Below are 568,747 nucleotides of genomic sequence, written 5' to 3' on the forward strand. Positions count from 1 at the left end.
TTTTTATTTTTTATTTTTTTTTTCTTTTTCGAGACAGTCTCTGTATAGCCTTGGCTGTCCTGGACTTACTTTGTAGACCAGGCTGGCCTCGAACTCACAGTGATCCTCCTGCCTCTGCCTCCCGAGTGCTGGGATTGATACATCTAGCTTTTAAACTTATCTCCAGCCCTTTAAAGTTATGGAATCTGGCCTCAATGTACCATCCAAGCGATTAGGGGAACATGAAAACAAAAAAACCTTTTTAAATTCCTTTTTCCTTGCTGAAAAGGCCTGTTTCTTTCTGTCTGTTCTCCCTCCCCACACTTTGTAAATGTCTTGTCTCTAAGTATGCAACAGGTCAGAGCCAGAGGGGACAGGGACTGCAGTGCACCTTTTCAGCTGCAGCAGCAGTTGCTCTCAGATCCATTCCTGAGCACCCTGCCAAGGCCAGGTGGTTCCTCAGGCTCCACACCCAGCACGGCCCGAGGTGCTCCCGTCCAGCCTCACACACTACTTCAGCTTGTCATGCACCGAACAGCAGTGACACAGCCATCGCGGTCCCAGGATAGAATGTTAGCTTACAGGCGATTCTGCTGCCCTTCCCTCAGGGACCTAGCAATTGCTTACGTCATGACCTGCCACCAACACCAGGTGCGACAGTTGTGTACAGCCTGATAAAAGGACCACCCACCACCCCAGCTCTCTCTCTCCCCTTCTGTCCTCAGGGTGTTTCCCCCCCCCCCCTTCATGGCTCTGCCCCGCCCCTCTGCCTGTCTACACGTTTGCTCATCTGCCTCCACCCCGACTCCAGGCCCTCACTCTTCTTCCCCCCAGTAAACTTCCTTATACCAGATCTGGTGCATGGTGTGATTTCTCAGGAGAGTCCTTGGATGGGGGATGGAGGAATGGGGGGGGGAGTGAGGGACAGTGGGGGAGGGGTGGGTACAAGCTTGAATTTGATTAGCCCCATTAGTGGGGAGGCAAAGAACACATACCAGAAACAGCTTCAAAGAACGGGTTTGCTTATTGGTGGGGGGAGGGGAGGGGAAAGGGGTGGAGGGGGTTATTTATGTCCTTGGGGAGATGGCCAGGGTCTCTAGGGCAAGGTTTGTGTGGCTGTGTATAATTGGCCAGGACAGGGGTATTGTAAGACACATCATCTGTACTCAGGGGCTTGGGGTGGGGGTGGGGGACCTTATAAGGTCAAACAAGGAGTAAAGGCTGATAATTGTTAAGGTAATAAATTCTTACTAGGGTTGCTGGTGGGGCAGGCGGACTTTATGGCACCAGGTTGGGAGCGGGGAGAGGGAGCCAACTCCCGATGTCCTCATCTGAGGTTCCCAGGGTTGTAGCTGCCTCAACCCTTCCTCTGTTCATCCTGGGCCATTACAGTCCCACAGTGTATGACAAAATTTACAGGAATATGAATGAATTTGAGACAGTGGTGCCTGGGAGTGCTTCCGTTGAATGACACGTTACGTCCCTGGACCTCGGCTAACTCCCAGATAACATGAGAACCGCGCTAGCGACTACAGCAGATGAGTGTCTTGAGCGGAGCCATGACGGAGCAGGGCTGACACACAGGAGCTACAGGAAAATGCTGTGAGTGGCTTTTCTTCATGGAAACACAATCTTCCGGGAGAAGAATCGTTGGTAGAGGCTTTCTGGGAAACAAGTTGGTTTCAAAAATATTTGTACAACTTGACTCAGTAATCCCATTTTGATGAATCTTTTGTGGGGGAATTATAAAACCATGGAAGAGAACGATCCACAAATAGCTAAAATCTGAAACCGCCTAAATCTACAGCAGAAGGGAATTGATTACGTCATCTGTAGCACAACCATATGATGAAATACTGGCAAGAATGCTTTTTCGTCCAGAAATTTCTGTTTTTGTTTTTGAGGGGTTTTTGTTGTTGTTGTTGTTTTGTTTTTGGGTTTTCGAGACAGGGTTTCTCTGTGTAACCTTGGCTGTCCTGGACTCACTTTGTAGACCAGGCTGGCCTCCAACTCATAGTGATCCACAAGCCTCTGCCTCCTGAGTGCTGGGATTAAAAGTGTGCGTCACCACGCCCAGCTGTTTTTTTATTTTATTTTTGTTTTTTAAGATTTATTATACAATGTTCTGCCTGCATGTGAGCCAGCAGGCCAGAAAAGGGCACCAGTTCTCATTATAGATGGTTGTAAGTCACCATGTAGTTTCTGGGAATTTAATTCAGGACCTTTGGAAGAACAGACAGTACTCCTAACCTCTGAGCCATCTCTCCAGCTCCAAGAAGGCCTGGTTTGACTCCCAGCATCATAAGAAAAGCAAAATAAAACACAACAACAAGCCAGGCGTGGTGGCACATGCCTTAACTCTATACTCAGGAAGCAGAGGCAGGTGGATCACTGTGAGTTTGAGGCCAGCCTGCGCTACAAAGAGAGCCCAGACCAACCAAGCCTCAAAAAGCAAAAACAAAAACAAAAACAAAAACAAAAACAACAAAAAACCCAATGAATCACCCTAACAACTAAACAAAAACTCCCCAAAGACTCTAAACTCTGACATAATTAGTATATTTATTTAAATATAAAGGATAGAAAAATAGTATCAACTATTCTTGGTATACTGCTCAGTGATAATCTGTTCACATGATGAAATCCCAAGCTTATTAGCCATGTTCACATAGCTGCTACCAGCTGATAACATAGCATCATTGGATCTTAGGGTAGAATCTGCCCAGGTGAGGGGCAGGGCACTTCCCCAGCACAGGGAGGGAGTCCGAGGGGGCTTTGCTGACAAGGCAGCCTGCCCAGGAGATGAAGAGTCCGTGAGGGGAGAGAGTGAGGCAGGCACAACAGTCAGGAGAAGCTGTGGCTGACCGTAAGCATCCTTCAGGCCGCTTCTGTGGCTCTGACTTACTAGCAACCAGGTGCTTCTTCATTTATACAATGTTCACAGAGCAAAGACAGACTAATGATTAGCCAAGTAGTAGAGAGTGTGTTTGACTCTTCATTACAGAGTTACAAGTTCAGTTACAATTAGAAAATACAAACAGAACAGACATTATCGTTATTACCAGTCCTATAACTCTAATGTAAAGAATGTCTCTTCCAAAGCAAACACATTTACTATATGACAGGCTGCTTTTAGGCTGGCAGTATTTGTAATATGAGAGCACTCCAGACAAACAAAAAATATCTGAGCCAGTCTTTTTATGAGCAGCAAATGCTAATACCTAACTTCTTTTACTGTATGTTTCATCATCTATGCTATAAATTAGGAAAGGTTTATTTTAGTCAATCTATCTTATTTACTGAGTTTTATTCTTCCAGGAGTGTACCCTGTAGGACTCCTATTTTTAAGCTACATTTTGAGAAAGCTCTAATCCTATAGTAAAAAGAGACCTTGAATTTATAACCTGTTCTCTTGGCCAGTCAGGGCTTGTCAATCGGCTCTGTTTACTCTGCACCAATGCACTGTTTGAGTTAGCCCAGGGGTAGATACCCTACGCAGATTCCTGGAGTGATGGCCTCATTTAGCTGTGTCTAGCTTATCTGTGCTTAATGATTTCCAGGCCATAATGAAAATTTCCAAATAGTGGACAGATAAAATTAATTTTAGGATTTTACTAAAAAGACTCAGACATAATTTTTCTCAGGAAAAGAGATAAACTGAACCATATACATACATATTTTTACTTATGTATGTATGTATGTATGTATGTATGTATGTATGTATGTATTTTTTATTTTTGAAGACAGGGTTTCTCTGTGTATCCTTGGCTGTCCTAGACTCACTCTGTAGACCAGGCTGTCCTGGAACTCACAGTGATCTGCCTGCCTCTGCCTCCCGAGTGCTGGGATTGAAGATAGTCACCAACATGCCAGGCCTTCCAGCTCCCCTCTCTTGGACTCACATTGTAGACCAGGCTGGCCTCGAACTCACAGGGATCCACCTGCCTTGGTTCCCGAGTGCTAGGAGTAAAGGCGCGTGCCACCACCACCCATGTCTGTCTGTCTGCCTCTGTCTCTGTCTCTGTCTCTTTCCAGGGTCTCTCTGTGTAGTCCTGGCTGTCCTGGAACTTGTTCTGTAGACCGGCTGGCCTCAAACTCAGAGATCTGCCGGCCTCTGTCTCCTGAGCCACTACCATGCAGCCATTTTTATTTTATGAGTATGAGTATTCTGACTATGTGTATGTCTGTGTACCGTTTGCATACTAGGTGCCTATGGAGACCAGAAAGGGTGTCAGGTCCCCTGGAACTGGAGGTAACAGATCGGTGTAAGCCACAAAATGGTGCTGGGAACCAAATCTGGGTCTTCTGAAGAGCAGCCAGCGCTCTCAACAGCTACTCAAACAGCCCACTACAAGAGCCCATGTGGACCAGGCATGGTGGCACACACCTTTGATCCCAGCACTCAGGAGGTGGAGGCAGGCGGATCGCTATGAGTTTGAGGCCAGCCTGGCCTACAAAGTGAGTCCAGGAGAGCCAAGGCTACACAGAGAAACCCTGTCTTGAAAACCAAACCAAACCAAAACAAAATATAATCTTTTGTTCTTAAGAGAAAATATACATTTGTGAGATTCAAAGGAAGACATTTCTGACTGGGACCTGGGGAGATGGAGCAGCAGTGAAAGCAGGTCCTGTTCTTTTTCTTTAAAACACCCAGGCAGTTGTGAGCCACTCTGGAGGAGCAGCAAGTTTTCTTCTCTGCCTAACCTATCTCCAGTCCCACTGGCTGCTCTTTCAGAACACCCAGCTTTGCTCCCGGCTCCTACATGTCAGCTCACAGCTGTCTGTCACTAGGGTCCAGAGGATCCAATTACCTCTTCTGGCCTCTGCAGGTACCAGGCATGCAAACAGTGTGCACATACATACATACATACATACATACATACATACATACATACACACACACACAGGCACCAGGCATGCAAGTAGTGTGCACTTGTATGCATGCATACATACATACATACATACATACATACATACATACATTCATACATTCACACACACACAGGCAGGCAAAACACTCATATATAATAAGTAAATAAATCTTTTAAAACTTCTTGATAAAAGAAAGAGATTACTGATTAGAGCAAGCAGAGGTTACCTAACATGAGGAAATGGCACATTTGGTTTTGTTTTCCATATCATGCTTTATATCCTACACCATAGTCACGATGAGAGTTCTGACTCGATCAGATGCTTTTTTTTTTTCCACATAGGGTTTCTCCGTGTAGCCTTGGCTATCCTGGAACTTTCTTTATATATATATATATTTTTTTTATTTAATTTTTAATTTATGTGCATTGGTGTGAGGGTGTCAGATCTTGGAGTTACAGACAGTTGTGAACTGCCATGTGGGTGCTAGGAATCGAACTCGGGTCCTCTGGAAGAGCAGACGGTGCTCTTAACCACTGAGCCAACTCTCCAGCCCCTGGAACTTTCTTTGTAGACCAGGCTGGCCTCAAACTCATAGAGAACCCCCTGCCTCTGCCTCCCACGTGCTGAGATTAAAGAAGTGTGCCACCAACGCCTGGCCTATCAGATGCTTTTTGCCATTTATTTATTTTATTTTCATGTATTATAAGCTGTCCTCCAACTTCCTGTAACCAAGGATGACTTTGGATCTCTCCTCCTGAGTGCTGAGATTTCAGATTCGCACAGCACTTGCGGATTACCCAGCAATGGGGACCATCACACTCAAGGCTTCTTAGCTGCTAAGCAAGCATTGCACCAACTGAGCTACAACCTTACCCCAAATGCTTTTCCTACCAGCATTTCCCTCATCCTGTGATTCTTTCTGTTCAAAGTTTTTTTTTTTTTAAGATTTATTTATTATTTATACAGTACTCTGCCTGCATGTGAGCCAACAGACCAGAAGAGAGCACCAGATCTTATTATAAATGGCTGTGAGCCACCATGTGGTTGCTGGGAATTGAACTCAGGACCTCTGGAAGAGCAGCCAGTGCTCTAACTCTCTGAGCCATCTTTCCAACCCCAAAGTTTTTTGTTTTTTTTAAAGATTTATTTATTTATGTATTATGTATACAGTGTTCTGCCTGCGTGTGCAACTGCAAGCCAGAAGAGGGCATCAGATCACATTATAGATGGTTGTGAGCCACCATGTGGTTGCTGGGAGTTGAACTCAGGATCTTTGGATGAACAGACAGTGCTCTTAACCTCTGAGCCATCTCTCCAGCTCCTATATTTGTTTTTCCTTCTTTCTCTATTTATTTCCTTTTCTTTTTCTTCTTTTTTTTTTTGTTTTTTTGTTTTTGTTTTTGTTTTTCGAGACATGGTCTCTCTGTGTAGCCTTGGCTGTCCTAGACTCACTTTGTAGACCAGGCTGGCCTCGAACTCACAGTGATCCACCTGCCTCTGCCTCCGGAGTGCTGGGATTCAAGGCGTGTGCCGCCACAGCAGGCTCTCCCACTCTTTCTTTAATGTTAAGTCCAGTATCAGATGCTGCTATGGGTTTCAATTCCAAAGGTCTCTGATTCAGAGAAAAATCTAGAAAAGAGCAAAGATAAATCCTGTGTGGTTTGATAGAAACCTGTGACACAATGTTATCACCATTGAAAAAAAATCCCTCATATTTTATGGGCTTGTTCTGGTAATCTGGCACATTGTGGAGAAGAGTTTCTTGTTCCTTGGGGGCACATAAAACTATGAAATACATCAAGAGTACCAATAATTAGTTTCCAATACATTAAAATATGCACAAGTCCAGGATTCTGTGTCATGCAGTTCAGTGTGGAGATGAAAATCTACTCAGGCCACTGTCAGTGCTCTGTAAGCCAACCCGCCTCCGAGCAGGAGTGAGCTAGAGAGAGATGCTCAGTGCTCTGTAAGCCAACCCGCCTCCGAGCAGGAGTGAGCTAGAGAGAAACAGACGCTTCACCTTGCTTCTGCCCCAGCTGCTTTGCCCACAGCCTCCAGATCTCTGCAGCTCAAATGGTCACTCCTGGAACTTACATTTCCTGTCTGTAATCTTTGCAAAGCACTTGGCAGGAGAAGGATGGTGAAGGAATTTCCCACTGAGTAGAAAAAATTGTGAAAGAGGAGGAGGAGGAGGAGGAGGAGGAGGAGGAGGAGGAGGAGGAGGGTAGGGCAGCCAGCACAAGCCTTTGGGTGAATGCTCTGGCAAAGTGATTTGAGATCTGTTTAATCTCAGACCAGATTTGAAAATAAGAAGATCCAAGATCTGGGATTTGGATTGCAAAGGAAGTAAGTCTTCCCTCTGAGAAGCTGGTATGTCCTGAGTATCTTTTTTCACTGTGCTACACAAGGGGGGGAGGAAAGGCAAAGTACAACAGCACCACATCTGCCAACTTCCTGGCCTCCTCCAAAGGTTACATGATCTGGCTTCCTGACTGCTTTAGGCTGTGTCCTCAGACAGTGGCTGAGCTTTCACACTACCCTCCACCTTGCTAGACTGTCTCTCTTTATTTTTATTTTTTTAAAAAATAATTTATTTATTTTTATATTATGTGCATTGGTGTTTTGCCTTCACGTATGTCTGTGTGAGGATGTCAGATCTTGGAGTTAAAGACAGTTGTGAGCTGCCATGCGGGTGCTGGGAATTGAACCCAGTTCCTTTGGAAGAGCAGCCACTGCTCTTAACCGCTGAGCTGTCTCTCCAGCCCCATACTGTCTCTCTTTAAAATAAGGATAAGTGACCATTAAAATTGGTTATCAAAATACCCCCAGTGGCCGGGCAGTGGTGGAGCACACCTTTAATCCCAGCACTTGGGAGGCAGAGGCAGGTAGGTCACCATGAGGTCGAGGCCAGCCAGGTCTACAAAGCGAGTCTAGGACAAAACAAACAACCAAACCAAACCAAACCAAAATCAAAATGAAAACAAACATTAATTAAAAATTTAGATTAAGGGCTGGAGAGATGGTTGAAAGGTTAAAAGCACTGACTGCTCTTCGAGAGGTCCTAAGTTCAATTCCCAGCCACCACATGGTGGCTCACAACCATCTATAATGTGATCTGGTGCCCTCTTCTGGCCTGCAGATGTACATGCAGGCAGAGTGCTATATACATTAATCATCATCATCATCATCATCATCATCATAACAATAATCATAATCATAATTTTAATAAAGCTGGGTGGTGGTGGCCCACTCCTTTAATCCCAGAACTCAGGAGGAGGCAAAGGCAGGTAGATCTCTGTGAGTTCCAGGACAGCCATGTCCACAGATCAAGTTCCAGGACAGGCCAGGGCTAGGGCTATACAGAGAAACCTATCTCGAAAAAACAAAACAACAAACAAACAAGCAAAAAGACTTGCTGAATAAGAAATTGTTTACCTTTTATTTTATTTTATTTTCTGGTATTTGATTGTTCTGTTTAGCTGTATAAGCCATTTTGTTTTCTTCAAAAACATTGATAGATTTGGGGAGATGGACCAGTCAGTAAAGTACTTGCTGCACAAGAATGAGGAGTTGAGTTTGGATCTCCAGCACCCACGGCAAAACAAAACAAAACAAAACAAAACAAAAGGATGCTGCAAGCATCTGTAACCCCAGCAGCAGGGAGACAGAGACAGATGGGTCGCTGGAGTTTATGCCTCACCAATCTAGCTGAATGGCTGTGCTGTAGCTCCGGGGCTTCCACTGCCCTCTTCTGGCCTCTAGTGGCACTGCATTCACTTTTGCAAATTGCTCTCTCTCTCTCAAACACATACCCATACACCAATAATTAAAAACAAAACTTTAAAATGTTTTCTTTTTGAGACAGGGTTTCTTCTGCAGCCTTGACTGTCCTGGAATTCACTCTGTAGACCGAGCTGGCCTTGAACTCAGAGATTTGCCTACCTCTGCCTCCTGAGTGCTGGGGCACTGTAGATTCTCTGTAGCTGGAGTTGCAGGTGTATGTGAGCCGTGCAGTTAGGTGCTGGGAACTGAAGCTTAGGCCTCCGAGAGAGCAACAACTGCTCTAATTACTGAGGCATCTCTGTATCTGATACACAACTTTCTAGAAAACACAAGCTGAAATGGGCAAAAGGGCAGATGAGAGAAAGCTTCTCATGGACACAGGAGGACACTGTTTAGTAGTGTCTATTAGTGTTCTGTACAGAAGTAGAATTGATAGAAAATATATATACACATGCATACACATATATTTGTATATGAAAATACCTGAATACACACACACACACACACACACACACGGTGAGTGGCAGTGTTACATGTAGTTCCACAACTAGAAACGTTCCAAACATCCATCAATAAAAGGGATGTTAAGGCCAGGTGGGAGTGAGGGTGGGGGAGGGGTGGGGTGGGTGGGGTGCACGCCTTTACTCCCAGCAGAGGCAGGCAGACCTCTGTGAACTTGAGGCCAGCCTGGTCTACAGAGCGAGTTCCAGGACAGCCAAGGCTACACAGTCTCAAAAAACTAAAATAAATACATAAATAAAATAAAGTAAGCTGGTTGTGGTGGTACATGTCAGTAGGATTTGCTGAAGGAGGCAGAGGCAGGAGGATCATGAGTTCGAGGCCAGCCTGGGCTATACATTAGGGGGAGGGGAAAATAAAATAAGTAAAAGTGATGTTAAATAAATTGTGGTGTAGTGTACAACAGTGAAAATTTTCTAAACTCTAGCTATATGAAACAATGTAGAGCTAGGTATCACAGAACAATATACAGGAGAAAATGAGTAACCCCAAAGAGAAAACATACACTTTGGTACCATTTGATGAAGGTCAGAAACAAGTGCTATTGGCTATGCCAGGCCTGGTGTTACATGCTTTTAGTCTCAGTATTTGTGTGGGTGGTGGTGCAGAGAGGTGGAATTCTGTGAGTTCAAGGCAAGCCTGGTCTACACAATAGGTTCCAGGACCGCCAAGGCTACATAGTTAGACCCATCTAAAGAACATAAACAGGGGCTGGAGAGATGGCTCAGAGGTTAAGAGCACCGCCTGCTCTTCCAGAGGTCCTGAGTTCAAGTCCCAGCAACCACATGGTGGCTTACAACCACCTATAATGAGATCTTGTGCTCTTTTCTGGCCTGCAAGTATACATGCAGACAGAACACTGTATACATAATAATAAATAAATCTTAAAAAAACAAAACAAAAAAAACCCCAAACAAACAAAAGTTTACTTATTTTATGTATATGAGTGCTCTATCTGCATGTTATAGGCCAAAAGAGGGCATCAGATCACATTACAGATGGTTGTGAGCCACCATGTGGTTGCTGAGAATTGAACTCAGGATCTCTGGAAGAGCAGACAGTGCTCTTAACCTCTGGTCCATCTCTCCAGACCCCATTCTCTGTGTTAACCTTGGCTGTCCTGGACTTGCTTTGTAGACCAGGCTGGCCTCAAACTCACATCGATCCACCTGCCTCTGCCTCCCGAGTGCTGGGATTAAAGGCGTGTGCCACCAAAGCCCGGCTTTTCCAGACCCCATTTTTTAAAGTTTTAAAAATTATATTATTACTGAGCGCTGGTGGTGCACATCTTTAATCCCAATACTCTGGAGGCAGAAGCAGGCAGATCTCTCAGTTTGGTGCCAGCCTAGTGTACAAAGTGAGTTCTAGGACAGCCAGTGCCACACGGAAGAAAGCCTGCATTGAAAAAAATGTCAATCCAAAGCTGGGCATGGTGGCACACCCCTTTAATCCCAGCACTCAGGAAACAAGAGACAGGAGGATCACTGTGAGTTCGAGGCCAGCGTAGACTATAAAGTGAGTCCAGGACAGGCAAGGACACACAGAGAAACCCTGTCTCAAAAAACAAAAACAAAAACAACAAAAAAAGAAAAAATGTCAATCCATTAATTAATTAATTGTGTGTGTGTACATTGTGGTCCACAGGTACAGGTCAAAAACCAGCTTTCAGGAGTGTGTTCTTTCCTTTCACTCAGTGGGTCTCAAGGAGTGAACGCAAGTGCCTTGATCTGCTAAGGAACCGTCTTTTTATTTATATGTACGACTATTTTATCTGCGTGTAGGTACACTGGTGTCTGCAGTGCCCAGAGGTCAGGAGAGGGCGCCATACCCCCTGGACCTAGAGTTGGAGGTGTTTGTGAGCAGCCATGGGGGTTGTGGGAACAGAGCCTGGCTTCTCTGCAAGTGATCAACCAGCTGGCCTCTATTTTAGGGTTAGAAGGCTTTATTTATTTATTTTGTGTTTATTTATTTAGTTTGGTTTTTTAAAAATTAATTTATTTATTTTGTACACCAGAAAAGGGCACCAGATCTCATTAGATGGTTGTGAGCCACCATGAGGTTGCTGGGAATTGAACTTGGGACCTTTGGAAGAGCAAACAGTGCTCTTGACCTCTGAGCCATCTCTCCAGCCGTTAGTTTGTTTTTTTGAGACAGGGTTTCTCTGTGTAGCCCTGGCTGTACTGGACTAACTTTGTAGACCAGGCTGGGCCTTTAACTCACAGAGATCTGCCTGCCTCTGCCTCCCAAGTGCTGGGATTAAAGGCATGCGCCACTATGCCTGGCTCCTAACTACAATATTTTCCTCATATCATTATTTAATAAATAACAAAATTCATAGTCAAGACATTTTGCTATTCTGAAGCGGTAATTTTCCAGCCAATGCTGCTTGACACTGTCCTTTTTACTTCATCTACTAGTCAGTTTTCTTTCTTTTTGAAATTTTAAGTTAGTTTATTTATTTATTCACTCACTTTACTTCCTGGTTGTAGTCCCACCCTCCCTCTGTCGCCTGCATCTCCTATTCCTCAGAAAAGGGGAGCCCCTCTTCCCACCCACCCCAGCTCATCAAGTCCTAGCGAGGCAGTCTCGCCAGGGGGAAGTAATTGAAAAGTCCACGAAAGTCAGTTTTCTTTCTTCTTCTTTTCTCTCTTTTTAGTTTTTTTTTTTTGCAATCCTCCTACCTCCGCCTCCCTAGTGCTGGGATTCTAAGCATGCTCTATTATGCCCGGCTTCCAGCACCCGGTTTCTAAGACCGGAGACTTATTTTTGAAGCTAATACAGTACCAAGAAAGTTAAGAAGTCTGAACGTCACCGTATTTTAGATGCTCCGGGTGGGAAGGCGGGGCTCAGGTCCTTAGGCTCCGCCCACGCCGCCTCGCGCACTTTTGGCGCCAAACTTCCCAGCTTTTCTCGCAGAGGGAATTCGCGAGTCTCGCGAGAAGCGCTATCATCTCGCGCGCGCGGTTGGCGGCGGGCGCAATTTCGGTGAGGTGAGACCCGGTTCAGTGAGGGCAGCTGTGGGCGGAGAGGCTGTGCTGCAAGTCCGCCGGGGGCGCGGGGAGTGGGGTCGCAGGAGGGAAGTGGGGCTGGGGAACGGGCGGGACGGGCGGGACGGGCGGGCGGCGGCCCGAGGGCGAGGGCGGGGACCTGCATCTGAGGCGGCGGCGTTGTCCGCCACCCCCGACCTTCCGCTCCGAGCGTCGGAGCAGAGAATGTGGCATGAAATTGACGGGAGGGGAGGAAGGATGAGAAGGTTCGAGAGGAGGCAGAGGAGATGTGAGGTTTCTAGAGTGGAGCTTGAGTTAGTATGCTAGGACTTCGTTTAGGATGAGGGGTTTTGTTTGACAGCTAGGAAAAAGTTGTACGTGGGAAACAGGTCCGGGAAGGAATTGTGTGGATCGGAAGTTCTCTGGGAGTTTGAGGACCAGGAGGAGAAATAGAGACGCACTCAAAAAGTTGTTTGGCCATTATCAAGGAAAGTAGCTTAGTGAAAAACCAGTTCACCTCGTGCCTTGCAGGTTATTGTAGGTTTTTAAAAAAAGATTATCAATATGTATGCAGTGTTCTGTCTGCATGTACACCTGTAGGCCAGAAGAGGGCATCATATTATATGACCAATGGTTGTGAACCTCCATGTGGTTGCTGGGAATTTGTAAAATATTGAAGCTAGGGCTGGAGAGCTGGCTCAGAGGTTAAGAGCATTTGCCTGCTCTTCCAAAGGTCCCGAGTTCAACTCCCAGCAACCACATGGTGGCTCACAACCATCTGTAATGAGATCCAGTGCCTTCTTGTGGCGGGCAGATTATTATATAGATAATAGATAAGTATTTTTAAAAAGGTAAAGGTATAGATTTGGGAATGTTTTAGACATGTTCTAATATTTTTAGTTTTGGAGTTGTCTGGCTCCGGATTATGTGCTTCTAAGGCCAGGTGTCAAATCCCCTGAAGCTGTAGTTACAGGTGTCAGTGAGCTGCCCAAGTCTGGGTGCTAGCAACTGAACTCAGTTCCTTGCAAAGGCAGTATATGTTCTCAACCCTCAGCCATCTTTCCAGCCCAAGATTTTTATTTTTATTTAAAGATGGGGTTCTCATATAGCCTTGTCTGGGCTTGGCCCAGCCACAGAGCTGATGATAACCTTGACTTTTTGATCTTCTTGTCTCTACCTGAGGGCTGGGATTACCGTGTACACACACACACACTTACACCTAGTTTGTGGGGTGCTGAGAATTGAACTCAGGTCTTTGTGGATTTCTAGCCAAGCCTTCCACCAACTGAGTCTGTGTCTCCATTGTGTGTTGTGTGTGTGCATGGGTGTAGATAAGGACTCTGTTGCCCAGACTGGACTGGCCTCCTAGTTCCTACTTTAGATTCCTAAGTGTTGGGACTACAGTACATATCACTTCCTGACTTGACATTTAAAAAAATAATATTTATTTAATTTTATGTTATGTGCATTGGTGTGAGGGTTCCTTGGAACTGGAGTTACAGATAGTTGTGAGCTGGGACTCGAATCCTGGTCCTTTGGAAGAGCAGACAGTGCTCTTTGCCACTGAGCCATCTTTCCAGTCCCCTTGAAATTCCCCCCCCCCCCCCCCCCCCCGAGACAAGGTTTCTCTGTGTAGCCTTGGCTGTCCTGTACTCACTTTGTAGACGAACTCCTAGGGATCCACCTCCCTTTGCCTTCCAAATGCTGGGATTAAAGGTGTGCGCTACCATGCCCGGCTTTGAAACTATTTTTTAATTCCTATCCTCAGCAAATATATATTGAGCATCTGTTGTGTACCTACATTTAGGACTCAGTGGTGGAGCACAAAGACTTGCCTGATTTTTGTACTAAGAGAGCTAATATCAATAGAAGAGACTAACATATCATAAACAAAACCTAATAGAGAAATAATGATTCCTGGGAAACTTCTGGCACCCATATACGTACACATTAAAAAAGTGCCGGGGGGCTGGAGAGATGGCTCAGTGGTTAAGAACACTGTCTGCTCTTCCAGAGGTCCTGAGTTCAGTTCCCAGCAACCACATGATGGCTCACAACCATCAATAATGAGATCTTGTGGGCAGTCATGCAGGCAGAACATTGTGTACATAATATAAAAAAAAATAAAAATAAAAAAGTGTGGGGTGTGGCGATGCACGCCTTTAATCCCAGCATTCAGGATGCAGAGGCAGGCGGATTGTTATGATTTTGAGACCAGCCTGGTCTACAAAGTGAGTCCAGGACAGCCAAGGCTACATAGAGAAATCTTGTCTTGAAAAACCTAAATAAATAAATAAATAAATAAGTGAGTGAAAAGTTATTTGGTGGTAGGGTCTACATTACAACTCAGTTCTGATTAGTCATTTTCCTTTATACTTAAATATCTTCTCTACTTTTTAAAAATCTTTTATGAGCTGGGCTCCATGTCACACAACTGTAATTCCAGCACTTGGGTGGCAGAGGCAGGCAGATCTCTGTGAGTTCAAGGCCAGCCTGGTCTACAAAGGGAGTCAAGGGCAGCCAAGGATATGAAGAGAAACCCTTTTCAGAAAACAAAAGAACAACAAAAAAAAACTTGTATGAATTTGAAATGAGGTTTAAGTGATTGAAACATGGCTTTCATTGTGTGATAGGAAGTCTGTTTTGGATGGATAAAAATAACTTTTTTTTTCCCTGGAGGAAAAGATGTCGGAGCAAGAAGAGAATGGCTTGTTTGAAGAACCAGATTATGAATTTGAAGAGGATGAGACTTTTCCTCCCTTCCCACCTCCAGCCTCTCCAGAGAGAGATCCTGTAGAAGCTGACCCTGATGAAGGTCTGTATTAAGAGTTTTACAGGGCTGGAGAGATGGCTCAGAGGTTAAGAGCACTCTTCCAAAGGTCCCAAGTTCAATTCCCAGCACCCACATGGTGGCTTACAACCACCTATAATCAGATCTGGTGCTTTCTTGTGGTGGGCAGGCACACGTGCGTGCAGAATACTGTATAAATAATAAATAAATATTTTTAAAAAAGTTTTAACAAAGGTGTCTCTTTCATTTGTAGCTTAGACTGTCCTGAAACTGTATAGACCATGGTGGCCTCAAACTCAGAGGTCCACCTGCCTCTGCCTCCCAGATGTTGGAATTAAGGTGTGTGCCACAAAGCTTGGCTTGTTGTTGTTGTTGTTGTTGTTGTTTTATTATTATTATGTATACAGAGCTCTGCCTGCATGTATATCTGTAGGCCAGAGGAGGGTATCATCTCACATTATAGATGGCTGTGAGCCACCATATGGTTGCTGGGAATTGAACTCATGACCTCTGGAAGAACAGTCAGTGCTCTTAACTGCTGAGCCAACTCTCCAGCCCTTGGCTTGTTGTTTTGTTCTTTGTTTGTTTTGTTTTCTGAGACAGGGTTTCTCTGTGTAGCCTTGGCTGTCCTACACTCGCTTTGTAGACCAGGCTGGCCTGGAAGGAACAATGATCCTCCTGCCTTTGCCTCCCAGTGCTGGGATTAAAGGTGGGGGCCACCACACCCAGCTGTTTCAACAAGGTCTCAAAAACAAAACAAAAAAACAAAACCAAAGTCTCACAGTGTATCACACTAGCCTTGTTCTCACAATCCTGCTTATTTTGTTGAAATGATCCATGTTCAGTTATCTATATGATTAGCTTAAAAGTGACATATTTTACAAATAAGGCTTGAGTTAAAAAAAAAATACTGGCCAGTTGGTGGTGGCAAACTCCTTTAATCCAGCACTTGGGAGGTAAAGGCAGGCTGATTTCTGTAAGCTTGAGGCCAACCTTGTCCATATAGCAAGTTATAGGATAGCCAGGACTACAGAAAGAAATACTGTCTAAAAATAAAAAATAAAAATAAATAAAAAAACTCCAAACATATATACATACATATATATATATATATAATTTTTTTATTTGTGTGTATCTGAATGTATGTGGGCACACAGTTGCCACTGTATGTGCATATGGAGAACAGAGGACAACTTGCAAGAACCAGTTCTTCCTTCTACCATGTGGGCTTGGTGGCTAGTGCCTTTACCCACTGAGCTATCTTGACGGCCCAGGGCTTAAATTTTTAAGTACTAAATTTTGGTCTGTTTCATTAGAATCAGGAAATAGAGCACCTGTTCCTGTACCGCCAAAGAGAACAGTTAAAAGGAATCTACCCAAGCTAGATGCTACTAGGTATGGACATTTACTTTTTTTTTTCTGGTTTTGGTTTTGGTTTTTGTCTTTTTCCAGACAGAGTTTCTCTGTGTAGCCTTGGCTATCCTGGACTTTGTAGACCAGGCTGGCCACGAACTCATAGACATCTGCTTGCCTCTGCCTCCCGAGTGCTGGGACTGTAGGCCACTGTACCTGACATTTACTTTCATACCCCTACAGATTTCCAGCTAATGTTTTTCTTCTTCATAAGCTTTGGCTGGATGATTTGGAGGTCACATAGAGTTCTGTGAACATGTATCTTTCCCCTGTAAACATTTTCTTTTGGGCTGGAGAGATGGCTCAGTGGTTAAGAGTACTGCCTGCTCTTCCAGAGGTCCTGAGTTCAATTCCCAGCAACCACATGGTGCCTCACAACCATCTATAATGTGACCTGATGCCCTCTTCTGCAAATAAAGCACTCATATACAATAAATAAATTAATTAAAAAAATTTTTTTTTCTTTTTTTTTTTCTAATTTGGGAGGAAATGTCTTTTTCTCCTGGTCTTGGTTATGACGTGGCTAGAAAACCTTACGTTCAGCCGGGTGTGGTGGTACATGCCTTTGAGAGGCACTTGAGAGGCAGAGGCAGGCAGATGTCTGAGTTTGAGGCCAGTCTGGTCTACAAAGCGAGTCCAGGACAGCCAGGGCTATTACAGAGAAGCCCTGTCTCGAAAAACCAAAAAAAAAGAAAAAAGAAAAAGAAAACCTGACATTCAAAATATATTTCTTTTTACAGATTAACTTCAGAGAGAGGGCTTCCAGCCTTAAGGCATGTGTTTGATAATACAAAATTCAAGGGGAAAGGTCATGAGGTAAGAAATGTCTGATCAGTCTTTATTTCTTAGTAATGGGCATTGAATCCTGGGCAAGTGCTAGAACACAAGCTAAACATTGCTACTGGAGTACATCCCAGCCCTGATTTTTTAAAAAGACTTTTATTTATTTATTTTAATTTTGTTTTTGAGATAAAATATCACTATATAGCCCTGGGTAGTAGTGTTGTTTTGAATAAGAACGCCACCCCCTCATATATTTAAATATGTACTCATAAGGGAGTGGCATTATTGAAAGGATCAGAAGGATCGAGGAGATGTGGTCTTGTTGGAGGAAGTGTGTCACTGGGATTGGGCTTTGAAGTTTCAAAAGCTCATGCCAGGCCCAGAGTCTTGCCTGTGGATCAGAATATCGCTCTCAGCTGCTGCTCCGGTGCCTGCCTGTATGCCACTATGCTCCTAACCATGATAATGGACTAAACCTTTGAAACTGTATGTAAGACCTCCTCACTTAAATGCTTCTCTTTCACAAGTTGCATTGGGCTGGCCTGTGGTGGCCCACGCCTTTAATCCCAGCACTCAGGAGGCAGAGGCAGGCAGATCGATGTAATTTTGAAGCCAGCCTGGTCTACAAAGTGAGTACAGGACAGCCACGGCTACACAGAAACCCTGTCTCAAACAAACAAACAAAAGTGAAGCTGTGTATATTCTCATATTCTTTGGAATCACTGACTATATTAGAGATACTATTGGCTATTTTGTTTGTTTCTGTTTTCTAAGACATGGTTTCTCCGTGTAGCCTTGGCTATCTTGGACTCCTTTTGTAGACCAGGCTGGCCTGGAACTCACATTGATCCGTCTGCCTCTGCCTCACAAGTGCTGGGATTAAAGGTGTGCGCTACCACACACATTCCTTGACATCTTTTTATTAAAAGCTTTTTTTTTTCTGTATACTACTGAAAAGCTGCACTTATGAGTATTTTAAAACTTTGTTCTATTTACTGCTGTTTCTCTTTACTGTGTGTTTATTTATGTGTGTGTGGGTTTGCATGTGTGTGTGGTTGCCATAGTTGAACCTCAGGTTTGTTTCCTCAGGCTCTATCCAGTGAGTCTCAAGATCAGTCTGTCTTTGTTTCTTTAGCACTAAGATTGCAAGGGTTGTTATGCCCAAAATTTCGAGAGACTCCCCGAACAGACCACCCAAGAGCCGAGTCCAAATGCAATGGCAAGGAAGTCTTTATTGCAGGTTCCAACCTAGGACACACTTCCCATGCACTGGCACAGCAGATGCAGGGAAGTGGCCTCAAGTCTCAATTGAGAGGGGTTTTTATAGGTTTTAGACAAAGAAATGGGTTTTACGGTATATGCTTGGATGGCATTTGGGCAGAAAAGCTGCACGAAGGGAGTAATAGGTGTAGAGGCAAGTTGACGTATAGAAAGGATTGGTTGAAGCAGTCATGGGGCATTAGGAACTTTGGCCTGGCTTCTCCTAATTGGCTGTTGCTATGTGCCAGACCACCTGCTGGTCAGCTTGACGAGCAGAGTATATTTAGACTTTCTCAAGGTGAGCTGATTGTATTGCTAGGGAATATTTTCCTGCTTAGACTAGTTTGTGGGTTTTCTGGAATCTGGTTTCAGCACTTGGCTAGGTTTAACACAAAATGGAATTTCTTTTTCAAAGTGGAGTTTGTCTGGTCCTTTCAGGGTCTGTCATTGTCTAGGATGTCTATTGCTGTGATGAAATATCATGACCAAAAGCAAGTTGGGGAAGAAAGCATTTGTTCAACTTACACTTCCATATCACTGTTCATCACTGAAGGAAGACGTTAGGACAGGAACTCTAACAAGGCAGGAACCTGGAGGCAGGAGCTGAAGCTCAGAGGCCAAGGCTGCTTACTAGATTGTTCAGCTTGTTTTCTTACAGACCTCAGGACCACCTGCCCAGGATCCACCCACAATGGGCTGGGCTCCCCTACATCAATCACTGATTAAGAAAATACCCTAGAGGACTGCCTGTAGCCCAGTCTTACTGAGGTATTTTCTTTTCTTTTTTGTTTTTTTGAGACAGAGTTTCTCTGTGTAGTCCTTACTGTCTTGGACTCACTTTGTAGACCAGGCTGGCCTCGAATTCACAGAGATCCACCTGCCTCTGCCTCTCAGGTGCTGGGATTAAAGGCGTGCATCGGTGAGGTATTTTCCCAACTAGGACTTGTTCCTCTCAAATGACTCAGCTTGTGTCAAATTGACATAAAACTAGCCAACACTGCTACTATGTCTTTTTTTTTTTTTTCCTCTTTAATGTGGGGCTAGGGATTAGATGATGGCTCTCAGGCTTATTCCCCAGGCACTTAACAACCAAACTGTCTTCCCAACCTTTTACTGCTATTTTCCCTCTAGTTCCTAAAAATGTCCAACCCAAAATCTGTATCTGCTCTTTTAACTCAATGCTTTGTGAGATTGTGATCTTCCAAGCCTTTAGATTTTTCTGTTTCTTTCTAAAGGCTTCTTAGCCTTATAAATATGATAGCAGTGACTTTGGTATTGTCTTTAAATGCTAAAATCTGCTGACAGGGTCATTTGAGTCTTTTGCTCAGCATTTTTATTTTTATGTGCCAGGCTGAAGACTTGAAAACGCTAATCAGACACATGGAGCACTGGGCACATAGGTTATTCCCCAAACTGCAGTTTGAAGATTTTATTGACAGAGTTGAAAACCTAGGAAATAAAAAGGAGGTTCAGGTAAGTGTGACTATCGTGAATGTCATTGACAGTGCTAAGTAGTGGTGATGGCCTTAGTTGAGGCTGAATTGCTATTTACGAATTTTCCTTTTGAAATCTGTCTTATTAGATAGGAAAACTAAGTCACTATATGAAGAACACCTCTTTCAGATATGAATAAGTGATTGTTCCCTGCCTAACTTATTGATAAAAATAGAAAAAAAGTCTCTCCCCCGCCCCCCTTCAAGACAGGGTTTCTCTGTGTAGTCTTGGCTGTCTATGACTCGCTTTGTAGTCCAGACTGGCCTTGAACTCACATCGATCCCCCTGTCTCTGCCTCCCAAGTGTTGAAAAATGTCTTTTTTCTTTCAGACCTGTTTAAAACGAATTCGACTTGATCTCCCCATTGTACATGAAGATTTTGTTACCAGTGATGGTAATTACAAGTTTATTTACTTTACCACAACTTAGCTTTTAGAAATGGGTCTACATCCATAATTTTAACCCATATTTTTGTAACTACAGTGTAGTTAATAGCTGTACTTTTTGTTGTTGTTGTTGTGGTTGTTTTTGAGACAGGGTTTCTCTGTGTAGCCTTGGATGTCCTGGACTCTATGTATACCAGGCTGGCCTGGAACTGAACTCACAGAGATTTGCTTGCTTCTGCCTCCCTGAGTGCTGGGACCACAGGCGTGACCACCACACCCAGCTAAGAACCTGCTTTATTATGAGATTTTCAAATGTTTGTCATTGTACTTTGTTCAAATCCATGTTACCTTCAGTGATTCCTTCTCTTTTGAGATTTATTTCCTAAAGGTATAATAGTAGCTTGGCATGGTGGTACACATACCTTTAATCCCAGCACTCAGGAAGTAGAAGCAGGCAGAGCTCTGTGAGTTCAAGGGCAGCTTGGTCTGTATAAGGAACTTCAGGGACAGCCAGGGGGTACATAGTGAGACCCTGTTTCATAAGTACAAACAATAAAAAAAGATGCGATTGAAGTGTCATTAGATGTGTTATAGAAAAAGACTCTAGAGCTGGGTGTGGTGGGGCACACCTGTAGTCCCCCTCACTCGGGAGGCAGAGGCAGGCGGATTGCTGTGAGTTCAAGGCCAGTCTAGTCTACAGAGTGAGTTCCAGGACAGCCAAGGCTACACAGAGAAACCCTGTCTTGAAAGAAAAAAAAATGTATAAAATGTGGCACACACCTTTAATCCCACCACGAGGAGGCAGAGGCAGGCAGCTCAGTGTGAGTTTGAGGCCAGCCTGGTCTACAAAGTGTATATAGGACAACCAGAACTACACAAGAAACCCTGTGTCGAAAAACAAAAAACAAAAAAACCCATATGTATACTTTGTAGACCAGGCTGGCCTTGAACTCAGAGATCCACCTGCTTCTGCCTCCCAAGTGCTGGGATTAAAGGCGTGTGCTCCCACTGCCCGGCTTCTTTTTTTTTTTTTTTTTACAGTTTTAGTTAGTACAAATACCTATCAAACTAGAATGTTCATATGTATAGAAACCATTAGAAAAACTGGCTCTGGGAAATTAGGTAGAATAATTTGATGAACATTTCCATTTCATTCAGTGTTTAGACCCTTAGGCTTTGTGTGATAACACATGCCTGTGACCTCAGCTCTTGGGCGGTGGAAGTAGGAGACCCAGAAGTTCAAGGCTAGCTTTGACTGTATAGTGACTTTGGGGCTAACTTGGACTATACAAGACCCTGTTTCAAAAGAAAACCCAAAAAACTAGATCCATGGCTATATGACTTTAGAGCTATGTGACTGTTCCTGGTATTGATTGCATTGTTAGTTGTACAATGCAACCATAGACAGTCACGCACATCAAAACAAATGGTTCCTGCCGACAGTGTCTGTATAGTTGTCAGATTTTCTGTGCGATGGCTCCATACATAAATATTTGTAAAAATTTTTTTGAGACAGGGTTTCTCTGTTTAATAACCCTGGCTGTCCTGGAACTCCCTTAGTAGACCAGGCTGGCCCCTCATGGAGATCCGCCTGCCTCTGCCTCCCCAAGTGCTGGGATTAAAGGCGAGCTCCACCACATCTGGCTTAAAACTTTTTAACATTTATTTTTAATTATGTGTGCATCTGTATGTGGTTATGAGCATGTGTGAGCGCAGTTACCCATACACTGTAGCTGAGTTTACAGGGATTTGTGAATTGCCTAATGTGAGTGCTAGAAATCAAACTCTGGTCTTCAGCAAGAGCAGCAAGTGCTCTTTTGTTTGTTTGTTTTGTTTTGTTTGTCAAGACAGATTTCTCTGTGTAGCCTTGGCTGTCCTGGACTCACTTGTAGACTAGGCTGCCTCGAACTCACAGTGATCCACCTGCCTCTGCCTCCCAGGTGCTGGGATTAAAGGCAAGTGCCACCATGCCCGGCTCAAAAGACAGCGTCTTAAGAAGCCCAGGGTGCCTTTAAACTTGTAGGTAGCAGAACCTTGAACTTCTCATCCCCTTGCGTCTACTTCTGTTTGCTATGCTGGAATTACAAGTCTGTACTACCGACTTCTTTCTATATTTTTCTTTTTGAGAAAGGGTTTTCTATTTTCTTTCTTTTTTTAATTATATGGATGTTTATTATATGAGCATGGTGAGAGAAGAAAGGGGGAAGCGGTACCCCAGAGAGAGAGGGAGACAGAGACAAAGGAAGAGAGAGGAGGAGGGAGAGAGAGGGAGAGAGAAAGGGGTAAGAGCGGGCCTTCTGTTTCTAAGCTCATCTAGCGCCCACTGCTGATGATCTCTAGCTTCTGTCTCACAAGTACCAGGATTACAGAGTTTGTCACCACACCCAGTTTATGTGGGACTGGAGATAAAATCCAGGACTTTGTGTGTGCTATGCCAACTGAGCTACCTCCTGAGAACCTTTTTATAATTAGTTAATATGTCTACTTGAGGTAACAGTATTCCTTACCATAAGAGTTATTTGTAAATACTTTTATCTGAATCATTACCTGAGTCAGCCAGTACTGGATGTATTCTCATAACTCACAAAATGTAGGTTAGGCCACTGGCCACATTAAAACTTCTTCAGCTGAATGCTGTATAAGCTCTTTCTCTAACTCATCTAGAACTGCAGTTGTATTAACTGTTTATTTTCTGCCACAGATAAAGTTGAGGAAACTAACAGCCTCGATGCAACTGCTGCTGGATTTGATCCCTTTGTGACAAGTTCACCTGACAGCAAGAAGTTGGCTTCTGAATTAAGTAGAAGCCTGACAGAAGAGCAGCAACAGAGAATTGAGAGAAATAAACAGCTGGCCTTGGAAAGAAGGCAGGCAAAGCTACTGAGTAATAGCCAGTCCTTAGAAAATGGTAATTTTTATGCTGTTTTTTATGAGCTACCATATAATATTAAGGGCATTTTAGAAAATTTAACTTCTTTACTATCTCTTAAAATACCTCTAGGACTAGAAAAGTAATGTTAGGTTTATGTGTATTTTAAAGACAGTGTTAGTGTATCTATGTTTGCTATTTGGAATCCTTAAAGAATGTTTGAGATGGTTTTCTGGATAACTCTTCTTACAGTGCCACATCCTTCAACAATATATTCTCCTTTGATTTACCTTGAAGCACTTTATACTCATTTTTTGGATCATACTTAGGAAGATTATTGTGGAATCAATACATTTTAGTTCTGGGGATTGAACCCATCAATTGGCATATACTAGGCAGTCACTATATCACTAAGCTACTTTTTAATTTTTTTTGGAAACAGGATTTCAATAGATTGCCCAGGCTAGCCTTAGACAGTCCTTGAATTTGCCTTTATCTTTCCTCAGCCTCCTGAGAGCTCAGATTATAGGCTTATATCACTGCCCCAGCTTGTGATAATAGTAAATATAGTGTCTTCTGTACTCACTGAGGATTAGCAGTCATCTATGATGTAAATAGGGTATCAAATGCTTCTTCAGGGGATGGCAGACACTGGAGATAGAAACAGGTTTGCATGAGCTAGGTAAGCACGATTTCACTGAACTGTATACTCACCCCTTCCTTAAATTTTTATTATGAGTTTAAGTGTTCCTAAGTTAACTTCCCACTTACCTACTTAACAGTCTCTGCCTCAGCCTCCTAAGGTGGTGAGGATTACAGGTGTGCCATGTACTTAGGCACTAAAATGCCATTTACTGCATTGTCCCATTTTTGTGATTTGTACTTTTTATAGTTTACTTACCTGTAGCATCTCTTTCTGATTTAAAAAGTGCCTTAAGTAGCTGGTGGTGTTGCACGCCTTTAATCCCAGCACTAGGGAGGCAGAGGCAGGTGGATCCCTGTGAGTTGGAGGTCAGCCTGGTCTACAATGCGAGTCCAGGATAGCCAAGGATACACAGAGAAACCCTGCCTTGAAAAAAACCAACCAAACAAAAGTGCCTTAAGCTTCTTGGCTGGCTGGCTGGCTGGCTTTCTTTCTTTCTTTCTTTCTTTCTTTCTTGTATCTGGAGTTGGACCTAAGTTCTTACCCATATTACTGCCTTTGTTCTACTCTGGACTATACCCCAACACACAATTCCTGGGTTTTTTTTTTGCTGTTGTTGTTTTGTTTGTTTTTTTCTTTTAAACAAACTGGGTTCAGAGATAAATGTTTATTAAACCTATATTTTATTATTTTAAATTATGTGTCTGATATATATCTGATTATATGTATGTGAGTTCAGGTGCCCAGGGTCTAGAGGCATTGAGTCATAAGCTGTTGTAAGCTGCCTGATTTGGGTGCTAGGAACTAAACTCAGGTCTTCTGCAAGAGCGGTATACCCTCTTTTTGTTGTTTTTCGAGACAGGGTTTCTCTATGTATTCCTGGCTGTCCTGGACTCTCTTTATACACCAGGCTGTCCTTGAGATCCACCTGCCTCTGCCTCCTGAGTGCTGGGATTAAAGGCATGTACCACCATGCCCAGCATAGTATACTATTGCTCTAGCTCCAAAACTGTCTTTTTTTTTTCTTTTAGATTTACTTACTTATGTATACAAATATTTTGCCTGATACAGGTATTTGCTACTCCTGCAAAGGACCTGAGTTTGGTTCTTAGCACTTACATTGTGCGGTTCACAATAACTATAGTTCTAGGAGATCTAGTGCCCTCTTCTGGCATCCTTTGGGACCTGCACACATGTGTGCATACAGATACATGTATCTATAAATAAAAATAAAAACCTGAAAAAAGATAATAGTAAGTAAATACCATGTTGTAAAATCTTTCTCATCCAGCTAGGCAGTGGTGACACACACCCTCAATCCCACCACTGGGGCAGGTAAAGTTCGAGGCCAGTCTGGTTTACAGACTTTAGTAATCATAATCAGGTGATTATAGATTTAATTTCTACCAAGTAAGCTTTTGGAGAGATTTGTATTTGTCAAGATTAGATCGGAGGCTGGAGAGATGGCTTAGAGGTTAAGAGATCTGTTCTTCCAAAGGTCCTCAGTTCAGTTCCCAACAACCACAGGGTGGCTCACTGCCATTTATAATGAGATCTACTGCCCTCTTCTAGCCTGCTGGATCACATGTGGGCAGAATACTGTATAAATAATAAATAAATTTTTATTTTAAAAAGGATTGGATTGGTTGTTTATAATGAGTAATAATGACATGATTTCTCTCTCAGACGTGTTAATGAGTACATCCTGGGCACAGACAGTTGAAGAGAGCAGTATTGTTGAGGATCAAGAAGAGTCAAATGGGTTAAACGTAGACACTGCAGATGGCCCACATGAGGCTCCTGCTGCTGCTACAAACGAAGAGGAACATTTCAAAGCAGAGGAAACACAGCTGGACCACACTAACTTAGACTAATCCAGATATAAGTAGCCAGCCCTCCACAGCAAAATCCTGCAAGTTTGGAGTTATTTGTAATTTTTTTCTACTTTGTATAAGTCCTAAGATTTCTGTGGATTTCTGCTTAAAATATAGTGACTGTTTATAATTGCCTTTCCTACTTATTTGAGTTAAGTATTTATTATTTTTGGTGTTCTATATAAATCTGACTTTATAAGCTGTTTTAGTTTGCATTGAATTCTTTTTCACTAAATTGGGTACTGTTTTAAAATGTAAATATGCACTGACTAGTAGGTCAGTTTTTATAAAGAAATAAATCTATTTTTGCAAGCAACTCTCAGGATTTGAGTTGGTTTTTTTGTTTGTTTGTTTGTTTTGTTTTTTTGTGTGTGCATTGGTGTGAGGGTGTCAGATCTTAGAGTACAGACAGTTGTGAGCTGCCATGTGGGTGCTGGAAATTGAACCTGGGTCCTTTGGAAGAGCAGGCAGTGCTCTTAACCACTGAGCCATCGCTCCAGCCCCAGGATTTGAGTTTTTAACCACGATTTACTTCTACAATTTAAGCTTTTGCTGAAATAGTTAAGGATTTTGAGTAATTTTGTTGAGACCCACTCCTTACATCATCCTGGCTGGTCTGAAATTTGAGGTGAACCTCCCAGTTTTACATTCAAGTGCTAGGACTATAGGTGTGTATATCAGGTCTTTCAGATTGTTTTTGAAACAGGGTTTGTTGCACTGTTACCTCAGCTGGTCTCAAAACTTACAGGGATCTGCCTGTATCTGCCTTACATGTTGGGATTAAAGGTATGTGTCACAACACCTGGCTTGCCTATATTTTGAAGTCACGATGACATAAAAGGTTGATACTGCATCCCCATTAAGATGGTAGGCAAGCTCAGAATGTTTGTAGGTTGAGAGTGTGCTAGAGGGGTTGTGTAGGATGTGTAAGACCATGGGCGTGGATCTCTAGCACCTCCAGAAAAAAATGCTCCTCCCTGTTACTGAGTTGTTGGGAGAATTTTTGAGAGTATTGTTGTAGGAAACAGCTGTCAACTGGTAGAAGGGTTGCATCCTGAGTATTGGGAAGCATGTGTGCAATAGATATGTAGGAAATAGAGATGTGGGCGTGATGACTACAAGGCTAGAAGCAATAGGGCCAGATGAAGGGGACGTGACTGCAGTATTTGCTTGCCTAATGAGCTTGGAGCCGTGAACTAGAACTGAGAAAGCACCAGGCAGCGAATTCCTAGGAGAGTGGGGGAAAGACTGAAGACAGGATACAACTCTCAGTGACAGAAATGGTATTTCTTCTTTCCTTGGTTTTTCAAGACAGGGTTTCTCTGTGTAATAGCCCTGGCTGTCCTCGAATTCTCTTTGTAGACCAGGCTGGCCTCAAACTCAGAGTGATTCACCTGCCTCTACCTCCCAAGTGCTAGGATTAGAGGCATGTGGCACCACACCCCACTCAAAGATGGCATTTCTGTGTTTTTTTTTTTTTTTTTTTTTTTTAGTTTTTCAAGACAGGGTCTCTCTGGCTGTCCTGGACTCACTTTGTAGACCAGGCTGGTCTCGAACTCAGAGCGATCCGCCTGCCTCTGCCTCCGGAGTGCTGGGATTAAAGGTGTGCGCCACCACTACCCGGCCTAAAGATGGCATTTCTAAAGAAAAGGTCTTTGACGTCTTCCTTAGGGAAAGGGTGATGATGGTACTGTGGTGGCTTCCATTCCTAAACCAAGGTAGGTGATATCTTGGGCTGAAATCAGGTGGATTCAGAGTAACAACGATGGTTTGAAAAGCCAGGAAGTTGGGCAGACTATATGGGTTCGTGTGGGTTTATGGGAACTATCTCAGCAGCGGGCCAGGGGAGAATGACAGACTCATCGTTCCAACAGGGAACATCTAGAGGATGGGAGGCTGGTCTCGGGGTGCCACTGATGCTTGGGTAGATGGTTGACCAGGAAGGTCTGCTCGGGCTTCCAGACACACTGACTTTATTAGAGAAGGGCAGGCAAGAAGAGCTACTTTTCTAGTAGTGGGTTAGGGAGTGCTCCTCTTGGGAAGGCCAGGTATCTGGCCATTGGAGGTGCGTAAAAGAGAACTCAAGGTGGGAAGGGAGCCTGAGGGTGCAGTCCAACAGCCTTCCCTATGCCCTGTCTCCATCTGGTGCCAGAACAGGGAAACTGTGACTCAAATATAAGAGTTTTGCCGGGCAGTGGTGGTGCACGCCTTTAATCCCAGCACTTGGGAGGCAGAGGCAGGTGGATTGCTGTGAGTTGAGGCCAGCTTGATCTACAAAGGGAATCCAGGACAGCCAGGGCTACACAGAGAAACCCTACCTTGAAACACCAATAAATAGAGTTGAAGAAGACAGGTAGACAGGACTGTCTTAACCTAAAATGGCTAACAAGTTACCTGATGTCAGATGGCTTATGGACCCAAATGTGTCTGTAAAAATTACAAAAGTAAACCAGGTGTGGTGGCACACGCCTTTAATCCCAGCACTTGGGAGGCAGAGGCAGGAGGATTGGTGTGAAAACAAAAGAAAAAGAAAATAGTGAGAGAGAGAGAGAGAGAGAGAGAGAGCGAGCAAGGGAGCAGTTTGTAAAGGGAACTAGTTCTACTTCAGTGGGACATTAGAACATTGCAGGCCTATGTAAAATACCCACTTCATTTCCTTCAGCTTGAGTATCAAGTGACAGTAAAGTTAAAAAGTACAACACCGAAGAGAAAGCTCTTTAATGAAGTATTTCACAGTGCATAACTGTCTGAAACATCCAGAAGAGCGAGGTCCCTTATCTCCTCCAGAAGCGTGTATAGGCTTCTTCCCTTAGTCTGGCAGTATTCTTGATACTCCTCCTGAAGCCCCTGGCCTTGGACTTCTTGGGCAAGCTGAGCTTCTTCCACGGATCGGGTCACTTCTTTCACTAACTCACTTCTCAGCAAGAGAGGACTCTGATGACACAGTTCTGTGTTTGGTGTCATGTACGGTTTGTTGCTTATTATTTCAAGCCTGATTGTGTCAGAGTGGCAACGCAAGGCCTGAACAGAAATTCTTACCTAGGACGGAGAAATACATGTTACTACGCCATGTCCTGTTGCCTGCACATTGAAGACAACACTGAATGTCCAGACTTACTGTTACATGGTCAAACAGATGGAATGTCACAGACTGCCCTCCAGCTGTGGAAGAGGTGATCTTGTTTTGAGATCGCTGCAGGGACCCTGGCTTCCATTCAGAGCTGTTTTGTGGGCCAAATGAGATCACTAAACCGTCTTTATTCTTTAGATAAGCAGCACCTTTAATCCCAAACCTGAGTCATCCACAGGGTAAAACAGAGAAAATGCATTCTCAGTATCCAGATCTTAGTGTGCTTAGCCACTTTTCCTGTGGTTTACCTCCAAAAACATTTTCCAAAAGCAGATGAGAAGTAATACTTTGCTAGCTAAGAAAAACCCTAAGGCTGATATGGATGTGCATCTACAAGTGCTCTCATTGTTCCCTTTATCTCCTGACTGTATATTACACTGTGTACATACCGTAATTTTATAGTGTATACATGTAGCATTGTATATGTGAATATATAGTTTGCTTGAGAAGGTCTCACTATGTAGCCCTGGCTGGTCTAGAGCTTGCTTTCAAGACCTCAAACTCAGAGATGTGCTTGTGTCTAACTCTAGAGTGCTGGGATTAAAGTCATGTGCCACTGTAGTGAGAGTTCTGGTTTATTAAAAACCCAGTTCTGTTATGTGAATATGTTTGTTTTAATCCTAGGTGTGGGATATGGGGCTGCTTCAGATTGTCCACAGCAGCTGACTGTAATGTGTCTTGAGCTCTGGTAGGGGTGTGATTTGTGCCAGCTGCAGCTAGTTTAATTCTGGGAACTCAAATGCCAGGGACCAGGGCACTATGAAGAAGGCAGTTGCTGCCCCTGGTTGCTGTTGTTACTATTTGACAAGAAATTGATAATATCTGGACTTGCCTCAAAGTACCTAATAAACAGAAAGTAGTTTAAAGAGACCAATACCCCCTTTCCCCCTCTAACTTTGTATTTCTCCTACTTGTTGGGGTATTGGAAGGGAGGGAGAGGTATAAGAACCCAAATAAAATAGATTTTAAAAATATGAAGGCTGCGCGTAGTGGCGCATGCCTTTAATCCCAGCAATCGGGAGGCAGAGGCAGGCAGATCATTGTGAATTCAAGGCCAGCCTGGTCTACAAAGTGAGTCCAGGACAGCCAGGGCTGTTACATAGAGAAACTCTGTCTCTAAAAACCCAAAACAAGCCAGGCATGGTGTTGCACGCCTTTAATCACAGCAGTGAGGAGGCAGAGGCAGGCAGATCACTGTGAGTTTGAGGCCAACCTGGTCTATAAAACAAGTCCAGGACAGCCAGGAGAAACTCTGTCTTGAAAAAACAAAAAACAAAACAAAACAAAAAACCAAAACTAAACAAAACAAAACAAACAAACAAACAAAAAACCCCAAAAACCATACCAACCAACCAAACCCAATAACATGCCACAATGGCTCAGGAGGCAGAGGCAGGCGGATCGCTGTGAGTTCGAGGCCAGCATGGTCTACAAAGTGAGTCCAGGACAGCCAGGGCTACACAGAGAAACCCTATCTCGAAAAACCAAAACAAAAACAAAAAAAATGCCACCGTGGCAAGCTTATATTCTTTTTTTTTTTTTTTGAGATAAGGTCTTATATAGCATAATCTGGCATCAAATTCATTACATAGCTAAGGATGACCTTGAACTTCTGAATGTCTTGGTTTACAGGCATATGTCACCACACCTCGTTTTATGTAATGTGGGGGACCAAACCTAGGACTTCAGATGTGTTTGGCAAGCACTCCACCATTGAGCACGGCACCCCCAGCTTAAATAAATACTTCAGTGAGTTATATATATGGTACCATTTGTGTTCAACACTGGAATAGTTTAACTGTGATTCCTTCTTAACCACTGCCTGAGAAGTAACATACCTTGGTATAAATACAAGTACACCATTTGTTCTAATTGAATAAATAACTCCGTCAGCTATGCAGCGCTCCTCCGTTTCCGGGTCTCTGTCTTTAAAGTACATGCACTGGAAGAGCTCGGTGGACTGCTTCTGAGAACGCTGTGCCGCCTGTAAGAAGCCCAACCCCAAGCATGACAACACAGTTCCCTGCTGCCTAGGAAGAAACCCAAAACTCATTCCCACAGAGACAACTTTTAAGAGGGCAGGATTCAACAGCGTGGTGGCACATGCCTGTAATGCCAGCACTTGCGAGGCTGAGACAGGAGGAGGATCAGCATTAGTTTAGGGCCACTCAGAGTCCGCCTTTGTACTCAACTAAACTAAAGAAAAAGAAACAGAGCAGCCCTGCCTCAAAAACAAAAACAAAAACAAGATTAAGCAGCAGACGAGATGTGAAGGAATGGCTTAGCGGACAAAAGCAAACTTCATCACCCAAGTGAATCCCAGGCCCCATGTAAAAGCTGGACACGGTGGAGCACATCTGTAATCCCAGCCCTCCCTACCACAACAAGGAAGGCAGAGACGAACTGGCCAGAAGCTCACTGCCTTATTAGCCAGCTATCCCAGTGTCCTCAGTGCAGCAGCAGAAACAAGATCCTGCCTCAAAAACAAGATGGGAGGCAAGAAATAACTCTTGAACGTTATCCTTTGGTGACTGGAGAGATGGCTTAGAGGTTAAGAGCACTGGTTGCTCTTCTAGAGGTCCTGAGTTCAATTCCCAGCAACCACATGGTGGCTCACAACCATCTATAATGAGATCTGGTGCCCTCTACTGGCATGTAGTTATAATAAATAAACAAATAAATCCTTTAAAAAGATTATCCTTTGATAGCCACATGTGCCATTACACATGAATACTTGCTCTGTCTCTGTGTCACACGCATGCGTGCGCGTGCACACACACACACACACACACACACACACACACACACACACACACACACACACAAACACACTTTAAGACTGATAAGATGTCTCAGTGGTTAAAGGCATTTATTGCCAAACCTGACAGCTGGACTGCCATCGTTGGGGTGAAGATGGTAGGAAATTACCAGCACTCACAAATTTGACTTTCACTTGAAAAATACACACACACACACACACACACACACACACACACACAACTTAAGAAAATTGCTACCTATTATCTTATTACACAGAGATACCCACTATTAAATTCTAGACAATGCTACTTTTTTTTTTTGAGACACAGTCTCACTACTTCGTAGCCCTTGTTGTCCTCAAACTCACAGAGATCTGCCTGTTTCTGCCTCCTAAGTACTAAGCTAAAGGCATCTGCTACCATTGCTAGCATCTACTTATATATACAAAGTCTTGCTAATATAGACCAGGCTAGCTTCAAATGTTAACCCTGTCTGCCTCAGCCTCTTGAACATTGGGGTTATACCATATCCAGCTACTTAAGCCTTTTGGGAAAGATCTCTACTTCACTGTCGAGCCTCTAATGCTAAGCCTGGCATAGTGCATAGAGAGGCTGAGCTGGAGGGTCACTTGAGTCCCTGAGTGGAAACCCAGCCTGGGAAAAATGGTGAGACCTCATCTGAAAACAGAAAAGAAAACAAACTTCTAGGCTTGGTGGTACATAGCACTGGTCTACAGAGTGAGACCCTGTCTCAAAGACAAACACCAAACACCACCACCACCACCACCACCACCACCACCACCATCACCACCAAAATCCCCCAAATTCATGTTATCTCAGAACACTTGTAAATGTATCAAGAGCACTGGTTACAAAAATTATGGAGTTTGCAAAAATACACGGTACTCCATCCTTTGATGCAGTGAAGCTGATACTCTCTTATGAGATAATGGATAAGAGTTACAATTCTTTCTTACTCGGTTTCTGTTGTTGATATGTCTGCATAATTCCTCAAGATCTTTGTTGCTGAATAAATTTTCTTTAATTTCCTTTTTCTTGTCTTTTGAAATGGCTGCCATTAATAGTCGATGTACTACAACATCTGAGTATCTTCTTATTGGAGAAGTAAAGTGGGTATATTTATCTAATGCAAGACCTTTAAAAGGAAACCAGAAAGTCAGAAAAAGAACAGACCAGAGCACTTTGGAAAAGACTCGCTCAAGGTTAAGCATATGAAACACAAGGCTGCCAGTCACCGTAATGATGGAACTCTTCCTCCGCACAGGATCCGGTAGAGAAGTAGAGCGCATTGGACATGGCCTGGGTAGCCATGGAGCGCAGCAGCTTGTTTACCATAGGGTCGCTGGGGTCATTAGCACTGTCCAGAGAGTCAGCCAGGGTTTTATTGGACCTAACAAGAAGCAGAGAAGCCTGGATGGGTCTCCAAAGGCGATTTATGAGTAACACTTTCTACTCCTTGGTTTAAATATCTTCATGACAGCAGTTAAACTAATTTAAGCTACAATTTTCTTTTCAAACAAATATAGTTTGTTTTTAAAGTTTAAACAAAGATTGTCAGAACTTATGTATTTATGTATATATTTATTTATTTCAGTTTTTGAGAAAGGATTTCTCTGTGTCACCCTGGTGTCCTGGAACTCATTCTGTTGACCAGACTGGCCTCAAACTTAGAGATCTGCTGGCTTCTGCGTCCTGAGTGCTGAGGTGAAAGTTGTGCACCACCCCTGCCTGGAGAGGTACAGACTTAATACACTCAACTTTAAGCATCATATACAGCCCAAAGAGTGGCCTTTTTGTTTTTTATTTATCAAGAGTCATTTAACCAGAGAGTTAAAACAAACAAATAAACAAACAAAAACAAAGCAACTGGCATGGCAGCACACTCCTATACTCCTCATACTGCAGAGGAAATATGGTGAAACCAATCTCAAAGAAAAAGCAGATCTAAGCTTGACATGCACAAGTGAACCTATGTTACTTTTTTTTCCGTTTTGTTTTGTTTTTTGGAAACAGGTTTCTCTGTGTAGGCCTGGCTGTCCTGAAACTCACTCTGTAGACCAGGCTGGCCTCAAACTCACAGAGGCCTGTCTCAGTCTCTTGAGTGCTGGAATTAAAGGAGTGTGCCACCACGGACCTCTTTGTTTTTTTTTTTTTTTTTTCAAAGAGCAAGAGAGAAACTTACTTACTCTGAAAATAAAATTTTACACATTCAAGAATATATTTGTATATTAAAAATAAATCTAGGAATGTAACATAATTCTCAGCAGCTGGCTAAGAGAGAAGGTGGAAGACAGAGGTGACCCTGGGAAATGGCCACTGAGAGGCGCTTCTAAGCATAGTAGCCTTGGATGAAAATCCTGACCCTGCCTAGCCCAACAGGTAAATTATGAGTAAGTTACTTAATCCCGTTAGACTAAAGTTCATCAGGAAACGATGAATGATTGGATCACCACCTCAGCATTCTAAGGAGCAACCAAAAGGATGTTTGAAAGCTCTTGGTCTGTGTGACCTGCATGCAAGTGACTCAACCGATGATCCCAGACTCTGTTGCTTGAAGACAGGAGCTAAAAACCCATTTGGTAACCTCATAAAAGGTATTTTAGTTAGGACCTTGTGCTTGGCAACATCATTTTAAAATCCTCTTTAAGTAGCCCGGTCTGACCTCAGCTGGTCCAGCTGCCTCAGGCTCCAATGTGCCAACATGCCTGGTTACACACCACCTTTCAGGAATGGCCACAAGATAAATAAAAGCCCAGCGGTCGCTGCCATCCTCTGCCCACTTAGAAGAGGCTTACCGTGTGTCTATGAAGAAGCCTTTCGCGTTAGCACATTCCCGAAGCTCGGAGAAAAACTCCTGGTGTGGAGGAGGGTGTTGGCGCAGCAAAGCCTGGTGGGGGAAACTCTCCCAGATCTTCTTGGCCACCCAGTGGTTGGCCAGGATCATGCACTCGGCCACCGTCTCGTGGACCTCCAGGGGCTGCTTGGGGATGAGGTCATGAATGTTCTTCTTGTCATCCAGTTGGACTCGAACCTCTACGCCTTCCAGCTCCAGGGCACCACAGCGGTCTCTTTTTGCTCGGATGTGGCGAGCTATGTCTGTCAACTTTCCAATTGCCCACACTAACTCTTCCAGTTTGGCCTGTCGGCTCTGCTCCTCCAAGGCTTTGAGTTCTGGAATGTCATCCACAACGCTCAAGTTCCCCTCCAGCAGCTCCTGGGCCACCTCATAGAAGAGTTTGTAAGCCGATCGGATGATGGTTCGGCCGTACCACACCTTCTTAATCTCATAGGAGGTTTTGTCTAGTTCCCACATGACACTCACAGCATACCTATAAAACCAGGGACATCAACGGCATCGTTATTCCATTCTGTTTTCTTTAAAAAGTTACACATTTTATTTGTTCTCTGTAATACCTGCACATGTGAGTACTGTGACATGTGTGGAGGTCAGGGGACAACTTGTAAGAGGCCACTTCTTGCCTTCCTCCCTACTGGTCCCGAAGATCAAACTCAGTCATAGCAGCATCTTCTAGGGCTTCCATTCTTTTTTATTATTCTTTGTCTATGGGTGTTTTGCCTGCATACATGTCTGAACACCAGGTGTGTGCCTGCTGCTCAAGGAAGTCAGAAGAGGGTGTGAGATCTCCTGGAACTGACATTATAAGCAGTTGTGAGCTGTCACGTGGGGGATTGTCCGAGTTGTCCAGAAGAGTGGCCAATGCTCTTAACTGCTGAGCCGTCTCTCCAGCCTCACTACACTCTATATTAGAAGCAAGCAGACTGAATTGAATTGAATTTGAGAAAAATGACCTTGCTACAGACTTTTGGTACAATTTCTTTCTTTCTTTCTTTCTTTCTTTCTTTCTTTTTTTTTTTTTAAGCTTTTTGAGACAGGGTTTCTCTGTGTTGCCTTGGCTGTCCTGGACTTACTTTGTAGACCAGACTGGCCTCAAATTCACAGCGGATCCGCCTGCCTCTGCCTCTGCCTCCCGAGTGCTGGGATTACAGGTGTGCGCTGGTACAATTTCTTTAGTCACTCCATCACACACAATCCTCTCTGTAGTATGCACGTGTGTATGCACACAAACGCTCACACACGCATATTTTGACACTAAGACAAAGTCAGGTCAGTTATGGTCGTACGTGCCGTTTAACTCCAGCACTTGGGAGGCAAAGACAGGCAGATGTTTGTGAGTGTGAGGCCAGCCTGTCTACACAGTAAGCTCCAGGCCAGTTAGGCCTACATAATAGAGTCTGACTAGGTTCTGTCAAACTTTGAGCAACTTTGAAATAAGTTCATACACAATATGAAAAAACCTAATAGTTCGCCATTTTGATTAGAACAGCTTGGCACTGATTGAGTCAAATCTGTTGAGTGGTCAGGAAACTGAACAAAGCCTTTAAATCCTACAAGATGACAGCCAGCTCAGTATCAATCTTGCTGATAGGTTAATTAGCAAAAAGCTCATTTAGCAAAGAGCCATTCTGCCACCAAAACATTTTATTAAAAAAGCCTATATATTTACAATTCATACATTTAAAAAAAGATTTATTTATTATGTATGCAATGTTGTATCTGCATGTACAACTACACACCAGAAGAGGGCACCAGACCTCATAATAGATGGTTGTGAGACCCCAACTCATACTTTTTGTTTGTTTGTTTGTTTTGCTTTTTGAGACAGGGTTTCTCTGTATAGCCTTGCATGTCCTGAACTCACTTTGTAGACCAGGCTGGCCTCGAACTCACAGCGATCCGCTTGCCTTTGCCTCCCGAGTGCTGGGATTAAAGGCATGTGCCACCATGAAATTTAAAGGGGCTAATTTCCTAGTATATAAAGAGTTTTTGCAAATCAGTAATAAATCACAAACCCAAGTGAAAATAGTAAGGAATATGAAGTAGTTCATAGGAAAGAATATCTAAGTATCCTTTAACAAAAATTTGGGCTGGAGAGATGGTTCAGAGGTTAAGAGCACTGGCTGCTCTTCCAGAGGTCCTGAGTTCAATTCCCAGCAACCACATGGTGGCTCACAACCATCTAGAACGTGATCTAACATCCTCTTTTGGCAGGCAGGTGTAGGCAGAGCACTGTATAGATATAAACAAATCTTTAAAAAATGTTTAACTTTACACATAGTACAAAAATGTAAATTAAAATTAAGATACTACTTGTCTAGCAAACTGACTTAGATGAAAGGCTACAACAGGTTCTAGAGAGATGGCTCAGAGGTTAAGAGCACTGTTTGCTCTTCCAGAGGTCCTGAGTTCAATTCCCAGCAACCACATCATGGTTCACAACCACGTATAATGTGATCTGAGGCTCTCCTCTGGCCTGCAGGTGTACACGCTGGCAGAGCATTGTATACATAATAATAAATAAACAAATCTTAAAAAAAAAAAAGAAAGGCTACAGCATAGTGGATAGGCCCAGCTGTGGGGAAGCAAACTCTTGTGTCTACTGATGCTGAAAAAGATGGCTGTAATCTCTGTGGAGGGCAATCTGATTTTATGGGATAAACACAAATGCATGCACCTTGACATAAGCTCTGCGGCTGGGAATTTCTCCTCAGAGATATTTACATATTTTCTGGTGTATAAGACAACTAGACATATAAGATGACACCAAGTTTTCCAGTTAAAATATAGTTTGGAATATACTTGCTGTATAAGACCACCCCTCTTTTAAAAAAAAGGACTACCCCTCTTCTAATGCACACTTTGTGCAGCAGACTCTGGCATGTGTCTATTTGCAGGCAGGGCACAGACAGCCAGGCACTTTATTAAATGTGGGCAGACAGCCAGTGCCAGCCTACACTGCCCCTTTAAGGCGTGCTCTGTACTCAACCCAAAGACACACAGCACTCTGAGTCAAATGGGCGGGTCCTGGTGGAGAGCCAATCCACACTCACGTTATCCTCCTGGGGTACAGGAAGATGTGTGCAGCTTGCTCCTCCCTGTTTCATACTCCCCACACAGAGTGGCACCCCCACTATATGCACCAGACATGTGAAGCAAGCTGTAGGTAAGTACCTAACATATAAGATGACCCCTGCCTTTGATCCCAGCACTCAGGAGGCAGAGGCAGGCGGGTCACTGTGAGTTCGAGGCCAGCCTAGACTACATAGTGAGTCCAAGGACAGTCAAGTATACTCAGAGAAAGCTTGTCTCGAAAAAAACAAAAAAATGCTGGACATTATGGTAAGTACTTGTATGCTGGACAATATGGTAAGTGCTTTTTAAAAAGAGAGGGAGAGAGAGCCAGTGCTGGTGAGATGTCTCATGTATCAGCATTAAGAGCACTGGCTGCTCTTCCAGAGGACCCGGGTTCAATCCCCAGATCCAGCATGGTGGCTCACCCTGTCTGTAACTTCAGTTCCAGGAGATCTGATGCCCTCCTCTGGTCTCTGCAAGTACTATACACATATATGGTGCACATACATATATGCAGACAAAACACTCAAGACACACATAAAGTAAAATAAATATTTTTAAAAAAAGAAATTGAGGGGTTATGGATGTAGCTCAGTTGCTAGGGCTGCTTTGCTTAGCTTGCACAGAGCTCTGGGCTGAGTCCCCAGCACTGCATTAGCCAGGCATGCTGGCGCACAGGTGGAGGCAAGAGAGTCAGAAGTTCAAGGTGATCCTCTGCTTCCAGTTGAGTTTGAAACTTGCCACCTTGCCTTAAAAAGGGGGGGGGGGTAAATTTAAGTGCTCAATAGCATGCATGTGTATAAATTATATATAGAAATGGAACTACACATATATATGCTCTGTTTCTACATATCTACATCTATCTCTCTCTATATTTTGCTGTTAGAAACAGAAGCAGTTTGCTCAGAAAGGCCAGCACTTCTAGAATGGGAGTCTGTTTGTTATTTATTTATTTGTTTATTTATTTATTTATTTTTCGAGTCTGTTATTTATATCTACCATGTTCTAGTACTTTTATAAAAAATAAAAATAACACATCCACATTTCTGTGTATTAAACATAGAAAAATATTCAAGGAATCAATACTCAAGGAGAAAAATAATAGGAGGGGGCCTTTCTTCTGTCTTACGGTGCTTACCAGTTTTGGACTATCTGATTTAACTATGTTTTCATTGACCAGTGGAAACTTCCTAAGCACATGAGCCTTCTGAAGAGCAGCACCCACTGGTGAGCGCGCAGCATTCCCCTCAGCCTGTGGCTGCCTTCAGAGAGCTAACACCAGGAGAACAGAAAGAAAGGAGGAGGCTGGAAAAATAAAGCTCCCTGAAACCATGTATGGAAGGGAAGACGCAAGTGGGGAGCAGAGAGAAGAAGCAGGAAAGCAGTGGGTGGGAGTGAGGAGTGGGGGAGAGTGGGAGAGAGAGCACAGCGGAGGGCTGAGGGGAGAGACAGCGGGACGGTGGGGACAGCAGTGAAGGTGAAACTCGGACTCACCTGTCCACGCCTCCCAGGAGGGAGCAGAGGTCTGCGCTGAGGATGGAGGGCAGCATGTCATAGCGACGATCTGCTAGGTAGTAAGTGGTGGCCCTGGAAAGACACACGTGGGCTGACTGACCTTCAGCAGCCAGCAGAGCTGCTGACAGTGTGGCTGCAGGAGGTAAACAGCAAGACCGGGGTTGGACTCCCCTGGGGCTACTGCTCTTCATAAAGCAGAGCTGATGCCTAATTAAATGGTCCCCATGTGCACACTTGACCAAGTCACACTGCTGCGGCTGAGTGTTCTCACTGATGTAGAAAGTAAAAGTGACATGAATCTTGGTCGTGTGAGAAAAACGGTGGCTTAACGACCTAGCATCTATACAGAATACTGCATTAGATGTGAAAAGTGACTCATTTTCACTTTAGAGGGAATGACGAGTAAAAGGTCACAAAAGGACACAAACCAATCAAGGTACCATGTTCCTGAAGGAGGGAAAACCTAGAAGAGATGCTCAGAACTGCACAAGCAGGCGATCTCAAGCATCCAAAGCCAGCACAGGTACAAACCGGCTTCTGGTGCGGTTACCTCGTTCTAGCCTCCACATCAATGTAAGAGTTGGGGGCCACAAAGTGTGTGACGTCAGCGATGTGAACCCCAAGCTCCAGGTTGCCATTAGTCAAGGTTCTGACTGAGAGTGCGTCATCCACGTCCTCACAGCCTTTGGGGTCGATGCTGAAAACAAGGTGGGTGTTCCTCAGGTCCTTCCGCTCTTGTTCTTCCCTGGGACTCACTTTCCAAGGGTTCTCTGGGGTGTTCACCGGCATCTCACACATCTGCACCAGAGAGCAAATGGTCAGAAATCCATCCATCACAAGGTTCTTTAAAAACCCACTGTCTTGGGGCTGGAGAGATGGCTCAGTGGTTAAGAGCACTGTCTGCTCTTCTGAAGGACCCAGGTTCAATTCCCAGCACTCACATGGCAGCTCACAACTGTCTGTAATTCCAATTCCAAGGGACCTGACACAGCACACCAATGCACATAAAGTAAAATTAAATAAATTTAAAAAAAACCCCACTGTCTTGTCTGTAATCCCAGCACTTGGGAGGCAGAGGCAGAGGCAGGCGGAACACTGTGAGTTTGAGGCCAAGGCTGGCCAAGGTCTACAAAGCAAGTCCAGGACAGCCAAGATAACACAGAGATACCCTGTCTTGAAAAAGCTAAACAAACAAACAAACAAACAAACAAAAAACCCAGTTTCAGGCTGGAGAGATGGTTCAGAGAGGTTAGGAGCACTGTCTGCAGAAAAGACAGTGTTGAAGACCTGATGGTCTGCTAGGAGCTGTCCCGTGACTTCCAGAACCCTCATCGGTCATGGGGTTGAGCAAGAATGAATAGGTGAAGCCAATGTACACAATGCGTCCTTTTCCCACTGTGAGCTGCGGGTTGAGAGCTTTTAATTCAAGTCAAGCCCCAGGGAGAAAAACAATCTACATGATCCCCCAAATAAAAGTTTATTTCTTAACGATAATTTAAACAAGACCAATCTGGGACATTTTCCCTCTATGATTACCTGTCTAAGCTATCAATTTGCAGTAAGTAGGCTACAGGGGAGAGAGAGCTGTAGTCCTGGGAAGTCTAATTCTTACTTCATTTTAGTCTAACATTTTCACTAAGAGGTAGGTGCCAAGCAAGCCAACAAATAATTTTTAGAAACTAATGTTAAACATAAAAATTTAATTATGTAAAATATTCTAAATTTAATAATGTAAAATAGTTTAAAATATTTTCTTATTGTGGCTCCTGTTCTGTCAGAAGCTATAATGAAAATAGGAACACCCATACGCTCTTGATGGTAATTCATACTGGGGTAACATTTTTCTGGAAAACTATCTGCCAATATATAACAAACCTATTTAAATTTTTTATGCCCTTTGACTTGATAATTTAACTTTAAGGATTACATTCCAAGGGGATGATCAAAAAGAATAAAAAAGGCAACATTGATTAAAAAAAAAAAGGTTTCAAGTAACATTTCTTTCCCCTAATACTGAAAAATTAAACACTACCAATGTCCAACAATTGAGGAACGTTTAAGCAAACTAGGGTAAATTAATTTCATCAATTTGTCTTAACTACTAAAAATAAGTCTGCTATGTCAATACACAGAAACAATTTTAAGTGAAAAAGGCAGAATATAATGTAAGTGCACAGAATGAACATGGCCACAAGAGAATAATAAAGGAGATTTATGAGATTGTGAAAGACCATAAAGTGATGCAATCACCGGTGTTTTATGTTCATTGGACTTTTGTTTTCTGTAAAGGTTACAAAAACCATTTCATAATGAGCCTGAGTTGTTGACCCATCCATCTCTGGAGCAGGCAGAGGTCTGCTGGGTCTATAAGAGGATATATAGGGTAAGTGTGGCGCACGCCTTTAATCCCAGCACTCAGAAGGCAGAGGCAGGTGGATCTCTATGAGTTCAAGTCCAGCCATGGCTGCATAGCATGACCTTGTCTCAAAACAATATAAAAAAGTAAGGAGGAGGAAGAGTAGGAAAAGGAAGAAGAGGAGAAAAAGAAAAGGGAGAGTGGTGGCACACACCTCTAATCCCAGCACTCGGGAGGCAGAGGCAGGCAGATCACTGTGAGTTCGAGGCCAGCCTGGTCTACAAAGCGAGTCTGGGACAGGCAAGGCAACACAGAGAAACGCTGTTTTGAAAAAAAAAACAAAAACAAAAAAGGGCCGGGTGTGGTGGTGCACGCCTTTAATCCCAGCACTTGGGAGGCAGAGGCAGGCAGATCACTATAAGTTCGAGGCCAGCCTGGTCTACAAAGTGAGTCTGGGACAGCCAAGGCTACACAGAGAAACCCTGTCTCCAAAAAAAAAAAAAAAAAAAAGAAAAGAAAAAAAAGAAAGAAAGAAAGAAAGAAAAGGGAGAGGAGGGAGGGGATGACTGTGGCTTCCTAGGGCTGGGTGGGCATTGACTATAAGACCCTAATATGTCATTTTTAGCACAATTGGAAAATATAACATTTTGAGAGCTGTGAGGCTGTTGGATTTTCAGTCTATATTTGGAGTTGACTTTAGTTTGGTCCAAGTACAGAATTGGGAGGGGTGAGATTTTGTTATTTTTTGTGTGTGTATGGCTTTAGACAGTGGATCGTTACATAGTATGAAGTTTTTTTCAGGGATGGGAAGAGGGCTCAGTGAGTAAATGGCTTGAGACACAAATATGAGGGCCCAAGTTTGGATCCCTAGTTCCCATATAAAAAGCTGGGAGTTCCAGTGCACACCTGCATTCCTAGGGCTGAGGAGATGGAGCCAGGAGGCTCTGTGGGGCTCCATGGTCCCCAGCCTTACTGATTTAGTGAGTTCCACATTCTGTGAGAGATCCTGTCTCAAAATATGAGGTGGAGGGGCTGGAGAGATAGCTCAGCAGTTAAGGGCATTTGCTGCTTTCCCAGAGGACCCAAGTTTGATTCCCAGCACCATGTTGGCTTACAAGGGCCAGATCCAGAGGATCCAATACCCTGTCCTGGCTGCCCATGTGGATATGCACACACAGACATACACATACATAAACAGATGCCGGGCAGTGGCACACACCTTTAATCCCAGTACTTGGGAGGCAGAGGCAGGTGGATTACTCTGAGTTCGAGGCTAGCCTGGTTTTACAGGCTAATCTGGTCTACAGAGTAAGTTCCAGGACAGCCAAGACTACAGAGAGAAACCATGTCTTAAAAAAAAAACAACCCACAAAAAACATAAATAGAAATAAAATATGCTAGAGAGTGATCAAGGATGAGGCTAGATGCTGACCTTTGGCCTTCATATTGCATGCATAGTCTCTCTCCCTCTCCCTCTCCTCCCCGCCCCAACACGATTTTTCTTTCTTTATTATGACACAGCAACGAAAAACAGAAAGAAATGTGTGTCTCTGAACCAAAGACCTCAGGGAAATCTGACCTTGGCTTCCGAGAAGGGGACCACAGAAATACTGTTCTCTACCAGGATGGTTGCAATCTCCCCTTCCAGATCACCGACTCTCCCTAAGACGCGCACAAAGTGTCCATTTGGATACACTGATGTTGTCTCCCAGGAATCAATGCGCACAACCACCCTGAAGTCCTATACAAAGGGGAAAAAAAATAAAGAGAACCAAAGTTGGAGTTAAGGGGTCCAATCTGAAGCATCAAACTAACCCAATAAGCCACCCGGAACACCAAACAGTGGCTTGCACTAGTTTATTCTGCCTTCTGGTTGCTGTCCTTGCCACTCTTCCAGATGGCCTGACCGGATGCAAAGCCTTGGCTGATGCTTTGAAAGGAGCCATTACCTCTCTCCTTCAAAAAACTGCGACAGAAATTTTAGTCTGTTAAAGAACGCCAACTGTAACACATTTTAGTTCACACTTGAAGCACAAGGGGCACAACCCAATAATGTAGGGTCCTAATTAACATTTAAAAAAAGATTTATTTATTATCATACAGTATGCACCAGATCACAGTATAGATGGTTGTGAGCCACCATGTGGTTGCTGGGAATTGAACTCAGGACCTCTGGAAGAGCAGTCAGTGCTCTTAACCACTGAGCCATCTTGCTAGGCCCCTAATTAACTTTTTTTTTTTTTTTGGTTTTTTCGAGACAGGGTTTCTCTGTGTAGCCTTGGCCATCCTGGACTCACTTTGTAGACCAGGCTGGCCTCGAACTCACAGCGATCCGCCTGCCTCTGCCTCCCGAGTGCTGGGATTAAAGGCGTGCGCCACCACGCCCGGCCCCCCTAATTAACTTTTAAAACAACAGTCTTGGGGCTGGAAATGCCCTCTTCTGGACTGCAAGTGTACATGTAGATAGAGTATTCATACACTAAATAAATAAACTAAAAACAAAACAGTCTTAGGAGCTGGAGAGGCTCAATGGTTACGAGCTCCTCTACCAGAGGATGTACATCAGGCAGCTCACCATGCCTATAACTACGTGTGGGCACCTGCTTCATGTGTACGTACCTACACACGTGTAATTAAAAATAAAATAAATCTTAAAAAATAAATAAAACAACAGTCTCAATTTCTAGTGTGGGAATTACTTTCTAATTTCTTCTCAGTCTTAAGGTCCTCCTTGGCAGGACAGACTGTTTCAGTGTAAGCTGGACCTCTCTCTCCACTGCCCAGCAACTCCAGACACCCTGCAACTGGAAAGTGCAATAGTCCTAACTGGCCTCTGAGCGTCCACAGAAAGCTTGCAGAGGCAAAGGAGCAATGACCAGGGACGCGTTGGGGACATCCTTCGGCAGTGTCTTATTTGCAAACTGCAAAACACCGGTTGGATTAAGTCAGGCGCTGCCTCTGCTCTCTGCCTTTCTTGCTTACGCCTTCTCTCTGGTGCTCCAGGCCTACACGGATAATCGATCTGTGAAGTCGTACTGCAGCATGCACGGATCGTATCTCTGTGTCTTTCCCTGGAAGGAAGCTTATTACTGCTGGCGAACTCTATGCATTGAAAGTTTCCGGGTTGGACAGCTGCATAATGTATGTTCAGCCAGCCTGTCCTACACAGCTCTTTCTAGGACAACTTCTCTCTGGCCTTCATTTATTAACCATGGACTACTTAATAGATGGTTCTTATATATTTAGAATGTTTAAAAACAGTATCTCAGAGTGCCAGATTCCATCAATAATTTATTTCCTGTTATGCAGAGGAATTAACAATGCTTCCTGGTGCTGCTCAAAAGCCAACAAAGACAGAGGTGGAACAGGAAGGCGGCGGCCGCTACCTGCAGGGCCTCTGCTTGCTGAGTGCTGATGCGAATTTTGGGGATTCTGTAATCCCACGGCGTGACTAGGATCTTCTGAGCATTTTTGCCCTGAGTCTGGACCTCTTCTTTGGATGGAAAAGTCACCACATAATCCCGCCAGTTCTTTTGAAGGATGCCCACCACTCGGCCTTCAGGAAGACAAAATATCACAAAGCACCAGTTGGTTACTCACCTCCTCCCTGGGCTGTGGGGGAGCAGCAGGGACGTGAACAAGAAACACACAGCTCCTGTCTTCTAGCTCGTCCACAGCCCAGGTGCATTTGAACACCTGCTTTCTTAGCACTTTAAATGAAATTTTTTTCCCTAGAGCTGAGGACCGAACCCAGGGCCTTGCACTTGCTAGGCAAGCGCTCTACCACTGAGCTAAATCCACAACCTCTAAATGTGATTTTTTTAAAAAGATGAATAACTTAAAAAAAATTGTCAGCCAGGTGTAGTAGTTCATGTCTCTAGTCCCAGCACTCAGGCCAGCAGATCTCTGTGAGTTCAAGGCTAGCCTGGTCTACATAGAGAGTTCCAAGACAGCCACGGCTATATAAAGAGACCCTGTCTCAAACAAAACAACAAGAAACATTGTCAGCACTTGCTTTTTCTGCAGAGCCCAACATGACCTTTCAGATGTGCCCCACCTGCTCTTCTACCGTTTCCTCCCCAAACTCAGGATTTGGTATACTGGGAAAAGTCAATGGTTTTCACTCCTTTTTGTTATTTTTTTTTTGAGTGAGGGTCTAGCCAGGTTTGTAACTCATTATGTAAACAAGTCTGGCCTTGAATTCCACAGAGATCTGACTGTCTCTTTTTCTCAAATGCTACAATTAAAGGCATGTGCCACCATGCCCAGCTCTGTTCATTTATTTTTTATTTATTTATTTATTTTTGAGACAAGGCATTGCTATATAGCCCTGGTTGGCCTAGAAATCAAGGTAATCCTCCTGCTTCTGTCTCCTTAGTGCTGAGGTAGAAGCACAGTCAATAGGCCTGCCCTTTCACTTGCCTGTTGTTTTGCTTTTTGAGACATGGTACATGAGGTAATACATATTTTAATTAGCTGGATTTAGCCATTCAGCAATGTATACCTACCTATATCAAACATCACACTACACATGTATGGATGGATACATACAATTTTCACTAAACAGACACAAAATCAGGCAGGACCGTACCTCCTGGCCGACTCACCTGTGGGCATGGGCTCGCTTGGGGACTCGCCCGAGGCCTTGTCCTCACTGTCATTCTCACACAGGGCGGCAGTCCTTCCTTTCCACTCGTGTTTGGGGAGCAACTCCACTACCACCACGTCTCCGTGGATGGAGCGGTTCCGAGCCTTCGTGCCATGGATGAGGATGTCGCTGACCAAGCCTATGTATCCAGCACAGAGAAGCCGGGAGTCAGTGGCTGCCGCACTAGTGCCATTTCAAGTGGGCTGTACCTCAGGTCTAATCAGACTGCTGATAACTTCCTCCTTCAGGGGGCTGGAGGGACGGCTCAGGGGGGGAAGTGCTGCCATGCAAGCCTGAGGACCTGAGTTTGGGTCCCTGGAAACCATGTAAAATGCCAAGCGTAGCAGTGTGTGCCTGTAGCCCATGCACTTGGTGCCCTGGAGACAGGCAGGTCCCGGAAGCGCACTGACTAGTCAGTCGAGCCAAAAGAGCAAGCTCACATTCACTGAGAGATCCTGTCTCAAAAAACACGGTGGATGATGCTGGGAAGATGGCTCAGCCTGCCTTGTAAGCATGGCAACCTGAGTCCTGAACCCCAGCACACACATAAAACCCAGGGGCACACAAATACACTATACATACCTACGCACACACAAACAAAAGTAGAAAAAGATGAGGGCTGGAGAGATGGCTCAGAGGTTAAGAGCACTGACTGCTCTTCCAGAGGTCATGAGTTCAATTCCCAGCAACCACATGGTGGCTTGCAACCATGTATAATGTGATCTGATGCCCTCCTCTGGCCTGCAGGTGTACATGCAGGCAGAGCTCTGTATACATAATAAATAAATAAATAAATAAATAAATAAATAAATAAATAAATAAATTTAAAAACAAAAGTAGAGAAAGACACCGAGAGACACTCCACATCAACTTCTGGCCTCTAAAAGTGCACGTAACAGTGAATGTGCCTGTAGACCCCTGCATGTACCTCTCTCTCACGTCAAGGAGCCTGCTTCTGACAACCAAAACAGAAGCAGCGGGATGACCCCGAGAGGGAGGTCCTTGCTCAGATCATTTCAAGCAAGGGGACCCTCCCTAAATGTGGGTGGCACCCTCTGGTGGGAGCTGGATAAAAGGCTGAGGGCTTGTTTTTGCCTGCTGACTTCACCCCCCATGGCAAGCCCGCCTGTCACCTTCACTGCTACTAGAGCTAACTTCTTCATGCTCCTCGGGAGGGCAGCTGGAGGAGCAGCAGCCCTCCAGGGATCCTGCAGCCTTCAGTGCCAGAGCAGGGCTGTGAGACACCCAGTGCATAGAGGGAGCAGCTGCTGGATCCTCAGCAGCCCTCCAGTACGAGTCAGCGACTGTGAGGACCATGTGTGTAAGCCAATGCATACATCCTTCTTTTTTTTTTTTTTTTTAATATTTATTGTATTTGCATTGATGTTTTGCCTGCATATATATCTATGAGAGCGTGTCGGATCCTCTGGAACTGGAGTTACAGACAGTTCCATGTGGGTGCTGGGAATTGAACTCAGGTCCTCTGAAAGAGCAGCCAGTGCTCTTAACCACTAAGCCATCTCTCCAGCCCCTATACAACCTTCTTTAATATACACAGGTATTCTGTTAGTTCTGTTCCTTTATAAATCACACACACACACACACACACACACACACACACACACACATCCCTGACCCAGGGTGGCCTCAGATGTGTGACTTTCCTCCTCAGTCTCCTGCGCTCTGGGGTTACAGGTGCCAACATGCTTGGCTTAAACTTGTGTCCCGCCAGGTTGGGTGAACCAAGACTGCTCCCATGACACTCTGGATAATGAGCTTAGATAACCCTTCCTCTTTTTTTTTTTTTTTTAATTTTATGAAAAACACAGGCACATAATGTATAATGACCACTCTTCACTCTTCTGTTATTTTGTTGCTTTTGTTCTGTTTTTTCTGAGACAGGGTTTCTCTGTGTAGCCCTGGCTGTCCTGGACTCACTTTGTAGACCAGCCTGGCCTTGAACTCACAGAGAGGCACCAGCTTCTGCCTCCTCAAGCACTGGGATTACAGGTATGTGCCACTTCGCCTGGCTCCACTCCCCAAATTGTAGACAAAGTAAATACAGGGGGAAACCCCCTAAATCCACAAACCCCAGTGTCCCAGGCTGCATGACAGATCACGCTTTCTTCACCAGATAACATCAGAACTAAGAAAGCAACATGGGAATGTGTGGAGGGTACCGAACCTGAGTCCTTACTGCTGGCTCCTTGCAGGCGAACGAAAGCTTCTATCTGAGCCCTGTGTTTGTTGACATTCAGAATACCCTAAAACAACAAGCAAAAATCAGTGTGGAAAAAGCTCTTTCTTGGCCTAGTTTTTAAGAAGTTATGAAAAAGACCATATACTTAGCAGGCTGTGAGCCCTGTCTTAATGGTTTCTTTCCTTGAGAGAATACACTGCTAGCTTGAACTACTCTGCAGCTACACAGGGCGGGGCACGCTCCTTACACCAAGGCACAGACTTCAGCCTGGTACGCTCAAGCTTTGGCCCTGAGAGACTGTGGAGTTGCCTGTTAGATAAGCGAAATTCTCAGTAGAGTAGTTCTGAATCTTGACTGTGGTGGATACACAAGACTGCACAGCCACACAGGAACAGGAAACAGATGTGGGTAAAATAGTTAAAGCTGAGGAGCTACTGTATCTGAGTCTTTCCCAAAATCCTTATCGGCCTGGGTTCCGAGTCCTGGGGAATCATGAAGATTCTAACTCTTTAGAGGGGCAGGAAAAGGGCAAAGGAGTGAAGACAAAGTCGCAGCTGTGACGCTGCTGCTGTCACCTCCACACCCTAATCTAAAAATGTATGTCTCTTCTAGTGACAGAAGGCTACCCGTTTACTTGTGTGACACGTGGAAAGCTTGGAACTAGACAGTTAAGGACTGTGGAAACATGGCTCCCAAACTGCCTTGATTGGGGCAGCTCTGCTTACTCAAGCCCGTCCTGGGGCCAGGCATTGAACTCAGAGCCCTGCAGCGGAGGAAGGCAAGCCCAGAAGAGAACACATATGCTGGCTGTTCCTGACACCCACCCTTGCTTGCCACGCTCACCTGGACGTAGCGTCCAGACTTGATGCCTGCCTCCAGCACCTCCAGGGGAAGGTGTTCCGGGTACTCCTTCCCATGCGTTTCCTGACTCTCACTTTCCCTTTCCCGGTGAGACTGGAGGATGGAGTCGCAGAGCTCGTGGGCAGCCTTTAAATCTGGCCAGAAGTTGTCCAGGTAATTCTGCGTTTAGCAAAGGTGCAGAGAAACACGGTGAGACGCTGATTCTTCATCCCAGCACTACCACAAAACCAAGAGCATACGAACACTTGCATGAAGACCTGAGTTCAAATCCCAGCACCAGCATAAAAAGCATGGCTTGCCTCAGATATGCCTGTAATGCCTGAGCTGAGGGGTGAAGACTTGGAGGCAGGAGGATTGCTGGGCCTTGCTAGCCAATGGCCTAGCTTCTGGGTCAGTAAGTAAATTATCTCAAGGGAATAAATAAGATAGAGACATCCAGTGTCCTCCTCTCGTCTCTGTGCACCTGCACGTAGAGGTGAAAACACACACACACACACACGGAGCAACCTGTTTTTCCATGTATCTCACTTCTGAGCATGATGGTCTATAAAGAACAGAGAGGAAAAAAACTCCTATTATATATTTTTACCTTTTTTTGTGTGTGTGGTTTTTTGAGACAGGCTACTCTGTGTAGCCTTGGCTGTCCTAGACCAAGCTGGCCTCGAACTCACAGCGATCTACCTGCCTCTGTCTCCCGAGGGCTGGGATTAAAGTTGTGTGCCACCACTGCCTGGCCCTGTATTTTTACCTTCTTACAAGTGATTTCAACTCAAGGCTAAGATACATTTTCTTTTCTCAAATTATAAAGGAAAGAAAACATCCCTATGTGAACTAGCATTTCTCTTGCTGACTTCACATCCTATTTGGACAGCTTCCTTTCTTCCCTTCTTTTCCTAAAAGTTTTGCCCACACTAATGTCAGCATGGCAGCTCTGTGGTCACATGTCACTTAACACCACATTTTTGTTAGGAAACAACCGCTTTATGAAGAGTTGATCATCTTGGCTCATTGCATCTAACTTAAAGTCCCCAAGGAAGTTCTGTGTTTTCCTCTCGTCTGAACTTTCGCTGCCACCATTCACCTCTATGGGACCCTTGGTCATACAGTTTGCTCAAGAACTGCACTACAGAATAAAACTGTCCTTTACTACTAGACTACAAAGAAAAGTAATTCTCAAAAAAAAGTAGAAAAATGTAATTTTAGTCAACTGTCCTCTGCGGGAACAAGACATGATATATTGCAACAGAGAAAGCAAGTGACACTGCCATTAATATCTAGCGCCCCTGGAATTCTTTGGCACTCCAGAACACATTTTTATAGCACAGTCAAGAAAATTCTATTGGCAAATCTTTAGCAATACATGCACATGGGAACCTTATGGAATCTACATTTCAAAACTGAGCTGGACATTCTATACACTGACAGGGATAACGGAGGCCGCGTCTTGGTTTTTGCATCAGAAAAGACACTAAGCCAGTAGATTTGATTGGTCAACTGGATAGACAGGCGAGACCTGCCATGTACAGAGAGATTAACAGTCAGTCTGGTCTCTCAACCGGTACTTAAGAGATAGGAAGCAGGTGTTGCTATGACAGCCTGAAGCAACCGACACTAACAAAATGACTTGCCTGTGACCCGATAGCCTGAATATAAATAACGGCACGTCTCAACTCCTTCAAGTGGCCCTATTCTTCCTCATGTACAATTCCAATGGGGAAGAGCGAGGGGCAGCTGACCTACAAGAATGTCTCTAAGGGGCTGGGGACGTGGCTCAGTTGGCAGAATGTGGGTGTGATCTCCAGTACCATATAAACCGAGTGGTCGTGCACACCTGTAATCCTAGCTCCTCAAAGTCTCCAGTAAGAGCAGAAGTTCAAGGTCATCCTGACATACACAGAAAGTTTGATGTCTGCTTGGTATACATGGCCTGGGAACAGAGCAGACTTGTCTATCTCTCTATTTCTCTCTCTCTCTCCCTCCCTCTCTCCCTCTCTCTCTCTGTCTCTCTTGAGATGAGGGAGTGAAAGAAAGAAAAAGAGAGGGACACTGGGTTTAAAACAGTTTGCCTTTGTGTGTGATAGTTAGAAAATAACCTGGGAGGCAGTTCAGCACAGTGGCTAAAAAGCTTTGCAGCCAGATTCTGGGCATCAATTCCAGCTCTACCATTGTGTAGCAAATGCCTGTGGGCAGGTGACTTAGCTTCTCTGTGCTTCATTTTTCTTACTAGTAAGATGGGATCTAACCTATAAATTGTTAAAAGAAACAACACATTTATATTACAATTAAGCAACATATTATATTTACCACAGAAACATGTTGGCTATTGCCAATGAGAGGAAAACAAAACTATCATTTTGTAGATTAAAATTTAATTAATTAAAATTTTAGTGTTAACCTGCCTTCATCATCAAAATGACACATATGACTTAGGGGCTGCAGGTATAGGTCTGTGGTAGTGCGTGCTTGGCATGGTGAGGCCCTAGGTTCAATCCCCTGTACTAACACACACACACACACACACACACACACACACACACACACACACACACCATACATACCACACACATAACATATAATACAAACACAGTTTACTGATAGCAGAGGCTTACAGGGATGCTTTTGAGTTCTGTGTTCCCTATAGTTCCAGGAGTCAGCCTGAGTTTGCTACAGTCAAGGCCACCTGGTCACCAATAATGCTATGGACATTTTTTTTTAAAGACTTCTTTGCTTTATGTGTATGAGTGTTTTGCTTGTCTGTATGTATGTGCACCACATGCATGCTTGGTGCTTGAGGAAGTCAGAAGAGGTCCACGTGGGTGTTGGGAACTGAACCCAGGTCCTTTGTGAGAGCAACAAGTATTCCAAACCACTAAGGCATTTCTCCAGCTCCCAATAGGGGCCATCTTAAAGTCTTCCTTCTGTTGCCTTTGTTTGTTTACTTGATTTTGTTTTGTTTTGGGTTTTTTTGAGACAGGGTTTTTCTTTGTAGCCTTGGCTGTCCTGGACTCAACTCTTATACCAGGCTGGCCTCTAACTCACAGAGATCTGCCTGCCTGCGCCTCCCGAGTGCTGGGATTAAAGGTGTGTGCCACAACCTCCTGGCTCCCCCCTTTTTTCCCCATGAGATAGACTCACTCTGTAGCCCATGGTGGCCTCAAACTTGCAGCAAGCCTCCTGCCTCATCATCTCTAGTATTAGGATTACAGGTGTGAAATCTTTCTCTTATCTGTGTTGCCAAAGGATCTAGATGGAGTGTGTGTGTGTGTGTGTGTGTGTGTGTGTGTGTGTGTGTGTGTGTAAATACCTTGAAAGAAATGACAAACACGCCCTCTGTTTCACTTCCATACTGTTGGATGGCCTCTTCATCTTCTGTCACCATAACGATGGGCATTCTGTCCTCACAGTGGTGATAGTACCAAACTGCTGAGTTGTAAATGCTCCTGGGAAGCAAAGGGTACTGAGAGTCTCAGGCACAACGCACAGCTGCTTTGAGAATGTCACACTGGCTCCCATCTGTCATCCTGTGTCCATAGAGCTAATCACTCATTCATTCCTTCGTTTGTTCGTTCTTTACACGATAACTACTTCCTGGATATCTACTCTGGATGACCAGGGAGCCGAGCCCTCCTTGAGAGACCAAAAGGAACCTGAAAGCACCTCCCATCTCTTCCTCTTAGGTGTTCAGCCTGCTTTTGTTTAGACACCCCCAGACTCTGTCACTTTGCAATTCTTTCTAATTGGATGTTGAGGTACCAACCAAGCCCATAGAAAATGACCAGGGACACCATGGAAAGAGAAACAAGTATCCAGCTAAGAGAAAAACTGGCTTCAGTTGGTAATCTAAGACCTGAAAGGAAAGCACACGAATGTCTGGAATCTTCCCCCAAGAGCTGCAGTCTGGGGCTGGAGAGCTGGCTTCAGGGCTGTGCTGCATTCCTGGGGAAGCACATACACTTGAAAGGTCCATTTGTGCAGTGTCTGTCTCCCTCTCTGTAGGGCTGTGGGCATTTCCATGCCACCCCAAGGAACCTTGGAGTTAACACTTAGGGGCAATTACCTAAGTGCCTGGGATCCTGCATGTGGCCTCTCTAAGTCCCCAGCAGGGCTAACTGAGCTCCCTTTTCTCACACTAGCCTCACACCCTCCACTGCGCCCCATCTTACTGACATCACTTCCGCCCCTGCTCTGGGGAACCACTCTCTGCAAGTACCCCCATGCAAGTGCTGGCTTCATACTGTACTTTTGAGCAGACCTAAAGTAAGTCACTGCATTTTTCTAGAACAATTTCTATTTAGTGAGACTAGTCAAGGACATTAAATTGAGCAAGTCATCTTTTTTCTTAAGGCATCAAAGCTAAACCTTCCACACTACCAGTCCTTGCTTGGGTCTAGGCAGTCATCCCCTCAACCCCAAACTTAACAACTATGTACTCAGATGACATATCTAAAACACCAACAGTGCCAGAATAGCTGCTGCAGTATTTGGTATAGTACAGAGCAATTCTGAAGGGCCACAGATGAGGAAAGAGAAGAGGACCCTACGGGGACTCCATGCGCACCTGGTCTGCCACTTCTCCATGGCCTCCCCCTTTTCCCGGGGGAGGTAACAGTGCTGCTGGAACTCGTTAGCAAAGAGAACGCAGTCATGGCGAGCATCCTTCAGGAGGTTTCGCAGTTTGTTATACTGTCTGTAACACAGGGGACAGAATAAATCTAACTCAGCAGGTACTCATCTCTTGCCAACTCCTGCCAGGGATCAAAACAGACAAGGCACCTCAGAGTGAGAGATAGATTGTTTAAAACTCAAGAAGTGTCCTAGCCCCTGGGAGACTGAGGCAGAAGGATTATGAGTTCAAGGGTGGTTTGGGAAACACAGTGAGAGCCTGTCTCAAAAGACAAAACAAAGGCTGGGAAGATGGCCAGGAGGTAAAAGTGCTGGCCACACATGCATGAGGACCTTAGTTCAAATTTCCCAGAAACCAAATAAAAGTCAGGTGAGAGTATCTTATACCGGGAGACTGTAGGGTGGAAACAGGGAAAGCTCCAGAAGGTAGCCTGGTGTGTACAGCAGTGAACAAGACATGCTGTCTGAAACAAAGGCAAAGGCAGAGATCAACAGCCGAGGTTGTCCTCTGACCTTCACACATGCTATGGCATGCATGGGTGCACATGTACACATGCGCGCGCGCGCACACACACACACACACACACACACACACACACACACACAATCTTCCTCTGACCTCCACACATGCTGTGGCATACATGGGTGCACCTGTACACATACACACACACACACACACACACACACACACACACACACACACACACACACAATAATAATAAAAACCCACCCACCCCTGAGAAGCATTTGCTCATATCGACTTTGGTGTACTTGGTGTTAGTGGTTCTCAGTGTTGTTGCCTGTTAGTTGCCTGTACTTGGGGAAGGATCATTAATTAGTCTGCAGATTAATTAGACTCCTGCTTCCCCTCAGAGGTATCTGGCCATTTTACTATGTAGTTACATTATCTGCCCTCTTATAGCAGCAGCACACAGAGGCAAGTAGAGCTTGGCAACTTTTTTGGTTCCCATTTTGTTGGCAAATGGTACTTTTAAGCATTAATACATTTCTCTTTAGCGGGCAGGCCTAGAAAAGGTCATGTAAAGTAAGTAAGATTAAGGGTTTATCTGTGATTTGTATTTATGCAGCCTCCATGATTTAACAAAGTAAGATAGAGGCATCTGTCAGATAGTTAAGAGAAAGTATATGTTTCCCAGTCAAAAGAGCCTTCTAGCAATGAAAACCAGAACCATGCCCAAACAGCAAGCCTACCATGGCTTAGCTTCTAGGAAAGAGCTTTCCAAGAGCCAGTAATCAAGAGATTACAGAAAACATGTAGGCAAGTATTTTAAAGGGAACTGGTTGGGCTGTTGGTTTTGCAGTGCTGGGATCCAACCCAAGGCCTTGCACTCACTTTAGTCATTTGTGGACAAATGATTCCCCGGGGTAACATCCTTCCTTCAGCAAGTGTTTGCCACCTGCCTAGGCCAGGCCTTTGTCTGGAGAGGGTGAGCACCACTGCACTGAATGCCCTTGGAGACACCGTCCACACAGGCCACTTGCAGTGGCCTGACTACAACAAACAAAACAGCTATTCTGACCAAATAAAAGTCAAAATCAGTTGGGAGGCAGAGGCAGGTGGATCGCTGTGAATTCATGGCCAGTTTGGTGTACAAAGCAAGTCTAGGACAGCCAAGGCTTCACAGAGAAACCGGTCTCGAAGAATCAAAAAAAAAAAAAAAAAAGTCGAAATCAGAACTGCCATATGACGTAGGGCATGGTGGCACACACCTTTAATCCCAGCAGAGGCAGAGGCAGGCAGATCACCATGAGTTCTAGGCCAGCCTGCTCTACAAAGTGAGTCCAGGACAGCCAGGGCTATACAGAGAAACTCTGTCTCAAAAAAAGAACCAAAACCAAAACAAATAAATAAAACCACAAAACCAAACCAAACAAAAATGGAGTTCAGACAGATATCTAGGCAACCATGTTCAGTGACACCTTTTACAGCAGGCAAAAGGTAGACACACTTGAATGACAAGAAATAAACGATCCAACGTCAATATTACTTGCCTTAGAAAGGGGGATGCTGACACATGCTGTCATGAATGTACCTGGACACGGAGTGAGTGAAGTAAGCCAGCTACTAAGGACAAACGCTTGGCTCCAGCTGTGTAAGGCACCTAGAGTAGATACGTGGAAGCAGACAGCAGACTCGTTTCTAGGGCTGGGTCCGAAAGGGAGAGGTGGCATTAAGTAGTGTAGACTCTTAGTTGGGGAGATGAGGAGTTGGGGTGCTGGACAGCTGTACAATGGACACAGCGCCACTCAACTGCACACTTAAGAATTAAGGAAATATCAATAAAAAAAAAAAGACAGGTTTTCACTTAGGCATGGTAGCACATGCCTTTAATCTCAGTACTTGAGAGGCAAAGGTAGGAGGATGTCTGTCTGAGTTAGAGGCTAGTCTGGTCTACATACTGAGTTCCAGCACAGCCAGGGCTACGTAGAGATCCTGTCTCAAAAACCAAAACCCAAACCCAAACCCAAACCCAAACCAAAACCAAAACCCAAAAAAGCAAAAAACCAAACCAAGCAAAACAAAACAAAACAAAACAAAAAAACCCCACAGTACTTTAGAGGTGTGAGTTTGAGGCCAGCCTATTTTACAAATTGAGTTCTAGGACAGCCACGGCTACACAGAGAAACCTTGACTCAAAAAAACAAAACAAATCAAAAAACCCAAACCAACCAAATAATGATGATGATGATGATGATGATGATGATGACGACGACGTCGACGACAGAGTCCCATATAGCCCACGCTCATGTCAAACATGATGTAGTGATCTCTCTGCCTCCACCTATCTGGTTTATGTGGTGCTGGGAAGCAAATCCAATGCTTCACTTATGTTTGACAAGCACTGTACAAATTGGGTTATAGCTCTACCCTCCAAAAATGTTGAAATATATTTTTTTCATGAGAATTAAAAAAAAAAAAAAAGCTATGGTACTTTGTATAAACAAAAACAAGCCAGGCGGTCGTGGCACACATCTTTTCTCCCAGCACTCAGGAGGCAGAGGCAGGCGGATCACTGTGAGTTCGAGGCCAGCCTGGTCTACAAAGCGCGTCCAGGACAGTCAAGGCTACACAGAGAAACCCTGTCTTGAAACACACACACACACACACACACACACACACACACACACACACAAAACCTCAAAAACAAAAACAAAAAAGAAAGAAAGGAAGGCCACAGAATTATTCCCTTCAGTGGGGTAAATTGGTGAAAGGACAGGGCAGGCTGGTGTGGCTTCCTGGGGCAGGCCTGAGACTGAATCACAAATGCAAGAAAGCTAGAGAAACAGCCCAAATGTGACGAGAGGACAGAGCATTCAAGGCAGCAGACGCACTGCTCCTGTCTTCAGGACTCAATCCATGGCAAGGCCTTAGGGATGTAGGCACAGCACCTGGGTCAGCACTGAGGTAAGGCCAGGATTTGGAGTCAGAATAAACCTCCACCTGCAGGATCCAGTTTCCTCTGCCAGCTCTATCCACATCGCCCTCACTTATTCATTTATTATTTTGTGAGATAGGCTCTCCTATGTCAACCAGGCTGGCCTTGAACTCACAGAGATCAATCTGCCTCCCAAGTGCTGGGATCACCTGGCATACCTGGCATCACCTTCATTTTAAATTTATTAAATGTTGTGTGTGCATGATGTGTGTGTGTGTGGGGGGAGGTTGTGCATACCACAAAACACACGTGGAGGGCAGAGGACAACTCTGTGGAGTTGGTTCTCCCCGTCCATTTTATGAGGGTTCTGTGGGTTTCTATTTGTCAGCCAGATAAAGGGAACGGACTAATGGCAGGAGAACACTGCTGGGTGATGGGGAGCCGGGGACTCAGCAGTGAATCAGTCTGAGCACGACAGTCAGGGCTTCTTGGAGATGTGTAGGCTTCTGGTTATAATTTAGTAGTGCACACATGCAACACAGTCATAATTTCTGTTAGTCAGGCTTTGCAGTGTTTATGATAGAACCAGGCAGACAGCGGCAGCCTGTGTGAAGTCAGCATAGAGAAACTTCGCAGCACCTTGGACACATTTCACCAGGGTGCCTGCAGTGGTTTAAGACAGTCAAGACCTTCCATCTTACACAGTCCAGGAACGGGGAGAGGTAGGAAGATTAGGCATCCCAGGTCATTCTTGGCTACAAGGAGTTTGAGCCAACCTGGGCTACATGAGATTCTCTTAAAAGAAAAGTTTCAGTCTTACTGAAAACAAAAGAAGTTACATAGACAGGCTTAGATGTTTTTCCAAACCTTTATCAACTAAATGTTTCAACAATTTTCTGGAGATGACTAAAGCAAATTCTTTAGACTGAATTTTGGGGGTGGGGGCTATATTGCCCAGGCTAGCTGCGAACTCCTGGGTTCAAGTAAGCCTTTGGTCTCAGCCTCCCAAGTGCATGGCAGTGTGCCCAGCTTGATGGTGGCCTTGCCTAGAGATGCAACACCCTCCTCTGTGGTAATGCCCTCTAAGGGCTAGAAAAAGGAAGAACTGGGGGAATGAACGCAGCAGTGTCTATCTTGGCTTTGCAGTGCCACGCTAGGCTCTCCTAGACCTACGTGCAGGTGTCCTACAATTTCAATATGCTTATATGTTCCTAGTTCTATTAGCCAATACTTTCGTGGACTTTATGGAGTACATTTTAGAATATCTCAACAATCATCATGCTGTTATTTGAATAATAAAAAATGACCTTATTTACTTTGTGCTCAGGTGCATGCTCATGCAAGAAGTCAGAGGAGGGATGAAGAGATGGCTCAGTGGTTAAGAGTTCCGTCTGTTCTTCCAGAGGTTCTGAGTTCAATTCCCAGCAACCACATGGTGGCTCATAACCATCTATCATGAGATCTGGTTCCTTCTGATGTGCAGGTATACATGCAGACAGAACACTGTATATGTAATAAATAAATAAATCTTAAAAAAAAAAAGAGGTCAGAGGATAACATACAGGAGCCGGTTTTCTCCTTCTAGCATCTGTGTCCCAGAGACTGACCTCAGGTCTCAGGCTTGGTGACAAGTGCCTTTACCTGCTGAGCCATCTGCTAACACTGAATTTTTTATTTTTTAATTTAATTAACTAATTTATTTATTTTTGGTTTTTTGAGACAAGGTCTCTCTGTGTAGTTTTTGGCTCTCCTAGACTCGCTTTATAGACTAGTTGATTTAATTAGTATGCTTATATGTCTGTGTGTGAGCCTGTGCATAGCATAGGACACATGTGAGTGTCAGGAGACAACCTATAGGAGTTAGTTTGCTCCTTCCACCATGTAGGTACCAGGGACTGAATTCAGGTTATCAGGCTTTAAACACACACACACACACACACACACACACACACACACACACACACAGCTGGCTTCTTTCATTTAGCACAATGTTTTCAAGGTTCACCCAAGTGGTAACATGTTCAGTCCTTTTTATAGCCGAATAATATTCTATTTAATGGATATACCATGTTTTCTTAAACGTTACCAATTGAAGGTCACTTGGGGTGTTGCTACTGTCTAGCCATCATAAATTAAGTCGCTGGACCAGTGAGAGAGCTCAGTAGATAAAATAACTTGTACTGCAGGACTGATAACCTGAGTGCAATCCCTGGATCCTGCAGTACATCCCAAAGGTTGTCCTCTGACCTCTGCTCACACACTTACAGCACACATATTACATTACATACACACATACACACAAATAATAAAAATCTAAAAGGAAAACGAATCCACTAGGAATATCTCCAGTGTTTTCAGTTTCAATATGGATGTACTTCCAGTTCCCATGGTTACGGATGTACCTCCAGTTCCCATGGTTACATACTTAGGAAATGTTATTGATTCCTACCTACTGAATAGGTCTTGAGAGCACCCATTTCTGCCAGTGTCTAAGCTGCCAGTATCCTCACTATAGTTTGGGGATGGTTTGAATGTGTTCTCTGGTGCATTGAGATTTCATCCCCCTTGTGAGATATTCAGTGTGGAAAGTCAATCAAATTCCTGTGCATAAAAGTGGTGATTCTGGGAAGTGGTTAGGATTCAAAGGTCATCAGGTAGAGTCCCGGAGGAGTTGCTGGTGGCTTTCAACAAAGGAGAAAAGTAATGCAGCTGAACGTTTTGTTATAATAATGCAGAACAGGCTAATATAACACTTCATCTATCACAGCCACAGCCTCCAGCTTTCTTTCCTCCAGCACTCTTTTCTTTTTTCAATATTTTTAAATTTAAATTTATTTTTTTTTGGTTTTCCGAGACAGGGTCTCTCTGCGTATCCTTGGCTGTCCTGGACTCGCTCTGTAGACCAGGCTGGCCTCGAACTCACAGCGATCTGCCTGCCTCTGCTTCTGCCTCCTGAGTGCTGGGATTAAAGGCATGCGCCACCATGCCTGGCTTCAGGACTCTTTTCAAACAAATCCAGAAATCTTTTTACAACAGGAACCTGATGCCATGCGACCCTGAACCCTTCCTTGGCATCCCCAAAGCCCATGGGACCTTCCAGTTGACCAAGTGTCCTTTCAGTTCCTTGAGCTTGCCACATCTCCTCATGGATGCTTGGGCCAGAAGTCTCCTAGTTCTAGAAAGCTTTTTCCCATTGCCTGGTCTCCTCCTCCTTGTCCTTAAGCGCTTGGTTTAGGCAGCTCATTCAGTAAAGCCCTTCGTTGCTCCCTGGTTGGCTGGGGCTGTGCTACAGCCATGTCCGGGGACCTCAGAACACCTGCCACAGATGTGGCTCTACATCTGTTTGTGAGACTATCTGAGCTTGTCTGTCCTCTCTCAGGGCTGGATCTACCATTGTTTACTGCTGTGTTCTCAGTCCTAGCAGTCTCCGGATAAACATTTGGATGAACACGCGCACATCTGAGTGCATGGATGTGGGGAGAGCCTCGCTGAGTCACCAAGTGTCCCTTCATTAAATAAGCATTTGAGGATTGCTAGGTGACAGATGTGTGATTATCCTGAACAATCAAAGACTTGACTTTATTCCGTTGTTCTCTGCAGTTTATTTATGAGAACAGGCATTCTCTGCATTGGTATTCCTGAGATCAAAATATAAAACCACACAACAGGATCGCAGGTTATATCTCTCTGTTGCTAAATGCAACTCTGGAGATTTCATTTCATTAGAATAACACATTACCTGAGAGCCAGCCCCTGTGCACTCATGTTCCATACCTGAGGGTACTTCATTTACAGATGGAAAACATCTAGAAATAAAAGACTGGGCTGGAGGAAGAATGGATGCATTTCCCTGTCTTTGTTCCTCATACAATTGCAGTACGACAACAGTTTTGCCAGCACCTGGGCTGAGTTAGATATTTTAGTAACCTAGAGCTGATTCAGAGCCTAAAGGATGACCAGTGAAGGTTATATGCAAATACCATGCTATTAAAACAACGTTTAAGCCGGGTGTGGTGGCACATGCCTTTAATCCCAGCACTCGGAGGCAGAGGCAGAGGCAGGCGGATCACTGTGAGTTCAAGGCCAGTCTAGTCTACAAAGTGAGTCCAGGACAGCCAAGACTACACAGAGAAATCCTGTCTCAAAACAAAACAAAATAAAACAAAAACCTGCCAACTTTTATTATCCTTATCTTTTAGGAGGAAGATGGGCATGTCATAGTGCACATGTGGAGGTCAGAGGACAGTTTGAGAGCAGGCTTTCTCCTTCCACCATGTGGACACGGAGGATTGAACTAAGGTCATCAGGCTTGGTGGCAAGCTCCTTTACATACTGAGCCACTTTGTTGGCCCAGTGTCATTTTGTTTATTGATTTGTTCTTAAATTTTTTAAAATTACATTTATTCATTTTAATGTGTGACTGTTTTGCCTGAATGTAGGTGTATGTTTTATGAAATTGCTTGGTGCCCACCAAGGTCAGAAGAGGCACTGGGCCCCGTGGAACTGGAGTCTAATTTTAGGTAGCTGTAAACCACCCTGTAGCTGAGGGGATCAGACTTGGCTCCTCTGCAAGAGTGACAACTGGTCTTAACCACTGTACCATCTCTCCACCTCTCCTAATGCCATTTTATATCTGGAACTTGAGCAGCTGCAGATTTTGGTAGCCCTGGGGCCCTAAGACTAATTCCTTTTATAAACCAAGGGACTTCTGTAATACATTTACAGTTTTATAATAATGTGCTGTTTATTAAATTAAAGGTCTCATTTGGTCTTAAGGTTTATTAAGTACTTAGACAGGAAGGCTAAAATAGATTTACAGCTAAATACCAATACAGTTACGCATGTTTGTTTGTTAAGACAGAGGCTCATAGAGTCTACACTGGATTCAAGCTTCCTGAATAACCGAGGCTAACCTAGGACTCCTGACCTTTCTACTTTACAGTTCCTGGGACTGCAGGTGGCTGCCACCATGCCTGGCTATCAGGGAACCAGGAGAACATTTTCTGCTAGAAACAGATCTTGCAATGTTGGAGGGAGCCTACATCCGGGTGCTTGGCTTCCCTGTTAAAGCCACCAAGAGTGCAAGCTGACGAAGCGCTCATCTAAGGAAGCATGGGGGTGGCAGGGCGACTTCCCCACGCCTCACCCCTGGCTTTCTCACAGAGAGTACTAGGACACAAGGTAAGGCACAGCAAGACCCAGCAGCCAGGAGCTCTTGATCAAGCTAACTACTGAACATTCCGGAGGGAGGACCCTTAAATCCTAACTGTTTGCTTTCGGTTGTCCCAGGAATTGGTTTTCAAAAACAACCCTAGTATTAAAAACATTTTAGAAAACAGAGGTTGCAGAGGCTTGCAGTGTGTAAGCCATCTTCTGAAAGGTAACAACAAATTGATTTTAGTAAAAGAAATTGAAATATGACACCTGCAGCAGTGTTTAAACCTGGATGTGTGTAAACATTTATATCTCTGTGTCTGAATAAAATCAACTTCAAGCTCATTTTAGAATACTCAATTTGGAAAAAAATAAAACCCAATGCCCATTCCGGCTAATCTATATTTTTCTGAACTGAGCATAAGGACAATTTATCATTTTCATATACAAATAAAGAAAACTTTATCTTTTACTACCAAAGTCTGAAGAAACCAAAACATCTCAAAAACAGAATAAATACCATTTCTGCTTGTTAAATAACTGGGGGTGTTGAGGGTTCGAATATATGATTCTAACATGCTAGCCTCATAGTCTTAGTTCCCAAATGTTAAACGAAGCAAAACTGTATTTTAAGGTATTTTTCACAGAAAGGGGCAGTTACTCTTTCATTTAGGTACAAGGCAAGGATTTTAAACTGGTTCAATTAGAAATGTTTTGTTCAGCAAATACAATTACTGTGGCTCATAGTTAGAGGACTAATCTAAAAATAAGAATGAGCTATTTTTTAATTTCATTGAATAAATCACTGTAAGCACAATCTGCATCCACAATAAAGGAAGATAAGATTTAAAAGTATTCTTTTTCTCAAGAGAAGAATGCTCCTGAAACAATATATCTATAAATAAGAAGATTAAATAATATACATTATTAGCAAAAATAAGAAGAAGGAATAATGTGCTATGTATAAAAATGTAAATCAGAAGCCAATTCACCATAGAATCTTAAATACCTCCATCCTGGGGACATTGCAGTTTATTGATCTATAGTCAGATATTTTGGCCAGGTGTTGATGCACACATATAAAATGTTACTGCATTCCTCACTTGCAAAGAGAATACCAAATTAGTTTTTAAAAATCCTCCCTTTCTGACAAAATAATGAATTCCTCCTCTTCCCCTTCAACAAAGGACCTTTTCTAAAGGGGGTGGGGGAACCTGTACCATAAATAAATAAATAAATAATACAAAACAGATACCTCCGGCCTCTCTGATGCTGCACAGCTTGACAAGCCGTTTGCATGAAAATAATTCCCCTCAACTCGGAGAACTCGAGGACCTCAAGGTAATCCTGGACAACTTTCCAGTCTGGGATCACATAATGAGTCACTTCGGCAGACAAGAGCTTCCCATCTGAAACATAATTCAGAGTGGAAGCGATTAGGTAACATTTTCAAACCTAGTTTATGACTATTTCAATGTCACAGTGCCCCCGGTGCGCAAAATAACTTCTCATCTTAATTTCACCTTGAAGTTTTTAAAAGACAAGACAAATCTACTTCGGTTAGTGGCCCAAAAGTTCAGGGTAGATTCACTGCCGCCCTCTCCCTCTCTCAGCTGTGATTAAATACAAGCCTAACATGGTTTATGCTGTAGCTAGTAGTACTTCGAGAGAGGATGGCTGATATTTTAAAAACAGGTACATCCTGGGAAGACACTAAATTTCCATGAACTCATCACTGACTGGATATTTACATATCCATTATAAACCTACATCGACATGCAAGTATACATATATGCGCACATATGTATGCTCCAGAGTGTGCAGGCGTGTGTATATGTATGTGGGTGTATGTGTGTGTTGAACACTCGTATGTACCCCAAAATTCCAAAGATGTGCAATCCTATGGTCAGTGGCAGGGCTTCCACTGAACTGACAGCTGTTTGGTCCAGCTGTGACCTCAAACATATATATTCTGAAAAGACCCCTCGCGCTCATCTATCACTAAGAGTAGTAAGGGGCAAGCCTGCAGCCTGAAAGGGGTGTGTGTGTGTGGCCTGGCCTACGGCAGTCCCCAGCTCAACTCTGAAGTGCCATGGTGGCGTGGTGGCCCGTCTGACAATGCTGGAGAGAGTGTACAGAGGAGCCGAGCAGGCAATGTCAAACGTCCAGCAGTGCGCTCTGGAGCAGCAGCCACTCTGGGGTGGGACCCTCGGCTTCCTCCGCCGCCGTCACCGAGATGCGGGCGGAGAGGGGGAGGCGCCTACCCCCTTAGGTCGCTTGGGAAAAAACCGAAGCACCGGGTCCCTGCAGGCTCTTGGGGTGGGCTGGGCTCCCTTTTGACCCGGCCGTCGCAGTCGGCGAGTCCTGAGACCGGTGCCGCCTACTTCCAACCAGCAGGAGGGACGACGGGACACGGAGGTCGCCCCGGGCGGCGGTCTTCCGGGCTGCCCGGGTTCCGCCAGGCCCTGGCTGCCTTGCTCGCTCCCGCACGGCCCCGCGAGGCTCCGGCTCGGTCCTTGACGCCAGGCCAGAGCCGCCCTCGCCCCTTAGGTCCCGGCTCCCTTCGCTGGCGCTCGGCAGCCCTCGCTACGTCAGGCCCCGGCCTCCCTCGCTCCCCCGGCCCCGGCCTCCCCGGTCCATCCCGGCCCTGACCGTTGCGGCAGGCGGCGGGCTGCGGACACAGCGGGCTGTTGCAGGGCACGCTGGGCCGCAGGTAGTGCTCGCGCACGATCCGCAGCGTCCGGCCCTGGAAGGTCCTCAGCAGCAGCACCTTCTCCCGCTTCTGCAGCATGCTGGCGGCGGCGGCGGCGGTGTCGCCCGGCGCGGCGGCCGGGAAACGGCGGGTGGCGGGCGGAGGCGAGGCCGAGGCTTGGGGCCCGCCCCACCGAGAACCACTAAGTCCGGGCAGAGAGTCCGCCTGGCCTGGCCCAGCCCCGCCCGCGCCTGGGTTCCTCTCTAAGCTTTACTTGCCCCGGGCGGGCTGGCGGGCAGTGTAGATAAACTGCTCGCCCAAAGGATCAGCGGGTATGACGCTGGGGCGTGGGAGCTAATCTGAAAGTCCCGTGTGAAAAGATAATTTAACCTTTGAGTCTTCCCACAGGCTCGTGTGGGAAGGGCTGCCGTATTAACAGGTGTAATAACTAAGGTTTTTGTTTTCGTTTTTTTTTTTTTTCCCCAGACAAGGTTTCTCTGTGTAGCCTTGTCTGTCCCAAACTCACTTTGTAGACCAGGCTGGCCTCGAACTCACAGTGATCCCCCTGCCTCTACCTCCCGAGTGCTGGGATTAAAGGCATGCACCGGCTAAGTAGAGTTTTCTTGTCCTTGCTTTTGCAGTATCTGAAAGAATTGAAAGGCTCAGCAAATAAGCTGGTAGCGCTGCTGGCTAAACATGTTTTCTCCTTCAGAATATGCTTATTTTAAATTTTAATACATGTAAACATTCAAACACTACAGATAAAATGAAAGCCAGTTCTTCTGGGGTAAACCCTGTACAACTTTTATAGCGTTGGCATCTTCTGGCAAAGGAATTCTTAAAAACTGCCTTTGACACAGTCACAGAGTACTGAGCTTGTAGCTCTTGACAAAAAGGACAGTATCTTGGGAGCCCACAGACTCTTCTCCAAGCACTTAGGCCACTGGAAATACATTAGCAGCTTCTCACAGCACAGTTTCATTTAGCTTCCTGAAATCAAAGGAGTGGGCGTTTATTTGTATCCCTGTTTTATAGGCTGTGAGGCTGCATTAGGGAGCCTACCTGCCCAAGGATACCTAGTTATTAAGTGGCAGAACCGATGTTCATGCCAGCAACTGCTCAACTCCAAAGCAGATTCCTTTGTTTGTTTGTATGTTTTGGTTTTTCAAGACAGGGTTTCTCTGTGTAGCCTTGGCTGTCCTGGACTTGCTTTGTAGACCAGGCTGGCCTCGAACTCACAGAGATCCACCTGCCTCTGCCTCCCCGAGTGCTGCTGTGGGCCACCACACCTGGCTCTCCAAGGCAGGTTTTATGTATCATCTACTCACAGGTGAGTAAAACAAAGGGCCTTCCCGCAAGGACTTTACTTATTGGCAAGCTTTGGCTAAGGCGGCGAACAGGGGCTCTTCCTATGTATGCTGCTGAAGGGAACCAGCCTCTCATTTCACCGCAAGGGAGTGATGTATAAAGGGCCATGGTCCCCTCCTTCCTTGTAACTCTGTGTCAGATTACTCGGGGTGAAACTCAAAGGAGGCTTACACAGATGGGGAAATAGTGTAGCGCTGGCACACAGGCGACAGGTGTGAAGAGGCTCCTTCAAACTATCCACATGAAAGAGGCCCTCAGGTCTGAGACAGGGGGAGTCAGTTTCAGAAAGCCCAGAAGACAGTGGGTAGCCCAAATTGCTCCCTAGATAAAAATTTAAAAAACGCTTTAGAAAACTCCCCACAAGTCCCTCCGCGGTTCCCTTCCTGATCTTCTGGGATTGGAGGCATGACTCTGATTGGGTACTAATCTGCCCTTAATATCTCTCTTCAGCACTTTGTAGCTTGAAATTGTCTGCAAATGAATGATCCTTTAAGGAATAGCGCGTATCTAGGGTTCCACTGAGAGTTGATTGTTATCAGTATTTAAAATAAGGTTGCGGATGTAGCTTAGTCCGTAGAGTGCTTGCCTAGCATGCACAAAGTTCTATCCTAAAAAAAAAAAAAAAAAAAAAAAGCCAAAACTCAAAACCTGGCTGTGGTGGCCCACGGGCCTATAAGCTCATTACTTGGGAGGTAGAAACAATAGAATCAAAAGTTCAAGGCCATTCTTGGCTATACAGTAAGTTGGAGGCCAGCCTGGGATGCACGAGATGCTATCTCAGAAAATAAGTTAATTACAGCAATCCAATGCCCATTGCACGTCTCCTTGGTTTGTACTGGGGCAATAATGTACAAACTCTTTATGAGATGGTCTCAGGTACCCAGGTTGGCCTCAGATTTGCCATGTAGCTAAATGCTGGGATTATAGGTGCCTAGGGATGGAACTGCGGGCTTTGTGCGTTCCAGGTGGGCACTGAGCCACATCCTTAGCCTCTTTCTCCCTTCCAACCCACCCCCTTCCCTCTCCATCTTTTGGAGGCAGGGTTGTGATATGTAGCCATAGCTAACCTTGAACTCTTTGCACTGACTCCTTCTCCTCTGACCCTCAAGTGCTGGGATTCTTAAGCACCAGGCCTGGCTTTACACATTCTGTTGAGGAACATGATTGCTTAGTTCTTAGAACTAATGACCTATGATAGGCGAGGGCCTTTTGGCTGTCGGGTGGGTGGTTTGTCTTGTTAGCAGTCTAAGACCTCTGGACTGAAAAAGCGCCTATCAGGCAGAATAAACTAGTTTACACAGCAGAATTATGAAACTTAAAAATACCAGTTTTGGCCGGTGGTGGCACATGCTTTTTTTTTTTTTTTTAATTTTTGGTTTTTCGAGACAGGGTTTCTCTGTGTAGCCTTGGCTGTCCTGGACCCACTTTGTAGACCAGGCTGGCCTTGAACTCACAGCGATCCACCTGCCTCGGCCTCCCGAGTGCTGGGATTATAGGCGTGCGCCACCACGCCCGGCTGGGTGGCACATGCTTTTAATCCCAGCACTCGGGAGGCCGAGGCAATCGGATCTCTGAGTTCAAGGCCAGCCTGGTCTATAGAGTACATTCTAGGCAGCCGGGGCTACACGGAGGAACCCTGTCTTAAAATATCAAAAGAATAAATTAATCAATTAAAGTAAAATCAATTTCAGCCGGGCGTGGTGGCGCACGCCTTTAATTTCAGCACCTGGGAGGCAGAGGCAGGTGGATTGCTGTGAATTTGAGGCCAGCCTGGTCTACAAGGCAAGTCCAAGATGGCTAAGATAACAGAGAAACCCTGTCTCGAAAAGCAAAAAAAAAAAAAAAAAAAAAAAATCAGTTTCTTGACCAGTGTGATGGCTCAGCAGGTAAAGGCACCTGCTGTACAACACACATATATTTTAAATAAAATTTAATAAATTAATTAAAAACATTATCGGTGTCTCAGGTCAAGATGATGCATGGGAGCCAAATGTCACTTATCTGTCTTCCTGCAGGTCCTAGGCTAATGGAGGGGAATCTCTCTGGAACATTGTTGGTCACTGGCAAATGGCAAAGGAAGAGAGTCCTCTAGAGAGCCTCACATTAACAAAAAACTCTGCCTGGAAGAAATGCTGTCACTCTTGCCATTGACCAGAACTAGTCACGTGACCACGCAAGGAGGAAGTGTGTTCTTCAAGGCCAGAAGGTTGACACCAAGAACTTTTTGAATTAAACAAGCAACTGACCAGAATGCTTTGCCCAAGCCCCTTAGCCCTAAATGAGTCGATCCATTTCGCCACCAGCTTCACTCTTGTCATTTGGGACAGCTCAGGGTAGCTCGCTGTCTGCCCTGTGCTTGGGTATTCTCTCTTGGCAGACGCCCCGCCCCTCTGTAAGCCAGTCAGCCTGGAGTCCTCACTTCACATGTGTCAATCTGTGATGCCAACTTCATGCCCACATTTCCACTAGGCACACAGATGCCTCAGGTTGTCTCCCTTACAGATAGATGGGTAGTGGCCATGTGTCTGGGTTCCATTTGGCAGGATGTCGGAATGTAACGGCACCGGGCATTGGCGAACCATCATTAAACAGGGCAGAGTCCCTCGGCCGAACAGACAAAATGTATTGTAACAGTCCCTGTCTACTTTGATTCCTGAAAGACTGTAGATCAGAGCGTGGCCTCCCCCTACCCAGTGAATTCTTGTACAGGAGAAGAAATAAACCCTTGAAGGGAGGGAAGAAGCCCATGAGAATCCCAGCATTTGGCAGGGAAGGAAAAGCAAGCTCAAGAGTTCAAGGTCAGGTATCATTTCCAAAATATACTTCCAGTAAGCCGGGTGTGCGTGGTGGCGCACACCTTTAATCCCAGCACTTGGGAGGCAGAGGCAGGCAGATCGCTGTGAGTTCTAGGCCAGCCTGGTCTACAAAGCGAGTCCAGGACAGCCAGGGCTACACAGAGAAACCCTGTCTGGAAAAAAACAAAAAACAAAACAATAAAAAACTCCAAAGCAGGCTGGCTGCAGAATTCTTACAGCAATGGCCCAGCGTACAGCCATCTATTTAGTAAACACGAGAGTTGTAGGATGGGGTGCATTCTGTATGGCTGGCCACAAGGAGCTCAATGACAGGGTTACAGGAAACAATGACACTCAGATATTGACCTTACCACTCACCTAACTTCTGGAGCGTTCGCAATTTCCTATAAAATATGGCCAGCTGCACAGATGGTGCTGGGTCCTCATGCTAATGAGCCGGTGGTTCTAAAAGGCCATGTGGATGTCTACAATTACCCCATTACCTAAAGAGTCAACTGCTTTCCCTTGTGCCCCATGGCAGCTGGGTGCAAACGGCTGCTGCTGAGATCACTTTGCTACTTGTATTAGGGAAATCTTCACTTCCTATATGTTGAAAATTAATATTGATTTTTGCTTTGACATTCAAGGAACCCCAATAACCCACTTTGAATGATTATTCTGAGATGTTCTATTAACTTGTTCTAATTTAAGCAAAAATGATTTTACACTTTTAACCGGCTCAGCCAGATTTTCACTATACCTACTAATAACTCCAGTGTTCTACCACTAGGAGGTGCTATTTCATTGATTTTTTTTTCCTTTTTTTTTTTTTTTTTTTTCTTTTTCAAATAAGTGCCTCACCTAGTCCCTTCCTTGGGAATATCTGATAGTAAAAACCTTGGCCTTTCACACACCACAGCTAAAATGTATCCAATTACTGGAGACAAAAAAGAAACAAGCAAACAGGTTCGTGTTTTAACAATACCTTTATTCAAGGGGCTCAAAGGTCTAGATACTTCAACATTAATTAGAAGCTAAGCTTCATTGATTAACACAGAAAAAGAAAAGAAAAGCCTGAGTCTCAAGGCAGAGCAGAAGAAAATTCAGTCACCCGGTTTTGCCAATTACAATTCAAAAATAGAAACATTGCTGTTGCGGTTTAATTTTTTTGATTGATTTTCTTTGATGAGATTAAGCTTTTGCCCATCTTGTAGGAATGTTTTAGCGGGTCATGATAAACACTTATTTCACTGGGTAAATTCATCACACAGAGTTTTCCTATTTACTCTACTTTGTTATTGCCTATATCTGAGCTGGGGTGAACAAATCCCGTTTTACATCTGTGCCAATAGACTAAGAGTTCTGAAATCAATATACATACAACAGAAAGTTTATGGAGAAATAGAAAAGAAAACAAGAAATACTTGACTTCCATCCTGAAAGTTTGGGAGAAGTTAAATAAGATATCAGAAACACCTACTTACTTTCATTGTTTAATAAGTAAACTAAAAGGCACACTAAAGGATACTTTTATTTTTTTATTTTTTTCAAAGGATACTTTTATATCTGGTTATAAAGCAGAAGAATATGGATTGGAACTTAAAATGGCGGTTATTCTTTGTTTTATTTTGTTTTGCTTGTTTGTTTGTTTGTTTGTTTTTCCAGACAGGGTCTCTCTCTGTGTTAGCCTTGGCAATCCCAGACTCGCATTGTAGGCCAGGCTGGCCTTGAACTCACAGAGATCTGCCTGCCTCTGCCTCCCGAGTGCTAGGATTAAAGGTGTGTGCCACCACACCCAGCTACAGCAGTTATTCTTTTTAAAAATAATAATAATAATAATAATAATAATAATAATAATAATAGTTATTATTATTATTATTATTAGTATTAGTATTAGTATTAGTATTTACGGCAGTTATTCTTAACTTTGGGTCTCTGTGTGTAGTCTAGGGTGGCCTCAAACTCCCAAAGATCCCTAACTTGAGCTGCCTGAGCACAGGATTACAGGCAGGTGCCATCACACCTGGGATCTAAATTCTGTTTAGAATATACGACCACCAAGATTCTCATTGGAGCAAGTAACTGGGATAAAGTGTGTCTACACCAAAGGGCCAGGAATCTTGAAGTATCTTAGAATTCTGCCTACCAAAATGATAAAAAAAAAAAAAACCCCAAAATGAAACAACAACCCCAAAAAACCAAAAACCTTAAAAACAAAACAAAACAACAACAACAAAAAAAACCCTCAGGCTAGTGAGATGGCTCCATGAACAAAGGTTGCATATCTTCAAAGCTGAGTCACCCTGGGCCCAGACTTCATTCTGGAACCTTGCAGAGAGCTAGGTTCCCCCGACCCCACCCGCCACCCCCTGGCCATGTCCTCTCTCCTCCCTGCCACCCACACAGAAGCTGGTGGCCACTGATTCTTCACAAAGAGGAGGGGAGCTGTGTCCTCAGGTTTAGAGTCATTCTTAGAATCCCTGTGACAGGTGAGAGGATGCCTCTCATGTCTTGAGGATCTGCATTGTAAATGTAAGACGTCAGCACTGTTTGAGCCCTCCTGCCCTCCTTCCTCGGCTGGCTGCGGTGATCAAGCCTCGCAGAGCGGCATCCGGGCCATGTGCAGCCCACTTCCATGCAGAGCTGCCATGGGTAGACAGTGAAGGGCTCAGCTCTGTAGTGTTTGGATGGGAGGAAAACAAGCACGCGGGCGCGCATACACACACGCACGCATGCACGCGCGCACGCACTTCAAGAGATATCATTTAAAACATACTCTTTTGCCCATGAGAGAGCTGGCTTAGATCTTAGAAGCCGTAAGAATCTGGTCCTCTTTACCACTTAGCTTTCAAGGCCTTATCTTTTGTGACTGGAAGGCATTTTGGTGCCCTTCCAGTTCTATAGACATTGTTTGTTCTTTAATTAGCTTGAGGCGGTACAGTGATCCTACAACAGCACTTTCCTTTCTCTGCCGCTTCCGGCACCTGCCAGTCCCTGATCCAGACGCGGTAGGGAAGGGCAGCCTTTGAGCCCTGGAAGTGCTGTTATTTCAATATATATGAAACTGTAGACAATAACCTGCGGCCAGCCTCTTCATTAGTGGATGCAGACTTAACAGCAACACACATACCCTACTTATTGGCTAACGCTGGCGTGAGATTTATGATCCCGCTAGCGCGGAGTTCCCTGTCCATGCCACATTACATTCATCACCTGAGTGACATGTAAAAAGGAAAAGCAACTAACTAGGAGATAGCTGATTAACACCGAGCCGGCCTCCATAAACCACTCAGGATATTTAAGCTTCCTTTCCACAGTTGTTTGTTGGTCAGCAGCTTTATGGACACAGTGCTCCCTTCAGAGGTGCGGTTTGGGGCTGGGGGTGCAGCTCAGTGGTACAGCACTTGCTTAGCATGTCCAAGGCCCTAGGTTCAATCCCCAGCCCCCAAATGGAATGAAATAAAACTAAATGTAATTATAAATGTATTCAACCAAAAATACAAATAGCTATATTTATTATCGTTATATGCCTTTTAAATTACCTACATAAGACATACTTATATGTTATACACACACACACACACACACACACACACACACACACACACACACACACATGGGTGCAGGCAACTGAACCTGAGTACTCTGGCAAAGCAGCAAATGCTTACACCTGCTGAGCCATCTCTCCAGCTCCATTCTTTTGTTTTGTTTGTTTGTTTGAGACAAGGTTTAACTATGTCACCCTGTCACGAAGGACTTTACCCTTGAATCAGGAGCTCAAACAAACCCTCTCTCCCTTAGGTTGCTCTTGTCGGCATATTTGATCACAACTTCAGAAAAGTAACTATAGAGCCCAAGCTGCTCACTCACACCATGGCGTTCGGTTTCACCTCAGAAGCTTCGGGCCAGGAGCCCCGGTTGAGCCAACCATAGGCTGAAACCATGAGCCCCAGTTGTTCTTTGCCATCTGAGTCATTTCTCTTGGGGACTTGTTGTGGTGATGAAAAGCTGACTGTCACAAACGTTTGTGTGTTGTTCGGGTTTGTTTCCTAGGACTGCTGCGGCACATTACCACAAACCTGGGAAAACACTATTTATTCTGTCATGGTTCTGGAGGCTAGAAAGGGAAAGTCTGACAGGACTCTTCCCAAAGGCTCCAGGAAGGTGGCATGGGGAGGTGACAGGGTGGCTGTGCTGAGGAGGGCTGCGGCGGGAATGTCCAGGTACTTCTAGCATGGGAAGCAGTTAGACTCAACCTTGAGGCCAAACATGGACGTCAGGCATTTTCTACTGACAACTTTCAAAGGACGAGGTGTGGATAATGTTCTGCAAAGATGGAGCTTGTTGTGGGGCTCCAGGAAAGACCAAGTGTCCCGAAGACATTTATTAGTGTAATTCAGAACTCTGATATTAAGGGCTGAGGACATGGCTTAATCAGGAAAGATCTTGCCTTGCAAACACAAGGACGTGTCCTAATTTAAACAAGGTCCTTGGCAGATACAATTAAGTTAAGGATGCTGAGATCAAGAGATTATGCTGGGTTTTCCTGTCAGGTTCAAAGTGCAAAGGGAATGCTATCTCTTGTCGAACTGTCTTGACCTGCCAGCTGCCCAAGTAATGACACGGAGATGGTTTATTAATATGAAAGCTTGGCCTTAGCTTAGGCTTGTTCCTAACTAGTTTGTATAACTTAAATTAACCCATTTATACTAATCTATGTAAATGCCACCTGGTTCTTTATCTCTTTTCAGTCCTGGCACCTGTTTCTTCCTCAGTATCTGGCTGGTGAGTCTCCCTCCCCCCATTCTTTTTTTTTTTTTTTTTTTTCCAGGACAAGGTTTTTCTGTGTAACCTTGGCTGTCCTGGAATTCTCTTGGCAGACCAAGCTGGTCTCGAACTCACAGACTCTAGAGATAAGAACAGGAACATATATGTATGAGATATCATCACTGTGCTTATAGGATGAAAATATTAAAAATAGAAAAATAAATCATTAACAATGATTACTTTTGGGAGAATTCTAAATTTGCTATAGAGAACCCATATCACATTTATAATCAGATAAAACAGAGCTGGGCATGGCCGGGCATGGTGGTGCATGCCTTTAATCCCAGCACTTGGGAGGCAGAGACAAGTGGATCGCTGTGAGTTCAAAGCCAGCCTGGTCTACAAAGCGATTTCAGCACAGTCAGGGCTACATAGAGAGACCCTGTTTCAAAAAACAAACAAACAGACAGACAAAACAGAGCTGAGCATGACGGCGCACGACTGTAGCTCTGGCATTCAGGAGGCAGAGGCAGGAAGGTTTTAAGTACAGGACACCCTGGGCTGCATAGGAAGATCAGCATCAGCTTTGCCAGCATAGTAGATCCCATTTGGAAAAAACCACTACCACCAATAAACCAGGAACTATAGAAGAATAACAGCAAAGCAAGAATGAGTGCTAATACAACAACAGAAACAAGGCACGAGCTTGCCCTAACTCCTGCAAACGCCACAAACACCTGACTCGAAAGGGGCTCACTTGGTAAAGCATCTGTCACACAAGCATAAGGTTTGAGTTCAGATCCCCAGCATACTTGAACGCTCAGCACCGGGGAGGCAGAGACTGGATCCCTATGGATTGCTGGGCACATATTCTAGGAAAGTTAGTGAGCTCCAGGTTCAGTGAGAGACCTTGTCTCAAAAAATAAGGTGTATGTGTGGTGTGGTGGGCCAGAGGGACTGCTCAGCAGTTAGGAGCACTTGCTGCTCTTGCAGAGGACCTGGGTTTGCTTCCTAGCACCCACCTGGTGGCCTCCAGTCATTTGTGCCCTCCAGTTCTAGGGGACCCGATACCCTCCTCATGCACCAGGTATGCACATGGTGCACAGACATACGTGCACGTAAAATACTCATAAAAATAAACAAATCTAAACATGATTTTAAAAATAAGGTGGAAGAAGACTGAGGAAGACACTCAGCATTAACCTCTGGCTTCCACACATAAAGCTTAGACCCTCAAAGTCATTTTTGGAGCGGGAATGGGATAGCTTCAGAGCCAGGCGCCCTTTGCCAGCCTTGGGTTTTTAGTGTCACAAATACATGAAACTTCTCCATTGCAAAGAAGAGCCTTGTCCTGGGATGGGTGCCCAAGATGAACCGCCCACTTCCCCAGAAGTGAGGAAACACTTCTCTGGTGTTGACTTGTAGAAATAAAAATACCTTCTTCCCAACTGGCAGCAGCATTGAGCATGTGCGATGTGTCTTGTTTCACTGGCATTGTGTTGAAAAATTTTCCCAATTAGTCACCAACTCTTTTCACATACAAATCTGTGTTTTGGCTTTTCCTGATTGGAGCATTAGGTCTGTTGTCTTCCTGTGGCAGCCATCCACTGGAGGGTGGCTGTCCCCTCGGGATGGGCTACATGCAGCACAGTGCCTGTCGCGCCTCCATTTTCCCATGTCTGTTCCCACATCTGCCTTTTCCCTGCACCTTTGCTACTGAAGGCATCTGTGCAGGGTTTGCAAGCCCAGATGAAGAAAATGAAGATTGCTTCCTTGCATTACAGTACAGGCCTTTATGGGTTAAGTGGGGTCCTGTTGGGAGACCTAAATACTCTTGTCTCCAGGAAAAAAAAACACACACACACACACATTCAAAGTTTCAAATAGCTCACCAATGAACCTGGAGCCTGCAACCTGTTCATGAATCAGTGCCTCCTCTAACTAATGCTTTATAGTCTGCCTAAACAAGTAATGGAAAACGCATATCCACGTGTGCACTTACAGCAGAAATTCAATTCCATGGGCTACTGGGGAGAGAAGTTTCAAAATCCCGCCAGGGCTTATTAAGTTGTCTCTGTCTGTGTGCAGGGATGTGTGTACCCTCGTGGGGCCGCGGACACGCATCTACTCCACGAGGACAGGACTGGAGCCTGGCATTAGCCCAAGTGATAGGGATTCATGTCATGAGCCAAAGTTACCCTCAACCTTATTGAGTTAGAAGCTGGTGACTTTGCAAAAATGTCTTTGCTGGTGTGACCCATGGCAGGTGTTTCTGGGGAAGCTCTTGAATTTTTAATCTGAGTTGAGTGGTGGAGGTCAGAGGGCAGAGAGCACTTACTCCCCCTCCTGCTTAGAGACCGCTGTCTTAACTGGGTCTGGAGGCTTCTTAGAAGTGGGGGAAGAATACTCTTAGCCTGGCCTGGGGGTACATTCCTCTAACCCCAGATCTTGAGAGGTAGAGACAGAACGGCAGTAAGCTACATAGTAACTTAAAGAACTGGGGTTAAGAGACTGTCTTTAAAAAAAACAAGCAAGCGGGGTGTGGTGGCCCACCCCTTTAATCCCAGCACTTGGGAGGCCGAGGCAGGTGGACCACTGTGAGTTCAAGGCCAACTTGGTCTACAAAGCAAGTCCAGGACAGCCAAGGGTACACAGAAAAACCTTGTCTTGAAAAACTAAAACAAAAACAAGCAAGCAAGCAAACAACCAAACAACCGTTATGTTATGACTCTGTCAAGGGACTAATACACTGGCTGGGAGAGAGCCCTCAGGAGCCTATGGCTTCTCCAAATCCCACCAGTTGTCAGTTATGCTGGACATCCTGAGCCCACTGGGGATGTTCCTTAGTCAAACCATAATGTTCTTCCTTTGGTCCCCAGAAGACTCATAGCCAAAGCACGGCCATAGTCTTAATAATTCCAGTGTGACTCAGAGCCCAGAGTCTCCTCTAAGACACCAGGTGTCCTTGTTTTGTTTTGCCAACCTGACACAAACTAGAGTTATCTGAGAAGAGGAACCACAACTGGAAAAAAATGCCTTTGTGATGAAGCATCTTCTTAATTAGTGATTGATATGGGAGGGCCCAGCCCATTGTGGGCAGTGCCATCCTTGAGCAGGTGGTCCTAGCTGGGATAAGAAAAACAGTAGCCAGGCGTGGTGGCGTAAATCCTTAATTCCAGCGCTTGGGAGGCAGAGGCAGGTAGGATCTCTCAGTTTGAGATCAACCATGAGGAGCAAGTCAGCAAGAAGCACTCGTCCATGACCTTTACATCAGCTCCTGCCTCTAGTTTCCTGCCTGACTTCTTCGGATGATGGACTATAGACTGTATGATGCAGTAGTCCCTTTTGTCCCCAAGTTGCTTTTGGCCATGGTGTTGTCACAGCAGTAGAAACTGTAACCAGGATACCAGGCAAACTCTCAGGGTCCTATTTAAAAAAAAAAAAAGGTTACAGGGGCTGGGGGCATAGCTCAGTTGGTAGAAGGAATGCTCGTCTGGCATGTACAATGCCCTGGGTTTGATCCTTGGCACCACATAAACCAGGTGTGGTGGCACATGTCTGTATGTTCCACATGTTCTAGCGCTATGGAGGAGGAGAAGGGAGAAGAATCAGGAGTTCAAGGTCATCCTTGACTACATAATGAGTTGGAGGCCAGCCTGGGCTACATTTGATCTGGTCTCCCCTCCCCCACCCAGAAAACCCACAAACCCAACAAAAACCTTGAGTTACATATTTTCAACACCCATTGGATAAGAGAACAACATGAGAAGGGCTTAGCAAGGCCAAGCCCTGTAGCTCCGTGTCTCTCCTCTGGAGCATATGGTGCCATGTGGTAAACTCCCAAAGGAATAGGCGCTGCAGCTGTGTGACCTTGGTGGTTGTAGTCTACATGTGGCCTTTCTCTTGAACCCCGGAAGTTTCTGAGCAAAGGACTGGTGTGATCCAAATTAATGTATTAGGACATCAATCTAGAGGTCACATCATGGTGGCTTGGACAGATGAAAGAAACTATGAAGAGGGAACGGGCCAAGGGGGCTTGAAATGAAGGAGAGGTAGGGGTGGGGGAAGCCAGGAGGGCAGTCGAGGGTTGGACAGGATGCAGTAGGGGTGAGTGCCCGGCACAGTGTCGGGATGGCTCAGACACTTGGACAGTGTTGGCACCAATGGCCAAAAGAGTGAAGTCAAGAAGAGAAGATTTGGCTACGTCCTACTCTGAGGTCCTCAGGGACCCTCAGTTCTCACTATTCATTTCTTAGACCCCAAGGACCCAGTGCCAGAAGGTGATAGACAAATAAAGATGATAAGACTCCCTCGGAAGACTCTTGTGCCTCCTCCAACCGCCAGTTGGTAGTCTCCGGTCCCCAAGACCACCCACCTCACACCCTCGCATAGCTGAGCAGCTGTTTTGTGCCTTGATGATCTGAAAGGTGCGTAGAGGTCTTTCTAGTCCGTGTTTCCAGTCTTGGACTGACTCTGTTTTCAGGGTTCAATGTACTATTTTATTTTTAAGGTTTTTGTATTTACTTATTTTGGGGCATGGAACACCCACATATATGTCTAGATATCAGGGTTACAATTACTTGAGAGTTTGATCTCTCCTTCCACCACTGAACTCAGGTGGTCAGTCTTGGCTGCAGGTGCTCTTACCCACTGAATCAGTTGCATAGATCTTCAACCTGGTCCGACTCCTGCCTCCTGTGTTTACACACACACACACACACACACACACACACACACACACACACACACACTGTCCCTCCTTAAGCTTGACTTACATTGCTCTGTGACCTTTGACCTCCATGGTGGAGTTCTTTAGTGTGCCTCTCTTCCCTTAGCAAGCTGGAGCGTGTGGGCAGGTGATATGGTTAACAATTGTAAGGGAAGCACCTTCACTGGGACCCTTTCGTTTCTGTGGACTACACATTAATTACTGCAATTCTTTCCCCAGAATGAAAGGGAAACAACCTAGTGCCCTGGGCACCCAGGATGATGGCTAAGACCATCCTTATGAAGATCATCTTTAAAACAAAACAACACACTCAACATTTTGGCCATGTGTGGTAGCTCAAGCCTTTAATCCCAGCACTTGGGAGGCAGAGGCAGGTGGATCTCTGTGAGTTCAAGGCCGGCCTGGTCTACAAAGCGAATCCAGTACAGCCAGTACTACACAAAGAAACCCTGTCTTGAAAAACAAACAAAACAAAGCAAAACAAAAAAACAAAATCTCAACATTTTTTGTTGTTGTTTTGTTTTTCAACACAGATTTTTCTTTGTGTAGACTTGGCTGTCCTCAAACTTACTCTGTAGATCAGGCTGGAAAACAATTAAAAAAAAACTATTTTAAAAAGAATTTTAAAAATTATTTGATGTAGATGAGTGTTTTGCCTGTATGTAGGTCTGTGCACCACATGTGTGCCTGGTCCCTGAGGAGGTGGTGAGCCTTCATGTGGGTGCTGGGGGATCGAACTTGGGTCCTTTGCAACAAGGTCCTCTTGTGAATTTGAGTTGACTTCGTATACTTGCCCAGACAAAGAAGTTACCACCCAATGTGGGGCTCAAACCCACAACCCTGGGGTAAAGGATCCCGTGCTCCACCCACTGAGCTGGCCAGGCAGCTGAACATCACCTTTAGATCCACCGAGGAACATCTGGTTTCACAGGGTTCCTGGGGAAACAGTTCTGGCTCCATTTTATTCTTACTCTTTTGTCCTCTTCAGTTTTCCGTCAGGGAGCTTCAAGCCCCTTTCCTCTGTCCTTTATCTGCCCTTCACTTCAATCCACATCTCCTTTCTTTGCCCACGACCAGAATGCATTTGATATTCATTGCAAAAGAATTAGTCAGCACGATTTGCAGTATCCGGGTGAAGCTGGTGACCAGTACAAATGCCGGAATACATAACCCGGACTCTTTTCCAGGTAGCATCTAAGATGCCGGTCTTAGCAGCCTCATTTTAAAAACTATTTATATTCACAAAAGTCCATAATAGCATTTTTATTGTGGATGCCTCTGATTTGAGTGCATCCCCCTCCCCCGTGCCAGTTTCTTATTATCGTTCAACACCGACTACAGCCTTAAACGATAATGAAAACAGAGGCACTCTTTGAAAGCGAGGGCTGTGTCTGTCTTTAGTGTATGTGTGCTACCTGCCTGAAGGGGGTGGTTGAGTGTTTAAGCGGCTGCTCTCCCCTCTCTTGGAACCCAAGTTCACAGCCACACAAGCGTTCCACAGTTCTTATATTCTTCTGCAGAGAATACATTGAATACCAGGCTATTTGGTTGTGTTGGTGTTTTTCAGATGAGACCTTAAGACCCGAATGTCTTTGTGGCCAGGGGGGTCACTCAAGTTCTTGTTTCACCATCCTTTCTCAGTATTCCAGAGCTGGCTGGGACCCAGAAACATCTCCAGTTCGAAGCCTGCTGTTTCTTTCCTGCCGTAATGCAGTTGCTGCATTTTATCCCTTTAGCATTCCTGTGTGTGTGTGTGTGTGTGTGTGTGTGTGTGTGTGTGTGTGTGTAATCCAACAACAAAATAGTTTCCCTCTGACTTGCAAAGTTGTTTGTATCTGATTAACTTACCAGATCTGGTGTCATGTGGATGGCTGACTTGCAAGACAGGGTTGTCTTTCACAGTGAGCCCTCCAGCCTGTTCCTACGTGGAGCTGGAACTTCCGGGTCTCACTAGAAAGGGTGGATTCTAGGGCTCCGCCCTGTTCTCATTGCCCCGCCCTCTCCTGCCTAGATAGTAGGTCGGTAATTGCTGCTACAATACTGATATCTTCCATCTGACGTGCTATGCCTTTTCAAGAACGTGTTTGGTTTTTGCGATTGAGTTTCACAAAAATGATGGGCACAGGCAGCCGACTTATTACAGGCCGCCTTCACAGATGAGGAAGACATGGACAAAGCGAGGTGAAATGACTTGGCCAAGGGCTTTCCCACAGCTATGGGCATGGGTAACGTGGACTCCAGACAGCTGCTGTTACGTCATGACTCTCACTTTGACCTTACAGGGTGGAGCAAGCTGTTGTCATTGCTTTCATCTTCCAGGTCAGGAAACAGAAGCCCAGAGAGACTACGTAGAGGAAGTCTACACGCTTTGTTAGAGAGTCAGAGTGAGAAGACCACGTGAAGCTGTGTATGATGGCACGTGCTTTACAGTCCCAGCTGCTAGGAAACTGAGGCGATAGGGTTGCAAGTTCAAAACCAGCCTGAGTTGCTACAATTGGCTTCAAGGCCGTATGGGATATAAAGCCAAAATGTGATTCAACAAACAAAAACCAAACAACAAAACAAAACAAAACAAAGCCAGTCAGGAGACAGCTAGTTGGTGGTATGCACACCTTTAATCCTACCATTCAGGAGGCAGAGGCAGGCAGATCTCTGAGTTTGAGGCCAGCCTGGTCTATAGAGTGAGCCCAGGACAGGCAAGGCTACACAGATCTTGAAAAAATCAAAACCCAAAACCAAACCAAACAAAACAAAAATTCAAAAGACAAACAAACAAAAAAATGAGAGAGAGAGAGAGAGAGAGAGAGAGAGAGAGAGAGAGAGAGAGAGAGAATATGAAAAGGGAGGGGTTCGGCCTGAGATGGCATGGAGCAAGAGACCCAACTGTCTGTCAGTGTCCTAGTTGATGCTGGCTTCTTCACAGTTCCAACAAAGATGACAGATGTGTGGCTGAGCATCAGAGCCGTTATATCTATCTTATGCTCATGTGTCTTCTATCTAAATCGGGACCCACAGAGCAGAAGAGCCACCCAGCTGAGCCCGGGTGGCCCACAGGAGCCTCAGAGACAGTAAAACCTGGGTTTCTTGTGAGGGATGTTTTCAGCTGGTGTCTTACACGGCAACAGACAAGTAGACAGTGCGAAGGAGTCCCCACCTCTGCTCATGCTTGTTGCCAGTCTGTTTTCCAGATACGGTAGAGGCTTTAGGTCTTGTGGCACTGGGATGGGGAGATGGTTCAGCAGTTAAGAGCACACACGGCTCTTGTACAGAGCTAGAGTTTGCTTCCCAGCTCCCACATTAGGTGGCTCACTCTGTAACTCAAGCTCCAAGGATCTTATGCATTCTTCTGGACTCAGGACATTTGTACTCACATGTACACACTCGCATATAATTAAAAATAGAATAAAATTGTGGAGCTGTAGAGATGGCTTAGCAGTTAAGAGCACTGGCTGCTCTTCCAGAGGACCTGGGTTCAGTTCCCAGCACCCACATGGCAACTTTTCAAATGTCTGTAATTCCAGTTCTGGGGTGATCCAACACCCTCGCGCAGACATACAAATAGGTAAAACACTAATGCACGAAAATAAAAATAGATAAATCATTTAAAAGATAGAATAAAATCTTAAAAATAACTTGTGAAAAGGGGCCTGGAGAGATTACTGCTCTTCGAGGAAGTCCAGTTTAATTCTTGGCACCCACTTTGGTTGGCTCGCTCTTCCTGAAACTCCAGCATGGGGAGTCTGATGCTTGCTTCTGGCATCTGCACACACGAGGCTCTCTCTCTCTCTCTCTCTCTCTCTCTCTCTCTCTCTCTCTCTCTCTCACACACACACACACACACACACACACACATAGAGATAAAAACTCAAAATTTCTAATATTAACTTTAAAAAAGTTGTAGTGAAATTTGCAAAGAATTATTCATGTTAAGGACTTTGAAGTGTCTAGTTTCACAGCAGGAAAGACGTTCAGCGTGGTGTGGACCACGCCGCCTCCTGTGGTCTTTATCTTTCTATCCTGTAACTCAAGACCCACGAACCAAGAGCTCTGCACCTCAGTCCCTGGAAACTCTCCTTCTGCTTCAGTTTCCATGCCTGACTCCTCTAGACACACGTGAAGCCCAGGGTTTATCTCCCTCGGCTGACATGTTTCACCTAGCGTCCATCCGTGTGGTACTTGTATCAGAACCATTGCCTCCTTGGTAAAGCCGAATCACATTCCACTACACGGATATTCCGCATTTGTTCCATCCACTCAGGTGTGGATGACATTTGGGCTGAAGCCTGTGGGCAGTTTTGAGTGCTGTGAATGTGGGAACACAAATGTCTCTCCAAATTTAATTTTCACCTCTGGATCTCTCTTTGAGTGGATTTTGGAGGGGGGGGGTGTCATATGGCAATTTTTTTTTCTGTTTCTGCTGAACTTCTCGGTGAACAAAGGAACTAAAATATAAGTCATGTTACTCTCCACTGACTTCGTTATTCTCAGAATAGTGCCTAAGATGCACCACATGTCAATCCCAGAAAGCACTGTCCCAAAGCCCCCTCACCGGTCAGGTCTCCTACCCTTTCTCTCTCTTTTTGTTAGTCACTTTTAGTATCTTGCTCACTTGTCATTCCAAGTATGACCCTGTATCATAGGCTTTAAACTTGTTAATAATTTCTTTTCATGTGTGTGTGTGTATGTCTGTGTGTGTGTGTGCGCGCACACATGTATGTACCATGTGTCCAGTACCTATGGAGGCCAGAAGAGGGCATCAGATGCGGGTAATGGGCTCCTAAACTCGTTGTCTTATCTGTATTTATGAAGACAGATTCTATTTTAACAGAACACACACACACACACACACACACACACACACACACACACACACACACACGCAAGTACCACACATGTATGGTAGAGCTGGCAAGGTTCTAAACACTAGCTAGGCCATGGAATTAATCTGAGGAGCAATTCTGAGAATTAAGTTTTATCAGTATTACCCTCAGGTTACAAATGAAGAAACGGAGCCAGCAACTGTGAAATAATTCCTTAAGTTTTCGTGTGTCGTGACCACAAAGGTGGTCTTTGACCTGGGCAGTCAAGACCGAGAATCGACTGCACAGCTGCTGTCTCCTTACAAAGGGATAGCATGTGCACATTTGTTTATTGTCTGTCTTTCCATCGGTTGCAAGATCCCAGAAGCTCTTGAAAGATCTCTTCTGTCCCCTGCTCCCCAGGACATGGGCTCTACAGCCAAATACAGCAGCATAGGTTTTCAGTAAGAACATGTTGACTGAATTGATGGGTGTTTGTACATTGAAAGCAAATCTCTTAGGTTTCCTTGTGATGCTGTTTCCCCCGTGAACTGACTGAAAGAACAGCTTTCCAAGTAGAGCTGATTCAGAATCACCCCTGAGTCACTTGAAGACTCCTTGAGGACAGGGCGCTGAGTCCCTTTCTTCCTGTCCCCGTCACAGCCCTTCCCTGCCACCTACTCTCAAGCCTCGTTACTCTCTAGAAGAGAGAAAGGAGCATACTGGGCCTGCCTAGCCTGTGTGTCCTGAGCCTATGCTCATGATTTTGCAGAGCCAATCACAGGGCCTCAGGGTGTAGTTCAGCGCGGTCAGCCTGGCCTATACGAGGCACTGCTTCCAGAAAACTGAAAACAAAAATGTAAAATAAAGTAGATGAAAATTGTTCTTCTTGGCCGGGTGGTTGGTGGCGCACGCCTTTAATCCCAGCACTCAGGAGGCAGAGGCAGGAGGATCACTGTGAGTTCGAGGCCAGCCTGGTCTACAAGGTGAGTCCAGGACAGCCAAGAAAGACCCTGTCTTGAAAACCAAAAAAAAAAATTTTTTTTTTTTTGTTCTTCTGCTACTTCTAGTTATATCTTCTCTTCTGCCAGAGCCTTGACTGACTGAGTGCCCCGTGTGCTCAAAGCTCTGGGTTCCATCCCCAGCACCACCTGACCCTGCATGGGGCGGTGCATACCTGCTATCCCAGCAATAGTGAAAGAGGAGTGGAAAGAGTCTAAGACTATCCTTGACTACACAGAGAGTTTGAGGGCCACCCTGGACTATACTAGACTCTACAACACCAACACCAACACCAGCACCAACACCAGCACCACAAGAAAGCCAAATCTGCATGTTCCAGTCCAGAGGTCCTGTTGGAGAGTAGCCATTTTCAAACTCACTTAAAAAAAAAAATGAAGACAAGGTCTCTCTGTGTTAACTTTGGCTATCCTGGAGTCGCTCTGTAGACCAGGCTGGCCTTGAACTCATAGTGATCCTCCTGCCTTTGCCTCCTGAGTGCTGAGATTAAAGGCGTGCGCCACTCAAAAAGTCACTTCTATCTTTTAAATACTGCCCATCAAAAGCACCGTTTTCTCCGATCATCTTGTGTAGAGTTCTAGAACACACCTTGGTTTCCCTCTTTCTTCTTTTCTTACACAGCTTCCCTAATGTACAGCACACCTTTGCTTTGGAAGGAGTCAGCCTTGGGTATAGTTGGCACAGAGAAGTCACGCTGGAAACTGAGGCTGACTCACTTATTACTTAACTAATAGCTTGCTTTCGAAGTGGTTCTGGGGGAGCTCAGGGACACGAGTGGCTGGCAGCTGCAACTCAACATCTCCCCCTTTGCCTAGTTTCAGAGATACCGCTTCCATCAGATGGTCATCAAAATGCAGGTCAGACGTATAAGAGACCAGTGTCTATTGGAGGGTGGCATCAATGCGTTAAAAGGTACCCTGGTGGCCCTAAAGACTTAATGCAGCCTTTCAAAATGGCTAATTTATACACTGGGCCATTCCGGCTCTCCCTGGCGTGCGGGCTCACATTATACAGAGCAGTAGATGGAACACACATACGGGATGCTGGCTGCGCTTGGTGGTGACCTTATGTTCACTGATAAAGACCGATTCTCATTATTCGCTGGTAGCAACGTTAGTCTTTCATCTTCTCCTCCGGACTCAGTAGGATAAGAGTCACATACACCGAGCCTGCTCTGTTATGACAAGAAAGCTCAGACAGCCAATCACCTTGAAGGTGATTCACTCATTTGCATTCAGACAGCCTATTGGTTCAAAAGCAACAAGTCTGTACCTGGACGCCCCCAAGTCTATGAAGAAGTCACTTACTCTGGAGAACGCTAAGCCTTTACTCAGAGCTGCAGTAGAAAAATATCGTTTGGTGGTGGGAAGTGGGCGTTTGTGAAAGAGCTGCTGTTTTTGCACAATATTTGTGCATGTCTTAGATGTCCATGGCTCCTTGTCAATGCTTTGGTGTTCCAGAGTCATGTATGGTTAAATTGGCCATGGTGTGGTCTTGGCTCCCTCTCTCCCTCCCTCCCCAGCTTTCTCCTTCCTTTCCTTAACAAGTGTCACGTGACCCAGGCTCATCTCGAACTCTCTACATAACCAAGGATGAATTTGAACTTCTGGTCCTCCTGCCTCTGCCTCCTGAATAATAGGATTACAGGTGTGTGTCACCATACCTTTTTTTTTTTTTTTAAACTCAGAATTGAACCCTGGGCCTTGTGGATGGTAGGCAAACACTTTAGGAACTGAGCTACCTTCTCAGGCCCTGAATCCCATTATGTGTGAGAACACTTTTGTATGCATATGTGAAAGCGGAAAGTGAGTGTCAGCTGTCTTTCTTTTCTTCACTTTTCACTTGATTGGTTGATTGATTGAGACACAGTCCTGCTAAATACCCCAGACTGACCAGGCTTCTTTTTTTTTTTTTTTTTTTTTTTTTTTTTTTTTTTTTTTTTGATACAGGGTCTCTCACTGAACCTGGGGCTTGCCAATTTGACTAGACTGGCTGGCTAGGCAGCTCCAGGGGTTCCTCATGTTTCCACTTCCCCACTGCTGGTATTAATACTGTGGGTCACTGAACTCTTTGTGGTTGTGTGGGTACTGGGGATGGAGTACTCCTCACGGTGCGTGACAAGTACTGCACTGACTCAGCCACATCACCAGCCTGGCATATTGGTTTTTTGTTTTGTTTTGTATTTTGTTTGTTTGTTTTCTTCTTAGTTTCTTGAGACAAGGTTTCTCTGTGTGGCTTTAGCTGTTCCGGAACTCACTCTATAGACCAGGCTGGCCTTGTACTCACAGAGATCCACCTGCCTCCACCTGCCCAGTCCTGAGATCACTCTGCCTGCCTGGAATCTTGATTTTAAAGTCCTGGGAGGATGTGCAAAGTACAGGATGAGAAGAGATGACAGGCAAAGGGTCTGGGGTGGCAGAAGGGTGAGGTAGGTGGAGCAGTTAATGTTGCACTAGCCATTAAAGCTGCATGGATGCCCTTGGCTTGCTCTGATGCCAACACAGGATCTTGGCAATCCATGTCCGTTTCTGTCTCCTGTCCTGTTCTCTGAGCCCTGACTAGGACCACAGAGGCCAGAAACACAGGAACACAGGGTAGAGTCCACAGGATCTGAAGATGTCAGGAGAAAGGAGGAAGCAGAGTTGAGCCTTGTCTTCCGCCTTTACATGGTTCTGGAGCTTTAACTCAGATCTCTTGGCGTCTGCAGCAATTACATTTATCTGCTCAGACAGCCATCTCGCCAGGCCTTCCCTCCCTCCCTCCCTCCCTCCCTCCCTCCCTCCCTCCCTCCCTTTCTCCCACCCTTCCTCTCTTCCTCCCACCCTCCCTTTCTTCCGTCCTTCTTTCCCTTATCTCCTCCCTCCTCTCTCTCCCCTTCTTGTCCCACTTCAGGACTATGGCTTGTCAATAAGCTGCACCAGAGAGGTTTTTTTTCCTCCTCCTCATCTTGCCCATAATTAAGTACAGTGGGGGGTACCCTTTGGTCTTATTTCTTATTATTTTAATTACATTGATTTTGGCTTAAATGGGATCCACTTAAGTACTGAGATTTGCGTTTCCTGGCTTGTTGGGGGGGTGGGGTCCCTACCTTGGAAGAAGACAGAGCTGAGATATGGCCCAGCTCTGAGCACCTACTTCTCTGAGCTCATCTTGACCTGTATGAAGGACATGGAGGCCCGGTGGAGACTCCAGCTGCTGCAGGACATAGCCCTGCATCCCCAGCACGGGTGGCTGCTGCTTTGCTAGAAGGAGCAGCCACCAGGCAGAGGTCAGCTGGGAAAAGCCCCAACCAACCGCAGAGGCAGCTGTGTCTAAGCCAGTGTGGTACCTGCTGCCTTGCCATGCTGCTGAGGCAGCTAATGGTACTATCTTCTTCTCTCCCTACTTTGCCTTCTAGAACCTGGTCTGGCATGGCTTTCTTGGCACCTCTCCTTTCTGCTTTCAAGAGTCCTCATGAGTCTGTGGTAACCCCAACTTGGCCAATGACTTAGTGATGTTTGCTTGTGTGACTGACTTCACCCTTTGAACTCTGGGTAGAAGAGGCATGCCATATCAACTTGGCAGGGTAGCTGCGGAGGGTGCTTGTGGAAATGGGTGCTGAGTGAAGAGTTAGGTAGTCACCACTGATGTTTAGTCTCTCTTTATAAAGGTGAGCACCCGAGGGAAGGCTGATATCTGAGAGGGTGTATAATAAAGATAGTAATCCCTCAGTGATTGTGTTGGCTCACATCTATAATCCCAGCAGTTGGAAGGCTGAGGCAGGAGGATTGCATTGAGTTTAAGTAGCCAGCCTGGGCTACAGTGTGAGGCCTTTAAAAACAACAACAACAACAAAAAGGTGCCAGGTGGTGGTGGCACATGTCTTTAATCCCAGCACCCGGGAGGCAGAGGCAAGTGGAGTGCTGTGAGTTCGAGGCCAGTCTGGTCTACAAAACGAGTCCAGGACAGCCAAGGCTATACAGAGAAACCCTGTCTCAAAAAAAAAAAAAAACCAACCAACCAAACAAGACCAAAACCAAAAAACAAAAAGGTAGTTGGCCGTGGTGGGGCACTCTGTTTTGTTTTTGTTTTTTGTTTTTTTGAGATGGGATTTCTCTGTGTAGCCCTGTCTATCCTAGACTCACTTTGTAGACCAGGCTGGTGTCAAACTCACAGTGATCCACCTGCCTCTGTCTCCCCAGTGCTGGGATTAAAGGTGTGTGCCACCACACCCGGCTGGTGGGACACTTTTAATCCCAGCATTAGCGAGGCAGGGGCAGGTGGATCTCTTGGTTCAAGGCCAGCTTGGTCTATAAAGTAAGTTCCAGAACAGTTAAGGCTACACACAGAAACCCTGGGTTAGGGAAAACAAAACAAAACAACCACAGAACGTGGGAGCTGGGGAGACAGCTCAGCTGGTAAAGAGTCTCTTATAAATATGAGAACCTGAGATTGATGCCCAGAACCATGGAAAACAAGCTAGGTTTCTTGATACATGCTCATAACTCCAGCACTGAGGAGGCAGAGACAGGAGGCTTCCCTGGGCCAGCTGGCCTGCTTGGCAAGCTCCAAGTCAGTGAGAGCTTCTGTCTCAGAAGAAGAAAAACAATGGTGGACAGCACCTGAGGAACAGCAATGAAGGTTCTCTCTGGCCTACCCTCTCTCTCTACACACACACACACAGACACACAGACACACAGACACACACACACACACATACATACATACATATACACACAGACACACACATGCAGACATAGACACAGACACACACAGACACACACACTAAACACAGACACACATGCATACACACAGACACACAGACACACACACACACACACACACACACACACACACACACACACACACACACGTTCCTAGCACACCTATCCATACCTGCAGGCAGCCCAACTTGGCCCCCATCTGTCTCCACCCAGTCTTCTCTCATGGGGCTTTTTATGACTTCCCATAATCATTTCCCACAATGCCACCTGCACTGATCCTTCCCAACCCTTTATATTTACTGCTTCTGCCACACACCCTAACACACCACGTGACCCACTCTGGTCCGTATATCAAGATCCCTCCAGAGTGAGGTAAGCTCCCGGGAAGGGACTGGGTGCGGTTCTCTTTCCTGTGTTCTTTGCGTCATCGGGCACAGTGCCAGGCATGCAGTAAGTGTTCAATAATTGATTTAGAAGCACAGGGCCATCACTGGTCCTCTCTGAGGGCAGAGGCAGTGTTGTATAAGTTCTTGTGTTCCTAGGTATGAAAATGTCTGAAAGCTGAAAATGACCTGTGTTTCTCAGGGCTGGGCTCCAAGATGTGGTTAAGTCTGTGATAGGAAAGGCATAGAGAGAGGATGGGTAGTAAAGGTTTTGGGGTGTCTGGGTTCATAGAAGGCTTATTTTCCCATGAAAATCTCTCTCTCTCTCTCTATCTCAGTGTGTGCCTACATGTATACATGTATCTTCATAGGTGTGTGTGTGTGTGTGTGTGTGTGTGTGTGTGTGTGTGTGTGTGAGAGAGAGAGAGAGAGAGAGAGAGAGAGAGAGAGAGAGAGAGAGAGAGACATTGTCTAGTTAAGTGATTCTTGTCTGGAACCACATGACCTCTTGGTTTCTGGCTTTAAAAGATGCCAGTTGCGGCTGGGCGTGGAGGTGTATGCCTTTAATCCTAGCACTCAGGAGGCAGAGGCAGGTGGATCGCTGTGAGTTCCAGGCCAGCTTGGTCTACAAAGTGAGTCCAGGACAGCCAAGGCTACACAGAGAAACCCTGTCTCGAAAAACCAAAAAAACAAAAACAAAAACAAAAAACTACTTGCTTCTTGACTCAGGAGCCCTTTGGAAATGTGTTACCTCTTGGTGATCCTATTGATAGGCCCTGGTTTTTCTGATGGGTTTGATTTTGGCTTCTAGTCCTCAAATAGACAAAAATTTCAAGGGAGCTGATTTTCATCGGACTGAAAGTCAATCAGCTGCAGCAGGGATATGAAATTGGACCCTTGGGGAGGGAAACGTGCTATATTTTCAGTGTTCAAGGTCGAGGCAGCAGGGGCTGCTCATTCCCTGGGAGTCACCTGAGATGTTGCCTCCACATCCATAGGCAAGCCCAGGAAACCCAGCTGGACCTCCCAGGCTGCCTCTGTCCACTCTTCGGTCCTGTGGGAAGGGCCTTTGTTTCTGGGCATGCACTCCTGGTTCCGGCTTCGTGCCTTCCTGGGCTCTGTGTTGACGAGCCCCATAACTGGTGGCCGGCCAGTCTTTGTGCTTCTAAGTGTCTACTTTATTTCAGTGAATGTAAAAATAGATTAAAAAATAGCAAAGGCCCAGCTCATAATTCTGGCTCTGGGCTAACTCAGGCTAGGGTGGCCTTCAGCTGAAGGAGCCAGTGGAGGTTGAGTCCTGCTTTGCAGCTGTTGTTACCTACAGCCCTGTTTCTCTTACACAAAGCCTGGCTTCTGTTTTCTTTTCCTTTTCTTTTCTCCCTACCTACCCTGACCTGTCATGAGACGGCATCTCATGTAGCTCAAGCAATGTAGCCAAGGATAGCCCCGATGCTCCTCGTGCACCACAGTAGGGGGATAATGGGTGTGTGCCGCCCCGCATACACCCCTTGCTGGGGATTGAGCCCACAGCCTCGGCCTTATCCATGCTAGGCAAACACAATGGGCTGAGCCACATCTCGAGCCGAAAAGCCTGATTTCTTTCGGCCTTCTGTTGCATCATCTCGGAAGCACGAGGAAGAAAGCCTTCCCCCACCAAGCTCTACTTGAGTTCCAGGGACAGCAATGCCTGTTGTCCTGGAGGGGCTCCCTGTGTGTGCAGCCTGCAAGCTTTCATTAATTCACCAAGTACTTTCTGCCAGGGAGCCAGACAAGCGCCGTTATTATGATCATCCATCACCGACTGCAAAGAAACTGAGGCAGCTGGAGGGAGGAGGCTGCTGCCGAGTGAGCAGCGCGCCCAATGGGAGAGGAGGAGCCGCCTGCAGACTGACTGGGCCAGGGCTCCATCTGCCAGGGCCTTGAGGTGAAGGGGGGGGGGCAGCGATGACATTGCTGCTGGCCCTGCAGCGGCTGCATATCAAGCCAGACACCTCACTCTGCCACGGCCCTTTTCTTCTCAAGCCCCTAAACTGAATACATTTTGATTCAATTAGAACGTTCTGGATTAGTGGAAAGGAACGAGGTTTAGGAGAGGTCAGCTCCGTTACTCAAGGTTATTAATGATGTTGTCGGCCTGTTAAAAATCTCAAAAACTTGGGAAAATAATAAATTTTACATATTGAAAAATCATGGATGGATCAGGCAAATGGATAAATTCTTAAAAGTATTTAATATCTGTTAAGAGGACAGAATGATAAATTCAGTATTGAAAACCAATATCAGATTCACAATTACAGGCCATTTATCATAACCAGCCGCTCGGACAGCAGCCTATTGCGGGAGCCCGGCATGATTCACAAGAAGAGACCCGGAACAAGTCCACACGAAACGAGAAATAAATCTGCTTTACATATTGGAAACTTATTTCCACTTCCTATCTTTATTGCCAACAATAATGTTAGCTTTCAAGAACAAATGGTTACACATTAAAGCCATGCATAATGAACCCAATTGAGTCAAAAACTTCCCTAAAAAGAGCTTTAAATTATTCCAAATTGGGTTATTAGCTTTAACTCTAATTCCTCTGAGACAGCCTGGCCATCGGATAGTAAGTTTCAGCTTTTAACCAGACAGTGGGTCTCCCCGAGTTCTAGACGGGCCATCTCTCCTCCTCCCCTGCCACCTCTGCTGCAGAATTCACAGTGGCAGGTAAAAAGAGCCATCACGATGGTACTTAACCAGAGTGCTAACACACTTGGAGAATAGAGACCATTTATGTGTGCATGTGTGAGGGGTGCAGAGACCACAGGAAGAGCGGGAATCCTTCTCTATCACCCCCTTCCCCCCGCCTTAGTCCCTTGAGACAGGATCTCTCACTGGGCCTGAAGTTGGGCATTGCAGCTAGGGTAGGTGGCTGGCGATTTTCTGGGATCTGCCTGTCTCTGCTTTACAACCATAGGGTTACGGGCACACATGGTCATGCCTGGCTGGACAGAGACATTTCCAATTGTGAGATTGATAAGTCTCTTTTAGTTTCAGCGCTCAGGAGGCAGAGGCAGGTGGATCTCTGAATTGAGGCCATTCAGTTTTGAACATTTGTTCTTGCATGTGTCATGTTGTGTATGTGTGTATAGCATGTGTGTGTCTGTGTGTATGTATAGTGTGTGTGTGTGTATCATGTATGTGCATGCATGTGCTACAGTGGATGTGTTAGGACACAGCTAATTTATCCTTTTTGCACCATGCAGGTGGTTCTGGGGATTGACCTCAGGTCACTAAGCTTTGGCAAGCACTTTGTCCACTGACCTCTCTGGCCCACAAGATTTTGTATTTTTGGTCAAACACAGAAAGTCTGGAGTGTGTATAAGGGAAACACCATTTTTAACCCCCTCATCACAGACACTATTGCCAATTACATTTTTGTATGTTTCTTTTTGTTATTGTTGTTGTTGTTTATTTTTGTCAACGTTGGAATTATATAAACATAATTTTCTATTCTATACAATGGTCATCTTTAAACTTTTTCCTTTATGGGGCGGGAGAGGTGGCTCAGAGGTTGAGGAGCACTGGCTGCTCTTCCAAAGGTACTTAGTTAAATTCCCAGCAAGCTCATGGTGGCTCACAACCATCTGTTACGAGATCTGGTGCCCTCTTCTGGCAAGAACACTGTATACATAATAAATAAATAAATAAATAAATGAAAAATTCCCTTTATTTAATTTTATACATATGGATGTTTTGCTTGCATGTATGTTTGTGCACCACATGGACACATAGTCATCTCAGGCCAGATGAGAGTGTTGGATTTTTTGGAATTGGTGTTACAGACTGTTGTGGGTGTTGGCCCTTAACCACTGGGCCATCTCCCCAGCCCTATAAAGATTATCTTAGCTTGCCTCTCTCTCTTTAGTGCTAGGATTACAGTCACAAGCCACTATGCCTGGATTATGTGGTGCCGGGGATGGCATCCAGGGCTTCGTGCATCGTAAGCAAGCACGCTGCCAGCCGACCCCAGCACCAGCCCCACGGTGGTTGTCTTAATCGGTAGATTAAATGTCATCATTTTATAAGGAACCTTCTCCTCGTGGGGATTGTTTTGGCTGCTTTTAACTTTTCCTTGTTCTAAATCACATTGCAATCATCGTCCTCATAGGTGCATCTCTGAGTAGATTGCTGATTATTTGATAATTCGTTTCAAAAGGTCTCATATCGTGTTAAAGGATGTGGACCATCTACCATTTACATCTATACTGTCTAAAGAAGACTGGTGTGAACTCTTCACATTTTCATTTTTAATTATACGTACACACGTGGATTGGTGCAGGTGAGTGCAGGTGCCCAGTGAGGTCAGAAGAGGGAGTCAGAACCCCTGGAGGAGAAATTACAGCTGTGAGCCACCTAATGTGGGTGCTGGAAGCTTAACCCAGGTTCTCTGCAAGAGCAGTTGGAGGTCTGAACTGCTGAGCCACCCTGCCAGCCCCTGATGTGACCTTCTGACTCACGAGGGTGCCCCTCCCCCCCTTTTTTTTAGAATCTGCAGCAACAGCATCAAGGTTAAGTTCATGGGCTCTGGGATCAGAGTTGCCTGCGTTCAGGTCTGATGCAGACCTCCTGGGAGGCTTTGACCACCCTGTGCCTCTCCTGGCGCATCCGTAAAACGGGCTGCACGATAGCTCCCTCCCAGGGTTGTTGTGAGGATAAAGTATGGCACCGCGCATGAGATGCCAACCACGTAGCGTACCTAACCTGGGTAAACACTCCATAAAGGCAGCTAATATTAGCCTTTATCCATTTTTGACAGGTATTATAATGTATGCTCTTATGTATAATATATACATAAGGGCATCATAAATTTTAAAACCTTTAAGCTTTAATAACATTCTCCATTATCTCCAAGATAAAATCCTACCTCGGTATCATTTCAATATCCTTCACTGTCAGAGCCCGGCTCACCCTAGCTGTCTTCCCGCTCTTCTCTGCGGTTGAATTCTGCTCCAGCTGCCCCAGGATGCTACCTCCACTCATCGTGTGTGAGGCATTTGCCTCTCTATCTCTTCCCAGCTTTGCACTGTTGGCCAAACCCACCGATTCAAGCTCCGTTCAAGTAGTATCCCTTTTTTGCTCAAGCCTTTCCCCATATCTCTGTAGGCAAAGTGAGTGTGGTGGCCTTGGTGCTCCTGCAGTGCCTTGTGAAAGGGCAGGTACCTGGCTTGCAGTAGCTTTTATGGTCATGTGTGGCAACGGTCAGCTGTGTTGTGGTCTCTCATACTATCATGGGAGCTCTTTGAAGGTCAAGATCACGTCTTATTAATCTTTGTTTTCTCCGGTGCTGAACGTTCCACTGTGTTCAGTGTAGCATTGGGGGTGGGGCAGGGGAGAGAAAATGATCAGAGAAGTCTATAAATGGCATTTAAATGAAACTCAATTGAATTTCAAGCGAATTGAAAGTTGATTGGACTTCAATTTTTTTATTTATCTTGGGATCTTAAATACAAGTGCATTTTGTGCAATTGTGAAGGATTTTCTAAGCCCTGAAATGCTTAATGCTGTTTGCAGAGCACTTCTAGGCAAATTATTGAGATTTTAAAATGCTCAGGGAATTTCAGGCGGACCCTGCATAAATATATGCCAACATATCCCACGGGAGACTAGAGGACATATCTATTATGTACTTGAGGCAGAGAGACCCGCCTAAACTTAAATAAGAGTTAAGAGTTACTGTTAAGATTTAGGTTTATTTGTGTGTGTGTGTGTGTGTAGGGTATTTTTCTCAGTTTTTCTTTATCTTATTTTTTAAAGACAGGATCTCTCACTTTTACCTAGAACTTGCTTATTTGGCTATGAAGGCTGGCCAGAGAGTCCCAGGGACCTGCCTGTGTCTGCTTTTCTAGTGCTGGAATTACATGTGCTCCTGTTTTATTTTGTTTTATTTTTAATGTGGGTGCTGGGAATTGAACTCTGATCCTTGAATTTGCGCAACAAGCACTTCACTAACTGAGCCATTTTTCCAGCCCGAATCAGAGGTTTAAATAGTATTCATATGGGCTCTCCTCACCATGTAACCAGCCTGGGTTGTGTAATTGACAGAAGCTCACTTCATCTTCATTTCTGTCTGTGTGGCTCGGCACTGGATCTCCAGTACCCAGGACAGGGCTTGGCACACCCTAGGCACTCCATCAACGTTTGCCAAATGACCAAATGAATCAGCAATCAGGCTCCATGTGCCCAATCTGCATCTACTTTGGGGTTGTTTAGCTCAACTTGACAGATCTTTATAGAGTGCTTTTTCTGCTCCAGACTTCTTCTTGCCAAGGAGCTGAGGGCATGAAGATGAATAGCATGCAGTCTCTGTCTTCAGGATGCTCAAGGCGAGGTACAAATAGCAGACACATGGAGAAACACGGAATGTGTGGCCAGTGGGAACCCAGGCCTGGGCACAGGACCCAGCAAGCAGAAAGGCAGAATGTTCAGTCCAACACAGGCGCTTCAAGGAAGCCCTCCGCTGGACCGCACCCCTGAGCTCAGTCTGCCTGGATTTGTACATGCCAGGCCAAAGAAGGATAGAAGGCATTCTCGACAGACTGGGAATCACCAGCAGAGATCAAGTGGGACTTGTCGCTCAGGCCAGTTCACCAGCAATGGCCAAGTGGGACTTGTTGGGTGGGCCAGTTCACCAGCAGCATCCACCTGTGGCCTGCTTTGCCCTGGGGGGTGGGGGTCGGGGTGGGGTTTGGAGATGATAAATAATGGTGGACAAAGCCCAGCCCCATCCTTGTGGAGCTTGTGTCCAGGCACACAGGGTTCTCCATCAAAGCTGAAAGGAAAGTGGGCAGAGCAGGGCAGGGTGCAGAGAGGGCTGAAGAATTCAGCTGGGAGACCCCCACTGGGGCTTTGGGAAGTCAAGCTGCCTGTGAGCTTTTCCTGGGTCTCCTCCCAATGGTCATCTGCTTTCCTTAGAGTCTCCTGGAGACTGTTGGTTGTGCCTGAGGAGGCGGGGCTTCCAGAACCCCCTGCGCTGACTCAGAGGTTTGGCTTCTGAGTCTAGGCAGTGAGCGGGGAGTCTAGAAGACAGAAGGAATTTTTCAAGTGTTTGTCAGATGAAAACCGTGTTACTGGACAATCCCTTTATCTGCGAAACAAAGGAATGGCTACTTTGAAATTCGACTTGAGGCTGAGGATGTAACTCAGACTGCAGAATGCTTGCTTAGCGTGCACCAAGCCCTCTATAAAACCGGGCATGGTGGCACACACTACAGTCGCAGCACTTGGGAGGTGGAGGCAGGGATCAGAAGTTTAAGGGGGAATTGAGGCCACCCTGCCCTACACAAGATCCTTTCTTAAAAACACATGTGGAGCCAGATATCTCTGCAAGTAAAACACCCTTGCACATAAAATAATTAAAAAACAAAAACAAAAATGGGTAAGCCAGCTGGCTGGTTAGGGACCAAGGGAAGCTTACTGATAATCAGAATTTTAAATGATGAGACTAGTGTTTTCAAAGCTTGAAGGTGAGTAGGAAATCCTTGTTCCTCTGAGAAGAACACAGGTAAACGCAGGGGACCAGAACACTGCAGGACTTAGGCAGGTGCACCGTGTTGTAGCTATCTGGCTGGGCTCTCTAGTTGGCAGGTTATTGACAATAGGGAGAATCTGTTGGTCTCCAGACATCCTAGAATCCTGGATCTGCCATGGGAAAGTGTTCAGAGGTATACACGTTCCAGTTTTCTGTTGCAAATAAGGTGAAAACTGCAGCCAGGAGCGGGGGTGCTCTGGCTTCAGTGAGGGGCCGCACTCTGCCTACTGTTTTTTGATCACTACCATTCTTTAGACAGTGTTCGTTTACATTGGCTTCAGACCCCAAATCAAAGCAAATCAGAGTGTGACAGAGGTGTGTCAGCGAGAAGAGTAATTTGATGGAGAGTGCATTTGCTCTCTTTTGTGAGTAAGCAGTTTGCATCCTGCTGGGTTGCAGCCTGCTGTGGCATAAGGACCATTTCCAGTGATTTCACTTTGCCTCGAACAAAGCATGCTGTATAATTACTTATTAGCCAAAGAGCACCATTAATACAGCCACTGGGCGAACGCCTGTAAACTGTAAAATCCTCACATTGGAGTCTGTTAAGTTTCTTTATCAGGGTCCAGAATCCCACCTCCCCCATCAACTTACGAGAATCCCTGAGATGCCTTGAAACCTGTGTCTCACATGCAGTTCTCATTTCTGTCAAAATGTCTCAAGGCTGAGCTGGGTGTGGTGGCGCACGCCTTTAATAGCAGCACTGGGGAGGCAGAGGCAGGCAGATCTCTGTGCGTTTGAGGACAGCCTGGTCTACATAGTGAGCTTTGGGCTAGCCAGGGATGTATAGTAAGACCCTGTCCCATTAGAAAAAAAAAAGACTCAGAAATCAGTGTTTCTGCTTTTGGAAAAGCAGGTCTCTGATAAATTTTTGACACATCAATTGTTTTCCCAAATGTGACTTTGGGGAAGACTAAGGTCTAAAAACAGGGCATTTTGTGGGGTATTGGGTGTTTCTTTTTCTGATAGGTATGGGGGAAGGCAAGGTAGATACTCAGTCCAAGTTTGGCGCCCCCTCGCCTTGGCAGCTTGGAATTCCATATATACACCAGGATAGCCTCAAACTCATAGAAATCCACCTGCCTCTGCGTCCTGAGTGTTAGAATCACAAGCATGTACCATTATGCTTACTATTACTTACTTATTTATTTACAGGCTTTTGTTGCTGTTGTTTGTTGAGTTTTGCTATATAGTCAGGGATGGCCAGGGGACTCACTGTATAGACCAGGCTGGCCTTAAATTTCAGCAAGGCTTCTCAATAACCTATAATTTAAAGAAACTCAGGACTGTGTGGAGCGATATCCATGGTTGGTTTCTGAGATGAGTCACAATTTGAAATGACTGGCACAAATACTCTCTACCAATCTTATTAAATATTCAATCCATATTCAAAGGTATTAAATATTGAACACCATTTAATAAAAACAAGCAAGTTAATCAAGCCTTCGATTGGTGGTGGGTTCATGAAAGCTTATAGGACAGTGGTTCTCAACCTTCCTAATGCTGCAACCCTTTAATACAGTTCTTCATGTTGTGGTGACTCCCACCCCCCCAAACATAAAAGTATTTTTGTTGCTACTTCATAACTATAATTTTGCGACTGTTATGAGCCAAATTGTAATGTAAGTATCTATAGTTTCTGGTGGACTAAGGCAACTGTGAAAGGGTCAAACCCAAAGGGTTCATGACCCACAGGTTGAGAACCACTGTTATAGAGACACTCCTTTTGGGATTCATTTTAGTCTTTCACCTCCCTCTTTATTTTGCTGAAGAGAATTAATTACTTTTATTTGTAGTTATTGTGGTGTGTGTGTGTGTGTGTGTGTGTGTGTGTGTGTGTGTGTGTGTGTGTGTGTGTGCACGCACATGCTCAGGGGCAGAGATCATAGCACCTGTGTGGAAGACAACCTGTGGGAACTGGTTCTCTCTTTCCACCATGTAGGGCCCAGGGATTGAACTCAGTTCGTCAGGGTTGGCCACAAATACCTTTGTCTATTGAGCCATCTCACTGGCCCCCTCACTATTTCTTAGTGGGTAAGAAAATCCCATGGTATGTGTGAGCATTTTGGGTTGGTGTGGGTTGTTGAGGTGCTGCTGTTTGGTATGTGTGTGGGGTGCTTATGACCTTGTGTGTTGTGTGAGCAGGTGTAACACCGGCGAGTTGCCTTATCGTCTGCTCCTTTAATGGTTTCTTCTCTGTACCTCACCAATAAATAGGACACTGGGTCCTGTGGTGCCCTGTATCTCAGGGCGGCCTCCACATGTGACTATCTCTAAGGGTGATGTGCATGAAGTCAGCTCCCAGAGCTGAATACCTTCTTGTTTCTTTGCTGGCTTCACCCTGGTCCTCACCCTGAAGTGTAAAAAGACACTGTAGCATTGATGAAATAATTCTTTTGGCTACTTTATTGAATTCCTATATCTATCACCATTTTCCTTCTAACTCTCTAAGACCAGGTAGGTGAGGAGGATGGTTAGAGGGAAAGAGGACATAGACCTCTTTAGACTACTTCCTGCTGATTAGGCCATTGAGTTCTTTGGGGGCAGGTCCAATCTTCCTCTCAGAATACTGACAATCAGCAATTCAGCAATCCAGCAACAGCAAACGCAGCATCATGGGGAGCAGCTGCCACCATAGGCCCTCTCAGGGCTCTCACATTTATACCCTCTCAAGAGTCCCAGAATGCGAAGTGTAAACTATCTGCAGCTGGCAAAAATCATGCCCCAACCCCCCCACTTGTGTGTGTGTGTGTGTGTGTGTGTGTGTGTGTGTGTGAGAGAGAGAGAGAGAGAGAGAGAGAGAGAGAGAGAGACAGGATTTCTTTCTTTTTTCTTTCTTTCTTTCTTTCTTTCTTTTTTTTTTTTTGAGACAGGATTTCTACATGTAGCCTTGGCTGTCTCAGGCTGGTCTCAAACTCACAGTAAATCCACCTGCCTCTGCCTCCTGAGTGCTGGAATTAAAGGCATGCTCCACCATGTCCGGCAAAAATCATGCCTCTTCTAGAGCACGAGACAAATCATAGCTAGCTGCTGTGGTCTATCTGAGGCAGCCTCATACCCCACACATAGGATTAAAACAAAAACATATTCACATAACATAATTGAGTTTTTAAAGAAACCAACATTCCCACTACAGACTTTGAAGAAGCTTGAGCTTTTATTTCAGGTCTGCCACTGGTTTTGTGGCTTTGAGTAACATAAGCTCTTGTAGACTCAGTTTATCTTCTTTAAAGAGGGAATGACAGTGCTTGCTCTATAGGATTGTTGTGACATTATATATGTATTTTACTAATATTATAAGCATCTTTGTTTTTTGAAACCAGACCATTTATTTTATGACTGAAATTCTCGAGATGAACTGGATGCTGTAACAGCTGCCCTCTTGGGTTTAGGTGTTGTTCCTTCACGGAATCCATGTCTGAGTCTTTGGTAGACAATTTTTAGGTGTCTCATCCGCCCGCTCCCGGTTGTGTTTCGCCTCTTAGCCTTGGCACTCCAGTTATACTTTCTATTGCGCTTGGCACGGTAGCCACATTTGCCACAGGTCAACTTCTGAAGGTGGTAGGCCTTGGAGCCACAGCGGCGGCATAACATGTGCATCCTATTGTGACGCTTTCCAAAGGATGACGTCCCTTTTGTCATCTTGCTTCTGCCGCTGAGGCCAAAGAGACCGGAAGAGGAAGCCTATTATAAGCATCTTAAACTTTAAAAAAAAAAAAAAAAAAAAAAAATATATATATATATATATATATATATATATATATATATATAATTTTATTTAGGGTATGTGCGAATATACCACAGCATACATATGGAGGCCAAAGCACAAATTTCAGGAGTTGGCTCTCTCCTTCCATCATGTTGGTGCTAGGGATACAACTTAGACTGTCAGGAATGGCAGCAAGCACCTTCACCCTCTGAGCCGTGTCACTGGCCCAACAAATTGTAAATGTCTTATTCTTTTGATGAGGCAAGGCTCTGTGCTAGGCTTTGTGGTAGATCTGAGGGGGGCAAGACATGGAACAGCCCCTAACACCCTCACTCAGGTGAGGAGATAGCCGTCCATCTCCAGCACTCTACGGTGTCATATTCCATCTGAAGAGTCAAATAAAACAAACTCTCAAAGTTCTGGTCTTTCCTCTACCCAGTCAGTCCCACATGTCCCCGGAGTCCTCAGTGGGTCCCCTCCAGGGGTTTTGGGTGGGTCTTTTTGGTAAAGGTGATCCTAGGAAGGAGACAGAGGAGAGTGAAGGCATGAGGGACCATCCCGCTAGATAATGGGATAGTACCCCTTTTCTGAGCCCTGGGCACCCATGTCTCCTGGGATTTGTTTCTAGGAAGGAGGAGTCATTCCAGCATGGGCAGAAGATTTCAGGCAGAAAGGTGCGTCCTTGTGACCATAGAGGACAAATGACAGCGCGAAGGCTTGTGCTGGGGGTCTGATTCTGGGTCTCTCAGTCAGCTCATGGTATGCCTTTCCTCCTTCCCCAGGTAGAATATGGACTTCTATGTATGTATTTAGCTCCCATGCATAGCTCAGCTGGTAGAGTGCTTGCCTAGCATGCATGAGGTCTTCGGTTTGTTCCCCAACACTGTGTAAAACCTGGCATGTGCCAAGAAGAGACTTGATACCCTATGAGCATATACAGGGGGAGGAGGGCCCCCTCAGTCACAGTCATAGGGGAGGGGAGTAAGGGGAAAATGGGAGGGAGGGAGGAATGGGAGGATACAAGGGATGGGATAACAATTGAGATATAATATGAATAAATTAATAAAAGATATTTTTTTAAAAACCTGGCATGGTGTCTAATCCTAGCACTTGGGAGACGGGGTCAAAAGGATCAGAAGTTCAAGGGCAGCCCGGGGAGGCCCAGGATCACTACATCCAGCTAAGTGCAAGCTTTTGGGTGGCAGGTGGACTTTTGTTTCAGATTCTACCCTTAGGCGAGTAGCATAGTCTTAGGTGTTACAACTTCCCAAATAAACTTGTAGAAGTTGGGCCAGGCCAAGCCCTACAACGTCTCTAGCTGGGCCTGCCTGCAAGCAGGCTCTCCTGGCAAGTGAATGGTGGATTGTGGGTTCCGGCCGACCCCTTACTGACTCCCAGAGATGTTTGCTAAAAGTGCTTCTGGCTCTGTTGTGACATGTGTTCTTGGAGGCCTGCCACTGGGCAGGGAAAGCCCAGCTTTATAGATCCATGCAGCTTTTTAGAGTATGGCAGAAAGCCAGGCACCCGCCCCCTGCCTCCCCCTCCCCCTAACCCTCCCCCCCTCCAAGCAATCCTTAGACACACAATTCCTGCCTGGCTGTGTGTGAGTGCAGCAGAGAGATTAGAGGGGCAGGGCGGTCTGCTTCCTGTTGCTCTGAGTACAATGGTTATCAAGAAGGACCCACCCACCACCATGAGCCCACTTAGAAATGGCTAGCTACCACACAGAAGTTGGGGTGAGAGGCAGGGCCGGAGTGGGACTTGGAACCCAAGAGTCAATGTGAAGAGGAAGCTGTGCAAAGCCTAGTTTAATTTTAATCAGGTTAATATTATCTGCAGACCGTGGCCAAGTGCCACCACTTACAGTGCCAAGAGCGGGGCTTTGGTTGAATCCTCAGAGGGCTCGTAAGTGCTGTTAGCATTCTCGTTTTACAAACAAGGAAACTGAGGCTAGAGGGATTAAGTGATTTTTCTAGTGTCACAGTGAGGGGAGCTGGCCTCCCAGTGTGATTCACACCCTATAGGCTATGGAGTTGGGGACTCTTACAATGTCAAATTCGGTCTGCTCGCTGTCAGGTGGGGAGATGATTATATCAGTTAGATAGTTGGTCCTGTGTAGGAGGGGCCAGGAAGCTCCTGGGGTGCAGAATTTAAGGAGGGACTCGGGGGACAGGGAGTGTAAGTGCAGGGATGTTGGCTAAGTGCCCCACCCTGTCTCAGCCACCACCACAAGCTCTGCTTCTATGTTGTGATTAAGAGGCCCAGGCCTGGGTTGTCTATTTGCTTTGATATCCCAAGGTAAGGAGCTGCTGGGGGTGTTGGTGTGGGGTCTTGGGGCCTGAAACCCCAAAGTAGAAAGATCCCTGCTTACACTGGTGCCACCGCCAGGGGCCCCAACAGTTATAGGTGAACCCTGGCTTGGGAGAAACTTGGTCTGGTGCTTCCAGCGCAGGGGCCTTCTTCTCTCTTCTCCAAACTCCACCAGGCTGAAATGCGCAGATGGCAGGGGATACTCCCGGGGAAAGCGCTTGTTCTTCAGGCTGCATGGGAGCCTGTGCAGGTGGCTTATCTCAAAGCTGCAGACAATATGCTCTCTTTATTGGCAAAAGTCTTCCTCCAGGCTCAGGCCACCTTTCCTCAAGTGTGGGGGTTCCTCACTTGGGCTTGAGTTCAAGGGAAGGAGACACCCCGCTTCCGGCAAGCAGGAAAGCAGAAGCTAGCCCCTCGCATTTTGGAGAGGAGTAAGGGGTCAAGGGGTTTCCTGTGACACTCCCGACGGCCGGGGGCCCTCTTGTTGTCACAGAGGACTGGGTGTAGTGCCAGGTCTCTGGCACCCTGTCATTAGTACGTACCCCCCTCTACCACCTTGTCCCCGGTTTAAAGCCTTGTCCGAGGCTGGAGGAAGTAGAGCTGGTCTAAGCCCAGCAGCCTTTGGAGTTGAGCACAGCATAGCAAGTTCTTGTTCTGAGGCCTCAGTGTCTTCCCCCTTCGCCAGATGCGGCTCAGAGCAGCTGGTTCTTCGCATTGAGTTCTTCGCTTTTCTTGCCTTTCCCGGGTCTTGTTAAAAGCTCAGTTTGGGGCATATTCCTGGTTTCCTTCCATTCTGGGCAGGCTTCCCCAGTCAGAGCTTCTAGAAAGAATAGGTGCGGAGGCCACTCTGATCTATTGGGAGAAAAAAAAAGGGGGTGAAGGAAGGGAAGAGAAAGAAGAGATAGACGTGAGGGGCTAAAAGACAGAAATACAGAAAAGAGGGAGCGGGGAAAACAGTAAAAGAACGAAAAAGGGTGGATGCAGAGTAGGGAAGTGAGAAGAGCACCGGGGGAACAGAAGAAGTCAATCGACAGAGAGAAAGCCAGGAAAAAGAGCGAGGGAACGCGCGCGTGATCGCAGGGTCTGAAAGGACCAAAGAGGGAGAAAGGAGGTGGGAGGAGGAGGGAGAGCGGAGGGAGGAGGGAGGAGGGAGGGGCCGAGGGACGCAGGGGGTGGGGGCTGCCGAGGCAGCAGTCGCAGCGGCTTCAGCCTCCTGCTCGTTCACTCGTTCTCAGTGCCCGGAGCCGGCTGCCGGGCTCGGGGCGATTCGCAGCTCCTGCTCCTGCCTGGGGACCTGAAAGCGGCTCCGGCTCCCGGGGACAGGACCACGCGCCTGGCTGGCCCAAGCCCTGGGCGCGCCGCGGAAGCAGGTAGATGGTTGGGTGGGGTCCGTGGGGACTTGGAGCCTCGGAGCTCTGTAGGTGCATTGGGCCGTGGCGTGGGTTCCAGTCCAGGGGAGGGGGCTTTGCAGCGCCGCGGCTAACTTTCCACCGGCTCCGTGGGTCCCCAGGCTGGCCCGGCCGGGTCCAGGTTCGGGAAGGCGAGTTTGACAAGGGGCAGAAGGTGGATGGCTGGGCTTGCAGGAGAGCCGGAGGGTCTGTGCAAGATGTGGAGAGCCTGGGCAAGGCTAAGCGCGCGTCCTCCGGCCGCAGTCAGGACGCAGCGGCTGCCGCGCCTCCACGTGCGGGAGAAGACCTGAGAGTCGCGGTGCTGGTGTCCTGAAGAAGGAACCTGCTAGCTCTGCACGAATCTGGGGACTCCCGGCCGGAAGCCATCCCAGAGGTGCGGGACGTTCGCCCTGCACCGCGTCCTTCCGACCCGGGTCCAGACGCAGAGCTGCGCGGCCGCGCGCAGTCCCGGCAGAGCCCAAGCCCAGCCGGTGCCACGCGCAACGTGAACTCACTCTTTTCCCCCCTTATCCTGTCTCCCCACTCTCTCCGAGGGAATCCCCAACGTCCTGCCGTCCCGTGAGTCGTCCCTGGCGACATACCTCCGACCCTCGGCGGGGACCCCAACACCCAAAGTTAAAAGAGAAGCGAGTCACTCCTTTTGCGCTCGTGGGTGGTTGTCCCGAAGTTCCTAACTTCTCTCCCAATCGCGGGCGGTAGTATTCTAGGTGGGGACACGGGTGGTTCTGGTGGCTACCCTGCCCAACCACCTTTCTCTAAGACTTGATTTAGCCTTTTAGGGGGAGAGAGAGAGAGAGAGAGAGAGAGAGAGAGAGAGAGAGAGAGAGAGAGAGAGAGAGAGAGAGAGGGAGAGAGAGAGAATATATCCTAAAAATAGGTAAAATTGATCAAGGTCGCGAGTGGGACGGAGTCACTCTCCGTCTGTAGTCCGGGAGCGCGGGTCCCGGAGCCCTGGAACCCCAGCTGCTTTTTCCTGGAACTGACTCCCACGCTCCATCCCACTGTCGCTGCGGCTCGGGATCCGTTCCTTTGGGTCCCTGCTGCGAGGCCAGCCGGCCTCCTTTCGGGCTGGTGATGCTCTCGAGAAAAACCTGTCCAAGTGACTGGGACCAGGCTCTCTCCCATGTCTGGTCTCTCTGGGAGCCAGTAGAACAGGGCCTCCCGCTGGTTGGAGGATGCTTATAGAGAGGTTAGAGCTCCCTGCTATCCCAGCTCTCTGTGGCAAGGGTGCTTGTGCCCGGCGCATCCGCGCTCATCACTCTCCAGGGGGAAACTGGGGTTAACATTTTGACCAGGTGGTGGCGTGCGGCGTTCAGCCGGGACCGCCCGAGCCTGTCCGGGGTGGCGTTTTGGTTTCTGGAGTCTAGAGGCTGGCTTCGCCGACACTCCCTGCTTTCTGTTTTTGCTGGACTGCAATCCGGAATGGTCTCTTGTGAGGCTTAGCGCAGGTTTAGAAGTGGCAAAAAAGGTGCAGGTCTTTGTGGAGAGGATTGTCTGCTGGCCATTGCCAGGGCCCTGAAGGTTGGATTCAATGCCCCAGGGCATTGACATTAACCGCCCCCCCCCCCGCCCCCCAGCCTAGAATGTGGCGCTTCACTTTCTGTTCCCTTAGCGGATTTCCCTGCGGTGTGCACCAAGCGCCAGGCTCTTGCTGTTGCTCCTATATTGTTCAAGCCACTAGAAAATTGAAGCCTACATAACTGGAGTCCTCCCCTTTCCTCCCATTGCACAGATCAGCCTACTGAGCTCGAAGAGGAGACTCGCTTAGAGCTGGCTAGGGCGTAAGGGGAAGTAACATAGTCTTCCTGCCTAAGGACTGGGAACAGGTTCTGGCTTCCCACGCTGACTTGATCACTTCTTAGCCTGAGACAGGTGTTCCCAGTTAGGCCACTGCGGAATAAAAAGGCAGCGGGAGCTCGAGGAGGTTGGAAGGTTAGAGGCAGGACGTGGTAACCAGGAGCTCCCAAGCCAAGCCACATCTATGGTATGGAGTGTTGGTGTTTGCACTGTGGCTGATTTTAGGTGCCACGGACCTGGCTCCCTGGTGGCCTGTGAAGCACACGGGGAGGGCATAACAGGGGTGGCCGTGTAGTTGAGTCACGGTAGCCTTGTACAGTGCCACAGGAGAAGGGTTTCTGCAGGCCAGGGCTTTAACTGCTAACCTCAGGCAGTGGACAGGTGAGCCAAGGACATCAGAGTCAGGGCCAAGGAGAACTGGAGTTCAGCGTCCAGCCCACAGGCCCACTGCTTCTATGGAAGCGGAAGGTGAGCAGTTGGTTCTGAAGGCAGAGCTCTGTGACCCTAGGGCCAGGAAGACAGCCATGCAAGCTGCTGTTGCCTCTTTTCCTCCTGCTTCCCCCCCTAACTCCCCCCCCCCCCCAAAGGCTTCATGCATTCCTTTGCTCCTTTGCTCCTTTGCCAGCTTCACATTTAGAATCTAGGGGCTGGCGGATGCGATGGCTCAGCTGGGTAAGGGTGCTTGCTGCCAAGCCTGACAACTTGAGTTCGATGCTGGAGACTCACACGGTGGAAGGAGAGAGCAGATTCCCACAGAAATCATCCTCCACCCTTCATGTGCTTGCCATGGCGTGCGCCCTCTCTCCATAAACAAACAAATAAACAAACAAACAAACGCAATAGAATCTAGGTGCTTGGGTATTCTGGGCTTTATATGAGCTAAGCATTCCTCCTTCTAGGGACATTGGGGCAACAGTCAGTTCTGCAGCTCCTCCTTGGGCCCAGGGGCCCAGGGACCCAGCCACAGATCAGAAAGCAATGGTTCCCAGATCATTATGCAGATACCCTGGCTCCTATGCTTACAGACCAGCTGCAAGAAAAGGCACATAAAAGACCTCTGAAGAACTGTTGGCAATATAACAAATGACCCTAGAGTTGCCTCAAGTGGCTCAGGGCTCTGTGGCAACAAGGTTTGAAATAGTTGGCTATGAGGTTTTGAGTCTGCTGGCTGTCAGGGTGACCCAGGACAGCTGTATTGCTGACCTTATATGTAGCACTAGAGCTCTACCCTGTAGAGTTTCTGCTGGTCAGAGCACGGCAGGAGGGAGCTGGTGCATGTTGGCAACTGTGCTCTTCCCAGGTCTCCATAGAGACCGCTGCCAGGTGACCGTGTACCTCTGAAACTCCAGCACCCACAGCTGCCTGGCAAGCTCTGGAGCCCCACCGTACGGACGGGCAAGTGGAACCTCAAGTCTGTAGATTGGGACAGCTGTGCAATCTGTGGGACTCCAGATGCTGTAGAATCCGGGTGTCCCCGATGTCCCAGTCAGGTTCTTTTGAATGGGGAGAGGAGGGGGTGACTCAGACAGTAAAGTGCTTACTGTGCAAGTATGAGGACCGGAGTTCGAGTCCTAGAACCCTCATGAAAAGCTGAGTATGGCGGTGTACGCTTTGTCATCCCAGCACTGGGGAGGCAGAGGCAGGAGGATCCCTGGGACCTACTGGACAGCCAGCCAGTCTGGCCTCATGGGTGAGTCCCAGGTCCCAGAGAGAGGACCTAAAAAACAAGGTGGACAGGCTCCTGAGGATCATGCCTGTGGTTGACCCCAGCCCTCTTCGTGCATACATGCACCGGTATACATATGCATACACGTAAAATAAAATAAATAAGCATAAAAACTGAAGCGCTTCTTCCTGTCTGGGAGACTGAAGGGGGTTGTTCTTCTGTGGGTGAAAGGATTGTAGCAACACAGCTCCTTGGACTCTCCCTCAGCTTATGATTCCGTGGGCCTGGGGTGGTCTTGCTAATTGCCATTTCTATCCAGTTCCCGGCCACGCTGATGCGCTCACTGTAAGAACAATACTTTAGGAGTGGGGAACAGAGGAAAGGGACTGATTTTTCTGGAGACTCTACTGGAGTGGGGGCTGGGGCTGTGATTTAGCACCAGGGACTCCCAGGACGAGCTTATATGCGGTCCCATCCCCCCAAACCCCCAGGTGGCCGTAGAATTAAAGGAATATTTTATCTTCATCAGCACACACACAGAGAATATATTGTCATGTAATTAGGGAATAAATAGGTGTCATGTGTTGGCTGCAGACTCTGTGCCCTGTGGCTCCGTGGGGGTTTATTAGAGTGGTGTTATAATTGAGAAGGTGTCATCCACTCCCTGAGCCCCTCATGAAACTTTCATGGCCAGGGTGGTCATTGTCCAGAAAGGTGTGTCTTCTTCATTTGAGAGAAAGGACGTGGGTTGGGGAGGTGGCTCAGCTTGCATAGCTTGCATGGAGCTCTGGGTTCGAACCTCAGGACCGAACAAACCAGATGTGGGTGGCACAGACCTGTCATGTCAGCAGTCAGGAGGTAGAGGCAGGAGGATCAGGAGTTCAAGGTCGTCCCCCCCCCAGGCTGCAAGTTCAAGGAGAGCCTGAGCTACATGAGACCCTGTTTCAACTCCAAGCTAGGGAAGGTGGGAGGACGGAAACAATGGAAAAGTAGGAAGGGAGGAAGGAAAGACAAGACAGAGGCAGCGAGCTGCTTTTCCTGCTCCCGGACTAGCTCTGCTTTATTTCGTGGTTGCCATGCTAGGTGTTCTTGGGGGACAAAGGAAAAAAAGAAAAAAACAAACCAGCTAGTGGGAGCTGGCTTCGAGGAGTCTGCAGCGCACACTCTGTTTGTTGACACCTTCTGTCTATCTGTTTCTGACTCGGAGCAGAATCTCAGCAGGAGGAGGAGCCTCTTCCACTCAGTGATGGGCTCCATCTACCATGTGAGTTAATTAGGCCCCAAAGAGAAGAATCATAACAGAATTGTTCTCCCTAAATGCTGGTATTTTTCATCTGGATTCTATTTATTGATTATTTTACAGTCGAGAAGGAACAGCAATCCATGTTTCTTTCTTTTCTTCTTTCTTTCTTTCTTTTTTTTTTTAATAACAAATAAAGCTGGCTGCAATAATTATGCAGGCTCAACATGTCTGTTCTGGTGCATGAAGTTGGAACTCATTCAGCCTGAGTCAAACATTTGGGTGAGATCTAATTGAGAAAGACATTTCAAAGAAGACTTGTTTAGGAATTCGAACTTGTGCCGATGGCCTCCCTGGACCAGTGCGAGCACCTCGCTTGCATCTTGATCCGCAAAGGTGGAGGAAGAGAATGGAGGCCCAGTGGTCAGTCACGGTAAGACCACTGTCAAGATGTGAGGCAGAAGCTTGGGATCAGCTAGGCTCAGAAGAGGGAAAAATGCTACCGTCCGAGATGGCGAGGAAGGGGAGACTCTATCAAAACCAAATATGGATGGAATCTTTATTGAGCGGCCAGCCTTGGGGTAGGCGCACTGAGGGTGGGGGGATAGGACTCATACACGCTGTTTATCTTCTGTAATAGCTCAGGTAGCTATAGAGACAAGAGCCCTTGACTGGAGAGGGTGTCAGAGCTGCAAGCAACAGAAGGACCTGAACTCTCCCAGCTGGAACAATTGGGGACTTGGTATCTCCCATAACAAGAGGTCTAGGCTATTTTCTGCTCCAAGGTTGTTTCTTTCTGTGGCTTAGCTACATCATTGAAGATCCAGATCCTTCTCAGCCTTTGTTCTCAAGGTCACAAAATGGCTGCAATGGTTCCAAGTGTTGCATCCTTGAAATCATCCGCAGTGGCAAAAAGGCAGGGAGAGGAGTCTTTCCCCATCTCCTGATTAGACTTTGCCTCTTGTCTTCTTGGCTGAACTTGCGAGTCCAGTGTCGAAACTAGGCAGAGGCAAGGAGAAGAGATGCTCACAATTGGTCTAGAACAATCCTGATTGGCTGCTGAGTCTCCAAAAAGGAACAAAGCTGGAAAGGATAAAAAAGCGTTAAGCATCGATCAGCTATAGACAGCTCAAGACCTGGGTTTGAATTCTCTTTATTCCTTTTAAACCTCATGGCTCTGGGCAAAGTATTTTAACCTTTTGTGTTTCGGTTTACTCTTCTGTAAAATGGGGCTAACCTGAGTTAACCCAGTGACTACATTTGGCCAACACAAGTAGAGGATTTGAAGGTTTGACCTTGAACATCAGGGAATGGATAACCCACTTTGGGAGATGTGTATGGATTCTACCACACACATCAACAGTCAGAAGGCAGAGCCGGAGGAGGCAATAGGGCCAGAGAAGCAACCATAGCAGAAAACCATGCCACCAGAGGGAGCCACAGCCAGAGGGAGTCACAGCAGTCACGGCAGGCTTCCTGGAGGAGGTGGTTTAGGGGATGTCCTGAGACTCTAACACTGAAGTCAAGGAAGGTTGGGAGCTCCATCTGCCTGGCTTATTCTTGCCTTTTCTTTTTCAGCAGCGGCATGAAGCAAATCAGGCTAAAATAGATCATCTTGTACAACCACAGAAACAGCTTTGAGACGGTGTCTTTTTTGGGGACGGGGAGAGGGGTGTTTGGAGATGGTTTCTCTGTGTAGCCTTGGCTGTCCTGGACCTGCTTTGTAGAACAGCCTAGCCTGGAATTCACATCAGTTCTGCCTTTGCCTCCCTGAGTGCTGGGATTACTGGCATTTGTCACCACTTTGGGCTTATGTGGCTTGGGAGCTCAAACCCAGGGGTTCTTGCCTGTTGGGTGAGTGCTCTACCCACTGGGCTACAAACCCAGTTTGGCAGTTGCTGGTGCTTTCAGGATAGACATCACTGCAGTGGCTCAGAGGCGGCTCCCGTTGCTCCCTCCCCGTGCTGCACTCTTAGCTTCTGTCAGTCTTGACCTCTTAGTCCCTGTCTCAGCCTTAACTGCAATTATTATTATTATTATTAGACATCATCATCATCATCATCATCGTCATCATCATCATCACCACTGTGGGGGGTTGAGGTGTGTACTTTTGACAAGGAGTCTCATGTAGCCCAGGCTGGCCTCAAATTCACTGATATGTGAGGATGACCTTGAACGGTCAATCCTCATGTTACAGCCTCCTGAGTGATGGGATACACAGCATTGGCTTGGATAATATTAGTAATATCTGATGCCTGGCTACCATCACGACGTCACCCATCCTTCAGATGTCTTTCAATCAGTCCTCTTCGCTTTCACTGGCAGAACCAGTGCTTGGACTCGAGGACTTTAGCAGCACCTTTTGCTAAGCCCCACGGCTCCCTACGCTCCCTTCCTAATCCCTAAACACAACCTTTGTCTTTACTGGATATAGCTTTCTGTCCTGAGAAATCCCCTTTGGCATACTGGATGATGACACCAGCCTCCTACTCTGTCCTCCTGTGATGCAGGGAGAGGTGGATGGAAGGATGTGCTTTCTGGAACAGTCCGTGGGCCTCTATGAAGGTGTTAGTGCAAAGGTGGCTGTAGGTTCTGAGTCCCTGCTCTGAGCCCATTGTGTACCCCTGGGGCTACTGACAAGCAACTGGGGGGGGGGGGAATTCTCTCTCTCTCTCTCTCCCTCCCTCCCTCTCCCCCCTCCCCCTCTCAAGTAGGGTAAGGCCGAAGCTCCTCAGGTAGGTATCTGGACTCTTCACAGTTTGCCTTGGTGGTACCTTTCTCCTCCCCTGCTAGCCTCTTCCTGTCTTGCCTATTCTCCTCTCCTCACTTCCCCTTGTTAGGTCTTCCTCACCTCTGCGCTTCCCTGCCCCTTGCCTCCTGGCCTCTGCCATGGCAGCCGGTCCTGTCCTTCTCTGGGGTTTCTGGAAGTCCCCCTCCCTTTAAGGCCGGCCTCCAGCTGCATCCTCATTAGAGCCTCCCTAAGTGTGGGTGCTCCCAGTGATCTTGAAGTATTGACCTCTCCTTTGCTGAACTTCTGTAGCAATTACTGCTCACACCACAAATTCCGTGCTTACTAGGGAAACTGATGGGGTCATTATTTAGCATTATTTCAAGGTGTTCCTTGTCTTTCCCAGTTGGATCCTAAACCCATTGAGATCCAAGATGAGGTGGGCTGGGTCCTTATTTGTAGCCAACACTGTGGCCAGTAGATGGGGGTGGAGCTTGAACCAGTGCCTTGCTATTTGTTTATTTATTGAGTCAGGGTCTCACACAGCACAAACTGGCCTTGAACTTGCTGTGTAGCCATAGACGACCTTGAATTCTTGATCCTCCTGAGTGCTGGGATTACAGGCATGCCTCACCAGGCTTGGCTCATCAGGTATTTGTTGAATTCATAAACCACAGGAATAGATTATTTTCCTGAAAAAAAATTTTTTTCCCACTCAACTTCAATTGAAGGGACTAGTTTTAATGAATGCTTCCCATATGTGAAACATTACTTTAGACAGTAAAATGTCTTGCAAGGGTCCCGGGAGCAGAGTTGGCCAGCAGGGGGCACTGGGGGTGGGCACAGGGCTAACTTTCCTCTATTTATACCTAAGTATCTTATGGGCATTTTTGACACCCCTGGCCTGTTGGTTTCTAGTCTCACTCTACTCTGCTGATTTAGTGGGTCCACAGGACTTTGAACCACTTACTTTAGACTGCCAGCTTTCCTGTGAACACTTTCCTTGAGGCAGAAAAGGGGCTGAGGCCAGTGGACTGGGAAAAGATGGAATAATGGTTCTCAAAGTCACTGATGGCTTCATTGACAGTGGGCAGGGTGGGAACTTTCCTGGGGTGGCGGGAGCATAAGGGTTTTAGCACAGGAGGGAACGGGTTAGAACCTCCTTATGATGCCTCAGCTAAGTGGGCACTTGGATTGTACCTGTGCTCTAACGCTGTGCTTCATCCTCAAACAGGGTCTAAGACCTAGGCAAACACCTAGCCTCCAGGTGCATGCCAACACGAACACACATCTGAATAAACGAAGCAGGGGCTTGGAAAGTTCAACTGATAGGCTCAGACTGGATGCTTACCTTGAAGGGCAACCTTCTAGTGCCTTCTGAGGGAGGGGCTTCATGGGTTGCCTTCCAAAGACTGCTTTGGAGATGGTTTTATGGTTCCTGCTCTAGGAACCTGCCCTTTCCCGGCCTGACCTGCCTGCTTTATTACCGGAGCTTAAAATAAATACAATAAATATAAACACCCCCAAACTTTTTCTCTCCTGCAGAGGATGAGCAATAATCTACATATGCAAATAAATGGCATGCCAGCCCCATGAATATTAATTTGAAAAGGGAGTCTGTGGCTCTGAACTACACTCAGAGCCAGCGAGCTGGCATTTTGCAGCCCCTCGGGTACACACTGATCATCAGGCTTCATGTTTTAAGGCTGCCCCATCCTTACTGGCCTCCCTTCTCACCTAAAGCAGTTACCAGGCAGATGGAAAGGGTCTTGGGTAGATGGGTTTGGGGCTCAAGGTGGTTGGGTAAGCTCCACTCAGGGTGTTTTTCTGAACTTGTCTTGCTCCCTTGACTGGAGACCAGGCCTTTAGCTACCCTGCCACCCCGGCACTAGCAGTCAGTCACAAGGACAGGACACAGTTCTGGGGGAATTCTGTGAAGTGAATGCTAGGAAATCTACAACTGCCTTGTCCTGCCTCTCATAGGTAACTAGGGACACGGAGACCTGGAGGGGTGGTGACTTCTCAGAATGATTCCATGCATTTGTGGCAGGAAGCAAGAAAGCTTATTCATTCTTTGCTCTGAAAAAGCACATTTCTTTTTGTGTGTGGAGGACCGAGTGGGCAGGGTGGCATTTCAAGTTTGTATACTTTTGGGGGGAAAGAGTCATTCTCTTCTGTGAACAGTCACCCAGAGACAGGTGGCTTCTGAAAACCCTGTCTTGTATCCCATTTGGAAATCATTCCTTTCCTCCCTCAGATTTCCAAATTAGATTATCCACGGAGCAGAATTAACGAGGACTCTCAGCGGAGTTGATGGCAGAGCAGGAGGGAGAAAGGCTGGAGTTCCTCCAAGGACCAGGTGGGGTGAAAACCCGCTAGCCAGGCCACCAGGTGGGGCGGCAAGGAGCGGTCGGGCGTTCCTGCATCCCACTAGGATAGGGAAGGTTCTAGGGCAAATGGACCAAAAGGAAGGTGGGGGCTTGAGCTGAGGATGTGGCTCAGTAGGAAAGTGCTTACCTGGCACACATGAAGCGTTAGAGTCAATCTCAACCTGCACAACACCAGAGACTGTGGTGGCGCACACCTGTAATCTCAGCACTTGGGAGGCTGGGGCAGGTGGATCTCTGTGAGTTCGAGGCCAGCCTGGTCTACAGAGTGAGTCCAGGACAGCCAGGGCTACACAGAGAAACCCTGTCTCAAAAAATTAACTGCCCGCCTCAAAAGCTACTGTGTCTTGGGTTGGATCTAGTGGTCCCCTTCTGCAATCATAGCACTGAGGAGGCTGAGGCAGGAGGATCTCAAGTTTGAGGCCAGCCTTGGACAAGGGCCTGCCTCTGCATCTTGGGCTGTGATGCGCTCCAGGGTGGAAGGCTTTACTAGCATGTACCAAGCCTGGGCTCCCCATCACTGCAGACGCTGTCCATCCTTTCTCTTGCTCTTTGCTGTTGCTTTTGGGGTATCGGATCATCACCTTTGGCTTTTTTTTATTTTTTTGAGACAGGGTCCCATAGAGCCCAGTCTGGCTTCAGACTCCTATGGAAGCTGGCCATGATCTTCCTGCCTCTGCCTCCCAGGTATCAGGATTACAGGCATGTGCCATCACTCCTGCCTCAGTTCGCCTTTGGGGCTCCTCCTTTCCTTGTCCTGAATATTAAACAATCAAGCCTACTTCAGACGGCTGCTTTGTGGGTTTGTGTTCCCACGCCATATCAGCCAAGGAGGTATTTCGGTCTTTTGGACCTTTCTTTCCAGACAGACCTGCTTGACTCCCCTGTATCTGTATACGTGGCTATTTGCATCTCTTCGTGGGTCTCTGTGGGTGCTGATGTCTCTTGGTGTGTTGTGCTTTCTATAAATGTGTATTTATTATCTGTTTCTGAGCATAGTGTCATGGAAAGAGGTGAGAGCCAGTCCCTGTATGTCTTCACAAGTGGCTGTGTTTCTGAGTGTCAGCAGAGCCCTCAGGTCTGCACACACCTCTGTACACACTGAAGGCCTAGTGCCGCCAGATCTTGCCAGAGTTGGGACACTTCCTAGTGTATGGAGCACCCTGGGGCTCTTCTTCCCATCCTTAGACAAGCCTCTCACAGTCCCCAGAGCACTTGCTAATTGCCCTCTGTCCCTTCTCTCTACCTCCCTCTAGAGGCTTGGGAAAGCTACTGCTACTGCAGCTACGACAGCCCTAGGTTATTTGCATTTCGTGTTTGCATCTCATTTGCATGGTCCATACAGACTTGCTTTCGGTTCTGCAGTTCTCAAGGTAAAAATGTAGTTGCTTTTCTTGAAGGTCATTATAATAAGCCTTTTTAGCCTTTTCTTTTTTCTTCTTCTTTTTTTTTTTTTCTGGTTCAGACTTTCTTCCCAAAATTAAGGGGCAGGGGGCAGCAGAAAGATGCTCCAGGAACCATTGCTTTTCTCTCAGCTCCTCCAGTTGTCCTGGCTCTGCAGCTGGAGTGTTGGGCTTTGGGAGAACAGTGGGGGGAGACGTTCTCTTGAGGCAGGTCTAGGCAGGGACCAGCCCCGCCTGGGCCTGTCACACGCTTCCTTAGTTCCTAGGCTTGGTTCTGCAGAAGGAAATAGTAGGGATGTTTTACCACTCTGCCGGTTCCTGTCTAGATAGCATAGAGGCCACGGGCCTGGGCTAGTCTTGGGAAAAAAAGAGATGACGTGTGTCTTTTCCTTTCACTTCAAAACCCCTCACATATAATCGGCCATCTTATGTCACAAAAGGTGTCCCAAAAGCTTCCTCAGGAAGGCTATACCCAAACAGCACCTTCTCCACAGCCCAGCGCCAAGCACTATGTTCCCACTGTGGCTGAGGATTGCAGGATTGCAGTCCTGATTCTGTTTCTCATTAGCTCTGTGTATGTGTGTGTGTGTGTACACACGCGCGCGCGCGGAAGTATGCCTGCTTGATGTATCATTCTTAATCACCTCCACCTTATTTGTTTGCTTGTTTATTTTTGAGACAGGGTCTTTCACTGAACCTGGAGCTCTCAATTCAGCTAGGCTGGCTGGCTAGTGAGCTTTGCCTCCCAGTGCCGGAGTTACAAGGGTGCACTGCCCTCTTCAACAAAGACCCTGTCTCAAGAACAGGCTAGACAGGGGCTGAGGAATGGTACCTGAGGTTCACCTCTTGCCTACATACTCACACATAGACATACAAACATGTACACATACAGACACACACACACACACACACACACACACACACACACACACACACACGGTGCTTCATTAGGGGACAGGAATGCAATCTTAGCAAAGGGGGGGGTGGAACAAGAGGGATGCAGGACAAGGATACAAGAACAAGGAAGGCAGCCAGGCCCATCTCAGGAGGACCAAGGGATGCCCTGATGAGCAAGTGGCACTTCATGACTCCATAGCTGTGTGTTAGAGAAGGAGAGGAACTTGTCTACTATCTCTTTGGTCCATGCACCATGATGCAATGTTGGCTCCTGTTGTCTGGACCTCTGAGACTCTGGCTCCCTACCCTGGTGCGTTTTCTATGAATATCTATCTATTCTCTGTTTCTGAGCATAGTGTCATGGAAAGGGGTGAGTGCCAGTCCCTGTATGTCCTCATGTTCGTGTGTGTGTGTGTGTGTGTGTGTGTGTGTGTGTGTGTGTGTGTGTGCGTGTATCTTGTTTTGTTTTGCAAGTGGCTGTGTTTCTGAGTGTCAGCATTTGATACTGCATGGGTCCAGAGAAGGAACCTGTGCTGGGGCACTGGCTGTGATGGAGGCTGTACCAAAGCTGGCTCATCAGGAGATGCTGGGATGGGGTAATGTCAGCCGAGACCGTGGCCTTTGTGCAGATGGTGGCTGATGACCTGGGAGGCGGGTGGAGCTCAGCAAATCCAGGCAAGAACTCCAGGGTCTCATTTGGCCCCCACTAGTTAATGGATACACTCGTCCTTGGGGCCAGGTGCTGGGGCTGGACTCTGCCTGTAGGCGGGAGCCACCAGCATCTCTTGATCGGGTGAGGTGTGTCTGGGGTGGGGGTGGGGGTGGGAGACTCAGTCTCAGGTCTGCATGACTTTGCTTGCAAAGAGTCAGATGGGAGCTGTTTCCACAAGTCCTGGCTTGATTCCTAGCTCAGCTGGGGGGTGGGGGACTAGAAAGGCTCCCAGCTTGCTGTTGCCAGGGGAGTCTCACTCACTGTGGAGCAAGCTGGCACCCCCATGATACTCACACATTTCAATCAGAGAGAAAGCTGTCTTTCCTGGTAAGCTCTGTCGTGCACGATACTGAGTCAGAGAGCAAGGTGTCTAGATTTGAATCCAGCCCTCCACGCAAAAGCTGGGTCACTTTGGACGAGTGACTCAACAGATCCCATCCGCGGACGTCTTTACTGAGAGCCTGCTGTGGGCTGTTGGTGGTGAAGCAGTGTAAGAACACAAGGGACACAGACACCCCTCCCATCCCTGTGGGTGTGTTAGAGTATAAATAAGTTAGCAGATGACAAGGTGACAAGTGATAGAGGGGACAGAAGGAGAGGGAGTGGTGGGCTGGGGTGGGACTGCAGTTTTAAATGAGGAGGTCAGGGAAGGTTTCAACAAAAGCACCTCCCTAATGCCGATGCCATCTTGGAAATGTTGCTCCGTGCCTTGGTTTCCCCATCTGCACATGGGTTTATTTGTCTATTGGTTTGTGTACGTGTGTGTGCACACGCGCGCGCGTGTGTGGGTGCATTGATGGTCTTTACTTAATCGTTCTCCACCTTATCTTTTGGGGCAGGGCCTTTCACTGAACCCGAAACTCACGAATTGGCTAGACTGTCCACTGCGTCCCAGGGCCGCTGTGGTCTCCATCTCTCCAATGCTGGGATTACAGATGCATTTCCTCACTTGGCTTTTCACTTGGATGCTGATACAGACACCATTTTACCTGCTGAGCCGTCTTCCCTACCCTTGCGCGGGTTTTATGGTTATCACTTGGCACACAGGGTTGCTGGAGGGTAAAGCCGGTTAATCAATACATCGAGTGTGGACCCGGCCTGGCACACCGCAAATACTGTCATTAATGCCACCCGCTTCTCCGGTGGAAGCCTATCTCTCCTGCCTCTGGGAGGTACCAGCATGGGCTCCAGACTGCAGGATATAGCAGCCTTCATCTCCCCAGGAGTGGGAGGGGCTCTGCTCCAGGCCTCCCCAGCTTCTCATTAAAAGGGGACATACAGCCTTCAGTTGAAGAAACAGCATTCACATCCCCTTTTTACTCTAGCCTCTGACTTCCAGAGGGAATGGTAGCTGAGCCATTAGCAGAATCCAGGCTTGGGAGGTAGCTCGTGGTCTGTCTGTCCAGCTCCTGTATATGCACGGGGCTCAGGCTTGGGCCGGGGGCTGCCCACCCAGGAAACTGGGTTCCCTGCTTGCTTCCTGCTCTTGGCCAGGCTGACTACTGTCTCTCATTCCCAGGCACTGAGAATCCCTTTAGCGATTCAGATGCCGTGATTTACCACAGCTGAGATTTTTTTTGTGTGGCTGTAATTTACTGCCACTGCAAAGCTGGGGGACCTGAATCCCAGTAGCCCACAGTATAGATATTGCATCTAATCAATCCTCTATTACTATGCAAACACATCCTATAGGCTACTGATGTCTTTTCCTTTCAAACACTTAATGTATAATTAATGACGCTTTGAATGCCAAAGAAGACTCCAGCCCCAAAGCTCCTACTGTGATTTACACCCACCCAGATATCTGTCCCCTTGTCACTCTGCAGCGGGTCCTCCTCCCACCTGCACAGTGGGTGAAGACGTGGAGGAGAAAGAGAGGGCAGGCAGCCTACCCTCCAGAAAGCGCAGTGCCCAAGTGAGGCAGTGGCCAACTTAAACATTAAAGAAAAAAAATTTTTTTAAAAAAAATTTTAAGGTGATGGCTGATGTAGCCTAGGCTGGACCTGAATTCACTGTGTAGCTTAGGATGACCTTAAGCTCTTGATCCCCCCACCTCTATCTCCCCCAAGTACTGGGATAACAGGTGTACACCACCATACCTGGTTTAGGAGAAGTAGGGAATTAAAGCCAATGCAAACTCTCTAACAGCTGAGCTACATCCCCAGTCCTTTGCTGTCAGCTTTTTGGGGGCTCCCCGTCCAGCCCGTCCTTCTCACACTGCCTGGGAGGAAGTCCTCTTCTAAGCTACCTGTTCTGCTTATGAAGATGCAGTCTTTCCCGAGTCCCCGGCCTCTCTGCGCGCACGTGGGCCCAGAAGGAGTGCCGGCTGTTCCCCACCCTGTGGGATGGGAGCACAGACACTGCTCTGCACAGCTGTGTGAGGATTCAAGCCCATCCACAGGCCAGGTGCTGACACCGCGCTTTCTTACCTGGCAGTGAGACAGGGACAGCAGTGGCTCCGTTGGTAGAGTGATGGCCTAGCGTGCACGCAGTCATAGGTTCCACCCCGCCCCCAGCACTAAATAAATGTGGTGAGTCACACTCAGGCACTAAGGAGATAGAAGAATGATTAGCGGTTCAAGGCCATCAGTAGGATATCTCAGGGGAAAAGGAAGGAAGGAAGGAAGGAAAGAAAGAAAGACAGAAAGAAAGAAAGAGAAAGAAAAAAAGGAGATTCCTTTGGAGAAATTGATTTGGAAGGAGACAAGGTCTTGGACCCTATGCATCAGAGGACTTGCTTGTTCTGGAAAGAGTGGGTTCCATGAGAAGCCCACCCCCTAAGTCGATCTTGGCGCCTCTCCATGGCTTCTGTGTCAAAAATGAAGGCAACAGGCCTGTCCTAGAGAGACTGTGTCTGTGAGAATGAGACAGGCACTGTTTAGTGTGACTCAGCCGAGGAGGGCAGTACACAGCACCTTGGAGAAGGGGCTGGCCATTCAAGGCACATGGAGGCACCTGAGAATGAGGTCGACAGAGACAACAGTTGTCACAAGAGGGCACATGCTCACAGGGACCTTTCTTGAGTTAGAGGATTTGGGTTCAAGACATTTCCCTTCAGTGTAGCCTGCCCCATACACCCCAAGACCTACTCTCTGTCTTGTCACTCAGGGCTCTGCCAAGGCCCTGGTGGGTGATGGGCAGCCTTGCTCCTGGCCCAGGAGCCTTCACAGGGGCAGAGCCCCCTGCACCCCTCCCTCAGTCCATCTTAGTCCACACTCGCTGAGGCAGCACGCAGGATCTTTTTGAGTGCAAAGTGGACCAGGCTACTGCACTGTCGGAAACCCTTTTAATGCTTCCCCGTTGCCCTCAGGATAAAGTCAAAACTCATTAGCGTGGCAGTCAAGGCTCAGTTAGCTGCTTCTCTCTGTACTCTTTCTCCGCTTTCCCCAAGTTGCATGGTCCCCAGGCCTCAGCAGGTCTCCAGCGCCATGGGGCCACGGCCCACCCCTCTGCCGTCTCTTGGTGTTGGTGCATGTGATAACCCACAAGCTTCCTTTGTCTGGCCTACCCTTTCTTCCTTTCTACAGGTTAGCCCAGGTTAGCCAGACACTGCTTCCTCCAGGAAGCCTTTCCTCTGCCAGGGGGTACAGCTTTTTGTTCTCACATCCGTATAACCTCAGAGAGCCCCCATGTGCCAGGCAGCATCTAGTCAAGCATGGGCTTCCCTGAAGGTCTGCTGTCACACTGACCTGGGATATGCTGGCCTTCATACAGCCCAAAGACCTGCTTGGGGCTCTCTCTGACCTGTGGGAAGAGGCGGGGCTTAGAAGGCAACTTGTAGGTGCAGTGTGAGCCGCTGGAGCTTGGAGCCTTGAGAATCCTCTGAGACATTACTAGAAGGGTCCAGCATCTGCTGGAGTTTAAGAAGCATCAGCTAGGAGGAGTTATTGGGGGTGAGGTATTGCTCCTAGGCTGAGAAATGAGGGTGATCTTGTACACCTGAACCCCTTGATAGGACGCTGTTTTTTATTTATTTTATTTTGGTTTTTCGAGACAGGGTTTCTCTGTGTAGCCTTGGCTGTCCTGGACTAACTTTGTAGACCAGGCTGGCCTCGAACTCACAGCGATCCGCCTGCCTCTGCCTCTTGAGTGCTGGGATTAAAGGCGTGCGCCACCGCCGCCCGGCTAGGACACTGATTTTCAAAAGCTTCCTTCCGTTTTCCCTCTGGTCCTGTCTCTGGATTTCATATATGATCTTATTTATTTATTTATTTATTTGTCAAGAGCCTGGGTTGAGGCAGTGCCTTATTTATCCCAGGCTGACCCCAAACTTGCTATGTAGCTGAGGATGACCTTGAACTCTGTATCTTCTCACTTCTACCTCCAGAGCGCTGGGGTTACAAGCGTGTACCCCCATGCCTGCTAGACACAGTCCTTGGGATGGGACCCAGGATCTTATGTATGTTAGACAAGCACTGTACCAGTAGAATGACACCCTCAGCCCCATATTTTGACATTTGAGCAGCTTAACATTTTGGCTCCGACTTGGAGTTTTCCATCCCTGTTTGGCAAAAGGGTGGACTTAAGAAGAGATCTTCAAAGAGTAGGCTTAGGGGAAACCCGTTTGTGCGATGTCTCGAGTCCCACCGTGCGGAAGCAGGTCTCTGGGCTTGACAGTGCGGGTGGGAAGCAAGACTGCTTCAGAGCAGAGGGATGAGGAGAAGGGGATGACATCACCAGTTCCTGAGCCTCGAAGGTAGGAAGGGCAGACAGGACCTGGGTTTAGGCCAGGAACTGCTAGGGGGCTCCCCACTGGAGGCTCGTGTCCTTCTGGGTAATTTCCATCTTTAATTTCTCGGTGTTTTATGAACAGGGAGTAAATCAGGATCCCACACCGACTGCTTCATGTAAAGGATTAATAAACTGGAGATTTATGGGGCAGCCGCAGAGGGAGGCAATGGAATTGAGAGGAGGCTGGCTCCCCGTGGGGGCACAGCTCGGCTCAGGAGCTTCCCTCCGGCGCAGGGCAGTGGCTATGATCTTTGCCCTTTGGGTGGCTATGATCTTTGCCCTTTGGGATGGGTGGTCAGGTTGAGTCTGGTGCCTGACCTGTGGTTTCTATCAGTGCAAGGTCAAAGGGGTTAGCTGAGCCCTGAGTGTGTCTAGGTGGAGTAGCGTAGAGATGTAAGCTCTGGGCTTGGGGGCAAACGATCAAATTTTGAGTTAAGGGCAGGAGAGACCGACATTTTTTTCTTCTTTCTTTGTGGCTATAGATAAGGGACTCAGCAGTTTATGTCGCAAGAAGCCAGGTCTTTGCCATGGCTCTGGGTGCTCTCTGCAGGATCTTGGTACAGGCTCATGAGAGTGCCTCGCGGTGGTAAGACGGTTGCTGCAGTCCCCGTCAACAAATCCAGACAGGACAGTGCCCAGTGGAAGAAGGACATGCCAGTCTGGACATCTGGAAAGTTCTCCTAGAGATCACCCAGTACATCTTTTACTGTCCTCCCAGGCAGAACTGTCACATGCTCCTCCCTAAACCAAACGAGTTCAAGGCTAGCCTGAGTCACACGCGAGGCTCTGTGCCATCGTTTCTTTCCCTGTTGCAGTGACAAAAATGCCCTGACAAAAACGACTTAAGTGAGAAAGGGTTCGTTCCAGCTCAGGTCCATCATTGTGGGGAAATCAAGGCAGCAGGAACTTGAAATGGAACGCATGGCAGCTCAACTTCCTTTCCACTTATGCAGTCCATGATCCCCAGCCAGAAAACAGTGCCTCTCACAGCATGAGGGTCTTCCCACCTCAGTTAGCTCAGGCAAGATAATCCCCTCCTTGCTCTAATCCCAGCACTCAAGAGGCAGAGGCAAGTGGATCTCTGTGAGTTTAAGGTTGGCCTGATGTACAAAGTGAGTCCAGGACAGCCAGAACTACATAGTGAGACCTTGTCTTTAAAAAAAACCAAACCAAACCAAACTAAACCAAAACAAAAATTCTCCACTTACATGTCCAGAGGCTTAGCTCCCCGGTAAGTTTAGACTCTTTCAAGTTGAAAAGACTAACCATTGCATCATATCTCAAAATACATGAACTAATAACACACATACATTCATGGGCACATACACACACATACATGAACACACACACACACACACACACACACAAGTGATGGTAATTCTTCACTTACATTCCTGAGTGCTTTTTCTTTCATCTTTTTGTTTTTAACTTTTTATGATTGTAGTTATCAATCAGACTCCAAGCAGAGCGTGTGGCACTGTGCCCATCTGTAGTCCTGCCTCCTCTGAAGCTGTCATCTGTTTGCCTCTTGGTCTATCCTCCTCCCCCTTTTCCTAGGAAGGGTTTTTAAGATGATGTGGAATGAAGTCAGCCGAAGGGCCTGGCTGATTCTGAAATGCAGGACCAATATGAAGCATTCCTCATCCCCATCATGCAGATGTGTCACTATTGTCCCTAGGTAGGTTGACCCAAAGCTCTGTCACTGTCTTGGTAGTTCTCTGTTGTAGTGACAACATTCTCGGCAAAAGCAACATAAAAAAAAAAATTAATTTTATTAATTTATTCAGATTACAACTAAATTGTTATCCCATCACTTGTATCCTCCCATTCCTCCCTCCCTCCTGCTTTCACCCTATTCCCCTCCCCTAGGTCTAAGACCCAGGGGGACCTCCTCCCCCACTATATGGTTATAGGCTATCAAGTCTCATCTTGGTAGCCTGCTTATTCTTTCTTTGAGTGCCACCAGGCCTCCCCACCAAGGGGAGGTGGTCAAATATGGAGCACCAGAGTTCTTGTCAGAGTCAGTCTCCGCTCTTCACATAACTGTGGAGAATGTCCTGTCCATTGGGTAGATCAGAGTAGGGGCTCAATGTTTACTACCTGTGTTATCCTTGGTTAGTGCAATAGCAACATAGGAATTTGAAAAGTTTATTTTATGGTCCATCATGGCGGTGTGGTCAGGGCATCAGAGACTTGAAGCAGCTGTTACCTTCTCTCCGCAGGCAGAAGAAGACAGCAATTGAATGTACAGATGTTAGAGCTCAGCTCATTCTCTCCACTTTAAAACAGCACAGGTGTGTGTGTGTGTGGGGAGTAGGGTGGGGGGTGGCAGGCAGGCAGATCTCTGTGAGTTCTAGGCCAGCCTGGTCTACGCAGGGGCACACAGAGAAACCCTGTCTTAAAAACCAAAACCCAGGGAGGGAGGGGGGAATGGGAAGATACAAGTAAGAGGATAGCAATTGGGATGCAATCTGAATAAATTATTTAAATAATAAAATAAAAAAAAAGTAAAAACCAAAACCAAAACCAAAGCCAGGCATGGTGGTGCACACCTTTGATCCCAGCACTCGGGAGGGGAGGCAGAGGCAGGTGGGTCTCTGTGAGTTTGAAGCCAGCCTGGTCTGCAGAGCGAGTCCAAAACAGCCAAGGCTACACAGAGAAACCCTGTCTCAAAAAAACAAAATGACAGCTTTCTACAGAGCAGGAGTTATCACCAGTCTGCACTCATGGGAAGCCGGAAGCCTGCTCAGAGGCATGGCCTTCTAGAGGGAAAGAGGATAGACAAGCTATGATACTGTCCACTTACTTGCCAGCTGTCCACGTTTGTGTGCTTCTGCTTGTGCTACCCTGCATTAGTGTGTGCTCTCAGTTGTGTGTCTGCATGTGAGTGTGCAATGGAATGTGTGTGTGTGTGTAAGTTGTTCATCTGTGCGTGTGACCTAAGTGTGTATCTGCAAACAGAGGTACGGATGTGACTGCCAGGCCAGGAGATGAGCTAAGCCTGCTGGGTCCCTGCATCCTAAGGGTGTCATTAGGAAGCATTTGAGGGATGTCGACCTCATCAAGGAGCCTGATGGGTACAGAGCAGCCTCACTCACTGCAGCTCATAAAAGCCACTAGCTTCTTGGCAGTCAGCTTCCTGGGGAGAGCGGTTTTTTTTACATCATCAGTGGTGGACGGGCGGCCAAGAAACCTTGGTCTCAGGCAGAGGGGACTACTCCTTTTCCAGAGGGTGGGAACTGGCTCCTGCACTTGGCTACGGTGCAACCACCCGGGACGCTCTTGGAAGGGACTGGGCTCTGCCCATGTGTGAATCCACACCAGGATACTCACCTTGGCCTGCGGAGCAGATGGCAAGGCTGGGCTCTTCCAGCCTAGCTCTTGGCCTCCTTGTCTCAGGGTCCTGAAGCTGGCCCGGCCACACTGCCCTACTTGTTTTCTGCACACCTGCTCTCTGGCACCCCGGACACAGGTTCTCGCCCTTGCACAACAAGCACATTACACGGAAACCATCTCCCCAGCCTTGCTTGCACTGGGTCACCGTCCAGCCAGCAGCTGTGAGGGTTAGTCCCTCCACGTCCTTGTCAACATGACATGACTTTTCAGTTGCAGCCCGTCCTAGAGCAGTGGAGGCAAGCTCTCAGAGTTGTTTTGTTTCCTTGGTGACTAATGATATTGAGTATCTTTTCATGAGCCTCTTGGTTATTTGTGTGTCTCCTTGGGGGTGTGTCTATTCATCCCCTCCACTCTTTCCCTCCACTCTTCCCCACCCCCCTTGTTCCTTCCTCTCTTTTTTCTCCTTCTCCTTCCCCTCCTCTTCCTCCTCTTCCTCCTCCTCCTTCCTTAGAGGCCATACTGAAGACTGACCCTGGGGCCCTAACACTACCCAAGTACTCTATCTCTCATCCACCTCAGATCTTTTGCCTACTTTTCAAAATTAGGTCCCAACAAATTTGTCGAATGAATGCGTGAGTGACTGAATGAGTGAGCTAGTCTATCAGATGCCAAATGCTGGAGCTGCTGCACTGAGTGGGACTACTCAGTTCCTGCCCTCGGGGTAGGCATGGGGGAGCTCACAGCCCGGTGCAGGAGACAGATGCCATGCTGAGAGCTGACAGCTATGGTAGGGGACTTGGACAGCATATATGGAGGGAGCTATGCCTGACAAAACCTAAGAAAATGGCTAATGCAGAGGGCTTCCTGGAGGAGGTGGCGGCATTCGAGTTGGCCTTCAAATGGGATGAGGAAAGTAGAGAGGAGAGGCCGTTGGACATAATGGGCCTGGAATTGATAGGAGAGAGAGAGGGGAGAGAGAAACAGGTCAGGCAGCCATAGGGTTCAGGGCTGGGTTGCTGAGTTTCAGGAGAAAGAGGCAAGGGAGACGTCCTCGGGGCCAGGGGACTGCAGGCAGAAGCTTGAGGTGGCTTTAAATTTTTTGTTAAATCTCCGCTTGTCCTGGAGGGCTCCTAACAGAGTTGCTGAGGCTGCTTGGGGGTTCCGGGAGGATCCTTTTATGTTTTAGTAATTATCCTGTCACCCACCAAAAAAATAATTTTATCCTGGGAAGAAGGAAGGTTTGGCGTGTTGAAAACTGCTGCTGCGGAAGTGCGGGCGGCCTAATTGGGATCCATAAATCTGCTTTTTAACAAGCACAATTAGGAATACTTATTGCAGGCCAGCTTGAGGCACTCAGGCGAGGGCCGTTAGCAGGCAGCCCGTGTGGCTTTATTTAATGGATCTGAAGGCTTGATCTGATCCCGGTCTCTCTATTAGCCATGAGGGGAGGGGGCCTCCTCTTGAAAGTGGAGTCAGACCCTAAAGTTTCATTTTGAGCAGGTTGTTAGGCAGGCGTGTTTTTATGGGGCTGCTCTTTGGGGTGATGCGGTAAATGAAGGAGAGAGGGGCTGACTGTGAGGAGAACAGACTCCGGGGTACCCCGGCTTCCAGGTATTCAGCTCGTGGGGAAGTGAGGAAACTAGGGCTGAGATTGGGGTTCCTGTGGGTTGTCACATGAGATCCTGAATGGACCAATGACTGTGAGGGTCAGAGCTGCTATCTGGAAGGAAAGAGCCTGATGGGCTAGAATAATCTAGAAAGCTTTCAGAAGTCAAGTGGATGTGTGCTGGGCTGGAAGGGTGGGCACTAGGAGTGTGGAGGGGCAAACGGAGTCAGGGTACTGCCCTGAGTTAGGCAGCACACTTCCAGGGAGCGTTGCCAGCGGGAGGCCCGTAAGGAGTGCTGCTTATGTGGGGCCTGGGCTGGGGGATGGTAGGGACCCCGGGATAGGGTCATCACTGGTATAGTCACCTGAAGATGGAGGCTGGGGCCTTGCCCCCATCTCTGTATCTTCTTGTGCATCCAGCCTTGATCTCATGTAGTGTGGACAGACGTCCAGCTCTCTATGTGGGGAACTGGAGAAGGGTTGAAGGCTGAGGAGCCATGTTGGCCCTGTGCCTCATGTTGGCTGCAGGGAATCAGGACAGGGACAGAGCAATGAAGGGTCAACCCTCTAAGGATGGAGAAGGTGTGTCTGTAACACTTTGCATAGGCAGGGCCAGAGTACTCCTGGGTCCTGCCACTTCAGGAAGACTTCATAGAAAAGGAAGGGCTTCCAGTTGCTTCTTTAAAACATTCAAAAATGATTTTAAGTCTTAGTACACCTATTATTTTGATTTTTTTGTATGTATGCGTGTGTGTATGGGTATATACTATGGTGTGTGTGGAGGTCGGAGGACAACTTGTAGGTGGGAGTCAGTTCTACCATGTGGGTCCCAGAGATTGGATTTATGTGGTCTGGTTTGATGACAAGTACCTTTATCCACTGAGTCATCTCTGTCAGGGCTCCCCACCCCCACCCTCACCCCCTGTTGCCTCTTGATAAAATGAATAGTGATAAAGTGAGGCCTTTAATCCCAGCAAAGGCAGGTTTCAAACTCTCGTGAGTTTGACATCAGCTTGGGCTACCTTGAGAGTCCCAGGCCAGCCAGGGATGCAGAGTGAGATGTTGTCTCAATAGAGTAAAATAAAATGAAAAGTGAGAGTGAATAAATGAGAACAGGAATGAGCAAGTGAACGAAGTCTGTGAATGAATGAATGAATGAATGAATGAATGAGTGGGTAAGGAGATGAATGAATGATTGGATGAGTGAATGAAGTGGTGGGTGAGTGGATGAATGAGTAGATGAATAGGAGAGTGGCTGGATAAATAAGTGAATGAATAAGTAAGTGAACAAATTAGTGAGTGGGGGAACGAATGCAAGAGCGCTAGCCCTGTGGGGCGGGGCGGCTGGAGAGATGGGTTAGTGGTCAAGAGCAGCGGCTGCTTTGGCTGAGAACCCAGATTGGTACCCAGTACCCAGATGGCGGTTCACAACCGTTCATTTCCAGGGGGGATTCGACTCCTTTTTCTGCTCTCTGCAAGTGCCAGGCATGCAAGTGGTGCACAGACGTACACGTAGGCAAAACACTCACACACAGAAAGGAAAATAAATTATTTCTTAAAATAGTGCTGGGCTTTGTGCCTGACATAAAAGGAAAAGGCCCCACATTGGTATCAAGCAAGTTTGGGTTTCACCGAATGCTGTCACCTTGTCATGCTGTGTACCCTTGGTATTATTACCTAACTATTCTGATGTGTTTTTTTTTTTTAAATAAAAGAAACTTAATGATACTCATATTACAGTTGTTTTGTGAGGGTCAAGTGAAAGGAAAGGTGTCTAGCACACAGTAGGTGACAAGCCCATGCCAGCTCCTCTCTGTTGTTTTTTCACTGTGCGTCCTTCCAGTTTGAAAACGGGCATTCCTCACACCTGCCCGTCTAACCTGGGTCTTCTTGAGCCTCCCAGGTGTCATCACACCTAGTGTGACAGGTACTTGGTGAGCCACACTTTGCAAGGATGAAAGAGGAACTCTCTCTCTCTCTCTCTCTCTCTCTTTCTCTCTCTCTCTCTCTCTCTCTCTCTGTGTGTGTGTGTGTGTGTGTGTGTGTGTGTGTGTGTGTGTGTATGTGTGTGTGTCCCCTTTGAAGTGATGGGGCCAAGCTGGAGGGAAAGGAAGGGAGAAGGAAGCGGTGACAAGTGCGGAGAGTAATCACTGCACCCCAGAATTCTGAGAACCGAATAGCAGAAGGCTCGCAGGGCCTAGTGGGGATCCTGAGGGGATGCTGTTTCTGTGCTCGCCTGGATGCTAGTGGGACTTAGGCTGCTCTAGACTGCTTGACGGTGAAGTGGAATCCGACTCAGAGGCCTGTCCAATGAGCCCCTTCAGGAGATGCTCAGTAACTCAGGGTCTAGCCATTGCTTTGGGTTAAATCTGTGAACGTGAGGTCCTTTATGCATGGTGGCTCCAGTGTCGTCTCTCTGTGTGTGGCATGAGAGTTTACATGTGGGCTGAGAACCAGGGAAGAGAGAAGGGGAGAAATGGAGCCCAAAGCTCCCAAGATGCAAGCAAAGCTGCCAGTGTCAGCCACATTTACTCCTGACCCACCCCGGAGCTCAATGGGAGCCAGCTTTCAAGAATAGCATTCCCTTAACGTCTGAACCACCTAACTCTCCCAACACTTTTTATGTAAATGCCCAATTTAAGATACACTCAGCTTGAGTTCCGAATCCATGACTCTAGGTAACTGGATGGACAGTATAGAGCCTTATACCTCCTATGTTGCCGTTCTCGAAACAGGCTTGTACAGCCATCTGGGTTAGGTGTGAGTGACGTAGAGGTGACCGGTAACACGAGGAATGATGGACACTGGTTATGTGCATGAACCAGGCCATTTTATTTGAGCCACTGCATCTTCTGGGGTCCTGGAATCAGTGCCCTGTGGATTTGTGGATGGAGGGAGGCAGCTGTAATTTCAGAGTCTCAGAGATCTCTCAGAGAATTCTCAGGGGCTGTCCGCCCAGCTGTTCTCATTAATGTTTTTCTGCTAGCTGCATGCTGATGGGAACAGGAACCAAGCCGCAGACCATACTTAGGCTTTGTTTACGTCTTTATAAATGTTATAGTATATATGTGTTCACAGTCAAAACTACTCAGGCTCACCCTTATTCTATTATTTTATGTGTGCATTTTGCCTGCATGCATTTATATACCTGGTGCCCTAGGAGGTCAGAGGAGAACATCAGGTCCCCTGGAGCTAGAGTTACAGATGCTAGCTGCCATGTGGGTGCTGGGATTCGAACCTGAGTCCTCTGCAAGAGCAACAAATGCTCTTAACCACCAAGTCAGTTCTCCAGCCCCTTAAGACTTTCTTTATAATCACATCCCTCCCCTCCACCCACCTCTGGCATCCACTGATCCCTTGTTCTCCTTCACTTGTCATTTTGACAAGTGCCACATAAATGGTGCTACCTGTCATGTATCTTTTGAGACCAACTCGTCTCATTCAGTGTTGTTCCCTAGTGACCCACCCAGGCTCTGGTGAGCAGCCCTGTGTTCTTCCATGGTTTCCTGGGGCCGCCGTATAAAAGACTTACCTGAGGGTGCCTTCAAATCACAGAAACTTATTTCCTCACAATTCTGGGGGACAGAGTTGGAGGTCAAGGTGTCAGCAGGACTGGCTGGGCTCCCCACTCAGGTCCCCGGAAAGGATCCCTAACTTTTGATTTCTGCCGACAACTCTTCTCAGGATGACCTTGGCATGCCTCTGCAAAGACCCTAAGAAGGCCACACCCTGAGGTGTCAGGTGAGCTTGCACTTTGGGATGATACTACTCAACTGAGGAGACACAGTGTAGATGCAACTGGAGTGTTTCCCACCCTCCCACGGAAGTATCAGGCTGTTTTCAAGTTCTAGCTATTACGAGAAAGGATGTTATAAACATTGTTGCTGAGGCTCATTGGACAAAAGTTATCTTTAGGATAAATGCCACTCATGTTTAGGTTTTAAAGAAACCGCTGAGCCTTTTTTTTTTTTACAGTGGTTGAGTCATTTTAAATTCCCATCAGCAGTGTATGAGCCTTCTAGGTTCTCCATAGCCTTGCCAGCACTTGGTGACGTCGCTGTGTCTGTGTTGTCCATCTGGTGTTAAGAGTCAGTGCATGTCCTTAGGTGCTACTGTTACCAAGTTCCCTGGGCTGGTGATGTTGAATGTTGCCACACGTGCTTATTGTCCATCTGCAGGGCCTCTGGCAAGGTCACTTCAAGTGTTTTCTCCATTTAAAAATTTAAGGTCACAATTATTGATTTATCATTATTAGTGGTACCGATGCTACAACTCTTCTTCTTATTTTTTTGTGTGTGTGAGTCATGAGTCATCAGAGGACAACTTGTGGTAATTTGTCCTCTTCTATATGTGGGCCCTGATGATTAAACTTGGGCCATCAGGCTTGCTTGTAAAATCTTGCTGGCTCTTTTCTCCACCTTTTTTTGTTTTGGTGTGTGTGTTTGTTTGTTTGTTTGTTTGTATGTATGTGTGTGTAGACCACATGGACCTCAAACTCACACAGATGCACCTGCCTCTGCCTCCCAAGTGCTGGAATTACAGGCCTGTGCCACCACGCCTGGCTGCTGCCTGTTCTCCACTTTTAATTTTAGTTATTTCATTTTGTTTGTTTGTTTTGAGACAGGATCTCACTATGCAACTCTGGCAGGCTATGTAGATCAGGCAGGTCTTGAAAGCACAGAGATCTTCTTGCCTCTGCCTCTTGAGGTTAAATGTGTTGCTGCTATGCCTCATTTCTCTCTCTCTCTCTCTCTCTCTCTCTCTCTCTCTCTCTCTCTCTCTCCCTCTCCTCTTTCCTCTCTCTCCTTTTCCTTCCCTCTATCTCCCTTCCTCCCTCCCTTCCCCCTCCTCCCCCCAGCTCTCCATAGGGTTTCTTTGTATAGACATAGCTGCCCTGGAACTTGCTTTGTAGACCAAGCTGGCCTTGAACTCACAGAGATTGACCCACCTCTGCCTCCTGGTGCTGGGATTGAAAGTGTGAGCCACCACATCTGGGCCACTTTCTCTACTTTTCAATTGATAATTTCTTACCATTGAATGCAGGAGCTTTTTACATAGAACTCTTAGTTGGATGTGTGATTTGCAAATGTCTTCCCTCATCTGTAACAGGTCTTTTCATTCTCTTAACAGTGTCTGCCACAGAGCACATGCTTTCTGTGAAGTGTGACTTATGGACTCTTTCCTTAAGGGGTGGACTTTTAGTGTCAAGTCTCTCTTTAGGTTTTCTTCAACCAGCAGAGCGGTGTCCCCTGTGTCCCCTGTGTATCTGTCTCTGCACACTTCTCTACCTCTTGTGTGTACGAACTCACCACCTTTCCACACCTTCATAGGCAGTGCTGACCCCAGGGAAGTAGAGGCGTGGGCTAGAAGTTATCTGCTGAGTGGGACCAGCATCTGGGCTCATGGTGCGAGAGCACTCTGTGTTACAGGTGAGGAAACTGAGGCTACCTTAAAGAGTTAAAGGGGCTATACTTTCCACGCACCAGGGCCACATTTTATGAAGCAGGCATGCGAGCACATGATAGGAAACTCTGAGTCGCTCATTTGGGTGTGAGAGGTCCTGACTGGCCCCATGACAGCGGGTGTAAGATATCTGCCCTCTGCGCAAATGGGGTTCAGCGTAGGCCTGGGTGGGTGGGTACTGTCCTTTTTGGCTTTCAGAGGCCAGTGGCCTGCTGTGGCTGTGCTGTGCTGGCCACGCCTGTGACTGTCACCAGGGTGGAGGGCGGCAGCTCAGTTGGACTAAACTCTGAGCACGGGGACTCCATCAGTTTTGTGTCTCAACTTTCTTGTAGAGGATTCTTTTCTCCGGGGATCAATCACATCACGTTAATGCTGGCAAATCCCTCCCTGCTCATTTTTTAAAACACTTATTTGCTTATTTGTTTGCTTACTTATTTATATGTGTTTTCATGTGCATGTGTGTGTATGTAAATGTGTGTGAATGTGTATATGTGTCAGTGTGTATGTGTGTGTGAGTGTATGTATGTGAATGTATATGTATCTGTGAATATGTGTGTATGTGTGTGAGTGTGTGTGTGAGTGTATATGTATGTGTGTGAGTGTGTGTGTGAGTATATATGTATGTGTGTGAGTATATATGTATGTGTGTGTGTGTGTGTGTGTGTGTGTGTATGCAGGTGTCAAGAACACGTGTAGAGGTTAAAGGGGTTAAAGGGCATCCTATAGAGGTCAGTTCTCCTTTCTACCATGTGGACCCAGGAACAGAACTCAGGTCATCAGCTTGGTGGCAGGCACCTTTACCCTGGCTGTCTCCCCGCTCTTCCATTTTTAGTTTGGAGACTGACTTCCTACTCAACCTAGCTGAGAAATCACCAAGGCATCACTTGCCATCCTTCCCTGAGAGAAGCCCTGTAAGTCTGTTTAGATTCGGTGCTCACCGTGAGAAACATGCTAGTGCCACATGCTGTGAGCTGCTGGGAGGTCACTAACAGGTGAGGTTTAGCACGAGGACACAGGGCTTCCCACAAGGCAAAGGCAGAGCTGGGGTGAGTGGAGAGCAGGGTGGAGTGAGTGGAGGCCTTCACAATGATACATCTGGGGATGATGATACTAGACAGTTTCTAGAAGGGTCTATGAGGGGGAACATGGAGTAGACCTGACTCTTTGGAGTGTTAGGCAAGCTGCTTCCTCTTCTGAGACTCCCTGGGTCTGACACAAAGGGCCGTGCATGGCATGGGGTCTTAGACTGCACATCTATGCTTGCAAAACAGAGAGAGAGAGAGAGAGAGAGAGAGACAGACAGACAGACAGACAGACAGACAGACAGACAGAGACACAGAGACAGAGACAAAGAGAGAAAGAGAGAGAGAGAGAGAGAGAGAGAGAGAGAGAGAGAGAGAGAGAGAGAGAGAGAGCTCACTTCCTAGGGGCCCCATCTCCACGTCAGCCTCCCTCCTGCTCAGTGTTATCTATGAGAAGGAGCTGGAGGCATCTCTATGTCTCTCTATACAGCCTGGGTTCCCCTGAGCCAAAGCATGCCTCCTCCCAGGGCCCCATCCAGACTAGCCAGGGATCACTCCTGTCCTGAAGTGCTTCAGAGAGTCTGTTTGCAACCCCCCTCCCCCCTCCCGCCCTGCCCCATGTCCCTTGACTTAGCCCAGGGGATGGGGCGGGGTGGGGGCAGCAGTGGTTCCTGAGCAGGAAGCCTCATACCCCAGCGGGGAAGCTTCTAAGGGAATTCCTGTCGCAGGGTGCCTGTAGTGAGGCAGCTGCAGGAGGCAGAATGCAGACCTAGCCCAGCTGACAGAACTCGCAGGTGTTCTGGAGAGCCCAGGGTGGGAGTTGGGGTACTGAGCAACCTTGATGAGGGCCAGGCTCTGAGAAGGACCCTTACTTTCTTCTCTGTTCAGGCACTGAATGTGGTTGTCCCAGGTTTGGGTCATGGCCTTGAGCTAAATGCTCTCTCTGGCTGAGGACAGTTGCAGAGGGTGACTTGGGAACGAGTGTCTCAGCTCTGAAGGGATGTCTAAGAGGTCCGCTTGAACATTCAACACCCTTCCCTTTTGCCTTCTTCCTCAGGCACCGCCGCCTGAGAGATATCAGTTTCTGGGCTAGAAAGTGTAGCCCAGGGGCGGGAATATAGCTCAGCTAGCTGGCAGAATGGATGACATTCTGGGTTTCATCCTCAGCACCCCATAAAACAGGCATGGTGGTGCACATCTGTCATCCCAGCACTGGAAGGTAGAGGCAGGAGGATCATGAAGTCAGTGTCATCCTTGGGCTGCATAGTGAGTTTGGGGCCATGTTGGCTTACCTAAGACCCTGCCTCAGACTAACCAACCAGGCAGTCAGCCAGCCAACCAACCAACCTAGCCCAGGCTTTTGTACTTTGGATTGTCGGCTGCCTCTGGTTGGCCTGGATCTGAGCATAACTGGGGCTTTCCTTTGCCTTCTCCGTGACCTGAGATGTGTCAAGGACAAGGCTGAGGTGAGGTGCTCAGCAGGCCCGGCCTTATTATCTACAAATACCACTGAAGTAGCCGTGTGTGGGTCCTGGGCTTGGAGCTGCTGTGGGACTGCAGCGCCCAACAAGGGCCTGGTTGTCTGTCTTCTGTCGTCCTCTTGGAGTGATCTGGAGTGATCGTGTGTCCTTTAGAGCAGAGCCATTCTCCAAGGATGTGGCTTCTCTGTCCTGGGGATCCCATGCTGGTTCCAGTCCCTCCTCGATGCTTCAGCAATGCATTGTGGTGTGTGTGTGTGTGTGTGTGTGTGTGTGTGTGTGTGTGTGTGTGTGCGTGTGTGTGTGTGTGTGCGCGTGTGTGTGTGTGTGTGTGTGTGTGTGAGTGCATGTACTAGTGGGAAGTGAGTGGCGTTCATGTGTGGCATTCATGCCCTGGTGCTTATGTGAAGGTCAGAGGACAACTTGAAAGAATCTGTTCTTTCCTCCCATCAGGTGGGTTCTAAGGCTCGAACTCAGGTTATTAGGCTTCGTGGCAAGTAGTGCCTTCACTTACTGAGCTGTCTTGATAGCCTTGAACTTCCGTTCCTCCTTCCTCTATCTCCTGACTGCTGGGATCACAGGTGTTCACTGCACCACCCAGTTTATGTGGGGCTGGAGATGGGACCCAGGGCTCTGTGCAGGCTAGGCAAGGACTCCATCCCGAGCCCTGCAGTGTTCCTCAAGGGGACCTATAGTGGCTTCCAAGACCCCCTCCAGGCCACGCCTGCCATTGAGCTTCCACCCTTGACTTAAACATCAGGAGTTCCAATTACAGATGGTCGCTTTGGAGAGGCTTGGTGACAGAAGCCATCCATCTCAAGTATTTCAGAATTATTTTATTTTACTTTTCCAGCCTGAGTGCCTGCTCAGCTGTGAGCTCATCGGTCTAATCAGCTTGCCAGCAGTTGAAGGAGAGTGGGTGTCCCCTTGATCTGTGCACCGTCCCTTTGATTCAGCTCAGGCATGGGATGGAGAGCCTGGGTTGAGAGTGGCTTTCTGAGTTGCTTTCTGGAGTTCAAAGATGCATCTCTCCAGCTGGACCAGTAAATTGCAGGAGCGATTTGCCAAGAATTTCCAGCACAGATCCCAGCTGCTCCTGGGCCCTTTTGGGGTGGCAGCCAGCCTTCCCTCAGCCCGTGGGGGTGGGGATGGTGCGATCCTGGCCTATCACTAGCTGGCCCCAAGCATCTTTCTCCATGCTGGCTGGAGCAGCTGGCCTGTGCTGGCCCTGATCCATCTCACCTTGAACCTGTGCTGATGTCTCCTTTGTGGAGGACTTGCGTGGGGGGTGCGCTCCGGTGCTGAGAAAGCCTTGATCCCCAGCATGTCTTTATGTTTGATTTGCTTGTGTGATGAATGCAGTTTTCACATCTAGGCTATCAGTCATTCCCTGATGTGATCTACACAGCTCTGTCTGAATTGAATCAGCACCTGTATTGCCGGGGCAGTTTATTTGGTAAGGAAATGAAATACGATGTGCACGTTTAAAGCGGAGGTATGTTCAGGGCAACATGGAGGGTCCCTGGGCTAAGGTATCCCTTGGGAGCATCCCTGGCCCTGCCCCACCACGTGCTAGGCTTCTAGCCTCACTGACCTTTTTAGCTCAGGGAAAGGACCAGTGTGAAGACACAGAGTGGTGGGTGGAAGGATCCTGGAGAGTAGGAAATGGGAGGGAAAAGACTGGGGAAAAAAGATGCTTAGGGGAAGGATGCGAGGGGGAAAGTTGCTGGGGGAAGGATGCTGGGAGAAGGGTACGGCGATAGTGTGTCAAGACACAGGCAGATAAAACGAGAGAATGTGCTGGTGCTAGAACACAAGTTAAGCTTTTGGGTCTTAATGCCAAGGGCTGTGGGAGTAGGAATGCGTGGGGAGATAATGGGAAAGAGGGCTTTAAGGACCTTCTCTTGTGTCTTCTGCTCCCCCTGCCCTCCCCCCCTCCCCCGTGTGTGTGTGTGTGTGTGTGTGTGTGTGTGTGTGTGTGTGTGTGAACCAGAGGCCAGAGGTCAACCTCAGGTGTTGTTTCTCAGGAGCTTTTTGGTTTCCTTTGAAGGCAGATTTCTCATTTAGGATCAAGGGTTCGCTGACTCAGCTAAGCTGGCTGGCCAGCAAGTCCAGGTATCCTCCTGTCTCTGCCTCTTCAGTGCATTACAAACATTGCTGGAATTACAAGCACTTGCCCCTATGCGGGCCATTTATGTGGGTGCCGGGGAATCAAACTCAGGTCTTTGCAGTGTGCAGCAAGCACGGTTCTGACTGAGTCACTTCCCAGTCCCTGGGTTACACCTGTCTGCTTCTGCCCACTCCTCAGTCTTCTAAAGGCAGGAACACGCTGATAAAAGGCGAAGTGTTTGCCTTCCCCCTTCTCGCCGCCCCTCCCTTTCAGGTATCCCCATCTTCTTTACACACACACACACACACACACACACACACACACACACACACACTTTTCTCTGCCTCAGCTCTGAGCTGAGCTCTGAGTCTGGCTTTATGCAGGATGAGGGGGCCGTCTGTAGGTGCCCAGTGTGGTGAGGAGGGCTTGTCACCTCAGGAGCACCTTTGAAGGGATGCCAGTTCTTGAGGTTTCAACCTGGTGTCTTCCACAGGCTTGTATACTGGGAGTCCGGATGCAGCTGTTGGCTTCTGTGAAGTGACCAATAGATTAATTCTGTGATGTCTTCATAACAGGGCGGATTGGAGGTGGAAAAAGGCAGAATAAGTTGTGGGAAGAAGTAGGTCACTGGTCACTTGTTCTTGGGGATTCTTATCTTGCCCTGGTCACTTCCTGTATCCTCCATTTCTTCACTTCCTGTCCGCCAAGAGTGAGCAGCCACCATGTGCTTCTGGTGCCATGACATTCTGCCAGCTGGCCCAGCCGAAGATGGTGGGCTGAAATCTATGCAACCATGAACTGAAAGGAATCCCTTTTCTTTAAGTTTTCGACAGATACTTTGTACAAGTAACTTCTATGTCAGCTTGGGATGAAGTGACAGATGGACGTGGAGCACAAGGCAGCCATAGGAGAGAGCGTGGGAGGTCACAGCCCCGGAGTGTCCTCGGCTGTAGTGGATACCACGGCTTTTCTCATTGACCTGGCCCTGCTTCTCCCTTCCTGGGCCCCATTGCCCACAGCGGTGTCTTCTCCAGCCTTGGTTATCTTGGGACAAGCCCCACCCCTCCACCCCCAGACCTCCCAGAGGTGTCACACTGGGGTTAGAGGACAGAGCTCTTGAGGGAGTGGCCACTTTGCTCCCAGTCTCCTCTCTTCCCTCTTCTAAGGTCTCAGGATGGGAAGATGCTCAGGGCTGCCTCCTCCATCTTGGATAGTGAAGTGGGTGGCAGGGGGTGGGGAATGTCTCTAGGCTGTGCCCTTGAAACTCCCATTGAGGAAATGCTGTAGTTTAGATGTGTCCCCCGAAGGTCCATGGTAATTTACACGGTACTACTGGGAGGTGGAGCCTGTGAGAGGTCCTTAGGACATTTGGGGTGTGCTCTTGAGGTGAACTGCTGGACCTCTATGAGAAATGCAATTTGTGCATGAAAATAGCCACTTTGGGTGCTAAAGCACTTTAGGTGCTTAACAGTTCATCACTTGCTATCCCCCTCCCGCCTCCATCACAGGGTTTCTCTGTGTGGCCTTGGCTGTCCTGGAATCACTTTGTAGACCAGGCTGGCCTCGAACTCACATTGATCTGCCTGCCTCTGCCTCCCTGAGTGCTGGAATTAAAGGCGTGCGCCACCACACCCAACTCATTTGCTATTTTTACAGAAGACATAAGTTTGGTACCCAGAACCCAAATAGTAGCTCATAATCGTCTGTAACTGCAGTTCTGGGGGGACCTGTTGTCTTCTGGCCTTGCTGGGCACCAGGCATATGGTAAACATCCATCTACCCAGGCAAACACTTACACACATAAAATAAAAAATAAGTGAATGTAAAGAAAATAATTTCCGATATGGTGTGTTTGGCTTTGTTTGACCAGAGTCAGCTGGTGCTGTGGTGACAGTTTATTTGGTAAGAAGGCGTAGGCTTCCCTGCGGTGGGCTGCTATGGCCAATGGCCAAAAGCAGTGAAGCTGTAGGTCTTGGGTTGGGATCTCCAGAACTGGGCTAAGTAACCTTTCTTCTTTATAAATAACTTGCATCATGGATTTTGTTGAAGTACTGGGAATCTAAGACAGACAGACAACGACAGTACTTTCCTGGGTGGAAGAGCTGCCTGCTCAGCTCTTGGCAGCTGGGGGACGCAGCTTGCCAACCTGATTTCTCTGTAATGACTCTGTCCAATATCATAGCTGCTGGCCACATGTGGTTATATATGTTAAAATTAATTAAAAGGAACTAAGATGAAAAATTTAGGTCTGTGGTGTGAAAGGATTATTATGCAGGCATTAATCAGCAGCAAGAAGAAATAGCTTGATCGCTACTACATGAAGCAGATGTCAGAGCAAAGAGAGTTGCCAGGGACAGAGATGAGATACTCCATAGTGCTACAGGTCAGCCACCAAGACAGCAAGCAGCCTTCAACATCCATGCACCAAACACTAGAGCTACAAAATTAGTTTTGTTGTTGCTATGACAAAATACCGTGAGCAAAGACAACATAAGGAAAGAAGGGTTCACTTTTCCTCACAGTTTAGGGGCACAGTCACCGTGATGGGGGCCGGCATGGTGGCAGGAGCAGGAGGTGGCTGGTTGCTGGTTCCTGCAGTCAGGAAGCAGAGAGAAAATGATGCTGGCCCTCAGCTTGATTTCTCCCTCAATTTATTTATTTCTTTATTTTCACTTGTATGGGTGTGTTGCCTGTATATCTATGCATCATGTGTGCGCACTACCTGTGAGGCCAGAAGAAGGCGCTGGGTCCTCTGGGGCCGGAGTTACAGATGGTTATGAGCCACCATGTAGGTGCTGGAAATCTAACCTGGGTCCTCGGGAAGGGCAACCAGTTCTTTTAACTGCTGAGTCATCGGTCCAGCACTGGGACTTCTCCTTTTCACTCAGCTTAGAGCCCCAGCCTATGGAATGGTGCTGGCCACTTTTAGGGTGGGTCTTATCACCTTAGTTAACCTAGTCTAAACAATTCCCTCACAGACACAGCCAAAGCTTTATCTCCTTGGTGAATCTGCATTCCACACGTTGACAGTCAGTATGCACTATCGTATGCTTGGTGCAAGAACCCAATCACTTGGTCACACCGGCAGTATCTGAGTATTCAGAAGCCACACATGGCTCACGGCTACCTCCCGGGAGGGACAACAGTACATTGCCGGAGGTCCTGGGGAGCAGCCCAGTTGTAGAACGCCAACTCAGTCAGTGCAGGAGCTTGGTCAGTTTGTCTTCTGTGTCCTCATCATCTTGACACATAGTAGGTGTGCAGTATTTGGAGATTTGAGGAGTTAAAAGCTGGCATGGCTTCTCTTTCTGTCTGACCTTGGACACTTTGCTTCCTCTCTCTGGGTTTCTTTGGCCTCCTCGCAGGGATACACTCCTGCTTTAATGAGCCACGTCTTAAGTATCCAGTTGGCTGCCTCCATTTATTTAAATTTAAAATCACATTGAAATTTCTTTGTGTGTGTGTGCTCATGTGCTCGTGCGCGTGCCGCAGTGCACACGTGGAGGTCAGAGGACAACTATGGAAGTCGGTTCTCTCCTTCTACCATGTGGGCCCCAGGGGTGGCACTCAGGCCGGCAGGCCTGGAGGTGGGTGGTGCCTTTACCTACTGAGCCGTCTCACTTTATTTATTTTATTTAACCCACAAGGAGGAATCAGAGGAGCAGGGTAGGGTGTGGCGGTGAGTTTTAAATTTGGGTCTGGTCTGGTTGCAGCTCACAGGACTTTCCATGTGGGTTGCAGGCTTGCCTGCCACAGCCCTTCCTTAACTTGGCGGCAAGTTCTTGATGGTATCACATTTCCTTAGCAGATCTGCACGACCAGGAAAGCAGGCCACAGCAAGAGGCTCACTGGACTCGCATCCCCCCATGTACATCCCCTCACAGCTGCCCACAGCCTGTAGCTCCTCTTCCCTGTGGGTCCCCTCTGTGTTCCCAGACTTCTGTCTTTCTCCTGTCTTTCTTTCTTTCTTTTTTTGAGACAGGGTCTCTCTGTGTAGCCCTGGCTGTCCTGGACTCACTTTGTAGACAAGGCTGGCCTCGAACTCATAACGATCTGCCTGCCTCTGCCTCCCGAGTGCTGGGATTAAAGGCGTGCACCACCACGCCCGGCTCAGACTTGTTTCTGTGTGTCTCGTGGCCTGAGGGAAGTTATCTGGCTGTGGGGACTCTGCTGGCTACTTCCTTGGTACATCTGGGGACAGGCCCTGCCTCTTGAGATACTGAGCTTGCAGCAAGGCCAGGCAGAAGCTGGGGGGGGGGAGGGGTATAAGTAAATAAATTTGTCACTGGATGGCTGGGGGCTCTCTTCCAAGAGGAGGCGAGGAGATGGAATTGCCTTCGGTGTTCCTGGCAGAAGGAAGGGCTCCCGGTCTGGCCCAGGGCTCTGTAGGCAGAGGGCTTGGCAGGCTAGAAGGGGAACACTTTCCTTCTTCTTCATCTGCCCCCTTTCCTGAAAGCTTAGCGAACACTGATTTCCCCATTGCAGCCAGTCTTTGGGGGGACACGCCAGGCCTGTGCTGGTGGGCCACTACTGTTCAGTGCACAGTGGTGAATTGTATACAGACACTGGGTCTTGCTATGGGTGCTGGATCCACTGTGGCTGTGTGATAGGAGTCCTTAGTCCTCTGATTGCCCCACACCCATCTTTTCTTCACCCTCTTCAGCCTAGAGAAGCTCAGTTTTGTGTGGGCCCCATGAGTTCTGCCTCTGGTTAAGTTTTGTCCCCCGACCCCTTCCTCTAATGTTTCACCTCCTAAAGGTTTCATAGCTTCCCAAAGCAGGACCACCCGCTGAGGTAGTGTCCAAACACATGAGCCTATGGAGGCCATCTCATATTAAAGCCACAAGTGTCAGCTGAGGATGTAGCTCAGCTTGTAGAAAACTTCCCTCTCATGTGCAAAGTCCTGCGTAGAATTCCCAGCACTGCATAAACCAAGGCTGATGGGCACACACCTGTAATCTTAGTATTTGGGAGGAAGAGGCAGGAGGATCAAAAACTCAAAGTCATCCTCAGCTACATCATAACAACTTTGAGGCTAGCCTTGCCTCCTTGAGACCCCCGTCTTAAAACAAATGAACAAACTCACTCTAAACCACAAGTGTCTCATTCAGGAACATAAGTCAAAATATTTGAGATTGTGTCACAGCATTAACCAATCAGCACGAGGCACTGAGTGACCAGGGGTCCAGATCAGACACTGGCTCATGGAGGAGGTGCCTCATACTGTTTAGTGTCTTAGCTTTGTTGAGCCATGTAGATATATACAAGGTGCTCCTTGTGGTAGCTCAGGTGTGAGAAGAAGTGGAAGCCCATTCAAGGAGATAAATGGGACGAGGGCTATCACAAAGAGTTACCCACGAGCCCTCCATCCAGCCCGAGTTCTAGAGTCACTGCATTAGGCTGTGCAGAGAAAGCCTGAGATTCTTTGGGTCTAAGAGGAAGGACAGCAGTCAGGGTGACTGTCCGTGTCTTCTATAATTGGGCATCTTTATTGTCAACTTGAGGAAATTTAGACTCACCTAGGGGACCCACGTCTGGGCCTGTCTTGTGAGGGTTTTTTCCAGAGAGGGTTAACCGAGGAAAGAAGATACACCCTGAATATGGGTGGGAATTGGACTAAAAAAAAAAAAAGAAGAAGAAGAAGAAAATAGGCTGAGTACTAGCATGCATCTCTCTCTGTCCCTGACTACATATGAGTGTGACTGGCCACCTGACACTCCTGTCACCACAGTGGACTGAATCTCTTCTCAGTCCCTGAGCCAAATGAGACCTTTCTTCCTTAACTGTCTTTTGTCAGGCATTTTGTCACAGTGAAGAGAAAAAGTGAGTGACACATCTCTGCATCTCTGTTAGTCAACATTCCTACCCTGACAATGGCTCTTAGCCAGGTTGTCGAGGATGCGGGCTTCTTAAACTCTGATGCCACTGGGACCACATAACCAGACATGAGGCAATTGTAGAAAATTTGACAACAGTAAAATGTTATGAAGGTCCAATGATCAAAAAATGAGCTCAGAATCAAATATGTTATGAATCCAAGTTGTCCTGGCACTGTTGACCTGTGTTGCATCTGTGATGTCAGTGGAGCTGTGGTTCTTAATATACAACACGGGCACCTTGCATGCACGTGCTGTCTTGCCACACAGCACCAGTGAATACTGCCTGGACCCCTGCCTCAGATTCAAGCCTATTGCATGTAATGGATCGCAGCACTATTACTATATATGCCAATTTTTCTGCTCTTATGGAAACATAATGGTTTAATTATGGAAAACAATGGTTTTTTTTTATTACTTTTCTACTATTATTCCTCAGCATGTAAGTAACAAATTGGTCTATCTTTGAACTGCATTGTGTTGGAATGCTTGATTTGAAAAACTGCTGTTTGAATTGCTGACTTGACTTTCATTTAAAAAAAAAATCATTAAGTGAATCTTGGCTTGGGATTAGGACAGAATTTCCAACAATTTCTGAAATGGCCCTAAACATACTTCTGCCATTTTATACTACATATTTATGTGAAGCAGTGTTCTCAGCATTGACAATTATAAAATCAAAATATCGATCAGCTCTGAAAACATTGAAGATGCTGTGTCAGGAGCATCCAATACTCAGCAAGACTTCATTCTTTATGTAAAAGCAAACAGCACATCCATCTCATTAGCATGCACATTGGCTTTTGCATTTAATAAATGGTAAAGTATGTAGACTGAAGAACTGTTTGAAGATAAAGTTGTGATTTGTTATCAGTAAGTTTTTTAATTTTATGCCTACTGCTTATACTTGGGGTTATGTAAGGGGAAAGTTTAAGAAGCTCTGTTCTAGAGAACAGGACCTGAGGGGCTGGGGATGTAGCTTAGTTGATAGAGTGCTTGCCTAGCATGCATGAAGCCCTGGGTTTCATCCCCAGCACCTCATAAGCTGGGTGTGGTGGCACATGACTGTAATTCTAGCAACCGGGAGGTGGAAGCAAGGGTGTTAGAAGTTCAGACTATCCTTGGTTATATAGCAAGTTCAAGGTCAGCCTGGATACACGAGATATCTTTTCAAAACAAACAAAATGATGAAAAAAAGAATAGGGCTTGAGATGGGAGGGAGGAGTGCAGTGTAGTTCTGGGAAGCCGAGTGAGGGGCAACAAGTGGGTTGTGGAGGCAGAGAGGCTTCACCTAGGTGAGGTGTGGCTGCACCAGCCCATTGTCCTGAAGCTTAGGAGCCCACTACATCCAGACAGGCCATCTGAATGCTTGTATTTGGAGGAAGCGCTGAGAAAATTAACCACAGTTCTGTCCTTTCTGGGTTTTCTCAGATTTGAAGGGTAGTTTTGCTGGGTATAGAATGCCAGGTTGTCTTTTGCTTTCAGATTTTGAATATATGATCCCCTGCTTTCTGACCTCCATGGTTTTAGATGAGAAAATAGCTGTTAGATTTTGTGAGGTTCCTTCATATGTGATAAATGATATCTCTTGTTGCTTTCAGGGTTGTGTCTTGCTATTGGCCTTTCCATCATTCTGTCATAGTCTGTCTAGGTGCAGATCGGTTTGAAGCCGTCATCCTAGGTGTTAGCTGAGATTTTTAAGTGTATGGTATTTTTTCATTTAGTTTGGAAACTTCTTAGCTATCATTTCCCTCTCATTTATTCTTTTCCTTTTCCTCAACTCTTCTCCATGTTTGTTGGCCTGTTTCATGGTGTGGAGTAGGCCATGTCACTTTTCAACATTGACTTTGGTCCCGGTTTCATTCAGAGTAGATAATCTGAACTGGACTGGCTTCAGATATACTAACTCTTTTTCTATTTATTTTACTTAAAGCATTTATGTATTTGTTTGCATGTGTGTGTGTGTGTGAGTGTGCATGTGTGTGTGTGTATGTGTGTGTGTGTGTGTGTGTGCCACAGCAGGCTGTGAACTCAGAAGACAACTTGTGGGAATGGGTTCTCTACTTCCACTATGTTTGTTTTAGGGATGGATCTCAGGTTATTGAGTGTGTGTGAGTGTGTGAGTGTGTGTGTGTGTATGTGTGTGTGTGTGTGTGTGTGTGTGTGTGTGGGTGTGTATGCGTGCGCCACAGCAGGCTGTGAACTCAGAAGACAACTTGTGGGAATGGGTTCTCTACTTCCACTATGTTTGTTTTAGGGATGGATCTCAGGTTATTGAGTGTGTGTGAGTGTGTGAGTGTGTGTGTGTGTATGTGTGTGTGTGTGTGTGTGTGTGTGTGTGTGTGTGTGTGTGTGTGTATGCGTGCGCCACAGCAGGCTGTGAATCTCAGAAGACAACTTGTGGGAATGGGTTCTCTACTTCCACTATGTTTGTTTTAGGGATGGATCTCAGGTTATCAAGCTTGATGGTAAGTGCACTTACCTTCTGGACCACTAATTCTTTTGTTGACTGCTCAGTTTGCTGTTGAATACCTTTTGTAAATTTTGTCCTGTTTATTGCACTTTTTTGGGTGGAGCATGGAGACTGGACCTATAACTGCATGTGCTACACCACTAAGCTCCACCTTGAGCCTCCATGTCCTCATTTCTGTTTTATTTTTAAAGATAGAATTTCTGGTTGCTTCTAAGACTCCCCCCCCATCTTTAATTTTTAGATGTTTGATTATTATCTATGTCTTAGAGTAGATTTTGACTGTATCTTGTTTTATTGGCTTTTGAGTCTATAGAAGAATGTCATCCATTAGTTCTCCAAATCTTTTATAAAAAATATATATATTTTTTTACTATGTGTATTTGTGTTTTGCCTGAATGTATGTCTGCGCATCATGTGTAAGCCCGGAGTCAGGGAGGCCAGAAGAAGAGGGCATAAACTAGAACTGGGTTACGGACAGTTGTGAGCCACCATGTGGTTGCTGGGAATTGAACTGAGGGCCTCTGGAAGAGCAGCCAGTGCCCTTAACCACTGTGCCTTCTCTCTAGCCCCGTCATTGTTGAACTCTGCTTTCCTCTTTCCTCCTCTTCTGATGGCACAACTGTTACATCTTTTGTTATTGTTCCATATGCCCAAATGTGCTGTTTATTGAGCCCATTTCTTTCTGTTATTTAGATTGAGATACTTCTACTGTTCACCCCTTTCTATTGCTTTACTTTTTGACAATTTCATACATTGTTTGATCTTTGAATCTGCTCAATTCCCTCCTCTGTCTCTTTTATTCTTCCATGGGATCTCTGGTGGTTTGAATAAGAACGCCTCCCATAGGCTCATACATTTGCACACTTGGTCCCTAGTTGGTGGAACTGTTTGGGAAGGATTAGGAGGTGTGGCTCTGTTGGAGGAAGGGTGTCACTGGGGATGAGTGTTAAAGCCCATGCCATTTCCAGTCAGCCATCCCTTTCTCTTGCTTGTGGATCCCAGCTACTGTTCCATGCCTGCCTACTGCCATGCTCCCCACCATGATGGGGACAGCCCCTCTGAAACTGTAACTCCCAAGTAAAGTCTTTCTTCTATGAGTTGCATTGGCCATGGTGTCTCCTCACAGTGAAAGCAGCTAAGAGAACTGTGCACTGAGTTTTTTCCTTTTAGTTACTTTACTTTTCAGTTATGGTTTCCTTTTCATTCTTCATTCTTCTTCTTTGTTGAGACTTTCTGGTGGTTTTTTTTTTTTTTTTGTTATAATTTATTCACAGTACATCTAGATTGTAATCCCCCTGGCTTTTATCTTCCCATTCCAACTTCTGCCCTATTCCCCTCCCCTAGACCTCTGACAGATGGGGTCTTCCTCCCCCACTTCCGACCGCAGCCTTCATGCCTCATCTGGATAGCGTACATCCCCTTCTTCTGTGTTCCCACAGGGCCTCTCCTCCAAGAGGCGGTGATCAAATCACAGGCACAGAGTTCCTGTCAGAGGCAGTGCCCTGCTCTCCCCCAATTCCCCACGTGGAGAACGAGCTGCCCATTGGCTACATCTGAGCAGGGGGTCGAGGTTCTCTGCTTGTAATGTCCTTGGTTGGTGCATCAGTTTGTGCAGGCCCCTTGGGTCCAGATCTGCTAGTCTTGTGGAGCTCCTGACGACCCTCCCCGCCCCCCAACTTTCCATCTCTCAACTCATCCATTCAACTCGTAGTGCTTTGCCCAGAGTCTGTCTAAGAGTCCTAGCATCTGTCTCGATCCCCCGCTGGGTGGAGTGTCTCAGAGGACGTCTATGTTGGGCTAATATCCACTTATAAGTGAGCATATAACATGTGTGTATTTCTGGGTCTGGGTTACCTCACTCAGGATGATCACATCTAGTTCCATCCATTTGCCTGCAAATTTCAAGATGTCCTTGTTTTTGATAGCTGAATAGTATTCCATTGCATAAATGTGCCATAGTTTTCTAATCCATTCTCCAGTTGAGGGACATTTAGATTGTTTCTATTTTCTGGCTATTATGAATAAGGTTGCCATGAACATACTTGAGCAAATGTCCTTGTTGGCTCTTGGAGCATCTTTTGGGTAGATGCCCAGGTGTGGTATGGCTGGGTCTTGAGGTAGCACTATTCTCAATTTTCTGAGAAAGCGCCAGATTGATTCCCAAAGTGGTTGTATAAGTTTGCACTCTCACCAGCAATGATGGAGTGTGCTCTTTTCTCCACATTCTCGTCAGCATATGTTGTCACTTGAGTTTTTGGTCTTAGCCATTCTAACGCTTGTAAGATGGAATCTCAGAGTCATTTTTGATTTGCATTTCCTTGATGACTAAGGATGTTGAGCATTTTTTAAAAGTGTTTCTTAGCCATTTGCTATGCCACTGTTAAGAATTCTCTGTGTTCCATTTTTTAATTGGGATATTTGATTTGGTGGTATTTAATTTGAGTTCTTTATATATTTTGGATATTAGCCCTTTGTCGGATGTAGGGTTGGTGAAGACCTTTTCCCAGTTTGTAAGACTTTTGTTTTTCCACTTGTCTCAAGCATGTCCATTATTGTTCAAAGAAGTATTATATAGCAGCTTCTAGAAATCTTTGTGAGATAATTCTGAAGTCTCTGTGATTTTGGAGTTGTTATTTATAGATTGTCCCTGCCCTATTCAGTTTGAGATCTTTCGGTGGCTTGGTGTCTTAGTCACTGTTCTACTACTGTGAAGAGACGCCATGACCATGGCAACTCTTATAAAAGAAAGCACTTAAATGGGGCTGGCTTACAGTTTCAGAGGTTTAATTTATTATCATCATGGTGGGGAGCATGGCAGCACTCAGGCAGCAGCCGCTGAGAGTTTGGCATCTGGATCTGCAAGCAGCAGGAAGAGCAAGCCATTGGGATGAGCTTGGGCTTTTGAAATACAATGAGGCCACACCTTCTGATCCCTCTCAAGTAGTACCACTCCCTGTTGACCAAACATTCAAATATAAGAGACTATGGGGCCATTCATATTCAAACACCATGCTTGATAAGTGATTTTCCATCAAAACCTTGGGCATCTTCATGTATAATTAAGGGACTCCTCTTTTGGTTTTTTTGTTTTGTTTTTCAAGACAAGGTTTCTCTGTGTAGCCCTGGCTGTCCTGGAGTCACTTTGTAGATCAGGCTGGCCTTGAAACTCACATCCATCCACCTGCCTCTGCCTCCCCAGTGCTGGGATTAAAGGCATGTGCCACCATGCCTGGCTTTTGAGAATCCTGTTCTTAATCAAATGTCTTTGCTGGGGAGGGGAAAGCTACCTTGATACTAGATTCCTCTCTGGTTGGCCACTGACACTCTAGAGTACTGGTTGCCACTATGTCTCATGGACATTTATGCTGGCTGTTAATTTGACACAAGCTAGAGTCATCTGGGAACAGAGTCCCGATTGGCCTTTGGGCAAGCCTGTGGTGCAGATTCTTGATTGATGACTGATTTGATGGTGGGTAGGATATCTCACTGTGTGGTGTCACCCCTAGGCTGGTTGTCCTGGTGCTCTAGGAGTCTTGAAGGCAGGCTGAGCAAGCCAGTATGCGGCACTCCTCTATGGTCTCTGTGTCAGGTCCACCTTCCAGGTGCCTGAGCTGTTTAAGTTCTTGCCCTGACTTCCCTCTGTGGTGGACTGTGGGGTGGAACTGTCCGCCAGGATAAGCTGTTTCTCCCCAGGTTGCCTCTGGTCACAGTTGTTGTGCAGCCTCCAAGGATGCTGCAGAGGTAGAGGTAGTGTGCTAACAGTTGGGACACTCAAAATCCCAACACTCTTTTTGGTCTTCTCTGTGGTGATGTTGACACATGCTATGAGCTGTTGGAGGACAGAAATCTCATCTTTTGTAGGTGTTTGTATGTTTAATATTTATTTTTATTTCACATGCATTGGTCTGTGTGATAGTGCCAGATCCCCTGGGGCTGGAGTTACAGACAGTTGTGAGTTGCTGTGTGGGTGCTGGGACTTGAACCCAGATCATCTGGAAGAGCAGCTAGTGCTCTTAACCTCTGAGCCATCTTTCCAGTCCAGGTGTTTGTGTTTTAACTTTAGTTGTTATCATCATCATCATCATCATCACCACTATCATCATTATCACCATCACTATCATCATCATCATCATCACCACCACCATCATCATCACCATCCTATCATCATCACCACCACCATCATCATCATCACCATCCTATCATCATCATCATCACCATCACCACCATCATCATCATCATCAATGTGTGGGTACATGTGCTATGATATGAGTGTAGAGGAGAATTTGGTAGATGGAGTCAGTTCTTCTCTCCACCGTTATGTGGGTTCTGGGCATCAAGCTCAGATGGTTGGGGATGACAAGGACTTTTACCAGATGAACCATCTCATCAGCCTTGCTATTTTAGGGACAAGATCTCTCTCTCTATAGGAATATATATATTCCTGTCCTAGAACTCACTATGTAGACCAGGCTGGCCTCAAACTCACGGAGATCCACCTGTCCCTGCTTCCTGAGTGTTGAGATTGAAGGCTGTGAGTGACCACACCTAGCTACCAGCCACATCTTTGTTTATTTTATTTTTTAAAAAGATTTATTTATTATGTATATAGTATGCATCAGATCACATTATAGATGGTTGTGAGCCACCATGTGGTTGCTGGGAATTAAACTCAGGACCTCTGGAAGAGCAGGCGGTGCCCTTAACCACTGAGCCATTTCTCCAGCCCCACATCTTTGTTTAAATTGCTTACTACCAAATCTTCAAAGAGGTAGACAAGTAGACTAGTCCAGTAAGCATGGATGCCCGCCACCTGCTTTCCGCCATTGCTAGCTTTTCCTCTCACGCTTCATCTATTGTCTTTGCAGAACCATTTGAAAGCAAACCAGGACAAAATTCATGCACAGGTCTCTGAAAATTGAACACATAATCACAACTAACAATATTAATAATTTCCTAATGTCTTCCAATGTGTAGTCTGTATTAAAGTTTTCTCTATTGTCCCCCAATGTCTCTTTAACTGAGTTTATTCCCCAAATCACATTCCAATTAAGACTCATCCTTTTTGTGTGTGTGTGTGCACTGGCTGTTTGGTCTCTTTGTATTAATTAATCTGGACTTCCTCCTCCCTCCCTCCGTCCCTCCGTCCCTCCCTCCCTCCCTCCCTCCCTCCTTCCTTCCATCCCTCCCTTCCACCCTGCCTCCCTCCCTTCCTCCCTCCCTCTCTTCCTTTTGTGTACAGATGCCAGCTCGTGCCACAGTGCCCATGTGGGTGTCAGAGGACAACTTGCAGAAGTTGGTTCTCTCTTACCATGTAGGTTCAGGAGATCAAACCCGGGGAATTAGACTTGGTGGCAAGCACCTTTACCTGCTGAGCCATTATACTGGCCCCTGGGCTGATCATATCATTTCTAACTGCTAAGAACCTGTTTTGCTTCATTTAAAGCAGGTCTCATGCAACCCCAGCTAACTTCAGACTTGCTTTGTAGCTGAGGATGCCCTCCAGCTTCAAGAATTCCTGCCTCTAGCTCCCGGGTGTTAGGATTACAGGGATGTGTCACCACATTGGGTGTTACGTGGTGCTGGGGGTCAAACTCAGGGCCTTGTGAGTGTTGAGCAACCACGACTAACTAAGCTGTGTCCCCAGACCGTAATCTTGCTTTGGTTAACTTGCATGGGGTGAGGGAAGAAAGCACAAAGGTACATGGGGTTAGAGCTACGACTGCCGGACTCAGTTTCCCTCTTCGTATTCACATCCTAGTTCTCATCTGTGTTGTATCCTTCTTTGAAGTAGCCACATTGTGGTGAGAGCTGAGCATCAGCCCCTGGAGTGCTCCCTCTCCCAATCCAGGCATCCCTGCCCTGCTGCCCCCGGCATGGCCCCTGAGCCTCAGCATTTGATGGAAGTCTCCCAGCCAGAGCTCCGAACGAAAGAACCAAGGCTGGCTCATGTTCCCTCTTGAGAATCCAGAGGTGGCTCAGAGTACCTCTCCTCTCACCACGGAGGGTTTAGCACAGCCCATAAGGACTGTGTGGACTGTGTGTGCGATGTAGCCTCCATGGGCCAGCGCTCTTTGATCTCCATAAAGCCTTCAGCACTTGCTTCTCTGGAGGGTCCTGGGTGGCCGCTCAGGAAGGTGAGACCTCAGAGGGTGCTTTGGATTTGTAGCGTACAGAGGCAGAAAGTAGGCTGGGGACACAGCTCAGTCAGTGCAGTGCTTGCCACCCTGGCATGAAGGACTCTCTCAATCCCCAGAAGCTTCGTCAAAGAGCCCTGTGAGGTGGCGCTGGGATCCCAGCTCTGGGGAGAGACAGAGACAAGTGGATCTTTGGGGCTTGCTGGTCGTTTAGACTAGCTCAGTCTTTGAGTTCTGGACCAATGAGAGATCACTTCTAAAAACAAGGTGGACGGCTCCTTAGGAACAATATCCAAGAGTGACCTCTGGCCACACACACACACACACACACACACACACACACACACACACACACACACACACACACACTCACACACACACATACATACTGAGTAAGCTGGTATGGGGACTCAGGGCTGACATGGAGGTTGTCTTCCAATGTCCCCAGCTGAGGACAGCAGTCTGGCAGCCCCTCTGCTGTCTCTGATAAAAAACAAAACAAAACAAAAAAACCCCCCCGTGTGTCAGGGAGAGGAGGGAACAGCAGCTGTTTCACATGCTAGGTACTGTCCCTTCAGGGCCCTTGAGTGTGGGGCACTCAGGCCATCAAGGCTGAGAAAAAGTTGTGCCTTTTTCTGCCACCCTACACACATGCTTACATGTCTCCTTTGGGGCCAACTGGGCCCAGCCATCTTCCTTTGACAAGGCATGCAGAGCCCCTTGCAGTCAGAGCTCTAGGGGAGGAACAAAGCTATGTGGTCCTAAGTTTAAAGGAAAGCCAGCCATAGGCATGAAGGAAATTTCCAGAAAGGGAAGAACTCCCTAAACAAAACAAAACAAAGCAAGCAAACAAGACAAAACAAAACAAAACAAAACAAAAAAACCTGTTGGGTGAATGGTTGGGGCTTGGGGTGCCAGTGCATAAAGATAGTGAGGGGAAAGAGAAGTGGGGTTGCATTGCTTCCCTCTGCAGCCTGGGCACACTATCACACTGGCTGAGTAGCTGCTCCTGAGGAGAAGGGACCTTGACCTTGGCAAGGAGGGCAGGTGCCCAGTCTTCACTCATGGCTCTCCTCTTCTGTTAAATATGTCACTGCAGAAACACAGGCACCCCCTTAGGCTGATGGCTGGTGGGTAGGTAGGGGGTGTGTGTCTACCTGTGCTGGCGCCACGTGTGCTGTTAGACCTCGCCTCGTAGAACACCGAATATTCCAGACCTCCCCTCGTAGAACACCGAATATTCCAGACCTCCCCTCGTAGAACACCGAATATTCCAGACCTCCCCTCATAGAACACCGAATATTCCAGACCTCCCCTCGTAGAACACCGAATATTCCAGACCTCCCCTCGTAGAACACCGAATATTCCAGACCTCGCCTCGTAGAACACCGAATATTCCAGACCTCGCCTCGTAGAACACCGAATATTCCAGACCTCGCCTCGTAGAACACTGAATATTCCAGTGTCTCATGTTGTCCTTTCGTACTGGACTCCACAGCCCTCAGGCTGGATCTCAGCCTCCTGTGTGTCCTGCCTTCTCCCTCCTTTCGGCAGCCCCCTCCCCACACAGGCCAGGCCGCTCTGATCTGAGGAAGGGGAGGGGCCATGAGGATGGAGGAAGCAGGCTGTGTGACTAGGGCTGAGGCCTGGAGGCAGAAGTACGCAGGGAGTGAACGGGACAGATGGACAGAGGGTAGGGCTAGAGGAAGGGGGCCTCCCTGACATTGTGGCTGCTGAGTACCAGGCTGTGACAGTTGTGTTCTGAGCTGTTCGAGTGTACCTGAGTCCCTTCGGAGGCTCTTCCCTTCTGACCCTAACCAGCTGCTTAGTCCCGACCTTACCCCTCCTGGCTGAGGTGTGTCTGGCAGCCAGCCAGAAGGACTCAGCTTGGATTTCCATTTTCTGCTGGTATGCCAATGGTGGTCCCTCTAGTGACCTCCGTAAGACAGCTGGGAAACACAGAGATTTACAGTATGACTAATAGCAGTAGCGAAAACTTACAGTTATGAAGCAGCAATGAAATACATTTATGGTTGTGGGTCCTGCAGCATGAGGGATTGTACCGGAGGGTCGCATCGCAGCATCAGGAAGGTTGAGGACCACTACTCCAGAGGCAGCTGCTGTCACCTGAGACTCCTGGGGAATTTGAGCTGGACGCTGGAAAAGCGTGTTTTTGTACTCAGCGACTCTGAGTGCTTGGAAGACCGAGTCTGTACATCTCAAGTCTGTACATCTCGGGCTTGACCACCGTGCTGAAGGCTCTCCTCAGGCTGACCTCACTCCCTCCTGTTAAAATTACAATCCTTTTTAACATTTGGATGCTGGTAGAGATGGGTGTGAGCCGACAATTTCACAGACCTTTGCTGGCCTACCTAGAGCTCATCACCCATGTCCTGGGGCTCCGGAACTAAGTGTGGAGGGAGGGTGACTCATAATAACAATGAGGTCCCTAGTTTCCTAGGCAAAGTGAGGACCTGGAGCATGCCCTCAGTAAAAGAGTCTCTGATTACTCCCTGGGAGGAAAGCCACGCCACCAGCCAGCGGCAGCCCACGTGTACAGTTCAGATCTCAGAGTAATCTTTGGGCTGGATTTTATAGGAAAAAAACAACACACTGGCTTTATTGCGTTTTTGTAAGTATAAAACGTGTTCTTAGATGCCAGGCGTGGTGCCTTTAATCCCAGCACTCAGGAGGCAGAGGCAGGCGGATCTCCGTGAGTTTGAGACCAGCCTCGTTTACAAAGTGAGTCCAGGATAGGACAGCCAAGGCTACACAGAGAAACTCTGTCTTGGAAAAAAGCAAAACAAAACAACCCCCGCCAAAAACAAAAACAAAACAAAACAACAACAACAAAAACAAAAACCCAAAAACAAAAAGCATGTTCTTTGTGGAAAGCAGAAAAACTCAAAAAGGTAAAACAAAATCATTTGTGGTTCATTAAGTTGAGTTTAGCTTGAGGCCAGCAAAGGGGCATCTGTGGATGCTGCTGCACGCACATGTAGTGGTCAAAGGCACAGATCGTGGGAGCCAACTTCCCTTCCAGGCTCGGTTTTTCATATATATTCACATATGCATAGTTGAGAGTTCATTGAATGTGGATTTTTGTGGTCTGTGTTTACATGTGAGCTCATAGCCTGGAAAAATTTCCCAGTTTTCTTAGAACTTTCTGGAGAATATAATTTTTAATAGCTATCTAGTAGGCCATCTTGTCTATCCCCCATGTGTCACCTGTTTTGTTGGTGGTGGTTTTTGTCCACCTCCCATTGGTAGGCACTGAGATCCTTTATAGTGTGGACTCCTAGAACACATACGGGGTCTTCCTCTAGGAGCTGTGGCTGTAGGTCGGTCAACAGAGAGCGTTCCTAGCCTGTACAAGGCTCTGGGCTCAATTCCCAGCATTACAGTAACTGGGTGTGTGGTGTACACCTGTAATCCTAGCACCTAGGAAGGAGAGGTCGGAGGATCAGGAGTTCAAGGTCATCCTCAGCTACATAGTAAGCTGGAGACTAGCCTGGGCTAAATGAAACCCTGTTGCAATAAAAGAACTTTTTCTTTCTTTCTTTCTTTTTTTTTATGTTGTTACTATATAGCTTGGGTATTGGTTTTTGTGGAGGAGAGAAACAGTTTGAAGGAAGAAAGACTTAGCTCACAGTCTCAGAGTTTCTGTCCAAGATCTGAAGGCTCTGTTGTTTCTGCCTGTATGGTGAGGCAGGACCATCATAGTGGACAGGGTGGCTGCACAGAGCTGTTCACTTCACAGCAGCCGGGAATCTGAGAAGGAGGGCGCTTGCATTGGGCACTCCCCAGCCTGTTAGAGGGCTCCCCCCCAAAGACCCTGGAATCTTTTCTGGGAATGTTGTTACAGGCACACTCAGAAATGTGCTTTCTGGTCTCCTGGGCAGGTCGCATTTCAGTCACATTGACGATCTGGATCACAGGGCAGGAAGGTGGCTCAGCTAGTAGAGGGCATACCAGGCAAGCACAAAGACCTGAGTTCAATCCCCAGAACCCATGTAGAAAGTCAGGTGTGATGGTGTGTGCCTGTAATGCCAGCACTGGAGAGACTGAGACAGGAGGATGCCCGGGACTCACAGGCCAGGCAGCCTCGCCAAGTTACTGAGCTCCACTTTCACAAGAGCTAAACAACTGAGGGGGTGACACTTGAGGTTAACCTTTGACCTCCATAAGCACATTCACACTTGTGTACCTGCACACACATGTGCAACCACATATACGGAACCATGTGTTCTCCCCTACAAGAAAAGATTACCCATAATACCTATATATGAAGAGGCTTCAGCCTTGGCAAAAAAAACAGATCTGAGGATGGTGGTTAGATCCTGGGGACAGGGTCCAGCCCAGCTGAGGGCCAGACTGCACCTACGGGGCCTCAGGAACCTGGGGGCGGGGAGGAGCCTGAGGCAAGGTACACCCAAGAGGAGGTCAAGTGAGGTAGAGTCTGGAAACGCAGCTACAGGGAGGGGTCTGAGGACAGGGAGAATATATTCTGTGATGGTATCTACTTATTTTTCACTCCTGTTCATGAAAAAGTTTTGCAAGCCACTCCAATGTATGTAAATTTATTAATAACAAATATCCATGCACCACTTGTCAGTGCACACTAAATATTTAATAAAATGACTTTTCTTCTGTTAGATCAAATCATACACTGAGGAGATTTAATTTTTCCCCACATGCTCTGGAGCCCTCTGCTACCACCCGTCTGGAGAACACCAGCTATAGAGTGGGAAACCAAGTCCAGCCGAGGAGAGATGCTGGGGCCAGAGCTACCAGAAGGGTATTCAGGTAGAGGGGAAAGGGCCCTGGAGGGCACAGAATGACTCCCCATGAATAATCTGTTTGTGTTTATTTAGTATTTTATCATGTAATTTGTAAGTCAGTATTCACTTCCAACAAGATGGCTCAGTGGGTAAAGGTGCTTGCTGTCAAGTCTGATGACCTCAAGTGGGTTCCTGGGACCCACCCCAAAAGCTGTCCTCTAATTCTCACATGTGCCTGGACAGCCTCCCCCCGCAACACACACACACACACACACACACACACACACACACACACAGTAAGTAAATAAATCTGAAAAAGAAGTCAGTGTTGAGTGACTTTCATGAGTAAAGTTTAGGCTTGCCAATGACATTAAGACCATGTGTGGGTGAGGTTCTAAAGCAGACTGGACAAGGCAAAGGTGAGACCCAGCAGCAGATGAATTAAGAAACTGCATCTAAGGGGATGTGTGTGGTGTGGCTTCCAGCCTGGGCTCGCTTTAAGACACTCACACCAAATTTCACAAAGACGCCGGCGCCCCCACTGTTGGACATTTTTATCTGTGTTAAGAGACCATTTTTCTCTGCTTTTATCCCGAACGCTGTCAAGTTCAAATGGTGGGTAGTTTTCACACCCGTCAGAAGTCGTGGTTGGGTTTGATTAATCTGCGGCTGGAAAAAGTATTTTCATTATTTCTTGGTAAATGTAACTTGTTCTCCAGGCGGGGTTTCTTGGAACCCAGAGGCTTTGTTGCAATGAGGATCAGGGAGAATAAATTCAGAGGGCCCTTCTTAGAGGTAATGTTGAACTCCCGCTAGGATGTGAGACTACGCTACCTAGCAGGACACAGTCAAGGACAAAGAAAGTTTGGTGACCCTATAGATGTCTGCTGGAAACTTTAAAAAAAAAAAATTCAGCCTTGTGAGAGGCAACGGTCCAAAAGGCGGAGGAATTTGCATTCAGTGATTCTGCTGATGGCATCTCTTACTGACACGTCCTGAAGCCTAGTGATGGCCAGCTCAGGCTCTCAAGAGTCAGACCTCTTGTCCACCCTGGCATTTACTGATAATGCCAAGAGTCTAAGCAACCAGCCTGGCCTGGGGGTCACAAGCCTGTGATCCCCTCCTTGGGAAGCCGAGGCAGGAAGATCTTGAGTTCAAGAGTGACCTCAGTGTCTCAAGAGAAAATGTCAAAGGGTGACTGGGGTGTAGCTCAGTGGTTAGTGTCTGCCTAGCATGCTCGAGGCTCTACCTCAGTATCACAATACAACACACACGCATACACACATACACACACACTCACACAGACACACACACACAAAGACACACACACACTCACACAGACACACACACACACAAAGACACACACACACTCACACAGACACACACACAGACAGACACACACACAGACACACATACACACCCCAAAACAAAACAAAACATCCCAAGAAACCTCCTTAAACATTCAGGATGTGCAAGGGAAATGTGAAGAGGCCTGGTATGTGTAAGCCTCTTATTTATTTGTTTATTTATTATTTATTTATTTTTAACACACTGGCATGCCTTCCCTCAGTGAGGTCTCTGAGAACCACCTGTGGCCACTCATCTTGCTGTGCTGGCTCTGAAATGTCTGTAGCTTTTACTCAGTTCCATAGCCTGTGTAACAAAGCAACATTCATGCCGATAAATTAACAATCTCCATACTTATTTCCCCGCAAGCGATCTTAGACACCTTGTGTGCCAGAACATATGCTGAAAGCCTCCCACAGGTGAGGACTGACCACACCTCACTGTAGCTTACATGTCTCTCTCCTTTTCAGTCCCAGGGCTTTTTTTTTTTTTTGACAGTGAGCTAAGAGACCCTTGGGGATCCACCAACAAGGGTAGCAAGGGGATTAACACCAGGGAGGGCATCCTCGGTCACCAAGAACAGCAGTGGCGCATAGATACTCCCTTGGGTCATTTCTTGAGTGGACACTTCAAGGACCCACCACTTCCCCATGGGCTCCCAGTGTAACTGAGTCCGGTTGCCTGCACCCAACTCAACGGTGTTCTTTCATTGGCTTGCCTTCCTCTTAGCCCATGTGCTTTCCATCCACCCAAGTCACACACAGGTGCCTGGTCCTTTGCCTCCAGCTCTGCTCTGGAGAGATGCAGGGCTAAGTTACACCCCACTTTCCCTCACTTAGTGACACTTTCAGTGACTTCCCAAGAAGCCAACTTCCTCCCATTTGCCCTTTGACTTTGATTTCTTGGACTATGATCATAGGCCAAACTGAGCTCCCAACCAAGTTCGTACTTTGAAGTCCTAACTCCCCAAGTGCCTCAGACTCAGTGCCTTTAAGAGGGTGGGTAAAAGTGAGTTTCTTTGGCTGGCACGCTGGTTGGCTTTTGTCAGCCTGACATGAACCTGGTCATGTCTGGGAAAAGGACTGCCTCTGTATGATTAGTCTGTAAGGGCATTTTCTTGATTAATGGTTGAGGTGAAAGCACTTCACGCACTGTGAGGCAATGTGAGCCCTGGGAAGTGGGGCCTGGATGGTACAAGAAAGCAGACTGAACAAACCATGAGGAGCAAGCTGGTGGTAAGCAGCATTCCTCCATGGTTTCTGCTTCGGTTCCTGCCTCCCGGCTCCTGCCAGAGTTCCTTTTCCGACTTCCTTCAGTGATGGGCTATGATGTGCAAGTATAAGTGAAATAAATAAGTGATGGTGTTCTACCACAGCAATAGAAACCCTAACCAAGACAGGTAGCCATTAGCCAGTGTGACTGATGTCCTTACAACAGAGGAGGGCAAATAGCCATCTACCGGGCAAGGAAAGAGGCTTTGGAAGAAATCACCTTTATTTTATTTTATTTTATTTTAATTCTCAGCCTTCAGACATGAGAGGAAATACATTTCCGAGAGTAAAAAAACTCAGTTCTGTGGAGCTTGTTCCAATAGCCCTAGGGGGTGAATACATACATCGCAGTCAGCCTTCCCCCAGTTAAGTAGTTCTCCCAGTGGTGTGGACTCCTGCAGAGCTTCAGGCAGTTGAACTCTGCACTTACTGATGGTGCATTTCTTGTTCTTTTTGTTGTTGGTTTCGAGACATGCTGACCTCCAGCTCAAGATACAGGAGAAGATGACCTTGAACTTTTGCTTCTCCTGCCTGGACCTTGTGGATGCTGGGATTACAGGCATGAGTCACCCTGGATTACATGATACTTTACTGGCTGAGCTACATCCGTCTCTACTTGGTCTCAGCAGTTTCTGGTGCACACTAGGTTTTTGTTGTGGGATTCAATGAATGAGTGAAAAAAGTGGCTGGCCTCAAGCTCACAGAGGTCCACCTGCCTCTGCCTCCCCAAGTGCTGGGTCAAAGATGTGTGCACTAACATGCTTGTATAGTTGGTGTTTGCTATTCTGTGGGTTCTTCTTTCTTCCATTCTTCTCCGCCCCTTCTTCCCTTTCAACCCCCAACACTAGTCATGAGAGAAAAAAGGATGGAGAGGAAAGGAAAGAGATCCCTGAGTAAAATCAGGGGTCAGAAAGAGGGTGACGGTATTGTTAGACTGCTTCTTGCTGACTAGGGGTATTAGCCAAGCAACAACCCACCATGCCTCTCAGGGCCATAGCATTTGTATACCCCCAGAAAAGTCCCCAGAGTTCCAAATGTCACACAATTGCAGAAACTATCTGCAGCTGGCAAAATCACACCCCTGCTAGAGCACAAGGCAAATCATAGTCAGCCGCTGTGAAGCAGCCCCACATCTGGCATTAAAACGAGAGCACATTCTTACAATAGTTCTGTGTTTTTTTTTAAAAGAAAACATAACTCCAGCCAGGCGTGGTGGCGCACGCCTTTAATCCCAGCATTTGGGAGGCAGAGGCAGGCGGATTGCTGTGAGTTCGAGGCCAGCCTGGTCTACAAAGTGAATCCAGGATAGCCAAGGCTACACAGAAAAACCCTGTCTCAAAAACTCAATCCCTCCACCCCTCCCCCAAAAAAGAAAACAAAACTCAAAAATTCTCACTACGTGCTTGGCCAAAGGGGAAGCGTTTGAAAGGATGGATGTTGTCTCTGGGCACAGAGTAGGGACAGCTGCATAACAAAAATGAGTCAGCTTTAGTCAGGACCCAGGAATGACTGTTTGAGGACAGAAGAACAGGAGTCGAAGTGGGTTTAGCACTAAAGAACAGACATCGTGTTATAACCAAAGATGCTGATATACTCAGTACATTGGCGCCTCTGTCTCCTGAGAGTGTGCTAAGCACGGTATTAAGAGCTGGTACCAACCTGAACAGAGGTGCGCTTTCAAGGGCTTCAGGGAGCCAGGCCTTTAGTTTATTCCAGCAGTATTCCCCAGATTAGGAAAGAGTGGGGTGTTTGTTGATGTCCTTGCTGTTGTCTTGGTGTTCGCTCATGGGGCAACACCTCTAGCCAAAGGGCAGTCAGTTCCTTGACCCTTAGCAGGAGGGGTGTGGTGGAGGAATTTCTGTGCCTTCCTTCCCACAGGCTGGCATTGTCCCTCTTGCTCTGATGGCAGCCATGTTACATGGCTTTTTTTTTTTTTAAAGCAAGTAACATGCACTTAAAAAAAAAACCTTAAATTAAAAAAATTAGGGTACAAAGAACTTGATACCATTATGGCAGTTTTGAACGAAGTGAGTTTCCCTCTAAAATAGACTTTCACCGACATTATTTTATTTGACCGTCTCCTGACACACTGTGATCATCTTTCCCATTTTAAAGACAGGAAATTAAGGCCTAGGGAGGTTGGGGAGGGCCTGTGCTGTGTGACACAGCTTATGTGGCATAGCAGGCAGGTTAGAAGGGACAGGGCTCACACCCAGGTTGTTTCCTTGTCCTCTAGGGAAGTCCCTTGAGGCTGAGGTCAAGTGAGGGATCTGGTCAGGTTCCTGAGCACACTCATGGACCCTTTGGCAGCCCGATGGCAGAGGAGTCTCAGGGGGGGAGGCAAATGGATGCCTCTGTCTTGAAGCCAGTAGCTGAGCAGTCCTCCTCCTCAGTCACTGGCCACACTGGCGTGGCTGGGTTGGAAGAAGCTTCTGGGATCCTTCCCTGAAAAATTGCTCCTCAGAGCAGCGGCTGCAGGGATGGGCACACTACAGGGGAAAGGAGCCCAGGACGTCTGGGGAGGAGCACAATGGACAGGCCCAGGCGAGAGCCTCAGGGGAGCACAGGCTTGACTGATGGGGTATGCATGGAGCACTCTTTGTCCCTGCTGCTGGCACCCGTACTGTTCCTGTGGCACACCTGCTCAGCTGTGTGCTTGTCATCCTCTGGGGGCAGTGGCCAGGAAGTGTCCCGTGGTGCAAAGGATGAAAACAACACCTGTCCTCTGATACCTGGGAAGTGACCGAGCTGATAGCAGAACACGGATTCTTGTACCCGAGTCCTGACCTCCATAAGTCCCGCTCTGCTACCCCCAGCACCATCCTGCCAGGTGACAAAGGTGGTGTCAGAGCTTGGGGCCCCTGGATGCTGAGGGAGGCAGCATAGTACAAGGGGACCCACACAGGGACCTGAGGTTAATGGTTTTAGGGTAGTGCCCTGTCTCTGACAATATTGCTTTTCCTGGTATGGGGCACAGTGGGGGTGTGAAGCCCCAGGCTGGAGGCAATCCCGGCTCTGTTGCTTTCTAGCAACTTCTGGTGAAGGGCATACTTTTTCTGAACCCAGTTCATTTCATCTGTATATTGGCATGACTGTGCAACCCATGACTTGGACTCAGGTGAAGGATTTTTTGCTACTGTCTATAACTCAAGTTCCAGAGTCTTGGTTGCTCTCCTTTGGCTTCCATAGGTACCAGGCACAAATGTGGTACACAGATGCACATGCAGGTAAATACTCACACACCATAAAATAAATATTAAAAAATTAAAAAAAAAGGGGGGGAAGGTTGGGTATCAGCTGGGTTCTAGCCCTTTCCATGTATCTGGCTGGATATGTCACCCTCCGTGCTGCCTTATACTGTGGTGTTCAGGGTCACCTGGACTGGGCCTCTTGACACCTGGGACTTTCTCTTGGGCACTTCAGTTCATTACTCCCAGGTCTCAGCTACCCTGTTGCTCCCTGTGGCCTTGTGCCTGGGAAGCCCAGCTAGTTCTAAGCACCACAGACCCTCAGGGTCCAGGCCCATAGGTAGCTTTTTCTTTTCCTCCCTGGTTACACCTGTTGTCCCCCTTCAGGGTGATACAAAGCATGCATGGAGAGCCCGGATGGGAGCTCAGAGTTAGGGTGACCTTCAGAGTCAGGGAGCCTGAGAGAGTGTCTAGGATCGGGGTTGTGCCCCCTTCTAAACAGTGGGCCACCTCTGTAGCATAGTCTACAGAGAGACATTTCCTTGGCTTCCTGGGTGGGGTCGGGTGGGGGGTTGGGCGTGCTCTGAGTCTTATTCTGGGCACCTTCCATCTTTCCTAGCCTGGATTTTAGGGAGGAACCTGTTGCAGAGGCCTCGTGTGCGGCAGGGTCCTCTGAGGCTACCACTAAAGCCCCGTGTTAGGGTAGAATCCAATTGTAGCAGGAGGGACAATAAAAAAATGCCAATTTATTTTATCTCAGCTGCTTGGAGTTGAAGGTCTTTTTTTTTTTTCAATTGAAAATGCAAATTTATGCAAATCACATGAAAATCAGACTCTTTCCTGGATGAATAGAAAGGAGACTAAAGCTCTAGGTAGTGCCCAGGGCCTGGCGTGGTGCGGGTGTCGCGTGTGCTATGAATCATGATTGGCTGAACAAGATAGCAGAATGGTGTCCTGTGCTCCGGAGTGGGCTGGGCTGGGGCGTCATCCTGAGTACCCCCTTCCCCCCAGGTTTCATTGGTCAGACATTCTGAGGGGTGCTAACTCAGAGTTACCCAGAACCCTTCCTTCCTGCTACCTTCCTACCTTGTTGGTCTGGTTTCCGACATGCTGGGCAAAGGTCTCTGGGGTCCCCTGACCCCTCATATTCCCTTTCTTGGTCACAGAGGGCTCAGTTTCGCTCTTGCCAGTCCCCAAAGGCCATCTTGCCTTGAACATGTCTTTTAGAGGCCTTTACAAAAGCTGCTTTTAGTGTCTACCCTTAGTCTTTCTTGAGGTAAACCAATCTACATCACTGTGATACAGCCTTGGTGGACACACGTGAACAGAGGCCTGAGGCTGGAGCTACAGACAAGTGTCTCCCAGAGAGCCTCAGACTTCCGGGGACTCATGTCCTAGGAACCTGTGGGGCTTCTACCAACCTGGCAGGTCAGGGACTCAATGTTCTCTCCTTCTCCCAGACTCTTGGAGCTATAAAGCCCTGTTTGCTGAGCACCTATTAAATGGAGGTGCTTTTGATCCACTGAACAGCCCTATGAGGAAGAGCCAGTTCCTCCCTTTCCACGTGGAAACAAAGGCTCAGAGACATGAAGTTTCTTGACAAAGATCACTCCGCAGCCGAGGCAGGATTTGAACCACTGCTTGTCTGGCACCGGAGGCCTCAGTTCCTGATGCCCGTCTCTGCCTTCTTCCCGTAGGCTGGTACAATAGAGCCGCAAGGGAAGGGCTTCCGGCCTGGGCCCTAGTGCTTATTCCATTTGTCAGCTTCAGCCCCAGGCTCCCAGGGCTTCAGCTCAGCACAGTGGGCTAACGGTGCAGCCCCCCCCAAAGCGAGTCCCGGTGCTGTCAACCACACAGGCCACTTCATGTTAGTGGCAGCTGCCGGGCATCTCCTTCCTGTTCGTATTGTGTGTGCTCTCAGCCCCTACTCCCTCATCTTCCAGGCCTATCCCGCCTTCCCCCCCTGCCCCCCCCCCCCCACTTCCCGGCTCCTGGCCACGCCCCATTCTAACACACAGAAGCCTTTTGAAACATGGGCGTTCTTGGTTCTTGTCTGAACGGCTCCGGGATTCAGTTTAATGCTCTGCACCCCACAGAATGCAAGTGGGGTCTCCCTGGGAGAACAGGGCAGCAATTAGGTTAAGTAATTAAAAATAACTTTTCATTTTTAAATAATTCTAATTTGCACTTGTGCAATTTACCTCTCTCCCTGTCCCTCCCCCCCTCCCGCCTTCCTCATGCCATTTGCTTATTTGGTTAAAGCTCCTGTTTTCCTTCTCTTGCGAGATAACCCATTTGCTCTGAATGGCTGCGGGCCAGCTCCACCCACAATAGCCACAGATTGTAGGGCAGAATCTGCTGACTGGGGACTCGCGAAAGGCAGCCTCCTTGCAGTAGGAAGATAAAGGAAACGTGATAAGTTCTCTTCAGGCCCCAAATCCCTTTCCTCTCACTTTACTTCGAGTTAGGCCTGTTGGCTCCTTCAGCACAGGTGTCAGGGGGCCCAGTGTGAGGGTGACTCTGGGAGCCTCACTTTGTAGGCGTGGAGCCCAAGGTGAAGAGGGGCTGAGCTCCGGAACTCTTGCCTGGGTCCAGCCACTGAACCAGAGGGAGCAGGGTGGTGTGTGTGTGTTTGCCTATATGCTTCATGTTTGTGTGTGTGTGTGTGTACATGCATGCTTGCATACATCATGTTTGTGTATGTGTGTATATACATGTGTGCTTGCATACATCATGTTTGTGTATGTGTGTATATACATGTGTGCTTGCATACATCATGTTTGTGTATGTGTGTATATACATGTGTGCTTGCATACATCATGTTTGTGTGTGTACATGTGTGCTTGCATATATGCATCGTGTGTGTGTGTGTGTGTGTGTGTGTGTGTGTGTGTGTGTGTGTGTGTGTAGGTAACCTGGTTCTGGAGGGCTGGTCATGGAGATAAAGGGAGGAGGAGAAAGGAAACCAAGGTTGCTGAAGACAAAGACTTGGCCAGCTGTGTCCCTAGATTCCAATTGCTCTCGAGAAATGCATCTTTTCCCACGGCAAAGTCCTTTGTAACCTCTGTGTTGGACTGGTCCCAAAGCAATATGTTTTAGGATTTGGAATGGGAAGGGAAAAATAACCAAACATTTATTAACTGCTTTCTATGTACTGTTGCTTTCATATAGTTCATCTTATTTCGTTCTCCCTTGTACCTGTGGGCTGGCTAGTAATTAGTGGATTTGTTTGGCAAGGAAACCCGCTCAGAGACGGTAAGCAACTCAACTCAGGGGTCACAGCTGACGGGTGATGGATCTGGGATTAAAATGTACATGGTTGGGAGTGGGCTGAGGCTCAGTCTGTAGAGGGCTTGCCTAGTGCACAGAAGCCCTGCGCTCCATCCTCAGCACCGCAGACACCAGGTGTGATGGTGAAGGCCTGTAATCCCAGCACCTGGGAGGCTGAGGCAGGAGGATCACAAGTTCAGGGCCTCTGTGGGCTACAGAGTGGCTTCAAGGCCAGACTGGAGAACTTAGGCTGTCTGAAATCAAAGGTGGGGGGGTTGGTGTTTAGCTCGGTAGGGTGGTGCTTGCCTAGCAAGTGGGAGGCCTTAGGTTCAGTCTGCTGTAAAACATACACACGCTCACAGTCATATAAACACATACACTCACACCCCATACTACCCTCACATACACACACACCACACACTCACACACCACACTCACACACATACACACCATACTCTCACACACTCACACACCACACACTCACACACCACACACTCACATACCACACTCACACACATACACACCATACCCTCACACACTCACACACTACACACTCACACACCACACACTCACATACCACACTCACACACATACACACCATACCCTCACACACTCACACACACACACCACACATAAACACTCACACTCACACACACACACACACACATTCTCACACACACACTACACTCACATACACACATACACACACTACACACTCACACCCTCACACACACACACCACACATAAACACTCACATGCACCATACACACACTTGCACACACAGTAGGTGGGATTTATTTTAAAGCAGGGACTGTGTCCCATTTAAGCACTGGCTCAGCTATCACAAGCTCTGTGACCTTGGGCAGGTTTCTCAACTTCTCTGTGTTCCAGTTTCCTCTCTGTATAACGGTGATGATAGTTATGCCTATCACAGTTGCCAACTGGGGGAGAGGAAGAGTTCTGCAAACTGCATGGGTTAACATAGCTCTGGAAACAGTTTCCATGGAGAGCGGGTGTAATCTTAGCATGGGATTTCTTCAACACGAGGCCCATGCTGAGCGCTGTGGCAGAGGACAGCGGGAGATGCCTGGGCATGACCCCTCAGTCTCTCGGGCAGGGCTGCTGTCATCCACCACAGAGGGACAGACGGACGCCACTGCAGTCTGCCCAGGTGCTTGCTCTTTCCCTGAATGTCCTGGGATCTCCTTGAACTGTCCTTCCAAGGGGTCTTTATGGTGTAGTCCATTTGCTCTGTGACACTGGAAACCTCGGAGAAGACAGAAGCTCTGAGTGCACGTGCTCAGCTTGCCTGGGGCCTAGGCTTAGCAGTCACTTCTACTGGCCTATGGTGTGAGCAGAGCCGAACCCTGTGAAGAAGTGTCCCCAGGGCTGCCCCAGGCCCAGGCAGCTGCTGAGGAGCTCCTGACTTGCCAGGGGTTGTCACTGTTGGTGGTGGGGTCTTGGTAGAGAAATGATGAACTGCCAATGAGTGTGCATGGGGTCACAGAAGAGACACCATGGAGGCCACAGCTGTTGGGCCTGCAGGGGACTTCCCGGACCTTCTGGCTGTTGGGACCTGGATCAGCCGCGCAAGCTTTTGGGCGCTGGAGCTTTGGGTCTGTAATTCCTGGGACTCTTTCGCCATTGGGACTGGACAAGGGCAGAGTCCTGCTGCCAGCTGCCGGCTGCTGCTGCTACTGCTAGCAGGGAGCCTAACTCACGGCTGTCTGTGCTGCCTAGCAGCCCACTGCTACCCCACTTCTGCCTCCTCTATCTCCTCCTACTGCCCAAATCCTGGCCGTGCTAGGAGTGGTTCCCCAGGCTTGGCTGCTGAAGCGGGTCCGGACACCTGTGGGCATCTCAGGCCATGTATGCCTCCCACGACAGGAATTCTGGTTATATCCAGACTGTCCTGTGGCATGCAGCTTTCTACTCCTGCAGCGTTTGGGATAGAATCCCAGAAAGGAAATGACTGGGTCCAAACACAGCGGTATCTGGAAAGAAAGACCCTATACCGTACTCTTTGCTTTATGTTGACTGCTCTTTGAAAGGAAGATTGAAACTCAGCTTTGAGACACGGGAACTTCCCCAGGAGTCAGAAGTCCTGTTGGAGAGTGGTTGAGGCTCGTTACAGAGCAGTTCGTTGCAGAGGAGGGGTGGGAATGAGCCACTGTGCCCAGGTCTTGGAGGTCTCTGTGTCTAGGGATGACCAAATTCCCCTTGGGATGTTCTTCTAAATACCCTGTCAGCATGTCATGGGGTAGCTTGTGTGTCTTGGGAGCTGTGGGGGTGCTGCCACAGAGGACAAAGGAGGCCTCTAACGTGATGCAAGAGAGCCTGGGTAGAACTTTGTGCTGGTGAGTGTATGCACCGCAAGTGGGGATGGACAGTGTGGGTGTGCTGGGGGGTGTGTCTGTCAGGGGGACTCTCGAGGGAGGGGCACCTGGGATGGAAGGTGTGAAGGAGATCACCAGTCAAGATAGGGAGCTACAGGTGTGTGTGTGTGTGTGTGTGTGTGTGTGTGTGTGTGTGTGAGAGAGAGAGAGAGAGAGAGAGAGAGAGAGAGAGAGAGAGAGAGAGACAGAGAGAGACAGAGAGAGAGAGAGAGAGAGAGAGAGAGAGAGAAAGACAGAGACAGAGAGAGACAGAGAGAGACAGAGATGGACACACGCGCACACATATACACGCACACACAAACACAAAGGGAGAGACACACACACAGAGAGAGAGAGAGAGAGAGAGAGAGAGAGAGACAGACAGACAGACAGACAGACAGACACACAGACAGACACACAGACACACAGACACACAGACACACAGACACACAGAGAGAGGAACTGGTGGTGCTTTGAAGTCCCTGAGGCCAGGTGGGGATGAGAGGCATGGAAGCTAATGGGTTAGGAGCAGGAGGCCCCAAAGCAAGGCCTGACTTGTGGTCTCTATACCCTTCCATGGTGAAGGGTTTATAGGGCTAATGCGAGAGGTCAGTCGGGGTGGGAGATAACAGGGACCTGTCCAGATCTAATTTGATGAGATCACCTTGCTTTTGTGTAGGGGGTGGGGTAGGGCGTTCCAGTGGTTACCTAGGACAGGCCTAGGTGAGGTCATGCCCTCTATGTGAGACAGACATGGTGGAGAGGATGTGAGTCAGCCATAGTGGAAACATGTGTCCCTGGTAGGGACAGGTGGGGCATTAGGCCACGGAGACTTTCCTGACGCACACCAGTGTGTGCACATTTGAGGTCTAGAGCTTGGTGAAGGACATCGTGTGTATATGCCAGGACAGTCTTGCTGTGACCAAGGTGCTGAAGGTATCCACTGCCCCCTGAGGTCCCCTTGCCAACCCTCCTGTTCCCCACCTCCACACGCAGGCAGCCATGGTTCTGCTCGGCGTCACTATGGATTAGGATGCTTTGCGGAGGCGTCTGGGAGCAGAAGCATATATGATTAATGCGTACTCTCTGCCTGTCTTCTTTCATACAGCATAATTCTATTGAGATCCATGCACAGAGGGCATGTGGACTCTTATCTGGGCTCGGCTAAGTCTGTAAGGCCCGTGGAGGTCCAAGTCAGGTCCACAGCCAGCCGGTATCTGCTCATTATCAATGCAGAGCTCGGGACTGGCAGAGTGCTTGCCTGGTGTGCCCGAAGCGCTGGGTTCGTTTCCCCGGCACCACACACATGGGCATGGTGGCATACACCTGTAACCGCAGGACCTGGGAGGCAGATGCAGGAGAATCACGAGCTCTGGGCTAGCCTAGGCTAACAAAGCTCGAGGCCATCTTGGGGCTACATGATATCCTGGGTCAACAAACAAAAAGCAGAGCCTTAACCCAGGTTACCTGCACATTAACAAGAGCCTCAGGTGATCTGTCTGCACTGGGAGAGTTAAGCCAGGCAGGCTGGGTGAGCTCTCTGAGACCACAGATGGCAGCTTTGTGTTCCTCACCAACGAGAGTCAGGTGTGGGCATAGGAGCTGAGTGGATCCCATACAACGGGTTGTTGTCATGATGCAGCTTTGCTTTTGCCTCACATTTCCCCGTGTGTTTCCCGTGCCCCTGTCCTCAGTCTCATAGGTGGCCACTTGGATGGGTTTGGAATCTGCTGCAGAAGTACTTAATGTCATTCTGTGCGCATCTGCCTTTTAAATTTACACAGGCTCCTTTTGGCTTTGTTTTGTTTTGAGACAGGGATTCTCTGTGTAGCCCTGGCTAGCCTGGAACTCACACTGTGGACCAGGCTGGCCTCGAACTCAGAGAGTCACCACTGCTTGGTTTAATTTACACACGCTTGACTGTGCTTCAAATTTCCTACTATCAAGTTTTCCCAGCAGCATCTTGCTCTGTCCACATCTTCTTCCAGTGGAGTGGTACCCAGTGTGTGAGGTCCCACCACCTGTTACTCACCTCATCCTGACAGGCTAGGGCCATCGACGAGGCCTCCAGCTTGCCTCCACTACAAACTGGTTTCTCCCTGAAGGCCAGGCTTGAGTCACCGCTGTGGTCACGGTCTAAAGACCCCAACCCTCTCTAGCCGTGACTGCTTCTTTCCAAATGAAAGACCGTGGTGAGTTGTGAAGCCCCTGTGCTGTCAGGCAGGAGATCTGAACAGTTATGTTTTCCTTTGAGTTAAGTTTGTGGCTGACACCGCAAAGGGGCTTCGATCCTTTGATTGGCAGACTCCCCAAGCCCTTGGTGTTCCCCCTGAGTGTGCCAAAGTTTTTTTTACCTTGTGAATAATACAGCAGCTGCTCCAGGGAGCTGAAGGTTGCACTGGTCTGCAGGCCTGTTTTAAAATCCCAATTCTGCCAACTCCTCAGATAGGAGTGACAGTTCCTGCTCCCGTGTAATCATTTATAGATCAGGTAATGATTTCCCCCTTGGTGTAATGACAGCACTGTTCTTGGGGGAGCTGGTCAGCTTGTCAAATACTGCTGACGCTCCCTTCGGTGTGGGCTGGAAGGACCAAGTGCAGTGACTCTATTTGCTGTCTCTCTGCACTTCTGGTAGCAAAAGTCACTTCTTGACTTGTGACAGGGACAGGAAGGATGGCAGAGTCTATCTCCCTTTGGTTACGAGGTCCCTGGAAGGCAGCCTGCCTCTGTCCCAGTTCCACATGCTGGAAGTCCTCAGAGGGACTGTTTTACCATGGAAGATGCTGAGCATATAGGGGTTCCCTGTCAGGAGGCATCCCAGTGACCTTCAGTGGAGCTCAGCGACTGGTATATAAGACTGCATGTGAACCACTGTCCTGGTTTGGTGAGGCTTAGGGTTTGAGGGTGTTGCTGGTTGCCTAAGAGGGGGTATTGCTCTAGGACTTTCTCCAGTGAAATTCTTACTAGGGGGTGAGCAGCTCAGTGCTGGTGGAACCAAACAGAAGGTACACAGAATTCCTGCACCCTTGTGAAATGAGCTCTGCTCACTATTACTTGGGCTGATAAGCAGCAGAGACAGCGCCGGTCCATCCAGCATGGTCCCTAAGAAGCAGGTCTCCTGGTGCACATCCAAGGTCCCAGCACTTTGGAAGGGGAGAGGGAGAGAAGGCTCAGGAATTCAAGGGCATCCTCAGCTACATAGTTAGTTTGAAGCTAACCTAGGCTATGTGAGACCTCACCTCAAAAGAACCAAAAAGAATCCAGGCTTAGGAATGTAGTTGGGATCAGAGTTTGGAGATGGAAGCTGAGAGGAACACAAGTTCAAGGCCAGCCTGGACTACATAACAAGACCCCATCTTAAAAATATATATATTTTTTCTCTCTCTAAGAAAAATGGGAGCTGAGTGTGGTAGGACACATAACCTCAATGGAGGTAGGAAGGTCAAGAATTCAAGGTCAAATTCAGCTACTTACTGCAAAGTGAGTCTGAGGTGGGTCTGGGCTACAAGAGATCTGTTTTTAAAGGGGGGGGGGGAAGGAATCAGAGTTGGTGGAGAGGTCTGTGTCCCTGGTTCCAGTGTTGGTCTGTGAACCTGTTATAAATTGTAGCCATCTTTTCATGAACAAGCGTAGGAAAGGCTAGGGCTTCCCAAATGCACGTCCACTGCCAGCACAGTTCTTTATTCCGAGGCTGTTATCCTACAACCTTGAGGGTCATGAAACTGGGCTGGCCACAGAAGATAACGGAAGACATCTGGGAAGACCTTCTGTGTTTAAGAAAGTTGGCAAATTTCTGATTGGCCTCGTGTGTGTGTGTGTGTGTGTGTGTGTGTGTGTGTGCGCGCGCGCACAATACAGTGCATAAATTTTACCTGTTCTCCCAGCAGCTGCATTTAGAAGGACTCTGATTCTTAGCTTTCCCCCTAAATGAATATCTAACACATGGGATCCAATTTGTGCCTAAGTAATAGGTTACTTTGTTTCTAATAATGATTTTTGCTAAGATAAAAATCTTTCCTTTGGAAAAAGAGCAAATTCACAAATTGGGTTAATTTAGCAAACATTTACATCTTAATGAATAGATTCTGTCAGAATCGCATAAGTTAACATGTAAATATGCAAGCAGCCCAGGGGATTGAAGAGTGGTGGGTGGAGGGACTGCCAGGGCTCTTCCACTGGCGCCCTGGGACCACAGCCAGGGGCACGAAATAGGAGGCATCTAACTGTGGTCCTCAGTTCATCTGCTGTACTTAAGGACAGGCTCAGAATGAGAGGACGTAATTAAATTGTGGCCAGAGAGCCAGACAACTTAACTAGTGCCCCTCATGCTCCACGCACCAGAATTTAATTTTCCAAATAAACTCCGTGTGGCTTTGCTGCCTGGGGAGGATCAATAGAATGGAAATTGCTTGCAGTTTCCCCTAAAGTGCTACAATGCCTCGCTGATCTCCAGCGCCCCTCCAAGCGCGGTCTTCCTCCCCCACCCTGCGGGAGAGAGCCTGGTATTCATTCCAGGCACACGCAGTTGGAGGAAACAGCAAGGAGTAAATGGAAAAAAAAAACCCCAGAAAGTAAAGGACCACAGCCTGCAGAGAAGGGAGGACAGGAGAAAGGCCCCCTATCCTTTCCCATGTCTGTGGGGTTGGTACTGATGGTGCCCACACTGGCCATAGAGAACCTTCTTCCTGTTTGGTCACCTTCCAGGCGAGGCCAGCTTGAAGGTGAAGCAAAGCTCAGGCTCCAAAAGATGCTGTTGCTTAGAATATTGCTCCAGCTTATCTGTTCTGGGATGGTGGGGGGTGGGGAGTGGGGTGGGGTGGGGTGGGGGTGGGGGGCTGGGGGTGGGGTAGGGAGTGGGGGTGGGGTGGGGTGCGGGTGGGGTAGGGAGTGGGGGGGTTGAGTAGGGGAGTGGGGGTAGGGAGGGAGTTGAGGTGTCAGGGAAGGGTCCCTACTGGTACTGGTACTGGTTTCTTCCTTTGGAGCTCAGCTTGCTGAGGGTGACTGTAAACCACAGGTTATCTGGAGGTTTGTTGTTTGTCTGTTTGTTTTTAACTTATTCTCATTGCGTTTGTGTATTTATTTGTGGGGAGGGCAGGGTGGATGAGGGTGTGTGGCACAGAGCTCTTGTGGAGGCCAGAACCAGTTCTCCCCTGTTTTCTTGTGGATCTCAGGGATCAAACTCAAGTCGTCGGGCTTGGTGGGCAAGCTCCGTTACCCCTGACGTCTCTTATTGGCCCTGTCCTGAGTTTTAGTGTGGACTTTTAAGCTGTAGGGTCAACTTTAAAGGACTGAAGGTCCTTTCTTGCTTCTTGGGAAGATACCAAGGAACTCTACAGATGGCAGGGACATGGTACTCTTACTAGGGAGTTTCCCTGACCCTCAGTGGGGGCTTAAGAAACCCTTCCAAGACCCCAGTGATGGCAGGTAGGCTGGGACCAGGGCAGGAGGAGGCACTGTGACTCTACATACTTCCATGGGTGCAGTTTGGATGTGAAATGATGCTAATATTGTGTGTTCTGTGTGGGACAGGGATGAATAAGGCTCAACCCACATCCACAGGGTGGCTACAGATTTTATACACACAGACACACGCACATACACACACACACACACACACACACACACACACACACACACACACGGCTTTGATGCTCAGTGGAAAAATACCTGAGACAAATAGCTTAAAGGAGGAAAGATCTCTTTGGCTCATGGGCTTGGAGGTTTCGTTGTCATCCATTGGTGTAGAGGCAATGGCTCCAGGCCTGTGGGAGGCCGAACATCATGGTAGAAGTGGGTAGAGGAAAGCTACTCATTTACTGCCTGACGGGGAAGGAGGAGAAGGAAAGGAAGAGGGGAGGGAGGGAGGGAGACAGGGAAGAGGATGAGGGAGACAGAGACAGAGAGACTGAGAGACAGAGACACAGAGAGAGGTACAGTAGCCACAGAGAGAGAGAGAGAGAGAGAGAGAGAGAGAGAGAGAGAGAGAGAGAGAGGGAGGGAAGGAGACAGACAGATAGACAGACAATCTTTCAAACACATACCCCATAACATACTTCTCAAAAGAAGCCCATCACTGCCTAACTGTCACCCTGCCTAGATAATGCCATGAATGAGGATTCCATGGATGGATTTAGTCCACTGATGACATCAGCTCCGGTGACTTCCTGGAGCCCCAGAGCCCTAGCTGATAACTGAGGCTTTAACACAGGAGTCTTTGACACAGGGTCCGATTTCAGATTCAAAGCACACTAACCCTGAAGCCAGACAGAGTGGGGAGGTGGTTTTCCTCTCAGCGTGCAGTGCTCGGCCCTGTAGGGTGTCACTCCTCCTGGTGAGAGCCGGTTCAGGAGCCTGCTGGCGACGCAGGACAGAAGGTCCAAACGGGTGCCCATCGCTGGTTTCTGGCTCCCTTGCTCCTTCTCTTCCCTGCAGAAGAGGCTCCACTCACAGCTCCCCTGGGGCTGACAGATTGACCCTGTTTCAAGACTTCCAGAGACTGAGGTTCTGGGAAATTAATTAGTGGTGGTTAGATGCTGACTACCCAGAGGCTGCAGGAATTTATGGGGATTTTGTTTCCTTTTTGTCATGGAATAAGTTAACAGCATGGGTGTTGATTGATTTCCTGCTAAATTCCTTTCTGTCTTAAAAAAAAAAAAGAAAAGAAAAGAAGATGATGCATTTTAATGAACTGAGAGTCACTTGCTTCTTGGTCCTCACCACATTCCCTTCCGTAGTTGCCAGCTCTGGGTCTTGGGCCAGGACCAGAGGTGAACCAGGTACCTACCTGCCTGTCTGTAGCTGACAAACTCAAGGAGTCATGACTGTTAGGATCTATAGGAATCGGCCGTACATCCAAAAGAGTGAAGATGTAGGCAGTCACTTATAACCCCCGCCCCCCAGCACCTATTTGCCTCACCCAGGTCTTGAAATTGTGCTGTTACTTCACATTTAGAGGTAGAGCCGAAGTCAGACAGAGCCTCAGGGGTAGGAACGATGTGAGAGGACCGTGCTCAAACAGCCCCAGAGCACGTGGATGCGACGGAGGCCTCGGGTTCCACGTTGCCCTGGATGCAACCACCCCTGTTCTCTGACCCCTATCAGGCAAGGCACCCGCGATGGTCTTTTTCAGGGCTTCAGTAGAGGTGAAACTGGGGATTGGAGGAGGAGACCCAAGCCACAACTGTTACTAATTTAAACTATGACATTCCTTTCATCCTGCCCCCTGGGAAGCCCAGGAGAAGAATTATCGAATAAGTGACACAGGCAGAGAGAGAGATTATTGCGTCGACGAAGCGGAGAGAGGATTGATGGCTGAATGGGTGATGTAAGAGGGGCCGGTCACCGTGAAATACACACACGCGTGCGCGCGCACACACACACACATACACTCAGCACAAAATAATTGTCTATACATTACAGGCATGACATATGGAACGTTTCCAGCTTTTAAGAGCCTTGTCGAAGTTCTTGCTAACCCACTTAGCTGCCCGGTCCCCACTGCCTTCTGCTTGGCTACCACAGAAGTTCATAGCTTCTAACTTAACCCCTCTGTGAGCATCTTTTAGTCACACATCAGAAGAAACTCAGGGAAGATGAGGTCCCTGAGGTGACCTCTGGTGACCTCCGGAGTTTCCTTTCTCTCTTTGTGTGCCCATGCAAGTGTACAGAGACCAGAGGGCCACCTCTGGTGCCATTCCTCCTCAGGAGTCACCCATTTTGTTTAGTAGGCTGTCCAGTGAGCTCCAGGGATCTGCCTGTCTCTGCCTCTCTCTCCCGTAGATCACCATGTCCTGCTACCTATGTGGGATTTGAGCATTGACCTGTGGTCCTTATGCACATTACTGACTGAGCTATCCCCGCAGGCTGGTCTCCAGGTGTGGAGAGCTGCGATGTGCCATGCCTTAACGGCGAGCGCTCTCTAAGATAAACAAGTCCTCATATGGCAAAAGGCTGTGCAAGGGTAACTGGTGATCTGATGACGAGCAGTCTTGCTCTGACGCGGACCTATGAGGAGGTGACACCTGGCATGAGCTGATTGGCCCTTGAGTTGTACTTAAGCTTGGCCCTTCCCTTCTTTGGGGCCATTCCCACTGAGCTTAATCCTGAGTAAAGATCTCGAGAAAAAGTCTGGTTGTTGGTGTCTTATTTCCGCTGGACGGTGCGGCGCCGACATCCAGGGTTTCTGAACTCTCTTTGGTCATGTCAACAATGATCTTCTGAAGCTGTTTTCTATCTTTCTGTTCCCTCCTCACCCTCTGGGTGTAGCATCCTTGAATGGTAGGCTGATGGTGGGTAGTTCAGTTGGGCAGGGAGGAGTGGCTGGTTTGGGGATGCATGGTGAACCCTTCATCACTTAGAAGAATGACCCTCCAGCTATGGATGGTCAACTTACCATCTCCTTCCTAGGTTCTGGGGAACACTGAGGTGTTCGGAACCACTTCTCAGGCAGGCAGGACTCCCAACCCATGGTCACTTGTGTCCAGGTTACTTGGGGGTTCTCCATGGACCTATTCTGATGCAGAAAGACTTTGAGGAAGCCAGAGAAAGCACTTTCCAATCACAGAGGCAGCTTTCAGGCCAGCACTGTTGGAAAATGCTTTCTGTGGGTGGAATTCTGGACTGTCTCATGTAGGGCAGTGGCTACTGGTCCCAAGCAGGCACTGAACCCCCAGGGTGTGGCTACTGTGACTAAGGATCTTTAAATTCAATTTGCCTTAACCAGTTTAGCTTTACAGAGTCATCTATGGCCTCCTTGTGTAGAAGCATGGTATTAGCCTTTTGGGGTCTCTGGGCTCATCCTTCCCTTTGGGGAGACATGTCAGGTGATCACTTGCTCCATTGTAAAGTGGCTACAGAAAAAAAAATATTAGCTGGTGATTTCTGGACTCAGGCAGCACAAGTCTGAAGCACTGAGAGCCAAGAATAGCTCACAAAGCCCTGGGTGGATGACCAATCACAAAAGGCCACAAAGCCTGGGATGGGGTCCTGTGACAGGGAGAGAGAGTGTGTCACAGGAACAGGTCCCTGGGACCATGGAAGTAGGCATGACCAGGCCCTCGGAGGTCTGTGCTGGGGCAGAGGCCTCGGGCCTTCTGAGGGAGTTAAAATGAACAACACTGGGTTATTGGCTTTCGAGAAAGTGTCTCCAGGAGATCACTGCAGGAAGCAGGTGGGCAGGGTCCTTCCCCTGCAGGTTGGTGGCTTTCATGGGTCTGATGGGAAGGCTTGTGGTCTGGAGAATAGCTCTGCGTTGTCTGTGAGGCCTCTCTGGTGTTTCTGGGTCAGGGTGGTTCATAGCTGAAGAACCTCTAGTAAAAATTCTGTCACAGTGAGTGTCCATAAAATTTGCCACCTTTGGTAAGACTGTGAACCCAAAGCAACAACTCTGTTTGATTGTGGGCAGGGATGGCACGCCCAAGTAGGAAGGAGCGGCACTGTCACTCAAAGGGACAGACATAAGGACAGTGAGAAGATATGCCCTAGGCCACAGGACAACCTGCCAACCTGACATCCGGAAGGTTCTGGGAGTTGGAGGGAGTGTGTGAGGCCTGCAAACGCGGCTACAGACACTAGGCAAGGCAGGGTCTTTGAACCCCGACGGCATGTCACCCTGCTCCTTCCAGGACTGCTCTCATCTAACAGAAGAGCTATGTCTGTGGGAAGCCCTGGTCTCCTTTGAGACCCGCTTTCCTCATCACTCCAGGGAGATGCGTGGTCAGGCTTGTGACTGGACTCTACTAGAAGAAGATGGCGGGCGTACTCAAGTGGGGCAGGGTGAGGCATGCCGAATAAAGGAATCTCTTTACAGGTGTGGCCCAGTATAAAGAAAGTGTGAGGGGTGGGTAACAAAGAGTGAGCGACCGTGGGGCTCATCCTACCCTAGACTGAAGGGGTTGGGGGAGGGGATGGATAATTAGGAGAGGCAAGGACAGAACCAGCCCAAAGTGGTCCCCTAGGGAGGGGCCAGTGCAACACCCTCTTCCGTCTGCTGGTGTGTGGCCTGTTACTCGCTGAAAACAGAAAGAAGCACAGGGCACATCACCTTAGGTCGTGGGGCAGGCGGATGGTGACCGTAAGAAACAGTGGGCAACATGCAGCTCACAAAACCGTGCATCACTTGGCTTTGCGGCCGTTGGGTGGACCATCCAGAGGATAGGTTTCTTTCTTGGGGCTCTTGCAAGGCAGCAACTCCTCCGGGGGCCTGTCTAGTTGGAGGTGGTGGTTATTCCTTCATTTTGCTGTGCGTATTTCCGACTCCAGCCAGCCCTGGTGGAGGTGGAGGGCTGTCTTCCTCATTGCGCCATCCGCTGCCACCATCCGTCACTCTGCCAGCCGGGTGAAGTTATGATCGATTAGTACACATTAGGCCTCCAATCCTGCAGGCCTAAAAGCCAGGGCTTTGCCAATCAGTGCGGGACACAGCTGGGTGAGGGGAGTGAGGCTGTGGGCCGGGGAGCTGGAGGCGCCGGGAATTAATAAGGGCTGGGAGACGCAGGGATATTGGACTCATTCCTTAAGTCAATCCTTAACCAAGAAGGATGAGGGAATGAAATTTTGGACAATTAGTGGGTAATGACAACCTTGCAAAGGGGACGTCGATGAAGGGTGGACAAGGAGAGGCTGGTTGGTCTGTGGTGGAGAAGAAACTCAAATGAGGATGCCGACTCAGGGCTGGTGTGGTCTCAGAGAGTGTGATGGAAGTCTCTCAGGATGGGGCTGGGGACCAGCGAGGTCCAAGAGTCTCTGTGGTTTTTACCTGGGTTAGGAAAAGAAATTAGATAGAGCATCCGGAACTGGGACAGAGTGGCCCAGAAGCCAGCACTGTTGTCACCGTCCTTCTGCCTCTCTACACGCTTCTCCCCTCACCCTTTGGGCAAGAGTCCTGCAACGTCCTCTGACCCTGGAGTCTCAGAGTACATGTGGGGAGGGCTGCCTCAGCTTAGCACCCAGGCTCATGCACGGTCTCAGAGGTGAGGGCCTCTGTTACACACAGACAGAGCCAGCTCTCCCAGCCACGCCTTCCAGATCCTCCATCTTTGTAACGTCAGAGTCTGAGCTGGGAACTGCTTGGTGGAGAAGGCAGTTTTTCTCCTGCTCAACCTTTATCGGCAGTCGGCCTGGGAACTATGGTCATCCACCCTGTGGAGTCATAGCAGCCAGAGATTCCTTGGGTATGTAGAAGCCATCTTCAGCATTCCTGGATGGACTTTAGAAAGAAACCAGCAGCAGGGAAGGAGAAAACAGGAGAATGAAGAGAGGAAGTAAGGACTAGGCTTCCTGTTTAGTACCACGTTCTCCTGCACTGTGGCCCCCAGGTAGGGAATGGGCCGGTCTGGAGTCAGTCAAGCCAACCATCCAGCCAGGAAGCCTGTCAGCTTGTCAGCTGCTAGCGTGTCAGCCAGCCAGTCAGTTAGTCAGTCAGTCAGTCAGTCAGTCAGTCCGTCCGTCAGTCAGTCAGTGAGTCAGTCAGTGAGTCAGTGAGTCAGTGAGTCAGTGAGTCAGTGAGTCAGTGAGTCAGTGAGTCAGTGAGTCAGTGAGTCAGTCAGCTAGCCAGCCAGCCAGACAGTCAGTCAGTCAGTCAGTCAGTCAGTCAGCTAGCCAGCCAGCCAGCCAGCCAGCCAGCCAGCCAGCCAGCCAGTCAGTCAGTCAGTCACCAGCTAGCCAGTTATCCAACAAGCTGTCACGAGAGGTAAGCTGCCTCTGGACTGGGGACACCATTCAGCTGAAGGCAGTGCTGAGAGTGGGAATTGGTGATGGAGGCAGCAATCTTCAGCAGCCCACCTGGGGGAAGTGGGGAAGGGACACCACATGTCCTCTGACAAGATACCTCAGACCCCATGTCCGTTCCTCTCATAGGGGACTGCAGTGTAAAGAGCCCATGTGTGTATACAACCTATAACAGTTATGTACTTTTATCCTCACTTCTGTGGTATCTCAGGCTTTGTTTGAGAACTGACTGTGTTGTCTTATGAGCTTTCTCTGTAGAACTGTACTCTTAAGGGAAATGGCTCTGGGGAGAGGCATTCCCATGTATTTACATGCTCCTCTGGCACACTTGGTGCTGGCTTAGCCAGGTTCCTGCAAATTACTGGGTGTGCAGAGGTGCTCTCCACACTGGACCCGCTCCTCACAGGCCTCAACTCAATGCCTTCTATCTCCAGGTGTTTCCCATGCCCCATCTGGTTAATCATGTTACTATTATTATATTATATATAATATATTAAAATAATTATAGGAAACAAGTTATCATGTCTTTAATGAAGTCTTTATATTTAATTTTTATTGCATTTATTTGTTTTGTGTTGTATGCATGCATGTGTGTGGCAGTCAGAGGCTAACTTGAGTGAGTTGGTTTTCTTTTTCTGCTATGTGGATCCTGGGGATTGAACTCAGGTCATCTCTCTTGCCACCAACGGCTTTTTACCTCTGAACCCCTTCAAGGTAGAAACATGAACGGGAAGAATTCTACTTAATTTTAAAGGACATGTTCATTTTTCTTTCTTTAAAAGATGTGGGTTGTAGATGGGCCTGGTGGTTCACGCCTTTACCCCAGCACTGAGAGGCAGAGGCAGGTGGATCTCTGTGAGTTCAAGGCCAGCCTGCTCTACAAAGTGAGTCCAGGATAGCCCAGGCTACACAGAGAAACCCTGTCTCAGGAAAAAAGTGTGTTTTTTGTTGTTTTTTTTGTGGTGGTGCAGGGGTACATGATCTCTTAGTAAATTATATCTGATGGTCTAAAGGAAACTGTGCTGAAGATTTATACTCTCAGTGAGCTGTTGATGCTTGTTTTTAAACTCTGTTTTATTTGGGATGTTAAAGTGCTTTGGCTCCAAGCTACTGGGGTGATGGGGTGAAGGGAGCCTTGAAGACAGGCAGACTGTATGTGGGTTACACCTTACTTAGGCAGCCCTAGATGGGCCTGCTACTGTAGTGACGTTCCTGCCTGGTCTGTGGCAGGAAGACTCCAGCCACCCCAGGCAGAATCCTGCCTGTGGATCCAGGGTCAAGATGGGGCTGTTCTGGGTGATGGGGCTGTTCTGGGTGATGGAGCTGTTCTGGGTGATGGAGCTGTTCTGGGTGATGGGGCTGTTCTGGGTGATGGAGCTGTTCTGGGTGATGGGGCTGTTCTGGACAGTGGTGCTTCGTAAAGATTAACCACAAAAAGCAAAAGAAAGCCTAGCCAGGCAAGAAGCTTTCGGTAAGGAACCAAGGACATGCCATCTTTGAACATTTTCCCCGAGGGAGATGTCAGTGTTGGCTGAGGCGGCCGGAATTTACGTTAGCTATTACTATGGATGAATAATTATGGGCGAGCCAGCAAGAACTGTGGGTTCATGGCAGGTTAATTGGGAATAATGGGTTTCATTCCAAACTATGAGAAATGGTATTTCAGAGAAGGAGAGACTGACTCCGCTGTCTGCCTGAACACCAAGGCTGTCCTTTGTCGCATGCTCGCTCGGTGTTGCCGGTGGTGGCCAGGGGTTTTGTCAGGCGAAGGGGAAGGAAGGGGTGCCGTAGCTGAAGAAGTCCTAGAGTTCGTGTTCCTTTTCCCGAATCAGGATGGGTGGCGGAGCTTAGACCTCAGGGAATATTCTGGACAGTGATGAGTCAGACCTGTACACAGCTCTGGACTTGAGCACCTTCAAAAGGCATAAGGTGACCGACCAGCTCAGTATCACCCTTCAGGGAGACAGTGTCGGGGACTGGGGAGGTGGCTCGGTCGTGAAGTGCTTGCCTTGCAGGCATGAGGATCTGAGTTGGAGCCCCAGTATCCATGTACGATGCAAAAACCTAGTGCGCCCTTGTAATCCCAGCACAGAGGTGGACGCAAAGGGATCCCTGGGGGATCTCAGCACTTGGCAAGTTCCAGGCCAGTGAGAGAGACCCTTTCTCAAAAGCACAGACTGGATGGCACCTGAAGACTGATGATCACAGCTGTTCTCTGGCCTTCAGACACATGCACATACAAGTGCACCTGCATGTACATGTACACAAAGAAATGCAGTGCCAGCCACATATACAAGTCCTCTGTGAGATTTAAGTTTTTCTAGGAGCTGGGGATGGTAGGATGGCTCAAAGGGTAAAGGCGCTTTGATATCAAGCCTGATGACCTGAGTTCGACCTCTGGGATATGATGGAGGGAGGGAAACCACTCCCACAAGTTGTTCTCTGACTTTATATGTAGACTATGGCAAGAGCACCCACCCCCAAGTAAATAAATGTAATACCATTTCTGCTTGTGGTTACCTTAAGTAAGGTAGATGGAAAAATGACATTCATTTTGATATATTTAACCCAGTATCCAAAATATCGTATTATCATATCATGAAATCGATATGAAAGCTCAGTGGGAAATTGTTTTACTCTCCAGCGGTTTCAGTGTGATTGGCCCCATATCAAGAGCTCAATAAACATAGTGGCCAGTGGCTTCTTTCTTGATATCTTGGATCGGACTGTCACAGATCTCATACACACACACACACACACACACACACACACACACACACACACACACACACCCCACATTTGTGGGCACCTAGCAGGCAGACCTGGCTATTAGAAGAAGCTGCCCCCATCCATACTCCGGAGGCACACAAGAGATGCAATGAACTTGCCTCCATTTTATGAGAAAAAAAATAAATAAGGCTCAGCAAAGCCCTTACCTAGAGCCCTTAGCAATTCAGCAATTCAGAGACACGGCTAGGCCTGGTACCTGCCTCCCCCCCCCCCCCCCCCCCGCTCTGGCTCTAGTTTAAATTTTTCTTACTATCTGGTCTTCAAGAAGAAAGACCTCCATGCTTTCCCCCAACCTTGATGATATGCTGGAATTAAAGTGGTGACCAGATCCCTTCCAGAATGTGCCATATCTGCACCTCCACTGCAGATGGGAGAATTCATAGGTGAGCTTGGTACCTGGTCCTCATTCTGCTCCTGTGGGCTGAATGGATGCAGCTGCAGGGTGCCCATAACTCAGGAGGGAGGCTGTAAATCCTGAGGGGACATTAGCACAGCCACCTGGGGCTCCTGGCAAGTGTCTCTCAGGCTCCACGGTTCACTGTCCAGGCAGCTGGGAGCAGAGGAGACCAGCCCGGGGCAGGGATCCAGGAGGACTGGCTAGCTCAAGCTCCAGAAGGAGACAGCCTGTAAAGGCCACCTGGCCTGACACGTCTGAGGTCTGCATTCCCTCTGCTGACGCTGACCAAGGGAGTTTCTCACCATTGGCTCACAACCCCTTCCTGCCATCAGTGTGGAATTTTATCTTGCAGTTCTATCTTAGTTTCTTCCTTGGAGGCAAACAGAAGGAGACCTGAACACAGAGCAGTGACTTCATTAAACTTGTCTGCTACTGTCCACACAACAAACAAATCAAGTGTGAATATCAAAGCATGTTGAATGGTTCCCAAGGTGCAGGCCTTGGTAGCGGGCAGGAGCCCGCAGGCTCCCTGTTCAGCCCCTTTGCCAGCACAGGCCAGGGAGTTGCTGTGTCACAGTCTCTGAGCTGACACTGCTACTTCCCCCAGTCTCTTGGGCTTAGATTTGAGTGCATAAGAGCTTTTAATCCTACAGCTTGCATCTATCCCCATGTCAGGTGCTCTTCAGGTGACCTGAGACATTTGCAAGGGCCCTTTTGATTATATGCAACTTTTTTTTTGTCACACATAATTTGGATATAGTTTCTACCAGAGAAGTCATAAGTCATTCAGTTGTGTTCCTTCCTTTTTTTTTTTTTTTCCTCACTATGCAGCTCTGGCTGTCCTGGAATTCACTGTGTAGACCAGGCTGTCCTCGAACTCACAGAGATCTGCCTGCCTCTGCCTCTTGAGTGCTGAGATTAAATGCATGGGCTACCACTCCTGGCTCTGTTTTTAAAAAAAACAAACAAATAAATAAGGGGTAGAGCACTTGTCTAACTAGCATAAGGCCCTGGATTTAGTCCTTAATTCTGAAAGGTGAAATAAAACAAGTACCAACCAACTACCAACCAATCAAACCAAACCAACTGATCAACCCACCAATGAAATCCACCAACCCACCCATCCACCCAAATCTGACCAAACAAACCCACCAACCAACCCATTCAACCAAACCACCCAGACCAACCAAAGAAACAAATCCACCAACTAACCTAAACAAACAACCAAACAACCATAAACCACCACCACCACCATCAAAATCCCACAACAAAACCCAATAACACTGGACTGGCAAGATGGCTCCGTGCGTAAAGGCGCTCACCACTACTGAGTCTGACAACCCAGGTTTGATCCTGGCTCCCACATGGTGGAAGGAGAGAACTGGCCCCTGCAGGCTGCCCTCTGACTTTCATGCGTGCGAACACACACACACACGTACCCAAATGAAAATGCGCAACTAAAATATCTTTGAAAACTCACTGTCCTACAAAGGAGTGACGTGACTTGTTTCTTGAGGCGACTGTCTCTGACCCCGGGGTTTGCCGTCATGCCTGTACCCCACTTTATTTAGCACTTACCACTGCTTCAAGTTCTCCACATTGTAGATGGCAAGTCCTAAGTACATCAGGGTGGCCATTCAGGGGGTGTCAACCCATCATACAATAGCTATGGACCAGAGGAGAAGGGCTGGGCATGGGGCTAACTCAGTGGATAAGAGAGCTTGCTGCACAACCATTAAGACTTGAGTTCGAATCCCTAGCATCTATATGAAAACAGGGGGTATGCCTGTAACCATGGAGATGTGGGAAGGGCAGAAATAGGAAGATCCCTGGGGCTTGATGGCTTCCAGCCTAGCTCGAGGTTCATTGAGAAAATAAAAGCAAGAGAACAGAGAAGGCATAGAGCAGGACATGTGGTTACCTCTTTTGGACTCTGTGCATGCACATGTGGGAACTCTCACCTGTGGTACACACGTGTAGTCCCGTACCTGGGAGGAGACTAAAACAAGACGCTTTAATAGTTCAAAGCCAGACTTGGTTACACAGTAAGGTGATGTCTCTCAAACCCCAAATTCATAAATGAAAAAGCAACAGAAGAGACACAGTTAGGGGCAAGTATTTCTGTAATTGAGGTTTAAAGTGCAACGGTTAACAGAGAGCTCTGATGCTCCCGCTGTAGGCCCCTTGGCACCCTGGGAGCCCGGCTGGCAGTGTGCCTGTCTCCTGTGTGGCCAGAGTCAGCACCCTGATTGGTACCTCTCAGATGTTCACTGAGGGTCTGAGGGGAAGGAAATGAAGGCTTTAACGTTATTTCCTCAGAGAGGTCAACTCAGGGTCCCCAGGTGACCTGGGGGACCTCAGAGGTCTTCATCCAGTTTGTCTTCCTTAGATTAAAGGCCCTGTGAGTTGCTCTCTGGGTATCCCATGAGCCTTTGAGAAGGAAACTGAAGACCCGTGGCTAAGATTGAGCCAGGGATCTTAGGCCACAAGACTCATCCTCTGCCTCATGTGGTTCTTCCAGCCCCTGCAGCTCCATCTGCCTCCCCTGCTCAGATCCCCACCCTCACCTCAGTGAAGCTTCCTGAAACATTGCTTCACGCTGCAGCCTTCTCTTCCAGACCTCGCTCCTCCTTTTTGCATTTTTTACCATAGCCCTGAGCATATTTAATGATAAATAAACCATTCCTTTCCTCTTTTCCTCTCTCCTTCCCCCTCCCTCCCTCCCTCCCTCCTTCCTTTCTGTTTGAAGACAGGGGCTCATGTAGCCCAGGCTAGCTTCCAATTCTCTATGTAGTGCTAATCCCAAAGGTGGGAGGAAAAAGACCACTGATCCAAATCATGGCCAACGTAATTAAAGCAGGCAATTAATTAAAGCAAGCTTTTTATTAGTGTACACAGGCTGCCTCCCCCTAACGTGGGGTTTGAGAAGTCCGCGTTGGATGTGAGAAAGACAAGGCTTTTATAGCTCAGGGATAGGGGATTCCCAAATAGGGGGTTTGTTGGGCAAAATAGGTGGGGTTACAGGAGCAGAACGTCGTAACAAGTTAGTCCCTCCTGGAACAAAGACATGATTGCAAGAAGGGCACAGCAAGGTAGTCACAGGTGGTCATATAACCTTTAAAAACAAAGGCAGGGCTGCAAGACGGTTATAAACAGCTTTTTGAAACAAACGCACAATGGCCACTGCTGGAACAGGCAGTACAGAAACCATCTGTAGTTAAGGTTACGGGATGGGGGTGGGGGCATGGGAGGGCGCAGAGTAATCATAAACAGGCATGAACCCAGCTTGTCTTTACTATGAGATGGCTTTCAAGCCTAAGATGGAGGCAGGCTCGTTTTTTCAGTAGCCGAGGATGACCTTGAACTTCTGATCTTCCTGTTCTCACCTCCCCAGGACTGGGATTGCACACATACACGGCCAGGGTCAGTTTCTCCTGTGGTGCGGATGGGACCCAGGCCTTCTTGCATCCCAGCAAATATTCTAACCAACTAAGTTACATCCCCAAGCCCTGCCTACATATATTCCTAGCCATCTTTCCCTCTCCATTAGACTCTAAGTGTCTCTAGGGTACAAGTATGTATACGGGCGTGCCCTAGTTCCTAGCAGAACCTCACAAATGCTTATTAAATAACTCTATTTAAAATGACACCTCTACCATACCCATGTGGATGTTCGTTGAAGGCTAAGGAAAAATATCCACTGATTTAAGTGAATATGGCTCTTGCTTCTCCTGTTGCTTTCCAGAGATCAAGTGTCCGATGCTGGTGAAGTGGTTCTGTAGCTCAAGGCCTGGCCTTTTCTCTGCTGGTCCTGTTACTTGCATATTTGTTTATTGCTACACAAACACTGAGCTGCCATCCAGCTCTGGAATGTTTGATGTTGCCTCATGGTCACAAAGTGGCTACTGCACCCTCAGGTATCATGTCCAGGTTTCCAGGGAGGAAGTGATGGGAGAGGGAAGATTGTCCTCAAAGGCTCTCCTTACTTAGGAAAGAGAGCCCTGCCTTGTCAACATGTCAACTGCTAGAACAGGGACGTATCGACCCCCATAGCAGTCATGACCCACAGGGGATGAGGTCACCTGTCCTAACTCTTCCTTTGGGACTGGTGTTTCCCCTGAGGTACAATGGCTTCCTCCTGTCATGTGACCAAGGAGTATGATTAGTGTAGAGGAAAGGCAGAGGAAGTAGCTCTGTCATGAGAGATGTCTTATGCATGGTGTCTGGGCTGCCCCATGTTTCCTCATCTGGAAGAGTTGTGATGTCTGAGGTAGCATCCCTCTTCCACAGAGATCCTAGGTCAGGTCCTGGACTCTCAGCACGTACCATCTCTCAGGTTGCTATCTGTTCTGACTTTCTAGACTCCAGCCTCACCATGAGGTCCTGTAGTCAGTCCTTCTGGCCATGTGTACCCATTGTCTTAGCACTCCATTTCTTAAGAGATTCCAGAACATTCTGTTGCACCCAAATCTTGTTCAAGGTTGGTCCCAGTGTCTACAGTGCAAACCACCATGGCCCCTCTGATCTCCGTGTCCTCTCACAAACATCCGGGTCTGAGTAGCTGTTTCTGGAGGGTGCAGTGACTGGTATGTGCGGAGTGTGTTTGGGGTGACTAGTGCCTTGGGCCAGGGCCAACCAGCCCTCAGGATCAGGAAGGGTCTTTCCCTTCTGGGGATTTGGTTTCTCCCTGGGCTCCAAGGCTCCTGAGGAAGAGGACAAAGACAAAGTATTGGGATAGACGCCATGCACACTTCCGCTTGATCATGGCTCGTCAAGTGGAAGACAGCACTCTGAGACTCATACCTTGCCAGAGTATGTGAGTCCCAGACTCCCAGATCCAGGGCCCTGGCCCTGTCCTTGCACCTTGTTCCTGCAGAGACTGTGGCCAGGACTGGAGCTCTATAGGAAAGCCTTGTGCACTTAGATGTGAAGTCTTGTTGTTGTGGGGAAAGTGTGGGGCCTTAAGTCTCCCAGCCCCCCAATTCCGCACCTGTGGCCTTAGAGCAGGTTCCAGCCACTTGAGTCTCCCCTTCCGCCACTAGACCGTGGAGGTGGCAGCCATTTGGGGAAGGCTCATGGAACCTCAAGTGAGATCACTTCCACCTCCTAACTTTGTCACTGTTGCTCTGGCTTCACCCAAACACGTAAGAGAGTGACTCAGCCCGAACTGGAATCCTGTTCAAGCCTGGGTGTGAATGGTGACTTCAACTTCTCCTTGAAAGCTTTCCCAGAGAGCGCTAGGCAGCCTGATCTGTAAACACAGAGCTCGAAGCACCCACAGGCGACTCCGAGATGGTTCAGCTTGGTAGCCCTGGGAACTACCAGGGCTGCTTGTTTGGCTTGTTTGAAGATTGGGTTCTCATGGGTACATGTGGGTGCAATGGAAGTGGGCCCCCGGGTGGGGGATTCTGGCCCCTAAAGACAAAGCCAACGGTTGAGAGTTGATTTTTCTACCATGCTGCTGGTCAGAGAGGAGGAGCCTGTGCTTTTCCAAGCATGGCTCCTCAGTATGTCCTGTGACAACAGTCTTGGGTGGCATCCCCATGAATTGCCATCAGTAGGGTGGTACAGGCCTATATCCCCAGCATGGCTCTGGCTGAGCAGAGGGTCATCTGTGCCCAGAACAAGCAACGGTTGTTGAATCCAGCTGCCCCAGCTTCATTCCCAGCCTGGAAAGGTTGACTCTAGACATTTCTGTTTGATGGGGAAAGGGGACTTCCCTTTGGAAAAGGAGAGTGTCTAAGTGGTTGACTCTTTTCTCTACCAAATCCATTTTTTTTTTAAATAAAAAGCTTTCTTGCTTGTTAAAAAGACAGGATCCTATGTAGCCCACGCTAGCTTCAAGCTCATGCTGTGGCCAAGGGTGACCTTCAGCTTCTTTCCTCTTCCCAACTGCTGGTGTCACAGAGGTGAGCCACCACACCCGCTTGTATGTGATGCTAAGGATTCAAGCCAGGGGCCTGTAGATTTCAGGCAAGCACTCCACCAGCTGAGCTCCAGCCCTACCCACCGAACAGAGCTTTGGAGCTGACCACTGACTGCAGAGGAAATGAGGCATATCTATGGGTGGTACCCACTCGGGATGGCATAGGTCCCTGGTTGGTTGGTTTGTTTTCCCTTGTCTTGGGGATAAAGATGGCTACAGGGAATAAAAGCGACCTTTTAAACATCTAGGGCTTTTCATAGAAAGGTACCTTTAGAATCTGCAGCCACAGGCATTTTCAGCCCACTTGTGAGCCGTTCTATGCAAGCTGGCACTCCAACAAACAAACATCAAATGTTAAATTACCTGGAGAACAAAACCCTACACACGGGGCAGGGGCACGTTCGTCTGTTTGTTAATTGAAAATACAATCTCATTGTCACCTCGGTAGTCGCTGTGCATGTACAACTTCATAACTTTCTTTCATTTCAAGTGAAAAAAAAAATCTTACTTTACAACAAAACTTTAACCTTCCCTTTAGAAATAGGCCCAAAAGGTCAGTGCTGCACTCCTGTAGATTTCCTGGGCTCAGCTGGGAACTGATTAGAGCTGCTGGCCCTGGCTTGTCAGCTTTGTCACGAAAAGCTCTATAAAATCTTTGTTATTCACTTTGCTGTGTATGATAAATATATTTATCTTCCTCTGTCAGGCATCTGCAGGACAGGTGCCAGAGGGTTGGGAGTCCTGCTTTAGTGCCTCCAGCGATGTCTTTTCTTAGTAACAGTGAAGGAGATGGGGACAAAGGTGGCAGAAAGTTCTAGACCAAGGACTGCTGGAGGTGATGAGTGAGGAGGCTGGTGGTCTCCCACTCTTTCTGGCCCAGGGATGATTTCCAGTATGCAAAGGGGGGATGGGGAGGGACCTGGAAGACTCTTGGATGGGACTGTAGGTTATGTTGGAGGGGGCAGGGCTTTGCAGTTGAATCCAAGCATAATTCTTCTTCCCCTTAAGGGATTAATGACATCCTGTGGGTTGTGGTCAGAGGACTGACATGTGGCTGGATGTGTCCCTTGGGAGTGAGGAAGGAAGCGGTTATGTTTGTCTGTGGAATGTGGCTGTATGTGGTGCCATCAGCTCTGTGTGTGTAAGTGACAAATGTTCTCAGCCAGAAGCCAGGAGTTGCTAACATGTCTCTAGGTTCATTTGTTCCCCAGTAAACTTATGAGCAAAGTATTAGTCTCATTTGCATAGATGGAGTCACAAGACGATGGCCAGGGAGCCGTCCCAATTCCCAGCAGTGATCTGCATACAGGACACAAGCCCCTGCGTTCTGGCTTCCTAGGCCTTGTAGGAGGTAATGGGCTGGGTCTGATATTTTGCTTATTTGCTCTGCTGAGCTATGAAAGCAAAACACAGATATGAAGCTGTGGGTGGCAGCAGGGAGTTCTAAGAGCTGGTGGTGTCAGTGGCCATGGGAGAGCTGGGAGCAGAGCCGGGGCTGCACAGAAAGAGCCGAGGATCTGCCGTTTTCTGCACGGGGCCAGCAGAGTTGGTTGAGAAGTGGGATGGACAACAAAGGAAAGAAGATGATTTCTCAGCCTAGTTGTGGGGAGTTGGGAAGGGGGCCCAGCTGGCAGGGAGGGAATCAGGCTTGGGGTGCGTTAAACTGAGCTTTGCCTTAAGGGTTTATCAGGGAGATTGATGAGGAAAGTGGAGAGCTGACTCTGGTTTAGGGACAAAATCCAGCCGGAGTTACATTTGGGAGAAGCTCCATTGTGATAGCCTTCCCCACCTGATTACTGCATAGCATCATGACTCTCCTGACCCTTGGGCTGGTCCTGGTGACATTAAGGCCCCGATTGTGAGTCCCAGGTTCCTCGTACATCTTCTATGGAGGTGGATGAGGTCACCTGAGTGAGCCCCCCCCCTCCTGGTTTGCACCATCCTGGCTCTGTGATTGTAATTGGGCCCTGGGTTTCCCCTGAAGGAATCTTGTTGGCTGTCTGTATTCAATGGTTCCCTGGGGAAAGACCTTGGCAGGGAGTTCCTGTTGGAGTAGCTGGGAGGCTGGCATGAGCATGTGTGTGTGTGTGGGAGAGAGAGAGAGAGAGAGAGAGAGAGAGAGAGAGAGAGAGAGAGAGAGAGAGAGAGAGAGAGAGAGAGAGAACGAACTAGTGAAGTACTTCCACGCTGGTTGGTACTGCAGTGCCTCTCTGTGACCCCCAATCCATTCTGGGGACCACCCCCCAACCCCAGCAGAAAAAAGCATCAACCTGGAGGTTGTTTCCCAGTCCAGCAGGAAGGCAACTGGGCCTTTCCCTCCCTGCCTCACCACCCCAGTTGTTAAAGACTGTCACCCCAGGTGGCGTGCGTTTCTCTGGCAGGTCTCCAACACTCATTTTGGAGGCGCCGCTCTGTGGAGAATGTTCCTCTAGTGCCTCGCTTCTCCTTCCAGGAAAATAAACATGATCCCAGTAAATAAAAACTAATAACTACATCTTGATGACAGTTAAGTCGGAGGCAGCGTGATGCTGGAACTGTGGTAAATCCCAGGTTATTTATGACGAAGATGTTGTCAGATGTTGGAAAAAAGCTTTAAAACAGGTGGGTTTTCCCTCTGCTTTCTCCTCTAAAGAAGCTTCTCTGCTGATAGATTCTGAAAGCCAGTGGCCCTCGGAGACAGGTCTTGTTTGCCGTGATTCCAGGAGAAGAAGATTTCAGTGCTGTGGACACAGAGTGTGGACACAAGTGGCACACTTTAGGTGTTAAACTGCTGGGGTGGAAAACTGCTGTGACAGTTATGACACTGTTGTTGAGGGGAGCAACTGTGATTACGTCCACCATGCTCACTGGTGGCTGCTGGCTGCTTGGTCCACTCACTGCTGTCTCTGGAGTTATAGGTTGTTGGGAAATGGTGTGGAGGGGCCGCGGGACATCTAGCACGCTTGGTGGCTCTCTTTAAAGCTGTGAGTTCCTCTCCTGAGATCTTGCTAATGTTATCCAGGCCAGGATGGGACCAGAGCCAACCAGTGCCAGGTTGGGGCGAGCTGCCATTTAGGGTGCAGCTCTGTGAACCATGCACGAGGCCACAGTGGCTCTTTCTGCAACCTTCTAGGTGAAGTGACCGAGGCCCTGGGAGAAGCCATATAGTGTCCAGGGAGCATATGGGCAAACAGAACCAAAGTTGAGCCTCGTCTCCTGATTCTAAAACTCCTCACATTTCACTTGAGAAAGGGCCTTTCTGTGTCTGGAGAAATGGGGTGTTAGGCATACTGGCTAGAGGTTGTGGGGCCCATATGTTTCCTTTCATGGCACTGGGGAAGCCAGGATGAGCTTGCCTCGTTCTTTCTGTGGGCCCATCCACTCGTTCCCCAAGCTCTCCTGGTGAGCTGTAAGTGCTGCAGAGTTTGGGAGCCATGGAGAACAGGACTCTGCAGGGACTTTCGGGCTTTCCTGCAAGCAAGGATTGAGGGTGGGTTTCTTGAAGTTAATGCCATTACAGTTGGAGGGACCCCCCCCCCACAAGCTCCCAGGTCCTCAAAAAATATTAATTATTCTCCAAGGAAGTCTTGATTTGGAGTTATTCCCATTCCCTGGTAATTAACACTACATGTCATTAATAGTCAGAAAACATAGTATGATCAAAGACAGAGTAATTCCTAGCAAGATTCTGAGGAATGGCACAATATTTGTTAATTATGTTATTGATTTTGATGGTCTGGAATGCCCTAATTATTCTTCATCCCAAGTGGACCCATGATGCCCGCCAGGCTGGCTTTGAACTGCTGGCCTCCCCTGGGTGGCCTGGGCCCCAGCTCAGGGCTGGTGGGACTGCGGCTTGCCAAGGGATCAGAGGAGCTCGGTTTCCCCAGAGCTACATGAAAGACAAGGGGCTCCTTTCTCAGGCCCAAGGTCCCCATGGTTCCGCCCTGAGTCAGGGAGCAGTATAAAGGGGCCTCACAATTAGCCAGTGCTGTTAATTAGCTTCATAGGGGCCTCAGCAGGCACAGCTTCCAGGCAGCAGGGGGTGGGCGGGCGGTGGGGGTGGGGGAACTTGCATGCCCAAGACCATTTCTGTTTCTGAACAGCTCTGTGGTGGGTGATGACCCTCCTGGGGGTGAGGTGGGGACAGCAAGCATCGTGGGTGACCCTCCTCCCCAGCCCTAAACTGCTAAGTAGGACGGCGTGTTTCCGTTGGTGGCATCACTAGTGAACCATCGCTTGCTTTTTAATCGGCTCTGGTTCTGAATGGGTCGGCTCCTACCCTCATTGTGCAATCCCTCAATTAACCTTTGTAATTGTTTGACAACTTCCCATTTGTAAGTTTTATCTGGACCCCAGTGAGCTGGGTTTTGAGTAATGCCAGTGGGAAGGGGAGGGCGGGGTGTGTCGGGCTCTGGAAGGCGGTTGGTACTGATTCACGCAGGAGTGGGAAGTCAGACTGTGTCTGGAGATCCACAGACACCTACCGGGAGGCAGTTAGACGGCTTTTCCTATTTGGCCCACTGTGTGCGTTGACTCACTCTGCCCTCATGACAATTCTTCGAAGCAACTTCTGTCTGCGTCCCCACTTTACAGACAGGAACAGTAAAGATGGAAAGTCTGAGTGACGATCAAGATCCCCTGTGTACAAATGCACACCGTCTACCAGAGGAGGATGTCAGGCATCTTGCTCTGTCGCTCTTGGCCTTGAGACAGTGTCTCTGAATATGGAGCTAGGCTGGCAGCCAGTAAGCCCCATTGATCCTCCTCTGCCACTTCCAACAGCACTGGGCTTACATGCACATGTGGTGCCTTTATGTGAGTGCTGGGATTTGAACTCAGGTCCTCATGACATACTGAGCCATCTCCCCAGCCCCGTGAGGGTGTTTCTCAATGGCTTTGGGACATTTCTGGAGAGTTCACAATGCCGGTGAGCAAAGATGCCCTGCCAAGGAGTGCCTGCTTCAGGCACTTACAGACCCTGAACTCCATGCTGCCTGAGGCATCTGCCCTCCTTCTCCAGTCAGCATCTCCTTACAGTCTGGAGTCTGAGCTGTCACCAGAGGTGACATGGCCATGATCCTCCCAGTCTTTGGTGGCAGAGCATGTCCAAGAATCGGATGTTCTTTGAGTGCTGTAGGGAGGAAAAGGATTGGGGAGACGGCTCCTGCCTTCAGCAGCCTTCGCTCCCTCTGTAGTGGCTCAAGCCTCTGGCAGGGAGTGGCAGTCTAGATCTGGCGTGGGACCTGCCTGCTCCTTCCCCTTATCCTCCGTCCCACACCATCAATAGTTGGGATCTGATCCATGTGGAGACTGAGGCGGGCGGGCGGGGGGGGGGAGGGAGGGGCGGCAGAGAGGCTAGTGGGGGGATGCTGCTCCTCCTCTGTGATGGAGAGGGGTCAGCTGGTGTGGTTTGAGCTAGGAGATTGCTCACTTCCCTGTTTCCTAATTTCTTTTGGTTTTCTGTAGCCTTGGCCAAAAAGCCTGGCTGGGGAGGGACTCTGCCCAGAAGGTGGAGAGAAGAACTGAGACTCCAATATTTCCTAGTGATGGCTTTCACACGCAGACATCGCAGCCTGCGTTATTCTCAATATATATTTTCCCTTAGCTTGCTTCATACCTTCCTCTCCTGCTTCATGACATCCTTACCTCTACCCACTAAGGGAATCACTGCCAATACCTTCCATACCATAAAGTTCCAGCCATATAGAGAGTCACACACACACACATCCATGACAATAGACTCTTCTGTACAAACAAGGGCATACTCTACTGTCGTCCTTCAACATCCACGGGGAATTGTTTTTTCCGCTCTCACAGATACAGGGACCTGTGGAAGCTCCTGTCCCTCTATATAACCAGGCATTTGTAAATAGCATTCACCAGCTCATCTGTCCTTCCTTCCTCCCTCCCTTCCTTCCTTCCTTCCTTCCTTCTTTCCTTCCTTCCTTCCTTCCTTCTTTCCTTCCTTCCTTCCTTCCTTGCTTCCTTCCTTCCTTCCTTCCTTCTTTCCTTCCTTCTTTCCTTCCTTCCTTCCTTCCTTGCTTCCTTCCTTCCTTCCTTCCTTCTTTCCTTCCTTCTTTCCTTCCTTCCTTCCTTCCTTGCTTCCTTCCTTCCTTCCTTCCTTCTTTCCTTCCTTCTTTCCTTCCTTCCTTCCTTCCTTCCTTCCTTCCTTCCTTCTTTCCTTCCTTCCTTCCTTCCTTCCTTCCTTCCTTCCTTCTTTCCTTCCTTCCTTCCTTCCTTCCTTCCTTCCTTCTTTCCTTCCTTCCTTCCTTCCTTCTTTCCTTCCTTCCTTGCTTCCCCTGTCCCTCCCTCCTTCTCTTCTTTCCTCCCTCTTTCTCCTTTGTTTTCTTTTCTCTTTTTCTTTCTTGACTTCCTTACCTTTCCCCTTCTCTTCCACCTTTCATCCTTGCTTTATTTTTGAGCGATATTCTTACTCTATAAACATGGCTACCCTTCAACCCAAAGCAATTGTCCTGCCTCACCCTGCCTGAGTGTTGGGATTACATGCATGCATCATCATTTCCAGCTTTCCTGTGAACTATAAATCACCTTTAGGTCATTTGTAATACCTAAACCAACCCTAGGCTACATTGTTGATATACTGTATTGTTCAGTAGTTACAACAAGAAGACAGTCTTTAATGCTCAGAGTAAATGCAGTGGTCTCCCAAAACAGTTTTAATTCACCAAATAGTCCAAGAGTGTTCTTCATTAAAAACAAACACAAGGGGCTGGAGAGATGGCTCAGGTTCAGAGTATAGGCTGCTCTTCCAAAGGTCCTGAGTTCAATTCCCAGCAACCACATGATGGCTCATAACCATCTATAATGAGATCTAGTGCCCTCTTCTGGCCTGCAGGCACACATGTGGGCAGAATACTGTACAAATAGTAAATAAATAAATCTTAAACAAACAAACAAACAAACAAGACCCCTTCTCTCTCAGGGTACCTATTTAGCTCAAGATGCCCACACTCTGAGCAAGCCTGTCTACTGCCTACCTGGATGACATTTCTGCCTCCTCGTCACACCACTTGCCATGGTTAGAATCTCTTTGACTCCCTCAGCAATGGCCTTGGAACCTGGGTCTTTTCCCTGGTGCTGTGGTTTCTTCTCCCTCACTGGAGCTGACTTTCTGTGCTATGTACCCAGCGCCTGGTCCTGTGTCTGCTGGATTAAATGGCTGGGTGGGGGGAGAAGAGCCTGGCAGGGACCCTGGGCGGGCCATGGTGTTAGTTACTGTTCTCGTTACCGAGACCAAAATACCTGACAGGAAGCAATTTGAAGAAAGAAGGGTTTATTTTGGCTCACCATTCGAGGGGCGCCATCCATCATGGTCGAGGAAAGGATGGCGCAGATACTTGAGACGGCTGGTCACGTCGCATCTGTAGTCAGGAAGCAGAGGGAGACGGATGCTGGTGCTCAGCTGCTTTCGCGTTTTTATTTGGTCCAAGACCTCAGCTCACAGAATGGGTCTTCCAGACCGATTAACTAGTATAGAAGCTCTCCCACACATATCCAGAGATGTGTTCAGGGGAGCCTAGGTCCTGCCAAGTTGACAGTGATATTCACCATCACAACCGCTGGAGAGGAGCCGTCAGGGTGGAAGCCAGGCAAGCACTGGGCCTCTATGGAAGGCAGGTCCTTGGAACATATGAGATGCCTGATGGACGCAAGAATGGAAGGTGGGATGTGTCAGTGAGCAGGTTCCCTCTTGTGAACAGCATGGGGGTTCAGGCCCACCTCCAGGCCCTTATCCCCTCTGCCAAGGGCTGAGAACCTACTTGCTCCACTCCAACTGCCTGCCAGCCAGTCGTCATGATGCTCCCTGGACCAGGGCCAGCCACAGACTGCTGTATCTGCAAAACCGATAAACACAGAAGATGGAGAGGCAGTACTCAGAGACTCCAGACAGTTTGACACCCTGCAATGCTGGAACGTGAGGTAGTGGATTCTTCTCAGTGACATTTGCTCCAGCAGCAAGATGCACATGGCAGAGTTAGGGAAGTCATGGACAGTAGGGTCAAATATCAGCTCTGGTCTTCCTGGAAATGAGAAATTGTCCCCACCCAAATGGTGACCTCTGGCTTATTTCTGAGGGGCAGAGCAAGAAGACAGACAGCAGGAAGGATTCAAGTTAGACATCATGGGGTGGGAGGTATGACTTGTAGAGTTTGCCTCCTGGAAGGATGGTGGCCTCTTTCCTGGGAAACGGGGAGTATTCCTTGTGGCCTGGGGAGGAGAGACCTCAAGTCAAGACTTCTAGAACAGCCTTCCAGCTGGAGTGGAGTGAGGAGAGTTCCCTCAGCACATCAGCAGAAGCCCTCTTACTTGTGTTATCTTTTTGATCTTTACAAGCATCCTGGAGATGGAGCTGAGGGAATGACCAACTTCCCTTTGTGGAATGCAGTTAGGAGCCGGAGAAGGGGCTGCTGCTCTGTAGATAGAGTGCATGCCTGGTGTGCGTAGGGCCTCGGGTTCACACTCTAGCACGGCTTAAAGCCAGGCATGGTATATCTCACACACACACACACACACACACACACACACACACACACACACACACCTGTAATTCCAGCATGTAGGAGAGAGGCAGGAGGCTCAAAAGTTCGAAGTCATCCTCAGCCATATAGCATATAATGAGTTGGAGGCCAGCCTGGGGAGACTTTCTTTTCTTTTCTTTCTTTCTTTCTTTCTTTTTTTTTTCTTATTTTTTTGTTTTTTGTTTTTTGAGACAGGGTTTCTCTGTGTGGCCTTGGCTGTCCTAGACTCACTTTGTAGACCAGGCTGGCCTCGAACTCACAGCGATGCGCCACCACACCCAGCTGGAGACTGTCTTTAAAAAAAAAAAAGGATGCCCAGCAAGTTGAACACTGGGACGACTATGAGACAGCACCCTGGGGCTATTGATGGTGGCGTGAAGAAGCTGAGGAGCTGGCAGCATGAATCGCCTTGTGCTGTGACAGCAGCTACACTTGGTGACTTCTTAATGTGTCATGATGCCGTTCAGTTTTCGAAGTGGGCCCCACTGCCCTCTCTGTCTGCAGGTGAATGGGCAGAGCCCCAGTTATCTGTACCTAGCCCCTCAGTTGGTCATCAGCAGAGCTGGTTCTCCCTTCAGACCAGAGGCCACATGGCTCTGCACATGGCTCTTCCCGTTTTACACACAGACACCGAGTTGGGTCACATCAGGGGACTTGTGTAGTATGCACACAGTTTGGGGACAAGCCCCTGGACCCCCAGGGAGTCAGGGCATGTGGACAACAGGGAAGTGCCCCACAGGGGGGTGAGTTTGCACACCCTTGGACTCTGCATATAAAGGGGGTCTTGAAGGCACACCACTGGATAGCTGCTAATCACGGACGCCAAGTTGCTGGCAACATCTCATTATATTAAGTCTAGGGTAGGACTTATGGCCACTTTGAAAGTGGCTTTGAAATAAGATGGAACCCAATATTGAAGTTTCTTTTCTTTGTTTGTTTGTTTGTTTGTTTCTTTTTTTCTTTGCCTCTTTTCCCTTTGGGGCCTGTGATATCAGCTTCTTGCTCATTAGCATATTCTAATGAGTACTTACTAATAGGTGAATTTCATTGCAGTGCTCTGAGTGTTGGTTAGGAGGCAGAAGCAGAAGGAAGGCCCCATGTGGGGACCCTGGTGGGCTCCTAGGCCTGGGGCTGCTTCTGGCCATGACTCAGCCATGAGCTACGTTCCTGCCCATATTGCTTTCTACTGTGGATCAGGAGAGGTGCAGAGCAGCGTCCTCTCAAAGGACTCTGGGCCACAGAGTCTGAGTTTGGAGTCGGCCTCAGCCGCTACTCAGGACAGGACAGGCAGTGTTCTAGTAACTCGACAGCCCCACCAGTCACCTCTGTGGGAGGAATGGTGTCTAGTCTATGTGTGTCAAGGCCCCCGTGCCTGTCACACCATAGGGGCTCAGCAATAAGGGCTGGGTAGCCAGATGGGCAGAGGAAAGAATGGGCAAAGTTGCCTTCATTGTGGGATTGTAAGACCCATGGGTGTTGGGGCCACCTGCCATGGTTTCTGGGGTACCTGCTGTAGGAGCTGGGCACCTGCCATGGATTCTGGGGCACCTGTCACAGATTCTGGGGCACCTGCTATGGGTTCTATGGCACCTGCCATGGCTTCTGGGCACCACCTGTCATGGGGGCTGGTGTGGGTTTGCCTTGTGGTGTCTATAGCTGGGGCTTAGATGATATTGGTGTCCAGGGCACTTTGTCCCAGCCCAGTGTGTGTGGGGAGCTCTGAGCCTCTGGTCTCTGAGTCTGCTGCTGTCTAGAGGTGCTTTGAGAACATCTCTGATGTTCATCATGGTTGGATTTGGGGTCATTATGGAAAACACCTTTGTGTGTCAATGAGAGTATTTCTAGAAAAGTAGAACAGAGCAGAAAAGACTTGTTTCCCTGGCTGAGGTCCAAGACTGAATACAGAGAGTGCAAGATGATCAGAGCCTTCACACACACACACACACACACACACACACACACACACACACACTTCCTGACTGCAGGCGCACTGGGATGAGCTGCCTCGTGGCCCCGCCCCCATGCTTTCTCTGTCACGGTAGACTTTAAACTGTGAGCCACATAGAGCATCCACTCTGAAGTTTTTGATCAGGAATTGTGCCACAGCAATAGGAAAAGTAACTAGTTAAAGTCTCGGGGGATGCGGGCTGGGCTGTGCCTGCCTCCTCCTCACTTGGCAGGCAGGGAGAGCCCATGGATACCTGTGTTTGGAGGGAGAAGGACAGAGAAATGACTGGGTCATCCTGCTGATGGCTCTCCTCGGTGATCCTAGTAGGTGGCTCTCAGTCCTGGCTGCTCCTTAGACTTCCTCTGTGGAGCTTTAGAAAGGTACCTACGCCCACATGCCATGCTGTTCAGAAGCACTGTAGATCTGGACCAAGGTTGCTAGTGCTAATAGCTAAGGAAGGCTTCTGTCTCCAGATGACTCTGAAGTGTGGCCAGGATGAGTCCTGTGGCTCGGCATGTGTGTGTGCTGGTGGGAGCAGGTCCTCCCTCCTGTACAGAAATATCTCTGCACCTCCATAGAGAGCCTGTAGAAGAGTCCCCGACTTTTGCTTGAACAGCTTCCTGGGACCAAACAAGGCACTGGAAGAAAATCAAGGGGTCACTAATTACCTCTGTCCCTGAAACCTCTTACCTTATGAATCCACCTGAGGGTTCTTGCCTGTGACATGTAGGCTCTTCTGGGGTCAAGGAGCTATGGATGAGGCTGTGGTCATCCACAGAGGAAGACAGAGGTGGGCTGCAGATAAAGGACTGGGCAAGGCTGTCTGAGGGCTGCGCTGGCTGCGCAGACCAGAGCGGGATCTGGAGTTGACTGCCCAGCTCTGGGAATAAAAACTTTCTAGAAGCTTGAGACATGGGGTTCTGTTTCAGGAGTTGCTCGCCTGGAGAAGGAAAATAAATTCCTACAGGAACGATGTAGGGGAGATGGAGGCAGAGAGTGGCAAGCTCTGGGCAGCCCTTCTCTGTGCCCTATAGAGGAAGGACACACTGGAGCAAGGCTGGGGACGCAGCAGCCTGGTGGGTGGGTAGGTGCTGGTATCCAGTGCCCCTGGCAATCTAAGGCCCTCACTGCTCAAGAGTCCTCAGGCTGCCTTGGCCTCACACACACACACCAAGGGAGGACTGCTTGAGAGCTTCCCTCCCACTTCCCAGTTGTATGATGGGGAGGTCCAGGTCTAGACTGGGGCATCCAAAGACCTGGGTTCAAGATCAGCCCCACCTGTTATTAACTGTTTGAGCTCTGGCTGGCCTCTTTGTTTTTCAGCTTCACTTCTGCTGTGCAAACATGGGGACCAGCAGTGGCTGATAAGCAGATAGCGAGTATAATGTCAGGTAGATGATTGGACTCTCTTCCCTTCCTGTCTGTTCCCCCTGCTGTCACTCACCAGGAATTTTGGAGAGCCATAAGGACCTTCACTGGCAGGACTACCAAACAGCTTCTTTAAAAAAAAAAAAAAAGACATTTCTTTATCAAGGGAAGGATTTTACGATGGGGTGTATACAGACATCAGTGTGTAGGAGTGGGCTTACCTCTTCAACTGTGTGGGTCCCGAGGGTTAAATTCAGATTGCCAGGCTTGGAGGCAAACACTTTTACCTACTGAGTCATCTCACCAGCCCAAGACTTCCTTTTATAAATGGGGAAACTGAGGCCTAGAGGAGCTGTTTAAAGTCTTCTTGTGGCCCTGCGGCTAGTGGAAATCTTCCATGCAGCCCTTTTAACGCCTATGTGCTCTCTTGGCATGACCAGGCACGTGAGAAGGGGTTAGAGTTTCTGCTGTTCAAGAGCAGCCCAGATAGCACAGTAGAGCTGGCTCTGGAGACCTGAGTGTGGGTGAGCCAGCCCCAAGGGCATGTGAGCAGGAGACCTGGCCCTGCCTCCTGCCAAGGGTGGCACTGGGTGGCCTCGCCAGGACAGTGCTGGAGAGCACACCCTGGTGGTATGGATAAGGAAGAGGCAGCAGGCTGACCAGCTCAGCTACCACCCAGGCCCAGACCCAGGGCTCTGAGTTGGTCCACCCCCAAAACCTATATTATCTGCGAAGAGTTGGTAAACATGAAAGAGCCAGTCCTGCTGTCCCAAAGCTGCAGGGTCTCCATGGCACAGGGCAACGACAGGAGAACCGGGAGGAGTCTAATGAGGATCCACTATTGATGGTGTCACACAAGCCAGAGATCTTGATGCAGACCAGTGTCTCATTGCAATGAACATTTGTAAGTGAAAATTTGTGGACAGAGGGATGTACCATAGGACACACTGTGACACACTATAGCTGCCACGATGAGATGTTTTCTAAGGTGTGTGTGTGTGTGTGTGTGTGTGTGTGTGTGTGTGTGTGTGTGTTGTTTTGAGGGAGGAAGTTGCAAGGGGAAGGGTGGATATGAGGGGACCTGGAGGTAAGCGGGACTGGGGTGCATGACGTGAAACTCTTTCCTGCTCTGCCTCTAGCCTGTTTCTCCTGGTCCTTGGCTGGGCGCTCAGCTCTGTGGAACAACCTTGTCAGCAGATTCTGTCCCCTCACAGTCCCTCCCCCAGGAGCTGCACCAGGCTGGCTCACGCCTCTCCTCGCATTGACACGCCACAACACATACGCGCACAGCTCTACCATTTGGCTTTAGTGATTGCTCCACAGTGGGTGAAATTGGCTTGAAATAAATGTCTCCTCTGCCTTCCCCCTGGGGCAATCTCATCCTCATCTCCGCTTTGTGGAATGATCCGGAGGCTGCCAGGCTCCTGTGCCGTCTAGATATGTCCTCTCTGATGCAGAGATGTTGTCACAGCTACGGCTGAGCGAGATGTTTCTGGACAGCCATGCAGAGGGGACTGCGGCATTCCACACCCCAGCGTCTTGCAGACCCTATATAGAAGAGTTGAAAGTGAAGAAAGGGCCTAAGGAGATGGCTCGGGTTGGTAAAGTGCTTGCCGTGCAAGCACGAGGACCTGAGTTCAATTCCCGGGACCCGAGTTAAACAGTGGTGGTGTATACTTGTAATCCTAGTGCTGGGGAGGTAAAGACACGGCTGATCCCTGGGGCTCACTGGCCAGCCAGGCTGACTGAACTGGTTAGGTCCATGTCTTAGTGAGAGAGCTCAAAAACAAGATAGACCACTTCTGAAGAATTACATCTAAGATTGACTTTAAGCTTTCACTGTGGCACACATGCACAGACACATACACACACAGAGAACAGAATATATATATCACACTACACTACACACACACACACACACACACACACACACACACACACACACACTAATATAGGGAGGGCTGGGGTCCAGAAAGGGCAGAATCCTACTTATTCCTGGGGAAGAAATGCATACTTTTAACCTTTGGGATGCGAACTGACCCTTTCTACAATAAACCTCACATCCTCTGATAGCAGGGAAGATGGCCGGGACCGTGGGCTTCTATACTGAGCCCTACATTCACCTTTCCTGGTCAGATCTCTGGCCAGTAACTGGCTTCTCTACTGTCAGCCCTAAGGGTGGTAGTCAGGTCCCGGCTCACCCTCCTGCCGTAGGGCTACCCTGTGTTTCCCTCCATGGTTCCTCAGTGCACCACTGATGCAGGGCTGGGGAGTCAAAGTCTTTAGGCCGGGACTCACTCGGGGAAGAATTCACTCCGGACATTGTGGAGTGAGCCATGCTGGGCCAGGGTGTTGACTGTCCTCATCTCTTGAAGCTGTGAGCTGAGGGTCACGTGCCTGGCTCCTGTACTCTCACAGTCTCCCTGCTTTCAAGTCAGAACCAAAGGGGCTTTGAAATCTCAGTCAGGTTCGGTGTGTATCCAACCCTTGTACCTCAAGGTGTGTACTATTGACAAACATTACCACAAGAACACAGCTAGTAGCCAATGGTAGCCACGGTGCTTCAGATGAGAGCCTGGCTGACAGAGACGTCCTCTCAGCTAATGGGACAACAACCAAGCATCAACGGGACCAGGTCCTGGGTTCTGAACTGGGATTTTCCTCACAGTCACAGTGTCTACCTTCTCTGTTCGCATCTTGTGAGTATGGAGGAGAGTTGCATCCACGGAGATGACTCCATTCCTCTTCTCTCCCCACTTTTCTCTTTCTCTCACACACTTGGGTACAAGCCCCTGAGTCCAAAATATGAAGAGCTAAGCTGAGTTGAGCATACACGAAGCCCAGTATCACGCACACCAGGAGCGGAGGTGCGAACCTGTGGTCCCAGAACATGGGAGGTGAAGGCAGGAGGATCAGGGGCTCAGGGTCATTGACTGCTGCACAGTAACTTTGACATCCTCACTTACCCGCAGCTACCTGCAAGCCTCCATCTCATCACCTGCCAGTGGAGACTGTAACACCTCTCTCGGAGTTATGGGGAGGACCGAGTTGGGACCATGTGGCAGCCCAGTACCTGGCCTCCTGCAGGCTTTCAGGAGACATCCATTCCTCCTTAGCTACACAGTGACTGGGGCATAACTGGAATGTTCTCTGGCTCCAAGAACATCCAGGCTGGATCCAACAAGGACTATTAGCAGAACTGGGAGTGCCCAGTGCCCACTTGAATTTGAATTTCCAACTTCAGCTTTCTAGCTGGCTACCCATGCCTAGTTCCTGCCAAGAGGGTTCCCACCTGCCTGTGCCCAACTTAGCCCCAGCGTCTTGTCTTTTCCTTCCTCATCTTGGCCCAGCTGAAAGGACCTGTGCCAGAAGCCTTCCAGGGCTTAGCAAGTTCTAGCCTGCCTCTCATCCTTTCCCCCACCCCCCACCCCCACCCTTGAGTCCCCACATGCATTATGGCAGATTTAGAAATTCGTGGGCATCCCTGGGGATTAGACCATTGGGGAAGCAGGCTAGTCTTGGTACAGCTCCTCCTCTTTTACCTACTGGTGACTCAGCATTTCAAGGTTAGGCGGGAAGATCCCGGTAAGGAGCTGACAGCAATAGAGCAAAGCTGGTGTTGGGTAGGGACCCGCCCCTGCATTAGCTCTGCCTCGAGGAAAGGCGTGAGCCTCTGACTCTTTCATGGAGCCAGAAGTTAAGCAGTGTTCTGTTGTCCTAGTACCAGTTGCCGAAATTCTTTCGTGTGTAACCACTTCTTTCCTGCGTGGGTGAAGATCCCTCTGGGGTTAGAACATTTTGTATGATTTCTGAGCTATCTTTCCCAAAGACCCTTAGAGCGGCTATGAGCTGAGGGAAGTGAAACCGAGTAAAGGGGTGACCAACACACCCTTGAACCTGGTCTCCCCGCAACCCCCAGACTTTTGAGACAGTCTCTAGCCCCAGGCAGTCTCCACCTCTCTATACAGCCAAAGATAGCCTTGAACCTCTGACCTTCCACTCCCCGAGTGTTGAGACCACAGGCTTGGAGCAGAGCACCTGCTGGTTTTATATGGTGTGGGCACTCAAACCAACCAACGCAAGCTCAGCCCAGGAAAGCTGCTTTTCAGAGAGGAGATGAGCCGTTCTGGATGGCTCTGCGTTGGAGGTATTATCTGATGGGCACTTGTGGTGGACATGACCAACCACCTTCCAGTTAGTGGAAAGTTCCAGTTAACTGAGGCGGGGCTACAATTTTCTCTCCACCCTGGTGCTCACCCTGGTGAACCTGAATCCTGCTGGCCTGACTAGGGACTCAGGAACTTAACTCTCCTGACTCACTCGTCACAACCTTATCATACCTTTTTATTTTTATTTATTTATTTTTGCTGGCCCATTAGCATTGTTCCATGGACCCCTCGGAAGGAACTACCTGATGCAATAGGCTTTTTAATTTAGCACACACCACACGTATATGCCCCTAGACAAAACGCAATTGATTTATAATTCTCTTAATGGAAGCCCAGGCTTTAGTCGCTCCAGAAATAGATCGTTACCACTGCCACCCTCTGTAATTTCTTTCCTGATTTTTTTTTCCTTTAACCCCACCATAGTCTGGAGATATGACATTTCATTTCAGCCTTTTCTCATAATCCACTAAACACCAGATATTTCTTCTCAGACCTTTAATTTATAACGTGTTTGGTTGCTTTCCCCTCGTTAATTAGTGCTCTTCCTGGGTGCCCGTGACAGGGGCTTTGCAGGATGCTCTCTTACAGTAAGCAGGTGCTTTTAGTCTTAATGAACAGTTTCCTGGAAAATACTGAGACAAACAATGAGGAATCAGGCCAGGAACACAATGAATCTGGGGCTCCTGTGCCATTCAGCATATTAAACCTGGGGCACCGAGGGGACAGAGTGTGTGTCCCACGGAACCGGAACCGGAACCGTGTGACGGGGTCAATGCAAAGTGAAGGTCTAGAAGGAAAGAGAGCAGTTTACTTTTCCAGGAAATGAGAGTTCAGGCTCCTTGTTCATTCAGAAATCCCTCTAACAAGAGAGCAGCCTGCACCCGAGGCCCAGGCCAGTCACAGCCAAGCTGGTCTCCGGTCTAGCCTTGGAATCATCTCTAGCATCTGCCTGTGGGTCAGCGGGGCTTATTGGACTTCATGCCCAGTCCGCAGGAAGGCAGCTCTTCACTGGCCAGAGTCTCGGTCAAGTTCTAGGAATGCCTGACAGGGTCACCCACACACAGGCCCTGCCCCAGGCCTCGCCCCCACACAGGCCCCGCCCCACACAGGCCCCGCCCCCACAGCCCCTCTGAAGAGCCTGGCCAGGGCCAGCTCAGCAGGACTGAACATGTGCCTGGCCCTGGAGACACCTGTTTCAGGCCCTGCTTCCACTCTTGTTTCCTCAACTTCTTGCCATTCTTTGAGCCAGGAATTTTTTTTAAAAAATGAATTTACTTTTAAAGTTTTAATATGAACATATTTGATATATTAAACATACCTCCTCCCAGAGTCTCCTACTCTCTCTTTTCTTGCCCCTCCCCTCTGTTAGTCCCCTTTTTCCCCCTAGACAATTTTACTTCTGTTTGCGTATGTGTGTGTACATCTGTGTATGTGTGTGTGTTTTTATGTGCATGTGTGTACATGTGTGTATTTTTGTGTGCATGTGTATATGTATGTGTGTGCATGTGTGTGAATGCACGTGTGTGTGTGTGTGTGTGTGTGTGTGTGTGTGTGTGTGTGTGTGTGTAGACCAGAAAGAAGGAAAGTTTGGTTGTACTTCCTCGGTTGTCATTCACCATGGCTTTTTCAGTCCAGGGCAAGAGGCTGTCTCTGCCTTCTCAGTGCTGGAATTAATCATCTGAGCCAGGCTGGGCGGTGGTGGCACATGCCTTTAATCCAAGCACTCTGGAGGCAGAGGCAGGTGGATCTCTGTGAGTTTGAGGCCAGCATGGTCTACACTATGAGTTCCAGGACAGCCAAGGCTGCTACACAGAGAAACACTGTCTCAAAAAACAAACAAGAGTGGTGCTACCACACCGGGCTTTTCTTTTAACATGGCTCTGGACCCTGTGCTTGCAGTCAAGAACTTTGCCTACTAAGTTAGCTCCCCAGCCCCATGTTCCTTTTTGTGAGTGGCAGGACGGGGAAGGTTAAGTGTACAAGGATGCGCTGAGGCCCGAGAAGGTAGCCCCATCACGCTCTTCACAGTATTCTCTTGGGAAGAAGGTCTCTCACGAACCTCGAGTTAGGCTGGTGGCCGGCAAGCTCCTGTCTCTATGTCCCCCACTCCCCATGGCAGTGGGTTAAAAGTCTATGTAGCCTTCCAGGCCTGGCATTTTATGTGGGCTCTGGGGATTTGAACTCAGGTCCTCGTGCTTTTATACAGCAAACTTTCTTACTTGCTGAGCCATCTCTCCAGCCCTTCACTTTTACTCTCCTCTCTCTGTCTCTGTCTCTGTCTCTCTCTCTCTCTCTCACACACACATACACACACACACACACACACACACACACACACACACACACACACTTTTATATATCTGCTTAAGTCTTTCCTTGGGAAACAATTGACAAATGAGGCCCATGAAATTAAAGCCTTCATACCACACAGGAAGTGCTTAGTCAGTGAGGAGGCAGCCTGGAGAGTGGAGGAAAACCTTTACAAGTTATATGTCCGACAGCAGTTTAATATCTAGAATTTACAAAGAACTCAAGAAACAGAAAACAGGGCCAGTGAGATGGTTCAGTGGCTCAGAGGTAAAAACGTTTGCTGCATAGGAACTGAGTCCAGTCCCTGGAATCCACAGTGCAAGGAAACAACCCACAGTGTCCTCTGGTCTCTGCAAGCATGTTGTGGCACATATGTGTCCACTCTAACGCTGTCTCTCTGTTTCTCTCTCTGTGTGTACACACTACTAATAATAAAAGAAATGAAAACTAAACAACTTAAACAACCAAACAACCAATCAATAAATGAACCAACAAAGTGAGCTGGGCTTTTACCCCCCCCCCCCTTAAAGATGTTGGGAGGCCCATCCAAGGCCACCCAGTTGGTGAAATGCAGATCTGGAATTGGGGACCCAGGAGCCCCCTGATATTCTGGGCCTTGTGGAGCTGACTGTTGCCTTGGTGATAAAGTGCCCAGCAGGGCTGACCTGGCCAGGCTCTGAGCCAGAATTCGTCAGTATCGGGAACAAAGGGCTGCAATATATTTCTTTAAAAATCCAAATACCTGATTCATGGGTTATCCTGAATAGAGCTGACAAAAATCTACATTAACCATCCGTTTTTCCATTCATCTGATCATTTTGGGTCTTTGAAATAGTTCTTTGAAATGTTCTTAATCACAGCCCAGATATGCTCATGGAGAAGGCTCGGGGGACATCCAATGGAGGCGGCAGGCTCCCCTCAGCTAGATGGCGTCAAGGACCTCCTGGGGAGCTTCATAAAGGGGCCAGTGTCCCCAGGGGTGGCAGTCCCAGGTCTGCTGTGTGGGACAGCTCCATGAGTCAGCTCACATGCACATGGTACTCTGCAGGGATGTGGCGGTGCCGTTTGTGCTGTTTTGTAACCTGTGTTTCCCACATCACAGTACATCAGGGTCATTTTCCAGCCAAGTCAGTCAGTTGAATTATTTTACATATCTTTGCTATCCTAATGCCTGGAGTGATACTGCTAAATGTAGAACACCATCATAACAAAAACGCTTAGAAACCACAAGTCTTTTCTTCTTGCTTCCTCCTCCATGTGATGAGCTTATTTGGTACTGTATATGTCTTCTGGATCTTTCTATATCTCTATATATGCATATATTGTCTTCTTGGGTTTTTTTCCTTCTTTTTTTTTTTTTTTTTTTTGTTTTTTGAAATAGGATTTCTCTGTGTACCTTGGCTGTCTTGAACTAGCTTTGTAATCCAGGCTGGCCTCGAACTCACAGCGATCCACTTGCTTATGCCTCCCCAAGTGCTGGGATTACAAGTGTGCACCACCATGCCTGGCTACCACACACATTTTTCATTGATGTGTTTAACATTTGTACTGTTTTTGTTTTTGTTTTCTTTTTTGGTTTTTTCGAGACAGAGTTTCTCTGTATAGCCTTGGCTGTCCTAGACTCACTTTGTAGACTAGGCCGGCCTCGAACTCACAGCGATCCGCTTGCCTCTGCCTCCCGAGTGCTGGGATTAAAGGCATGTGCCACCATGCCCAGCTCAACATTTGTACTGTTAGTAGGCATGATGCAGGTGACTTTCTGAGGCCCCGGTGGGTGGGTATTTTTGTTGCTTCAGGGCCACATCTCTAAGCCTGGTGGTTTTGACCTGCCTTCAGCCTTGGCTATGGAACACGGATCAGAGCAAAGGTCTCTGGTTTCCCATTGCACTTGCCCCAGGCTTCCTGCAGGGAGAGGCTGTGGTGCTTTGAACCAGCTTCTTCCAGAGGCCCCTGCGTTCCCAGGCACCTGCAGCAGTTGTTTGGGGTTCTGGAGCTGGGCCCAGTGTTACTGTGGCGGAATGGACAGATGAGTGATGAGGCCTGCCCTGGATAGCTGACCAACCCCACATTTACTCACCTGAGGCCAGGTTCTCCAGCAAGAGATTTTTCCTATCCACAATTTTTCTTCTCCTGGTTTCTTAGAAACTCTACAAGGCAAATTAGAGGGCTGCAAGGGTCTCAGAGGTGGAGACTGTGTGTCGGGAGCAAATGAATATTTCATTGACCATCTTGTCTGGATAGAGCACTTCGCCTGCTCTCACTGTGTAGCTTTCAGTGCCCTGTGATGTTAGTCACACAGTCCATGAAAAACATGAAGCCTGCCTTGGGATGTAGTTCGGTTGCTGAAGTGCTTGCCTCACGTGCACAACGCGCGAGGTCCCCTCCCCAGTGCCTCGTAAGCCAGGTGTGGTGGCTCACACCTGTGACCTCAGAGGTGAAGGCAAGAGACTGGAACCTGGAGGTCATCCTCAGCCACATAGAGAGTTTGAGGTCAGCCAGACACCCTGTCCAAAAACTGGAGGCGGTGGGGAGTGAAAGCAGGGGTTTGTCGCTGGGCTTTGTAGGCCTCTGTCTGTCTTAGGATTTGAACCCATCTCTGCTGACTCCTAGTCCTTTACTTGAGCCCCGCAGTCTCCTGGCCACCTGTCCTTGAGGAAATCGCCTCTTACCTTGGGATAGAAGGTGTTTGGCAGCAGATGCTGCTAAGGTTTCCTGGCTAGTTCTGACACCCTGTGGATTGCTGTCCAGGGGGCATAGACATCTTGGAGACACCTGACTTTCTACCGATGAACAAGTCTCCAGGACCCAGCGTCCAGTCTGTACCCCCAGGCCCTTGTGATGGCATCTTGTGGTTTGAGAAAAGTTTTTTTTTCCCCAAGTGGGCAGGAATGGAATTCTGCCCCCTCCCCCCCCAGGGATGACCCCGTTCCCTGGATGTCTGCATTATGCCTGGGAGGTTTTAAAGATGGAGCCAGGATTCCACGCTTGGGCGTGAGGGACTCCCTACAGTTCTGAGAACCCTGCAGCTGGGAGAGCAGCAGACAGAGTGGGCAGGCGTGTGGGGAGCGAGGTGGGGAGCAGCCAGGCTGGCTGAGTGTGCCCTGATTTGCACAGAAATGGAAAGATGGAGATAATTGCTTTGTGAGAAATAGGACAGCCTAAGAACACAGATAAGTTTTCTGCCTTCATCTTTGAGGGGCTGGAGGCCATGGATGTGAGGCTGCCTGCTCAGGAGTGGGGAGCACGGGGCGAGGGGAGTTGGGCAGAGCCCAGAGAAGTTGGAGTTGGGCAGAAGGACAGCACTTTATCAGTTTAGAGATGCCTTCCTCCCAAGCCCTGTGGCTGTGCTATGATGTCTTTCCAGCCTGGCTGGTGTCAGGGCTACTTGCTTTCAGCAGGGCAGCGGGTGAAGGGGACAGGACAGGCTTTGGCTCCTGATGAATGGTCATTGGCAGCCTCCCTAGTGTCATTCTTGAGATTTGCAGTGTGAGGCTTCCTAGGCAAGGGGAAAGCAGAATTTATCATGGTGGTGGAGACCAGCTTCAGAGAAGGATATTTAACATGTCATGGGAGGGGACTGCAAGGCCCTCTAATTTATCCCCGAGGGGCAGGAACCTGCCGGGGCTGCCACATTGGCACTGGCACTCTGTACCCCTGCAGTCAAGGGAATACTCTTTTATTTATTTATTTTCTTCCGAGACAAGGGCTCTCTGTGTTAGCCTTGGCTGTCCTGGACTCATTTTGTAGACCAGGTTGGCCTCAAACTCACAGCCATCCACCTGCCTCTGCCTCCAGAGGGGAATCCTCTTTTGGACATTAGGAGACGTGGATTTATTTTTTATTATTATTTTGTATAGGGAGATTAGAAAACGGTTAACATAAACCCAGCCCCTAGTGGGATAATTAGGGGCAGAAGGCTTCACGGGAAAGACAAGGCCTCTCAGTGTTGGGCTGAGGAGGCTGACTGTGGCCCCTCCTTTCATCTCTCATCTGATCAGACCCCGGCAAGGCTGGTAAACAAAGAGGGGTCTGGGGATGGTGAACCAGCTGAGACAGGGGCAGGGAAGGGGAGAAGGGTGGCTAGACTGGACAATAACCTTGGTGTTGGCCTCCTGTGTGCAAACTTGGCTTTTCTGTTTTATTCAGGAAAAATAACAGAAGTGTGTGTATGTACTATAAATAGAAGACAGAGGTCTCTCTGCCCCCACATGCTGGGAGGGATGTGAGGTGTGTACACAAGCAGTCCCAGCGTCTGCCGCTCCTAGTCCTGAAAGTGCCTTTTCATGGGCCGCTCAGGATGTTATTCGTCCTCAGTCGCAGTGTGAGCTATTGACCAGCCTTCAATGCCTGCCTTGTGTTGCCTCCCTGGGGCAGACAAGTGCCGGTGCTGACAGGGAGGCCCAGACAGAGGGCTCTGAGTCACACTCAGGATGTCACGGGGCCCACTAGATGCGATGCCAACAGATCGGTGTTCCTGTATGGCCGTTCACACAGCTCCACATGCTGTGTGCTCCTCATCCTCATCCTCAGGGGATGAGTGGTGCTTTCTGTCAGGTGAGGTGGGGGTTCTTAAGGGTTGAGGTGAGTGGAGGCAGAGGCTGGCTGTGGAGTCAGTTACATAGTTGACAAAGATGATTTGAGATTCCCCCTCAACGCAGGCAGTGCATCCTGGGAGCAGAAGTGAAGGCAGCAGATGGAAACACCTGCCCCTGGGTGTTCTGCGGGTGTGGGGCAAGGGCAAGGGTGTGTGGAAAGGCAAGTAAGAGTGGGTTTTAAGGCCAGAGAGGATGCAGAGGCTGTGTCTGGGTGGTAGTTACAGAAGAGCAGCTCTGGAGCAGTGACATCTGGAGGGATCCCCAGTGCATGGTCTGTGCTTCCCGGGTCCCATCCAGGACCCGTGACAGGCATCATTAGTCCTCAGGTACCATGTTCTAGCTAACACTGTCTACGTGATGAAGCCCACAATTACTTGAAAAAAGGACTCTCGGTTGAGTAATTATGTTTATCAGGTTCATGTGTAGGGAACCACCTTGGCTTGTAAATGGGTAATGGGGCTCAGTCCGCTGTGGGCGGCACCATCCCCTGAGTAGGTAGTCTTGGGCTGTATATGGAAGCTCATGAGCCTGAGGAAGTCAGCAAGCAGCATTTCTTCAGGAATATAGCCTCCTTTTTTTTTTCTTTTTTCTTTTTCTTTTTTTAAACCTGCCACGACTTTCCTCAATGAAAGGTTGTGCCCTGGAAATGTAGAGCAAAAGTATCTTTTCTCCCCAAGGTACTTTTTTGTTAGAGTGCTTTCAGAAAGCAAACTAGGACATAGGCTCTGCTCACTTACCCGGCTCCGCTAGAGAGATCTCTCCTTAGGTCTTTCAGAGCTTGAGGCTTGTACAGATGCACCACACACCATGACTATTGCAGGGAAAGACATAGCAGGCGGCAGAAAGTAGCCATTCCTGAAAGCCTTTCCCGGAAACGTTTCTGTCACGTTCTCACAGGACTCTTAATGTCCCACATAAGCTGTAAAACACCTTCCAACGTTTCCATTCGGCCATTGCCTGAGCTTCCCCCACTGGTTCCCCTAACCTGGCTGCCACAGCTAGCCTGTATGCCCCAGTGTGCTTCTGCCTCCACTTTCCCACGCTGTATTCACCCCAAGTCTAGTTAACTCCACCAAGGCTTTCCCAGGTCTCCCACTTGCTGCTCTTACTCTTGTTCAGTGGGCCTCGATCATCTTGAGGGGGCTCTATTGGTCTTTAAGACATATGCGGGTACTACAGGGACCTCCTGTAAGCCATGGCAGGGGCGTGGACTGATTAGACCCCAGTGGCAGAGGCGAGTCACACCTCCCGGCCACCCCTCTGGCCCTCCATTCATTCATCAGCCTCCTACACTCTTGAAGCAGGAGGAAGCTACCTGGCTCCTCTCTGTCTGCTTCTTAGCATGCAGAGAGAAGGGACAGAGGGGAGAAGCCAGCTGACTTATTTACATGTCTCTCTCTCTAAAATGATCCTGGGGCATTTTCTTATTTAATTATTAATGCCCCGATGTTGGCTGATATGTTAACCTCTGTCACTCTAAATGGAGTCGCCCAATAACCAAGGTAGCAGGATTGATTCCCCCCCCCTGGTCATCTCATAAGCACATGTCTTTGGTTTGTGCGGTCTCTGAGAGCCCCCAGGAAGTCCCACTAAAGTGACTGGGGAGGAGTTGCCCTCCCACGCCAACAGCTTCTTTCTGGCTGCTATTCTGTCTTCTTAACGGGAGTGTCAGAGACAAGGAGACACAGTTGTTTGAGAGTCAGTCCCTGACGTGGAGGCGTAGGGCTCTCAACCCCACCTATGGCTGCTTACAGCATGTTAGAAAGAAGAAGGAAGCTGCTGGAAAGATAGCAGGGTAGGTAGGGTGACCACACTGGAGCATGGAGCCTCTGCTGTCACCGTCTAGGGCTCCATAGGGACGTTTTCAATGGTCCTGACCTTTGTCAAGCCATACTGGGTAGTAGATGGCATGCGACTGGGCAGAGTTGAAGACAGAAAGCAGGCCAAGGCAGAGGTGGAGCAGGTGTGAAGGATTGTGCGTGTGCGTACGTGTGTGCATATGTGTATGTGCAGGCTCACATACTCATAGGGGTGCAGAGGCCAGATGAGGACATCAGCATTCTGCTCAACCACTCTCCACCTTATCCCCTCTCACTAAATCCAGAGCTAGGGCGGCAGCCAGCAAGCACCAGTGACCCCTCCTGTCTCCACCCCTCACAGTGCAAGGGTTCCTGGTGTGTGCACGGTTGCACCCAGGGCTGGGATCCAAACTCAGGTCCTCATGCTCATGCAGAAAGCATGTTTACTCACTAAGCTGTCTGCTCAGCTTCCTGATTGATTGACTGACTGACTGACTGACTGACTGACTAGCTGGCTGGCTGACTGACTGACTGACTAGCTGGCTGGCTGGTTGATTTTAGCGCTAGCAGTGGAACTCAGGGCCTTGCACACACTATTCAACTGCTGTAGTATTGTGTGTGTGTGTGCGCGCGTGCACACACACACACACACACACACACACACACACACACACACACACACACACCTCAGCCCAGAATGCATCTCAGACTTGGCCAGGTTCTGGGAAACCTTCTGAGTGTTAGAGGTTCTGAGAGGCACTGCCATTTCCCCCTAATCCTGGACATCCCTCCCTCTACCTCCACCAGAATTGGCCAAGGCCCTGAATAAAGATTTCATGTCTAAGGGCTCAGACTGTCAGTCTAAATACCACTTTCCCCACTCCACCCAGTCCCCTCTTCTAGCGTGCTCGCCCATTAGCCAGCCACCGCCCTCTCTGCCATGGTCCGTCTCCTGTGATCTCTGCCAGTAAGAGGTAAACTGCTCTGCTCAGCTCCGACTCAGCAAGAAAAGCTCTAGTGAAGACTTTAGTTGTTGCTGCAGCTACTGCCATTCTGGTGAGACAGGGTTTCTCTGTATAGCCCTGGCTGTCCTGGGAATTTCTCTGAGCTCTACCTGACTCTGCCTCCCAAGTGCTCGGATGAAAGGCATGCACTGCCACACCTGGCTGAGTGAGTGCTTCTAAAGAGCTTGCCCATGATGGCTCTGATCCAAGTATGCATCCTTGTAGCCACCAAGGGTCCACAGGAACCAGAGGCCCCATCTCCTCTTATCGTGTGGCCCAGTCCTTTAATATTCAAAGCCTACTGCAGTTAAAGCTGCCATCTCAGGTCCTTTGGAGAGAGAAGCTGAAGATAACAGGCCCTACCCAAGCGTGTGTCAGGGCCACACAGGAAACAGGATAAGACACTCTCTGCAATGGACACTCAAGACTCGCCTACTTTCCTGCGTTCTGTGTGTTCCTCTCGTTCCTTCCAGAGATGCCTGGCCAGCCCAGACCTCCATAGAAAAGATGTTTCATCCCCTCCCGACTTTCCCCAGCACTAGGCGCTCTGTTCTGAAATCTACTTGAATCTTGTAGTCAGAGCCAAGTGGTAGGATGGGTGGCCAACACTGGCCGCAGCCTCAAGCTATGCTGTGTGGACCCTAGCTTGTGTGCGTCAGTTGCTGGGCCTCTGCTGCTAGACTCGGGAGGGGAAGACGGTGGGACCAGGGGAGAATTTGGACTCTGCCAAGTTAGCGGAGCTGTGGATTCACTCTTCCTTTGCCCCCAGGCATCTGTAGGAGCCCCTGATCTCCAGCTAAATTTGCACTGAGCTGGGTGATTTCCAGAATGTATGTAGAAAGTACAACCTCATTAGTCATTAATTTAGACCCCATGGTTACACGGAGTGTGTGATGATTTGCTTGTTGCTGAGGGAGCTGCTTAGGAATTTAACAAGGAAATGAGTGAGGTGGGAAGCAGAGTGGTGAAGCTTCTAGGAGAAAGGGGGGAGGGGCTGCAGGGAGTTTCGTATCTGGAGATGGGTGCAAATATATGCCATTCTTGTTCATCTTCCAAGGAGGATGAATGGTCCTCATCTGAAAACTTAGGACCCGTGGGCTAGACAGCCAACCGTTTCGAATCTGGTAACTGATTTCCAATGTCAAAATGTTTTCCAGAACACTCTTAGCTCTGCCTAATGGAAAGTGTATTTCTTTTAGTGTCAATAGTCGAAAAGAAAAGCTACTCTGGAGTCATTAAAACCTTTAAACAAATCACAATTGCACCTCTTCCATGAGTCATGGTGTTGGGTCAGCTCACCAAGGATGCTGGGACTCATGAGGTCCAGCTCCACAGGACGTGTTCCTCACTGCCCTCTGTCCCCTGAGGCTGTAGTGTAGGGTCCTAAGGTCTTGGAGAGTAAGGTCAGGGGCCACACAGCCACCCCAACATGGCTCACTCTCCACGACCCATAAGCAGCTGTGTGTTGGGGCTCTCTCATTTAGGGAACAAGGTAGTTGGTACTGTGTAGTTGTATTAAATACTCGATGTACGTGGGTACTTGGGAATGGGGCTGGTGCTTGCTAACCTGGGCACATTGCTTCCTTAAAGCTGGTTATCCAACTGTCTCGGCCCCTTATTTCACAGCAGGGGTGATATTTGGTGACATAGGGTACTGATATCCTATAGGAGGAAAGAGAAGCAGGGGCCCAGCGTTGTAGGTGTCTGTCTCGGCTCAGTTCCCCTGTGGACCACACAGCCAGCTTGCTTTTCTTCCTTGGCACAGGAGGAGTAGGAGGTGATGGGATGACCCAGCCTCATCAGAGAGGAGGAGGAGGAGGGAGAGGGAAGAGCCTTGACTCTACAATGGCCAGATCTAGGTTTCTGTATCAAAGATAGACTTGGAGGATGGAGTGGTTACACTGAATACTGAGAAGCTTTAGCCAACGTATTGCGTGTGGGCCTCCTGCTAAGGAGATCTTAAGCCATGACTCAGACTCTTCAGTTACTCAGGGCTGTTGACGTGTTAGTCAACGCTGTAAGTGTGAAATATCCAGTGTTTGCTGCTGTGTGGCAGCTGTGGGAAACGCCGTCTGTTTAGCGCCTATTCCGCCACTCTGAGGGAGGACCAAGTCTTAGCACCAAACAGACGCGGTAATCAAAGTCTGAGTCAGCCCCTCTCTTCTCTGTTCTCACACAGGGCCTGATGGCGCCGTCCACAGCGGGCCTCCTTGTTGCCTCCCTTCTGCAAGCTGCCCTCACTCTGAACCCCGAGGACCCCAATGTGTGTAGCCACTGGGAGAGGTAAGGTGGGCAACTCAGAACCTTCACTCCCTGGAGGGCTCACTTTGGCCATGACCCTCCAGAGAAACGCCAGAGTCAGAAGAGGCAGCGGCTGGCTGTGGATGGCCTGATGTCCAACACAGTGAGGCAGGACAGGGCAGCTCAAACTGAAGTGTAGGGTAAAGCAGTGTGAACTCCTGAGACCCAGGGCCATAGGAGCATGCTAACTTCAGGTGTCAGCATCCTGTTGGCCTATCCTAGCCTTCCTCCTTTGTATCTCCACCCTGTATCAAAGACTTTTCTCATTGCATGACAAAATAGCTAACAAATACAGCTGAAGACAGGAAGGGCTATTTTGGCTCACAGCTTGCAGTGCATCATAACAAGGAAAGCCGGGTTGCAGGAGTGGGAGGCAGCTGGCCACGTGCAGAAAGCAGAGGTGTAAGTGGCTCGGCTCCCAGCCCAGGACCCCAGCCCACAGAATGAAGTTGCCCACCTTCAGGCAGAGTCTTTCAACCTCAGTTGACCCAGTCTAGAGTTCCTCCACAGAGGTTTGCCTTCTAGGCGACTCTAGATCTGGTCACACCCAGCTTTACATACCCACTTACAGATGGGGGAGTGAAGACCTGGAGAGTCCAATCACTGTGTCCAGCCAGTGTGGTGACAAGAGTGAGGAGGTACGGATTGGCCCTAGGTGTCTTGATCTTGGACTCCGGGATGTCTGTCATAGTCTCCGCTGACTGGCAGCCATGGCAGAGAGGACGAATGGGCCGTGGCCTGCCGTGGGAAAGATGAGAAGGCCTCTTCTGTTCCTGGTCTGACAGGACCAGGAGGCTAGCTCGGACACATCAGAGGACCTGCCACCTCCTGGCTGTAGCAGCAAGTCCTAGAGTCTAGGCTAGGTCCCTGCAGATGGTCTGACTTTGAGGCACAAGGTTAAAGTATTGATTTTGGTGAACAGAAAGACAGTGACCAGAGACCCAATCAGGAAAAACCGAATTAAACCCTGGGATTGATTGGCCGTGCTGACCAGGATGACTCTGCCACTTAGGCACTAATAAATCAAATGAATAAAATTAAGATGAAGACCCAATGGGGGAAATGGATGGTGGAAGAGGGAAAGGAAGATGAGAGAGACCATGAGGATGGATGGCCAGCCCCCTGGGCAGAGAGGAACATCACACTGAAAGAAGGCCATGCAGGGGTAGCCTAGACACTTGTGGGCCAAGGGGACTAGTTAGAGGCAGAGGGACACCACCCACTCCGATGTCTTGTCTGCTGACTGGACATCCCATCCAGAATTGTGGTGACATCAAGTCTAAAGCAAAGGATATTTCTGTGGTACCCTGGGAAGAATGTAAAAACGTCTGTGAAGACTTCAGGGTGCCCCAACCTAGATTTTTTCTATTTGCTAGCTGTGTTTCTTGGGGGAGTCTCTGCTCTACTGTGAGCCTATGGCCAGATCCATCCATCAAGGAAAATAAACACCCTCACCTCACAGGCTTGTGGGAAGAGCAAGGGAGGCGCCAGTTTCACGAATGTACTTTGTAGTCTTTGCCTTCATATTGGCAGCTCTGGCTCAGGGCGGGATTATTATCAGCCAGGGTACACAATAGACTTACTGGGGGTGTAACTGGAGGCTACAGAGCCCAGCCCAGAGGCTCGGATGCAGTCAGCATTTTTCACCTTTCCCCCTTTTCCTCCTGGTTGATGAATCTAACCATTGTCTCCCAGTGTTCAGGGAGCCTCCTTGGTAGTTAGAACGCCTCATTAGTCTCTGACTTGGGGCCTCCGTTCTCAGATAAGCCTGTCCATCATCCACCAGATAAAACTAATGCAATAGCCAGGTTCTAGGGTTCCCACTGCCTCTCTGGCCATCTGTGTCTTCTCCCAAGGCGCTCTCCCTCTCCCTCTCTCTCTCTCTCTCTCTCTCTCTCTCTCTCTCTCTCTCTCTCTAAGAGAGCCACCCTTTATGATAAGACCCATAATGAATCTATCCAAATTTAAAACCAAACTCTACTAGTCTTACCTGCCCAATATGATGACCAAAGTTGGAATGTGAGAATATCAGGAGTGAGCTGACTCTTTAGTGGCTGTGGCTCTCAGCTCAGGTCACAGCCTGCATGAGAGAACAGGGAGCCACCCAGGAGTGACACTCCTTTGTAGCCAGGCTCCCTTGATACCGTGTTTAGATGTATCTAGTCTGTGCCATTCCAGAGAGCACTTGGGGGGATAATTTGCCAGCTGGATTAGCACCTCTGGAGGCCTCCTCATTAATTATGTCCCTCTACCACAAAAACCAGGGTACAGGGCCTGCCCTGAGCTGGGAAGCCTGGCGCTACAAGATGGATCAGCCCTCATTAGCATGTTGGCAAATGAGCAGTGTTAAACTACCCGGCCGTGAAAGCAGGGCACACACTTCAGGTTGGAGACTTGGCGCTGGTACGAGACCCTCTAGCTGGCCTCTCTCAGCTTACACATCTTCCAAAGCTAGGTCCAGCCCCATGACATCAATAGCCCCTACCTTTAGGACTGGGTCCTTTGCCTCAGTTGGTGCTAGGACAAGAAGTTGAACCACCAAGTGCTCAGCAAAGGTGAGGTGTTTATTCTGTAACAGGACTTGCTCCCTGCCCCCAACATGGTAAGGAGGAAGAACTGTTCCTTGCCTAGCACAGGGGGAAAAAACATTGCCTGTCATACTGACGAAGGCTAGCATCTATTAAGTACTTACTATGTACTCAGTAAGCATTTTAAGTGTTTTCTTTTTCTTTTCCCTCCACACATTGTCCTTTAATTCTCACAGTAATCCATGAAGTTCCTCATATTTGTCATAGATTTTTCAAGTGAGGACACGGAGGCTCATGGGAGTTCAATGACATGTTTAAGGACACGCGCGTGAGCGATAGGCTCCACACAGGCCTCCAGGCCCGGGCTCTGACTCATTCATTCCCCTTTCAAGAGACAGCCTTGCAAAATGCAGTGTGGTACTGTGACATTTCAGCTGAAGGCCTGTGGGAAGCAGGGCTGGGTCCTGACCTGCCTCTGTTTGTCCTAGGTCTTGTCAATGGATCGGGGTTTGGTCCATATCTGCATATACTTATTTGCATATACACATCTGGATGATGTGTCTGGGGCACATCTCCCAGTAGCCCACATTCAGGCGTGCCTTAACCATCCTCGGTGTCAGACAGAACTCCCTACTTGTGTGGGTCTCTGAGCACTGTGGACCATTCCTGTCCTCCTTGCAGGACTCTAGGCCTTTTGCCTTGCAGGCAGCAGGGAGCAAGACTGTGGCCCCACAGCACCCAGCCCCCTTGCAAATGAACCAACAGTTTCCTCAGGCGAAGCAGATGGGCTTTTACAGCCTGGGCCCGGCCATCTGGCCCAGGTCAGTGAGCCTTCTGGGGAAAACACAGCATACCAGTCTACATGGCAATTAATTCCTGACACGCTCTCCAGCCTGCCCAGGAGGTGTGTGCCACGCATCAGCAGCCAGGCATCAGTAGTGTCACTTCACGTCACCTGGCCTGGGTGACAAAGGAAAAGCCTGCTTTGGTGAAGCCCAGAACAGCTTTTCTGTGGCATCCACCTGCTGGTCTAGGTTACAACTAATAGGCAGGATGACAGTGACTCCTTCCACAGGGAGGTCTGGAGACACATCCTCTATGAAACCCCAGCTATGCTGGAGAAGGAATAGACCAGAAGGCCACTGGGAAAACTGGGGAAGTTACTTAGGCTTCCGATGCCGTTTCCTTATCTGCAAAGAGAGATTAGTTCTTTTTTCTACTTCTTAAGAGTGTCTGGGAAGAGTCAGTTCGTCAGGTGTTGGCCTAGAAAACATGAGGCCCTGCATTTGATCTCCCGGAACCCACTTTAAACAAGCAAGCAAGCAAGCAAGCAAGCAAGCAAACAAACAGGCCGGACAAGGTGATGAGCGTTTGTGATCCCAGAACGGAGGAAGACAGAGGCAGGTGGATCCCTGGGACTCACGGCAGCCACCTTAGTCTAGTTGGCAAGTTCCCAGCCAATAAGTGTCCCTGTCACATAAATCAAGGTGGCAGGCACCTGAGGGGCAACTGCCAGGGTGGTCCTCAGGCCTCCACTCACATGCACACAAACGAGTACACCTTTATATACACGCGCCCTTTACACAAAGGGTTTGATAAAGGGCGCTCAGTTAATATCAGCAGCTGTTGAGACCGGCTGTGGAGCTGGGCAAGCTGCCTCTCCCAGCCTCAGTTTCTTCATGTGATTAGGCTACTTATTCAGTTGCTTTAAAAACCATCTCCATCTTAAAGGCCATAAGGACCAGGTGTGGTGGCACACACCTTTAATGCCAGCACTTAAGAGGCAGGGGCAGGGGCAGGGGCAGGGGCAGGGGCAGGGGCAGGGGCAGGGGCAGGGGCAGGGGCAGGGGCAGGCAGATCTCTGTGATTTCAAGGTTTACAGACCGAGTTTCAGGACAGCCAGGGTGACACAGAGAAACACTGTATCAAACAAAACAAAACAAAACAAAACAAAACAAAAACAAAAAACCCATAAAGATTCTATTTTAGAGAGAGGGTCTTGTATGTTGCCCAGGCTCCTCCCGGACTCAATAAATCCTCTAACCTCCAAGCCTGAGGCCATATGGCATGTACCAACACATCTGGAAGATATAAAATGTTTTTAAAATTTATTATAATTTAGTCATATTACATCCCAATTGTTATCCCCTCACTTGTATCTTCCCGTTCCCACCCTCCCTCTCTCTTCTGCCCTATTCCCCTCCCCTAGACCTCTGACAATAAAATGCTTTTGACTTGTCGAATCTGCCTTCTAGAACCATACAGACTAAACCAAACCTTCCTCCATTATCTGATAAGTAAAGTAGAATTCAAGAAAAATTACCTGGGTCAAAAGTTAATAAGGACATAGTCTAGTTTCTTTTCCTATTATAGTAATAAAATATTCAGACAAAAGTAACTTATGGGAGGAAGGATTTATGTTGGCTCACAGTCTGCCCGCTAGTCCTGTGGTGGGGAAGTCACAGCAGGAGCTGATCACATTCTGTCCACAGTCAGGAAGAGGAGGGCAGAGACTGCATGCTGCTGCTGCTGCTTTTTATACAATTCAGGATCCCCAGCCCAGGGAATTGTTCCACCCACAGTGGGCGGAACTTCCCCCTCAATTAACTTGATCAACATACTGGGTGCCCTGTGTGGGTGCTCAGAGGCACATCCTCCAGCTAATTCTGTCAGGTTGACAGTTAACCCTAACCAGCACAGGTGTGGCCTAGCTGAGATCCAAGGCGGGAGTCTGGGAGCCGGGAGGGGAGGTCAGAGGTCAGAGCTGGGTCCTGGTCTTAGGACTGTGGGCTGGGCAAGTCTGAGGGGGGAGGTGTGTCCTGGTATGGGTTTGGCCTTTGCTGATCATGGCTTCCATCTCTCTTGTCTGGTCCTCAGCTATGCCGTGACTGTGCAGGAGTCTTACGCACACCCCTTTGATCAGATCTACTACACACGGTGTGCAGATATCCTCAACTGGTTCAAGTGCACCCGGCACCGGTAAGCACTCCCCAGAGGACTAGAGGGAGGATGGGTGCCCGATGGCGTGCCGGGAACTCTCTAATGCTGGCAGTCTGAGACACTGAGCTGCCTTCTTCTGGCTGGGAGTGACGGACTTCATGACCTGTGGGCAGGGCACCCTCAACCAGCAACATGGAAAGTTGATGGATGAGCACCCCAACTCTGTGTCTCTACCTCATTGGTCCTAGTGGAGAGAGCCGAGCTGTGTACAGCAGTCACCACGTAGTAGTGGCACACCCTATACTGGCTGCTTGACGCTCCCTTCTGACCTCTCTGAGTTTTGCTAGTGTTGCTTGCCCGTGGCCCTAGCCAGAGGCAGAGGCAGCAGTTGACACTGGTCTTGCCCTGACCCCGTGTATTCTAGAGCCAGCACTGACTTTGTTCCAAAGTGTGGCTCCATTGTCTCGGGAGCCTATACAGCCTTCCATCACCCTGGGGCTGCGTGAGCGAGAGGCTGCTTATTACAACAGGCTGTGTTCCTGGAACGTGAATGATTTTGCTAAATTACTGAGTCTCCATGGAGCTTTCCTGATGACCCGGAGTGTGCATGCTGACAGCGGCCCCATCAGTCTGCAGGATGTAGTAGCTTGGTCCAGCATCCTCCCCAGAGCAGCCTGGCCCCAGGCCCCAACTGTCCTGCTCCCTACTCTGAGAGTACACAGGCTGGAGACCCAGCAGCAAAGGTGGCTCCTCACCAGGGAGGCACCAGTGTGCAGGATTTGCCTCCTCACTTGAAGACTTGGGGTTCATCTCATGTGGCAGGGCAAATGGCCCAGTGACTTCCGTGTCAACTCTGAATCCTTCTTTATCTGAGAGCTGCATATGTATGCACGTATATGCGTGCACACATACACAAACACACACACACACACACACACACACACATACACACACACCCCTCCTGACCCAGGACTGCCTTCTTGTGTCGGGGAAGCAGCTTCCTGTGAGGCCAGCTTACCCATTACAGGCTTTTGACAAAGTAGAGTGACCTTAGCTCAATACATTCCCAAATATCACAGATTTCCCATGAGCCCCTCAGTGTCGTTTGTCACGAGGTGAGAATTTTTAAAGATTTGGGAGGGCTGTCCAGGCTGTGGCTCAAGGAACAGCCTCCCAACCCGGCCTGGGCTTCTGTGTGAAGCAGGCTGAAAGGACTCTGACCCTCTGCTCTCCATAGAGGAAGAGACTAGGGCAGCCCCTAGGTGCGATGGGGAAATAGAAAGAGCTCTGCCTTCAGGATGCTGGCCATTTCTTCTCCTGTCTCTAATGGCCATTTTGAATCTCCTGCACTGACTGCGGCAGGGGGCTTTGCTTATCAATGCCCCATTGTGCCTTCTTCCTAAGGAGTCAGTCCAATCCACACACCAGCCCCCTCCTGCCTTATCTCTCAGTTACACTCTGAAAGGCCAGAGAGCCCTCAGAGAGAGCTGGTGGCTCTGCAATATGAGTGAACTGGGTTTGAATCCTGCTTCTCAGGGTAATGTATTTTTTTTTATTAGCCTATATGAATTGTACAAAATAACAGGTCTTATTATGACATTTTCATATGGGAGTGTAATATACCTTGATCATAGTCCGTCTCCCCTCCCCCCACCTCTCGTTTCCTTTTCTCGTGTGACCCTGACATTTATTAGCTGTGTGACCGAAAGCAAGTCATTAACCTATCTGAGTATCCATTCCTCATCCATAAAACAAAGAGGGTGGGGGTGGGTGGGGAACATAAAATAAGAACGAAAGCTCTAAAAGACAAATGAAAGAAATGGGATTAATGGAGCGTGGTGATGGGGCGGGACGATGGTCCCTCACTCAGGAGGCTACTGGGAGCATCTCGCGTATAAATCTCTGGCCCAGACCCAAGTCCCAAAAATTGTGCCTCCGTAAGGTAAGGACTAGAACCCAGGTCTCTCTCTGGCTCTCAGTGCCCCACAGGACTCCAGCAGCTTCTGCCTGAGGGCGTGGTGAGAGCCTCCCAGGGAACAGCACGCCCTCTGCAGGAGGCCTGAGGAAGTTCATGTGGACTACCGCAGTCAGACCAGGGAGTCCACTTGCAGCCTCTCCTACTGAGGCACAGGCTGGCAGCGGCACAAAAGCTGTCAGAACTCAATTCCTGCCCAGGTCCCCAGGGTTTCCCTGAGTCCAGGACCTGGTGTTTTTAAGGACCCTAGAGAAGCCCACCCCTGTGGCCCATCACAATGTCACCCTAACAGCTTTCTCGGCAGCCCCTGTGTCTGGAGGAGACTGGGAAGTCAGCAGGTTTCCCCAGCACCGCTTGGGTAATACATTCTGCACCACGGCGGCCCACATCCCACCATCGATTTTTCTTTATTGCGTTCTTTCATATTCGAAGCCGCCATGCATTTTAAAGTAATTATTGAATGGCATCCTCGATAGAGCTTAACACAAATATCATTCTAAACGGGATGGATTGATTTTCAATCCTTTCAAGTGGCTCTCTCCCTCATGCCTAGGATCAGCTATAAGACGGCGTATAGGCGCGGCCTCCGGACCATGTACCGCCGGAGATCCCAGTGCTGCCCTGGTTACTATGAGAATGGAGACTTCTGCATTCGTAAGTAGAGGGCTTTGTGGAGATGAGAGGGGAGTGGAGGGAGCCACAACCCACCCCAAAGCTTGCATGGTACCAGTGTGTAGAGGTGATTCTGCGCTTGGTGGGGGAAAAATAATTAGTGGGGTTTGGCCTCAAACCAACCAACCTCCCACTATTACCAGAGTACATGGAAGTAGACAGTTCTAGGCCCCGAAGTGGGTAGGAGAAAAGCAGATTCTTCTGGAATGGACCCTTGTGAAGGAGCGAGAAGAAGGAATTCCAAATGGCTGGTGCAGGGCGACGCTGCCTAGATGCTCGGAAGATCGTTGTTGGAGGGGTGGAGATGACAAATAAGAGGGTGGACTGTTGGGTGGATGGGAGCCGAAGAGGGAGGAAGGCAGGAGGACGGCATGGCTGGATGGCCTGGGTAGGTCAGAACACGAGGAGAGGTTCCCGGAGGAAGAGGGGCTGCTAAAGAGATGGATTCACCAAAGATGAGCGTTGCTTTTTTTTTTCTTGCTCAATTTATAGCTGCCCAGAGAATAGGAGGAATCGTGTACAGCAGGAAAGCAAGAGTGGCTGGTGGCCACAGGTTCCCATGTAGGGGATGCGCAGGAGTGAGAGCTCTGGCCCCAGCTCACTGGCCATATGGCACCGGGCAAGCGTCTTCTCTCAGAGCCACCTCTGACCAGTGGGATGGGACACCAAAGACTCTCCAGGGGGATATTTGGATGTTTTCTCAATCGTAGGGCTTCATGAAGACTGGGAAGTCCCCTTAAAATGATGGTTAGGGAGCCTACTCACGCCCTCCAAACTCAGACAGCCGTGAGACGTATGAGAATTCTCCTGGCCTAGAAAGAACTTGGGCAGGCAAGTGTGCTGGAGTTGGGAATGGCAGGATGGCTCCCCTCCTGGGGCTACACTGCCTCTCCTGCTAGAAAAGCTCGGTTCTAATCGCCCTACAGGAGGAGGGGAAGATGCTCCTCAGGTCAGCTTAATAGTGATGGTGCTCCAGGAAAGTACAAAGAAATGCGCACTAGCCGGATCGCTGAGGCTTTTCATGTTACACGGCTGAGGACCAGGCTAGGGGCGAGGCCTTGCCTGGCACCTCACCTTGGATGGGGGCGCTCTGGGCGTATCCTGGTGGAGGTGAGATCAGCACTGACAGCTGCTGCTCTGACCACACAGGCATGACAAGGAGTCAGCAAGCCCGAACACAGCGATGTGTCAGAGATGCTGTGGAGCAGGCCTGGTTTTGAGTCTTGCGCTGCCACTTCCATCTTCTTCCTTCGTTGTCACGGAATCCAGCATCCAAGATGCTCAGGGCACTGTTCTAACCGGGTCCTACTAACTGTCAACCAGCAGCCCTGCGGGATAGGTGTTATTGCTTCTCTTATTTTACAGATAGGGAAACTGAGCCACAGAGGACATAAGTAATTTGGTTGAGGCCACCTAACCAGGAAGTGGCAGAGTGTAGGCTTGAGCCTAGGCTGTCTGGCTCCAGGGGCTGAGCGCCCAAGCAGGTTAGACAGATCCACTGTTGCTTCAAGAAACCATGTGATATTTTACATCTCTTTACCTCAGTTTGCAAACCTGTAAAATGGGGCTGGCATTAGCTGCATCTCTAGATAGATACAGAGGGCGGCCTTTGCAAAGGTCGGTTCCCATCTCTGGAGCTTCGGCTCTCCCCATTTTGTTATTTCAGTCTTGGCTTCGACTTTAATTGCCCAAGGGGATTCATAAACATTTCCCTGGAGATATAAACTGTGCATATTAGTCAGGGCTCGTTAGAGGAACAGAACTAATGGGATGAGTATATATTGAGAGGATTTATTAGATTGGGTTGCACAAATGTAGTCCGAGTAGTCTGACAATGGCCATCTCACACCAGAGAGGTTGAGAATCCAGTAGTCGCTCAGTCCCCGAGGCTGTTTGTCTCAGCAGTTCCAGGCTCTTGAAGAACCGCTGCTCTGCCGTCCATGTTGGAAGCCCGAGGAAGCTGCTTCTATCAGCAAAGGCACCAGCAGCAGCTGTAACAGAGGAGGTGAACTCACCGGCAAGAGAGAGGGCCAAGCCAAGCAACAAAACAAAGCCTTCCTTCCGCATGCGTGTGTGTGTGTGTGTGTGTGTGTGTGTGTGTGTGTGTGTATGTGCACGCGCCTGTGCACGCACGAGCTTCTATAGGAGCCTAAGACACTCTTGATTAGGCCCTCCCTAGATGACCTCATTACCTCTGCAAGACTCTGTCTCCTAATAAGGTCATGTCGGAGGAACGGAGGGCCGAGGCAGGAATGTTGAAGGGGTACCATGTAGCCCACGGCACTGCCAGCAGCCTCTTCTTCCTGCTCACAGAGATGGGGAGAGTAGGGTGGCAGCCAGCCCTGCGCAGGCTTTGTCACCTGTCCAAGAGACAATGTAGACTCCAAGGTGGGAGAATCTGTGAGTGGGGGACAGGTGGCAGTGACGATGGTGAAGAGCTGCCCCAGTCTGGCATGTGCTCTGGGCAGGGGAGGGGCTAGCATTCTGATCCTCAGCCAACCTTCTTCAAGCCCTGATCCCCACAGGCAGAAGGAGAGAGAGCTTCAATGGATTCTGACACTAACTTGCTGTGCAACCTTAGGCAAGTCCCTTGGCCTTTCTGAGCCCTCCTGCACGTGGAAAGAGGAAGAGAAGACAGGGCGTACAGGAAAGCAGAAAGCTCAATACAGACGCAGGGGGAAGAGTTTCTCTCCTTTTGTTCCATTTCCGCAGTCCACAGTGGCCATCCTTGTCTGGAACATTGCTCCTAAGATGCTCACCCCTGCTTTCCTGGGTCACACCCTGCCCTTACCTGTAGTCTGCAGACTCAGCCTCTTTGGTTCCCAAGTATCAAAGATTTTCCAAAGATCACAGAGCACGGGCATCTTTCTTCCTCTACATGAAAGAGCGTTGGTGCCTCTGCCTGTGTGGGGCTGCTGCTTTTATGTCCCTGCCGAGCAGACTGTCACCTACACGGATGGTTGCGGCATTGAGGGGAAACCGCTGGTGGGGCATCAGATTGGATGCGCTGGGTTATGCTGCAGTGACATACAGCACTGAAGTCCTAGCGGCTTCCGACAGCAACGTTTGGTTCCTTGTTCCTGTCTTCTGTCTACCTGGGCTCTCTGAGGTTGGTTCCTTGCCAGCATCAAACCAGATCCCGCTTGCTGGAATGCTGTGGGATTCCAGGGCACAGGGAAGTGACTCTGGCTCGTATTGAAGGTGGAGAGCCAGGGATATTTAGTGAGCATCACCAAAGCTCCTCAGAGTCCCGAGGGATGCCTAAGTGCTCAGTTCAGCTCCCCCAACAGTATTGTTGTGGCACCCGCTAACTTAAAACAGCCCCTGTGTACTCTCCGTCAAAGTGGGCGGCTTGACTGTGGCTTGTCAGCACTACCTGAGGCCCTGTTTCCTAGCGGACTGCGTACTTGAACCTCTGACAAGCTCCCTGGTGGTGCTACAGCTGCTCCTGGGACCCTCTTTTGGGGAACCCCTGGGCACCCCTTCTCCAGCACCTACACCCAGAAGGTGCCTCCCAGAGGCCCGTCTTTGACAATCAGTTGCTCTCCCAAAGAGCAGGAGGGAAAAAAGCAGGGGTTGCAGGAGTGGCCCAGTTGCCTAGTCTGCCATTTCCTTTGCCTCATTTGTTCCAGGGGGGCAGCTAGCTCCCCCCAAACATCTGGGCAATGTTCTCTGGCATTCCTGGGGGCCCCCAAGGACTACCAGTTTACCTTCTGCTTTGCGCTTTTCATGGTGAGTCACAAGTGGAAGGACTAAGCGGAAACTCCAGGCAGGTCTGTGGCTAACAGTCAGGTAGGCCTGTATGGAAATGGAGGTGGGTGGACCCCCGCCCCCCAAGAGGGCTGAGCTGCTGGGGGGGGGGAAGCAATGGAGGGCAGGGGTGGGTGGGAAACAGGGTGCACAGAGTTTGTTCTTGGTGCTGGGCATTGAAACCAGTGCCTGCCACGCCCATTGCAGGTGAGCCATGTAACCAGTTATCACGTGCTTGTCATCTGATGTCCCATTCTCCTTCCAGGTTCTTCCACCTCCTTCCCCCCCCCCCCCGAAAGATCTGAGTTCGAGGCTGCAGGTGGCATCACCGTGCCCATTTGTGTGGGGGCAGGGGACGGGGTGGCTCAGATTCCCTTTCATGCTTGTTGAGCTCTCTCCTGGGGGGGCAGGAGGGGGACCCCAGGTCCTTCCGCATGCTCTTTGAGTTGTCTACCAGTGTGGCTTATCCTCAGATGTCTCCAAGGATCTTTAATAGTTGTTTCTGGGAGGTCCCAGTTCTTTTTCTTCTGGAAGCCTGAGCCTGGCCTCGCGTGGATGGCGGCTTAGTCATGACACTGAGTTGGATTATGTTCGCTGCGTTCTGGGTTTACTATTGCAATGGTCTGAAGTGAGGATGTGTCTGTGTTTGGAGTATATATATATATATTTTTTTTTCATTTTGTCGGGTGTGTGTGTGTGTGTGTGTGTGTGTGTGTGTGTGTGTGTGAATGAATGTGCGTATGCATGCTCTTGGAGGCCAGGAGAGGGCATCAAATCCCCTGGAGCTAGAGAGACAGGTGGTTGTGATCTACCCAACATGGACCATGGTAACTGAACTCATGTCCTCTGGAAAAGCAGCATGTTCTGAGCCATCTCTCAGTCCTGGACTTTATTTTTATTTATACCCTTTGCCCTCACAGGCACACATCTTCAAGGTAAGGACTCATGCCTTTCAACAGTCTAGGATGCTATCAACCATGGCTCCTCACCAGTCGCCTTCCTCCGCCCTCCACCCCAACACACACACACACACACACACACACACACACACACACACACACACACGTTAGAGTCCCAGCATGTCAGGCCCTCTCACCCCATCCTCTCAGTCTTCCAAGTCTTCATTTTTCACCCCTTATCTCCAGTGTCTTGCCTTGAGTGACCGCCTCAGATCCATGGTTTAGATCCTACAGCTCCGCTAATTAGCCTGTCTGCCGAGGTCTGAACTTCAGAGCTCAGGGTTCATTCCTAGGGCTTTATTGAAGCTGTTTTAGGACCACGTGCTTATTTTTTCCTGCAGGGTCCTTTCTCACAACCGGCTCTGTTCCTGTGTTTATAGCTTGAAATATGTTAAGCATATTTCTTTTATAGCTTTGTCTAGATCCTTCTGTCTGGAGCTTTCAGTTCTATAAATTAGCTCAGATCTTTGTAGTAGTCACTCTCCTGCTTGTGACACCTGCCGAGTGGTCACGATGGTAGACTGTCTTCCCTTAGAGGGCGTCACTTTTTTTTTTTTTAAATATCAAATGTGTGTGCATGCATGAGTGTGCATGCATCTGTGTCTGCACACATGTTTTCAGGCATATGCATAAGTACATTGTGTACATATGAGCGTGTGTGTGAGTGGAGATCAGAGGTCAATGCTGGCTGTCTTCTTCAGCCACCGTCCACCTTGGTCTTGATCCGAGCTCAGGCCCTCACGCTTGTGTAACAAGAGCGTTAGCACCTGAGCCGTGGCCTCAGCTCCTGGTTGTCTCTTCTTCAGCCTCTTCTCCCCCACGCCCTGCTTGTATAGGGGCCCTGCCCATTGCTTTTGCATTTTCCCATGAACAACTAAAGGTTTTCACTGCCTTGAGACCACCCTCTGGTCTGATGGCTTGGCCTGGGATTCCTGTGTGTAGCAAAGGTATGGGTTGCTGTTTTATTTTGTTTTCTCTCCTTTCTCTCTCTCTCTCTCTCCTCTGTTTAATTGGTGTGAAATTCATGCAACAGGAAATCCATCATTTCAAAGTACACAGTTCGGTGGCATTTAGCACAGTGTGGTACAGATACCAACCCTGGCTAGTCCCAGCACATGGTTAATCCTCCTGAAAGAGCCTGCGTTCCCAGAAGCAGTCACCCCCAGCCCCTCCCCTGGCTCTTTTGCACAGGAGACTCCACCCCCTTCAGCCCCCAGGACACACTGCCTTGTTTTATGCCCAGGTTGGTAGGCAGCTTGTCCAAGTTTCCCTCAGCGGAGCTGGAAGATCCTGATGCCAACTCTGCCTCGTGTGGGCGTTAAATCCTTGGCTCCCGACGTGGGCTGGAGGCTAGGAGGTGGTTGATGGCTGGAGCTGCCATTCCCTGCACCGACTTGGCGGCAGCTCCTTACCTTACACTTTTCCTGTGAAGTTTTCTGCTCTCAAACTTGGAATTTTTCCTTCTCTCAGAGCTCAGCTGTATTTCAATAAATGGTTCATTGTATTTTGGGGGGACTTTAGTAGCACGATGGGGTTCCATCAGCCCTTGCCCCTTGCTACTTGAGGCTGCATCTGTTTGATCATGAGTGGTAAAGAAGGAGCCTTGTGCTTTCTTGGACCAGTCACTAATTTCCAGCAGCAATAATGACCATAGTGGTGTAAGCCTGTGCTTTGCCTTCCATGCTCACATACAGTCTAGTCTGTGGCTCGCTTTAGCCAAACTGCAGAAGCTATACCATTGTCCTACTGAAGACAAACTGAAGGTTCACAGAGGTCATTGGTTTGCGTAAGTGTCCACAAAAAAGTCAAGTAGGTGCAGCATTAAATCCTATATTTTCCCTTTTCAGTGGATTTTTCTCTAGACAGGAAGGATGGATAGCCAGAAGACAGAAGTAGGATTTGACTGGAAGGGTAGGCAAGGAGGTAACAAGGAGGGAGGCCAAGTCATACTGGGGCGATCTTTAAAAAACGTATGTAAGTGAGGGCTGGGTAGCTGACTCAATGGGTGAGAGGACTTGCTGTGCAAGCATGAGGACCTGAGTTCAAATCCCCAGCACCCACCTAAAAAGCCAGGGGTTGCTAAATCTGTCCATACCCCCAGTGCTGAGAAGATGGCAAAGACAAAAGAATTGGTGACAGTTGCTGGCCATCAGCCTAGCTCCAGAATCTGAGAGACTGAATTTATTCAACAGAATAAGGAACAAGGTGGAAAGTCCTAGACCCAGACACTTGACAGCCTCTGGATGCACACATACATACCTATATACATACATATTACATATATGCATCACTACACATGCATATAGATATGTATATATATGTATATATGTCTTTCTAAAAATTTGTTGAGGTGGATCCTAATGGATACCAGGGTAGGGTAGCAGAGCTGGGGGATTCAGGTGTGTGTGTGTGTGTGTGTGTGTGTGTGTGTGTGTGTGTGAGCTTTGGAGGCCTGTCTGAAGCTCAGCCTTGCCACATAGCTGCTGTGTGAAGCACTCCTGATGGCTGTGTGGGGTTCCTTGGGGACCCGTGCCTGCTGCTGGCACCAGGAGCAGCGCTGATGTCACCCGCTTGGTTCACCAACACCTGGTGCTGAGCTTTGCTGCCTAAAGCCACATCCATCCATCTCCCCGTGTGCCCATCCATCTAGCTGCCACATCCGTCCATATCACGTAGGCACTGCTGCATCCTGGGGACATGGGGCACTGGGAGAGATGCCTTCACAGTCTAAGAAGCGCAGTTTCAGCGGACAGGCCAGGATGCGACAAGGCTGGTGGTGGGAAAGGAGGCTTCCTATTGTCACATTATATCCCTGAGTAATCCGAGGTGGTGAGCTGTGAAAGTGGGAGCGGAGAGCTGAGTGCCTGGCTTCCCACTGATGCTTCACGTGGACCAGACACCTAAGGACTGATGCATAACCCTTGAAATCACTTCATTCCAAAGATGTGTTAAGACCACCACTGATGCATTCTTGAACCCTTGTTAGTGTTTGCCAGGTCTCAGTAAATCACTGAGTGAGTGGACTCGTGTGCGGTACCCACGATGCCCATGGGTCACTCCAGGTTCCCCTCGTATGAGCACCCTATGAGCTTCTACTCCGGATATGCTTTGTTTAGAGGCCGTGAGGCAGCTGATATCGTGAGCTCTTTATTTACCCTGCTCTTCTTCTGGCCCCACTTCAGGGCCCTTCTGCCATTCTTATCCCACTGTCTCCGAGGCTGCCCTGTCTGTCTGTCTGTCTGTCCGTCTGGCTCAGGAGCGAGTTCCCAAGTGCAGGGATCAAGTCTTCTGCGTGACTTGTCACCAGGGTTGGGTGTCTGGTGCTGGTGAGTGTTGAATGTGTGCATAATGAAACAGACCGGGCCGAGGCTGTCTTAGGGAACCCGGGAAGGAAAGAGGTCCAGGTAACTCAGACCTCTTGGAAAAGATGGTTTTGACACCAGTATGAAGAAAGATCAGAGCTGAGCAGTGGTTCACACAGTTTTCGAGCTCTGTGTGTGTGTGTGTGTGTGTGTGTGTGTGTGTGTGTGTGTGTGTGTGTGTGTGTTTGGATCTCACCAAGGGCCCCCGCTCTGCTTGCACACAGGAGGCCTTGGCATTCCTGTTCCCCTGCCCAGTGGGTCTTCTAGGAGAGCCTTGAAGACACGACTGTGCCTCCCCCCCATTCTTGGCCTGGCCCACTCCCCTGCTGAGGAGGCTTCCTGTCTGGAATGGGTGCTCCTCCTGACATGGCCCTCTGTCCCTCAGCTGTTTCTATTTTCTCTACAGCGGTACTCCCTGAGTTGGAATATATATGAGCATTTCATTTCCTGTTTCAGATTCAGTAAGGGTGGGAGCTTTCATGTGCAGCAGCTAATATTCTTACCCCTAACATGGGGCCCAGCAGAAAGACAGCGACCGATACTTTGTGAGTGAGTGAGTGGGTGAGTGAACGGTAAGCTTCTACAGGTGGACATGCTTTAAAATATGTCCTTGGCGCTGGTGCTGTCCTCTGTTGGTGGAGTGCTCACCTAGTGTGCACGAAGCTCTGAGTTTGAACCCAAGAAACACATAAACTGAGTGTAGTGGCACAGACTTCAGGAGGTAGAGGCAAGAGGACCAGAAGCTCCAGCTCATCTTTAGCTATGTGACAAGTGTGAGGCTAGCCTGGGGCACATGAGAGCCTGTCACACAAACAGTAAAGTCTTAAACTTAAAATATGTCTCATAGGCTACAGAGGCTGGCAAAGTGCGAGGCATGAGCAGCTCCCAGCACCCTGAGTCACCAGCCACTGGCCACTTGTTGGCCTGGCCTGCCCCTTTGGCTTCTGATGTCACTCAACAAAGGCCCAGAGCTGCTCACTAATACCAGACCAGAGTCCTCCACTAAAGCCAGTGCCCTATATCTCGCTTCCCCCGGGTCCCACTATTCACTGCAGTCACCTTATCCCACCCACACACGGGTGCCTCAGCTGCCCACTGATTCCCGAGGCTGGACACTTGGCAGACGGGAAGAGGGAACTATGTGCTGGCTGGCTTGCCAAGTGCTTCCCTCCCTCTGAGCTTAGGAGAGTGGCCATTATCAGAGGTTTGCAGTCAGTGGACACACTGGTTCCTAAATCTCCCCTAATGCTTGCTCTTTGATTAAGGGAAGCTGAGTGGCTTCTGGCAGGGTTGACAATGACAGCTCAGGGCCTCCCTCTGCCTCCTGATGGCCACTTCAGTGTCTTTGAAGACCTGCCTCTGAAGGGCCTTGATCAGCTGCACAGTGTGTGTGTGTGTGTGTGTGTGTGTGTGTGTGTGTGTGTGTGTATACACACTGGCTGGGGGAACCAGGCACCCCTTTTTATCATGCTAACCTACTGACTAAGAGGGGGGTCCCTTGTTGCAGCACACATGCCACTGTGTCCATCTTATCTGCACCTGGGAGTAAGGGTGAAAATGTGTAATTTCAGGTTTGGCAGTCTCAGCAGTACGTTAGAGGGAGCAGAGCGTAATGGAAGTTGTGGTTTCTTTAAAAACTCAGTTATGTTATGTAAACATGTTTTTGTTTTCATCCCAAGCGTGAGATTTTAGTTTGGGCTTTAGTTGTCCAAAAGCTGATAAGATTGCCTTAGGTGGGGCATGGTCTTCACCCGCTGCAGTTAGTTTAATTCTGAGGACTCTGTGGGGGTGTAAATAGGAGAGCTCCGAGAGAGAGAGAGAAAAAGTGGTGGCTTGGAGGAGACAGACGGAGAGAGGGCTGCAATAGGAGTGCTCAGAGGACATCTACACACACACACACACACACACACACACACACACACACAGAGGGGGGGCTTCAATTGACTTTAAACAGCTAGAAGTAAAGAGGTCTATACTCCCTCTCTCTCCACTAACCTTCTTTCTCTCATACCTAGTCATGGCGTCAGAATCCAAATAAAATAGAGTTTAAAAATAAGCATCAACAGTAGTGTCTAGGAAATTCCCTGGAGTGAGGGGTGGGTAACCCCATAATTGCTGGATTATGAAAAGAGAGTAGCAACTGCTTTTGACCAGACCGAAGATTATTTTATTTTATGTTTATGGGCATTTATCAGCATGTATCTCTGTATACCATATGTGTGCCTGGCATGTATGGATGCCACAGGAAGGAGTCAGATCACTTTGGGCTGAAGTTACAGACTTGTGAGTCACCAGGTGTGTGCTGGGACCCAGATCAGGGTCCCCTGAAAGTGCAATAAGTCCTCTTAATGCTGGCTCATCTCTCTAGTGCCAAGAAAGTGAGAGAGTTTTAATATTTTAGCAACCAACACCTTCTTCTATACCGGGAGCCTTAGCCTGAACCTGAGTCCCCAGAATGCTTTGATCTCTGGAGATATCTGGACTTCTGAGTCTGGACAGCCTCCTCCAAGTCTGGCTGTGTGTGTCTGCGTGTGCGGAGGGGGAGTAGGAGGCTGCCTAGCTAGAGGAGAGTCTGTAGTTGCACTGCTTCCTACTGCCTGTGTGACTTTGGGCAAGTCGTCTGACTTCTCAAAGCCTTGGTCAGCTGTAAAACAGGTACCAATCACACTTTCCTGGTGGCGATGGTGTGTGAGGCTTGATGGTGTATGAGGATGCAGGGGATGCCTGGCATGTGGTACCTGTGGGATGCTCTGAGCTTGACACATGGTAAGTGACACTCAGAATTAGTCTTCACTATCACAGACGCACTTATGTCCATGGGCATGAGTGTGTGCTGTGCCTCGCCTGCTGCACACGTTACTGTGAGTCTGCCCATGGGAAGGCCCACTAGAGCTCATGTGGGCTACCTGCCTGCACACTGTGTGATTTCAGCGTGTTTACGGCTCCCTAGCTTGTCCTGAGTATCACCAATGCCACTGTCCTTTGCCACTCTGCTTCCCGCTTCCTCTTTCCCTTTTGCAAGCAGCCACTGGCACTTTTCAGTCACCAGCAAGGGAGCCAGAATGACTGACTTCCTTTGCTCCTGCTGAAGGGCGCAGAGATGACAAAGACCCCATCCATCTCATGCCCAGGATGGAGGTAGCCCTGGTACCAAGGGCAGAAGTCCCCTCCTTCTGACCAGACCAAGAACTCTCTCTCTCTCTGGTCACCTTTCTCCTATGTCCAACAAAAAAGAGGGGGCTGCCTAGATGTGGGAGCACTATGGTTCCAACTTCAGCCTTAAAGCTGACGGCTTATTTGGTAAAGTGCTTTACATATAAGCATGAGGACCTAAGTTCAAATCCCCCACACTCAAGTTTATAAAACCAAACCAAGCCAAACAAATAAACAAACAAAAAGCATGTGGCCAGGTGCACCTGTAATTCCAGCAGTGAGGAGTCTCCTGGGGCCTTGGAGACCAGCCATCTAGCTGAATCAGCGAGCTTCGAGTTCAACAAGAGACCCTGTCTCAAAAACTAAGGCGGAGGGACCAGTGACATTGGCTCAGCAGGTAAAAGTGCTCACAGGCAAGCTTGATGACCTAAGTTCTATCCCTGGGGCCTACACAGCAGAAGGAGTGTGCTGACAAGATGTCTTCTGACCTCTACCCAAGTGCCTTTCAGTCTATGCTCCCTGCCCCCAGCATACCAAATGTTTAAATGTAATTAAAAATTTGTTCTGGAAAGTGGAGAGCAGTTGGGGAGGATGCACACTCTGGCCTATGCATGTGCACAGGGGCACAAAGAGAGAGAGATGGGGTGGGGGGACGGGGTTTGCCTCCTCTCGATGATGATGATGATGATGATGATGATGATGATGATGATGATGACGTGGCCAGGTGGAAGGACCTGGGCCTCGGTCTCTGTTTATTCATAAGCTCCCATCCACCAAACAAACCGCGGAGGCCTGATAGTAAATCAGCAGCCCGCGTGATTTACAGGGTTCTGTTTGTTTGCTCAGCTAAGCTTTTGGCAAGGTAAGCGCAGAAGCTGCAGAAATCTCTTTGAAGCAGCCACAGGGCTCAAACGCCCTTCAGTCTTCCATAAAGAATTCACAAAATTATATGGACTTGATTAGTATCTCTCTTACATAAAACCACTTCAGCGCCTGCTTTGGGCTTGAGAATAAAGTCACTGGTGGAACCTTTTGTTGCTCTGGCCCACGGGCACCTGGTAATTGAAGATTTCCCTTTAAAAGTGTGTCAGATGGAAAGAGCTTCTAATTTACTAAGTGGAGGAGCCTTTGTTAGGGAGGCGAGCGCTTTGTTCTGCCCGTCCCTTTTAATCTTGTTTCTGCACAATGGACTTCCGGAGGAGAGCACTTCGAGAGGATGGGGAATGGATGAGGATGCTGGGTGGAACGGATGCTGGGGAGCAAGCGAGGGCAGGGCTGGGGCTGTGCAGAGGAAACAGTGGACCTTGGTTTCTCTCCCATCTACCTCCCTCTTCATCTGTTGGCAGCTCTTTCCTGTCCGGACTCCCTTTTCTCTAGACTCCCAAAACTGTGTGGCAGGTGTAGGCCCTGGGGCCAACTCTATTAATTTTGTGGAAGACCCCCTTCCCCCATTAGTTCTAATCAGAGCGTTGCACCTCCCTAAAAAAAAAAAACTCACATTGCATCTGTGCGTGCAAGCCTGGAAGGCAGGCCTGGGCTCAGGCTGCATTCCCTACTGGTTCCCAGGTTCAAATCTTATCTTTCTCTAACACAAAGGCCATCTGATGCTTGGCAGGGTGGTTTTGGTCAACGGGGCACCAGTCTCACTGAGTAGCATTTTTCATCAGTTCTCCTCTTAGCTGACTTTGGACTCCAAGGACAAGGAAGGCACTGTGTTCTCCCACGCTGTCCTCCTTGGGGTGGAGGAGGCATCCAATGGCTGTGAGTCTCACCTACCTGATGGGCAGAACTCTCAATAAGCCCTCGGCATGCCCCTGATGATTCCAGGTCATGTCACTTTGAGGCCTGGCCTTCTCGTGTATAATATCACAGGGTCTGTTCCATGTGAGTTGCAAACATGGTGGCTGTGGCACAGAAGTTCTTCTCATGTTAGAGTCAGGGGACCGACTCAGCTGAACAGCCAGGATCACTGGACTGGAGAGTGTGCTTGCAGTGCCCAAGGGGCTGACTCAGAGCAGGGGCCTAGGAGAGACCTAGCGAAAGATTGGGAAATAAGTGTGGCACCCCTTGGAAAAGCCGTGGGGCTTGTTTGCAGATGGCAGGTGCGCACAGCTAGGGTCTGAGGCCACAGCATCATGGGCCTCAAAAGGACCAGGCACTATTTCTTGCATCTGGAATGGCTCCTCCTAGAGGCAGGCCTTCGTGGATTCACAGAAGCCGCTCCATTTCCAGGAGGGCAGGGCAGAGCGGCTGGTGGTGATGGGGACCTGCACAGCTCCATTTAAGGCAGAAAAGCTTGACTGTATGACATCATCAGCTTGAGGGAGGGAGCCCAGGTGATGACTTTGTAGGACATTTATCTCTACAGACACTGCAGCGAACTTGTCTCCGGCTTCCAAATGTTCTGTTGATCCTCAAAATGACTGTATGGGGCTGGGCATGGAACTAGGAGGTTAGCATGGTTGGTTAGCACACACCAGGACCTGGGGTCAATCTCTAGTATTGCATAAACTGAACACAGTAGCTCATGCCCGTAATCCCAACACTTACGAGGTAGGGGCAAGAAGATCTGAAATGTCTCAAACAATAACAAAAGGTATATATCAACCTGTTCACATTTGCACACATATGTGTAAAATCTCCTCTGAGGACCAGATAGCTTGTCTGGGGGCCCACGCTGCAAGGGGCCAAGCGCATCAGTGTCAATGTCTGAAGAGCCAGGACTGGACCTTTGGTGTGAAGAGGTGTCCCACTTCCCTTGCTTTGGTGAGGGGTGGGATCCCATACCTGTCGCCAGCTGTGGCTGTGTCCCCGTTAGGCTGTGGCAGAAAGAATGACAGTTTGGATATAGGAAGATGTAGGGTTACAAGATGGAGACACAGCTCTCCCAACCCCCCCACGCCCCCCCCCACCTCACCCACCCCCGCTGCTTGGTTTGGAAGTGTTTGAAAGGACTGCAAGGAAATATCACCAGGCTCACTGTCTCAGGAATGTGGCTGACAGCCCCGTGGTGTGACCAGTGAAGCTGGGCCCCGTCTTTGGGACCTCGCCAGGGTCCTGGGGTTCAGCCTGCAGGTGTCTTGAAGAGAAATGATGATCCCCATCCCAGAATATGGATCTGAGGACCCCACCTAGGTGGAAAATATCTCCTGACTGCCACGGAGCTCGTGAGTCTTGGGCGCAGCCGGTCTTGACTGTAACAGTTAATCATTTTTACAACTCAGAGGATGGAACGGTGGGTGTAAAGTTTTCCTGTCTCCATGTGGGAAGACAGACATCTTTCAAAAATGGGAAGTGACCTTAAGGGAATTCTGGGATCTGTCCGAGATTCTGAGTGACTCCATCTTGTCCTGCTGAGGAAGCAAGCTGAGCTGGTACCCCTCATCACTGCGTAGACATTGATGGAGCTTTAAAAAGTGGCCGCTGGTGTGCGGACAGCCAAGCAGGGTGCAGCAGTTCAGCTGGAGGTCTTAATTACCTGCTCAGAACAAGAGACAGATCTGAGATGTGCAGAGTTGGCGAGTACAAAGTGCTTTATTTCCCGGGGCGGATGCAGAGCAAGGAGAGCCATATGGCCCAGTGGTTGAACAGCTGTCTCTGGAGAAGGAGCAATTGGGAGCTCCCACCATCTGGGCAAATTACAAGACTCACGATTTTCCCCCCTGTGTGTGTAACACACAGCAGTCAAGTGGGCCGGCGACGGAGATGGAACGTCCACGTGTGCTCTGACCTGGCTGGCTAGGCAACCATCCTTCCCTGGATGCCCTGGGCTACCACCTGAGCCTGTCAGCACTTATTGCTGAGGTCACCTGCAGCAAATGCTCTTCCAGTTTCACCCTCAGCCTCTGCCCAGCGTGGAAGCCTTCCGCTTCCTCTAGAAAACATAAATGTCATCCCTTTAGCCCAGCCCCCCTCTCGCCTCTTTGGCAGGCTGCAGAGTCTACTTGAAGAGTGCTTAGTGGTTTGGGGCTGTTATATTTTCTCTGCTCTATGATCCGTGTTAGGTTAAAAGGGCCAGGGCGGCTTTTCCTTCCCATGAAAGATAACTCAACCCGGACAGGCTCCCTCTGGGAGAATTAAAGGTGATGAGGGACTTCTGCTTGGCTGCAAATGTTAATACCTTCCCCCAAAAGTGGCCCTCTCAGTCCCCACCTCCCCAGGAGGCTGCGGTGATGAATTTATTCCAGTGCGTTCCCATTCCAGTGCCAACTTTTCTACTTGGGTCTTTGGTGGCCTTGCAAAGCAAGAGCTACCCATCCAGGAAGCAAGAGGAAAGTCACGTGGAGGGACGTGGTGTGCCACCGTGGATAACTTTTTTTTTTTTAATCTCTTATAGAAGTGCTTGGGGATAGGGAGGTAGCTCGGTTGGTAGCACGCTTGTGTAGCATGCATACATAAACCCAGGCATGGTGGCACACGCCTAAACCTCAGCCCTGGGGATGTGGGGCAGATTGATCAGGAGCTCACGGCCATCTCTGACTATGCAATGAGTTCAAAGCCAGCTGGGCTAAAGACTCTGTTTCAGGAAAAAGAAAACAAACCTAGAGCCAGAAGGGGTTGTCAACTATTTTAGCATCTGCCAGAGAGAGGCTATAAGGAAACCAAACAGCCTGTTTTTATACGGCCATCCCCAAATAGGTGGTGGGTAGATGGGGGCTCATCCACTCAGCCCCAGGAGCAGTAAGACCAAGTCTGTCTTTAGCAGGGCTTGCCTACAGAGTGGTCCAAAGTATAGGGCAGCCCTCATAGCCCCTGAGCCTTTTACATTGGTGACAAGGAGGCATGGCTTCTGAGCCATAAAGCTGAGGTGGCTTGGCTTCCCCACAGCTGCCCTCACTTTACCCTTCACAGGCTTTACTCTTCCTTGTTTGGAAGCCATTTGAAAGTTGTCTTTCATCATACCCACCAAAGGGGAGGATGGGAAAGGAAGCCACATCAACTGACATCATTTAGAAGCTCAGGGAAGTTGGTTCTATTTTCCAAGATGGCCACTCCCCCCACCCCACCCCATGTATTTTAAGCTAGATGGGACCTTCTTCCACAGCCGCCTGTGCGTTTGTCCTCTGTGCAAAAGATCTTGCATGCTAGGAGAGGACACATGAGAGCCGGCTATTGGGGTGGGGGTAGCGATCTCGTACCCCAGGCTGAACTTGTGGGCTGTGTGTGAGGCTGTGCTCAGCTGCTGAAGGTAGGAAGAATCCAAGAGGACCGTGGGCATCAGGGAAGCCACAGGAGGAAGCAGGGGTGTAGTCTTCTGACTCCCAATTAATTTGTATCAGCAGAACCAAGACCAAAGCCAAATGGAGTAGCTGAGATGCAGAGCCAAGCTGAGGCCTCTGGTCCAGGCCTCCAGGCCCTACACACATGCAGCTGGGCAGCAAATCAGGAGACATGAACTGGGACCTGATTCTTCCCTGCACCCCAATCAAGGAATCCCATGTTCTCCGAGTGAGGTGGGGGCTCTGGGTATTCATCTCTAGATGATGACGTCTCCCCAAGGCCTCTCTGGGCCATCATTCATCCTCCTGATAGACAAGTTTGGCCACACGGAGGGATGCAGGTCTAGTTTGATCCTGGTTTAAAAAAAATGGCAGCCCTGCTTTGATTTTTATACTTTTGATGCTATCTGAGCAACATGGAAGAAATCATTGACCTCCCTGCAAGTCCACGGCAGGGGGTGGTGAAGCGGTGGGGCACAACACAGACTCACAGCTTCAGAGGTGACTGCCCAGGTCTGGCTAGAGTCCACTGGTTGACAGGGATCTCACTGTCCTAAGGGAGTGCAGGAGGGTTGGGGCTGCACTCAGGAGAAACAAAGTCTGTATCTTCCATGTAAGAGCTCTTCAGGTATTCTTTTTCTGTGTGTGTGTGTGTGTGTGTGTGTGTGTGTGTGTGTGTGTATGTGGTGTGTATGTATGTATTTTTGTATGTATGGTGTGCACCTGCCTGCCTGTGTACATGCATGTGTGTTGATCTCCTAGTTGAGATAGCCAGCTTGCCTCAGAGACTCCTGTCCCTGCCTCTTGTGTGGGTGTCACAGGCTGGCCACCTATCTACTTACATGTGGGTTCTGGGGATCTGAGCACTGGTCCTCATGTTTATATGCCAAGCACTCCCAAGGCCACTTCTTCAGATATTTAAAGAACCCCCTCTCATTTCCCTGCCAAAATATTTTTCTCTTTTTCCAGGCTGAAATATCATTTATTGACTTAACAACTGATTTTCAAGTACCTCTTATGCACCAGGCTCTGAGCTAAGTGCTGGTGAGGCAGAAATTCATGAAGCAGACACGTTCCTTTATCCAGGGAGCTTACAATCCAGCATGACACCAGTCCCAGGCACCCCTAGCCCTCCCCTTGAATAGAGGGGCTGGCTGAAGGTCCAGCGTGCTCACAGCAGAAAATGACAGCCCTGCTTTGATCTTCACACTTCCACTGATGTCTGTGTGATGCTGGGGAAACCACTTAGCCTCCTTGGAAGTCCTCTGGGGGGTGATTCCTGCCTAGTCACCTCTCAGGGGTAACATATGGGGTCCCAGCATGGATTGGATTTTCTCTCTTTGTTATACCACATGCGAGGTGTTGTGTTTGATTCTGTAGGAACAGAGGGAAGGAAAAGAAAGATGTCTATTGGCTGGTGTTCTGACACTAATCATCACAGCGTTTCATTCATTCAGCAAACACACTTAAGTTACCAGACAACTCTTCCTTCCTTCCTTCCTTCCTTCCTTCCTTCCTTCCTTCCTTTTATCCTTTGTTTGTTTGTTTTTCTCCTTCCTGTCTTACTTTCTTTCTGTCTTCCTGTCTGTCTGTCTCTCTGTCTGTTGAGGTACAGGAGAATCAAACACAAGGCCTTGTGTGTGCTAGGCTAGCACTCAACCACAGAGTCGCACCCTAACCCTCACTTACTCTTATTCTGACAGTAAATCCCGAGTGGCTGCTGTGCCCTGGCTTGAGGCTTGGTACAGGTCTTAGGAGTAGACAAGGGAGATGCGTTTCTATCCCACAGGTCTGGCTTCCAGCAGTTGTCTCCAAATAAATCACAAATGATGCTTTTGATCAGTTGCCTGCAGGAAAAAGAATCTGGCGTTCTGCCAGCCAATCAATGGGGTCCCCCTCAGCTGGGAAGATGAGGGAGTGAGGGAAGGGTTATAAAGTGGGAGTCCTAAGAGTTCACAGGTGACCTGAGGAGCAGGCCTGAATGGGAGAAGGTTCCAAGCTGGGCTGGGATTCTCTGTACTAGGAAACCAGAAGACGAGACCCAGGGAGCAGTTGGCTTGGCTTGTGAGTGCAGGGACCCACGTTTGATCCTCAGAACCTGTGGTGGTTTGATAATAGTGGCTCCCATAGCCTCATCTAGCGCCACGAGGGAGGAAGTAGCACTATCTGAGAAGGAATAGGAGGTGTATGTCATTGGGGTGGGCTTTAAGGTTTCAAAAGCCCATGCCAGGCCCAGTGTCTCTTTCTCAGCCTACTGGCCAGGATGTAGCTCTCAGCTACGGCTCCAGTGCTATGCTTGCCACCATGATGATAGTGGACTGATCCTCTGAAACTGTAAGCAAGCCCCCAATTAAATGCTTATTTTATGAGTTGCCATGGTCATGGTGTTTCTTTGCAGAAATAGAACAGTGACTAAGACAGAACCCATGAGGAAAAAAAACCAAAACCAAACCAAAAAACCAACCCAGTATCAGGGTACATACTTGTAATCACAGCACTGGAGAGAAAGAGATGTGCAGATCCCTGGGGCTCACCTGTCAGCCAGCCTAGCTTGGTGAGTCCCAGGCCAATAAAATCCTGCTCCTCCTAAAAAGGATGGAATAATACCTAGTGTTGCCTTCTGATATCCAGTACAAGTGTACACTCACATGTGCACACATGCATACAAAAACCCTGGGAGACTTAGGGACCGGAGTGGGTGGCTTGGGTGAGATGTGGGGGACAGACCCCATGAAGTCTCCTCTATCACAGAACCCATGGTCCTGGCCGTTCCCAGCACAAATGCAGGCTGGGATGTGAATGTGTCACTGGTGCAGACAGCGATGTTAGCCCTGAGACAGCCAGGTGTAGGGAACTGCCACTCACCACGGGGATCACCTCTTCCCTGTGTGGGAATAGGATCCACATTGCTGATATCTGACTCCCTCCGTAGATCTCCAAGGTAGCCTAGCTCCCTGGCTGCTCCTAGAGGATCCTGTGAGCTGCAAGTCAAGAGGGAGCAGAGAAAAGGTGGGAAGTGAGGGCGCTCAGCTCCCCTTGGCAGACCTTAGGGTTAGGAAGGAGATGCTCCGCTGAGTGAGGCCCACACTCTTCCTTCCCCCTCCCTCCGTGCTCTTCCCTTGCTCTCAGTGCTCAGTGCGAGGTCTTTCCCTGTGAGGCACTGCCAGCTGCTGGTTTCTACACACATGGGGAGAAGCACCCACAGCAAGTGAGTCACTCTAGGAATCGGCTAATTTCCAAGTTCCTAAATGGTAAAACAAAATTTGAGCACAGCCACCCAACTCTGTGTGTGTGTGTATGTGTGTGTGATGTGTATGTATATGTGTGTGCCTGCTCACATGTGTTGGGAGCATATGTGTGTCCTCTACATACATATGTGGAGGCCCAAAATTGATGTTGCATGTCTTTTTTGACTACTCTCCACTTGGTGCTGAGTCTCACACTGAACATGAAACCAGCCAGTTTCAGGCAGTCTAGCTAGTTGGTTTGCCCTTAGGGATCTCTGTCTCTGCCTCCCAAGTACTGGGATTACGTGCTCGCCGTGCCTGCCTGGCTTTTACATGGGTCTCTGGCATCCAAATTTCCAGGTCTCACACTTTCACAACAAGTGATTTGTCCAACGGGCTGTCTCCCCAGCCCCCAGCTTTACGAGTTCTGCAAAAACACCCACCCATTACACTGTGTGTGTGTGCCAGTGGCAAGAAATGAGTCACCACTCTTATTTTGGCTTCTGGGAAGCCAAGTGTAGCCAAGGCCACTCAGGCAGATCTCTGCTCTGGTCCTATAGAGGACTGTGGAACAGGGCTCTGGACACTGGGTGTCTCCCAGAGTATGAAAGGATGAAGCTCGGGGCTGCAGCCTGACTTCTGGCTTCCAGGATGCTTGGGTTCCATGGTAACCCTTGAGATGCACGCTGGACAGCATATTGTGTCTGGTGAAATATTCCGTAGAGTGCTTGTATGAGTGCCCTTGGGGGCACAGAGTGGCAGAGGTAACTTTATTTATGTGTTTAAAGGGTTGAATTACTCGTCACCTTTCCCTTATAGCTTGATCCCCTTGGGAGAAAATGAGTCCTGCCTTTTTCAGGCTTTCTGGCTCGTGGCAGCCGTGCTCTCCGCTGCCAGATGCACTCTGAGTGCGCAGCTCGCAAGGTCACGCTTCAGTCTCCATCCCGTCACAGCTGCCTGCTATGGCTTTTGTGTCCCTTTGCTCAGCAACTACCCAGAATCCACCTGGCATCCACTCTGCATGGCCAATGGGTTGGAAGGGGCAGCAGACAGGGGTCTTCGTTCTCTGGTGGCAGAGATTGTCCAGATTGCTAGAATAGTCCCTCCCGCCACCACCAGCCACCCCTCAAATACAGGTGACGGCCGGTAACAAGTTGCTGTGAGTGACATTGTGAGGACACTGCAGGTCTTGTGGGCCACAGAGGGAAGTTGACAGAGGCACCCTTGTGACTTTCTGTAAAGTGGGGATAACAGATCTGTTTTGCCTGTTTAAAGGAACTGGGGAAACAGAGGAAGAGACAAACATGCACCTTAGAAAGTGGGCGGGGCTCAGCTGGCATAGATGCTTTACCTAAAATAAATGAAGCTCTGGGTTCAATCTCTGTCACTGCATAAACAGGGCATGGCGACACGGGTTTGTAGTTCCAGAACCTGATGTACAAATGGAGGATTAGAAAATCAAGGCCATCCTCCACTTCATAGCAAGTTCAAGATCAGCCTGGAACATGAGTGACCCCCCCATCTCAGAGAGAGGGGTGGGGGTGGGGGGGAACAACAACAAAACCTGCTCAAGATCACCCCAGGTGACAGAGCCAGCTTAAGGCCAACCTGCGCTACATTATACTCTGTCTCAAACAAACAAACAAACAAACAAACAAACAAAACCCAAACTTAGAAATCTGAAAGGTGTCAGGTGACTAGTATCTAAGTACTGCAAAAATAGAGGCTGAAGTCTGTTTGCCTTTCTTCAGTCTGTCTCACCCCCCCCCCCTTCTACCTCCCATCTTCCTTTGCTTCCTCCTTTCTTCATGCGCCTTCAGAGTTTCTTCCCTGTGTAAATCCTGTGGCCATCGCAGATCAGAGAGTGACTGAGGAGCCGAAGAGAGGAAGAGAATGGAGGAAGGAAGGAGGCAGGTGTCTCACGAGGTCACTTTGAAAAAAGTTGGGGTGAGCGAGAGCAAGGCTCCTATTAGAGTAAGTCAGTGCCCTGCTTGGTGTGACACGGATGGACCGGTCACCCCGAGAGTATGCGAGGTTCCATTTTGCTGGGGGTTGGAGTGAGACCCATGGGATACAGATGCTGCCGGCCTTCACTGCTGCCTTACCCTCCCTCAGGCACTGTGGAGCCCCTGGAGAACCTCCTCAGTGTAATGGAGACCCGGTCACTGCTGGGAAGTGACTTCTGGGGTCTCCGCTTCCGCTTAGCAGCAGGCAGAGAGGAATCTTTGCCCCAAGCTTTCCAGCTGTGTGGTCACACTGTCGCCGGGGACTGGCTGGTGTGTGGATGCTCCTGTGGGTGGCCGCAGAGGCTTTCAGGAGACTTTTCTGTCTTCTGGTTTCAGTAGTCTTCCTCTTCTGCACAGACCACGTGTTCTCCTGGCTGAGGATGTATCAGCTGCAGAAGCTGATTGTGTGGTCTTGGCAGGGATGCTTGAGGTAGGTTTAAGGACATGCCCTGTAACTTCTCACAGAGGGTACCATTCTGATCTTTGCTGCTCTGGCCCAGCTTCCTGGGCTCTCCTTGGGCGTGTTGCTATGACCACCGTATTTCCCTACTGCAGAGTGTGCATGCGTGTGTGTGTGTGTGTGTGTGTGTGTGTGTGTGTGTGTGTGTGTGTTAGTTTAGTCTTTTTCTTGTGGCTAGATGGTTAGTTGTGCCCAGGCTTCTGCTGTTGTCACCAGTGCTAATGGCACATGACCGTGCAACCGTGTCATGGGCTCAAGTTCAAGTATGTTGAAACTGAGCGACTCCTTCAAAAGACACAGCAGAGGCAAATGGGCTCCTGGAAGGTGGAACAATCCTGGCAGTCAACACCATGAGAAGGCTGCAATTTGATGAGGACACATCCATGAAATCACTCCCAGGAAGCGCAGGGAAGTTAGGGCTCCAGGGCCAAGCAGCCCCTGATTTAGCTTCTCATGGGAATGAGTTCTAAACAAGATGGACCATGGGCTGCTTGCTGCTGGAGATGCAGCAGGTACCGAGTCCCTCAACCCTGGGTGGCCTTCACACTAGATAGGGTGATGATCTCAGAGCAGACCCCGGAAAGAGATTAATATCAAAGGGAGAATGATTCCATAGTTGGCCACATGCATCCTGGCCATGCGCTGCTGGGAGCTGTGCTTCCTACCAGTCCGACTAAGGCTACTTCAGATCCTGACAGAGAGAAGCCTCCTGAAGGCTGGTCAGGTGGAGTCAGAAGGGACCTAGAGCCAGAGGCAGGGAAGGGCAAGCTTGGCAGCACGGCACACAAGCTCTGAGAAGGAAGATTCCAGTTCAGTGAAGCACGCAGCTTTCTAGGAATCGGAGTTGTCCAGAGCATCAGGGACAACACGGATTCATTCCATCAGCTACCGACAGCTGTTTACAAAGCCGCTCGGTGCTGTGCTGTGCTGTGCTGGACCCTAGGAAATGATGTGAAAGCCAAGCAGTGTCATGTGACCAGGATGGGGCAGGGAAGGTGCTAGGGCGCATCTCAGGATCACCTAAGGCACTGAGGTTGTTCGGGGTCGGCTTCCTGACGTGGATGACATTTGAAGTGAGATCCATGTCAGTCACGTGAGGAAGGGATGCCAGTCGGTGCAAAGGCCCCGGGAGCTGGAGAGAGAGCCACTTGCACTTGAAGACATGGCTGTGGCAGATGTCCACTGCTGACGGAGCTCCTGGATGAAATTTGGCGTGAGATGTAGGTAAGCAGCTCAAATGCTGATGTCTACCTCGAGTGGGGACTGTGTCATTATTTGTCTCTCTCTGCAAAGATGCTACAGTCCTGAGTGTCAGCTGATATCTCAGAGCTCAGCATGTTTATTTTTGCCTTGTGTATATGTATGTGTTCATGCATATATGTTCACACGTGTGTGTGTGGGTGCATGTAGAGGCCAGAGGCCAACACCACTTGTCTTCCTCACTCTGTCTCTGCCTTATTTCTGAGACGGAGTCTCTCATTCTCTCATTGGACTTGATGCTCACTAATTCAGTTAGTGAGAGCCCCCCAGGCATCTGCCCGTCTCTGCCTCCCTAGATAGAGCTAGTGTTGAAGACGTATCCACGATACCTGGCTTTTTACATAGGTGCTGAGAATCGAACTCGGATCCTCACATTTGCATAATACGTGCCTTACTGACTGAGCCATCTCCTAGACCCCGAGCTCAGCATGTTTGAGGGCTAAATTCATCCTCCCTCTTCTAAAACCAGTGGCACTGTCTTGAGATAGGATTTCTGAGCCCTTGCTGGGGCCTATGGGGCTTTGTAGGCTTAATCTTATTTTGCCTTCCCAACTCCTTGGTTTGCTCGGTGCTCTGTGGATAGACCTGGGGCCTTTGTAACCCAGGCTCGGTTTAATTGCTCAGGGCTACACAGCTTGCCTGGGAGAGGTACTGGGACTCCCACCCATGTCTGTCCAACTGACAGCCACATGCTGACCCACTCTCATCTGCTTGGGGCCTGTCTGATGGAAGACAGACACTGGGCACCGGTCCTAGCTGTCTATCCTCATCATCAGCTCTTTGGGGACCCTGTCATACAAGCCTCAAGAAGAAGCCAGCTCCTTTGAGGAAGGCATATTTTAAGAGAGAGGCAGAGCATTTAAAAAAAAATCAGTGTTGAAAAAGAAAAGAAAGAAAGAAAGAAACTGCCTGACAAGCCTCATGCTTTGCTTGCCTCGTAAGTGGCGAGGATCAATTTCTAAAAGAAAAAAAAAATCAATCAGTTGGAATGTGTCTTTCTGGAGAAAGTCTGGCATCTGTCAAGCAGAGGGAGAAAAAGACCTAGAAAAACTCTCTCCTTAGGTCGTGTGCTAGGGGCTGCTGACTCAGGCCGTATGTTCCAATATCATTAACAAGTTGAAAGCTGTTGCTCTTTGCTGGGACACAGGGTGGGGGGTTGGAGCAGCTCAATTCGGTAAATCCTCAACAAATCAGGGAAGGCTGGGCTGCCAGAGCAGAGCCTGGGCCTTCTGCACCCATGGAGGATGCTGGCTGCCATGCCGGGCCTTTTATCAGGCCCTGTGGTTGGCAGGCTTGCTGCATGCAGGAACCCGATAGCAGCGTTCTGACAGGTGGCAATTTTAATTGGTAAACCATTATTTACAGTTAAGCCATGTCAGAAGCAAGTCAGGCTAATATCTTGGGATAATAGGAAGGGATGTGAGGGAGGTCCCCTGATGTGGGGGTCTGGTGTGTATGGGGTGTTATCATCTGACACTGGTGTTTGAGGATAGATGGCTCCCCAGGAGCTCTAGAATGGGGTGGGAGGATGCCGTCCTCCCCACTGGGTTTGCCTGTGACAAGACAGTCTTGGTCAGATACAGTTGCTGGCATTTTTCTACAAAGCATTTCTCAGAGCTGGGATGTAGCTAAGTTGGTAGAGTGCTTGCCTAGCATTCCGGAAGGCCTGGATCTTGTCCATCCTCAGCACCGGAAGGATGTGGTGACATAAGCCCATAATCGCAGCACCCAGAAGGCATTGGCAGGAGGATCTGATGTTCAAGATCCCCTTCAGCGACATAGTAAGCAGAGACCAGCCTGGACTACGTAACACTCTGTTTCAAAAACAAAAAGCAAACAAGCAAAAACTCCCTTTGCCATCCCACCATGGGGCTGGGGCTTTGCATAGCCAGGTCTTTTAGCTAAGGTATACATTTACCCTCAAGCGGACTGGCATGGCCCACCTAGGAGACAGTGGGCCCTCAGTGGGGAAGGGCAGAGGTCCAGCTCCCGTTGACTTTGCTCCTGTCATGTCTGGTTCGGTGCTGGGACACTGAGGTATGGAATAGAGACCTTGTTCTTGACTTTGTGGGGTTGGTAGGAGCTGGTGAGTAGAGTGGAGAAATCAGTGCTGTGAGCTCTGTGGCCACCCAGGTGCTGGATAGCAAGGACCTAGGCCAGCATGGGGCAGGGTTGGATTGTGCCATCATGAGGAGCTTCCTGGAGGAGGCGGTATTATAGTAAACACGTTTACACACACATTCCCTAGGTACACAGCACAAATCTTGGACCTCTGCGAGATATAAGTTTTGGCAGCTGGGTCGTACATGGCCTTCTTCCATTCTGTTCTCTGAGACCAAGAAGAGAAAAGGTTATCTATATATACATCGGCGTTCACCTAGCTGCATGATTGTTAACCATCGAGCTGAGCTGGACTGTGGCTTCTTCTATTCCCAGTGCCCAGAACCCTTGCTCTCCCAGTTAAGGCTGTCTCTCCCTCCTTGCGTCCACTGACAAGGAATTCTTCCTGGCCTTAACCCAGGTCTTCAGATTGTCCTCTGAGCTGAAAGTGTTACAACGGGGCCATGATGTCCTGGGTCCTCTATGTAGTCCAGAGAAGAAGAATGTTAACAGTAGTGAGAGCGGGGGGGGGGGGGGGGCAGGGGGGGCAGGGGGGCGCGGCTGTGTGCTCCATCCAGAGGTAGGCGCTTTGCGGGTCTTACCTTACTTGGTGTTCGAGGTAACGTTCCTGGATTACAGCTGTGGCAGGTGAGGAAACGGAGGGTCTGAAGACACACAGTGAATAAGTGGCAGAGCAGGAACCCAGAGGCAAATACATACACAAACCTACACCACCACAGGGTAGCAGTCAGCTAGGGTACCATGAAAGGAAGATGAGGTGCTGGGGTCTGCTCAGAGGGCAGCAGGCAAGGAGGGATGGGAATTTTCATCCCAGGGTCTCCAGACCAGGAGGTTTTGTGCCCTTCACATCCCTCCAGCCCTGCCAGGGAGTCGCTGCTTTCCTAAACTTGACTGTTTGCCTCATGGTCATAGCCACTCCAAGCCAAGTCTAGCCATGCTAAGAAGAGAAGCCCGCTGCCTTGGCTCTTCCTGGCTGAGGGTGGAACTCAGGGATGGTGATTACAAAAGACTGGGTGAAACTCATCTACAGATTGTTTTAGAACCCTAGGGATATCCCTAAGCCCCTCCACAGACACAGACACCATACATACATGTCATATAGGGATGTGCGACCTTGGCCATGGTGGAATAATTCATGCTAAGCATGTCACCTCAGAATTGGCACTTAGGCCCACTTGGATGGAGGTCATTTTGTTTCTAAGCAGAATCCAATGACAACCTGGTCTGTGGCTCCTGCCAGGAATGCTAATGTCGGGCTGATCAATGTGCCCAGGGGCACAGGGGAAAGAGGGGTCATGGGGAGTTCCAGAAGCCATATGCCATGGAATCCCGAGGCCACTGTGTCTAGACCCTAAGCCTTCTCCAGCCCTCACTAGGTGTGGGGCTAGCAAACATGGGAGTTGTCTTTATTTGTCTCGACCTTTTCATGTGAGGGAATTTTATTGTTCCATTAGCTAGTGAGACCATTTGCAAGCAGCCAGGCAAAATATATTACCATGAGCACCTTGGGGACTCACAGGTCGTCTCGGGTGGAATACTAATAGAATGAAGAATTGATTCAGGGGCTCTCCACCATGAGGGCCAGCCAGTAGGCAGGAAGGGCCAGTGTCGTCTCTCTAGCTTGTCTGCTGAGGGGACCCCAAGTCTGACTTGAGTATTTGCTTGGTGCCAAGCTCTCATCCTGGGACCCAACTGCCAGTGCAAGCGCCTCCTTCTCCAAAGACTGCCACGTCAGCTGCTGTCAGCGCCTCAGGGCACATGGTCCCCACAGAGAGAGGCATTTTGTATGTGTGTGCATACGTATTTCTATGTGTTCACGTCGCTCTTCCTCCCTCTCCTGCTTCTTCGTGTGTGTGTGTGTGTGTGTGTGTGTGTGTGTGTGTGTGTGTGTGTGTGTGTATGTGTACACACATGCATGTATGTGTGGAGGCTATAGGATGACTTTGAATATTGTTCCTCTGGCTGTGTCCACCTTTTCTTTTAGTCTTTCATGGGCCTGGGACTCACCAAGTCAGCAAGGCTGGCTCTGGTGGACCAGTAAGCCTCAGGGATCTACCTCAGCCCTAGGAGGACAGGTAGCATCACCCCTGGCTTTTCTTTTTCTTTCTTTTTTCTTTTTTTTTACATTGGCTCTCAGGCTTGAACTTGGATCCTCTACTGACTGAGCTATCTCTTCCGCTGTCCTCGAACTTCATTTGAATTGGCCCCCAACCCCAAAGCTGCCGCACCACAGCCCTGTACACCTAGATCTAGAGTGACGGTGGCTCACACCACCAACCCCTTCATTTCAGACACGGAAATGGAGGGAGGAGGGAGGAGCTCAGCTAAGTTCTTACTGCAAGTCATCACCAAGTCTGGTACTATCCCTTGCTCACCTCCACCTGAGGCCCCGGTGGCAAGGCAGCATGTGGATAAGAGCAGCCATTTAGCATCATGCACATGTGTGGGCTCTGGACCAGTTAGCTACCAGCAAGAGATGGAGGGTGCAACGGGGAGGGTCACTGGGGAGAGTTTAATGATAAAGTGGGTTTTTTTTTAATTTTTGTTTTGTTTTGCTTTGTTTTGTTTATAAGGCTGGGGAGAGGGCTGCAGAAGCAGCTCAGTTGGTAGCGTGTTTGCCTACCATACCTGGCATCCTGGGTTCTGTCCCCAGCACTGCCTCACCTGGCTGTGGCGGCATGCACTGTGACTCCAGCGTTTGGGAGGTAGAAGCAGAAGGGTGACGAATTAAAGGCAAATCCTCTGCTATATAGCGAGTTTGAGGTCAGGCTGGAGAACATACGACCTCATCTCAAAGGTGGGGCATTTTCCACTTGGCAGAGGACCGGACCCAGGATTTGGGCAGGGTATGTTCAGCACCTGGCAGAGAGGAAGGGTTGCTCACTCTTGTCCTGTCACACTCACTACAGTGACTGGTGCCACCTGCACAAAGCCACTGATCACAGCCAGGTCGTCAACGACTCCTGCATGTTACTTGTCTCTGGTTCCCAGGAGAGGAGATGGGTACTAAAATAAAGTACTAGGTCAGCATAGTGGCTGCTGCAAATTCTGCTGCCTGGCTGTGCGCCCCTGCTTCCGGTGGGTGGACCAATGCAGGGCTGATTTGCTTTTGGCCTTCTTATGTCTTTTGGACTTGTTTTACTGTCTGGTCATACTGGGGAGTGATTTTGTGGTAAAATAGAGGAAAAAAAAAGAAGGAATCTTAATGGTCCATAGTTCCCCAATCAGTAACCTTCAGCAGCAGGGCCCTCTCCTCCATAAAATGCCTGGGAGTCAATGTTCTGGGCTCAGCTGACTCTTTCTCTCCACCCTATTCGTGTTGTTCAAAAGCAGCTTGGGGATATGGAACTGAATGGATGTGCCTGTGTGCCAATAAAACTTTACTTACAAAAACAAACAAACAAACAGGCAGCAGGTCAGCCAGTGCCATTTCCAGAGGAAGGAAAGAAATTATCTCGTTGTGGTATCAAGAGAGAAGCTTTGCCAAGCTGTAGGAAAAGGAAAGGAGAGCGTCTACAGTAGTGGGTGCAGCTGTGTTGGTATCACCTGAGGCAGGGGCGGGCAGGAGATAGCTTGTGTGGTCCTCCACAGAGTCAGCCTTCATCCCTTGTAGGATGTAATCCTGATTTAGTATTGAAGACACAGGGTAGAGGAGGATGAAAGGCTTGATGTCCCTGGAATAGATGCAGTCGCCCCCTCTCTCCCACTCCATAGCCCCCACCCCACTCTCTTCTCCAGCCACCTGGCCTGTGGGCCACCTGGCCTGTGGGCCACCTGGCCTGTGGGCTACCTGGCCTGTGGGCTACCTGGCCTGTGGGCCACCTGGCCTGTGGGCTACCTGGCCTGTGGGCTAGCCCATGTTGAGCCAAAGGATAGATCGTAGAGTGGAGGGCTTCTCTGTGACCTTGTTCTGAGGCCAGGCTACACATACTACACTGAGTTCTGCTGTGGCAGAAGAGTGTGGGACCCATAGACACTGAGCACCTACTGTGTGGCGGCTTGCCAAAACTGAGGAGGAAGCAGCCTCTGTCCCCTCCCCCCACTCCACTCCCCCCTGGGGATGGAGACCTCAGAGGGGATATCCCTGAGGTTAGCGTTTGAAAAAACTATGAAAAAAAGCATGCTGGGATGGCCTTTGGTTGAGTTTTTCTTAGTTTGAGGAACTATTGCTGTGACGAAAGATCATGACCAAAAACAACTTGGGAAGGAAAGGGTTTGCTTGGCCTACTCTATTGCATCACTGTTCATCAAAGGGAGGCAGGACAGGAACTCAAGCAGGGCAGAAACCTGGAGGCAGGAGCTGATGCAGAGGCCATGGAGGGATGCTGCTCACTGGCTTGCTGACCATGGTTTGCTCAGTCTGTTTTTTTATAGACCCCAGGACCGACAGTCCAGAGATGGCACTGGCCATAATGGGCTGGGCCCTCCCCCATCAATAGCTAAGTAAGAAAATGCTCTACAGGCTTGCCTACAAGCCTGATATTTTGGGGAAACATTTTCTTTTCTTTTCTTTTTGTGGGGTAAGGTTATTTGGTTTTGGGGTTTTTTTGTTTTGTTTTGAGACGGGGTTTCTCTGTGATGCCATGGCTGTTCTGGTTTCGCTTTGTAAACCAGGCTGGCCTTGAACTTATAGAGATCTGCCTGCCACTGCCTCTCTGGGTGCTGGGATTACAGGTATGCACTACTGTGCCCAGTTTGGAGACATTTTCTTAATTGAAGTTCCCTCCTCCCTAACTACTTGAGCTTGTATCAAGTTGACATAAAACTATGGAGCAAAAGTTAAGGTAACTGGTGTGAAATCTCTAGGCCCAGCATAAAGTAGGTGCTCAGAAAACGGTGGCATCCAGGAAATGGTGCTATGGTAGCAGCTGTCCTCTGTCCTGGACGTCTATCCCAGATCCTATAGTATATACCTTACAGGCATGTGTGATGATTCTGTGTGTGTGTGTGTGTGTATGTGTATGAGAGAGAGAGAGAGAGAGAGAGAGAGAGAGAGACAGACAGACAGACAGACAGACAGACAGAGACAGAGAGCAACAGAGAGAGACAGAGACAGAGATTGATCGAGAGAGAATTTTCTGGGTGTTCATCTAAGTGTTTTTATGTATTACATTTACTTATTTCGTGGCGTGGGGAAGAGACATGCATGTACCACAGTGTATTTGTGGAGGTCAGAGCTCCATTTATGGGAGTTGGTTCTCTCCGTCCACCACGTGGGTTTCAGGGATTGAATTTATGTCATCAGGCTGGTACCTTTATCCACTGAGCCGTCTCGCCAGCCCCGAAACCTTTCATTTAATCTTTGCAACGACTATGAAGTGGGTACCACTGTTCTCAAGGCATGGAAGGGCTCATTTGCTTATGGTGCTGGTGGAGTGATAGTAGTTAGTAAATCTCAGATTCCAACTTAGGTTATGGCATTCTCTCCCATCAGGGTTCTTCCAGCAGATTCCCGCAGACCACCCACCATAGAGCACAATGAAGGATAGGAGTGAGGGTGTGTGTGTGTGTGTGTGTGTGTGTGTGTGTGTGTGTGTGTGTGTGAGAGAGAGAGAGAGAGAGAGAGAGAGAGAAAAGGCTCAAGTGTCACAGGGTGATGCCATGAGGCCTGAGGTACCTGCCCGGTGTACCTGCTATGCCCTATGAACACTGTTCTTTTTGTTTGTTTGTTTGTTTGTTTTTTGTTTTTCAAGACAGGGTTTCTCTGTGTAGCCTTGGCTGTCCTGGACTCACTTTGTAGACCAGGCTGGCCTCGAACTCAGTGATCCACCTGCCTCTGCCTCCCAAGTGCTGGGATTAAAGGCGTGCACCACCACCACCCGGCTATGAACACTGTTCTTTATCTGTTCACTTGCTCACCACAGCCTGTGAAGTCTAGCCTGTCACTATTCCCCCCCCCCCCCCCCCACTGAATGGAGAGGGGGTTAAGAGATGGAGGTGAGCGGAGCCACTGAATAACACCTGTAGGGTGAGCTCCTGGGTCCTAGATGCCATCTGGTCTAACTCCACCAACCTGCGGCAGTTTTCCCAGCATGCCAGGAGGTTGGAAGATGCTAGAAGCAAGATTGGATGGGAGGGCACTGAGAGGGGTTGAGGAGGCAGAAATTTGGTTTTCTTACTAGGGCTGGAGAGTAGGAGTTGCTGCCCATTCCCCTTGACCTGAGGGTGGCCCCATCAAGTCTGCGCTGCTGTGCCTGCCCATGAGCACGTGGGCGTGCGGTGGAAAGAGAGACTTGACTAAAGCCTCCTGTAAAGCTGCAGGAGCCGGGGAGAGGGAGTCAGGGGTGGCAGAGTGTAGTGAGAATTTTGGAATTTTGGTTTATTTAAAAAAAAAACCAAAGAAATATTATAAGAATATGCTTTTGTTTTAATCCCAGGTGTTGGGGATTTGGGGCTGCTTTGCAGCAGCTGACTATGATTTGCCGCATGCTCTAGCAGGGGCATGGTTTTGCCAGCTGCAGATAGTTTCTACGATTGTGAGACATTTGGAATTCTGGGAACTTTTCAGAGAGTATAAAAATGCTAGGGCCCTGAGTGGCAGGGTTGGTTTTGGTTGTTGTTGGTTGCAGTTTGTTAAGTCATTGTGCACAAAGAAGAGATTAAATATCTTGATGGTGAAGATTAAACTCGCCCCAAGGAGCTCGTCACCCCTGATAGGCAGGAAGTAGTCTGAAGGTAACGTCACCCCCTTTCCAACCCCTGGCTTCATTCAGGGATCTCGTCTCTTTCTTGTCTATCCTTTTTTCTCTTATTTAGTATTAGGGGCTTAAAAGGGTGGAAGAAAGAACTCACAAAGTGGCTAAATCTGACTACAGCAGCGTCCTAACCCAGTCCCTCCAGAGGGTCAGCTATATGGCAATCCGGAGTCAAAAAAAAAAAAAGGAGCCTGTTACTCAAGGGACAGTTACTGTGGGAGTCCCAGGCATCTGAGGAGGGGCTGCTCCATCACTGGCTCATTTGGGATCCTGGGGTGAGAGTTAGGCTGCCCCCAGGCCCAGCCCCAGGCCCAGGCCCAGGCCCAGCCCCAGCCCCAGCCCCAGCCCCAGCCCCAGCCCCAGCCCCAGCCCCAGCCCCAGCCCCAGCCCCAGGGGTCATGGTATCTTCACTAACCTTCAGTTGACTCTCCGCCTCTCTTCCCCAGGTGTTCAAACAGTAGCCCAAATGCCAGATCTATCAATCCCAGCCCCGGGTGTTTGTCATCAATATTTCAGGACTCAAACATCTGTCTAAACAACACCTATGAAATATGAATGGATCGAGGTTTTAACAAGCAGATAGTGCGGGCACTGTAGTAGGACAATGAGAAAGAGAAGAAAGGGGATAGTGAGACCCCCAGGGACCCCAGCCACATGCCTGGAAGTGGGTCTGGGACTTGTGAGTGGCTGCCCTGCATGTGCGGGCCTGGGGGCCAATGTTCCGAACACAGGGCCAAGCGAGGGGCTGTGGCTGCAGTATGTGGGGTGATGCTTGACAGATCTGTACTCTGCATCTCTGGGGCCCTGGAAGGGACCCAGGGAGGAGGCTGTGCTCTATATGACTTGCCCAGACTACCCAAAGGCCATTCCTGCTGGCCATGGAGAGGGTGCAGGGGTGAGGCTAATGTCCCAGGTCTCTGGGATCTGAGGAGATGGGAAGGCAGACAGGAACTTGGCTGAGCCCTTGCTCCTCCCACTTCCGTCCTTTCAGGAGGCCAAAGCCCCTTCCCCCTCCCCTTGCGGGGTGCTCAGTGTGTGGAAGTTGTGGGTCTGGCCTGGCGCCCACTCTCGCTTAGCCTCCCAGGGCCCGCTGCAGAGCTCCTGGGCTGCCTTGGTCCCTATGCTCTTGCCCTTAGCCAGGATGGGGAGATGCTGAGTCTGAATTTTTAAAAAAGGTTGCACTGTCTGAACCTACTCACCTCCCTCCCTCCCCCTTCGGTGGCCTCTATCTCCGTGGAGTTCATCCTAAGTTCCTGACTGACTGACTGACTGACAGGCTGACTGACTGACTGACTGACTGACAGGCTGTATATATACCTGAGATAATGGGTCCCTGAGCCTCAGTTTCTCCGTGCATACAGTGAAGGGCCTGGGCATGGCGTTCTCTTTCCTCTTTTGTGTCTTCTATGCCTGGCACCCTGCAGGTTTAGAATTTATGGAAGGCTCCCACCACCTTGACAGAGACCCCCACCGCCAACGTTTGGGCTTTCCGCACTCAGGAGGCAAACAGCTGGGAGGTATCTTTGCTGAGATGAGGCTGACAAGCTGTGGCCTAAACAGGCCCAGCTGTGCATCTCACAGGGGCCTCAGCCTGCAAGGGATAGTGACAGGAGAGAGAGAGAGAGAGAGAGAGAGAGAGAGAGAGAGAGAGAGAGAGAGAGAGAGAGAGAGAGCGCACCAAGGCCAGGGACCTGGCAGAGCCCAAGGGGCTGGCATGAGCTGGGCAACAAGAGATGGGTACCTGCCTTCCTATGTGTACCAGGGACACAGACCCATTTGAATCCATTTCGAATGTCCTTGGCATAGCGGTGACTTGCTAGGGTCTTGGTAATACCCACTGAGCAAGTCACTGTGGCTCTGAATGGAGTTGGTCCCCAGATCCAGGCTCAGCCTGGTTCCCTAGTCAGGGAGCTGGGAGCCATCCCTAGGCATGTCCAGCACTGGGGCTGTGAAGGTGGTTAGCACAAACCAGGGCTTTCCTCAATAGCCACTTGTGCAGATTGTGTAGGGGCGGCCTATGCAGACCCATGACCTGTGAGCCATCTGAAGTGGCTCTCCTGGTGTCTTTCTTGCCTGGAGACCTAGACAGAGCTAAGGCAACAACTATAAGAGCAGTAGCTCTAGGCTCAGCATCTGCATTAGGGGAGGGCTAAAAGACGAGCCGCCCTCCCCAATAACCATAACTTGGCCCATTGTTACACCAGTAAGCATCTAGGCCAGGCAGGTGGGGGAGTGGCAGCTAATCCGGACTCTCCCTACCAGGCTACCTGTTTCTTGTCCCAAGCCAGAAACAGACAGCAAGATGAATCCACACAGCTTTCAGAGTAAAAGCCCTTTATCTCAAGCCCACCCGGGAGACTGACAAGGTTGATGGTAGCTGCTGATTTCCCAAGCTTGCAAAATTAGTGGGGGTAGCATGTGTGTGTGGGGGTTTTCTGTAATTCTTGGCTGATGGATTAGGTGGTAGGGCAGATCTCTTGGGAAGCAAAGGGTGACCTTGGAAAATGTGGATTCTATCGAAAGGAAGGAACACTAATCTCCCTTCCTCACGCTGGCTGTCAATAAGGCTCCTCGGTGCCAGTGCGGTGGACGGAAACTTCGCTCGCTGCCTAGCCTGGCGGCTCCAAGGCTCTAGCATTTGACTGCGTGATAAGAAATTGCCAGGCGCTTTCTAATTACAATTATCATCATCGTGGATGTCTCTCTTAATTACTTTCTTATAATTAGCTGTTGCTTTCCCCCCTCAGCATTTGTATACTTTGCAGATTTGCTGACATTTGAGAACCCCAAAATAGGGATGTTTGAGGAGGGGGGGCAGGAAGGTGGTGGTGGGGGCACAGTGTCTGCTCTTGCCAGGCAGCCTGCTACATGAGGGGCTTGAGTGGGGAGAAACTGGGGCCAGCAAAACATGGTGGGGATGGGGGTGGGGGAGGATGCAGGTTTGCTGAGCAGATGTGGCAAGAGTTTGGGAGTGGAGTGAGTGGCACTGGCTTGTGTGTGAACTCCACCAATTAAACACTGAAGTTTTTACATCTTTAGGTTTATTTTATTTTTAATCATATGTGTCTGTGTCTGTCTATATGGGTGTATGCCATATGTATGTGAATGCCAGTGGATACCAGAAAAAGACATTGGGTCCCCTGGAAACTGGAGTTGCAAAGTGGTTGTGAGCTGCCAGATGTGGGTACTAGGAACTGAACTCAAGTCCTCTGGAAGAGCAGCAGCAAGTACTCTTAACCACTGAACCATCTCTCCAGCCCCTCCCCACCATTTCACCACTACTGGTTTTTCCTTTTCTTTTTTCTTTCTCTTCTGTCTCTGTCTCTTGGTCTCGTAGTCTCTGTTTCTGTCTCTCTGTCTGTCTGTCTCTCTCTCTCTCAGTCTGTCTCTCTCTGAGATGGGGATTTTTTAGTCTAGACTGGCCTCAAATTCATCTTGATCCTCTTCCCTTACTTAAACTCCTGAGCCCTGGGCTGGAGAGATGGCTCAGAGGTTAAGAGCACTAGCTGCTCTTCCCGAGGTCCTGAGTTCAATTCCTGTCAACCGCATAGTGGCTTGCAACTGTCTATAGTGTGATCTAATGCTCTCTTCTGGCAGGCAGGTGTACATGCTCCTAGAGCACTCATATACATTAAATAAATAAATCTTTAAAAACAAAAACGAAACAAAACACTCCTGAGTCCTGGGCTCTTGGGTGTGTATCGCCACATCTTGCCTGAAGGAGACTGTATTTTTAGGGTGGGTCTCCTGTAGTCCATGACGAGCCTCCAGCTTACTGTGTAGCTGAGAATGACCCTATGCTCTCACTCTTCTCCACCTCCGGAGTGCCAGGATTAAGTGTGTGATGGCACACATGGCTTCTGCGGTGCTGGGGACGCTGTGTCAACTGAGCTACATCTCCAGCCCCTGAAGGGGATGTTACTAAAAAAACCAAGACTGCGCTGTCTCAAGCTGGGGTTTCATTTTAGGAAGTGAGGTTGGGACAGACACAATGCCCTCTTGCCAGATGCATTTCAGAGTTAAACAACTCAGGTTATATTAAATTTGATGTTTATCCCACAAGCCAAAGAGCTGTCTGGAGCATCCCTGGCACCAGGGACCCATGATAAAGTGGTTTCTGCTCTGTGCCCAGATGGCTGGTTTTCACTGTCTGCTTTTCTTCCCTCCTGTGCCCTCAGCCCTGTGCACCGAGGAGTGTATGCACGGCCGCTGCGTCTCCCCAGACACCTGCCACTGTGAGCCTGGATGGGGAGGTCCTGACTGCTCTAGCGGTGAGTCTGGGGGCCTTGGGTATCAGTGACCCACGGTTCTGACATGCGAGAGGGTGGTGGCGTATGCACAGTTATTCTGTGTCAGGTGGGGGGTGACTTGGGATGTCAGAAAGAAGCCAGATGCAGCATTTGTTGGGGTCAAGGGCTCTACGGGGGTTAGGGAGGAGGTTCCTGGGGTCTGGAGAGCTATGGGGTCATTTATAACATTTTCTTTTGGTGACCCCACCTGTATACATATGGCTCTGAGGTTTGAGATGAGCTTGGGATGTTGTGTGTGTTCACAGATCCAGGTTGTCATTAAGCCTGACCCTTGGCTTGGCTGGTTCAGAGACTCAGTTTCGTGGGTGTTCATTGATGTGCAAGGGGCTGGTATGTGAGGTTGGTGGCTACCTCTGTGTCCCCACTAGTAAGAGAAAGGGGCACCCCTAGGGGTAGGACACTGTGTTTCTATATCTCCATGCATGGAAGACGCCCATTTCTCAGAGAAACCTGCCTGGTTAGGAAGCAGGTACACCTTTGGACGACCCAGTGACCCATAGCAGCATGGCACGTTAGCTTTATTGTGGCGCTAGTCCCCTCAAAGAGAGGTGTGTCAGCCAAAAGTTAAGAAGCCCACCACAGGGGCTGGAGAGATGGCTCAGAGGTTAAGAGCACTGTCTGTTTTTCAAAAGGTCCTGAGTTCAATTCCCAGCAACTACATGGTGGTTCACAACCATCTACAATGAGATCTGGCGCCCTCTTCTGGCAGACAGGCACGCATGCGAGCAGAATGTATATAAATAATATATAAGTAAATATTACAAAAAAAAAAGAAAAAGAAAAAGAAAAAAGAAACCCACCACAAAGAGTACAGCTGGAGATGCATCCTCCCCCGCCTCCTCTTTCTCCAACAACCTCAGAGGACCCCCTTCCATGGGTACGTCCTATAACCAGTAAATAACCCGTCAATCCTGTGATCCCATTGGCTTTTCAGAGGCCTTGAACAGCATTGGAGCCCCATTCTTTGAGTTGGTGTAGGATCTTTTCTATGGTGGCTGAAGTGAAAGCGTATCTAGGCCAACCCACGAGAGGTCTAAGCCCCACTGTTAACACATATTGGGAGTCACCCCTGTGTCCCCTATCCCACAGAGGGTGTGATGGTTGTAAAACCTTAGGGAGGGGAATGCTGGGTTCACACACATTGGCCTGACACAGTGTGTGCCGTCTCCTGCTCTCGGCTGGGCCCAGGTAAATCCAGTTGTGGTTTTTTGATATGCAGATTTGATACGTGGTGCTGATGTCTATGCCTAGGCAGGGCATGAGAAAATGGCAGCCAAAGGAAGGCATGAAGGCACAGGATGTGTGGCTTTGCCCAAAGTCTTGGTGACTCTCCTGTACTGGGGTGGGGGAGGGGCCATATTAGCTTGGAGCTTCCAAGAAACCCTTTGTAATGTGTAGGGGACCCCCAAATGGCTGCACTGTCTCCTTTCCACCCACTCCACTGCCTTAAAAGAAAGGTTGTGGCTGAGAAGGAAGGCCGTGCAAGAAAGAATGAGCCTGAGGCATGTGTGAGTTAGTGTTCACACGGTTTTTCTGTGGGATGGGATTGCAGGAAGCACAAGGCAGGACTTGTCCAGTGACATGTCCTCATCGTCGTCCATGTTTCGTTTGGTGTAATTTTGCTGACAGTGGATCGTTGGGGAAGAAACATGAGGCTGGTGTGGGAGTGCCCGCTGGGCTGGGCCTGTGTGCCGCAACGGTAAGGGTGCCCTGAGAAGGAAGGGAGGAGGCCTACAGTCTCTCTCAGGCTGGATGGGTCTGGGGGCCTTTCAGATACTATCTTTGTCATCTCTGGTTTGTTGCCTGGCGACCTTTGGTGAGTGGGATTCTATAGTGCTGATCAGGTCTTGCAGCAGAGGGCATTTACCAAACACCCGGGTTACTTCTGAGAGTAAGCCAAGGATAATTCAACCCTCCTGTGTCATCACACCTGGGGACTGGTCAAACCCACGGCTTGTTCCCTCTTCTCTAAATTCTCCTGAGGGGCTGAGGGCCACCATCTCTGTGTGGCTATGGGTGGTTCAAAGGCCCCTGTTCCCTGGGATCTACTCAAAGGCATATACTACTGGAGCCAAGGAAAGTTTGGCGAATGTTTGTAGCCAATGAGATGACTCTCCAGCCTCTGAAATAGGTTTTCAACATGAAAGCATAGTTTCTCTCAGGGGAAAGAAGAGTCTGTGTAGAAGCTTTGACCCTGAAACACCATGGTTGGGAGAGGAATCAACCGGGAAACACAATTATGACCAGATTTGATGTAAGAGGAGGAGCTGCTTGTGTGGCTGGACAGCCACCCACTGCTCTGCAGAGCGCAGGGAGGAGTGTCTCTCCAGGTGGAGAGCTCAGGTCAGGTCTCTACACGAGATGGGAAAGATTCAGGTTGTCTTCAACTGGAAATACCAGACTTGCTTGGTTTGGATTTTTTTTCCCATTGATTTTTTAAGTTATACCTGTTCATGTTAAAAAGAAAAATCAAGCCTGGCGTGGTAGCACATGCCTTTAATCCCAGCACTCGGTAGGCAGAGGCAGGCAGACTGCTGTGAGTTCGAGGCCAGCCTGGTCTACAAAGCAAATTCAGGACAACCAGGGCTACACAGAGAAACCCTGTCTTGAAAAACCAAAAGAAAAATCAAAGTTTGTCAAGAGCATAGATTCTGGGTCACAGCTAGGATCCCCTGTCCTGGACTTTGGATGGTAACAGCAGTGGCATTTCTCTGACATTTGCCTACAGTGCTCGACCTGGATCCCTCGTGTGTACTAGTCTGAAACTCGCTCCTTTAATTCAGTCCTGAGTTGTACACTTATTTCCTTGTCAATAAGCATTAATCCCCTTAAAATTTTTAGTAACTGTCTAGACTTCCATTCTGTAGTTTACTAAGTGTATTTCAGCAGGCCTGGCTGGTCAACACTATGGTGGTTTCTGATCCTTCCCTGTCACTGGATCCTTTGGGCCTGTTAGTTGTAGAACTTGGATTTTTTTTTTTTTTTCAGTTTAGGAAGTACAAGTCGGGTCTGGGCTGGGACTCTGCTGGCAGAGTGCTTGCCTGGCAATTATTACTGTATGTTCATCCCCAGCGCTGTGTGAACTGAGCATGTTGACAAAAGCCTGTGACTCCAACACTCCAGAGGTAGAGACAGGAGGGTCACCCTTGGCTGCATAGTGAGTTTGAGGCCAGCCTCAAAAGACCAAAATCAATAACAGTAAAAATCCTTTCAATATGCTATTGGTTGACCCTTTAACACCCATGGATACAGAGGGCTGGATGTATCCCCAAACCAACATGTATCCTAAGGAATCCTTTGACGTGTAATTGATGAAAACTCCAGAATTCAGAGCATGGGCCAGGTAGCTTGACCGCCTTTGTAGAGGAACGTTGCACCAAGCCTGAGCTTGTTTCTCTGGCTGGAGCCTCCCATGCCCAGTGTGTACTATGTACTCTTTGAAGCCTACCCACAGCAGCTGAGTCACACACAGACACCTCTTTGTTCTAGATTGTGTATGAACAGCCAGTGAGGATGGCCTAGTGGGTAAGAGTGTTCATTGCCAAGGCTGACAACCTGAGTCTAACCGTCAGAATCCACATAGTAGAAGGAGACAGCCAACTCCTACATGTTACCTCCTGACCACCATATTCTCTCTCTCTCTCTCTCTCTCTCTCTCTCTCTCTCTCTCTCTCTCTCTCTCTCTCTCTGTCTCTGTCTCTCCCCTCTCTGAAAAAATGTAATAAAAATTTAAGTGTGTATATAAACTAAGTGAGGCAGTGCATGCCTTTAATGCTGGCACTGGGAAGGTGCAGGCAGAAGGATCGGGAATTCAAAGCCATTCTCGGATATACAGTGAGTTCAAAGCCAGGCTGGGCTACATTAGACTAGGTAGGAAGAAAGAAGGGAAGGAAGGAAAGAAAGAAAAGGAGGAAAAGGAAGAAGGGAGGAAGGAAGGAAGGACGGACTTGGCAACGCCCTCATATGCGACGTATGCGCCCTGGGTCTGGGCAGCCCCCTGAGTGAAACAGCTCTGTTTCTAAAGCGGCCAATGACTGATAACATCCAGTGACATAAAGACAGTCGGGGCCCCAAATCACTGCCCTGAAGATTTCTCTCTCTCTCAATTTTGGCACAGACCTTCGAAGAATATTTTGGGGAGTGTTTTCAAACTCTTGGGATTATGCATGTGTGAAGAAGGGCCTGGGGTCCTGGGTGAAAATGCCGGAGCAATTCTTCTTGCACCTGTCTCTCCCTCCGCCCCTCAGCAGCCCAATTTCTTCCCGGGGATACATTCCCGGAAGTGGCAGGGAAGGATGTAAATATCCGTCATCTGGTACCTGCCCCGGCCCTGCCTTTTGCAGCTGCCAAGGGATTGAAGGATTAATCATTTTGACAGTCCTCAAGGAGACAGATCTGGCTCTGAGGCGGGCATGGGGGCTCTACCCACTTTGGAACCCCACTACCTAATTTCTTTAAGGGCCATCACTAATTTCTTCCTACTCGGTAAAGGACGGAGGTAGACAGGCCAGCTTTATGGATTGTTGGAGCTCTTCAAGCAAGCAATACGGGAAAACGGAGTGGCCTCGTGCTTGGCCATAAACCTGCGTCCCATATAATAATGAAGCTTTACATCCAGTACAAAGCATAAGAGGATGGGACGTCAGTTTATACTGGATGAGGACAACAGAGTGGCCCTTATTAAATTGCACAAGGCTCACAAGCAAAGATAAAAGGGGAAAGAAGTTTTCCTATATTGAATATCTAGCTTTTTAAAGTAATTAGGAATATTAAAGCGCTGACAATGATTGAGATAGAAACATTATTCATAACTTTTATTTCCGTGCTGGGCAATGATCCAGTATATTTCATTTATGAGGTTTGAGCTGTAAGGAGAAGGACGTGAGCCAATTCCTAAATTAAATATGCCCTGTTAACTTTTATAAATGATGCCTAAGAATTAACTTGGAAGTTTAAGCTTTCATTGTGTTATTTAATTATTGTCTTTTCCCAGGCCCCACTTCTCTGTTCCCATGGTGCTTTGCAGTTTGGGTTGTAGACAACAGAATAAAATTTGGAGTTTGGTCTTAGGGATCCCCAGAAGTGGATGGGGTCAGTGTGAAAAAGGCTGCTATCCTGGAGTCTCCCCAACATTTTCTTGCCTGGAGCGTCCCTTCTGTTTGCACGTCTCTGGGAAAGCCTGTGGCCATAACGGCTCAGTGGTGTCCCATTGACTGGCAAGCTCCTCCCCATTCTGGGATCCTGGGCTCTTGGTGGGACCCCCAGCAACTCTGAGGAGTGACTGCAGCAGGGCCCAGTGTCTGGTCTTCAATGGCGCTGGATGCCAAGTTGGCTCTACGTTAGTCTTGAGTTAAACCAACTTGGTGGTGTGCACCTGTTGTCCCAGCACTGAGGTGGTACAGGCAGGAAGATCAGGAGTTCAAAGTCACCCTCAGACATAATGAGTTTAGTGTGGGATGCATGAGACTCTGTCTCAAACATAATTGCAATTAAAATTATAAAAGAAAAAAAAAAAAAAAAGGAAAACCCCTGCAAGCCCCAACTTGTGCCCATGCTCCTGAGCTAGCTAGCTAGGAGCCTGCTTGGCCACACTGATTCTCAAACTGACCTTTAACGAATTGTAGATAAAATATGCATAGAATAAGACTTACCACAGTAACCATTTTTATGACATTAGTACAGTCAAGTGGTCATGCAGTCACCAACACGACCCACCTCCAGACCTTTTTTACTTTCTTCAATTGAAACTCTGAAGCCATCGAACACTAACTCCAGCCTCCCCTCCCCCATCCCTGACAGGCAGTAGTCTCCAATCTTCCTCTTCTTCCTCTTCTTCCTCAGGCTGAGAGGGTTGGGACAGGGGCTCACTAAGTAAACTAGGCTGGCCTTGAACTCATAGAGATCCGCCAGCTTCTGCCTCCCTAGTGCTATGATTGAAGGTGTGCGCCACCACATCCAACTCTGTTCTCCTTTGTCCCAGACTCTTACTACCCTGTACTTCATATAAATGGGGGATACACGGGTATTGGACCGTTTGCAAGTGTTACGTTTCATTGCACCATAAAATGACCAAGTGTGTCAAAGGGCACTATAGACAGACTCAGGTGAAACCGTTTGGATGGGGGACAATGTTTGCAAGTCTTGTAAGTAACTAGTGTCAGAATATACAAAGAAGGAAGGGCTGGAACAGCTCTGTGGTAGAGTACTTGCCTAGCATGGGTGAGTCCCCAGGTTCAAATTCTAGCCTAACTAAAGAGAGGAGAAAAACAAACAAACAAACAAACAAACACAAAAAAGAGCCTTGGATGGACATCTAGATATCACTCCAAGAAAATAAAGAAATGGGGCAGCTGGAGAAATGGCTCAGTAGTTAAGAGGGCCGCCTGCTCTTCCAGAGGTCCTGAGTTCAATTCCCAGCAACCACATGGTGGCTCACAACCATCTATAATGTGATCTGATGCCCTCTTCTGTAGATAAAACACTCCTATACAATAAACAAGTAGTAAAAAGAAAGAAAAGAAAAGAAAGAAATGGCTAACAGGTACACGCAGAGGAACAGTACCACCCACCGTTTTTTTTAAAAAATGCACCACAAACCCCAAAGTGATGTCCTTTTATACTCACTGGAATAACCTGTCATCCAAATGCAAAGCAAAAGCCATGCCCAGGAGGCTAGGATGGAGCTCAGCTGGTAGTGAGTAGACCCTAGAATGCAGAGCCCTGGGCTCGAGCCTCAGCACGCATAAGCTGGGCCCAGTGGCACACACCTGTAATTGTATTAGGCTGGTGGCTGTTTGCAAGGATGCGTCAGCGATGCCTTAGGAGGACTTGATGCCCTTTTCTGACCCTGAGTTCTAGGGGATTCTTGTCTGCCTCCAGCATGTGAGGCTGTCAGCATAGTCTCTGCGTTCACTGCCTCACACTGGCACACAGACAAGGGGAGAGTTGAGAAACACTGTGGCCCCTGGCATAAGCCCTGCACTGCCACAAAGCAAGAGGACCCTTTTTTTGGCTCTACCTCTGCCTGGGTGGTCCTGGAAAAACCCTTCCCACTCTTGGGGGGAGGGGGATGTAAATGAGACAGTTAGCCTGGAGACTCTAAAGAGTTGTGCAATGCTGCTTCTGGGGACTCAAACCCCAGCACCAGCTTGATGGCCATGGCGGTGGGGAGGAGGGAGACTTCCTGCTGACCGTATCCGTGAGGACATAGCCCTCCTGAGCTGCTTGCTGCTTCTCTCTTCATTCTCAACCTACACAGAAGTAAGGAGGTGTGGAGACCTTTTGGGGTGTGGGGGTTCCCCTCTTGACACTTCATAGCCTCTCTCAGGCAAGGCTGCTGCTGAGTCCTTAACGGCCCATGTATAGGCTGGTTTTCCTCACTAACCCAAGCAGGGTACCGAGGGTACAGGGCCACTGGGAGGCCAAGGCTCTCTCCTGGACTGTTTCTCGCCAAATTGAGCTGCTGTGTTGTCAAGGTTAGATCAACTTCAGATGACTGCGTCTCACAGCAATTACCCCTGCTGTTGCTCACTTGGCTCTGCCTCGCTTATAAAGCCCCTTGCAGATCCAGCCTGGGCTGCCTTCTGCCGGCATCTGCCAGGCCTGAGGGGCCTTCCTCAGGATGAGGAGTCCCGTGTCAACCCCACACACTGGTGCAGCCACTGTGACGGGAACAGAAGGGAACTGTGGATGGCAGCAAATGCTTCGTCAAGGTCCTTGAGCAGGAGAGATAAGAGTGCACCCCCCCCCTTGTCCCCGGATTATAACATGGAACAGTACAATAAAACCTAGGCTTCAACAGCCCTGGCCGCTGCCTCAGCAGCTCCGTGCACTCCCTCTCACAGTTTTATCCATGTAATGCACAATTGCTGAGCTCCTACCAGTGAGGCCAGGGGTTCACTATGGAGGAGGAGGGTGAGGCTCCCATCTTCAGAGGACCCCAGAGGAAGCCAGAATGACCAGCACAGAGCCAAGGACAACTGGATGCGCTTGCCCTGTGCGAACATGTGTGTAGAAGTCGGAAGTGTCTCCCTTGCTCTTTCTCTGCTTTATACACTGATACAGGGTCTCTCACTTAAGCCCAGACCTTACCTGTTCATCTAGTGTAGCCAGGCAGCCTGCCCTGAGGGTCCCGCCTCTGGCTGCTGAGCACTGAGCATCCAGGTGGCCCGCCCAGCATTTATGTGGGTGCTGGAGTTCTGGACCCTGGCCTTCACACTTTACCCTCTGAGGGTCCGGCCTAGACTCTGACTTTTAGAGAGGAAGGAACCCAGATGTTTGAGAAAGCAATCGTGAGAAGTAGTGGGGAGCAGAAGCCAGGCGTACACCCTGCTCCCCCCTTTAGAAGTGGAAGCTTCTTAGAAGCCGATCCAGAGAGGGTAAGCAGTGGCCGCGAGGCCCACAGCCAGGGCTTGTTAGATATCTGAGTCCTTCCTTTTGAAACAAGGGTATCATGATGTAGCCCAGGCTGCCCTCAAACTCTCAATCCTGCAGCCTCAGCTCTGGCTGTTATCACAGGGTTCTGTGGTAGCAAGGTCACCATCTTCCTGACACTCTCCACAATGGAGAAGAGGCTGGAAAAGATCCCAAGAGAGCGGAGAACTCCCTAGCCCCTGTCGAGAGTCCCTGGCAGTGGGGGTGGGGGGGGGCAGGGGGGGAGGGCGGGGGCGGGAATCCAGAACAAGGCCAGCAAAGGGGCGGGTCTTTTGACTTCTCTGCCCTCCTGGGTGAGCCTTCCCACAGTCCCAACCTCGCTCTTTTGGGGATACCCAGGTCCAGTGGCAATGCCAGGAAGCCCTGAAGGGCATGCGTTGGTTCCTCCCCCTCTTATATTCTCCCATGGGTGGCTTTCTGGAGAACTGAGGAGCAAGAGGGATCAGATGATGGGGGGGCCAGTGTCAGATGATGGGGCAGGTAGGGCCAGCTTGGAGACCTCAGGATTTAGGACTAAAGACAACAAGCTGTTCCCATGCCTTCTCGGTCCTGGGTCCAGGTAGTGGTTCTGGGATGACGTGTATCAGGAAGGAAGGGAGCCCTTCCCAGAACCCACAGAGAATCACCAGGCTTAGTCTGTGCCCGCCCCACTGGGCCCTGAGAAGGAAGGCTCTAGGCAGAGGGCGGAAGTACCTTAGGATCCCCTCTCAAATCAGGAAGATCGGGGATCAGAGTCATGTCATGAGTCATATCCTGAAAGCTGCCTTTTTGTACTTGTTCATACCAGAAACTGGGCATCCTATAGTTTATACTGTGAGTTGCCCATTGGAGGGAGTATTGGTGATTTTTTTTTAAAAAAAGGATTTGGGGGGGTGGGTGGGAGGAGTGTATTCTACTCGACTCAGCTCTGGCCATCTGCTCCCTGAGAACAAAATTAATAAGTGACACACAGGGAGCCTTGAGAGCTGGAGAGTGGGAAGGGGAGGGGGGGTTCGTCAAATGTGACAAAAGCAGAGCAGAGTGGCAGGAGCCAAGCTGGCACAGTCACGAGGGCCTGGCAGCCGATGCCCACACCCCTCCCGGGCTCCACGGGGGCTTGTAAAGGACACGGCTCTCCCCCGTACATATGAATACACAGCAATGCTTCCAGGGTGGTGCGGGGAAGCGTGGTTCTCACAGGGAGGAAGGAATCACGAAGCAACTGGGCTGGGTGCTGGCCAGGTGGGCCGGCCAGGGAGGGGGAGAGAGAAGTACAGCCTCTCAGCCAAGAGGGCTGGGCTAGAGTGTGCTGCTGTGTCGGGGCGGGGGTGGGGGGGGGGGGTGGGGGGGGGAACAGCTGGCCCTGAATTTGCAGTTTGCTGAAGATAGACGTGAATACGCAGCGACCCTCCACAGCTTGGGAGTGGCCACCAGGACTCTTGTGCTCCGCAGGTTAGGATGCTAAGGCCCAGGCGGCTCAGTGAGGACTGGCTAGGTGTGTTCCTGTCACAGTGTCAGGCTTTGCACTGGGCCACGATCGCACTGGGTAGCCTGCCTTCCTAACTCATGCTCAAAACCTACGCCTTGTGCAGTCCTGTAGCCATTCACTACTCCCCTCCCCATCATGTCAGCAAGGAAACTGAGACCTCTAAGACACACAGCTGGCTGGTGGCAGAGCCACGGTTGGAGCCGGTCTCTGTAGACAACACTCAAAGTTCCAGCTGGGACTTCTTTCCAGGGCTGTGTCATCTTTCTCTAGTCCTTTCCTATGCTTGGGAAATGAGGCTGTGAAAGTACCACAGGGGGCCACATCACTGCCCCCCACCCCTACCCCCCATGGCCTGTAACAAGAGCACAGCTCTTCAAGGCGCCTTCACGCCCCCTCCCGTCACCTGCCTAGCTACCATCTTGTTTTCCCTCACTCTCACCTTTATTGGCCTCTTCTCTTGTTGCTGTGACAAAACACGAGGGGGCGGTGCACACACCTTTAATCGCAGTGCTTAGGAGGCAAAGGCAGGCAGCTCTCTGTGAGTTCGAGGACAGTCTGGTTTATAGAGCAAGTTCCAGGACAGCCAGGGCCATGTAGAGAGACCCTGTCTCAAAAGCAGGCAGACAGAGCTGGGCAGTGGTGGCGTACACCTGTAATCCCAGCACTTGGGAGGCAGAGGCAGGTGGTTCCCTGTGAGATGGAGGCCAGCCTGGTCTACAAAGTGAGTCCAGGACAGCCAAGGCTACACAGAGAAACCCTGTCTCAAAAACAAAACAAAACAAAAACAAAAAAAAACGAAAACAAAAATAGACAAACAAGAAAAGGAACAATAATAAAGGAAGTGTTTATTCTGGCTCACAATGGGCAGGTAATGGGCAGCAGGGAAAGCATTATAGTAGGTGGTTGAAGCAGCAGGTCACACGGTATCCACAGCCAGGAAGCAGAGGCTGATGGATGCTGGTGCTCAGCTTGCTTTTTCCTTTTCATTCATTCTGGGCCCCTTGTCCATGGAGTGATGCCTCCACAGTTAGGGTAGGGCCGACCTCAACTCACCTACTCTAGAAATAGAAATTTGTCTCCTAGGTGACTCTACTCATAGATCCTTTCAAGTTGATGATCAATATTAGCCATCAGACACATTCTCTCAGTGAGCTCTTCTTTCTCATCTCCCCTTGGTCCACTGGCCTGTGGCCAATTCTAAAGCCAGGGCAGCATCCGCTGCGCCCACCGTGGTTGGGCACTGTGACATGGTCCTCAGCACCCTGATGCTCACTTTTTAATTGTATGTTCACTCTGCTCATCCCGTGCCCTGAGACCTCGTCCACAGCAGGGCTGATGTCTTCTTACTTGTCCCCACCACACCGAGCCCCTTGCGTTGATCCTTAGGAGGAAGCTGGGAGGCTTTGTGGCTAGAGAGAAAGGAAAGATGCTGGGCTGGAGAAAACCAGAGCCACAGGGAAGATACAATTTGAGGTTTCAGTGGTCAAGATGAAACAGAGTGCCAAGGCACTAGGGGGGACTTGGGAGCCAGGCGAACGTGACAGTGTAGGCTGGATGGTATGTGCTCGCACACCAAGGCCCAAGAGCGTGACTGTGACTCCTCGGGCAGGGGCAACTCCTGAAGGTGCGTTTTGCATCAGTTGAGTCTGAATTGTTTCCAGGTGGGACGCCTCCTGACCCTTTCTTCTCCCAAGGTACATGTGCTCACGATATGGGAGGAAGGAAGCTGCCAAGCGCTAGAGCCCTGGCCAGTCTTTCCAGGCCAGCTGGGCCATGTCCTCTTCCCTTTGTGCCTGACTAGAGGTGACCAAGGAACATATGGTAACTCTCTTGGCATTGGGTGGGTAGCAGATTGGATGGGGGGGAGCCACCGTGATTAAGAGTTGATGAGTGGAGCTGGGTAGAGAATGACCTGGAAAGGCCAAATGGGCGTATCTTAGCCAGACACCTTCCGCCTCCTGCTGGACCAGGGAAGGAGACTTGATGGCAGTGAGTGACCAAGGGAAGCACTGGGGGAGATTGTCCCCAGCATCTCTTGCCCCAGCCTACCTTACCTCCAGTCCCCACACCCAGTGAGACCCCTAAGCAGTCTTGCCTAACGGGAGGGTGAGGCAGAACTGAGGAATCCGTCACCCCTAATAAGGGAAGCCCATTCCGGCAGTCTGGGTAATAGGACTCAAATTGAATAATTAATAAAGTTATAAAAATATGTCTACTTTATGGCCAGAATAACTCAGCCTCAATTAGAAGCAATTATTTCTTGCAGTAATACCACTTGGAATTTTTCACAAATGTTTTCAGGAACAGCTCTAGCAGCAAGACAGGATTCCAGGGTTGAGTGCCTGCTTGAGAAGTCTGCTAGGATCAGCTCGCAGTTGAAAACCATCCATCTTTCTATCCATCCACCCATCACCTCAACTATCTGTTCAGCTATGTATCAGTGGATTCATCCATCCATCTGTCCTTTCTTCCATCTGTCTACTCATCTGTCGATCCCTTCGTTCATCTTTCCTTCTATGTGAACATCTTTCTGCCCATGCACCCCATCCACTAATCCATCCATCCACCTACCCACCCATCCTCCCACCCATCCATTCATCCATCCATCCACCCATCCATCCACCCATCCATCCATCCATCCATCCATCCATCCATCCACCAGTTCAGTAGACATTTCTTGAGTGCTTTCTCTGTGTGAGACATTGTACTGTGTTCTGGGCACAAAGACTCCACAATCCCAAAGAGCTCCCAGACAAGGCGAGTGACCCGAGTCATAGCACCCCTCTTTTCTGTTCTCCATAGACATCCTGGTGCTTATGACCATTTTGTCCTTCAGCTCTTTCTCTCTGGTCCCCACAGGAACTGTTATACATGCCTTAACTTAAACCTGCTCTTGAACTAAGTTTGCTTCAGTGCACTTGAGAGCTTAAGGATCTGCTAGCTTCAAAACATCCAGTGTTCTCACCCTAACCTTTGATCAGGTAGCAGTCAGAGGTGTACATGTGGCTCCACCCCGAGCCCAACTTTCAGGGTGACCTGAGGTGAGACTCTCCTTTTTTTTTTTTTTTTTTACCATCAGCAAAACATGAAGTGTCAGTGTGACACCGAGCCCCCAGGGATGATCAGGGTCATGAGGCTTAGGGCTCCTCTCTGGGGACTTGTGTCTTAGGATACTGGACCCACGTTTGATTCTGAGTCAAATCTTCTCATACTTCTTAAAGGTCCTGTAGGGAATCCTTCCTTAAACTCATTGTTCTTCCTGCAAGGGGAATAATCTTTCTGGTTCCCTTGCCAAAATGAGGGATCTTTTCTTCTTCTTTAAGTTTTATTATATGCATTTGTTTGTGCATGTGTGTGAGTATGTGTATGTGAGCACATGTACCATAGTGCACCTGTGGAGCTTAGAAGATAACCCATGTGAGTTGGGCCTTTCCTTCTGCCGTGTGGGCGCTGGGGAATCTTTCTTAAGGTAGCAGCTCCTGAGAGTTACCCTCTGAGCGTCACATGCACACTGTTTCTCTCTGTCTCTCTGTCTCTCTGTCTCTCTGTCTCTCTCTCTCTCTGTCTCTCTCTCTCTCTCTCTTTCTCTCTTTCTCTCACTCTCTCTCTCCTTCTCTCTCACTCTCTCTTTCTCCCCCACCCTCCCTCCTTCCCTTCCTCTATTTATATGCACGCAAATTAATTAAAAATTGAATATTACATTTCTCGCCCTCTCTGTCTCTCTCTGTCTCTCTCTCCTTCTCTCTCTGTCTCTGTCTCTGTCTGTCTGTCTGTCTGTCTCTCTCTCTCTCTCTCTCTCTCTCTCTCTCTCTCTCTCTCTCACACACACACACACACACACACACACACACACACGTGCCCTCACGTGTGCATGCATATGCACACAAATAAATAGAAAAATTGAAAGAATGAATGAAGCGGTGAGGGTGTGAACTGACACAATATAATTTAGGAAGCAATTGGTAATTTTAAGCAAAGATAGCAGTAATACCCACCTCACAGTACCAGGTATTGCAAACCCTTTCCTACCACAGTTTAGATTAATAAACTATACCATAGTGTGTCCCAGCACACACATACACACCCACTGATTTTTTTAAAATCTCCTCTAATTAATTTTTTAAAGTGATAGCTTTGACCTATTATATTGATTTCATGACTTTCCTCTGGGCTCCCACCCACAGTTTGCCCCAGGGACCATCTCTGGCATGCACAGCCCTGAATCATCATTGGTAATGGGGAAAAGCCTCTCACAACATAGAGGCCCCTTAAGAAGGAAATGGATAAACTGTAATATATTCCCACAAAGGGATCTCCACAGCCGTTAAAATGAATGAAGTTGTGCTCTGTCTGTCTGCCTGGATGAATCTGAAATATATCACAGTGGGTAGAGAGAAAGTCAGGTGCGGAGGACTACATACATAACATACAGGATCACTTATGCAAGCTTAAAAGCATGCAAGATAATCAACGTGTTATTTATGGGCATATGCATATGTAGTAGGTGTGTAAAAACAGGCATGGAAATAATAAACAATAAAGCCAGGCCTCGGCTCCCTGGGGAGGGAGTGGATGGATGGGGAGGGGGAGGGACCCAGAGGGAGCACATTCAGCTGTGTGATGTTTTACATCTGAAGTAGCAGCAGCAGGAGCAGAGAGAGAGAGAGAATGTTAAACTCTGCTAGGTGTATACAGTGTTTCTCTAAACTTCATCGAAACATTCCTACTCAAAAGGGAGGCCATTGCCACTTCTGGGGACACCAAAGCTCATATGAGGAGTAGGGTGGGGAGGAATGTGTTAATTTTTGCTCAACTTGGGTGGTTATTTGGCTTAATTCAGCAAAAGTTTATTGAGTGCCTGTTATGAGCTGATCAGAGCAGGTGTGAGGTGGGGGGTGTGGGGGGGGGTGCTGTCAGGAAGGTGAGGGTAGTATTACAACTTTGGAACTCAGTGAGGGCGCAGCTACCGACCAAGAGCAAATGGAAGCACCGGGGAGACGGCTGTCAGTCAAGTACTTGCCACACAAGCATGAGGACCTGGTTCAGATTCCCAGCACACACATGAAAAGCTGGACGTGGTGGTACCCAGTTCTAATCCCAGCCCTGTGGGATAGAGGCAGGAGGAGCCAGGGGAAGTCACTGGCCAGTCAGCTTAGCCGAGCGGTGAGCCTCACATCCCAGTGAGAGACCCTATCTAAATAAACAAGGTGGGCAGCTTCTGAGGATGGCACCTGAGGCTAAGCTCTGGCCTCCACATACATACCTACACATGTGTACATACACCCCACACAGAACCCCCCCCCCCACACACACACGCACGCGTGCGCGCATGCGGGCTCAAACAGACAGGTCAGCATTCCTGTTACAAGGAAGAAACCCAAATTGAGGATGTGTTTCTCCCTAGAGAATAAGGGAGGACCCTCGCTGGAGGAGGTAAGCACTGAGATGGGCCTTGGGGAGTAGAAGAGAGGCTCCATCGAACATTCTGGAAAGGAAATGAAGCTGGAGTTCTGCCAGATAGCTCCGGTCTGAATAGAAGAAAATGAAGCAGCCATCCTGCCTCCCAAACCTGAACCGAGGCTGGAAGAGTTCAAAACTCCCTGAACAGCAGCACCCAGGGTGAGACAATGGAGTGGACACGGGGGTCTCATTAATCACGGGCACTAAGAAGAGCTGGCTCCTCGAGGAGGTAGGAAATTGGAGATAACTCGCCTGCCTAGGAAAGGCACAGCCTCTTGGGGCCAGCCCATTCCACTGCCCATCCTCAGGCAGGGAGGAAGGGGGGCAAAGACCTGCTCAAATCCCAGACTGCAAATTTATTTGACCAGCTCCCAATAAATTCCTCATGCCAGAGGCCTGGCCATCCATCTCAGGTGGCAGGGCAGAGACATCGGTGGGGGTGGATGGCGGAGGAAGCTTCGGTCTTAGATTGCTCGGGGACACGGCCACATGTCTTGCTAGGAGGCAAGCCCCTAAATCCTCCCGTGACTTGCTCCCCCCACTAGTAAATCTGAATAGTTTAAAATAACTCCTTCCGACCTTGAGGCTGGTGCCAACTTTCTGCCATCCATCAGCCCTGGCCGGTTTCTTATTAAGGTACTGCTGTTCCTTTGGAAAAGTCGCCCCCTTAAATCAAGGGGCCGATAGGGCAAGGGAGAGACACAGGACCCAGAGACGGCAGGGGTGACAGAAAGTCAGGAAGAAGGTGAGCCAGTCCACCACTCAAGGCTCAAAGCTCATGCTCCAAAGTGAGCTGCCTGCCGGGGTCTCCCTGGCTGCAGGGAGAGGGCTGAGAGCTGAGCCCGAACAACCTGCAGCCGTAATGCACCAGCACTTTACTCGCTCATCGCTCACTACTTGGGCCACAGGTGCTAATTTGTACACTTATGGCCCGTACCTTTTTATCTGTGTGTACCTACATCGGTGCAGATAAGTTTGCATGTATACATGTGCACATGCAGAGGCCAGAGGTCCGCCTTGGTGTTATTTCTCAGGCTCTGTGCACCTTGTTTATGTTTAGATTAAAAAATTTACACACACACACACACACACACACACACACACACACACACACAATGTGTGTGTATGTATGTATGCATGTATGTATATATGTTAATAAGTGCTAGGAACTGAACCTGGGTCCTGCGGAAGTCTAGCATATACCTAGCCACAGAGCCACCTCTCCAACCTCTCTACTTTTTTTTTTTTTTTTTTTTTTGAGATATTTTTGTTTTTTGATCTCATTGGCCTGAAGCTCACCCAGAAGGCTGGGCTGGCTGGCCAGTGACTCTCAGCGATCCATCTGTCTTCACCTCCCCAGCTCTAGGATTGTAAGCATGGGCCACCTATCCAGCTTTCTCTGTGGATGCTGGGAATTGAGCTCAGGCCCTCAGGCTTGCACGGTGAGCGCTCTACTGACCCAGTCTCCCAGCCCTCACTGATGCATCTGTGTCCTGTACCTCCTATGTACCTGTGCTTAGTTCCAGCAGTAAGCAGGAGAGGCAGTGTGTGTTTTCTTTTCTTTCTTTCTTTCTTTTTTATTATGTATACAGTGTTCTGCCTGCATGTACACCTGCAGGCCAGAAGAGGGCGTTAGGTCACATTATAGATGCTTGTGAGCCACCATGGAGTTGCTGGGAATTGAACTCAGGACCTCTGGAAGAACAGACATTGCTCGAAACCACTGAGCCATCTCTCCAGCCCCAAAAGTGTGTGTTTTCATGGCTAGTCCTTTCAGATAGGAGAACAGAAGATTCTGTGCATGTTTATTTCACAAAACATAACTGTAGATGGTGAGAGTTGAGAAGACACAGAGTGATGGGGTGGAGCGGCTGCAGTGAGTGAAGGTTGTCCACAGAGAGGGCACACTTGAGTTGAGACTTTAAAGCCAAGAAGAAGCCAGCTATATAAAATCCTGGGGTATCTATATTGAAACCAAGATTTTGATTCAACAGAACAAAATTTCTCTTACACATGGGTCACTTGCCAAGCCAGGCTCTGTGAGGACTCCTGAATGCACAAGCAAGGGCCTGGTCACCCAGGGTACACAGTTAGTAGATGTCATCATTGTCCACTGTGTTAGTGACTGAAGCAGCTTGCTGAAAGTCCAGAGAAGACATAGGTTCCTGCCCCACCCCCAGCCCCAATCCAGCTCAGGCGCTCAGGAGAACAGAGCACCCAAAGGGATGCTTTGCCCTTTGTGGCTCGTTTATTCTGGCAGCTGCCAGTCCTGGTGGCTGCGTGTGCTCCGTTAACTACCAAGACAAACCATGGTGTTTCTTGGAGTGCAGGGGGGCACAGATGACACACGCTGCCTCATCAGCAAAAGAAATCTGGGCCCGGAAAAGTGCAGTGGCACCAGCTTTCTGCCACTAATCAACGACTGAGCGTGTGACAAGGGTTCCTGCACCATTCTGTCACCACTGCCACGGAAGTCACCACAGCTTCTCCTCCCTTCCACACAGCGCCTGTTTCAGGTCTGGGTCACAGAGCCTTGCAAGGCACAACTTCTGTCTGTGGAGTGCACACCCAGGCAAATCTACAAAGGAGCAGTTCCCCCCCCCCCATCCCCCAACACAAATCAATGCAATTTAGTTAACAAAGAAAGACTGACAAGGGAACACCACTCTGTGCCTTCTATGCTCAGTTCTAAAAATCTTTTGATAGCCACCACAGCAGGGGACAGCCCTGAAGTGACTTACAAGCTGATTGCTGCCTTCCCAGGCTAGGCCTATGTATTGCTGTAGAGGCAACTGGCCCCAAGGAGACAGGAACAGCTCCTGCCTTCAGGGAGCATAGAACCCAATTGAAAGAAACAAGCAAGGGGACAGAGAGATGCCTCAGAGGTTAAGAGCACTGTCTGTTCTTCCAGAGGTCCTGAGTTCAATTCCCAGCAACCCCGTGGTGGATCACAAGCATCTATAATGTGATCTAATGCCCTCTTCTGGCCTGCAGGTGTGCATGCATGCAGGCAGAGCATTGTATAGATAATAAATAAATCTAAAAGAAAAAAGAAACAGGCAAATAAGGCCTGAAGGTGTGGCAGGAGCTGTCCCACGCCTGCAAGGCTGGGTGACAGGGAGCAGAAGGCACAGTTCGCAAAGGTGGCCCTAGGATGCAGTTCTTATCTCTTCCTATACTTGCACAGTGCTCTAAGTAGAAGGAAGTATATGGGAGCTGCATGACCACTGAGTTATATCAACCAAAGCTACGGATGAAAGGGGGAGAGGAGGAGAAAAGAAGAGGAGGAGGAGGAGGAGAAAGAGGAGGAGGAGGAGGAAGAGGAGGAAGAAGAAGAGGAGGAGGAGGAGGTTAAGCTGATGCACAGCTTTCTCCCAAGTCTGCTTTTTGTTCACTGACCTAGAGGAGGAGATAGGTGTTATTAAGCATTTATGCTGTGGCAGGTTCTGGGCCGGGCACTGGGACATATTGATCTTGCTTAATCCTCCTGACGGCCTTGCAAATACCCCTCATTGGGCAGATGAGGGCACAGAGAGGTGAAGCTGTCAGGATGTCACAGCTGCTGGGGGTGGGGGGACGGGGACAGGGATTAACTTGCAAGAGCGTTTGCCTAACCCAGTGTTTGCATTAGCTCTGGAGAAAGGTTGTGCTTAGCTACAAGTGGTGGTGCACACCTGGGATCCTGGCACTGAGGAGACTGAAGCAGGAGGATTGCTCCGAGTGTGAGAGCAGTCTGAGCAACATTATCAAGACGCTGTTTCAAAATAAAAAGAACAAAAATGAAAATTGACATTATATGAAGATTCCCTCAGAGCCACCATCTTAAAGCGGCTGTGTTACACTGACGTGGGCCTCACAGGGCTCGGGTAAGTGGGTGCTGGTGATCAGGTCTCTATGTGCAGCAAGCGTTGTCCCCACTGGCTGAGCCCCACTGCTGGCTTTCTCCATCTTCAGGAAATGTCCTTGATCTCTTATGTCACAGCTGCTGCAGGGATCTCTCGGCCTGCCCAAACTCTTGCCATCCAAATTCTGGAAAAAGTCGTTTATAAAGTTTGGGATCTGTCCTTGCCATGACACCTTCCTTGATATGGGGACCAAACAGACACAGGTGGCGAGGGACATTTACACTAAGCAGTTACCATTGTCCTTTGCATTTTACAAGTTTGGGGCCTGTGAGAAGCAGGGCCGAGCTCTTGATCCCCAGCACCACGCACCAGGCCGACTTGCTTTCCGGCTCCCACTGGCAGAGCCCCTGGCTCAGCTCGCGAGCGAAGCTGCGTATGAGCACACCTCATCGGCAGGCCACCCTGTTCTTACTGTTCACTGTCACCAGAGCGGGGCCTTTCACAAATGGCTGCCTAGAGCCCCAAGTCCACTGATGAACAGAACCGCAGCCAGCCTCCTGTGTGTGGACCCATAGCTGCAGCTCTGCACGCAGGGTTCTGAGCGTGAGCCATCCAGCACAAGGGCTAGAGAGGAAGGAGTGCTAGCCAGTTGTGAGGGTTTTGGGGCTGGAGCCCCTGCTTTGCCACTAACTTGCTGTGCAATTTCAGACAAGCCACTTTCCCCTCTTTGTGCCTCAAATGAGCATATTAGAGCCCAATAGATTCCATGATCTTTTTGTGGAAGGGATGCGCCCCCTCCCCTTACTCCGGCCTTCCAGGGGTCACTTGGCAAAGTCTGGGCCACTTTTTGCTTGTTTTGTCACAGTTGTGGAGGCAGCCGAAGCCAGACGTGCTGTTCCTTAGAGCCGGGTCTCCCACCCCCAACGGCCAGGGGCCCATGCACCTCCAGCGCTTGTTCTTACATTTATTCCTGGACACGTATGACAGGTGCCTACTGTGTGCCAGGCACTGAGTAGGACAGAGTACCTGCCCCCTCAAGGTTCACGTTTTATAAGGAAAATAGGAACTTGGCTATTGGAGGCCTCTGGGTGACTGCACGGGGAGAGACACCAGCTGCCAGGCTGGAGTTCAGTCCCCAGGCCCCACGTGGTAGATGGGGAAAACTGACTCCTACAAGTTATCCTTTGACCTGAACGCACATGCATGCCAAATATCCAATTCCAGGACACATATATAGAGGAAATCCTGTCTCAAAACAAACCAAACCAAAACAACCAAAACAAAAGCCAACCAAACAAACTAATAACAACAACAAAAAGAAACAAAACAAGAAAGACAGTTAACACTGACCATACTTCCATATTCTTTCCAGAAACTGCCACAAAAGCCCTTAAACACTAGTAAAAATTACTCTCCATTTATAGGGTAGGGAACCGAAATCCACCAAGACAAAGTGCCTCTCTTAGTCTCCAAGCTGTGAGTCGGAAGTAGTGGTAAGGGTGTTTTTGTTGTTGTTGTTTTTTTGTTTTTTGTTTTTGTTTTTTTTTAATAGCACAGTCCCCCCTCCTAACCATGCTCACCCCGCCCCCCACGTCAAGACTGGTCCCCGAGAACACACCAGCTGTACCTAAAGTGAGGCAGCCTAGAAGGCTGAGGCTCTTTGGTCGCTTTATCACGCAAACTGTTTAGTGAATTGGAAAGGGACCTCATGACTATAAACCAAGTGCTAATGACCTGACAGGCGAAGGGGGCCAGAGAAGTGTTAGGGCCACAGAGACATTAATCTGCTTCCAGCTACGTAAGGCTGCTGGAAGGACATTTGTTAGAGCAGTTATGGGAGCCATAAAAGGCTATTTGATGGCAGCCCTCCCCACTTAGCCCTCACTGGTCAGCAGGAGTGGGGGACAGCCATGGACCAGAGGCAAAGGCATGCTTCTACCTGCCTCAGGTAAAGATGCTGCCGCCTGAGGGTTTGGGAGAGAGTGGGCCACACGGGAGAGCTGGCGTCTGGTCCCTTCTATGATCCAGCCTGCAGCCTCCAGTTAATTTTGTGAGTACTCTGGGTCTCAGTTTGCCCATCTGTGAAATGGAAAATGGATGTTTACTTGACAGGTTCTTGGAGACTCTCTCAGTGGCCCGTGGTGTCAGGCATAGTCACAGCAGGTAGGCATGGACAGGGATTTGATGGGATATTATCAGATCCAGGAGAAGCTTAATAAATCTGTGCAGCCAGGCTCCCATAGCTTAAGGGCATGCATTCTTCACACACTGCCATATCAAATGCAGTGTTCTGGGTACTATTTGTATGGATCCATTTAATCCTACAGACATCTTGTGAGTCGGGGGGGGGGGGGCATTACCATCTTTTTGCAGAAGAGGAAGCTGGAGTCCGGAGAGGCACCATAGTGGTCAAAGACACTTTGGCTTCACCCGTGACCTTGGATGCCCCCTCAGGCATAGAGGAGACCTGGAGTAGGGTAGATGCTGCTTCCACTACTGCCTGAGCAACTGAGCATGAGATGTCCGCTGACCTCATCCTCCCTTGGGCGAAGGTGGTACACAGCAGTTACTACAGGTTGGATTTTGGCTTTAGGGACGTGACTCCCAGCCTTACTTCAAGGTCAGTTCTGACCTGGGGAGATGACATCTCTGCACAACAGGGGCATAGCGAGAATGCTCAGGGCCTAAGGGTCTGGGTGCTTTCTTCCTTTGGAGCTTGGGGTGATCTCAGGGAACCAGGCGTGACTTCTTGATCAGAGCTGATGTAGCTCAGAAAGGCGGCCAAGGGGGTCCTCCCACCTCAGAGAGGGCTAGACACTGGGGCTCGGCGCTGAACATCACACGTGTGGTTCACTCACAATGCACTGATATTTTAAATTTTTTTTATTTTTTATATATTTTGTAGGGATCAATATCTGTACACCACATGTGTGCCTGATGCAGGCAGAGGACAGAAGGTGTTTGTTTGTTTTTATCCTCTGAAACTAGAGTTACAGACAGGGCTGTGTGGGTGCTAGGAATTGAATCTGGGTCCTCTAGAAGAGTAGCCTGTGTTCTTAACCTCTGAGCCATCTCTTCAGCCCCGATGTTTGCCTTTTGAAATTGTTACTGGGTAAGCCATGGTGTTGGTGGTAACCAACACCTTAAATTTCAGGTCTCAGAGAGGCAGAGGCTATCCTGGTCTACATAGCAGTTCCGTACCAGCCAGGGCTACATAGTGAGACCCTGTCTCAAAAATAAGTAAACAAAACAAAACAAAACAAAACAAAACACTAAGATTCATGGCCCAAGGCCCTGTGGCTCATGGCTTCTTCTCCCCTCCCTTGAATCTGCTCCTAGGGAGCTGTCCTCAGAATCCTTCCCTCAGTTTTGGTCCTGAGTGTCAGAGGCCTCGCTGACAGGCTTCCCCTTCTGGCATTTGACAAGACTTTAGGCCAACGGCAGACCCCACAGAGCCGCCCAATGCCTTCCGTCTCTGCTTAGATCCCTCTTCAGAAGGGATCTAGCCAGGGAGATGGGTGAGCCGGCTCTTTAAGCACTCATGGCCTGTCAACTTGAGGTGTCTCTGCAAGATGCAAAGATACCCTGCTCATCTGACCCCAGGATCTGCCCCCCTGAGCTGGATACCTTGGCAGATCAGAGGAGCCCACCAGCTCCCCGTTTTACCATGCTCTCCTGGGCACCCTCCTCTGCAGCAGAAAGTCAGGGGAAATTTGGGTGTTTGTCTAGGCAAAGAGAGGAAAGTCAATAGGAGGTGGGAGGTGGAATCTCATTTCTGAGCTTTTAAGCGGGTTCTGCAATCAATAATGCAAACAGCATTGGAGGCCACTAAGCCGCACTGCTCGCCTGTGTCCTCTGGGTCCCAGCCAGTGTTTGCAGAGGGGCCTCAGTACCCTTCCCACCGGACTAAAGACCCCCCTGTGGGAGCCATACCTCTTAAGAAAGACACTCTGACTCTCCTAGGAAGTGAGTTAACTAGGTCTCCAACCCCAATACTGTCCCCAGGACAGTGGGCTCTGGGACCCACAGGATGGTAACAGCCAAAATCAGGAGAGGGAGGTTAGGTGGACCTCGCCTGTGGCTTTATCCTCAGAGAAAGCACTTACTGTCTCTTCTGTCGTTTCCCCTTTGCACTGTAGAGATAAACATGACTCTGTCTCTGCCCACACCCCCCACCCCGCACCCCCCACCCCCCACCCTGCACCCCCCACCCTGCACCCCCCACCCCCCACCCCGCACCCCCCACCCCCCACCCTGCACCCCCCACCCTGCACCCCCCACCCTGCACCCCCCACCCCCCACCCCGCACCCCCCACCCCGCACCCCCCACCCCGTGCCCCACACCCCACACCCCGCACCCCCCAGCCCGCACCCCCCACCCCATGCCCCACACCCCGCACCGTGCCCGACCCCTGCCACACTCCCCACACACTAACTTCCACCCCCGCCAGCCATACCGTAGAATAAACAGGCTTGTGGTTTGTTTCTATAATTTCATTGCTTATTTTGTACACTGTGAAGTTTCATTTGCAACCCCACTGCTGACTGTTGCCAAGGCCTGTCACACAAGATGAGGTGGATGGAGAGGTACATTGTGATGGGCCGTGGGGTCCTCACCCACCTTGCCTGTGGCAATGTTTCTGCTTTCCCCTCTATTTAGAGGTCTGTGATTTACCCCCTTAAAACCTGAGGGTCCCTATAGACACTGGGGCCGGGTGGGCAGTGGTTTGTAGGCAGAGCCTAGGGGTGAGACTGGTGCAGGGTGGGCTGGAGCTTCATAGGAAAACCCAGTCCCTGCAGAAGCCCCCAAGTTAGTGTTGGAGCCCCAGGCTGAGTAGCAGATCCTGCTCTGATGGAACAGTGTAGATCAGTGGTTCTCAATCTTCCTAATGCTGCACCTAATACACCTCCTCATGTCGTGGTGACCCACAACCATAAAATTATTTCATTGCTACTTCATAACAGTAATTGTGCTACTGTTGTGAGGAGTAATGTAAACATCTGATATGCAGGATGGTCTTAGGTGACCCCCGTGAAAGGATCATTTGACCCTCAAAGAGGTTGTGACCCACAGATTGAGAACCACTGGTCCCGATCCTGCCTAAAGAGAACAGAATAACAACACTTAAAAATGCATAAACGAGCCAGGCATGGTGGCACACACCTTTAATCCCAGCACTCGGGAGGCAGAGGCAAGCGGATCGCTGTGAGTTCTAGGCCAGCCTGGTCTACAAGTGAGTCCAGGACAGCCAAGGCTACACAGAGAAACCCTGTCTGGGGGCGGGGGGTGGGGGTGGGGTGGGCAGGGGGAAACATAAGCAAGAGCAAGCTCTGTAAGCAGCATTCCCAGGCATGAGGCAGTGGTAGTTCAGCTCTGCCACACTCTCTGGAGGAAGCATTTGGAGTGGCAGAAGCGTGTGCTTCATGTCCCAGTTCTGCAAGGAACAGGAAGGGAACCATGTCCTCCCACCACAAGTAATGTATTCGAAGTTGCCATTCAGGCCAGGAGTGGTGGCGCATGCCTTTAATCCCAGGACTCAGGGAGGCAGAGGCAGGCGGATCTCTGTGAGTTCGAGGCCAGCCTGGTCCACAAAGCAAGTTCCAGGACAGCCAGGGCTACACAGAGAAACCCTGTCTCAAAAACAAAATAACAAACAAAAAACAATACAAAACAAAAACAAAGTTGCCATTTAAGTTTGATAGGATAAAACTTAGTGTGGCTGTTTGAAGGGGCTGTGGTGGGTGTGGCCTTAGTCCTCACTTGTCATCGCTTATTTGCCAGCAACAACTGGGCAGAAAGGCTCTTGAGAAGTTCCAGAAACAAGCTGAACATCTATACCTGTGTTCTCTCTGTCACTGAATCTGTACAGCTGACTCCACTCTGTCACGGTGGGTCTTACAGACAGAACAAGTGCAGCAAACTAATTTGCATATTTGAGGTTTGTTTGCTTTTTTAATCCTTGCGGTAGTTGCCCCCTTCTATGGCTTCCTCTTTCAGACCATTTAACAAAGAGGCTGGCGCGATGGCTTAGCCCTTAAGAGGATGTGTTGCTCTTGCAGCGGACCCGGGTTCCATTCTCAATACCCGTAGTAAATGGCTCAAACCTGCTTGTAACTCTACCTCCACGGGATCCAATGCCCTCTTCTGGAACTGAGGACACCACGCATGCAACTGTTCACTCCCCAATATATATACACATAATTTAAAAAGTAAAATATTTAAATATAATATTTAGTTATGAGTTTATACATAATCATACACACACACACACACACACACACACACACACACACACACACACACACATAGCTTATGGCTGTACTTAAGATGGCTCCCCTGGTTAAGGCACTTGTTGCCAAGCCTGACAACATGAGCTCAATTTCCTGGGTACATAGAAGTGGGTGGAAGAAGAGAACCGACTCCCACAGGTTGTCCTCTGAACTCTGCGTGTGTTCACCAACCCAGATGTGCATACACATATATACAGACAAAAATAGATAAATAAGTAAGTGTATAAACAGAGGCTGCGGAGATGGCTGACTTAGTAAGGTGTTTACCCTGCAAGCATTACGACCTGAGCCTCAGCACCGGAATCCATGTGAAAATCCAGATGTGGTGGTATGTGCTTTGATTTCAGAGCTTGGTAGGCAGAGAACATTCTGGCCACCCAGCCTAGCTTAGTCCCCAAACCCCAGGCTAAGCAGAGACCCTGCTTCATTAAAAAGAGTATGTAGCCCTTCCCCCCCTCAACACACCTTTGGTTTTTTTGTTTGTTTGTTTTTGAGTCTGTGTAGCCCTGACTGTCCTGGAACTCATTCTGTAGACCAGGCTGGTTTTGAACTCACAGAGATCCATCTGCCTCTGCCTCCCAAGTGCTGGGTTAAAGGCGTGCGCCACTACCATCCATAGCTCTCTTTATTTTAACTCTACTTTATTTGAGGTGTTTGGGCCTCAACTTCCCTTCCAACCTCCCAACCCTATATAGGAGAGAGAAGGTTGGTCAGGGAGAGGGGTCCCCTTTACTTCTTTTGGCTGTTTAGGGTCAAAGGGTCTTTGAGACTACACCAATCTCTGTCTCCTCCAACCCACTGGGCCCCAAAGCATTTCTCTCCATCTGTCTGCTCTAAACTACCACACCACCCGTCTCTGGTCTCTTCAAACTGCTACATGGTACACGCCAGCACTGCATACCACACACGCTCTCTCTGGGCTCTTATTTATATCCTCAGAGCCCCAGACCACACCCCTCTCCCTGCTGCACGAGGAGGAAGGCCTTACCAGCTAGCAAAAGCCACACCCCTCACGAAACAATTAACAGCTATGGACAAGCTAAAAGGGCAAACTGAAATCCTACACTTGGGGAGCTAATGAAGGAAGATACCCACAAAGCCTTAGTGTCCCCACCAAGCCCTACTCAGGCAGAAATGGCTGAAAGAGAGGAATCCTGGCCCGGGGCCTGGCCTGTAGTCAGTAGGTGTAGTTAAGTAGTGCTAAGGGCTCACACACTGGTTTAAGGTAGAACCTGTGGCCTGGCATCTCTGCTGCTTGCAGTTGAGGACCAGACTGTGAGATAGGGGTGGCTGATGGGAAGCTAACAAGGTGTCACATGACCCACCGGAGAGTCACACAGCTGGCTCTCGGATGCTCTCCACCAGCAGCAGCTCTTGTCCCCCCCTCCCCCCCCATAGCTTCTTCCACGCAGCCGCCAGCGGGGACTCTGACATGTGGATCACAGCAGCGGGTCCCTCTTCTGAGTCAAAGCCTCTAGAGGCCACTTAGAAATGACATTTAAAGCTTCAAGCAGGTCCTGGAGTGCTTCCAAATAAAAATATCAATTTGTCTAGGAACAAAAGCAATGGGCTTGAGATTATGCAACCTGCAAGTGTTTGTATAAAAGTGGAATTCTGTGGCAGTGGATGCGCGCCCCTTGCCCACATCAGCTGGGACTCAGGACGCAGCTGCACTGTTTGGAATTCATTCATCTGGCCTCGCTCTTCTTGTAGTTTGTGAGTTCCTATCTGAAAACACTTGTTTCCATGATCAGAAGAGGCTAATGTATTTTAGTGCTTTTCTTGTTACTGTGATAAGAGTCCTGTGAAGAAATAGTTTGGGAGGGAGGGAGGGTTTATACCTTGAAGTCTGAGGGATCATGGCCGGGAAAGCTCAGAGGCGGGAGTGTCCACAGTCAGGAAGCAGAGAGGAGAGTGCTGGTACTCAGCTCTTTTTCTCCTTTTTTTTTTTTTTTAAATGTAGGCCAGGCCCCGGCCCTTAGAATGGTGTCTCTGCACTTGGTGGGTCTTCCCACCTCAATTACCCAATCTAGAAAGCATTTCACAGACTCACCCAACGATCTGTCTCCCGGTGAGATCCTGTCAGCTGACAGTCAACACTAATCATCACAGATAGTTTTATAAAATGGTCCTTCTGGCCCAACCTGTTCTGATGTCCTGAGGTTCCTTTTCCACCTCAGGACCTTTGCATTAGCTGCGCCTTCTGCCTCTCATTCTTCCCTCAAAACACCTGCCATAGCCCATCCTTTTGCTTCAATTTTCTATTCCTGGATTAGAAATTAGTGTAATGTGATGCTGTAAACCAATACCAGTTTTTGTATCCTAGTGCCAGAGGGTGAGGAGTTTGGGTGCTGCTTGCCTGGGTCCTCTACTCAAGCTCCTACAAGGTTGTAACCAAGGTGGCTGTGGACTTAACAGAGGAAAACCCGCTTGCAAGCAGGTCCCTAGTCATTGGTAGGTCTGTCTCGGCGGCCATACTTTTGGTCGGCCCTGCAGTTGGTCAGCTAGGGCTGCTGTCTGTCTCTAGGGGCCACTACGGGTGTTTGTGACCCTGCCTGTAAATTTCCTCGGCCTCTTCCTAGAGGCAGCAAAGGAAATGTCTTATTAAGACAGGAGATGTGGAAGCTTACATATCATGTGACCCAGGAGGGATACCCTACCTGTGCCATGCTTGCTTAGTGGCAAGCATGTCCCAGGGCCATAGGGAGTCTGCAGGTTGGGAGCATGGGGTACACTCCTCAGCTGTCAACTCCCCAGGGAGCTGTCACCACCTCTGAGTCAATCCTGCCTAATGTGCAGGCCATGGACAGCTATGAATGTAGTCTGTAGTCTAGCACAAAATGGTAACCTTCCTTAAAGCACGATGAGATGGGTGTGTGTGTGTGTGTGTGTGATATTATATTTTTGTAACAGAACTGCACAGCTTTTGGGTGTGAAGGTGTTAGAAGACAGCATTGTGTCATCATGTCGAAGGAAAATGGGTACGCCTGCCTGGGATCATTGGGAAGTTGCCCCCAGAGTTTCTGGTCCCTGTGTCCCCACACAACACCCTTTTACCATAACATAAAATATATTCATGTGTTACATTTATTCTCTGTCTCCTGCTCCTGGGAGGAATGTTCCATTAGGACCAAGATTCCTGCTGCCTGGTTCTCTCATGAGTCCCTGGGGCCTCCTGTCATGACTTGAAGAGGGTTCGGCTTGTATGTGAGTTCCTTTGCTATTGTGACCGATGACCTGACAAGAAGCAGCTTAGGGGGCTGGATATTTTGGCTCACAGTTTAAAGGGGTACAGTCCATCACAGTGGAGGAAGCTTGGTGCAGAGCAGCTGTGCTTTCACCTCGACAGGCTGTAGGACAGCTGCGCATCCACACCTCAGCAGGCTGTAGGACAGCTGCACATCCACACCTCAGCAGGCCAGGAGCAGAGAGAAACCAGGAGGTGGTGCTCGGTCTATGGAACCTCGAGGGGACCCACTTCCTCCAACTGAGCCCTGCTTCCCAAAGTTTATATAATACCAGCACCACCGGCTGGAGACCAGGTGTCCAACCCCATAAACTCACATGTGAGTTTTTACATCTAGATGGTCACCAGGATGTGACTATCTTTTTCTGACACTGCTGTGGCACTCATCTCTTCTGCCACTTTCTTGGGTAGCATTGATCGTAAATCTCTATCTTTCTGTCCTTCACCTTCCTGGCCTCTGTGCCCGCTTTGACCCCGTTCATCTGACCCTTCAGCCGCCTTTGTGTCCCTTGTCCCATTTCAGTGACCCTGGCATCAGTTTTCCTGTCTCCATTTTTGTGTCCCCAGTTCCCATTTCCTCGTCTCTCCTCTCTGTTCTCCATTTGTCTCCGCCATCTATCCCTGACCCTTCTCCCCGCCTCTCCATCCCCTGCCTTTAAGACACATCCCCGAATGCCCCTCCCTTGTCTCTTCCCGGGTCTCCCCAGCTCTGCCTCTTTCCTTCCCTGTCTCCTAGCATCCCTGAGAACCCTGGCCAGGGAGACATGGCTGCCTTTTGAACGTGAAAGCAGATTTGCCCCCTTTCCAGCTTGTTTGTTTTACTGTAATTAGATCCTATAAATCAGCATTTTAGCCCCTTGCCTGGGAACTCAGCTTTGCCTAGAGGGAAGCGCTCCAAGGCAGGGGCAGAGAGTGCTGGGGGAGTCTTTGGCAGGGGGGTGGTCTGGGACCTGCTGGTTCACTCCTGAGCCTGCTGGACGGGTGTGTCATCCCCACCCACCCCCTCCACGCCTGCACCTCTACAGAATGCGTGGTTTGGTGGGGACAGGCCAGGATGGGTGGGGCAGAGACAAGGAGTTAGGCTGAGTCAGCACAGGCTGGTAATGAAGGCCAGGTGGTGGTCATTAAGCCAAGCTCCTGGCTTCTCCTGATGTACTCAGCGAGACTTGGGAGCAAACATGGCAGCCGATGAGCTCCTGTCCCTTTGGCCTAGGAGCATTAAAGCCCAATTAACAAAATAAGGAGTGCTAAGCAGGGCAGACTTTCCTCCACAGGAACGCTGGGCCCCGGGGAAGGGACAGCAGGACTCTAATGAGGTTGGCAATACAGAGCCTAAGAGAGCAGAGCCTGAGGGCCACGAAGACCTGACCTAGAGCTGAGTCGGGAAGGTGGCAGGGGAAGGGGCCAGCACAAGCCTGGGTTCACCTTGCTTGTGCTACCATGACACACCCTCCTGTTCACCCTCCCTACCAAGCAAGGGGCCTGAGATGCTCTCTCTCAATGGAGTCAGGGATGAAGCAGGCTCCTCCAATGTGGCCAGGGTGTGTGTGTGTGTGTGTGTGTGTGTGTGTATGTGTTACAGAAAGACAGAGACAGATGCAGAAACAGAGACAGAGCAGTCATATATTTATCAATCATCAGTATAGGCAGGAGCTGGGCCTGTGATCAATAGATATAGTTCAGAGTCCTGGAACGGAGGTGCTGGTGAAGGAACTGAGATAGCAGGCCAGTCCCATAGGGAAGTGACTGGAAAGGACTCAGGTGCACGGCTCAGACCATACTCTCCAGATCAGGCATTCTCACAACAGCTCACAGCACTCCAGTAGCCAGAGAAGGCTTTCCCAGAGGGGTGAAGCTTGCCCTGCCGTAGGGCTACCTGTAGTGAGGGCCGGGTGACCCCCCCCTCACTTCCCTTTTTCAAGAGAGCTATGGTTGGGCACCCGGGAGTGCTTTGATACCTTCCTGGAGGCCTCTTGACCCAGGGAGGAGACTCTGAAGGACTTACCTCGTGGCATGCCACAGCTTAGGTGTGTTACCCATAGCCCCACAGAGGCCCCTTGCCTCACTGCCCTGGGAAACTCAGGAGCCTGACCCATAGCTCTGTCCCCTTCAGAGGGACACTCCCCCACAGCCCCTAGCTCCTGAAACTGCTTTGTCAGCTCCCAGCTTGTCTTAGCCTAAGTAGGCCTTTCAGATTTATTAGTTCTGGGGTGGAAGGAAAACAGCTTCTCGGAGAAGTGTGTTTAGTGCCACATTTCAAACTTGCAGCCTTGATTGAAGTGCTAGTTAAAACATTTTAAGGCTCTTAGGTAAAGTTGCATTTGCCTTTTTGCAGAGCCCAGGTTCTGATATCATCTATTTATGGCAGGGCCTCTACTGTGGTGGAGGGATGTAATGCTTTATTGAGAGCCAGCCTATCTTGCAGGAATGGTCCCCGCTTCCATTTGGAAGGTTGTAGCACTGAAGCCACCAAGAAGGAAGAAATGTGGCTGAACGATCGTGCTTTTTAATTAAGCCTCAGTGTGCACCAGATTGTGAAGATACACATATTAAAGAATTCTTTCCACTTTGCAGGAAGCCTGGAAATTTGTTCCCGGTGTCGCTTTTATATTCCTTTTGTGTGGCAATTAATATTTAACTCCTGGGAAATAAAGCTGTCACCTGATACGCTGTTTATGGCCCTGCATTAAAATAACTTCCTGATAAGCTATTGTAATATAGTGCTGAGAAGACCCCACTAGAAGGGTACATTTGGTTATTAATTCTACTCAAGAACCTGGCCCTGTGCAAGTATATTTTAAAACGTGTAAATTAGCATATATTAATTATGCATAATGGATTTCATTATGACGTTTTTGTATAAACTGACGACATGACATGGTTAAAGGGAAGGTTTTTTATTGTAGATATGAGAGACAGAATAACCAGAGGCATTTGGAAGAGTCAAGAACAGAGAAAGAGAAAGAAAGAAGCTGAGCAGAAACAGAGCAGAGAGGGAAGGGGAACATGGAGAGAGGAAGAGCAGGAGACAGACAGACAGATGGGTAGAGAGACAGATAGACAGACAGAGAAATGGAGACAGAGAGGAAGAGAGTGGGAAGGCAGACAGGAGGACAAAGGGGGAGGACATTAAAAATAATAGCAGGGCTATCAGGAGAATGTGTAAGTGTGGGGAGGGAAGCCCCTGAGCTGGAGGGAGTTTAGGGTGAGAAGGGGCTAGCATGGACTCCGCAGTGTGGCGCAGGTGTTTGTGTTACTGAGGGAGCCTGGAGGCCAGCATGAGCTTTGGTATGCTGATAGACTACAGATAGCCATTTGTCCCTTTGGCCTTTTGGAATCTGGGGAAATGGAGTATCCTTTGGACCTGACAGTTTATGTGCATGTATGTAACATGTTTTGATCATGGTGACTTCATTATCCTCTCCTGTGCCCCACACTGCCCCCCCCCGACTCCTGCAGATCCTCTTCCTCTTCCCAGCTGGCCCCCCTTTATCATGTGAACTAGTGAGGTTGTCAGGGTCGCCTGCAGGAGGATGGTGAGAGGTGCCTGACCAGTGGCTGCATCACTGACAGAAGTGTCTCTCCCTCTCCCGGCATCATCATCTGCATATGGGGTCCTCAGGGATGAGTGGGAGCCCCATGAGCCCCCATACTTCAGGATGGGAGGTTGATGGACCCCATCTTGCTGTACGAGTCTCTTTATCCTACTTTATATAGTTGTTTTCATGATTGTGTGTGTCAAGGAGCCTGAAGGTCACCGACAGTCATCCCTAAGAGAATGCCTAAGGGTAAAGGGAGGCTTTTCTGTCTCTACCACAAAGGTGTCTTCAAGTAGCAGGATTCCTCCGCCTTGTGGCCTGCGTCGTGGTCTTCATCTCTACCACTCTAGCCACGGTGTGTCCTTGAAGGAGAAGAAAGGGAGGTAGGCACGTTTGCAGTCACCTACCTGGATCAGCGAGGTTTCACTAGGCCTCATTCAAGTTTACAAGGGATTAGAATCTGTCCTCTGGGACTCCGCCTACCGAGCAATTCTCAAATACCTCGCACAACAGAGACGAATCAACCTGTTACGCTGTCAGAATCGATTACTGTAAAAGACAGCTTAACTTCCCCAGCCTTTTTCTCAGGGTCTCAGAGACAGCCAGGCTGCCCTCTGCCCCAGGAGAGCTGGCCAAAGGGACTTGCTGGCTCCAGCCACGTAGCACCCTCACCCTCTCCTCCCTTAGCTTTGCCAAAGTCTCTGCTTTGAGTATGGGGACAGGGACTCTTGGGAACAGGAGACGGGGCAACCAAAGCCAGGAGTCAGCCCCTGAAGTGATGGAAAGGCGGGGAAAGATGGATCCTTGTGGTGTCTTTAAGTAAGATGAACATCTGGATCCCTAGAACCTTTATTTTGCACCATTGAATGCAAGTGGCGATTTATAAACGTTCCCTTAATATTCCTGAAACAGATTGGCCAGTAATTTATAGACTGCAACACCGAAGACTGAATTAATTTCCCAGCCAGGAAAGTCTGCATGCAGCTTGCCGGAGTGTTGTTCCTGGCATCCCAGAGCAGAGTCAGAAATGACAGGACCAAGAGAGAAGATGGAGAGGGTCGATGTCACTCCATCTGTGTTATGAATAGGGAAACTGAGGCCCGAAGTCACATGGTCAGCTCCCAGTTGAGCCGGGCGTAAGGCTCTATCTAGCCTTCTGCACTGACTTGCGCTCTTCAGTGTTGCCATGTGTCTCTGTGTTACTGGCACCTGCAGCCCAATGTTCCCTGGAGCAGGGGGCTCCTTTCTTCTTAGGAGATGGAGAACTCTCTGCCTAACCCAGGAGTTGGAAGCTTAAGGCTTAAAATGCAGGGCTGGGCACAGTTTTTTCTTGCGTTACTGTGCTCACAGGTGTGTTTGGTTCTTGCAGGCAGGGCTGACATATACTGAGCACTTGGAACGTGTAAGGCACAGGGTGGGGCTTTGTGATGGCATGACTTTTAGATAAAAGGTATAGCATGTATTTGTATGCATTTGTGTGTGCTTGTGAGTATGCACCTATGTGTGGGTGTACATGTAAGTATGTGTGTATATACATATGCATGTGTGTGTACATGCACACACACACACATACATGTGTACTCACATGCGTGGGTGTGTGCAAGTATGTATGTGTCAGGCAGCAGATAACTTCAGTGTCATCCTCAGGAATACTGTCCATCTCCTTTGCTGTAGGGTTTCTCATTGCCTAAAGCTCACCAGTTAGGCCCAACAAGTCCCAGGTATCCTCCTGCCTCCATCTCCTCACCTCTGAGACCACAAGTGCGTGCCACCATGCCTGGCATTGTTACATACGTTCTGGGGATAAACCTCATGCATAGCAAACACTTCACCAACTAGACTCTCGGTCCCTGCCACAGCGTACGTTTTGATGTCCCATCTTACAGATGGGGAAAAGTGAGGCTCTGAAGGTTCAACCTTGTTCTCTGTCTCCTCCCCTTCACCCTGCCCGGTCTTCTCACGCCCTCCCCCATCTCACCAATGCAGAGCAGCAAGCAATGAGAGGAATCAGAGGTTTCCAGGGCCAGGAATATGAGATGGGCACTAACTGGACCACAGGGATGGTCTCATAGTACCAGACACCACAAACCACCTGGGGAAGGGGAGCTAGGTGGACATCATCCTGTCACAGCTGCCACCCTTTGGTCCCCAAAGCTCTGCCCCGGTGGCTCCAGTCACGCAGCCCGGGAACCACCACTGCTCATTCGTTCCTCCGCCTCGGGCGTGCCGAGCTGCTCGTACGCTGTGAGCACCTCCAGGAGAGAGATGGAAGTTTCCCACAGAACATTCCAGAACACATCAACGCTGGCCTGTTTCCTAGAAAGGCCACACCAGGTGTCACGATTGTCGTTTAATAACTAGTCATTCAACAACAAGGAGGTTGTTCCCCTTTCTCGGTCCTTGAATCACAGCACAGGCTGCAGGGACCGGATCTTGACTGGGAAAATTGAATTGAGACTCGAATGTTACCAAACATTCTAAGTGGCTCCTGGTTCATTTTCTGAATGTTCCCCGATTGGCAACAAGAGAGGCACTCGCAGAGCATCAGGGCCAGAGGAGGCCGCCCGTCTCCCACACACTCTCACACCCCGGCGCAAACACACACTTCCAAATGAGGCACCTCGAGCCATTATGTTGTGGCTCACGTCTGAGTGTCTCCTTGTACATGACATTTACGAAGAAAAACACTTGCAAATTAAATGTTTGATTAACATTACATCTTTTGCAGCTTAAAATGGGTGAGCATAATTGAAAGCAGCGTTAGCTAAAGAATATGAACTTTAAACGAGCTTTATCCCGGGCCTATGAATTTCCATCGTTTTATTGAATCTTTAGTGCCAGTGGCCCTGGGTGTTTATACATCGTATTCATAGGTACTCTGAAGATTCAGAGTCCGCAGGCTTATCAGGGGGGAAACTGGCACTGTCTGACTATAAGCCGTGTATGAGGGCAATGGGCAATTCCTTTTGGAATTCGGAGGCTATTTTATCAAGACTGGTGAAATTTACTCTTCTTTGTGTGGTTAGATACGGCAGGACGGTGACCCAGCTCCCCAGCTCTATGTCCCATGCCTACCATCTTTCTAGACACTGTGTCTACATTGGAAATATCCCCTGCTCTCCTTGCCTGCTTCTAGATACTCACTTTCATAAAATCAAGAGCTACTTATGCCCTGGCTAGGGATGTAGTTCCACGGGTGAAGTGTTCGCCTAACATGCACAAAAAGCCCTGGGTTCCATCCCAGCACTGGACAAAACTGGGCCTGGTGGTACACATCTGTGATCCCAGCACTCAAGTGAAGGAGGCATGAAAGTCAGAAGTTCAAGGTCACCCTCGGCCACCTAGCAAATTCAAGGCCAGCCTGGGCTACGGGATACCCTATCTCAACAATCTAAAAACAACAAACAAATTTCAAATAGCAGCCTATTCCCTTTTTTTCCTTTCATGTTACCTTCTCTCTAGACTCTCTCCCTTCCTTCCCTCCTTTCACTTGCCATCCATCACCTAGGAATCTTAGCTGTACCCAAGGTTTGTGGGATGCCTCAGCTCTCCAGAGGTGGTTGCTCCTTAAGGTCCCACCGCTCCATGTCACAGAGGATATAGACAGCCCAGATGACCTTCTGTGTGCTTTCTTCACGCTGAGACCTGTGACAGCTCCTTTGGACAATGGGTATTAGTTGTCCCTTCTCCATTTCCCAGGCCACCTACTCTCCCTTGAGACAGTGGGGGACCCCCCCTCTAGCTGGGCCTGGATGTCTTTATGGGGCGAGTCGTTGAACTTGACTGGGAGGAGGCTGGAGTGGGAAAGGACCGTGTTCCTGCAGGTGCCGATGCCTGGAGTCAGGGAAAGGCTCCCACCCTGTTGAAAAACTCGGAAAACCTGTAGGGAGGAGTGCCGGTCTGGAGCACGAAAGTGTGGGTGCCAAGGCCAAGGGCACCTATGAGGATCAGCCTTGTAGAGAGACTCATGGAAGCTGCAGGGAGCTGTAAACCAAGAAGATTTTGACCAGCCATGAGGTTTTGAGAGGCTGCGGTGAAGGTCCCATGCTGGCCTGCAGGGGCTACTGTTGGTGCAGGGGCTACTGTGTCAGCCAGCGCTTGAGAGAGCCAGTGGTGACAGGACACAGCCAAACATGCCAGGACAGCTGCTGGGAGGTGCAGAATAGGAGCTGTGGCCAAGAGGGACACCAGCAGGAGAAAGCCAAGGTCTCTGGAAGACCCAAGGGCCTAGGAAGGATGACTGGGAAAGGACCAGGGGATGGTGGCCATGCTAGGGTTCAAGGATATCAAGAGTGGGGAATCTCAGGCCCTGAGTAGCAACTACGATGTCCCCAAAGCTAAGATAGCCAATGACTAGTAGCAGCCCAAGGGAGGTTGGGGACACTGCTGCTGTTGACTGGAGAAATTAGCTAACAGGTGTAAGCCATTCTTCCATGTCTATCACACTTTAAAATTTACCTGAGCCACTTGACCCTGCCACACTGTTGCTGCCACTAACACTGTAGGGCATCTAAGGCAAGTTGATTTGAAGATGCCGTGTTTTAGTGCCCCTTCTCCCAGGATCATGACTTAACATGCAATAATATTGGTCCACCCTTGAGTACCTTTGGCTCCATGCTAAGCACTGGGGAGAAGCCTAAGACATGTGAAATCCTTACCTTAAGGCATCCCCTGGTCTAGATAAGAAGACAAGGTTACCCCAGTGGTTACAGGGAAGCATCCAGTTAAGACCAGGTTACCCCAGTGATTACAGGGAAGCATCCGGTTAAGACCAGGTTACCCCAGTGGTTACAGGGAAGCATCCGGTTAAGACCAGGTTACCGCAGTGGTTACAGGGAAGCATCTGGTTAAGACCAGGTTACCCCAGTGGTTACAGGGAGGCATCCGGTTACCTCCACTCACCCCTGCAGTGTCTGAATGAGATGTTCACCACAGTCTTGGGAACTAGATGCCTGGTCCCCAGTTGGTGGAGCTCTTTGAGGAGGCCTAGGAGGTGTGGCCTCCTTGGAGGTTTGTCACTGGAGGCAGGCTTTGAGAGTTTGAAGACCCAAGTCGTGTCTTGTTTACTCTCTCAGCTTGGTGGCTTGCAGCTGTGGCAGGAGTCCTCTGTTTCAGGTCCAGCCACCATGCCTGCTGCCCGCTCTCTTCACTCCACCATCGTAGACTCTAACCCTCTGGAACCGTCCAGCCAAATAAACTCCTCCTTCTACAGCAGCGGTTCTCACGCCGCCCCACCTGACCCCACCCCACCCCCCGGCCGGGGGTCACATATCAGATATACTGCATATCAGATATTTACATTATGATTCAAAACAGTAGAAAAATTACAGTTATGACATAGCAACAAAAATAATTTTGTGGTTGGGGGGGTCATCACAACGTGGGAAACTATATTAAAGGGGTGTGGCATTAGGAAGGTTGAGAACCACTGTCCTGTAAATTGCCCGGGCCATGGTGTTTTATCACAGCAACAGAAAAGTAACTAATACGTTCCCCTACCCAGCCACCCACCAGTTTACTCATCCACTCACCCACGTACCCATCCTCCCATCTTTTCATCCATGCACCTCTCTGCCTGGCCACTTACCTATTCCTGTAGGCACCCATCTGTTGAGCACGTTTATCACCAGTTATAAATCAGGTCATGGAGGGCCTAAGGTGATCTCCCAACCCCTGGGCATTAAACATTGCTGACACCAGGCCCCATCCCGGAGATGCTACTTGGTTGGGTCAGGAGTGGAGCAAAGCGTAGGTAATTTTTTTTTTCAAAAGCTTCCTGGAGGAGTCTCCTACGTAGACAGAGTTGGGGAGATTTAAAAGTAGCTTACGGTTTGCAGAAGGGAAGCCCCCGAGAGCTGTGAGGCTGAGTGATCTTCCGAGCAGGAAGCTCTGGAAACCGCCAGCAGGAGTGACAGAGTCAGGGCCGTGGCGCCTCGGCCTCGTCACCCAACTCCTTCCTGCTATATCGCAGCGTCAGACTGAGGCAGGATTTAAGCAGGCCTTGGATAATGGGCTAGGCCTGGGACAGAGAAAAGGGAGAAAAGGCGTTTTGAGCAGGAGAAAAAACAGCACAGCTGGGATCAGAGATCAGGAACGGCGCTGATGTGGCTGAGGCTGAAAGCCTTGGTGCTCTTTCAGCGTGCAAAACAATCAGACATGTTTGTAAACATTCAGGCAACCATTCTGCAGGGCCCCTCGGCTTTGGCCCCCATAGCTGACATGGGGTGCAGTTACAAGGACCAAAGAGTTGCCCTCACCACCTCATGGTCATAATTTGCCATTGATCTCACGGTTCTCCGGGAGCCTCCTGCACAGCCCCCACCTGGAGAGCAACGAGGAGTGATGAGCTGTCACAGGCAGGAAGTTTAAACAATTACTTTGCTCTGATTAAGAAGGGTAATGTCTCTCTTGGAGGAGCGGCCCTTAATGCGAAAGTGGGGGTGATGGATGCTGGCCCCCGCCCTCATAAATCTCACCTGTGCGTCTTTGTCGCCTCCTCACGATGCGTGTATGAGATAAATTCTCCAAATCTATTTCTGTGCCGATGCCAGCAGCCTGCTGATGGAGTAAATAAGAGTTATGGCTGCCGTAATGGCATCACTTATGAGGAACTGGGAAAAAAAAAAAGCAAACATGTCCACACGGCCTTATAAATCTATTATAAATGTGGGAAGTTTCACTAGACAGCCCAACTTGCACTCCTAGAGTCCAAATGAGTAGTTGAGTGGGCAGGTATCCGAGACGGCCTCAGGTGGCCTGAAATGCCCTGAGATGGCCTTTGGTCACCTCTTCCCTCCCCTAAGTCTTAAGTTCTGGGTAGCTATGAGAGCACAAGGCACAAGGAGCCAGGAGGTCCTGCCTCAAACTCCATCCTGGCACACCCACTCCTCCAACACCTGCACACCCACTCCTCCACACCTGCACACCCACTCCTCCAACACCTGCACACCCACTCCTCCACACCTGCACACCCACTCCTCCACACCTGCACACCCACTCCTCCACACCTGCACAGCCCGGCTCTCTCTCCACGTTCCTCTCAGCTTCGCAGTGGTGCTGAGACCAAACCCTTTGGCGTAAGAGGGGGAGTCACAGGCCTATGTCTAGAATGGCAGATCCCGGAGTCAACTCCCATAAGTCTTTGCTACTTTCCTGCTTCCGACTCCAGCCCCTGTCTGTCTGTCTATACAGGGTCTCCCTATGTAAACTAGGCTCGCCTCAAATTCATTTGTCTCTGTCTCCTGTGGGCTGGGAATAAGGGCGTATGTCACCATGCCCAGCCCTATTTGTTTATTCCGTGTGTCTATGTGGCATGTGCATGCTTGTATGCCATGGCACACTTGCTGAGGTCAGAGAACAAGTCTCCCAAGCTTAGTTTTCGCTTCCTACCACGTGTGTCCTGGGAATGAATCTGACGTTATCAGGCTTGGGCTAGGGTCCCTTGCCTGCCGAGCAATGTTGCCAGCTCCTGGCTCTCTTCAGATAGAAGGAGCTCTTCTGGCCTGGAAGACTCAGGGTCCTACAAGGACCCAGCCTTCTCCTTGCCTTTCTCAGCCCCTGGCCGGCCTTCCCCATACTCACTCTCTGCCTGGGCTTGCCATTTGCAACTGTAAGAACAATTTAATAATAGTTCAGCAGGTTGTCATGTTTCCAGCAAGGAATGCAGGCGTGAAAGTGCTGTGTGACACAAAACTTGGCATTTGTGTCTGTGGGATCTTTCCCTGGGGTCCTGAATCCCAGAACCTGGGCCGAGGCTCCATGATCCCCTTGGCAAGCTCCCTTAGCAAATGCGTCCTATGAGGCTGGTTACCCTTCCACTCGGTCATCTTCTACGACTTGGGTTGGTCCCCCTGCCTCAGCCTCCTGAGTGCTATAGTTACAGTGTACACCACCATGCCCAGCTGCAAGCTCTTCCTGCCTGCGATAGAGATGAGGCGAGTTGGGGAACAATATGAGGGGTGATCCAGCTGTCTCCGGAAACCACACGGGTGAGAATTCCCACGGACTGACACCTGGTTTTCTAGAAAGTTCACAGACTGGTTCCAGTATAGCCAACTTCCCCTTTCCAGACAGTGAAATCCATCCAGGGTAGGAGAGTGAATCCACAGGTCCCTATTTAAAAAAAAAAAAAAAAAAGGCTCTCTCATGGGCACTCAGCTCGCAGATGCTAAATGTCAATAGTTCCCCCAGTGATGGAGGCAGAAGGCGGAAAGGTTGGCCCTTTCAGGAAGCTAATTGCCATCTGTAAATTAGAGCTCTAAGTGCAGCGGCCTCCCTCTTTCCCCACCTCGCCCCTCCCCCTGACCCTTTGCCTGACCCAGGCCCCCGCCCCCACCTCAAGCTGGATGCAGCAACAGGGGCTTCTCTGCAGTGAGAAGATACTGGGCAATCATTTCCCACTCTCCTCCAAGCTGCTGCAGCTTGCAACCAGCCAGGAACTGCAGCCAGCCTGGAAATGGTCGCCTGTGAATCCCAAAGATGGCAGATCCCACAACTTTGAGGTTGTGTGTGGGATGGGGTTGGGGCAACCATCTAGATTTTTGCTTCCTCTTTGTGACCTTCCCGGTGTCTGCTTCCTCTTGTCTGAGGGAAAATTTGTTGAGCTCCCCCTGCAGTGTCTTCTAGGAAAAGAAGAGCCAGGTCCAAGATCACAGGCCATGGGGCATTTAAGCCCATCGGCCCCAGCTGTAACATGGATGTGCTAGGCGGTGCCCCCAACAAACTGTGTTGAGACCTGCAAAGACTTTAGCGCTGTGGACGGAACAGAACACTGCTTAGCAGCTCAACCAGGAGCTGTGGTTGTGTGTTTAGGTACAGAGAGTGAGAGAAAGACAGAGACAGAGAGAGAGGTGGGGGTGGGGGTAGGGTGGGGGGGAGAGAGAGAGGGGTGGGGGGGGGAGAATGAGGACCAGAGGACAACTTCTGGCATTGTTCCTCAGGCACCTTCCACTTTTTATTTGAGACATGGACTCTCATTGACCTGGAACTTTTACCAAGTAGGCCAGACTAGCTGGCCAGCAAGCTTCAGAGATCCCTTTGCTATCTTGCCATCCCTGGGATGACAGGCATACACCACCACACCTGGCCTCTTAAAATTTGTGGTGCCGGGACTTGAACCCAGGGCCTTGTGCACGCTAGGCAAATGCTCTGCCACTGACCTACTCAGCCCCCGTACCTGACTTTCTCTTCCCTGTGTGAGTTGTGGGGACTGAACTCATTTGTAAGGCAAATGCTTTTCTAATTGAGTCACGTTACCAGCCTGGTGCCGCCTAGAGCTTACATGATCTTCCTCCCCGGGGGCCAAGCCTTCTCCTCCCTCTTGACCACCTACTGGGTGCCCAGCACAAGCCAGTCACTGGGTGTCAGCAGACCACAGTGTTGGCATGTGCTGTATTTCCCTTGATCACCCGAGTGGACTGAGCCAGGCCCATGAATGCAAAAGACTGTCAGATCCAGCAGCACCTTTAGGCCGTAGACCAGTGGCTCTCAACCTTCCCGGCGCTGCGACCCTTTAATACAGTTCCTCATGTTGTGGTGACCTCCAATCATAAAATTAACTTGTTGCTACTTTATAACTGTCATTTCGCTACTGTAAATATCTGATGTGCAGGATATCTGATATGCTACCCCTGGAGGAGGGTCATTAGCCCTCCCCCAAAGGGTTGCAACCTACAGGTTGGCATTTGCTGCTGTAGAGAGGGTTGCCTCTTCCATGCAGGTCTTTGAACCCCTCAGAGAGAGGTACCTTTCAGTCTCCCTTGGGGACATCCTACAGTAACTGTACGATTGGGAGCCATAGGTCTGGGCTCCTAGATGCTCTACGTGGGCAGGTGGAAGGGGACTGCTCTTCCTACAGAGTGTGGGGCATGAGTTGGTGCCCTGCAGCATGCTCCCAGGCTCAGGTGGTTCCGTCCACTTCAAACCTCAATGTTGGTCTACTGGAGGGTGTTTAAGGCAAGCAGAGGGTCTCAGGCTGCAGGCCCAGGACGCCCTGCCATTTGGGCTGCCTGGCTGGCGTGGAGGGAGCTGTTCTGTTGGCTCTCAGGCTACCCCAGGCTCCCTGCCTGCCATCAGTCCTTTGCTTCTGAGCTTTCCAAACAGCTCATGGGCCATGGAAAGAGGCTTCAAATGGAGAGGATGTGAAAAGAACCGAGTGAGAAGTCCACTCTGGACACCATGGAAGGAATAGGCTGTTAATGGGTCATAAGACAGAGGTGGGCAGGGTTGATGCTCTGACTTTTGTATACTCAGAGCTTTAAACCCAGCCCAGGAGGAGGAAAGAGTCAGCCCCATCTTCTGGATGAGGAAACTGAGGCTCAGAGATGCTTTTGAACTGCTCAAGGTCTCAGGCCAGTAAAAGCAGAGCTAAGATTCAGACCCACTTCTTGCTCTTGGGAACAAAAGCCCTTTCCCTTCCACCTCGCTATATAGAACCAGCTGCCCAACAGCTTCCAAGTGCCTGGTGCGTGCATAAGTGCTTTGTACCCCGTAAAGCGCTCCGTCTACCCAAAACACTGTCACTGTTGCGAACAAGGAAGGCAGGGCTGGGAATGAAGGTCACGTGGTAGAGCACTTGCCTGGCACGCACAGGCCCTGGGTTCATCCCCAATACCACATAAACTAACCATGGAGGTATGTGCCTGTCATCTCAGGCAGGAGCCTTAAGATAAAAGGACCAGCGGTCAAGGTCATCCTCAGCTATGTAGTGAGTTCGAAGCCAGCCTGGGCTACATTAGAGTGCTGCTAGAGTCAGCCCCTCTTTTTCATGTTTCATCGGAGGTGATATATGGCTTCTGGCTATAGCCCACTGGCCAAGACAAAGAGCGGAGAAGGACAAATGGACAATTGGGTAGCCGTCTTCTCTGTTCATACGACCAACCTAAGGCTGAGCACAGAGTCCTGAGTCAGAGCCAGGGTACTTCAGGTGCAGAGTAGGAAGGTTACAGATTTGTCTGGTTTGGGTTTTGGTTCTGGTTCTGGTTTTAGTTTTCGAGACAGGGTTTCTTTGTGTAACTTTCTCTATAGACCAGGGTAGCTTTTAAGTTTGTGTAACTTTCTCTATAGACCAGGGTAGCTTTTAAGTCAGAGATCCACCTGCCTCTGCCTCCCAAGTGCTTGGATTAAAGGTGTGCACCACCACCACTGTCCAGGTATAGATCTTTGCTTGAAAAATGCCTTAAGTGTGGCAGAAACTCCCCATACCCTCTCTTGGTGACTCTGGTCCTATAGGCACACATCCTGTTGTTATCATCTAGAACCTGCTTTAGGCATGTGCAGGAGGAGGGATGGGAGGACTCTCTCCTGCCTTGGCAGACCTAGGAGCCCAGGGGCGGAGGTGCAAAGCCTCCGGACTCCCGTGCTGTGTGTGGAGGAACAGGTGGGAGAGGGTAGAGAGTGGAGGGATGGGTGGATGCTCGCTGGCTCAGGACCTGTTCTGTCTTCCCTTCTCAGCTCTGTCTTCCCGAATGCCCAGCAGCGTGCTCTCAGGTGTGGCTCACTCAGAACCTGGGCCCCAGCGACCCAGGAAATAACCCAGCCCCTTCCCATACCATCTTGCTGTGAGGCATCTGTTGCTTGGTATGAGCGTCCAGGGGTAAAAGGGTTCCTCTCCTTTCTCAGGGGAGCCCCCATGGTGCATCCTACTCAGGAAGTACCCTGCAGAGCCTTCTTCCGCCCCAGTCTCCACAGCACTTCCTGCTCCTGATGTCTTTTGTTTATTTCTCAAACCATTCATTGAAGAATGTTTCAAATACCACCATGCTTTACTAAATGGTGGAGATATAGACCAAGAAATATGTTGTCGGGTGACTAGAGTAGACCAACTGAGATGGCTGTGATGCCACTCGGCAGTATAATCTCACAGGGCTGCTGTCGCATATACAATTTGTCATTGGCCAAAGCACCTTCCTGAGGCATATGGCTGTACAAATGTACAAACACAAACTCGTACACTGAATCCCAGCTTCAAGTGTCAGCCTCTGGCTGCTCCTGTCTCATCCCTATCCCACCCCTTCACCCCGCCCCTTCACCCCGCCCCTTCACCCCGCCCCTTCACCCCGCCCCTTCACCCCGCCCCTTCACCCCGCCCCTTCACCCCGCCCCTTCACCCCGCCCCTTCACCCCGCCCCTTCACCCCGCCCCTTCACCCCGCCCCTTCACCCCGCCCCTTCTCCCCGCCCCTTCTCCCCGCCCCTTCACCCCGCCCCTTCACCCCATCCCAGACATCAGAGTGAGTTGTCCCAGCATTTCTGCAAATCTTCCTTCACATCTGAGGCTAGTATTAGGGTCTGTGCCATCCTCGGATCCCTGGGGCTCAGCTGACTACATTTTGGTCAGGATGTATATGTGGAGTGAATAATTGGTAGAGCCTTACAGGATCATTAGACGTTCCTGATGCCTGCTCCTGTACCCCAAAATGGCTCCTGTGGTCTGCCTTATCAGCAGGACCGGCCCCAAGCCAGCCTTTCTGCATGAACGCTCCCCGAGTTGCCTGTGTGAGACAACCTTTAATCCGGAACTCTTTGGGTAGCTGATAAGGCCTTCTTAAACATGGCTTCTTTTGTGTCAACATCCCGCGGGCATAATTATGTTAGCTGTGCAAACACACTGGCGGAGAGCCGCTGGACTGCGTGTCCTCTGGCACCAGTGTGGCCTGGCCCAGATGTCCCTCACAAGCCCTGCCAGGATAACAGATGGGGCCAGTTTAGAGCTGTTCTGCCCCAGGACACCCTGGGCATCCCAGCTGGCCTGGCAGTGTCCCTCTTGTCTGCATCTGACTCAGCTACTGGGCAGCAACCCCCACAGCACCAAGGCCCAGTGGCCTCACTGCTTGGAGACATGAGGGCAATATGACAGGATCATTGGGTTGATCACCTACTGTTTATAGGCATCTGCTGACGTCAGAGATCTGGAAGGGGACCCAGGCCCAGCCTCAAAGATCTCCTAACTGCAGAGCCACAAAGAAAGCTCTGAAAGAAGTTTGGTTAAACAGCCCAAAGTTGAAGTCTGTGAGCTGTGCGCTCTTTGCCTCTTTTCTTGAGTTTTTTTGTTTTGTTTTGGGGGGGGCGGGGTCAGTCATGTGAACATTGGAGGGGGTCTCACACAAACTGTAGCAGGCGTCTTCGGCTTCTCTTCCTATCAGTTTCCTGTCAGCTCTTAGGGAAGTGTGGGGATGGCCGTCTTCAGTGTGGGGCAGCCCCCTGCCAGCTGAACTGTGTCCCCCAGACAAGATAGGTTGGGGGGCTGGGGATGTGACTCGAGAGGGAGAGGGTCTACCTCTCATGTCCAAAGCCCTAGTGCTGTCCTGGCGCTGTATGTACCGGGAGTGGTGGCACATGACAGGAATCCCAGCATGTGGGGAGGTAGAGGCGGGAGGATCCGAAGTTCAGGGGTCCTCCTGGGTTACATGAGACTTGCCTCAAGAGAGGAAGGATGGATGGAAGGAAGGAGAGAGGGAGGGAGGAAAAGAAGGGGGGAGGAAGCATGAGGGGGGCATTCTTAGCCCCGCCCCTCCCAATGTGATCATATTGGGCCATGGGTTCTATGTGTGTACATTCAGAGGCCAGAGGTCTACATCAGCAGGACTCCTCAGACGCTTGCCATCGTTTCTGGTTTTTTTCATATTGCATGTGTTTGTTTTATGGGGCAGGGGCACATGCATCCTGTATCATGCCTGCGGAGGTCAGAGGACAACTTACGTTTGTCTATGCTCTCCCTCCACCACGTGGGTCCCAGTGATTGAGCTTAGATCATAAGCCTTGGCAGCAAAGGTTTTAACCCACTCAGCTGTCTCTCCTGCCCCTCCATGCTTGGTTTTTGAGCTGGAGCCTCCCACTGAACCTGGAGTTCATAGACTGTCTGGCCAGTGGAATTCATCTTATTTGGGGTTGCGCTGTGTCCCTGCATCAAGCTTTGTACACAAGGGCTGAGAGCTGTAATTAAGGTCCTCATGCTTGCACAGTAAGCACTTTATCCACCGAGCCACCTCCCCAGCCCCCAGAAGAAGGGTCTTTGCGGACACTATTAGTTCGATTGAGATGAGGTCATCCTGAAACAGTGAACACCTCATCCAATATGGCCGCTGTCGGCCCGAGAAGATGCCATAGAAGGATGGCTGTAGAAAGGGACCGGCGTTACCAGGTGCAGTCCAGGAATGACGAGAGCCACCAGCAAAGTGCCAGGAGGCAAAGAGGGGAGCAAGCATGTAGAAGGAGTGTGGCATTCCTGACACCGTATTGCAGAGCCTCCAGGCTCTGGTTCCACAAGAAAATGACTTTCTGTTTTAAGATACCTATTTAGGGCCGGGCGTGGTGGTACACGCCTTTAATCCCAGCACTCAGGAAGCAGAGGCAGGCAGATCGCTGTGAGTTCGAGGCCAGCCTGGCCTACTAAGCAAGTCCAGGACAGCCAAGACTACACAGAGAAACCAAACAAACAAATAAACAAACAAACAAAGATACCTATTTTGGGGTCGGCTGTCCCAGCAGCCCGAGAAAACTGGATGCACACGTGCGCGCACGCACACACACACACACACAACACACCAGTGCTAAGCTCTAAAGAAAACCTGCTCCCAGGGCATCACGTGAGCCTTTCTTAGCGCAGTTCCCACGAGTACCCTGGCCACACCCCGCCCCTAAGTGACGACTTATGCATCTGTCCCCAACTAACTGATGTCATCAGAAAAGCTTCTCTGGGGCAAGAGGGGACAGTTTGATTTTTGCGAGCATGGACCCTTCCCACTCAGGTTTGGATCGCAGCCCTGCCCCTTCCCTGCTGTGTGACCTTGGCAAAGGACTCAGCTACTCTCTGTCTCAGCTTTGGTCTGTGAAAGGGGAGGAAAATACTAGTTCTTAGCTCACCAGGCAGTTAGAAGGCTTCAGTAAGTGAGTGGGGGTGGGATGTTGGCACACTTTTCTACAGCAAATGACCAGCTAGCCGTCATTTTAGGCTTCATGCGCCCTGTATGAAGTTTCCATGGAAATTACTGCGCCCTCCCATTGTAGAGCACAAAGAGAGGGCATGGCTGTGAACCAAGAAAGTATTATTTATGGAAACAAGGGGCAGCAGATACGGCCACAGGCCGAGGTCAGCCACATCTAAATACTAGGTCCTCACTGCACTTGCAATAGGAAGCAGTGCTCGGGGCTATGGCTCTGGGGTACCTCCCACACAGGGGGCCAATGTGTTCCTTTTATGTGAATCCGCTGCTCTCATGGGAACCGCTGGAGATGGAGGGGAGTCCCATGTACACAGACTAGAAAAGTAAGACCCACTGGAGTCCCATGCCTCACACCAGAGGGAACCGGAGGCAAATGTGTGAGTTTCTTCACTGATCTGCTCAAAGAGGGCTTAGCCCCCCTGGTCTCTGGGTGTGCTCAGGGCTAAAAACTGTGAGAGCAGAAAAGCATGTGGGCTCACAGGAAAAACTGAAGCCATAGTTGGCACCTGCTCTGTGTGCCCCAGGGTCAGCCCCTTCTCAAGAAACAGGAATAGCTGACCTGCTCCTCTCAAAGCATTGCTCCTCGCCTCATGCAGTCCTTCATGGAGTCTTGCTTGTTTGCATGGACATAGTGACACCCCAAACAAGACAGGAACAAAGATACGATCTCAGATGGGGCCACCACTAGCCTAAAAGGAGCCCATTATGAAGCCCATAGGACAGGACCCCATGCTAGGGTGTCCAGTGTCAAGCTGAAGATCTGCTGGGTTTCATTTCTGGTTTTCCCTTTGGCCAGGTACCTTGAGCAAGACACACTAACACAACCATCCATGGTGTTCCTGTGTCCTGGAACTTATGTCTAGAAGAGATCCCAGGCATGGAAATGATCACAGAAGTGACATACGTGGTGTAAAAGAAAGTCCAATAGAATGTTCTAGAATAACCTCGACTCCTCCTCTATACCTGCGAGCTTTAGACTTTCCACTTGGAGCTGCTGCCTCTGCCCACATGATCAGCCCTTAGCCAGAACCCTTATCCCTACTTTCACTACCAAGCACCCCACCCCGGCTCTGAGGGCTTGGAGGGGCCCCACCTGGAGCACTAGGGCGCACTTCTCTGTGAAGTACACTTCCTGCTGAATTTGCATTAATGAGTGTCATTAAGAGATAATTAGTGTGTGTGGAGGGGAAAGGGCCTGAATGCATCAGAGAAACATCTGGAATGGTTTGGAGTCCTGATAAAGAGCCGCTTTAAAGTGTCTTTCCTTCTGCGGTCACCTCACACACATACACACCACTGATGTAGGAGCCAAGACCCAGTGACCGCTCTGTAACCTGCACCTCACGAAGGAGCCCTCCCCAGCTGTCCCAGCTGCTCTCTGGACTGCTGAATCACTGACTTTGGCATTTCTCCACCTCCTGCATGCCTTAGCCTAGCTGACTCTCAACCATCCTCCTGGCACCCCACCACCTCCACCCAGATCCCCTATTATTGTTTGGAGAGAGCAGCTGACCCTGGCCCAGCCCAGAAGTCTCTGATTAGCCTGCCCCTAATAACACCACCAGGCTTTGGAGGTGATGCTGGCTTCCTGGATGCTGTGGTTTCACAGAGAACAAGGCTGGTGGCTTGTAACACAGACTAGTGCTAAGCTAGGGAAGCCCACTGCCCACTGTAGAACAGGAAAAGTTGGCCTGCCTTTCATCTGCAAGAAGAAAGTGAGATGACACAGTGGCACATCACAGAGACACTGGAGGCCCTTTCTCCTTCTTGGTCCTACATCAGGAAATGTTCAGTGGGCTAAGGGAGGAGAGACCAGGAAACAGTCCCCTGCTCCTGGAGTGTCTGCCATTCCTGTGGTCCCTTCCCGGGGACACCTGTCCTTGTTAACTTTCTCCTCATGGGATGATGAACGCCTCTCCCCACTCTCATCTTCTCCAGGGAGGCAAGTTTCGGTGGAACTGAAAACGACAACTTTGATTTTTAAAAATGACACCGCAGGGTGACATCCTTACTTGTGTAGAGTGGCTAGTCATCATTCGGTTTGTGCTCAGGTGGACTGAGCCACCGCTGGGGCACTTTTCCCTCTCCAACAAGCTCCCAAGAGTGACCCATTCCTTCCAGTGTCGCCGATGGGCCTCCAGCATGGAGGGCCACTGCCTCTGCCTTGCCAGCAGGAGTATGTGCCTAAGGTGGGCTGTTCAGTCCACAAGTGCTAAAGAGTTAAACCCGGCCTGCCTGGAGCTCCTGTTTTGGGTGCAGGTGCCACTCAGGACACGGGACACGTGCCAGCGAGAGCCAGGTGATTGGATTAGCAAGCTTGCCTCTTTCCCTAGCATCTGTTCCGAGAAAGGGCATCAGATAGTGGGGTGATCTTGGGACTTGGAAGCAAACCAAGTCAGCCAGCCTGGCATCTGCCCCGCAGGTGTGACTTTGAGCTGTTCGGAGCTTTTACTGTTGCAGAGGTAACCTAGCCTGCTTGGGCCTCAGTTTCCCCATCTGTGAAATGGAGACAGTGACCACCCAGGTACATCTCCCCTCCCCCTCCCCCTCCCCCTTGTTTTTGTGAGAGATACTTACAATAACTTGGTCAGGGTCATGTTCAGTCTTTCTGAGTGAAAGAAGAGGAAGGGGAGGGAACTGCCAGCCATCAGCACAAAAGTAGACGGCTGAGGACCCTCCCCCCCACCAGGTGATGATTCATGAGGTCATGTGATTTCATTATGTTTGTTTACTATGTATATGTCATAGTACTGGGGAGCAAAGCCAGGGCCTTGTGCCTTCTAGTAAAGTGTCTACCACTGAGCTATACCCCTAGCCCAGTCACACACACCCCCATTATACAAAGGGAAAGGGAAGCACCCTTTGCTGTTTGCATCTCTCCAAACCCGCTCAGAGCTCTCATCTCCTGCCTCCCTGTCACCCCATCATTAATAAGAAGCAGGTGTGCGCCTCCGTGTGTCATCCCTGACCTCTCTCAGGAAGCTTCTGTTATGAATCCTGTTAATTACTCCTCCCTCTGCTCCCCTGATTTTGAGCTTGTCTCCTTTCCTGCCTCTCCCAGCCAAGACTGAAATAATAAAAAAGTTTTATTAGGCCTAAAACTGCTTTGCTAAGTGCCGCCATTAGCTGGTAATGAAGCGGTTTCTCCGGCTGTTGCAACCTGTTTTTACAGTTTCCTGTTAGTCTGTGGCCCTCAGGATGGCAGGTGGTGGTGGTGGTGGTGGTGGGGGCGGGGATTGAGGACAGGATCCCTCCATCCTTATCCTCAAACCTGCCCTGCTAGGGAAGTCCTGGCTCTGGGGAGACCCCCAGGGTACTGGGGACAGCAGGCTCCTACCTCAGAGCACACCTTCCATCTGATGATGAGGATGGCTCAGGGAAAATCTAGTCTAGTGCAGAGACTGGGGGCTTCCCTCGGGAGGGAAGGAAATGCCTTGAAGGAGATAGAAATTTTCTAGGCTGTATGTATACACGTGCACATGCATGCATGGATACAAGTGTGCGTGTATTCATGTGTGTGTGTGCGCCAGTCACTCTCCACCCTGTTTTTTGAGACAGAGTCTCTCATTGGACCTGCAGATCATGATTCAATTAGCCTAACTGGCTAATGAGCACCCGGGATCCTCCGGTCTCTGCCTCCCCAGTACTGGGATTATAGACACTTTGTATAGACACGCACCGCCATGCCTGGCTTTTAAATGTGGTTCCTGGGGTATTGACCCGAGGTCCCCATATTTATGTGGCAATCTCCTTACCAACTGAGTCATGGCCTCAGCAATGTAATTCCTATGGAACATTATGTGTAAGTGTTAGCGTAAGGGACTGTCTTAGCTGCTTGTACACCTATTGTTGCTTTACACTCATATCAACGCAGTGACAAAGTGGCTAATTTTATCCCTGTGAGGCAGCTTAGGAAACTGAGGCACGGAAAAGGTGATATCACCTCCTGAAGCCATCTACAGGGCTCTGATAGAAAAACTGATGGCCATGGCCTTGGCAGATTATGGGTTAATTTAGCCACTGGCTTTAGTGGGTGTTCAATAAACTGGCTCACAGTAAGGATGGCCACTACTAACCTTCCTTGGATTTGGTGGCTGAGAGGAGGAAGAAACTTCCCCAGAGCAGATGAGATTCAACTGGCGGGTCTGTCTCCACCACCCTCCTGGCCCCACATTGGCCAGACAGGAACCTGGAGCTGCCTTCCCAGGCCACCAGCACACAGCTTCATAGGCTATGAAATGTCTTTACCAGTGTGGTAACATTCAACAAAACAGCTTAGGTTACTGCTGGCAATAGTAGCAGGTTGCCCTGGAGGAGGCCCAGGCGGACTGTCCCTGTACATCCTCCTGCGGGAGCCCCTGGGGCACGGGAGGATGCTCAGGGAGCCAGGGAAGAGGAGGAGGCGGGAAGACAGAAGGCAAGGAGCAATTGGAGAGAAGACAGGAAGGTTGGTAGGGACCTGGTGGCCCGTCTGACGCACCTGGTGTGGAAACGCTGTGAAAGGACGAGCCAGCACTTGGGAGGCAGCCGCGAGCCTCATGCTGCAAAGGCTGGTGTAGAAGTGGGGACACTTCCTTGTCTTCGCTTTCTGAACCATGTCTCTCTCTGACTTCTTCCCTGGGGCTTGTCTTTAGTGAGGAGAAGAGGACTTAGAAGTTGAAGGAGTGATTCAAGTGATGCCATGGGAAGCAGTAGGAAGTGTGGCCAAAAGTGCATGTGGCCAGCGAGAGGACTGTGTGTGTGTGTGTGTGTGTGTGTGTGTGTGTGTGTGTGTGTGTGTGTGTGTGTATGTTTGGGGGGAGGGGGTGTTTGTCACTAAGCTTGATGGACCTGGGACCTGGGACTTACATGGTGGAAGAAGAGAATCCACTCATACAAGTCATCCCCTGTGTATCATGCCATATGTACCTGCTTAGGTGCACACACATGAACACATAAAGTAGAAAAAAAATGTAAAAAATAAGAAAGTAAGTGTGGGGCTGGAGAGATGGCTCAGAGGTTAAGAGCACTGACTGCTCTTCCAAAGGTCCTGAGTTCAATTCCCAGCAACCACATGGTGGCTCACAGCCGTCTATAATGTGATCTGATGCCCTCTTCTGGCCTGCAGATGTATGTGTAGGCAGAGCACTGTATACATAATAATTAATAAATATTTAAAAGAAAGTAAGTGTGGGGATGCACCTCTTTAAACCCAGTGGCAGGTGGGCCTTTGTGAGTTTGAGGCCAGCCTGGTCTACAGAGCAAGTCCAGGACAGCCAAGGCTATACAGAGAAACCCTGTTTCAAAAAACCAACAGAGAGAGAGAGAGAGAGAGAGAGAGAGAGAGAGAGAGAGAGGATGCACACCTTTAAACTCAGCAGAGGCAGGTGGGCCTTTGTGAGTTTGAGACCAGCTTGAGCTACACAGTAAGTTTCAGATCAGCCAGGCCTACATAGTGAGATCCGGTGTTAAAGCAAATACTAGCTGCAGCACTGTGAAATAGAAATCCTGGAAGCCACATGTCTGCCCACTGGAAGGGAAAATCAATCTGTGAAACACTGTGACAGCGCAGATGGGGGGGGGGGCAGTGGGGCTAAAACACTGACAGTGCAGATGGGGGGGGGGAGTGGGGCTAAAACACTGACAGTGCAGATGGGGGGGGGAGTGGGGCTAAAACACTGACAGTGCAGAAGGGGGGGGGGGAGTGGGACCAAAACACTGACAGTGCAGATGGGGGGGGGGGAGTGGGGCCAAAACACTGACAGTGCAGATGGGGGGGGGAGTGGGACCAAAACACTGACAGTACAGATGGGGGGGGGGGAGTGGGGCCAAAACACTGATAGTGCAGATGGGGGGGGGGAGTGGGGCTAAAACACTGACAGTGCAGATGGGGGGGGGAGTGGGGCCAAAACACTGACAGTGCAGATGGGGGGGGGGAGTGGGGCTAAAACACTGACAGCGCAGATGGGGGGGGGAGTGGGGCCAAAACACTGACAGTGCAGATGGGGGGGGAGTGGGGCCAAAACACTGATAGTGCAGATGGGGGGGGGGAGTGGGGCCAAAACACTGACAGTGCAGATGGGGGGGGGGAGTGGGGCCAAAACACTGACAGTGCAGATGGGGGGGGGAGTGGGGCCAAAACACTGACAGTGCAGATGGGGGGGGAGTGGGGCTAAAACACTGTGACAGTGCAGATGGTGGGGAGCGGGGCTAAAACACTGTGACAGTGCAGATGGGGGGTGGGGCTAAAACACTGTGACAGTGCAGATGGGGGGCGTGGTTCAGTGCTTAGGAGCACTTACTGCTCTTGCAGAAGACCTGGTAGCGAGGGGCTCAGTTCCCAGAGCCCACATGGGAATTCACAACTGCCTGTAACTCCAGGTCCATCTGTTGCCCTCCTCTGGCCTCTGTAGGCACTACATGCACATGGCACACATACATACATACATACATACATACATACATACATACATACATATGAAATACCCACACAAATGAAATAAATAAATAAATCTTAATTTTTTAAAAAAATATTTCATTATACATACCAGGGAGATGCTTGTGGAAGGACCTCAACACTAGCCACTCAGAGGAATAAGACTTGGCTGCACAAAGGAGAAAACAGGGCCTTCTGGGTGAGGGGACCTTAAAAGTAAAAGCCCAGAGATAGGGCTGGGCTGAGAGGCCAGCCTGGTATAGCTCAGTAGCTGTGTTGAGGGAATGAAAGTTAAGTGGGCAAGGTGACACATTGTCAAGTGTCGAATGGTACATTGCGTTGTTAAACACGACCGGGTTATCAGAGTGGCGGCGGCAGGCTAATGATAGTGGATATGCTAATGTCAGAAGAAATTGTAATAACATGAGTTAGCAGACAGCTATCACACTATGACCCACGCCAGTCTGTGCTGTGCCCCTCGCGTTGCCATGTGCTGCATGCCCGTTTACCCTGCACACAACCCTAAGGAGTATGAACTATGGTCCCATTTCACACATTTGGAGACTGAGGTGCAGGGGACGAGCAGTGAGTAATTGCCCGAGACCACACATGTAATTGGTGGCAGAATGCGGGTTGGAGTCAAGGTCAGCTGCAAGGTGACTCAATGAAGCCCTTCAATCCACTCCTCCCCCTGTCAGTTCCCGGGTAAGGGCAACACTCCCTTTGGGTGCCAATGCCACCCCTGCACTCACCTCTGATGTGGCAGTGGGTGCTAGGTGAAGGGAGAACCCAGCCTGGCCTCAGTGTGGCCACGGGCGGTGCCCAGGAACTAATGCTGGTTACTCGGCACCCAGGCCCCACTAAGGCTTGTTCTTGTTCAAGACCATACCTCACAGAGGGAAGCTGGACAGGGTAGGGAAGGGCCCAGCCATGCACAACCTGCAGTTCATCCCACTGAAAGACACTAACTAGCAAGGGTCACGCATTAGTTCAAAGAGGGACCAAGGATAAAAGGCGAAGAAAACAAAGGCTGGTGGCGCTGTAATAAAGCTGGGGACCTGCGAAGACACTGTGAGATGCCATCACTTTGAGGATTTGGTCCTGATGCTTCAGAAAGACAGTCAGCCAAGACGCCCAGCCTTCTTCCTTTAGGACAAGGTGTCTGCTGTCCCCACATCCAGCTGCCCACCCTGCTGGTTTGGGTTTGGGGATAAGCAGGCCCTCGGTCCCACAAACCAGCATGTGAGTCTGTTAGCTTTCCATTGAATTTTCAGAAATCAGAGCCTAGGCCAGACCCTCTGGCCAAGCCTTGGAATTAACCAGGTATGCGTTAAAGAATGCCCCTTGTGGAAGTCCTTGAGCAGCGTGGGGCCTGCAGCTTCTGGGCTAAGGACCGAATATTCTTCATAAGCAGCCTGGGGCTCTGAGGGAGTGTCCACCTGTCAGGGCTAAGGAGAATGGGGTATAGTTTATATAAGTGTGCATATAAGTATATAACTATATAAGGTATGTAATGGATGTGTGGCCTGAGGCATGTATACAACACCTATGGTAGGTGTCGTGTGTGTTGTCTGTAGCATAAGTTTGTTAGGAGTGGGCATTACATGGGTAGTTTATATGTGTGACATGGGACTACATGTCTTCTGTAGTCCCGCCTACGGCATGTCCCCAGGATGTGGACCATGGGTGCACAAAGTATACATGGGAGGGACTCGGTCTGTGACTGTGCTCAGCCTGAAGGACTTTGTCACTGTCAGAGCAGGAGATTCTGGGCAGCCCCATGACACCAGGGAGAATTATAGCCTCGCTTAGCCCTACCATAACATTGGTTGCAGGGAAGACAGGTGAAAAATGTCCCTGGGAATAGAGAAAAGGAATTTGACTGGCTCAGCAGAGGATGAGCTTGGGCTGGTGTGATACGGAGGAATTCTTGATTAAAACAGAAACTCTCAGAGGTCCTGTGGAGGGAAAGGGCAGTGCGTCCTGGAAGGATCTAGAAAGAAGAGACGTGGTCCTCAGAAGTAGTAGAAGTTAGTGGTGACATGCATAAAGAAGCAAGCCTGGGAGGAGAGAGGGAGGAGGAACAGGGTTCAGCCTGTGCGAACCAGGAGAGCACATCTTGTACCTCTGTGGCTGGGCTCTCCTCCAGGAGAAAGATGTCCCCTCCCCTCCCCCACTGCTCCTCAGCTACAGACTCAGCTTTCCTGTCTGCTTTCCTACAAAGTGACTATGTCCCAACTAGGACACTTCTGAGACTAACGGGGACTATTAATAATTATGCCAAGACAGCAGCTACCAACTGGGACTGTCAGGTCTGGGCTGGGCGTGTAGACTGTCCCAAGGCTTGGAGGGCAGAAGGGGCAGCCTTTCCGTGTCCAGGGTCAGAAGCCTGGCAGAGAAACATTGACATCACGGTCTCTGAAGCCTTGCCCAGCCCAGCTTCCCACAAATATACCCAGAATAATTAAGAGAAGTCCCACCCCTAAAGCAGGCCAGTCCTGTTGACATGTCCACCCTCTCCTAAGGCTCAGATCTACCCACAATCCTACTGTGTGTTCTGACCGTGGGGAATCTTGCCAGGGTTTTCTGGATAGAGACAGGATTGGATCCAAGTTCCTCAGACCCAGCTCTTCTCCCCACCCCCACTCCTTGTATTTATATAATACACATTTATTATTTGACTTCTTAACTCCTGCATTGTGCAAGCGGCATTATACCAATATTACAGGAAAAGACTTAAAAAAGTAAAAATAAATCACCTCGGGTTCGACCACCCTAGCAAGATAATTAATTCCGTTTTTTGCAAAAATCCCTTCTGATTCTTGTTTTCATTCCATTGTTATAATGTCCTTATAATTTTGCATTCTGGGTCTTTCTTTTCACATTTTATCATAAGCATATTTCCATGAAACATAGTTTTCATCAATATTTTAAATGGTGGCATAATAGTCTGTTGAGTTCATATGCCATAATTTACTTAGACAATTCCCCTACGGTTGAACATTTAGGTTGCTCCCCGTTTGGGGCTATTACAGATAATGTTGCAGCAAACATCAGCATGCGTGTGGAATGCTGCCTGCTCCTGTGAACGGCTCCATTGGACAGCATGTCATGATGGGGATTACTGGGTCAAGGTAAATGAGCATTTTTATAACTCTCTCCATACTGCTTTCTAAAACAATCGTCCTAATTCTCCCCGCCGCCGTCAGTAAAAGCGTACCAGCATCAATGGAACGTTCTCAATGGTGCCTCTTATTGTTTTTCCCCTCAGTTGCTAATTTAGGAGGTGTGAAATGGAGCTGCTATGATGATTTAATTTACATTTATTGGTCTCCCAGCAGGGACAGATGTTTTGTGTGTGTGTGTTATAAAAGACTCTCTGCGTGTGTTCATGTGTTTGTGTGCGTGCGTGTGTGTGTGTGTGTGTGTGTGTGTGTGTGTGTGAGCATGTAGTTGTATGTGCATACAGCCATCTGTGCACATAATGTGTGTGCACATGAGGAGCCCAGATGCGACATCGGATGTTTTGCTCAGTTCCTCTCCACGTTATATTTTGAGACAAGATCTCTCAATGAGCCTAGAGATCATCCACTGGGCCAGCCAGTGAGCCAGCTCCTGGGACCTGCCTGTCTTCACCATCTTCCACCTAGCACTGGGATTTCTGGCATGCACCTCCATGCCGGGCACTGGGGATCCAGAGTCAGGTCCTTGTGCGTGTATACCAAGCTCGTTAGCAACCAAGCATCTCCCCAGCCTCACCAAAGACTTGTATTAGGTACTTACTCTCTGGGCTTCAGGGGTGGGAAGCCAAGCGCCCCCTGTCTTTCAGGGAGTTCACAGGCCAGTGCAGGTCAGCAGACTGACTGCACAGACTGCTTTTGGAAGGAGCCATCCTCCCACAAAAGGTGCTGTTGAGGTTTCCCTGAGAGGAGAGGCAAGCTTTGAACCCGAAAAGAGAAGAGCGTGCCGTGTGGAGGTTTAAAGCTTCAACGTGAGGATGGAGATGAGAATGGGGTGACTGCCCAAGGGACCTGGGACAGAGGATAGAAAAGGAGCCAGCTGCACGGGGACTCATGGGAGGGTGGGAATACTGCCAGGAGAGGGGCTCCCAGCTTTAGCCCATCCTCTGGGGGATGGTGGGCAGCACAGCTGGTTAGGCCTGGACCCTGCTGAGGTGCTCTGGGAAGGTGCTGGTGGAAGCTCTGCCCACTCCAAACTCCTGAGTCAGCACTTGTGTTTTACAGCCCCGACCCAGGTGGTTCTCACCCACACCAGAGTTCAAGGTGCCTCTAGTCCATAGGGTATGTAGCAGAGCCACCTGTGGACCTGGGAGAGAAAGTCTCCTGCTCTGGCCCTGCCCCGAGAAGTCACCCCAGGATCTGGGGCTGGGATCAGCGTAGACTTTCTTTTAGAGTTCCCTGAGTGACTCTCGGCCACAAGCACTGGTCCAGGATATCCCGACCTAGACTGGCCAGGCCTATTCTCCCTGTGCTTTTCCCAAAGCAGACATGGGATGGCACTGTCTGTTGTCATTCTCCAGGAACTAGACAGTACGGTGGTAGCTGCCTCTAAGGCCAGCACTCGGAAGGGAAAAAGGATTAGGAACTCAAGGCCTCGAGGCCATCCTGGGATTTTTTGTTAATGTTTTGTTTTGGGATTTGGGTTTGTTTGTTTGAGAATAAACCAAGCTGGGGTGTAGCTTGTTGACGGAGCGCTTGCTTGGCATGCATCAGGCCCTGGGTTTGGTCCTCAGCCCTGAAGCATGGTGTCACATGCCTAGATTCCCAGCACTTAGGAGGATTTGAAAGTTTAAGGCCATCCTCAACTACATACCAAGTTTGAGCCTGGGTTACAGAGACTCTTTCTAAAAAATAAAAATAAAAGGGGCAGGATTCCCATTATGAGTCCCAGAACCTGGGAAGCAAGTGCCTACTTATTGGTTGAAATTCAAGAAAGCTTAAGTGTACAGGCCCGGCCTCTCTAGCTGAGAGCCTGCAGGAACTGTAGGGGTGGACACGGAAGGAGAGATCCATGTAGCACAACAGGCCTGCATCTTGGGGTAGTTTTCCTTCTCATCCTCATCTTAGAGCTTAAGAAAGTGAGGCTCAGAGAGTTTTAGGTTTTAGCTGGAGGTCATTTAGGCTGGTCAGAGCTGACACCACCATGTTCTCCTTGTCCTCAGAGTTAAGAAAGAAGACATCCCCGTGCATGCACATAAGCTTTCCTGTATCCTGGGCTTCTGGTCTCTTCATAACTGCAGTGGCTGTGGTCCAGCGAGCCTTTCAGTGAGCCAAGCTAGAGTGGTCCAGAAGACGGCCCCCACCCAGGTGTAGGCATGAGACCAGCCCCCCCCCACCCCAGAAATGGCTGTAAGCAGCCAGAGATGGGGGGAGGGACATATACGCACACATGTTGGGGGTGCACTCTCCTGTCTTGGGCAGCAGCCCAGGTTTTGCCTCTCTTTGCTGGAAGAGAGAGTTCAATTTGGCTACAGTACAAACTCCCCAGTCACTAAACTGCCATCTTCATTTAGTTAACGCTCTTTCTGGGCAGGCCTGGCTAGGATTCATCTTCATTATCCAGTGAGGGGCTCACTGCAAGCCGGGCTTTGATCTCAGAGCTGCAGAAAATCTCCTCTTGCAGATGATTTCCCCTGAAGGCCATTAGCAGGGGTGGAAGGAGGCTGAGCACCAGGGAGGAGCTACAACAGTCTCCGAGCAACACAAGCCCCTCCCCATCCAAACAAGTGCCCAAGCCACCTCCCTCCAGCCCCAGCTGGCCTCTGGCCTTTAGCTAAGTTAGACCCGGCTGGACTCCTGACATCTTTGTCCTTCTGTCCCGCTAGGGTCTCCTGGCTGCACAGCCCTCATAACTGGCACTCTCAAAGACCTTCCACATTGCAACTTTGCAAACTCCAAAGCCCAGGCTGGGCTGTAGGTCAGTTGGTAGAGTGTCTGCTTAGCGTGCACACAACCATGGAGTGGAGTCCCAGCCCCACATACACTGAGCGTGGTGACATGCAACCTGTATGCCTGGAACTTGGAAGGTCAAATCGACAAGGCCAGAAGTTCAAGGTCATCCCTTAGGCTATATAGCAAGTTTGAGACAAGTCTGGGCTGCATGGGACCCTGCTTTTTAAAAAGAACTCTCAGAAACTAGACCCACCAGGGTATAAATCCCGGCTCAATATGCTTACACAATGTCCTTGGTTTCCATGATCTCAAAACGGGCAGATACCTCCACTCTCAGAATAATACCACATCTAATATACATCAAAGGGCTAACCCAGAGGCCACTACAGTCCATGTCAGTCACCAGAAAGCCTTGTTCCAGACAAGCATCACCACATCAGCTGTTACAAACAGGGACACTGAGGCTCATGACGGTGTCTTGGCCACACTGACTTCCTCCTGAGCCTGGGTCTTCTCAGCAGTGAGCTCCCACCACCCTGGGCCTGCTGTAGCATTGAGTGGCTGGCAGACCCAGGGCTGCGGGGCTAACTACAGGCTCAGAATTATGAAGATGGCCAGGCTACCCTTAACGGGATGTGCATCGGGCCACCTTGGCTTCTTAGAGCAGCTGGTTACTAAGCAAAGACATGGGTTCTGGAGCCATTGGGGTAGTTAGCATTCTCCCTGAGGTAGGCTTGTGATGCAGGACCTCACATACCCCCCGGGGGCAGCAAGGTTTCCCAAGCTGGTCCCTAACTCTGCTCAGAGCTCTTTTAGAACCTTAAAAGCTCCAATCTAAGCCCAAAGGCCTTCCCCTCTGCCTGCTCCCTCCCCCAACCAACCCCTATGTCCCCTCCCCAGCATCTCAGTGATGGTAGCCCTCAGCACTTCCCAAGGCTGCAGACTGCCCTGCCCCTACCAGCCCAGCCTCACTCTTGGCTGTGGGCCCAGCCTCAGGCCTTTCTCCATAGGCCATGCCCCCAGCTGTTTTTAATCCCTTGTGATTGGCACTCTCTCGCCACTCAGGGTAAGGACATTTGGTCTGCGCGACTGGCACTCTGCCTCTATCATCTACCCATGCGGCAGGGTCTGTAATCCAGCCCCATTCATCTTTTCTTCCTCTGCACACGCTCCTGGGCAGTCAGACCCCACTTGGATTTGTGTGAACTGTGCAGCCAGCAAAGACAGAGGAGCCTTTTCACAGCTGGCGTCGAGTCTTTGAGAAGCTTATCCGTTTCAGAAAGGCCAGCTCGGAAGGATGCAGAAGCCGCTTCATAAGCCCAAACAAACGCCTTGTGTTCCCCCAGCATGGCTTCTTGGCCGACTTCCTTGCACCTGACCACCCATTAATCTGCCTTTTAACTGAATCTGCATGTGTCCAGGGCACATGGTTACTGTCTCCAGCCCCAGCTGGGCCACCTACAAACTGGGTCACCCTGCAGGGCCATGTTTAACGGCTCAGAGACATAACCCTGCTTCTTCCTGGGACAATCCAGCCCTTGGGCCCTGAGTTGACGGGCAGTCTATAAAAGCCTGCGATCCTGAGAAAATAGCTGCTGCTGGGTATCTAGAGGATAGCCAAAGGATAGGGCCTCAGCGTAGGCTTTTCCAAGAGCCCAGGGGCCCTAGAGTCTGTACACAGAAGGATATAAGCACCTTGAATTTGTGGGCGGATCTGTACAGGCGTGTGTGTGCGCGTGAGGTATATATGTGCCTGTCAGCATTTTGGTGGGGTTAGTCCATAGCATTCATGAGAGTCATAGAAAGGCCTGGGACTTAACGTGTGGCCACAGCAGAGCAGAGAGTGTCTGTGCTTTCCACAGTGCAATACGATATTTTCTACAAATGTTTTCAGCCATCCTGGGACGCACAGGACCCATGGGCTGCAGGTTAGCCATGCCTGCTAGATCATCAGCCATGGCCAGCAGTTCTATACAGGAATTCTGGGGTCATCCAGGCCAAGGCTCTCACTTAGTAAGACCAGGCCTTACAGTAACACCTTGCCTTAGGGTGGTAGTTGGATGCGGATGGCGCCCCCATAGGTTTAAGTATTTGGTCCCCGGTTGGTATGGCCTCGGTGGAGGAGGTATGCCACTGAGAGCTGGCTTTGAGCTTTCAAAAGCCTCCAGCCATTCTCAGTGTAACCTCTCCACGTCCTGCTTTCGGATCCAGACGTGAGCGCTCAGCTCTTCCTGCTGCCTTCGCTCCACCATGGTGGACTCTAGCCAGCCACAACCACAGCCCAATTAAAGTCTTTTCCTTTAGAAGTTGTCATGGCTGTGGTGTTTTACCACAGCATGAGGCTTGCCTGTGCCAGTCCTGGCTGCTGGCCCCCATACAGCCAAGCCCTGGCTGCAGAAAGAGCCCTGAGCTCCTCCAGCCGTGGCCTGGAGCCAGCATGATGCTCGCCCATCTCTGGCAACTTCTTCATATCTAACTCTGATGTGTCCCTGACCCAGGCCTGCCCAGAGCCTCCATCCACCCTGCCCAGCCAGACTTAACTCCCTAGCTTGCCTCACACCCTTAGTCCCTTGAGTGCTGAAGCTCTCTCACCCAGTCTGTCCCTCCTGGGGGGGGGGTCCAGCCCTTCTCCCATACTGGCCCGTCCCCACTTAGGCTGCAAGGCATCTTCTAGCCCTAGAAAGACATTTTTCTCTCTTGCCAGAAGCCACTTTGAAATGTGCAAATCTTGCAAAAAAGAAAAAAGAAAAAAAAAAGTCAGAAACAGCGAAGAGGGAGCAGAAAGCAGTGTCTCTCGCCTCCCCCTCCCCCAGCTGTCTAGCCTGTGCTTGCTCACCTTGGTCTTATTCCACACGTTGGCCAGGCAGCACAGAAGGCCAGAGGTATCGGAGTAAGGGGGGGGGGCACCTCCACCCTCAGAATCTCTTACAGAAGCCATCTGGGCTGGAGCCCTGAGATAGCTCACTGCCTGGCTTCTTTTTCTTCCAGGGATGCAGGCTCTGCCCTTCCCGTAGACCCTGGAGATGGAAGGGCACTTGTGGACCACCCTGCCACGCATATTTGTTTATGTATGAATGGTTCCTATCCCCCAGTATCTTGCAGATTGAGGACTAGACTCCCTATATGTCTAAAGCAGAATAAAGATTCTCTTTTCAACACACCGTCATCTCATAAACAGGGGGGACTGAGTCTCGGAGAAGCATGTGACCTGCCCAAGGCTTTCTGCACCTAAGCACACCCTCTCACTGCATTCTGAGGCTGGTTGATGGGTGACATAGGGCAGCTGCTGAAGTAAGCATGGGAGACCTCAGATGTCGTCTCCATGGGGCCATTTTCCAGTTCCTTGAGAGACAATGGACATTTCTCAGGATACCAGTGTTCTCATGTCCCCCTGGCGGAGGAACCAACACACAATTGCCTCTGATCTTACTTAATTTTTTGTTTGTTGTTTGTTTTGTTTTTGTTTTCCAGTGATGGGGATTGAACCTAGGGCTTCCTTAGTCCTAGCCCAGTGATCTCTGAAAGACCAGCTAAGAACCCAACAGGAATTCCCTCCATTTCTTCTGGCCCCATGGCCTCTTTGCCCAGACATTTCCCCCAAGGACAGAGGCCTTCATTAATGAATGGGAAGACACACTTCCCCGGGGAGCAAGCAGGACTTTAGCAAGTAGCCAAAGTTCAACCCGAGATTCAGGCAGAAAAGGGATTGCAGTGGGTATCTGATCCGGTCTGTCACACTGGATTGCCAATGGTGGCTACTTGACTCTGTTTCCCTTTAATGTTTTTTGTTTGTTTGGTTGGTTGCTTGCTTTGAAATAAGATCTCGTGTAGCTCAGGTTGGCCTCAAACTCACTGTGCTAGCTGAGGATGAACTTGAACCTCTGACCTCCCTGTCTCCACCTCCCATGTGCTAAGATTACAGGTATGTACCACTATGCCCAAAGTTATGAAATGATGGGTAGAGCCCTGGGCTTGCTACATGTTAGGCAAGCACTGATCCAAATGAGCTACATCCCAGGCCCCTGCTTTCCTTAGTGTTGCCTTCATTCTAGAGCATTCTCTCCCTGAATGGAGCATCAGCTCCTGGCCCCTGCTTTCCAGGCTGGTGTGAGAGCACCTTCTTACCTACCTGTCTGCAGAAGTCTAGGATGGATCCCATCCCTGAGCTAGTCATTGTGCCCGGCAATGAATGTCCTGACAGCCCAGGCCTGGCTCAAGTACCACCACAGCAGCATCAGTTTCAGGAATTCCACCTCTAATGACCTGAGCCTGGGGACAGGGTGGCCTTGAGTTGACAGAACATCTGATTGCTTGGGTCCCTTCTCCAGTGTCATCTAGGGACCTGGCCTGCTTTGAAGCAGGGTGGGGCTACATAGGCTAAGAGAAGAAAAGGTAGTGGTAGCAATAGTTAGTAAGCATGGAGCCAGAGCAGGTGGGTACTATGGATGGGTCAGAGTTTCCATCCTCAAGAAAGAAGTTGAGTCAGTGTTGATCCTTGTAGGTAAGCATGCCCTCAGCTCTGGGCCGGTGAAGTGGCCCAATGAGTAAAGATGCTTGCCATCAAATCTGATGACTTGAGAAAGGACTCATGTGATTTGAACTCTGACCTTTGTATGCATGCCTCGGCATCCACAGGTCCCCAATAGACACAAAATAAATCGGTGGAATTTTTTTAAAAAATTAAAATCCTAAGCTAAGAAAAAGACACTGTCAGGATTCAAATTCTGTTCTCCATCCTAACTTTCTGAGTTGTGTCATTCCGACACAATGCCAGGCTCCCTGAGGAGCTGGTCGGTGACTGCTAGAAGGCCAGAAAGCCCCTCCACACTCTGTCTTCTCAGAGCTGCCTGGGATGCTGAAGTTAGGGCCTGTACAGCCCCAGGGGAGAGGAGAGCACAACTGGCTGGAGGCCAGCACTGGCCACAGGAGGGGGCAGTGTCCTGCCAATGAAATATTCATGATGGTTATTGAATCAAGCTTTATTGGAATAAAAACATACTTGCTGAATACATTTATTTCCTCTGGTTCCTTTCAACCCCTTCTCCTCCCTGAGTGATTTGATTTGGGACTAAAGAAAAAAAAATATTGTTTTTTTTTTTTTCCCTGAGTAAATTGGACTTAGGTCAGCAAAAGAAAGATGTTGTGTCGGGCTCGGAGCAAGGCAAGAGCCCAGCCCTCTGGGGGCTCTGGCAGGCCCTACTGGGGTCTCTCAGGACCACTGGGAAGGAAGCAGGAAGGGCCAGAGCCCCCCATAGGCTATATTTCAATGCCCGCACACAGGCCGCACACTAAACCACCTGCGCACACACTAACATGTGCCCCCACTTCATGTCACGCCCTCTCTCTTCCTAGTGATTGTAAGAAGTTGAGTCCAACACGGACCCAGGAGGCATGGCAATGATCTCACTGTCAGGCCAAGTTTGCAGTTCCTTTGTAGAGGCTCCATTCTGGGGAGAGACAGATACTAAATATTTATCTGCACCCCTCCCCCTTTCCCCCTCCCCCGTGTGTGTGTGTGTGTGTGTGTGTGTGTGTGTGTGTGTGTGTGTGTGTGAATGTGAGTGATTGTGAATGCATGTGCCTGTATAAATCAGAAGACAACTTCAAATATTGTTCACTTCCCTTTTGTTTGTTTTAAACGATTTATCACCTATCTATCTGGTCTATTTTGTGGTGGGCATACACATGGAGGTCAGAAAAGAGCTTACAAACGTTGGCTTGCTCTTTCCGCAGTGCTGATCCCAGAGATCAAACCTAGATTGTCAGGTTTGATGGCAAGTGTCTTTACCCACTGAGCCACTTGCCAGCCCTCACCTTGGTATTCTTTGTTTTGTTTTGTTTTGTTTTGTTTTGTTTTTGTTTTTAGGCAGAGTTTCTCAGTGGCCTTGAACTCGCCACGTAGATTAAGCTCACTGCCCAGCATGCTCCAGGGAACTTTCTATCTCCTCCTCCACAGCACCAGGATCACGAGTGCCTCCTACTACGCCCCACTTCTTATACGGGGCTCTAGGAATTGAACTCAGGTCCTCATGCTTGCAAGCACTTTGCTAACTAGACTATCTCCGCCAACTCGTTCTCTGCCATTTTAGTATTTTCCTTCCTCCGTTCAGCTCTCTGGATCGTGCCCTCCAACTTTACAGATCTCCTTTTTTTTTTTTTTTTTTGTCATCATACAGCGTTCCCAGTCCCTCTTGCTTTAGGTATGTGTTGGTGTCAGTATCTTTTCAGCTCTATTTTGCTCCATAATCTTATGCTCAACACTGTTGCGTATCTACCATGAGAACACACACACACACACACACACACACACACACACACATATGCAAAGTCAGTCAGCATCCTTCACAGTCTTATCACACCCTTGTCTACTCTGATTTTCTCACATCCACGCAAGCGTGGGATCCCCATACCCTCCCACTGCTCCACTTCTGGCTGACTCAGCACAAACCAGAGGCTTCTGTCTTTGTCTCCGTACTTAGTGAGCACGTAGCTCTGCACCCTCCCTACCCAAACCATAGGCTAGCTCTGAGGCCAACCCAGCCTAGCCTACCTGTGGGCTCCCTTCTTGTTCCACAGGGAGGAGACACGAGTGAGAGCCAGGAGGAGGACCCCACGCTGGGCTGTCTCTCCTGCAGAGCATAACTGGCAATGCCAGCTGGCTATTGTCACTATGCCTTGGCCATGTCATGAGAGATACCCTGAGCTGTCCTGAGAACATGTCATGACTCATGAACCTAGGTAACTCAGGAACCTGAGGGAGACAGACGCGCCACCTTACCGTGACCCTGTCAGACCTGTCCTAGCACCTGGGTCCCTGAAACCCCTGCGCTCTGCAGGTCTTCCAGCCTAGTAGAATAGGTACTCTACTGGGGTGCAGCTCCTCCCAGTTCCTTCTACCTGGTACCCCCAACACATTTGCCACACCCCTAGCTCCCCTCACCCACCCCCATGCCTTTACCTACCTGAATCTCTGGCTCCAGCCCCAGCATCTCCTTGCCTGAGGAAAGGTAAGAGTCAGGCTCTTTGTGACAGGCTAGCCACTATGTCCCCAAGTCCTCTGCCGTCTAGTTCCTTTCTCTCCTTCTGGTGCTGTCTGACCACCTCTGCCTCAGAGTCTGAGATTGCGTGTGATCTGTCAGCTCCCTGGCCCATCGTCAGATCCCTCCACCCTGGCCTCATGTCCCCCTCCATCAGTCCCAAAAGGTGAGAAATCCATGGGAGCCATCTCTATACTAGGTAAAGACGTCAACAAATACTCTGTGGCCTTGGCTCCCTTTATCTCCTGGCACATGGAACCTGCGGGTATGAAAGACAGAATAAAATGGTTGGAGAACCCTTTTCTGAGGACAAGCAAGATGGCTCAACAGGTCAAGGCACTTGTCACCAAACAACCTGAGTTCAATTCCTGGAACCCATATGGTACAAGGAGGGAATGCACACAAGTTGACCTCTGATGTCCACACATGAACATGTATGCACACACACACACACACACACACACACACACACATGCACACACACATACATATACACACGCACACACGTACACACGCACGCACATGCATCTCTTCCCCTTCTGGAAAATGGCCACAGTGACACCCACGTAGGTGCTAAGGGGTGGGGATTGTTTTGGGCTCTGTGACCAGCAGACACACTTGTCACCATCCTCCCTAGTGTCCCAAGGATCCATGGGCATTTACAGCGCCCCTCAGTCTGCCTGTGCCCCCTTGACGGACACGCCAATCTGCCTGCGTTGGACAGCCATCGCAGCACTCTGCCCAGCCGCTCCAGCCCCCGCCCTCCCCTGCTGCTTATGATAACTGATCTCCCTCCCTCCCATGGCTGTGCAGCTTTTCTTGGCTTAACTCAGGAATGAAAGAAAAATAAATAACCCCTCTCCAACATCCCTGTAATTAGGAAGGTTGGCTCTGCCCTGAGTCAGATGACCACCGCAAACGGGAGAATGCTGTGGGGTCTCTGGCGTCTGGGTACCAGGGTGGGAACCTTAGTCTCTGCTTGAGCTTGGGCCACCTTTGGGACACTTCCTGTCTCCATTGGCAACCTTTTCCCTACACACGGGGAGCAGATAATTAAACCAGAGTAATGAAGTCTCATTCACTGCTAATGCCTGTAGCATTGAAAGGAATTTACATTCCTGTGCAGAGAGAAAGAAAGGAATTAAAGATTTGAAAAATAAATAAAGCCTGCAAAACTGGACTAGGGCTTGCTAAGTGCTAGACACCATTCAAAGCCCTTTAAATAATAACTCATTTAAACTTGTCGTTTTGAAGGTGATGTTTGGCTGTCAGCTTGGATTTGTAGCTGGAAGCTTTGTAAAAGGAGGCAGGTTGGATCAGACACAATTGTCAGAGTTGCAGGTTGTCAAGGGCGTTGCTAAGAGGCGTCAGTGTTTAAATGCTGCTTAACTCCTTCCTGCCAGGGATGGGGACACTGCATGGATGGATGGAAAGAGGATTTTTAAATGTTTATCATATTTTTAAATTTTATTACTTATTTAGGTTTGTTGTTGTTGTTTTTGTTTTGTTTTGTTTTGTTTTTGAGACAGGGTTTTTCTTGGCTGTCCTGGAACTCACAGTGACCCACCTGCCTCTGCCTCCCAAGTGCTAAGATTATAGGCATGCACCATCACCACTTGGCCTTTTATTATTTTTTTTTTTTAAAGAATAAAATGGGAATTGTTCTGATTCAATTGGGAATTTTGGGCTTGCTGTTCTGCTCTCAGATAAAAAAACAAAAACAAAAAACCTTCGACTGGTAAATGAGGTAGCCTTCTGCCCCTAGTGGCAGGATGCCTATATTGCAGGGAAAGTACTCAAAGGTTGAGCTATAGCCTGCAAATTTGTATCAATGGGATAGCCACAAATAACGGAACCTAAAGGATTAATAAAGTAAGGAATAACATTTGTGTCTGAGGGTGGGAGGCATCACAATGTGATTGACATGAGTCACCACGGTACACTGATGGTTGTGAAAGGCTGTTTTTAACTAGGTAGGGGAAATGTTTTAATAAATAAGGAGCAATTCTTTGCCCTGTACTAGTCTATGACTTGGTACATGGAAATACGGGAGAGGGTCTGGAGAGATGGATCATCAGTTAAGAGAACTTGCTGTTCTCACAGAGGACCAGAGTGTGGCTCTCAGCACCCATGTCCTGTGTGACTCACACCCTCTGTAACTCCAGTTCTGACGCCCCCTTCTGACCTACATGGGTATATACAGTTGTGTGCATATGCACAAATAAAAATACATCTGTTAAAATTGAATAGAGGAGAAAATTTATATCTCCCGCCAGCTACCCCAAGTGAACATGTTCTGAGGATTTTCCTGGTACTTTCTAACCCACAGCAGTTAGGGGGAAATATGATCTGTGGGTGTCAGACCTTCAGGGTAGTGGAAAGGTGAGCAACCCTTCCCAACATCCACTTAGGATACAGCCCAAGAGCCATGACATAGCCCTCTGCAAAGTAGATGGCCTATAGCCATGTGGCAAACACACCAGTCTTGCGTGCTTCCACAGACCTGCCTCTGCTTCCCATGTTGGCCTGGAGTTCTCACGTGTGTGTGTGTGTGTGTGTGTGTGTGTGTGTGTGTGTGTGTTCTCTTTCCGTTTCTAGGAGAGACACTTTCCCCACTCTGTGTAGATGAGGAACTGATACCATTACAGTGGTTGGATGGTAGCTGGGTCTCACGTAGCTTAGGCTAGCCTTGAGCTCGCTATGTAGTTAAGGATGGCCTTGATTTTCTGATCCTCCTGCCTCTGTCCCCCGAGATGCTGAGAGTGTTGGCATGCACTACCACACCAGGTTCATGCAGTCCTGGGGATGAAAGCGAGGGCTTCGGGCATGCTAAGCAAGAACTCTACCCACTGGGCCACATCCCCTGCCCTTCTTCTTCATTGTCATATGACTTCCTTGATCCGGTCTCTGTCACAGAAGCTATTCAGTTACCCAGAATGAAAGACTGAAGAAAAGATGATTAATCACTCAACAAGAGCTCCTGTGATGTCCCCAGATGATACAGCAGTATGTGGCAGAGTCTGAATTCGAATCTTGATGGTGTCCCTTTTATGGCTGCCCACTTTCCTCAGTTGGCAAAAGTTTTGATTGGCTGCTGTAGTCATCAGAGGTGATGGATCTGAAAGGGCCTTGGCTAGCGAGGGCACAGGACAACTGTGAATGGAGACTCCTCTACACGCCCCTGGGTCCTTGGCATCTATGTGTGTGACGTTCTAAGATTTATTTATTTATTATTATGTATACAGTGCTCTGCCTGCATGTATACCTGCAGGCCAGAGAAGGGCATCAGATCACATTATAGATGGTTATAAGCCATTATGTGGTTGCTGGGAATTGAACTCAGGACCTCTGGAAGAGCAGTCAGTGCTCCTAACCTCTGAGCCATCTCTCCAGCCCCATGTGTGATGTTCTAAAACTGTCTGAGTGTGAAGTCTCTTCCTACCTCTGTCTTCTGTTCCTTTACCTTGACAACTTGAAATTGTCTGTGGTAGCAACATTTACACCACAGACACCCATCAGTGTGACAAGGGTTATTTTTTTCCCCCAAGAAAGCTGCTTGTTGAACATATACTGTGGACCCCCAACAACTAGTCCCAGCTGGTGACAGGGGTGTGGGACTTCATTGCTCCTCCAAGCCATTAGATGCAGATTGGCTCAGTCATCTCAGGCTGATAGGAAGCCTATAAAGGTGCCACAGGAGACTGGGAATAAGCCCCAGGGAGAGAGATGGGATAGTTTCCCCTGTGATTGAGCAGTGTCCCCCAAAATGCATGTCCACCTGGAGCCTATGTGGCCTAATTTGGAGGCTGTCTTTGCAGATGTAATTAGGTTAAAAAGAGGTCAAACTGGACTAGCACGGAGCCTAATTCAATCACAGACAGACAGACAGACAGACAGACAGACAGACAGACAGACACACACACACACACACACACACACACACACACACACACACACACCACAAAGCACATGTCTGGGAATGCCCAGTCGGTCAGTGAGGGGCCCAACAACAATTCCAACCTTGAGCTCCTTTGTCCCTTCATTCTCCCTAAAGCCAGCCCGCGTCCAAATGCACTGTCATTTGTTCCCTGGACACTCTAACCATGTCGGGAGCAAGGTCTCTTCTGTTTATTGACTGTGCCTCTTCGCAGCATTACCTTGGCACTCTATGCATCCCACACAGTCCCCACAATTGTCAGCCCCTCCCGAGTTCTCTCTCCCTTCCCTTCTGTCAAGGAAACTGGTTGGCTTTGGAGTAGGCGGCCTAGGCCTCTTCTGCCTTCCCTCGTCCTTGGGTGAGCGCTAAAAGTTGGGTTGGATTGTGATACAAAGTGCCAGCACAGAGAAGGCTCGTGGGCAGAGGGGCTCTGGGGCCCGAGGACTTGAGCCTGTAAGAGTCTAGTATTCACCATGTTGTTACCAAGTAGGTGTGGCACCAGAAGTAGAGGCATTGCTGAAGCCTCAAGGCCTCTGGGGAAGAGCAGAGAGGCAAACACAGGGAGAGAGGGAGGCCGGATCAGGCAGAGCTTCTCACCAAGGCCATACACAGCACTGCAGTGTGGCCCTACTTGGTGATCAACCCTGTGGTAAGGACAGGCACAGGATGAGACCTAATCCCACCCTCCAGCTTCCTTCCAGTCAGCCCCCTGTAGGTGGGTAGAGGTCAGATTTGAGTTCCACCTAATCTGTAATCTGTGGGCTATCTCAGGCAGGACCCTGCTCCTCCCCAACTCTTGGTTTCGTCAAGAATGATGAAAACTGAAGGGAAGACTCTTGAAGCTTTTACAGCGAGATGGGAGTGAATCACTCCCTGGGGATAGAATTCTGAATACATCCTAAACAAAGCCCCTGTGCTTTCTGCAGAGACGCTGTACCAGGGCAGGGCTGTTGCCACTTCAGGCCTCCTAGGGACAGACAGCACTACATCTGCTGGCCTTAGTGGCTGTGGCTGTTGAGTAGGGGGTAGAGGGACAGCAAGCAGGGTGGAGGGGCGGAGGGGTAGAGGGCAGGTACTTATGGACCCAGTTTAGGACTCCCAGCAGCAGCAAGATGACAGCCGCATCTGCCCTCCATGTGTTTTCTTATTTGTTCCCAGCAGGAAATCGATGGTGTCAGAAACCGTGGGATAACTCTACAGCCCCAATCAATAGACCCTGATTAATTCAGCCATGGCCGTTGGGTAAATTTGCTGCATCATAATTAGAATTATTAATTAAAAATAGGAAATCAATTGACACAAATTAGGCAGAGGAGGAGCCAGCTGGGCTGCTTTGACATTGCTGGGGTAGATGCTTGAGGACATCCTGTGTCTGGCTCCAGCTTGGAGGGTTGGCAGTCATGTGACCTCTGGGCCCCCCTCATACTGAGAGCCCAGCCCCCAGGACCTGCTGCTAACAGGGGACAGCCAAGCACTGGAGGTCCCTCAAAGCATGTCATGAGCAGCCGTTGGTTGACTGGTTGGCTGGCTTGACAGGGTCTCATGTAGCCCAGGCTAGCCTCAAATTCACTATGTAGAGTGGATGGCCTTGAACTTCTGACCCTACAGTCTCTATATCCCTAGTGCTAGGGTGACAAGTGTGTGCCATTACACCCGGCATGGAACCCAGGGCTTTGGCAATGCTAGGCGAGTACTCTGTCAGCTGACTCCCCCACTCCCAGTTTTCTTTTACTTTTTTTTTTCAACTGAAAACAAAGTCAGAATTTTAAGAGGAAAACATCTTCATTGATGCTTATTATCTTTCAGTCTTTATTCAGTCATGCCTCTTATAACATCATAATATGTATACATGCTATGTCGTATTCTGTCCTATTTCTCGACAGCACGATATGACATTGTTTAATTTGACTCATAATTATCTTTTTAAGTGGCCGCATACTACTCTCCGGATGTACCATAGCCTGCCCAGCCAGCTCCCAATTTGTGGATATTTAAGTTGATGAATAATAATAGTAGTAAATTTACTGGGGTCCCTTCTCCCTATTTGTAGTGTGCGCCCACGTATACATTATTTTGTCAAACCCTCATAGCAAGCATGAGGCGTAGGGCTGTAATTGCAGGACTTAGTGGGAGAAGACAGATCCCATGTTCAAGACCATCCTCATCCGTATAGCAAATTCAAGGTCAGCCTACGCCGTGGGAGATCCAGACTCCAAAGGGGAAAAGCGTCCTTACAGACATCCTATGATGTCAGTATGTTTATTATCCCGTTAGCATGGGGGAACTGAGGCCCAAAGGGTTCAAGTGTCCTCCCCACATGTTCTGCCTAAAGTGAGGTTCACGAGAAGCCTGGGGGTTCCGTCCACTCTCCGGCTTCTCTGTAGTCTCACAAGCCAACTGCCGTGACTGAGTCTCCCATTTTATTTTCTCTCCTACAAATGTCATTTTCCCACATAAGAAAATGTGGGGAATGGACTCTCCCGCTGCCTCCCTCCTTAGTCCCCATGCCCTCCTCATTGCTTTCTCAGCATCTTCTGACAGCTTATGGTGGCAAGCCCTGAGAACATTTGTCCCCCAAAGCTGGCCAAGCTGAAGCTTAATGAGGGACAGGGTTGCTCCTGGCCTGCCGGACATTGCCCTACTAGGTGTAGGACAGCTGCGGACATTGCCCTACTAGGTGCAGGACAGCTGCGGACATTGCCCTACTAGGTGTAGGACAGTCACCACTATGCTTGCTTCTGACAGAGCCCACACTGTGCACACGTCTGTGCCATGCTAGTGAGAGCAAATGACACCCAGGGCCCCCGGCACTCTGGCTGGGGAATGTCACCTCATCCTCTGCTGGACCTGTGACTCCCCGTAGGGCTGGGGCTGTAGCTCAGTAGTAGAGTACCTGCCAAGCAAGCATGAGTCCCTAGGTTCAAACCTTGCTACTGCCAGAAGAAAGAAACCACTGGTTTACTCTTGCTTAATGGCTTCCCACCAAGCAAAAGTAGCTTTCTCCCTCTTCAATCTCCCAAAGCCCATGCTATACATGAGGGCTGGGCCCCAGCCATATTGGCTGGCTGGTTTGTGGTTGGTCCCGGTGTTTCCTGGTCATGGAACTGCCCCTCCCCCATTTATAAAAACATCCAGGCATGCGAGCAGAACCTGGGAAATACACGTGTACTTACAACCTCAGCACTTCTGCTGTTCAATATGAGCAATTAATTATTCACCAGCTTGGGCCTCTGTTAGTAGCAAACCACTGCTCTGTGGCTGGGGCGGGGGGGTGGGGGGTAGGGGTGGGGGATGCAGCTCAGCTGGTAGAGCGCTCCCCTACCATGCTCAGCATGCCAGGTTCCACCTCAGGACCACATAAGCCAGGCATGGTGGTGCACACCTGTATCTCAGCATACTGGAGATGGAGGAAGCAGGAGAATCAGAAGTTCAAGGTCATCCTTGGCTTAACTACATAGTGAATTGCAGGCCACCCTGGCTATCTGCATGGTACCCTTAGAAGGTGACCTAGTCCAAAGGACACAGATTATTCTGCACTGGCACCAGAAAGTTATTTTCTAAAATATCTATAACTTTGGACAAAGCCTTTCAATGATCCACTTCCTCTTCTTTTGTTTAGAAAATCAAATATGAGCCAGGTGTAGTGGCACATGCCTTTAATCCCAGCCCCTGAGAGGTAGAGGCAACTCTGTGTCTGTGTAGTGAGTTTCAGGACAGCCAGGGCTACAGAGAGAGCCTGTCTCAGAAAGAAAGAAAGAAAAGAAGGGGTGGGAGGATGGAGGGATGGAGGGAAGAAAGGGAAGAAAAAAAATCAAATATGAGCAATGTTTTTACATATTAGATTCTGCTCAGCAGCCCCACCTCTAATGCTCACTTCTCCTCCCACAGAAACCTCCTTAGGTTAGAGGCCTGAGGCGGAGTCCCCCAGGATTCTGTCTCTTCAGAGTCAGAAGCTTGTGTCTCCCCCACTCCCACCCTGTGATGTCAGGGAGTACCATTAAGGGACCAGGCTCTTCCTTCCATGGGTAATTTAGAATGCTTGTGTGCTGTTAAAAAAAAAAAAAGTTTGAAGCATCTTCTAACCAACTTAATTACCATGAGCCTCCTCCTGAAGATTGTTCCAGCTAGTTGAATATTAATCTGTAATTCCAAGTCCCCAGGCACAGATTGCAAGATCGTGCACACCGAGTCATTAAGACCACAGCGCACAGACTCTGGAGAACCAGGGATGCTCTCCTGGAACCCAGAATGGAAGTGTCATGTGCTGGAGGTTATGAGGCTTTGCCCGATTCCCAGCTCGCCCTGACAGGTCACTCTGGAGCCAGGGTTGAGGGGGTAATGTTTTATTCGTTTTAGAATAGGGGTGTCACTAGAGGCAGAATGCAGTGATACAATGAAGGCACACTTGCCTGAGGGTTCCAAGACTTGGTAAATAACTCCTGAGACCCTTTGACCTTGAATAAGTCACTGCCCCCTCAGGCAAGAGTATTTGCATCTATGAAAGAAGGTAGTGGGGGCAGGGGGTAGCTCAGCAGGAACAGGCACTTGTTACTAAACATGATGACCTGAGTTGGATCCCTAGGACTCATTTGGTAGAAAACCCTCACTTCTGCCAGGTTGTCCTCTGACCTCCCAATGCAGGTGTGCACATAGACACACAGAAACACAGACATACATGCACACATAGATAGATAGATAGATAGATAGATAGATATAGATAGATACACAGACAAATAGACAGACAGACAGACAGATGTTTTTTAAAAAATAAAAGAAGGATAGCCAGATGCTGGTGGTGCACACCTTTAATCTGAGCACTCAGGAGGCAGAGGCAAGTGGATCGCTGTGAGTTTGAGGCCAGCCTGGTCTACAAAGCGAGTACAGGACAGCCAAGGCTACACAGAAAATCCCTGTTGAAGAAGAAGAAGAAGAAGAAGAAGAAGAAGAAAAAGAAAAAGAAAAAGAAAAAGAAAAAGAAAGAAGAAAGAAGAAAGAAGAAAGAAGAAAGAAGAAAGAAGAAAGAAGAAAGAAGAAAGAAGAAAGAAGAAAGAAGAAGAAGAAGAAGAAGAAGAAGAAATCTGGACCATATTGTCATGTGTGTATGTGTGTGCGTGCACAAAGGTGTGTGAGCATGTGCGTGTGTTGGTCTGTGTTTATTGCTTGGGCCCAGCACCAGCCACAGTGCTCTGTGAATTCAGAGTTTGTTGTTTCTCAGCCCAGAAGAAGGGCTGAAGGAAGATCAGCAGGATGGACTCTGGGGTCTTTTCTTCTGCCCTCTCCACACTGCTTCTGATGAACCATCTCCACTTTTGTCAGCTATGAATTTAGGATCCTGAGAACGGGTTCACGTGGTAAAGGGTCCCCCTGAGTTAAAAGGAAATGTTAATAGAAAGTTAGAACCTGTGGTGATGTTGGGGGGGGGGGCTTTGTGACCTCTGTAGCTTCAGAGCTGCTGTCCTGTGTAACCCTGGACTCCTGGCCAGATACTTCACTCTCCCTCACATGCTTCTGGAAAGTGGCAGGAAGATGTGCTGCCAAAAAGGGACAGAAACACCAGGCATAGTGGCACAGGCTTGAAATCTTAGCACCTGGGAGTTGGAGGGTAGCCATGGCTATTATAGCAAAAACGCTGTCTCAAAATTAAAACCTTGACTATGCCAGAACTCCCTGTAACTAGGGCAGATCCCAGGGCTGTGTATGTGTGCATACATACATGCACACACATGCACACACATGCCTGCATGCCTGTATGTGTATGTGCATGTGTATTTAAGCCAGAGGAAAGCCTTAGTGACATCCTTAGGAACACGGTACTTTTAGATGGTCTTTTATTGGCCTGGAGCTCACCAATTAGACTAGGCTGGCCAGCCAGTGAGCTCCACAGAGCCTACTATCTCTGCTTCCCAGGGCTAGGATTATGAGCACACAAGGCCACAGTTGAAATTTTTACATAGCTGCTGGGAAAGCGAACACCATTAGCCAAGCTCTGTCTAGCCCCAGATCCTGGTTTATACTGACGCCCCCTCCTCACAGCCCCCTCTGTGCCCCCCTTCCCCTCCACAGCAGTTCCTAAGCAAGGTCTAGGCCTTTAGTAAATGCTCAGCAAGCAGCTGCAGGTTGTGAGTGGGGAGCCAGGCTCCCTTTTGGTCCCATAGTGTGGGACTTTGGAAACAATTCAGATTTCCCCCCAAGACCTATACCAAAGGGCTGGGGTGTGTGGCACAAGGGTATGACCCTTGCGTAGCAGGCATAGGACCCTGAATTTGATCATCAACATTCCGGAGGGAGGGAGGGAGGGAGGCAGGGAGGGAGAGGATGAGAAAGGGAAGGAAGGAAGATCCCACCAGGGAATCAGCATATTAGGCTGAAGGAAGTCACCTGACTTGCCTTTGGAATGCCCTTGGCTGTCCTTGGTGGTATGTGTGGGGGTGGCTTTATTTTTCTAGGATTGTCCTAAGAGTGTTGGGGCTATTATTGGGGGCTGAACTGTACACAAGTCTCATGCTGGTAGTGACACATGTTAAATATGCCATCACCATGAGAACGTGGCCAGGGCTGGCAGGAGGGCTCAGCATTGGCTGACCCATGAGCGTCTGAAGTTGGCCCATTCCCTCCACACTGGCACTGTGCCCCGCCCGCCCCCAAGCCCTAGGCAGGACAGTGGGCTGCAGTGACTGGCTCAGAAGCTGAATAAGTCTTGCAACTGAGCCAGAGAGGGGAAGGATTAAAGCAAGCTGGCTGGTCCAAAGACTGTGGTGAGGCATGCCCTCGGGGAGGGGCAGGGAGGACCTTCCAGTGTTGGGAGGCTGGAACAGCAAGCTCAGGTGCCTCTGCCTCAAGCTCGTAGGCACCGCTTGCTCCCATCTGTCCACGCGTGTGTGCTGCCTTTCTTAGAGACCACACAGGCTGCCGGAGGAGCTGTCCTTGGCTCAGTCTCAGCCCGGAGCCTCCTCCCTGAGCGCCAGGCTTTTGTGTACAGGTTACTTAGTGTCATTCAGAGATCTTATTCCAGGGATATAGACTGGAACAAGAAACAGAATGAAAACAGCAATTAATTTTCCTGTCAAGGAAGCCAGCAGCAGCAGCAGCAGTCGAAGGAGGAGGAGGAGATGGAAAGACAGAGAGAAAGGGGGGGGACACCAGGCTTAGCAATGCAGCTCAGGAAAATACACAGATCTCACATGCCCAGCTCTTTGGTTTCTGTACGGAATCTGTGGCCCACGACATCTGCATCACGGCCACTTCTGGGCTCAGCCATAGGTAGAGGAAGGCAAGAAGCCTAGCTGCCCTCCTACTTCCCCATGCCTGGCCCTTCCTATCAGAGAGGAAGGGAAAAGGAAAGTGTTTGTTGGGCTCCTCCTCATCTCACCAGGCCATGATGGCTCCAGCTTTGGAGGACCCTAAGAACTCATCAGGGAACAGTCTTGTGCTTTGGGATATAAAACACAGAGCTGGGAGGAAGCAAACCCACCCTCCACTCTGTTTGTTTGTTTGTTTGTTTGGTTTGGTTTTAGTTTTGGTTTTCAAAACAGGGTTTTTCTGTGTCGTCTTGACTGTCCTGGACTCACTTTGTAGACCAGGCTGGCCTCGAACTCACAGAGATCCGCCGGCCTCTGCCTCCCAAGTGCTGGGACTAAAGACATGTGCCACCGCGCCTTGTCTCCACCCTCCATTCTTAAGAGGCAGAAGCCAAGGTCAAATTTTGTAGTTAAATTAGTGAGTCTACTTGGGACATCCAGAGCAGGCCCTAAAGCCCCACTCACTTACCTGCCGGGCCAGTCTCCACAGCCCCACCGTGGCTCATCTCTACTTTGCAGGGTGTGGTGACAAGTGGGTACACTGTGGCTCTTCACATCCTTATCCCACTAATGTCTTGCTATGATCAGGCCTCCCTATAGCAGCTATGAATGGCAAGGCTCGGGTGGGCTGAAGGCTGCCACTGTGTGGAGCCACAGGCTAGCCAGCCCTTTGCCTTTCAAGGTCTCTCAAGTGTCAAAGCCATCCTGGTAGACAAGTTTTGTTTGCTTTTGATTGGTTGGTTGAGTCATGGTCTTACGTAGGCCAGGTTGGCCCCAAACTCTCTCTGTAGTTGGGAATGACCTTAAACTTCTGATTCCCTTGCCTCTTCCTCCCGAAGTCTGGGATTACATGTATGTATGCCACACCCACTGCATGTGCTGCTGGGATCCAAGCCCAGAACCTTATGCATGCTAGTCAGGTACCCTACCAACTGAGTTACAGCTAGAGCCCCAAAATAAATGTATGCCCATTTCCACCAGAGAAAGCAGAGGGTTGAGGAGTGGAATCACGTTCTCAGGGTCACATGGTTAATCAGTTGGTAAGTTGGACTTGAGCCCAGCCATGAACAAGTAAGTGTCTAAGCCAGGAACAAATTTCCAGAACAACCCTTTGGACTGTCCCATGCAGGTACCCTTTCCCCAGTTTGGTGACGCCACCCCTCCTCAGTGAGGAAAACATCACCCCACCTCCCCCCCACTGAGCGATGACGCCTCATGCCAGCATGCTCAGAAAGCCTGTGATGTCTGCAAATGTCACCAGGCACCACCTGCAAAGGTTTCCATCTCCCCCATAGGGAAGCCAGCTGGATGGATTTGCTGAAAGCATTTTCAAGGGTGTTTTTTCATCTCTATTTGACCCACCACACTTAGAGCTGTCTTGGCCTCCCACCCCAGCAGATCAGTCTACTCCATGCTCACTGGAGCAGAAATCACTGTGGCATTAACCATGGATAATTGTGTGTGTGTGTGTGTGTGTGTGTGTGTGTGTGTGTGTATGTGTGTATGGGTGCACATGTACAGGTACATGCATGTGGGTAGAGGCTGACATTAGTTGTCTTTCTCAATCACAGAGTTACTGAACCTGGATCTCTCCAGTTTGTCTAGAATGGCTGGCCAGAAACAGAGTATCCCTGACTCTGCTCCACAGGGCTGAGCTCACAGACTTTGCACCCGTCTTTCTGGATTGTGTATGTGCTGGGATCAGAACTCGGGTCCTCGTAGGGACCCATCTCCCCGGTGTGTTCCATGGTGTGGAAGGACCTTTCAAAGGCTCGCTGGTGGGGCTGGGGAGAAGCTCAGTTAGTATGGCTCATTCCACACAAGCATGGAGATTTGAGCTCAGTCACCAGAACACATATTTTAAAAAGATAGCCCAAGTAACCAGGTGGAGTGGTGCATGCCCATAATCCTGGCACTCAGGAGGCAGAGGCAGGCAGACCTCTGGGAGTTGGAGGCCAGCCTGGTCTACAAAGTGAGTCCAGAACAGCCAAGGCTACAGAGAGAAACCCTATCTCCGAAAACAAAACAAAACAATATCCAAGTGTGATGATGCACACTGGTAATCCCAGTGCCAGGGAGGTGGAGGCAGGGAGGTGGGCTCCATGGCCAGGCAGCCCAGTCTACTTGGTGAGTTTTAGGCCAATGAGATTCTATCTCAAAAACAAAAAGGATACAGGCTGTGGAAAAACAGCTAAGGTTGTCCTTTGGGCTTACATGTGTGTGCTTGTACACACACACACACACACACACACACACACACACACACACACACACACACAAACACACACACACAAACACTCACTACACAACACCTACTTGACTACTCACTTCTGCGTGTCTGTGGTAAGATTCAGCACCAAAGACAGTGTCATGGCTGGCCTGCAGAAAGATGGAGCAGCCAGCCAGGCACAGACCTGCGACCTGAGTGCATTCTCTAAGATCAGAGTCCAACCTTTTCCCTCTGTTGCTCCCACTAAATGAAGGACCTGTCTGCCTTCTGTTTTCACACCTCCAACAGAGATCTTACTATCCAAATTCCAACCCTTCCCCATCGAGGTATGTACAGTTGGTACTTGGACGCGGCCCCTTCTGTTGCAGGTGGGAAGTCAGAAAGATGGCTGCTCACCAGATTTACTTTAAAATTACTAAATATTTGTGCTTGGGATGTAAGTCATTGATAGAGTACTTGGCACAAAGCCCTGTTCAGTTCTCAGTACCCCCCATAGAGTCATGGCACACCCCTGTAATCCCAGCATCAGGAGGGAGCTAAAGACAGGAGAAGCCGGAGCTCAGGGTCGTCTTTGGCTACAATGTAATTTCATGACCAGCCTGGGATGCACAAAACTCTGTCTCAAAAAGAAGTTGCTAAATATTTGTGACATAAGTATAGAAAATAATATGAAAACGCATCCACCATCCAAACCAAATGAATAGGAAACAGTCACTGTTTTACTCCAGGGTGGTTTATGAAAAGACATTACAAAAATATGTATGTCGGGTTGGCCTCAAACTGAAACAAATCCATCTGCCTTGGCCTCCTTAGCTGGGATTCCAGGTGTGCAGTGCCACGCCTGATTTACAGAAATAGCCCTCCTTCTGTTCCTCCCCTCCCTCTCCCACCCAGAGTTTTATGCATGCGAGGCAAGCACCCCATCCCTTGAGCCACATTCCTAGTTGGTCTTCCCACTTTTAGACACAGAGTGAGACATAATAAATTGACAGGTTTATTTTACAAGTCTTTCAGTTGTTTGCCTGCATCCAAAGCACTCCAATTTGGTTCAAGATAATTGTCACCCTGTGTCACATATGGAAATGCCAGGGGGATAGTAGCTGGGGACATCCTTTGTCTGACCCACCATGCACACAAGAAGCCTGAGTCATGGTCTACTTCACTGACCAGATCATGTCTGCTGTGTTTGTTTTAATACGAGTCTTTTTTTCCTGGGCTAAGTGATGATGGGTGCCCAGCTATAACTGCAGCGGTAACTGCCTTGAAGTCCTCTGGAATGCTCCAGCTAGACACAGCTTGATCCACAGGATCATTAGGCAGCAGAAACTCAACTCCCCCAACCAAGGCGATTCAGACAAGGAAAGCCGTGATCAGCCACTTTTCATCCCCGACAACTCTTTCAGGCCGCATTCCCTCCCACCCACCGTGGTGTTCAGTTAGCTGCCAATTAGGCTCCCAGGCCTCCCTATCTCCCCCCCCCCCTCCCCGCCGACTCTGGGCAGTGGGGACTGGGGAGCGATCGGCTCAAGTTCAAAGGCATCTCTATGTGCCTGAGTTCTCCTGGCTCCCTTTGAGAGACCTAGATCCCTTTGAAAGTGAAATGCTTTAAGGCTTTTGAAAGAAAACCCCACGTATTGCAGAGGCCCACCAAGGCCAGCTCCAGGAGCTTCAGGCCTCCCAGGCATGCCACTCTGGGGCAGCCTCACACTTTAGGTGGGGTAACTCCTTCTCAGCGCCCCCTAAGGACCCAGGCACAGCAGAGAAGAAGGAGAGGAAGGGAGAGGGGATGCAGAGGGGGCCACCATGCCCCCAGCCTTTAGGTTCCTCCTTGTGTCCGCTATTTGAATATAACTTTCTGTCCCCACGGCCCTGCTCTAAACCCAAAGATGCTCCATCCAGACTTCCCTCCCCGCCCCCCATGACATGCCTGCCCTCACCCTCCATTTATGCTGTCTCCAGCGCCCCTTTCCTGGGGCCCCCTCCTTCCTGACTACCAAACCCAAAGCCATGCCTCTGATTGCCCCCTACCCACCCAGAGCTGTGTGGCCTTTACCTCCTCTGGCTCTCTGTCCCTTGATGTCTAGTGTGATTGGCCTTTGTCCTCTGTCATATGTTCTCACACCACCCCATGCCCAGCCTGAGTCACCAGGACCCAAGGGCAGGAGCCACCTCACTTTTTCTTAGCCCTGGCTCCTCTAGCCATCCCTCATGTAGAGTTCTCAGATGAATTATTCATTGAGTCAACACATATTAATATCGATCCCCTAATACATGCCAGACAACATGTCAGGAGCTGTGTGTACACTGGAGAACAGGGCAGCCCTGTTCCCTCCAGCAGGTGGTCTGGGTTCACTCGCTTCTCCACACACCTGGGACTCCCCACAGGCACAAGGCCTGAGCTCCAGGATGAGCATGGGGGGGGGGGGAATGCCTGTCCCCAACAGCCTCCAGAGCAGGGCAGGCCCAGAGGGCACAGGCTAGAAGCCTGAATTCCTTGTCCCCTGTAGGAGCTGTGTTCTTTACCTACCCTAACCCCAGAGGTCAGCTCCAGATGTGACCCCACATCTTCCTACCTCCTCACCCGTTTCCCCTCCCCTCCCCTGCTTCCCAGAATTACGCTTAACCATGGGGGTGGGGGGCATCCAGAGGCAGGACTGGGAACTGGGGGTGGAGGGTGGGGGAGGGGGGAGGGGAGAGAGGGAGGGGCGAGGTGGGAGGGTCTGTGTAATACCTAGTGATCAAGCAAATAGCAATAGGCGTAATGGATTCAAGCCAGCTGGGACCAGGAGGGTTCTAGACTTCTCTGAGGAGGAGGTGGTTACTCTAAGCCCTAGCATACAGGACTTTGAGGAGATGGGTGGAGTCTTTAGGGGGGATACTGAGGCCTGGGAGGTGATTGAGGAGTGACCGGTCATCTTCATCTCTGTAGTGACTTTGAGGCCAGTCTGGCTACACGAAACCTTATCTCAAAAAACAGAGCAAAGCAATAGCAACCCAAATCATAAAATGGAGGAGGTGCCCCAGGCTTAGCTGAGACCCAGTGGTCATTGGAGAGACGTGACTTTTGACACTTGTCCTCTGACCTCCGCACACATGCTATGGCATGTGTGTGTCCCCCATAGACACACACTCACACATAGTACATAAAAGGTTTTTAAAAGAAGGGTTATCCAAGAAAGTGGCCTGTGAGCAGAGGTCTGTGCTGCCCCACTCAGCCCCTCATGCCCAACACTTCATAGTTGTTAGGTAACGTTTTCCCAGGTGACTGAGCTTACACTTATCTCACTAGCCCTCTCAATGCTGAGGTAGAGGTGTCTTCCTTGCCTTGACCTCAGCAGGTCTCAAAAGCAGTCAGTCTTCGGCTTGTGACAGGAGCGCTTAGCAGGCAGACAGCCATTTGTCACTCATCCCCAGGTCTCCCCTGTGGCAGTGACAGATAAAGCATCCTTGACTGGCAGGCCAAGCTGGGAGCTGCTCTCCAAGTCCCTCTCTCACTTGGGGACAAATGGACCAGGACACAAATGACAAGACAGAGTTGAGGAAGCTCCAATATCAAAAAGGGAGTGGCTTTCCACTGCCAGGTGACCAATGCCGGACAACCCCAGCTAGAAGAGGTACTTGCAGTGTGATGGAAGGCTGAATCTGAAGACTTGGGTCTCTACCCTCTCTGGCTGGACCTGTAGCTCAGTCTACCCATCTGAGCAATGGGAACACCATTCTCTGCTTGGTGATCCATGAGCACAGGAGAAAGTTAGAAGTGCTCCCAATGAGTGGGCCAGTGAGGTGGCCCAGCCGGTCAAAGCACGTGCAGGGCGAACTTGGCAACCTGAGCCTGGTGCTTGGATCCCATGATGGAAGGAGAGAGAGAACTCCAAGAATGGTTCTCGAATCTTCATATGCCACATGCCCAATTCTCTCTCTCTCTCTCTCTCTCTCTCTCTCTCTCTCTCTCTCTCTCTCTCTCTCTCTCTGTCTCTCTCTCTCTCTGTCTCTCTCTCTGTCTCTCTCTCTCTCTCTCTCTCTCTCTCTCTCTCTCTCTCTCTCTCACACACACACACACACTCTCTCTCTCTGTCTCTGTCTCTCTCTCTCTGTCTCTCTCTCTCTCTCTCTCTCTCTCTCTCTCTCTCTCTCACACACACACACACACACACACACACACTCTTTTTGGAAATGTAAGTACTTGCTAAATAAGCCGTGTTATACCCACGCCTTTTTCAGCTGTGCAGGCAATTGGAAGAATGGCTGTATGAACTGAGGCAAGTGTCCATTGGTTGTGTTCATTTGGAAATCTCATCGGTACATACAGTTCAGTGGCACCCGTGAGTGACATTCAGCACACACATGTCTGCTCTGAGAGTCCATGCTCCCACTGGCTTGGCTTTGCAGTGCCTAGCCTGTTGCCTCTCTCTCTCTCTCTGAGCACTCACTGCAGGGCTGGGCCCCCAGGTGACTTCTCAGAGATGGTAGGGTAAAAACACTTTCCTCACACCACAGCAGGAAGTCCCTCAATAAGACCTGTGGAAGAACTCTGGGAAATTAAGCATAGACCTTTAAAGGCAGAAACTGGCTCGCCACACACACACTTCCCTCTTCTTTATCGCTGTGTGAGGGCTAACAACACCCAGTTCTGGGGCCATGGGACTGGGCACATGGGAACCACGCCGTAACTGGCCCACTCAGGCCCACAACACCTTTAGACTCTGTGGGCCTAGCATGACATACATGCACTTGGGTTGATCCTGTTATTTGCTATGAAGGACGCAGGCCTGGAAGGTCCAAAGCCCATGACAGAGCCACAGAGATGTCACTCAGGGGTCCTCTGTGAGAAGAAGATGGTAGATATGGTGGCAGTGTCCTAGGGGTCAGTCCTTACAGGATACACGTTTGGCTGTCATAATGGCATCCCATGTTCTACTCATGATCTGCCTTGTGGATCCCACATCTACAGCGTGGGCTCACACTGGGGACTGTCCCCAAGTTCATTCTCTCTCTCTCTCTCTCTCTCTCTCTCTCTCTCTCTCTCTCTCTCTCTCTCTCTCTGTGTGTGTGTGTGTGTGTGTGTGTGTGTGTGTGTGTGTGTGTGTGTGTGTGTGTGTGTATGTATGTATCCCCTCCTGGAACCATGAAAGGCATTGTGGGCTGGGAAGGGCAAGAGGTCTGCGGCTCCTTTGAAGGCTCTTCCAAAGCGGAAACACCTTTGTGCACTGCATGATCTCTAAGGCTCTCCAGGCAAATTGGGAAGATGAATCAACTGTGGGGGGCCCCCGTGGCTTCAAAGGGACCCAGTGTGAGGTGGCAGATCAGGCAGGTAGCGCTGGTCTCATTAAAGCTGGGGGTGGTGGGGGCTCCCAGCAGAGCTCAGGACCAGACTGACAACCCACAGCCTGGAGCCCTGGGGGCTAGCCTGCAGCCTTGGGCCCTGAGGGCTAGCCCACAGCCTCAGATCCTGGGGGCAGCCCACAGCCTACCTCTCCTGCTTGTGGACCCCATTGCTGTAGAGAGTGAGGCAGAAATGGGAGTTAAAGCAGAAGCTGGAGTCTTCACAGGGCAGACTCCGCCCACAGGCAGGGGTAGCAAGTGGTAGGGCCACAGTAGGAGCCGCAGCAGCTGTTGGAACCTCAGCACAGCCACTGGCCAGGCCGCCACAGTCGCGCATTCCTCAGCCTCTAACGTGACTGGTCCCTTCTTTGGGACTCGTAAGCACAGGGCTAGAGCAGGGATGTAGGTCCTCTGGTGTCCTGGCCAGCACTACCAGAGCTGATAAGTTTGACTTTCACCACCACCCCGATTCCCTAATTAGGCTTGTAAAAGGGTCACACCCAGGTGTCAATCAGCACCTTGCCTGCTAATGACCTCAGGGTGTTAACAGACAGTGGATGAGTTAAGTAGTACCTGAAGATGTCTCCTGGATATGCCCAACCCCCACCACACAGTTGCACACACTGAGACAGACATTTGGGCCTGTGTGAATTCCAGCCTTTTCTGCTTTTTTCTTTTTGTGTGTGTGGGGGGGAAAGGGAGGTGTGCAGTCCAGAGGTCAATACCAGGTGTCTTCCTCAATCTCCCTTCACATTTTTATTTTACTGTGTGTTTATGTGTGTGTGTGTGTGTGTGTGTGTGTGTGTGCATATGTATGTGTATGTATGTGTGTATGTGTATATAGGTGTGAATGTGTGTATACATGTATGAGTGTGTGTGTGAGTGAGTGAGTGTGTGTCCCACAGCATGTGCATGACTTCAGAGTACAGCTTGCCAGAGTTGGTCTCTTCTTCTACCATGTGGGCCCCAGGGACCAAGCTCAGGTGGTCAGACTTGAAGGCAAGTGCCCTCACCTGCAGAGCCATCTTTCTCTTCCATCATATTTTTTGAGCTAGGCTCTGTCATCTATTCCTAGAGCTACCTACATTGGCTAGACTGGGTGGCCAGTGGGCCCATGAGATCTGCTTGTCTCTGCCCTTCCAGCTCCAGGTTATAGGCATGCATCACCATGCCCAGCCATTTAGGTGGGTGCTGGGGATTTGAACTTGAGTCCTCATCCTTGAGCAGCAAGCACTTTATTCACAGTCATCTCCTCGGCCTCACAATCATTTTTTATTGCTTTATTTATTTATTTATTTATTTATTTATGTAGTGCTGGATAGAGAGCCCAGGAACTTACACACCAAAGTACATTCCAGTGCAGCCCTTTGAACTGATAACAGTGACCAAGCCACCACACACACACACACACACACACACACACACACACACACACACTCACACACTCACACACACACATACACACACACACAACCTAGTGCATAGTGTCCAGTAGTCATGGCAACAACATTTGGAAGCCCAGGCCTCATCTTGGTTTAACTCACTCACTCAGAGGGATGCCAGCTCCAGTAAAACCTCAGTGCCCACCACTGTCCCTGACATGTTGGGGATTGTAATGGACATGGCTGGCTCTGTCCTGCCATGTACCCCAGGTCCAGGACCTCTTAGTCCCCCCACAAGTGCACATCAGGTATAGCTGTTACCCCCAAACTGGCCTAGACTCCTGCTGGCTATGCTCTGTCCTGCCATGTACCCCAGGTCTTAGTCCTCCGACAAGTGTACGTCAGGTATAGCTGTTACCCCCAAACTGGCCTACACCCCCACTGCCTCTCTACTCTCATGGGTCAGCATACCTTCCATTTACTTGCCTGTTTCTCAAGCTGACTATGGATTCCTCAGGCCCTGGCACAGTGCAGTCCCAGGAAGTGTTTGATGAGTGAACACTTGCAATTCTTCCCTCCCCAAAGCTGGTGTGCTGCACTAGCGCCCTAGGCGCACGCAGGCCACTAGTCTCGTTCTCCATCTCTCGTTCTTTACCACGTGGCCACTGGAGAATCCTACCACCTCAGGGGATGGAGGAACGTGGAGGCACAGTCTGCCCTGGACATGGCTGCAGGAGCACTGGTCGCTTTGGAGGTTAAGGGAGCCATAGATAGTGTGCTTAAGTACCGCAGAGAAGGTAGCCAGTGTAAGGAATAGATCACCGAAGGCTAATGGTCCGACGTCAGTATAGCCCCGAGCTGAGTGTCTGCCAAGGCTGAGACAGTGCTGGAGACTCAGGTTTGAATCGACAGCACTTGGGTCTGGGAATATTTTTGATTGCAGCCATCTAAGTGGAGGAAGGAGGAGAGATGAACAATGACTCTTCTCAGAGCCCAGAAGCTTCCCTGTCCACTCTGGCCCACTTCTCAAGTGCCTACAATTAGCATCACAAGTCTAGGACTGAAGAGACCCAGCACTTGCCTGCTCCAGCCTCTGGATGAGGAGCCCTTTGGCACTTGGAAGGCACCTCCATTTCCAGATGCCTTCTTGAGGAACACCAACGCCAGGACAGAAGTGCCAGTCCAAATTCATTTTGGAGATGTGCAAACAAAACTGAGCCCCCCCCCCACCCGAGGGCTGGGGGCCACCCAAGTTTGCACAGCATGAGTTGTATCTCACCCATCCACCCTCTCTTCCTCCTAACTGTAGTCTGGGCCTCGAAGGAATTGAGGGGTTCAGCCAGGGTCTCAGAACCCTGACGGTCAAGTGGGAGAAACCATTCTTCTCCCCTTGTCCTCTGCCCCAGCCCAGCATCCTCTGGTCCATTTCCCTGAAAGGACCAAAGGGAAGCAGCCTTCTCTGGGGCTCTCCATCTCCAGCCATGAGTTAAATTAAAATGGTGGGACAGAGGCTGGGGTGTGGCTCAGTTGATAGCTTTCTTAGGCTATGTAATGCGCTGGGTTCTGACTGGGCACCACACAGACCAGTGTGGTAACACACACCAGTAACTCCAGCACTCAGAAGCAGCAGGAGGATCAGAAGTTCAGGGTCATACTCAGCTTCAGAGTGAGTTTGAGGCTAGCCTGGTCTTCAGAGAGAGGGTTCTAGGATAGCCTGAGCTAATGAGACCCTGTCTCAAGGAAACAAAAGTGATGAGGGTAAGGCCTTGTGGAAGAGTTTCTTTGTGCCTTCCCTAGATGCCTGGGTGCAGCCAGACTAAGGCCCACTGTCTAGGGAAAGGACCCCATGTGCCACTGTGGTAGGGGGCTCTAGGCAAGATGGCTAGGTACCCCCTGCCCCCACCTAGAAAAACTCCAGAGTCAATGGGAGAAACTGGACTCTAAACCCAGTAGCAACAGTGGTGAGACAAACTGTAGTTCCAGATAGGAAAAAGTCAAGAAAAGCATAAACCTGCATTTAGTTGTTCTTTTAATCAGTGAGCCTCCTGGACTCAAAAGACACTCTTGGGTGGGGGTCTAGGCAGGGCAGTGGCCCAGCACACCTGAGTGGGGGTCTAGGCAGGGCAGTGGCCTAGCACACCTGAGTGGGGGTCTAGGCAGGGCAGTGGCCCAGCACACCTGAGTGGGGATCTAGGCAGGGCAGTGGCCCAGCGCACCTGAGTGGGGGTCTAGGTAGGGCAGTGGCCCAGCATACCTGAGTGGGGATCTAGGCAGGGCAGTGGCCCAGCACACCTGAGTGGGGGTCTAGGTAGGGCAGTGGCCCAGCATACCTGAGTGGGGATCTAGGCAGGGCAGTGGCCCAGCACACCTGAGTGCAACAAAACAGATAAAGTTAAGACCAGACCGGAAATGGTGACACATGCCTTTAATCCTACCATTCAGGAGGCAGGTGGATCCCTGCATTTGAGGCTAGCCTGGTCTACAGAGAGAGGGTTTTAGGATAGCCAGGGCTACACAAAGAAATCCTGTCTCAAAAGAAAAGAGACAGAGAGACAGAGAGAGAGAGAGAGAGAGAGAGAGAGAGAGAGAGAGAGAGAGAGAGAGAGAGAGAAGACATAAAAAGGGGACACTTAGAAGGCATGAAAAATAGGAAACTTAGCTGGGCAGTGGTGGCGCACGCCTTTAATACCAGCATTTGGCAGAGGCAGGCAGATAGCTGTGAGTTCGAGGCTACCCTGGTCTTCAAAGCGAGTCTAGGACAGCCAAGGCTACACAAAGAAACCCTGTCTCAAAACAAACAAACAAACAAACAAACAAACAAAAAACAAAAGAAAAATTGGGAAACTTAAGCTAGGCGTGTTTAATTCCAACACTCAAGAGTGAGAGGCAGGTAGATCGCTGTGACTTTGAGGCCAGCCTGGTCTACAAAGTGAGTCCAGGAAAGCCAAGGCTACATGGAGAAACCCTGTCTCGAAAGACCAGGAGAAAAAGGAGGTGGTGATATTCACAGTATTTACAAAAAGTGGAAGCACTTCATGAATGGACAAACAAGATGTGACGTATCCATACTGTAGATACACTTGGCCACTAAAAGAATGAGGTACTGAGCCAATGTGAATGGATCTTGAGAACACTGTGTTAAGTGAAATAAGCCTAACACAAAGGGCCGCTACTGTGTGATTTTATTCATATGAATGGCTAGAGTTGGCAAATGCAGAAAGATTAAGGTTTACAAATGGCTGAGGATGGGAAGTCATTGTGAGGGGCTACACAGTCTATGGGGGCAATTGGAAGGTTTGGAAATGACAGTGTTAGTGTTAACACATGTTACTGAAAGCTATCAGGCTGTGCGCATAAGTGATTAATATGGGAATTTAATGCCACAGAATACAATAGAAAAATAATAAGCCAATACACTCACCAAAGAGAATAAAACAATAGAAAATAATGTCGGCTGTACAAAACCTAGGACCATTAATTATACATAAACCAACCACTAAACAAGACACTGGTGGGAAGTGGCCCTCTGCACTTCATCCATGTGGACTTTTTTTTTTTTTTCTTTTTGAGACAGCATCTTTTGTAGCCTGGGCTGGCTTCACATTTACTGTGTAGCTGAGGATAACCTTGACCTTCCAACTCCCCTGCTTCTACCTCCCAGGTGCTTGGATTACAGATGTGTGCCATCATACCCTATTAATGCAGTGCCCTCGTGCAGATCAGTAAGGCACTCTACCAGCTGACCTATGACCTTAGTGTCATCTCTGTGGATTACTAACATTAGCTGGTCAAGCCCAGGCTAGCTGCCAGCATTCTTCATCCACCTCTGCACAACCTCCCCCCCAACCTCTCTCTCTCTCTCTCTCTCTCTCTCTCTCACACACACACACACACACACACACACACACACACACACTGACACCAGCCTTAGCCAGAAGGTATCAGTGGCCCCGACTCCCAGTCACTCCCTAGCTATATGACCTGCAGTAAGTTATTTAGCATCTCTGAGCCTCTCCTCTGGTCTGAAAAATAGGGATAGTAACAGCCTTCCTGACCCTAAGTGAGAAAAATCGACTTGGCACCTATGGTACATGGCCTGGTTGTATAGTAACTGCTCCATCAACTATGGCTACAAACTGAGAAGCCTCTCCATAGTGAGATCACTGCGGAAGAGAGTGGTCAAACCATCCCTCATTGTGGGGACCTGGAACCCACAAGGCTGGATGCTGGAGTCTGAAGGGGTCAGCTGGGCTGAGCTCTGGCCGTGTACCTCTGGGTGCCCCTTAAGCCCTGGTAGCTGCCAAAAGAAGTTGAAAAATCAGCAGACACCAGACATAATTAGAGAGCAAAGTCTGTGACAGAGTGAAGGGGCGCAGGGGAACCTATGTGAGGGTTTGACACAGCCTGGCCAACTTGGACAGTGTGTGGCTCCAAGGAGGAACACACTCCCCGCTGTAATTGCCAAGCGAGCGCTCTACTTGTCCTCAGCAGAGTTGATAATTGACTCTCCCAGCTCCGCCTCATTTCCCTATCATCACTGGGGAATGAGGAGTTTTCAAGTGAATTTTTCAGATAACTAAAGCCAATCCCTGTGGTCCTTGGCATTTTTTCTCCATGGAGTCACTCTGGAGAGAAATACATCCTTGCTTCCCTGGTCAGAACTGTTTGATTTAGCCCTGCTTTCCCCTGCTGTGTTGGATACCAGGGGCTGTGTCCAGCCTCTGATGGCTGCAGGTAGTTGTGCTTTCTTAGTCTGTTTTCTTTTTATTTCCATGCTTTCCTGCTTAGACACAAAGCTGTTGGGGTGTGGGGATGTGTACCCTGTGTGCATGCACACATGTTTGTGTACATGCACATGTGTGTTATGCACACATATGCAGAGGCTAGAAGAGGGCATTGTGTATCTTCTGTCACTTTTCACCCCATTTACTCTGTGTGTGTGTGTGTGTGTGTGTGTGTGTGTGTGTGTGTGTGTGTGTAAATGCCACATTTTGTGTGGAAATCAGAGGACAGCTTTCCAGAATCTCTTCTCTCCTCCCACCATTTTGGTCCTGGGGACCCAACTCAGGTCTTGGGTCTTGGTGGCAAGCACCTTTACCTGAGCCATCTCACTTGGCCTCCACTTCCTTCTTGAGACAGCCTCTCACTGAATCTGAAGCTAGGTTGGCTGGCCTGTGAGCTCTTGAAATCCCTCTGCCTCTGCCCACAACCCTGGGCATGCACGGTTGGCTATTGTGTGGATGCTGGGGAGTTGAACTCATGTCCTCTTGCTTTTACAGGAAGTGCTCTTAACCACCGAGCCATCTCCCTAGGCCTGCCTTGTGGTTTTGAGGGCTTCGTAAACACTGAGCACAAATATAGGCATGTTCGTACACACATGTGCTTGTAGTGTGAAGAGCCAGAGTTGGGTTCTCGTGACTTCCGCCATGTCCTAAGTGACCTTTATTCTAGCCCTATCACGCCCTGAGTTCTGTGACCCTGCCTCTACCCCACTCCATGATAAACCCTTTATCTCCAGAAAGCGCAGGTCACCTCCTTGTATGTCGTATGGACTTTCCTGGCAAGGCGTGGACAAGTGTCTACTTACCTGAGCTAGGGCATCAGAGTAACACATTCCACAAATGGCCTAAAGTAACAATTTCAGCAGAGTCCAACTTGACAAAACTATGAGTTTAATGGGCTTGCTTCTGGAACATGGTCACTGACAGAAGTTAGGGGGCCAAGTCAGCGACATCACTAAAAAGTCTCCCCCTAGCTTGGATGGATGACCACTTCATTGCCCCTGTACACTCCGGTACCCCTCAAGACCCCAAGCAGCTAGGGCAGAAGTACACGCAGCTGGGAGGGAGGTGTAGTAAGAAAAAACTAGAAGCCACCCTCTCATCAACAGACCGCTGGATGGTCCCTTGATGAAGATGGTCCTGTCTGTTGCTTGGAAAACAGCCCTCCACAACACATCACTCCTAGGCACTTGGGAGATACCAAGTGGACAAGTGCGGGAAGACAATGGCTAAGTGCAGCTGCAAGGCCCTAGGACAACACTCTGCCTCCTTACCCAGGGCACAGTTTTGTCACCTATTGGGTTTGGGCTGTTCTAGAAAGAATGGAGGTCACTTCCAGACGTGGCGGCTCACACCCACAACCCTAGCACTCTGCAGGGTGAGTAAGGGCTTGAGGCCACCTTGAACTGCATGGTGGAATCCCCTCTCAACACAGAAAAGAAAACAAATTATGGAGGTCTAGGTAAGCAAGCACCTGGAAAGCAAAGTGTCACCAGACGCCCAGTGGGACACAAAGGGACACTCCTAGCTTTAGACTTGCACAGTTCCCTGAAGGGCAACTGTGGCCCCTAAAAGGGTAGAATTGCTTGTCCAGATCGTGAGATCGCAGCCAGTCTCTGTGGTGTCACTCACCTTCTGCTTTGCAGCTGCTATTTCTGTGCCCCCAGAAGGTATCCCGTGTGCCTGAGCAATGACCTGGGAGCAGAAGGCCTGAGCTAGACCCTGAACAATCATGTAACTTCCTGTGAGCATTAAGTGCTGCTCAAACCTTTAAGACTTCCAGGATGGGGCCTGATCTAAGTACGACTGTCATTATTTTAATGGGATCACAGCACATACACATCGAATGCTAACAACATGTGCTCGGCAATTAAAAGAGATGGGGGAGGGGGAACAGCTCACTGCTTAAATACTTGTCTAGATCCCCGGAACTTATGTAAATGCCTGTGGGTGTGGAGGCTGCTGTGTTTCCATCTTCAGAAGGTGGGGGGATGGGGGGGGGGTGGCTGGAGAGATGGCTCAGCAGTTAAGAGCACTGGCTGCTCTTCCAGAGGACCGGGACACCACCCCCCAAACCACCTAGCACCCACATGACAGCTCACAACTGTCTGTGACTCCTGCTCCAAGGGATCTGACACCCTCAAACAAACATATATGCAGGCAAAAATGCACAGAAGGTGGAGACAAGAAATCCCAGAGCAAGCTGTGGTGAAAACAGCTACATCTATGGACTGAGAGGCCCTCCCTCACTGAATAAGAGGGAGGGTGATTGAGGAAGATTCCAGCCGCCTCCAGCATGTGTACATACACACGCAGTGCATGCACACAGTCATGCAAGCAAGTGTGTATATATATATATATATATATATATATACACACACATATATATATATATATATATATATATATATATATATATATATACACATACACACACTTACATTAAAAAACTGGAAGGAGAGAAAGAGGGCACATATACACAGTGGGTAATTTGGCCAGTCTTTCCACTCCCTGGAAAGATTTCTAGAAAGAGTGGGCAAAGGCGAGTGTTGCGCTTCTGCCACCCAGTTTCCCTGTCCTGTGAGCCACTGTCAGTGTGAGTAGGCTGGGAAACAGAAAATGATGCCCAATCATAGCTTATCAGCCCAGTCTGTATGTAGCGATATTCAGGTGACAGATGAGAGAGCCAAGATGAGGCGGGCAGGGAGCAGAGACTCAGTGGTCCTGTCTACTGCTGGATGGATGCGGGCTTCCGGACACTGACCCAGCAGCTTGCTTGCGTAAGACTGCTGATACTAGTGGAGCCCCAGCTATGCCAGTCTCTGCTGCCTTGTGCTTGCTCAGCACCAGAGTGCCACTGTGTCTCTGCTCACCGTGCCCTACCCCAAGGGAACCTTCTCTACGCTACTCACCTGCCCTTTTCCTCTGAGGGACAAAATCCTAGAAAACTGAGGGAACAAAGGTCAGCTGGCCATCTGTGTCCATGGGCAGCAGAGTCACCCTCCATTCCAGCTTGCCCAGGGCTACAGTGCTCTTTGGGAAAGAGGACTTTTAGTGCTGAAAGCAAGACAGATGGTCCTCTGGCAGGCAGACAAGTGAGCCATCTTTCACTGCCCACTTGCAATGAGGGACCCTCACCTTAACGTAACACCTGCCTTAACTGGAAGCAATCTCTCTTGCCTTCAAAATTCTAGAACAGTATTTGTGCCTGTCAGTACCTAAGTTCCATCCCCACTAAAAAAAAAAAAAAAAAAAAAAAAAAAAAAAAAACTCAGTGTCTGGGGGAACATCTCATTTTTGTTGTGTCCAGGATACACCAAGGTCAAAGTGGGAGGCGACAGCAAGCTGGGTCACCTTCCTGTGGTTCTGGGCCACTCTATCCCTTTCCGTGGCTTAGAATGCAGGTTTCCAGAAAGCCATCAGTCTTGAAAACATTTAATTACAGGGAAAGATCTCCATGGCTGTCTTTCACCTCCCGGGGATGCATTTCTTTTCTCCTGCTCTTTCTAAAAGAGCTTTGGCAATGAGGAAATTGAACTGAGATAACAGCTAGGAGGCTGGAGGTCTTCCTGGACGGCAGGAAGAGGGAAAGGAGAGCAGAGAGATGGAGCCAGGGGTAGGCACAAAGAAGAAGTCAGAAGAAACGTCCCCGGGTAAACGAGTGAGGAAGGAGAAAAGAGGGCTACACAGACAGGCGTGAGGCTGGGCCAAGCTGGCACTGAGAGGAACGGGGTCACAGAGAAGAGAGGCGGCTGGAGCAGTGAGAAAAGGTCAGCTGAGAGACGAGCAGCCCAGAGGAGCTTCCCAGAGACAGTGAGAGGCAGAAAGCTGGGGCTAGGTTTGCATTGGAGGTGGGACTCCAGGCATTGATTGAAAGAAAGTGAGCCGCGGGCCTGGCCTTTGAAATGGTACCATCCTGGGCTGGAGAGATGGCTCAGAGGTTAAGAGCACTGCCTGCCCTTCCAAAGGTCCTGAGTTCAATTCCCAGCAACCACATAGTGGCTCACAACCATCTGTAATGTGATCTGATGCCCTCTTCTGGCAGCAGAGTACTGTATATATAATAAATAAATAAGTAAATAAATAAATAAATCTCTAAGAAAAGAAAAAAAAAAAAAGAAAGTGTACCATCTTCAGCTCCTGTAAGTACTTGGTGACTTGCGGCGACTTTATGGAGCCTGATGGAGGTTTCCAGATGCTAAGGATTCCACCCAGACACCCCCAACAGCGGGCCCTCATTCTAAGGAAAGCCCTGACCCTGCATGTCCTCTCTTGCAGGCTGTGACAGTGAGCACTGGGGTCCCCACTGCAGCAACCGGTGTCAGTGTCAGAACGGCGCCCTGTGCAACCCTATCACCGGCGCCTGTGTGTGCGCCCCCGGCTTCAGAGGCTGGCGCTGCGAGGAACTCTGCGCGCCGGGTACCCATGGCAAAGGCTGCCTGCTGCCGTGTCAGTGCCACCACGGAGCTAGCTGCGACCCACGCACGGGCGAGTGCCTCTGTGCACCTGGCTACACCGGTGTTTAGTGAGTAGAGAGGGCGTAACCCGGGGGTGGGGCCAGAGCGAGGTCTGGACTGCAGAGGTGGGGAAAGAAGACATGGGGCGGAGACAGGAGAGATGAAGCCCCAGCTGGGAGGAAAAGGCGTGTTCTGGATGACCTCGGTTTAGGCAGGACCTGTGCTGGGGCCTAGGGACCCTCACCAGGGCTTTCAAGGCTCTTTGGCAACTTCTTAGCGTCCTATGGACAGGATGATGGGAGCAGAAAGCCCTGGTTGTGACACCTGTCCTCTGTGTCCAGGCCTCACCCACAGAAGTCTCAGATCCAAGCCATGAGCACATCTTGGCCCTACTGGAGACTAGTCACATAGTCAGAGGGCCAGCCCTTGCTAGTTACAGGACAAAGAAGCAAGCTTGGCCTTCTCGGTTGACCTTGGCAGTACATCCCATCCTAATTGATAGGCCTGAGGCACACAGCTGATAAGAGTGCAGATTGGGCCCCTCACTTCTGTGCCCTGGGGAAGCCACACTGAAAGGGGATTCCCCCAAGACAGCTTAGTTGACACTCTTCCAGACAAGACCAGTGGTGTCCTTCCAGCCCTACAGAAGGCTCTATAGATCCCCCTAGATCCTTTTTTTTTTTTTTTTTTTTTTGGTTTTTTGAGACAGGGTCTCTTTGTGTAGCCTTGGCTGTCCTGGACTCGCTTTGTAGACCAGGCTGGCCTCGAACTCATAGCGATCCGCCTGCCTCTGCCTCTCGAGTGCTGGGATTAAAGGCATGCGCCACTACGCCCCCTAGATCCTTAAGCATCAGCCAAGGATGCAGACCACAAGACATCCTGCACTGGCAGCGGTTCCTGCCCCAGGACCTTTGAGCTAGAAGCCATGGCCATTAGAATAAGACCCAGGCCCATGATGTAAACCTCCCCTATACTCCCACAGTGGCTGGCCCCCACACATGGCAGCTGGGACCCTTTCAGAGCCTGGGAGGGACAGGCTTTGGAGTTCCTAGCTTCCCTTTTTTGAAAATAGGCAGGTTTTCAGGGAAGGGAGAGATGGCTCAGCAGTTAAGAGCACTGACTGCTCTTGCAGAGGTCCTGAGTTCAATTCCCAGCAACCATATGGCAGTTCACACCTATCTATAAAGAGATACAATGCCCTCTTCTGTCATGCAGGCATACATGCAGAAATAACGCTCATACACATAAAATACATAAATAAATAAATCTTTAGGAGAGAGAAGGTGAAGATGAAAATAGGCAGGTTTTTGAAGGCAAAGTCCATGGCCACTCCTTAGGCCCATTGTTCATGCTATTTCATCTACCTGGTGTGCCCTTCCACTCTCTCAGTGAAATCAGCCTCACCATCAAGTCCTAAATAAACTGTTTTCTTCTTAGGGAAGGTGTCTTCTGCCTCCTCCCCAGAACTTTCACGAGCTGGGCCAAGTGCCCTACAGTTCAGTATGTTATATCTGAGACCTGTCTCCCCCTACTGGCAGGAATCAGAACACCCACACTTGGGTGGTGGGATGCTTTAGGTGGGCTGGTTGCTGTGGTGGGGGCAGAGCCAGGTGCTAGATGGGGGGGGGGGTCAGGGTTAAGACTACCCTTGTGGACGGGCTCACTAGGGAGCCCGGGGTGCTGGGTCTGAGCGCTAGGGCACTCTCGGGAATGTTGTTGACTGACACCCTCCCTCTCTATGCAGCTGCGAGGAGCTGTGCCCCCCTGGGAGCCATGGAGCTCACTGTGAGCTACGCTGCCCCTGCCAGAATGGGGGTTCCTGCCACCACATCACTGGCGAGTGTGCCTGTCCTCCAGGCTGGACGGTAGGTGGGCCTCAAGATCTGGGTGGGCACCATAAGAGGTCTTGGCATCCATCACAAGACCATGAATGGCTAAATTCTTCTCTTTACCCCTGTTTATAGTCGTAAGCCATCATGAGGCATCCACTAGCAGTGAAAAGCCCCAGGTCTAGGGTCTGCGTGGCCTAAGGCAGTTACTTAGCCTCTCTGAGCCAATGGTCTCTCACAGGCAAAGGAGTTGTATTTTCCTTGTTGGAGCTCTGTCCATGTAGCTCAGTTGGTCGAATGCTTGCCTAAGATGTGTGAAGCCCTGGGTTCGATTCCTGACACCACATAAAGCTTCATGAGAGCACAAAACTATAATTCCAATATTTGGGAGGTAGAAGGAGGAGGATCAGTAGTTTAAGGTCATCCTTGGTTATATGACAAGTTCAAGGCTAGCCTGGGCTACATAAGAGCCTGTCTGAAAAAAGAATGTTTTTAATTAAAACGGGGGGGGGGGGGGAAGGTATGCTAGAGAGATGGCTCAGTAGTTAAGAACGCTGACTATTCTTCCTAAAGGACCCAGGTTCAATTCCCAGCACCCACTTGGCAGCTCACAACTGTCTGTAACTCCAAGGCCTGACACCCTCACACAGACATGCATGCAAGCAAAATGCCAATGCATATAAAATAAAAATAAATAAGTAAATTTTTTTTTAAAAAAAGCAATTGGCTTTGGTCTTGGTACCCAAAGGAGCCTCGGGTGTGGCATAAGGAATTGGGAAAAAGGACCCACAGCAGAACGGTTCATCTGGATTTATGAAATGTTACCCTACCTCACACATTCATGCTGCCCCCCCCCCGAACCCCTTACATCCCAAGTGCTTCTGGTACTTATCCCGCATCCTATACCATCACAGGTCTCCAGCCTGGGAACCCCCACTATGGGAAAGTAGGTGGAATAGAGCCTCGCCCATGGAGGCATGCCTTCAGGTGATGCTGCCCCTTGAAAAACCTCCCTGACTCTGGTCTCAGCTTTCCCATGTACAAAAATGGCTTGCCCTCAGTGAGCCTTGCTTAGGTTGGCTGTCATGGTAGGCGAAATCCTGCAGATCCAAGGTGCTTGACAAACACCAAAACCTTGATACCTGCTTGATTTCCACTCATGGATGTCACAGACTAGCCACAGCCGCCTTTCAGCTGTCACATGTGCCCCCCCCATCAGCACCTCCCTACAGACCCAAGCCCCTGAAAGGCTGCCAGCCTCAGAGGCTGCCCTTCCACACTGTAGCCCCTGTAGCATGACCCACTTCAGGAGAGGCCCAGGGCCTGAGGACAGGGCTGCTGAGCAGAGCAAGATATTTCAGGAGGCTTCTAATACCAGGCTCCCAAGGGCAGCCAGGAAGGACACCTGCGGGCCCATGGATGCTTCTAGACCTTAGGATTCAGTACCACCGAATATGGCTGCATACTGGAGTCAGTGAGGGGCAGGGGGAGGCGGTCACACTTGAGCCTCTGGAATGCTGTTTTTAATAAGCTCCCCAGGTGACTCTGGGGAAAGCAGTGTGCACCCAGACACAGCTATACTCAGATGTCATTGATCAAGAACAAAGGGCTGGCTTCTGTGTTCCATAGAACCCGTTAGCTCCTTGGGTGGGTGGGTGAGGGAGGAAGCCTCAACACTGGGGCTCAGCCTCCCATCACCCCACAACCCTCTCAGTATTGATGTTCTAGGTAACAGGTCACAGAAACAACACCAAGCACAGCTCAAAGAGTCTTGAACATCAGGGTCCGACCATAATGTCATTTCCTGGATGTGGGAGTTGCGAGCAGGGAAGGCTAGTGGCCTGCCGTGGGCCACAATATTGGTTAGGAATGAGGTGGAGTTAGACCTGGGTCTCTTTTTGTTTTGTTTTTGTTGTTTTGTTTTGATTTTTGAGACAGGGTTTCTCTGTGTAGCCTTGGCTGTCCTAGACTCACTTTGTAGACCAGGCTGGCCTCGAACTCAGAGATCCGCCTGCCTCTGCCTCCTGAGTGCTGGGATTAAAGGCGTGCGCCACCACGCCCTGCAAACCTGGTCTATTAACTCTAGAATCACCCTACCCATGTGTTCTCTCTCTCTCTCTCTCTCTCTCTCTCTCTCTCTCTCTCTCTCTCTCTCATTCCTCTCTTCCCCTCCTTCTGCCTCTTTTTATTGCTTTTCTTTTTATCTTCCCCCTCTGTCCTCTCCCTCTGTCTTTCTGTGTCTTTCTCTTCTCTATCATTTTCTTTCTTCTCTTCTCTCCTCTTCTCTTCTCTTCTCTCTCTCTCTCTCTCTCTCTCTCTCTCTCTCTCCCTCCCTCCCTCCCTCCCTCTCTTCCTGTTCCTCTTTTCTCCACCCCTCCCCACTCTTCTGAAAGGACAGAGGCAATGAGCTCACCTTGCTCCCTGCTCACTTCTCCCACTCTGACCTGCTCCTCAGAAAGGGTCTCTCTTACCAGTCAGGTTCCAGGTTATCTGGTGCCCACAGGCAGGCTCAGGGAAGCCCACCAGTCAGGGAGGGAGCCCTGAACCTAGCCAGGCCTCTTCTGAGATGCTGCTCTGGGTAGGGAGAAGGAGAAAGGCAGCACATAGCAGTAGCTCTTTTCCTAACATGCATTTCCAGGTGACAAGAAACCCTGTCTATAGAAAGCTTTGGTGCTGAGGACTTTGTTTTAAATTTTATGATAGACAATCGCATTTCTATTTTTGACATAGCATTGAACTTGCAGATTTGCATGAATTATTAATACCCCGCCCGGTGCATGCCGAGTCACAATGTAATGAAGCTTCAGCTTAGGCCTGAGGCTCCTCCAAAGGAGAGCTGGGGCCGAGGAAAGGGCGCTGAGGGGAATGGTCACTTGTCCTTATCCTCCATTGCCTGACTTGCCATTGGCCCCCATGGGCTTCAGCCACCCATTTTCCCACTCTGAGGCTGATGGAATGGTGCGCACTGCCACCGCGCTGCTGGGACACTGAGTACAGAGGCGCTGCTGGGACCTCTGGCCCCTCTGGCTCGCCCGGCCACCAACCCCCAAGAATGCCACAGGCCCCTCCACTTGCCTGGCTATAATGAGCCCAGTATGGAGAGGCCCGTGCAAAGAGCCTGGGAGCTATTTCCCCTTGCAGGTAGCATGGGGCCAGGCAGGAGGCAGGAGGCAGGAGGGGCTGCAGTCAGCCCTTCTGGAATTTCCAGGCTGACAGCAGAGGATGGATGGACCGGGTACGCTCACATATGCTCACATATACACAGGCACTCAAAGATATGCACGCAAAGGAGCAAAGGAGATGATGAGCAGGAGGAAAGCAGAGCCAAAGCTGGGAAACGGCTCAGTGGTGGTAGAGGGCGGGGTCAGTGGTGGTAGAGGGCGGGGTCAGTGGTGGTAGAGGGCGGGGTCAGTCGTGGTAGAGGGCGGGGTCAGTCGTGGTAGAGGGCCAGAGAGACCGTCTGAAGCGTAGGCTTTGGAGTCCCAGACACTAGTGCTTGGAACAATGACTATAGATGCTCCTGGCTGGTCCTAAGGTTCAGATCACCCCCACAGCACCTTCTCCAGCCACTGTTCAGTGTCTCAACAGGTGGGTGCCGCCCTGGGACAGTGTGAGTGCCCAAAATGCTGGCAAGATGGAGCCCCCTCTTGACCCCTTCCTTTTGACCTTCTGTGGAGTAGAGACCTCTTACAGTGACACTGCTCTCCAGAGTCCCACAGGAACATTAGGTGTGACCAGTTGGAGAAGCAGGACTTGTCCCATTGCAGGCTGTGTAGCCCGGAGCCCACGACAGTAGAGGCACACCTGACCTTTTCAGGTTGCCAGACAAAATGCCTCATACCAAATGGCTCAGACAACAGGGACTGGTCTTCTCATGGGCTTGGCGTCTGGGCGTCTGAGATCCAGGTGTCTTCATCAGGCAGGGCTGGTGACTTCTGAGCGTCTCCCCAGCCTGAGGTAGCCATCTTCCTCCTGTGTGTTTGCATGGCTATCCCTCTGGCCTTCTTATAGAAATCACCAGAACAAAGGTAGTACCACCCATGATTGGCTGAGCCCTCTCATATCGATTATTAGTTAAGAAAATGTAGCCAGGCGCGGTAGCTCACACCTGTAATTCTAGCACTGTTCAGGAAGGCAGAGGCAGACGTATATCTGTAGGTTGGAGGACAGCCTGGTCTACAAAGCTAAGGCTACACAGTGAAACCTTGCCTTCCAAAAAACAAAAACAAACGAACAAATCAGAAGAAGAAGAAGAAAGAAAAGAAAAGAAAGAAAGAAAAGAAGAAAAGAAAGAAAAGAAAGAAAATGTACCATAGGGCCTGTGGTCCTGGAGAGATGGCTCAGCAGTTTAGAGCACTGGCTGCTCTTCCAGAGGTCCTGAGTTCAACTCCCAGAATCCACCTTGTGGCTCACAACTCTCGATAATGGTATCTGATGCCCTCTTCTGGTGTGCAAACATACGTGCAAACAAAGCACCTAAATAAATAAATAAATATTTTTTTAAGAAAGAAAATGCACTACAGAGTGGCCTGTAGGCCAATTTTATGAAGGCATTTTTTTTTCTCAATTGAAAAGTCCTTTTGTTCTTTAATCCCAGCACTCAGGAGGCAGAGGCAGGTGGATCACTGTGAGTTCGAGGCCAGCCTGGTCTACAAAGTGAGTCCAGGACAGCCAAGGCTTTTCAAGACCTTGTCTTGAAAAACAAAAACAAAAACAAACAAAAAAAAAGAAAGAAAGAAAGAAAGAAAGAAAGCCCAGTCCTTTTCTAGCCAGCACACACCATCACGTCTGCCTTTTTACATGGCTTCTGGGATCAGAGTTAACTCCTCAGGTTTGTATACAAGCACATTCTGACTGAGCTAACCCACCAGCCAACCCCCTCTGTGTCTGTCTTCACCTCCTCTTCATGTAAGGACATGAGGGTGAATGAAGGTTAAACACGAGTCTCAAACGTCACCTCTGCAACGGCCCCGTGGTGACTCCACACAACCATACACAGACACGCTGGGAGTTAGGGTTGCCGCCTGTGAGTCTCCAGGAGATAAAATCACAGCTGGAAAAGAACCCTCATGCTTGCCTGCCTCCTCCAAAGGTCATTCTGCCAGCCAGTGGTAGTTGATCATTTACATGGTCCTGACGTCATCAGTGTCAACTTTGTTCAGCTGACAATCTTTAGGGTTCACTCATTAAGGCACTATCCTGGCTCCTTTGCAACGCTAATCTCACTTATCTTTACAGCTTCCTAGAGACCACAGGTCACCCCCACTCTGTGTGTGTGTGTGTGTGTGTGTGTGTGTGTGTGTGTGTGTGTGTGCACGCTTGTGTATGAGGCCTCTACCTACCTGTTCAAGGGTGAGGGGACTGGTAGAAATAAGCATGTCTTGAAGTGTTTTTCAGGCTTAGAGTACCCCCAAACACACCCAGGGAGTAAGGACAGAATTGCACAGAAGCCAGAGACCGCTGTTGTCACTCATGAATCCCAAAGCTCATGGGGTTTGGTGAGAGAAGCCCCCCCACCCTCACCCCGCTGCCCCCTCCTCTCTACTCCTCAGTGCCTGCAGAGGGGAAATGTGAGCTGAAAGCCTCCCACTTAATTCATTACAAGTCAATAACATGATGTGGAAAGATGGCTCTGGTCTGGCAGGCTTTTCCTGACTGAACTAGTTTCTTCGGGGCCGGTGATTATTGGTGCTTAATAACTGTGTGTTGAACAAATTGATTAATTAATTGGAGGATCATCTTCATTCTCCATAAGAGAAATGATTATCTCTGGCATGAGGCTGGAAGAGTGGCAAGAGACAAGCCTAGGCTCGGCTGTCTGACGAAGACTTGAGATCTATAGGAACTGCTTTAAAGGGATATACCACAAAGCTGGTATATCTGGAGGGCGGGGCCAGAGAAAACAGCCCTCAGTGCAAGTGCTTGCAGGCCTGGTCTGTTCTCTTGAAAAGCTAAAGAGCCAGCTTTATCTCTGAGCCACATCCCTACGGCTTCTTGGCAGCCAGTTCTAGACTGAAAAATTATTTTTCTCTCCAAAACATTAAGGAATCGCTCCATTGCCATTTAATGTCTAGCTAAAAGGGCTAGCAACTTGATTCCTGTATATGACTATTTTCCTCTTCCTAAGAACCTTGATTAAGCTTACCTTTAGAAACATAAAACTTTGAAAAAAAATAGCAATATACAGCTTCAGTGGCTGGAGTGATGGCTCAGGCGTGAAGAGCACTTGCTGCTTTTCCAGAGGACCCAGGGCAGCTCCCTGCATCCATGTCAGAGAGCTCACAGCTGCCTGCAACTCCAGGTCCCCAGGATCCAGACCCCTCTCCTGACCTCCTGGGGCACCCTCATGCTATGCCATGCATGCACATAATACAGAAGTAAAAATATGGTTTTGGAGGTTTGATTTTTGTTTTTGTTTTGGGTTTTGGGTTTGGTTTTTTGAGACAGGGTTTCTCTGTACAGACCTGGCTGTCCTAGAACTTTCTCTCTCTGTAAACCAGGCTGGCCTTGCACCCACAGAAATCAGCCTGCCTCTGCCTCCTGAGTGCTGGGATTACAGGCGTGTGCCATTGTGCCCACTTTGTATCTTTTAATTTTATAAAAATCTGTAATATTATGCCCTGATGAGAGCCGTATGTCCCCCACTTACTCTCTCCCCCTTCCAGTCCTCTCCCCCACTTTCTGTCCCTTTCCCCCTCCTCCCTACCCCCTTCCCCTCCTCCCTACCCCCTTCCCCTCCTCCCTACCATTTCTTCCTTTTGAGTCCTCTGCTGTCCGTAGCTGGGTTTAGGAAAGGTGCAGATGTGAGTGGATCTCCACAGCTGGATGCTTAATGGGGGTGCTCTTCTGTATCCACTCTGCTCTCCTTTTCCCCACTTCCTCAGTGGCCCCCCAGGACTCTGGGAGGTCAGGCATCAGCTCTGTTCCCCAGGCATCCAACCCAGGCACCTGATGTACTACAGGTATTAATGTAGACTGAATAGTTGGGTGAGAGAACTGGCCTTAGCCGACCTAACTGAGGAACTTGGGGTGGTCCCTGGGACCCCAATATTCCTTGGGAGTATATAACCTCAGCATGATTTCCTTGGAGCCCCACCAAGTCTTCCTCAATTCTATTTCAGGGGGCAGTGTGTGCCGAGCCCTGCCCACCAGGGACCTTCGGCCAGAACTGTAGCCAGGATTGTCCCTGCCATCATGGAGGCCAGTGTGACCATGTGACCGGACAGTGCCACTGCACAGCTGGATACATGGGGGACAGGTAAGGATGGCACTTGCTCTTGCCTCTGGTGTTGTTGTTACCCTCAGCAGCCTTGCAGAGTACCAGCCACAGTACCCCTGGCCAGCCTTCTGGCTCTTTCCTCAAAAGGCATTCTGAATCCTACCAGGGAAATCTAACAATTCTTCTCCTTCTCCTTCTCCTTCTCTCTCTCTCTCTCCTCCTCCTTCTCCTTCTTCTTTCTCTGTCTCTCTCTGTCTCTCTCTCTCTCTGTCTCTCTCTCTGTCTCTCTGTCTCTCTGTGTCTGTCTGTCTGTCTGTCTGTCTGTCTGTCTCTCTCTCTCTCTCTCTCTCTCTCTCTCTCTCTCTCTCTCTCTCTCCCCTCCTCCTCCCACGGCTGCACTAACAGGGAAACAATGTTACAGAGACCCTGAAAGAGCTGAGAGAGCAAAATCAGTGTCCACATTTTAAAGTTCCTATAGAAGTAGATTTTTATTCCAAAATCGAGTTATCTCTGAAAGACACTGACATCACTTTGTGTGATATGAATGCCTGAATAGGCTGATCTGGGGTCCAGAGAGACACTGATATCTTCAAATGAAGTCAGCCTGGCAGAGGGGACAAGCCACAGAACACAGAACGAGGAACTGCCTTGTAGACACAACTGCGTCAGTTGCAAGTCAGCTGTGGGGTCAAGGCAGCCCCACGGAAGAGGGAAAAGCAAGGTCTGTGTATCTGATGCCCTGGCAAACTGGAGGCGGAGGACCACTTGCATCCACACACCCTAGGCAAGGTCCCCTCCTCCACCAGCCAGCCAGAGGAGTCCCTGCCTTTCCCCTGGCTCTGTGCAGGTAGATCCAAGTTTTACCTCTGGTCCCTGAACGTTGTTACTGTTTTAGATAGAGTGAGAGGAGGCTACTTAGGAAGCAGCATGGAAACCAGGATTGTCAATCACACAGGCCTGTTTTCTTCAATGGAAGCAAGTGTGCCTGATCACCTGGTCAGGCTTAGAGTGACCTGGTCAAACAGCCTGGTGACCCTTTGCTGTTCTGTTAGGAGCCTCCACCTGAATCCCCCAGCATCCTGAGCTTTGTCTCTCAGTGAATGGAACACATCCCCATGTGCTCTGCACCCCCCTCCGACAGAGTCAATCCTTACATTTATCACACAGACCCTTTCTCTAGGCCCTAGTCCTGAGCTCTGTTTATCAGCAAACAGAATTGACTCTTGGCGAAAAGGTCGCAGGTGCTGTGCTCCTTTGCAAATGATGTAGCCAGCTCTGAAGCTCTGTACTGAGAATTGTCACGTGGAGACGTTTTCCCCTAAGAAAAGCAAGCCATAAGGCCAGCCTCTGGAAAGCCATGACCCAGTACCTGCAAAGATGGCATCTTCTCAGGGCCTGCAGGGTGAAGGATGGGGTTAGGGGTAATCTCCCTGACAAAATAAGATTTGTTTCCTGGTCGTCGTCAAGGTCCAAGGATGAGTCGCCCAATGGGTCCTTTTTCATTTGTGTGGATGATTGTTTGTTTGTTTTGAGACAGTTTCTCTTCTAAACCTCCTGCCTTGTCTCCCGAGTGCTGAGACGCAGATGTTTGTCACCCTGCTCAGTTAGTGTGGTGCTGGGGGTCAAACCCACAACTCCCTGTATTACTAGATAGACTCGACCAACCGACTTACAGCTCCAAACACTTTTCGGATCTGACTAACAAAATCAGGATGCCCCTGCTCTCCCTGGAACTGTCCCAGTCTTCAGCGAGATCCAGAAAAGGCTTGTCCGCTAGCACTGGGTTCCCGTGAGCACGGAGCAAAGGGCGTGGTCTCTGGGGACCCGAGACCAGGTGTTAGGTCCACCTTTCCATCATACCTTCAAGTCCCAAGGCAAGGAAACGTTAGGAGCCAGAAGAGGCACCACGCGTTCCAGCTCTCCTTCATGTGTCCGAACCTAGTGTTAGGAAAATACCAGGCACTCGTAGAGCCGCCTCATTGGCTCTCAGGGGTCACCAGGGGCAGACATAAGCCCAAGTGTCTCTTCTTGGAGTCTCCCGCCTGGTCCCAGAGGAAAGAGAATCTCCGAAACCAAGGGCTTTCCAGCTTGCTTCACCAGCCCGCCTCAGGAGAGTCCGTGTGGAGCGTCGCGGCGTGCATTTGGCTTTCCCGCCTCAACGGGCTGCCTGGTGTTTAATATTTTGTAAAATTGCCTCCATTAATTTTGTAGGCGACAGCTGCATTAGCCCACCCCAAATTATCATGAGCATATTAAAGCCAAGCGGGTATAATAACGCGGGTCTCCCCAGATAGGCAGGATCCAGCTCAAATTAAACACGAAATGTAACTTGTAATTTAATTGAGCAATGTATCTGGTTGTTAATGGTGATATTGGACACATTAGATTGATATGTGGGGAAGGAAGGGTGTTTAAGTAGAAAGTTAATCCCTGCTGTGATTACCCTCCTGTTCCACAGGCCGGTTATTAGTGTGCTTTGTGTAAAATTCATTAGCAGTCTTTGCTTGATCTCTAAATAAATAAGTTGTTTAAACTGTGGCTAGGAAAAAAAAAAAGTAAAAAGAGACTGATTATGGAAATGGATTAGGTTGTCAACATTTCATTTTTAGATTTTTATCTTTCTGGGCTTGTAGATTCATTGCCCCCTCCCCTGGAATACAGCCAGGTGGGTCACTGTCTTCAGAGAAGCTGTCCATCTGTCCTGCTGGGCAGGAATACTCCAATGCAAGGGGGAACGAGGGAGCGGTGTCTTCCTGGTGTGAGTTTCTCTCCTGACGTCAGAGATCTGAGGCCTGCAGAGCTCAGTGACCTGTGGGGAAATCTGGAGGCTGAGCAGGACTGACAGTTTAACCATGGTCCTTAGCTGTTCTTGGTACTTGCCTCTCTCCCTCCGGCCCCTCCCTTGTCCCCTCCTAGCTGCTCCTTTCTCTCTCCTGCCTGCCACCTGCCCTTCCACCCCCAGGCACCCCTCCCTTGTTCTTGCCCAGGCAGGCTGGGGCAGCCCAGATCTTCCTCCTTGCCTCCTTTCAGCCAGATTCCCTCCCTTGTACTGTGGCTCTGAGAGGGGACAGCAAGGGGCATCCCCATTGAGGGAGGCTCAGAAGCTGTACCTCAGTCCTGCTCGCCTGTCTGTCACTGCATACAGAACAGCGAAGACAGAAACAAGGGCACCTGGTCTCTCTAGTTGCCAAGGCTAGCCCCTCAATACTCTGGCTGCTCTCAATTTCCCCATACACAATACTGCCCCCACCCCAGGTTCACTAAGGTGTGGCCACTTGTCCTCATTCAGCCAACTGGCCTCTCACCAGCACCAGGCTCTCCCCGCCCTGTCTATGAGGAAGAATGAGCCTCCAAGAAGTTATGGGCATATCTTAGTTAGGGTTACTATTGCTGTGAAGAAACACCATGACAAAAAGCAAGGTGGGAGGAAAGGGTTTATTTCTTTTCATTTATTTTTTGTTTTTTGTTTTTTGTTTTTTTTGTTTGTTTGAGACAGGGTCTTTCTCCGTGTAGCCTTGGCTGTCCTGGACTCATTTTGTAGACCAGGCTGGCCTCGAACTCACAGAGATCCACCTGCCTCTGCCTCAGGAGTGCTGGGATCAAAGGTGTGCATCACCACGCCCAGTTCAGCCTACTTTCTTATAGAAGCCACGACCACCAGCCTAGGAATGACACCACTTACAATGGGCTGGGCCCTCCTGCATCAATTACTAACTAAGCAAATGCCTTGCAGGCTGGCCTACAGCCCAACTTTATGGAAACATTTTCTCAGTTGCAGCTCTCTCCTCTCAGATGACTCTAGCTTGTGTCAAGTTGACATAAAACTAGCCGGCACAAGGTACATTTAGGGTATAAACCAATGAGGCTGTAGCTCAGTGGAGTGCTTGCCTGACACGCATAAAGACCTGAGTTCCACCCCCAGGACTGAGTAAACAGTTAATGGCTCCTGCCTGTAATCCCAGCACTCAGGAGGTAGAGGTAAGGGGATCAGGAGTTCAAGGTCCGCACTTGAATACAAAACGTAAATCTTAGGGGGAGGGGCTGCTGAGGTGGCTCAGCTACTCAAAGCCACATGACCTGGGTGCCATCCCCGGATCACATGTAAAAGCTGTCACCTGACCTCCACACAAGTGATACGTAAATACCTCTAATTCCTCAAGTTCAAACTGCAGCGTGTCAGAATTCCTCTCTTGGAGCCTTTTCATGCCCGGATCTAAGGCAAGAGGGTCACACCTGCTGTGTTCTGAGAACTGAAACTTTTTATTTTTTTAAGATTTATTTATTTATTATGTACACAGTGCTCTGCCTGCAGGCCAGAAGGTACCAGATCTCATTATAGACGGCTGTGAGCCACCATGTGGGTGCTGGGAATTGAACTCAGGACCTCTAGAAGAGCACCCAGTGCTCTTAACCTCTGAGCCATCTCTCCGGCCCAAGAACTGAAACTTTTAATAAGAACTGGGGAGATAGGTCAGTAGTTAAGAAGTTCACTTGAGTGACAACAAATACTGGCCCCCTGGCTCATTGTTCACATTCATTTTAAATCAATTATGTGTATAATTAGATGGCTGTGTGCATGTGAGGGCAGCGCTGGAGGAGGCCAGGGGAGGTGGTGAGGTCCTCCTGCCTCAAGCTCCTGAGTCTCAGGCAGAAGCCCCTCCCTCCCGTCACGTGGAGCCTCACGGCTCCTCCCCCAGGGGTGGAGTCTCCCTTAAGTAGGAGGGTCTTTCTCCTTTATTGGCCTGTGTGCCTCTAGGAAGGTGGAAAAGGTAGGATGGGAAGGAAGTTCAAGTCCACCCTGGGCTATGCGGTGAGTTTGAAGCTAGCCTGGTCTACCTGAGACTCTTCAAATATAAATAGGGCCCACCAGGCTGGCCCTAAACTTAAGATACCATCCTGTTTCAGCCTCTCTTGTCGCTAGGATTAGAGGCATGGCCACCATACCCAGCCTTATCACAGCTTTTTTTTTTTTTTTCCGAGACAGGGTTTCTCTGTTTAACAGTCCTGGCTGTCCTGGACTCGCGTTGTAGACCAGGCTGGCCTCGAACTCACAGTGATCCACCTGCCTCTGCCTCCCTAGTGCTGGGATGAAAGGCGTGCGCCACCGCTGCCCGGCCAACATAGCTGCTTACAATGAAAAAGAACACAGTTTTACATTGTGACACTAACAGGAGCTCACCCTGGCTGCTGAGGAGACCTGGAGTGAGGTTCCCGTGGACGTGGGGGAGGATGTGAAGGGGGTGTGTGCAGATGCAGCAGGACACCCAGCAAGGGCTCCGCTCCATCTTGCTCTGCTCTCCCACAGGTGCCAAGAGGAGTGTCCCCTTGGAACTTTCGGTTTCCTGTGCTCTCAGCGCTGTGACTGCCACAATGGAGGTCAATGTTCCCCGACCACAGGTGCCTGTGAGTGTGAGCCGGGCTATAAGGGTCCTAGCTGCCAGGAGCGTCTATGCCCAGAGGGCCTCCATGGCCCCGGCTGCACCGTGCCCTGCCCCTGTAACACTGAGAACACTATCAGGTATGACCTGTGGACAGGTAAGCTTGGAGCAGGGGCTGAGTGAGGCCCTGATGAAGATAGGCTTCCCAGGCTGTGGCCTCACACCTAGGGGGCGGGACATGGGGGGGGGGGCGCAGGGGATTGTGGGAGGAGGGGGACGGGAAGAAGCCATCTAGCTGGGAGGAAAAGCTGTACCTTCAAGGCTTCTATCTGTCTGATAAAAAAGTGAAAATCCAATGCCTGCCACCCAGCTGTAGTCAGGACCAGACCTTAGGTCACCTGCCGCCTGCTCCCCAGGTTCAGCGGCCTGGGCTTCACAATGGGTCAGTCTCAAGCCTCACACAGGAGTAAGGAAGCAGCCTAGCGACCCACAGACACAGGGTAGGGGGTGGCTAGGAGTGGATAGTTCTGGGGACCGGGCTTACGGCGGCATGGTGGCTGGTGATCAAGCTTAGAGAGTCCTCTTCACGCTGAGATCTAACCAGAGCCTGGAGCATAGAAAGCTCACCCTAGGACCTAGAGCGGCCCTGGCCAGGCGGGAGAGCAGGAAGGACAGAGACGGGAGCTAGTTTTGCTCCTACTTCCAGGAAGGACTGAGCCAGAAAAGCAGAGGATAAGTGTTCTCGGCGTCCTCCTTGTCCACCCCCCTTCTTTTCCTGCCTGCCACTCCAGCTGTCCTGCCTTCTGTCAGCAAGTGGGGCTGTCCACCCCAGAGATGCCTCGCTGCCTGTAACCTGTTATCGGGGGTAGGGAGGGGTGGGGCACCCTTTCTCCTCAGCTATGAATGGCCCAGGAAGACAAGCTGGCCCAGGCAGTGGACACTGAGCAGATGCCAGGCAGAAGAGGCCTTTGCTCTGAGGCCCCTCTTCACCCGCAGCTCACAAGTCACCCTGAGCCTCTAGTCATGGCAAGTGGGGCATCTCAGCATACGTCGGCTTAGGTGAATACGGTTCCTGGGTGGCATCTCAGAGGAGGACGATACAGACAGGGCCTGGTGCCAAGGCAGCTGGTCTGTGCATGGCTTGAGTGCCCACACAGGGTAGGGCTAGGCTACAAGAAGGAAGCCTACATGCCCTTAGGACCTTAGGTTCTGAGTATTCAGTGACAGCAGTCACTTTCTAGCACATTTTCCCAATACAAGGCACCTTCAGTAATGACTCACAGCCCTACCTTATGTCCTAATGAGCAAAAATTCCACCAGCCAGACCACAACATACCATTAAGTTTGCAACACACCCAACATCAGATTTTGGGAGATAGTAGGGCAGAAATATATGTACCTGGCTCTGCCGGGTCCCAACATGGTGTGACCAAGGTATTATGAGCTGGGATGTGTGCATAAAAGATCACAAGAGGGCAGGGCATGGTGGCACATGCCTTTAATTCCAGCACTCGGGAGGCAGAGGCAGGTGGATCTCTGTGAGCTCAAGGCCAGCCTGGTCTACAAAGTGAGTCCAGGACAGCCAAGGCTACACAGAGAAATCCTGTCTCGGGAAAAAAAAATCACAAGAAACCACCATGCTGGGCAGGGAAAGCTTCCTGGAGGAGGTGGCCTTTTCCCTGGACTGAAGGGCAAGGTGAGAGATCCTAAGGGTCCCAAGCATTTGTCTGAGAATCAGTTTACCTACTCCACAGGTAGAAGACAGCATAGGGGCACCCGTCCCTGCTGGGAGGCCAAGGACAGGAAGCAAGGAGGCTGCTGAGGTCCCCACTCAGGAAGAGTCCCCACCACAGAGATCCACTCAAGCCCCAAATTAAAAAGCTATTGTTTTCCTCCCTTCCCCGGGCAGCCGTGCCCTGCATAATTTACCTTCCTTCTGAAGGAGTGCTCCATGCATTATTAATCTGAAAGGACTCCCTCTTCTCTGTCGCTAATCTCAACCCATCCAATATTAATGATTATTTGCTTTACTGTCGTGAACGTGTGTCATGTTTCAAGGAACTGGGAGGCAAGAGCCCTCCTTAGGCTTGGGTCCTTGGACGGTGCCTGCCAGCCCAGCTCCGGGCTGGCTGCTTAGACTCCAAAGCACTACCTCCTTGGGGAGAGCCTTGCCCCAAGCCTGGACTGCTAAAGGCACCAGGAGCCTGCCTTGCCCATCCCTATGACCACTGCCTCAGCACCAGCAGCCTGCCTTGCCCATTCATCCTATGACCACTGCCTCAGCACCAGCAGCCTGCCTTGTCCATCCCCATGACCACTGCATCAGCACCAGCAGCCTGCCTTATCCATCCCTATGACCACTGCCTCAGCACCAGCAGCCTGCCTTGCCCATTCATCCTATGACCACTGCCTCAGCACCAGCAGCCTGCCTTGTCCATCCCCATGACCACTGCATCGGCACCAGCAGCCTGCCTTGCCCATCCCTATGACCACTGCCTCAGCACCAGCAGCCTGCCTTGCCCATCCCTATGACCACTGCCTCAGCCTTCAATGATAAGGCATCACTGGATTCATCTTAAACGGTGCATCCCTCTAGATAGCTTCATCTCACTCGCTTTTGAGCTATTCCCCCTCCTCCTGGCATGCCAACCTCGAGACTGAGCCGTTGACACAAGTGCTGCTCAGTCTGTATCAGGCACCCCACCTCGCCACCAGTCACTCGGAGCAGTCTGTGCTCTGTAGAGTGTTCAGCAGGGTCCCTGGCTTCCACCCATCAGAAGCCAGGTTCACTCCCAGCTTCTGACACAAATATGATTCCAGTCTGTGCCAAATGTCCAGCTATATAGAGGAGGCAAACTGTCTGAGGCGAGAAGCTCTGGCTTAACTGACTTCCTGCTGCTCTTGGTTTTGTTCTTATGAAAACTATTGTTTTTAAATTACCTGTATTATCTGTATTATCAGTAGGCCCAGCTAGCAATCAGTCAAGACACAGACACTTGTTACATTTTAAAATAGCCTTAGTTAACCTGGGGCAGGGCAGACATCAATCCTCTAAACTACTTCCCATAGTGGGTTAGGCATGGGATCGCTGTCTCAATCTCACGCCATCTGCTTCTAATAATTTCTGTCAAGCTACTCCCCGCCCATAATCCCAAATACTTGCTAATGTTCTTCATCTGGGCCAGATTCTCCATCCACGCCGGCCATGCACTTCTTCCTTTCTCTAACCCATGGTGGCCGCCTTCTTTCTCCTCTCGGGCCTTTCTCCTTCCTTCATGGTGATCTTTCTTCTCCTCCTCCCCAGGATTCCTCTTCTCTCTCTCTCTCTCTCTCTCTCTCTCTCTCTCTCTCTCTCTCTCTCTCTCTCTCTCACACACACACACACACACACACCCCTTTGCCATACTTATCTATCATCTCTGCCTGGCCCAGGTGGGATGGCTTTTTATTAATTAACATCAAAATACATCATACCGTCTCCCAACAAAACAGCTTTCTTCCTGTGTGTGGACACAGCCCAGCCTTTCTCCCCCACCCCACCCCCACCCCCAGGAAGCTTAGAGCCTTTTCTTGGGTATAAAGAAAGCAAAGACATGCAGCTAGGGGGGTGGTGCCTCAGTTGGTAGAGCACTTGCCTGGTGTGCGTGAGGCCCAGGATTCCATCCCCGATGCAGCATAGACTGGGCACGGTGGCACACACCCACAACCCCAGCACGTAAGAGGCAAAGACAGGATGATCAGAAGTTCGGGACTATTCTTGGCTACATGGAGACCAGAATGGGCGCCATGAGACCTAGACTCAAATAAAAAAAAAAAAAAGGAGAGGAAGGAAGGAAGGAGGGAAGGAAAGAAGGAAGGAAAAGGAGGGGGGAGAGAGAAGAGGAGAGAAAGAAGGAGGGAGGGAGGGAAGGAGGGAGAGTGGGAGGGAGGGAGGGAGGGAGAAAGAGACAGAGGGGAGACCTATGACTCCAATCTTAAGGCAGCTAAGCTGCAGGTACTGAGTGGGGGAGGGGGGGCAGGGGGTGGGTCCCCTGGTCCTGGCCTCAGCTCTACTGTTGATCCCAAAGATGGGAGGAGAAAGACCAAACCCAAATCATCATGGCCACATTAATTAATGTAAGCAGTTAACTAAAGCAAGGGTTTTTACTCATGTACACTGGCTGCTTCCCCCTAAGTCAGGGGTCTGAGAGGTCAGCTTTGGACGGACATGAGGGAGGCAAGGCTTTTATAGCTGGGGGTAGGGGGTTCCCAAACAGGGGGTTTGTAGGGCGAAACAAGCAGGGTTACCGGAGCAGAACACAAGCCTGACAATGAGTCCTAAAGATCTCCTGAAACAAAGGGCACAACAAGGTAGTCACAGGTGGCCACATAACCTTTAAAAACGTAAGTAGGGCTGCAAGATGGTTATAAACAGCTTTTTTAAAAAATGAAGATATGATGGCCATTCCTGGAACAGGCAGCCCAGAAACATTTGTAGTTAAGGTTACAAGTGGGACAGAGCCCAATCCTTGAGAGGTTTATGATTAAACCTCTGCTTAATAAATGAATGAACCTAGTTTGTCTTTACTGTAAGATGGCGTTTAAGTCTAAGACAGAGGCAGGCTGGTTCCTCACTACCTATCTGAGAAAATACCCTGGTATGTGCCCTTCTCCTCTCAGTGCCCATCCCCCAGTCTGTCTGTCACTTGATATGCACGGGGACAGTTTCTCTTGTGGTCTTTGGAAGCCGGGTAGAGGGGCAGTCATTAGAAGCCTCGCCTCATTTGTCCCTGAACTTGTGCAGAACTTGGGACAAATGGTGGCCTCCAGTCTCCAGCACCCTTCTGAGGAGACAAAGGACTCTAACCCCAGCCAAAGAAAGCCCTGCTCCCCAGCCTACCCACAGCCTCTCCCTGCTCCTTCCGCTGTGGCTAGCCACTGCAGAGAGGATATGGGTTGCTCTGGGAAGGAGCAGGGCTGGTGCGCTTTAGTTTCCTCTGTGAAACCACAATAGAGGCCATCCTCCTGCATGGAGCATTCACCTTGGGGACTGTGTCCGGGTGTCAGGCCTCTTAAATGTTCCCTCCTGAAATTAGATTGCCATAGATGAATTCCAGGAGCCATGATGGCAGATTACCTCTGAAAGATTTGATTTAGCGAGCAGATGCTACAGAGATAGAAATCTCATCAGGGCAAAAGAAAGGCAGAAAAACTCAGCCGGCAAAGCCGCTGCCGGAATTGTGCAGCTTTCGGCTCCTGTTAGCTGGTGATTAATCTGCGTCTGGGGAAAAGGAAGAAAGCAGGGAAACCTGATATGGATGTGGCAGCTTGTGCCCCCCACCAGCCCCCCCCCCCCACTGCCTGAATAGCCAGGTGACCCAGGGGAAGGGAGGCCTTGGCAGACGGACATGCAGGCAGAAAAACTTGAGTTCAAAGCCAGCTGGTCTCAAAACACCAAAAATAAAAAAATCAAATCATTGTCTGCCATCACTCCCCAGCATCTTTCCAAAGGGAAATTCAAATTAAGAAGTTAGCTGTCCTATTTCTAGAAATAGAATTGTCGGGCTGGGGTATACTTCAGCCTGCTTCTTGGAGTCTTGGTAACTGTTCTATTAGTGTAAAGAGACACCATGGCCAAGGCAACTTATAACAGAAAGCACTTTTTGTTTATTTGTTTTGTTTTTTTAAGACAGGGTTTCTCTGTGTGGCCTTGGCTGTTGTGGAACTCACTCTTTAGACCAGGCTGGCATCGAACTCACAGAGATCCGCCTGCCTCTGCCTCCCAGAGTGCTGGGAGTAAAGGTGTGTGCCACCACCGCCCAGTCTAAAATTCCCTCTTAAGGAATTTAAGTAGCACCTCCTTGTCAGGGGTGACAACTACAGGATAAACATGGCCAGATCTTGGTTCAAATCCCAGCTCCATCACTCATCCACTATCTGTGTGACCTTGGGCCGGTCCCAGAACCACTGGGTGCCACCTGTAAAAAGGAGCCTCACATTCCCACTTCACAGGTTTGTGGGAGATAAGAAATATATGTTCGTGAGGTGCCCCGTGCTTTAATAGCCTGGTCACATATTATTTATTCTTATTCAAATTGCTTCCATTTTCTACTGTTATAAATAATGCTTCAGGGAACATCTCGGTGCATAAATCTCCCTCTACAGCCGCGATCGTTTCCTTAGGAAAGATTCTTAGAAATGGAATTACAAGGCCAAGGCATCTGCATAATTTTTGGCCTCCTGAAATATAACCTCAGATTGTTTTGAAACCTTTACCAGCGTTTGAAATGCTCGTCCATGTTTTGATAGAGAGAAGGTGATATCCAATTGTTGTTTTGACTGGATGATTAATGAGACTAAACATTTTCTGAAGTGATTATTAGCTACTGGCACTTATTATTCCAGAGTCGTCTGCTCTGGTCCGCCCCCTCATTTTCTACAAGAACACCGCAGGGCGGGGGTGTGCCCGCCCCCCCAGAAGAGAGGCTGACTGGATGCCCACAATTAGTCTGTTCATTAATTCCTTCATTAAAGCATGCCATGAGGTCAGCACTTCTCCTGTGCCAGGAACCCCCACTGGGCCCTGAGAGGGGACAAGACAGACAAGGGGTCTCTCTCCCCCAGGGAGCTGAAACCTCATGGATAGACAGAAAACAAACGAGTCAACAGACACAGAAAGTAGGTAAACACAGAGAGCTAGGGGGATAGCTCAGCTGGCAGAGTGCTTGTCCAGCATGCATGAAGCCCTGGGTTTGAATTCAAGCAGGGCATAAAAGCAGGTGTGACAATGGTGCACAGCTGCTACCCCAGCACCGGGGAGGCAGAGGCGGGAGGATCAGAAGCTCAAGGTTGGCAGCTGGTGTGAGAGCTTAGCATGTGAAGTTGCTGGCCACCGAGCTTGGTGGCCTGAGTCTTATCCCCGGCACCCACAGGGTAGAAGGAGAGAGTGGTCACCAAGTGGCTCTCTGACCTTTACACATGTGATGTGGCATCCGTGTTCCCATACACTTACACATAAAATAAGTAAAAATTTTTTCAAAATGCAGAAAATCAAGTTCAGGATCATCCTCAGCTATATAGTGAGTTTAAGGCCAACGTGGGCTACATAAGGCCCTGTCTCAAAAAGAAAATCGTTAAGTGTGGTAAAAAGCAATGTGCATCCTTGCGTGTGTGAATTGGACGGTGACTATGAGTCGGGATCTGGGAGAACAAGCCCTGACCTCGTGGAGCTTAAAGGAACAAAGACCGGCTCTGGCCAGCCACTGCAGGCCTTCCCAGATCAGACTGGAAGCAAATCACAGGGCAGGAAGGAGGTGACTGAGATGGGAGCAGCTTGTCCCCAGCACCTCTGCTGTGTTAGTCAGGACTAGCCAGGAAGCATATGCCATGCGTGAGAGATTCGGGTGGGCATGAGTGAGGAAAGTGCTTGCCTGGCCTGCAGGAAGCCCTGGGCTGATCTCTAGAACCACACAAAAGAGAAACTTACAAGGAGACATGTTGGGGTGGCGGGGATGGGGTGGGGGGGGGTGGGGGATTGACATGGGCTGGGGGGCTGGGAAGGGCTGTCAGGCCTGACCCATGCCAGCTCAAAGGAAACAAAGGGAGGTGGAAGAATCAGTTCACAGCACAGTTCTGAGCAAGTGTGGCAAGCCCAGGAGTCTTGAGGGCACAGGAGCCCATCAGAGATTCCGGGCTTTCCTGAAGTGGCCCGTCTTGGTGTCTGCTGAGATCATCCCCGGGAGCCAGCATGCAGACGCAGCAGGTGGTGCCGTGAGTCAGTTACACCCCCCACAGTGCTCAGGCACTCCATAAGGCACGCTGTTATCACACTCAATGTCTCCTGATCAGGGACGGATATTGGCTACTGAGCCAGACCCCTGTCAGCCAAAGTTACCCCACTCCAGGGTCATGCCCCTGCTGCCAGCCAATGGCTCTTTCTGTAGCTCAACAGGTAAAAGGAGAAGGGCCCGTTCTGTCACAGAGCATGAGGAAGCTCTAGTGGCAGTTGCCTTAGGTACAGACACTGTCAGAGAGGCCGCCCTGTCCTGAGATCTTGTTTTAACTGTACCAAAGTTCGCCAAAAGTGTACTGTAATGGGGAGGACTGTTATCATGGTCGCCCTCTCACGTGTCCCCACCTTAGGTAACTCTCGTGGGCAAGAGGGGAATGACAAGAGCTCTAGACCTCAGAGTCTTTATGTGGCAAGGGAGAAAGACACTTCCTTGAACTTTAGGCTCTGTGTAGCTTTATAAAGAGTAATCACTCGGGGTGGGTAGCTCAGTTGGTAAAGTCCTTTCCTAGCCTGCAGGAGGCCTGGGTTCACTCCCCAGTGTTGTATAAACAGGGCATGGTGACACATATTTGTCATCTTAGCCCCTGGGAGAGGGAAGAAGGAGTGTCAGAAATTTAGTGTCACCCTTGGACACATAGGAAGTTCAAAGCTAACCTGGGCTCCAGGAGTCCCTACCTAAAAAGAAAGGGGGGAAAAAGTGCGTGTTTGGGGATCAGAAGCCTGGGTACTAATCCTAGTCTTGTTACTGCCTTGCTGAATGATGTTAGGCAAACTATTTAACTATTAGTCTTCATCTCTGGGAACTAATTAGACTGCATGGCCATGAGTTTTCTCATAAACAAACAAGGCGGCGTTACTAAGTTAGCCACAGGGGTCCTTTGCTGTCACTCCCATGGGCAGACTCGACTTGGGGAGGGGCAGAGGAAGGGACGTGGTTGCCACCCTGACCAGAATGTCCTCTTCTCCCTTCCGTTCTCCGTTCAGCTGCCATCCAGTCACTGGAGCTTGTACCTGCCAGCCAGGCTGGTCTGGCCACTACTGCAACGAGTCCTGCCCTACGGGCTACTATGGCAATGGTTGCCAGCTACCCTGCACCTGCCAGAATGGCGCTGACTGCCACAGCATCACAGGAGGATGTACTTGTGCCCCAGGCTTCATGGTAAGTCAGGAGGGGGCTCTCACAGCATCACAGGAGGATGTACTTGTGCCCCAGGCTTCTTGGTAAGTCAGGAGGGGCCTCTCACAGCCTCCCTGGTCCCCAGTGGGCCAGCTCCCCATATTTTTAGCAATCAAGAGTGTGACCCTCTGCCCAGAAATGAGGGATAGGACCCTCTGTGTCACCTCCAGAAGTAGTCTATGACCAAGCAAGAGCCCTTGAAGCTGCTCTCTGAGGCTTATAACTGTAAAGGTAGCTGGAAAAGGCCTTAGTCTGTCACCGTCCCTGATTCTGAAACCGTCTTCCTCTCTGTCCAGCCCTGCTCTGTCCTCCTGTGTATATAATATTTTTCACAGCATTATAACACCGGATCACATAAGCAGTTTTGCATTCTCCTTTCTGTTTGTTTGTTCAAAATGGCCTCACTATACATTCCTAACCAGCCTGGAACTCACTATGTAGACTGGGCTGACCTCAAAGTCACAGAGATCCGCCTACCTCTGCTTTCTGAGTGCTGGGATTAAAGTCAGGCTAGGCAAAGTTAATCCTGTGTGTGCGGAGTGGAAGGGGCAGTGTTTGTGTATGTGGGGTGTCCTGAGGACTCAATCTGCAACCTTCCACACTGAGGCACATACATTCCCTCTGGGCTTGGGCCCACTCTTTTTTTTTTTTTTTAACTCACGTTTCTATGTTACTGCTTGGACCTCTTAATTCTCATTTGAGATGGCCACCTAGCAGAGCAGGAACTGACAGGTGCTCTGTTTCCCCAGCCTTCCCCTTCCTGCAGAATATTAGGATTTTGACCATGTTCACAGCCAATGTTGCAGTGAGCATCTTCTTACACACAGCTCCCCACCCCGCCGTCCCATTGAATTATTTCCTCCGGGTGAATTCTCAGGTCAGCAGGCACAATATATTCATGGCTCTTGATGGATGTTGCCACATCACTTTCCCAAAGGGTTATATAAATCTATGCTGTCTCAGGTCGTATATGCGTGTGCCTTGTTCAGAACAGTTCTTGCTTGCTTTCCTCCCCTCCCACCCCCCAGTCTTGCTAATTATATAGGTAGAGAATGGCTCCTAAATGTTGCTCTCATTTGCATGTCTGATTACTAGGTAGAGTGTACATTTCCCCTTCATGTTCGTTTACTGTTTGTATTTCCTCATCAACCATGCTGGTCTTTACAAGGTTTGATGGGGGGGGGAGTTGATATGGGGGACAGAATGTGCTCAGCTGGTCTGAAGACACCCATACTTAGGCGCCCCCAGAGACAATGTCCTTATTGTGCTTTGAGAAGTGTTTGCAGAGCTGAAACCTGGAGCCAGGTCACACCCATCCTGGCTTCCCTACACATCAACTCTGTGACCTTGGACCCGCTCTCCGGTTTCTTTCTCTGTGAAGTGGGCACTCACCTTACACATAAGGAGAAGGGATTCCAGGAGCCACTGTAGATAGGGGCATGGGAAAATTAGACATTCAGATCCAGCGTATCTATGGTGTGGCAAGGCTTTCTGTATCTGATGAGTTCTCACGGGATGTGGGTGTTGCTAGTCAGTGGTTCTCAGTGGTCAGGAAGCAGATGCACAACAGAGTCGTCTTCTTCTTTCCTTCTTTCCTTCCATCCTTAAGTTATTTGTCTTTAAAATAGTCTTGGGCTGGAGAGATGGCTCAGAGGTTAAGAGAATTATGTTCTTCCAGAGGTCCTAAGTTTGGTTCCCCGCAACCACATGGTGGCTCACAGCCATCTATGATAAGATCTGGTGCCCTCTTCTAGCGTGTATATGTAATAAATAAATAGAAATATTTTAAAAAGATAGTCTTATATATTATAGGTTTGTTTTGTTTTGGCTTGCTATGTAGCAGGGATAACCTTGCACTTGTGATGTACTTGCCTCTACCTCCCCTGTGCTAGGATGACAAGCATAGCCCAAAAAAACCTGGTTTATGCAATGCTTTAGCTCAACCTTAAGTCCTCATTCAGTTGGTAACAGTCAAGCACTCTGCTGTCTGGGCTACCTTCCCCAAGAACACGCTTTCCAGCCTTGACTGCAAGGTCGTGCTAGTGAACCTGGCCTGGTTGTGTGCTGGCTGGCTGGCTGGCACGGTAGAAGTCCACTGACTCTCAAACTCTTGTCACCATCATGGCAGTGGATCTTTTGAGAGCAAGTGCTCCTGGTCTGCATAGCTCAGACTGTTATGAAATATGATATGGCAAGGGGGTCCCATAGCAGATCCACACATGCCAAGGTGTGCCCCTGAGAAATTACGCCATGCAACAGACCTGGCATAAAGGAATTTTATGGGGTAGAGGGAGAGGAAGGGTAGAGGCAGACCAGTGAATGTGTAGACAGGCAGACAGAGACATGAGGGCAGAGAAGGGGGAGCTGCAGAAATGGACAGAAAGGGGAGAGAGCCTACTGGGAACAGAGAGCTGGGGGCCCACACAGGCAAAATGTTATCAAGTCCCCTCACATTCTTCCCCAGAAGCAGCTAAAGCTGGGTGTTGGCATGAATTTTGGTTCATAACTATCACTATTGAAGCGCTAGGGCTGGAGATGCGGTTCAGTGGTTAAGAGGACTTCCTGCTCTTCCAGAAGACCTGGGTTCAATTCCCGGCACCCCCATGGCTGTTCATAACCATCTTGCAGTGGATTTGATTTCCTGTTTATGTCTCTGAGGGCACCAGCCATACATGTGGCACATAGATATACACGCAGGCACGGCACCTAACATATTTAAAATAATAATAATAATGGAGGCACTCTAGGTTTAGAGTCTGGCAAATAGTTATTTGGGGTTAAAGATATCCAATCGCCAAGGGGTCAGGCAGAGAAGCAATTCGCAGCAGGCTGCTGGTGGGACAAGTCCTTGCCCTAGCTTGGCTGCTAAGGAAGGCCTATGACTTTGGAATAGCTTTCCCTCTCAGGTGAACAGGCAGAGGAAGACAAATGCACTGGTTTTGTTTTATTAATCCTGTGTTTAGATAGAACCTCACGTAGCCTAGGCTGGACTTAAACTCATTCTGTAGCTGAAGATGACCTTGAACTCCTGACCTTCCTACCTCCACCCACTTAGGGCTGGGATTACAGGCATACATTACCATTTTATGCAGTGCTAGCGGTTAAATTCAGGGTTTCATGCATGCTAGGCAAGCACTCAACAAATTGAGCTATGTCCCCATGCCTGAACTCACTGCCTTCTGAGGTGGTTTACTAAGCAGACTTCATGGACAACATTGGTGCACCTATGTGGGGGCTTGTGACACATTGTCATAGGTCTATTTATACTGTCACTCCTCTGTCCCCTCTTGTTGTTCCCGCCCCCAACTGTCTGACTAATCACTGCTACTCAGAAAAGAAAACTGGGGTTCCAGGAAGGATGGGGAGGGAAGCGTTGGTCTGTCCGTATACCCACTGCCCCCAGCCAAGAATTCACTGCTCTGGAAGCTAGGCTAGAATACAAAGGACTTCCTGTCCTTGAACTTTGGGGTGGGTGGGCTGGGGAGCTTGGTGATCAGATCACCAGAATCTTTTCACCATTGAGTCCTGCTTACCTGGCACTATAAGCTAAAAACAGATTGTGAGCGGGCTGTCCTGGTGAGACCCCATCACTTTCCACTCCTGCTCAGCCCCATTGTATACGGGGAGAGGCTTTCCCGGGGCCTGGTGGTGCTGGACAGGGGCTGCTGGAGGTGATTACAAAGCATCCGTTGCTCTCAGTGGCAAGACTCCTTCCCTGGAGCACCAGGCTCCAGCGGGGTTGCCATTATTCCTGCCTTGCCCCGGGTGCTGAATGGTGTGACTTCCTGCAATTAGCCAGCTTGGTAAAGTGGGGGATGGGGCCATCAATCAGCTGAGTAGACTCAACCCAGGCTCCCCCAAAGCATCCCACAGTCAGTAATAATCAGCAGTGCCTCTGTGTGCTCGTTGATTTGTGACTACATACCTGCCCCGTTTGCTGAAAGATTTCACGACTCGGGGAGTTTAATAAAGAGCTAATTTTAAAAGCCCATTCCTGGGTGTTGGAGCTTCATCCTAAACTCAGAACCTTGGACATGCCACTTCACCTTACTGGGCCTCAGTTTCCCTCTCCATGTAAGACGGGAGGAGACTATCCGCCCCGCCTGCTGTTGGGGTTTGCCGTAGCCGGGGAGGTAATGGATTCGTGCTAGACAAGCACTCTGCCAACGCCCTTCCAAGGGCCCTTTAGAAAGATGTGACGGCAACTTTATGAAAGCTGGCCCTTAGAGGGATGAGAAGGTCTTGAGCCGAGTGGTGCTGATGAGGTAGTATAGCACTGCCCTTGGGAGCTCAGGGGCCTGACAGGCAGGTACTGTCTACCCTGCGAGGCCATGGGGATGCAGGGCAGGAACAGGCTTTGCTTGGTGGGCTGATGATGACGATGACGACTCTCAACGATTGTCCCCTCATTCCTAAGCCCCAGCACTTACGATGCCAAGGACTTGGGGTGTGGCAAGGCTCATCAGACACCCAGCCAGCCATCAAAGACCTTGTCGGATCATAATCACACTCAGCCTAGTGGGGAGCGTTCATTGTGTTCTTGCCGCACGCGTCATCTGGTTTATGTCTCCTGGGAGCTCTACTTTCCTCAGCTTGCAAATGAGCCTAAGTTTAAGCAGGGGAAGGAATTTGGCCAGGATTAGAAAGGCAGAAGTGGCAGGAGCCGCTTTATGCTCCCATGGTAATGAGCTTTGATAGACTAGACACTCCAGAACAACCCAGACCAGAGTTCAAATCCCAATTCTCCACTGCCTATGGCAAAGCCCTGTGTTCTGCTTAAGCCTGAATGTCCTCACCTGCGACAAGGGACTTTGTGGTGAAAGCAGGGAGCTTCTTCAAGAAGTTACAGATTGGTGCCTGAACCACAGTAGGTACCTGCTAAGATGCTAAACTACAAGGGCAGAGAATAGATGCTTTTTTTCCCCTCAAGTCCAGCACACGTGTGACCCCCAGAAGGTACCAGGGTGAGCTGCACCCAGGCATCCCAGCTGAGGCCGACTCCTGGGCACATATTCCTGCTGGTCTAGGCAGGCCTACTACTCCAGCACCTGTGGACCCTGGTCCCTCAGGAGGTCCTGTGAAATGTGACTGCCATCATGTGGCGAGGCAGAAGTGAGGATGTGGGTAGAAGACACATTCATTTTCTGTGTTAGCTTAGCCTCAGGAAAAGGATCACCCAGGACATCCATTGGTGAAGGGCACAAGGCCTTCCCGATTCAAGAACGTGCTGCGCTAGGAGGCAAGAGCAAAGTTCACAGATTGGATTCTGTTCATATTTTAGATTCTAGTTCTACTTTGTTAAAAAAAAAAACAAAACCAAAACCAAAACAAAACAAAACAAAACAAAACAAAACAAAACAAAACAAAAAGCCAGGAATGAAATCCTCTGCCCAGAGGAAACTGTGTGGGCACCAGGAGTGCTTCTGATTGGGTGGAACACAGTTTCAGCACCTCGGACAGTACCACAGCTCTCAGCTGGCTACTCTGCCGGTCAAAGACAGCTTGAAGGAGGGGCAGGGCAGTGGATAGCATGTCACATTAAAGTCCTGGGTACCTGTAACCTGTCCTGGCAGCATCCCTGCAAGAAGGGGAAGACCTCTCTTCCCCAGCCCCCTGGCTGGAGAAATAGCTGGACTGTGGATAAGGGGGTGGGCCATGAGGAACTCATCCTCCTGCAAGCTAGGTGCATTTTACCCTTCTTTGTGACTTGTCGCCTTTGGCTACTCCCCAGCCTCATTTCATGTGCTATGTGACCGCACACGACTTACTTTGCCCCAAACCTGTCTCGTCCCTCTTCGTTGCTGCACCCCCATCTTTGCTGCGTCTGTGAACATCCTGTCCAGCTTCTCAGATGAGTGTTTCACAGAGCCTCCGTAGACGCTCCTCTCTGTAGGATTTACACGCGCACCTCTTCTACAGTCAAAGCCCATGCTCAGCCTGCCTCCCTGAGAAGAAGGATCCAGCTCCCCCAGCCCCGACTCCTAGCCACCACCATCCACCATGCCCGCCACATGAAGAGCTTGCTTGGTGAAGTCTTTTTGCTCAATTAAATCCTTGGATATAGCAGGTCCACTAATGTAGAAGTTTCCAGACTGGCATCTGTAGGAAGGGGGATCTGAGCCACTGGCCAGTGAGGTTGGAGCTTGAAACTTTCTCCCACCCCCATGAGCCTCTCTGAGGTTTGTTTATTTTTTTTTGTTACATTTATTTATTTAGAGCGATGTAACTTGCAGGAGTCAGTTCTCTCCTTCTACCATGTGGGTTCCAGAGATTGAGCTCAGGTCATCAGATTTGGGGGCAACCACCCTTCTAGCCTTACTGCTGGACCAACCAGCCAGACCAGACCCATCTCTCTGGTTTAAAGAGGTAGCTGGAGTAGCTGCCCTTCAGCACTACCTGGGTTCCTAGAGCAAACGTATTAATTACATCTCACTTACACAGTGCAAAGGTTACAGAGACATAGAACCAGATGCCCCACCTTTAGGTACCAGCTTCACTGCTTTTTATAGCTGTGTGACCTCGGACAGGGTACTGTCTACCATCTCTCTGTGCCTGTTTTATGACGTGTGAAAAGGAAATGATCATAAATGCCTAGGCTTAGTATGGTGACCAAGCTAATTAGTGCATGCAAAGATCATGTTAGTCATCTTTCAACAAGTGTCACCATGATGGCCACGTTTAAAAGGTTCATGCCACCGATGCCCATTGATGCTGCTGATGCCCACTTGAGGCCTGAGAGGCTGTCTGGGATGCGGATGCAGATGGAACGGGAGGAAGGAAACCTTTAGCCGCAGCTTCCTCCAGGATGGGAGCCGCAGGGCAGCTGTGTCCCCAGAAAGGGCAACAGGCTTTCTCAGCACAGAGGGAAACAAGTCTCCTTCCACAGCCCCAGGAGCCCCTGTACTGCACAACACACCTGTCTGTCTTTAAGACACTGCCTGACGGAGCCCCCTGCCCACTCTGGCCAAGAACTAACTGCTGTCCTGACAGTGCCTGCAGCAGGGAGCAGGCTGGAAGGTCACAGCCAGGCTGCAATGACTTGATTTCCCAGTCCTGTCCTGCAGCCTCCTCCTTGCATGGAGCCTGGGGGGCGGGGGCAGGAGGGAGGAGGAGGCAGAAGATAAGGGTTTTTCTGACCATTCCTCAGCCTGACATCTTCTTTTAGTTCTGGTTGTAATGGGGACAGAGAGCTCAGCAGGCAGGGCAGAAGGGCCCAGTGTCCCCTCCTGCAGGACTCAGGGCCCATATTTCTCCCTAGGATGACAGCACTTCTATTACCTTAAAGGGCTCATCTATTCATGCAGCAATTTTTTGAAGCCCTGTCTGCCGTTATTGAGGCCTGCATGCTGGCGAAGGGAGCGGGCACTCCATCACACAAATGAACCAACTCCTTTCCGCATTTTTCTCCGCTTTCTCCACTCTGTCCATAGGTCATATGCAAAGCTCAGCTGCTTGGGCTAGGGAAGGCAGGAGGGGGGCGAAGAGTTACGAATGCCAGATCAGTGGGGCAGCGATTGAGTTTTCTCCACACAAGGTTTCTGGCATCCTTTAAAGATGTCCCTCCTCCACCTTCCCTCCGCGAGCTTAGTGTGTATAGCCTCCCATGGGGGATCCTGAGCTGTAAGTTCTGGAGTGAGGGAAGGTGTGGCCAGGAGAGAGTGCAGGACGGAAATGACAGCTGGGTGACACACAGGCACCCCTCTGCACTTCCTGCTTTAATTGTTTCATTGCTCATCAGACCCAGATCCATCAACTCTGGTTCTAAGAGCAGAACAGCAACTTCCCGTTCCCTGCCCCGCCCCATCACAGACGGGCTACCATCACAATTATTGTCATAAAAGATTTTTCCAGATGCAGTACGAGGCATGACAAATTTACTTTCTAGCTGCTGTAGCTGTGTGAGCAAGACTATGCAAAACTTTTTAAATTACAAAAATTATGAACACACACACACAAGTTCTAGCACTGACGCCTCCTGCTATATGGCTTGATAAGGGTTACTTAGGTAATTCTACCTCAAGGCTCGAATTTTTCTTTTTTATTTATCATTATCCTGGAGGGTGGCAGGTATGTGCATGCCACAGTGCGTGCATGTGTATGAGGGTGTGTGTGGTGTTTGTCTGTGCATGCTACAGTGCGTGCACACTTATGTGTGTGCGTGTGCCTGTGTATGTGGTGTATGTGTATGTGGTGTGTGTGTCTGTGTGCATGCCACAGTGCATGCGTGTGTGTGTGTGTGTGTGTGTGTGTGTGTGTGTGTGTGTGTGTATGTGGTGTGTGTGTCTGTGTGCATGCCACAGTGCGCGCGCGCGCGTGTGTGTGTGTGTGTGTGTGTGTATGCCACAGTGCGCGCGCGCGCGCGCGCGTGTGTGTGTGTGTGTGTGTGTGTGTGTGTATGTGGTGTATGTGTATGTGGTGTGTGTGTCTGTGTGCATGCCACAGTGTGTGTGTGTGAGTGTGTGTGTATGTGTGTGTGTGTGTGGTGTGTGGTGTCAGAGGATAATGTTCAGGAGTTGTTTCTCTCCGTCCACTGTGGGTGCCACGTCACAGGCTCACGTGGCTAGCACATTTGTGCCATATTTGCTGGCTTTTTAAAACTTCAGTTTTTCATCTATGAGATGGGGCTGAGCATGTAGCTCAGTCAGTAGAGTGCTTACCAACCACTCACAAAGCCCTGGGCTCGATTCTTAGCACCGCATAAACCTGCCATGGTGGCAGGATGCCTGTACTCCCAACACTTGGAAGGTGGAGGCAGGAGGATCAGAAGCTCACAGTCATCTTCAGCTCCATAGGAAGTTCTAAGCTAGGCTGGGCTACAAACAGTAACAATTCATCTGTAGCTCAGGTTCTACTATGATTCTTAGGAGTGAAGAGTATCAAATGTATTCAGTGTTTTGAATAAAACCTGGCACGGGGTACACGGTCAGAGCTGCTTGTTAAGATTTGTCGTGGGACTGTGCAGGGTTTGAGTAAAGGGGCATGAACCTGGGCTATGACCTGTGGTCAGATGGGCCTGGATTGGAAGCTCAGTCTGTCCCTCAGCATCTACATGGCCCACAGCCCTGTGCTCAGCCCACAGAGAGTCCCAGATTCCTCTCTGTACAGTGAGTTAAGAATGACAGCCATGCAGGCACAAGGACACAAGAGTGAGCCGCTGCCCAGAGCTCGTCACACAAGGAGCTGGGAATTCTCAAGAGCAGAGCTAGAAGGACACACTGCACTTCTAGAGTCTCCCAACCCCTCAGCCCATTCTGTGGGGGAAGAAACTGAGGTGGGGCGGGGAGAGCGGCTTGTGACCAGTCATACTGCAGAACATGGCAGAGCTGGGGTCAAACAGAGGTGAGAACTCCAGCTAATGCTCTCCCCTCTTTCACCTGCCTGTCATGAGCTTGTTTTCCCCTGGGCAGGAGGGATAGTGGTGAAGACACGAGGCAGGGTTGGGGGGGGAAGGGGGAGGGGACAAAAGTGGGGGGAGTTGTACCAGGAGGTTAAATCATGTTGGCAATTAATCCACAGAGCAAAGTAGAGGGAATTGGCTTTGTGTCACTGAAGCTCAGGCTAGCTTCCCCTCTGGGACTCTGTGGTTTGCGGCCTCATTAGGTAAAACTGCTGAGTCTTCTCTTCCTACTTCACACCATCCTTCTCCTGTTAGGCTCCTTCTGCCCTTCTCAGTGCCCTCGTCACTCCGGCGGTAGCCTTGCCGGCTCTGCGGGCAGCTGGAGGCGTCAGGGGAGGTCCCAGGCACTCAAGCTTCCAACACACCCAGATTTTTTTTTTTGTCCAAGTCCCTTGCATTGATAGGACCACCAGGATCTTAGCTGGCCAGGATCCAGGACCTCGAGGCTGTCCAGTCTGATGCATGGCTATGGGGACATGCATCATGAGTGCCGAGCACAGCCAGCCCAGTACTGCGTTCCTCTCACTCTACATAGCAACCGTCTGACGGTTGCTGAGGACTCTCACCTTGCAGGAGAGACTGGTGTTCAGGGAGGTAAAGTGACCTTCCTCAGTACGTGAGCTGAGTTGACACTGAACCCAGAACCTGCGTTAGCCTTGAGTCAGCACTGCCTGGGAGGAGAGGGTTGTGATGGAGAGATCTGGTGAGCTGGAGACCTTCCCAAGCCATTAACAGGCAGAGGGACAAGTGGCAGCTTGGTGTCTCAGTTGGAGCCAGGTGGCCTTCCATCTTCCTTGGGAATTAACTCAAGTGTCACTGAGTCTCCCAGATGGGAAAACAGACTTGCAGAATGCACCTGTCCATGACCTCGTAGCCATGAGTGTAAGGAGAGTGTGGGGCGAGGACCCTGGGCTCTACAACCAGGCTCGCCTCCAGTCACTGCCTAGGGCTGGACCAGCAGGAGTACTGTCTGGGCTCCAGCAGGGGTGCTGCCCCTACCCACTATTAGACTCGGCTCGAGTCACTTCGCTACAAACCTGACCCTGGTCCCCTGAGGCTGGCGTGAAGCTCAGAGGTGACAGCAATCAAAAAGGATAGGCGAAGCACCAGGAAGTGAGCTGGAGGGACACGGGCTACCGACCTGAACCCCACCAGGCCTGTGGCATGCTGTGACTGTGAACCCCATCTCCAGCCCTCTCTCCTTAGTTGTGATCACTAGTAATCTCATTCATAAGAGGAAGTAGACACCCCAGGAGGGGAAGGGGTTCCTGACAAAGATTTTGTCATGCCTAAAAAAATGAGAGCTGCTGCAGAAAGGGGTGAAAAGGGAGGGTTGAAGCACCTGATGTCTGTGGGGAGGTACGCTGTAATCCCAGCACTCAAGAGGACGAAACAGGAGGATTTGCTGGAATAGAATGTGAGACTTTGTTCTATAAAACGACACAAAGTTCTTTTTTTTTTTAAAGGTGTTTGTTTGTTTGTTTGTTTTTTAAAGACAGGGTTTCTCTGTGTAGCCTTGACTGTCCTGGACTCGCTTTGTAGACCAGTCTGGCCTCAAACTCACAGTGATCCGCCTGCCTCTGCCTCCCAAGTGCTGGGATTAAAGGCCATGCGCCACCACAGCCTGGCCATAACACAAAGTTCTAAAGAGGGGGATGTACTTCCCTGAACTGAGCCCAGGGAGCATCCAGAGCATCAGGCCCAGATGGCCCAGATGAGCAGGGTGTGGGAAAACAGTGAAAGACAGTGGGAGCTCAGGTGCCTGGGTCCTGAAGCCTGGGTGGAGACCCCATCTTAATGCAGCAGATATAAAGAGGCCACTGCAGCCTAGAGCAGCAGTATAGCAACATGGAGCTGGCCTTGACCTCACTCACTCCTACATGTAAGGGGTGGTGAGAGTGTAGCTCCAGCATACAATTGGTGCTAAATAAGTGTCTTCTCTGCAGGGTGACTGAGGCCCATTTGCTCATGCCATGGGTGGTTGGTAGTGAGACATATACTCTGCAAACTTGAGGCCAAATAGCAAAACTATTGTCCTTTCCTTGTACCCACAGAGCTTAGTGGAAGCACTTCTAAGGCCAGGTATCACAGGACTCCAAGAGGGATGAGTTTGGGAGCAGACACCAGACAGCAGGCAAATGAGGGACCACTGGGGCTGGGGACTGAGACACAGCTATCTCCAGGATGCATATCTTCCTGAAAGGCCTTCCATACTGATGGTCTCAGCCCCTGTCATCCTCTGTGGTTAGCTGTCACCACTGCCATTTTTTTTTTTTTGAGACAGGGTTTCTTTGTGTAGCCTTGGCTATCCTAGACTCATTTTGTAGACCAAGCTGGCTTCGAACTCATAGCTACCCGCTTGCCTCTGCCTCCCGAGTGCTGGGATTAAAGGCGTGTGCCACCACACTCAGCTATTCGCTGCTGCCATTTTGCAGATGGAGAAGCAGCTTGGAAAGGTCCCACCAGGCTCTGAAGTATTTACTTCCACCCCAGCCTCCTTGGGCTTGGTGCCCAGACCTACACCCCAGCTTCCTCACAGACTTATACCCCTCTGTGCCCATGGCCTGAAGCCATCCCCAGGTCCCTACAGCAGGTCAAGCCCAGACACCTGACATGCATATGGCAGCTTACCCTATAGTCCCAAAACCTCCAGAGTACACAGTCCATGGGTCCCAACTAGTAGGTTGTTCCCACTCGAATCATGTGAACCAGGACCCTGAAGCAGTAAGCCTAGATTTTATCCATAGCTAACTCCATCTCAGATGATAGATATGTTTATCTGAGGCATGGCGTATGTATTAGTCCTGAGACAGATATTGGCATATAAATGTTTGCACACACACACACACACACACACATAAACACATTTACCAAAAACAGTCATCAGAGTTATCTGCAAGGAAGGGTTGAACCAGCCATGCTCCTTTCATGATAGCCTCCTCCCATCCCTGCTTCCTTCACAGTACACACACACACACACACACACACACACACACACACACACACACACACACATATATATATATATATATATATATATATATATACTCAGTACCTGGAAAAGACCTCCTAGTATACAGTAGGGCCTTTCTCAGACATTTAGAGATAAAAATGCCAAAGGGTTCTTTTATTTATTTTATTTATTTATTTTTGTGAGAGAGGGTATCAAGTAATCCAGGCTGGCCTTGAACTCACTATATAGCTAACGGAAAGCACCCAGAGTCAGCAGCGCCATCAGCGTGGTGTAGAGGCTAGACACCTATCAGTGGTTAAAGAACATTCCCTGATTAGGGCTACAGCTCAGTTGGCAAAATGCTTGCCTAACATGCATAAAGCCCTCAAATCCCATCCCCAGCACCACATCAACTAAATGTGGAGGTGGAGGCAGGAGGATCAGAAGTTCAAGGCCAGCTTGAACTCCAAAGAGAGTTGGAAGACAGCCTGGGCTACAGGAGACACTGTCTAAAAGTAGCAGTCCCACCCCCAATGCCCTGAATGCCTGATTAAACCAATGCCTATGCACTGACCGCAGATGGTATCTGGGGCACTGGGCTGGAGTGAAGCCAGCAGAGCACCTCACCCCCATGTTCCTACTAACTGGTGAGAGATCAGGGGAGTTCTAAGTGATAATTCCATTACCACTGTGGTAAGTGGGGTACTTGCTCTGCCAAGGTGGGCAGGGGCAGCGGGAGAAGCAGCAGACTAAAGAACATGAGAGCTGAAAGGGACTGTAAGGTCACATTCTATCTGTCCTGATGGTAAGCAGGACCCAGGGCACTCAGCAGCTATGGCAGGCTGATGGACAGTGGATGAGGCCAAGTGCTTAGACCTCACTGTAACCCATAAACCCTGACTAAAAGTCCAGGGCCTTCCCTTCCTGACTCAGCCCACCTCCCCCTGCAGCAAAATACATGTGGGTAAATGCCAAGTGGGCATGGCAGCCCTCCAGTGAGTCCATCCTGGGTAAGATGTCTAGCAAAAACGACTAGGCGCAGGCCTTTAATCCCACCACTTGGGAGGCAGAGGCAGGTGGATCTTTATGAGTTCGAAGCCAGCCTGGTCTACATGGTGAGTCCAGGACAGCCAAGGCTACATAGAGAAACCCTGTCTCGAAAAACCAAACAAACAAACAAACAAAAAAAGGACTAGGTATGTCTATGAAATCCAGGTTTGTTGGGGGTGAGGTGGGGGTGGGGGTGAGGTGAGGGAATAGGGTGGAAGATAAAGGATGATTCCTAACACCTCTGGCTTCCACATGCATGTGCACATACATGTATGCACCTCACACACACATGCATGCAAAAGACATGCATACATATACACACATCACAAACATACATGAAAACTAGAAAAAGGAAAAAAAAAAGTACATGTGGGCCAGGGCAGTTTCTCTGGTCACTGCTTCCTGGGGCCCCTCTGCTGAGCGCTGACAGGCAAGCCCCTTAGCCTGCATGTAAAGAACCCAGTTCCACCCCATTTATACCGTCTCCCACCCACCGAGTGCATTTAAGGGGACCCAGAGATGAACTTTCACAATTCCCTCATTTGTAAAAGGGAGGGGCAGTACCCCTTCCGTCCTCTTTCTCCTTCCATGCCCAAAACCACTCATTAACCTCTTGCCCATTTCGAGGAGAAGGGATAATTGGCCTAAGAGGCCCAGCTGTTGATTAATTTTCCCAAATAGAGCCAAACTACAAAGCAGCATATTGCAAAGGAGAAAAAGCCAACAAACAGCATTTGAAACAAATTTCATAGAGTACATAAGTCACTAGGCACCAGGGCTGGAGCAACCCAGCTGACTCATGCAGCGAGGCAGGCAGAAGGAGAGGCTTCCGCCGGTCTATCGGCTGCCGCGACGAGGGTTCCGCGCCACCAGCAGACCTCTCAGATCAGGTTCAGGATGTTAACAGCCCACTCGGCATCTATAATCAACAGACCTCAGAGAGGAGGAAGTCTACAGCCTCCTCCTGGAGCGGAATAAAGCACTGGTACACAGCCTTTTGTGGGAGCCGGGCCGAGATCCTGTAGGTGGAGGCGGCTTCTTCCGGGAAGTGCTCTCATGTTAGCTAGGATAGCCGAACACATCGAACACATCGGCACCGATGCATCCTGGTCCAGACAGGAGCACATCCTTTGATGTCCTACTGTTCTTAGGCAGTGAATGCACCGTGTCAACAGGCAGAGTCAGCTGGCAGGGGACAGCAATGTGAGGAGTTCTCCAGAGACACCCCATTCCAGAACACCTGGGACTCTTGACCAAAGCAGAGAATTTCAGGGCAAGTCCATGACAAGCAGGGACGCGGCTTATTTTTGAAAAGAATTCAATATAGGGTTAAGGATGAGCGTGGAAGGGAAGTGAGACAGAGACTGTATTAACTGGAGTTGTCAGGGCCAGAGTTTGGGCCCTGGTAGTTCGGACAGCTCGTCTGGCTCCTGTCCTCAGTGGGCCAAGTAAGCAGATAGGTGATAATGGAACACAAAATAGAGATGTATGCAATATGGCCTTATGGCCACAAGAAACTGTGACACCCGGCTCTCACCACCTTGTCTATCCTGGGGTCTTGACATGAGGTTCAGGTTAGAAGGCCAGAGGTATACATAACTAAGCAGTCATGGTGAAGGTGTGGGGGCCCCACCAGCAGCACCACCACCACCACCATCATCATCATCATCGTCTGGACTGCAGCCTCTCACATAAAGCATTGAAGTTCTCAGAGCTATGTGAGACTTCCTCCTGGAGACAAGCTCCCAACCTGGTCAGCACTGGGCCCCTGGCCTCTTCTCTCAGCATGAGATTCCTGGGGAAATTCCAATGTCCCATTAACAAAATTCCGTCAGTAGTCTGATGGCCAAAGGGAGGGCACAAGCGCACACCCACGTGTGTGGTTACAGTTCTTGGAAAGTGTCTTGTAATTCATTTTTATTCGTTGTTGTAGTTGTGTACGTATGAATACAGCTGCACAAGAGCCGCAGCGCACGTGTTAAGGCCAGAGGACCGCTCTGTGCGGTCACTTCTGTCCTTCCACCTTCAGGTGCGTTCCAGGATCAAACGCAGATGGGCATAGCAAACGCCTTTACCTGTTGGGACAGGCCCCTGAATGGATTTCTTAAGATAAAGTCTCCCTCAAGCATCTTTGTAGTTTTATGTATGATTTCGGTTGCTTCTAAAGTTACATTGTTCAAAGGGCTCTAAGAAACTTGAGATTTTTGTTGGTGGCAGTGGTGGTGGTGGTGGTACTGGTTAGTTGGGTTTTGTTGTTCAGTGGATTAGACTATAGCGTTCTCCTGAAGAGTGCCAGACAGGGTTGCAGGCTGATAATTAAAAATACAGGCCAAAGGGTGGACACGATGGGGTGGGTGCTATAGTAGATCACAAGGATGCTAAGGCATATGCTTTTTACCATAAATGAGGTGGTTTTGTTTGTGACATTTTTAGAAAGTTGCAGGGTCTCTTAGTTTGCTTTGTAGAGTTGCGTTATTTCTAACTCACCATATATTAAAAAAAAAAAAAACCCACAGATTTTGCATAGTCAAAAAGGAAGTAGAGGTGTCATTCTATTGGGCTTTCTTTCTCCTACTCATTCAAAGGGTAATTCCTTCATTTCTGATGGAATGCCATCCCTCAGAGTGGGGAAGGCTTGCAGCAGGAGCGTGAGGCTGGCTTGGCAGTCAGGACGTAGGACAACCACACTGCATCTGCCATGGTGACACTGCAGGTTTACTGCTGAGAGAGGAACACTAAACCCAAAGATCCTGCTGCAGCCCTCGAGTGTGCCTTACTGGGGCATTTGTACTTGCAACGTCCATGTAGAAGGAAGATTATGCAAGCCCATATAAGGGAGACTGTGCAGTGCCCACGTACAGGGAAGACTATACAATGTCCGTGTAGAAGGAGCACTGTATGTAAGCAATCATCACAGCCAATTTTATTACTTGTGATGGGATTCCTGGCTCTCAGCTACTTAGAAACTTCAAACAGATTAGGATGGGGCGTCCCATGCTTCTTCATGTGAACTCTTGGTTCTTGCTCCTTCCTTCCTTCCTTCCTCCCTCCCTTTTTAATTGATCCCACCCCATGCTTTTTTTTTAAAAATTATTTATTTATTGTATATTCAGTGCTGTGTCTGCATGTACACCTTCAGTCCAGAAAAAGGGCATCAGATCACATTATAGATGGTTGTGAGCCACCATGTGGTTGCTGCGAATTGGACTCAGGAACTCTGGAAAAGTAGTCAGTGCCCTTAACCTATAAGTCATCTCTCCAGGTCAGCCACCCTATGCTTTTAAGAGCGTGCTATATAGACCAAATCTACAATTGTTCTCCAGTGAACGAGACTAGAGATTTTCCCCCGAGGAGCACTGAACATGATTACAAGCCAATAATATAAAAACAGGCAGAGGCTGGGCCGCAGATCACCCTGTGCTCCTGGAGCCTAGAATCTGGCTCTACACTGGCCCCATAGAGGACATCTGTGGAACTGCTGGGTGAGCTGGAGGCATGGGGAAGGAGCTCAGGTTGTCTAATTGTGTCCACTGTAGAAGCCAGTGTGTACACACAATCCACCCGGACACAACATTTATCCAGGGTCACGTCTTGGCAAAGTTCCCAACACTGAGGGTCTAGCCTTGAATATAATCAAACCGATTCTTCAAAGTGATAAACAGATCCACAAGAGACTAACCCAAGTAAGCTTTGCTACACAAATTCATGGAGACACAGGACCAACCAGCTAGCTCCAGACACCACCCACGTTAGCAAGGTTAAGGCATGTGAGTGGCCCTTGGTAACTGAGGAGGTCTCCTGGGCCAGCGGCTACCCTAAACAGCCTCACCTAAGAGGCTACTGGCTTATTGCAAAGGTCTGTCACCAGAGTCTGCCAGTCAACTGCAGAGCCACCCTCAGCTCCTAGGCTGGAGTTTAGGGAACCAGAACCCAACTGGAGGGAAACTGAACTGTGAGAATCAGGGGAGTAAACTTAGTGGCAGTGGTAGATGGAGAGCTGTGCTAAAGCCAGTGTGCGGCCTACACTCCCCAAGCAGAGTTACACGCTTTGCTATCATGGGCTCCAATACTGCTTTTTTTATTGTTTTTTTGTTTTGTTTTGTTTTGTTTTGTTTTTTCCCTGCTCCCAGTACTGAGGCTTGAACTCAAGGCCCTGTGCATGCGAGACAAGCTGTCTAACACACACACACACACACACACACACACACACCTTGCTGTCCTTTTTACTTTTGCTTTGACATAGGTTCTTACTAAGTCGCCCAGAGTGTCCTTGAACTCACTCTATAGTCCAGGCTGGCCTTGAATTTATAATCTTCCCACCTCAGCTTCCTGAGTAGCTGGGATTACAGGCTTGTGCCACTAGGCCCAGATTCTCCTGGTTTTTGTTTTGTTTTGTTTGTTTGTTTTTTCTTCTTAGGAACAAGTGACAGTATTTGGAACATCACTTGTCATAAGGTGGCCTTGCAGAGGCTGGACCTCCTAGCCCCTAACACTGGGGCCTTGGTATTTGATAGTTAGGGCTGAGAAGGGGAATGAGCAGCAAGCTCGAGGGGCTGACAGGAAGAGAAACAGGCCTTAGAGTTGGGCTTCTGCCCTCTGAGGACACACGCCTCCTCTATGGCCAGCCTGGCACTGTTGAGTGGGTGACAAACGGATCTCTCCTCTCTCACTTCCTTCTGCTTAAACCCTAAGGACATGGCCATATTCTTTTTTTTTCCTTTAACTTTTATTGTATTATATTTTGTGTGTATGGGTGGTTTCCCTGAATGTATGTGCCCCCTCTGACAAGAATATCAGATCCCCTGGAACTGAAGTTATAGATGGTTGTGAGCTGCCATGTGGGTCCTGAGAACTGAACTTGGGCCCTCTGCAAGAGCTGCCTGTGCTTTTAAATTGGAACCATATCATTAGGCTCCTGTCTTTTTTTTTTAACACTAATAAAAATATTAATATCATTTAATCAAAGTCAGAAAAACAGAATAAAATAAAAATTAGATGGTATAAGTAAAGCAAATAGTAATATTTTTAAATCTGATTTTATAATCACTTCAAGTTACACGTTTTTCCATGTCAAGTTTATAATGTAAAAACTGATTCAAGTTTAAGAAAAAATACAAATGCAAACAGAAAATCATTAAAGGCATAGACGTGAATAATACTACAAACCAACTTAATCAAACTGGTAGCTATAAAATATTATACTAGTTAAATTTCTATTAATTAGGTCAAGAAGGTATTGGCTGAGTAACTTATAAGAGAGAGACATTTTATTTCACAGTCCAGAGTACTAAGTGCACAGAGTTTCTCTGTGTAGCCTTAGCCGTCACTGTCCTGGACTCACTTTGTAGACTAGGCTGGCCTTGCACTCACAGAGATCCACCTGCCTCTGCCTCCCAGAGTTCTGGGATTAAAGGCATATGCCACTGACTGTCATATTCTTTTTATAAGATGTTTCCACCAATAGTAAGGCTTATATAAGGCTTACTTATTTTATTTACGTTATGGGCCCGGGGGGGGGGGGGGGAAGGGATCAAACCAAGCCTTGCACATACTGACAAATGCTCTACCACTGAGCCATATCCTCATCCCTTATTAACTTTTTAAATTAAAGGGTATCTTAAAATAATTATTTTTATTGCCAGGCGGAGGTGGTAGTGGTGGCCCACGCCTTTAACCCAGCACTTGCAGGCAGAGGCAGGCAGATCTCTGAGTTTAAGGCCAGCCTGGTCTACAGAGCAAGTTCCAGGAAAGACAGGACTACACAGAGAAATCCTGTCTCAAAAAAAAGTTGTTTTTACTAGTGTGTATGTGCAGCTGTGTGTCTGTGAGTGTGTGCCACGAGTGTGCAGTACTGCAGAGGCCAGAAGAGGTCATCGGATCCCTTGGAGCTCAATTACAGGTGGTTTGAGATGTTTGGGGTGGGTGCTGGGAAAAGAACTCAGGCCCTTTGGAAGAGCTGCAAGCATGTTTAACTACCAAGCCATCTCTCCAGCCCCCGTCCGTAGCTTCTGTTAGTGTTGTTTCAGTTTTTGAGATGTTGTTGGGTATCCGCCAGGGAAGACGGCTTGGCCATAGGTTTAAGCTAACAGAAGTCTTTATTAATTGGCCTGCGACTACACTGGGTATTTGGGAGCCCAGTGTAGCACCAAGCCTTTCTCAGGGTAAGCTTTTGAGCTTTTAAACACACATACACACACACACACACACACACACACACACACACACACACACACACACTGTTCTGAATTGACATACTTTAGTTAGCAAGACAGTTAGTTAGCCAGAAGTAAAACTATAGAAGCCAAGAGCAAAGTTAGTACATCTTTCCCAGAACTATAGATTTGGTAGATGAGGCCTTTGTTTCACTTTTGGCAGGTGGTGCCATCTGCATGCTGAGTTTTACAGCCCGAATGGTACTTCCATCATGGAGTCAGTTGTGCTAAGGGCTGGGGGCCTACTAAGGTCTGGGCCCTGTTACAGGTACAGAAGCAAGGTCTCATGTTGGCCTTGAACTCACTATGCAGTTGAGGATGACCCTGAACTTCTACTCCTCCTGGCTCCATCTCCTGAGTCCTGGGATTCTGGGTGTGCACCACCAAGCCGGCTTTACATAGTGCTAGGGAACGAACCTAGGGCCTAATGCATGCAAGGTAAACACTCTTATCAAATGAGCCATGCAACCAACAGTCTCCCAGGCCTCTTTAAACTTGTTCTCTCCTGGAACACCCCCAACCTGTGTTGTCCTTCCCTCATCAAGCTACATCCTGGGCAGCTTTCACCCCCTCCCCGCAGGAAGACTCAGAAGTCCCTACTCCCAGCCTGTGCCCTGTACCTTGACCCTTTAAACTAACCCTCCCCCCCATTTCCCCAGCCCTGCCCAGGAGCTGCCATCACTGCTAGCACCCTGTGTTGTGCCACCCACATCTACTCCTGGGGCTAGAAATCAGTAGTCCTCTGCAGAGCCCTTTTTAGAGCTTGGCCTTAAGGACAAACAGCTCTCAGAGTCAGGCCATCCTTGGACAGCAGATAGCTCACGGCTGACGAAGATGCAGTGCCCCCCTCCCAGGTAATTCTCTGGGTGCTTTCAGCTCCTGAGCTTCCTCACCCCTAGAGGCCGTCCTTATATGGGCTCTGGTCACCTTCTGCCTGCCTAGTCATCTTTCCTGACCCCCACCTTAGGGTTGTCTTAGATTAGTAGCTGCATGTTCCAGAGTAGCCCCTAGAGAGTCTGGGTCACAGCACCCAGTGGCATGACCAGGGGCCAGCCCGGGGCCAAAGATAGCCCCTCCACTCTGAATTCTGCCACCTGGGCCGTTAAGTGGCTTTCTCGTGTAGCCGCTTTTGCTGTGTCATGGGAAGAAAGGGAAGCAACAGTTTATGTCTCTGAGATGTAGGGAGAGTTGAAGGAGACGAAGCACACCGGTGTGTGATCCCAAGAGAGTACTCAAAAGCCACTGCCAGTGCCGTCCACTTCCCCGAGGCCCAGCAAATGGGGATGCGCCGTCTCTCTGTGCATCGTGCTGTCGAGAATTAAAACAGACTGAAACCCTACATAGGAATCTCAGCAAGCTGGAAGTGGAGGCAGAAGGCTCAAAAGTTCAAGGTCAGTCAGGCACACTCCAGGAAGCAGAGGCAGGCGATTGCTGTGAGTTCAAGGCCAGCCTGGTCTACAAAGAGAGTCCCGGACAGCCAAGGCTACACAGAGGAACCCTGACTCCCCCCACCCCCCAAAAAAAGTTCAAGGTCATCCTCAGCCTGTAATGCTGGAGACCCTGTCACACCCCTACCCCCATACTTTCCACTTCCAACCTCCTCCCTCCCCCACAAGTCAATTGATGGGAGGTACCAGGTTCGCTGTGACCTAACGCAGATTACTAGGGTCTCATTTCCTGGTGTGGAGGCAGGTCCCCTCACCTCTCTCTAGCTCACAGAGTCAGCGGTGCCTCCTGGGGGTTCTAGGGAAGGATCAGTTCCTACTTGCTCACTTCCGGTTGGCAGAATCTGGTTCCCGACTGGAGGGGCAAGGTCTCCATTACCTTGCGGGCTATAGAAGGCTCAGCCCAGAGGCCCCCATCTTCATTGTCTGTTGGTTCCCTTCCATCGTCTTCAAAGTCATCAGTCAAGCGGAGGATTTAGTTAGGATGTGTCTCTGAGTTATCCTCTCTAATCTCTTGGTTTTTTTTTTTTTAATATTTTTCAAGATTTATTTATTATGTATACAGTGCTTGCCTGCATGACAGAAAAGGGCATTAGATCACATTGTAGATGGTTGTGAGCCACCATGTGGTTGCTGGGAATTGAACTCATGACCTCTGGAGGAGCAGTCAGTGCTCTTAACTTCTGAGCCATCTCTCCAGCCCTAATCTCTTAGTTTTAAAGGCTCATGAGACATCAGGCCCACTTCCATGACCCATATACCTTAGTGTCCCTGTCTCAAGGTCCCCTGTCACACCTACAAGGCTCCCTTTTGCCATATAACGGAAGGGGTCAGGTGTGGTGGCACATGCCTTCAAGGCCTCCCTCCTCCCCACCTCTCCGGCAGAGGCAGGCAGATCTCTGTGAGTTTGAGCGAAGTCTGGGCTACAAAATGAGACCCTGTCTCAAAGAAAAGACAGGTGCTGGGGGTGAAAGCACGGACGTTGGGAGGGGCACACCACCACCTACACAGCCACCCAGAGCGGGGGCTCCTATTTGTCTCACAACTATCGTCTCCCTCTCTGTGCAGGGAGAGGTATGTGCGGTTCCCTGCGCTGTGGGGACTTACGGTCCCAACTGCTCATCTGTATGTAGCTGTGACAATGGCGGCACCTGTTCCCCTGTGGACGGCTCCTGCACCTGCCGAGAGGGTAAGTTTCCCTCCAGCTCTGTTCCCAGGCTCAGGCGTGCCAACAGCTGAGGGTCCCGGGCGAGGCTGCTCAAGTGCGCGCCCACCACTCAGGAGCAAAGGAGAGCCAGAGCCAGAACAGGCGTGTAGGAGGGTTCCTTCCGGGTTTGGAATCGCTGAGGCACAGATGGAAGGTGAACCGCACGGGCTGCAGGGACGGAACGGGGAGACAGAGTTCCCTGAACCTGGGTGAGAGACTCACCCAGTGGGAGCTAAAAGCAGGGACAGAACGGGGAGACAGAGTTCCCTGAACCTGGGTGAGAGACTCACCCAGTGGGAGCTAAAAGCAGGGACAGAACGGGGAGACAGAGTTCCCTGAACCTGGGTGAGAGACTCACCCAGTGGGAGCTAAAAGCAGGGACAGAACGGGGAGACAGAGTTCCCTGAACCTGGATGAGAGACTCACCCAGTGGGAGCTAAAAGCAGGGACAGAACGGGGAGACAGAGTTCCCTGAACCTGGATGAGAGACTCACCCAGTGGGAGCCAAAAGGGCTTTGTGGAGGCACTAGTGGTCCAAAGAGACACAGCCACTGGCAAAGGCCTGGCATATGCCAGGTTATGTTGGCGGACACCTGTAATGCCAGCACACAAGTAGGAGAGATTGTAGTTCTGGGCTATCCTGGGCTATATAAAGAAGCATTCTCTGAAAAAAAAGCTAAGGAAGGTCTAGCCCAAGGTAGGGAGAGAAGAGGGTACAGCTGGCTCCTTTCCCATTCTGACGCTCAGGAAGCCTGCCTGGAGGCCGCAGCCAGGAAGTCCGGCAGGCCTCAGGGGTAGCCTCCTGTTTGAAGGAACAGAGGAGAAAGGGGTTCAGTCCCCCGAGGCAGGTACAGTGACAGGCTTCAGAATAGAGATATGCTGCTGAAGCCCCAACCCCTGGCCTAGGGGACAACACCCCAGAAGCTGGTTCCCCTGTCCCAGTGGGCCCATCTGCCAGCAGCAGAAATGGTGTAACCCCCTGTTCCAGGGAGCTCTAGGCAACCGTGGTGACAGGGACATTGCCTGTGGTGCTGGGGAAGTGAACAGAAAGCTATGCTGGGCGTGGCCGACAACTGTTTGCCTTCTCCCCAGGGTGGCAGGGCGTGGACTGCTCCCTGCCTTGTCCCAGTGGGACCTGGGGCCTGAACTGCAATGCGAGTTGTGTCTGTGCCAACGGGGCGGCCTGCAGCCCCTCTGACGGCTCCTGCGCCTGCACCCCAGGCTGGCTAGGGGACTCCTGTGACCTGCCCTGCCCAGTGAGTACCTACTTTGGTCCCTTGTACCTTCTCCTCCCTGGGGGGCAGGGCGTGTGCTCCAGAGAAGAGCTCTGAGTTAGGAACTATTAACCTCTATGTGGCTGGCCTCTTTCTAACCCTGGGCCTCAATCTTCCTGTCTATAAAACGGACACTCAGGCAGAAGTGCTTTCCCATTGCTGCGCACACTGACTGGATGCTGCTGAATCCAACACAGCAGAACGGCCATTTCTGGGTAGTATTTGGGTTGCAGTTGTGTCACTGTCACTGCTGGGGACAGGGAATGAAATCAAGCAACAACCCCGACTCTTCAAGCACTGAGCCTTAGGCTGCTAGGCCAGCTGATGTGAGACTCAGTGTGGGCTCTGGGTTCAGATCCTGACTTCGCTACATCCTGGCTCCTTGAGTATGTTTCTCCAGCCGTGGGGATGGGTGGGGCCATTCCCCAGTGACAAGAGTAGGCTATCCTCAGTCCTCATATGGGACAGGTGTGTCATAATTAACGAAGTATGCCATGTTTTGTTTTGTGAGAGAGGATCTCACACTGTAACCCAGGCTGGTCTTGAGCTCGTAGCAATTCTTCTGCCTGCACCTTCCAACTGCTGGGATTACAGGCAATTTTCCCGCCACCATGCCTGTCAATGACAACAAGCATTTTAATCTACAGTCTCCACCACAAGGAGGCTGCATGGAAAGATGGGGCAGGCCCTCATCACATCCCTCTCTCCTGTTCCTACTGATGCGGCCAGATGGTTGGGTGACTTCATAGCCCTGTGGTACGCAGCTCCAGAGCACCATGGCTGCGCCCCAATCCCTCAAGAGCTGATAGAAGTGTGTGACCCAGGCATGATCATATCTCCCTCCCTCTTCCCCACAGGATGGCATGTTTGGGCTGAATTGCAGTGAACACTGTGACTGCAGTCATGCTGATGGCTGTGACCCTGTCACAGGCCACTGCTGCTGCCTGGCAGGATGGACAGGTAACCTCGGCCCTGCCACTCACTTCCCGGGCCCTGTGGAGTCAGGCTCTTGGTTTTCTCATGACTTTGGTCCAATCTCCTTTTATTTGCCCCCTCCCCCTCCCACCCCCCCTACCCCACCCCACCCCCATCATCTGCTCCCTTTCAGATTTATAAAGACATGCTAGTTGGGCCTCTGTTCTCGGGACAACATATTTCAGTGCTAACAGGTACTTAGCCTGTGTACAGAGAACACGGTACTTCAGAACCTTAGTCCTTACATCTACTCCGTAAACCTACTTCTCTCCAGCCCACTGATGCTACGGGCCATCTCTCATCTGCCCTGCCTCCACCTCCTGGTTGGTTTCATGCCCTTCACCCTGCCCAGGTGAATCCACTCTGCACATAGTGACCAGTGGGAACCTCCAAACCAGCCTTCTGCTTCTATGGCTTGATGGAACTGATCCTGGCTGGATGTGGTGGTGCACACATGTAATGCCAGTACTCAGGACAGAGAGAAAGGAGGATCAGAAGTTCAAGGTCATCCTTAGCTACACAGCAAGTTTAAGGCTAGCCCAGGCTGGAAACAGACTTGTAAGAGAACAGGTGATGTTCTTTGTCAACTGATAAACATCTTAGTATGGACTCTGAGAAGAGATATATATTTGAGCCCAAAACAAGAGGCTGGGCTTTTTTGGCTTTTTGGTCTTGCCTGTTCATTGCTGCACATCGAGATGCTCCTAGAGAGAACCGTTCTAGAATGCTTTGAGGTTTTTGGCTGTTGCTGGGTTCTGGCTGTTGCTCCAGGTTCCGGCTGTTGTGGTTGTAGTCACCTTTGTTGAGTTGTTGGTTTTTTGTTTAATGGGTCTGCTGGGACTGTGCCAGTGGATTCGCTCCAAGGAACCGAATCTAAAAAGGCTTCCTTCTCCTGTTTCATTAACCTCTTTTCTCTCCTATCTGGGGTAGGTGGGTTAAAAAGGAGGTATAAGCATTAAAGAACCCCAAATAAAGTAGGTTTGAAAAAGCTTAATACCTACAGGTAGTGCCCCCCAAGTTGGGCACCAATATGTTGTGGTTAATTTATCAGTATGACCTAATAATGTTTATCAGGCCTATAATTATTATTGTGGTGGAATTAAAAAAAAAAAACTCACTAGCAATCATTCAAGACACAGACACCTGTTATACTTTAAAATAGCCTTAGTTAACCTGGGGCCGGGCAGATAGTAATCCCCTAAACTACACCCCATATAGGGGCAGGTATCCCATACCTTGCCCCAATTGAAAACCATCTGCTTCTAATAATTTCTGTCAAGCTGCTTCCCATTTATAATCCCAAATACTTGCTAATGCTCTTTATCTGGGCTGAATCCTCCATCCACGCCAGCCATGTGTTTCTTCCATTCTCTAACCCATGGCTCGGCCTCCTCCTTCCTCTTCTCCTCCACTCCTCTCAGATTCTCTCTCCCCCACCCCCCCCCACCCCCCCCCCCACCCCCCCCCCGTGCCTGGGAACCTTAGCCACGCCTGTACTATTGCCCCGCCCAGGATTGACGGCTCTTTACTGGTCAAACAGGAAGTTCCTTAGGCAAGGTTACATAGCAACCTGGGAGTACAGTGACAGCAAGCAGTAATTAGCATCACAATACATCAGACCAACCTTCCCCAGTCCTGGGAAGAAATCTAACTTACTCACTCACCCCTGTACCTGCCACATGCTGAGAAAAGGAAATTAGGTGACTAAGAACTGAACTCTAGCCAGACAGCCTGGCATTGTGAACTGCAAGTCCTCTACTTCACATGGCCTGAGACCTCCATCCATAAAGCACACATAACTGGACTCCTCCCAAGGACCCTGGGACCACTCTGAAGTTTCGGAGAAAAGGAGCACTGTTAAGTGCTCAGCACCTGGCACACAGTGGTCAGTGACATAAACCAGGGATGCAGGGAGCTTTCAGTCACAGTGCACATGTCAGCAAGACCTCTGCTGGTTCCAAAGCACATTTCTCTAAAGGCAGTCCTGAAGGCTTGTCAAAGAGGGGGCTGATGTCCTGAGGTTTGTCCTGCAGGAGAAGCCAGGAAAGGCAGGGAGGATGAGGGGGAACCTGGGCTTCCCATACAGTGGGAACCCCTCTCCCTCCTCCCCAGAAATCCCCTCTCACCTCCCCATCTGGCTTGGACTTATCCTTTGGCCTCTCAGGACAGTTCCCATCACGTCTTATTTACCTTGCTCTAACATAATAGGTGCTCACAAAATGCTTCTTGAAGTCCACTGGGAAAACAGCCTGTGTGACCACACATGGAAAGCTGAGATCATCTTTTCTGGCTCTTATACTGAGCTAAGGAGGTGCCAGGAGATTAGTGTCAACTAGAGGGGAGGCCCAGGTCATATTTTGGGGGATGACATTCACTTAGTGGGTAAGTCATGTGTTTGTGTGCTTTGGGAGCAGGATCTCCTGTAGCCCAAGTTGGCACAAACTTCTTATGTAGCTAAGGATGACTTTGAACTCCCAAATCTTGAGCATTACAAAGCAGGGATAGATTTTAGGAAGCCTTTGTGCCCTTCTTCACATCCCTGGCAGGGGAGGTGCCCCCCGCCCCCCAGGCAGACAAGCGGGAAGGGCTTGCTGCTGTGTGACTGCTGGCTTTGAATATAGGTTCTTCACTCTACCCATTAGCACATGGGGGAGGGTCTCCCAAAAACTAAAGCTGGAGAGCTCATCCTCCAGATAGGAAGGGAAAGGACTTTGAAATATACATGCATGCATATGTGTGTGGGGGGGGAACCACATGCATGCAATATGTACACAGAGGCCTGGGGTTGCTGTCGGGAATCATCCTCAATTTCTTTTCTGCCTTATCACCGAGACAAGGTCTCTCAATCAAATGAGAGCTCACCGGTGTGACTAGTGTCACTAGCCAGTTTGCTCTGAGGAATCCAGTCTCCGCTTTCTGAAGCTGGAACAAGTTAGACGGTTGTGAGCCGCCATTGGGGGTGTTGGGAGTCACAGCTGGGTGGTCTGGAAAGACAGCCCCGTACTGTATTGTACATGGTAAGTGGTCTCCACGTGCTCGAAAGGCTGTGGGAAAGGCCGTGACTTGGTTGGTAGACTGCTGACCTGGGTTTCATTCCCAGCACCGCACAAAACCAGGCACGGCGGTGCGCCTGCCAGCAATCCCCGCACTGGGGAGGTGGCGACAGGACTACCAGAACTTCAGGGTCATCCTTGGCCCCCTGGTGAGTTCAAGGTCCTCCTGAACTACGTGAAAGTATCCAGGAGGCTGTATGGATTATATGACCATACTTGGGTATTCTTTCTTGGGTTTTTCCTTCATGAATACAGAGGGTCAACCACACCTACGAAGCGGAAACTGGAAATGGTACCCAAATCTTTAAACAGTGTCCTGGTCCCTTTTCCCAAGCTTTGGTCAATCTATACTCACTCCTTATTCCCTGATTTGCCTCTCAACCCCCTGAAACTCCGTGGGAGACTGTATCAGCAATGGAGTGGGGGAGATGACTCACTTGCCACATTCTCAGTGGGTGAGCTGTCCCTAGAGAGAAGCCACTTCCGGTTTCCCAGGGAGTAACACCTGAAGTCCTCCTCCCACCCCCCCACCCCACCCCCCCTCCAGCAAGGTTGAGACGCGAGGTAGGGCACAAGAAAGGAAGGCATCTCTAACTGGCAGCGGGTGAGGCGGCCAGCAGGCTCCCCACCCTAGCTGCCTCCCCTCCCCCACCTCGTCTCCTGCAGGTGGGCCGGCAGCCTCACCTCCTCCAAATTGGTCCCTCTGCTCTCCTTCACACGTTTGCTGGGTCTTTTTCCCTCTGCGCTTCTCTTCCTCACAGTACCTGTCCTTATAACAAGGCAGGCACGACTTTTTAACTAATCCTGTGCAGCCCAGAGCCTCTGAAGCTCACCTTCCAAAGACCGGCTGCTCTCCTGGGCCTGGTCCAATCACCTAGCCCACGCAAGTGAGACTAGAAGCTGCCCAGCCTGGAGCGAACCCCCACCCTGGCTTTTTAAAATTCCTTCTTAGCCTCCAAGCTGAAATTGGCTCAGCTCAAATATTCTTTGAGCTCAGGGGGACTGTAGCTCTCGCTCCCTCTCTTATTGACAGATTCCATCCATTTCCCCACAGGCTGTTGTTTGTCAAACTGAGGGTCATTTATTAGCAAGTTTGGGGGGTACAGCTAACATTTTCAGTTTCTTTTATACATGTGTGTATATGTGATTTAGAATATGTACTATATATGTGTATATAAATGCACACACGTTTTCTGTTGAGACAGGGTCTCATGTAGCCCTGGCTGGCCTTGAATTTCCTACATAGCCGAGGATGACCTTGTATTTCTTTTTAAATTAAAAATAACTCTGATATATAGAGGTGATGAATGAATGTGTACGACAGCCTGGGTTATGTCGTATGCCACAGCGGCGGACAGAGGACAGTGGAGTCAGTTCTCCCCTGCTTTTATGTGGAATTCAAGGGTAGAACTCGGGTCACCAAGCTTTTTACCGAGTACCACTGGCTGAGATGAGCCACTTTCCTGGCCCAACATGCTCTTTATGCTAGCTCAGCTGGGAAGGTGGAGGCAGCCTTCCTCGTCTGGTGCTGCCATCTCCTCTCGTGCTGCTGGGCTCCTTGAGCCTGCCATGGGGCCGCCATTGTGCTGTGTTCAGTTCCAAGCTACAGTGCCTTCTCCAGTCGCTCGCCTCTGCCTGGTCAGTTCCTCTTGTCTTTGAGGCCTCTGGGAGGGAATCATCTCATCTCCTGCCAGAAGACCTCCACACCGGCCCCCACGCCCACTGGGTTTCTCTCCGTCTTCCTCCTGCCCTCACCCCTTCCCGCTGACCTGCCTTCTCTGTGTCTCGTCCACAGGCATCCGCTGTGACAGCACATGTCCTCCGGGGCGCTGGGGCCCCAATTGTTCAGTGGCCTGCAGCTGTGAGAATGGAGGCTCCTGTTCCCCCGAGGACGGGAGCTGCGAGTGTGCCCCTGGCTTCCGAGGACCCTTATGTCAGCGAAGTAAGGCTAGGCCCCGCCCCAAGGACTTCTGCCTTGCCATCCACCCGGACCCTTAATGCTGGGCCCAGGGGAGCCAGGCCACTCTTCTCACTCCATTTTGTGCCCTCCTTCCCTGTCCTGGCTGTTATGTCCCCAAATTCAAGGCCCAGCGTCTCAGTAGTATCAGGGTCAGCATGTACTTCCTCTCTTCAAAAGGGATGGGGCTCCAGGCGTGGGGACCCCAGGGTTCCCCGTTTTTAAGGAGCCTCTCTTCACTGGGATGGGGGCACCAGAGAAGTGGCTAGGCCAGCAGCGCCTACAAGCTTCTGAGCACCCTCTCCCCTCCGACACCCTCAGTCTGCCCACCAGGGTTCTACGGCCATGGCTGCGCCCAGCCTTGTCCCCTCTGCGTGCACAGCAGCGGGCCCTGCCACCACATCAGTGGCATCTGTGAGTGTCTGCCAGGATTCTCTGGAGCCTTGTGCAACCAAGGTACCCGCAACTGGTGGGGCGGCCAGGGCAGGGAACAAAGGGGCAGAAAGAAGGAAGGGCCCAGGGATTTTCCTTCCTATGCTGTTGGGAACTGAGCAGCATGTATGTGGAATGAGAGGGAAAAAAATCACTATGTTGCTGAAGGGACAAGCTCAAAGAACTTAAGTGTCATGTCTGTGGTCTCACAGCTCGCAAGTGGCAGAAGTGAATTCAGACTCCAATATTCTGCCTGGAGGGGAAAAAAAAGCCAGGCAGTCTGGTAGTACATACCCATATAATCCTAGAACTTGGGAGGTTGAGACAGGAGGATTACATATTCAAGGCCAGCCTGGGCTACTTAACATGATTCTGTCTCAAAAAACCAAAACCAGGCCTGAAGAGGTACGTAGTTCAGTTGGTAGAGTGCTTGCCTGGAGTGCACTGGAAGGAGGATGGAGAAGTTCGAGGTCTTCCTAAGCTACACAGAGTGGGGGGCTAACCTGGGCTACACGAGACCTTGTTTCAAAACACATAACAACCAAACAAATAAATGGTGGGAACATGAAATAAGCGTGAGTACATATGGAGTGACACTGAGCTAGGGCTGTGTGGAATGCCAAGTGGTAAAGGCAGAGGTTCTGTCATGGCACAGAGATAGCCACGGCCCAGTCTGTCACTGCTCTCACACCCCCTCAGGTCACTAGCACTAAATCTCTGTCGACACACATCTCAGCTCAACTCCAAAATCCTCCCCAATGTCAACTTCAGGCCTCCAGCACACCATAAATGTAGCACTGAAGGGGTGACAAGGCTTCCTGTAGGGCGCTCCCCAACTAGCTGGTTTTGGGGGGTAAACACCTGCTTTGAGGTACTTGCATGGTTCTATGACATAAACATCTCTGCTATGACATCAACACCTTTGGCAAAAATCCTTCCACATTAGGTACCAGGGGAAGATGAGGGCTGGCCGAGCACCTGCCATCCTCTGCTCTACGAGCAGCTCCTTGGCCCAGGTCAGTGTGACAGTCAGGGAAGGTCCAGAGATTCTGCAGGACTTTGGCTGGACTTCAGTCTGCAGGGGTGGAGAACAGAAGCTGGGCACACTAACATACAGCACCATGGACCGGATAGAGGGCGCAGCAACTAAGGGTGAGGAGACAGCTGAAAGGCAGACTTCCCTAGAAAGGCTTAGAACCTGTCCTTGTTTGGAAGTATCCAAACTTGGGGGATTTACACCATCGTCCGGGAGAGTGAAGGGATTTGAGAATATGGTGAATTTAGAGCTAAAGGCAACTTCGAAGTCACCAAGGCAAGACTCTCCCCGGCCTGTGCTTAAATACCTCTCTTGACGGAGAGCTCACTACCTCCAGCGCAGCACCTTCTTTTGATATATCATCACGGCTGAGCTGGGCTATTTTTAATATGCATGAGTAGACATGAGACTCTATGATGAGTTGAGGTCATGAGAAGTTTGGGCCCCTGGGAAACGTATGTGTCAGTTTCATTTGCTTGCAGCCCTCTTAGGATGGTTTAATCACCACCTGACAGGCTGAGGTTTATTTATTAAACATAGGAGACCCAGCCGTCAATAGAGCCAAGCCCAGTCTAAATTAGGAGCTATGAAGCCCGAGGAGGAACCCTCACAGCCCATGTCGTCTGATTTATTGCCCGCTGGCCTAATGAGTATTTTCCACATATAGATCTAATGGAGTTTGCTATTAATGGCAACTGCCCTGGTTAAGTCTCAAACCTTGTAAAAAATTGAACTGACACTTTCTAATGACTGGCTTTCCAGTGAGTTACAAATTACAGACAGTGCTTCTCCAGAACCATTAAACATAGATTAAATATAACCCAATGTTTTCTTTTCACCAGCCCCCTCCTCCCCTTCCCATGCCCGGCTCTTGATTCAGCTAAGAAGTCTCGCAATTAATGCATTAGACCAGTCACATCAGCAGCTCTGTGGGTGAATTTGTCTGCCTCCTGTAGAGGGAAGACTTCAAAGACAAGACAGCCTTGTTAGAGCAGTTCAGAGTTGTGGGGTGAAGGCTGGTGGAACAGCTCCAGCACTCTGCTCCCCCATCAAGCTGGATAGTCCTTTGGCTCAGCCAACAAGGGGGTGCAAGGAAGCTCCTTTCAGGATGATAGGGCTCAACTGGACCCTCAGAATAAAGCATCTGCCAGAGGCAGGGAGAGGCGGGGCAACGTGCAGTTTAGGAGGCTGAGCTTGAGCAGCAAATAGGCTAGAGACTTGCCTGGGAAGGAAGCACAGAGCCCAGATCAGCCAGCCTACCTGTAGCTACTGACCAAGGCCTAAGGCCATCGAGTGCTGGCTTGTGTCCCCATCTTGATGATGAACCTATTTGGGGTTGGGGTGGGAAGCGAAGGGCTTTGTTGAGATGTCCTCAGCTAGGAGACAGTACATTTCTTTGCTGGGTAACTGTGGAGCGAAGCCTTAAGCTCTCCCTATGTGTCAAGGGGATTCAGTGACATGAGCAGTATCACGAGTATGTGAACTTAGTACTAGTGAGACATTTTGATCAGTTTCTGGTGCATGTAAATACCATGTCTGTTTGCTGAATGCATAACAAAACTAGGACTCAAACCCAAAGGCAGAGTTAAGTCTACCCGCCTCTTTTTTGTTTTGTTTTGTTTTACGAGACAGGGCTTCTCTGTGTAGCCTTGGCTGTCCTGGACTCGCCCTTATCATCTGTCCTGACCACTAGCTATGTCCACAGAGGTATAACTACGCATATATCCTAGCTACCCAGTGCCCACAGTCAGGCTAGGGAAGGGCTGGCCATGGGAGGCAGGGTGGGGGAAGGGAGGTGACGGCATCCCTGGTTTCAGAACTGAGACAAGGGAAGCCATTTTCCTCCAAGAAATCAATACCTATCCCATAAGGGCTGGAGAGACGGCTCGGTGGGTAAGAAGGCTTGCTGTGTTCACTTTCCAGCACTCATGTCAGGCAGCCTACAACTGCCTCTAACCTTACTTCCAAGGGATCTGACGTCCGCTTCTGGCCTCCACAGGCGCCTGCTCATGTGTGCACACATTTGCACACAGACACATTAAGTCAATATTAAACAATTCTCCTCCACCCCTCAAAAAAAAGAACCCCGTTCCTGATCTTCTGATGATTGCAGGAGTAGAGCCTTCTAGAAGGTTGCAACCACCTGAGGCCCACTTCCTCAGTGGTCTCACTGGACAGTCAGAGACAGTAGAAAACGAGGTATTTCTTGCCCTTGCAAAGCTTAGACCAGAGGCCCTGAGAGAGGAAGGGGAAAGGTGATGCCTGTCCCTGGTGGCTTGAGTGCCTTGTCTCTCCAGGCATTGCAGGGGACACCAGAAGGGGCAGGACCCAGGCCTGGCCTGAGCTGTCAAATCTCAGTAATAGAACTCAGGGAAGAAGCTACTTGAAGCCTCAAATAGGGATGTAGCCACACAGAGGACAGAAGATGGGTCGACCAGCTATGACTAAGTTCAGATAAAGCATTAAAAAAAAAAAGTGCTTGAAAATGATATACACACAGTTTCATTTACATACCAAGAAAATGAAAAAGATCCCAAAGCAGGCTGCTGGGGAACACTAGGGTAGCTGATAAGGATGTCAGTGTCCTAAGGCTTGCTTCCTGTTACTCTTCCAAGGGAAGTGACACTTCAGATGAGTCTTACAGATTGGATATCCATAGCTGGGCGTGAGGGTCAGGGGAATTTAGAAGGCACAGAAGAAAGGCCTGGAGTGTCCTCAGAAGGCAGTGCGTGATCCACGAGTCAGGATAGCCGAGGATAGCCCAAGGGAAAGCAGAAGGCTGGGAGGTAGCCTCGGAGTGCTCAGCTGAGTCTAGCGATACCATCCTCCCCATCTTACCACTTCTACCTGTGAGACCCAAGACAACTGACATCTGTCCCTCAAAAAAGTCAGAACAGGGCCTCTTGAGGGTGCTGCTGTGGGAGGAGGGGTGCTCTCTGTGACGGAGAAGGGCGACCTACCACTGTCGGTGTTGGTTCCCATCCGGATCATGCCCAGGGTGGTCATGGCTGTGGCCTAGGAAAGTCTTGGGGGTGCAGCTGTCTGGGTATGGCTCTTAGAGTCTGGGAAGAAGGCCAGTGCTAGGCGTCCCTGTGCCCACAGTGTGTGCTGGAGGGCACTTCGGGCAGGACTGTGCCCAGCTCTGTTCCTGTGCCAACAACGGGACCTGCAGCCCCATCGATGGCTCCTGTCACTGCTTCCCTGGGTGGATCGGCAAGGATTGCTCTCAGGGTAAGCCCTTCTCCATGCCTTGGTGCCTCCACCCACAGGACTGAACTCTCCTGCACACAGAAACATCCACACAAGCCCCGTTTGTTTATTTGTATTACTTCACGCACCACAGCATGCATGTGGAGCTGAGAGGCCAACTCTGTAGCGTCAGCTCTCTTCCACTTTTATGTAGGTTCCAGGGATGGAACTCAGGTTCATCACAGGCTTGGGCAGCAAGTCCCTTTAGCCCTTGAGCCACGTCACTGGAACTGGCCAGGGATACTGCTACAGCAGGCAGTAAAGGCATCGATACTGCCAGTGCCATTAATGCTGTGAGTCCTGAGAAATCCATACTCTGTTAGCATTTGCGTGCAGAAGCAGCATTCTGAATACAGGTAGTGAGGAGAGAACAACAGGAGCTCCCTGTGTGATGCCCCTACGAATGGTGTCGTAAGCATTCTAAGCCTGAGCAGAGTGCTACAGTCTGTTACAAAGGCATCAGCCCCTTCCAAAGTGGCACCAGCCTTTGGCCTATGGAGCTTCCTTGTCTGATGGGCAAGAAATATCTAGCACCTGTAAGGAAACCCCAGTTGTATGGCTGGACCTGCAGGAATCCCATTCTGGTGGGAGCTACAGGCTCGATCCTCAAACAGCACAAGAAGCCAAAGAGGAGACAGTCCCTGCCCCTTGTGGAGAAGTCAGTGCCCTCAATGTCACTCCACCCCCATCTATAAGAGTCTGAGAGTGGAGGTGCAGGAGACCTTCAAGCAGGGCTGTCTTCAGTCACCCAAGATTAAGAGTGGGCAGAGAATCTGGGCCTCATAGCAATCCCAGGGGATGAGGTTGAGGTGAGCTGAGCGATTCTGAGGCTCGTGTATCAAGTCCCCGAAGGCCAAGAGATGCCCCTCTGGGTCCACCCAGGTGTTCTGGCTCTGATGTGTACCCACCTCCCCTTCCTCTCCTCCCGCCCCTCTCTGCCCTGCCTTCCCCTTCTGCACCCCCCACCCCAACTCCTGACAGCCTGCCCACCTGGGTTCTGGGGCTCTGCCTGCTTCCATACATGCAGCTGCCACAACGGGGCGAGCTGCAGCGCCGAGGATGGGGCCTGCCACTGCACCCCTGGCTGGACTGGACTCTTCTGCACGCAGCGTAAGCCCTGCCTCCCAGCCTCCTAGCCACTCCCAGTCATATGCTGCAGCCTACTGGCCACTTTGCGAATAATCCTGGCTTGCAGAGGGAGGGAAGAGGCTGGCCCCAGGCTCACCCAAACTCCTGGAAGGTCATAGCTATAGGGTATCCCAGCAATCAACAAGCTCAGACCCTCCAACCATGGGGGTCTGTACAGCAGAGACCAGAGCTTGTCCTCTGCTTTGGAGGCCCTAGTTGTATGGCTCACCTTGCCTCTACCCTCCATCCCTTTAGCCTGAGGTTCAGTGGGTACAGATGGCTCTGCGGGCTCTGCTGCAGAGGAAGCAGCAGACAAGCCGGGTCCCAGCAACATCTCGGCAGTTCCCCTGAGCCCACAGCAACTGTGACCTGGGGTCTTGTTGTAGGTTGCCCTGCAGCATTTTTTGGGAAGGACTGTGGGCACATATGCCAGTGCCAGAATGGAGCCAGCTGTGACCACATCACTGGGAAATGCACCTGTCGAACAGGCTTCACCGGGCGCCACTGTGAACAGAGTAAGCTGCCCCAACCCTGCTCTGGTATTTGGGCCAGGCTTCTGGTCTCTGCCCATTACAGGGGAAGCTGCCGCCTCCCTCGGCCCCCATCCCCCATCCCTAACCCCAACCCAGGGCATTGTGGCTCCTGTACTCCAGCCTTTGAGGACAACTTCTGGGGGAGAAGACTGGTGTAACCTACACATTCATGCTTGGGGTATCTCTCCACTTTAGACAGAGCAGGGGTGTGGTGCACAGGGCAAGGAGAGACCAGAGGAAGACAGGATTTTCTGGCTCTTTAAATGAGTTCAGGAGGGAGAGGCAGGTGAGGCCTGCCTTCTCCGGTGCCCATGTGCCCTGACTCAGGGTGGTACACTCTACCCACTCCCAGCTATCAATACACAACAGGCCAGTTCAATAAGCTTCACTGTGGGTGGGACAGAAATGTCCTGTTGCCATGACCTTCCCCACTTGGGGTAGGAGTGGCTGGAGTGTGGCTGTGTCTCACTATCTACTTGCACTCTGCATGCCACACAGGATGTGCCCCTGGAACCTTTGGATATGGGTGTCAGCAGCTATGTGAGTGCATGAACAATGCCACTTGTGACCATGTCACTGGTACCTGTTACTGCAGTCCTGGATTCAAAGGGATCAGGTGTGACCAAGGTAACATATAGGGGGCAGTGTCCGGGTGGGGGGTGGAATGGGCCCAATCGTTGGTGGCTTCAGAGAGTTCTCACCAGACCAGTTGGGTTTTTATGACGCTACCTTTTATTCATAGTTGAGAGCCTCACTCCACAGCTCCTCTGTGCATATCCTCTGGGAATTTCCCCATGACCTAGTCAAGGGTGAACCACAAGCTATTGCTGGGAAAGGCCACCAGCTAGGCTAAGTTGGAACACTTGCCAAGTTTGCCTTCTGCCACTCCCTGCTAGGTGTCTCTGGGCAGGTCATTTCCTTTGCTGGGCCTTTTACCCCACATTCAACTGAGTAGATGTTAATCCAAAGGGCTCAATTTGAATCTAGCCGTATATCACGTGAGCGATCCCATGGTACAGCTGAGGGCATCAAACTGAGGCCATTTAAGGGAGTCCTCGGCACAGTGCCTGGCATGTGTGAGCACTCTGTAAATGATGAAATTCCTTGCAGATCTGGGAGGCTACTGTTAGTCTTAGAGGATGGAAGCAGAAACTCAGCTCTCAATTACCCAATTCAAACTTACTTTGCCACGTGAAGCTATGCAGCTGAGGCCTGTAATAGCCACTCTCTTCAGGCAGCAGCAGAGAGCCAGGGAGAGGCCCAGATGCTGCACAGCTGGAGGACAGACCCTCGCCACGGCAGACACAGAGGGACCTAACCACATATGTATAATCAAGAGGTGTTTTGGGGCAGTGATAGTCACAGAGCTCCCAGCTGTCGAGGCCAGTCTATCATTTGGTGCTTATGACTCCCTGGGGATGCTGGGGTTACTGTCTGGATGGACATTCTAAACCACATAGCTGGTAAAGCAAGGGGAGTAGCTCAGGACAGTTTTTCCTGACTGAATTACTGGTTGGGTAAAGTAACACAAGTTACCTAACCTTGGTGACTCGGTTTATTTTTTCAACCCTGCGGGAAGGGTAAGTAATTAGTTCCCTTTCTGTAGGCCCGCCGCAATAAAGCAAGTAACTTTAACTCATGTGGATCTGAGTAAATATTCCGTAGGCCTTTATTTTGCTTCACACCTAAGTCACATTTTCTTTTGTGACCCTGGGTCTTGATCCCCTTTATGGCATTTGAAGAAATGGGAGGCACTGTGAGGGTTGGGATTAGGCAGGGAGGAAGGGGCCAGGTCCACCTCTGGCTCAGGCCTCACTTTGCCCACAGCTGCCCTCATGATGGACGAGCTGAATCCCTACACCAAGATCAGCCCAGCTATGGGAGCAGAGCGGCACTCAGTGGGCGCTGTCACAGGCATCATCCTCCTGTTGTTCCTGGTTGTGGTGTTGCTGGGCCTGTTTGCCTGGAGACGGAGGCGGCAGAAAGAGAAAGGCCGAGACCTGGCTCCCCGTGTCTCCTACACCCCAGCCATGAGGATGACCAGCACAGACTATTCTCTCTCAGGTCAGGCTATGCCCTAGCATCTCTTCTTCACCCACACAACCTGGTAGGAAGCATGTGGTCTTCTCGGGAATATCCACATTTTTGGTTTCAACATGGGGGGCTGGGCCGGGGATGGTCACCCCATAGAGACAACGGGGGTGGGAGAAGTCTGTGGCTTTCCAAGTGAGTGGTGCTTCCTAGAACCTAGGCTCCTAGCAACTAGGGCTGGGTACCACTCCCTATCTTCGCACTCTCCTCACATGGATGGGCCTTCAGAAGCATGCAGAGTAAGTAGTAACTTTTTTAAGCAACCCAGAGAATGGTTCCCCAATGTGGAGCCTGGGCACCTTGGCCAACTGTGCCATATCCATTTTGCTTTCCCTGTGAGGGCCTAAGGCCATCCCTGAGGAGTGCCCAAGGAGCATAGTGACAAAGGTGGTGGCTCACTTAGGAGATGTCTCAAAGTTTGGCAAGTGTCCCTCTGGCAAATGTGCCAGAGCGCTAGGTGCCTAGATACAGTAGAAATGCCCATGGGCATTCTGTAGTCTGGGTGAGGCGTGTATGAAACTGCACCAGATACTTTCTCTCCCCTAACCTGGAACCTTGAAGAGAAGGTCTTGGGCTTCATATTTAGCTAACCAGTAGAGGCTCCCAAACTGCCCTCAGTTTGGCAAGGTCTGCCCTGTTGAGAAGAGGGTGGTGACTCTCCAATGGCTCATAGCTGACCTGTAGCCTCCTGCACCTTGTGCTTCAGAGTACCCAGACCACACACGCCATTCCTGCTAGGTGCTGCCTGCTGTGTGCCAGCTCAGAGCTGGCCTCAGTATAGACGCTGCCTTCTGAGACCTCCCAGCCACGGTGTCTAACAACAACAAGCAGGAATGACTGGGTTTTCCCCAGTCATGTAGAATCTTCAGAAGAGCTAGAGTCAACAAGAATAGAATTCTCTATATACTTATTACTAGGGTCTGACTCTAAGGGAAGCAAGGGAAAGTCAATCCACTCAAAATAGCACTCAAAGACATGAAGCCATCAGAGGCAGCATTCAACAACTTCCAGCTGGCCACGCCTCCCCTATACTAGTAGCAAGCTTGGTCTGTGAGCTGCACAGAGGGCAGGCATTGCTTTAGGGCTAGCGGATGCCCCACAGTCTGGAGGATATGAGGGATTAGCTGCCTCTTTGCAGGGGACACTAAAAAATGCTGGCCCCAGCATTAGTTCTGAAGTATCTCAACCAAGGGCAGGTGTATGATGGAATATGGCTCCTTGTTCTCTTCCCAGATTTGTCTCAAAGTAGCAGCCACGCCCAGTGCTTTTCCAATGCCAGCTACCACACACTGGCGTGCGGGGGGCCTGCCACCAGCCAGGCCAGCACTCTGGACAGGAACAGCCCCACCAAGGTACTGGCCCCTTGGCTCCCCAGCCCTCACCCACTATCCTCTCTCCATTCAGCACTCCCCTCTGCTCAGGAAGGAATTGGACCTTCACATGGAAGTGTTGTGGAAATTCTACATTAAGAGCAGTCACAGGACTCAGGGGACATGAGAGCACTCTGAATCATGTAACTGGGGAAGATTTGTTGTAAGGAGACAGCAGGCTCTATCCCATGCAACTATCCCACACTGCCCCCTCACTGGAACACACCTGCACTTTGTGTTTAGATTAACTAGTACCTACCAGAACACAGTAACATCACATGCAGCCATCTTATCCCACACCTGTGTATACAATGTAGCCACTTTGGTCATGTGCTAGTATGTATACTCAAAACATATGTACTTATCATAGATTACTGCAGTGTAATAAAGCAATATACTATAAAGTAACTCATCCAATTAACTACTTGATGCCTTTTAAGCTTGGGCATAATGTCATCAATAGATGCATCTGTTGAGAACTCAAACACTGTGGCTAGTGTTCCTGCTAAAGAAGGATCAACCAGTTATGTGCCCTGACAGCTCCAAGCACAGCACTGGGTCATAGACTAAATAGATGTCTGTAGTCACAAATATTACAGATCTTAGAGAGCAATGTCTCAGCATATGTGTGTAGGTAGCATGTAGTACATTCCTTGATGGGCCAGTAAGAGGCAGGGTGAGAGACAGACATCAACAGCCAAGTGTAAGGTTTGTGAGGGGTTCCTGCTACATATACTTCCTAACACCCACCGAAGCATGTGCCCCACACACATACTCAGAATGGCAGGACCAATTAGGGAGTGACAATCCCAGGATATCTGGCTTCCTGTACCATCTATCCTGGACCAGGAACACAGCTTTCATATTTTAGGCCTCTTCCCTGGAGCTCTGAGGATCCCTTCCTCTCCGTCTGTCCCCTGAAGAATGGCATCAGCCCACGGACCTGGGCTGCTTTTCTATCAAACAGGGTACCCAGAGGCCCAATGGCTTTGACTGCTCTGCCTGCCATTTTCCACCCAAGACTTGTTTCCAGGCTCGTTCAGCTTTAAGTGTGAGCAGCCAAGAGTAGAGAATTCAGTTGCCCAACAGGCAGCTCTTGATTAACTACAGTCACGTTATCAAAGCTGCAGCAGGCTAGAGGCACCAGCCAGGGATGAGACAAAGGTTCCAGGCCATGTCACTATTTGTTTAAGAGCCAGCCATTCCTTCAGTAAAGGACCGACTGCAGAGGAGTCCACTTGGTGAACCTCTGGTTTGGCTCCTCTCACAGGGCCTGAGTCTGGCCCAGTGTAGACAAGAACCCCTCCTGGCAGACAGAACATTTGCAGCAAAGGTAAGCACAATGCTATGGAGGGGGCAGGCAGCTGAGAGCCCAGTTCTAGAGCCAGCTTTGCCTGTGACTCCTCTGTGCCTGAAATAACATGAAGGGCAGCAGTGCAGGGAGAGGACTGTATCATCAATCTCATGACTGCAACTTTGTCTTGGTCACAGTAAAGAGACTCTCACATATGGCCCAGGGGGACAAGCACCATGGGCAGCACCCACCTCTGTACTGGGAATGCCTTGGGTTACACATGGGAAACTGACAGAATCTCCTCCCCTGCAGCATTGGCCCACATGCCTTCTGAAACTCATGTATGCTGCAGGGGCCTGAGAGCTCAGTTTGGGCATATTCTGTTCTCACCGGCCTCAACTACAGCATGGTAGCTTGTCACATGACATAACATCTGGTCCTTCTTTACCCAGTCATCCAGGGCCTGGGAATTTAGGAGCATCTCAGGGATGGGTTCACTGAGGCTGGGCCAAGTGTCACCTTGGGGAAGGGCAGCTGAGACATGAGGTATTAACTGGCTCTCCTCTCCAAACAGCTCAGTAACAAGTCCCTTGACAGAGACACAGCAGGCTGGACCCCCTACAGCTATGTGAACGTGTTAGGTCAGTAGTGATCTGAGTCATCTTTCCTGTCAGTCCCACCCTGACCTCTGACCTCTGTACTGAGGGGAAGTGCCCTATCTCAAATCTAAAGAGTTGAGTCCTGAGCATGACTTCCCCTGTGGTTAAGTGTACAGGGAGTGTGTGGTTATGGCCCAGTGACTACTACTAGGGATGGGGTGTAGAGATTTCCAGCTGGTAGCAGATTCGGCAGTGCAGAAAAAGATCCTCTGCCTATAACTTTTCAAGGGCTTCTTTCCTCTGCCTTAGTGGAGGGTGGAATGAATGGGAAGGGAGGAGAAAAAGACAGATGCCTCAGCCCCTTTGGAATGCTACATGAAGCCCCTGATTACTTCTGGCCTGCCCCTCGCCCCATCCTGTGCTTCCCACCCCCTTCTCCTGCCATCCAGGCCCTGGGAATAATGGCTCCTCCCTGTCATTCCTCTCACTAGACTCCCATTTCCAGATCAGTGCCCTGGAGGCCAGGTACCCGCCCGAGGACTTCTACATTGAACTTAGACACCTCAGCCGCCACGCTGAGCCACACTCACCAGGTCAGACCCCTCAGCCCTTCCTTCCACCCCAAGAGCAGACTGCTCTATACCCGATCCCATGGAGCCTTCCATGACTAGTCTACAGCCCCTAAGCCCTACCTAAAGTGGCAGTCTGTCCCAGTCTTTCTCACTACCATTTTCACCCTCACCATGCCAGCTGATGTGGACCAAGTGGTGCTTGTGAAGGTGGCACAGCCTAGCTGTACTGCCTCCAATCTGCAAGATGCAACCCAATCATGGTATAGGTAACAGAAGGCCAGCTCTTTAGACAGAAAAGCTCAATGATTCCCAGGAAGGCCACAGACCTAACAGTAGCCCAAACTCTATCTACTTAGAAAATGAGGTAGAATTGTCAAGCAGAGACCAGGAGAAGGTAGGCAGTATCCTCTGGACTCAAAAAACTGAGCTCAAACCTAGTAGCTCTGAGAGAGGTATCAAAAAGACACTTGACAACTGAGTCTTGAAAGGGAGAGCATGTGTATCAGTTACAGAAATGAGTGTCAAAGGACTACAAAGGATGGACAGAGAATGTGGCTTCCCTACAAAGTAGCTCTTCTAGGCCAAGCACCCTGGGGAAGAGGCTCAGAATGCTAGACAGCTCTGAGCTTGAGTTTGGGCTCTAGCGGACTCTCCATGCGCCAGTAAAACTAAGTCAACTTCTGCAGGTCTCTGGTCCAAGAAGCATGAAAGTTCAGAATTTTTCTTGTTGAGTAGGCATGGCTGCAAGGACCCTGATGGCTGTAGGTTCCTCAACTATGGCTAAGCATTTAATACCATTTGGACTTTTGTCCCAACCTTCACTCCACCTCGAGGTCTCTGTGGTCCAAATGGGAACATAGGGCATCATCTGGGCTCAGCACCAGTTCCTCCCTGTTCCATTGACCTTCAACCACTGTAGCCAGGGTACCACACACTGTCATTTGTTAGCTCATGGCAAGCTAGGCTGTGGCCACTAAGAGACCAACTGAGGTGATCTGGGCTCTACCACAACTCAGCTTTTTCCTGTTTTATATAGGGGGCGGGGGTAACATTATAGGTACCCTCCTTTCTTCAATGAGAACAAAGGAATCCCTCGACTATATTAACTGTTAACTCAAGGTCAGCATGGCCTGCTGTAGGTGTTTGAAAGGTATGGGTTCCTACAGGCCTTTTAGAATGGTGTACAGAGCAGAGAGGTGTGAGCTCCTGCAAATTTAACTTGGGAACTCAATGTAGAGGAAGGATCCAAGTATCAGTGGGTTTGTTGTTGATGTCAGAAATGTTAGCAAGTTATGTGGAGTCCAACTATATTTTGGTACGCATTTATCAAATGCCTTCCCTGGTACTGTTTTCAATTAAAGGCCAGGGTGTATCTGGTTAAGAACTTATAATGCTCTTGGTCCAACACCCATATCAGATAGCTGACATAAAACTCTAGCTCCAAAGGACATCCACAGGCACCTGTACTCACGTGTACATAGGGAAAAATTAAATTAAAAAGTTGGCTATGGTGGCACACACCTTTAATCCCAGCACTCAGGGACAGAGGTAGGTGGATCTCGGTGAGCTGGAGGACAGCCTGATCTCCAAAGTGAGTCCAGGACAGTCAAGGCTACACAGAGAAACCGTATCTCGACAAACCAAGACAATAGTGATGAGAGTTAACTATGAGTTAATCATTACTGTGCCAACATGGAAAGGCCAGACTTGCTCCCACCTCTGGGATCATTTAGTGTATGTCCTGCTTCTGGCTAGGGCTCAAGACAGTGCATTCTGAGAGCCTAACAGCAATATGAAGAAGTCCTTAGGGCTGAAAAACACTGGCAGCATTTTCAGGAACAAAGTTCTCCTTCCTCACTCCCTTCAAAATGAGTTAACTGAGCCAGCTGGCTGTGGCCTGGAATGACTGTTCTTCCTGGAAAGACACTAATCAAGTACCCCAGCTACTTGTCTACTTCTCCCTGGCACCCCCTAGATCCAGGAAAGGCAGAATCGGAGCTCAGAGGGAAGGAATTCTGTCTCCAACTCCACTCCAAAGCCAAGGGAAAGAAAACCAGAATTCTCTACCTCTTCCCCTCCAGCTGAGGACTGGTCTGGTTTCATTTCTTACCTTGTGCCTCCAGAGCCTGGCACTTAACAGAGACCAAGACAGCATCCTGCAAGACAGGAACAGGTTAGAGGAAAGCCAAGAAAGAGGGCGCAGGAGCCCATTTCAATGTGATGAGCTTTTAAGAATCCGAGTATGTTCAGAACTATTTAGAATAGATTAAATCCAGATTAATTTGCTAGAAGTAAACAACTACTGTCTGGGTAAAAGAAGAAAACTGCAAGGAGAGGAAGAAGCCACCAGCTGTCTATGAAAACCTCACCCCGTATTTTCTTTCCTTCTGTTTTTATGCAGGCACTTGTGGAATGGATAGACGTCAGAACACATACATTATGGACAAAGGCTTCAAAGGTAGAGTATCTAATCCTGATGTCCTGTTACACAGGGCTTAGCAAAAGAGCACACATCTGAGATGGCAAGGAATTCTTCCCAGAGAAACTGCAAACCCTGTGCCCCTTAAAACAAAAACAATAACAAACAAAAAAGCCAAAAAGACCACAGGACTCAGAGCCACTGGTGGCTCTGCCCAGAAGGAACAATCCTAACAATGATGAATTCATCTTTCCATTGCAGTTGCACCTGCTTAGCAAACACCTGTGGGTTTGTTCTAGATGCCAACTAAATGTCTTCGGAAATGTAGACTGTCATTATCCAACCAATTAGAACGAGTTAAATTGATTATAAATCTGAAATAAAATCAATCTACCTGCCCCAGAGGCCTTCTGTCGTTGTCCTGGCAAGACCACCCCCCTGCACCTGCTGCCTTTCTGGGGCACAAGGGATGCAGATGGCACCCAGTGTCAGTATTGTATGGCCCCCACCCTCGAGAGATCTCTGCACCCAAGAGAGAGCAGGAAAGCCAAGACAGATTCCCTACGCCACCGGAACTACATACAAGGTGGACCATCCCTCTAGGAATTCTACAGAAAAGAGAAAAAAAAAAAATCAAGTCCAGCCCCTGGATTAGCTCCTAGGTTTAAATGATGGCACATGTGAGCTAGGCAGCAAGTTTTGGAACTCTGTCACTTATTAACTATGTGCTTCCTAGGGTTGTTTCTTCATCTACAAGGTTGGGATAATTATGCCTGTCCTGTTGACTCATGCCTGTCTTGTTATCTAACAAGGTTATCTTGGCTGTCCAATAAAGTCAGATGGGAAGTACTCTGTATATTATAAAAGTGGTACCAATGTGATGTCTCTGGGAAATGTCTCAAACTTTCAGTCAAACTGAAAGAGCAATAATAAGTCAGCAAAGCTCCCAGCTGATAGGCTAACTCTAGCTCTGCACCAGATTCACCCAGCAAGCAAGTATGTTCAAACTGCAGATCTTTACACCCACATCAGACGCTGCTGCAGTAGACAGAAAGGGGAGCCCTGCACCCTGCAATTGCAAGGACAGCGCTATGGAATTTATTACCCAACAACACTTGTCTAAACTTGCCCAGGTTTCTGTTCTGACCTTTCAGACATAGCATGGCCATCTCCTAACCAAGGAGAGCAACTTGTGCACAACTCTTGGGGAGAAGGCTATTGAAAGTGGGATGAGCAGACCCAGGTGGTGGTGTGTTCTACAAGCAAGAGAACAGCAGGGCTGAGTGAGCGTCAGCATGGTTTAGGATATACAGAACCCAGGAGATATGTCTGAAGAAGGAGGCCATTCCCCAGCTCCAAGCCAGCCCACACAGGCAGTATCCCCCACCCCCGCTCCAGGAGCTTGATTATACCAAGTTTCTGATAGTTCTGGCTTAAACTGTCCAAATGGAGACAAACACCATTTTGGTATGTGAGGTTGCCTACAGAAGCCTTGGTTTCTTTCTTAGTGAGCTCTCCCACGGCCTTTGAGACTTTGAGAAGACGTATGACTCAATGGAGAGTAATAGCTCAGACAGGCCCTGAGATTAGTATCCAAGCACACCTTCCATTTGCACCTTTCATCCTGTGACGGTGTTTAGGGTAACTACTTTTAAACTCAAAACCATAAGCGTAAAACAAAGCCAATGAAAGCCAGTTTCTGCCTTGGCATCATTGCATTCCTGTCATATGGTATCATCTGAGTGCATGGGCGGCTCTAACAGGCAAGCGGCCAGATTCTGTTTCACCACTGGCTCTAATCAGCCTTTAAATTAGAGAGAACTGTGTAGGCAAATGTGCCATTAAGTGTTGGGGGCCAATGTGACACAACAGAGTTCAAAGAGAGGCAAGTGAAATATCAGGGTAGTACCTTACAGAAAAGCTTATAAAAACACATGGAACAAATCCTTCCTGATGGCCAATTTTCCAAGCATCCAATCAGCTACTTCATGTCACTAATTTAAACTATTTCCTAAATCAACAAGGGCAAAGCCAAACTCAACAGGACTAATTAAGAGTCTGGATATTCCCTAAACTTGGTGTGTGTGGCATGGGGGTGTGAGGTATGTGTGTATGGGTGGCTTGTCAGACAATGAAAGGATTCCAGTTCAGCTGTATGGTATTCACAAGACACAGCAGTACCTGTGGGTCTTAGCTTCTTCTTTAAAAAGCACAGTTTGTAATAGCATCATCTCTAAGACCCCTTACAGCACTGACATTCTGAAAGTCCTAATTCAGGTAACATCCACTTTTTTCTCTGTAACTGGGAACTCTACTCACTGTCACCCTGGAAGTCTGAAGGAGACAAGGAGACTGCTTACACAGCTAAGCACTTGTCTTCCCTTTTCCCCTTCAGCATAACGACTGTACAATAAACTGTCTTGTGTCCAATTCCTTGTTTGTCATGCTTTCAAAGTGTGACAGGGGGGAAAAAAAACCACTTCTCTCCACCTCCTGTCTGGGAATCCTTGAACCTGTACACTGTCAATCCCCTGCTACCCAATCTTTCTCTCTCTCCAAGTAACTTTGAGTTCTCAGATATTTAGATGCTTGAAAACTCCTTTTGTGACTGGCCAGTGTTCTCTGGACCTCAGGTCTCCCCTGTCCATCCCTCCCCATATCCTATCTCTCACTGAAGTGAAGGATGCCAACGTAATCCCAGGAACAGAAGCAGCAGGCCTCCTATTGACAGCAGTAGCTCAGAGGAGAGCAATAGATAGTGCCTGGGGTTCCACACACAGAGTAACTTGGGTCTTAAAAAGCTAATAGGTGCAGAACATTCATAGAACAACTTTGGGAAGCAGTTTCCTCTCTAGGCCTGTGCTTCCTCAAAAAATGATGTTCCTTTCAGAAACCCAATCTGAATGTAGTAATAACCCTGAGTACAAACGGCCCAGAGGAAGAAACAAGAAGAGTAAGCGCCGGGGCACTTGGCAGACAGCACACTTCCCCTTTCTCTGCAGTGCCCTGACAGGCAGGCACTGTGGTGGGAGTGGCGGTGAAAGGATGAGGAAGTTTTCTAGCCCAGCTGGTTATTTTCCCCACACCCAGCCCTCACAGCAGGCAGGTGGATGAGTCAACAAGAGAAAAGCTGAGCTTCCTGAGGTTGCGTTTTCCAGCTTGTCTCACCAGTTGTCAACAAAGATGGGATAACTCAGCACCCTTTGCTACAGCCATTCTCCATGGACTTCTCCTTCCTGTCTTGGTCTGCAAACCTTTTATACAAGACTCTTGGCCCTGAGCCTAATGCCCTCCTCCCCAGCTCCAACTTATACACCGAAATGGATAAAAGCTAATATTTTCTTCTTCAAATACTGAGAGTAGGCCACTGTTTCACTTTCTGGTGAAAATACAGCTGGATGAGGCTCTAAGACTTCCCCACTACTCTGAGTCACTAAGCTTGACGCTTAGCCTTTCCTCTCAGCAGGCCTTGGTATTGCTAAGAAGGATAAACCGAGGCGGCTGTAGAGAGCTTACATTGGGTAACTAGATATCCTGGGGGAAACATCTTGATGTCAGATAAGACAGCGGTTGCGGTCTAAGCTCTAAGCATTAGACTAACAAACTTGGACCTTTGGTTTCCTCATTTCTAAACAGTATGAGCAGTCTCTTCTTGCCCAACCCCCCTGAAAGGTACTAAGTTTCTTTCTGTTTGGTTTGAGACCAGGTCTCACTATAAATAAAGGCATGTCCAGCCTCAACTTGATATGCGATCCAGGCTGGCCTTAAACTCAGATATTTGCTAGCCTTTGCCTCCCAAATCCCTGGTTCCAGGTGCACCCAATGACACCCGTCGCCTAACTTCCAAATAGCCTAACTAGAATGAAGGTCACTCCTTAAGTGCCAACAATATAAGCTATCCGTCAATTCCACAAAATAGGCAACCATGACAGCGGTGATAGCTAATGAATGGCTTTCAGACAGGAAGCCCTGAGCCTCTCCACTGCCTGATGAGTTTAGATCAACAATTATTGGAACTGACTGGGACGCTGTCAGGCTTACAGCACTCTCCCGTACTAAGGAAGTATCGCAAGGCACGCTAAGATAGATGGCATGAGGCAAGTCACAATCCAGGACCCAGGCTTCCAGCAACCCAAGTGTCTATCTCCCTGCCCTTCGCTCCTAGCTACAGCAGGCTGACACTGCCCATTATCTAGCACGAACGTTTTTTCCTGAGTCAGGAGCTACAAAGGTCAGTCTTAGACCAACCACACTGAAAGCAATTTTTCTCCCAACTTGTGAGCTAAACTGGATTGAAAAGGGCTTTGAATTTGCTTCTGGAGCTGGCTTTGCTACTGAAAGGCAGTGGGACCCCAGGGAGCTTACTTCCCCCACTCTCTTCCTAAGCATTGAGGTGGGAGGAGGGGATAGTACATGAGTTCGCGTATACACAAAACCCAGGGCTGCTACCCGCTAGAAGAGCTGCTACCCGCTAGAAGAGCTGCCTGCGTTCATTCTGAGCAAATCCCTCCTCGCTGGACCTGCTGTAGAACAGACTACTCGTGCTGCTGCACATCTCAGTCACTTCAGCCACTTGCACATCCAGCTCCCCTTGAGTCACATGGCTTTCTGTGACTTTAACATTTTCTGTAAAATCACAAGCAGGGGGTAGGGCGCTTAGATAGCAGCAGCCCAGAGCAGAAACTGTGGTGGTTCTCTAAGAAGATTCCCTAAGAATTTCACCAACTGACTTTCACAGACATTTCTGGGGAGAAGCCTCTTAACTCAGGCTTGACTGTCAAGGTCCAGCCACAGGGTTATTTCCAGACACCTTGCCTGCCAGTGCCTCACATCTAAGAGTCACAACTGTCAGGCTGGCTTCCTGTCCTACAATGCGCACAGACCATCATCCCATGAGGACAGTCATTCGGGACCTCTTGCCTCCAGGAGAGCTTCTGTCGCTTCATCTCACTGGGCCACCATCCCGCGCCCTTGTGCAACTGAGTCCCAGTAGCAGAGAAGAACAGGACTCAAACAGGCTCCCGCCAACACGCCCAGTGACTGAGGAAGGCCAGCCTGGCTGCACTGTGACCTTGCTAAAACACAACTGCTTCTCAAAGGCCAGCTTGAGACTGGGGGCTTTTTATCCATGCTACACTTCAGTTAGCCCACTCTAAGCATGAGCTTCTGAAAGACGGGGATGCTTTTATTTGTAGAAGGCTGCTAAATGGCTGACATGAACACTAAACCACAGATCTGCTGCTGCCGCTGAACCAAAGCTTCTAGTCACTAGAACTCCAAAGAATGGTATCAGAAAATATGGGACAAAGAAGTCCCCTGAACACAGGTTTAAGTCTTGGCTCTGCAGTGCTGTTCACTAGCTTAGGACCCTAGCCACGTTACTGAATCTCTCGGCAACATGCCAGATTGCATCTGTATAAACTAAGTGATACATGTAAAAACACTGTGAATATCTTGAGCTAATATCTAATGACTAAAGCCAACCGTTTTTTGTCCTCCAAAACATGTTTTTGTAAAAAAAAAAAAAAAACAAAAAAAAAAAACAAAAAAAAACAAAAAAACAAACAAAAAAAAAACGCCTGAGAAAGCATACTGTAAGACATTTAATAAGATTTCATCTTCTAGTATCCTATTTTTTCCAGTCCCAGGATCCTAAAGGTATACAAGCTTGACTGAAGTCTGTTTCTGGTATCTAGATGAACCCTATGCCCTTGCTTGTGCTAAGAAATCTCTCTTGCCTTGCAGATTACAGGAAAGAATCTGTGTGCAGTTCTAGCACTTGCTCCTTGAACAGCAGTGAAAACCCTTACGCCACAATTAAGGACCCACCCATCCTCACCTGCAAGCTTCCAGAAAGCAGCTATGTAGAAATGAAGTCACCTGTGCACACGGGGTCTCCATACACAGATGTGCCATCCTTGTCGACCGCTAATAAAAATATATATGAAGTTGGTAGGTGTCTCACATAACTAAGCAAAGCCATGGGAACAGTGCAGCATCTCAAGTGAAAACAAGCCCTCCTCCACCCACTCTATTTCCATAACACACCCTTCTGTTTGGTTGCTTTGGAGGAACCCAGGGAGAAACTCCGTCCCAGGACTGCCCTCCCCTCTAATGCAGGAATCCAAAATCTTGTGCCACTCTGCTTACAAACCACAAATGATAAGCAGCAGAAGCAGCGAGGGTGGGGGACCAGCGTGTAACATTTCAGCTGAGTGTTGATACAAATGCAAGTCTGAAAACAAATGGGAACAGCAGTTTCTAAGTCACTTCCCCAGCTTTAACTAGGATCCTAGCTGCCTCATAAGACCTGCATGTCTAGGATACCTTGAATCTCTTGTTGTTAGGCAGAGGCTGGAATTCTGACAGTACACTTTTTCCATCTCTTGGGCAAGCCTCCGCCCTAATCCTCATGTATTTGTCAGATTTAAATATACCCACAGTCCCTCTCCCCAACAAGTTTAAATACAACTTTCTTCCCTCCCACCAGGCAACACAGCTAATCTGTTCTCTGAACTCATTTTTCACTATATTCCTTAGAGCCCACAGTCAGTGTGGTCCAAGAAGGCCGAGGTCTTAACTCCAGCTATATCCAGAATGCATACGACCTACCTAGGAACAGCCATATTCCTGGTCATTATGACCTCCTCCCAGTAAGACAGAGTCCTGCCCATGGGCCCTCCCAGGACAAGCAGTAAGAGGAATAAATTTCTCTCTTAGTGTGCTCTGCCGACTATTCTCTGACTCTGAAAGAAGACAATCCGTGACTTGAAATATCAATAGAGACTGCCGTGAGCTGTGTTACTAGTTCCTTCACCTGGACTGAAAGAACTGCTTCCAAATGGGATTGGGTAACTGTTCCAGAAAGTCTGTCCACCAAGGCAAATCCTATCACCTTCAGCCCTAAGTGATATGATTTTCAAAACATTTAAGATACCGCTACTCATCAACATCAGCTAAAAGATATGCATTTAATATTCCAAAACTACGCTTAAGAAGCATGTAGCTTGGATCTGAAAACTTTCCTAGGAAGAAAAGGGGACAGGAGGGGAGAGGGGGCGCTTTAAAGCACCTGAAATGTATATGTGCTGTTGATTGCTGTTACTATCAACATTTGTTTCAGTATCTAGGGGAGTTGGTGCATGGACATGAACTGTTTTAATATTAATTGCAAAGTCTGTGTCATACAGGTATGGCCCATCAAAATATAACAGCCACAGTCAGAGTTTAAAATACAGCCTAATTCTGACAACTTACATTTTCTTTTCTTTTCTTTCTTTTCTTTTTTTTTTTTTTTTTTTTTTTGGTTTTTTGAGACAGGGTTTCTCTGTGTAACCTTGGCCATCGTGGACTCACTTTGTAGACCAGGCTGGCCTCAAACTCACAGCGATTCGCCCGCCTCTGCCTCCCGAGTGCTGGGATTAAAGGCGTGCGCCACCACGCCCGGCTCTTTCTTTTTTTTTTTTTTTTTTTTTTAAGATTTCTTTATTTATTATTATGTATACAGTGTTCTGCCTGCATGTACACCGCAGGCCAGAAGAGGGCATCAGATCACATTTTGATGGCTGTGAGCCACCGTGTGGCTGCTGGGAATTGAACTCAGGACCTCTGGAAGAGCAAACAATGCTTTTAACTACTGAGCCATCTCTCCAGCCCCCAACTTACATTTTCTTTCTTTTCTTTTTTTTTTCCAACTTACATTTTCAAAAACAAGATTTAATAAAGATGGATTCATTTTATTCTGCACTATTAGTGATAATAGGCAAAACAGGAAGGGGTGGGGGGAAGTAATAGTTTCAAAAGTATAGCAGTTTCAGCCAGTCTAGAATCATTTCTATGCCAGTCTTGACAAGTTTTGTCAAGTCAAAGTTCAGGAATAATGAATGCCAGCTCTGGCCTGACTGCACTGCATCAGTTCACCCAACACCTGAGTCACTCTGTGTGCACCAGAGAACTGAGATGCTGCTCTAAGAAAGCAGTCACAGGACTGGGAATGTAGCTCAGCGAGAGTGTTTGCCTACTGAGCAAGGCCCTGAGCTTGATCACCAGCATCATAAAAAAGGCACGGGCTGGTAAGAATTAAGTTTCCCTGAAAACATCTAATTGGCCCATTCACTGTTTTCAAGCAATTCTTTGGATGGTGCTTGACATAGTGTGGAACCTCAGTGTAGAAGAAATTACACAAATTTGGGCATGACAAGCTTATGTTCCATTGTAAGTTTTTGATGGAACTAAACAAATAAATGTTAAAAAAAAAAAAAAAAAAAGTAAAAGCCCACCAACCACCTATGAGATGAGCAAATATGTGTTCTGTTAGATGGTGCTTTAAATGTCCTGCTCTGCATAGGTTTCAACTAAGGCTTGGAAAATTCTGAGCAGCCAATTCCCAAGTCCAGTATAGGACCTCTTCACAAGAATTAAGAGCAAAAAGGGCAAACTGGAAGTTAATGGTCACCCTTGTGCCATCCCATGCTCTTAAGAGGAATAAGGGTCTAGAGCTAGTGAAAATCCTCTAAAAAGGATTTACAGAAGAGCGATTAGAGGACTGCAAAGCTAGATACTGCTACAGGAAGTAGTAGTCATACTCTTAGTTTAAGTAATAACCAACACAAGAAAGAAAATAAATATATGAGCCACTCTGTCTCCTCCTTTCACTCAAGGCATAAGCCACTTTAGCATTAGAGGAACATATACATGAATGCTGCATGTGTGCATGGAGTGAGTGATCAGCAATAGTAAACTTTCCCAAAAGCCTTATTAAAATAGAAACATTAGAAACTATTTGTAGACCTAAATTAATATTTCTCATACATATATATAAAAAATACAGTTAAGAGACTCACCTCAGTATTTCAGGGCCATAGTGCTCAATTATCTTTGTGAAGCAAGGATGAAGAAGCATGGCAAAATCCAATCAGCAAGGAGAAATGGTGTCTCAATCCCAGGCTTTCTCTTCTTCCCTTATCTTGCACATACAATAACTGCCACCTGGCAGACTGCAATCGTGCAAATTCCCAGCCTCACTTCTCTCTTGCCAACTACACTCTGCACAAAAGTACTGAGCAAGAGGCGGGATGGCTAGAGCACCAAGTCAAGAGATGTTGGCACCACTCTTGTTAAGTCACTTGCCCTCTTTGGGCTCCTTTATTTCCCACACATTAAAGAGGAGAGACACAGAGTGGGAGCAGAGCTCTAACAACTCTCCAACTGTAGCACTCTACAACATTTCAAGTAACATAATTCAATCAGGCAATACAGAAGAGAAGGGAAAGGGCACAGGTGTGATTAACTGTGGTGACAGCGGCAGCCTTCACATAGCTAGGAGCTAGCACTAGGACACTCCAATCATGCAGAGCAACTGTTAGCAGCTTCTTTCTAACAGTGGCAAACAGGGTTGCAGTCAGCCTAAACACGTGCACTGTGCAGTCAATAGATGATTTGGAAAGATCTGCTCAATTATTTTTCAAAATGAAAATTTCAGTCCAGTAAATTAATATGTATACAAGTCAGACAAAGAAAACACAGATATTGTACAATAGTATGAGAGACTATGAAATGCAATACTTTTTTAAACCACAGATTTGTAATATATTTGTTCACTGTGCAGGGGACTGTACCTTATACAAAATAAAATGGATTCTCAAACTAACGTTACAAGAATGCCTACTGTTGTGTTCACACTGAAAATCTATAACCTACATTTTACGTTTAAGACAGAACTAATCTACATTTGATATGGTTACTTAAAACAGTTGGAAGAATGAAAATTACTACAACAGACTTTGAAAAATGAAGCAAGAGGTTTTTTTAAAGTAACAAGTGGGATCTCCTTAACACATGTTAAGTATTTTAAAATCACATTCACGCCAGTATTAAGTTTCTGTTTTCTCAAGGACATGTACTCAAAGGCAACCATTACAGCTTATGTTACACTCGAGGGGCACAAAGGACAAGTGCAAGGACTGCCCAATTTATATAAATCCAATGAATAGCTTTTGACTAATAGAATTTAGTATATATATCTGCTTTAGGACATTTTAAATAAAATCTTCAGACATAGCTGGGTTTAAAATATAAGAAAAAAAAACCCACAATTGTAAGATAGTCCTGATGAGTCACGACTCTAGTAATCCCAGCACTGAGGAGGCTAAGGCAGGAGAGTTTCAAGTTGAAGCAGCTTGGGCTACATAGTGAGCTCAGGAGGAGCCTAGGCTAGGAGACTTTATTTCAAAAACTGTAAACGTAAGGCAGCAAGATTATTTAAAAAAAAAATGTTACTCAGCTGAGCACAGAGCTTGGTGATAGAGCATTTGCTTAGCATGCACGAAGGCCTGGGTTCAGTTTCCAGTACTACAAAAACTTAGAAAATACAGATGCTTACTGGGCTGGCAAGATGATCAATGCCTAGGATCCATAAGTATAAGGTTCAAGTTGTCCTCTGGCCTCCACATGTATGTATGTGTGCATATACACACAGAAACACACACACACACACACACACTCCAAACAAATTAATATAAAATTTAAAAATAACTTCTAAAATTAGCTCATTAAGTTTAATTTGTTTTTCAGACTTTTTTGTTTTGTTTTGGTTTGGTTTTGGTGTTTTTGGGTTTTTGGGTTTTTTCAAGATAGGGTTTCTCTGTGTATCCCTGGTTGCCCTGGACTTGCTTTGTAGACCACGCTAGCCTCGAACTCACAGAGATCTGCCTGCCTCTGCCTCCCAGAGTGCTGGGATTACAGGTGCAATTGTACCCCACTCTTCTTAAGACGGTCAAAGGTATATATGTTATCCTCATATTAAATCAACTTAAAATATTCCCACTTGTGATACTTAAAAGTTATTTTTGGCTAGGTATGGTAACACATTCCCATAGTCCTAGCTCTTCAAGGGGCTGAAATAGAGGGTTTGGAATTCAAAACCAGTCTGGGCAAGTTAGTGAAACTATGCAGAAGAACACTTGCTTTTAATACATTTTAATGTATGAGACCCCATGTTTAGTCACCGATACCACCCACTGGCCCCCCCACAAAGTTATTTCAATTTAGTATAAAGTTTAACCAAGAATAATATATTTTTGCTACTCAGAAGTAAGTGCCATTCAGGAGAGACAAATAACAAGTAACTCTTCAGGATGGAGATTGACAAATTTAGTGAACAAAGTGAAGTTTACACTCTGTGAGTCTCTGAATTAACTAGTACCACAAAGGACAGTCAGGGGCCAACGGCTGCAGGTTGCACCTTTAGCACCCATACATTATTCAGTCATTCACCTACTGAGAAGAAAGACACAAGAATTCGTTTGATCAGTGAAGCAATGGGAGATGGAAAACTTCTCTAAGTTAGGGTGGATTCATGGATGACGACATAGGAGCTCATTACATTATTTGTGCTTTGTACTTTTTAAAATTATAAGTCTATATTTATAGAAATATAGCTATAATTCTGTGCTATTTTAATAATTTTAAAACAGAATAGTTAATTTTCAGAATATAAACATGAACAAAATATTCTTTGCCTTGTAGATCTTACAATGTGATTACAAATGGCCAAAGGTAAAGGGAGGCCATTGGTGATGCCAATGACGCACGCAGTTTCTTCCTTGACTTACAGAGCACTCAACAGCAGTCCAGACCAACCGCACCCAGGTGGAAGCTCTGCTCTTGACATCAGTTGTCAGAGTCCCTCCTCATTCTAGCTTCAGCTGCCTAAACAATTGTCTACCTATCAAACTGCCTGCCCTGGAACCCTGGGTAAGGGGCAGTATGGAAACCAGAGATTTTACACAGCACTGTTATTTATGTAGCCATTTTAACATTTAAAAAAGAAACAAAACTAGTTAACTAAGGATCCTACCTACTTCCTCCAGAGCTTGTTTCACAAAAAAGACAGCCTACAAAACGGTTTGTTTTATAGAGTGTGGTGGCACATGCCTTTAATACCAGCACTCAGGGAGGCAGAGGCAGGTGGATCTCTTTGAGTTTGAACCTAGTCTACAAAGTGAGTCCAGGACAGCCAAGGCTACAGAGAGAAACCTTGTCTCTTAAAAAAAGAAACAAACAAAAACAAAAAACTAAATAAATAACAGTTCCTAAGGCTAGCATGATGACTCAGTGGTGAAGAAAAACCTTGCTGCACGGCTGACAACCTGATCCCTGGGCCCCACATGGTGGAGAGAATGAACCACCTCCCTCACGTTGTTCTCTGGCCTCCAACCACGTACAGTGGCATGTCCCCATCCCACCCTCAATAAATGTTATCATTTTTTAAAAAATGAAACAGTGTTGCGTCTTAAATTGTCCCACGTCAAGCAGGTACCACTGAGTGAGAGTGTATATGTATATTTCTATAACATTTTCCCAATGAATGATGAAAGGCTTTGGCCCAAAGGCCAGTACAATGGACAACAATCCCTTAAAGGTATAAGGAACCTCAGAGATCTATGAAGATCTCTGAGAGACTGGAGGTTGTCAGTAAAGGAATGGATGCTTAAAAGCAGGATACCTCCTCAGTGGGATGGGGTGAGAGGATCTCAGAGTTTATGGTTTGAGGAAAGGGTAAGTTCTGCTAACTCAAAAAATACAAAAGGAATGTTGCTGGCTATTAGTACTAGCTAATATTGGTGAAGAATAGTTAACAGCCAATAAACACAGTATGTATGTTCACATGTGTTAACCACCAATCCTATGCCTAATGGTAAGAAAATGAATTCAAATAAATTTAATAATGAGATCACATTAATCACCATGGGATTCTTTGCGCGCGCGCGCGCGCGCGCGCGCACACACACACACACATTAATATTAACCCATATATTGGAGTGTTTTTTGTTTGTTTTGAGGGGTGGGGCACATACAGGGTCTGGAACTCCTGATCTTCCTGCTCCTACCTCCCAAATGCTGTGTGGCATCATGTCTAACTTAGTCACTAGTACTACATAGCTAGCTCTGTAGAGCCCTATGGAAGAGATGTGTTTTTAAAAAGTATGCAAGATGTTTTTAAAAGTTATCTCCCAGAAATGGGTGGTGATGGCGGCGGTGCACACCTTTAATCCCAGCACTTGGGAAGCAGAGGCAGGTGGATCTCTGAGTTTGGGCCTGATCTGCAAAGCAAGTCCAGGACAGCCAAGGCTACACAGAAAAACGCTGTCTTGAAAAAACAAAACACAAAACAAAACAAAAAAATTACACACACACACACACACACACACACACACACACACCCCCGCGCATGCAAGCCAGGTGCAATAGCACATGCCTGTAAATCCCAAAATCCCAGAGGTAGAGATGAGAGCATCAAGAGTTCAAGGCCAACCTCAGCTACATGAGATCTTATAAAACAAAACAAAAGGCCTGCAGGTTTTAAAAAATAAAACTGTAAAACAGTATGCTTCTTTAAAAGTATACAAGATGTTTTTAAAAGTTATCTCCCAAGAGCTGAGAGGTGGTGGCACACGCCTTTAATCCCAGTACTCGGGAGGCAGAGGCAGGTGGATCCTTGTGAGTTGCAGGACAGCCTGGGCTACACAGAGAAACCATGCCTCGAAACAAAAAAAATATAAATAATAATAAAACAAAGAGCTCTCAATTCATAATTGACTCAACAGCTGATCAAATGTTTCTCCCTTCCCTAAAACTTGTTAAAATTGTTAACCACACATTGTTAAAATTGACATTTTTCAAATGTCCTGAAAAACTGAACCTTATTTAATGAGAATTAACATGGAGAGAGATGATTTTAATAAAGTTATTATAAAGACCAAAACCATTTTTGTAAAGTATTTACCTGATATTTTACTTACCTGTTTAAGATTCGAGTTAGAGTTTTTATTTGATTTTAATACCTATACATGACCCAGAAATGATATAGTTTAGTCACTTCATTACTTAAAAAAATATAAACTAAAAGATAAACTGGACAAGAGCTGTACCCTGTCTTTCCCAAGCAGCCGCGTGCTGTGTTACACCCATCATTTTAAATTTCTAACTCATGTATAATTTAGCTCTTCTTTCATCTTTTTGTTTGTTTGTTTTTGTTTTGTTTTGTTGTTTTTCTCTGTGTAGCCCTGGCTGTCCTGGAACTCTCTTTGTAGACCTGGCTGGCCTCGAACTCAGAGTTCCACCTGCCTCTGCCTCCTCAGTGCTGGGATAACAGGCATGCGCCACTGCCCAGCTCAGCACATTGTCTAATACCTGCCTGGGATACAACATTCTTTTAAACATTCTATCCTCCAATTTTCAGGAAAATGGATATGATAATTAAAGTGATCTCTCAGCTAGGGTTCTCTCAATGAGATTAATATGCTGTGTCATTTTATCAGTCTCCTACAATATGGAAGAACAAAACTATTCTTTAAAATACTAGACAGGCAACTGTTTTATTGGTGATGTACCCAATCCTAGAAAGGACTATGTATGGTACCAGCACTGCTCCAATCAGGAGAAAGCTCAGTATGCTTTCTCTTTGGCATAGTGTCAGGACAGGCTTTCCTATATTTTGCTGGCCCATTAAAGGATGTGGAAGTGGCTTCTTTCACAGCCTTTGTCTTTTTTTTTTTTTTTTTTTTTTTTTTTTTGTAGCACAACAAAAGCCACATTTTGTTTTGGTTTAAAATCGTGTTTCCTTGTGTGACTCCAGATGTCTGCAGCTTGGTGTATAGACCAGGTAGACCGTGAACTACAGTGGCCTCCTACTTTTGTCTCCTGCGTGCTGCCATAAAAGACATGACTAGCAGTTTTGAATTTTCTTCAGGATTATGATCAATTTTCCTCCTTAGTTAATAACACTTTACAAAACTCTATAAACTGAAAACGAACAGAAATAAAAATTTAATTACCCAACCTTTTCTGCCTCTCATGTTGCCTAAAAATGTCCAAATGGTATACATTTTTCCTTTATAATAGGTTAAGGAGATTAAGTATCACAACACCTCAAATCATTGAGAGCATTTGGACTTTATAAACACAAGTCAGAAGTGATAAAAATTAAAATACTAATTTTTCTAACAACCAAGGAAATAAAACTAGCTCAGTGCGTGATTCAAACCATTAAGGGTTAACTTTTCTACAGAACTCTTCAGAATTTAAAAGATTTATGGCAAAGAACACACTGGTTGCAAACTCTACTTACAAGTTCAATTTAGCATACTCGGTGGACTGGCGAACAGTAACTTATCCTGGCATAGTGACAACTAGGAGAAAAGGCACAGCATTTCTGAATAACAAAGACAAGGTGTGATGGCTAACTGGCTTTCCAGGAGAATGCAATAGGCTTAAGAAAAACATCTGAAGTCACAACTAATGAAAAGCAAGCCTGTAATCCCAGCCTTCAGGGAGGCAGAGGCAGGTGGATTTCTGTGAGTTTGAAGCCAGCCTGGTCTACAAAGTAAATCGAGGACAGCCAAAGCTCAAAACAAACAAACCTAATGAAAAGCAAGTCAAGCACCAAAGTACTTCTGAACTGCCTTGAATTGTCCTAGTAAATAAAACTCTCATGCTTCTTACTTGGGACAGTTTGCCTCCTGAGATCCAACTCAAGGTGAAGACTCTTGCTGCCATGCAAACAAAGTCATTTTCTAATACCTAGTATTGCTTGACACTCTCCCAAAATCCAACCACGTCCAAGAAGCATTTAAATCTATTCTTGGTTAAGGGGGGGGGGGGGGAAGGTTAAAAGCTACTCTTATTTCCAATTCACTACATAATTTCTTTCTTTTTTAGTTTCATTTTATAAATCTACTCTAAAATTTTAATAGAGATGGAACCTTTTCCTGTGTCTAGTGACACTGTTAGACAGGTAAGTACACCTGTTTTTAGAAATACTTTTCCCAAGAATACAAGTGAACTGCAGATCTACAATCTACCTGAACTGACGCTTTTGCCCCCATTCCAAGTTTACTGAGCAACGCAAGGACCTATGTTCTCACTTATCAGAAGCAAGTATTCCATGGCTGTATCCAAAGCATTCACAGGAAAAATATAATCTGACAACACTGGGAATAGTCCCCCTATAACTGTTTATTAGGATGAGAATATACTCCAAATCAATAACTAAAAAAAGAAAAAGTAAAAATTACAGAGCATGCATAAAATACAAAGTAGCAATTTATAAATAGACAGTATCTTTATAACCAGTACACTAAAATAACAAATAACTATAAAAGAAAAACAAAATGACTGACTAGAGCAATGCCTTCCGTGCTCCCTACACATCATGAGCACTGCAAAAGACACAAGATTAACCATGAAACACCGTCATCTAGGCAAGCCCACATATTATTTTGCAGGTATCCCACCATCCTGAATAATATCTTTGCAGATAACTTTCAGAAAACTTAAGAGTAAGTGCTTAATATTATTCACAAGGAAGTAAAACTAAGTATTAGTGTGCACATTTCTGAATGAGAAACTAGTTGCTCCATTGATTTCAATTATGTAGTGGAAAATCTATTTCAGGACCCTACAATGCCTAAGTGCATTCTACTTAAACTCAAGGTACGATCTCATTTTACATACTAAAACAACACATGCCTTTAAGTGGTTCCACTTGAGCATAAATTTACCTCTCACTGTATTCTTTAGACATACTAAACCCAAAGGATTAACTGAACTATATTCCATTATACACTGCAGAACTCAAATATAAGCATTGTTAAAATAATTACCCATGCCTTTTGGTGGATATGGTGATAAAATTAGGCTGCATTTCACCTACTAGAAGGGTTTAAAAACAAATTTAACACTTTCCAATGTGATATTACCAGCATTAAGCTAGTTATCGCATGAGCAATAAAATTGTCACACAATCTACTGCTGGGAAATGAGACTGGTCCAGCCACTTTGGCTGCTGATCGCTGCAACAGAGACACCTCAGACAGAAGTCCAGGAGCCTGCCCGGCAGCCGCATAACCCTGACCCTGTAACCACGCCCTATGCAAGCCATAACAACTCTTTGTGTTTATTAAGATAATTCTTTTCCAAAAAAAAGAGAATCCCCATCATCTTTGATGCTTATAAAAATTAAAGAAAAAATTTACAACATAGACCTATTAAGGCATTTTAGACATTGACTTCCACAACGGAAAATCTTCAAGCTCTCAAAATGCTGTTGTGTTTACAGGGCAATCCTTAGATAAGTCAAAACATGAACTGCATTGAGGAAAATGTCTTACAAGCTGCTCTGTGGCAAAATAATAGCCTATTTCTAAGGTTGTCTTAGTTAGATTCGATCAGGACCAATAGGTCTGAACTTCAAGTGACAAGTTCTAGTGTGTCCTACAGTGACAGGCTTCCATGATGAAGAGTAAACAATAGCTGAGGAATTCAAACATTCAGTTTATTAAACTAAGGCTAGAGAAGCCATTGCATGAAAAACAACTGCAGTCTTTCAAGACAAAGTGGATGATTTTATAAAGCCAAAATCAAAAGACTTAAGACATGGGAAGATTCTTAAGTGTGAGGAAGTAATAAAACACAGAAAGTGACCACAAGAATTACAAATATATTTAAATCTCAGACCTGGGAAATGGACTATACACAGCCTTCTAGGGGAGAGAGACGCCTTAGATGTTCTGACAGCACTGCACCTTTGGCTTGTTTTCAGTGGTGGGTGGAACATGAATAGGGACCACGTTGTTGCTTGGAGACATGTCATTTTCACGTCTGTCTGACATTTGCTTCTGAGAAACAATGCGGTATATCTCTGAATGACAAAAGAAACAGAAACACTTAGTATATGTAGACCCATAAGAGTTTGTGTGAAAGAGACAGAAGATACACAGAACAGAATACACATGCTTACATTCTATTTTCAGGCTAGGCATGGTAGTGCACATCTGTGATCCCAACACTTGGAAGGAGGAGTTCAGGACCAATCTCAGCTCCACAGCAAGTTCAAAGCACAGCCTGGGCTACTGAAGACCTTATCTCAAAAAGTAAGGTTTTACTTTTAAATAGCTACTAACTAGAGCCAGAGCATTATTTTTTTTTTTTTAACAATTTTTGTTACAGTAAGGAGAGTAACAAGGCTTCTCCATTTCAGAAGGAAAAGCTCACCCACTAATTAGACTGCATTAAGCAGTGCCATGTTTATGAATTAAATCTTAAAAAATATATACTTAGTCCTCCATAAAAGTCCACACAAACTGACAATGTGTAAATAAACAAACAACTCTGCACTATCCCACTTACCTGTTTTTTCCCAAACATACTAAAATCCCAAGAGTTTCAGAAGGGAAAGAGCCTTCTATGTCCTCCCTTTTGAGGTTAAGGTTAAATTATACTTAATTATTCAAAAGAGATAATCTTAACATGTACTACTTTGCTTTCAGGACATGTATCAAGATTTACCTTGTAGTCCTCCACTGAACATTAATCTTTTAAAAACTAAAACTATTTGCTTTAGTCCCATAGAATTGACGCTTGAGGAATTACTTGCTCAAGTAAAGATCAATGAATGTCTCCCAGTATCTGTACTGAATTTACTGAACATGGCCTTGCACTGAACTACCTAATCAAAACACACTTCTCAAGAACAGAGAGCACAGGCCACCATCTTGCCTTCTCAGTGTTCCTTCTAAACCAATACCATCAGAAGATAGGGAAACTCTAGAAACAAATCATAAATGTAATCAGCCTTCCAAGAGGACACTCTAGAGAAGACACAATGTATCCTATGCAGAGTCCCTAACAAACAGCTCTTGGTGAATTTGCTCCCACATAAATAGGACAAACGCAGATTCAGATAAGTATATATTTTCTATCTCTGCTACCCAATACAGTAGTTAACTATTTAAATAAAAATTGAAATCCGCCAGGCGTGGTGGCGCACACCTTTAACCCCAGCACTCGGAAGGCAGGGGCAGGCTGTCACTGTGCATTCCTGGCCAGCCTGGTCTTTGAAGCAAGTTCAGGATATCCAAGGCTACATAGAGAAACTCTGTCTTAAAAAAACCAATACAGGCATGATGGCGCACACCTTTAATCCCAGCACTCAGGAGGTAGAGGCAGGAGGATCGATGTGAATTTGAGGCCAGCCTGGTCTACAAAGTGAGTCCAGGACAGGCTAACACAGAGAAACCCTGTCTCAAAAAAAAAAAAAAAAAAAAAAGAACTGCACACCAGAAATACTGTAGACATACTAAAATTTTTAGACCCACAATATGTTAACTATGTAGGAATATATCTTGTCTGTATAAGATAAAATGTTTAAATCTTAAAGGTATAAAGTTATACAGCAAAAAACAGAAAAGAGAGATACATGTTCAAAATGTTCCCCCCCAAAAAATAACAAAAAAACAAAAAAGGGACATGGTGGTACATGCTTTTAATCCCAGCACTCAGCCAAGAGCTGGGAGAATGCAGAAGCAGGCAGCGGATTTCTGTGAGTTCAGTGCCAAACTAGTCAATATAATGAGCTCCAGGACAGCCAGGGCTATGTCTCATCCCCATCCCATCACCCTCACACACAAAAAGCTCCAAAACCACATCAACCAACTGTAACATAAAAACATTACCTGGATCCTAATTTAAATTGTTAATTTCAAAAACTCATAAGTATTTAATATTGTTTAGGTAACAGATAATAATAAAAAATTATTATGAATTTTTTAGTGGTTGTATATTGTAAGTTTAAGTCTCAGTTTTTTATATATATCTAAAATATTTGCAAGTGAAACGACTTATTGCGACTTATTACTGATATTAATAAATATCACTTATTTATTAATATAAATTATTAATTTTGAAAGGTCACAGGTCAGTAACTGATATTGATGGTTACTAAAATAGGCTAACATGAGCTATTCTGTTTTAGGAAAGCTGGAAGCCCCACAAGGGATGAAGCAGGTTCTTGGTACTGAAGGGATGGCACAGCACTTAAGAGTACTTTCTGTTCGTGCAGGACTCAGGTTTGGTTCTCAGCCCCACATGGTGGCTCTCAACCATCTGTAACTTCAGTTCCACAGGACTCAATGCTCTCTTCTGGTCTCCATGAGCACTAAGCACACATGTGATGCATATAGATTCACAAAAGAAAGCATTCATACACATAAATTAAAAACAAATCTTTGAAAAAAAAATGTTTCCCTAAAGTTGAGCAATCACAACTTAATAAATGGAGACATGGCTCATCTTCCAGAGAACTTGAGTTCAACTGCCAGCACCCATGTCAAGCGGCTCACAACTTGTCCTGAGTTCAGCTCCTGAAGCATCTGACTCCTTCTTCTAATCTCGTCTAACACACACACACACACACACACACACACACACACACACACACACACACACATACACTCACCAAAAATGTACCTTTTTAGATAGTTTTTTAGGGAAGCAGCTAAAATTTGTCTGAGAAGATTTGTAGTGGTTCAAAGATTAAAAAAGTATCAGCAGAGAAAGAATACAATAAAGACAAGCTACTGATTAAAGTTTAACAACAAAAACACAAAGGATGTGGTGCTAGATCTTCACTGAAATCTGGGGATAGGGCTGGGCGTGGTGCACACGCCTTTAATCCCAGCACTTGGGAGGCAGAGGCAGGTGCATCACTGTGAGTTGAAGGCCAGCCTGGTCTACAAAGCAAGTCCAGAATAGCCAAGGCTACACAGAGAAACCCTGTCTTGGGGGGGGGGGGGAAAGGGAGGAGGAAAGAATAGAAAAAGAAAAGAAATCCAGGGATAGGGCTGTCCAGATGCTTAGTGGATGAAGGCACTTGTCCCCAGTCCTGACAACGTGAGCACAAACCCCAGGAGCTACATGGTAAAAGGAGAGAGCCTAACTCCTGCACATTATCTTCTGGCCTTCACTCTCACACTGTGGCATTCAGTGAGCCCCACACTACACAAAATAAATATTTTAAAATTTGTGTTAAAAGAAAAAAGCCAGATGTGGTGGCACTCGCCTTTAATCTTAGCACTTGAGAGGCAGAGGCAAGTGGATCTCTGAGTTTGAGACCAGCCCAGTCTACATAGTGAGTTTTAGGCACATAGAACTACACAGCGATACACTATCTCAAAAAGAGAAGATAGAGGGCTGGGAAGAGAAAAAGGAAGAGAGGGAAAAAGGGAAGGAAGGAGGGAGAGAAAAGAAAATAGAAAAGAATGGAGCAGGAGTGTGTCCAGGGCAGAGTCCCTTCCGTCACTCAGGCTAGTGACTAAGGAACAACCATCCACTCTTTATGTTGTCCACTAATACCTAACTGGATGGGTCATCTTTTTAAAGAGAAAATCATTAAATATGTAATCCCTGCTACATTTTAACTTCTTTACAAGCTGTTCTGAAGATTAAGTTAGAGGAACAAGACTGAAACACCAGAAACTCCTCCATAATCTACAAATGCATCAACACTGGGAAAGGGACAAAGGGAGACTTCTCAGAGGGCACAAGGTAAATAATTAAAGAGATCTCACTGCAAAGCAAGAAACGTGAGCTGTGTTGTGCGACAGTCTGCAAGTGCTGCATTCTTCTAGAAATGGTACTGCTGCTGCATTTATTCCTGCCACCAAAAATATAGCCACGTGTGAAAAAAATCAAGGAAATAAACAAAAACAAAAAGAAATAAAAATAAACAAAAAGAAATTAGAAAAATATTTTCTTTCAGGTCTAAACATTTCTATAGCACTCTACAATTAAGTCATTTAAGAAAAAGAAGGCCAGGTGTGGTGGCACATGCCTTTAATCCCAGCACGCAGAGGCAGGTGGATCTCTGAGTTCGAGCCCCACCTGGTCTACAGAGTGAGTTCCAGGTCAGGAAGTGAGGGGAAGAAGAGTTTAGTCTTCAAATTAGAAATTTACCTTGAACTTACTAATCACACCGAGAAACCAGACTAAGAGCACCTGAACTGAAGCTCAAAGTTAGAACTCCCAGTGATTGAGACAAACCTATTATCATAAGCTTCCTGGATATGAATGAAACCACCGATGTGGTGTTCCTGTCACAAGCTGTAGGCTCTGTACCTCAGTTTAATCATAAACAAACACTGAATAAACTCAAACCGAGAAAATGACAACTGGCCTGTACTTCTCCAAAATGCTAAGGGTGGTAAATAAAGCAAAACTGAAGGAAGCCAGGCGTGGTGACGCACATCTTTAATCCCAGCACTCTAGGTAGGCAGAGGCAGGGGGATTGCTGTGAGTTTGAGGCCAGCCTGGTCTACAAAGTGAGTCCAGGACAGCCAAGGCTACACAGAGAAACTCTGTCTCGTAAATCAAAAACAAACTAAAGGAACTATTTATTGTCAAGCAGTGCCACGACAGCTGAACAGCATATATGATCTGATCCCAGTTGTTTTTGCTTTGTTTTTTCAAGACAGGGTTTCTCTGTGTAGCTTGGGTGTCCTGGACTCTCTTTGTAGACCAGGCTGGCCTCAAATTCACAGCAATCCCCCTGCCTCTGCCTACCTACCAAGTGCTGGGATTAAAGGCGTGTGCCACCATGCCTGGCTCAAACTTTTTTTTAAACTAATAAAGGTCTTTATTGAAACAACTGGCAAAATCTGAGTAAAGTTTGTAGCTAAAAACTAATGTGATATTATTTATCTATTGACTTAGATCATTGTGTTATGGTTATAAAAGATTAAATACTTGTTTCTAGTAAATTAAAAGCACACACACACACACACACAAAACAAAAAACCAGACTTAGAGATAAAGGGTAACATGCACAGCACCTACTTTCACAGGGTGCTGTACATGCCTCTCCCTCAGGAGCCCCCCACCCGTGTGTGCGTGTGCGTGTGCGTGTGTGTCCTTCTTAGGGGAGGAAGAGAGAGGAAATGGGAAGGAAAAAGACACTTAACACTTAAGGAAATGGAGTAAAGGCACTCACAAATTCTTTATACTGTTAATGTAGGATTTAATCAACTCTGAAGTTGTCAAAATATAAAGTTAAAATGCAGTAAGGGTATGGAAAGCAGTGGTTAAACCATCTCTAAGGGATGAAGCTCAGCTGGTACAGAGCTTGCCTGACATGCTCAGAACAGAGAGCTGGGTCCCTAACAGCATGCCCCTCCCCCATCCGATCTCCTAGCGAACCTGACCTAGAAAGAACAAAGCTGCACTGAAAGGCAGGGGTGAAGCAATCAACCAGCCCACCTTGGCACTAGTGAACTACTTCTAAAAGCACCACCAGAAAACTCATCTCCTGGAATCCCTGAGGACTAAAGGATGTAAAGAAAGTGTAGATCTATTGCCAAAATATTTCCAGGACTATGTAATTTTACATTTTGGTTCAGAGGATAAAGGTATCTACCACCAAGCCTGATGACCTGAGTTTGAGCCCCATGACCCCACATGCTAAAAAGAGCTGCCCTCTGACTACCACATGTATGACCACACTATGAGCACAATGGCCCCATGTCTTTTATAAATGAATAAATAAAATGTGATTTTTTTTAAAAATTAAAAATTAAACTGGACATGGTAGTGCATGCCTTTAATCCCAGCACTGGGGGGGACAGGGGGGTGCTGGGTGCAGAGGCAGGTACATCGCTGTGAGTTCAAAGCCAGCCTGGTCTACAAAGCAAGCCCAGGACAGCCAAGGCTACACAGAGAAACCCTGTCTCGAAAATCAAAAACAAAATTTAAGCCAGGTGTAGAAGCACACGCTTTATTCTCAGCACTTTCAAAGCAGAGGCAGGTGGATCTCTATAACTTCAGGGCTAGCCTGGCCTACACAGTGGAAAACAAAACAAAGTTGAACTTGTAGATGTACTGTATATCCAACACAATATTGCAAACTTAAAACAATCGGCAGTGAGATCACTCAAAACAGATTTTAAAAGCCCAGGCACAATGGGGCATGGTGAGTTAGAGGTCAGCCTGGTCTACAAAGGGAGTTCAGGACAGCCAAGGCTACACAGAAAAACCATGTCTCAAAAACAAAAACAAACCAAAAAAAAAAATCCAAAAAAAATTTTTAAGCTACCATGCCATGTGACAAAAAACTGTCTGCTCCTCTCCAACTCTGTAGTGACTATTCTCAGATAACAAAAAAACAATTTTATGCTAGCAGTGGTAGTGCATGCCTTTAATCCCAGCATTCCAGAGACAGAGACAGGCATCTCTCTGCCTGTTTGAGGCCAGCCTGATATACAGAACAAGTTGCAGGACAGCCAGGGCTACACAGAGAGACCCTGTCTCCAACAAAACGAACTGCACTGGCTAAAACTGTACGGCTTGATATAAGCTGGAATAATCAGAGGAAAGGCCTCAGTGAGGAAATACGTCATGAGATCTGGCTGTAAGGCAGTCTCTCAGTTACTCATTGATGAGGGAAGGCCCAACCTATTTTGGGGGTGTCATCCCTGAGAGGGTGCCTCTGGGTTCTGTAGAAAGCAGGCTGATGCCAGGCGTAGTTGCGCACCCCTTTAATCCCAGCACTTGGTAGGCAGAGGCAGGCGGTTCCATGTGAGTTCAACATCAGCTTGGTCTACAAAATGAGTCCAGAAGGACACACAGAGAAACCCTGTCTCAGAAAAAAAAAAAAAAAAGAAAGAAAGAAAAGAAAAAGAAAAAAGCAGCAGGCTGAGTAAGCTTTATGAAGCCAGCCAGTAAGCAGCACCCTCCATGGCCCCTACATTAGCTCCTGCTGAGCTCCTGTCCTGGCTTCCTCAATGATGAACCGTGATCTGGAGTATGAGCTAAATAAACCCTTTCCTTTCCAACTTGCTTTTTGATCACAGTGTTTTGTCACAACAATAGAAACCCTGAAACGCAAAATAAACCAAAAAACATAATAAAATAGGTGCAAATTACTAGTATTGGTGTTATTTTAACAAGTTTTTTTCCCCTATGCTTTAACTGCTACTTAGGTACTAATTTATCAAATGTTTGCTATGTACCAGGAACAACTAAGCTCTTGACAGGCATTAACTCATTTTTTTGTTTTGTTTTGGGTTTTTTGTTGTTGTTTTTGTTTTGTTTTGTTTTGTTTTTGGGAACCACAGCAGAAGTATCAGTGACAGTTATTTCTTTTCTGTGGAATAAAAATAAAACAAACAGCTGGGCATGGTGGCCTACACCTTTAATCCCAGCACTCGGGAGGCAGAGGCAGGCAGATCTCTATGAGTTCAAGGCCAGCCTGGTCTACAAAGTGAGTCCAGATAGCCAAGGCTACACAGAGAAACCCTGTCTCCCCCCGCCCCCCAAAAAAGTCTAGGACAGTCAAAGCTACATAGAGAACTCCTGTCTCAAAAAAACAAAATAAAATTAAAAATAACAAACCCTGTAAATAGCAATAACAAGTTAAATCATACATATCAAATCATATTCCAGAAATCTAAAAGCACAACCTCTCTCATGAAGAAAATAATAAACAAAATGTATTTGAAAACTTTTTTATATTTATTTTAACTTATGTGTCTATGTGTACGTCTATGTCTGGTTGTGCTCATGTATGTGCAGACACAAAAAGAGGGCGTCAGATCCCCCTGGAACTGGAGTAACAGGTGTTTTTAACTCTGGTTCTCCAGAAAAACAGTACATACTCCTAACTCCAGCCCAACATATCCAGACTTTACAGATGAAGAAATTAAAGCCTTTGAAGAAGAAAGTAACTTGTTTAAGATTATAGCTGGGCATAGTGGCACTCTCCTGTAATCCTAGCACTCAACTATCAGGAAGCAAGTACAGCTCTGTGAGTTCAAGGCCCGCCTGGTCTACAAAGTGAGTTCCAGGACAGCCAAGGCTGTTACACAGAGAAACCTTTCTCAAAAGACAAAACAAAACAAAAATCAAAAAAAGATTATAGCTCCATAAATAAGTGGAGAAATCAGGCTTCCCAGTCCATGATCTAAATTCCTAGCCTTATTAGATAGCCCCCCCTTTTTTTTTAACAATAAGCAAATACTTTAGAAGTTAAAATTCTGCTCACCTCTAATACAAGTGGTATTAGAGCATTAAAACTTGTTACATTGGGCTGGAGAGATGGCTCAGTGGTTAAGAGCGCCACTTGCTCTTCCAGAGATCCTGAGTTCAATTCCCAGCAACCACATGGTGACTCACAACCACCTATAATGAGATCTGATACCCTCTTCTGCAGATAAAGCATTCATATGCAATAGATAAAATAAATAAATCTTAAAAAAAAACTTGTTACATTATAATAGGAAACTAAACAATTCTATAGACCAATTTATCAGAACACCACATAAGACTATGTGTGGATTAGATTCTAGATTCTAATTCATAAGTTCTTAAAAGTAACATATAATATGGGTGTGCTAAAAAAACAACCTATGAAAGTACTTCCTAATAGATAAGTGTACTGATAATCTGCTTATTTTAATATAGCCAAGTAAACTGAGTCAGCACAAATAAAATGTCTTCTTTTCCTAGAAGCTGACCTGGTTATCCACATTCTAAAACAGCATGAACTTTGTCCCTGCCCCATTACTCATTTAAACAACAGCTGAGTTTACTTACAAGAACTGCACTCTCCCTTCTATAGCACGGAAGAAGCATCAGTGCTTTCTTTCTTTCTTTTACTTACATTTTTGGATGTAATTTCTCTAGGTTTTTCTAACTTATTTTGAAGATTTTTTTTTTTCTGTGATATATGTCTGTTACATGTATGCAGGTACCAGCATCAGATAACCTGAAACTATAGTTATAGGCAGCTAAGAGCCACCCCACATGCGGGAACACAACTCAGGTATTCTGCAAGAGCAGCAAATAAATGCTGAGCCATCTCTCCCAGTAGATTTTGGGTTTTTTGTTATTTTGTTGGGTTTTTTTGTTTTTATTTGTTTTGGAGACAGGGTTTCTCTGTGTAGCCTTCACTGTCCTGGACTCGACTGTAGACCAGGCTGGTCTCGAACTCACAGCAATCTGCCTACCTCTGCCTCCCGAGTGCTGGGATTAAAGGCATGTACCACCACCCCCGGCAGATTTTTATCTATTTTCAAAAGGTGTTTATATGGATCTATAGTCAGGATCTCAGTATTTACCTTATTAAAGTACATTTCAAAAGAGAAGAACACATAACTTAGCACGGTGTGGTGCTGCATGCAGGTCCAAAACAGCCAAGGCCACACAGACAAACCCTGTGCCCTGCCCCCCCATGGGGGGAGGGGGCCGCGCAGGACATATAACTTTGTCCCTTGGCCTGAGCACAAGGAAATGAACAAATTACTTTCAAAGAATTTTTTTCCCAGATGAATTCAGATGACTAAAGCACAACGTGCAAAAATGATAACTGTGCACATCAGGAGCTCCTGCCACAGCTGCTCTCTAGTGACAGTCATCTGCAGAAGCCATGAGTTTCCTAATTAATTTGTTTCAATCACTTCCTTTCTTTCTTTTTGGTGGTTGTTGTTGCTGTTGTTGTTGTTGTTCTTCTTCTTCTTCTTTTTTTTGTTTTTGCTTTTGTTTTTGTTTTTGGAGACACGGTTTCTCTGTGTGTCCCTGGCTGTCCTGGACTCACTTTGTAGACCAGGCTGGCCTTAAACTCACAGTGAGGCGCCTGCCTCTGCCCCCCTAGTGCTGAGATTAAAGGCGTGCGACACCACCGCCCAGCTTTAAATTACTTCCTGAAACTCCAGTTCCCACTGGTGTAACCTGAAAACACAAGTCTTACCTGTTAGAATTGTCTGAAAAGCAGCTTCAACATTTGTAGAATCTAGAGCAGATGTCTCAATGAATGACAAACCGTTCTTCTCTGTGAAGAGACAAAAATTTCAGTCTTGTGAAATTTGATTGCTGTTTAATAGTCTAGTGATCCTATCCAGAGCCTCAGCAATGCTAGGCAAACCTTCTACCACTGAGCTATCTCCCCAACCTTTCACAAGGTGTTTTTGCTTTTGTTGTTGCTTTTTCAAGACAGAGTTTCTCTATGTAGCCTTGGCTGCCCTGGAACTCCTTTGTAGACAGGGCTGGCCTCAAACACACAGCGATCAGTCTGCCTCTGCCTCTGCCTCTAGAGTGCAGGGTCCAAAGGCTTGCACCACCACTGCAAGTGCGATAAGCTGTGATCACAGAAGAGAAGATAGCTTGAGACCACGGAAGGGAAGATAAAAGCCAGGCGTGGTGGTGCATATTTGTAGTCCCAGCACTCAGGGAGGCAGAAGCAGGTGGATCTCTGTGAGTTCCAGGTCAGCCTGGTCTATAGAGTGAGTCCAGGACAGCCAGGGCTACACAGAGAAACCCTGGGCAGGGTGAGGGGGGGCAGTGGGGCGATGGGGTGGGGGGGACGACAACAAAAGGGAAGATAAAAGACTAAGGCCTAGCTGGATACGGTGACTTGAGAGGTGGAAAAGGACCAGCACAGGCAACCTGAGAAAGTGTCTCAAACACCAAACAAACAAAAATCCTTAGACTGTACCAACTTCTGAGGTAGTAAGAACACTGTTTTAGCCAGGCATGGTAGCACACACCTTTAATCCTAGCACTCGGGAGGCAGAGGCAGCTGGATCTCTGTGAGTTCAAGGTCAGCCTGGTCTACTAAGGGAGTCCAGGACAGCCAAGGCTACACAAAGAAACCCTGTCTCGAAAAACCAAAAAAATAAAAATAATAAAAAAGAATTCTGTTCTAACTGAAATTCTTAAAAGTTAGAGGAAAGTATTCACAATATTTTCACTAATATAACATCATGACACCCTAGCCAATGCAGCGCTACTTTCTTCTGGGAGTTTCCCCTAACAAAAGTGCATGCAGCAAGAAATAAGAAGATCTCATGAAGCCCAAAGGGCTCAGCTTCTAAGTAGGCACATCCTTGTCAGTCCTTGAGACGTACTACTTTTCAGACTCTCGGAGAACAGCCTTGTTAAGGAATAGAGGTGTAGGGGCTGCAGACAGCTCAGCGGTTGAGAGCACTGTCTGCTCTTCCAGAGACCCTGAGTTCAATTCCCAGCATCCACATGGTGGCACACAACTGTCTATAATGGGATCTGATGACCTCTCCCGTCAAGCAGGCACACATACAAATAGAACACATAAATAAATAATTTTTTTAAAAGAATAGAAGTGTAATGTTCAAACAGAGACATGAAAAGCACCGTAACATTGTGGAGTTTGCATTACTAACCTGCAAAAGCTCTTGCTTCATCTGTAGGAACTGCCCTGAGATGACGTAAGTCACTCTTATTGCCCACAAGCATGATAACAATGTTACTATCAGCATGATCTCTCAGTTCTTTCAGCCATCGCTCTACATTTTCATATGTGAGATGCTTAGCAATGTCATAAACCAATAAGGCACCTACTGCTCCACGATAGTATCTGCAAACAGAAACACACGTCACTATCAAAAGACAGTCACTAAATGGAAGGGAGCACCCGAGAGAACTAAGGGATGGGACAGGGCTGAGGAGATTGCTCAACAGGTAAAGCACGTGCCTCCAGAGGGCTGGAGTCAAAAGCATGAGGATCTGAGTTAAAATCTCCAGAAGCCATGTAAAAGCTACCATGGCAGCACTCAGTAATCCTGGTCCTTCCACCGTGAGCTAAGGGGGCTGAAACTGGAGAATACCCAGAAGTCACAGGCCAAGAAGCCTGGCATAAACAACAGGAAACAACCAATAGTGCCTGGTGCAAACAAGGTAGAAAGTGAGAACCAACACCCAAGGTTGTCCCTCTGACCTTTATACACATAGCAAACACACACACACTATAGATATGTAGTCATCCCTTATGAGAGTCTATATCTAGTCATCCATGGTCCCAAAATATTAAATGGAATATTCCAAAAATAAATAATTCATAAGCTCTAAATTGCACTATTTTAAGTATTATGATGAAACTCCTCAGTATTCCCCTTCATGCAGGCTAGCCCATGACTCATCCTTTTGTTCAATGTACCCATACTACCTGCCTGTTAAAGTCACTTTGTAGCCATCCCATTGTGTATGGTCTTTTCTGATATTCAAGTAACCCTTAGTTTATTTAGTGATGGCCTCCAAAAGCAACTACTGTATGCCAAAGAAAAGCTATTAAGAGAAAAGATACAGGGTGCTGGAGAGATAGTTCAGCAGTTAAAAGCACTTGCTGCTATTACACAGGACCCAGGCTTGTTTTCCAGCAGCACTTGTAACTCCACATTCAGGGGATCTGATACCATCTTCTAAACTCCATGGGCACCAAACATGGACATGGTACACATACACATATTCAAGCAAGACACAAATAAAAATAAAATGAATTTTAAAGAGTGTGAGAGAAACATAGACAATTTAGTACAATCTGTGACTGCAGGCATCTACAGAGGGTCTTGGGACACATCTTCCAAGGTTAAAGGAGGACTACTGTTCCTTCCTAATACCTAAAATCAACCTGTTCCAGAACTGAAAAACCATGAACTTACGCAGATGTTATAGCCCTGTACCGCTCCTGCCCTGCTGTGTCCCAGATCTGTGCCTTTATTGTTTTCCCATCAACCTGGATGCTTCTTGTTGCAAACTCTACTCCAATGGTACTCTTGCTTTCCAGATTAAACTCATTCCGAGTAAATCGAGACAGGAGGTTACTCTTTCCAACACCAGAGTCTCCAATAAGAACAACTGAAAAGACAAAAAAAATAACATAAGCTGGATGGAGGTAAGCACATTCAGAATACCAACATGCTTTATAGGGCGCTTGGCTTCAAGTAAACACAACCAACGATTTATAAGAGGGCAGCAGCCTAGTACTAAACAGCTTATGTACATGACCAATCAATTAAAACCAGTCACTTACCCTTTTTAATCTATTTCTATCTACATAATGACCTCCACGCACTATCTACTCCACATACATCGTATGTAACCCCATCTAAAAAACAGTCTCTCTTTTTCCTATTTGGGTACTATAACCCAGGGACTTACACATGTAAGGTAGGGAAGCACCTGACCACTAATCTATATCCCCAGCCCTTAAAAATGCGATTTGGCAATTTAAATTATAGGGTACTCTAGCCACCAATGCAAACATGAATTACCTGTAATTTATACCAACCTCACTACCTTAAAAAGTATTCTGAAAAGTAAATAACAAGTTGTGTTATTCACATGTGTTAGACATCAAACAACAGATGTCAGTGCACAGAGTAAAAGAATGTGTACAATCTACTAGTTTCATTAAAGACTGGGTATGATGTGAGAGCTGAAACCCATTTAAGCATGAGGCATGAGGCTTACAAGCTTTGCTGCTCTGCTCATAGAACCTATAATCATCTTTAATCATTACACTTCACAGACTGGCAGAAAGCCACAGGGGCACCCCACCTCACTATGGACAAACAGGAACTCTAGGAAGCTAACAATTCTGACATACTAAGTCAAAGCCAAAGGACAGCAAACACTTTCACCTAGACTTAAAAACAAGTTTTGATTATACTTCCTGTGATTTTATAGAAGGCAGTTTATTTAGAAGTAACTTCTCACCCAAAGTGTTCCATACTTTTAAATTTTTCTAATAGGCCAGCCATGGTGCTGCAGCACCTCCCAGCACTCAGGGCAGTACAGGCAGGTGGATCTCTATGAGTTCGAGGCCAGCCTGGTCTACAAAGTGAGCCCAGGACAGCCAAGGCCACACAGAGAAACCCTGTCTTCAAAAAACAAAAACAAGGAGGCTGGAGAGATGGCTCAGCAGTTCTCTTCCAGAGGTCCTGAGTTCAATTCCCAGCACCCACATGGTGGCTCACAGTCATCTATAATGAGATCTAATGCCCTCTTCTGGCATGCAGGCAGAGTACTGTATAAATGATAAATAAATAAACAAAACAATAATAATAATAAAAAAAAAAGCTGGTGAGATGACTTAGCAAGTAAAAGCACTTACTGTCAAGCCTGAAGACTACAGAGTTTCACTTCCAAGACCATTTGGTGGAAAACAGCCTACTCCAAAAGTTGTCCCCTGAACTTCACATGGGCACAGGGCTCACGGGAGTGAATGACTATAATCTTCTATGTGTATAAACATGCGTCTCTGTATATATGGTGTGTATATGTGTGTTGAGGGTGGGAGTGCCCAGACGCCAGTAGAAGAGAGAGATGGAGTTACAGATAACAATAAATAGCCAAATAAAGGTGCTGGGAACTGAACTGAGTCTTCTATAAAAGTAGCCAGTTTTTAATCACTACATCACCTGGGCAGTCCCAATAAATTTAATTTAGGGAAGTGGGGAGGTTCAGAGGCCTAGAGAGATGGCTGGCTTTTGGTTTTTCAAGACAGGGTTTCTCTGTGTAGCCTTGGCTGTCCTGGACTCACTTTGTAGAACAGGCTGGCCTCCAACTCACAGCAATCCGCCTGCCTCTGTCTTTGTGAGTGCATCACAGGCATGTGCCACCACGCCTGACTGGGACGGCTGAATGGTTAAGAGCACTTACAACCCTTTAACTCCAGACAAGTTTGTGATTCCAGTTCCAGGACGCGGTGTCCGTTTCTGGCCTCTGCCCATACTGCACACAATAAGTTAGCAGACACACACAGACCCAATCACTCACACACTAGACCTTTCAGAGCTGGGTACAGTACATTTCTTTAATTCCAGAATTTAGAAGGCAGAGGCAAGCACATCTCTGCGAATCTGAGGCCAATCTGGTCTGCCCAGAGTTCCAGGCCATCCAGGGCTGCACAATGAGACCTTATATCAAAACAAACAGAAAAGGAAGCAGGCAGCTGATGATGGCCCACACCTTTAATCCCAGCACTCTGGAGGCAGAGGTGGACCTCTGAGTTTGAGGCCAGGCTGATCTACAGAGTAAGTTCCAGGACAGCTAGGGCTAAACAGAGAAGCCCTGTCTAGAGAGGAGGGTGGGGAATGAACAGGAAATTGAGAAACAAGTTGAGTTTTTTGTTTGTTTTAAAAGAGGGTCTTGCCAGACACAGTGCCCTGTAATGCCAGCAATAAGGAGGCCAAGCACATCTCTGTGAGTTTGAGGCCAGCCTGGTCTTCAAGGCAAGTACAGGACAGCCAAGGCTACACAGAGAAACCCTGTCAAGAAAAAGAAAGGAAGGAAGAAAGGAAGGAAAGCCAGGCATAGTGGTGCTTGCCTATAATCCCAGCTCTTGGAGGCAAAGTCAGGCAGACAGTTGTGAGTTCGAGGCCAGCCTGGTCTACAAAGTGAGTCTAGGACAGCCAAGGCTACACAGAGAAACTCTGTCTAGAAAAACAAAAAAAGAAAGAGGAAGAAGAGGAAGAGAAGAAGAAAAGAAAGAGAGGGTCTCATTCTGGAACCAAGGTTGGTCTAGAACTCACAAAACTCTCGTGTCTCAGTTTCCCAAATGCTGAGATTATAGATATGTGCCATCATGTCCAACTTCAGACAAGTTGTGTTAAAACATGAATTTAAATATCAAAATGGGTTTGGAGATTTACAGAATCTGAGCTAGACAACATTTTTCCTATGTTAAAAAAATGATATTTTAGTGAGCATTGTATTTATTTCTACTGTTGACTAGTAATGCTTCTTAACAAGCTGATTGGTTTTAGACAACAAACTAGAAAATCAACACTCAAGGTTGGGCCAGAGAATAATAAACCATGCTCTACTTAAAAGACTGGGATGTGATGGTGCACTCCCCAGCCAAAGGAAAAGGAGTCTGCTGTGCACACCTTTTTTGCCACAGATGCAGACACAAGCTGGCCCTAGAACAACCACGCATTACCAAATGGCTATCTTTTGGGCTTCCTCTATTCAGCAAGAAATTCCAGCAGCGGTGACGCCATGCAGCAGAGAAGTTATTTCTATCTTTGTAGTCAATTAGAGGGTACCCAAGCAAACAGACCCTGGACACCAGGGAAAATAATGTCAAGGTCATGAAAACAGAAACAACATTTTTGTTTGTTTGTTTTTGTTTTTGTTTTTGTTTTTTGAGACAAGGTCTCTCTATGTTAGCCTTGGCTGTCCTGAAGTCACTCTGTGGCCTCGAACTCACAGTGATCCGCCTGCCTCTGCCTCCCGAGTGCTGGGATTACAGGTGTGCGCCACCACGCCCGACTTGAAACAACATTATTTTCAGTTGTACAGAATGGTTAGTTAGCAGGCTGGTTTCCAAACTCCATCAGTATAGATGTGAAGTTGAACCCCAGCTACATTAATAGAACCTCCCTATTAAGAAGATACATTCACTGTTGTTTCTTAGTATAAGAGGCTAAATGGTCAGACCACAACTTCTGAGTGTCAGAGAGAGGGTCCCCGACAAGAACCTAGTCTGGGATTCAGCCGAAATTCCTATACCTTTCCTGAATAGCAATCTTTCAGTCACTCCAAGAACACAGAAACTTAGACCTAGGAGATGATGGTTCAGCAGTAAAGGCAATTGCTGCCAAGCCTAAGGACCTGAGTTCAATCCCATGGTCCCACAGAGTAGAAAGGAGAGAATCAACTCCGTCAATTGTCTTAGACTTCTACACATATACACCATGGCATGAGCCCCGCCCCAGCTTAAACAAACAAACAAATAAATGTAATTTTTTGGAAGGAGGCTGGAAAATCTGCTAGAGAAATATCCTTTGAGTCATCTCTGGTCCTACACTAGCATCAACACTAACATGAGGATGAATAGTGAAGAAGGAAAAACCAAAGATTAGAACACATTTAATTAATTCACAGACACTCCCATGTCAACCAGTAATTCAGAAACCAGCCACAATTTAAACTCAAAGAGCACTTACAAGCATGGCATCTGGATAACACCACCTTTTGGTGGGAACACCTTCAAAGAACACTGTACACCTTCCACAGAAGCCCCAGCACTACTTCATGTTTTGTTTTATTTTAAAATATTAGCCATTCTTACAGTTTTTGTGTTTTGTTTTGTTTTTTGCTTTTAAGGACAGGGTTTCTTTGTGTAGCCCTAGCTGTCCTGGACTGGCTTTGTGAACCAGACTGGCCTTGAACTCACAGCAATCCCCTGCCTCAGCCTCTCAAGTGCTAGGATTAAAGGCGTGCACCACCACCGTCTAGCTTTTGGCTTTGTTTTTTATTTTACTTTATATTAATGAATATTGTCTGCATGCATGTATGTGCACCACATGCAAACCAGTTATGTCTCCTGCAACTGGCAAGTTGTGAATGGTTGTGGGCACTGGGAATTGAAGCCAGGTTCTCGGCAAGAATAGCAAGTGCTCTTGGTTGCTCAGCCATCTCTGACGCCCCTGGCTCATGTTTTGACCTCTACTTTTAACTAATAACTAAATTTACCATCTCAAAGTAATGCCAAATCTTTGTAACCAATTAATTTTATTATTCAAAAAGTAGTAATAGTTTGTAAACAACTCAAAAATCTCAAATGCTCTAACAGTATAAGATAGTTATGCCAACTAGCTACTGACAAGGTCTCCAAAGTCAAGACTAGCAATTTGTCAAAGGAAAAAAAGTCTTAAATAGCAGCAGATTCCAGTTTTGTAAGGATGAAACGTGGCATGATAAGAAGGGCTGTTCGAGGCCGGGCGTGGTGGGCACACCTTTAATCCCAGCACTGGGGGGGCAGAGGTAGGTGGGTCGCTGTGAGTTGGAATCTAGACCAACCAAGGCTACACAGAGAAACCCTGTCTCAAAACAAAAAAACAAAAAAACAAAAAAAAAAAAGAGCTGTTTTAATTTCCTAATCAAAAGAAGGAGGGATCTATTATCTATTTAGGCTCAGTAGGTGGATGGATGGAATTATCTAAAAAGAGAAAAACAAAAAAGGAGAGAGATATTCATTAGTTATCATTTTAAAAAAACAACAAAACTTAATGGACCTTTCTTTGCGGATTCAAAATTAAACAATTTAGAGTCAAAATACTTTCTCTCATTAAGATGACAATATTTAATTTCTTCCCCAACCCCAGTGGTGCTGGGAATCTACTAACCTAGAGCTAATGCTACACATATGATTTATCACTGAGTTATTACCTACCTACCATGAAATTATATGTTCATATCCAAAAATTAAAGAAATCAATTTCTGGGCCAGCAAGATGGCTCAGCAGATAAAGGTGGGGCAGTTGCTGCCAAGCCCGATGGTGGAAAGAGAACAGACTTCTGACATCCCACACTTACCATGCACACCCCCAACATACAAATATCACAGATGAGTAAGGAAATAAATAAATGCAATAAAAAATGTAAAGGAACTTTTAGTAAATTTTTATACGCCCATCACTAGTATCTTAGGTTGAATGGCCATATATTTAAATATTCTACAATTTAAGTCACTTAATAGAGTACATACATATTAAACAATATGACTATAAGCTAAGTAAATAATATTATCTATAAACTTAATGTCAATATAATTCCTAAGATAATATAATGCCCCACACAACTTTGATAGCCTCATCTGCTGAAGCTCAGTCTAATACATAATATTAATTTGTTTACATATATGCTTTATATATTATACACACCACAAATATCTGACTGTTAAATACCATAAAAGCAATATATATACACATATATATACACATATATATACATACATACATACATATATACGTGTATATATATAATTTAAGCTTCTATTTCTAACCACATTTAGGTATTTTTGCTATTTTTCTTGTTATTTGTTCTTTTCTGAAACATAATCTCATTCTGTAGCCCAGGCTGACCTCAAAATCGTAGCTATCCACTTGTCTCAGCCTCCCTAGTTCTGGAATCACGGGCACGAGCCCCCATGTTCAGCCCACATTTAGTTTTCTATTTCTCTACTAAGATCACTTACTGGACTAAAACTTAACTTCTCACCTCACATACAGAATATTAGCTTTCAAATTTACCAACTGAAATCGCTATTTTCATAAGTTTGGAAATATTTCTACTCTCAACCACATTCACAGTCCAACCTCACCAAGTCTTTAAAGTAAAATGCACCAATGGTCATTGTGGCACACTCCTGTAATGCAGCACTCAGAGAGACAGAGGCAGGTGGATCTCTGTGAGTTTGAGGCCAGCCGAGTCTACAGAGCTAGTTCCAGGACAGCCAGGGCTACACAGAGAAACTCTGTCTAGGAACAAACAAACAAACAAATAAATAAAATAAAGCGATAGACAGATAGAATGTATCAATAAGGCTAAAGTCTAGACAAGTTTTTCCAGATTCATCAGAATCTGAGTTGCTCAACCACAAGTTGTGAAAGCAAAGCTACCAAGATTCAAGATAGTCCTACTGACAACCAGCTGATGACTCACAACACCTGGGCTTCAATGAGGCTCAAAAGAAAAAGGCAGGAGGGCTCCACTTTCTTGAAGCAGCCTCTCTGACTCTCCTAATACCCAGCTCCATCCCTTGTGCTCCCACAGCACCTTAACCACGCTGGAATACGTACAAGATCAACAGTCGTAACAATTGTGCTTTTATTAAATAAAACAAACTCCCAAGTCTCACTGCAAAGCATACATAAAAATTAATTTTCAAGAGTAAATACATAAACTAGCACTGTCCTCCTCTGCCCACACTTCATTCCCATTTAGACTACTCCACTCCGTGCTGGTCAGCATGCCCCTTCACGCTCAATGTTACAAACCCCAGTTTCCCTAACTAGAAGTGGGTTGGCTAGCCTTCTCCAGTGTAGAAACGCTATGGTTCATCTTAGGGAATAAATCTCTGTAGAAAGAAATCATTTAAAAATAATTGTATAAGTAAAAAAATTGGCTAAGTAATCAGTGTTGAAATAAAAAAATTAAGTGACTCATATCCTGTGGCAGCTCCTAAAAAGTGGAAACTCTTTTCAGCAGAATTTTTTAAACACCCAGTCTTATAAGCAAAGTGTAGAAAAAAATAGAACCAGAACCCACATAGATACAAAATAATTCAGAAGTTTCTTAGTTCTGTGCTTCTCTATTAAAACCTGCATGGTCTTTAACTTAAAAGATTTGTTGTTTAGTGAGCTGGCTCAGTGGGTAAAGGTGCTACCACGCCTGATAACCTGAGATTCACATGGTGGAAGCAAAGAACTGACTCCCAAAGTTGTTCTACCACCGTCACATGTGCTGCGGAACATATTAGAACATACAGACCAATAAATGTAAATTTGAATTTTTAAAAGGGATTTATGGCTCAGAAATCTGACAAGAACTACTTCGTTTATAAGCATGTATTGAATCCTCACAAGAGATAAATTTTATAATCTCACTTACTCCTCAAAAAGTATCACAGTATTTCCTTTACTGAGGAAACCGAGGCTCTCAAAAGTTGAGCAGGGGGAGATGATATTATAATCTCAAAAAACGAAAGTTAACTTTCCAAGGCCACAAGGAAAACAAATATAAAACTCCAGTGTTTTCTCATTGTTTAAAGGATGGTCTAATCTCAAAATTAAATGTAAATTTCTTCAGCCAACCTAGGATAAATTAACATACTTAGGAAAAATAAGATAAACAGCTTTCTATAACCAACCTTCACATTCCAAACCAAATCGGAGATACAACTTCAAAAGAGACCAGGCACTGCCATTACAAAGTTCTTAAACCTCCCCTGACTGACTAAACCCAAGTCTCCTGGGATTTAAGTAATTTCACATCATCTCACATACCTTCAACAAACACTCAAGGTCTCCTATTTGTTTTGGTTTTGATTTTTTGAGATAGGGTCTCACTATGTAGCCCTGGAACTCACTATGTAGACCAGACTGGCCTGGAATTCACAGAGATCTGCCTGCTTCTTCCTCCCATTAAAAGTGCGTACCACCATGCCCAGCTAAAGGCTGGTACCTTCTTATCTATAAATACTTTCCAATATGGTAGTAAGGGTAGCCGCTGAGGTACTTAAGATAAATAGAATATTTGGAGAAGTAAATAATGAAAGGGTGTCCCAGCAGCTAATATGCCAAGACTCGTAAAGTATTTGGTAATGCAAAATGTTTCCTGCTTCTTCACTTAGTCAATCATTCTTGGAGCCCAATGGCAAAGCGAGAAACACTCACCAATGCTTAACACTCCTGACACTCCGCCCTTCACAGTAAAGCTTTAATAGCAATGGCTTCTTCCTCTCTGGTATGGTCTTTGCTCAGCACATTACTGATGGGTGCCCTGCTAATTCAGGAGCAGAGCAAGACTATGAAAGTGAGAGCGCATTCAGGAACAAAAAAAAAAAAAAAAAAGCGTTCACTGTACTCTCCTTTCGCTGAGAACTGTATCCTTTCAGTTTGGCTTCTTTCTGGGACTCAACCAATAAGCGGTTCTCTACTCCTCCCACGTTCTGTTACCGGCTCCACATACCCCCCCCCCCATCTTGTAATAAATTCTTGATTTGACTAAAAGAGCAAGCTACTATTATGCCCCTCGCCCACCATTTGGGAAAGGTATGTGACCAACCAGGGTTCTTCCCTTCCTGTGGGATCCTCCCAGGGTGGCGGCAGCAGGAAGCAACCAGTCCATAGTGATAAGCTAGCTAGTATTTGTGCAGCGAACAACCTTTCCTGTTCAGGAACTAGGCCTTCAGGTCTGGCAGGGGATAACAGCCACCACCCATCCGCAGCCCCTTCTCGTAAGCCAAAGCCAAGTAAAGGAGTTGTCCCGGTCTGGTAGTAGCTGGGCAGGGACAGGAGAAGGAAAGGGGTTTAAAAAAACAAAACAAAACAAAAAAAAAAAAACAACGCGAGGTGGGAAGTCATCCCTGCCTGGACACTGCGACAAGTGCACGCACGCCAGGGGGTGGGGGTGGGGGGATGGACAGCCCCTCTTGTCCTCCCCTTCTCTCTCCCTCCCAGCAGCCCAGGTCGCACCGGAGTGCTAAATGTTTCCTGCAGACGGAAGACGCAGAGCGGCCCGTCCGTGGGGAGGGAGGGGGGCAGTCCGCGGGTACTGACCTCGAGGTCTGCGGGGATGGGGGCGGGGGCCCTGGGACCGGCGAATCTGGCCAAGGCCCAGGAAAGGCTCGCTCGCACGGAGGGGAAGGGAAACGAATAGAAAAGAAAAAAGAAAAAACCCACTGAGCGAGTCGGTGTCCCAATACGGGTGCTCAGCCGAGGTAGGGGCCTGTCAGCCGGGGATGAGGCCGGCAGCATGCATCCAAGAGGAGGGGCGAGACGCCCCGGGAAGGAGCTGCACAGCCTTCGAGAAGGACGCGCGAGAGAGGGGCACAGCGGCCCGGCAGGCCTACCCAGGAACCGCGGCGAGCGCCGGGACCCTGTCGGGGAGGCAGGGAGGAAGCGCCGGGGCGGACTCCGGCCAGGGCAGGGCTGGCCTCGCGCCGGTCCCCGGGGAGTGTCTCGGGCCCCGAATGGACATTCGGTGGCCCACGGCCTCACCTTTAAAGAGGTAGTCATATTCGTCGTCGCGGGTGCCCATGGCGCGGCCGAGGAGCTGAGGGGCGGGAGCGGCGGGAGCAACAGTGGCGGGACCAGGGGGCGTCGCTGCAGGGGTAATCCGAGCTCCGAGCTTTCAGCTGCCGGACCCGGTGAAGAGCCCCGCCCTGGTTCTGCGTCACTTCCGGCAGGCCCCAGCCCCTCACAGGAAGTTCTTCCGGAGAAATGGCGTCCCGCCCCTTAGCTAAGCAGAGTGGAAGGCGCAGGAGTGGGCTCCGCACTCTCACCCGGCTTGGGAAGCCTTACAGAAAAACAGTCTTAAAATGCTCAGATGGCTAAAGATGGCTTGTTCTTCCCCTAACCATTCAAAGAAACGAGGTCCAGGTCCCTTAGTGCTTGACTTCCGGTGAGGGCGGAGTTTTGTTAGTATTAGAAACCCAAAAGTAGTCTCTCTACTGTGCTGGTTCCATGGTGTAATGGTTAGCACTCTGGACTCTGAATCCAGCGATCCGAGTTCAAATCTCGGTGGAACCTGCTTCTTTAAGCTTTTAAAAGATTCGTGTATAAATAATAATTTTAATTCATATTAAATAATAAAATGACCTCGTTGTATCTACTATTGAACCGGGCCACATATTACCTGTGAAGATTCACAAACCTATTCAGTTCAATAGTATCTGCTACTTGGAGATCTAGTAATTAAACTCTTAGTTCCTTTTTAGCCGTGGAGAAAGCTTGTTGCTTGATTCCTTTTGCTGGAAACTTCTACCCTCAGCTTCAGTTAAGGAGAGGCACTCCTTTACCTAGTTAATCTCTCCTGAAATCTGACACTATCTCTAGATGTCATTACAAGAACTTCACCCACCCTCCTCATAAAGATTCATCAAGATCTTGAGTCCTATATTCTGGCCTCCAAGCTAAACCAGGTTAAACAAATTTAACACGAGAAGGACGGCAGTTTCCATTTTAGCAAATGTCGGTGTTAAGGCTCAAGAGATTTACTGTAGTGTCTCTTCATAGTTGTTTTGTTTTGTTTTTTGCCTCTGCCTCCAGAGTACTGGGATTAAAGGCATGCCCCACCATGCCCAATGTTGTTTTGTTTTTATTGTTGTTTGAGGCGTTCTGAGTCTCTCCCCTTTGTAACACAGAATGGCTTTGAGTTCGAGGCCAGCCTGGTCTACAAAGTGAGTCCAGGACAGCCAAGGCTACACAAAGAAACCTTGTCTCAAAAAAAAAAAAAAAATGGTTTTGAAATCACCTAATAATTTCTGGGAAACATGTTCGGTCATTTGAGAAGAATTCAGCCTACAGATGGAAGTCAAGTTGCAAATCAACTGACCTTAAGCAGGGCTATTATCTTTGATTATCTGAGTAGGCTCAGAGTTGTCCTTAGGGTCATTCCAAAGTGGAAAAGGGGGTTTTCATCAGGAATGAGGTGCTCCTCCACACTGCTACCAACCCTCTGAGGAGTTCACTTATCTATTAGGGACCTGGATTCCGGGAAAATATGATTCTTAACTTTGCTGCAGAAAAACATTTCAGGATAAGCCAATATGGAACAGAATCAGAATGTAGTAAAAAGAGATTTTTAAGACAGATTCTAAGCTTTATGCTTAAGAGGAAGCAAGGGTCTCAGAAAGAAAGACAAAGCCAAGAGCACGGGTGCGAGCTTCCCAGAGCCCTGCCTTGTCTGTATAGGCACCACGTAGACCAAGGCCTTCAAATCTGTCATCTTCAAAGGACTGCTGAGGAGTCTGAGATCACAGGGGGCCTCCTATTTGGTGAAAAGGAACATAAGAGACAGGGTAAAATTCAAGGTCACAAGGAGGGTTGCAGGAGAACTCAAGATGTTTTTACTGTAAACAAAGCGAGTAGTTTTGTCTGGGAGATCCGGGAGAAGAGTGAGGCCATACTTGAAGATCATAAGGGCTTAGACAAGGGTAGCTCCTTGCTATTTTAGCATTTTTCTCTATAAATACAGTGGTTTAAAGGCTATCCTTGGGAGGCAGAGGCAAATGTCTCTGTGAGTTCAAAGCCAGCCTAGTCTCCATAGTGACTTCCAGGCCAACAGGAAAAATCAAAACAAAACAAAAGCGATCCATACAGCTGGGGATTGTGTGTGTGTGTGTGTGTGTGTGTGTGTGTGTGTGTGTGTGTGGCAGCACATACCTGTGATCCCAGCACTCACCAGATAGAAGGATTACAAATTGTAGGCCAGTCAGGCTATGATCCTGTTGTCTCAAAGGCGGGGTGTGTGTGTGTGTGTGTGTGTGTGTGTGTGTGTGTGTGTGTGTGTGTGTCTACTCTTTGATTTTAGTCCACTGCAGAGTTGATTTAAATCACCAAGCTCCATGGCAATTAATGTTAGCATGCACAAAAAAATAAATACTACGTCATTTTCAGTACTTTCTCCTCCAGTACAAAAGGATAGGTTCCCAGGCATGGTGGCACACATAACCAGCACCTGGGAGACGGAGGCCAGAGGATCAGGAGTTCAAACTCAGCCTAAGCGGGTTTAACTAAGAAGATCAAACCCCAGCCTTGTACAGGTGACAATCGTTCAGACTGGGAGAGGTGCATGCTATTGCTTAAAGAGCCACATATTTCGTTTTGTCAAGTCAGGGTTTGTCAAGTGAGGGTTTCAGTGTGTAGCCTTGGCTGTCCTGGACTTGCTTTGTAGACCAGGCTGGCCTTGGAATCACATCAATTCGCCTGCCTCTGCGCCTGAGCACTGGGATTAAAGACGTGCACCACCACTGGCCTGCCCAGCCTCATGTTTTTAAGGCATCTGTACATGACTAAAAATTGTTATCAATCTCCGTGCTGTTTTGCTTGGAGGAAATAATGCGGGGCCACGAACGGGAAACTCAGTAGCTGGCCACCAAGATGGAAAAAGCAAGGAAGGAAGCTCTTTTGGGGGGAAGTGAGGAAAAAAAAACCAAACAAACGTGACTGTGAGGGTGTGTTGAGTAAGACCAAGGACACTGCCTGAAGCTCTAAGCACATTTTCCCTTACGTCATTATTTCTCAGTGTGAATTCCGAGCAGAACAGTAGTGTTTCTCAACAGAAACTTGCACGATCAACTACATTGAGAACTACTCCCATCTTAGAGATTTCCGTGGCTCGTGGGCATTGTTGTTTGTTTGTTTGTTTGTTTGTTTGTTTTTTGAAACAGGGTTTCTCTGGTTAAAGGCATGCACCACCACGCTCGGCTGGCTCCGAGGCATTATAAAGTCTATAAATAGTCACCTGAGAAGAAGTATATATTAACTGTTAAACAAGGCATTATAAGGCTGGAGAGATGGCTCATCTGACGGGAGTTTCATTCCCAGCATCTAGGTCAGGTGTCTGGCAACCAATTTCCTATGACTCCAGCTCCAGGGTGCTCATCGTCCTTTTCTAGCTTGCATGGGCATTGCACGCAAGTGAACATTTTCATGCACATAAAAATATAAAACTATATATATATGATTAGACAGATAGATCACACACACACACACACACACACACACACACACACACACACACAAAGCCCATGGACTAGTTAGCAGCCTTTTAAATACTCGGAAGGAGTGCAAAACAGATCCTGGCCCAGAGGAGCGCTTAGAGTGGAACTCAGCTTAGAGCAGCGTGTGCTCCTAACTGCAGAGCCATCCCTCCAGCGCTGGGACTTTGTTCGGGTTTTTGTTGTTGTTATTGTTGTATAATTTTTGTTTGTTTTGGTTTTTTCTTTTATTTTAGCCAATTTCTTTCTGCGTAGCTCTGCTGTGGGACTTTATTCTGTTTTTTTTTTTTAAGATTTATTTATGCATATAGTGTATTGCCTACATGTCACCTGCACACCAGAAGAGGGAACCACATCTCATTATAGATGGTTGTGAGCCACCGTGTGGTTGCTGGGAATTGAACTCAGGACCTTTGGAAGAACAGTCAGTGCTCTTAACCTCTGAGTTATCTCTCTATTCCCCGGGACTTTATTCTTAAAGCAAATCACACGGAAGCCTTAACATCTCCCTTCACTACTTCAGTTCCTCTCCAGATGCCAGAGGTAACTGGTTATTTATATTCCTTTCCTCGTCTTGAAAGTCTTTCCAGGCCAGGCACGGTAGCACACGCCTTTAACCCCAGCACTCAGGAGGCAGAGGCAGGCAGATCTCTGTGAGTTTGAGGCCAGCCTGGTCTACAAAGAGAGTCCACCACTGCCCAGGAAGATACTGAATTTAATTGATCAAATTAAAATTATTTTTTGAATTTACACCAGATCTTGCATAGCCCAGGTGGGTCTTGAACTCAGGACGTAGTGGACGCCTTAGACGGCTGGGGTTAGTCGTTCATCATGGATGTTCTATATGGCACTGGGCGTTGAACCTGGCATTGTGCACTCAATTTGTGCACTCTACAAACTGAGTTACAACCCCAGACTCTAAAACCTGTTTCTAATCCATTTTTCCCCTTCCCTATTTCTCTACAGAGCCCAGAAAGAGCAATTATTTGTTTTCCCAACTACTCAGTGGAGAGCAGCCATGTGAGACAATTTTAATGACAGGAAAGCGGGACTCTAAGGCATCTAGGATGGGTTTTGCTGATAAGAGAGGCAAGGGCAGCCCTTTAGCCTGACTTCCAGATATGAACAGGGCGTGGTCTCTACAGATGTGGCAGCTCTCTTTCCCCAGGAGGGCTCAGTTACACATAGTGCCAGCACTGAGCCCTAAACCAATGACAGCGGCTACTTGCCAGTCACCAACACTGAATCCTAGCAATATTTTTCATCTATGCCCACCCAACAGTTTGCCCCTAGACTATGATGACTAGCAAATATAAACAGTTTTCCCTCTATTCATCAGCTAATTATGAGTTCCTCTGTAAATTTCCTGGTCATTTGTCATTTGTTTATTTTCAGATTGAATTATCTTTCCTTATTGATGTGAAGAACCTTTTTATATATTCTAACTATTTTCCTTTTTTCTTTTTCTTTTAGGTTTATTTGATTTTTATGTTTTTTTCATTTTTGAGACAGGGTTTCTCTTGCAGACCAGGCTGGCCTCAAACTCACAGAGATCCTCCTGCCTCTGCCTCCTAAAAGCTAGGATTAATTAAAGCTGTGTGCCACCATGCCTAGTGGTTTATTTTATTTTTAGGGACTAGAGAAATGGCCCAATGATTAAGAGCACTTGCTCCTTTGTAACCATTGAGCCATCAGGGTCTAATGGTTTAACCTCCAATATGGCTGCTCACAATCCCGTCAGTCCAGAAAATCCTCTGTAACTCCAGTTCCAGAGGATCTAATGCCCTCTTCTGGCCTTTGTTCATTTGCATAAAGTTAAACCTATTGATAATAGTAATAATAACTCTTGAAACATGTTTATTTTGTTTGAAATTACAGGGTTCCTGTGGCCCAGGCTGGCCTGGAACTCCTGCTTCTGTCTGTACCTCTAGAACCATGAGATTAACATGTGTGTGGTACCATACAAGAAAAATTAGAGAGATAGAGAGAAGTTATCAGAGCTTATGACAGGGTGAGATTGTTTTATTATTACATTTTTTAATTTTTGTGTGTGCATCTGTGAGTATGCTCACTAGCATGTATGTATGTAGGCGCATGTCTCCTTGCAGGTGTGGAGATCAGAGGTCACGCATGGGACTTGGTTCTTGGGTCCCAGGGATCCAGCTCAGGTCTGGTGCAGGCACCTTTGCCTGATGAACAATTTCACAGGCCCACAAATGGGCAAAATCTGTCTTCTCTATTTCTTATATTTCCTACTGAGCGTATTATGAAATGACAGATTGAATGCAAGATCTGAAAAATTCTGAAGTTGAGGGTTACTATAATCACGAGTCCCAGCCAGTCTCAGAGAAAGAAAGGAAAATATACTTATTGGCAAGAGATATAAAAAGCTTAAAATGCATCTATATAAGCACTTTATTATTTAAACCGTGTAGCTCAACCATAGATTTTTTTTTCTATATTGTGAAAAGTGAGGCAGAATAATATCTAGCTTCTGTTATAACAGTTGACTTTTTTCCAGAATTATTTATGTATTATGTATGTCTGTGCTCTGCCTGTGTCCCTTGTCCTCCCATAAGTTCAGAAGAGGGAACCTGATCCCCTGGAACTGGAGTTAGAGACAGCCGTGAGCTACTATGTGGGTGCTGCGAACGGGTGCTCTTAACCACTGAGTCAGCTCTCCGGCCCCTGATAAAACACTCTCACCAAATGCAGCGTTGGGGGAGGAAAGCATTTACTTCATCTTACAACTTCAGTCACAGTCCATCATGGAGGGAACTAAAGGCAGGAACCCAAGACAGGAGCCTGAAGGCAAGCTTGTTTGCTGTTCCATACTGAGTTACTTCTGACCAAGAAACTCACCTCACAGCCAGGAAGTACAGCAGGAGATGCCGCTTGCTAACTTGCACCTACATATGTCATGCACGCACACTAATCATAAATCATTTCTAAAAATTAAAAAACAAGAGCTAAGCATGAAGGGGCAGGCTTTTAATCCCAGTACTCAGGAGGAAGGGGCAGACAAGTGAGTTCAAGGCTAACCTGATCTACACATTGAGTTCCATGACAGCCAAAAATACTGGGCTGAAGCTCTGTATAAAAATAAATAAACACGAACCCCTACCCAGATCTAGCCAATGGACAGGACATTCTCCACAGTTGAGTGGAGAGTGGGGTCTGACTTTCACCCGAACTCTGGTGCCCCATATTTGACCACGTCACCTGGATGGGGAGGCCTGGTGACACTCAGAGGAAGGATAGCAGGCTACCAAGAAGAGATTTGATACCCTATGAGCATATACAGGGGGAGGAGGTCCCCCACAGTCACAGTCATAGGGGAGGGGAGTAAGGGGAAAATGGGAGGGAGGGAGGAATGGGAGGATACAAGGGATGGGATAACAATTTAGATGTAATATGAATAAATTAATAAAATATATTTTTAAATGAAAAAAAGAATAAATAAATAAACAAACAAATAAAACCAAACAAAAACTAAAAGGAAAAGCACAAGAGAGTATAAGCCAACACTTAGTAGCTTGCAAGAGCTAGAAACGCAAGCCCTCTTCCACAGGCAAAACCAAAGTGACAAACAAGCCAATTCAAAAGGACATGAAGTCATTGAAAGACCTGTAAATGGCTTTACATGCAGATCAGGGCCGAGTGAGCTGCTGCTTCACACCCATTGAGATGTCTACTGCGTTTTAAAAGCAAAAGTCAAACAGCGTGGGAAAGGAGAGAGAAAGGGTGTGAAGTCACAGAAAGCTGCCTTGTGGAAAAGAAAAGGAAAGGTGCGGCCACTCTGGGAAATGCTTTCCTTTCTTCTTTCTTTCCTGTTTTTGTTTTGTTTTGTCTGTTTTTGGCTTTTTGACACAAGGTCTCTCTGTGTAGCCCTGGCTGGCCTGGAACTCATTCTGGTTGGTTTGTTGGTTTTGGTTTTTCAAGACAGGGTTTCTCAATGTTATCTTGCTTATACTGGACTCGCTCTGTAGACCAGGCTGGCCTCGAACTCACAGTGATCCCTCTGCCTCTGCCTCTGCCTCTGCCTCCCCAGTGCTGGAATTAAAGGCGTATCCCATCATGCCAGGTTCTTGGAACTGATTCTGTAGAGCAGGCTGGCCTCAAACTCTGAGATTTGCCTACCTCTGTCTCTTGGGTCCTGGGATGAAAGGCGTGTGCCACCGCTGCCCAGCAATGGTTTCCTTTCTCAGGAAGTAAAATGCTTAGGGGCCTGTGAGAATGACCCCACAGCTACAGTGCTTATCCCACACATATGAGATCATGAGTTTGTAACCCATGTGAAAGCTTTGGGCCTGTAATCCCAGCTCTGGAGAGAGAATGAAGAAGAAGAAGAAGAAGAAGAAGAAGAAGAAGAAGAAGAAGGAGAAGGAGAAGGAGAAGGAGAAGGAGAAGGAGAAGGAGAAGGAGAAGGAGAAGGAGAAGGAGAAGGAGGAAAGGAGGAGGAAGAGGAGGAGGAGGGAGGGAGGAAGGGAGGAAGAAAGAAAGAAAGGAAGAAAGAAAGAAAGAAGGCCCAGGGGTCCTGCTCAAACTATGACACCAGCCAAGGACAATATGTGCAGGAAACTTCAAACCCCGACCCAGATCTAGCCAATGGACAGGACATTCTCCACAGCTGAGTGGAGAGTGGGGTCTGACTTTCACATGAACTCTGGTGCCCCATATTTGACCACCTCCCCTGGATGGGGAGGCCTGGCGGCACTCAGAGGAAGGATAGCAGGCTACCAAGAAGAGATTTGATACCCTATGAGCATATACAGGGGGAGGAAATCCCCCTCAGTCACAGTCATAGGGGAGGGGAGCAAGGGGAAAATGGAAGGATACAAGGGATGGGATAACAATTGAGATGTACTATGAATAAATTAATAGAATATATTAAAAAATATAAAGAAGGAAGAAAGGACACGACTGCTCCTAGATATGGTGGAGAAAGTTTATTGTAGACATGTGGGAGAGCAGAGCCAGAGGCAGACACATCTGGGAGAGTCCAGAGTGGTCATGCTCCTGAACCAGGTGGAGAAAGCGGGCAGGGACAGAAGAGAGGAGAACCAAGTACAGCATTCAGGAGCTCAAAGGTACAAAAAGAAAAGGGGGCAGATAACCAAAATGTCTGGAATTATGTAGGGAAGAGCCTCTGGGGGAAGGTACACAGTACTGGGTAGAGGGCAGAGTATGCCAGCCATACCCTGTACAGGTAGGGACTGAAGGATGCTGGGGAAACCTGGAGGCCAGGTCTGCTTTGATATGTTAAATAGGCACCTCAGCCAGTGGTCCTGGGTTTGGAACTTCTTTTTTTAAAGATGTATTTATTTATTATACAGTATTCTGCCTGCATGTGTGCCTACCAGCCAGAAGAGAGCACCAGATCGCATTATAGATGGTTGTGAGCCAACATATGGTTGCTGGGAATTGAACTCAGGACCTTCAGAAGAAGAGCCAGTGCTCTTAACCTCTGAGCCATCTCTCCATGGCCCCTGGATTTGAAACTTAACAGAGAGGAGACAGGAGTATCTCTGGTGCTTGCCAGGCTGTCAATCGGGCTTAATTGGTGAGCTCAAGGTTACTCAGAAACGCCGCCTCACAGAATAAAGCGGAGAAGCAAATGAGGAAGATGCCTACTGTTGACCTCTGTTCTGTGCGCATGCATGCACATACACATTGACCTCTGACCTCTGGCCTGTGCACATGCACATACACAGATACACAGCCAGCACACAAGTTAAACAATTACCATGTGATTCAACCATCCCACTTTTAGGTATATGCCCAAGAGTGAAAAGCAAGGATTCAAATGTTGGACTTGCTCTCAGTGCTGAGTAAAATACCAGACACACACACACACACACACACACACACACACACTAGGTAAATTATAAAAACAGAAAGTTGCCAGGAGCTATAACATGGGGAAACACTGATTAGTGCATATAAAGTTTCTGTATGAAATGATGAAGAGAAAAATCTGGAAATAAAGGGCCAGAGAGATGGTCAGCAAGTAAAGGCTTGCCCCCCCCCCAAATTCTTGATGTCCTGAGTTTGAACATAGGGACCCACACAGTAGAAGAAAACCAGTTCCTGCAAGCTGTCTCCTCCACCCATGCAATATCACACACACACACACACACACACACACACACACACACACACACACACACACGCAGAGAGAGAGAGAGAGATGTACACCCCACCTTAAAAACAAAACAAAAGAAAACAAAAAGACAAAAGACTATATCCCTTCATTTTGGGGGGTGAGTGTGCAGGAGCCGGTTGACTGAGCTGTGTGGTAATGACCTTCTCCTCCATGCTTTGGCTCCATGTCTGTAAGTGCTCTCCTCATCTGCTCTTTGCTCACACTTGATCAGTTCAGCATTGTCACACTTTTATTTGTTTTTATTATTATTATTAGATAATAAAAGGTCTCACCAACAACAACAAGAATGACGAAAGTCTACAGTTGAACATGGTGGCTTATGCCAATAATCCCAGCGATGGGTTGAGGCAGGAGGATCTCATTTTGCACATAGCAAGAGAGGTCCTGTCTTGAAGTAAGTAAGAGACTAGAGAATACAAACAGACCAGCCGGGCGTGGTGGCGCACGCCTTTAATCCCAGCACTTGGGAGGCAGAGGCTGGTGGATTGCTGTGAGTTCGAGGCCAGCCTGGTCTACAGAGTGAGTCCAGGACAGCCAAGGCTATGCAGAGAGACCTAGTCTCGAAAAACAAAAACAAACAAAAAACAAACAAAAAAACAAACAAAAAAACCAGACCCACGGTGACGGGGAAAGGTAGATGCCTGGGGTCGGAGCAAAGGAAGACCAGGGGGAGTAAAGGTAACCACGTTCAGTGTCTTGATGGTGTTAACTTCTCAAGGGTGTGAGTGTCGCAAACTCATTACACTCCTAGCAGTAAAATATGCATTACACTGGAAGGCAACTAGTGTAATGGGGGAAAGTGGGACAGGCAAGGAAGGGGAGCGGGAGGGAAGCAGCAGGTCACTGAGCAAAACAGTTTGGTCAAGCTGGGTGTGGTGGACCACACTGTAATCCCTGCACTCTAGAGGTGGAAGCTGAAGGAATCTGGCTCAAAGCCAGCATGGGTTTATAGTAACGCCTGTCACACACATACACCTGAGCACACATACACCTGAGCACACATACACCTGAGCACACATACACCTGAGCACACATATACCTGAGCACACATACACCTGAGCACACATACACCTGTCACACACGTACACCTGAGCACACGTACACCTGACCACACATACACCTGACCACACATACACCTGACCACACATACACCTGACCACACATACACCTGACCACACATACACCTGACCACACATACACCTGACCACACATACACCTGACCACACATACACCTGACCACACATACACCTGAGCACACATACACCTGACCACATATACACCTGACCACAAGTACACCTGACCACACATAACACCTGACCACACATACACCTGACCACACATAACACCTGACCACACATACACCTGACCACACATACACTTGACCACACATACACCTGTTATACACATACACCTGAGCACACATACACCTGAGCACACATACACCTGAGCACATATACACCTGTCATACACATACACCTGACCACACATACACCTGTCATACACATACACCTGACCACACATACATCTGTTATACACATACAACTGACCACACATACACCTGACCACATATACACCTGAGCACACATACACCTGAGCACACATACACCTGAGCACATATACACCTGTCATACACATACACCTGACCACACATACACCTGTCATACACATACACCTGACCACACATACATCTGTTATACACATACAACTGACCACACATACATACAACTGACCACACATACACCTGACCACACATACACCTAACCACACATACACCTGACCACACATACACCTGTTATACACATACAACTGACCACACATACACCTGACCACACATACACCTGTCATACACATACACCTGTCATACACATACACCTGACCACACATACATCTGACCACACATACACCTGACCACACATACACCTGTTATACACATACACCTGACCACACATACATCTGACCACACATACACCTGACCACACATATGTACTCGGAAGAGTGGTCAGAGCTGGGCTCACTAGAAAGTGCACTAGAAAGGAGAGGGAACTGATTGTGTAGATTACCCAAGGCAAACTGATTGGTAGATTATCCAGGCACAGGCAATGGCTAGTGCAAAGGCCAATGAGATGGCTCAGTGGGTAAAGGCCCTAGTTATAGAAGCCTGACCAAGCCAGGCACTCAGGAGGCAGAGGCAGGCAGATCACTGTGAGTTCGAGGCCAGCCTGGTCTACAAAGCGAGCCCAGGACAGCCAAGGATACACGGTGAAACTGAAGAGATAGAAAAGCGGTTTTTCAACCCTGGCCACTCGGTACTTTCCAAGATGGCCTCAGGGCTGTTGTATTCTCTCCGAGAAAAACCACATCCTCATACTTGTCCCAAGCACGTGACAGCACGTGGTGTCCCAAGCTGAGCTCTTGCCCCCTCAGGGATAAAATAACTAGTAACCAATCATTGTAAAGGTCAGCTAACCAATCATGTTTGTACTAAGTTCTGCATCTGTAAGGGTATTTAAACCCTCTGCCATTACAGAACGGGGTCTTTCCATCTCCCCGGAGTATGGTGGACCCTGACGCGTCAGCTTAATAAATTCCTTTGCTTTTGCATCAACTCTAGACTCTGGCTCTCAATCGGGCTTCCAGGAATAGACTTTGATGATCAAAGTCTAACAAAACTGTGTCTCGAAAAACAAACAAACAAACAAACAACAACAACAAAAAGCTGGGCATGGTGGCACACATTTAATCCCAGCACTCGAGAAGCAGGGACAGGCAGATCTCTGTGAGTTTGAGGCCAGCCTGATCTACAAAGAGAGTTCCAGGACAGCCAGGGCTACACAGAGAAACCCTGTCTTGAAAAACAATAACCAAACCAAACCAAACAAACAAAAAGAATCCAGATGAGGAGCCCTTGAACAGTGGCACAGCCTGTAATCCCAGCACTCAGAAGGCAGAAACAGGCACAGCTCTGAATTCGAGGCCTGCCTGGTCTAAAAAAAAATGACAATGTGTCTCAAAAGAAAGAAAAAGGAAGAAAGGGAGGGTGGGAGGGAGCAGGTGAGGAGTTAAGGAGATAGCTTCAAAGCACACCGGTTCTGTATTTCATAGACTCTAAGATATCACTAATTGAAGCATTGATTTCAGAGACATTAAAATATGCAAGTGTGAACTGAAAAATGCAACACTATAGCCGGGCACGCTGGGGCACGCCTTTAATCCCAGCTCTCGGGAGGCAGAGGCAGGTGGATCTCTGTGAGTTCAAGGCCAACCTGGTCTATAAAGCGGAGTCCAGGATAGCCAAGGTTATACAGAGAAACCGTGTCTCGAAAGAAAACAACAACAACAACAAAAAGAAAAATGCAAGGCTGCAGGCATCTGTGCAAGAGGAACAGCAAATAGCTCTAAGAACCCATGGGATACGGCCCACTGGTTAGCATACCCGTGATGGGTGTGTCTCGGCAAGGCATAACCCCCAGCTTCGGGTCCTGAGGACTTGATTCTGTTATGGAGCACAGCTCTGCTGGTTACTTTATAATCCCCTTAATATGTGAGCTGTGTGAGCACTATAAAGGGAACTTCCAGCCCCCCACTGGGCAGTATCATTGGCACAAGCAAGAACAATGCTCGATCTCTTTCAGGCATTGCTGCTGGAGCAGATTAATGCTTCAACCACCCTTGAAAAGAACCTGCAGATGTGGATTGCTAGCAGTGACCATGACCCTTAGAAAGAATTTGGAAAAATAGATTGTTCAACAAGGTTAGGTAAAGATGTTTTTGCTAATGGCTCTGACATAAAAAGTCTTTAGATTATTTAGCAAAGTGAGGTAAAGAGCCGGGCGTGGTGGCACGTACCTTTAATCCCAGCACTTGGAAGGCAGAGGCAGGTGAATCACTGTGAGTTTCCAGGCCAGCCTGGTCCACAAAGTGAGTTCCAGGACAGCCAAGGTTACACAGAGAAACCCTGTTTGGGAAAAAAAAGGGGGGGGGGATGTTTTTGCTATTGGCCCTGGTGCAGGAAATCTTAGGGTACAATTGAAGTTAAGAAACGTACACTCTTACTAGTAAAGCTAGGGACTTTTTGAGGTTGGCAAAACAAAAACAATGGCCCATAGCAGCATTGGCTGATGTGACTCTTTCAAGCTGGGCTGGTGACTGAGATGACAATTGAGTTCCTTATTCTATTTTTTTTTTTTTTTTGCCCTCAGCTTCCTGATATGATATAATAAAACATTATTAGTGAACACCTTTAGGACTTAAGGTAGAAATGGCTGGTTATTTTTATATAGTTTAGATTTGTGATTCTTTTAAGAACTTTATAAGATTACTTCTTAAGATAATTGATTCCTTCTTTGTAACCGCAAATTGCAGCCTGCCAGTATGGAAAAGCTGGCTGAGAACTTACCTTGCTTGCTTATTCTCTGTTAGTTTGTAACAAGTTGCTTAGGTACAAATGTATGTGAGTTCTTGGAAATAACTTGTTATTCATGTTTGTTTCTCACCTGTAATACATAAAACATTTGATCATGTGAAGGCATCGGGGAACATGATTTTCTTATGTATGTCCATTGTAGTCAATGTATATCCATCGTAATCATTTATTTATAGAGAAATAGAATGTAAACACATTGTGATTTTTGTACTGCTTGAAAGATCTTGCTGAGAAATCTAAACTGTGGGAGAAATGAGGAAGTTGTTGGAATCTTTTTCCATCCAGAAAGATGAGTGTATGTGTATAAGGTTGGGTTGAAATCTTGTTCCATCCACCAAGATGTGTGTGTGTGTGTGTGTGTGTGTGTGTGTGTGTGTGTGTGTGTGTATGTATGTATGTATGTATATCAACTGTAAATAAAGTAAGAGGAATTTGAAAGAAAAAGAAGCTTGTTGAAACCTACTTGCTGGAGCCTCTTACTTCATCATCAAGTGTAAATGTGTGTGTGTGTGTGTGTGTGTGTGTGTGTGTGTATGTATGTATGTATGTATATCAACTGTAAATAAAGTAAGAGGAATTTGAAAGAAAAAGAAGCTTGTTGAAACCTACTTGCTGGAGCCTCTTACTTCATCATCAAGTGTAAATGTGTGTGTGTGTGTGTGTGTGTGTGTGTGTGTGTGTGTGTTTCTTTTCTCTTTCTTTTTCACCAGCTTGCCACCGTCAGTGAAAGCTATTGTTGGTAACAATCAGTTCCGGCCTGGAAGGTTGCCCTCAGAGAAAGTCTGCAGAGTCCCCAGCCAGCCAACCACAGGATTCACGTCCCACCTCAGTTTTCCCCAGTTGATGTCGAAGCTGGACTTCGACACAAGCCCAGATCTATGACGCAAACACCACAAGTGTCTGTGGCTGAAGATTCGGTTTTCTGAGTGTCCAACTCTTGAAAACAGTCCAGGGGTAACCAAGTGCCACTTTCAGCTTACCCACACTTCCATATCTAGAAGTTTACTTTAGATTAAGCCACAGAAATCAGTTCACACTTATGTAAGATGGAATTAGAGTCAAGGTTCAACATTATTACACATATTAAAATCTGCATTAATACAGGGACAGAGCAAGGGCCCTGTGGTTAAGGGTATGCACTGCTCTTCCAGAGGAGCAGAATTCAAGTCCCAGCACCCATGTTTGATGACTCACAACCGCCTCTAACTCCAGCCTCCACAGGCACCTGAACACACACCACACACACACACACACACACACACACCTCTAAAAATATTTAAATAAAGTAAAAGTCTATATTAATATACACGAAAAGGTATAGGACCCAAAGAAAACTTCTGCAATGTACTTGACTGTCCCTTAATATTATCGGGAACCTAGTAATACCCCAAGTATCCAATAGAATACGGTGTCAACAGAACAAGCATGGCCATACTGTTATGTCTAATCTGAGAGAAGCCCAGGCTCTCTGAGTGATAAGTGAGGGGAACACAGCACACGAAGAAGCCGAGAGCTATGGCCACAGCTGGAACAGGCTCCCACGAAGCAGAGTCAGCCTTGAGGGTTGTCTTGTGTATTAGTGACTTTTTGTTACTAAAAGCAACTTATGGAAGAAAGAGTTCATTTTTGGCTTACTGTAAACGTAATTTATTCTCCTGTTTCATTTGTCATCTGGGAGGCTACTGTCTCCTTCTGCTAACGTAGGCTTAGTCCTGGAAGCTTCTAGCCTCCCTACAATCTAATCTAGGCCTAGTCTGTTTTAGACTCTGAGACTTACTGCTTAATGAGCTCACCGTTACTTGTTTGTTCTGAGCTTTGGCCTGGATGGTTCAACTCAGCTGTTCTGGCTCAAACTCTTCTCCCAGCTGACTAATTTGATCTGGCTTCCCTCTTGGCCCGGAATTGCTCTGCTTGGCCTCAAACTAACTCAGTGATCTGCTCTAATCTTCTGGCTTCTCATTTTCTAGCCTGTTCTCTCTCTGGAACACATCTCTCTATTATTGTGTCGGTAAAAAAAAAAACTGGCTCCTCTCTGTAAAACTACCTCTTAAATGGCTTCCCTTTCTCTCTCTTATCGTGAGAGTTGGGCGTATCCTATTCTGTCCAATCTTCTCTGATTCATCACCTTTTCTGCCACTCAATTAGACATCACTTTCAAACATGGTGCTTCCTTCTACAAACTAACTTTAGCTTCCTTTCTGGTTAAAGGCATGTACTACCATGCCTGAACCTAAGCTTTTCTTCGTTTTTCGTTTTTTGTTGTTTGTTTGTTTGTTTGTTTGTTTGTTTCCAAGACAGGGTTTCTCTGTGTTGCCTTGGCTATCCTGGACTCGATTGGTAGACCAGACTGGCCTCAAACTCACAGTGATCCACCTGCTGCTGCCTCCCAAGTGCTGGGATTAAAGGCGTGCGCCACCACTGCCCAGCCCTAAACTTTTCTTTACTTGATACTTGCTCTGTACCAGGCTGGCCTTGAATTCAGGTCCACTTGCCTCTATCTCCTGGATTAAAGGTGTGTTTGTATTCCAGCCAGATCACACAGACCTAGAAGGTCTTTGGATGTGATCTCTTGCCAGAACAGCCATGTTCTGAAATAACATTCCTCTATAGCTTATAGTCCTAGTGTCATGCCCAGACTGCTAGATCCCCAAAGACCACCAGGAGTCAAAAGCTGTATGCAAAAGCAAGGAGCCTTTATTTCTGCAGAAGTCTAGCATGCAGGGATCACCATTTAGACAAACTGGCCGCCTTGAGTGAGCTTGCAGGCTCTTTTAAAGGCATTCAGGGCAATTCCAAGGGAGGGGTTGTCAACCTTTTTTTTTTTGTTTTGTTTTGTTTTTTGGTTTTTCAAGACAGGGTTTTTCTATTTAACAGCCCTGGCTGTCCTGGACTCACAGAGAAGATTCGCCTATCTCTGCCTCCCAAGTGCTGGGCTTAAAGACATGCACCACCTTACATGGCAAGGCAACTTTAGTCATTGGTCATGAGTTAGTCATAAGAGATTTCTAGACCTGCAGTAAACTAATCTTCCTCTGGCCAGGTGGTTAGGCCATCCCTGATTGGCTGCCTAGGCAGTTTTCTATGGTATTCCCAGTCACCCCGAGCTCATTTCTGAGGAATGGAGGTTCAGGCTTGCTCCAAGCTAACAGGAAACTGAAGCCTATCAAGTTGGCTAGACTTATTTAATCAGGCCTCCTCACCAGAATAGTTCATACTAGCAACAGGCATCTGGATCAAGAAGCTAAAATGTAACACCTGATGTGGTGGTGCAGAGGCAGGCAGATCTCTGTGAGTTCGAGGCCAGCCTGGTCTACCAATCGGGTCCAGGACAGCCAGGACTACAAGAGAAACCCTATCTTGAAAAACCAAAAATAGCCAGGCATGGTGGCGCTTGCCTTTAATCCCAGCACTCAGGAGGCAGAGGCCCGCAGATCACTGTGAGTTCGAGGCCAGCCTGGTCTACAAAGTTAGTCCAGGATAGTCAAGGCTACACAGAGAAACTCTGTCTCAAAAAACAAAACAAAAGACAAAAATAAATAAATAAGCCAAGATATGTTACATCTTCTACCACACACAGGAAACAGAAAGAGACTGTTGGAAATCAGGTGAGTCTATAAACTCTCAAAGGCCGTCCCTAGTGACATACTTCCTCCAGCAAGATTCAACTTCCCAAAGGCTCCCTAACCTCCCCAAATGCCACCACCAGGGACCAATTGTTCAAATACATGAGCCCATGGGGGACATTTCTATTCAAACCACCATATTAAGCTTAGCAGCAAGCGCCTTTATTTGTTGAGACATTTTACCAACTCACATTTTAAAAATTAATGTAAAATATACAAAAATGTCCATCTTAACATTTTTTTCAGATAGAACCCAGGGGTTCATGTATGTTAAACATGCACTCTGTCTGGCATGTCCCGAGTAGTACTTTAGCCATTTTATCTGTTTGTTTATTTAGACACAAGGTCTCACATATCCCAGGTTGATCTCCACCTTCCTATACAGTTCAGGACGACCTTGGATTTGTGATTCCTCCTGCCTCAGCCTTCTTGGTGCTGAGATTCAGGTGTGCAACATGGCACTCAGTTTCTTTATTTCTTTTTAATGTTTATTATTATGTATACAGTGTTTTGCCTGTATATACACGTTAACTCCAGATGTGGGTGCCACATTTTTTCTTTGGTTGGGTTTTTTTGTTTGTTTGTTTGTTTGTTTGTTTTTCGAGCCAGGATTTCTCTGTATAACAGCTCTGGCTATCCTGGAACTCCCTCTGTAATCCAGGCTAGCCTTGAACTCATGGAGATCCACCTGCCTCTGCCTCTCAAGTGGTGGGATTGAAGGTGTGCACCACCACCACTCGGCCCAAGGCTTTTACTTTTGAGGACACAGGGCACAACAGAGAGAAAGCTGGCAACTGAAGGACACTAATTTACTCCTTTGTTAGTCCCTCAACAAAACTCACGCTACATGACTTGGTTACATGACTAATACCTAGATCTGACTTTTAAAAACATCTTTTTGGGTTTTTTATTGTTGTTTTTATTTTTTGAGACAGGGTTTCTCTGTGTATCCCTGGCTGTCCTGTACACACTTTGTAGACCAGGCTGGCCTCGAACTCACAGAGATCCACCTGCTTCTGCCTCCTGAGTGCTGAGATTAAAGGCGTGCACCACCACTGCCCAGCAATACCTGACTTCTTATTTAGCCTTTTTATATTTTATATTCTCCTACTTTCTGATATCTCCGTTTCCTTCCTCAAACCATATTAACAATTTGACATAGAGACTTTCAGACTCTTTAGCATATAGTATCTTTAAAATATATGATATCCTAGCTAGGCAGCCACACACACACACACACACACACACTCTAACCATGTGATGTGAGCGCTGGGAACCAAACTCAGGTTCTCTATAGTAGCATTGTGTTCTCTTAACCACTAAACCCAGCTATTCAGGCCCAGTGACTATTATGTAAAAATATCTTTGGGGGACAGCGCATATGAGCTAAGGACACACATACACACACACACTAACTACCATCCAGTTATTAAATACGTTGTTATTTATTATTAATAAATAATATTACATTATTGAGTTATTATTATTTTAAAGAGAGAATGAAGCTGAAGAAATGGCTCAGTGGTTAAATCACTTGTTGCTCTTCCAGAGGACCTGAATCACTTCCTAACACCCCAACCATCTGTTACGCCAGTTCCAGGGGTCCAGTGCCCTCTTTTGGGCTCTGTGGGCAACACACACTCATTAATAAAGGTATTGATTTACTGAAGTGTGTGTGTGTGTGTGTGTGTGTGTGTGTGTGTGTGTGTGTGTATTTATATTTGTTCTTGTTCTTTTGTAGCCTTGAACACGCCACATAACCAACGGTGACCTAAACCTCCTGACCTTCCCACTTCCCAAGGACAAGGACTCACTAGTGCTTCACCATGGCTGTGTCACACACATATCTCGTAAATACTTGCAATCACCAACCAGTTTTAAGAAAAACAACACCACTTTATTGTGGCAAACTTAATTAATAATTTAGTTAGCTTGTTGTTTTTTGAGATAGGGTCTCGCTATGTAGTCCTGGCTGATCTGGAATGTACTACGTAAATCAAGTTGGCCTCAAACTCAGAGAGATCTGTCTGCTTCTGCCTCCCTAGTGCTAGGATTAAAAGTGTGCACCAGTTCAGCCAGCATGGGGCAAATTTAAATATAGCATGATATAGAGAATAAACTGATAAGCCATGTAACAGGCCATGTAACAGGCAGCCCTTCAAAACATAAACATGTGGCCAGGCCCATGGCACCTGCACGCTCAGATACTTGCTCTGCTCACTGCTTTTTGAAATGAATCCCAGACATAATCTTTTTCTGCTTATGAATATTTCAGTAGCAACCATTAAATTTTTTATTCATTTTTTTCACTTATAGTCTAAGGAAGACAAAGACATACATAATTCAACTCAAAATCTTAAGTGCTGGCAGTGGAGGCTGATTGGAGGGACAAACAAGAAAAATCTAAGAGCTGTGGTATTGACAGTTTTATTACTAAATCTTTCATTTTATATTTAAAATTTGTTCCAAATTTTTTTTTATTCTATATGTATGAGTGTTTTCCTACTTTATGTATATGCACTATGTGCATGCCTGGTACCCATGAAGGTCAGAAGAGGGCATCAGATCCCCTGGAACTGGAGTCACAGATGGTTGCAAGCCTCCATGTGGGCAATCATGGGCTTAAAGGCGTGTGTCACCACGCCCGCCTTAGTCTGCTGTAAGCTCAATTTTCTTAACAAATATATTTTATTACAAACTTATTAACCGAGCATATGTCACTTATAACCAGACTAACCAAAACAATAGGAAAAGAGGATTAAAGAATACAATAACAAAACTATAAGGATATCAGTTCCAAGGAACGATTCACCTGGCAGAACCCAGAACCTCCTCAGCAGGAGCCCGGAGCCCCGAAGCCTTCCCTCATGCAGTTCTCTGTAGGAATGTCTCTAAGTGGAGCAATGAACAGCCAAAACTATCCCAAGTCTCCAAAGGCCCCACCTCCAGTTTTGGGCTCATTTATATATCTCCTCCCAGAGTCTGTTCACGGAGCTTTTCAGCTGGCAACAATCAAGCTCCTGCATGAGGTGGTGTGTCTTCTAGTGGATAAACATCACCTGTTCTCTCACAAGACTGTTCTCCATCCCACACTTGGGATCATAACAAAAACAGGTTTCTCTCTCCTTCAGTCTGCAGGGTTTTTTTGTTTGTTTGTTTGGTTGGTTGGTTGGTTGGTTGGGGTTTTTTTGTTTTGTTTTGTTTTGTTTTTTGTTTTGTTTTTTCAAGACAGGGTTTCTCTGTGTAGCCTTGGCTGTCCTGGACTCACTTTGTAGACCAGGCTGGCCTCGAACTCACAGCAATCCGCCTGCCACCACGCCTGGCTAGTCTGCAGTCTTTAATCCCACCTTTCAGGAAGCTCAGAATAGAGGAGGCATTGATGCTCAGCCACCAGGAAAAACTTGGCAATAGGAAATCCTTATTATTACCATATGTAGCCTAAGTGGCATTAGAGAGTCTGCTACAGCAAGGTTACAGGCACTCGTAGGGTCCAGCCTGGAGCCTGGTAGCACAATTTTTTTTCGAGACAGGGTTTCTCTGTGTGGCCTTGGCTGTCCTGAACCCCCTTTGTAGACCAGGCTGGCCTCGAACTCACAGCGATCTGCCTGCCTCTGCCTCCTGAGTGCTGGGATTACAGGCGTGCACCACCATGCCTGGCTTGGTAGCGCAAATTATTAAGGAAAAGAGAAGACAGTCTACTGGGAAAGGAGCTGGCTCAAAATTATCTATCAGAAAATAGGAGAGAAAAGAGATGTGCGTGCAACTACAAGGGCCATGGCCAGGCCATGAGGTGTAAAAGAATCGTGGGCATCTATCATAACAGGGACAGCATGACCCAGCCACAAGGTGGAGGCTCAGGGCAGCCGTAAAAACTCCAAGAAGGCTGGCGTAAGGTGAGAAGGAGTGGAAAAGGTGGCCACCATGGAACCTAAATGAAGCTTTGCGCTCTCGCTCTTGCTCCCTCCCCCTCCCCCTCCCCCTCTCCCTCTCTCTCCCTCCTTTTATTATTATGTATACAGTGTTCTGCCTGCCAGAAGAGAGCACCAGATCTCATTACAGATGGCTGTGAGCCACCATGTGGTTGCTAGGAACTGAACTCAGGACCTCTGGAAGAGCAGCCAGTGCTCTTAACCTCCGAGCCGTCTCTCCAGCCCCAAATCTTTGCTCTCTTACCTTTTCTGTCAGGTGGTTTGGTCACAGATGTGCAGAAGTCATTAGAGTACAGGACTGTCTTTGTAGGCCTAGATGTTTGCGTTCTTCCTTGCTGCGCTCTCCCAGGCAAGGCTAAACTCGCAGGTGAGGAAGCCAACGCTCAGGAAGATTTTACTTGGTATAAAACGCTGTAATGGGGAAGAGCCAGGACCTGGGCCCCAGCACATCATCTGGCTAAGTTTGGCTCAGGAAAGGGGCTGGGGGTTCTTCATTAAAAGGATATGAGTCGATTTCAAAGGACGAATGAGAAATTGGAGGTGACTTGCCAGAGTCAGGGAGGGCTTCAGAAAGTCCAGCTGATAGTCTGGAGTGAATGGGCAGCAAACCTTTCTATTTGAGATGGGGTCTCACTGAATAGCCCTGCTTGAACTAGAAATCGCTGTGTAGACCAGGCTTGGCTTGAATTTATGGAGATCCCCTGCCCATACCCTTGCCTCCTGGGTTCTGGTATTAGAGGCATGCACCACCTTATCTGGCTAGCCTTTTTTTTTTTTTTTTTAAACATTTATGAGTGTTTTTAATGTATGGGCATCACTTGTATGCCTGCTGTCCTGGAATGTTAGATGAGGGTATCAGCTTTAATCCCAGCACTCGGGAGGCAGAGGCAGGCAGATCGCTGTGAGTTCGAGGCCAGCCTGGTCTACACAGTGAGTCCAGGACAGCCAAGGCTACACAGAGAAACCCTGTCTCGAAAAGCTTGTAAAAATAAAAAATTAAAAAGAAGAGGGTATCAGATTCCCCCAGAAAAGGAGTTAGAGACAGTACTAGGAGTGGAATCCAGGTCCTCTGGAAAAGCCACCAATGCTTGAGCTCTGAGCCACCTCTCCAGCCCCTGTTGCCACATTACAAAGTGAAGAGGAGGCCAGGTGTGGTGGGTGGTACACACCTGCAATCCAGACACTTCGGGGACGTGTGCATCCCCGAGGCAGGGGCATCACAAGGTCAAAACCACACTCAGCTGCACAGTGAATTTGAATCTTGATTGGGCTTTATAAAACTGTGCCCCTCAAAACTACACACAATAAGTTAAAAAGAAAGCCAGGCATGGTGGTGCATGCCTTAAATTCTAGCACTCAAGAGGCAGGAGAATCTCTGAGTTTGAGGCCAACCTGGCTTATAGAGTCAAGTTCCAGAAGACCCAAGGCTACACAGAGAAACCCTATCTGAAAAAAACATTAGAAAGAGATAATAATATGACTCATTAAATCCAATATTTGTGTAGCCTTGGCTGTCCTAGACTCCCTTTGTAGATCAGGCTGGTCTCGAACTCTCATCAATCTACCTTCCTTTGCCTCCTGAGTGCTGGGATTAAAGGCGTGGGCCACCACGCCCAGCCAATATTATCATTTTAACATGTAACCGACACAACAATTTTTAACATTTAGTAATATTTTCTTTTAATTTTTGTTGGTTTTTCTGAGACAAGGTTTCTCTATGTACCCCTGGCTGTCCTGGACTTGCTCTGTAGACCAGGATGGCTTTGAACTCACAGAGATCCACCTGCCTCTGCCTCCTAAGTGCTGTGATTAAAGGCATGCACCAGCATACCCACGTGGCTAGTAGTATTTTCTATTGGTCTGGAGAGAAGTCTCAGTGGTCAAGAGCACTGGCTGTCCTTCCAGAGGACTGGGGTTCAATTCCCAGCATCCACATGGCGGCTTTCAACTAACTGTAACTCCAGGTCCAGGGATCCAACACCTTCTTCTGGCTTCCTCGGGCACCAGGCCTGCTTGGGCTGCACAGACATACATGCAGCCACCACACTCTTACACATAGCCACTGGCTAGGTGCTCATGCTCCTGTAAATTAATAGCCTCTTACACATAATGTAAGCAACCCTCAAGAAATTCACTGGGTCATTAAAAGAAAGAAAAAGACATAAAGGGGAGCATAGTTGGGAAGAAGAAAAGATCCCACTTGATTAGGAAGGGGAATAAAATAAAATAAAGGAGGGAATGTGATCAAAATACACTATACCCATGCATAAAAATGCCATAATGAAACCTGCTCTTATACAAAATTGGTGTATATTAATAATATTTTAAGAGCAGTAGTTTCCGGCTCTCCTCTAATAGTGAGTGAATCCGCTGGCTTTTTGAGGATTATTTGCAGTGCATTCCAATAAGGCCTGCACAGCTAGACAAGAAGTCTATTCTTCAAGCCTCGTCGCCTTCCGTCCCTGAGGGGGAGAGAGCAACAGCTAACAGGGGAGTGAAAACAGAACCCGAGTATCATACAGCTGATTTCCGTGAGAACAACAAACGCCTTTTTACAACACGAAGAAATGGAAACTGGAGCCGGACCTTCACTGCTTTGAAATGAAACGGAACCGTGGGACTGGAGCTCTGAGAAAGATGAGGCCGATTTTAAAGTCACGACTCTGATCTACTAATCTGTCTGTACGTGATGCCACCTAAAACTCAGGAGCAAAGGCCTGTGGGAGGGCTCAGAGGGAACAGTGCTTGCTGCCAAGCCTGACGACTTGACTTTCATCCCCAGAACCCATGTAAAAGTAGGAGATAGTTAACTCCATAAGGTTGTCCTCTGACCTCCCCAGCCACACCGCGGCATGCCTGTCCACAATAAACTTTGTGCACACACAATAACAGTACATTTATCTGGGCATGGTGGCGCACACCTTTCATCCCAGCACTCGGGAGGCAGAGGCAGGCGGATTGCTGTGAGTTCGAGGCCAGCCTGGTCTACAAAGCGAGGCCAGGACAGCCAAGGCTTCACAGAGAAACCCTGTCTCGAAAAACAAACAAACAAAAAATAAACCAAAATAATATGTTTAATTTTTAAATAAAGGAGTAATTTATTCATATGTTCTTAATCAGACATACCACATGTACACACAGACACACACACACACTTGTATCATATGCAAAAATCTTGCACTAAAAATTTATAATGAAAGCTCTTCATGGGCCAGTGTGATAACTTGGTGGGTAAAAACATCCATTGTCCAGCAACTTGTATTCGATCCCAGGGACCCACGTGATGAAAGGAAAACCCTGAAAGTTGTCTCCCATCCTCCACACATTCTTCTCAGGGGCGCATATGACCACGTACATCTACACAAAACAGACAAACGTTAACTTTAATTAAAACAAAGAGCAAAAACCCTCTTCCTACCCTGTAATGGTGGGTCGCACACACATTGCCAACATCCTGGAATCTGTGGCCAGAGGATTTTGAGTTTCAGGTCAACCAGGCTTCGTCACAAACTGAAATCTTCTTCTATGATTAGAAAACGCTGTAATCCTGTGAAGTTGGTCTCTTAAAATGTACCTTCAAGGGCAGGGCGTGGTGGCGCACGCCTTTAATCCCAGCACTCGGGAGGTAGAGGCAGGTGGATCGCTGTGAGTTCGTGGCCAGCCTGGTCTACAAATCGAGTCTAGGACAGCCAGGGCTACACAGAGAAACCTTGTCTCGAACCGCCCCCCCCCCAAAAGATATACCTTCAAAACCCATAGCTTTTTGTAGAAAACAATCCTGCTTCAGATAAGCTTAAAGTAAAAAATTAGAAAGCACACAAGGAAATAATTAATGGATTATAAGATAAAGAGGCAGAAACGACAGAAAAACTGTGTTCCCCAAACACAAGATAACAGAACAATGCAAAGATTTTTAAATAAGTTTCTTAAGAATGTTCAAGAGATAGTCACCTAGGGGCAACTGAGTGACACACAGTTGAAACAGGAGGATAAGGAAATTAGTTCAAGGTCATCCTTGGCTACAAATCAGTTGGAGCCAGCTTGGTCTTGAGACCCTATCTCAGTGAAGTCCAGCCAGATAAGGAAATGGAAAAGTTTTTGTTTTGTGTTATTTTCCCCTTCTGTTTTTTTGAGACAGGGTTTCTCTGTGTAGCCTTAGCTGTCCTGGGACTCCCTCTGTAGGCCAGGCTGGGTGGTATTAAAGGCATGCACCCCCACTGTCCAGTTTTTGTTTCATTTTTAACCAGAGTGAAAAACACAAAACAAAACAAGCCAGAAAGCCAGGCCAGCTTTCAGCATAGTATGCACAGACAGTCCTAGATACCCAGTGGCAGCAGGTTAAAACAGCCTGTGCAACACAGTGGGACCCTTGTCTCAAGCAAAGCAAAGTAAAATAAATCAAAACAGAGTGAACAAAGAAACCTGGGAAGTCTTGAAAAACTGAAAAAAAAAAACAAAAAACATACAGAGCCGGTCGTGGTGGCGCACATCTTTGATCTGAGCACTCGGGAGGCAGAGGCAGGCGGAACTTTGTGATTTCGAGGCCAGCCTGGTCTACAAAGTTAGTCCAGGACAGCCAGAGCTGTTACACAGAGAAATCCTGTCTCGAAAAACAAACAAACAAACAAACAAAAAACAAAAACCCAAAAATCAAAAAAACAAAAACAAACAAAGAAACCTGGGATGAGGCAGTATTTGGAGAAATTATGAGTGATTTTTTTTAAACGTACATTTATTTGTGTGTATATGTATGGTTGCCACTGCCCCCCCCCATTAAATTCTATAATACCTGGTTTTTCTAGTCAGAAAAAAGTCTACCCACCCAAACAGACAAATATACCCTCACTTAGATATACTGAAATAAATAAAGTAGGACATCAAAGTCAAAAAGAAAAAAAAATCTAAAAATCACCAGATGACAAAGCTTAGCCCCAAACACTGGCAGGACCACTGTTTGAGGACGGCGCACTTCCCGTGGACAAGAAGGTCGGAGGGCAACCGGGGGCTGCCCACTCCAAGGGAAGAGGGTAACCAACACTGCGCTCTATGCACTCCCCTCAACCTTCCCGGACGCACAAAGGGCTGGTTTGTCCACTTGTATAAGTTCTTGCTAAAAGAGCTGATAAAGAATACTATCAGGAAGAGAGAGAAAAAAAAAAAAAGAACCTGCAAAGCGTGGGGTCAAAAGCAAAGAAACCAGGAAACACTGGTGAGTCACAAGGAGCTGAGGGAAGGCATAGACAACCAAGAGGTAGAGTGTTAGGAACTAAAGTGAAAAGGGGTGTGGGGGTGGGGGGGCTTCAACAGGCAGCCGTAACGGTGCCCCGTGGTGCTACGTTACACTTATTTAATGAGAAAATTATGCTTTCCAGTAACTCTTCATTATCACAAAATTATTTTCCAGCAGATTTTAGAAACATATCTTTGGTCAAATCACCCTGTCTCTTCCTCCGTCTCAAAGGACTGTTGGCTATAAAAGAATAAAAAGAATTTAGCAAGGGTTTATGATATGGTAGGGTTTATGGTAACTGTTTGTGGTTCAGCTCAGGGTACAAAAAGTAAAAAAGGAAGAAAGAAAGAAAGAAAGAAAGAAAGAAGAAATCATCAGTATCTGTTAAAAAGCCTTTTGTGGGGTGAATGTTTAAGACAGGGTCTCCCTTTATAGCCTAGGCTGGCCTATAATAAGCCCACCCCACCACGCAGCGATCCTCCTGCCTCAGCTTCCCAAGGGCTGGGATTACAAGCACATACTACCATGCCCAGTCTTGTGTAGCGCTGGTGAAAGAGTCCAGGGCTTTATGTGTGTTAGGCAAGCATGCTACCAACTGAGCCCCAGCCCCCAATAGGATTGTATGGGTTGTGTTTTCAATTTAAAAAAAAGATTTATTTATTTATTTCACATATGAGTGCTCTGTCTGTACATACACTCATAGGCCAGAAGAGGGCATCAGATCACATTACAGATGGTCATGAGCCACCATGTGGTTGGCGGGAATTGAACTCAGGACTGGAAGAGCAGACAGTGCTCTTAACTGCTGAGCCATCTCTCCAGCTCTTGTTTCCTATTTTGAAAGCAAGCAAATAGAATGCTTTCTATAGTTAGCAAATCTAAATGTGTTTTTTTTTCCATAATTGGTTGGGGGTGGGTATGAAAAACATTTGTTTTCATTGTTTGTTTGCTGAGACAGAGTTTCTCTGTGTAGCCCTGGCTGTCCTGGACCCACTTTGTGGACCAGGCTGGCCTCGAACTCACAGTGATTCACCTGCCTCTGCCTCCTGAGTGCTAGGATTATAGGTGTGCGCCACCATGCCTGGCTGGAAAATATTTTTAAGTAGTTTCTAAAATGAGATCCCATAGTAGATCAGAATCCTAACAGTAACAGTAAGTTGAACCGCCATATACGTCTTCTTGTGGCTTCATGATGCATGTGTCTACCAAAGACAACTCAGCGCGCGCTCAGGAGCTCGTGCAGCCCATGTTGAACTCCTACACAACAGAGAATGATCTTCAACTCCTGGCCCTCGTGGCTCTGCCTCCCAGCTGCTGGACTGACAGGCATGGGTAACTGTGCCTGGCTGTATGAGGCGCTGCGGATTGAGCCCAGGGCTTTGCGTGTGCCAGACAAGCCTTTACCAACTGAGTTACAGCCTAGGCCCTCTTCCAGCTATTTTTTTAAAAAACTTTACTACTGTGTGTATGTTCTAAGGTGGGAGCACATGTGAGCGCACGAGAGGGTCAGAGGACAACCTGTGGATGAGGTTTACTACTTTTTTCATGTGGTTCTGGGGAGTAAATCCAAGTCATCAGGGTTGCTGGGCAAGTACCTTTACTTCCTAGGCCACCTCACCTGTTAGCTTCCAGAAATTTCTATGAGTAATTCAGTGGTTTCCATTATTACTCGACAATACTCTTTTCTTTTGTTTTGCTTTTTGAGATGGGGTTCCTCTGTGTGGCTTGGACTCACTTTGTAGCCCAGGCTGGCCTCAAACTCACAGAGATCCGCCTGCCTCTGCCTCCCCAGGTGCTGGGATCAAAGCGTGTGCCACCATGCCCGGCCAGAGGACAACTTTTGATTGCTGATTCTCTCCTTCCACCATGTGGGTCGAGGGATGGAACTCAGGTCGTCGGGCTTGGCAGCAAACACCTTTACTCCTGAGCCATCTCCCTGGCTTGAGAGAAACAAATCTAAACATATAGTGATAAAGGCACAAAACCTCACTTACAGACCTAAAAGCAGGTAAGGGCTGGAGAGATGGCTCAGAGGTTAAGAGCACTGGTTGCTTTTCCAAAGGTCCTGAGTTCAATTCCCAGCAACCACAAGGTGGCTCATGACCATCTATAATGCGATCTGGTGCCCTCTTCTGGCGTGCAGGTGTATATGCAGGCAGAATACTACATATATAAATCTTTTTTTTTTTTTTAAAGAAAAAGAAAGTGGAGTCAGTGTCAGCACATGTGTGATGGCACAGGTCAGTTCTCTCCTTCAACTTTAGAGTCCAGGACAGCCAAGGTTAAGACAGAGCGACCTTGTCTTGAAAAACAAACAAACAAACAAAGCAGGTAAATACTCTCAAAATTACCAGAATGAAAAATAAATAAAGCCAAAGAAGATGCAGAATTTACTGAAAGACAGAAGACTCATCATAGGCCAAGAAAACATGAGAAGAGCACAGTAACAGAACCAAGTCCCACGGGACAAGATGATAAACCCGGAAGAAATCAGCTCTGTCTGCCGGGGAGCACCCCAATGGCTCACAAAGCTCAATTAGACAGCAGGAGCAGCGTCTAAAGGCAGCAACTGATTTTTAAAAAGCACTGCTTGTGACTGAGAGACAAAGACATCCTCTGCCAGTGCTCAGAGCGGCACACACTGGCGGACACATTCCCAGAAGACAGTCCGGGGATTGTATCAAAGCGGAGGATGTACACACCACTGTTAAACTAGCTCCCTTTGAAAAATCACCCCGAGGAGAAAACTGCACAAAAGCAAAAGGCTGAACACAGGATGTCTGCCACTGTGTTCTAATGGTATTTTAGAAAAATGCAGGGGCTGGACAGGGCTCAGCAGGCAAGAGAACTACTTGCTCTTCGAAAGGACTCAGGTTGAACTCCCAGAACCCACACAATGGTGCACAAAAACACCTGTCACTCCAGTCACAGAGGCTCCAACACCTTTTTTTTTTTTTTTGCCTCTGCAGGTGCTGTTGCACGTGTATAGTGCACATACGTATCTTGAGGCAAAACACTCATATATGTAAAATAAAAATAAATATATTTTTTTGGTTTTCCGAGAGAGTTTCTCTGTGTAGCCTTGACTGTCTTGGACTTGCTTTTTAGACCAGGCTGGCCTTGAACTCACAGCAAACTGCCTGCTTCTGTCTCCTAAGTGCTGGGATTAAAGGCGTGTGCCACCACTGCCGAGCTTTTAAATTCTTAAAAAAAAAAAAAAAAAGGTGCCAAGCATGGTAGCACATGCCTTTAATCCCAGCACTCAGGAGGCAGGAGGCAGAGGCAGGTGGATCTACAAAGTGAGGCAGCCTGGTCTACAAAGTGTATCTAGGACAGCCACAGCTGAAACAGAGAAACCCTGTCTCGAAAAAGAAAAGAAAATAAGGGGGGGGGGGAGTACAAGAATAGAGGCATGCTTCCAAAAGGTCTCAGCGGGTGGAGGCCCTTTCTGGCGAGCCTGGTGGAGGCCCTTTCCGGCGAGCCTGGTGGAGGCCCTTTCCGGCGAGCCTGGTGGAGGCCCTTTCCGGCCAGCCTGATGATCTGAGTTCAGTGCCCAGAGCCCACATGGGGAAGGAGACAATGCATGCAAGTTGTCCTCTGACCTCAGCACGCGTGTTCCCCTCCTACTCAAAATAAATAAATGTAATAAGAGTGTTTTTAAAATAATAGATGGGTTGAATAAATCGAGGTTCATAAATAACACAAATAGGGGCTGGAGAGATGGCTCAGAGGTTAAGAGCACTGTGTGCTCTTCCAGAGGTCCTGAGTTCAATTCCCAGCAACCACATGGTGGCTTACAACCATCTATAGTGAGATCTGGTGTCCTCTTCTGGCGTGCAGGTGTACACATATACATAGTAATAAATTAATAAATAAACAAATGTTTAAAAAAATTACACTAATGCGAGGCAAGCCTGGTCTACAAAGTTAGTCCAGGACAGGCAAGGTTACACAGAGAAACCCTGTGTCAAGAAAAAAACTAAAAAAACAAACAAAAACAAAAAACAAAAAAATAACACAAATAGTTGTGATCCTTCAACAGGCCTGGTGCTAGCCTGGGAGATGGCGTTCAGTGGTAGAGTGCTGGCCTAGAATATGCAAGGTCCTCAGTTCAGTCCTTGGTACGGCTGGATGAACAGGAAGAGGAGGAGAAAACAATCTTAGTTCCACAGCTCTATGGCCTTAATCTACAGTTACTGAATCAGAAATCCACCCATCACATATCCTGAGTGAAAACAGCAACTACAGGGCCAAAGAAATGACTCGGTGGTTGGAAGCCTGTACTGTTTTTTGCAAAAGCTCCAAATTCAGTTTCCAGCACACATAGCAGGCAGCTCACAACTGTCTGTAACTCCTGCTCCCGGGGATTTGATGCCCTCTTCTGGCCTCCTAAAGTACCTGCACTCACATGTACGTGTTCTATTCCCTACACACAGCACACACAGCACACACACACACACACACATACACACACACACACACACACACACACACAATCTTAAAAGATAATAGCACTGGAGAGGCAGAAGCAGGAAAGTCTCTGTGAGTTCAAGGCCACAGTGGGAACCTGTCTTTAAAAAAACCAAAACAACAACAACAACAAACCCACAAACCTCCAAATATGGAAACACTTGTAAATTGTAGTCCTAAGCATGGGAAGAAATAGGCAATACTGGTGTCTACTCTGCCCAGAGGCGCTGACTAAACCCTCACTGGCATTATAGAGCTCTTGTTCTGGGTGATGGGACTTCAAGGGAATTTGTATTTTCTTCCTATACTTTATCTTGGGGAAAAAAAACATTAGTCTTGAGAGATCGTAAGACCCCCAAGGCCTACAACTGCCATGTCAGGGCACAAGGTCCCAGATGCCAATGGGCGTCATCCCTGCCATATCCACAGCGACAAGCTCCAGAGAGGGAGCTATCAGGAAACCAGTGCCCACACAGGCTCCCTGCCTGAAGGTCCCTACAGAGACTACTACGGAGAGTTCCCCCTTCCCCCTCACCCTGTCACGTGTTGTCTGGGGCAGGGCTGAACAGACCTGTCTCTGTTGTGTATGAACTCACATTTTTGCTTGTTCGTTTTTGTTTTGGAGACAGGGTCTCACCGTATAGTTTAGATTGTCCCGAGACTCCTCACTAAGTATCCTAGGCTGGCCTTGAACACCCAGCCTTCCTGCCTTGGCCTCCTAGGACTAGGAATTACAGCATGCCTGGCTACCTATGTTTTCAGGGGTTTTGTTGTGATTATTTAATAGTTTTAAATTTTATTTATTTTTCTGTATATGAATGTTTGCCCACCTGTATGTATATATACCATATGCACATCTGGTGTCCAAGGAGATTAGAAAAGGGTGTGTCTGATCCTCTAGAACTGGAGTTACCAATAGTTGTGACTGCTGAGAACAGAATCTGGGTTCTCCATAAGCACTCTTTAAAAAAAAAAAGATTTATTTATTTATTTATTATATAACATTTATTATATAATATTCTGCCCGCTTATGTGCCTGCACTCCAGAAGAGGGCGCCAGATCTCATTATAGATGGCTGTGAGCCACCATGTGGTTGCTGGGAATTGAACTCAGGACCTTTGGAAAAGCAGCCAGTGCTCTTAACCTCTGAGCCATCTCTCCAGCCCTCATAAGAACACTCTTAACTACTCCCTAGCCTCATGTGTTTTGGTTTTTGTTGTTGTTGTTGCTTATCGAGACAGAGTTTTTCTATGTGGCTGTCCTGGAACTCACTTTGTAGTCCAGGTTGGCCCATATGTTTTGGGTTTTTGTTGTTGTTGTTGCTAACTGAGACAGGGTTTCTCTGTGCAGCCTTGGCTGTCCTGAAACTCACTCTGTAGCCCAGGCTGGCCTTGAACTCACAACAATCCACCTGCCTCTGCCTCCCGAGTGCTGGGATTAAAGGCGTGCACCACCACTCCTGGCACCATCTCCCTTTTTAAAGAAGAGATTTGTTTTCTTCCAAAAGGGCATTCTTTTTCTAAAACAAACAAACAAACAACTAAGCTATTTTTATTTATTTAACATTTTTCATTTGCTTGAGACAGTTCCCTCAAACTTGCTTTGCAGCCAAGGTTGACTTTGAACCTCTAATCCTCCTATGTCCATCTCCCCGGTGTATGGATTATAGGTGTGTGTTATTCAGTGGCAGGGATGAAACCTGGACTTTATGCATGCTAAGCAAGCACGCTGCCAACTGAGCTAGTGTCAACTCATTTCGCCATTACTTTTGATAGAAGTCTTGGCTTTCATCCTGGTTTTGAACAAAGTGTATTAGTCAAATTCTGAAACAGAAAAGCTCCTGGTGAAAGAAATTTCTAACATCCTAACTGATGGTTTGATGAGCATTGGCGGCTTGGGAGATAGCTCAGTGGGTAAAAGCACTGTGTGCAAACCTGAGGACCTGAGTTCAAATCCCTAGCACTCATGTGAAAAGCTAAGTAAGGCTGCATGCTCTTGTAACGACAGTGCTGGATTAGGGCAGAAGAGCTAGCGGCCAGCCTAGCTCCAGGATCACTGACAGACTCCACCTGATAGGAACAGAGCCGAGAGTAATTGAGCAGACAAGACCTCCTCTAGGCCTCTGTGCACTTGTAAGTGCATGTGTGCACGTGCATACACACACAAACTGCATTTCAAGGATTACATTTCAATAAACTGTGTTGACTTTCAGGTCCTTTAAAACTGGAATGCCTTGGTCAAAAGGGGGAGCTGTTGTGCACCATAAGCAAGTAATGTGATTTTCCTACCTGGGTTTTCCTTGCAGGCCTGCACTGTTGTCCCTAAGCTGCTCTCAGATGACAGACTTCTTGCCTAAGGGAATTAAAGAACTCAATTAAATAATTATAGGCATGAAATTGGAGGCGAATGTGCATGCCAAGTTCTAGATTAACACCAGGGCTGCAGAAATGACTCCAGGCATTGCAAGCAAACAAATACCCCAGAAAAGGCAGCAGGACAGAGCAGTGGGGCTGTCCAGCAGGAAGGCAGAGCAGCTCCGTTGGTTTTGTGAACCGCTTGCTGTCAGTGCAGGGGCAAACACTGTTCTTTAGACTGCTCCAGAGCCAAAGGGAGCAGGATTGAAGTTCGAAGTCAGTCCTCTGGGCTGTGACAGAGTGGGCCTTGGCTTTGACCCACAGAGGGGAAATTGTCCCCTGTTAGCTCATTGGGACAATCTGGAGCAATTGGGTTTTCATTTGTTTGATTTTTTTTTTTCCCTCTCTCTCTCCTTTGGGTCTGTTTTCTTGCTTGCAAAATTAAATCCATAAATCTGCCTTGCCAGCTTTTCAAAATACAAGCAAAATATTTGAAGTAAAAACCGAAAAGGTAACAGGATTCTTTCATTTGTGGTTCCTATATTTGATAGAGAAGATTATATTCAGAAGAATTATATAGATTTAATATACCTAAAATCATGCATGGGCATTTGATATCGAAGTAGAAGCCAAACTTTCTAGGGTGACAAGTGGATTGACAGGAGTTGGGAGAGGTGACTCAGCAGTTCAGAGCCCCTGCTACTCTTGCTGAGGACCTGAGTTCGGCTCCCCACACCCATGTTCGGTGACTCACAGTCGTCTGTGACTCTAATTTATGGGGATTTGATGTCCACTTCTGGCCTCCAAGAGCACCCATATGCATATGTGCATACACAGACAGGCAAATAAAAAGAAATAAATCTAATTTTTAAGATGTCTTTATGTAATAATACCATGCTATAAGGAATATACATAATGGAAGCATTTAATAATAAATAATTTAAAGTAAAGGAACTTGCAAGTGGGAGAATTTCAAGGCAAATGCAACAACTTAACAAAGCAAATGATCACCTAGGGTTGTCTGGTGTGTGGAAAGGTGCACAGGCCAGGCCACACTGCCTCTCCCAGAGCTCTGGGGCTAATTTAACAGTCACACTAGTAAACGACTCCCCGACTCAAGGTTCCAGTCGCAGGGCTCAACATATCACTACCACGAGGTAGATCCTTGGATCTGTGCACAAGTTAAGCCAGGAAACCTCAGGAGATCTGGGATTTGAACCTAGAGCACCAACATCAATGTCAGCCAACCTCTCGCCGGCCTGGAGCTCAGGAACTAGGCGAGGTCGGTCACCAGTGAGCCCCGGGGCACCCACCGCTCTCTGCCTCTCCAGGGCTGAGACCGCCTGCAATGCGGCACTGTGCAGAGCTTTTCCCAAACAGGCTCTGGAGACTGAATTCAGATTCTCATGCTCTTTGAACTGTGCTACCCGCCCACAGTGCTCTCTACTGTAAGCACGAATCCCACGTAGCTATTTAAGTTTGAATGAATTAAAATTCAAGAGAACAAAAATGATGTCTCTGGGAGGCAGAGGCAGGCGGATCGCTGTGAGTTCCAGGCCAGCCTGGTCTACAAAGTAAGTCCAGGACAGCCAAGGCTACACAGAGAAACCCTGTCTTGAAATAAAAACAAAATTTGTCACAACCAGGGCTATACAGAGGTACCCTGTCTCAGGGGGAAAAAAAATGTCATCGCTAGCTACATTTCAACGCTCAGTATCAGGTGTGGCTGCTGTGTCAGCGGCATTGCTCTAAGACCTTTTCCGTCATTGCAGAAGGTTCCAGCGGGCAGTGCTGCTGGCACGGTACTGAATGCTGATGTCAGATGGAAGACTTCTTTCCTGTCTCCTCACTCTGCCCTTCTTTATCTCTGCCATCTCGTTCTGAACGCTCTTTCCAGAGCTTTCTGCTTTCTATCTATCTAAGTGCCTGCCTGGGGCTGGCCTGCTGACTCTGTAAAGCACTCAGAATCCTGGGCAGCCCTGGGCTTTTGATGACAAAGACAAAATGCTGGCTCTGTGCCCAAGCCCAGAAAAACAGCAGCTCTAAAGCAACGGGCAGTAACGGCACCAGGGTGGGCTGCACATACCCCTGCAAAGCTGCTGCCTGTCTGCCGGATCTGCCAGAGGGACGGAGGGGAGAGGAAGTGAGAAGGGAAGTGAGGGGAAGGGAGCAGCTGGGCTAAGGACACCCGACACCTGCTGAGTCCGCTCTCTTTCTCCGGTACTCCAGGCACACATGTGTGCTCCACAACCAGGAAGGACAGACGCTTTACTTGCCGTTGAACTGTCTAGTCACTGAGAGCATCCATTGAACATGAATCGATGTGACCCTGGGCTGATTTCTATGTAGAAACTGCATCTCCCTGATGGTGACACTGCTAGTGCAAGCTCGGTGTGCTGGTACATGCCTGAAATTGCAGCACTCGGGAGGCAGAGAGAGAGGACCTCGAGTTCAAGGCTGTGTGTGTGCAGTGTGTGCATGCATGCGGTGCGTGTCTGCGTGCACGTGTGTGTGTGTGTGTGTGTGTGTGTGTGTGTGTGTGGTGTGTGTGCAGGTATGATGGGGAGCTGTGCCACGCACTCATGTGTAGGTCAGGGGAGCTTTGTGAAGTTCATTCTTTCGTTCTGCCTCTACATGGATTCCAAGGACTGAACTCAGGTCTCCAGGTTGATATGACAAGCGCCTTTACCGGATGACCAATCCTGGCAGCCTGGGGAACATGTTCTGAAGAGACACCTTGTGCGCCCCTCCCTTTGATCACCAAACTATTGAACAGTGCATCCTAGGAATTTGGAGTTCCCATAGGAGTCTCGTGCTGGGAGAAAGAAAAGGCTGAAGCCTGGTGCTAGCCAGAGGGTTAGGGGATAGGGTTGGGGGAGGACAAAAAAGATGACGGCTTGTCTCCAGGAAGAGATTTCACAGAGTTCTGACAACTTACAACACAGACTAGCTCTGAGACAATGGCGGGTCAGTGATGGTGAGGACCACGTCTTGCGCAGGATTACTCAGCTGTGCATCCTTCTCGCCTTCTATCTAGTTTTAAAATAAATGTTATTAATTTATTCATATTACATCTCAATTGTTATAGCCTTCTATCTAAACTCATGTTAAGTCCCAGAGCTGGACTTGGGGGGTCAATACAAGTCTTTATTTGTTCGTCTCCCCAACACAGACACTTCAAATGAATCTCCTTTCTCCGATTTTCACCAATTGCCTTTTGAATTGGACGACTGTGGACGCGTGCCCCAGCATAGCTTATTAGGGTCTGAAGACCAGGCTCTGACCCTAACAGCTCTAGTCAATGCTGAGGCCTCGTCACCACTGTCACAGTGTTGACAAGTGATGGGCCATTCAGAGGTGCTGGATGAAAGCCTTTCTCTCGGAGTGAATTCCCACTCTTGTAGGAGGGGGTTAGTGGGGGGGGGCGGTTAGTGGAACAAGCTGTCATGAAGTATCTACCCATCCTGCCTTATATTTCCCAGTTGCACACAGGACACTTTTGCTTCCTGATGCTCCCGCCATCCGATTCACTGGGTTATGACTCAGAGAAAGACCCTCACCAGAGGCAGCAACCGAATCTTGAACTTTCCTGTCTCCAAAACTATGAGCTAAATCAACCCATTTGCTTTCTAAACAGCACAGTCTCTGGTGTTCTGTTATAGCAATGGGAGATGACCTAACACACCCATTCTTCCCCAGATGTGTTATTTTTTTCTTTTTTTTTTAAACATGGGAAGTGTTGTCTGGGGATCTACGGGGCTTCAGCTATTATTTCTGACATCTAGGCAGCAAACCGCTAACCTCGCTTAACAGTTCGGACCGTATTTCCCCAGCTCTTCACATAGGATAGGCGAACACCTTCAGAATCTCACAAGAGACTCTTTAAGTAATTTGGGGATGCTTTTTTTTTTTGCAAGCCCTCACTTTGTTCATACGAGTTTGATTTTAAAATATTGTCTTTGGCTTCCCCGTCCTCAGCTTAAATTGTTTGGCGTTTCTTCAACTTGTCCTTCCCAGGGAGAGACTGTGGCCTTGCTCCAAACTACACTCAACATCATCCTCTAAGGTTCCTGGTTTGTTTTGGTTCCTATAACTGGAGCTGTCACTCTGCAGACCGCTGTGTGTGCAGTCTGCTGGAAAGAAAACAGAAGCGTGCTCCTGCGGCTCCAGTCACAGGGCTGAGGAGCTCAGAAACCCCCACTGGAGGAGCAGCTGGGTGAAAAATGACAGACCACCCTGGGGTTCCTAGTCTCACCCTAGAGGGACAGATACAAAGGGCACTGGAAAACTATGCTTATAGCTCCTCAGGGGCCTGACACATTGCTCTATTGTCCCAGTGACTCACATGATTTTCCAGGCTTTCAAACTGGGTCAACAGCTTTGTTGGTCTCTCTGATTCCCCTGGGAAGCCACTGGGGGGGGGGGGTGGAGGGGAAGGTGGGGGGGGGGCGGGGGGGGAGGGGAAGCGGCTGAATGGGGGTGTTTGGCCAGGTGAGTCTTTCTACTGGCTTTTAGTCTCAGGGATTATTATTGATATTTGGGCCAGGAGTAAGAATTAAACACCATGGTTAAATCAACAAATGTGTGTTCCTAACTGTGCTGCTATCTGGTGGGATCTCACAGACAACCAGGGGACTTGGAAGAGCCCTAAATTAAGATGTTCACTTTTTGGGGGGGGGGTGGTTCAAGACAGGGTTTCTCTGTGTAGCCTTGCTGTTCTGGACTAACTTTGTAGACCAGGCTGGCCTTGAACTCACAACAATCCACCTGCCTCTGCACCACCCTCCCCCTCTTGGGTTCTGGGATTAAAGGCATGGACCACCACTGCCCGGCTAAGATGTCCACTTTTTGAAGCTAAGAAAGACGGCAAGATGGATAGGAAGTAGTGGGCAGTGGCTCAGTTCATAAAGTGCTTGTTTCTCAAGCGTAAAAACTTAAGTTCAGAGCTGGGCATGGCGGCGCACGTCTTTAATCCCAGCACTATGGGAGGCAGAGGCAGGTGAAGTGCTGTGATTTCGAGGCCAGCCTGGTCTACAAAGCGAGTCTAAAACAGCCAAGACTACACAGAGAAACCCTGTCTCAAAAAAAAAAAAAAGACTTAAGTTCAGACAACACCCCCCCCCCCCCCCCGCCAACCCACATTAAAAAACTGGGCATGGTAGCACACGACTACAAGCCCAGTGATGGGGAGAGGGAGGTGCCATGGTACTGGAGGTTTGATAGACAGCTTCTAGCCCAATCAGAGAGCTACAAGTTCAGTGAGAGACACCATCTCAAAAACTTAAGATGCAGAGAATTAGAGGAAGGAGGGGGATCCAGGGTTGGCCCCTGTCCTCAAGTGTCACTCAGCCTAATTCGCGCGAGATCCTGCATGATTCCTGGAACTGCGGAAACAGAACCAGCAAGCTTGTGCTACTCGTCTCGTCACGGACTCCCGTCAGCCTGCGAGTGCGAACTGGCAGTTTCTCGTTTATTAACTCGAAGGGTGAGCCTGGATCAGTACTCTTCAAATTTGAGAAGTCAGGGAGCCAAGAACATATTTGAAGACTTGAAGAACTTGAGTTTTACATGTTAGAATTAAAACCTTCAGCAGGGCAGTGGTGGTGCACGCCTTTAACCCCAGCACTCAGGAGGCAGAGGCAGGAGGATCTCTGTGAGTTTGAAGCCAGCCTGGTCTACGGAGCAAGTTCCAGGGCAGCCATGGCTACACAGAGAAACCCTGTCTCAATAATAATAATAATAATAATAATAATAATAATAATAATAATAATAATAATAATAATAATAATAACAACAACAACAACAATAACAATAATAATAATATAATAATAATAACAACAACAACAACCTTCTCGTAGCAGTGCTATCCTAGTGGCCAGGAAGAAGAAACTAATCAGATGCTATCAACAGATGCATGGATTGGTAGTAAAATACAACAGGAAAATCACTCAGCCAGTTAAAAAATAAAATGGGGGAGGGGTGTTAGAAAGATGGCTCAGCAGTCAAGAGTGTGTAATGCTCTTGCAGAAAACCCAAGTTCAGTTCCCAGCACTCACATCGGGCAGCTCACAACTGCCTGTAACTCCAGCTTTTGGGGCATCTGACACCCTCTTCTGGTATCCTCAGTCACTTGCATACATGTGGTAAACACACACACACACACACACACACACACACACACACACACACCAAAATAAATGTTAAAAATGAAATGCTGATGTTGTAATGTAGATGGACCTCGAAACTGTTCTAAGTGAAGGAAGCTAGCCATTGAATATCATGTGATTCCACTTGAGTGGAATGTTCAGAGCAGGCTAACCGGAAGGGATGGAAAGTAAACTAGCAATTTCCGGGAGCTGGAGAGGAAAATGGGCAAAGATTGCTAATGGGTATGGGGAGGTTTTGGGGGGTGGGGTAGGGGTAGAAATGTTCTGGAATTATTTAGTGGTAATAATTACACAAATTCATGACAATACTCAAAACCGCTAAATAGTACACTTTCAAAGGGTAAATTTATAACAGCTCAGTGTGTGTGTGTGTGTGGGGGTAACCACTTATAATTTTAGTTGATCTCTGTTTTGAGACTTCCTTCCGAGGGGTGAGAAGCGTACACAAACCACATCTACTCCCTTTCTCATAAAGTGCCAATGGCAAATAAACGTTTGATTCTACCAAACTTCATCCTGGAAAACCAATGAGTTTGGGGGACTCATTTACAAAGCCTGGGTGAGAGGCCACTAACAGGAGTATGGATGACCCCAAAGCAGCTGCATTGAAAGGGTTCTGCCCAGCATGCACGAGAACTTCCTCACAGATGGACAGGTAGACGTCCTTCTGTTGACACTAGTTTTTTAATTTTTGGCTGTCCTGAACTCACTTTGTAGATCAAGCTGGCCTTGAATTCATAGAGATTCGCCTGCCTCTGCCTCCTCAGTGCTGGGATCAAAGGTGTGCGCCAGCACGCCCTGAGTTATTTTGGTTTCTTCTATCTCTTTCTCCCTTCTCCAGCCCAACCCCTTCCAACACCCCAACACCAGGTAGGAGAGAAAGAAGGTTAGTGGGGAGAGGGGGCGTAGTTCTCCTTAGCTACTTCCTGCTGTTTAGGGTCCCCAGGTTCTTTGGGGATATGCCAATCTTTGTCATTAGGATATTCAGCCAGAACAGCAGCAAACAACAGCATCTCTCTCTCTCTCTCTCTCTCTCTCTCTCTCTCTCTCTCTCTCTCTCTCGGTTTTCCAACACAGGGTTTCTCTGTGTAACGGCCCTGGCTGTCCTGAACTCATTTTATAGTCCAGGCTGGTCTTGAACTCACAGCGCTACCACACTCAGCTCCTCCAAGAGTTCTTGCAGCCCTCCTTTCTCTTTCTGTGGGGCTCTTATTTTTTTTTTTTTACCCAATTGACAAAGACCACGCCTCCACGTGAGGCAGTTTCCTGTTGACAAAGTTCACGAATCTGTTATCAGCTGTGGACAAACTGGAGCAGGCCCCATATCCCACACCTGGGATTAAAATAAGACCATGTTTACATAACATAACCAAGTTTGTTTTTTTTTTTTAAAGAACCCAAAACTTCTACAACACCCTTCCATAAAAATTCCCCAGCCCATATATTCAAGCACCCTCTGAGAGACTCCGACCACACACAATTAGCACAGCATAGCATACAAATGGCTGGGAGGCGTGGCAAGAATATAACGCCCCATCCCCACCTCCTCCTCACATAGCTACTTGCGAGCAGGCACAGCTGATGTGACTAAGATGGCAGCTGGTTTTGCTCAGGGGTCTGGCCTCTACTACAACAATCTTTGAGCACTTGGGCATGTTTTCTGGGTTTTTGTTTGTTTGTATGATAGACTCTCATGCATCCTAGGCTGGTTTCAAATTCAATGTGTAGCCAGACATGACCCTGAACGGATAATCCTGCTTCCCCTCCCTAGTACGGGCATTATAGGTCGGCACCACCATGCTCAGTTTAGGTAGCACTAGGAATGGAAGCAGGGCTTTGTGCATGCTAGCTAGGCTAACACCCCACCAACTGAGCTCCACTCCCAGCCCCTAGGGTGTTTTAGTGTTGGAAGAAGGTCCAACTAAAAAAACAAAACAAAACAAAACAAACAAAAAAACCAAGCCGAGTGTGGTGGTGTACATCTTTAATCCCAGCACTTGGGAGTCAGAGGCAGATCTCTGTGAGTTTGAGGCCAGCTTGGTCTACAAAGTGAGTCCAGGACAACCAAGGCTACACAAAGAAACCCTGTCTCAAAAAACAAAAACAAACAAACAAGCAAACAAACAAAAAAGAAGATCCAGCTGTGTTTTCAAACGTGACTTCAGTGCCTTGAGATCTGGTCACTACCCTGCCACGGGCATTGTTATGAATGTTGAACTATCTCCTGTAACCATGTGCTGATAAGCAATGTTTCCCAATTATCTCTTGATTGGCTAAATAAAGATGCTGAAACCTATTACTGGGAAGTAGAGAGGTAGGTGGAGTTTGAGGCTCCTGATCTTGGGTTTGAGAGATGAGAGAGAGAGAGAGAGAGAGAGAGAGAGAGAGAGAGAGAGAGAGAAAGCAGAAGATGGAGGAGGAGGAGAGAAAGCTAGGAAGAGAGGAGTCTCCATAAGGCAAGATGCCGATGAGCACAGGTCTGTAAGGACAGACGGATGGAGCAGAAGCTGCCCAGGAGTCATCACATTGGCAAGAGATTGGCTTTTATGTGGGTTTTAAAGATCCTAGGATTAGAGTAGCTTGGAATCTGCCCAGCATAGTGCTTACAGCTTAATAATAAATCATAGTCTCTCTTTGTCAGTCATTGGGGAACCAGCTGGTTAAAGGAAACTGCTGCCATACTACTTCATTGTTTAATTAATATATAATTAATATAGTTAATTTATTCTACATCTCCATTACATTGAAGCAGTGTAATCCAGTTTCAAGGTCCACTTATGAGTGGGCTGATGGTGTAGTTTAGCGGTAGCACATGTGCTTAGTACCATACACAAGGTCCTGTGCTCCGGTGCTCAGTACTACACATGCACACTCTTGTGAGGGGGCTGGCCAGGCCATCCAGAAGACGGTTATGTTAGCTGTAGATGGCCACAGAGGAACTCTGAAAGCACAAATGCCTGTAGATGACTTCTAGACCCAAAAACTCATCAGTGGAACACTCAAGAGTCTGTGAATCCCAGTCTGAGAAACACTGCCGGGGTGGGGGTGGGGTGGGGGGTGGGGGGTGGGGGTGGTGTCTGTTGACTTTTTCTATGCTGAATGATGAGGGAAGGACTTTTCCAAAGACAAAACCCAGCCAAACCAACTGGGGATAATAAGTCCCTCGGCCAAGCCTAGGGAACATAAGCATAATGCTCCATCTACATGCTGGGTTCCTAGTTGAACACGTGATCTGTAAGGCGAAATACAGGTGTTCATCATGAGATGAACATAGAGGATGGGCCCAGGTCATTTAACATGGAAGCTCCTCCGAGGAAGGTTTCCCTCCAGAGCCTCCCTTAGGTCAAGTGTTAACCACTCTGACACAGGCATGATCTTCTGAAGGGTCCTTGATCATGGAATGAAAACAGTGGCTGCTAACTTAAAACAAAAGAAGAGCATCACTTGGGAGGCAGAAGCAGGTGGATCGCTATGAGTTTGAGGCCAGCCTGGTCTATAAAGTGAGTCCAGGACACCCAAGATAACACAGAGAAACCCTGTCTCAAAACACTAAAACCAAAACAAAAAACACAAACAAACAAACAAAAAAAAAACACTTGGGACGCAGACACAGGTGGATCTCTGTGTTTGAGGCCAGCCTGACTACAGAACCAGTTCCAGGACAGCCAGACCTCAGAGAAACCCTGTCTCGAAAAACTAGAAGAAGAAGAAGAAGAAGAAGAAGAAGAAGAAGAAGAAGAAGAAGAAGAAGAAGAAGAAGAAGAAGAAGAAGAAGAAGGGGAGGAGGAGGAGGAAGAGGAGGAGGAGGAGTCTACAGCAGTGGTTCTCAAGCCCCCAGGGAGTGGGGATGTCAGACAACCCTTTCACAGGGGTCAGCAAAAACCATTTAAAAATACAGGTATTTATATTACAATTCATAACTAGCAAAATTATAGTTATAAAGCAGTAATGAAAATAATTTTATGGTTAGGGATCACCACAACATGAGAAACTGTATCAAAATGCTGCAGCATTAGCTTTATAGGTCTATAGAGAGGGCTCATCAGTTAAGAGTGCCCGCTGCTCTTTCAAAGTCCTCGCCCTGCCACTAACAGAATCTGCCTAAAAATGGGCAACTTAGATGCAGGCAGAGTCGATGGCCGGCCACACTCTGCCAAGTCAGGGTAAGCAAGTCCTCAATAGTTCCTGCCCTGCCAACAAGTCTGGCAGAAATATTAGGCGAGAAAGCTGAAGATGAGGCTCCAGCGTTATAAAGTGTATTGGGTGACTGGTCAGGAGGTAAACTGTCTTAAGTCAGTTTGTACATTTTGGAAACTGCTAACCCACACTGCTGGTTCACTCAGGAATTTAAGTTTTATTCCTTCTCAGGTCTCTGGGGGGCATTGAAGACAAGATAGTATAGTTCTATAACCAAGGTTAGCTGGTTAGGGGACAAGATCATCTTAGATCAAGATAAAGAAGTTAAGCTATTAGAGTTGAGATAGGATAGATATTGAATCTCATTCTGAAATCTAGACCCAACAAGACAGGAAAAACACTTACTTCAAACAAGACAAATGTAGATGGCCAAGTCACTATGAATGTAACATGTATAGAACTCATTATTCTCATGATTGTCACATGGTTCTCCCTGCTGTATGCAGTTTGTTTTATACATGTGTAATAAAATAAAAGTATTTAAAAAAACAAAAGTCAGTTATCATTTGTATAATATTGTCATATACTATGTAATTATTATTGTGAGATGTGCAATTATATAATAAATATATTTACTAGACTATTAAAAAAAACAAAAACAAAAACAAAACAAAGTACCAGAGTTCCTAATACCCATAAGAGGCGGCTCACAACCTCCTGTAGCGCTCCAGCTTCAGGGCTTCTCATGCCCTCCTCTGGCCCCTGAGGGCACAGCACACACACACACACACACACACACACACACACACACACACACACACACACTCACACACACACACACACACTCACACACACACACACACACACACACACACACTCACACACACACACACACACTCACACACACACACACACACTCACACACACACTCACACACACTCACACACACACTCACACACACACACACACACACACTCACACACACACACACACACACACACACACACACACACACTCACACACACACCATCTTAAAAAGCAAAACAAAATAGATAAAAACCATGTGGGCAGATGGCTTTCCTACGTGGTCTGTTTGGACATGGCAAATGTCAAGCCCTGCAGGGTAAGAGTCAAAGTGGATCGTTATTGAACTGAAAGACAATTCTCTCCATTCTGTGATCTTTTGTCTCCTCGTATACAAGAAAAGTGAGTAGCTATCCTGCTTTTGGGGGTAGTTAGCTGCTCAGTCAGTTCAACTCATCAAACTTTAAAAAACCATGTATTTACTCTTATGTCTAGAGGTGTTTCCCTGTCTGTGTATCTGCACCACGTGCACTGAGTACTGCAGAAGCCACAGGAGTGTGTCAGTTACCCTGGGTGGAGTTAAAGATGGTTGCACTGACCTGTGGGTGCTGGAAATGGCACCTAGGTCCTCTGAAAGAGCAGCCAGTGCTCTTACTGATGAGCCATCTCTCCAGCCCCGTCACCAAACTTTTACCAAACACCTAGTCTTTAAGTGTTGGGCACAGAGCAGGTTTTGGGGGAGACTGCTGTGGCCTCTTCCCTTCGGGAATCTTTAGCCAAGAGGGGAATACTATTGTATTTGTCTATTTTTAAGGCTTTTAAAAATGTGTATGTATCTGTGTGTATGTGTGCAGGTGCAGGTGTGTATGTGTGTACACGCCACATGGGTGCAGGCAGATGCCTTTAGAAGAGAGCATTAGATCTCCAGAGCTGAATACAGGAGTTGTGAGCCACCCGGTGTGGGTGCTAGGAACTGAGCTCTGGTGTGACGCAAGACAGCAAGTGCTCTTCACTGCTGAGCACCATCTCCAGCTCCCCACTTGCATTCATTGTGCAGAAAAGAGGCCTTTGCAAACCATGGAGTGCTGTGAAATATAATAAATAATGTCTAAGTTATGTAAGATGGCTCAGTGGTTGGTCTGATTCCTGGCTCTGGATAATTCTCTAACAAGAGTACTTCTTGGGATGTGTCACAGTTGGCAGACTGCTTGCCCAGTGAGCACAAAGCCCTGAGTTCCATCCTAGCACCATATAAACTGAGCATAGCGGCACATTTTTGTAATCCTAGCTCTCAGGGAGTAAGAGGGCAAGAGGATCAGAAGTTTAAATTCATATTTAGCTAGTTTGAGACCAACCTGAGATACAAATGACCATGACACACAAAGAAATATGTACTTACTTTTGTCAAATTGAACATTGGGATGGGTTATTGTATACCATTTACTGGGATACTGAATCTTTATTTTTCCAGAAATGCATTTCCATGTTGTGACCACTAGGTGTCTCACTACTTTACAAGAAAATGGAAAAGCACCATGTCACTAGCCACCTGCTGTGACCATACTGGCCTCTTAGCCCCATTGGAGTGAACAAGGGTGCTGGTGGTGGCTTCCCATCTGAGATGTAGAAGATATCTGTGGGATCATTTCTCCTTTTCGTATCCCACGCACCTACAAACTGCTCTCCTAAGAAACAGGAGGAGGTGGATGGTATCAGAGGTTTTCTAAAACTCACGTGCTAAGACGTTGATGGGAACAGCAGTACGTCCTGGGGTTCTGAGCTGGAGTTCCTCTGTGGTCTGTACATGAGCTGACATCCCTACGCCATGCCCCGCTGTCTCTCTGAACCTAGGCTACGTCCTGGGGTTCTGAGCTGGAGTCCATCTGTGGTCTGTACATGAGCTGACATCCCTACGCCATGCCCCGCTGTCTCTCTGAACCTAGGCAGGATGGAACCTTCTCCTGTGCACAGGCATCAACCAGAGGGATCATTTTCAGTCTAATCCAGCCTTTTCTTTCATCATGAACTTTGGGTTTATAAATGGTACTTATCGGAAACTGTCACCAAGGTCACACATGACTTTTCTTTAGATGGTCTGTGATGTCCTCTTTGCCTATAGGGGACATCAGAGAGGCAGGCACTAGGACAGACAGGAAACGGTCTTTTCAAAACTTGATTGCATCATTAAGCGCCTGCTCCAGCTGGGCTTGTAGCACAGTTGGTAGAGTGGTTGCCTAGCGTGCTTGAAGCCCTGGCTTCCATCCCCAGCACCACATAAAACCGAGTGTGGTGGTGCACACCTGTCATCCCAGGACTAGTTCAACCCATTCTTGGCTATAGTTCAAGGCTAGCCTGGGCTATAGGACATCCTGTTACCAGCAAAACAAAACAATAACAAAGTTGCCACAAGAGACTCAGTAGGTAAAGGTAATTGCCACCAAGTCTGACAACCTGCATTCAGTCCCCAAGACCCACATAGAAGGAGAGAACCAGCTCCAGGAAGTTGTCCTCTGCCCTCTACACTTGTGACACGGCGTGCGGCACACACTAGTAAATAAATGTAATCACCTTGTTCCAAGCCTATCTTGAGTTTTCAGGCTCTGTTAATCAGAGTGCGACTGATGAGAGCTTTCTACCATGTAATCTGACAGTACATATCAAGGCTGCACTGGAAAGGGGACCTTTAAAGTGTACACAGAACACGCGCCTTATACACTATAAAGTGTATGAAGAAGAGTAGAGCATGGTAGCACAAACGTGTAACCCCAGTACTCAGAGGCAGACAGAGGGATGCCTAGTTTGAAGCTAGCCTAGGATACGCTGCAAGACCTTGTTTCAGAAAAGCAAGTAGATGGACAAGTACCCCTGAGTTGGGAGTGAAGCTCAGTATCAGAACACGTGGCTAGCATGAGCCAGGCTTATTCGCCGGAACTAGTAAGTGCTTCTACGAGGGGCGGGGTATCTCTGTTGTTGCTTTTGAGGCAGTGGCTAATCTGTAGGCCTGGTTGGCCCGGAACTCATTAGAGAGACGAGGCAACCTGAGAACGCTCAGAGATTCACCTGCCTCTGCCTCCCTAGTGCTGAGACTGAAGGTGTGCACCACCACACCTGGCTGTTGTGATTCGCTTTAAGTTTTGCTTTGGTTTTTTTAAAAATAATTTTAATGGATGTGGGTATTTTGTCTGCATTGTATGTCTGTGCACTACATGTGGTGCTTGGTGCCATTGGAGGCCAGAAGAGGACATCCAGATTCCATGAAACGGGAGTTACAGTTGGTTGTGAACCAACCGTGTGGGTGCTGGGAATCAAATCTGGGTTTGTTTTTGTTGTTGTTGTTGTTGTTTTGTTTTGTTTGCAAGAGTAGCCAGTGTTCTTAACTGCTGAGTCTGTTGTTCTTTTCTTTCTTTTCTTTTTTTCTGAGACAAAGTTTCTCTGTCAGCTTGGCTTGCCTTGGCTGTCCTGGACTGGCTTTGTAGACCAGGCTGGCCTCGAACTCACAGAGATCTGCCTGCTTCTGCCTCCCAGAGTGCTTGGGATTATAGGCGTGTGCCACCACACTGGCTGTTGTTATTTTCTTAATGATTGGAAAGGTAGGAGTTCTGCTGGGAAGTTTCAAGGGAAGAAACCTTAGTAAAAGAAATGTTTATATGCTAAGGTTGTAGCTCAGCGGTGGAGTACTTGCCTGGGACGTGGGAGGGAGAGAGAGAGGAAGGGAGGGAGAGAGGGAGGGAGGGAAGGGTTGATTGAATTGAAAAGAGCTGTTTTTGGGTGGGTAGGCTGTCTGGGTGAAGGGAGTGACCATAAAGCACCCCGAGAACAGTGGGAAGCCCTGGCCACAGCTGAAGCTAGGGGACAAAGGAAATGATTGTATGAAATCCAGGCAGAGCTGGAACCAAGAGAGGAACCTGGACCAGGGTGCCAGGGTTGTGCAGCCACTGCCTCAGAGCAGGAGGAATGTGCTGAGGGGTGCCCAGACTTCTCCCTCTTCTAGCCCTCTGATCTTCTCGCCACCCCCATGGGCAAGAAGCCAAATGTGAGGGCTGTGAAGTCACCAAGCCGAATGGGAGCAGGGTGCACGATGGTCACCCTAACTCTGCAGTTCTGCTCCTGGGGGTGTGTATGTTCCGGAGACACAATTGAGGGTAGATGCTCTTCACAGATTTAACAGTGGAATAAAATGAAAGCAATATTCCTAGGACAAATAAATAACAGGTACATGGTAATGTGTTCACTCTTCAAAACATCATGTCCACATAACATTTTATATAGAAAATCTTGCATATATTCTTTGTACAACCTGTCATGAGCATATCCACCTCCAATGCCTCTGTCAAGCTCACCAAGGCACCACAACATACCCCTCCCCTTCCCCACTTCATCCCTCTCATTCTTTGTTTGTTTGTTTGTTTTGTTTTTCGAGACAGGGTTTCTCAGTGTAGCCTTGGCTGTCCTAGACTCACTTTGTAGACCAGGCTGGCCTCCAACTCACAGCGATTCACCTGCCTCTGCCTCCTGAGTAGTGCTGGAATTAAAGGGGAGCGCCACCATGTCCTGCACCCTCTCCTAAAAAACAAAGCAAAGTAAACAAACAAAGAAAACCTTACCGAGTTCAGTCAGTGCTACCTGCTGGAACGTTGATTGGTCTTGTTGGGGTAACCACAGATGCGTTGGCCATGCCGTGCGCAGAAGACAGCTTTCCCCAGCATCCTCCCAATCCTCCAGATCTTGAGTTCTTTCTGCCTCATCCACACCAATGTAGTCTCGTATGGGTGTGCTCGAGGCTGCTGGTATAGACATCCTACTTAGGGCTGAGCACTCAACAGCCACTAATTTCAGCACTTTGATTGGTCAGAAACCTCTGCACAAATGGCCGACCACTGCAGAGACACTTCCCTGGCCCAGACTGAGGCAGTGCTAACCCACGGGTAGAGACATAAATATTTAGAAGGCAAACTTGACAAGTCATCCATTTTTAGCAAGGCAACAGTAGTACATTCCCCCATAATAAATATTTTCAAAGGCTCTTTGACGAGGTGCTGGGGCGATGGCTCAGCAGGCAAAGCACTTTTTGTGCAAGCAACCTCGGTAAGGTTGAGTTTGGAGCCTTAGGGCACAGTAAAGATCCAGATGTAATGACTGGCATCTGTAACCCAAGCATGGGCAGGAAGGAGACAGGCAGGTCCTGGGAGGCTCAGTGACCAGCCAGCCTAAGTAAAACAGAGAGTTCCAATTTAACTGAGTGACCTTATCTCAAAAAAAAAAAATGTCATGGAAAAGAGATTGAAGAAGATTCTGGTCATCATCAACCTCTGATTTCTATGTTGTGTCTACCTGAACAAGCACACCTCACACATATGTACACATGCATACACCACATAAACATGCATACAAGCACATACACGAAAGGATGTTTGGTGATACACAGAAATGCTTGTAATAAAGCATAAATTTTAAAAAACGGGTATAAACTGTACAGTATTAATGCCAACTCCATGAACACACACAGGCAAAGTGGGAGGAAGCCACACATACAACTGATAGGCTTGCATTATTCCTTTATAACTTGCAATGGTTTGCTTCTTTCCACTTTAAACATTGTGCTATTTTTGTAATAAGGGGATAAAAACCAGGCCAAAAAGGACAGTTCTTCTCACTGAAGTGATTCTGGTCAATGTAGTGTGTGTGTGTGTGTGTATGTGTGTGTGTGTGTGTGTGTGTGTGTGTGTGTGTGTGTGTGTTTTGATTCCAGGAGGTGTGTGTTTGGAGGTCAGGGGAAAACTTTCTCTCTGTCTGCCTTTTTATGTGGATTCTGGGGACTGAACTTGGGTCTCCAAGGTTGCATGCACTACAAGCACCTTTACAATGACCCATCTTGCCAATCCTGGTCAATGTAAAATATTAATAGAGGACACATCAATTATTTAAGTAACTGAAAACCAGTGACATAAAAAGAAGCCCCAATCTCTGTGTATTTTATTTTATTTTTTTAAAGGTTTTTAAATTTATTATGTATACAGCATTCTGCCGGCAGGCCAGAAGAGATGGTTGTGAGCCACCATGTGGTTGCTGGGAATTGAACTCATGACCTTTGGAAGAGCAGTCAGTGGTCTTAACCTCTGTGCCATCTCTCCAGCCCTCTCTGTGTATTTTATATCCTGACAAAAATAGGAAAATAAAAATCAGTCAATTACTACCTAATATCAAATATCCACATATTTTACATGACTGATTCTTGACTACATTTTTTCACAACTAAACATCAGGTTATCAATTCAACATTTGCTGGATGCCTTTTTTTTTCCTGTTGACAGGGTCTTAGTCATAGCCCTGACTAACTTGGAACGCATTCTATAGACTAGTCTGTAAATTCACATGCTTGGTCTGCCTCAGCCTCCCTAGTGCTGGGGATAAAGTTGTTCCAATATGCTTGGCAAGTGGATCCATTCTTACTTTGTAATGTTTAGAAAATCCAAAGCATTTCTGTAACTTATAAGTTGTTCCTTGAATAGAAACAATATGTCCTGTCTTAGATTGTGTGTGTGTGTGTGTGTGTGTGTGTGTGTGTGTGTGTGTGTAAAGTTTTTAAAAATGTTATGTGTATGGTGTTTTGCCTGCATGTTTGTGTACTGCATGTGTTTCTGGTACCCACAGAGGTCAGAAGGGGGCATCAGACACCCCGGAATGGGAGTTACAGTAGGCAGCTGTGATCTGACAGGTGGGTGCTGGAGGCTCTTCTCTACAAGAGCAGCCAGTGCTCTTACTACTGAGCCATCCCTCCAGCCCCATCTGCTTTCGATAGTCCAGCTTAGCGTCCAGTATCATTTGTTTGCTTATGTTCAGGGCAGTTTCACTGTGTAGAGCAGGGTGGTCTGGAACTTGAGACTGTCTTAACTGTTGGGATTACAGGAATGTGCCACCACGCCTAAGAAAGAAGCTCTCTCTTTCTCTCTCTCTTCTCCCCCCCCCCCTTCCTCCCTCCCTCTCTAGATTTTTTTTGTGCTGCTGTGTGTCAAACCTGAAGCTCACACACTCTGTACTGGGCTCCACATTGAGTTCCATCCTCAGCCCTTATTTATTTCTTATTATAGTTTAAATTTGATTAGCCAAGTAATACACAAATACAAATACAATGTTCTTGTTTTAAAGATTCAGATGGGCTGGAGAGATGGCTCAGCAGTTAAGAGCACTTTCTGCTCATCAACTTTCTGTTTACTTCCCAATGCTCATGCTGGGTGCTCACAAGCTCCTGTAACTCCAGCTCCAGAGAACCTAATGCCCTCTTCTGGGCTGTACGCACACCTATGGCACACATTTACATATACATATATACATAAATTATAATAATATTAAAATCAGACAACAAAAATTCAGAAAAATTAGGTCTTCCTTAGCCACTTGTTCAGGTGATTTCCTTCCCCTAATGTAATTTGTCATTGGTTTACATAACTTGCAATTAATTTATTCACATATTATTTGCATGTATAGATACGCATATAAAATATATAGTTTTACTTTTCACTTCTACATTGTGTTATATTGTCTGTGTAATTCTGCAACTTGCTTTTTTTCTCATGTTGAAACTCTACTTTTGATGCTTAAGGTTTGCCGTGTTTGCATATTGCAGTTTATCCAACCTCTCCTGTCCACCGCAGCTACAGTAAAAAGGTTGCTCCTGCCTCTAAGTACATATATGCATGAGTGTTTTTTTTTTTTAAGGAGGTACTGGGATTTCTGCCTTTAAAAGTGTCTTCTGTGGGGTTGGAGAGGTGGCTTAGCAGGTAAGAGCAGTTTTTTCTGTTGCAGAGACCCCAAGTTCACGTCCCAGCACGGGCAGCTCACAGCTGCTTGTAACTCCAGCTGTAGAGGGTGTGAGTCTCTCTTCTAGCCTTAGTGGGCACTGCATGTACACGGTGCACATACACTCAGGCACACACACACACATAAAATATAGGAACAAGTTTTTTTTTTAAGTATCTGCCCTTAAAATCCTATCAAGTAGATCTTAAGGTTGTCAGATTTGCATGGCTAGTTCTTTTTACCTGCTGAGCCATTTTGCTGGCCATCCATTTTCTTTTTCTTTCTTTCTTTCTTTCTTTCTTCTTCTTCTTCTTCTTCTTCTTCTTCTTCTTCTTCTTCTTCTTCTTCTCCTTCTTCTTCTTCTCCTTTTTTTCTGAGACACGGTTTCTCTGTGTAGCCAGGGCTGTCCTGGATTCACTTTGTAGACCAGGCTGACCTTGAACTCACATTGATCCACCTGTCTCTGCCTCCTGAGTGCTGGGACTAAAGATGTGTGCCACCATGCCCAATGTCCATTTTCTTTTACTTTATTTTTATTTATTTATTTTTGTGAGTGTGTATGGATCTGTGTGTGGTGTGTGTGTGTGTGTGTGTGTGTGTGTGTGTGTGTGTGTGTGTCTGTGTGCGCGCGCGCACGCTGCTGGACATGTCTTCTCTAAAGCATTGGCATTTATATTTCCATTACAAAGAGAAAAAAAGTAGCTAAGCTTCACTTATAACTGGGAAAGCACAAATTTAAAAACAATAAGAAATGGATTTTACCTATTGAGTTCACATTGTTTGGAAGATTGATAATTCAAAGTGTGAGGGATATTCTTTTGGTTTTGCTTTTTTTTTTCCTGCAGTTTTTCAAGACAGGGTTTCTGTGTGTGGCTTTGGCTGTCGTGGACTTTGTAGACCAGGCTGGCCTCGAACTCACAGAGATCCACCTGCCTCTGCCTCTGCTGGGATTAAAGGCGTGCACCACCACCGTTGGCTTGAGGAGGATTCTTTTTGCGACCACTGTCCACTCACTGAGAAGTGTTCCAGTCATAGTAATTATGCTGGGTTGCCGTAACAAACAAGGAACATTGCTGTTTCTGGATGGTTGGTTTTTATATGGGCAGCATCCATGCCCAGCTGTTAACACGCACGCATGCAGAGCACTTTGATCCGGTGCTACTGCTTTGTAATCACTAATTCCTTAACTCACTAAGCATATCTGCCTTTCTCTATTCTTAAAAAAATTTTTTTAATTATTATTTTGTGTGTGTATGGGTGCACATGCAGAGACATGCATGCCATGGTGTGTGTGTGTGTGTGTGTGTGTGTGTGTGTGTGTGTGTGTGTGTGTGTGTGTATAGGTCAGAGGACAACTTTCAGGGAGTCAGTTTCCCACTTCTGCCTTTTTGAGGCAGGGTACCTTGCCTCCCTATTGCTGTACTGCACAGCCAGATGAGCTGCTGGTGAACTTTTGGATGACTGTCCTCCCACCATAGGAATGCTGAAGTCACAGCTGCACACTACTGCAGCCAGCTCTTACCTACTAAACCGCCTTGCTGGCCACGACACCCATCTTCTTTCATTTTATTTATTTTTGTATGTGTGTGAGGTGCACGTGTGCGTGTGTATATGCAGATGCACATGTACAAGCACACACATGTAAAGGCCAGAAGTCAACATTGTGTGTCCTCCTCAGTCACTTCTCTCTACCTTATTTAATTATTTACTCACTTACTTTGAGACAGGATCTCTCACTGAATCTGGAGCTTACTGATTCTCAGGACTGGCTGGCTTGAACTCCAGGAATCCCCCTGCTCCCCTACCCCCTGCTTCGGACTTACAGGCGCATCACCATGCCTGGCTCTTAATTTCTCCACTTGAAATAACACAGCAGGACCCTGCAGTCCCATGATCTGTTTTAGTGATCATGAGAGGTGCTATTCCAAACAGAGGAACCCGAGGCTCAGAGAAGTGAAATGACCTCCCGAGGTCACACAGCTACTTACAAGGATGACTCCAGGCTCTAGTCGGTTTCTACTTCTATAACTGCTTTAAACACATAAAGCCAGTGAAAGTCCTCTCTGCCTCTTCCACAGACTTCAGGCCGTTCCACCAGGAACCACCAGGGGCAGCATGGTACAGCAAGAGTAAGCCAGCTGGATGGGCTGCTTCCCAGTCCAAATGGAAATGATTGTCACCGGCTGGAAGGCAGGCAGGCATGGGACTGGGGAGTTGAACTTCTACCTGGATTTGAACCAAACTATAGCTCCTCATTGCTCCATATTGTACAAAGTATCTCTTCCTCTTGCAATGAACTTACTCTCCATAGATATGAAGTCATAAAGACAAAACTGAAGACTATGCTCTCATTTTTTTTCTTCCTTCATTTTACTTTCTATTTTATATGAATTAGCCAGGTGTGGTGGTGCACGCCTTTAATCCCAGAGGCAGAAGCAGGTGGATCGCTGTGAGTTCGAGGCTAGTCTGGTCTACAAAGCGAGTCCAGGACAGCCAAGGCTACATAGAGAAACCCTGTCTCAGAAAAACTAAAAACAAAACAAAAAACAAATTAATTAAGTACATGTGTATGCATGTGTGCATACAAGCATGTGTTTTGTGTGTATGTGTATATATTTTCTGTGTGTGGCTGTGTGTGAGCTAGTGTGCATGCTACAGTGCGTGTGTGCAGACCAGAGGACATCTTCCAGTAGTGAGTTCTTTCCTTCTACCATGGGATCCCTGGTCCTCAGTCTTGGCAGTTTGCCCCTTTAACAATCTCACCAGCCTTCTCACAGTTTTTTTTTAATTTTATTATTTTTAATTATGTGTATGTATGTGGGGAGGGAGTATGTTCATGTGAATAAAGGGGCCCAAAGAAGCCAAAAGTGTCAGATTCCTTAGAGCTGGAGTTACAAGCAGCTATAAGCCTCCCGGCATGGGTGCTGGGAATCATATTCTGGGCCTCTGGAAGAGCTGCACATACTCTGAGCTGCTGAACCAGCTCTTCAGCTCCTTCCTTCTCTTGCTTTTTGAAACAGGAGCTCCTGTAATCCAGGCTGGCCGCAGACTCACTATGCAGCCAAGGGTGGCTTCGGGCTCCTGATGCTCCTGACTTAAGCTCCGGAGTACTGGGGGTGACAGGCATGCACTAAATTTGCTGGGCTTTTGTGGTGCTGTGCAAGAACCCAGGGCGTTCTCTATGCTAGGCAAGCATTCTATCAACTGATCTACACCCTAACCTTCCTTTCTCTTTTTTCTCTCCCTCCCTCCTCCCTTCCTCCCTCCTTCCTCCCTCCCTCCCTCCCTCCCTCCCTCCTTCCTTCCTTCCTTCCTAGGCATTACTAGGTGAAGTATGTGATGGGACCGAGGGAAATCCCCAGGGTACAACAGCAAATGGTTTCTGGTAACGCATGACATCCGGAAAGATGTTTTCTGTCTGAATCTTTTCCTATTTGGCATTCCCACCTACATTGCTTGCTGGTTTTTATTACAGATTTCATGAGTGGCTGATTTCCCCACCCTGCTCCAATAATGTGAGCACTGTAACCGCAATTGTTCTACATAGTTTCAGTTCCCATAAGCCAGGACACTTAAGAGCTGGAAGGAGTAGATCACTTGATCCTGATCCATATCTTCGACCAGATAAAATATTTTTCCATCTCGCCAAGGGAGCATCAAATGCCCAGAACGGCTGAGAGTTATTCAAGCCTCTGAGTCTCTTCATGTGCACCGACTCCATTCTTAGTATGTGGCCGTTTCAAGTGGGTGATCCAGGCTCTTTAAAAAAAAAAAAAAAGCAACGGAATTCAAATAGCGTCAACTGCGTGATCATTGGCTGCTTTCTCTTTGTCACATATCATGAATTTTCCTAGTCCTCACCATATTTTGATGCATTATTTATGAGAGCCATCTGGTCACAGGTTCCCAGAGAGAACTCTGGAATTTTAAAATGTGTGTTTAATTTTAATTTTCACAGTAAACATGCTGCATGGCTTGTCAACCAGTGATGGCATACTCAATTTCTTTTTGTTTGTTTATTTTATTTTATTTTATCTTATTTTTCAAGACAGGGTCTCTCTATGTAGTCCTGGCTGTCCTGAAACATACTATGTAGACCAGGCTGACCTCAAACTCACAGAGATCTGCCTGCTTCTGCCTCCCAGGCTAGGCTAATCTTAAGCTCCTTTTGCTTAGCAAAGAAAAGTCTGAAACTCACAATTCTCTGTCTCCATCTCTCAAGTGTTAGGATTACAAGGGTGCACCACCATGACAGCTGCTGCTACCTCCTGCTCCTCTCCTTCCCATCCATCTACTCTTTGTGTGTGTGTGTGTGTGTGTGTGTGTGTGTGTGTGTGTGTGTGCACTCACGAATGTGTGCAGGTGATTATGTGTGCGCATGTATACGGGCATAGGTGTAGAACTTTTTTTTTTTTTTTTTTTTTGTCTTTTTCAGACATGGCTTCTCACTTGTCCTGAAATGCACAAAGCAGGTTAGGTTAGTTGGCAAGCCAGTCCCAAGAATCCACCTGTCTCAGCCTCTCCAATGCCGAGATTATAAACACACACCACCACACCAGGCTGGCGGTAGGGGAGGAGGCCTTGAACTCAAGTCCTTTTGCTTGTGAGGCAAACACTTAACCAACTGAGCAATCTTCCCCAGACGCCTTTACTTTTTCAAGCAACTGCAATATAACTGTTGAATGGTAGAGTGCACAAACTCTCCGTCTACACCAGGTAACCCCCATTCAGATCTAAGTACCGGATATTATGAAGCCTCTGAAGGCCCTTTGTCTCTTGCTGTGGATCAGAATCTTCCAAGGGCAGCTCCATTTTTTTACTTCAAAGACCGCAGATTAGTTTTGTTTAGGTTTGAACTTGGCATTGGCAGCAGCAGACAATGTGTAGCGTTCTGCATCTGTCTTCTTTTATCCAACACTATGCTTGGGGGTGGGGGACGATTGATCGTATTCTAGAAAGGCAGCTCCCCTTTTGGTCCAGGTCCTCAGAGAGTCTCTCAAAGTCAGGTTCACAATATGCCAGCTGCACATGGGGACATGTGGTCTTTTATAAAAGGCGGTTAAGAGAAGAACGTCGCCCCCATCACTAGGCTCAGATAACATGGATGTTCCTGGGTGGCTCTTTCAGCTCTTGCGCCTTCAGTTTTTCTCTCCATCTCTGCTTTTAAATGGGCTCTGATCACTTCAGATAATATTCCTTTTCCCCCTCTCCGGTTAATGGAGAAATAGCTCGGGTCATCCTTCTCCCCACCCCCACCCCGCTTACTTATAGCCAGCACTCCCCACCAGTGCTCCACAACCATTGGTATAAAAGCTGGAAATGGCCCCAAGCTATCATCGAAGAAGCCTTCTGTTGAGAACAGGAAAAGCATCCCTCCGCCCTATTTTCAGACTCAGCGACATTTGCCGAGCTCAAATAAGCTTCCATGCGCGTTGCCAGGTATTGTAGAGCAACAGAAATAAAGCAGGCATGCGTGGCTTCTGTGTTCCCACACTTCCAGTCCAGCAGGGATGCAAGGTCACACAGACATCTACATGGAAGAGCATACCACAACATGAGATAACATAGCGTGAAAACAGGAGGGGGAGGGAGGACGGCAGGTAGATGGGGTAGGAGGGGCGCAAGAGAGGATAGAGGACCAGTGTAATTAGTGTGCATTATGTGCATGGTGAGATTATCAAGGAATAAATTTAATTAAAGAATGAAGGGGGCTGGAGAGATGACTCAACAATTAAAACTGCTTGCTGCTTTCGCAGAGGGCTTGAGTTTAAATCTCGGCATCTATGTCCGACAGCTCACACCTGCCTATAACTTCAACTACAGAGTATTCAATATCTTCTTCTGGCTCCCACAGATATCCAAACACATATGAGTGCTAGTGCGTGTGTCTGTGCACACACACACACACACACACACACACACACACACACACACACACACACACGTACGTCTTAATTTTCCTGTTAATGTGGCTGGAGAGGTGGTTCAATGGTTAAGCACACTTGTTGCTCTTGTGGAGGACTGGAGTCCTCAATTCCCAGCAACCACATGGCTGCTCATAAATGCCTGAGCCTTCCGTTCCAGAGGCCCTGATGCCTTCTCCTGGCCTCTCCATGTGTGCATTGCACAAGAACTCACACAAGCACACACATACACATGAAAATATACAAAATGTAGTCAGCTAACCGCTGAGTCGTCTCTCCAGTCCCTAGAATTTTTTTTTAATTTAGTCTTCTTGATTGTTGCCAGTGGGAGGTACAGTGTGAATTCCCAGCCTGCCATATGCCAGGAACAGAACTCTCAAATCTCAACTTGATATACATATATGCATGGCAATATATAGAAATATAAATGTATACATAAATACATGTAAACTATATATGTGATATCCTATTTTGTTCAAATGGCAATTACCTTTTTCTTTCTGCTACCAAAGCTTTAATTATGGCAAGTGTGATCAAATTAGAAGGAGCCCATGGTACCAACACTGGACTTAGCCCCTCACCAATGTTACTAATGTGGGTTGTGCAGAAATACCAATAGATTTGTGTGGAAATACAAAGTAACCCAAAGATCTACTAGTGACCACAGTGTTTAAAATGTTTCTCAGAAGATGACTACATGGAAACAGAATAACACATGTCAGTCAAAAGAGGTACGTTTCCATGGTTACGTTAAAACATAACAAGCACCAAGGGGAAACGTCTTTTGGTGGTTGATAAGCAAAAGGGAAGTGAGTCTTGTGCTACAGAGTTAGCAAGTTTGCTTGTTTTTTTTTAAACAAAAATGTTATTACATTTATGTATTTTGTGAGATTATTTTAAAGATTATTTTAAAGAAAGTATAGCAGCAGCTAAAATATTGCCTTGGTCGTAGTTATGTGGAGAAAGTGAAGTAAGCAGGCTGCAGTGCCCATTCTTGAACGTTCTTGTGCCATGGACTTGGGTAATTTGTAATTATTCTGGGCCCCAGTTTCCTCATCACTTGCTCTAATTTGGGGTCAAACTGCACTGATGCTGCCAGCACATGCTGTGTGATTTCCCAATTCAGTATCCTTGTCTTTATAGTTACGTATCAACTATGATCTTCTGGCCTGGGTTGTAGCTCAGCTGGTAGATTGTCTAGCTTTGTCTGGCTAGTACAAGGCCCTGGCCCTGTCTCAAAAGGAAAGAAAAGGACATCATCTTTATTTTCAAATGTATAATATTTAGCTGCAAATAAAAAAAAAAGTTATCACTGCCAGGCGTTGGTGGCACACACCTTTAATCTCAGCACTTGGGAGGCAGAGGCAGATGGATCGATGTGAGTTCGAGGCCAGCCTGGTTTACAAAGCAAGTCCAGGATAGTTAAGGCTGCACAGAGAAACTCTGTCTTGAAAAAGGAAAAAAAAGGTCATCACTTATATACACACATTATACTTAGCTCCATTTTAACGTGTCATATATCTGCCAAAAAGATGAAGATCAACAGTCAAAGAGGTGGCTGAACTTGCATGAGTTCCTGAGTTGGTTTTTTTGTTTTTTGGGTTTTTTTTCCCCACTTTTCATCTAGCCATTTTGCCATCCCAGAGCTAACTTTAGCAGTAGCTGTTGTATAAAACACAGTGTAATTAAGGAAAGCTGGTTCGGGACTTTTTGCTCTTGCTGCCCTCTGAGACTTCTAATTCAGAGCCGTGCGGGATGCCTGGGTTTTGGAACCAAGCCAGCGCCCTGAGACTAATCTAAATCATAAATGTAAAGCGAAGCCAAGACATATTTACAAAAGCCAAATTCTAGGTCCTTTTCATTGATGGTCATTAAAACGAAGATAAAGTTCTAAGTAATGTTTTCCCTCACTTTCTGCAAAACAAAACGAAAATCCGAGCTGTGTCTCCTGGGACCCGAAGGAGGACATTTGCTTCAACACTGTAGGAAGGAAGCTTGCTTGCTTACCCTTGTGAAAACCACGCTGAATACTTTAGCTATCTTTATTTGTCCCTTTCTTTCCTTTCCTTTTCCCCTCCCTCCCTCTTTCTTTCTTAGCCACATCCTTATTCCTCTCTCACCTTTTTTCCTTGATGGAAATCCTCAGTAAGATGGAACACATTGCCACATTTTTTAGCAGCAGAATCGAAAGAATGTAGGAACTGGACCCAAAGAGTCTGGACCAAACCAAATAATCTGGACCACAAAACCAGACTGCTTTTCCCTTTTTCTCAAAATAACTGAGACAGACTACATACTGAATTTCCACTTTTCTTTGTGCTATGTAACCACTGCCACAAATGCAGGAAATTCTTCACTTTTCAGGTCAAATCTACAAAAATCCTTTGGTCCTTTTATATAGGGAAACAGTTACTTGCTTTTTTGTTTTGTTTTTTTGTTTTTGTTTTGTTTTTTGAGACAGGGTTTCTCTCCGTGTAGCCTTGGTTGTAGACTAGGCTGGCCACCTGTCTCTGCCTCCCAAGTGCTGGGATTAAAGCTGTGAGTCACCATGCCCAGCAGGTTTTGTTGTTGTTTTTTGTTTTTTGTTTTTGTTTTTGTACTTGCATTACGTAGCTATGGGTCAACAGTGTATGCAACTCCTCAGTCCCCAGTCCTAGGTTGGGAAGATTCAGATGTGTTGATGATAGTGGAATTAGTGAGTAGATTTCCACTAAACTGCTAACAAATCACCCTCTCTGTCTGTCTGTCTGTCTCTGTCTGTCTGTCTGTGTGTGTGTGTGTCTGTCAGTCTGTGTCTCTCCCTGTGTCTGTCTCCCTCCTTCCCTTCCTCCCACCCTCATTTCTCAGACAAGTTTTCATGTATCCCAGTCTGACCTCAGACTATGTTGCTGAGGATTCTGTAGCCTCCACCTCCCAACTGTTAAAATTACAGATGTGCACCATCAAGCTTGATATTACACAGCATTTCGGCTCTAACCTAAGGCTTCTGCATGCTAGGCAAGCATTCTACCAACTGAGCCACATCCTCAGCCACCCCTATGGCTGGCTTTAATCTTAATTTATAGAAAAGTTCAATGCATGTCAAGTCATCTAAAGCAAGTCATTCCAACTGGCCGAGCACCCAGGAAGTCCAGCTTCAGGCATATAATCTCAGCTCCCAGGAGGCGAAGGCAGGAGGACTTGAAAGTTCAAGGCCAGCCTGAACTACTTAGGACGATGGTGTCTTTAACAGAGAGACAAGCAAAGGATAACGCTAAGGAAACTTGAATAAGGGAAAGGGCTTTTTGTTTGTTTGTTTGCTTTTGATTTTTAAATTCTAGAATCTTATATTGCTCTAAAGCTAAGGTCACTCTGAGGCCCCAGTTTTACCTAATTATCCTAAAATGGAGTGCCCAGTTATATGATGAAACCTGTTTAACAGACCTTGAGACAGTGATTGGCTGCGCTCGCTTTGGGACGGTCAGGAAAACCATATTACTGAACTGTTAGCCGCTTGCTTGTGGCATTTATAAGAAAGCTCACAATTTACCCACAAGTACTGCAGACAGGGTTTTTCTTTAAAAAAAAAAAAAATCCTTCTTGAAGTTTCCACAGTGAAAAGAAAAATGATCATGTGTGTAGGAACGGAGAAGTCTTGGAACAGTTCCTCTCGTGGGCTGGCTTTAAGCGGATACGCAGTGTTTACAAAATGTCCCAGAAGGTCAGATAAGCCTTTCTAATGGCAGCACATTACAGTTATCGTAACCCACGTGTGGGGCCTCAGGGATAATTTTCAGTGTATCAGCATGGCCCACATGGTGCCTGTTATCATTTCAATTTCATGTCAGAATCAAAACTCTGTGTGTGTGTGTGTGTGTGAGAGAGAGAGAGAGAGAGACAGAGAGAGACAGAGAGAGAGAGAGACAGAGAGAGATACAGAGAGAGAGAGAGAGAGAGAGAGAGGAAAAAAAGACACTTTGAAATTTAGTAAGTCGTTGGTGGCCTAAGAAGTGAGGCAGGCCTCTTTAAAAAAAATAAAACAAAAAACCCAAACCAAGAGCAGTGGTTAACACGTTTAGAAGTAACCTTTCTGAGCACTGCTGCAGCTGCTCGCTTCATTTGCTGATGTGACTCAAGGATGTAAAGATCCACAGTGAATTTATGTACATATAATATTTTCACTTATGCTTTGAGATTTCACATATTACACTAAAGGATTTTAAAGTTTCTGGGTCCTTGGTTATTTTTTCATTGTTAAGGAAAATGAAAAGCAAGATGGTAATTTCCGAGAGGCAGCACATGCCCGTTTTCTGGAGGTGGGTTTCAGTGATTTAAGGGTTAAGTCTCAGTGGCAAGGGTATGCCTGACTGTCCCAACAAGTGAGACCTCCATGTCGCAAAGGGACCTGGTTATTTCTGGGGTAGAAATAATATTTAAAATTACGTGTGTGTGTGTGTGTGTGTGTGTGTGTGTGTGTGAGAGAGAGAGAGAGAGAGAGAGAGAGAGAGAGAGAGAGAGAGAGAGAGAGAGAGGCAGGCAGGCAGACAGAGACAGAGAGATGGGGGCGGGTTGGGGGGGAGAGATGGGGGGCAGTTTTTAATTGGGTCTCTCCTTCCATCTTGTGGGTTTGGAGAGACTGAACTGAGGTCGGCAGGTGTGGCAGCGGTCTATGCACCGAATCTTTTGTAAGCACTGGGGTAGACCTCTTTCTTTGTCCTTTTTAGCTGGAGTGATAGGGTCTTGCTGTGTGGCTCAGGCCTCAAACCCACCATGCTTCTCCTGCTTCCACTGACAGGGTGGGATTCCACTTCCACCCTGCCTGCCTTTGCTGTCCCCCTTTTCAAATTCCTTGCCAATTCCCTATGTGTGCACAGTGTGCCTTGATCATGTCTACCCCCCTCTCCTCCCCCCTCCCCCTCCCCCTTCTCACAGCCTGTGGATTAGAAGCTGCACAGATTGGGTATGGCAGCACAAGTCTGTAAGGCCAGCACTCAGGAGGTGGAGACAGAAGGATCAGCAAGTCAAGGCCAGCCTCAGCCACATCGAGTTCAAGGCCCGTCTCAAAAAATAAAAAATCAAAACAAAAGGCGGAGTGGGGGGGTGGGGGAGAAAGTTTATGGAAGAATTGGCAACACCCACCCCTTTCCTCAAACTGAGAAATTTACAGCCTTTGAATAACTGGACCTGAAGCTGACGTGGGTAAACACGGGTGTGGTGGAAAGTGGAGGGGTCTGTATGCGCTATGGTTTGTGGGAAAGATGCCTTGCAGAAGGCTTGGCTTGGTCACGGCTGCCGCTTTGCCTTGTGAAATAAAGATGCCTGGCTTAAGTTGAGCGTGATGCCTGGGCGTCAAGGATTTGTTCCAGATGTTACGCAGCTGTAGACCGAGATCTGTGAGGAGCAGGAGAGAGGCTGGTGAGACTGTACCAGTGTACCATCCCTTCCAGCTCATAGTTTCCAGACATTTTTGAGCAGGGGTGCAGAAGAACCTCTGCGTATTTCCCTGGGGCCTAGTTCCACTCTTTGGGATGAGAAGCTATGGTGTCCGTTTTCCCTCCTAGGAACCATGCAGATGCTTCTGACAAACTTTTCATAAGAGCATTAAAAAAAAAAAAGCTATATGGTGGGAGAGGGGAGGAAGAGGATGGGCTCTGCTCTTCTAGAACACCTGGGGTTCAACTCTCAGCACCCACTTGCTGGCTCACAGCCACCACGCTACTCCAAGTGCCAGGAGATCCGACCTTCTCTTCCGGCCCCCTCAGGCACATGTAAACGATGCTCATATACACAGGCAGGCAAAAGGCACTCGTGATATAAAAACATTTTTTAATCTGTTACTTTAGAGGGAGCAGAAGACAGATTTGTTTATTTATTTAGCCTTGGATAAGGATTTGATCAGACGGCCTGGAAAGAAAGTAGCTCATGAAAATGATTGTTTCTGCCTTTTGTTGTTTGTTTGTCTTACTCGGAGCTGAGGTACGGTTAGCACACTACCAAGTCCCGCCCAGAGCAGAGGATACTGGATGGGACTTTGATTTACTGCTAACTTCCTGCGTCGCATTCCAAACACTACCCCCCACTACATCTTAGCCTGTGTCCTTCTTTAAAACTATAATCAAACCTATAAAGGTCTGGGGGGTCACACAGATCCTGCATGGCATCCTTTGTATTCATCTTGTAAATAGCTGTCCCAGTTCTTAAGTACACAGTTTATAACAACCCACTGATTTACATAGAATGACTGTTAATTATCATCACTACCAGAAGCACTCAGATGCCCAAATAATAGCCACACAAATAGGCATGTGGAAAGAAAAATCCATAGTTGCTCTTTTCCTCAACCAACGAGCATCAACCTTGACATAAGACAATTAGCTCATTGGATAGATTTCCTGCCTCCTTTTCTTACTCTTCGTCCCCTCTCAAGCCGGAAACCCTAAGATATTGTATAGAGCTGCACACCTGACCAATACTATGCAAACGAAGTTCAAATGTCACTTGCTTAGTCTTCCCAACTCTCAGATTGTAAAGATGAAAATTGTTTGTTATTTGCCTGTCTCTCGTCTTTTTTTTTTCTTCCCAAGACAGGGTTTCTCTGTGTAGCCTTGGCTATCGTGGACTCACTTGATGGCCTCAAACTCACAGAAATCCACCTACCTCTGCCTCCTGAGTGCTGGCATTAAAGATGTGTGCCACCACAGCTGGCATCTTTTCTTTTTCTTCACTGGTCTTTCTGGCCACAACAGAAACAACTATGCTACAACCACACAGTGTCTTTGCAACAAGATGGCCTTGAAACAGAATTCTGCTCAGCGGAAGAGCTGGGCAATCAAAAAATAAAATAAAATAAAATAAAATAAATGAAATGAAACCTTGCTTCTTGTGCTTCATGTGTTGCCTTTTGCCTTAGCTACACAGTGAGTTCTAGGCCAGCCTGGACTACATGAAACCCTGTCTTTAAAAAAAAAAAAAGAGAAAAACCAAAAAAAACGGGCATGGTGGTGCATGCCTTCAGAAGGTAGGCAGATTTCTTTGAGTTCGAGGCCAGCCTGATCTACATAGTGAGGTCTAGGCCTCCCAAGGGCTACACAGTGGGATGGGGCCTAGGCTGGAGAGATGATTCATCTCTGGCTAAGGAACTCACCACCAAGCCTGACAACCTAAGTTAGATCCCTTGGTCCCATGAGGTAGCAGGAGAGAAGTGATTCTCACACGGTGTCCTCTGTGCTCCACGTGTGTGCTGCAGCACCCCCACCTCCACACACCCACATGCACACAAAAACATACATCCACACATGCATGATTAGTGTAACAAAAGAACTGATTGTTAAAGGTAAAAGTAGAAAGACCAAGAACTGGAAGAGAGTCTGGGTCATACAGTGAAACCTGTTTTAAACAGCCAAACAAACAAACAAACAAACAAAAAAACCAAACCAAACCAAAACAAAACAAAATGACATAAGATGACATGAAAGCATTCTAGCCAAGAGCCTTCCCACAGTGTCTAGCCCTACTTTGTAGTTTCACTATTGGCCATGCTCACTTCCTTACTTTTATTTTTAGCCCATTCTTCAGATCTGTTTCCCCCCTCTTTCTCTCTCTCTCCCCCCTTTTCTCTCTGAAAGTCAAGCAAAGCCAACAGATATATATTTTTTTTACATATGCCTTTGGATAATAACACTAACACTGCCTCTCTCCTGTACTACTTTGCTGTTCACTGCTATAATAAATATCATGACCACAAGGAACTTGGGCAAGAAAGGTGTTTATACCTTATACACAATGATAAAGATAGTCAGGCAGGAACTGTAGATGGAAGCTGAAGCAGAGACCATGGGGGAGTGAGACTTACTGGCTTCTCCCTGCGGTTTACTCAGCTTCCTTCCTTCTTTGTTGTTTTTTGAGACAGGGTTTCTGTGTGCAAGAGCCCTGGCTGTCCTGGAACTCACTCTGTAGACCAGGCTGGCCTCGAATTCAGACATCCTCCTCCCTCTGCCTCCTGAGTGCTGGGATTAAAGGCATGCGCCACCACCACCTGGCTCAGCTTCCTTTCTTTTCAGGACCACCTTCTCAAGGGTGGCACCACCCACAGTGGACTGGGCCCTCCTGAATCAACCATCAATCAAGAAAATGCCCCAAATGCTTGCCTACACAAACTGTCTAATGTAACTTGGTAAGTGTCATTTGAACTCTGAAAGCCCCGTGTGATATAAAAGACCTTGAAGAGTCAGTATGGAAAGGTAAAGATCTTTGTGTGTTTTTCTCATCCCCTCTTCTTTCAATCAATTACCATGGATTTGAAGCAGCTGTTAAACTTCAAGGCCCACATGTACAGAGCCAGCCAAGGACCTCCACTAGATGGTCATTTTCAACACACCCCCTATACTAGCTGGTTATGTGTCAATGTGACACAAGCTAGAGTTATCAGAGGAAGAAGCCTCCATTGAGGAAACTCTCCATGAGATCCAGCTGTAAGACATTTTCTCAATTAGTGATCAATGGGGGAGGGCCCAGCTCATGGTGGGTGGTGCCATCCCTGGGCTTGGTGGTCCTGGGTTCTATAAGAAAGCAGGCTGAGCAAGCCATGGGAAACAAACCAGCATGCTGTACTTCTCTACGGTGTCTGCATCAGCTCCTGCCTCTAGGTTCCTGCCTCTAGGTTCCTGCCCTGCTTGAGTTCCTGTCCTGACATGTTCTGATGGTGGACTGTGATCCGGAAGTGTAATCCAAATAAACCCTTTCCTCCCCAACTTGCTTTTTTGGTCATGGCATTTTGTTGCAGCAAATAAAACCCTGACTAAGACACCCTCTTTGGGGCTTCAAGGACTATAACAGTTTTGCTGCTAAGTTAAGAGTATGCTATTTTTAGGATGTGTTCATGTATATGTGCGTGTGTGTGGTCAAAGGACAAACTTGAGTGTTGTTCCTCAGGGACCTTCGACATTTAGTTTGCATCACACTCTCCACTGGCCTGAAGTTTCACTAGCTGGCGAGACTAGCTGGCCAGTGAGCTCATCCTACGTGTTTCCGCCTCCCCAGCACTGGAGTTACAAGGCAAACCCATTACTTTTTATGTGGATTCTAGGGAGCAAACTCAGGTTCTCAAGCTTTTAAAGAACATGCTTTAACATCTGAGTCATTTCCCCAGACCTAATAATTCAATCTTTTGACATATTTTCTTATATAAAATTTGACAAAAGTTACTCAATATCACTTGTCAGTAGGGAACAGACACACATAAAATAATATGCCAATTAAATGGTTAATTTTTGCTTTTTGAGACAGGGATATACTGGGTAACCCTGGCTTATCTTGAATTCATGGAGACCCACCTGTCTCTGCCTCCTGAGTGACACTATTCAAGATGTGTGCCATATTTTTATTATTTTTAGTCATGTGTCTGTGTGTGGGTTTGTGATCTTTGTTTTGTTTTGTTTTTTCAAGACCAGGTTTCTCTGTGTAGCCTTGGCTATCCCGGAGCTGATGCTGTAGACCAGGCTGGTCTTGAACTGCAGCAGAGACAAGAGAGACCCTGGCTCAAAACAAGTAGAGAGAACGAGCCAACACCCTTAGTTGTACTCTGACTTAAACGCTATGGCACAAACTCTTTCATGGACAACACAGGATAAACAAATAAAATGTAATTTAAAATGAAAATTATGAAGATGATCTTTTCTCCTTACACAAAGGGATCTGGACTGTCTTCCTGTGGACAGGTTCAAGGAGAAGCTCAGGAGCTTAAGGAGCTGCACAATTCCAACTCTGTTGTCATGGCATGGAACTTGGTAATAGCGAAAACATGGTATACAGTATATCAGCTGAGTGGTTGTGCTTGGAATGTCTAGATTTTACAAGCCATCACATTCTGACCGGGTTTTGCTATCAGAGGAAATAGTTATGGTGACTGTCATTTTACTGCTTCCTGATAAAAAGATAAAGTTCTGAATGCTTTCCTCTTTATCCCCTCACCCCCAATTTGGTTTTTGAGACTACGTCTCACCTGGTAGCTATGGCTGGCCTGCGACTCACTTATCCAGCCCAGGCTAGCCTTGAACTACTGGCAATCGGCCTACATCAGTCTCCCATTGCTGGGAGTATAGGCACAAACCACCACACTCAGCAGAAATGTTTTGCTTTTTTTTTTTTTTTTAATGTAGCTCATGAGCCATCAAATTCATCAAAAAATGTAGTCATGGGTATGGCATGCAGCTCCGTTGGTAGAATGCTTGCATAGCATGTACAAGGCTTTAAGTCTGAGTTGCAGCACTACCGAAAACTGAGTGTAGTGTCATGTGCCTGTCACCCACTCAGGAAACAGTCACAGGAGGATCAGAAATGCAAGGCTATCCTCAGCTACACAGCGACTGTTGAGGCAGGAGCCTGGCACACATAAAACCTTGTCTCAGAAAAATAAAAAGGAAGGAAAAAAGATAGAAACCCCTTTAATTATATAGAAAAGTAAAAACAAAACAGACAAAAAAAAAACCCAACATCCAACACATATTTATATACATTTAATAAATTTTTTTTGGGACAGATCCCCTACTATGTAGCCTTGGCTAACCTGAAACTCAGTGTTTTGATCCGGCTGGCTTCAAACTCAGAGATCCGCCTGCCTCTGCCTCCCAAGTGCTGGGATTAAAGGCGTGCGCCACCACGCCCAGATTCATTTATCATCTTGTCATGTTATGTTTGCCTTTTCCTTTTAGAAAAGGGACACATTGCTATTGTTGAAGCTGCATTTGCTCCCAATTTTCAGTTCCTTCTTAGAGGTACCATTCTCCTGAAGTTGGCCTGCAGCCCATCATTTGAAGAGATGTGTCCCTGTTGGTAAACATCAGCATTGTTTACTAAAGTTAGTAATCATGCAGTATTGCCCTCGTCCATACACCCTGTGTTCTCCCTCTGACTGGCGTTTGAATCTTGCCTAGCCATCACGACTGTGACCGACACGCCAATGAACATTCCAGTGTTGTCTCCAGCACACAAATGCAAGAGATTCTCCATGTAGAGGGGCTTCTAGGTGCCCCCCCCTCTCTCTCTCTCTCTCTCTCTCTCTCCTGTCTCTCTCTCTCTCTCTCTCTCTCTCTCTCTCTCTCTCTCTCTCTCTCTCTCCTTCCCTCCCACCCTCCCTCCCTTCTCCTCACCCATGTGTGGATATGTGGAGGCAAGAAGTTGACACCAGATGTCTTTCTCAATGGCTTTTTTTTTTTTTAAGACAGTCTCTCACTAAACCATTTTGGTGATGCTGACTGACCAGGAAGCCCTCCAAGATTTTGTCTACCTTTCTTTTCCTCAGTGCTGGGGTTACAGGCATGTGTCACCACATTTTATGTGTGCTGAGGATCCAAACTGAGCTCCTCATATAGCAGGCATTTTACCCTTTGAGCCATCTCCCCAGCCTCTGGTTTTCAAACTTTCAGTACTCAAGAGTGAAAAATGACTTTACATTTAGACCCCACACATGTGGATCACACTGCTTGGCGTGTGGCCTCTGAGACAGATTCTTGTGCAGATTTTTGTGGGGTTTTTTTTTTTTTTGAGATGCTAGACATAATTGCACTGTCATACTATGGCACACATACAAATTGAAAGTATCTCTGCAAGTCAATTCTTTTTGCAAAGAGGGTGTGATAGAACCCAAACCAGGCTAGCAACACACCAGGGCCGACATGGCTTCTGTCTTTTATCCGTGATGTAGGTGGGTAACCGTATCTCATCCCTTTGAGCCCTGGGGGTGGGCAGGGATAGTGGGGCTAACTACCTTGGATGAAAGAAAAGAAAACAAAATCTGTTTCTCACAACGACAGGGTCTCATTATGTAGCCCTGGCTATTCTGGAACTTGCTATGTAGACCAAGCTTCCCTCAGATTCACAGAGATCCATGTACCTCTGCCTTCCAAGTGCAGAGATTAAAAATGTGGGCTACCATGCCCGACCATGGATGTTCTTGTTTGGGGGACAGGCATTTACTATGTAGCTGGTAAAACAGGGTAGCTTGGATGTTACCATATAACCCAGCATTGTGTAGCAACTTCCTGGAGCACCCACTTTAGAAAGAAGCTTAAGACACAGGATGTTCTATGGAGAGGTAAAACATTCCATCCAGAAGGGAAGGTAGTTAAGTTCAGGAAATAAATAACTCAAAGGCTTTGCAAAGTTCTTGAAGCTTCCTTCCCTGGCATATATAGGCAGTAAGGCTGCTGAGAGATGCCCTAAAGCAGCGGTTCTCAACCTGTGGGCCACAACCCCTTTGGAGGTCAAATGACCTTTTCACAGGGGTTGCCTAAGACTACTGGAAAACACAAATGTTTACATACATTATGATTCATAACAGGAGAAAAATTACAGTTATGAAGTAGCAATAAAATAATGTTATGGTTGGGAGTCACCACAACACTAAGAGCTGTATTAAAGGTCACATCAGCAGAAAGGTTGAGAACCACTGTTCTAAAGCTAAGCTGCCTTGCAGAGTCTCAGATGAGCCAAGCTACCTGGAAGCAGCAGAGAGCAGCCTAGCTGCCTAGAAGAGGCTCAGCCCAACTGAGCTAACTAAAAAGGACCCTTCCCAACAGGCTGAACTGCCAGTAGACTGTGCAGTACACTCTAGATTTTTCATAAGCCACACCCACGCTGGGGTGGACTTTGGTGATGCAGCTGTCTTTGAGACATTTCCGCTCTTCTAAATAACCCTTCACCCACACTCTTGTATAAAGTCCCAATCAATAATGTACTGGTTCATCAAGTGGACTTTGGTGGTATCCTCACTGTGGTCGGCTGTTGGCTTTCCATCCGGCATTAGTAGATGTTTGTTCACGGCTCCCCAGACATAGTGTGACACAACAACCAGAGCTGGCCTCAAACTCGCAATCCTTCTGCCTCAGCTTCCCAAGTCCTGGGATTATAGGCATGCGCCATCCTTCCTGGCTCTGTATGGAGAGTGTTTATTGACGAGTGACTCAGGTTAGGCAGACATGGAGGTGGGAGAGTGGCAGGAAGGGAAGGGGGAAGAGTCGTGCGCCAACGATAGCAGATGGCCTCACCTAATCCTGCACAGGCTGGCATGATCCTCCAGAGCACTGAGAACTGGAGAAGAGGACCAGGCCTTTACACACACACTGGCCAGTTACTGGACACAGCTGCATTCAGGAAGAGGCCATGCCAGGGGCAAGAAGCTTTTTCCTGGATAGCCCTGTGGAAGGACAAAGATAACATCTGGTGGCTGCCAGTACTCTTGGCAACTGGAAGAATGAATGCTTCAGTCCTGGGAGAGAGGGGATTTAGACAGCACATCATGGTACTTAATATATAAATACATACATACAGATTAGGGGTGTGTGTTTACATATACACACATATAACAATTCCTTGACCTGATATTTTCTGTTATATTTTATTTTAAAAAATCATAGTGGCACATTCCTGTAATCCTAGTAGTTGGAAAGTGGAGGTAGGAGGATCAGAAGTTCAAGGCCAGGCTCAGCTACATAGTGAGGTTGAGGCCAGAGAGAGAACTTGTCTATAAGTAAATAAATGAAAGAGAAAAAGTAGGTGGGTTGGTCTGATGTTTACAACTACTTGATTACAACTCTCCCACTGCTTCACTGGACCAGCCTTTTGTTGGGTGAAACTTTTTTTTTCTTTTTCTTTTTCAAGACAGGATTTCTCTGTGTAACAGCCTTGGCTGTCCTGGACTCTCTTTGTAGACCAGACTGGCCTTGACCTCACAGAAATCCACCTGCCTCTGCCTCCCAAGTGCTGGGATTAAAGGCATGTGAGACCACACCCAGCTTTGGATGAGATATTAATGCCATCTCCTTCACAGCCTTGAACAACTGAACATTTGTAAATATCTTAAAAAAAAAAAAAAGCCAAAGCCAGGCATAGTAGCACTTGCCTTTAATCCCAGCACTTGGGAGGCAGTGGCAGGCAGGTCTCTGTGAGTTAAAGGCCAGCCTGATGGTCTACAGAGTGAGTACCAGGACAGCCAGGGCTGTTACACAGAAAAACCTTGTCTACACACACACACACACACACACACACACACACACAGAAAGAAAGAAGAGAAGAACTAAACCAAAATGCCAATACTGTAGTAGCCCCAAAAGTTAACTTCTTCCTAGTTTCTCAGTCAACAAAAAGGCATCACTTAATTTTCAGTCTTTCAGCATAGAAATCTCATCTTGGAAAAATGACTCTGTTAGTCTTACAATCTTTAGCACCTAGTACCATACATTGTATATAATAGTCTAAAGTAAAATACAGGCGGACTGAAGGGGGATTTCTATGCCCAGAAACAAGGCATTTTTTGTTTTGTTGGCTTCTTTAGTAGATCCATTGGCCCAGGGATTGCAAGGCCAAGCTTACCATCTGTTGGATGACTTGGGAAAATTTACTTTACATTTCTGAGCTTCCTGTCTAAAATAAAGTTTTCCCTGTTTATCAAATTTACTTCAAATGGAGACCGGACCTGAGCTCTCAGACCTGATTAATGTTCATGGACCATAGAGAGCAAAGCCCTCTAGATCTGAGAAGCGGAGCTCGGCTCTGCCTCTTTTCACACAGTTGCGAGTGTACATTTTCAGAGAAGTCCCTGCTATGCAATTGGTCACTGTCTTAAAGCTAAACTTGTCGTTGGTTACTCTCTGAGATTTATTTCTCCGTGAAAGTCCTACGCCCTGGCTCAGAGAAATAACACATCAACAGATGTGTGTTAGATGATGAATTTCCAATACATTTTTCCATTGCCTGCTCATCCTCCTTGTCCTGGAGCGCAATCCACTAGGCCTTAGTGATGTCAGAGAGCGTGTTTGACTTCTGATGTCTTCCTCAGTTGGCCTCCGCCTTATTCTATTGAGCCAGGCTCTCAGTGAACCTAAAGCTCATCACCCTGCTTTTATGTGGGTTCTAGGGACAGAACGAGAGAGAGATGTGTACATGTGGGTGTACCTAGCTTGGCCCCTGTCTGGAGGTTAGGGAACCTCGCTGTGGAGTTGGTTCTTTCCTTCCACATTTACTTGCACTGCAGGGATCAAATTCAGGTTTTCAGGCTTGCCCAGCAAGCACTTTCACCCATCCAGCCATCTTGCCAGCCCTATCATCACTATGTGGGCTTTACTTAATGAGAAAAATTGAAATGAAAGAATAGATTTATTGTCTCTTTTCATAGAGCCATTATCTACCTAACTCCCTTCTGATACATAGATATCAAATATTAGCTAAACGGGCCAGGCATGGTAGCACACGCCTTTAATCCCAGCACTCAGGGGGCAGAGGGAGGCGGATCGCTGTGAGTTCGAGGCCAGCCTGGTCTACAAAGCGAGTCCAGGACAGCCAGGGCTACACAGAGAAGCCCTGTCTCAAAAACAAAAAACAAAAAAACAAAAAACAAAAACAAAAACAATATATATATATATATATATATATGTTCCTTCATGCCATCTCTGAATTTTTTTACTTTCAGGTGAGTGATGACCTCATCCTAACTTCTTTCTCTTTCCCTGTGTGTGTGTGTGTGTGTGTGTGTGTGTGTGTGTGTGTATGTGTGTGTATTTTTTTTGAGACATTAGCACAGGATGACTTTAAGTTTTGACTTTAAGTTTGTTATGTACTTGAGGATGATCCTGAGTCTCAGATGCTCCTGCCTCTACCTTCCAAGTGCTGGGATTACCCGCAGGCACCACCATGGCTGGTTTTATGCAATGCTGAGGATTGAACCCAGGGCCTTGTGCAAAAGGGCAAGCATTCTGCCAAGGTCCATCCTCAGCCCTTCACATAATTTTAACTTTTGTAAGTTGTTATCACAGAGTATTAGCTCCATAGATGTGATAATGTCTAGAGTCTACTAATTCAACAAAGTGATATTTATCAAGTTACAGATGGTGTGAGAGTAATTGCAACCAAATGTGCACACTTGCAGGGCTCTGAATGAAACATAGAGGAAGGTTGTGCACTGCTGGCAAACAGCTGGGTGGTGCTCACACTCGAGACCCTGATATAACTTTGGGGTTAGTTAGTCACCAGAAAAACGGATACACAAAGGGCTTTGGAGGTCTTTCTAAGTTTAAATATCTATTATTCTCCAAGTCTTTTTGTTTTGTTTTGTTTTGTTTTTCAAGAAAGGGTTTCTCTGTGTAGCCTTGGCTATCCTGGAACTCACTCTGTAGACCAGGCTGGCCTCGAATTTAGTGATCCACCTGCTTCTGCCTCCTGAGGGCTGGGATTAAAGGTGTGCACCCCTATGCCTGGCTGAAAGGTTGTTTTTTTTGTTTGTTTGTTTGTTTTGTTTTTTTTTATGTGGATTGGTAGTTTGCCTGCATGTATGTCTATGTGAGGGTGTAAGATTCTGGAGTTACAGACAATTGCGAACTGCCATGTGGATGCTGGGATTTGAACTCAGGTCCTCTGGAAGACCAATCAGTGCTCTCAACCGCTGAGCCATCTCGCCAGCCCTGGCTGCAAGTTTTAACTTCTATGCCTAGGTACATGGTAGGCACTATTGGAGAAATTAGAGGATACAGGGGGTGGAGAGACGGTTCGGTTGGCAAAGGGCTTCCATACAAACATGAGTATGTCAGTCAGACCTGTGCACAGTGGCAAGTAGATGTAGAGCCAGCACAGAGAAGGCAGAGAAAGGTGAATTGGAGGAGCTCCCTGGTCACCCAATGCAGCCAGCTGGCAATCTACAGGTTCACTGAGAGACTCTGTCTCAAAGTATAAGATAGAGGGGCCAATGGGATGGCTCCTTGTGCAGAAGTGCTTGCCACAAAGCCTGATGATGGTGGTTAAGCCCTAGAGCCCTAGTAAAAAACACACTCCAGAGAGTTGTCCTCTGATGTCCACATTGGCACCTCTGCACTTCCCTACAGACGCCACACATAAATAGCATATTTTAGATTTATTTATTTGAGTGTTTTGTCTGCATGTGTGTGTCTGTGTCTGTGTGTGTGTGTGGGTATACCACACACGTTGCTGGTCCCCATAGAGGGCTGAAGAAGTTGTCCGATCCCTTGGAGCTGCAACAGTGGATGGTGGTGACCCATTATGTGAATGCTGGGAACTGAACCCAGGTCCTCTGCAAGAGCAACAGGGGCTCTTAATTGCTGAGCCATCTCTCTAGCCCATAATAATCTCTTTTTCTGAGACAGAGTCTCTCATTTAGCTCTGGCTGACTTGGATCTCACTATATAGACGATGCTGACCTTGAACTCCCGAAGATTTTTCCTGCCCCTGCTTCTCTAGTGCTGGGTGGGATTAAAGGTGTGTGTCACCCATGCCTGGCCAATAATTACAGAATACAGAAGTAATTAGTTTGGAACAGAGATAATGAGTTCTTTTGAAAATGTTGACTTTCTGTGAGTTCGAGGCCAGCCTGGTCTACAGAGTGATTCCAGGACAGCCAGGGCTACACAGAGACACTCTGCCTTGAACCTACACCGCCCCCCCAACACACACACACACACACACACACACACACACAAAGGAAAGAAAAAAAGAGAAAACATTGACTTTCAGGTGTACCTTCGACTGAACTCCCAAGAGACAGTTTTATTATAAATACTAACACGTAGGGGAGAAATATGGATTTAAAATGGGCCTCCCACTCTAAGGAACCATATAGGAAACAGGAGCTAACCCCGCTTCCCAGGTTCACTGTTTAAAATCAAGTGTTAAAAACAAGTGTTTCCCTTTTCTGGCAGTTTTCATTAAGCCTTCCCAATAAAAGGGTGTCCCTGTTGTCCTCTTTGCAGGATGTGTGTCTGGGACAGTCAATAATAAGAAAGCAAGTTTGTGTCTGATTTGTTCAGCCTGGTGTTTTCCAGCTCTCCAGGCTGCACCTCTCATGATGAGCAGATGAGAAACGCTGACTCATGTTTCCTGCGAGTCGGCGCAGATATCCATCCTACCAAATGAGCTAAGCCTCTGGCCACTCCCTAGGACGCCCAAGCGCTGGGCTCATTTATGAGCATCCCTTCCAGGTCTCGTGTTTGCTATAAAAACTCAAAGGAAAAAAAATGCCCTTTCTACTTTGACCCACCCTCAGCTGCAAGCTCTGGGATGTCCTCACCTTCATAGAAAGTCTAAGTAAGATATGTCAGGATTGGTTCACATGCCATCTTTTTTTTTCCCCCTTCCTACCTACAGTCTTCACTATGAGCACTCAATCCTCTGGGCTTCCACAGCAGTGAGACTGCTTACTGTGAAACTTGTCACAGTCTGACTTTTATTAAAGTTCCTTGTCTGGGAGCATGCCTTTTGCCTCTTGGGTGTTCCTATTTATGGAGCGGCATGTTCCTTCTGTGTTTTCCCCGGTACTTGGAACATAAGTGCTGGCTAAGGTGAATATGTTAAAGGTTAGTAAAATACCGTCTTACCACTCAGAGTGAGAGGGCACAGACTGGACGTTAAACGGACACATTTCTTAAAGATAACGCTATTTAGAAGATAATTCCAGGAGTAGAAGCTGCATGTATGAGGCATTGTTGAAAGACATGAATTGCTCATTTGGGGAGAATGTTGAGAAGTGATAATTTTCACATCTAGGAAAAAAATGCTGAGTCAAAGATGGTGCCTCAGATGGCTGCCCAGGGGCAGGGACTTGAGTGGCCCGGACTGCTACAGACTCCTGTTCCTGTTCTTGGTTATGTCTGTCAAGCATCAGGGTTAAATTTGATGATTTAAAAGTGTGTGTGTGTGTGTGTGTGTGTGTGTGTGTGTGTGTGTGTGTGTGCATGTACAACTTTTGGGGACTGGTTCTTTTTCTTCCACCACATGGGCCCTAGGGATCCAACTCAGACCACAAAGCTTGCTGGCAAGTGCCTTTTTGGCTGAGCCATCTCACCAATTCTATCATTGGTCATTGCTAATATAACATTTCTTTTCTTTTTTTTTTTTCTTTTTTCGTTTTTCCAGACAGGGTCTCTCTATGTAGTCCTGGCTGTCCTGGACTCGCTTTGTAGACTAGGCCTGGCCTCAAACTCACTGAGATCCACCTGCCTCTGCCTCCCAAATGCTAGGATTAAAGGCGTGCGCCACTACAACTGGCCTCATTGCTAACATAACATTTCTTACTGTCATTCTTGTAAATTATAAGACACATTCTATTTCAAAAAGAATTTCAAGCCCAGCACAGTGGCCCAAGCCTATAACCCCAACACTCAGGGAGGCAGAGGCAGGTGGATCACTGTGAGTTTGAGGCCAGCTTGATCCACAAAGCCAGTCCAGAACTGCCAAGGCTACACAGAGAAACCTTGCCTTGAAAAAAAGCAAAAAACAAAAAAAATGTATACCAGATTGGTCTATTTAAAGAAATAAATTGCTGATGGAATCATGTGACTAATAGACTTCAGCTTACAGGTTAAGTACATGACAATGTCACTCTACCACTGTCTCACAATGAATACAATTTGGCAGACGTGGGTTCTGGTTTGGAGGTCATCCAAAGAGCTTGTGAAAGCTCATAAGTGGCTGCTGGAAGGTTTTCACACCCACAAGGAAGCCCTGTGGCACAGATATCAAGGATTACTTTAAGGCTACAGGTTTTCATTTAAAAAGCCATCGAAACGTCTGGCCGAGCAATTAAAGTACAAATTTAACAGGTGGACAGGACTAGGCTGTAAAACAGCTTGTGCTCCCAGCGCTATAAATGGTTACTGCTTTCATCGTTTTCCTTCATGCATCATTTGAACTACAGTGTTTTAAAATAACTTTTTAGAAACAGCCAGATAGAGTTCCAGGTGTAAAGGGATGACATCATTTCAGAAATGGCATGGGACTGAAATTTATAAGCCACGTTGTTCTATCTGGTTCATGTCTATACGGTTATAACCCCTTGTCTAAGACACATTTAGGCCTTAAGTTTATATAGCTGTGACTGTAGTGGCATATGCCTGGAATGTTGCCAGAACTTGAGATATGACTGTTAAGAGCTCACAGTGCTTGAAGATACTTTCTAAACACACAGTCAAGTGTTTCCTATTGGTTTTTCTGCCATTTTTTGTTTGCTTAAAGCGGCAGAAAATTTTATGTATAACATCAAAAGTGCTTGATAGGTCGGAATGCTCAGTGGTTAAGAGCACTTGTTGCTCTTCCAGAGGACATGGGTTCGATTCCCAGCACCCACAGAGTGGCTCACCACCATCTGTAACTCCAAGTCCAGGAGATGCAACACTCTCTTCTGGCATCTGTGGGCACCAGACATGCATGTGGTGCACAGACACACATGCAGGCAAAGCACCTATACATGTAAAATATAATAAAAGTATTGGTTTTAAAAAGCATTTGCAATCAAGCATGTGGCTTCAGGTATAATAGGCAAACACTCTTCAGTTACACCTGAGCTTCTGTGTTACCTTTTGGTATTATTCTCTTTTCAAAAAACAGAGGTTATGGGGCCAGAGAGCAGCTTAGTTGGGAAAGTATTACTGCCCAAGCACAAGAACCCGAGTTTGATCTGTGGTAGGTCCATAAAAAAATCCAGGTGTCTTGGCTAGATTTATGCCAACTCCACACCAACTATGGTCATCTAAGAGGAGGGAACCTCAACTGAGAAAATGCCTCCCGTAAGATTGGCCTCTGGGCCAGCCCACTGTGGGTGGGGACACCCCTGGACTGATGGTGAGCAGGCTGAGCAAGCCATGTGGAGCAAACCAGTAAGTAGCACCTCTTCATGGCCTCTGCATCAGCTCCTGCCTCCAGATTCCTGCCCTGCTTGAGTTCTTGTCCCGGCTTCCTTTGATGATGAACAGCGATATGGAAGTGTAAGCCGAATAAACCCTTTCCTCCTCAGCTTGGTTTTTGGTCATGGTGTGGTGTTGCAGAAATAGAAACCCTAAGCACCAGGTACAGTGTTTATAATCCCAGTACTGGAGAAGTGGAAACAGGTGGATCCTGGCCAAATAAGCCTCACTTATTTGGCAACTCCAGGCTGATGAGAGACCTGCTTTCTTTCTTTCTTTCTTTCCTTCCTTCCTTCCTTTCTTTTTTGTTTTTTCAAGACAGTGTTTCTCTGTGTAGCCTTGGCTGTCCTGGACTCGCTTAGTAGACCAGGCTGGCCTCGAACTCACAGTGATCCACCTGCCTCTGCCTCCCAAGTGCTGGGATTACAGGCGTGCGCCACCACGCCCAGCCAGGTCCTCATTCTTTAATGGTAAACACTGAACTATCTCTCCCTTCCAAGTTTTGAAACTTTTAAAGAATCCCATGCTATAAGTTATTCTTGCAACTACATCTTTACGGTATTTTAGTTAGCACTCTATAATGTGGATGAATAAATCTGTATCTCAACTGAAAGTGCTTTATACAGATGAAACTATAATATGCTGAGATACCCTCTAAAGGGGAATTGACTGGGGATGTTTCATAACCATCAATTAATGGCTAAGTCTATGGCCAATGGAAAATGAACGGGAGCTGCCAATTGAACCTTTAAAATGGTTATTTGTTTGTTTGAAGTAGGGAATAGTCCTCAGCGGCTAAAGTGCTTGCCTTACATGGATGAATTCCTGGGTTCCATCACCCCATAAGCTGGGTGTGGTGGCACAGTCTTGTAATCTTAGCACTTGGCAGGTGGAAGGCAACTGTAACGGGTTTGACACCAGCCTGAGCTACATGGTGGCCTTACCTTAGGGGGAAAAAGTAAAAACGTAAAAGCTTTTAAAGAGTGTTATTGAGGTCTAAAGGACATTTAGAGTGCTCAATTTAATAACTTTGACATGTGTATATGCCTGTGACCACCAATGCAGTCAAGATAGTGAACATATCCATCGCCCCAAAAGTTTACTTGTACCCCTTTATGATATTGACTCTCTCTAGCAACCACTGACTGGCAGATAGCCATGCCCTCACATGGAGGATAAAAACATTGTGGATAGCATTGGCAGAAGGGAGGAAGGATACAACCAGGTAAAATTATTTCAATTTTTGTTTGGTCTCCTCAGGCATGGCATGCATGTTTGTGGTGGACATGAAAAAGGGAAATACTTACTAAAAATACATTCAGGATTATAGTATCAAAACTTACACATTGGGCAGAAATGGCTAAGACTGACTAACTTGGATACTACCTGACATCAATTTTAAATAAAATAAACATCAAGCAACATTGATTTGTGCAGGCAACTATGCATTGTAATGAAATGCTATATATAAAATGTTTAAAAATAAATGGTATCAAGCCGGGCATAGTGGTGCACACCTTTCATCTCCTCAGTCCTAGGGAGGCAGAGGCCAGCCTGGTCTACAGAGCAAGTTCCAGGTCTACAGAGCAAGCCAAGACTACACAGGGAAACTCTCTGTTTGGGGTGGATGGTATCATTTAATAATTTTTAGTGAAATTAGTGTGTTTTTCTCTACACAATATTATATGCTGCCCATACATTCTTAAACAATCTGAACTATATTTGGTGAACTCACTGTTGAAGAGACTCAAACTTAGATTTGTTTGTTTGTTTGGTTGGTTTGGTTTGGTTTTTGTTTTTCAAGGCAGGGTTTCTCTGTGTAGCCTTGGCTGTCCTAGACTCACTTTGTAGACCAGGTTGGCCTCGAACTCACAGATTGGTTTTTGTTTTTCAAGGCAGGGTTTCTCTGTGTAGCCTTGGCTGTCCTAGACTCACTTTGTAGACCAGGTTGGCCTCGAACTCACAGAGATCCGCCTGCCTCTTCCTCCTGAGTGCTGGGATTACAGGCAAGCGCCACTATACCTGGCTTAAAAAAAACCCACCACCACCACCACCACCAACAACAACAACAACAAAACAAACGTTCAATCAGGTTCTCTGGTCCACATTTTGTCTGTAAATGTAAAGATAGATGCCATATTTCCAACATCACTCACTGTTCCCAACTCCTTTGCTCCCTACCTACCATTCAGTGGCTTCAGCCCGCAGTTAGAATAAAAGCTAGTCTTGTTTCTATGTCCTTCCAGAATAAAAGCTAGTCTTGTTTCTATGTCCTTCCAGGCCCCATACAACTGAGCTCTCAACCCCCTCCCCAACCTAACGCAAGGCTTCTGAAAGCTAGGCTCCTCCCTTTTGCAGGTTTTCTGCACAATCCTTCTGCTTCACTCAATTCTCCAGGGCCTTTCTCCCACCACTGGCTTCTTCCTGGTCCACAGATGGACACACCCTTGACCACCCTGGTTTCCAAAAAACCATCCTGTTATTTGCTACCCAGAATTCTTCCTGTAACCTTCGTGTCTCTTCTCCACGTGTGAAATATGTTTTCGTTTTGCTGTTGTGCTGTGCTCCTTCCACCTAACTGCAACTCCCTGAAAGCAGACCTTTTCTGGTTCCCTGACCACTGTGTCTCCTCCGCTGGGTTCTTCCAACAATGTCGTCTGAATGTATGAGTGGTGGTATAAAATAAACCTGTAATCTTGGTTAGTAAAAAGGTGAAGGCTGTTTTTACATAGATTAACTTGAACCTAGAGGGATTTTTTTTTAAAGGTCCTATTTCTTTCTACTTTGGCCGTGGAATAACAGCTAACATTATCCAACACTTGTAAGCATACACTTTACATTTCTGAGTAACCCTGTAAAGGTAATCAACCTTTATTATGCCCATTTTTCAAAGGCAACTTGCCAATAGCCATTAACGGAGGAGCCCTGGTCTGCTTTAAGTAGGCCATATCCAATTAATCAATGTAATGGACACCCCTTCAGTCAACAATAGCTGTTTTATCAACGCGCTTTTCAGAGAACCCCTCTGAATTCCCCCTTTTCTCTGACCTTCTGTCTCGGGACTGAAAGCTACTGGTGGTTGCTAACCGCTGAGGGGGTTTTTCTGCAGAATCCAAGTGACTTTGGTGGGCGGATTGCAGCTCGTTCCGCTGCACCAAGCTCTAGCAAGGATAGGGCTGCAGGCAGTGCCGAGGAGGAAGGAAGAAACAGGTCGGTTGGCCAGAGCTGGATCCTTGTGAAAGAGGAAGGTACAGTGTGCCTCGCTCACACTCGCCAGGGGCACGGAATCTCCCAAGCTGAAGGGGAACCACGACGCGTTTCCCCAACTACACCGCACGTCACGAGCCAGCCCAGCCCCGCCCCTCCCCGGCCCCGCCCACCTGCGGGGGCCCTAGTTAACCCTCCCCCCCCTCTCCCCGACTCATCCACCGCCTCCTAGTCCGGCCCTCTCCCGCCCCTTGGGTCAGGCTCGGCATGTGATTGGTCTTTGTGGCCTTAGTCCCCGCCTCCTTGCCTTTTCCGTCACTCCCAAGATGGCGCCGGCCGCGGCGGGTTTGGCGGCTGGTGCTGAGGAAGGAGGCGGAGGCAGTGGCGACCGCGCTGGGAGGGGGAGTCCCGTCTGACTGAGACGGCTGGGCGGAGCGCCGGGCCGGGGGATGAGCTAAGCGGGCTGCAAGCGCCGCGGCATTCAGCCCCTTAGTGTCCCGCTCGCCGCGCGTGAGAGGATCGGACCTGGCGCCTCGGGCTCTACCCGGTGCTTGCCCGGGGTCCGGTGGGGAGGTGAGTGGCGGGGGCGGCGTCGTGGGCATCGGTGGGATAGGGAGCTGTCACGGCCCTGAGGGGGTGACTGGCAGGGGGACGCCGAGCGGGGCGATCAGGACTCGGAGGGCCGCTGGGTGCGGGCAGCGGCTTGGAAGGGCTCGGGCAGTCCCGGAGGAGAGCGAGATGCTGCCGATGGCGTTCGCGCGCCTCCATGTGGGAACGCGCGCGCGGGGCTCCGGGGGGAGGGGGGGCGCTTCTCCCAGATTGGCCATTTGGTGCTGGCCTGGGGCTGTTGTTGTTGGGGTGATGGGGCGGGGGTGGGGGTGTGTTTGTGGGGAGGTTCTGAGGCTGGGATTTTTGACAAGCCCGTTACGTAAGGTGGCTTCCCGGAATCCCACCTGCTCGGGGTTTCAAACCCGCGACGGGGGCTGCTTTCCCGCAGCTGCTCAGCCCAGATGCCGGGGTCGGGCTGGGGTTCCACGTGAGCCCGGCCAGCGTCCAAGTTGGCCAGTTTTGTTCCCCCCCCCCCCGATGTGTATATGTGTGTGCAATTCCTGGTCATCACCACTCCTTTTGAAGTTTATCTCTTTCTAGAAGGGAAAGTGGGGGGTGGGGGGGCCTGAGGGGGGAGGGAGTTTGTGACCTAGAATTGGATCGCAGCTATATCTCTTCATTATGGTGCTTTTAAATGACGGGACGGAAAGGGAAATTTGGCTGTTGCTGGTGCAGTGTGCTTTTCATTCAGACGCGTGGTTTGCCTCGGAGCCATAGAGAGGGTTTTTATTTGTCTTATAGGACAGTTATTTCTTGTTGGCAAAGCAGGACAGGCATCTTTCAACAGGCTTGGATTTATTTGAGGGGAAAGTGGGTGTCAGCCAGCCAGAGACATGGGAGAACAGAAATTGTGTCACTCTGTGAATATACTAGTCTTTTAAGTGTATTGGACATGAATGAAAAGGGTAGCCCAGACGTTAAAAAAAAAAAAAAAAGACAATATTGCACCATTACAAGCGTTTGTATATACAGCTTCATTCTGGTTTTGACCTGCCCCATTCTGCCTCCTCTTTCTTTGAAGGAGGGAGGTGAAGAAACCTGTAAACATCGTAGCCCAGGTTACACGAAACTATTGTAGTGCATTTGAGATGATTATAAAAAGGAGTCTCTGGGGGACCTAAGATTGGTTAATGAGTAAGGATCCTTGGGCACGTTGTTTAATTTATGTTTATAGTAGTTCTGAGATGCAGCTTCTGAAAAAAGTAAATAGAATTTATGGTCTACATGGCCCTAATAAACTTACAGTAAGATTGTATTTGATTTCTTTTATTGGGGCTTTGTTTTGTTTGGGAGAGACGTAATAATTGTTTGAGGCAGCTTTTTATTTTCACAGACTCCCTTTGAGCTGCAGCTCCCAGCAGGAGTCTAGAATAACGTATAGTTACCGCCATCATTCTCTGTGTTACATAATTCTCTTTTTTCCGAATGATTAAACACAGACCTACTTCGCTGGGGAATTTTGAAAGAATGTGCTTGTGAGGGAAGTTAATTGATCTTGACACCAGCCTAATATTAGGGATTTAAAAAAAAAAAAAAAGCAAAATTTGCATTTTAGGCTTAAGTGCCCAAGTTTACCTTTTCGAAGTTTGGTGAGGGAGTACAACTTTTCTGTCTGTTCAAGAGAGCCAGGAAGCTGGTGCTGATTTGAGCTCTTCCAAGGAATTGCCACCATCTTAAGGAGTTATTGATTCTAAAGTTCCTGTAACTGTTGTCCCATTTCTGACAACTTGAATAATATTAAGTGTAATTGGGAGGTTATATGAGGGACAGGACAGAATATATCATATTAATTTATTCAGGAAACAAACATTATAACGAAGAAGAAAACGATATTTTCTTCTATGTGAAACAAACTACATTCCTTTGAGTTGCTTGTAGAATCTTGAGCCTCCTGCTCAGGGGAAGCCTAGGTTTCCATCAGCACCACTAAGGCAGAGGTGATGTATGCTACAGATCTTGCCTTCTTGTTTACATGGGCGCCTCCTAATTGTAAGCAGAGAGCAGAAGTGACTCCAGCAGGGAAAAGGACTTGCTGCTTCTGCGGTCTCCCAGGTCAGAGACTTTTCTTTTCAGAATTTCACCTTTTCCTCCCAGAGATAGAAGGAGGAGATACTAAAGAAAAGTGAATCCAGTTTTCTTCCTTTCTTGTCTGTTCCCCATCCCCAATTGTTTTTGTTTGTTTGTTTTTGAGACAGGGTTTCTCTGTGTAGCCCTGGCTGTCCAGAACCCAGTTGTTTTGTTGTTGTTGTTGTTGTTGTTGAGTAGAATTGGTGGTGTGGGGTGAAGTGAATCCAGCTGCATTTTATTACTGTATAGCACTGCTATCACTTTGTCTTCTGAAAGAACAGTGTAAAGCTTCATATTTGAGACACTGCATTTACATAGGGAGTTACTGTAATAGTAAAAAGGCTTTTTTTTTTTTTTAAGACAGGCTCTTGCTATGTAGCTCATGCTGGCCTAGAACTGTAGAGCCTCCTGCCTCAACCACCTGACCCCTGAGTGCTGGGAGTCTAGGTATATGTCACCACGTTCAGCTAACTTGCCGCTCTTGAATTTATTTTTATGTCTGATGTTTTGCACCTGTGCACATTAACTTTTGGGTTCTTTTTGCTTCCACTGCCACCTATTGATAAGGGACTCAGTCTTTTCTTCATTACTTCATCAGTCGTTAGGCAGCGACATTGGGATGTTCAAGAGGTACCAATATTTTGCTAGTTACTGAGGATACAAAGGTGAATAAAACATGACTTCTGCCCTCCAACTCTGCCTGAGAAACGTTGTTTGCTTTTGGGGCCAGCGGTACACATGTCCCCTGCTTTTCCTGCCTCACTGTTAATGTTCGATAGGATCTTTTTTTTGTTTTTGTTTTTTCCTGGTATTTATGTCTTTTTGTAACTTTTCCTAGTGGGAAACTGTGTTTTGGGTTCTAGACACCCATTTTTCAACTACATTTTTGGAACATTTGATTTCATGTTGGAGTGTGTTTACATGTAGAACCTGAAACACAGAGATCAGAAATTTATTTTTATTTCTGTGGTAACTTCTACTTGATTCATTTGTGTGTATGTGCTTGTGTGGGCTAGAAGTCGGCATCTGATGCCTTTCTTAGTCACTTTATTTTCTTGGGAGGGGGTCTCTCAGTGAACCCAGAGCCCATTAATTGTCTAGACTATGGGACTACTGGATTCCCAAGATCAGCTTTCTCTGCCACCCACCCAGCACTGGGGAAACAGTGGTACACCCCTTCACTCCATCTTTTATGTGGGTACTAGGGACCCAAACTCTGGCCCTCATGCCTAGGTACTAGGTACTTTACCCAGTGAGCTACCTCTCCTGCTCTCTTACCTGGTTTTGGAGACAGTTTGTCCCTTGAGCTTTCCAGCTTCTCACCTCCTCTTCCAGATAGCTGTGATTACAGACATGACTGTCATGCCCAACTAACTGTGTTGTTCTGTAGAGGAGACATTTTTCTTCTTGAGAAGTTTTAAAAATAAACACAATTACTAAAATATGTAGTACACACCCACATGCCTACATAAAATGTTCACATTTTTCATTTTTGCTTCAGATATATACTTAATATAAAAGAATTATGTATATCACAGTTAACCACAGTGAATTCTGAAAGAGCGTATAGAGCTTTACACTTCATATGATGTTAAAGTCTTTTTGTTCCCTCCAGTTTCACTCTCCCCCATCTTCTGCCCTACTGTGTAACCCATACCATGAGTGTAGCCTTCCTAGTGCTTGCTCTTTGTTTTCAGACTGAGTCTCATATAAATCAGACTGGATTCTAACTTGATAGAAAGCCTGTGTTGGCCTTGAATCAGCTCTACTCTGAGTGCTGAGAACAAAGTGTAGTGACATGTATATGAAAAAATGCCATGTTAACATAAACTTTTAGTAAGAAAAACAAAGTATGGAGTAAGGCCATATATCCTTGGCTTGAATCTTTGGAAAACATTTTCAAAATTATATTTTATGAGAATGAGTGTTTTGCCTACATCTATGTCTATGTATCACATGTATGCCTGGTGCCTGCAGAGGCCAGAAGAGGGTGTTGGCTCCCCTGGAACTGGGGTAACAGACAGATATGAGGCACAAAATGAGTCCTGGGAACCAAACTCAGGTCCTCTCCAAGGGCAACAAGCACTATTAAACTGCTAAGCCATCTTTCCAGCCCCCTTGCTTTGAATCTTGACTTTACTATTTAATGGTTTTATACTTTAAACTATATCCTTGGTGCTCCTATCCTCACAAATAGGAACAATAGAGATGTCTATTTCATATTTTTGTAAAATTAAATGAGTTTATTTACATAAACTTGAAAATTTTTTGAGTGAAAATGGCCCCTACAGGCTCTTACATCTGAAGGCTTGATCCACATTTGGTAGAAATGTTTGGGAAGGATTAGGAGATGTGGCCTTGTTGGAGGAATTGTGTCACTGGGTCTCAAGATCCCCTGCCATTCCCTGTTAGTTTTCTCCTTCTGCCGGTACTCGTGCATCAGAGGCGAGCTCTCAGTCACTGTTCCAGCCCCATGCCTACCTGCTGCCGTGCTCCCTGCCGTGATGATCGTGGGCTCTGACACGCTGAAACTGTGAGACTCCAGTTAAATACATTCCTTTAGAATTCGCCTTTGTCATGGCAATAGAACAGTAATTATGACAAACCGTGTCACTGGGTGTAGTGGCACAAACATTTAATCCCAGCACTCGGGAGAGGCAATCGGATCTCTGTGAGCTCAAGGCCATCTTGGACTACACAGTGAGTTCTAGGACATCCAGAGCTACATTAAAAAAAAAAATTCCATGTCTGCATGTCTGGAACTTCTTTTCTTTTAATACTCATAAATATAAGCAGGTATTGATATTGCTGTGTCCTGGTATACAGTTGTTGAGTTTTCTCCATTTTACCCCATTGTTATTGATACTTTAGGTCTAGTTGACTTGTTTTTATTTCTGTGTAGGTTCCATTGAATGAATACTGTATTGCTAATTATTACTTCTTCTAGTAATGCTCATTTACATGGTCTTCATTTTTGTCTGGTAAAAACAGTGCCTCATTAATATTCCTCATTTCCTAAAGCAGACTCCCAACCTGTCGGTCATGACTCCTTTGGGGGTCACATGACCCTTTCACAAGAGTCGTATATCAGATATTCACATTACAACTCACACTATGATTTATAACAGTATCAAAATTACAGTTGTGAAGTAGGAATGAAAGTAATTTTACGGTTGGGGGTCAAGGGCTGTGCAGTGTGAGGAAGGTTGAGAACCACTGTCGTAAAGCAACATGCCAGAGTTTTTCCAGGTCATAGGGCTGATTGTGAAATTGCTGAGTCCTAGTATAGAAGTATTTTCCCCTTTATAAATTATTTATAGGAGCTGGACATGGTGGCACACACCTTTAATCCTAGCACCCGAGCGGCAGAGGCAGATGAATTGCTGTGAGTTCATGGCCAGTCTGGTCTACAATGCGAGTCTAGGACAGCCAAGGATACAGAAAAAAAAAAAAGAAAAAAAAAACTAAAATAAATTATTGATAGGATTTTTGACAACCAATGTGTATTTCTGTTTCTGTATATCCTTTCCAAGTGTTGTTAGATTTTGGATTTTGCTAATCTGCTTGATAGCATTTCATCTTTGTCTTGTGTTTGTTTCTTTTATCTTTTCAAATATTCTTATTTTGGTCATCTCTTCAGTAATTTATACGTATATATACTTTACTATTTTCTTTTCTTAAAAAAAAAAAGATTTGTTGGTGTGGGCTCATGTGTCTGTGTGAGAAAATATGCAGGTGTGTGAGGGGGAGCAGCTGTTGGGAGCCTCGGGTCAGAAGAGGTTGTTAGGTGTCCGTTTCTGACATTGTCTGCTTAGTTCTCTGAGGCAGGGTCTCTTGAGTCCGGGAGATGCCTTGTCTTGGCGCGGCACTTGGGCCTGAGGTCACAGGCGGGCACGGGATACCTAGCTTGATAGCGGCTCTAGGGACTGAACTCTGGCCCTCCTGGTTGTTCAGCGAGCACTCCCACCTGCTGAACCATTTCCCCAGCCCCTCTTTACATATTTTCTATTTGGCCTTTCTCTTATTTATCTGAAAAAGATTGTTTTACTTATTTTAAAATATTTTCAGGATATTTACAAATGTTAAAGAGGCCCAATTTTCCCCTTTTCTTTCCTTTCTTTTTTCTTTTTGTGGTTGTTTCTGACTTCTTGAAACAGCGTGGATTAAGATCATGATGCCTTATCTAACTTGTCACTTTTTCCCTCAAATTCTTATCCAAACTAAACTTATTTACTTACATAAAGTTTTTTTTTGCTTTATTTTGTTGTATTTCAGAGATACCATGGACCACTATTGACTTCATAATTCAAGGAAGAGACTTTTAGCAATTGTACAAGTCCTTTCTATCTTCTACTCTCTCTCTCTCTCTCTCTCTCTCTCTCTCTCTCTCTCTCTCTCTGGTTTCTTTTGAGACAGGGTTTCTCTGTGTAGACTCACAGTGATCAACCTGCCTCTGCCTCCCAAGTGCTGAGAGATTAAAGGCGTGCGCCGCCACCCCCGCCCTGCTCTCATTTTTTATATCCACTCATTCCCTGAAGTCTCTGTCTGTCTGGGCACATGTACCCCAGGCTGGCATCCAACTCACTTTGTAGCTTGCTTAACTCTTGATCCTCTTGCCACTATACTCAGCTTATTTGGGAAATCTGTTTTTTTGTTTTTGTTTTTTGTTTAGTCCAGGAAATATTTTATTGACAACCAAGGACATAGCCATAAGAGGGGGAAGCACACAGGACTGCAAACTAAAACCCAACAGCCAGCAAGGGCTATTTGGGCCAGGAGCGCTGCACCCTGGGGTCCTCACATTCTTTGGGAAATCTTTTTAAGACAACTTTTATACTTCTTTATCTCTATCTCTCTCTCTCTCTCTCTCTCTCTCTCTCTGTGTGTGTGTGTGTGTGTGTGTGTGTGTATTTGTGGTTACATGCATATGCCCAAATATGCAAGCGAATGGGCAACTTGCTATAGTTAGTTCACTCCTTCTACCTATGGTTCCTAGGGGTTAAGGGCTGGTCCTCAGGCTTTCTGGCAGGAGCCTTTGTCCACAGAACCATCTTTCTGAACATTAAATAACTTTGAATCAGAAACTTCCATAGCTCCATAGCATCCTATTCCAGCGCTTTCCTTACTATGAGCTGTTTTCTTCTCACTGGTTTTCTTGTTTTCAGTTTTGTTCCTGAAATTCACTTTTTCAGAGCTTCCAAAATAATGTCTAAAACACCGATGGAAAATTCTTCACTGACTCCATTGTCAACCAGATGAAGCCAGCATTCCTTACCATGTCATTAAAATCTCCATGATTTGGCATTTGTCTGTCTCTCTAATCTTAACTCTTGAAATTTCTACTTTCCATTTCCACTCTGGCCTTATAACACTCTTCTTGAAGTTTCCTTGAATATATGTGTTATTTCTGGAGTGTTGCATTTCTGCCGTGGTCCTTCTTTGTCTAGAATGCTGTCATTCCTCTCTTCCCTTTTATTTTGTCTAGCTAAGCCCTTTATATCCTTTAAGAACCAGGGACAGATGGTGCAGGCAGCATGGACCTTTAATCCCAGCGCTTGGGAGGCAGAGGCAGGTGAATCTCTGAGTTCAAGGCCAGCCTGATCCAGGACAGCCAGGGACATACAGAGAAACCCTGTCTTAACAAACAAAGAGAGAGCTGGAGAGTTGGCTCAGCAGTTCAGAGTACAAGCTGCTCTGGCAGAAACCCCAGGTTCAACTCCCAGCACTCACACAGCAGCTTACATCCAGTCCCTGCAGAACCAGCACTTTCTTCTGCATGTATCTACGTGCATGCAAAACGCTCATATACATAAAAAATTCAAGAAATAAAAAAAGAATCAAGGCATTATTACTTCCTCCAGAAAGCCTTTTCAGATCTGGATGATTGGGTCCGTTCTGGAATAATCTATAAGTACTTTGTTATGTCTCAAGCTCCAGAGAATTCACTCAGTGAGAATTTGTGGAGGGGGCAGAAAGATGGATCAGTGGGTAAAGGGTGCTCGCTGCCAAGCCCTGGCAACCCAAGTTTGACTCCCCGGGACTTGCATTATGGAGAGAACTGACTCTAGAAGGTTGTCCCTTGGCCTCCACATGTGTATGGTGACACACATGCATGCACAGAAGATAAATGTAAAATTAAAAAAGAATTTTTGGGTCAGTTATTATAGTATGAGAGGGAGAACCTAGTAGTTGGCTAAGGATCAGTGGGTATGAGATTGAAACCTGGCTTTGCTCCTGTTTCCTTGTGCCTCAGTTTCCTCCCATGTAAAATTGGGGAAAAGGTATATTTACAGAGTTGTGACACTTAAATGTGATAATACAAACAAAGTATTTGAAACAATGTCTGGTACCTAGTGAATGATATATTCAAACTGTTGGCTCTAGAGTGTTTTAATTTACATGTCTGTTTCTCTCAGGAGGCTTTGAATCAGTGAGTGAAGGAACACCAAGGAAATCTAAATTTTAAAATGAAATGTAACATTTCTAACCTTTCAGAATGTCCTGAAAACTTGAGTTTAAGTCCATTTTTCCTAGCAACTTCAGCATTTGGCATCTTGCCACACATGTGAAATTGACATTGATGGTAATTAGCATTTCTTAATTATACTGCATAATTGGTTGCTTATTTAAAATTTAGCATGCTTTGCTTAGTTCTACTAGAACTCTAGGAATACCGGAATACCATTTACTTTTAAGCTTCACTTAGTCTGTTTGGCATTTAATCAAGTTTTCCAGATATGGATTAAGGTGTGAGGGGTTGAACAAAGGGGGAAAATGTGGGTAAAACATTATACTTCTGAGCCAAACATGTTCAGCATTGTCCTCACTATTTGTCTTAAAATACATTATCAGAATATTGCATAATGCCAATCAGATGTAATTTCAGTAACCACTTTCCAGAGGTAATATAAGATATTAAAAAATATCAATACCCTGTCTTCTTCCAGTAGTGCAAATGATTAAGATGTGTTTACTTACAATCATTTTTTATTATTTCAGAATCTGTTTCTTTCACCTAAGGTTTAGCATCTCTTATTTTGTTCCAAATACCTAAACCATCTGTATAATCTTGGCAAATTGATAGAAGTCCTGTTTGTTTTATTTTTATCCCTGAGCTTGCTGTTAAATATGTAGGCTTTTCTGTCTCACTGTTTCTGATTATACAAAAGTAAGTTTGTCTTTTTTGAATTTAGGAACAGTGAAAAATTACTCTTCAGTGTCCATTTGAAAACTGTTGCTAGAGAAACTAGATTTTTTTTCCCTAAAAGGTCTTAAATTGCTAAAGAAAGATTCTTACAAGCTGTTATCAAATTAATGTGGAAATCTTAGCATATTACTCTTGTGTTAGACGCTAATACCATATAATGACTGTAGTGTTGGGAACTGCCTTTTTCAAAGGCCGTTGTCTTAGGATTGAGTATTTTAGTTGACAACTCTGAAATAACGTGCTTTTAAGAGAATGGGTATAGATGGGTGGGGAAATTGAAATTATATTTTGGTTTGTGAGATAGAGCTGGCTCTTATCAACAGAAAAGCTTATCCATACCCCAATTTTAGTCAAGATTATATTTAAGTGATGCATTTTCCTGTAAAAACTAATTTAAGTTGTTATGGTGACATACCAGCACAGTGGAGGCTAAGGCGTGAAGATGCTGAGCTCTAGACCAGCCTGGTCTGTACAGTGAGACACTGAAGGATTAGTTCTTTGTAGTTCAAATAAACACTAAGATATTCCCTAGCCTTTTATCTTTCATTTTTTTTCTATCTGTCAGAACTTTGTAATAGTATTTTATTTAAATGTGTATTTTTTAAATGTAGTGTAGGAGATTGAACCTGGGTACCTGGACTTGCTAGGCAAGTGTGTTAGTATTGAATTATACTCTCAGCTTTGTAGTAGTATTTATTCATGTTGCTGTGTGGGCGGTAATTACACTGAAGTTGGATCCATGAGTAGTTGTTTAAACCTGTTCTCATTGATGAATAGTTTTCATTCTTTTAGGCTAAAGGGTGATTGAAGTTTCTAGTTTCATAGATTTTTTTTTTCTTCAAGACAGGGTTTCTTTGTGTAGTCTTGGCTGCCCTAGACTCTCTTTGTAGACCAGGCTGGCCTCGAACTCACAGAGATCTGCCTGTTTCTGCCTCCCTAGTGCTGGGATTACAGATGTGTGCCACTGCTCCCAGATGACTTTTTTTTTTTTAAGAGAAGGGAGCTCTGACAGAACTGAAGACTCCCTATGTAGACCAAGCTACTTTAAACTTGAAATAATCTTCCTGACTTACCCTCCTAATAATTTCTGGGATTATAGGAGTAAGATACTATTCCCATGACTTTGTTGTTTGTTTGTTTTGAGGGTTGGTGTTTGATCAACTTCCTTTTGTTTGTAGGCAGTAGAAAGCAAATTTAGCACAGCTCACTCAAAATAGGAATCAGTTGTAAGGATACTGGGGATTTCATGGTGTCTAAACAGCCAACCCTCCTGAAAGAGCATGAGATTGAGAGGTGGACATGTCACAGTAGCCAGGCAGGTTTGTCTCCGCTCCCTGGACTACGTGATTCCCATGTTCCCTACTTGTTGCCTTCACTTTTGTCTCTCTGCGTGTTGTCTTTCACCGCTGTGTGTAGCTAGACACGACTTCTGACTCATTGGTTGCTTTGAGACAAGGTCTCCCTACCTGGCTTGGCTGGCCTGGGATGAGACTGGCCTTGGCTCATAGAGGTCCACCTGCCTCTGCCTCCCCGTGTTGCATTAAAGGCCTGTGCCTCTTTGGCAGGTTGTCTTCTGACTCCTAAGTTCACACATTGTCTCGTGAGTCTGTGCTCTCATTCTAAGCCCTACAGAGGAAATGTAATATGGAGCGAGTACTCTCTGTCTGCTCTAGTCAGCTCTGACAGAGAAACCCCAAGGTTCACTGAACATGACTCTCAGCCCTAGTTTTGTGGGAAAGAATAGGACAGACAGCTTCCCAAAGATGGGCATATATAAACGCGACGTTTGAAAAGCTGGTGATTGCAACAGGGTGCTAGATGATGAAAAATACATTTAATCTTAAATGAAATTAAAAGAAACCTCTCAGTGCCATTACATAATACCAAAGAACTTGAATTCTTTCACTCCCAATTCATAGGAGATTATTACAAAAGCCATGAACATTCCCCCTTTTCAGGTGAAACCAGTGGAGCTAAAGGTACCCTTTTAGCTTCTGTGTATAGAATTTGTAGTTCAATTTATTCTATGAATACCTGTATATTAATATATACCATCTTTAATGTATTAACTTGTAAAAAGCATCTCTGAGTTGTAGTCTTACTATGTAGTCTTACTTAAGCTGAAACTGGCCTTAGATTTGTTATGTAACCCAGGCTAACCTCCAGATTAGATTCTTCCTTAGCCTTAATAACAGTACAACATTTATTTAGTAAGTATTTACTTGCTACCTATATAATGCCAAGGGTTGTGCTAAAACAAGTATTTACAGAGTGGAGATATATTATTGTTTACTCTAAGAGAATTCATACTATGATGGAGAGGAGATGTTCAAAGAGCTCCTTACAGTATTAGTGTGACAACCATGTATGGTGTGTGTAGCCCAAGACTAGAAAATGGCAGTCTTTCCTAGGGAAAACACAGACCAGGACTCATTTGACTAGAGCTGACCTGTGACTTGAGTGTTTTGGTGGGAGGAGCTGAATTTGAATTTGCAAAGGGAACTGGAGCTATGTAAAGAGGAACTCTGTACAGTGAAACTCAAATGACTATTTACACCATTTAACTTAATGAAACTGAAAGTAAACCCTGGAATGCTTAGGCTGTTTGTTCTTTAGCTTTATGCCACTTTAAAAGTGTGTGTGTGTGTGTGTGTGTGTGTGTGTGTGTGTGTGTGTATAGTTTTGGGTTTTTTTAGATCTATTATTTATTATTGTGTATACAGTGCTCTGCCTGCATGTACACCTGCATGACAGAAGAAGGAACCAGATCTCATTATAGATGGTTGTGAGCCACCATGTGGTTGCTGGGAATTGAACTCAGGACCTTTGGAAGAGCAGTCAGTGCTCTTAACCTCTGAGCCATCTCTTTAGCCCCTAATTTTGTTTTTGTTAAGACAGGGTTTCTCTGTGTAGCCCTGACTATCCTGGAACTTGCTCTGCCTCCTGAGTGCTGGGATTAAAGGCATGCACCACCACCTCCTGGCCTGCTTTATGCCACTTTTGAGAATAAGATGTCTCTGATAATTTCCTTTTAGATTTTTTTTTTATATTTTATTAGTTCTTTGTGAAATTTCACATCGTGCACTGTAATCCCATTCATCTCCACCTCCCCTCGTATTCACTCTCTACCCTTGCAACCTCCCCTGTAACAGAGAAAAAATAATCTCATTGTGGAAACTGTAGTGGGTACCACTGTATACCCTTGTCCACATTTCTTTGCTTGCAGATGTTCATTGCACTCACTTGTTGGTCTAGTACAAGGCCTCTGGATTCTGCTACTCTTTTTTTTTTTTTTAAGATTTATTTATTTATCATATATACAACATTCTGCCTGTGTGTGTGCCTGCCTTTCAGAAGAGGGCATAAGATCCCAGTAGAGATGGTTGTGAGCCACCATGTGGGTGCTGGGAATTGAACTCAGGGCCTCTGGAGGAACAGACAGTGCTTCTGACCTCTGAGCCATCTTTCCAGCCTGATTCTGCTACTCTTATCAATACTGGAACCTCACTGGGACTCTTCTCAGATAGCCTTTTGTTGCCCAGTGTCACGGAGAGCCTGTAGCTCTGCATCTGTAGGACCAGCCTCTTCATGCAAGTCAGCAGCAGTTCATGGATGGGGTAGCCAATTCAAAACCCCAGATCTGGGCCTGAGAGGTACCTCAGCTGGTCAGCTTGCATCTGTCCCACTCTCATGCCCTAAGGGCTGGCGCACCAGCAACCCTCAGCCCCCCAACTAGGGCTGGCCCATTGTAGGGCCAGTTCTACTGTGGTGCCCAGGTGAGATGCAGGGCCTGCACTCTGGAGTACTGCAGCAGGTGAGGGGCAAGGACAGCTCTCCTGCTGTCATGAACCATGGCCTGGTTTCCCACCTGTTGAAGAGCGTCACACCACTGCACAGGAGATGTGTGGTAGAACCAGGTCTCCCATGCTTATATCCTGGGGGCTGGCTCACCTGCAGCTCCTGCAGTGTGTGGGCCACTCTCCTAAGTATTGCAGCTGGCTAGGGGCAAGGTCAGGTCTCTTGCTTGCAGGCCCCCAGTGCCAGTGCTTCCCCAGTGCCCAGATGAGGGGTGGTGTCTGTTCTGCACAGCCCTCAGACCAGGGATGCCCGACTGGCCTTTAGTGGTAACACACCCTGCTGTTTCAGGGCCACAGACCCAGACATGGCCCCCAGTGGCAGCACAGGCCATGACCCTACCATGGTCCCAGGTGGCATCACTAGCTACTCACATCAGGCTGTTGTGTCCTCACTACCCTCTAATCTTCAGTTCTGCCTTTCTTCATTGTGCCCACATCTTTCTGTTTCTCTTTCTCTTCAACTTTTCCACCACTTACTTGATCCTCTTAGAGGCGCCAGGGGTCTCTGAGTGTCTGGGGTCATCTCAGGAAGTGCCGAGCCCCACTCCTGCATTATAGCACTGGGCAGGAGGCCATCTAGGGCATGGTCTGCACCTGTGTCCCACCCCCCACACCTGCCCTGAGTGGCACCCAACTGGTGGTTGTCTCAGGGTAGTTCCCTGTCCAGGCTCCATGGCACCCTGGTCTGGTGGTCATCTTGGGCTTGCACCTTGGCTGGCCCAGGTGAGTGGCCCCATGCAAGGGTTGTCAGTCTCCAGGTTCACTCCTGCCAGGGACCCTCGGTTCCAGGTGGCGTTCAGTCCCATGCTGGGATCAGTCCCAGGTGGGGTTCTTCTAGTCTTGCTCCCAGTCCTGGGAGCCATCAAGTCCTGCCTGGTTGGTGCTCCTCTCAGGCTAGCTCCCTGTCTGAGCCCCCTGGTGCTAGACTGGTCATCTCAGGCTCTCCCCTTTTTCTTCAGGGAGTGCTAGGCCATCATTCAGAAGGTCACAGATCAGAACGCTGAGCGTAGACATAGCCTTTCTCCTCTCTGCCACCTTCTGATGCACACGGGACATACTTGCAACACTTCTAGGGCTGATCTTTAGATTCTTTTATTAGGATTTTCTAGTAGTGGATTGTATTGTTAGTTTCTTTTTACAATTATGTCTCCTGTTAACACATGAACCTTTATAGAGTGAGAAAAGACTGAAAATGAGAGAACTTGTAAAATTTAGAGAGAACATTTAAAAATAAATGTTGAGGAAGATGGAGAAAAGTAATGGTGAAAATGGCATATACCTAATGTAATGATGTGAATATACTGAAAACGGTATATACCTAGAGGTAGCTCTAAAATAAACTTCAACTGGAAATTTATAATTTTAGAGAAAAGATACACAACTTTGTTTTTTGTTTTCTTTTAAATCTTCCTACCGTAGCCTCTTGAATATTGGGTTTACAGGTGTGCACTGCCATACTTGTCTCATATGATATTATTTTATATAATTTCCCCCTGCTGTTGTACCTACCATTATGTAAAAATCTGTGCAGAGGAATGCTCTGTGCTTCACTACTCTGGTCACTTGATGAACACCTTTACTTCCTTCATGTACTCACTCATGATTCCTACTCCACCCTGTCACAAATAACCAAGCAACACCCCCCCCCCAAAGCCCAGCTTGACTGTTCTGAGAAGTGACTGAGGAGAGAAGGGTAGTAAGAAGCCACCTCTGTGGTGGTAATGAGGGATAAGTGTGTGTGTGTGTGTGTGTGTGTGTGTGTGTGTGTGTGTGTGTGTGTGGTGTTTGTTTCAGCATGAAGTTCGAAGAGCAGACTCAAATATACCATCATTGTTATTCAAGTCAGAAATTGTGGCTTTGTCTTCCCCACCACAAAGTCAAAACTTATTTCCCTTTTCTCACTTTAATTCTTAAAATGTGCTTTGCCACCTTCTCCACATTATTTGAATTATATTTAAATGTGACTTGCTTGGTTGGTTTTTGAGATAGGGTCTTTCTTTGAAGCAACCGCTGGCTTGGAATATGCAGTGATCCCCTTGCCTCTGCCTCCTGAGGGCTGAAAGTACAGGCATGTGCTGCCATGCTCAGCTTCAAATACCCTCTGACACTGTGTAGGATGGAGGTGATGAACAGAGCACAGGGAAGGCAACAGGACTTTGGGTTGTTTCTCCTTCTGTGTACTCTGCCTTGCCATCTCTTACCTCATGATGCCTCTTTCTTTTCAGAACTCTCAAGCTTGAGCTGCGTGTTCCTTCTTATTTTGCTGTCTTCTTTATTAGACTCGTCACTTCCTATGGTGCTCATTTACTTTTCTGACTTGTCTGCTAAGCTCCTGTGAGGCGGCCATGCCATTTTGTCTTTGTGTTGCCATTGCCTGCCACAGTTGGGCAGGTGGTAGGAGTATCTGATGTTAGGAGTCTTTGCTGTCAGCGGGAGTCAGCTTTGGTAAGCTGAAGCAAGAGGTAATGAATCTATTAGGAGGAGCAGGTTTTTGAGATAGGGCTACGTGTTGGGGGGAAGAACACCCCCAGGGCTAGACTGGCCATATTGAAATGCCAAAGAATCCTTTCCCCAAACTTCATTTACTGATGCTGCTGTTGTCATTGGGTACAGTATGCCACTGATTTAAGAAGTGTGTGTGAGGCTGGGCAATGGTGGTGCACGCCTTTAATCCCAGCACTTGAGAGGCAGAGGCAGGAGGATAATCTGTGATTTCGAGGCCAGCCTGGTCTACAGAGCAAGTCCAGGACAGCCAAGGCTGCACAGTGAAGCCCTGTGTCAAAAAACAAAAAACAAAACAAAATAAACAAAAAAGAAGAGGAGGAGGAAGAGGATGTGTATTTGTCTTATATACAACAGAAATTGTTTTTACAATTCTGCCTTCTGGGTGTCCAGAATCATGGTCAAGTTATAGTAGAAGAGCCTTCTTGAGAGTGCAAAGAAAGAGAATTAACAACAACTTCAGTAAATAAAATATATATTATTCTGGATAATAGATGAGCATAGTGGAAAACATCTTTAATCCTAGCATTAGGAGGTAGAGGCAGGCACATCTCTGTGAGTTCAAGTCCAATCTGGTCTGCATAGCAAGTTTCAAACCAACTAGGGCTACATAATGAGACTCTGCTGCAAAACGACACTCTCTCTCTCTCTCTCTCTCTCTCTCTCTCTCTCTCTCTCTCTCTATATATATATATATATATATATATATATATGCAAGAAATGCTAAAATGAGAAATTTAAGGAAGGAGAAACTACATCATGACTATTCTAAATTCAATCTTTGTACTTTCCAGTAACTCTATAGAGTACAAGAGTGCATGCTGACGGAAATGGATTTGGGCTTACGGTGGAGGATTGCAAAACATAGGTGGAGCCATTTTGGATCTCAGTGCTAAATCACGGCTGGTAACATAAATTGGAGACTGAACACTTTATTAGACTAGTAGGCATTTGTCTCACTGCAGTCTGCTATTAATTTAATAGAAAGGAAATAGACTTTGTCTGGGCTGGGATGGCCATTAGAATGTTTAAGAAGAATCACCTACGGCTTCATGAGGTGGCTTGGCAGGTAAAGATGTCTGCCACCAAGCCTGCTAATGGGAGTTCAGTCCCCAAGGAGAGAACTAACTCCTGCCAGTTCCCAGACCTCAGGATGAGTGAGGGGGCATGAGCACGCACATGTACATGCACACAGACACACACTAAGTAAAGGCATAAGCTGGAGGGGTTTGTTTGTTTTTGTTTTGGAACTAAGCTGATCTGAGTAGGGTACAGTAGCAAGGCTCTGCTCTACTCCTGATGTTTGTGCTGCTGTGCACAAGTCAAATAGCCTTCCTGGAATTTAAGTTTCTTCTTGACCAAATGATAAAATCAAACTAAAGGATTTTAAAGGCCCTTCCCTTTAAATCCTGAATTTAAAGAAATTTCTGTGAGCCTTTTTTAAAGGAAAAAGGACATAAATACTCTTTAGATCAACAATTTGATTTAAAATTTTAAAAAATTTAAATGTTTTATGTCAATGTTTTTATATAAATTAGAAAAAAGTGCCTACTACAACTTCTTTTAAATTCCTTTCTTTGTCTATCTCCCTCCTGCCTCTTTCCTTCCTTCCTTCTTTCTCCTTTTTTTCTTTTCTTGAGACAGTCTCACTCCACAGCTCAGGATAGCTTGAAAGCTGCTATGAAGACGAGGTTGGCCTAGAACTCACAGAAATGTGTCTGCTTCTGCCTTCTGTGTGCCGGGATCAAAGGTGTATGACATCACAACCAACCTTCCTAATTAAACACAGACACACACACACACACACACACACACACACACACACACACACAGTGCGTCATCAGTATCTGCACAGTCACTAGCTGCTCAATAGCCCAGGAGAGCTATTGATCGACTATAACTTAGTATCTTTTGACCAATTTTTCCTCATTGCTTCTTTCCCCTATTTTTTCCGTAACTGCAATCCTACTGTCAGGATTTTATGAGATTATCTCAAGAATGTTTTCTTCAACAGATAAACAAAAGTAAAAATCATAATAAATAAAATTTTTAAAAGTTTAACAATGTTTATTTTAACAAAGTAAACAGTAAAATAACAGCTGGGTATGATGGCGCTCTAACACTAGGGAAACTGAGGCAGGAAGATTGCCTTAAATTCAAGACCAGCTGTGAGAGAGACTATGTCTTAAACAAACAAAAGCAACTACCACAAGACCAATACCACCATCCAGCAAATCAGTTTTAAGTAATTTCAGAGTGTAAGAGAAGTCATTCTGATTTGCAGGGCCGTTAACACTGGTCAAGTGTGCTCATTTTCCTATAAAAATCACCAGCGCTGGGCTTAATTGTTTTCATTCACTTTTGTTCAATTTAGTTTAGTACCCTAAAGTTTAATTATTTGCAAGATTCATGATTCTTCCAAAGATCTTAGTATTTGTATGTTTTCTGTTCAATTTCTTTACTTATTTTTATGCGTGTGGGGCTTTTGCCTGCATGTTCGTCTGTGCACTTCATGCTTAGGGCCTACAGAGGCCAAAAGAGGGTCTTGCATCCCTGGAACTGGAGTTGCAGACTCTGTAAATGAATGGTAACAGAAGTGAGGTTCTCTGAAAGAGCAGCCAGTGCTCTTAACCATGCAGCCATCTCTCTGGCCCCTTTTAATTTCTTCTTAACGTTATTTATTTGTGAGCATCTATCTGTGCCTCTGTGCCACAGAGCACCTGCAGAAGTCAGAGGAAGCTTGTGGAAGTTTTCTCTGTTTAACCATGTAGGTTATAGGGATGAACTAAGGATTTGGGGGGTTGGTTTTTTATGTGTGAGACAGGGACTCTGAAAGCCAGGCTGATCTCAGACTTCCTGCTGTTAGCCAAGGATGGCCTTCGCCTCTCTGCTCCCCAGTACACAGGGATCACAGGGATGCCTGGCTCTGAGGGAGTAGGTTTCTGTTTGAAGTATTTGGTTTTAGTTTGTGATCATCCAATATGTCATATAAAAATCTTAAATTACATTATCATCATCATTATTATTATTAGAAGGGTAAGAGAATTCTCAAAGTTGTTTTCAAGGATTGATTCTCAAAAGTCCATTTTTGTATATCATATTTGTTACTGTTTATGAGGAAAAATAGAGTTTCAAAATTTTTAAAGTTTCTGTCACAGGTCAGGGGAGGGGAATAGGGTGAAAAAGGGAGGGAGGTGGGAATGGGAATACACAAGTGAGGGGGAAACAGTTGGGATGTAATCTGAATAAATTATATAAATTAAAAAACCTTTACTCATTACAAAAAAGTCTTGCCTTTAATCCCAGCACTTGGGAGGCAGAGGCAGGCGGATAGCTGTGAGTTCAAGGCCAGCCTGGTCTACAAAGTGAGTCTAGGACAGCCAAGGCTACACAGAGAAACCCTGTCTCGAAAAACAAAAACAAAAACAAAACAAACAAACAAAAAAGTCTTACAGTAACAATTCTCAACCTGTGGGTCATTACCCCTTTGGGGTCGAAGGACACTTTCATAGGGGTCACTTAAGACCATTGGAAAACACAGATACTTACATTACAGTTCATAACAGTTACAAAATTACAGTTATAAAATAGCAATAAAAATAATTTTACAGTTGGTGGTTACCACAACATGAGAAACTGCATTATAAAGTTTGAAAACCACTGTCTTAATGATGGCGACAGAATTGGTAAGAAATTGGAATGTTCAACATTGATCAAATGATAGCATTCCAAATCTATATTTTAAGGCAATTTTGAGTAATTTGTTTACTCAACAAAGAGAGGAATAAGATATTCTATTATCCGAGATAAAAACATTCATTCCATTGATTTTTTTAAAAATATTTATTTATTTGTATATAGTGCTCTGTTCACTTGTATGCCTTCATGACAGAAGAGGGCATCAGATCCTATTACAGATAGATGTGAGCCACCATGTGGTGCTGGAAATTGAACTCAGGACCTTTAGAAGGGCAGCCAGTGCTCTTAACTGCTTAGCCATCTCTCCAGCCCCTCATCCCACTGTTAATGGCAGTTCACTTTAGGTCCCAGTTAAATGCAGATGCTAATTTAAAGAGGAAGTAAAAAGTTAGAGATGTAGGGATAGTGTGCAAGGGGGGAAATTAAGTAAAAGAAGACTGTGCAAGAAAGGAAATTTAAAACCAGACTTCCTTTTCATGCTAGTGAGTCAGGAGACTTGGGTTTCCAGACAGTGCTGGGTGCAGATGGACTTTCAGTGTAATATGGTAGCTGGTTTTTGTTATTTGCAGGTAAAAGATCTCACCGTGGCAATAGTAAATTTCAGTTGTTTAGAGAATATTTGTAGCATTAAACATCCTCTAAATACTTTTCCTCATCCCACTGTAGTAATTTTTAACCTACTTCCTCTTTGTGTTATTTTTTTTATGACTTAATTAATGACTTAATTTTGGAGATTGTACTGGGCATCTAACCCAGTGCTCTGTGCATGCTTGGCAGTGCTGACTATCTACAGAGCTACATCCCAGCCCTTTATTTTACCCTTTTACACTTCCCTCTTCTTACCTCTTTTTAAAAAAACTTTATTACATTTTAATTTTATTTTATTTGTGTGCATGCATGTCATGGCTAGAGTGGAGATCAGAGGACAGCTTGTGGAAGTCAGTTCTCTCCTTCTACCATGTGGACCCTGGCAGTGGAGCTCAAGTCATTAAGCTTGCTGAGCATCTCACTGGCCCTCTTTTTTTATTATTATTATTATTATTATTATTATTATTATTATTATTATTATTATTATTATTACTACTACTACTACTACTACTATTATTACTATTATTACTACTACTACTACTATTATTATTATTATTATTAATTCTCCCATGTCTTTTAATTCAACTTCTTTCATTTTCCTTTTACTCTCTAGTTTTACTTTTGTTATTCATTCCTTTCTTTTCTTTTGTCAAGTGTAACAGGAGCATTTATATACTAGCCTTTTGCCTGTTGAACCTAGGTTCACTAACAAGCACTAATTTCCTTAAGGACTATTTGCTTTCATCCTTGAATATGAAGTATCGTGTAGTAG

The 568,747-nt window shown here is 47.8% G+C and overlaps 6 protein-coding genes and 1 long non-coding RNA gene across 27 annotated transcripts in view; 3 read left to right on the forward strand and 4 right to left on the reverse strand.

Annotated features, from left to right (window-relative positions):
- The first annotated feature begins 12,071 nt into the window (after positions 1–12,071).
- Positions 12,072–25,969, forward strand: TIPIN (TIMELESS interacting protein). 5 transcript variants are annotated; one of them, XM_084781695.1, is made up of 8 exons: positions 12,072–12,143; positions 14,820–14,955; positions 16,248–16,326; positions 17,085–17,160; positions 19,738–19,860; positions 20,212–20,275; positions 22,969–23,175; positions 25,466–25,969. In XM_084781695.1, the coding sequence occupies exons 2-8, from the start codon at positions 14,826–14,828 to the stop codon at positions 25,651–25,653; spliced, it is 867 nt and encodes a 288-aa protein (XP_084637821.1). In that variant the 5' UTR covers positions 12,072–12,143; positions 14,820–14,825; the 3' UTR covers positions 25,654–25,969. The 5 variants fall into 5 exon arrangements, with proteins under 5 accessions (XP_084637821.1, XP_084637820.1, XP_084637822.1 ...); XM_084781694.1 differs by having other exon boundaries at positions 12,074–12,143; positions 14,826–14,955; XM_084781696.1 differs by having other exon boundaries at positions 12,115–12,138; positions 14,826–14,955.
- A 2,387-nt stretch (positions 25,970–28,356) lies between these two features.
- Positions 28,357–65,268, reverse strand: DIS3L (DIS3 like exosome 3'-5' exoribonuclease). 4 transcript variants are annotated; one of them, XM_084783873.1, is made up of 17 exons: positions 64,903–65,268; positions 63,506–63,659; positions 53,634–53,762; positions 52,380–52,515; positions 49,058–49,234; positions 48,200–48,278; positions 45,974–46,153; positions 44,753–44,922; positions 42,946–43,107; positions 39,561–39,808; positions 38,990–39,082; positions 34,359–34,892; positions 32,799–32,953; positions 32,520–32,698; positions 30,622–30,767; positions 28,772–28,874; positions 28,357–28,692 (listed from the first exon to the last, which is right to left on the reverse strand). In XM_084783873.1, the coding sequence occupies exons 1-17, from the start codon at positions 65,039–65,041 to the stop codon at positions 28,384–28,386; spliced, it is 3,093 nt and encodes a 1,030-aa protein (XP_084639999.1). In that variant the 5' UTR covers positions 65,042–65,268; the 3' UTR covers positions 28,357–28,383. The 4 variants fall into 4 exon arrangements, with proteins under 4 accessions (XP_084639999.1, XP_084639998.1, XP_084640000.1 ...); XM_084783872.1 differs by having other exon boundaries at positions 28,772–28,946; positions 64,903–65,267; XM_084783874.1 differs by lacking the exon at positions 64,903–65,268 and adding an exon at positions 64,515–64,533 and having other exon boundaries at positions 28,772–28,946.
- Positions 65,269–100,412: 35,144 nt separating this feature from the next.
- Positions 100,413–100,733, reverse strand: LOC311598458 (large ribosomal subunit protein eL37-like; the record flags this gene model as incomplete). The annotated part of the gene is made up of 1 exon (XM_084783495.1): positions 100,413–100,733. Exon 1 carries the CDS (start codon positions 100,719–100,721, stop codon positions 100,413–100,415), a length of 309 nt encoding a protein of 102 aa, XP_084639621.1. The 5' UTR covers positions 100,722–100,733.
- Positions 100,734–104,292: 3,559 nt separating this feature from the next.
- MEGF11 (multiple EGF like domains 11) lies at positions 104,293–435,418 on the forward strand. 14 transcript variants are annotated; one of them, XM_084783853.1, is made up of 26 exons: positions 104,293–104,468; positions 216,533–216,636; positions 222,060–222,161; positions 224,651–224,751; positions 261,160–261,252; positions 357,108–357,354; positions 359,031–359,151; positions 366,237–366,373; positions 371,640–371,852; positions 380,468–380,642; positions 402,786–402,906; positions 404,017–404,180; positions 405,056–405,158; positions 410,022–410,168; positions 410,505–410,639; positions 414,754–414,882; positions 415,882–416,010; positions 416,415–416,543; positions 417,060–417,188; positions 418,389–418,625; positions 419,886–420,004; positions 421,891–421,957; positions 422,407–422,508; positions 424,889–424,945; positions 430,652–430,858; positions 431,447–435,418. In XM_084783853.1, exons 2-26 carry the CDS (start codon positions 216,539–216,541, stop codon positions 431,602–431,604), a joined length of 3,420 nt encoding a protein of 1,139 aa, XP_084639979.1. In that variant the 5' UTR covers positions 104,293–104,468; positions 216,533–216,538; the 3' UTR covers positions 431,605–435,418. The 14 variants fall into 14 exon arrangements, 12 of the variants coding, with proteins under 12 accessions (XP_084639979.1, XP_084639983.1, XP_084639984.1 ...); XM_084783857.1 differs by having other exon boundaries at positions 431,627–435,418; XR_014779613.1 differs by lacking the exon at positions 431,447–435,418 and having other exon boundaries at positions 422,421–422,508; positions 430,652–430,729.
- A 5,485-nt stretch (positions 435,419–440,903) lies between these two features.
- RAB11A (RAB11A, member RAS oncogene family) lies at positions 440,904–465,230 on the reverse strand. Its single transcript, XM_084783905.1, has 5 exons — positions 465,055–465,230; positions 455,203–455,398; positions 453,928–454,121; positions 452,481–452,561; positions 440,904–442,607 (listed from the first exon to the last, which is right to left on the reverse strand). Exons 1-5 carry the CDS (start codon positions 465,092–465,094, stop codon positions 442,468–442,470), a joined length of 651 nt encoding a protein of 216 aa, XP_084640031.1. The 5' UTR covers positions 465,095–465,230; the 3' UTR covers positions 440,904–442,467.
- Positions 465,231–547,768: 82,538 nt separating this feature from the next.
- DENND4A (DENN domain containing 4A) overlaps positions 547,769–568,747 on the forward strand; it is a 101,720-nt gene continuing 80,741 nt past the window's right edge. The window contains exon 1 of the mRNA XM_084783847.1: positions 547,769–548,019. The gene's annotated coding sequence lies outside the window, so the exon portion shown is untranslated. The remainder of the gene's footprint in view (positions 548,020–568,747) is intronic.
- Positions 548,348–553,628, reverse strand: LOC311598343. Its single transcript, XR_014779537.1, has 3 exons — positions 552,604–553,628; positions 551,401–551,528; positions 548,348–551,052 (listed from the first exon to the last, which is right to left on the reverse strand). It is a non-coding gene; the product is annotated as an uncharacterized lncRNA (long non-coding RNA).

The sequence above is a fragment of the Acomys minous genome (genome assembly GCF_964271855.1).
Source record: "Acomys minous genome assembly, chromosome: 5".
Classification (NCBI taxonomy): Eukaryota; Metazoa; Chordata; class Mammalia; order Rodentia; family Muridae; genus Acomys; species Acomys minous.

Bases quoted from the DNA above. Each gene is read 5' to 3' on its own strand.
- RAB11A (XM_084783905.1), bottom strand. From the start codon at position 465,094: ATGGGCACCCGCGACGACGAATATGACTACCTCTTTAAAG. The intron at 455,399-465,054 runs GTGAGGCCGTGG...TTGTCTTTTCAG, and splicing joins ATATGACTACCTCTTTAAAG to TTGTTCTTATTGGAGACTCT. The intron at 442,608-452,480 runs GTAAGACTTGTG...TTTGTCATTCAG, and splicing joins TTTTCAGACAATTCTAACAG to AGATATACCGCATTGTTTCT.
- MEGF11 (XM_084783853.1), top strand. From the start codon at position 216,539: ATGGCGCCGTCCACAGCGGGCCTCCTTGTTGCCTCCCTTCTGCAAGCT. The intron at 410,169-410,504 runs GTAAGGCTAGGC...CGACACCCTCAG, and splicing joins AGGACCCTTATGTCAGCGAA to TCTGCCCACCAGGGTTCTAC. The intron at 424,946-430,651 runs GTAGAGTATCTA...CTTGCCTTGCAG, and splicing joins TATGGACAAAGGCTTCAAAG to ATTACAGGAAAGAATCTGTG.
- TIPIN (XM_084781695.1), top strand. From the start codon at position 14,826: ATGTCGGAGCAAGAAGAGAATGGCTTGTTTGAAGAACCAGATTATGAA. The intron at 16,327-17,084 runs GTATGGACATTT...TTCTTTTTACAG, and splicing joins CCCAAGCTAGATGCTACTAG to ATTAACTTCAGAGAGAGGGC. The intron at 20,276-22,968 runs GTAATTACAAGT...TTTCTGCCACAG, and splicing joins AGATTTTGTTACCAGTGATG to ATAAAGTTGAGGAAACTAAC.
- DIS3L (XM_084783872.1), bottom strand. From the start codon at position 65,041: ATGCTGCAGAAGCGGGAGAAGGTGCTGCTGCTGAGGACCTTCCAGGGC. The intron at 52,516-53,633 runs GTGCGCATGGAG...TTTGCTTCCCAG, and splicing joins ATGGAGAAGTGGCAGACCAG to GAGCATTTACAACTCAGCAG. The intron at 28,693-28,771 runs GTAAGTCTGGAC...TCTCCGTCCTAG, and splicing joins ATCTGTTTGACCATGTAACA to GTAAGAATTTCTGTTCAGGC.